Genomic DNA, 428,579 nt, shown 5'->3' with positions numbered 1-428,579 from the left:
GACGGGCGGGGGCCGCCGGCCGGGGCCGGGCCGTTCGCAGCGGGGCCTCCCCGTGCGCGAGCGCGGCTCGGCGGGCTCGGGGAGCTTTTCGGCGTTGCTGAACGCGGCGCCTTTATTTTCGCGGCGCCGTGCCTCGGCCCTCCCGGCCGCCTCGGGGCCGCTCCATGGGTTACGTACGGCACGTCCCACGCGAGCCGTCCCGCTCCCCGGGACGGCGGCTCTCGGCATCCTGCCCCGCTGCTGTGCGCCCGCCGGGGCCCGCAGCCCCGTGTGCCGGCTCTGCTGGCCGCGTTACAGGTGATGGTGCCCGAGAAGCGGGACGTCCTTACCTGTACGGCACGCCTGTGTAAGAGCACACGCACGTAACGCGGTGCGCTTTTCCTCCGTAGGTGCCCTTGCCCTACAGTTTTGAAATGACGGAGTGCAACAGAACCACGTTGCGGTGGCTTTTCTCTTTGTGTTTCGTGGGCTGGGCCTTAACGCGGTGTTTGTAGGCTGGGAGCTTCCCGTCTGAATCGCTGTGGAAGATGGAAGTCAGGGATGTGCCATCAAACAGCGCGAGGCTGTGTTGGTACAGATGGCAGCTTAATTGGGCCGTGTGGGATAAGCGTTGAAATAGTTTTTGAGAAACGTATTTCAAACTGATTACATAATTTACATAAACTATTTTCATTATAATAATGAAATAATGTTTCATTCCCTGTATCCTGCTTGCAGAATTATTGTTCTGCCTTACACTGTATGGCTCGAGTAAAGCAAATGCCCCAGCCTGGCTGAAAGTGTCCTTAGCCAGAATATCACTTAGTTCACCCTGTGTCATCATGGTAATGTCTGTGCTTGGGCATTGTGCTGGGACTCCCTTCTCGAAGAGGAGATGGACGGAGATAATAGCAGTAAATGTTCCCCAGCAGTGAGTGCCAGAATTAGCTTTGTAAGTGTGCGTTTATCTCTGGACCATCTCAGGTTCAGCAGGTCAGGCTGCCTCTGGCCCACACGCTGCACTGTGCTGCCCAGGGGGTGGAATTGGCAGCAGCACAGGCAGGGTGCAGATGGTGCTGCTGTGCTGTCTCCCAGCTGAGCTACAAGGCCATGAGCTGCCACCATTGGCTCCACATCTGCACACATAACATGGCCAGGCTGAGGGCCTCTGCTAGCTCCTGTGGTGTCAGGGCCTCCTGGGTGCCATCTGTGCTGAGCTTTCATTAAAACATTGTGAGAATATATACTTATCTATACTTATCTGTATAGATGCTTGGCCAGAGTGAGTTCAGCAAATGTCTGAGAAGGATATCCAAAAACAGCAGTGATCCATCAGACCCTCTGCCTATTTTATTTTATTTTATTTTTTGCTCCATTTGTCAGCAAATACTGAAAGGGGTTGGAATGTACCTCCATAATGCACATCAGCTGTGTTAGAGGATTTGGAATGGCTAATTACAGGTATTGCTCAAGCTTATGTTCTTTCCTGAAAAAGCTCCTTGTCCTGACTCATCCTAAAGAACTTACTGGTGTGCAAAAGAATGGGGTGGTGAATCAGTGACCCCACGTAATGGGGGCAGTGCAGCACCTGCCTTGAGCTGATCTCTTGGCCACCCAAACCCACAGAGCTGTGTGGTGTGAGATCCTCGCTGTGAGGAGCTGATGGACACTGTTAGAACAGGACTGCTGCTTTGGCCTGGGAGAGTACTTCTCAAATGAGTGGCTTTCCTGGTGTGCTTTTTACACCTTTGTAAGTAGATGTTCCTATTGACATGAACAAACATGTCCAAGTTAAGGTCCACTTTATCATAGAACAGCTTAGGTTGCAGGGACCTTAAAGATCATCTAGTTTCACCCCCCCACTATGGGTGGGGCTGCCACCCATTAGATCAGACTGCCCAACACCACATCCAGCATGGCCTGGAGCACCTGCTGGGATGGAGCATCCTCAGATTCTCTGGGCAGCTGCGCCAGTGTCTCATTGCCCTCCTTTCTAATGTCTAATTTAAGTCTCCCCTCTTTTAGTTAACGCTGTTTCCTTTTGTCCTATCACTACCAGACCGTGTAAAGAGTCACTCCCCCTCCTGCTTGTAAGCTCCCATCAAGTACTAGAAGGCTGCAGTGTGGTCTCCCTGGAGCCTTCTGCAGGCTGAACAAGCCCAACTCCCTCAACCTTTTTTCAAGGGAGAGGTGCTCCAGCCCATTGACCATCTTTGTGGCCCTCCTCTGAACCCACTCCAGCAGCTTTGCATCCTGTGCTGGGGGCCCCAGGCTTGGGCACAATACTCCAGATAGGGTCTCACAATCCCCTCCTTTTTCCTCCCAACCCCAGTTGATGCAGCCCAGTATGCCATTAGCCTGCCGTGCTCCAAGAGCACACAGCTGGATTATGTCCAGTTGTTTGTCCTTCCTCTGCAGGGCTGCTGTCAAGGAGTTCTTCTCTCAGTCTGTAATCATATCTAGGATTGCCTCGACCCAAGTGCGTCGCCTTGCACTTGGCTTTCCTAAACCTCACATTAGGTTCTCACAGGCCTGCTTCTTGAGCCCATCCGGGTCCTTCTGGACTGCAAATGTTAGCGTTTACTAACTTTGGAGTGTTACAGACTGAATGTAACGACCTTTTAAAATACACGAGCTTTTGTTTTAAATAAAGCTAAAAAGAAGACAGCTTTGTTTTTTTCCCCCCTTACAGTGCCATTGGGCTTCCATTAGAGTTCAGGATATTGGTCATTCCTTGCTGTCACGTGTAAGCTGTCACCTTAGAGTTTTGGGCTAAAACATGTTCCACGTGGATGGAGTCTTTAAGAAACGCTGCCACTGAGTTTCTGAGGATTCTTCAGTTGGCTCATGTCAAACTGTTTGCCAAATGATAGGGCTCAGCTAAATGCGGGTGAGTTTTCACACACATCAAAAGGCACATTCCTGATAATCAGAGAAATTCTTTTAGTGTCAGGTGTAGTGCACAGACTGCAAATAGTTAAGAGGCAGAACTGGCTTTTAGTGTTCTAGTTTGATGATTTTGTTACTCGTTTGCTCTTAACATTTTGACTCTTGCCCTCTTCCTTGATCATCTGCCTGATTTCTGCTTCCCCTTTTAGCTGCTGCCTCTGACACTGTATGTACATACCGTAGTATCCCAGCCAACCTGTGTTTGCCTTTCCTTGCCACTGTTCTTCCTGTATTGTCATGTCACTGCAGAGAAGCAGAAGCATGCTTTCTGCTCTTTCCCCACCAACAGGTGGTCAGTTTTTCTCTTCTGTTCTACAAGGAAACAGGTGAGCCTGATAGAGAAATGTGATGCAGGTAACCTGTCCCTGTGCCACAAGGGCTCCTGAAAGACTGAAGGAAACACCCAGCTCCATAAAGTGGATAATGATCCCAACGGATGGATTTTCTTCTGGAACTGAAAATTCTGCTCTTTCTGAACTGAAAATGCAGGCTTTTGTCAACAGAGATGCTCATAGGTTTTCTTCTGAGGTTGGAGTGAGGAGTTGGAGGGAGTTCTTGCCATACAAACATTGATGGAAACCACAGCTAATTTGTCATCTGCGGTTGTTACTGATTAACTCATGTCCACATATTTTGTCAAAATTCCTGATTTTGCTGGTAGCCTCAGCAGGTTTGGAGGATTTGAGTGGACGGTGACCAACGAGCTTTCCTCTGACTCCAGGCCTAACTCAATTTCTGAACATGCACGTTATTATTTGCCCAGTGTGGCGGTGCTGTCAGTGACATCTAATTTGCTGCTTTGGTACTGACTCCGGTCTGAAGCAGAGCCTGCAGCCGTGCAGGTCACTGGGGGTTACCCACGGCACAGCTGCCATGGTGTGCTGCCACTCCAGGGAGGTGGAAGCATTGCACTGCTGTCCGCGGGGGAGCTGTTTCCACTTGATGGAAAGACAGACCTCACGCTGCCTAACCGGTCATTTCTTCTCTAATACATTCAGGCAGCAGAGGAAGCAAGCACTTATAGCTGAGACAGCGCATGTCTGGAAGATGGAGAGGGCTGAAGTACTGCAAAAAGAGTAAAGCGGAGCCTTGGATGGGACTGCGAGCCCCTGCTCAGGGCGACACGTGTCTCTGTGGCTTAGTGGTGCTGCCATGCTGCGCACAGGCGCGGTGCTCATGCGCTTGGCACTGCTGTCGGGATTGATTGGCTTCTTCTCAGCTGGGTGTGCAATGCTTCCTGCCATCGAGAAAACACTGCTGTGGTGTGCTATTAAATTGTGTGCCTTACACCTCTATAATGGCCGGTCTGGCTGAATCCAGCTGTTAGCAGTGTCTTCTGCAGAGGTTTTGGTCTTTGTTTCTGTCTTGTGTCCATCCTATACAGTGAGTGATTGATTTAATGTGGAAATGGCTGCTTAATTATGTCCTGGGTGCCTTTGCAAGAACAGGAAAAAATACAGGAAGGAAGATGATAAAACAGAGCACTGAGAAAGTGGGAAATGCCTGACATCGAGGAGCTTCTCTTATATGTTATTAAAATCCAATTTTTATATATTTTTTTCCAATCCATGCTGACCAATTGTAGTATGAAATCAACATTGTAATGCAACAGTACAATGCTGAAAGAGGCAAAGACTGTTGAAGGAGAAAGAAATCCATGTCTTATCTCTTGAAATGTTTGATCAAAGTGTGGACAGGGTCTAGATGTCAGTTCTGACCCTCCAGATTTCCAAGGTAATGCTGGGAAGGACTGTCATACAGGTACAGCTGGCAACAGAAGGAAGCTTTGAGAGAGCCTTCGTTTTGCCACGTCTGTATTTCTGACCCTAGCACTGTCTGATGCCTTCATGCAACTGCTGATCTAACCCTCAGTCCCATAACAAGCAAAGTTTCTGGGCAGCTCTGTTTTTCAATCCATACCCACCACTTTTTGCCCTGAGACCCGTCAGGCTGCAGTGCTTGTTAATTATCAGTTGAAGTGCACTAAACCAGAATGCTAATAGTAGGTGGTAATTGTGGTTTTTCACAAACTGTTTATTAATCAAACTGCTTGGGGGAAATGGTACTGATACTGACAGTTGTATCAGTTCTGAAGGGCTCTAATTGGATAGTGATAGGACAAGGGGAAATGGTTTTAAACTGAGACAAGGGAGATTTAGGTTAGATATGAGGAGGAAGTTTTTCACACAGAGGGTTGTGACACACTGGAGCAGGTTGCCCAAGAAGGTTGTGGATGCCCCATCCCTGGAGGCATTCAAGGCCAGGCTGGATGTGGCTCTGGGCAGCCTGGTCTGCTGGTTGGCGACCCTGCACATAACAGGGGGGTTGAAACCCAATGATCATTGTGGTCCTTTTCAATCCAGGCCATTCTATGATATGATATACTGCAGCCAGAACTGAACTTGGGATCCAGTTTTATCAATCAGGAGCACAGCTTCCTAAAATTCCTTAGTGAGATATTAACAGGTACAGGGCTGTGTTGTTGGCCACATCTCTTTTCCAGGTTGGCTATCGTCTGCTGTTTTTATAAGCCTTGCAAAATTACAGTGGTTTTGCACATCATTGGAAGTGTATTAAAAATAAAAGTGACGTTTATTTTTAAATTAAATAGATGGATGTTATTTCAAACTTCCCAGTGCTGTCTGTGTGGCAAGGGTGAGCAATCACAGGGTTACCTCATGTCTGGAACAGCCTTTTTCCTGTCTGTCTTTCACAGTTCTTTCACCTGGCACCGCTCACTCTGTCTTTTCTCTCCTTGCATTTTGTAACCCTAACTTTACCTCCTTGGCTTCTGTTAAAAACTTTATTCCCTTTCATGTTACTGGTGTCCTAAGTATCAGCCTTTTTTCTCTCTCAGGAGTTTCTGCTGCTGTCACTACAGGTTTTTTCTTTATCCAACAATACAATCTTACAGTAATTCTATCAATGCCAAATTCCAGTTTTTGTTTTCCAGCTGTTATTTGCCACGTTCTCAGCAACGTAGGGTCTCAGTCTCCTTGTGCTGTCTTCGGCTGCCTGACTTCCCACTCCTCCAAAGCCAATTTCTGCCACATGGCACCATGCCCTCTGCCAGTGCCCGCTTTTCTTTCAGTTCCATCCCACCTGCTGTTTCCTAGTTGTTCCATTCCTGATTTTCAGCCCAGACTCCTGTTTTCAGCTGCCATACAGAGCTTACATAAAAACTTCTCTTTCAGTGTGTCATCTTTTCTGCAAAACAGGTGACAGCACCCAAAAGAAGACATCTGGTAATGTGAATGTTAGTGGGGGAAGGAACACAGTGTTAGTTATAGGAGCCCTCTAACATGAGGCCTTCATGAGGTCTTCATAAGAAATCCTCCCCCCTGCTTCCATGTATTTGAGCGTTAAGAGCTTAGTGTGTTAGATCATACGGTTTTTCCTGTTTGGAGAATGTTAGATATATATAAATATATATATTTCTTAAATTAATAAAAGTTATTGTTTGTGTACCCTGGTGGGTGGCATGTTTCACATTTCTGGTACAGCTTTCATCAGCAATACACTGAACAAGCTGCTTTCCCTCTGTGCCTGACGGTGTGAGACTTGTTTCACTGTCCTCTCTTGTGTGACTGCCTTTTGCTTCCTCCTGTTTTCACTGCAGGGGGTTCAGGCTTCAGCTGTTTTCTGTCTCAGGCTGATTTTTCTCTGGGTAGCATTTCAACCAACTTAGAAAGATAAGATCCTCTCTGCGTGAATGCCATGGGAGTATTCTGGTGATCAGTCATGTCAGGTACGCAGTGTGTATCACAGTCCTTTAAAAAATCTTCCCAAATACATTGATGTGTGCCTTTCAAAACTACAACTTGCACATAGTCTGTAAAGATCTGCAACAGCTCACAGAATCAAGCCCTATGTTTTCAGTTCAGTGAGCACCTTGTGACTGCATGCCTGTCTTCCTGTAGGACAGCTTTTGAGATGAACTGGGAAACGTGGATCTTGTTTAGTGACTGCAGAGGTTTCAGGCCAGGGCTGGTGTGTTTTCCTAAAAATGGACACTTTCAACTGCTTTTTAACTAGAGGTGTGGGATTTGAAGTTGATGAAGGAAGTCTTTCTCTCACAGGTTCTTGCAGACAAGTTCCTGGCAGAAGGTTGAGGTAGTTTAGGGGGAGAAGCTGGTGTGATTTGGAGTGAAAGAAGGGTAAAGACATTTGCTGGAAGCTGGGAAGAGACCATCATATAAGCCAGTTAGCAGAAAGGAGAGGGAGCAGAGTGAATAAAGGAGCTGAGGTAAGGGAAGAGACTTCAGTTTGATGAAAGCACACTGGCTTCCAAAGAAACAAAAAAGCCGTGAATGAATAAAAACATGATAGGAAGTGAGATTTCCATGGTGAGTGATGTACCAACAGCGTGCTGATGTTGTTCTAGAAGTATGCAGTACCAAAATGATTGGATAACCAGAGACTCAAAGCAGTGTCTCTTGGAAGTGCTCTAGATGCAGAAGTTACCTGATCCAGCACCTGCATGGACGGAGCAGTCCATAACCTTTCTTGTCAATCTGCCCCAGTGGTTGGCTATTCTAGTTGAGCAAAGAAACTGAAAGTAGTGATGTTGTGTCAGCAATACAACAGATTCTCTGAGGTATCCCAATCCATTTCTCTACAGTGTTACCCAGCTTTTCATTTCTCTTTATTCCCTCCCCATGCTCTCCTCAGGCCTCTTAGTGCTGTCCACTTAGCTTGTCTTCCCTGCTAGGGAGTGAGAAGGGACCTCTAGAGAGAGCAGTGTGTCCTTTAGCTTGAGTATATTCCTCCCTGCACAGATTTTGGGTTATTTTGGTGACAAGGGTGGGACGAAGAAAAGTGTGCTGGAAATTTGGCACTGTGACAGGGCCACCTGAAGAAGAAAACTGGTACTTTGAGGAGAAGGGGTGGAGTTGAGGTAAGTTAGTGGGAGAGCGGAGGGTTGGGAGGAGGATCGATTGCAAGGGGCATTTTGAAAGGGGTCAGAATTGAGGAAAAGCAGCAACATGGTTATCTGCATTAAATCTATTTTTTTTCTTACCAAATAGCCATTGAGCTTTCAAGCAATGTGTTCTGCTAAGGCTCTTGTGTGGCTTTGCTTCCTCTGTGCTTCCCAAGATTTAAGAGAGCAGCATGAATTCTGGAGGGAGATCCTGTTTCTATTTTGAAGGCGGATTGTATGCTAAGGAAAAGATGCTATGCTAGGAGGGGGAATTCTCAATAGAAAAACCCAAATGATAGGCCTTCAAAGTCCAGTCCCTGCTAGAATGATTTCAGAACACCATCACAAAGAGGCTCTGTAGCCTTTCTTCTCTATTGTTTGAAGCAATCCGGATGATTTGCAGCCTACTTCCACAAGGTGTCCTGAAAACTGAGTGAACGGGAAGCGCTGTCAATACAGAACACTGTGTTAGCAGTTAAGAGGGTAAATAAACTTTGTTCCCCACTTGCATCTAATACCATAATTACTTAATTAGACTTGCCACAAGCTGGCAGTACCTCCAGAGAAGCAGTCCCAGCAAACTAGTCTGGGATAAAACTTCTTAAAATTTATTTGGCTAGTTTGTTTCTTTATTTAAACTGTGTGGGTTTTCTGTTCTTAATCACCACAGGGTCCTTGAACACTGAAGAAAGGGCTGCTTCCGTGCTTGCTAAAGCCAGTGCTGTAGCTCTTGCATGGTCTCCCATTTGTGGTTTATGAGCAAAGTGCTTTCTAGGTGAGATTCTCTCCCCGTTTTAGGAGAGGGGGTATCAATGGGGAGCAGGGAGCAAAACTGCTTGTCTAAAGCCACTAAATTGGAGATGGCAGAGCAGCTCCAGCTGTCATGCTGGGAAATAGAAACTGTTCCAGAGTCACTTGGATCTATTTGGAAAATGTGACTTGGATATACTCTTTGACTACTGAATCAGTGTGCCAAAGCTTATAAATACTGCTGGCATCCTGTAGGCTTAAGTCCTAAATGGTCTACTTTGCTTTCACTGTTCCTTAGTTTTAACTTAGTAAATGTAAGTGTCTCCTTGGTTTTTGAGCCCACTGGTGAGTTTGCTCATTCAAAGGCAGATTTTCATAGCGTAGAAGAATAAATAACTGTTTAGAAATTGAATCAGAAGTAAATTTGAAATCCTAGATTGTTCTCCTCAACCTTGAATTACAACACAGCATGTCACAGAACCATAAGATTAAGAGCCTTGCTTGTTTACCTATACTCTTCTTTTTGAGATCATCTAACTGCCAATTACTGTGAGAAGAACTCCACTAAATACATTAGTGAAAAAAAGAAAATGCTTTAATGCTGTATAGCCTATACTGCGATTTCATGTGATCTTTTTCAGTCATCCACCTCTCTGTATGTGACTCATTTTTTCTGAGGTGAAAGCCAAGATCCGAGTTAGTAGGATGCAGTGTTTTGAATTTGCTTTATCTGCTAATACTAAAAATTAGTAGCATCCTTTCAGATTCAATAGACTTCTTAATACCTTAATACCTTCTCAATGCCTGGGCGAAAAACTAGTATCCAGAGGAATGGCTGGTTCTCTGAGATATCTACAGAGTGGTGCCCATCACTTAGCAATCACTATCTTGTTATTAACACATTTTGTTGTGAGATCATTTATTAATTTAGATATGTATCCTTATAGGTAGTTAGATATAAATCTTCCTGGAAAGCTTAATGAAACTGTTGGACCATTCAGATTTGCTAATCAAGTATGTGTTTCACCAGTGTGTGATCCTGAACTTCTTGCTGGCACTGGAGTTGCTGATAGACTGAAAGCCCTGCTGTTGTTATGGGTGACCATGAGTGAATCGTCAGCTTCATTTTAATTTTGGGGACAAAAAGGTATCATTATTTGTACCATCATTGACACAATGTTTTTCATTTTTCGTTGACAAGTTCTTTACAGTAAGAGTGGTGAGGTGCTGGAACAGCTGCCCAGAGAGGCTGTGGATGCCCCATCCCTGGAGGTGTTCAAGGCCAGGTTGGATGGGGCCCTGGGCAGCCTGGTCTGGTATGAAATGGGGAGGTTGGTGGCCCTGCGTGTGGCAGGGGATTGGAGATTCATGATCCTTGAGGTGCCTTCCAAACCTGGCCATTCTGTGATTCTTTTCTTTGTATGAGTTGTGGTTTAACCCAGCTGGTGGCTGAGCACCACACATTCATTTGCTCATTCCCTCCTTCCCAATGGGGTGTGATATAGAGTTGGAAGAAAAAAAAAAGGTAGAAGTTATGGGTTGAGATAAAACTGGTTACTAAGATAAAGACAAGGATAATTGTTATGGCTGTATATAAATATGAGTGCATGTAACACATGGTGCAGAAGCAATTGCTCACAACCTTCTGATCAATGCCCAGCTAGCTCCCGAGCAGCAAAAGAGAGAGACATGAACTCCCATCCCCTTCAAAACTCCTTCTGTTTGATGTTGTATGGTATGGAATATCCCTTTGGACAGTTTAGGTCAGCCATCCTGATTCTGTTCCCTCCCAGCTCCTTGTGCCCTTCTCTGTGAGTGGTCTCAGCTCTGTACGACGCTGCTTAGCAGCAGCTATAAACTTTGGTGTGTTCTCAACATTGCTTTTCTCCTGGAGCCAAGTGGCAGCATCATACACTCTGAAGATCACAATTCTGTCCCAGCTGGAATAAAGACGAAATGTTAGTTCAAGTTCAGTTTACTAACTGCTGCCTGAAGTTCTTAATAGCTTAATTAATTGAGATAACAATTCTTAACTATTTCTAATAACTTTTTTTTTTTTTTTTTCCATTGAATTATTTTACAGCTCTCTCATTCATTCATTGCATATCTGTGTGCGGAAGGTAACAAAAAATGTTGGTAGCGGTTGCATAAAAATCTAGTTAATCTTGGATTGTATTTAACTAGTTCTGGTTCAGTATTTAGATTTTGTACTGATGTCCTTGAATGCTTTCTTTGTAGGCAGACAATGTTACTAGCTCAGATAAACCGAGACTCTCAGGGAATGACTGAATTTTCTGGAGGAGGAATGGAGGCCCAGCATGTGACTCTGTGTCTGACAGAAGCTGTAGCCGTGCAAGGTGAGCACTGAGTTGAAATGTGTATTATTGTGTCTTTCCTGTTAGAAGGTCAGATAAAACTCTAGAACTCAAGCAGTGTATTCTAAATGAAAAATCTAACACAAATCAGCAGATTATTCTTAGTTAGCTGAGATGAAGTTCACTGATTTAATTAAGAGAGTGATCTCTTAATTAAGGTAATAGGAGTATAAACGTATCAAAATAGATACTCGAAAATCTGACTTAATTCTCACAGTGGTTTTACTGTTTTATACTTTGTGACTTCATTATGCACCAAAGCACATTTTAGACTAGTTAAATTTTAAAATAGGTTGGTGATTTGAATTGGTTTAAATATGGTATTTTCTGACAGCTTTGGTACGATTTTCACTGATAAAATCTTTTTCCTAAGTATTTTAGTCTAAATAGATTTGCATATACTAATATAGGTAATAGGGTACAAAACAAAATTATTGATACAAATAGATATTATTTCACTGTTGGAGCTCATTACCTAATTAATATTTTCCCTAAAACCTAAACTTTGCGATCGTTTATTCAGTAACACAGCTTTTCTAGTTAGAGCAAATAGCACTGAGGCTGTCCTGTTTATGGAGCGAGGTCTTGAACATCTGACCACAGTATGTCATCAAGGTTGAAAACCCAGAAAACCTACCAGTATTTCTAAAATCACTGGGTTGTAAGGGATGTCATCATTTTTGGAGGTGCATAACTGGTGATTTTTGAAGTTTGATGTTGGTAATAGAGAATGTGAACCTTTTGCTTTACTAGATGGTGACAACTTAGAAAACATGGAAGGTGTAAGTTTGCAAGCAGTTACCCTGGCTGATGGCTCCACTGCATACATACAGCACAATTCTAAAGGTAGGGAAACGACTGGAAGTTGGTTTGTATCGACATTGTATTCCTCTCTTTATTTGTATTCCCCTCCTATGCTGGGTTGTAAACCCCTCTGGGTAGTAAAACTGAGGAAAATCTTCAGTGTTTTCAAAGCTGTACTCCCAGTTGGGGTATTGCAGTAATAATACCAGATAAATATTTATTTCCAGTACTAATAAGATGCAGGTATCAAATGCAGAACATAAGTCAGACACAGAAGCAAGATACTCTTCATGCTTCAAACCCAAATACCAACGTTCTGCCTACTGGATAGGTAATAAAATTTAGTGTTCTGTATTGAGTGTATTTATTTCAACCATCATGCCTTCTTTATCCTAGAATTTTAAAACCACTGTTTCTTAGCCCCTTACTATGCTTCAGCTTTAGCAAGCAGTATAAGTCTGTGATATTGTACTGATATTCAGTCTGATCCACGAAGTGTCTGCTGTGTGTTTAAAGTAGGTTGTGTCACACTGTGAGATTCTCTGAAAGTACTCCGTGTATTTCAGATGGTAAATTAATGGATGGCCAAGTGATTCAACTAGAAGATGGTTCTGCAGCCTATGTTCAACATGTACCCATGACTAAAAGTAGTAAGTGTAATTATATATATATATATATATATAAAAATATATTTTGAAATATTTTATTACTGATAGATACTGATATTAACTAATCAGTAATCATTTAAAAAAAGCTTGATTTCTTATTGTTTTGCAAAGAATCTTGAAGAGAGAATTTTTCTGACTAATGCATTTTTCAACCTCTTGTCAAAGCATTGTAATTCTTTCTTCTAAACAGGGGACAGCTTGCGTTTGGAAGATGGACAAGCAGTTCAGCTGGAGGATGGAACTACAGCATTCATTCATCACACCTCCAAAGGTAAATGGCTTTTGAATAATGGTTTAATATTTCAGTTGAACAGAACAGCAGTACAAAACACGATACTGTATTCAGACAATTACGTAATTCAGCGTGATTCCCATTGTAGTTTATTTCTTACTTCTGCTTAGTGGCATCTAGGAATTACTGAAATGAGTCTGATTCAGTTCTTTATTAGGTCATCATAGAGCAGTTATAAACAGAATTTAAAAATCACCAGCTGTGTATTGATTTTTGAAGCCATGGATATCAATAAAGTAAGTAAATGCCACGTCAGTAGAGCAAGCAAGCTATCATACAGATTTCAGCCATAATTGTATGTAGAATTAAGAAGAGAAAGCAGTTAAGAATGAATCAATCAATCCCACTTAAACTAAAGAATGTAGAGTCATGACATACATTTCAAAGATCATCTCCTGGGGATATTGTCTTTAAGTAGTAGGGCTGAAAGTGTGATGACTGATGGTCAAAAATGCAAACATTCATTTTAAATTATAACCTAGATTGCTGCAGAAGCTGATTATTCCCATCTTATGAACAATCCTATTTCTTTTGAAAAAGTGAACCATTAGATATTTTAATAAGCTAATGTGACAAAAATTACATTCCACTGCCAGCAACACCATCCAGAGTTTATTTTGCATCTATTTTTATGGGTGATTCTGGTATCAGGGTCAGATCCATACATTCTAAAATCAGATGTATGTGTTTCCTATGTTTTCATTTTATTATGAGTGGATAATGAGTTGGAAGAATATTTGTGGTCGTGATTTCCTTTGTTAGTAAAGCTAGACCACAATTGAATAGACTAGAATTGGTTTTGCACTTCTGCAAGTGTGCAGAAGATGTAGATGGCGTTGTCTTGAAAAAAAGTTAATCTGCTATTCATAGTGGTATTGTAATTGGGTATATTTCTCATAAGTATCAGACACATGTATGGCTTTTGGAGACGTTTCCTAAGCAGCAGCAATTTCTTGTGTTACCTACAGCCATTGCTATTCCTTTTCATTTGTAACACGTCGTAATATTATTTCTCAGACAGTTATGATCAGAGTGCATTACAAGCAGTCCAGCTGGAGGATGGCACTACTGCCTACATTCACCACGCAGTGCAGATGCCACAGTCAGATACCATTTTAGCCATTCAAGCTGATGGCACAGTGGCTGGTCTTCACACGGGAGATGCTGCCATTGACCCAGATACCATCACTGCTTTGGAGCAATATGCAGCTAAGGTATGCTGAACAACAGTTCATCTGTCTGTAATGTTTTAATGTCATATCACATGATGCTTGACAGCAAAAGCCCACTGTGAGCTAAGAAATAAAATGATAAGAGAGTCTTCAGACTCTTTTAAGGGAGAACACCAGATTGCCACAACAGTGCCTCACTGTTATGGGTGGCTCCAGTGTGTGCTCTTGCATAAAGACAAGAAATGGAACACCAATATGATGTGGAATCAAGCTGATGTGTGTAGTGATTTGGACAAGTAAATAACTAGTTTCTGTAAAATACAAAAGATTAGAGTGGAGCCTCTTCAGAAGTAGTTTGGAAAGAAGGACAAAGTTAAATTATTCTTAACAAGAGACCACTGCTGATTTTTTTTTCTTGCATTGAAAGGAGTAGGGCCTGTTATCTTCAGTAAGGATATTACATGATAATAAAGTGTAAAAAAACACCATTAGGCAGCTGATGAATTTGGAGAAAGCTTCTCTGATCCATGCTTTTAATGACAAAAATGTAATGTGAGGCTAAAAATTCACGTTCTCCACTTCAAAGGACTTCTGTGAAGTGTGGTCTAAATATACAGCAAACAGTGCAACTTTCATGATTTAATGGTTTCCGAGTGTCCTGATTCCTAGATGACTGCTGTCAGTGCTTGCATTGGTTTGGAAGTAGTTGAATTAATTTTATAATTTGTTCTCAGGTGTTACAGGGAATAGTCATATTCTGGGAGAAGGCCACTTAGGGTGATTAAATGGCACATACCCCATTCTTTCCATTATGTTTGTGTGCTGTAATTGAAGAAAACATAAGAAAGCCCATCAGACTGTGTTACATTTAGCTGTGCCTTAAACTTTCATTATGTAAAAAGGTAATTCAAGGCTAGCTGTGCTGTAGCAACAAGCTTTTATGCATTGCCTAGCTGTTATTTCATCTAGGTTTATATCAGTTGGAACTTTGTCCTTTTTAATAAGGAGCTATGTTAATACTAATTTGTTATAAAAGTACCCTTCTGTTTTGTGGAGAAGAAGCAAATATATTTGCTTTTTTTTTCCTATTCATCTCAACATGTGTTTTTGAGTTCTGTAATGTGAATTAGTATTCTGAAGTATACTTGTGTATAGCTAGGAAAAACCCTGCTTGTTTTCTTAAAGCTTTCATCTCAGCCTTATCCTGAGATGTACTGCTAGAACTTTCAAGGAAAATCAGGAAAAGTGAATTTCCAAGTTCTGAAACTACATTATGTGCAAAAGCAAGTAATAGCTGCATTGTTACACCCCTGTTTTTCTCTTAAAAGGAGAAATGCAGTTTTAGGATTCTGCTCCATGTCCATATAGACTTCATAATACGGCAGTGTATACTTTTACTAGCAGATGGCTTAGGGCATTAAAAAAGGTACAGAAAGGGGCAGCAATGGTGACCAAACAAATGAAATATATGAGGTAAGGATATGAGAGAATTTCACCTGATTTTAAGTGGCACAGAGTAGTGTCTTGTCATTGTCTTTACCAGTGTAAGAACTGGGAAGCATCAGAGAAAACTCTCAGGTCTCAGGTTCAGTGACAACAAGGGAAGGATATTTTTCAAACAGCATAAAGTTAAGCCATGGTACTGCTTGTAGAATGTTGCTCATACTAATTATGTCTCTAGATTCAAAGGGTAATTAGAAAATTCATGGAAGAGAAATGTATCTGGGGCTATTAGGTAGGAACATGTGATTTCTAGTTCAGGAGGTTCCTAAGCCACAAATTGCTTGGAGGCTGGGAGAATATTTCCGGAAATGTATCACTAAAAGAAGACTGCAGAGCAGCTCACTGGACTTGGTGGAGGATATTCATTTTTCATCATCTCTTACTTCTCTTTTAGGCATAGTCAACATGTCTTGCAGAGTGCATGTAAAGGCTAATTGGAGTCCTCTTAATTTTAGACTTAGTCAATGCCACCTTCCTCTCAAAGCAACCTGGAAAAAATAGATTATTGCTCTCAGTCTGCATAAAGTCAGAGGACGTGTAGTGGAATTGCAGATAGGAATTGTGGCTGGATTTAGGGGCACCAATCTCAGCCTTGAATGTAAGAGGGTATTGTGAAAGTGAGTGCTCAACACAGAGGCAACTACTGAAGAGGAAAACTTACAAAGTATATTTCAAATTAGTGTTTTTTACTACAATGACCACTGTTCTGAGTTAATGCATTTGAGAGCATATTAAGTAATCATTTCAAATATTCTATGTCCCTTGAAAAGCAGAGATTTCTCTTCCTATAAATGGTATTTTAAAATGAACCTTAAGAGCAGTACACAAGATACACAAGTCCTCTCTTACCTTTTGTAATTTTACTATTTTGAATTAAGAAGTGGCACATTGTCTAGGTACTTTGATTCTAAAGGAGCTGAGTTTCTTTTTCTCTGAGAACTCAGTGTTATCAATTTTTAATAATTTAATATACTTTCCTTTGAGTTTTCATCTAGCACATTCAGTTCTTGCAGTCTTTTGGATGTCATTTTAAGACAGTCTTGAGATGCTTGCCTTACCTGTTGTATAATGCAGGTGCTGCAAGCGGGATTTTCATGTAAGCTACTGTCTTGTAGGATAACCAGCTTTCAAGAGGGAGCTAGAGAGCTAAGAAAGAATAAGCCCCCAGGAACTGTCTGTCAATCTGCCTTTCCGATGAATAAAAATAACTTCTGTTTTTCCCGTATCAACCTCATTTTTCAGGTGTCTATTGATGGAAATGACAGTGTTAGTAGCACGGGAATGATAGGCGAAAATGAACAAGAAAAAAAAATGCAGGTATGTAGCACAGTGCAAAATAAATGTGTGCATGTTTGTTCAGTCTTCTCTGTGCATAGTCTGACTGTCTAACCAACTAGTCTGTAGAAGACGCTGCTTCAAGTGAACCCTAAAGAAGCAGACAAATATTTCCAGTTCTTTTTCTTGTTATTACATAGAAGTATAAAAACTTACTGAGGTGAAGGTATTAACTCAAAAGTTCTAAGAGTAATGGAAAGTAAAGGTAAAAATTATGAAGTCTCAATCCTTTTTTACTTTAACCAGAAATCTGTAAAATCCTAATTAGGAACAAGAGCAAAAGCTAATAATAAAACCTTATGCCCTCACTTGCTCTCATGACAGGTTCAGAAATGGCCAAGTCATTGCACTGAGAAAGATTTGGTCATCAAAGAATCAGTGTTCTTCCTTTTTGTTTAATTTCAGAGGTGATGAAGTAGATGAGGATGGAAAAATATCTTCTGAGGTAAAATATGTTACACTACCTGTGAAAGAGGGAATTACAGGCTCACCTCTGACAATGACCTCAAAATCCTGTCATCTTATTTTTTTTTAGGTCCCACAATACTTAAAACCAGTGACAATCTACAGCTGTCTGAATGGCATGATTGTGAAAGGACAGAAGAGCTAATTTAGACATTATCAATAGTATTAAAATGCTTTCCATAAATATAAATAAGGAACTTCTGGAGTTTTGTACTGTTCTAGGATGGAACAGGAATACAACTCTATCAAAATGCAAAATTCAAGGAAGAATAGAATCAGATTTTGTTTGACTTTCACTAGAAGTAAAAACCTATTAAGCAAAACAAGCTGTTACCAATATCCAGTTACATGTTGATTTCGGCCTCAAGCCCCAAAAAAGGTGAATCTGAAGGTTCTTTATCTTGCACTTCATATGGCAACACATATGGCTGTATGGAAGTGTGCTGATCTTATGGAGCATTACGTGTTCCAAACAAATGGCCAAAAAAGATCTGATGTTTCAACAGGTAGTGAGGCTCAAATTCTGACACCTCCCCAGTAAGGTGACTTCATTTGGCCGAGCATGGAAGTGAGGGTCACAGAGCTATTGGTTGTTTCTTAAAGTATTTTCAGTGATTATTTCTTGGTGTGATTAAGTTCCTACTTGTAACTCTTTTAAAAATAATGTATTACTTAAGATACTTTATCTAAATTTGAAACTATTTCATTAAATAAGTGTGTATTTATAAATTCTTCCTAAAAAGATCAAAGTAACTCAAGAACTGAGCAGATGTTATGCTGCTGAGTAGTCATCCAGACCATTTGTGTATGGTTAAGGTTTTCACCAAAGAAAAAAATAAAGCATAAAAACCTGTTTGTGATTTGTACAGATGAGAACAAAAGCCTTTGTGTGACCTAAAGGATATCGTGCTGTATTTTTTTTCACATCTGTCATACCCATCTGTTCAAATGAAAATCATAATCATATGACTGCTGTGTATGTGATATAGAAATCTTACCTGAGATCTTAGTTACCTGTGTTGTTCTTCTGTGTACCTGTCTGAGCTAAGTTAGGATGCGTTGGTGGTTACCTGCAAAATAAAGAGTTTCTGAGTTTTCGTCTCCTTAATTGGAGGGCACCAGTTCACTGAAAGAAAGATTGAATTAGGGGATATTTGAATAAATTGGGCATATCACACATCTGCTGGACCTAATGGATTTAAGTGTGTAAGTGCTGGTAGAGCTTGGTAATGTCATCGCAAAGCCACTCTCAGTTTTCTTTGAAGGGCCACAGTGTTCAGGGGAAGTTTTTGAGGACTGGAAGAAAGCAAATGTCATTCCTGTTTCAAGAAGTGTGAGAAGGAGGATCTGGAGATGTACAGATCTGTCGGCCTCACCTGAGTCCTTAGCAATGAGGTGAACAGATGATCTTACAAGCCATTTTCAGACATGTTAGCAGTTGGGAATAGTCAGTGTGGATGTAGAAAGGAGAAATAATGCCTGACCAACCCCACCACCTTTTGTGACAAAGTAACAACCTTTGTAATTGTTAGAACAGCTGATATTGTTTATTACTCAGATGAGCCAGCAGGAATCTCAGAAAGTTTAATAAAAAGAAGTGGAAAGTCATGAACCTGGGAAGTATAACCAGTGCACTGGTAGAAACTGGAGAGCAACTGGCTGGAAATCAGTTCTGCGGAAAAGGACCTGGGGATCCTGGTGAACAAAGCTGACTGTGAACCAGCCTGTGGTAAAAAAGGCCACATGTCAGCAGAACAAGGGAGGTGATCTTTGCCTTAGACGCAGTGCTGGTGATACGTGTTGGGAGTGCTTGGTCCAGTTCTCAGCTCTCAGGAAGGCGTGGACATACTGGAGTAAGTCTAGTGAAGGACTGTGAAGATGATTAAAGGCTCGGAGTCTGACGACAAGGAAAGGCTGAGAGAGCTGCAGCTATTCAGCTTCCAGCAGAGAAGGCCAGGGGAAATTCTACCAATAAGTATAAATACCTGATATGGGCATATAAAGATGACAGAGCCTGGCTCATAGTGTGCATAGTGGCAGGATAAGAGGAAATCTGCATAAACTGAAATACAGGAAGTTTCATTTAAACTTGAGGGGAAAAAAAACCTCTGAGGACGACTGGATGCTGGCATAGGTTGTGCAGGTTGTGGTGACTCCATCCCTAGAGATGCTCAGAGCTCAGCTGGATATTGCCATGAGCAACTTGCTGCAGCTGATTCTGCTTTGAGAAGAGAGGTTGTATTAGGCTGCCCCATCTCACTGATGCCGTGGCTTGTTCTTTGACAACATAGAATGGAATTGGATTATGGAGAAAAAGGAAGTAGTTTGAAAGGAAGATAGACTTGTAAAAGTCTCAGTTACTTTGTATACAGTTGTATCAACATGTTTACCTTTGGTCTTCTGCCTCTTTTTTCAGTCTGTAAGAATGTTCCTTGATTATTAGTGTACAAAAAAGCCTTTGGTAGGGATCTAAGCTGTATCATGAAATTATTCTGTATATTTTCCTGTTGTGTCACGAGCCTAGCTGCAGTTGCAGGAGGATCTGGATCAAACCCATTAGTTTGATCAAAATACATGCATCACTGACAAAATACAAAATGTTTTCCTTCGTTTTTAGAAAGTGCTCATTATATAACTGCATTTAATTATTGGTTGGCCTCTGTGTGAACTTATCTTTGAAGGTGGTCTGATTTATAGCTAACCTCCCTTAGGAGCAGACCCAGTGCCTTAGACATGTAATCTGAGCCTCTTCTTTCTGGCACTCATCTTACTGCTTCACTTATTTTTCAGATTATTTAGTCTTTGTTATTTGACTAATTAATGCATTCATTTAAATGTTCTAGTTCTAAGTAAAACTCATGCTTTTAATTTCATTTACTGAGTGCTACGAAATACATTGCGTAGCAAAGAGAGATGAAAGGAAACCTGTTAGAGTCAGCTTTGACTGCATGATAGCGTGTGACTTTCTTGTTCCACTGTATTTTTTTAATCTTTTTTTTTTTTTCTTTTTTCAACTTCAGATTGTCTTGCAGGGACATGGAACAAGAGTGGCTGCAAAGTCTCAGCAGAGTGGAGAGAAAGCATTTCGCTGTGATTATGATGGCTGTGGAAAACTGTACACAACAGCTCACCATCTTAAGGTGATGAAATGTAAAACAAGCATTGTTAGTTTGCAGGCATGATTTATTTTTATTTTTTTTTGGACAAATTGTGCACTTTTAAGGGATGGAAATTAACAGAGAAACAACTGTCTAATAGTCTAATAGACTGCAGTTACTGACTAACAAAATATACTCTTAGTCTGTTAATATTACATAAAATGTGCTCTAAAACGTTGACTCCAAATGATGCTTACGTAGTGGTCAGATTGGTGTAGATGCAAACACGGTGTCATGGTTGACCCATATATTTCCAGCATGTAAGAAATCTTGTTGAGATCATTTCTATCAGTACTATCACAGACATTCTGAAATCCAGAGTTCACTAATCTACGTGAATGCGTGATTATGTGAGAATTCTGAGTTCTGAAAGATTTTATCATCATAAGTCTAAATCTTCAAAACAGTTGAGCATGCAAAGTGAAGAGATGGAATGTCTTTTCTTAGCACATAGCAACTTCTTGGTTCCCTCTTACTTGTTTTTTTTTAATTTTTTTATTTTAATTTAGTAAATAAAGTACTGTAGAGCTGTATTCCAGTTTAGATGTGGAATACAGGTGATCACCTGGAGATGAGCTACGCTCCTTTCAGTGGAGCCTTATCTTGGACAAAACACTGTGGAATCAGTGAGGTTTCATGCAATATAAGAGGACCTGCAGAAGTCTCGGTGTAGTCAATAATCAGAGAGAAGGCTCTGAGGCATGCCTGCATGCTTTCTTTAATTTACCTGTGTGTTGGCAATTCCACATATTTACAGAAACATCTTTTGTAAAACTGACTTGAAAGGTTTAGGCTAGACCTTAGAAGAAGACACCTGTAGTTTTAAGGAAAACAGTGCTACCCTATGGTAGTTTTTATCACTGACTTAAAAAGAAGACATTTAAATGTGAATCTTAGGAAGAGAAGTAAAATGTGTTGTCTTTTAGAATAAGGTTTTTCTGTGCTGAAGTAATCAGATGCATCTTGTTAAATGAGTCTGTCGGATGTCTTGGCAGGTACACGAAAGGTCACACACAGGAGACAGACCATATCAGTGTGAACATCCTGGATGTGGTAAAGCTTTTGCAACAGGTGACCCTTTCCTCTCCCTGCTTTTTCGCCTTTGTCTGTATAAGTTTATGGTACCATTCTTTCTTTTTCTTAGTTGCAAAGTATAGAACCTGGTTGGGAATCCATTTATGAGAACTGCAGAAAAAAGTGTTGTTTTAGCTAGTGCAGCATATAGAAAAGACAGAGGATTTGACTATTAGTTACTGAAGGGGTAATGGGGTGAAACACTTGGCACTTTCATTTGGTCTTCACCTGTCATGCTACAGCCAGATTTTATCTTGAAAAAAATAGGCCTTCTTAATATGAAACTAACAGTGTAAGTTACACGAGGTGACAGAAAAAGCTGAACTTGCTGGCTAAAGGGATCTAGATAATGTTCTGATCCAAAGTTGCAAAGAACTTTGGTGGGAGCTGCTTGCAGTGTTTTTTATCACACTGTATCAGGGTGATGTTTCTCATAAAGCAAACACTGTATTTTGTACCGACTAATCCATTTGTAAATGATAAACTACCTGAGATTTGATGACTTAAGATGCAATTACAAGTGATGAACCATTGAAGATGATACAAAAAAAGCAAAACTTGTTTCAAATTCTTTTACTTTGAATGTAGATTGACTTGATACTTAGAAAAGTTAGACTCTAGATTTTCTGTATAAACTGAGATTTTTTGGAACTCCATCTGATGTAACATTGAATAGTGTTTCTTTAAATAAGCACAAAAAATGCTGATGAGAAAGGTCAAAAGACAAACAGACCCACTTAAAGAGTTGCACATAAGTTTAATTTTATAATGTGTTTGTAAAGAGATTTCAAAAGAACATAATGAAAACACTATTCTCTATTGCAACAGACTGATGTGCTGCTCTAAGCAGCTTTCTGTCTAATGCTGTATTTTGGGCCAGAGACATTTGTACCACCTTACCTCAGCCTTTGATATGGCTTGTGTCAGGCACCAGAAGTTCTCAGCTTAAATATTAAGAACTCTGCTGTGTTGGATCGTGACGTGATGTTTATTTTAGATGTAAGAGCGAATTGATGCTCCTCTTTGTAGCCACCATTGTGTTCATAACAAGTCAAAAATAGAAGTTGTAGGAGTTTAGGGATATACTTAGAAAACATTCTGAAATTAAGTAGGCGCCATCTTCTTACAGATTGTTCCTTTATTTTTTAGAAATGTATACATCTCTAGTGAATGGAAGGAAAATTCATGTTTCTAATAATATTCTAATGATTAAATACCATTTTGATGACAACATTGGTAAGATGAAAAAAAGTAGACGGGATAGAGAACATGCCAATTTCCTCAGAAGATAAAATAAATATTTACCTACATTATAATAATTGCAGTTTATCCCATTGAAGGGAGTGGGAAGTGTACTTTCCTTATAAAGGAGGGAAGGAGGAATTCATCAACTGTGTATCAGGGTTTCGTTGCTCTGTAAGGTAGAATGAGGCGCTTGCAAAGAGTAACAGCTTCTGACCATCTTAATTTTGTACTTTATTTAGTTACTTGGGTGTTATAACATCCTTTCTGACCTCCAGGGTATGGATTAAAAAGTCATATCCGAACACACACTGGTGAAAAGCCGTATCGGTGCACAGAAGAAAACTGCACCAAGTCATTCAAGACTTCAGGAGACCTACAGAAACACATCCGAACCCACACAGGTAGAATGACTACCATTTTTGTTTCCCTAAGTTAATTCACTTTGGTGGATTTCTCTGATTCACGTTGCTTAGAAAAGTGTTCAAGCACCCATGCTGCCATTGCAGACGTTTAGCAGTGTGTCACTGACGTTGTCACTGAGCACCTTTGCAGTTGGGTTTGCAGCTCAGTACCAAGGGGTCTGTTCTCAGTAATGCAGCTCACCTTTTAGAAGTGGTTTGGTGCTTTAAGATAAATTGGACGCCAGGTTCATGAAGGCTGATAGGTTGTTGCCCTTCATATCGTATCAAACTAAATGAAGGTTCCAAACGTGTGAAAATTAAAACTCAAGTCCTTGTGGAAATAGATGGAGTCGTGTGTGCTCATAGATACCCTATGCGAGTTTCAACGGCGCACCGATGGAGGCAAGCCTTCTCGTGTTGCTGGTGCAAGAAAATCTCGGTCACCTGGAAACAGGTCACTTTTCTAACAACTCCATTAGAAACACAAAGGCAAACCGGTCCGGTGACATTCCTGCAATCGCTGAAAAACAATCAGTGTTGTGGTTTCTGACTGCAGCCCTTCTTGAGGCTGTAATTGGAGGCTCTGCCTCGCCACGGGGATCAGGGGAGCCATGGTAACACAACACTGAGGCGTGTACGCTCACATACGCTCTGCCTTGGCAGAAAAGTGGAAAACGTTCCCGAAACGGCGGCCTTAAGGAGTGAATTATAGTTTCCTCTGCCAAGAAGCTAACTGCTTTGGAGTTACATGTCTGTATCAGGTCTTCGTTTTTCATTTCTGTTTCCAAGTACTTAGAATTGTGTCTGTAGTGCTAATCTGCCCTCTCTTGCTCTCGGACTCCTCTCTTTGTTGACCAGTACGGTGGGGGCAATGTACTGAGCCCTACCAAGTGTCAGGTTCCAACAGGACAGCATGTTGGATGGCTCGTGCCTCTCCAAATTCAGTCCCTTTGCTCTCCTCCCTGGAGCTGTGTGCTCTGATAGGTCTGAAGGATCAGCGAGGTTAGACAGGCTGGCTTTATCTGATCTTCACGGTGAAGGTGTTGGAGGAGCAATGTGAGTTATTGTGTGTAAATTTAGTATAGGAATGGACTTAGTAACAAAAAAATCTGTGATTACTTTGACTTTGGCTTTAGAAACTTGAATTTCTAGGCTGTGTCCCTTTAAAAATTTGTTTCAGCCAAAAGTAAAGTGCTTTCTGTGGTGAATTTGACTAATTTGCCTGTATCTTGGTGATGTCTCAAATCATGAAGTAATTTTTTTCATTTTATTAATTACAAATGTACAAATGGTTTAATGCACTTGCTTTGGATAACATATGTAGCATTTTGTCTGGAGGGGTTAAACACACGCAAGAATATAGGTAATATGGAAGCTAGTTCAAGCAACTGAGTCTGTTTTAAATATCATGAGATACTGAGTGCTTCATAATTTATCTCACAGCTTACACAGTTTTCCCAGTTTTTGCCAGATATAGGTACAACACTCCGTGTCACGTGTTCATGGCATCTCTGAATGAGGCTCTCAGTTAGATAGCTTTGGATTCCAACGTTCAGCATAAGTGTAACTCACAATTTTTGTACTCTTTCATCACTTTCCTGTGTGTACTTCTTTTTTTTCAGGCGAAAGGCCCTTTAAGTGTCCTTTTGAAGGCTGTGGCAGGTCGTTCACAACATCTAATATTAGAAAGGTTCACATCAGGACACATACAGGTGAAAGACCTTATTACTGCACAGAACCAGGATGTGGGAGAGCTTTTGCCAGTGCAACTAATTATAAGAATCATGTGAGAATACACACAGGTATGTGGATGGTGTTTCATGTTTTGAAATGGATCCTGCTTGTGAGAGTCTTCTTTTTTGAACACTGTTTTGGTGCACTGTAGTTGGATGTAGTCATGTTTAGGTGACTTGACCTGGTGCCTTTGTTTTGGCTTCACGTGAGGGAAGATGAGCATAGTTTGGCTCACCTTTGTGAGTCTCCCATTCACTTGGATTGTATTTTCAAGATTCTGAAATGTAAAAGCTAGTGATAGCCATATCATCTTAGAAGCCTTGCATGTTTATAGATGCACGGATAAGTTTCATGCAGAACTTTTGTATCTGATCAGCTTTATAGTTTGTAATGTAATTTAGACATTTGTTTCATTGATTTTTTTTTTTTAGGATTTTTTTAAAGGAACAAAACTGTCAGTGCTGTGCAAAATTGGTGTTTAGGTTGACACCTTTCCAGAAGCTCAAAGTTCCGTGTCACTCAGTGATGCAGTTTGCATTTGCCTTCATCCTCAGTATCAGTTTCTAAAGATTCTATAAATTGCAGCTTTTAGACTGCATCATCCCGTACTCATAAGGAGAACATTTTATATGGATTAGGAGAAAAAAGGGCCCAGCTTTCACTGGCAGGTTAAAAAAAAAAAAAGACCAATGAGAAGCTGCATTGATAAACTTAGTGAGCTAGAGCTTCACTGTTGCCTTTGAAATTGAAATTGGCTTGGTAGTGGAAGTGTGTCACTAAATACCTTACAAATTCATTGACAGTTTTGTTTGTGCATTCTGGATAACATTCTCTCCTTCTCTTTGCCATACAGGGGAGAAGCCCTATGTCTGTACAGTTCCTGGTTGTGATAAACGTTTTACAGAGTATTCCAGTTTATACAAACATCATGTTGTACATACTCATTCCAAACCATACAATTGCAATCACTGTGGAAAGACATACAAGCAGATTTCTACACTTGCTATGCACAAGCGGACAGCACATAATGACACAGAGCCCATTGAAGAGGAACAAGAGGCTTTTTTTGAGCCACCTCCAGGTTAGAGTTTCAGTCTTTGAATCTCTTGTAACAAATGGGCTGGATAATATTATGCTGTTTATAACCAAGGAAATTAAAGTATAGATAAAAATCTGAAGTACTTAATAAAAGTTATTTAACTTCTTTGTAGGACTTTTTAGTGTGCTGGTCAACTTGTAAACAGAAACCGAGAGAGTAATTGACCAGATCATAAACTGAGTTTATAGCAGGCTGGAGATAAGAGAGATTTGAGAAATCTGAGCTGCAGTCCCAGCAAACCTGCTATAAACAATTCTGCTATAAACGTGAACTGTGTGAAGGGACCTGCAAGAGTCTAAAGTGCTTGTCTGCAACCTACTGGATTTTTCTGAGGCACCACAGTTGCTGGAGGTCTTTTATCAGGAATAAAGGCACTGCTTTGTGAAAAGGAAAAATCCGTTTGTGCAGCACAGGGATACTGTGGTGGTTTTGTGACAGTTAATAGCAGAGTTAATAGCAGTGTCTGTGAATTTAGGTCCTAGAGGCAAAGACAAAAATAAGCTAAGAATGTTTGTCATGTCATGAGTAGTATCTTGTGACTATAAAAATGAGGTTAGAAGAAATGCCATGAGAGAACAGTTATCTCTTGCCAAACTGTGATTTGTCTGAAGATAGAAAATGCAGATGCAAAGGGTTCTGTTTTACTACGTGTATTTGGGAAACAGCACTGAACGCCTCAAGCATATTTGCTATAGTCTCATGCCATCTTTTGAGGGAATTATAGGATTCTTTTACTGAAGTTAAACATTTATTAAGATAATTAACTGAAATCTTCACACAAAGGCATCACTGTATTCCTCTGCCTGTTTGTTAATGAATAACTTTTAGAAACTGCCATTTGTGTTCTCATGAAGGCTCCTGCTTGGAGAAGTTAACATTTAATGATTGAATTAGAAATAGTTTGTTGCCTTTTTAATGTTGGAGTATACACTAGTAATATATTTTTGTTGTGAGTAGCATTTGTATGTCTTTTCTCATCTTTCAACTATCCCTTTTCCACTGAAGTGTTTAAAAACCATCAAACCAGGCTGGCATTTATTCCTTGTTGGTTATCTTTCCTGCCTGCATTTGGAGTATCCAAACTAAACTACTCTCTTGCCTTCTTTGTATCAAATAGGTCAAGGGGAAGATGTCCTGAAAGGCTCGCAAATAGCCTATGTGACAGGTGTAGAGGGAGAGGACGTCATTTCTGCACAAGTTGCTACAGTTACTCAGTCAGGGTTAGGTCAACAAGTAGCGCTAATTGCCCAGGATGGAACCCAACACGTAAGTAATTTTTTGCTGAAGAGGTGACAAAAATATGTTGAGAGTTTCTGCTCGTGTGTCTGATAAATATGTGCGTTGATTTCTCATGGGGAGAAACTTATCTGAAGATTATGCTATATGCTTAGGATTGGATCTCCTCTGGAACACCTAAATTCCACCATAAATTCTCTTACCTGAAACTATATTAATACGATCTTAGGCTTTTTGGTCTATTCTGTTGTCTTTACCACTTAAAAACTCTGGAAGTCCTTTATGCTCACAATATAGGCACAGGCTGTATAACAACTGTTACATGTGCAACATAGTTGCTGAGGTTTTCCAGAGTATCCTGGTTATTCTGTTAGTCTCTGATATTAGTAGAATAATATCACTGATACCACTGCTGCCTCGTTTGCAGACACTTGTTAGAAAAAATAATCTACTTAGTCCCAGTGCATGTTTTACAAACTGGTATATTCAATTCTTACAATTTCTAACAAGAACATGAGAAGATGAGGAAATAGGATAATACTGCCTCTACTCGAGAGTTCCTTTGGATAGCTTTTCTGGAGGAATGGGTAAGGAACCCACTGAGAGTGGATTTCAGTACAGTTCTTTAGTTTAACTCTGCTGGTACATTGAATGCATAATGGGGAAAAAAATCATATTTCAAGTGAGGAGGTATCTGCTGCACCAGTAGGATATGAAAAATATCTTCTAAATTGTAATTGGAGATGAAATATTAAAGGGGGCTGTCACATTGCAAGCCCTGATCAGTGCAGCAGTACTAAGGAACCAGCATTTTTGCCCCTAGAAATGAAGGCTTTTAGAAGCCATAACATGGAGTTCTTCTCATATCTATTAATCCTTCAGCTTGGTTTCAGTTCTGGAATGTTTTATTGCCTTCTAAATCATGCAAATCATCAGATCAGTAACTGATTCCCTAATGCATTTATATTGGAGACATCAGTAATTTATATCAATTTTTAAATGATTTTTTTAATTGGTGGTTTTAATTCTAAGTCCTTACCAAACCTCTTTAGTGTCTCCATTAAGAATAAAAGCATGTGATGCAACTTGAGTCTCACTGTCCTGTTGTGTAAGACGTGTGCATAGATAACGTTGCATGCAGTTCTTTGGGGTATAATTAACTGACATGGAGTTGTAGACTCTGATGGAAAGCACACAACTCTTTCTCATTGCTGGGCCATAATTATATTTCTGTAAAGAGATACAAGTGTCTGAAAGATGGTGGGATGTTAGATCTCCATCCATGTTTGTGATGAGGGCTTTTCATCCAAGACTGGGAATTGGCCAGAGAGTGACAGTGATGCTCAGGAAATGCATGAGTTCATCAAGGAAGTGGAATAATAGCTGCTATAACTTGTGGACAGGATGTTACTGTAAATGGGACTTACAGTATTTCTTTCAGCGCTGTTGTGGGTAAGTTGCCTCTTAATTCTGGATTGTCAGGCAGTTTGTTTCACATGAGGAAGGTGAAGTTGCACCATCTGCTGCTGAATCAACTAGCAGGAACGTGTTTGATGAATGCTGCTACAGTGCAAATGCAAACTCTGATTTTTTTTCAAACCTCAGTTAAAAACATTTACCTGAAAACAGCATTATGTTGCTGAAAGCTAACCCTCAGGTATGACTTGAGCAGCGATTAAACCTTCTTTACTTCAGGAACTGTGTTATGTTTCAGGTCAACATATCTCAGGCAGATATGCAGGCCATTGGAAATACAATCACTATGGTAACACAAGATGGCACCACTATCACAGTCCCTGCCCACGACGCCGTCATCTCTTCTGCAGGAACACATTCTGTAGCAATGGTTACTGCAGAAGGCACCGAAGGACAGCAGGTAAAAAATTACCCTGTGTACATAGGTAATGTTCTTTTTGAGATGGCACAAAAGTCATCACAGTATTCAACACCAGGCTGTGTCATTCCCATCAGAAGACTACAGTATGTTCTATCCCGTTAGTATCAGTAACAGGTTGTTTTAGAAACAATAAAAACAAAAACAAATAGAAACAAAAAAAATGCCAAGGTACCAATTTGATAATTCTCATAGGTCTGCATAAAACAAGACATAGACATGCTAAGCATTTCTCCTGGAGTCACACAGTAAACAAGTGGTAAAGCTAAACATAGAATCCAGTGTGAATTTATTGCTTAATATTATGGGATTGTAATCTGTTTTGCAGGGAGGAAGTAAGTATATGTTTGCAGTTTTGCTATTAATATACAGTAGTTAACTTTTTCAGTACAAATAGAGTGATACAGCTTTTAGTATTTAAGTGAAAATACATCCCACTGTTCTAAAAATGTGCCATGTGAAAATGAATATATTTACTTCTCTGTATGAGTGTGTGCATGCCCTGTACGTGTAGATAATCATGGCCTTGCAGATACAGCTACTGAACTTCTGTGCTGTACTGAAGATACTTATGTTTTGAGGGCTAACAGATGACGCTGAGAAACAGTGATGTAACCTTTCTTAAACAAAGATCCGCTCTGCAGGATAAAACTGTGCTCATGAAAAACCATAGCTTTGAATGTAACTTTAAGTTTGAAGATTACAGTTGTATGAGGTGAATAGCAGTAATCTGGAACCATACAGTTGATTCTCATTCTTTGGTCCTCAAGGTTGCCATCGTGGCTCAAGACTTAGCAGCGTTTCATAGCACCTCATCAGAAATTGGACATCAACAACATGGGCACCATTTAGTGACCACAGAAGCTCGGCCTGTTACATTGTTGGCTACGTCCAACGGAACACAAATTGCAGTACAGGTAAAGTGAAAAATGGTTTTTGGAGTGTTTCTTGCTTCTAGAGTTAGAAGTTCCTAGTAGTATAACAAAATCAGTCTAATCAGCTTGGCTCCCCTGAAAAAAAAATAGCCAGTAACCATATAGTTTTGTATTTTAAAGAAGAATAATAAGCACCTGGTTTTCCAAATCTATTTGTAGTACTTAAAAATGAATAAATGAAAGGTTGGGGAGGGCTGAAGTTAAGGACAGATGAATCTTCCACTGAAGAATGATGCATGTCCTGTTTGGGAGTCAGCAGGTCTTTTGTGGAAGAGTGTGTTCCTTCATCCTTCAGCATTCCATGTCAAGGTGATCAGGAATGCTACATTATCAAAGTTGAATTGCTGAGAGCACGCCCATACAGATCAAATGACTAAAGTTGTGATTTGAACCCTGAAATGCTGGTAGCAAAAAAGTGTGAACAGTCATGTAGAAAAAGCAGTAATTGGAGATCTCTCTTTTTAGTTGCATCTACAAGATAATAATTTCCTCTCTACTGTAGAGCTGAACAGTGTCATGGAGACCATTTCTTTCTATAATCAGAATTCTGCAATAGGTTTACATTGTATATATTATATGCTGTTGTTCCATAGAGCTTATTTTCTCAGAAGAATTAAGGAAACTGGAAGTTTGTTTGGTTTGCCACATCTAAAATGTAATTTAGCGGCTACTGTAATTTCAGAAGCCTTATTTGAGCTTTGTTATGTCTGTCAAGTGAAATTATTATCTGTGTAAATTGTCTGAATTATTACATGTAATGAAATGTATTTACCATGCAGCAATTCTTTGAAGAAACTAAATTTGGTAAATACAAAGAATCTCAGTTAAATCTGCTATCAGAGCTACCTGCTACCTCCTGGTTTCCATGCTGTTATTGTAGATGACCCAGGTGATGAACAGTGCTGATCACACTTATTTGTGCTCGCTACCCATCGGGATCTTTGCCTTTGGTTTCATCTTACAAATCTGTAAAGAAAAATTAATCTGTGTGAAATTTTAGATTGATTTATGTTTAAATGCATTTGTTTCAGCTTGGAGAACAACAGTCTCTGGAAGAAGCCATTAGAATAGCCTCCAGAATACAACAGGGTGAAACACCAGGAATTGATGATTAACTTCTAAAACTGCTACCAGAACAATAGAGTGAAAGGTATTTTATTTTCAAACAACAAAAGTCCATGCCAGCAGCAATCCACAAAAACTTTGAAGTTCCCCTCTCATCGATACTGTGTACACATTTTATGCAAGAGCAAAGAACGTTTTCTAAGCGTTGTGTACATAACCCTGGGAATGGACTGACATCATCTACTTCCAACTGTTGTATATTCAGGAATATGGAATTAGGATTATCTAGTAAATTTCCTTGTTATCCTTTCATCAGATTTCAGACTGGTCTACAAGCAAGTTAAAAACAAAACAGAAGTACTGGAGTTAATTTTTAGTGTCATGTACAATAACAAAGGCATTACTGAATATTTGAAGTGTTGTAAAGACTATAACAAAATCACAATTTCAAGAGCCCTTACAAGTTATAAAGAAGACAGAGCCTGTTCAGTTGTTTTCCATAAATGGAAAAGACGTGGATTTTGAGCCTACTGTAAACCTTCACACTTTGATTCGTTTCATACAGATTTGAATACTCTTTAGATTACCCACCCCATCTCATTCATTGTAAATACAGATTGTTAATGCTGGAAGTGCTAATTGTATTATCTTTAAATTGGATTGTGTACAAAGGAGAAACTTTGGTTGTTCAATATTAAAATAAGTAAATCTAATGATTTCGTTTCTTTACATATTTTACTTAAGATGTTACTCTGAAATTATTATGCAATAAAAGATAACAAGATTGTATTATCTAGATAGGATGATGTTGTTCTGTGACATATTGTTTTACTTTTGGTGGGAGAAGTGAAATTATTTATTTATGGCCTTGTATAATTTTTTTTCCAAAGTTTATTTATCATAAATCTCAATTTTTAACTTACTCATTTTGACCGCGGTCCACTGAAGTGTAAGAAGTAATCAGTGCTAAGAGTTATTTTCAGCATGCTGAAGCACTACAGAAATTGTTTAAAAGCATAATCAGTCAACTGATTTTGATTAAAAGTAAACTAGGAGTTTTCAAGAGGAATATGTTCAAACGGTGCATTTGGGGCATAAACACGTGTATTAACAGTCTGTTTTCAGCAGTTCTGAGTGCCTGCACTACTGTTTGTTACCTACGATGTGCTGATAAGCAGTGATTTTGAAAATCAGGACACAAGTTAGTAGGAAAAAAAAGGATTAATTAAAGATTATGTTAAGTACAGTGCTCCTCTCCACCTACCATTCTATAAAGGAAAAAAATTCATTGTAGATAAATCTAACACGGACTGTAAGATGTAACTTACAACTTTTTATACAGAAAAATGCCTTTAATTGTCTTGTTAGTAAGCTTGTTGAGCAAGTTAAACTTCCTTGGCTCCCTGTAAGATTCAGTGCTTGCTTTAGATGAATGTCAAGAACACTTCTGAAACTGAAGCCCCACCTTTATCCTTCTCAAGGAAAAGATTAAACATCTTGGGGGTAAAAAGTCAATCGAGTAATCATTTTCTATGTCTTGTGAGGGGCTTGTTTTGCATTTAAGAAAAAAAAGTTAATAACTATGTGCTTGGAGGTATTTGACATCAAGAAGGCCACGCTGAATATAATGTGATTGACTACATCGATACGGGTTGCAGCTTTTTATGCTTTTCATACAGATGGCCAACTGCAAAATGCTGCGAGAGAACACAGTGCTGTGGGATAAAGGTGGTCAAAACAGACCTTCAACAGAGCTGTTACGAAACAAAACTTGAAACCGTTCAGGTTGTCTGCAACCTTCCTGTAGGATTGAGGCTGTTTACTTACTTAGGTGCCAGATTTCCTGAAATTTTAAGTAATTTTGATGTCCCATGGAGATAAACTGTACTATGCAAAGAGGTTAATTACATGTCAACTAGATCAGTTTCTTAGTTTTTACGACCTTTTAGAAATTAAAGATGTATCATTTGACATGAAAGTTCAAGTTTTTTTCTTAAATTTCATTGCTAATAGTTTTTGGAAACACTGGCTGGAAGTGACTGAACGAAGAAATAACAGTGCCTCTCATTTCCCAGGACACTTTCTGACCACTGTACATGTGAGTATTGCTTCTTCCTTCATAGTAGTTAGTTTCCTGCTAGGTATTAAAAACATTGATAAGGAAGCTTGATAAGCTTGATAAGGAAAAGCTGCAAAATATTTAAGTAATGTTTCTTGTATCTTACCAGTTGTTCTTGCAAAACACCCACAATCAAAGGTTGTGCTTCCCCCATAGCTACCCCTATAAAGGAAAACAAATACTGAATAAACAAGGCAGACTGACTTAGACTGCTTAGTCTTGAAAGAGAAGCAGAGATGATTACATGCATTTTCACTGTGAGTATGTATGTGTAACAGACTTGTTTTCAGAATGGAGAGACCTCTGCGATTTTCTGCTGGTTTCCCAGGACTTGGAAGGGAACCTTCTTGTGAGCATACATCACCACTGGAAGGTTCTGCAGCGGAGATCACACAAGTTGAAAGTGGGTGAGGAAGGGATCTTGGTGAAAAGGATTCCAGGAGGAGGCAGCAAAGAACATGCCCAGAAGGGCTGGGTGTTAGGCAGTAGAAATCTCTTAGTTTAGCCATAGATTTTACTTCTCTTTTTGAATGTTCTGTTTCAAAGGGAGCGACGCACTGTGAGAAGGAATTGTAAAAGAGGGATCCTATGAAGTAGAACAGCCCTTCCTCTTAGAAACTGGCTCCCACATTTCCAGCGTTCCCAGTCACAGTTTTCTTTCAGACTTGAATTTCAGCCCTAACTCCTTCCTTACAGGAAAAAAACAAGCCATCTCTAGACTTGGCAGTCAGCACGGGGGATCTGCTTTTCTTTACAGTAGTTCAGTGCCTCTCCAGATAGTAAAAACAGAGAGGCAATTATTAGAGGTGCTCCAGGCTGATGACCTTTTGTGCCAGAGGCTTTGTGCATAACAATGGGACAGTTTTTACCCTAAAGAGCTTAATGCCAAAGCACACATGAATAGGCTGAAGCTGCAAGACTGTGTTTTTAGAAGAGTAAATCCTGCAGCCTGACAACAAAGTTGTAGAAAGCCATAATCCCTGATAGTGTAAGTAATCTCAGCGACCAGTCAGCTGACTGATACCAGAGATATTCAGGCACAGTATGGCAGGAACAAGGACATGTGATGTCTGCCTAGCATACAACAGAAGGAGAAAGCTAATAGTCCAGATAAACAAAATGTAGGAGCTTGGAGGGCAGCTTTTCCTGAACTTTACTCTAGCTCCTAACCTTCATTAAACTGTGGGGATGTTCTGGCTTCCCTGACTGTCATGTCGTAGTAGAATACTGAAAAATCCCTGTGTGCTCCATGCTTCTCAGGAGGCAGAGCTGAGAAGCTTTAATCAGTTTCAACCACTAGGAAAAGACAGCAGAGCAAGGATGTAAAGACCTGTTTGAACCCAGCAACTTAACAGCTGCATACCTTAGGGTGACCACAGCTCCAGCTTAACCAGAATGCATAAGTGCCCTATGATGAACCCATCGCAGTCACTTAGTTTGTCTTTGAAGGGTAGGAATAAGATGTGCAGCACAGATTTCAGCAGTTTTCATGTACAGCACAAGTGAAAGTAAGAGTAGGGCAGGCAGGAAAATGATTTCTGAAGGGGCAAGCTCTAAATTTCTAGAAAAAAGGAAAACCAGAAATGAAGGGTACCTTGTATTCTATGCAGCTATTTACAGTTGTTTGAGACTTCAGAAATATACTATTTCACTCTTTCTCATTTCTTTCTCAAAAAAATACACCAGAATTAACACGTGCCTTGTCTGCACAGATGCAAATGCATGAATTCATTTCCAGCATGAATTCAGACCCCAGCTCACTGTTGATAATAATGTACTCCTATTTTTGCAAATCAGTATGTATTTGAATAGTCGATCTTCCAAAAGTAAATTTTGCTCCATTGGATAAAAGCCTTCTGAAGTCTGAATCTATATGACAGGAGACCAAAAGCCCATCTTGGTTACTGTGCCTTAAACAGTAAACTATGCTCCATAAAATAAGTTGTATAGATCAGCATTTTTTGTTGTCGTGTTGTGTATTTGAAATGTAGCTTAGGTGTTTTCAGTAGTTTTGATGATCCTTTGATGTTCCTTTGATGTTCCTTTGCCAGCAAAGTTCAGGTGGCCAAAGGAATATCTGACAGTGCAATTAGACTATCACCTTTAACAGGAATTGGCTGGCACCTGACCCCACTGTTACAGTGATAGCAGACCTTTCCAACTGAAGAGTTATATTCAAAGCAGACTTAATTATCCCAACAAGCATACAAGCTTATATCAACAAGGAAGCATTTTGTCCTGCATAGTCTGTGTGTTTTTCTCTAATGGAAACGTGACCCTCTGAGCTCCCACCCAGCTCAGGTTTTGAAGAACTAAGAGACTCTGTCTGGATTCATTTTGTTCTGTTTCAATTATTTGAAGCATTTTACTCAGAAGAATGACAAAACGTTGATACTTTTTGAGCACAAATGATTGCATGGGAAAAAAAAAAAAAGGTCCTAGTAAGTTTTTGCCTGCTTGTCTGCATCTGTAAGAAACGCTTGCAAGATATCTTACATGAAATGATACATACAAGAGATCATTAAAATAAGTTGCAGTAAATTTGAGAAAAGGCAGAGTACTTTTATGATTTTCTATGTTTCCTGGAGGGAAAAAGACAAAGGTTAGAGATGCCAGGGAACTAGTAGTGACTTTTGTTTATGTGCATGGGACATTCTGAGGCTTTTAATCTTGTATTACGATGATTTTAACTTCACTTTGGCCCAGGAGAGGGGCATTCTCATTGTACCTGTTGTTGTCAGCCATGGCAATCATTCTCTCTTCAAACTACAAGAGAGTAGTACAGCACTCTGCACATTTCAAGAGAATTTCTGATCTGAATACAACTCACAGGATCAGATTGTTGTGCTGTTTTCTTTGTAACCAGAGGCAGAAATGCATGCAGAAAGGGTGCCATTAAGGCCTGATGAAGAGTGTACGCTTTCACTGTTATAGACAAATATTGAGGAACTGTGCCTGACTGCTTGGCAAAATCTGTGTTGCTTTTTTTTTTTTTTTTTTAATATAACTTCTTTCTGAGTATTTTCAGATCATTTCATTTGAATTCCTTTATTTTGGGCCTAGAGTTTCTTCTTTGATAAGCTGTCAAATTCCCCTTTCTGCTGTCCACCTCCATCTCTTGCTCTTGCATTCACCCAGGCAGTTCAGTTGACATCACTGAGAAATGCTCTATCTGCATGAGAAGTATGGGCTAAAAAGTAAAAGGTCTGGCAACATCAAGTACAAGCTGCTGTAGAGTTTCTAATTTTCATAGAAGCAACCTGACCTCCCTTTTCTTTGGCTTTTTCACTTTGTTTATCCTTCTCATAAAATGAACCAGTTTCAAGGTTATGCTGGCTGCTCTACAGTGGGTTTCATCCTGTTTTTGGCAGAACTCTTCCAATTTGATCACAGTGGTTTTGGGGGGCTGCAGACGAACTTGTAAGTGGAGGAAATCCTGGCAAGTAGGCACTGTACTCCCTTCTGTGGCAGTTTCCTCTGACAGCTAGACAAATCGGCCATTGTTTCACTTCTTTCCCATTCATCATTGTTTGGGTTGTCCTGCTACCCTCGAAGGAGAGAACTGTTTCCCTTTGAGCTTGAAAACTCCTAGTTAAAAGCTGTTGGTTACCAGTGAGTGTGCTGCCCCAGATAAGCATTTCTGGTAGCAGAAATCTTGAGTGCACAGGACTGATGGATACTTTTTCATTCAAAAGCAAGTAGTTTTAAAAAACTGGCAAATGTATTCTGAAAATAAATTGCATTCATAGACATTGCACTATTGCTAGGTAAGTGCTGCCTGGACATCAGGTGTACATTAGGTGGACATCTATTCATGGGATCAGATTTTTATTTAGCATGATCTATAGAAGCTCAAAGGTGCAATTTAATGAGCTTCAGAGAATTAGGGCTGAATTTGGCTCCAAGAGTATAGTGCAGTAGAAGACCACCTCTGTTCCCTGCTCACTTCTTTCTGTGCCAACCTCCTCTGCTAATGTACTCCCTATGGAAACGGACTCTGTAGTGTATTTTTAGGCTGTTGATAGGCCTGGTAATGTTAGTTCTTGTTCATGGTGGGCAGGGTAGCTGAGTGACCATACTCATGCTTGAGGAGAATCAACTTTTCTTCAATACAACTATTGATAGTCCCGTCAAAATACAGCAGAAACACAGCTCGTGCAGATTCAGGATGGCACATAGGCAGAAGCTTTGAATTACGCGGTCCTTTTACAGCAGCTACACATTCTGTTAATAGTTGCACGTTTATTCAAGACTTCCTTTTCTTATCTGCTGTCAGTTTGGAAATAAACTTTCTTTCTAAACAATTGGGTTTATTTTGTTCATTTTTTTCACCATTCCTTTTTTCCACTTGCATTTTTCTCTTCATGTTCTTTAGAACTATTTCCTCTTCTTCACAAACTCATCCTTGTTCCACTTGATGTTGTCCTATTTAAGCTGTTATATTGATCAGCAGTAAAGTGGTTACTCTGTAGGGGCTTCTGAACTTCCTTTTGCCACTTACCCTCATTAAATAGCTGTGTCTGTAGACTCCAGAAAGCAGTGCAGCAATATTTAGGCTGTTTGAGAAGGAAACTGCAGCTTTTACTTTCTTGCCCTCCTTCTCCCTCCCCCCCCCCCCTTTTTTTTTTCAGGGGGAGAGAGAGAGAAAAGGGGCAGTTTTTTAATTGAAAGCTTGTTCTTTAACCTTTTATAAAGAAAACTTAATATATGAATGAAGCAAGCCACAGTTTTGGATCCTTTATAAGAAACTACTTTTCATCTTCTCCTGTGGACCACTGATCAAGATGAAAGCTGTATTTTTTAAAGGCCTTTTTGTATTCCAGCTATCTTGAAACTCAAATACTTGAGTTGGTATCTGCTATGCAGTGCATTCATGTTCTGAATGGGACATTATGGTAGTTCTGAATTATTGCAAGGCAAGTGTTTGTACAGCACTTGGCTTGGTGTAGCCATCTCTGTGTAAATGATACCCAGTTCTTTTTATATAGGTTACGTTGTTTGCCTTCAGTTTTCAGAAATTAGTTTCCAGGCTTTTGTAATCTCAGAAATTGTGTTCTTGTAGATTGTCACAGGTTGCCTGAAAACAAAGAAGTACCTTCAGCTTTCAGGGGATCAGAAGTGTGAGCAGTGCATGGGATATGATGCTGAAGTGGAAATGTTCCTCCAGCAGAAAAACTAACGGCCTTTGTTCCTTGAGATGATGGTGGAGCTCTAAGCAACCCCACCTCGCTGTGCATCAGCTGGGAGTGCGGTGAGGTACTGAGTCATGTCAACGGCCAACACGTTCAGTCAAATTAATTTAAGGCGCTCTATGCTTGTGCGGCACCAGGTTTGTCCCAAGGGCTCTGCTCCTGCACATCAGCACCAGCAGTTCTCAAAGGGAACAAGTCAGAGCGCTAACTTTGCTTTTATTAACCGCGTGTTGCACAGTGCAGGGCTGCACTCCCAGGCAGCACACAGTCAGTGGCCGCTCGTCCGATCCCGGCGGCTGCGACCCGCTGGCCCTTTAAAAGCTCCCGTGCGAGCTGCCGGTGACCGCATGGTGCCGCGTGCGACTTCCCTGCTCCTGCCAGCAAATAAACGGCACGGAGCGCGTTGGCTGAAGCGCACTGAACGCTCATTTTCTGTTTTAGCTAAAGAACAGCGCCCGGCACTAGCTGAAGTGCGGCGTGGAAATGAGACTTCGGAGCGTTGCCGTGCCGAGGAGCAAAGAGCTCGCCGTGAGCCGGGTCCTTTCAGAGCCCGAGGCGGCGTGGCACGGCACACTCGAGCTCCCCGCCCGCTCTCCGGACGGTTCCGGGCGGGCCCGGCCCTGAAGCGCTGCAGCCGTGTGGGGCCGCGCCCCGCGGCTAAGATGGCGCCGGGCCGCAGAGCTCGGACGTGTCCGTGCGGCCGCCTCGGGGCGCGTGTCGGGTAGCGGCCCCGCCCCCACCCAACCGCCCAGAGGAGGCTCGAGCGCGCGGCCGCGGCGCGGCCCCGTCCCCCTCCTCTCTCCTCGTTCGCGCCAAAGCGTTCCGTGACGCGAGCGCGTGGCGCTCCGTCCCCGCCCTCCGTGTTTTCAAACGGAAGGGCGGGCGCGATTGGCTGGCGAGCGCGCCACGTGACTAACGGTCGCGGGAAAGCCGCGGAGTCCGAACAGCGCGAGGTGCGCCGTGCCCGCGGGCAGCGTCGCGCGGAGCAGCCGGTACCGCGCCCAGGGCGGAGCAGGGCTGAGGCATCGGTGCGGCTCGGTCGGCCGTGAGCGGGGCTCGCCGAGCGGCGGGCCACCATGAGTTTCCTCAGCCTGCAGCCGACGGCGCCGCCGCGGCGGGTCTCGGCCCGACGGGCGGCCGCCCCGATCCGGCAGAAGCTGCTGTTCCACAGCGGGCACAGCGACTGCGAGGAGGAGGATGAAGACGAGGAGGAGGAGGAGGGCGGCAGCAGCGGCAACAGCACGGGCGAGGACTCGGCCTTCCAGGAGGCGGACTCGCCGCTCTCGGCGGCCCGCACCCCGGCGCGGGGCGGCCCGCCCCTGCTGGAGGAGGAGGAGGAGATGATGGAGCCCGCGGCCGCGCCGCTGCCGGACGAAGGGGACTCGTGGGAGGAGGAGGGCTTCGGCTCCTCGCCCGTCAAGTCGCCCGGCGCCTACTTCATGGCAGGCTCGCCTTCGCCGCCGCCGCCCCACAAGGGTCGCCGCTCCGGCGCGCGCTCCCCCCCGCATCCGGCGGCGGGCGGCTGCCGCCTGCGTGGCGACGAGCCCGGCTCGCCGCTGCCCGACTACCCCGGCACGCCGCCGCACAAGACGTTCCGCAAACTGCGGCTCTTCGACACGCCGCACACACCGAAGGTGAGCCAGCGAAGGAGCGGGCGGGGCGGCCGTTACCGGGCGGGTGGAGGGGGGGAGGCGGCGCCCCTCGCGTCCGACGGTTGGAGCGCGAGGCCAGGCGCGGCCGTACGGTGACGTGAGGCGCGGGAGGCGCTCCGCCCGGCCCGAGGCGGCGGCGGAGCTGCGGGCGCCTCGCCGTGAGCCGCCGCTGCCGCCGCGCCCGGCGGTGCGGACGCGTGAGGCGGGGGCAGAAACGCGCCGCCGTTCCCGTGCTCGTGGCGAAGGCGAAGTAAAAGTGAAGTGATGTTCCGCGCTGATAACGTGGCGGCGTTCTGTCCGCCGTTGTATTTTCCGATTTCGTTTTTCTCCCCGACTTTTCCCATAAATGAGGTTTTCCCTGCGGCTTAGCGCCCTGCTTAGATAAGGCGAGGAGGGAGATGGGCTTACGCCAAGTAGGAACGAACCGTTTGGGGATGCGAGCGTGTGACGCTTCAACCAAACGGCTTAACGCTGAGTTTCGGCCTAGATGTTAGATTAGTCGCCCAAATTCCACGCTGGTTATCTCCGGGAGGTTACCTTTGGAATTCGGAAAAATCGGTGACGTTATCCAGTGGGAACGCAGAACCGTGCTGAGAATCCATAGAACCTTGAGCGTCCCCATCTAGTTTGGTTTTGGAGAGCACAGCTGGGACGCTCTGCGAGCAAACCTTCCCTCGGGTCCTTCAGGCTCGGTGCGAGGCTGATGGACGAGGTGGTGCTCCTGCTGGGATGCGGTAGGACGGTGGTTAGCAGCCTCGCGAGGCGCTAGGAGGCTCGGCTGCGGGCTTCTGTGCACTATTAGATGGACAAATCTTTGATTTGAGGGTGTTCGGTTTTTGCTTTAAGCATTCCATAGAAATTTGTGACCTGGTGTGTGTAGTCTAAACTCCATATTGCTTATATAAAAACTTTGGTATGGTTTTTTTTTTATGTCTAAAGCAATATTAAGTCCATAAATGTCTTTTCTATTTTTTTTAAATGCAGAGTTTGCTTTCTAAAGCCCAAGGACTGGGCTCCAGCTCAGTCAAACTTCGAGGAGGCTCTCTGTTTATGAACGTTGGGAGGTCAGAGAAGCAAGACTCAGATATTAGACAAACACCTCATGTGAATATTAATCCCTTCACTCCCGATTCCATGTTCCTTCACAACTCTGAAGGGCAGTGTCGAAGGAGGAAGAGAACGCACTGGAATGAGTGAGTAATATGTCTCCTTCTTTGTAAAGTTTGTTTCAAGCTGTTTCTGTGAGACCAATTTTCTTGGTAAATCTATTAGTAATGTGATATAGAGCTCTAGAGCTTGTGCATCTTTGAGATGCGTGGTAGTGTGGAATAACCATTTAGTATCAGATCTTCTGGTTCTACATGGCAGAGAAGGATCAGACTGTGTCCTGCTGTCAGAACTGCACACAGGGCTGTTTCTTGTGGAGGGGCGAGCACATTAAATAGCAGCGTGAAACATGAGAGAAGAAATAGCAATTTTGCTTGAGCTTTTTATGAGTCTGTTTTGACTTTCTGCTTATAAGCACCTCGCGTTCAGTTAGACTAAACTTGAGGGGCATGGGAGACCTGGATCTCACAGCAATCAGTAGGTGCTAGACTTGAGTCGTAAATAAAGCCATTTTAATTCTGCAAAACTAACAAGTGTGAATTCCAGCTCTTGTGGAGAGGACATGGAAGCAAGTGATGGAGAGCCTGAGGATGAAGCTATCAGACCTGCTAAGGTAACAAGCGATTAGAGCTTGATGTGAATTTTGGCACTTTGTGTCTCTGCACATCTTAGTGCTTTCCTTTCTAATCTCTACAGAGGATCACAATCACAGAAAGTAATATGAAGTCACGGTATGCAACTGAATTTCATGAGCTGGAGAAGATCGGATCTGGTGAATTTGGGTCTGTGTTTAAGTGTGTGAAGAGGCTTGATGGCTGCATTTATGCTATAAAAAGATCCAAGAAGCCCTTAGCTGGCTCAGTGGATGAGTGAGTATTTCCTATTCTTACAAGCCAACCTTTGGTGCTTTTTGGTGTGATTGTTTTGTTTTTCTTCTAAATACTGTATGAACTTAAGAAATCAGGGTAAAGAGGTTACTTGACCACAACAGATTTGTCCCAGTATTCTGAATTGGAAACAGATTGCTCTTGTTTGGAAATAAATAAATAAAGCTCACTTGCGTTAGTGGCAGACTGTATGAATAAACTGTGCTGCACTGATGCTTGAATGCATAGGGAAATCAATGTTCCCACAACTGGGTGCTCATCTGTGTTGGGTCTGAGTGACATACAGATCGTCAGGCATTTTTTTGGATCAGCCTGATGTTCCTGACTTTTTTTCCCCATATTAAGTGCTATATTAGTGTGTGCTGCTCAAAACTGCCTACTAGGCCAACACAAGAGAAGTTAATATTGTTCAGTCGTGCTCATGGCCCAAAAACTTATTTATAATCCTGGCTTATTGTTCTGATCATTTTTTTTTCCTAAAACTTTGATGATGCTTCTGAAAACCTGCTGCTGAGAGTGGCTGGAAAGCAAGTAATGCAAGTGGCAGCTCTCTGAAGAATCACCTGCCACAAAGCCTGATTTTTAATGTTCAGTGTACTTAGTCTTTTAATGCAAAATAAATGGCTTTAGCTGGTTGGACGTAAATACAAACCCAGTGTAAGGTGCCACAGAGATGAACATGAAGATATTTATTTCAAGACATGATATGAGTTTCAATATCAAGCTGAAACTGAACTAATTTCACCTCATAACATTCCAATGTGCTGTTTTTTATGACTGTAACAGGCAAAATGCTTTAAGAGAGGTTTATGCACATGCAGTTCTGGGGCAGCATTCTCACGTAGTAAGATACTACTCTGCGTGGGCAGAAGATGATCATATGCTTATACAGAATGAATACTGCAATGGTAAGTACTGTTTATTAATCAACCTGAACTTGTTTAATAACCTGACACCTGTGTACCTCCAAATTGCTAGCATTAAGCAAGAATTGATTGCCCTACCCATAGCTGGTGCCATCATTGTCTCAAATGTGTTTTATGCGTTCCTTTCTGTTGCAAAAGGGATAACAGCTGCATGAAGCAAGAATTACAAAACTGCAGATAGCGTTAAGCATTTAAGAATATTGGAGCAACACTGAGTATCTGTGAGCAGCAAAGTTGTTCATTCTTTTGTGTAATATCTCAAGCTGGAATAGTGACAAAAGGTTCTCCCCTGAAGATTGGAGGAATTGCTATATAACTTGCCAGAGGTTTAGGAGATGGAGAGAGATCTTTGTGATCTGTTATCATGTTGATTTGCATGGTGACTGTAACAGATTATGCAGGAGGAAAAAAAAAAAAAAAGTAATACATTACATGACTGTAAAAGAAAGAGATGATGCATCTGATTTTACATTTCCTATGCATCATCAGCAAATTTTTGATGATAGATCTGCTGCTAATTCTGGAAGTCGGTTGTACTTAAGTTTTGGAAGTTAGTTGTCATTACTTTCTCAATTGTCTGATGTTTTAAAATAAATGTTTTCTTTATTTTCTTTAATGTCTTTTCTAGGTGGCAGTTTAGCCGATGCCATAAGTGAGAATTACAGGAACATGCGTTATTTTACTGAGCCAGAGCTGAAGGACCTACTGCTTCAGGTGGCTCGAGGCTTAAAGTACATACATTCAATGTCACTGGTACACATGGATATCAAACCTAGTAAGTGTTAACTGCTTTGATCTACTGATAGCTTCCTCAGTTAACTTAATTTGCTTTAGACAAATGAGCAGTTAGCCACACGTTATTAACTGTGAATTGTTCATTGAAGTTCTAAGTAGCAGTACAAAGATGTCAGTTATGAAGTTGGCTAGCAAATTTGAGCTGTTAATGAGTTTATCTTGGATCTTTTCGTGTAATTGACTCTTTCTCGCATAATATTTGGCTGTTCTCCCAGCAGAGAGGCACAGAGTGAGAGTGTTTGTGTGCTGTAATTTCTTGATGAGGAGTTGGGTATGCAACTAAGTTTCTGTATGGCTACAATAAACGAGTGAAGCCACGTAAAACAAAAATTAGACTCGAACATTTTTTTAACAGCTGTACTCTTTTTCAGGTAACATTTTCATATCCAGGACATCGGTGCCAAATACAACTTCAGAAGAAGGTGATGATGATGAGTGGTCATCTGATAGAGTCATATTTAAAATAGGTAAGAAGCAGCTAGCTTGTGCTTAAGAGCCACATCACGTGCATTTCTGAGAAATAACTCGGTGTTTTTGCAGGTGACCTTGGTCATGTAACTCGAGTATCAAGTCCACAAGTGGAAGAAGGCGACAGCCGTTTCCTTGCAAACGAAGTCCTACAGGAGGTAGCTGTCCTTGTGAAGATCTTGTGTTAGATCTGTGTGCCGTTTTCATTATTGATTTGCTGTTTGCTGCCTCCTTGCTGAGGGAGAAACCTGTAAACGATTTCTCCCTGAACACTGGTGGAAATGTGATGTGGATGTGTTCAGTGTTGATTAGTCTGTCTGTCAGATTTCTTGTGTTACTGGGTAGTGACTAATAAATGTATTCTTCTTTATTTTTGAAGAACTACACCCATTTGCCAAAAGCAGATATTTTTGCTCTTGCTCTAACCGTTGTCTGTGCTGCTGGGGCTGAACCTCTTCCGACTAATGGTGACCAATGGCATGAAATTCGACAAGGAAAACTACCCAGAATACCACAAGTGCTTTCTCAAGAACTGCTGGATTTACTAAAAGTAAGTGCTCTTGTTCCAGCTGCTCGCTCATTTGTGGTTTACTGTATTTACTGGCCTTAACTAGAGTGACTTATTTTCTCTTTTCCAAGGTTATGATCAACCCTGATCCAGAGAAAAGACCTTCAGCCGTGGCGCTCGTCAAGCATTCAGTGCTGCTGTCTGCCGCAAAGAAGAGCGCAGAGCAGCTGCGGATAGAACTGAATGCTGAAAAATTCAAAAATTCACTCTTGCAGAAGTAAGTAATTCTTTGGGGTCCTTAAGTATAACTTAGTCTCTCACTGTTTTTCATGAGTTTGTTGTGGTTGACTGCAGAAAGGATAATTTGACAGGCTGTGCAGGTTCGTAAGGACAGGTTTGCTGAGGTAATTTTCTTGCTAATATAAAGACGAAATTATTTTTTAAATCAAATGAAAAGGAAGTTGGCTGAACTTCAAACTTAGTGATGACTGCTGGCCTTGCAATAAGCATCTGCTTATAGTTTTGTCCCTTAAAAAAAAATAACTGAAGGTAAGAATGACTTCAAAGGCCTGCCTCTGCACAGTAGTTTTCAGTTGTATGGCGCTCTGTGAATTAGCTCGAGTAGGGTTTTTTGTGTTGTGTTCTTAGTGTGCTTATCTTTGGCTCATTTAAGATAATACTGTTTATGTGAGTTTTCATTGGAAGAATCATTGTTAAGAAACTCAGCTCTTGTATCATGTCCTTCATTGGAAGGAAGAATGCAAGATTAGACTTCTAGGGAAGAACAGATGTGTTGTAAATCTTAATTTTCTGGTAGTGGCGTGATGGAGGGGTAGACGTGCATGTCTGACTGACCTCCAGTCTTTTAAGGAAATAGATTTTAAAAATGGATTGCATTATTTCAGTGAACTGGCACAGTGTTCATACAGAAAGGATGAGGTGGGCCACTGGTGTTAATAACACTCTGGCTTGCAGAAATAGACCTGGTCAATTGAACAAAAGCATGCAACTTAATCATTTTTCCACATTCAGTTATCACTGATGGCAAACTGAGTTGAAATGAGTATTACATAAGGTTAGAAAAACTAGTGAGCTATGTTGTGTATAAATACTTCAATTGACAGCAGTTATTTTGGCTTCTATAAATACAAGCAAAACCCAGTGAGGAGCTGTTAAAGGTTTTTATCCCAAACTGAATGGTATATCTTTAGTTCTGAACTGCTGCAATTAATCTGAAGTGCTTACTGTGACATGCATGTAGGCTCCCACTGTTTTTTTGTTAAAGTGTGGCTTCCAATGTCTTGCAGAGAGCTGAAGAAGGCACAGATGGCAAAGGCTGCAGCTGAAGAGAGAGCTCTGTTCACTGACAGAATGACAACTAGATCCACAACACAGAGTAGACCATCTCGACTGATTGGCAAGAAAATGAACCGCTCAGTTAGTCTTACTATATACTGAATTCTGAGGTCCAGAACAACTACTGAGAATGGCTATAGCATCTCTGCTGGACTGAAGCCTGAGGATTTGAAGGGAACGTTCAATTCCTGGTTTCTTGTCCTGTCTGGACAGCATTGCTAGTTTTACAGGAATTGCTTGTGGGTTTTTAATTTCTACAGTATGGCTGATGAGCTGTATTGGCCTTTGAGATAATGGACTCGGTTACTATCTGTAGAGGATCCTGGATGTTAATCCACAAATGTTTCAGTTACACTGTTAGATGTCACATCGTCCCAGGGTTAACCACTATAGTGGTGTGCTGCTTTTTAGTGTTACAGCATTGTGATAAGAAGTACTATCCATAATGATCTTTAAGAAGGAGGGAAGGGGACTTGCTGTGTTACTGGTTTTGGAGCAGAGGGGAATAAATTTTGACAGACGGGCTTTAAGGCCACCTATGCTCGGTGTACCTGATGTCAGGTAGACTTCTATTGTGAATTTTATTTGTATATTCAACTGGGAGCACTTTGTAGGCATTGCATAAACCACAGCTTAGAAACCTGTGGAATTAAGTGCCAAGTGGAACTGCTGCTATTTTAGTGTTTTGTCCTCGCTGTAAACTGTAGCATTAAAACAATCGTTCTTGTGTTAATAGGCTTCTTGTTAAAACAATTACACGAATCAAATCTAAGCTGCATTTTAGTGAAGGCAGCATTTTTCTCTTGAAGCTAGTGCATTGTGAAATAATGCACCAATTTAATACTTGGACTCTACTAGTGTAGTGCAATTGTTAATGTCTTGGCTATTGATGTTCTGTAATCCTTTCTATTAAGGTTCTCTAAATGTTGCTTCATTCTCTTCAGTTTTTCATTCTTGAGACTCTTGTATATTTTTTTAATGTTGAAATATCTGTAAATAATTGTTTAGTGTAAGTGTTCAGGTTGTTCTTCATTGTTCATGTACATAAGTTTAACTGTGCATATAGTATACCATAGTGAAAATGCAGTCTGGGATGCCAACAGAAAAATTTGGACTATTCAGTTTTAAGTTCCCAAGCAAACAATGTGGCCATTGAAACTTGTACTGATGTTGGCTCTAGGTTAACAGATGTTACTAAAAAATAGAACTGTTCTTGTAACTGGCTTGTTTCTTCATTAATTTTAGTGTAAACAGTGTTTCTCCCATTTGTGCTCTGTTTGTTTTTACTAGTGTTGAATTTGAATATTAAAGTTACAAGTTGTGTTTAGTAGTGTCCTACGCTTATTTAAACTTTATAGTTGTGGAAATGAAACGTTGAGTCTGGAACGTGGCAAGTCTGGATTAGATTTGCTTCCTATTCCTATCTAGTGCATTGTGATTCCCTCGCAGGAGGGTGGGAGCCACTGGTAGTTATGTTAGGGGCAAAAGCAACACAGTCTGTCTGTGCTGGTGTGTATCAACAGCAGTCTGTCTCTACAGCTTCAGGAAAGCACTGCGAGGTGGGAAGCTGAAGCCATGGAGTTGGAACTGGATGAGCTAGACTCGAACACTTGGGCAGACTAGAGGAAGATGTGCTGCTTCTGAGGTAAGGAGGAAAACTCAAATTGCTGAGAATGGGAATTGTTAATACAGAAGCTTGAAAGGAAACTGGCAGGAACTGGATGGAATGTGATAACAGCAAATTTTCTGTGGTGTGGATGTAAAATATTCATATTCATATATGTAATATATGTGAAGAGGTGACCTACTTTAAAAGTAAAAAAGGCTTAACTGACTAGCCTATTAAGCAAGCTTTCAGGTTGCTGTATTAAAAAATAAATTGAGGGTGGCTTTGCAGAGATGTTGTATATGAGTTGAGTGGACCAGCAAAATTTAACTTCACAATTTTTTGTATTAACTGCTAAGTATTCTTTCTGAGAGGTGTTTTGGACCTCTGTATATGACAACGAAATTCAGAGGCTTGTTTTAATTGCTGAATAAGCAGTTCTCATCAGTAGAAACTGATAGACTGGAGTTCCTTTAAGATTTGACTTGGTGTATATATACAGTCTTCATCTGTGTTGAGACCTCTGTTAAAGCAGGCTTCTAAGCAGTAATGAAAATTAAGCAAACTTAATTTTTTTGCTCACGCAGTGTAAATAGATTAAATTACTTACAATGATTACCTGCTGTTACTTCAGATTGTTACTTCAAGCTTATATAACATAATTACAGATTTGCTGTACAAACAAGCTTTATGCTGTGCCTGCATGGATGTGCTGGTGGCAGGTTTTGTACCTGTAATGTGAGTGATGCCCATCATAAAATTCAGAACTGAAGTGGCTTTAGGGTTTTAACTTTCCCCCGTTTGTGAAGGAGAATGTTTTAAAAGGAACTGAGTTTTTTCAGTAGTTTGCAGGAGCAGTAAGAATGGTGACGTTTTATCCCAAATTTTAATGGGAACAACTTTCCTGAGTCAGGCCAATGGTAATGCTGAGAATCCTGACTTCTGTGGGAAGAGCCAGAGAACTTGTGAAACGTGTCAGTGCTTTATTTCCTTGAATATTCATAGCATCCAGGGATTTGAGGTTTAGATACTTGCTGAGTGAGAAGAGGTGTCTCTATTTTACTGCCCTTGAAAGATTTCTTTAATAGAAACTTAAAGTAATTGTGGTAGCTTATAAATTTAATGCGGGAAAGTTTAGGCAAAAACTGTAGAGATGCACGAGCCACCTTTTCAGGGGGAAGAAGAAAACTTGAGAGCTTCTTGTGAGCTGCAGGAAGACAAACACCACCTGGAAAAATTCTGCCAAGTGTGGCGTAACAAGGTGAACTTCAGCACTTTCCTCTTAAAGTTTTATCTCAGTTAAAGCAGCAAGTATCAGAACTAGGAGGCAAATGTTATTCCAAATACCTATGTTTTAAATTCCACTATTTTTCTTGTGGTCTTTTTTAAGAGATTCCTTTTGCAAAGCAGTACATTGTAGTACTTTGACTACTTAGATCAGAGTACCTGACTTTTGGAAGAGCTACCTATAAAGAGAATGTTAAAGTAACTGTAAAGTAACTGGTATTTTACATCCTTGCCTCCTCTAGATGTGTGCTTGTCTTCTGCCTGAATCTGAATCCAGTGTCTGCAGTCCATCAGAGTGATAGTGTGGTTGAACTGAATTTAAAGCAAAACAAAATAAAGCTGTATGGACCCTACCAAAAGCTGATTTGGTGACCTTGTCTTTAATGTGTTTAGCAGTCTTTAGCAACACCTGCTAGTCAAAACAGTCAATGAAAGTTTTGTCTAGCAGGTGTTTGTGTGCTAGGATTTCCCTCACTATTAGAAATCATATTTTGTTCAGCAGTGATTAAGCATTCTTATCAACAGTAATTTTGAGAAATGGTAACTTTTTCATCTTCATCCTCTGCATTTCTGTAGGCTTGGAAAATATAGCACTGTGATTTCACTGTACATGTAATTTTGATACGTAGCAAATGCACAGGTTTAATAATCCTCAGCACTTGTGCTGCTTACCAATAGCCTTGCTGTTTTCAAGGGCTTGTTCTAAAGCAATGACCAGAAACAGTCAAATGTGTAGCTCTTCTCTGCACGAACCTTTCCTTTTCCCAGTAACTGCAGAAACCATCAGAGAGCTTCTAGCTCCCCCACTTGGAGGCTGCTGAGCTGGCACAGGTTATTGTCTGAAGAAACTGCAGGGAGACAGCAGGAAGAAGCAGTGAGTGGGCAGGGCAGCACATAGGAAATTAAAGTTCCGCTTGTGTTTAAACAACTGGAATTGGGTGAAGATGCTATCACCTACACACGGGTGGGGGTAAGGGAAAGGGAGGTGCCTCGAGGAGAGAATGTTACTGGGCCTAATTAAACAGGAAGCAGTTTATTACTATTCAGCATGTTCGAAGACCTGATTACTTGAGATTCTGCGTTTTCCGTTATCTTCTTCTCTTACCAACTCTGAATGCAGACTAAGATGCTTGTTATCAGGAACAAACCAAAAAGATAACTTAGTGCTCCATATTTTACCTCATTATTAAGTGTGACTGGAAAAGCATGTCTATAAATAGCTGAAAACTGTATCAAAGGCAGTGTATTTTGCTGGAATATCTTTAAAGACTGTTTTAGGAATCTCAGAAACAAACAGCTTTTCTTTGTAGGTGAGACTGAGCTAACATTTCACTTGGTATCCAATGCTGCTGTCTATTTCACCTGAAATAATTTTCATACTGAGTTTCTACATAGTTTCAGTGAGAATGTTTGGGGCATGTGTTGTAAGGCCAGAGATGAAATGGATTTTAAAATAATTGAAGAAATAAATTCATCAAGAGAGTTGCGGACCGATTACATTGTCATGCCAAATATGCTTACTGCTTCTTTCACCTTGCCTTCAGTGTTTGAGACCTTTTAGGGTTGGGCTGTTCCATTCAGAAACTGCAACACATTGACCATTTAACACTGGCATGTGCTTTATATTTATTTTCTATTGAAGTCTTGCTGTGAAATGATGAGTGCTAGAAATAATTTTCTTCAAAGAAGGCTAAAAAGTTAATACTTGAATGTCTGGTTTCTGTGTGGTGCTGCTGAGAATGAAAACCACTCTTCCAGTCACTGTTCAGTATGACTTTCTCTGAGTTAACAATGAGCAAAATCTGAGAGTTACTGATGTGTCTGAATTCTTTCCTTGATGACGTTTTAAGTGACTCAGTGGCAGAAGACAAAATTAGTGACGGTTTAAATGTGTAATGTTTGTTCTAGTTAGAACTGCCCAGATAAATACTTAAATGTTTAGGTAACAAGTAATTAAGCTTCTGGAGGGAGGAGGAAGAGAGAAGAGATTGACCTCTTAGGGCTGGGCCTCAACAAGGTCTAAAGCTTTTTCCTGAAAGTGAGTCACTCTGAGACTGAGCCAGTTTTTGCTCCCTCACCTCCCCGACACACTTCAGTCATGCTTTAACCAGGGTTAGCAAATAAGATTAGAATAAGCACAGCTTGTAAAATAGAACTGCTGAGCTCTCAACCTCCAAGAAAAGCAGAAATATGTCGTTGCATCACAACTTTGTCACATGAATAATGCAAGCAAATTAGTTTGTGAAGAGCTATCAAGGGCTTTGTGGTTAAGTGTGATCGCTGATAATTGGCATTCCATTGTGCCAATGTTATCTTCAAAGGCTTTAAATGTAGATTGGAGGGAGACCCAGACTAGTCCATTTTATGGGATTGTTGCTTAAAATAACCCACAGTCACACTTGAGATGTGGATGCAGTTAGACCGTACTTTGTGTTTCTGTCTAAAAGGTCTTGTTGAGCAGATGCAAGCTTGTCTGTGCGTGAACTCTGGCTTAAATGGTTTAGCTCAGTTTGTTTTACTTACATGTGGTTGAACCATGTGTATTTTGTGTGTGTATATATATACACAAAATAATGTATTAGAAGCTTACAAGATAGGTAGAAAACTTCTTGATCAGCTCACCAGAAGATGGATCAGGTGAGGCTTATGGGAACCAGTGTGGAGCATGGGCTACTGCCCTAATGAGTTGAGCTGGCTTCTCACATTCTTAGTGGGAAGCAAGTGCTGGCAAAGGAATCAACCTCATGTAAATCCAGAGTAACTGCAGAGAAGCTTGTGCTTTTCCTCCTTCACAATTACTTTCTGTGGGGCGCTTTGTCTTCTGTTTTCTTGTACTTAAGGCAACGAGGTGCTGCCCACCTCTCAACTCTGCGGGGAGGGGAAAAAAAAGCTAGGACCCTGCTCTGAAAAGTCTGCATATAAAGCATGAGGTAGATGCTTAAAGCTAATAATCATCAACTTCCAGCTATCTTAGTTGTTTTCCCTCTGAGGGTTCGTGACTGCAGCCGCCTTTAGACACGCTGCTTTGTGTTTGGCTGCCCGGCTAGTGGGTAAAGCGGGCAGGTGGGCGCCAACCTTCCCTCTCCCCTCAGCGCAGGCGGCGGGAGGCGGGCGGCACCCCTGCGCGGGGAGGCGCCTGTGGTGGCCGGGCCGGGCTCCCGCCCCCGGGGCGGTGCGGGGCGGGCCTGGCGGCGGCGGGCTACGGGAAGAGAGAACCCGAGTGTGAGCGACTGTAGGAGCGGGGTGGCGGCAGCCCGGCCGGCCATGGTGGGCCTCAAGGACGAGCTGCTGAAGGCCATCTGGCACGCCTTCACCGCGCTCGACCTCGACCGTAGCGGAAAGGTCTCCAAGTCGCAGCTCAAGGCAAGGCGGGGCGCGGGGCTGGGGCGGGGCGGCCGGGGGCACGCGGCCGCGCGTTCCGAAGCCGGCCAGGGGCTGTTAACTGCTTTTCCTCCGTCGAGGCCGCCGGGCCCGTGGCTCTGCGGCGCTGCTGTCCGCGTGTAGCCTCCGCAGCGCCCGGCCCGCTGTGGGGCTGCCCCGCCGTCCGGCCCTACGTCTGGGCTGCGGGGTGCGGCCTGCCGACGGGAAAGCGGGGCTCTGCAGCGCTCTCTTATTTGGGCACGCACGAGAAGAATTAATCGAGAGGCTCCAACTGTGCCTTTCTTCGCCTCCCAAGCTCTGAAGTAATGTCTGTGCTCTAAAGAGAGCTCCCGGGAAGCTTGCCGAGCCCGGTCCCATCTTGGCCCCGTTTTGTGGGGCTGGCGATAATAGCAGCGATTGGATAAACAAGTATTTTGAATAAGAGCACAACACCTGTTGACATCTGGAACTGTGGCTCCTTGTTGTGGCTCTGGCCTTGCATTGCCCGCTGTGTTTGGATGTTGGGGAGATCGGCCCTGCCGTGGGCAGTGTGATGCAGCACCTGCAGCACATGGCTGGCTGTGGGCAGCCCCTTGCTCTTCTCCGTTCTTTGTAGGGCCGGCAGGGCTGCGAGGCTGGCTTGGCTCGTGTGAAGGGCTTTTCCTTCTTGCGTTCTAGAGCGGCATTGCTCTCCCCGTGCTGCCTCGTGTGCAGGGCTGTGATTGCTGTGCTGCGCTCCCCGTGAGGCGTCACCAGGTGGGCTCACCCGGCACGTTCCACCTGAGTTAGGTGTTTCTGTGCTAGGATTGCTGGCTGATACGCTGGGTGCTAGAAGAACAATTGTGCTTCCAAACCAAAGCACAGTTATTGGTCTTGTTAGCATCCCATGCCTGCAAATGCTCGTGTATAAAAAAAGGTAAAACAAACGAGAGAGGAAACTAAACTTGCCTCCTCATTACCTGTCAAACATCTTCCTAGGCCATTTGTTGTTTCATGCTAGTGAAAAGGCATGGAAAAGCAATGGGCCTTGGTGGTTCTGTAGTTTTCTCTGGTGCAAAGGCGTTTGGGGAAGTAGCACTGGGGGAGCTAAAATGAGGCTGCTGCTTCTCTGTGGCCAGCAGGAATTTGTTTTCAGGAAACCTGACAAGAGGCAGAGTGTTTTTCTGCAACCTTTTTGTGGCAGAGGATGAGTGTGAATGCTGAACCAATGGTCCTACTATGGAGAAATTGTGTTTGCATGGCTGTATCTACTGGGGCGGTAGGGCAGGGGCTCTGCCTCACTGACTTGGGGCTGTGTTGTACCAGGGAATTATTTTGTGGTTATGCGTTTCTGTCTGTGTTTACAACAAATAAGGAGTACCACCCCTATAAAACAGAGAGGAGACTTGGAGTAAGCAGGTTAGCAGAGATCAGCAGCAATATGAATAGTATTTAATAACTTAACAAATCTTTCATCATGAAAAAATTTGGTAAAAATCTATTTGTTTTCAGAGAGCAGCATACTGTATTGCAACACACAGAGCTTCCCTTCACAGTAGGAAAGCTTGTCGACCGTGGATCTGCAAGTTGTGTGATCTAGAGTAAAGTACTGGCATGGATGTACAGAAGGTCCCAAGTAATCTCCAAAAGCTCTACTGTTATAACGACAGATGTTACCATCTTTGTACACCATAGAGATGTTTTTATTTCTTTTTTCTTAAATTACATGTTTAAATATGGACACAATCATCATTTTGTTACAGAGCTTTCAAACACTGCCGTGGAAAGGCTGAAGTATCATTGTGGTGGATAAAATAGCTGCTGTTGAGGTTCGAGTATGAGCTGCATGCAAGTACTTGCTTTCCTACATTTAAATCCAGTCTCTCCTTTCTTTCATTCTACCATTTTAAAATTGACTTATTTTAAAAGTTTCTCAAATGTGTCAACGTTCAGTCTGCTTTTCACCTGGAACTTGAGTGTGGCTTTAAATGGAGTTACACTTAGCAGCCAGCAATGCTCCTTGTGGTACATGTGTAATATTGGAACTAATATTTTGTACTAGTTTGTTTTTACTCTGTCTTTGAAAGCTCTTCCTTATGTTGCTGTAAGACTTTCTGTTTTGGCAGTGGGGTTATTTGGCTGTTTTGCTCCACGTGCTGCCACTGGGACAGACTTTGTCCTGCATTGCTGGTGCAGGATGTGGCCTCAGGCACACCGGCAAGGTGCGGGCAACCAAAGTCGCCAGTGAAGCTTAGAAAACTTAAACTGGCCTTTAGTCATACCTGGGCTGTTATGCGGTTACTGTACCTCATACCTTCACTTTGCCCTCCTGCTAAATGGGAAGTCAGAGGCCAGTGGAAGAGGAAGGATGGTGTAATCAGGGTGAGAGGGCCGGTCAGACAGAGAGGAAGGCTTCAAACAATGCAGCGAGGCGCTGGAAAGGCTGAGAGTCTGTGAGGAGCGGGCCGGACCCCGTGGGACAATTGGCTTTGTCCAGCTCTGAGGGGCAGTAGGAAATTAGTCACGGTGACTCAGGGCCGCAGTCGTGCTGCAGGGCTGCACACGGGGCTCAGTGCTCATGGCAGCCCGGCCCCAGGACCGTGCAGGTGGACTGTGCAGTGCTGGGAACCAGGCTTGGTGTAATGGCCAAGCTGCCATCGGTGAGCCCACGTCTGGTGGGCGAGGAGGCTGCGCTGCTGAGGTGCTGTGACGTGGCCTGGCCCAAAAACACCTCATGGCTGTGCTAAGGGCCTGCTCAGTGCTGGTTTCATGCTGATTAGGAGAGAAAAGGGAAAGCGCTGTGTGGGCCTGCTTTGGCGGGGTGGCTGCTGACATGGATGTCGGGGAGAGATGAGCCAAGAATGTCCTGGAAGGAATTCACACGAGGCCAGTGAATGGAGCTGTCGGGGTCTGTGCTGCCAGCGTTTTCAGGCATTAAAGAGAGATGGGGGAGGGAGGAGACCCCCAAAAGGTGGAAAAGAAAGGAAAGGAAAAATACGGAGGAACCCGGTAATAGCCACTGTAGAAATAATCTGTCCTCTTAATGGTCCTACTGTCATCTGGGCCAAATTTGTGTTACTGGGCAAGAGGTGGCAGAGCTCTCGTCCCTCTTAGAAATGCAGGTCGCTTCTATGGACGAGGTTGAAATGGTGCCACTCAGGTGGTGACAGTTCCACTTGTATGAGGTTCTGGAAGGACTGCAATGCAATAGAGCTGGGCTGGGGTTTAGCCCTCCAGGTAAAGCAATGTCCAGAGTCTGTAGCAGTAGCTACGGTGACCTTTGGTGCTGGGTTATCTGTATAGCAGAACACCTTCAGTATCTCCTTGGTACCCATGGGCACCTCTCTAATAAAACTCCTGACTGAAAAAAAAAAAGGAGAGCGGTGTCTTTGTGGACCCTTTCCAGAACACTTGTGACCCATAGTGGGCTGTGGCCTGGGGACCCCCACTGGATCCACCTGCTGCAGCTGTAAGTTGTTAGATGGGCATCCAGAGCACAACAGGTGCTGGGAAAGGAGAAAGCTGCCCAGCAACCACACGGCACTGGGGAATAACCCTCGCTGGTGCAAAACCGCCTCATGGTTGATAGAGTTTCTGCATGGCAGGGCGATTTTCCTACCCTAATTAATCCACTCCTTGGCTGTTAGTTGTTTGGAGCTTTTTCGTTTGCTTTGTTCCATTTGATTTTTTCTTAGCTTCTACAAAAGAGAGTGTATCATTAAAGCTGGGTCTGTGATGGTCCAGATAATGCGATCTGAAAGAATGAAACAAGACAGAACGAGACCTCAGAGCAGAATTTTTCAGGCTTGCCCTGTGAGGGAAGAATTCAGCTGGTGCTGGGCCATGTTGAAGAATGGCAGGCTTTGGCAGGCGTGGAGGAATTTCCTGAGCTATGAAAAGAGCACTGGGCACAGAGGAGATGGCAGATAAGGCAGCCCTTAGAAATGATTGAAAGTGGAATTCTTTCCTGGTAATTGGTTGTTGGATGTGGAAAGCAGCTTTCTGACAGCCCGAGGATAGCAAGAAGGCCAAGGGGAGAATTAACGTGGAGAGGGTATGATTAGCAAGTGTTTTATTGAACATTGAAGTTATGTTGGTAACATGCTTAAATCAGTTACATTTGAAGAACGTTTTTCTTAGCCACCTTTACAGCCCCTGTAATCTAGGCGCAAAAATGAGATCCGCTTCCCCCCACAGAAAGTCAGGAATCCCTCTGAAGCCTTAAATAGAAGGGGAAACATGCATGATGGCGTGCTTTTTCCCCCCACATGTGAATCACAAGGGCTCACTGGGTACAGTTTGTTAAAATAAGGATAGATTGGAGAGAATAGACTGCTGATGGAGAGTGGCCTGAAATGTGGTATCTTGTAAATACTGTTTTGCTACTTTGGGAAATACAGCTTCTGTTGTGGTAGGGCTGATGCTGTTGTTTTCCTGTTCTGTAACTTTGCAGCTGTTACAGCTAGTGGCTTTGGCTAGTATGAAAACGTGTTTCTTATGGAGATGTGTGCTTTTCTGAAAGAAGTGGAAACTTTCAGAGCGTGCGGAGAGGAATTCTCTGCTGAACTGAACTTTTATTTTGAGCTGACTTTGTAGGACTTTGTGCAGTTAGTGCTTAGACTCTGTATATCTCCTTAGTGCATATATGAAAAATATATATATGTTAATTTATCCGGGGACAAAATAAGAGACATTGCAGGTGTGTGGCAGGTGTCTGATTTCCTAGACTTTGGATCCTTCAAGCTCCCATGTCTTACTTCGCAGCCTCTGCCTAATTTTGTTTCACCTGTGTTTCTGCCTTTGGTTCTCCTGTATGTTTTTCAGCACAAACCATTCTTGGGCACAGCAGCTGTATCCTTAACCCAGCTCCTGCTGCTGGTGCACAATCCCAGAACCTTAACCCTGCGTTGTCCCCAGGGTGAGGGCTGTGGGCAGCAGTGTGCAGGGGGTGACCTGGCTCAGGAGGTGGAGTGAAAGCAAAAGGGATGAGAAAAGTGCTCTCTATGTGAGAAAAGTGCTGGTGGCGCAGGAGCAGCTGGTACTCCGGCCCTGCTTTTCTATTGCTGGCACCATTCAGGCGTGCAAAGCTCAGCCTGTGTAGGAGCAGTGAAGATGCATAGGCTACCAGTCAGTTTTCAGCAATTCTGTACTTCCTTAAAACTAATGGAGTGTGTCTCCTCTTCTTGAAGGCCATTTCTCAGCTGTGAGGGCTGGTGGGCGTTAAGCTTTAGACATAGTACATGCAAATACCTTTTTAAAATAAGAATTGTAGAGACATGTCTGAACTCTTCCCTTTTCTATACCCTTCCTTTTCTTTTACCATCTAAAACTTGGGGTGAATGTTGAAAAGTGACTCAAAAGCAAGCAGATGAGAGAAATCCATAGTTAATACTCTGAATGGAATGGTCATTTCTTTGTGACCTAAAGGTGGCATATTGGATTCTTTTCCTCGATACTTGTTTTCACTGGGTAATAATAATTTATAATTTCCAAGACTAGCTGTTGGTGGTCACTTTCCCTAGCTGCCCAGTTTCACAGTGTACATGCTACTTTGGTGTTTCTCCATGCCTCTCCTGGCTTTCAAATGCATAAGAGTATGCATATAAAGGGCAGCTTCTGTAGCAGTAGATTTGTTTGAATCACCACTGTAACTATGTGAAGCAGTCAAATCCTTGCAGTCAATTTCTTTTAGTTAAATGTTGGTGTTTTCCATTTTTTTTTTGAGAAAAATCTTCAGGGCAGAACTGGCACTGACACGAAGGTGCCATTTTCTGCTCACAGGCTCCTGAATCACAGCTCTGCTCTGGAGGAAATGCAGCCCAACAGCGGTGTCACTGATGTTTGTTCTGTCCCCAGGTCCTTTCTCATAACCTGTGCACAGTGTTAAATGTTCCCCATGACCCTGTGGCCTTGGAAGAACACTTTAGGGATGATGACGAAGGACCAGTTTCCAATCAGGGTTACATGCCTTATTTAAACAAATTCATCTTGGAAAAGGTAAGTTTGGGATTCTTGGGTTCTGTTTTTCCCTTTGTCATTTTTTTTAGTGTCTTTCCTTAGCGTGCCAGCCTTACAGCAGGCCTTTGCTTGCAGGAAACCTGCTGGTCTGAAGGCATTGGGCTGTGAGTGTCTGTGCAGGGTTGTTTTGGGGCAGTGCTCTGGAATGCCTTAAAATGGAAGGGTATGCTCTGCTCGTTTTTCTTTCCTTGGTTTCCATTTCCTGTTATATCTGGTTGTTCTGTATGCTGTGCTTGTGTAGCAGTGTGTTCATATTAATGAAACAGTGCAGTGTAAAATTATTTGGAAGTGTCTTAAAGCTATAGGTTGTCCCAATCCATACTACGGTTACAAAAGAACGTTGCCATAGACTCATCAGCAGACAGGACAGGAAAAGTATCTTTATTGTCTATTCATGAAAAATTGTAATAAATAGATCCCACCTAGTATTTATGGTGAGGAATGTCAGGGGGTGCTGCTGAGGTTTGCCTTGCGAGTTCTTTCCCTTGGTGTTGGAGTGTTCTTGAAAGTTCTTTGGTTGCATGTTTGTTGTTTTGGGGGAAGCTCTGGAAAGCAGCAGGGTTTCCCCCATGCTGCCCTCCATCTTATTCTAAGTAGAGGCAGGCATTGGGCCAGAGCTGGTCTCCGGGGGCTGTGTGTGTGTCAAGTTTAGGTTGAAATTTCTGAAAGCAAAGAGCTATCATACTTCTTTTCTAGCAGCTTTGGTTGGGAGACTGGTCTAGGCAGTGCACAATACTTGCTGCAGTACCACTGAGTTCTCTTGGAGGCTGACCCAGAAACCTTCAAACTTTGATTTGTGGCTGCAGAGACACACGGATGGTTGCTTTCTTTTAAAACATCAAGTCCCAAAGTGACCTCCTGCTGGAAAGTCACCCATGTGACGGTTGCAGGTTACGCAAGCTCCTTAACCGCGTTTTGATGACTTTTGCTGCTGCTTTAATCTACACTTAATACTGGTGGAAAATATGATACATGGCTGAGATGCAGTCTGTCAGCTTGGAAACAAGAAAAGCTTTGTGTATCTGGCTAAGCTCCTCTGCCTCTCTAGTCTGTTTGTCTCCTACCCAGTGGCAGAGCCCTGCTCCATGTGGGGGAGTTGCTGGCCACAGATACCCACCCACCTGCTGTCTTGGCTGCTTGCTGTGGGAGAATCTGCCTTTGTCCGTTGGAAGGTTATAATCTCATTTCCACTTAGTGTTGGCTGTCTGAGCTCCTGTAAGGTTCAACAGAGACCGAGCAGCTTGTACACAGATTGAAATAAGAGCCCTTGTTTTATTCTGAGTGAAGGATTATAGCTGTAGAGTCTGAACTAGAGGTTTGTTGTTAGTAGCATCTGTAGTAGCAAGCCATTGAGTCAAAGAGAGGCAGAAGGCTTTTTCAAATGTATCTGTGTTTTATTGTTAAAGGGTGTATAGGGAGAAGAGTTATGGAATAGAGCAGCAATTGCAATTATTAAATAACACTTCAATTTGTAAATGAAAGACCTGGCTACCTAAACCTGTTGGTGTGAAGTTACAGCATGCAGCTACCCCGGGGCACTTTCCTACCCCCTGGCAAAAGAAGGGATATGCTATCTTGGAAAGAAAGCACAGCTGTGTGTAGTTTCCTGTGCTGCTTTCTTTTATATGCTGCTCTGGCTTCTGATAATAGCGGGTTGTACCCATGTCATTGGCTTCTTTTAACAGCCAACAGAAAATGTTTAGGAACAGGGTTAAATAGTCTCTAAATTCACATTAGTTATCCTGACTAAACGTCTCTTCAGAGTTTAGACATCTAGTATTGAAAATCAGTGAAGTCTTTGGACAGAAGGCCACCTTTGTGCGCTGGTTGTGACATCTCATCTTTCAGAGATGACCACATCAGTGCCAAAAGGCAGCGTGCAGTGGGATGAAGTCACTGATTCAGGCACATCTCCTTTGTTTAAAATAAACCCAACAAAGCAAACAAGGAACTCCTTTTTTTCATTCTTCTAAGGCATAGTCTGTTCTTGATGAGGTGATCGCAGTACAGATGTCATGAATTCATACTAAGTAAAGCTGCTAAAGAGGGACCAGTACTTTATACCCCAAGATATAGAGAATGCTCTCTCAATTTCTGGTTGTATTTTCTGGCAAATTAATTGTTTTGAGTGAGATCAGAAAGAAAACTTCTTGATCTCAAGACGTTTGTTCTGTTTGTGTGCTTAAAAAGCAATGTGCATGTGTGCTTATGACTTGTTTTTTTCAGCCATCAGTTCCTCCTGTTTGGAATGTTTCTATGTTTGCATTCTGTTAATTAAGCTAGAGGTACTTCTGTGAATAAGTTGAAATATAATTTTAGAAACTTCAAATATTTTCAGTTTTTGAAGCAGTGCTTAGAAATGATCTCTCTTACATCCCATGGTGCATTCATTTAGAGTAATTATTACTTCAGAGTAATTGTTATGTAGTAACCTGGACAGCAGCGCTGCCAGTGGAAGAAACCAAAGTCCAGAGTACTGTAGTAGGGACCTGACTCTAGAGCTGATTTGGTTTTGGTTGTGGCTTTTTTCCTTGCTTCCCCCACAGCCATGCACAAATGTACTTCAAGAATGTACATACCAGAAATAGCTAGCGTTGCCACGTGAAATTGCTCAGGAAAAATAGTATCTCTCATTAAAGAAAAGCATGTAGTTTACTTAGTTCTACCCACAACTCCTAGCATCCCCAGAACACTGATTTTATGATTACATCCTTTCTTTAAAAGTCAGCCTGTGATGATTTAGAGAAAAAAAACCAACAAAACAAAACAACCCGTGAAGGTGGATTAGAGTTATTTTGTGGAGAGCTGGAGCCTGTATGCTGATCTGATCATCTTTCCAGAGTAATTTCTATGCAGTGTCCGTGCTCTGGATGCCGCTCAGACACTTGATGAAGTCCCTTCCACAATTGAGCTTCTGAGGGAATTGAGGTCTGAAGGAAGGATGCTAACATGGGAGTACTGGTGCAGTACAGCCCGTCCTGAGGCAGAGCAGTCCTCAGACCTGCTGGCTGCTGCCAAATCCTGGCAGCAATGGGTGCTGGGGGTGTCTTGGGTTTGGTGCCTCTTTCAGGTGTCACAAGCAGGAACCACCATCTCTTACCCCAGCCAGGGCCCGTGCACAAGTTGTTGTTCCATCTGTCCCTCTGTGGTCACTGCCACCAAAACATGGGCTGCTTGTGGAGCCTGCTGCTCTGCTGGAGTGCTGCTGCCTGTAGGAAAGCAGGTTTCCTGCTCCATCGTGTCACCTCAGGAGCAGGGTAACTAGCAGGGCACTTCTGGGGTGCAAGGGCTGTGTGGTTTGGCCCATCGTAAGAAAATGGCACAGGATGTTACCCGTGGTGCTCCCAGGCAAGGTGCAAAAACCTTTTTCTTACCCATGATTTCCAAAATACCAAGAGACTTCCGTAAAGGTGCAGAATGTGACTTTATTGGTTTTGTGTTGGCAGAGAAGCAGCATGGCAAAGCTGCAGGGAGATAAATATACTTTGTCTGTAGCATCAACGAGGTTTAAAAACAAAATAGAGGAAATGAAAGCTTTCACATATGTAAATAATTCACAGATGGCTATGTACAGATGCTAGGTATGGTGAAGGATAATGCAAGCAAGAGAAATTTTTTTATCAGTAAAGAGAGGATTTGAGAGTCTGAGAAAAACGAAAGACTTTAGGTGTATTAATATTAAAGAAAGCAAGGTTACATTTGTGAATATTTTCTTCAAGAGTTACATTTCAGCAACATTAAGCAGAAAGGCTTATTAACGTAAAGACTTTTCCAGTATTGGTACTGGTGTGTCCACATGTAGTTTTCGTTCTCATGGTTTCCACTTTTATTAGGTGGTGTTTTAGTAGCAGTGCAACAGAAGGGCAGTTGGAACTAAAAATGTTTATGCAGAAGGTTTGGGATCCAAAGCTCGTGTGCTAGAGGAAAGACAAAATCACAGTGGCCTCCTTCCTGTGAAGTCAGGGTGTTATTAACTCCACCAGAAATTGGAGGTTGGATGCGGATTTTGCTGGAAGAAGTTCTTCAGTTTACCCCATGCAGGAAGTCAGAGCAGGCTGGGTTTGTGCTCTTTTTCGGCCTTGGTGCTGCTTACAAACTAGAATCTCTTGGTGCTTTGATATGACTTGGTCTGTTAAATTTCATCTGTCTGTTATCCTGTGTCATTCCTATGTATTGATTGTTGTTGTTGTTCCATTTCTTCATTTTAGGTTCAAGGGAACTTTGATAAAGTTGAATTCAACAGAATGTGTTGGACTCTGTGTGCTAAAAAGAACCTCTCGAAAAGTCCTTTGCTGATCAGTGATGAAGATGCATTTAAAGTCTGGGTTATTTTTAACTTCTTATCAGAGGACAAGTACCCTTTAATCATTGTACCTGAGGAGGTAAGAAACAAAAACTTGTGCTGTTCAGCATTGCTTTGCTTAGTGTCTCAGCTGGGTATGTCAATGATTGCTACCCTGGAGTTTTCAGAGAAAATGATTTTTTTCATAGAAACTACTTTCCTCTTTTCTAAGGCTTCGAATGCTTTTCTTTGTCTTGCAGGTTGCATGTGTGGGAATCCTGCAGGATATTTTAGATATTGATTGCTATTCTTGTCTGCCACTTACACAGCCTGGGCTAAGTGGGAGTGCTGCCTGTAAATGCCCTGTTTTGCAGACTGTGAGGCCTGACTGGTGCTGAGGAGACAAACTCCAGCACATGCACCTGGGGCTGTTGAGGTTCTCATCTCACTCATGGGTAGTGCATGTTGGGATCTTTAATACAGAACTCGCTTATGCCTGATTCAAATTTTGCACAGCGTGATGCTAAAAAAAAGTGCTCTCTGCTTGCAAGATGAGTCTTCAGTCTCATGTCGCCCTCCTGTTGAAATGGAGAAGTGCAGACTTTTCAGATGATGTCTGTTTCTGATCAAAACCAGCCACCACCTGAATGCTTTTGCTTGAAATGCTTGTAGGAATAAACAGCAGTGAGCAAAATAACAGGGAAGTCTCTTTATACTTCAAGTGGGTGGGCAAGTACAGGCAGTGCTCGTATGGGTAACCCTACAGCAAGGTTTTGGAATCTTCACAATTTAAAGCTTTTCCCCCTGGGGAGGGGTGAGGGAAGAAGGACTCCAGGTGGAACTCTACGCATTAACCATCTTCTGCAAAACCTGCTGCAGAAATCCTGGGGGGGTTGCAGCTTAGCACTGAAATATATTTTTTTTCAAATTGTTGAAAAGTCAAAGATGAAAAGAGTCTGATTTACATGCCACAGCTCCGAGCTGCTGAGCCTAACTGTTACTTACTGCCCTTTCCATATTGAAATGAACCACTTGGTTTTGCCTTGTCGCTTAGTTTTTGCAGGGCACTTTCACTCTGTACAGTGTTTCTGTTTGTGCTGTACTGATGATGACAGGCTGCTACCAGACATGCTGATTCCCTGGAGACACAGGACAGCCTTCTTGCCTTCCCTTGGTTGTTTTGTTTTTTTTTTTTACCTTGTCTTTTCTGTTCATTCTGGGGGATGTAGATCACAGTTCTAAAAGCCAGGACAACTCCTGTCTTAATGGAACCAGGTTTCCCTCCCATCCTTAGTCTCCAGGGTCCACCTGTATTGCTCTCTCACTTGGATTATCTTTAAAACTCATTGGCATGGATGTGTGTCTGCATCTCCTCGATTACTGCATGATGTAAATCATGCTGCACTCCTTAAGGAAAGCTTGTAGAGCCTGGCAAAGAAAGGCTGCTCTGTTCTTATCATATGCAATACCCCCATATGCTCTTTAACCTTTTGCCTTAGACCATACAGGTAATGTAATCAGTTGGTGCAGGAATGCTGTTGTGAATGCCCTTCTTTCTGGTTTGTGTTGGTCCTCCTGGTGCTGTCTGTGCTTCTGGAAAATTCCACCTTTACTCCCTTTTACTCAAAATTTCAAAAGTAAAGATGGAAACTTAATTTAGATCGGCTTTTCTCTTTCTCTATGTGACCTTTCATATCTGCCTTTTAAGTTCTTATGGTTTTTTTGGTTGTTGTTTTAGTACTTTTTTTAACATTAAATCTCAACTCCAGATTTTGAAGGCATTTTTTGTATGAACTTGCAATTTTTTATCTCAATACTGAGAAGTTCCTTCTGAAAACAGCTCTTTTCAATAGTGTTCAAAGTGATATTGATACCTAGTCAAGGTATTTTTCTTTTTTATGCCTCCCAAGTTCGTATTAAAACTGGCTTATGTATTCAGTTTTTACTCCTTGATAATGTTGCCCGCCTGTGAAGTGAAATTGCCTTGCACATCATCTATGAATGAACTGTGAGCAGGGATTTTTTGCAAAGTGTAGAGCAGATGGGAGGGCAGTGTTCTGTAGTGTTTATGTTTGGGCAAGACAAATGTAAACCTCTCATGAATCATTATAACCTCGCAGCCAGGGAGCAAGCGCTTCTCCCTCCCTGTTTGTTTCTCTTATCCTTGGCTGTGAACATTGCAACATGCCACTTACTGCTGTTTCTGGCTTAGAGTGATTAGTGCAGGATCCAGCTGCTTCCCCTCCTCCCACCCACCTCTTTGGCTTTTTGGCTTTTGAACTTTATTTTCCCTTTATAAGGAATTAAGAAACTTGTGTGGTACTTTCATGCTGGAAAAGGGATCACACGAATATTTTTGCTTTTCACCTTGTGGATGGCAAGGTTGAGGTAGAGAAACTTCTTAGGTCTCCATTGAAGGTATTGGTACAACATCATGTGACTGCAGAGTTCTCTTCCTCCTCCTCCTCCCAGGACCTGCTCCTTGGGGCTGTCTGGGATTCTGATTTTTGATTTTAATGACCTAAACTGTTTCTGTGCTTGTTTGAACCACCTCTTATCTGGAAAACTCTCTGGCTTGTGTGCAGTTTCACTTCTTTGCACCGCCTTGACTGAAGGTTGAGGCTGCTGTCTTTCGTTCCTGCCGGTGCACCTGTGCACAGGTGCTGCTGTGCTGGGCCATTCCTATTAGAACGCACACCAGGGACGGGGCTGCTGCCCCAGCTGCAAAGCATTTGGGCTTGATTCCTTGCCCAAGTGCTGGGTGGGTAGCAAATTGAAGTGCTGTAGCCGCTGCTCAAACAGAAAAGGAAGAACAGTCTGGAAAGCTTTCAGAGGCGTAGGCTGAGGAAATCTTTGGAAACAGAAAGCAAGGAAAACAGTTACAAAGAGGAAATTTAGAAGTTGTAGAGGGGGATAACACAAGGGCCAGAAGCTGCCTCCTTGCTCTGTTAGCAGAGGTCAGACTGGAAGCCAGAAGCAATGCTTGGCCTGGGCTCTTGCCCTGCTGTGTAAGGAGAGGTGGCAACTTGGCATAGGAGTGAGTGACGTTAGTGAAATCCGGTGTGGGGAAGGGCCTGGGGTGGGATGCAGCTTTGTGTCATGGTGAGCAGTCGAGTCACAAGCACGAGAGTTGTGCCTCTCCATTGGATATGGAATGCTCAGCTGGTGGTGGCCTTGGGCTGTAGAGAGGAGAGCTGGGAGGGAGCAGGGGTCCATAAATGTCTCTTGTGCTAAGGTGTTTGTGGCCCTAGAAAATGTGAAACGGCATCCAATCTCCCTTCTTCCCAATCCAAGGGAGAAGCTGTGGTATATGTGAGGTGCAGCATTTCTGTAAGCTGAGTGAAGGCAGACTGGAGGAAAACAATGCTGCGTTTTGTTTGCTCAAGTAAGAGTTGTTCCTGGTGGATGGTCTCCAGAATTGGCACAATTCTTGTCCAATGGCAGCAGTGTGCAGGGGGCAGAGCTTTAACGAGCAGCTGTGTGGCTCCTGGTGTCAGAGAGCAGAGCATGGGGAGAGCTGCTCCTGTTCTCCTCCAGGTGCTCCCACTCAGCCATCTGGGACACAGGCATTGAAATGTGTGCTTCCTTCAGCCCTCGCAGGGCTGACCTCCTCCACGAGGAGCTGAAAACAAAAGAGAGGTGAGGAGTGCTGCAGCCATAAAAGGAACAGTATTTCGTCTGTCATGAGATTTCCTTACGCCTCCTGTTTTAGTTGTCAGACTCGGTCGTATGCTGTTTAACCGGACGTTTTCTGTTGTATGTGAAGATTTCCTAACACTTCCCCTTTCTCATTTCTGACATGTGACTGCAGGCTTGGGAATGCTTTATCGCCTGAGAGCTGTGGTATGTGGTAAGCTGTGTTCCTGGGCCACCTCAAGGGTGAAACTGGCAGATAGGTCCACTGCAGGCGGCACGCTCTTGTTGTAATGCAGTGTTCACATCGTGTCTTTTATGCAATACTTGTCTACTTCCTGTCTGTGCTTTTTAGGTCTGGCTTCTTAAGGAACCACGATTTGTACAGTCTCCTTGTCTTTGTGCTCTGGTCTTTACTGCGTTAATGTGTGTCATCTCTAATCCTCCCAGCTGGGACAAAGAGGCTCTGAATCTTGTGTGGTTTTGCTGTGCATTTGAAAATGAGGTGATGGGTGGTGAAAGTCTCAAGTTGCCAGTAGTGATTCTTCTGGAGATATTTCCTGCAGAAATATTTTGTGACCTCTTTTGTTTCTGTGTTCTGTATGCTGGCATCTGATACTGTGAATGATAGATTGGGAATTGACCCTTAGCAATTCAGAATCAAAACTGATATAACTAGAATGAAAGCTCTGTGCGTGAGGCACTGTTTTCACCAACTATTGATCCAGAGGAGTTATTGTCTGTCTAGTTTAATGACTTCAAATGTGGGGATTTTTGGTGGTAGTGGAAAGGAAAAATTGAACGTTTGATTTGAGAGAGTGTGCTGTTCTGATGGGGTGGGGAAAAGAACTGATGAAGGCTGTGGAACAGGCCGTGATTGTTGCCACGTTACTTGTACAGAATTGTGTACAGCTTAAATTTTTTTTGTCTGCACTATTAATATCACAAACCCTATTTGAATAGCACACACCAGAATAGCCTTGTCTGCCATGCTCTGTTGGGCACGGAAGCCTCCTTGACATCGTTTTTCCTTTTTCCTCCTCTAAGAGGCCTGCTTATGTATCAGAAGAATATGTGAAACACTTGTGAAACTTCCTTCCCTGTGGAGAACCGTGCCAGGGATACCTGGAAGTGGAAAGCAAGTAGGTATTGCAGCGTGAGAGAAGAACAGCTGCCCTCTGAGAGCAGATGCTGGGCAGGCTGCACAGTTTGTGTTAAGGAGCCCCTGAGCTTTGTATTCTTTTTGTTTTCTGCTGGCAGAGTTCTGGCTGAAAAGTGTTGGTTTGGAATGGAACTGGTTTTCCATGCTATGGAACATGGCGGTGGGTGCAGCGTTAGTCCTAAAGCAACCCCAGCAGTATCAAAGAACGAGCAAGGCCCTGTCAGAACAGCAGCAAACACTGCTTCACATTTGCTTTTCAACACTACTCTTTAACCACAAGGGCAGATTGTGTGTGAGCCAGCAGCCTTAATTTGTCAGTTATTTGCTGAGCTCACACGTCTCCTCGGGGAGGAGGGGAAATATCGTTGGCTCGCAGAGGTTCCTCATTTGAGCCCATAATGAATGGCCTCTTGTTCGCTTCCATATTTGCCTGATCCAGCTTACTTCTCAGTATTTCCCTCACACTGCTCCCTAGTCGTGCCCCACCCCAGCACTGACGTCTGACAAAAGTTGTGTGGGACTTGGGTTAGCCACGCTTTTCTGAGTGAAGGATACGTTCTGAGACCGTTTAAATTGCAATATGTAATATACAAAGAGTTAATGTATTTTAAAATATGCTCTGTGTACTTTAATGGGATTTGGGATATTTGTGGTGATAGTGACTCGTAGAGGGGAGCTGAGTAGCCTTAAACGTTTGCATTTGTTCCAGCAATCAAAATAGAGTAGAAATATGCACAAATAACATTAAAGGATACTTTGTTTTCTTTTTAGTGTGTAACATGATAACACGTTGTAGCTATATTATGTGTGTTCTGCCTTACTTCTTTGTCAGACTGCCCAGCACCTTGGCAGGTCTCACACCCTCCTTGTTGGGCCTTCCTTTCTGCAGCCTCTGCTTTACCTGAAGCCTGGGTCATTGAGCAGAGCTCCTATTGGGGCAGGCTGTACTTCAGCATGGGGAAAAGATATTTAAAGGAATTTGGGTGCTGCAGAAATCTAAGAACAGTTGTATGTAGGCTGAATTCCAGGTTTGGCACTTCTCAGCTTTGCCGAGGCAGTGCCTCCTGGTACACGTTTGGGTCTTTCCTGATGGCAAATGAGCAGGGAAGGAAGGGATCTGCCTGCTCTGGCTGTGGGAGAGAAGCTGTAGCATCCACATGTGTAGAGCATCCAAAGCACATCTGAGCTGGGTCCTCGCAGGGAGGTGTGCTGGGTGTCTCTGTGTTTCTTGGTGCTACTAAACCTCCTGTGCTGGGTGCTAGGCAGGCTGAGAGCTGACCAACCTGTAGTTAAGCAATTCAAGTGGGCTGGGCTTCCTCAGCCCTAGAAGGAGTTGTGTTCTGCTCCCCAGTGGTGCAGGCCAACATCAGTGGAAAAAAAACCAGCAAAACAAACAAAACACGAAGTCCTGAAAAGCATTTGGTCTAGGCCTTCCAGGTTGCCCAAAGAGGCTGTGGATGCCCCATCCCTGGAGGCATTCAAGGCCAGCTGGATGTGGCTCTGGGCAGCCTGGTCTGGTGGTTGGCCACCCTGCACATAGCAGGGGGGTTGAAACTCCATAATAATTGTGGTCCTTTTCAACCCAGGCCGTTCTATAATTCTCTGCCGCTCTCGGTGAGGCACCGTACACCGCTGTTACGGTGCCAGCTGTGCGCATCTGCGGGCAGTGAGGGAGCAGCGCACCGCGCCCGGAGCTGCAGGGGGTGCCGGGCCGAGCTCTGCTTCGGGTTGTCTGCAACGCCGAAGGAAATGCAGAAGTGCGTTTTTACTTTGTTGCGCAGAGGTCCTTGCATAAAGACTCTCACTAATTGTTTTCCTTATGAGCCGTTAACGTTTTGCCTGTGCTGAAGTTGCAGGCAGGCTTAGTTTCAAAACGTGTGGTGTTTAAAGAGTGAAGGAACAGTAACGTGCTGCAAAACAAACTGCAAAACACACCCGACTTTCTTTCCCTCTTTATATTCCTGTGTTTATTGTGAGCAGCTATTAGAAGCATTACACTGTGGTAATGTGTACAGGATGATGATGAAAGGTTAAAGGAAAAGGAGAGTTCATTCTGGAAACAATAAAAACAGAGATGACAAATAGATTCTTCTGCTTTTTTTGATGCCTCTGCCAAGCTGGAGTGGTGTGGTGGAGGGGCAGGTGAAGACCGAGACGTGGCCGTGCACCAGTGGTTCTTCATTTTGCTTGTCCAAACTGCGACCTTACTCTTTTTATTGTTTGTTTGTTTTTCTTATTCCACAAACACTTTCTGAAACTTCCTGCTTTCTCACACCTCAGTCACGTTGGCCTGGAAGGTACTGCAGGGAAGATCTGTATCCTGTAAGAGCCTGAATGTAGAAGAGGCTCGCAGGTTAATGATTTGTTTCTTTGTGATGAAGAGCGGAGCTGCAGGTGGGGCTGGCCATCAGGAGCTCAGCCGAGGCAGAAGGCTGCTGGTCCTGAGGTCTTTGCTAATTGAGCAGCGCACCATGTTGGTGCCTGAATGGGAGCGCAGCCATAAGGAGTTTCAACACTATAAACTGTGCTACTCTTGAGACTCTTGATTTCTACGCCTGCTGGAAGTGATTAATTTCTGCTTATATTTCCTCACAGATTGAATACTTGCTTAAAAAGCTGACAGAAGCAATGGGAGCAGGTTGGCAGCAGGAGCAGTTTGACCTCTACAAGATTGCCCTCAACACCAGCCGGGAGGGCCTGTCTGCGTGGGAGCTGATCGATCTCATCGGGAGCGGGCAGTTCAGTAAGGGCATGGACCGACAGACCGTGTCCATGGCAGTTAACGAAGTCTTTAACGAGCTCATCTTAGATGTACTCAAACAGGTAAGGACTGCGTAAGTAGAAAGTGTTAAATTTGTGATGGCTGATGGATAAAGAGCAGGGGGAGAATTAGATGAATTACTTATCAGGGTTCTTTAGTATGACCTTATTTTTATCAGAGAGCAACTGATATAGTTATTGCAGTACGGTGAATGAGCTGCATGTTGGGAGAATTTCCATTTTAAAAGGAAGTGTATTCTGACTGAAATACAGGTTTTTATAGTATTATCAGTTCCTTCTAGCTGACAAAGTAGCTACAGCTGTCAGTTCTTAATTCGTGACAACTCTTCGGTCTTTGGAAATGTTTTTTCCAGATGCAAATAAACACTGTAGCAAATAGAAGTTGTGCTGATACAGCTTGTGTATTCAGCCTGGTCTGGACAAAGGAATGCTGGGCTGAAGCCTTTCTTCTAAGTCACCCCACTTCAGTAGGGCGAGAAGGTGTAGGGGATCTGCAGAGCTTTCTCCTTTCTGGTGCTTAGCAGGCAATACAGCTCACTTGTATTCAGACACAGTCACGCTGAGCCCCATTTCCACAGCAAGCTTCTGTCAGCCCTTTGGTTCTGCAGATTTCCAGATGATCCATTCAGGAACAGCTTTAAAAACTGGAAAGTATTGTGGGGACCTGAGGGCTTATAGCTGAGCTTAGCTAGAGAACTGTGTAACACTGACTTTTACCTGATGTGGATTTTTTTTTTTTTTTTCTTCTTTAATTTCTTGGTAAGAATGGAAACAGAGACTTTCTTGGCAGGCTGAGCAAAGCCATTCTGAAGAAATCATCAGAGTGCTTTGGCACAGGAGCTGCTTTGAATATCCATATAACAATGCTGAGGTCTATTTTTGTTAACTCCTGGTTGCTTATTGGAGGTGAGGGATGGGGCAGACACACGTACTGAGTCAGATAGCATAAAGCCATTCTGCAGTTTAATAACATGAAGATAAAATAGTCAGTTCCTATCAGACTTTCCACTTCCAATTTGTGAGGAAATCTTATTTTGGTTTCTATATGGCATTGTCTCTTTCTCTTTTTTTTTTTTCCTCCTCCTTGACTGTCTCCTTTCTTTCCTCTCTGAGAGGCTCGGCCTCATTCTCAAGGATGTCTGAGTGCCCGTGAGATGTTCCTTAATGCTTAAAAATAGTTTGCAGCAAGGTGTGGCCCAGCACCAGCGACAGTCACTGGTCTAAGGGAGAATGGAGCTCCTCTGTGGCTGACCCTGTCTGCTTCAGCCACAGCATGCTCCCTTGTAGCTCTTGGCAGGTAGAATGATCTGGTTTATTGCTTCGAGCTATGAGTGACGCATCATTAGCATCCATGTTGTTGTTGTGCACTTATTCTGGGTCTCTAGGATTGAGGAGGATTGCAGTGACAACTAGATTTTATTGTGTTTTAGCTTTCTGAAAGAAGTGTCCTTCACTTCTCTGGTAGTTGGTGTAAAATAACCCCAGGAGCTGTCAGAAAATAATAGATGCAGATTTTGCAGCAGTTTTACAGGGAAAATATCAGTCTGGCCTGGCTTTGAAAGCGAATTCTATCCGTGTATGAGGAAGGGAAAGACACTGGTTATGGACAGGATCATTCAAAGCAGGAAGGGCAAAGCTGCAGGAGTCCTTCCCGGGGCGACCACCCGGACCTCCGGCTGCGTGCGGGGGAGCAGAGCATTCCTGTGCATTCCTGTCCTGGGCAAGGGGTGGGATGGCGAGGGAATAGGCACGGCTGGGCTCTGGCTGCAGCTGGTGGGCTGGAGGAGCAGAGCACAGCCAAGCTCTGTGTGTGTGGTTTTGTTTTCTAAAAACAAACAGGCTCCTCTGAATGTCCTGATTTCTTTGCCCCAGACCTGTCGAGAGAGACAGCTTTGGTTTTGTCAGAGCGTATTTGTTTGCTTATATCCAGTGTGCTGTAGCTGATAGATGTAGAAAGGAAACCGTGAACGTTTTTCTCTTTTCTCTTAACCTGAAATATCAGGGGTACGGTGCTTTCTCTGTTGCTTTCTCACAGTTCTGTTGACATGGGTGTTTCAGTTTTGTCTGATAGGACTTCTGAAGTTAGAGTCAAGTTAAAAATACGTTATTAAAGAAAAAAAATAAAGAGGGGGGGAGGGAATATCGTTCAGAAATGGCAGCTGAACTACCATCTGACTTTGAAACTGTAGAGTAATACCTGACCAGGTCACAGCAGAGCCCCCACATCTTCATCTGTTACCACGGTGTGCATCTAAACAGGATAGAATGATTTTTTTTTAATAGCGACTTTTATTAAATTATTAGCCATAAATCTCAGTGATGGCAAATGTCTCTGCTTGACAGAAGGAAATTAAATAGTAATCAGAGAGACCAAATAATAAGGACTTGCAGTAGGCACAATAATTACTTAGTTCTTAAGCTAATCCTGTTACTGAAAGCAGGACAGAGGATCAGGGTGCTGTTTCTCATGGGGCAAACAATTAGCAGCATGCTGGTATTAGGGGGTGGAAATGTGTAGGGACTGTCTGTAGGGACTTGAGCTAATTTTTCTATGTACTCTGCTAGGAAATTCCTATGCCACCAGAAGACTTTATGTAACCAAAAGACTGAGATGTTCAGAATGGGCCAGGCCTTTCAGATGTGCTGTTTTTTGCAGGGTTATATGCTGAAAAAAGGTCACAAAAGGAAAAACTGGACAGAACGATGGTTTGTACTAAAACCCAATATTATTTCCTACTATGTAAGTGAAGACCTAAAGGACAAGAAGGGAGACATCATACTGGACGGCAACTGTTGTGTAGAGGTAAAAGGAAACAAACAGAAAACCATCCATGGCTGTCTCTAAAGAATGTATATTTTTTGTGACCTCTGACAGCTTCTATTAACAGAACATTTTTTTTACTTTGTATGGAGCAGTCTGCACGTGCTCTTTGTGTAAACATTCTTTAATATTAGTATTTGTAGATATGTAAAAGATAAGTGCAGAAATGGGGCTTGATGGTGTACCTTAATGATGTCTGCAAGAACAATCCTTTTTCATATGTTGTAGGCCTTGCCTGACAAAGATGGAAAGAAATGCCTTTTTCTTATAAAGTGCCTTGATAAAAGCTTTGAGATCAGTGCCTCTGATAAAAAGAAGAAGCAAGAGTGGATTCAAGGTAAGGTTTCAGAAACGTTGGAGTTATTTTTATAGAATCACAGGATGTGGTTCTATAAAGTTTAAGGATAGACCTTGAAGATGGCCTGGTTTCAAGCCCCTGCCACGGGCTGGGCTGCCATCCTCTAGATCAGGCTGCTTTAAAGTAAGCTGAAGCCTTATGAGATGTGCTTTACTCAGTTTTAAAATGCTTGGTCTTACCATTTTGGGGCTTCCATTTTGTCACCTTTGAGGAAACTGACTCAGGAAGGGAGTCATAGGGTAGGAATTGCCTTCTTTCATTCAGGTGCCTCAGTTCAAGCAGCCCAAATTAAATGACTCTTAGTTGCTTTTTTGCTGTTCTTCTGCAGGTGAGAAGGGCAGGAAATACACAGGGAATTGTTGGATTTGAGGAGAAAGGGGAAGCTTGTCTCTTTCAGCATCATGAATAGGCTTTGCTTTCATGGTTTTGCTTGAGGTAGCTTGGCTTGGTGAGCTGAGGGTGAAGCTGGGAATTGGGACTTCCTTTTCTATTACCACAAAGAAGTTACTCCGTCTGAGACCTTCCTGGGTAATGCACAGTGTGACCTTACACACGTCTTCTGCAGGGTGAGGCAGAGGCTTTTGCAAATCCACTGTTGCCAACAATATTTAAGCATGTGCAACGTTTCAGTATTTACTCTGCTACTATTTGGAGCTGCTTCATACTTCCTTTCTACCTGAAGCATGTACTTTGCACCAAAGTCTGATGTACAAAGAATTACTTGGTTCCAAGATGAGATCTATTTTCGCGGTTGTGGCAGATAAAAAGTGTGTACTGATAACTATCAAAAGCATCTATCTATAAGATAGATATAAGATATATATATCTATCTTATATATAGATATATGTATCTATCTATATATAGATACTGATATCTATCAAAAGCATTCTCCTCAGCTCTGATGCCTGTTATTTCCTTATTTGAATATAAGTCAATAAGAACTGCTTGCTTACTGGAAGACTGTTTTTCTAGTGAGACTGAAAATATGTAAGGTCAGTTCTGGGAACGTTGGTGAACATGTATGTTGGATAACATTTTGGACTTCCTGATTAGGTTTGATGAACCCTGGCAGTGAGGAATGTGGGAGTTGTTTCTGTAGTGAGGTACACAAATAATTGGTTTGCCCACTGCTTGTTGAACATCAGTATCAGAACTGACAGAATGCCTTGGAACTGCCTGACCTTCTTGTGGCACGCAGCCTATTGAAAGCCAAGTTCCTTTTACTAGGGGTTGTGTTTCTGATTTAAACACGCATTAAAACAGGAAAAAAAACCACCCAGCACAGGTATTCATTTCCCTGGGCTGTCTGGAAAGTTGGGTGTTTCCCATCAGTGATGTTCTCCTACTCTCCCTGTGTTTTGCACGCTCCTTCCCAGCCATACAGACCACCGTGAGCCTGCTGCGGGCGGGGAGCCCTCCGCCCCACAAAGAAGCACGCCAGAAACGGAAAGAACTGCGCCAGAAGCTCTTGGCTGAGCAGGAGGAATTGGAGAGGCAGATGAAGGAGCTGCAGGCGGCCAATGAGAACAAGCAGAAGGAGCTGGAGACTGTGAGAAAGGTGGGAGTGCGAGCTGCTGACCTGCACGCTTTAGGCTCAGCCTCCGCAGTTTAGATGGGCTTCTGAAGTCCGTTTGGCTGCTCGGGGGTTGAGGCACATTAAGCAAACTTCAGTAGAGGAGGGGAGTTTGTGCCAGCTCGAGTGCCCAGGTAATGGATTGCTGCAGCCCGCAGTAACGCCTGGCGCACTGCTGCAGCCATTTCTGGGGATCTGTGGGCTCAGGGTAACCCGTGTGTTGTGGCCCCATCCTCTGTGCATGTGAACATTACTGAAGTTTGTGCGTGGCGTTTGGGGGCTGGGCACTCTCACATTTTCAATTACTTCTGGTTGGTTGTTGGTTTGGGTTTTTCCCCGTTGGAAATGTCTGCTGAACAGGGGGCTTCCCATTGAATTTCCCAGGCAATTTTTCTAATGCTGTGTGAACTATCTGGGGTGGAACGCTCCTCCTCGCATAGACTTAATTTCTAGAGATAGAAGTTGGATTTACAAAGACTCCAAAGCTGTGAATTGATTTTGTGAATATGTGTAGGTTTAATTATATTGCAGAAGTGTTAGATTTACGGAGCTGAGAAACATAACGTTTATATGTTGGTTAAATGCTTGTTCCTTGTAAATGTTGGATTGTCTTTTGAAAGCCTGAGAATTGCTCTAGAAATTTCTGAGCGTTAGCACAAGGCTTTCTGAATAACTTCCTCACAGACAGCTTCTAGTCTGAATCTGGTGGCTGAAAGCACCTCTGCTATGGCTGTGCACCAACAGTGGGCTGAATGTGCTGATGGATCATTGAAACGAGGAGCATGTGTGATAGCTCTCTGCACAGACACTGATTAGAATTCAGATATGCTTCCTATTTTTTCCTGTAAAGACTTGCAGGGGGAGCTATGATGTGTTTTATTGTCGTGATGCCTTTTAAAGAGTGTGCCTTGGAATTAGGGAGAAGAGCCATTGAAGTGCTCACCAACACGTTGGCTGCTGAGTGGAGAGCCTCCTGCTGGGGCAGCCGAGATCTCTGCTGCATGCTTAGTCTGAAGAGTCTTTTGTTCACTCTTTGTAATTTGATTTTTTGCGTTCCCATTGAGGGCAGGTGTGTTCTGTTTGTTTTAAAGGAAAATCTGACAGCGGAAAACCATTTTTCTAAATTTCATTTTACCCCTGTACACCACATACATGCAATTTGTAATGCCAAACGTGCTTCCCAGGGTAGCCTGTGTTACAGATTTACTGGTAAGAAATGCACCTGTTAACAGAGATCATAGCGATGGATTTTTATGTGCAGTTGACTTCATGGGGAGATGATAGGGGAGGGGAAGGTGATAGGAGAGCACTCATGAGGGAGCAGCAGGATGCTGACAGGCTCCAGGATGTCTCTGAAATCACAAGGGGTAAACCAACAGGAGCCGAGGCAAAGGATCATCTTTTAAAGTGGGTGGGATTGCAGTGACTTCTCAAGGAAAAGAATTTGGTCTCTGACATAAATACTGCACTGTGGCTAAGAGGAGTTATCTGGGAGCCACTATGCTAGAAGAATTTAAACTGATTAGTTTTAAAAAAGCCAAAAAAAACCACAGCATCAAAACTCTTCAAGAAAAAGTCTTTGTAAACGATTCAGGAAAAGGAATTGTTTTGGCAGGCTCTGAGTTTGGTTTGCTGCAGGTGGCTGAGAGCCAGCCCTACACAGCAGCTGCCAAAGTGCACGCTGAGACCAGTTTTTGTTGTGATAGCTCCTGCTCTAAAAAATAACGGAAGAATAGAGGTGCCTTTGTCTAAAATAGACCTTTTTTCATAATGTAAAATGGAATTTTGAGATGCACACGCTGAATAGACTGAGGTAAGTTTTCTTACAAGAGAGTGTGCAAAAGCCTTGTGCACCCTTTCTATTTCAGTTTAGGGTCTTGATTGGGATTTGGGGGCTGTGTTAACTCCTGCTGGAGCAGTGTGCTCTTCTTGCCCTTCCCCTCCTCACGCTGTGGGACTTCTCCCTAAAGCCCGTAGCTGCTGTGATATCCAGGTAACGTTACTGGCCAGGCACCAGGCAGGTTTCTGCAAGGAAAGCAGGGAGCTGCTGCTAAGAGCGGCTTGTTTGAGCTGTGGCAAAAGCCTGGCACACGTTTGCTCTCTCTGGCAATGTTTGTTTAATTAGAATGTGAGGAAGGAAACTTCACTTAAATAGCATCTTGGGTTTGACCACGATTGTAGGCTTACTGATGTTCTGACAGAGGAGGGATAAATATTCCCATAAGACTGGTGGAGTAATTTTAGCCTTTCAAAGGAGAGCTTTTCTATACTGTGCTTACAAAGAAACTGAGAGCCTTCCCTTCTGCCCATCTAAAGATGAGTGTCCCTCTCTTGCTGAAGGTCCGTGGCAGTTAACTCCCCAGTCTAGCATGTTAAAAAAGGGCACTTGTTTTCAGTTCTCTCCCATGAATCAGATAAGTTTCTTTAGAAAATGCTGTGAAAGAGTTATTTTGTTTCCAGTGCTGTTAATGTTTTGACTGGTGCTTGTACATTTCCAGCCCTCCCAGCACTCTGAAAGTAGGTGCTATTGAAGTAAGATGAAAAGAATAAATGCAATGGCAATCTTTATTTGTGAAAATAAGATGCAAAAAAAAAAAAAAAAAAAAAAAGACCCTGTTAAAGAAGTTGCAGGAAGTTGTGAAGGTCCCAGCAGCTGTTTCTCTTGCTTGAGCTTTGACAAGGAGAGTTTTTTTTCCCCAGTGGTGATTATTGTCTATAATTCTTTCTTTTTACCTTAGATGGCAATTTATGGCATGTTAAAGGGGTGTGATTCATGATAGCACAATCACTTCTTGTTGTGGTGCTTCTGCTTTGCCATGGCAATTTAGTGCTTCCCTCTTTCTGTGTGAACTCTGCGCATGCTGGCATGTTTTCACTGCTGCTGAACTCCTGTGCAGGCCTGTCTGGAATGGGGTTTTCTGTAATAGTTTTCTGCCCCATACGAAACAGACATGGCTGTATTTCCTTCTCTGTTGGTTTGTCATGGAGATCTCAAAGGAAATGTGGAGGAGATCTGGTAGTCTTTTATTTTTTTAATAATAAATTTAAAATTGTCTCGCAGTAGTAAGACTAAAATTGATATTTAGAGATTGAGAATAGGCTCAGGCATTAAAAAGAAGCACGAAGACAACAGCTGAAGCCTTAATGCTTTGGAAGGCTTCTTTTAAATAAATAAAATAAAATATTAATTGAATTCCATTTCCCCCAAATGGTTTACTTTTGATAAATTATTTTTTTGCTTTTCAGCAACTGGAAGCAGCAGCTGCCCGTGCTGCTGAGGAGGAGAAGAAGAGGCTTCAGACCCAAGTTGAGTTACAGGATCGCTTCAGTCTGGAGCTGGAGAGAGAAAAAATGGTGAGTGGTTCCTGCAGCGAGCGGTGCCAGCTGAGACTCCAGGCTGTGGTCAGCAGCTCAGCAGTGATGTCCCTCACACGCAGTCACCAAAAGGTTTCAGCAGAACTTGCAGGAGGTTGGAGAATGCAGTCTGCTTTACATTTATTAGAGGTGTAAGGATAAAATAATTTTACAAGGGAATAAAAAACTGAAACAGCTCCATGGCTTGTGCAGCATTCAGAGCTTCAGTATTACTGGAAAATCACCAGTGGAATGAATGGTTGACAAAATAAATGCAGACTGAATTTATCCTTATTTTTACAGGTGGACAGCCTGAGGCTGGTCCACGTTGTGTATATATAGAAAATGAACAAAGATATAATTTAAAATGCATTTTAGGATTTTTCTGAATTTATTATATTCCCCAAACTGTTCCTTTCTTCACACTGCTGGTTCTTCTGTATTTAGCCACCCACAAGCACAATGAGAGGAAGACTTGCAGCATTAAAATGCTGTTCTTATAATCCAGGACAAGGATTTCCAAAACTAATTCTTCTGTCTTCAGGGATTTAGTGAGGCATTAACAGGCTCTTCTGTCAGCTGCAGAAAAGTAATAGAAGTAGTCATGTCAGTGCAATTATGCAATAACACCTCAGGACAAATGTGTAGTGTGTGTAGTGCTGTGTTATGTGCTGAGTGTGCATTGCTGGGCACCATGGCTTTCTGGGTCAGTGGGATTTAGGTTAGCCCAGGGAGAGCAGCAGTGGAGCAGGACAGGCTGTTCTACCACAAGAGAAAGCAAGCTTTTCTTGCTGACACCAGGAGCACTGCTTCACCTTCTGTGAAGTGTTATGTGTTACAACTGCAGAGGTTTGAGTACTTTCTCCTCTCTGACTGCTGTTGTCCCCAGTGTGAGCTGAGCAGGACAGATCAGGTGCTGCAGTACCCTGCTCTGGTCAGTGCTGGGGCAAGGTGGGATGATGCTGTGGATACGCAGCTTCTCCTTCACTTTTCTCTAGTTCTTACCTTCAATTTTTGGTTACAGTAATTGCTCTCAGTTAAGTCAGCCTCCCCAGATGACTTCCAACCTTTTATCCACCCTGTACTGTTGCACACTGCAGTGCCATCATCCAGCTGCCTGAGCTGAAACAGTGTAATTAAGGTGCCTTCACCTTTGCATCCAGGCACTCTGCAAGCTTTTCTTTCCTTCTGTTTAGTGTGTATCTGTACACTGTACACTAAGTCTCATGGTCAAGCTGACTGAAGATGGACTTAAACCACTGTAAGAATCCTGTGCAGCATGTAGTGAGAAAGTGTAAATGACTGTTTCATAGCTGCAACTCTAGGCTCTCTTTGATCAGTCTTGCTCTGCAGGCTGCAGGAAAATGTCTCTCTGAAAATGACATCTGAGAGAAACCTGGTACTTCCTTTATCTTTGGAAACCTGAATTGAATGGTAACTCACCCATGCCCTCAATTTATGCTGCTAGGTGAGGCAAAAAATGGAAGAGCAAGTCGCTCAGAAATCATCTGAACTGGAACAGTATTTACAGAGGGTACGTGAACTGGAAGAGATGTATAAGCAGCTCCAGGAAGCTTTGGAGGTTGAGAAACAGGCACGTCAGGATGAAGAGACTGTAAGGAAACTTCAAGCCAGGTATGTGTTTTACCCAGTGGTGATGTTTCTGTTCCCTCTCCCCTGCACTAATAACCAACTGTGCCATGCTTTTGAAGACTGTTTGCATCTTGCACACTGTGCTGGGAAGGGGAAATAAAGTGCAAAGACCCGGGAGGTTTTCTTCTGTTAAGTTATGAAGGCCAAAATTGGCATTCATTTTTTTTCTGTATGTTTTTATTAGCCCCTAACAGGGATAGTGCTCAGTAACTTCAGAAGAGCAGGCTCACTTACTTTTCACCATGTATTTTGCCTGTCCACACTTGAAAACTGTCATCATTCTGTACAAATTTGCAGTTGTGTGTTTTATAAAGTAGCAGCTGGGAATACAGCTTGCTGTTGTATTTCAACTGGTAAAGGGTTAAATCTTCTGTTACGTGTATGAGCTTCACTTTCTGTGATTTCATGGAGTTGCTCCTCTCCAGACAATTAAGATAACTCATGCGTTTGTTTCTTCTCTGGTTTTCACTGTTTTGCATTTGCATCATTGACTGAATTTTCTGAATAGCCCTTTGTAGCAGTGAGCCTCCTGCACTGCTGGAGTGACTTCAGAGCCACACTGAAGACAAGCCAAGAAGCAGTAACATTTTCTCTGCTTCCCGATATTTGACTTTATTTTTAACTAAAATTTCCAAGAAATAAAATAATTAGCTTGGCTCTCCTCTGTGTATGCTACATAGTGGCTACAACTTACTGTGAAGTGCAGCTAACACCATAATCCCCGTTGCAGATTACTGGAAGAGGAGTCAGCAAAGAGAGCTGAACTGGAAAAATGGCACTTGCAGCAGCAGCAGACCATTCAGATGACAGAAGCAGAGAAGCAGGAGCTAGAAAACCAGAGAATGATAAAGGAGCAGGCTCTTCAGGTTGCTATGCAGCAACTGGAACAGCTTGAACTGGAAAGGAAAGAGGCCCTTGAGCAGTATGAGGTGAGCCATTCTGTTTATCAGCCTCTCCTGTTGGCCAGGTATGCAGTGTTTCAACTGAATTTGAAGTTCCTCAATGTCATGCTTAAGGATTAGCAAAGCACAAGATTTATAAGAACAGGTCGGGTAGTTATGTGATTTTTTTTTTGGTTTTTTTTTTTGCCACAGACCAGTACATGTGTCTGAAGAAGAGGACAGTTTAAAATATACCACTCCTTTATTCTTTTATCCTCATTCCTATGCAAGCCAGCTCAGTCATAGCCTGAAATGCTCTTGACGTGTCTGTCTGTTGCTGTATGCAGTCCCATTGCTGCCATAATCAGATGTGATGCTTTTGAATTAGTTACTCTTGCGATGTTTTGATGATTTAATGGGACAGTGTCTTCTACAGGTGAAATACTGCTGTGCACCTGTAAGCCCTTGTTCCTTTAGAAGTACTTAAGTACTGAATTGATATTGAGGATGGCAAGGAATGAGTCGAGATCCTCTAATGTAGCGGTGCCTTGTCTCCTAAATGCCAGGCCTGTTCTCTGTTCAGCTGAGCATTTTTTGTGTAGGCCAGTAGCTGTACTTGTGGAAGAAATGTGAAGTATTTCTCAGAATTACTCAGAAGTGAGTGCAGAGACCATTTCTCTGTGCTTCACAGGGCTGGAGAGGTGTTGCCCCTGCTTCTGTTTAGGTCAGGAAAACAAAACAGCGAGATTTCTGTTTAATTGGGAGTATATTTATGCTGTCACTGTGTCCTTGGAGTTAGATTCTGTGAAGGACAGCTGGACTGGCACAGGATATAGTGCCACCTTACGACTCACCGTGTTGGGGCTGCATCTAACTCATCATGAGTGTTACTTTCAGGTAATACTCAGCTTTTTTGTATATGCAGTATCATTTACTGCTCTGTACTGCTGGCTGACTGTAAGAGAATTAAAAAACAAACAGTACAGCTGAAGTGGTGGAGTGCAGTAGTTCACATTATTTTAGGAATAATTCATCATGCCCACCTTCTATTTAGAATTGACCAAAAGACCAGTTTACATAGAAGAATGTCTCTTTCTTGCTTGTGGCTATCAGCAGCAGTCTGTTCCATTTATCACATCATGATTTCTAACTGTGAGATGTACTCAGTAGCTGTTATTAGATCACAGTACTACTAAATATAGCATGACTTATACTAAACTACAGTTTATGTATGTTTTTGATCTTCTTGAAGAGCAGCTGTAGTTACACAGCTACAGGCATCTTACAGCCCCGGTTACTGCTGGATTTTGGTTTGATGACTTACTTTTACATAGCCAGTGAGTGACTAAATGAGTGAACGTGTTGATCTGAAATGGAACAGCCCTGTCCACACTGAGCAGTGCAGCCTGACAGAGCATGGTACAGTTGTTAGATTGAAAAATGTTTTATTTTTGTATAAATACAATCAAATTATTTTCATTTTTTAAATGGGGCTGTGTTTTATTTCAGGAGGTTAAAAAGAAGTTGGAAACGGCAGCTAATAACACCAGGAGCTGGAAAGACAAAGTAGCTCATCATGAGGGATTAATTCGACTAATAGAGCCAGGTAAACAAGGTATCAACATTAAAATCACAAAAGCATTGTACTCACATGCGTGCATCAACCAGCTGTGTATTCAAGGCCACCTTTTCTTGTAGCTTACTGGCTTCTCTACAGCCTATGAACACTACATTGTCAGAACTGCTGGTCAGAGTAGCATCTTCTCTCTGAGTGGTGGGGTGGTTCTGAAGAAGGAAGTTTGCAACTCTGCACTACTTGAAGTGTATTACAAAAAAGTGCTGTTAATGTAAGACTTAAAACGTGTGTGCAGTGCAGTGTAAGTAGTGAAGGATCCTGACTGATTAGACTGCTGCCTGCTGAGGATTTGGTTTTGCTTAAAATAAATTAATATTGTTAAATTAGTAGGAGTAGATAAAAGCTCTTATTTGCTTTAAAAAGGGCCATTATGAAATCCACATACCTGGAGTGCTACATTTGTGCAAAATTAAACGTAAGAACCTTTTCAAGTCTTTACCTCTCCTGGCCTTGCAGAAACTAATTGTTTTTTAGCCTTATATCAGAATACAGGGTATGGTATGATGTGATGCAATAATTGTTACATTATATTACTACTTTGCATCATAATAGTGTATTGATCTTAAGATACAACATACTGCATTATATCATACTGTCTCTAATATTTACATTATTATAGCATTGCATTGTAGTATTATATATATTTCAACCTGAACATGGCATGTTTGAGTGTTTAACACAGTCAGCCTAAATGTGGATTGCCAAAAGCACAAAGTAAAGATGCCTTTACCACTTACTGGATGTTTAGGCTGAGACTGCAGCAGCTGGGAACCTCTTCCTTGAAGCACCTTTGCTGTGTCCCAGGTGTTCCTCCTGCTGCAGTTAGGTGGCTCCTTGGGCTGCCTTTGTGATGGCTCCCAACCATGGAGCACTGACTGAATCGTTCTGGGTCTCTCCTGCTGCTGTGGGAGTGGTGGTACTGTCAGAAACTCTTGTTTCAATGCACTCTGTCTTCCAGGCTCCAAGAATCCACACCTCATCACAAACTGGGGCCCGGCAGCCTTCACTGAAGCTGAACTGGAGCAAAGAGAAAAGAGCTGGAAAGGGAAAAAAGCCTCTTCTGAGTAATGAAAATAGCTGACATACTACTTGTGAACAGAAGTCCACCTTTGTTCACTCTGCTTTGCTCAGAACAGCTTATTGCTCTTTTGAAGATGCTAGTTTACTCAGCAGGAGGGCCTTTCTACAAAGGAAATACTGTTTACCACGCAGAAGTGTCTACTAAGAGCTCAGTAACGACACCACTATGTGCTGTCTGGCAGTACTTGCTGTTTTCCTTCACCTTAACAGATATTCTGTTTCTTTATGCAAGACTTTTCTACTGAAGATTTTTTATTTAAGTGTAGGCTGTGACAGGATGGTTTCTATATTAGCCTGTAACAAACAGGCAGCATCTAATCAGGCACCATCACCCATTTCAAACAGCAAGGGAAGCAATTGCTGTACTGGTTCAGTTAGTATAACGTAAACATGGGATAAGTCAATCCTGTGGACTCTGTCCAGAGCATTACCTTCCCTTCCTTTTAGTCTCTTTTTGCTTTTTCCTCTGCCTGTTGCTCTTCTCGTGGCTGGCTTCATCCCTGGGTGCCCGCTCTCTCTGGTTCCTGGCTCCTCTGATCTGTGTGTCCTCTGCAGGAATGCACATAAAAGCACTGGAAACAGGCACGTACAGAATGCTGCTGTAGAACATTTAGGAAGAGCAGTCATGCAGGATCGATCTTGTCTGAGACTGGGTTAAAAAAGAATTTAACTTGGAAAACCACGTTCATGGTTTAAAAGATGCTCAGTTTTGGCTTACAGATTTTTCTGGAGCGCACGAATGGAACATGATGACACACAGATGAAATATCTGCATCGAACCTACGTTTATATGCAAAACATTTGTTGATGCAATGAACAATGCTATAGTTGTAGCGCTCCGTTTTGTCTTATTCTCTATTAGAGGCCAGATTAGAAAAATGGAAGATGAAAACTGAATTTGACATTTGATATAAGAATGATGAGTCAGTAGCAGTACTGCAACAGAAAAAAATAATTCCTGCCCCTCCATTTCAGCAGTACTGGTAATGAAGATTTTCCATTGAGTCTTAAACTTCTCTGCAGAGAACAAGAGAGGGATTTCTGTTTCTGCGGGGAAGGAACAAGTGTGTGATGTTGCCCAGTCGGTCACCCACACCAGACTGAGGTCTAACTGAAGTCACAGTTCTTGCTAAGTTCTACAGGCATTCTGAGAAGTCAGCCCTGCCCTGTGGAGAGCAGGTGCCCACTGGTGGGGTTTGTTAAGCAGCTTCGCCTTTTTGCACATAGACCAAACACAGTGGTTTTCATTCAGCTCAATGTTAAATTACCTTTAGTAAATAAGAAGTGAACATTTCAGATGGATAACCAGTGCCTTTGGACACAGCACTATGCTGCTCAGCTCTCAGAAGAGCAGAAGCTGTACAGACAGATCTTCACATTCAGAACTCAATAGCATTTTCATTGCCTGTTAACAAGGACTCACTCAAACACTGAAATCTTTGCAGGCATTTACTCTGATTATATTTTTGTACTAATTGAAATCTTTTTAATGTCTTGGTAAATGGAATGCTGATGAAAATGGAAGGAAAATCCAGGATTGTCCTACTTGTATTTACTGTACAGAAACGCAATAGTTTCTTAAGCTTGCTAACAAGGCAGTTTTATATTGATCTTGTTTACAGAAAAAATGTGAAAAAAAAAAACTGTAATGGAAATACTAATGTATACATTGTTAAACTTTGCTAGATGAAAAGGAACAGTATTTATAACTGCCCAGCACTTCTCATGGAGAGCAGAAGGTATATGTAGCTTTCTGGGGCCAAACTTGTTAATTTTTCTAACAGTCTTTATTTTGGACAAATGTTGTGTTTGTTTTTTTTTTTTAAGAACACCAAATGATGCCTGTTTTTTACTGTTCTTTAGAATTGGCTATTTAATAAAGTAATAAACATCAGTTACATTGCAGAATGCAAAGCTGACCTTTTGTATGGGTTTCTTTGGGGTTGTGCAATTTCAGAAGATGCTGAAGGTCAGTAAGTGCACTGTTGAGGTATTTACTCTCAGTTCATTTCCTATCTGGCTCGTAATAATAAGAAATAATAATTAAGAAATACTCTTAATGGTGTGGTCAGTGGGAGTTGGATTGAAGGTAGCTGATGTGGTTTCTGAAACACAAAGTGTGCCAGATGTGAAATGAATTGATAAAGACTTGCTTCTGATGTACCACTGCATTACCACTGGCCCAGGGATGACCTACTGTTCTCATGGAGCTGCAGAGTTCGTGTGCATACACTGCAGCCAAAACAGCCCTTGATCAGCATGTCACCACCTACTTAGCCACAGTTACAAGAGGAGATGAACCGAAGCTCATCCTCAATGAGATGTGACACAGTTCACTGTGTACAGAATCACAGAAGGTTGGAGAAGACCTTCAAGATCCTCCAGTCCAACCATCCACTCATCACCAGTAGTTCTCACTAAACCATGTCCCTCAACACAAAATCCAACCATCCCTTGAACACCTCCAGAGTCAGTGGCTCCACCAGCTCCCTGGGCACCCACCCCAGTGCCTGACCACTCTCTCAGAAAAGTAGTACACATCAGACATACCTGTGCTGGGCCAGTAGGAAGCTGCTCCTGTTGCTTGTGGTGCCTCTGAAGGATGCGCAGGAGGGCTTCATCCTCTCTCTGCCCAGTTCAGGTTTTCCTTCTGCTGAGAGAACAAACCTGCAAACCAATAGCACAGTACCATTCTTTGTTTCACATAAGGCACAATTTTTGCCCTGTAACCACTTTATGGAGCTGATTTATGAGACTTTAACAGCCTTATGCATTCATTCTCAGCTGTAACAGGCAGATTTCCAGCAACTTGGGTTACTTGAGTCGAACTTTCCAGACACAAAAGCAAAGCCTACCTGAGGAAGCAATGCAATCTCTGCATCCAGGGGAGCTGTGGAGGTGGGGAGATATAAAAAGAAAGCAAAACCAAAAAGGCATGCAAGTATTCAGTCTTGTGGTTTCTTCTGGAAGTTACCGCAGCATCTATTTCAGTAAAAGTGAACTGGAAACGTCTGCTCTGAATTTTATCTTGATTAAACAAAGCATTTTAAGTCAACATTTCTGAGCACTGGTGCGTGACCAGGATAAGAGGCACACACAGAGTGTTTCAGCCTCTTGGGACAAAGCAGTGATGTATTGCTTGTAATGTAAAGGAAAGTATGCTAAGAAGTTATCTGATAGAATGAAGGAACTCTTGCAGCACTAAGACGTTAGTTCCCCCACTCACCCATCAGTTAGGGACTTTCCAACGCTGCCTGCACTATGCCAATTACTCACATTTTTTTTTTTATCTTCCCAATTCAAGGACCACAAAGTTCCCCTGTCTGGCAGTCCTCTGCAGGGACCTTGGGCCCATCTCATATTTGAACTTCAGCTGCCATCTGGTGGTGGTTTGGACCTTAAGCAGCTCAGTTTCTCCAGGGAACCATGATTAACGGGGCGGTGTTACTCACACTGAGTCTCAAGACAATGAAAAGCACCCTTCATTTCCCTTCAGCAACTCCATAGACATGTGCAAGAAAACAGAACGATGTATGAAGGGTGAGCAAACACTACACAACCTGTAATACAATCACCTTGCTGCCATCATCGCTGCAGGCTACTGTCCTCGACTTCATGAGCCACTTTGGTTCTTCAGTCATCTCAGCTCAATATACACAGTCTCAAGGCAACCACGAGCTAATGTTGCCATTAGCTTAGGATAAATTGAGCTTTTCTAAAGAGATAAGGCCTGGATCAAGGAGAAATGTGTAAGGAAGGTTACCTGCCTGTAAATAAGGCTTTACCAGTTGCCTCATTTGTCCTTCACCCTCACCCTGATCTCTCATCCCACTGAGCAGTGTTTGTTTGTTGACAAGCAGGATAAAAACGCCCCAAGGCCACAAGAGTGGGCTTGAGGAAGGATGTGCAACAGTCCAGCTTACACCTATTGTCTCTTCCAGAGCAGGACACAGATTCGTCTGCTTAAATCTCAAGTGAAAAAGACCACAAACCCACCTGCTGTTTGCAAGGCTGGGAGCTCCCCTCCTGGCGCAGCGAGCAGACACCACACAGATAGCATATCTGAAGGGCTCCTTCTACTGAGAATGTGACCACAACATGCTTCAGGAGTTACAAAAAACAAAAACAAGGAAAACCAAACCACACCAACATCCCCACCCCTCCCCCAGAAGCCAAAGAGAAGGTTTACAACACTGGATTTAGATATTCTCCTGACTTTTATGACTTTTATGAACAAACTCAGCAATGGCAGAGAACCAAAAATGCAGAAGAGCAATATGGATGTCAAAAGTAGGCACACTTTGAAAGAATGGCAATGCCAATGGTTGTTTTAACACTTGAAAAGACCTTGAACACAGCAGCAGTTTCTCACCTCCAAAAGATACTGAACTTGGAACTATATGATATAAAACAAAAGATAAAAACATCCTGAAAAATGAAAGGGGAATGCAATGATACCTACAAGCACAATCCTGGAAAGACCCCTTGAGGAGAGACCCTCTCTCCCTTGCTTTCTCATATTCAGCCAGCGCAGGCAATGTAAAAGGATATGAGCAGATACTCTGAGAGAAAAATCACAACTGATTGGACACAACATCAACAAAAAGACATAAAAACAAACAAGCAAAACCAAATCAGAACAATTTTATTTGCTTTTTCCTTCTGGCCATTATTTTAAATTCATCGACAAAGAAGCCAAACAAATAACTCCCTTTTCCACTCCATTGAGCATTCTCAGTTCTCACAGAGCTCTTGTGCCTGTCAGTGGAACCTTCTCTAACACCAGCTTTGTACACTTAGGAAATTAACAGGTCTGCTTCCTGCAGTTACAGCACACCACAGCCTTTTACAGGATCCAGGCCTCCCTACCTCGTGCAAGGGCCTGCCTGCTGTCATTTCTGCTGCCTGTTCTCCACACACACAAGTGAACTTGCTTGTGCATCACCAATGTGTCACAGGGGGCCTATGGGGGTGCTTGCAAGCATGAGTGCAATTTGCAGAGGCTTGTGTCGGCTCCTCCTATCTGCACAAGGAATCTGCAGCCTTTCATTTAACATGAGCAGCAAGTCCAATTTAAACACATGCGACGGGATTAAAAGCAAGCAGAGCTGAAGCCCAGGGGATTGCTGCCAGCCCAGGGCGCAGCTCAGGCAGATGTGTGGCTGACAACCACCATCCCAAGGCCCGCAGCCCAACTCCTTCTGTGCTGCTGGTGGCCCAGTCTCACCCAATGTCATCAGGTAGCCTGCTGGGACCCACTGCCCCCTCTGCTGATTTGTGCAGTTCTCCCCATCCCAGTGTGACTCAGCAAAAGCCTCTGCACACTTCCTCTGTCTCTATCACTGGCCAGGCTGCTCCCTGGTATTTGCAACCTCTGCAGAGACCCACGCTGTGCAGCACGAGTCCAAAGACAACTCTGTCTCCATTTTCCCTCCTCACCCAACTCAGAGCAGTCACTCCCACTGCTGCCCCTACTCCCAGCTACAATCCAGCTCAGTGCACACCAGTCAGCAGGCACTGCTGCTGGCACATGTGAGGAGCTCTGCTGCTGCATACCAGTGCAGTGATTTCAGCAGAGCTGCAGGGCGAGCGCTGGGCATGGGGCAGCGCACACGGAGCAGACGCTGTTCCCACGCTGGTGGTGCAGCACAGCTCCTCTGTACTCTTCAAGCTTTCTGTCCTTCCCTCACTTTTATCTCACCCCTCCTGATCAGCCCCAGCTCCCTACGTGCCGACGCAGGGTGAGAAGACTGACGCAGATTTTCCAAAGCCCCCGGCTAGCTGTGGGACCCGCACACAAGGCTCCGCCAGCTCCTGCCCCAGCAGGCCGGCCAGGCAGCTGCAGCCGCTCCCCCAGAGATGGGGAAAACAATAAGAAATACCAAATCTGCCGCAGGAATGCGGGAGATACCGTGGCGGGGGGCCCTGGTGAGTCTGGGCAGGATTTGCTCACGGCTTGGCCGTCGCCCAGAGGTTGCCACTCGAGCAGCCCTGTGGGCAGGCTGGGCTGGCAGGGGGATGCTTTGGGGGGCCCTGCCCTACTGCGGCCCCCGTTGGGCACTCGACGCCAGATGGCAGCCGGACACCACCACACAGGCATGCTGAAAACAGCTCCGGGAGCAAAGCGGCTCCTCTCGCACTCCTAATTAATCACATCTGCAGATCCTGTTTTGAGAGGCAGATTCGCACAGATGCGGTGTTACACGAGTTATTTACAGCTGAGCTGGTAGCTTACTTTGAGCTGCGTCACTTGTGTACGTGCAGCTGAACACTGCTAGGGCACGAGGAAGAACCAGTCTTCCATCGCGAGGAAAGCACGCGGAACAGTGAACCAAAAGCTCTGCTCAGGGTTCATGTGACTTACCTTACCTCACCGCACAATGGCAACACAAGCAAGAACCAGCAGGGCTGACCAACAAGGCTCTGCCAGCCATCTGCCCCGTGGGCTCCCAGCAGCGCCCAGCCTCACCCCTGTGCACAGCCACTGCCCTGAGTTACTCCGGTGACTGTCAGCAGGTCTGTGCTCTTCCCCTGCAAAGGCCCAGTGATTACTTTGAGAGTCAGACAGTTGCTCTGTTGGGTAACATTTTCCCTCAACGACTTACGAACTTTAATCTAATTTTGAAATGTAGAGGAGGCTAAGTTGGATTACACTGGTTTAACTGCTCAGGTCTCTCGAGCAGGGAGACTGAAGGCTTTTTTTCTGCTGAAACCTTCTGTTGGCCCCAAATCCTTGTTTTTTCTTAGTTCAGACACAAAAGAGGGGGAGGTTCAGCTTCCAAAAATAAATCAAAGACACCACGATGCCTGCAGGGTATTTGTTTCTCCGTAGGAACGCAGACCTGGTGGTTTAGTTTAAGGGAGACCAGGCTAACACTCGCATTTTCTACATTCCTTGTTTTCCTGATATATCAAGATCGACAGGTTTGAACTGTTGTTTTAATGAAAACCTACTACTCTTGAGAGGGTTTCCTGTTTTAGAAAGATGATCTCTCAGAGCTACAAAATTCCAAGCCATCTGACTTGCTATCACCTTTGTCAGGTCCTTTAACCTCCTTATGCCTCAGCTGATGAAATGTGATGGATATTTATCTATTAAAGTCTGCAAGTTTTAATAGGAAATAGTTTATCTATTCAAGTGCCTGCAAAACACTGCTGCTCCTGCAAAGAGATGCAGCAACATCACGGTAAGCTGAAATTGTGCCTACAAGGTGCAAATTGCAGATGGCTGTGTGAACACTTGAGGGAAGGCCATTCAGATCAGAGCAACTCCGCATGAGCAGAGCCTCCTGGCACCCCATCTGCCATCCACTGGGAAACTTTCAGCCCCTCTGCCTTCATGCCTAATTCTTGATGGCCTGAAAACCACCTGTGAGCTCTTGGATTACAACCACAAATTGAAGCAGCCTTTAGATTTCTAATGACCTAGAGGAGCTAAAATCACCATGTAGCTAGCCCTAAAGTGTCAGAAAAAACATGGCAACAGTCATAAAGTCATTCTGCATTTGAGCCAAGCCCTCTTCCATCATTCCTAAATCAGGCTGCTGACTCAATCCCAGGTAAGCTCTCCCCTCCCTTGGGCACTTGGAGTTCAGGAACTGGTAAACCCAAACAGGACTGACCTTGACTCTCTGGATAGTTTTCAGAGCTTAAGCTTTACAAACCAGAGCAACAAGTTTTGCAGGAGGGTGCAAATACCTTGCTGAAGGCTGAAGTACTCGTGCTCAAATTGCAAGTGCAACAGCCGTCCCTGAATACATTTTTCAGTCTTGGGAACTGACCATCAGCTCCCACTTCAGTAAATTCTGCAGTCCATGATGTTTTTTTTTTCATTGTTTTTTTCCTGTCTACTCGAAGCAATTTAGGATTTTCCAACTGTTCTAACAATTTAGAAGCTCTACTATGTAAAAACACTTTCTTGTGTTACAAAAGTTCATCTGAATTGTAAATTGCATTACAAAGGGGACGGAGTTAGTCTCCTCATGCACTGCTTGGGCTGATCTGTTGGCAGAAAATGACCACTGGCAGCTTTGCAAGGCATGGAAAAAGACTTATCGCCCAGATACTGGAAACACAGTCAAAGCTGCCTTAGCTGGGCAAGCAAGCACTGATTTCTCAGCCTAGTCTCTAGAGGTGCAGGTCTGCTGACGTCAAGGCTGTCATTATTGCAGGGCTCGCAGCCCTTGAAATGCTTTATTTGTGAGCTGTGGTCCAGCCTACAGCATAGAATAGCTCCTCTCTAGTGCTTCTGATAGGGACAGCTGGGACACAAGAACATCGCGTGCCCTTCACGCGTTCCCACTCACCTGCTCCAGCTGTGCAGCTGAATGTTTTAGGGAATCTCTGCAATATGCTCTTCAAGAAGCCAGTTCCTCTCCTGTTTGACTCGGAAATCTTCTTGGAATATTGCTGCTTCCTGTCTGAACTCCTCTTCTAAAGCCAGGTTTTCTTCCTCCCATGCCAAACTAGTCTGTAAAAAAAAAAAAAAAAACAAAAAGACAGCAAAGTTCAGGAAAGCACTCATTTGTTTGGTGTGAAAAAGCTCATAGGTGCAAGAGGATGGAATGCACAGTGCTCAGGATTACGTGATCATTAACAAAACAGGAAAGCCACCAATGGTTTTCAAAGCTAGTCTCTCTCCCATCATTTCTATCTGGCTATTGTATCCAGGGAGCCCGGAAGATTCCTGTTATGAGGGAATGTTTCCAGATAATTTTCCTCCCACCCCATTGCATACATTAACATAATCTTTTCTCTCCTATGTCTTTGGAAAACAAAGCATTGCTCTTATCCCTTTATAGTTCAGGTACATTAAGTACTTTCTAAGCTGTTTGCCAAGAAGTGCTCAAGGGCAAGAGTAATTGTGTTTGTTGGTGGTTTCTTTTCTTTTTGTGGGCAGGGAGGGGAAAGAAACAGACATAACAACTTGCTGGAAGCCTTGGAGCAGAGCCAGCAGCTCTGCTGACCATCCCTGCAATGGCGCATGCTGGTGGTAGGACAGCACCTCAGAGTTTGAGGTTTTGAGCCCCAGAGTTGCTTCCCTTTCTGGTGCAGTAGCACCAAGCTGCACGCAGTCTCATTTTCTGTTTCCCCGAGCTGCACAATGCAGACAACCCCCAAAGGTCCCGAAGTTGCAGGATAGAAAAATTCATCCTTCCTCCTGGCCCGGATCCTGAACAGACATATGCACATGCTTAGTGCTGAGCACGTGAGTAGCAATGCTGATCTCCATGGAGCAATCCACATGCTTGATGGGGGAGCAAGGGGGAGCAGGACACTGGGTTCTTCGGCTGCCTGCTTTTCATACTACGGGCAGAGATCCCACCCAGGAGAGAGCCGTGCAGCAGCATGGTGCTGAGCGATCTAGCTGCTTCTATTTCCACCACCTGTGGCCTTGCTGAAACCCGCTATGAGTTATCTGGGACATGACGCCCCAGATGGGTTGAAACAACAGGTCTTGCTGCAGACTGTCTGCATTCAGTGGGATGATTTAGTTACTGCTTCCCTCCCACCCCGTCTTCTTCCTTATTCCCATTAGTGACATGTTGGCTGGAGAGAAAAGTTATTCATGCTCTAGAAATGTAATATTTACTCAAAACAATTTTTATTTGGCTTGGCTTCTTCCCAGTGCCATAAAGTGATAGCCAACCCCAAATGCTTACATAGACAACATGTGCATCTGAGTCATATTTATTATCCTAGTTATAAAAAGCACACAATCTTGTTGTTTGGTGCAATGGGATGGGACTGAAGGCATCAGCACGTCGTGAGCATAGCCTGTCTCTGGAATCTGCAGAAATTTGCCATGCTCCAAATTTAGAACTTGTGGGTGGAAGCTCAGGCAGGAGCCAACTTTTTATACCATTACATCACAGGAATTGAGGGCTTTGTGCCAAAGGATCCAAGGAAATTAATAAAGAGCAGAGTCTGTCCAGCTGTTTGAATTTAGAGTCACGGCAGAGAGGTAATTATTAATAAAAGCGGCTTCATTTGGAGCATGGTAATCTCAGTGTTTAAATTGAACATATCCCCTCCTTACTGCAGCTTACTATTCTACTGAAACTTGCGAAGATCATAGTTAGGAATTAACATCTGTAAGAGATAGGCCTGGCGAGGCTGAGATCATTCTAGATACAGGACACGCTTCAGCGACAGCTTTCCAGCTAAGTAAGGCTCAGTGAGAGTATGCATTTGCCAGTGGCATCACTGCTCTCCTGGCTGCAGGAGGTGGCTGGAACGTGGCACGCATTTTTCCAGTTCAAACACACGTCTCAAATGGACAGCGATCAAAGCGGTATCCAGCTAATTTGAAGAGCAACTCAATTTGTTTGACCTCTGTGTGCTGGGGCAGCCAGCATAAGCTCAACTGTTGCAGCCTCCTAGGAGCTGCTGGTAAAGCAGCAGGGCCTGTTCCCAAGGGAAGAATGAGCTGACCTCCAGCCCAGCTGGGAGATGCTGTGTATGCCTGCAGCCCCACACCGGGCAGAGCGCAGCTGTGGGTCAGGTCGGGGCAGCGCCGATGCTGGGAGCGGGCCACCACTTGTGCACACAGAGGCTGCACGTACTGACTACAGAGCATGGGTCTGCTAAATGCTGCTTTCTGCACCTCAAAAGCCCAGCACACGTAACAGGCATCTTTCCAGCTCCTCGGGTAGCCAGCAGCACGCAACTTACAGAAAGTAAAACCTGAATCTTCACATGGAACGGCATGGGGTCGACGTGCTGCAACTCTGCATGCCAATGGCTGAACTCAGCAGTGCCACCAAACATAACCAGGAGAATACAACACCGTCTTCAGAAAAGGGGCTCCTCTGATGTTTAAATCACAGAAATGATGGTATGCAGCTTCAAAGCTCATCTTTTGCTCCAGGGTGCATAGAGCTATGAGTAATTGAACATTTAGCTCTGGGTAACCTGGGAATCTCCCTGTTTCTGTGCTACAGATAAATCAAGGCAGGAAGCAACTATGCATTTCTTCACAAGAGTGTGAGAAACAGCAAATCAAACAATAAATACTGGAAGAGATGCTCCTGCCCATACAGATACCACGTGATACTTGCACACACACTGCCAGCAGCAGCAAGTACCAAACAGCCTTGCAGGCCTGTGCCTCACCAGAAGCCATCACAGCAAAGACCTCTGCAGCTCCCGACACCCGCTGCACGTACAGCAGATTAAAAGAAAAAATAAGATCACTTTAGCCAGGTGGCCACGGGGTGACAGGTGCCATGATGAGAAGACAGTGTGCCACTGGGGAAAGGTAAAGTAAAAATAGAAGAAATCAGCTCATTCTCCATTTTTTTGATGGCAGTGCTTTCACCTGCAACACAGGCATGTCTATGTAGGGAGTGTTATGAGACTTGAGGCTGCTCTGGATTTAACAGGCTCTGTTACTAGATAAACTTCCTGTATTTTACCTAGAAAATAACAACACCAACCATGTGTTCTTGCCAGGGAAAGCACTGAGACATCCTGGATCTGTTCAAGGTTTAAAGATATAAATCTTTTTCTCAGTATGTAGCTAAATAATGCTCACCAGATATTTCCTATGGTATGATCAGTAGAACTTGAAACACTCCAATGCTTTCAAACATTACATAAAAGAGGAAAAGCTACTTACCTCCTACTTGGGTGTCCCAACGTATGTTTATTCTGAGGAGTGAAGTTGCCATTTCATCTGCAGTCTCATGCTGCTACTTCACAGCTTTCCAGTGAATGCTCTATCTTGTACCACCTGCCACTGCCCCTCTGATGTCTGGACAGAAGGTGGAAGAAAAAAAGTCAGGTAAATGAGAAGCCTTAGTACACTGTCAAGCACCCCAAGAGCTGGGGAATACCTGCCTGTCAGAGCCAGACAACAGATATTGATCGTTCTCAGTTATTTCTTTCAGATACCTCAGGACAGGGACCTCACTTCCAGGAGCACTGCATTAAACAAAGCTGTAATGAGCAAGTGATCCTATGGAAAGAGATGAAACGCTTCAGCAGAACTGACTGCAGCTATAACCAGTGTCTGGTCCATGGCTAATCTACAGTTCTCTTTCCACTGAAGTCAGCAGAAATACCTCCCATCACGTCTAGAGTCCTTAGAAACGCAGCAAGCATTTAAAAATCTGGAGACATTGCCCATTCTTACAACTGGGCAAGAGTCAGATTTCCAAAACACTGTTTATGTTGCACAGAAACTTCCTTCCCAGAATTTCCTTTGTTTCCAGCAGACAACTACTAGTAGTATTTCACTACTAGTTCTAGATGCAGCCAGCCATCATCCTATTTAAAAGTCATTCTCTTGGCCACAATCTTCCAACAAAAACAAGAAATGTATTTGATTAGATAACTTAGCTTCTGCAATCATGAAGATAAGATCAGAAAGACAACAACTAGAATAAGGACCTGTTTCCTTTCCTGGTATTTTTTGTAGCATGTCAACCCAGCTCAAACTAGTAACACAGAAATTAATGCAAACTCACAAAACGTGGAGAATAGTTTCATGACAAAATGGATTTGTGACTTGTTTTGACTTTCCAGGGGATTCTTAAAAGTCTAAAGCCCAGAAATTAAAGAACCTTGCTGGTTCCTTGTTTCCAGCAATTTCTTTAGAAGATGAGTTGTTCAGAAAGCATGGAAAGTATTAGAGTTATCGCTTTGATGTCTTTAATAGAAATTTGGGATGGATTTGAAAGAAATGAGCAAAGTACTGTTATTTCCTTTTGGAAAGGCAGTCTGTCACAACTGGTGCCATTACACAACTGAGCAACCCAACGGCAGTGCACATGCTAGCTCAGAAGCAGGCCGAGGAACTCACCCTCCTAATCAAGTTTATAGTTGGATGCTGATGTTCTCAGAAAACAAACGTTCATGTTTATTATAGCAGAATGAACAGAATGTACTACAGAGAATATGACTCACTTTTCCATAGGATGTCTGTCTATTCTCTGTGTTTGAACAATGAAACATTGCACCTCTCACTTGTGGTTTGTAGCACAAAGATTTAATGAGTTCATCTCAATGAGCTGTAGACCTGCCACAAAAACTGATTGATTTGCCTAGTGAAAACAAGCGTGCCTTTTGACAAGATGCTCCACACTAGGCCCTCCTCAACCAGCCCAAGAGGTTAGACTCTCTCACAGGTGGTTTTAGTCTTGACTGCATTTTGGAAATGAAAATATGCAGTCAGTTTCAGCACAACACTGGCTATTTTCCCTTGGGTGGTTGGCTGTCCCGCTGCATCCAAAGCACCCATTCTCCTCTGTACAGTTCATTTTTAAACTGGCTTAAAACCATTCCTTTCCGTAACAAAAGCGTTTATTTTAAAGCAGACTTCATGAAAGAGCCATTTGAAAAATGATCACATTTCTATTTCAAAACATTAAAAAAAAAAAAAAAAAAGAGCTGTCTATTATCTCACAGGAAATTCTGATTAAAGCTTTCTTGCGAAAAGTAGGTGTCCTTATAAGACCCTCCCAGAAGAAATTCAAATGAAGGGCAGAAGAGGAAAAAGAGATTTTAAGTAAACAAGTGAGAAGAGCCAGGGAAAACAAGAGCAATGAGCACAGTCTCAGGTGGCTGACTTGGCAGAGCAGGGCGTGAAGGAAGGAAGAGGCTGCGAGACAATGAACCACTGGCGTTTACAGTAGTCGAGGATTCTCCCCAGTTTGTGACTTGAACCACAAATTGCTTAACAATACTGTACATTCCCTTTATTTCTCTTCCAGCCCGTCGTGGGGGTAAATCCCCCTTGAGCAGAGTGTGGCTACAGGGGCATGGGTGATGTTTGTTAAGGACGGTGCTGGTGGAGAGAGGAGAACCTGCAGAGGGGGTATTTCACTGCCTCTTCAGGTTTCAGGAGTCACAATCAGAAAAGACAAGTCAGGCCCTTAGCTGGTAAGCAACAAGTTAAGGACTGAGGGATTGCTCTGCGGCATAGACAGTCACATCCAACAAGAAAAAAAATCTTGAAGGCCTCCACGGACTTCAGTGCCAGAAGAGAGTGACGAAATGGGAGAAATGGTGAATGTGTCACTTTCCAGTGATGGATTCAGGAGAGAAGAGGATCCATCAGCAAAGAGATGGATGTAAGCTGGCAGGACAGAGATCTACTTGTTATGTGGCTTTTTACTAAGCACCATTAGTTACTGCTAAAAACACATTTGAGTCACACTTGCAGAGGAGATCAACCTTGGCAAAGACTCTACAAGTTAGAAAAAAACACTTCAAGTGAAGAAATTAAATATTCCTAAGTTAAAGATTGCTTAGTTATAGCTCATCCCTCTGGGAATTTTTAACAAGGCTCTGAACATGCATGGTTTCAGAGTTACTTAAGTACCCTCTTGCTGCCTGAAATGGTAGCTGCAACAACTGAGAAACATAATGACAGAAAAACAAAACCTAAAATAGTGGTCATTAACATCAGGAAGGGTTTTTTTGAGGGGGAAGGTGTTATCCTGTGGTTTTCTGCGTTGTCATGAAAAGTGCAGAATGGATGAACAATGCTGTGCATGGCATCACTTTCCCAAGGGCCAACTGTACGATGGTTTCTCCAAACTGCTGTATTTCACCATTGGTGCAGTTCATTAAAAAAAATAATCCTTATACAGCTGGGAATTATAAAGATCTGCAAAAGCCTGTGATGCCAAGGACCTTCATTGAAGGCACACCTACGTTTTGAGTGCTTTGGAAGCTATCCTCTTCCAAAATACTTTCTATAGATGCTAAAGTGAGGACAAACCTGGCTGCAGTCCATTCCCTATGAAGGATTATATCTTAAAGGGACACACTCTCTCTTAAAATTTCTAGTTCTTCACATGTTTCTTGTTTAAAAAAGACAAAACGCAACAACAACAAAAAAAAAAAACAAAACACCAGAACAATCCACAATAACAACAACAACAAAAAAACACCAAAAAAACCCCACAACCCTCGTGCCTGTGTCAGTGTCTTAGCAGTATAAATTTAAACATTCCATTGTAAGCTAAGATTATCTTGCTTCTTGCCCACTGAGACATGTGGGTTTGGCTTTATAAGACTCCATAACTGGCCTGCTTGAACCCTGTCCAGTAAGTTTTCATCTAAATTGATTAGGACTTGGAACATATTTTCTTGGACAAATTGTGTACTAATGAATAGAACACTCCCTCACAGCTGTCCTGCCAGAAAGCCAAGATTTTTTCTGTCTAGAAATCATCCCAAAGTGACCCTTAGATAAAGTTCAGAATCCATTTTCATTTTTTAATTAAGAAAAGATTTGCTTAATTCCATTCCATACATTTCAGTGCTAGGCAGCTGACACACGATTCCTCCTAAATATGTTATGTTAAAGAATTTGGTTGTGATGTCAGATCTGCCACAGACAATGCATTTCTAAGCACACTGTTTGTATTAACTGCAGAGCACGAAGATAGCTCCAGCAGAGGTAGAAGTCTCTATGGATGGCACATGGTACAAACTCAAGATTGGCTCTATTCTCTGCACAGTAGTATTTATATATATTACCAATATTACCAAACCCTCACACAGGCACAAGGGATTTCCACAGTGCCCTTCCCTGAGGACACAGCTTCCCTGTAGGCCTTCTCCCACTCAGTAACAAACTGCATAAACTTGCCCTCAATTCCAAAGGTAGTGTGGCTGGGAAATTCTTACATTAATTAACAGCGGCCAAAAGAAGAAGCCATTTCCCCTCCGTAAGGGACTCTGGACACTTTTCTAATTCCAAGGCATGAGCTTTCCCCAGTCAGGATGAACACAGCCTTTCCTTTTAGCATTCTGCTCCACAGTTCTTCTCCCAGATGCCCCAGCTTGAAACCTCATTAAGCAATCAATTGCTTTATGATCAGCCCATCTGGAATTTTTCTTCTATAACCATTCCCATGATGCACAAGAAGGACTTAACTCCATTTAGAATACCCATCGGACATCCACAATTACATTGTTTTGCTTATCTTTTAACAAGAGTATTTCTAGGAACCAGAAGTACACTTTGAGGCAAACTGAGATCCTTTCTAGCCTTGCAAAAGACTGACCCATGCACCTATGTGGCAATAACATGCCTTCAAAACGGGTTCAGGATTTTCCTGACACATGCTACTCAGAAAATCACAGAATCACAGAATCACAGAATTGTAGGGGTTGGAAGGGACCTCCAGAGATCATCGAGTCCAACCCCCCTGCCAAAGCAGGTTCCCTACAGCAGGTCGCACAGGTAGGCATCCAGGCAGGTCTTGAACATCTCCAGAGAAGGAGACTCCACCACCTCCCTGGGCAGCCTGTTCCAGTGCTCCGTCACCCTCACTGTAAAGAAGTTCTTGTGCACATTTGTGCGGAACTTCCTATGCTGCAGTTTCTGGCCATTTCCCCTTGTCCTGTCTCCACTCACACTGAAAACAGTCTGGCCTCGCCATTCTGCCCCCCACACCTTAGATATTTATAGACCTGGATCAGGTCCCCTCTCAGTCTCCTTTTCTCAAGGCTGAACAGACCCAGTTCACTCAGCCTTTCCTCGTAGGAGAGATGCTCCAGGCCCTTCACCATCTTCGTGGCCCTCCGCTGGACTCTTTCCAAGAGATCCTTGTCTTTTTTGTACTGGGGAGCCCAGAACTGGACACAGTACTCCAGATGAGGTCTTACCAGGGCAGAGTAGAGGGGGAGGATCACCTCCTTCGACCTGCTGGACACGCTCTTTTTAATGCACCCCAGTAAGCCATTGGCCTTTTTGGCCACAAGGGCACACTGCTGGCTCATGGCCAGCCTGTCATCCACCAGGACACCCAGGTCCCTCTCCGCAGAGCTCCCCTCCAGCAGGTCATCCCCCAACCTGTACTGGTGCATGGAATTATTCCTCCCCAGATGCAAGACTCTACTCTTGCTTTTGTTAAACCTCATCCGGTTTTTTTCTGCCCAGCTCTCCAGCCTATCCAGGTCTTGCTGAATGGCAACACAGCCTTCAGGCGTGTCAGCCAATCCTCCCAACTTCGTATCATCAGCAAACTTGCTGAGGGTGGCCATTATCCCCTCATCAAGGTCATTGATGAAGATGTTGAACAAGACCGGACCCAGCACAGACCCCTGAGGAACACCGCTGGTTACAGGCCTCCAACCGGACTCCTCACCACCAACAACGACCCTCTGTGCTCTGTCAGTCAGCCAGTTCTCAACCCACCTCACTGTCCACTCATCTATCCCACATTTCCTCAGCTTTGTTATAAGGATGTCGTGGGGGACGGTATCAAATGCCTTGCTGAAATCAAGGTAGACTACATCCACTGCTTTCCCCCTATCCACCCAGCCAGAGACAACATCATAGAAGGCTACCAGGTTGGTCAAGCACGACCTCCCCCTTGTGAACCCGTGCTGACTACTCCTGATAACCTCCTCTTCTTCCAGTTGTCTGGAGATGACATCCAATACAAGCTGTTCCATCACCTTTCCAGGGACAGAGGTGAGGCTGACTGGCCTATAATTGCCTGGGTCTTCCTTCTTGCCTATTTTGAAGACCGGGGTGACGTTGGCTATCTTCCAGTCTTCAGGCACCTCCCCCGTCCTCCAAGACTTCTCAAAGATGACAGAAAGCGGTTCAGCAATCACCTCTGCCAGCTCCCTCAGCACCCGTGGATGAATCCCATCGGGTCCCATGGATTTGTGAACATTGGTGTTGCCTAGGCGCTCCTGGACCACCTCTTCCCTGACCGAAGGGAGGTCTTCCATTCCCAAGATCCTCTCACTAACCTCCAGGGTCTCAGATTCCCGAGGGAGAGCTTTTTCACTGAAGACAGAAGGTCTTGTAAACGAAGGTGTTCATTTACAATAACGCAAAGGAAAAGGTCTTTCAAAGGAAAAGGTCTTTCAAAGGAACATGACTGCTCAACTCTTTAAACATCACTTACAGTATTAATCAGACAGGAAACTAAGGCTAAGTTATTTCTACTCTAATCTTAAGTGGAATATGACTCCTGCAACTGCTAACCATACTTGCAGAAGAAATAAGCAGATCACGACAAATTGCTTTGCTACAAAAGTATTGTGGTATTGCTTGTGGAAAACAGGTCATAAGACAACAAGAAGAATAGGAAGTTCCCTATGCTTTCAAAAGACAGACTCTGCATGCTCATGCTTGCAAGATACACGGTCTGTGGAAAGCTGCCAGCAATCCCATAAAGAAAAATGATAGGTGCTGCAACGATTCTCCAATGCCTTCATGTAAGGCTGGTCCAACCAAATCAGAAAATTACTTGATGTGGATGATTAGATAAAAAGGGTCTCACCTAAGCTTATGCTATTCTCGCAGCCAGTTTTAGACAGAAAAAAAAAAAATAATCACACACCTCATATACTGCCTTTGCCATCTTTGCTTGTGGACTAAAACTGACAGCATTGCTTTGAGCTTGTGTTTCTTTTCTGTGTGCTCTCAAACTGGCTCAGTGGAACCTAAATATAACGACAGAATGAACAGAAACAGGAATGCTGACACTGTTGTACTGTATTCTGCAGCCTCCTATTGTTGGAAAATGTGGTCATAATGGGCAGATTATACAAGGTTAAATCCTTCTGAAAGCATACAAAGAAACTGTGATACAATCATCTCAAAGTAGTTATCTTTATACATAACCATGGACTAAGCACCCAGCGGAGTGCAGCAAGTAAAGTTATGGGCCCAAGGCAAAACAGTGACCAACTGCCAAGAAACATCCTCATTAGTCTTTGTTAGAATTTGTATTTTTAAAGTCATTGTGCAGTTCAATTAAGTTTGTAACACGCAGATGAGAAAGTGGAAAAAAATGCGAAGACATAGGGAGACGAAATGTTACAGCACTGGAAGATGTCACCTCCTCTGTGAAATGCTTACACTGTGAAAATAAAAAGAGAAGAAAGAACGAGTCATTTCAGGATATGTCTAGAATGAGAGATAAGACCAGAAGATTACAATCTTCTGGTAGTCTTCCACAAAATCTCTTTCTTTGCTTTCTACATGATGCAGTCCGACTGAACGCAAAATCAAAAGGGAACTAAATGGAGAACAGACAAGAAGATGAACAGTAGCCAGAGAAACGCTGGGATTTTAGGACACTATGGCACTATGGCACACCCTAAAACTTGGTTCATATGTTCCCAGAAAACACTCGCAAAGTTCATAGCATTGATCAAGCCTAACTCATCACAGAATGATCAGATCAGGGACATCAATGGGATAAGCACGCAGAAGACAGAAAGGGAGAGCAGAAGTGAAGTCAACCCATGTGACCACCCGTGCACTACCAAGTCAGTCACAGGCCTTACGCATTTCTGCACTCTCAGCTTCCCCCTGTTTATCTGTTTTGCAGTGCTGAATGTGAGAGTCATTTTGTGAAACTCTATAAAGCTTTTAAGGAGAGACAGCCAAAAATGTTTAGAGGGAGACAGGCAACCTATTTCTTGAGCTGAAGAAGAGATTTCAGGCCAGATCCCAGATATCACATCCATGTTAAGTTCCTCTTGCACCGTTCCAGAAGAAAAGAAGACTTCAAGCTGTCTTTGGTAGCAGCTGGAAATTTCCTTTTCCTGGGGAGACTTGCATGTGGCATCAGACAAGACAAAGCTAGACTCATGCTGCCTGCTCTCCGTCAACAGTGGGTGCTCCCTGGCTGTCAAGCCACAAGGACAACTGGCATCCAGACCCCTGGGGAAAAGCCAGGCTGGCTGGAATTGCACAAATCACATGAGCATTTCCTGCCCTAACTTTACGTAAAGGCCATGACAGAGAGACAGCTCTTGCCTCCTTGTTTCCAGCTGCTTTAGCGGACTTCAAAACCAGAGAAAGATGTGATCTACTGCAAGGGAGTGCTAGAATTTTTGCCCCTCATTCAGTAACCAGAGGACTCTGCCCTAGCTTGTGCTTTATTGCACACATGGCTGCCCTCATCCTGCTGCATGACTCAAAGGCTGGCATGCAGAAGTCCCCCTTGTGTGCAGGCAGACAGGTAAAAGACAAGTCTCTGACAGCAAGACTAGACATTTCATCACCTTTAACTTTAAAATACTCAGCAATTAGCCTGCACCCATTTCATGGAAGTCATGTGGATTGCTGTCATTTTGGAGCAGCCCTGGCCCAACACTCTATCTATTGCTGAATTTTCGTTGCACTCAAAAGACAGCTTTGTCTAGAGACTTGGTCCCCAAAAAACCCCCCAAAGAACTGAACACCAACTCCAAGTGCAGTTAGCACTTTGCAAGATCTTGCTAGGGACTGCAGATTTGTACCCTCTGTGGTTAAACTGAGGGACAGAAGGGTTACAGGAAAGGCATATTTGAACTCTCTGTAGCCAGTATATAGCTGTAGGGAATGAGCCAAGATGTCAATGCTAAGGAAGCAAAACAGAGAACCAAGAGAGATGGGGAGTGAAGTAGAAAGCTTAGAGTTATGGATGCGAATTAATGAACCAGCAGTACTGGAAATGGGAACAAGCTGTCAGAACTTCATCTCTTACAAGGGACAAAGAAAAAAAATCTCAATTTCTGATGCTCTTGATGGAAACAGAGTTATGCAAGACTGATACTGTTCACACTGATTTAATTAAGGCTCTGTCAGCACTGTCAAGCTTAATTCGCCTGGTATTTCACATTTACAAAAGTCAGCTATAAAAACGTGCTCTGCTCTAAAAATCAGCATTCTATAAATGGTCCCAGTCCTAGAAGGGTCATCGTTTTGGCACAAGCAGGCTCTTGAGAGCATCCCACTTACGTGCTAAGATATCTCTATCTAACTGAAACGATTACAAGCCTGTATTGCATTCCTTGCCCTCTCCATGCAGTTTAATGGGAACCTGGGGCGTCTAAAGAATGCAGAGTCAAGCTTCCTGGCAGTATCCCATCAAGGAAATTATTTCACAGAATTAATCCCCAATTCTGACGCTTCTTGTCATGTTAGATTCAAATCTCTGTATTTGCTGAGCCATGATAAGTGTGGAAAGGCAAGGACTGGACAATGGACTTGCACCACTTGTGAACAATCTTTGGTCAGTTCTCAATGTGGAGAAACAAACTCATCTGGATGCCAGCAGCAGTCCATGGCACAGATGCCAGAAACGCATAGATGAGATGCTTAGGGACATGGGTTAGTAGGCATGTTAGTGCTGGGTTGATGTTTGAACTAGATGATCTTAAAGGTCTTTTCCAACCTTCATGATTCTGTGATTCTAAACCTCAGCTACTATCATGTACAGCCCTGTCCAGAAATACCACAGCACCTCCAATACTGACACCTGCAGTTATGGGATGTGCCCTTCATCTAGCCTTAATGGGCAGCAAGTACACACCAGCCAGGAGTCACCAGTAAAATCAGTAAGGTTTCTAGTAGGCTACCTCAGAGAATATTATAGATATGACTCAAATAGAAGCAGTAAAATTAAGACCAATGAGAACAAGCACTCAACGCTCCCAGAAAATCCCGTGCTCTGTAATTGTTATTGCTTCATCAGTGACAGGAAAGAGTCGTGTTTTAAAATAGAAATTCACTTAATTGTATTTCCCTTAAGGCACAGAAAATAAGATTCCATGAAGTGTTATCAACTGTACAACAATAACTTGCTCTCCAGACTGAAAATGGTTCAGGAATTTGCATTGTGTTCTCACAAAACATAATTTCTAGCCCAGTTTCCTTCACCTTCTTGAGATAACCAGGCGGATTTCAGCTCAGTGATTACTGAGTTAGACTATATGGATTGGTCAATGTGTAACAGACGCCCAGCTTCCCACATCTCTCCTTAATGGAGGCTGGTGGATCTACTGCAAGGCTTTAGGTGCACAAAAGTATCAAAGGAGTTGCTTGCTTCAATACCTTTGTAGATGCAATTGTTCTCTGCAATGAGGTCTGAGGTTTGAGAGTCTGAGTCAGCCCAGGCGAGGTCAGCAATGCACAGGATTCACATCCTTGTCACTCTTGGGTCACAGTGCACACAGCAGTATAATTCTCAGTATACTAAAAAAAAGGGAAAAAAAGGAATATCAAAAGACATAGGAAAATGATGGCCTATACCTCTTTCTGATCATATAAAATGTGTTAAGAACCATCAGCCATGCACTTACATGTGAAATATTATCTTTCTGAAAGCTTGTCATAAACATGGCTCACGCCGCAGGGATGGCCATGCATTCCAACTTTTTGTAGCAGGAAGAATATTTCCTAGGGAATAAGGTCAAAATATTAGTATTCAATTGAGTCAGTATGGGCCAAATTAATTAAGTTACTACTCCATCATTGACTTCCATACATGAAATCTGAGAAAGCGGTTGTATCAACAGTACATCAATCCACAGCACTGGTCAGAGAAACGAAAAAAAATAACCTTCAGTTTCAAAGTTCCATTCAGCCTAGGCACAGAAAGGTTAACTTTTGTTTAAGTAATGCACCTGAACAGATAATGTTAATTGTTTGCATTCAAATCTCATTACGCAGTGCACTAAGTTTGCTTTCTACAGAAACACTGTGAGTCCAGTATCGAACAGAAAGCTGGGGGTGCAGACACTAGCGAGTCATTTAAAACTAAAAGCAAAGAAAAGGGAATGCTTGCCATCCCCAGACCACGTGTGCATCTGCCTCTAAGTTTCTTCTCATTCACCAAGTATTTGCAAAAGATCCACTTCTGCTGCTCAAGACTTTTTCAAGCCCAAGAATGACATGGTCAAGTGGATACAAATTATGCTTGGTAAAAACAGAAACCTTGCAGCAGCACCGGGTAAGTCAAATGCAAAATTAGCCCTGATGTGAAGCACAGCAGCTAAATCATCCATCCATATGGGAAATGTTGACAGTCCCTTAACTGTAGCAGTTCTACTTGCAATACAGAGAGGTGTGCAAGTTGGCTTTGTTAAGCAGACTCTATGGAACTATTTATTCTGTCTGCAAGTATAACAGGAAGTTTATTAAACTTGTGTGTTGCTGGACATAGCACCTGGCTGCTGTGTTTCATACCGGAATGCAGAATTGGACAGTCCAATTCTGTACTGACGTAATGTACTGCCATGCGGAGGATTTCTTTTCGAGCCTAAGACCTCTTTCTCTGACCCTGGGAGCACATTGGATGTTGCGCATCCAACTCCTGACAGGAATGCTTCATTTTGCTCTTGAGCAACCACTTCTGAGCAAGCCAGGAGTAGAATCCAGCTCTTCTTGGCTGGAAGAATTGGGATGTCCCAAAATGGAGCTTTTTAACAGATGAGTGAAAAAGCAGAGAGCCCAAAGGACTGTCCCTCTCCAAAGAAAATCATACGAATCAACATGCAAAAATTCCTTTTCGTAAGTAAGCTAGACTTTCTAAGATGGTAAAACAGCTGTGTGCTTTTGGGCTTAGCTCCTCTCCTGCATACCCCTAGATATCAATTTGACTGTCTCAGCAAGGCCCCACAGGACAGAGCAAGGCTTCCGGGTCTGCCTCTGGCAGACACTGAACCAGGTCGATTTTAAAACTTGCCCTAGATTTCTTGTGGGAGATCAGTTCAGCTGGACAACTGCTCCTTGCAGCAGACCTTCCTTCCCTCCCTGTAAGCAGGACACTTATCCTCTGCTGGGCTTGGTGGGGCTGTGGCTTCCTCCCCTGCCAACGCAGTGGGTTACAGCTACCACAGCTGATGGGGACAAGCTGCTGCCACCAACATGCTCTCTCTGGCAGCCTGGGAAGCCACAAATATGACCTGCTTTCTACTCAGGATGACTTAACTGCCTCTGGGATTAGAGGCCCTGGCCCAGGCTGCTATCAGTGGAGTGCAGGATGATGGCTGTGGGCACAGCATTTTAAACATCTGAAGGTCACACAGGGAAGAAAACAATGGCCATCACCAAGCCTTTTGGACTTCACTTGCTGAAGCACCGAGTCTCTCTGAAAATGCATTCGGGAGAACACACAAGGAGCATGAAGCTAGGATCCCCTACTTACAAATGTAAATTATGTGATAGAACTGTTTTCTCCCCTACGTTACTTGTATACCAGAAATAATTAAAATTTAAAATCAATCCCATACAATTTCTCCTCACTCTGATGAAAGTTTTCTCTTGGCAGCAAATAGTGGTGTTTCAAGACTTCTTGTACCGCCCTTTCAGCTTGCATTTAAAATTTTGTTGAATTTAGCCACTGCAAATCTAGTTCAAGAAATGACTTGTTTTTAGCTGAAATAGAAAACATACAAGGTTATTTACCCAAAGAATCCCTTCCAGATCTACAGCAGGCCAACTGGACTCAAGCTGTTCACACATAGAGTAATCAGATTTTAAATAGTAAACGTTTTCTATTTTGCTTATGCTTTTATTTATTTATTTTTTTTTAAAGTCAGATGACAAATACAACTTCAGAGCATCTAAGAACAACAAAAAGCCCCTTCCCTGACACTTTGCTCTTCACAGCAGCTTGCACAAGGTGATTTAAAGATTAAGATGAAGGAATATTTTGAAACACCAATAGAGGCACACTCATCCAAAGCACATGAACCTTTTTGGCCTATTCTGACCAGAGAAACTAATTGTTATAAACATCTCCAGCAGCCTGGTTATCCCAGGAAATAGAGAATTATACCTTTAAACTTCTAGCTTAATACAGAAATAGGCAAATCCCAGCAGATGCAGTGGCATACGAATATAACAGCCATCCCCCAACGTTCCCCTCATGACACGCTCCTAACTACATTTTAATTATTCAGCCTGCTTTTGCACCTTGTCTGCTTGCTCAGCTTTAGTTATTATCGAACCTCAGCATCACCTCCACAAAGTACCACACAGCATCACAAAACACTCAGTGGCAAGGACCCCAGGAAGTCACTGAGCCCAACCTCCTGCTCAAAGGAGCATTCTCAGCTGCTGCTCTTCTCACCAGGAAGTTTAGGCATAAAAACCACAGCAATATTCAAACTACAATCCTGCCTGAGTTGGTGAGCACACCAGGGACCATTTAAATATTCGGAGCACTCAAGAATTGTCTCCTGCGAAGAATGCAGTGGGGAACAGGGGCCTCCAGCTGCACAGAAGTTACCATTGTTTCTTCAAGCCTCTAAACATTGCGAGTTCTTACAAACTGTAAAAATGACCACATTCCAAGCTTTGAAGGGAAAGAAAAGCTAACTACATACCATAATTAAATTTTCTTTGGACTTATTTATCTGTACCTAGTGTTGAAAACATTTGGTACAAGGCAGAAAGCGTGCTTGTGTATTTAAACCAACTTCCAGCATTTTCATTCAAAGTAAGTGAACAACAGATAATAACTCAGTGTAACAGTGATTATAACTGTTGTCCAGTCAGCATCACAGGATCCAACGCCAGTTGTCTGATCAGTGTAACAGGATCTGGAAAACTACAGGCTTGTCAGGCTGACCTTGGTGCCAGGTATGGTTATGAAGTATATAATCTTGAGGGAGATCACAGGGCATGTGCAGGACAATTGGGGGATCAGGCTAGCCAGCACAGGTTCATGAAAAGCAGGTCTTGCCTGACCGACCTCATCTCATTCTATGACCAGGTGACCCACATGGTGGATGAGGGAAAGGCAGCTGATGTAGTCAGTCTATCAGGACTTCAGCAAAGCATTCAACACTGTCTCCCACAACACTCCTCTCCCATGTAACTAGCAGTAGGATGAGAGGGAATGGCCTCAAGCTGCACAAGGGGAGATTCAGGATGGTCGTTAGGAAATACTTCTTTGGAGAGAGTGGTGAGGCACAGGCTGCCCAGGGAGGTGGTGGAGTCACCATCCCTGAAGGTGTTCAAGAAACATTTAAACACTGTACCAAGGGACATGGTTTAGTGAGTAATATTGGTGATAGGTGGACGGTTGGACTGAATGATCTCGGAGGTCTTTTCCAACCTTGGTGATTCTATGTATCTTTTTGCATGATACTTGTTTGTCTGTTTCCTTTCTGGAGAATTATCATTCATCTATAGGTAACCTATGCTTAGGACAGGAGTTGATAGGATAAGATTGCAAAAGACACTGCCCTCGATGTGTTTGTGCAACCACTTAGATCCTCTGTGGAGGAAGAACTGATACATATTATGTTAACAGTTCTCAACACGTTCCTCACGTAGCTGCAATAGGAGAGCCAAAGAAGACAGATGCCCCCCTGAACAACCACAGGGAGTCCAGGTGCTAAACAGCACACTTTGACTTTAGCACACTCTCATTTTACTCTAATGTTTTGTCACAAAGACCTATGCAATCAGTTCACATGCACAGTGGAAAGATTTTTACAGTAAAAGTTGAGATATTTTCTATATGTTCAATGAAGTTCACTTAAGTGCCTATTTCTCACTGCTAGGTACATGTCTGCTTGAGCTGGAAAACTTCCTAGCAAGGTGCAAGTCTTCAGCAGAGAAGTCAGTACTTGTCAGACCACGCAGAGAGCTCGCTTTTCAGGCAGGCTTACACTTTCCTCACAACTCCTATGGCATTGTACGTGCCTGCAACTACATGCCCCAGAACCAGCTTTTACTCTAAAAAGGCAGAAGATTCTTTCCCCAAGTTTTAACTTTAGCTTTATTTTGAAACATTCCCCTTTTTTCCTGACTAATGGAGCTCAAGAAGGAACACCTCCCTCAGGTCAAAAGCACGGAAGATGCTTGTGATGATCTGCCAAGATCTTAACAAGGGCATCCTCAGCACCTCGAAGCTGCACATCAGTGGAATGTGTCCCATATATTAATAATACTTAAACTTCTCTCAACACGCTCAGACACAGTCTTGATGCCAACCCACAGCTCCTGAGGGCAGAATGACAGCATCCACACAGGCTATTAAGCTGAAACACGAGTGTTCATGTTTTTGGCTAATCCCCTTAAGTACTAGGTATTTTGGAATCCCTTTCTCTAAGACCACGAAACTACATATTTTAATCTGAAAGAGATGAGCTGCAATGCTGGCATTAATTGTGAGAACTCTCACTTCTTTATTACCACAGCACTATTGGTATATAATGAACATATCAGATTCTCAAATGAAATATTTTTTAAGGAAATGGCTCAGACCCATGCAAAACCTCTCCAAGTAAGAACATTTTTGGGGTGTAGGTGGATTCGTTCAAAATATGCCCTGAGAACATTTCTCTGCACTGCCAGGAGTTAGGCCAGTGGGTGCGGACTGTGCTCCTTCTCACTGTCCTTGTTCCAGGACATGCCAAGGAATGCTGAATCACTTCACCCTGTGTTACAGAAGTAACAGCCTCTTTGAAAATACTGTACTAACATTCAAGCTGTAGGAGTGCTGACTGACTGCAGAAAGTGGTTTAAGTCCTGCAGTCAGAATCTAAGACAAAAGCCACTATGACAACTTCTGAGATTAAGAACATCTTGATTTGGATACATATCTTTAGATTACTTAATCAGAAAGAATACTGTGGACAACGAGGATTTAAAACAATTATATAACCAAGCCAATTTTACACTGGTCTTATTGGAAGATGTGGCAATGGGACTCTCTGTGCATTGTGTACATTTCCAAAATGACGAAACCAGAGGACAGAAGAATTGAAACTGAAAATCCAGGCTGCTCATTTCATCTAGTTTCTATACCTCAGCAAATCAAAGCCAAAACAAAATCCTGAAACTTCCCTACGCTTCCTTCTCCATATTCCCAAGGAAGGGAAAGAAAAACCATTAAATGTCATTGTAAGACTATCACTTTCTATTATTTCCTCATCTCAGGTTTGGTAAGAAAATACAATGGTAGCACTCCATGTGCCTGGAGAAGAAAACTGACATAAGAAGTTGAAGATAATACCAACAACAGTGAGAGAAAGAACAGTAAGAAAGCAAGCTTAGTAGTACGGATTAGTTGCCAAGTAGAGGCAGATCTTTCCTTGCTGACATGACACAGACTTCACTTTTGGGCTAGGTGAGCTGTACAGCAAAGAGCTGGGATCCCCCCCAGCTGCTCCACTAGTCTCTGTCTGGTTAATCTCTACCAGAAACACACTCTCTCTCTTCCAACCATTGTAAGCATCAAGGTTAAAGATCACAATCTGAAAACAAAACATGCTGAAAGACTTGTCTTCTCTCAAAGTGAGAAGAAAGCATGTCTAACTTTTCAGACTGCATGCTTTCCAGTATGAGTGTGCTGGATTATCAGAGCTTATATGACAGCTTTCATCAGGGGATCACACAACACAGTGCAAACAAGCAACATGTTAACCCGTAAGGCAGAGATAAATCAAGATTTTCTATATCTCACTGAGCAGGAGAGTGAAGAGCTGAAAATGTAAGGATTCATGTAATGTCACATGGAAGCAAGAGGTGCTGCAATGGAAGCCTCCAACCAAAGTAACATGCCTGCATAGAAAAAAGCCCAAACTCCACTGTTTTTTCTTAAATTCTTATGGGATCACAAGCCCTAAGATTTCAACAGGTCAAATAAATCAAGGTCTAACTCAGGATTATACATCTCTTTTCAAAAATCATGTAACCATTACATGACCTTGACAAAAAATTGAGGGGGTTCTTACGGACTTCTAAGGGTGAGGGAAGGGGGGAAATAAGGAAGCAAGTCCCAGATAAGCATACAATAGTACATCACTCACTCCAGCCTCACTCCATTCCACTTGGGAACAGAATCAGTACTTCTCTGTGCAGGCACTTACTCTATAGATATGTAACTCCTATACACTTTTCTGTTCCAGAATGACAATAACTTTTGCCCTTGGCACAGTATGAGCAAAATCTTACATTAGAGGATAATTATCCTGCCGCAGTCATGCATCAAACTAATAGTTACTCCAGCACACATTTAGAGATCGCCACTTAGGAAGAGGCAGAACTTGGAGCTGAAGATGCTGTGGGGCAGACACCCAGACACAGGACCTTTAGACACAATGTACCCCCCTCACCTCTAAACAGTGCAGTCTCCCAAACAGCAGCATTACCCTTTATTTCTTGGCCATAAAGGAGGAGTGAGGGAGATGCAAGCACAGGTTTTGATGTTGGTTCTAGGAATATAACAAGATAAAAGCCATAACTGTGTAACAGCACCAAACAAAAATAAGCTAGGCATCCCACAAAGTCATCCAACACATCCATTAACACTCCTAGTAAGTGACAGCTTCTACCTTTTGCAGCCACCGACACCAGTAACGTTATGAATCTAGTCATTCAACATTTCAGTGAAGAGTAAAGGGGATTATAGGCTTTGCAAGGAACAAAAGGTCATGAAATCCGAACCCAGCACAGATACTTCTCATAGCTCTAAACTTGACAAGGTGTGCTTACAGATCCAGCAAGGAACCTCCTTCAAGCTTTGGAGAAGTTTATGGGAACTGCAGTCCTCCTGTTGGGAGCAGACACACTTCTTGGAAGATTGATTCTTCTTAAACAGAAATTGCTTAAAGCATTTCAAATTATATAAGTATAAAACCAGCAGGCACTGTGGTACTGTGCAGAAGGCCACATTCTCTCTCATTTCCCAATAGGTTTCAAGATTACAGCCAAGAGCACACAGAGGCCAAAAAGATGCCTCCCATAAACTTGCAAGAATCCTTCTTGCTTTTTTAAACCTGAAAAGACCTTTGGTTGTGCAGTGTGGAGTTCCCAGAAATGTGAATACGCAAAGAAAAAAAAAGATCCCTGGAGAGCTAGCCTTATTAGCAACCTGCTTCTTCCTCTTTAAAGTTGGTTCAGCTAGAAAGTCTGAATCTCAGCCCCAGGAAATTATGAGCATGAAATCGTAACACCCAAATAGGCACAGGCAGAGGTCCCAGTGACTTCATCCAGTCAGATCTCAAGTTACAGAAGTTAGATCTGGATTTGTAAGTGCCATCACCAAACCTCCAAATCCTTCAAGGTATCTTCAAAACCTGGACTCAAATCTTACGACTGCCAACCTCTTCCATTAGCACGGATGCTGAGCATTTAAAGGATGAAATGTTGCTCGTATGAGGAAACACACAGGTGCTTTAAAGGTCAGAGTCTGGGAGTTCATTCTGTGCTTTTATCATGCTTTAGACATGGGTGGATGGAGGACTAACTGCTGCCAATGGAAACACTGTTTCTTATTCACAAGGACACGCAGCAGCAAAACCAAAATTACTCAAAACAAATAGTATTGAAATTACTCAGGTCAAGGACAGTGGAGCCAAGAACACCCAAGAAGGGTGGGATGCAGGTATCTTACATCATCTTGACATTTTAAAGGGACTTTTTTGGGGTTTAACGTTGATGCTTTCATGGAAAACAAACAAACAAACAAACAAAAACTAATCAGTTATGTGACAAAAATCTCTCCTTTTTCTCCTGTTCTTGAATTCTTTGAATAGTTAGTATCATTGAAAACACAGAGCTATGTTCTTCCCACTGAGGGAGCTCCACAAAACCTGGCTGTTGGAGAAATACATGATAAAGAGCTTCTTGTAGCAGATGCACATGCAACCACTGCATCAAGACCGTGAGTTTCATCCACCTACCACACAAATAAAAGAACCGGGCTTTTTGGGGTTGTAGCAGCTCTAAATGGCTGGGCCACGAATGCTGAGTTTCAAGTCAGCCCAAGCATAGCTTTGCCTCTTACATTGACAGTGAAGTTCAAACAAAACAAATGCTGCAGAAGTCAACTTTCACATGACTATATCAAGCAACAATGCAGAAATGACCCCCAAGTTGAGGTCCCAAAACTTTATCACAGTTTCTAACCAAGTTTTTAAGTGAACCACTAGCTGGAATCACCAGATACCTTCTTACATCACTCACTCTGTCACTTTGTCCCAGCCCTTTGTCGGAGCACAGGCAACAGTTCCCAGGGTGGTACCAGCAGGTTGTGTGACAAGGCATTTGTGGCTGTTAGCCCCTCTCCAGCACGTCTGCATTGCACGTTGGTGGGCCTCCAGCTCGGCAAGAACTGCTGCCCCTCTCCTAACAGTTTGCTGCAAAGTATTCACAAGTCAGCCAGTTCACAAGCCCAGATTAGAAGGTGACACCAGTTAATATCACCTGATGGTATTGTTTAGCTAAGGATTCTTTTTTAAAGACACGTTCATAGCAGCCATTTTGACAGAATAATCACAGCACTTAGTGTTGGCTTTCATCTCCCCCATGTGACTGACTTGCTTCTTCCATTTTCTAGCGCTCAGCTGTGACTGCTGTAGTGTTTCAGCTATCTGCACTAGTGCTAGAAACACGCTTGTGCCACCAAGCTTAGATCTGGATCAAAAATACTGAGAGAGTCTGGGGGAGTTCAGATCAGCAGGTTGTAATCACCCTGCCTCGGTGAAGGTGACTTATCTCTGCAGCTGACTCTGATATGTGCCTGCTGGCTGAAAAGGGACAGGGCAATCTGGGATTTAAAGTGGGCAAGTCTGATTTGGCATCAGTCTAATCTCCAACTATATATACTTGGAGAAATATTTATTTTACACGCATACAGCTCTAAACGCACTTAGCATATTTAGACATTTTTATTAATACATGCAAAGACACAAAAGATTTTGAAAGTTTCCCTTCTCAATGGGAAAAAAAAAAAAAGTCACCTTGTTCTGGAAATATTACAAGCTGCCACAGGAGTCAGAAAGGAACGACTCTGCCTCCCTTGCCCTGAAAGCACTGACAGATGCATTGAAGTACATCCCGGGCACCAGGTGGTGGTGGTGCAGACTGGAGGCAAGCAGAGCGATGCTGCCAGCAGAACCCCAGCCCCGCACAAAGCGGTCAGACCTCCTGCACCCAGTGCGAGGCAGCTGGATGATGGCACTCGAGCAAAGGGAGCCGCATTGAGCAACATGGTGGGGAAAGGAGGGCACGGCATGATTTTAGTTCTCCATAGCATGTTGTCATTTTACACATTTTTGCATAAACCAGAATAAAACCTTGTGGCTCTTTCCAGCAGCGTTAGAGGTATAGCGAGACGTATAGATTTCCAGCAACACTCCTTTAGCTCACATGCTTGACAGTTTTCAAGAAAAACTGCCCAAACGTGACTTGCCAGTTTTTATGGAATTTTGGCTCGAGTATTTTTTAACTACTTAATATAGATCACATTTATTATCATCGGTGGAAAATATTATCTTCTCAGATTTCCTTATATTGTAAGCTCTGGGAATATAATTAATTCATTCCAGTGTTACAAATATGTAAAACTATTACAAATACATCACTGAATGCATTTTCTTAAATTCCTTTGCAGTTTGCAGCTTTGTTTCTGGCAGCACCGATATCCTTCTGCTGATGATCATATTGTCCCTCAGCCCTAGAAATCTTCCTGGAATAAACCTATTGATTAATGCTCTTGTGACTTACTAACTCATATGGCAACAGGGAACTATTTATATCAGTAGAGGCTATTTGTCCCTCATATATGTGCACATTTTGACTTCACATTTGATGCATCTCTCTCAAGCAGTTTGATGCTATCCATCATTCCACTGCAGCTCTAGCACTTCTGTTACAAAAAATTCCATTAGGCACTAGGGGTCAGTCAACTGTATTAAAAACATAAAGCAATTTACTAAACTATACGTTTAATGAGGCCTTGGGGAGAGAAAGGATCACATGCACAAACAACAATTTCAGGAATCAGACCTAAACCTGTAGCAGATAAAGTATAAACTATGATCGGCTTGTGACAAATCCTCAGCATAACCCCACACCTGGTTTCTATCAGCAGAACATAAGATCTACAGTTTAACATCTTTTAGGACGTATCTATAGCTGTGAATTACCATGCATTAATGAGAGAAACCTTCATCTTAAACAAATACAACAAACCTCCAAGTTTGCTCAGAAAGTTGCTTGTTGCTCAAATTATGTTGCTGTCACCTGCGGGTTTTCTAGCAGGTATGCACAAAAGCCAAATGGTGGTTTTACTTTGCATCCCCTGGCTTTCCAGTGACCTGTGTCACTTATTATGTGGTCAGTCCTTGTGTCACTGTCATCCCAACAGGAGCTCACCTCACCTCTCAGAGAACATTTCTTCGTACCACTCAGTTTTGAGGATATCTGATTGCTATGTTGCATTTCCCACCCTGCCTGGGCAAGCACTCACAACTTGCATCTCTGTCCAGTGAAGCACCCAGGCCTTCAGTTTCCTTTCTCTAGTGAGAGGTGGATACTAAGAGGAACAAATCCACAGAAGATGTTACCTAGATAACAGTGCCACCAACAACCAACAGGATAGAGCAGAGTCCAAGGTGACCCAATCACTCCCAGAATCCTAGATCTTACTGATCCCCAAACCTGGATACACTTCCAATAAAAAAGCCTTGCAGCACTTTGTGGGCATCATGGAAGAAGTCTGTCCTTGCTGCAGGTAATGAGGGAGCCAAACAGGACCAACGTCACACTGAAATTCCCAACCATAGCATGTTCAGCAGAGAAGAGAGAGTATGGAGACCATGGTGATGGTCAGTGAAACAAGCTGCCTCACAGAGCTAACGGTGGGACTGCTTCTACCCTTCTACAGTGTCACTCCTCCTTTTGCCCTAACAGCTGTATCACTTAGACAAGCTGGCTCCAGGTACCCTTCTGTACTCATACAGGTCATATTTGCTGTTTGTCCCTTGGCAGGGGGAGAAGACAACATCTCTCACTCTAAGCTGTGGCCATGCTGGAAAAAGTACTGTCTCTCACTTAGTGAAAATTGAGAACTATCATTTTACTTAATCAGTCCCTGCTACGCACATCCAGCTGCTCATTCCATCTTCCTCTGGACGCTCCCTCTTCACCTCTACCCTGCACGGTCACCTAAGTGAGGACTGCAGCACTGAACATTTTAACAAAACAGAAATACACGCTCCAACCATAGCAGCAAAAAAGAAACTGAGGATTGAAAAAACACCATCAGTCAGAGATTGCAAAAATACAAATGATTCAAAGCATGACTAGGGTTTCATCTCTTTCTGTACTGTTGAGTCACTTAATTTTGTTGCGCAATTTATGCTGACTTCAGTTGTTAGGAAAGGTAAAACAACAACAACAAAAAATCAGGAGCAACCTTAAGGAAATCTAATTTTGGGAAGAGAATCTCACAGCAGCCAGATCTCTCCAAGTGACTCACACAGATTGTACCACTTGGAGCCAGCGGTGTCCTTCCACTCCAGTGCAACAGCTCAGTTTGTCCAGTGTCTTCTGGAAAATGGATACCTGCTCAAGTACAGACAGCCAGTATCAGTGTGAATAAAAATACCGTGCCTCTGCACGTACCATTGTTTTCCCTTTGCCACAACATGCTCTGTAAGAACAGATGCAGATATTAGTCTGCTTTGCACTGAATTTTTCTAAACTTCTCTTAGTAAGGTAGTGATATCCCTAATTCTTCAGGGGCAGAGGATTTTGAAATTGTCCTGCTGTCTCCAAGACTGGGAAAAACCAGAAAGCTAAAACAAAGGGGGAAGGGGCAACAACCCAAGCTCTTTGTTCCAGTTGGCATGAAAGCATCATTCTTACAATAGCTCATTTTCTCCTTCCCCCCAACAGCTGACAACTCATGGCAACTAAGGACAGGGCTGCTATTGTCGTTAAGCAAATACTCATCCAATCTACGTAGGAAAAAGAAGAGCTCCAGAGATGACGGCATGCTCGAAATGCTCACAAGGACATCCCAGGAGGCGAATAAAGAGACACAGCAGTGGACGAAAGGGTTCCTGAAGTGAAACAGGGGAAAGAGAAGTGGTCCCACAGATGCAGCGGCTGCAGAAGTTGAAGAGTCAGACTGTCTGCCTCGAGACCCAGATGCTAACTAGGAGTTCACCAGAAGAGTGCACACTGCAGCCTGGGCATCCTTTATGCGTCAACCTTCCACAGCCATCCTCTTCTGGGTTATGCTGTATGCTGCTGCCTGCCCACTGTCATGCATTTCTGCATGAGGTGATGGGGAAAGAGCATCCTGAGCATAGGAAGAGCCTTTAATGCTGTCTCTCTGGTGGCAGGACAGCTTACTTCTAGCACTCAGTAACCAACATGCACTGAGAATGAACAGTTATGAACTTTCACAAATAATTTCTTTAGAACACCACCAACAGCCAAACAAACAAACAACTCACCACACACCCACACAAAATGTGTTTATTATTAAAAAACTTCTCTTTTTGTACAAAGTATGAACCCTCCCCCATATAAAGCATTTCTGCATGTTCACCACTCCAGCCACACACTTAAAGGGAGAATGGAGGCTATACATAACAACGTTAACATGTGGGATGTGTTCCAAACAAAGCACAACGCACATTTTTCCATAAGCAGTCCTAATCCTCAAAGCAGGAGCATGACTGAATATAGTCTAGTCATGGCAGCATTCGTCCAGAGCTTTGAGCTACTACAGGAAAAGTCTGCCTTCAAGGCCTACCAAACTTGCTACCCCCTATGGTGCATAAAGCTACAGCCCTAATTTTCTGAAAAAGTTGTGCAGAAGAGCTTGCACAGCTGCTGCAAATGCTGATGATGACATGCCTGCCATGGAGACAGCAAACAAACTTGTCTCTCCTTTGTAGTAGCAGTGAGGGACAAAGCCAGACAGGCCTTGAGAGTGAGTTGCATGCATGGCTATCAGAAGCTAAGCATGACACAAGGGGTGTCTTTTTCAAAAAGAGATCTTTTTCAAGACCTTTATGCATTAATACAGGCCAGCCTCTCAAAGCAACTGTGGGCTTTGTGAGCTCTGCTTTATGCAGTTATTCTGAAGACTACACTCATAAGCAACAATCCCATCCAAATCAAACAAACTAGGGACTCAGAAATGCACAGGTTTGAACGTACCTTTTACAGACTTCTCGGCTTATCACACCTTTGTGACAGCTTCACAAAGCTCCCGTGCAACCTCCAGGCAGTTGTTCTACTCAGCACAGATAACTAGCAGCTAACTTGTAGCTTGCTTCACGATGAAGAAGCACAATGCTCTTGCTTGTCAAAGGGAGAACTGCTTTCATGCAGCAAATCCTCTGCTGCCCTTCAAAGGGATTCTCAACACGCTTCTGAAGGGGACTTTGGTTGTGGGGACTCTTACCTTAACTTGACCAGCCTTAAGAAAAGAACCCACTACCAGTCATCACATGCCCAAGACAGACCACACACTGCTGAACAAGGCTGCTGCAGTAGGGGGTGGCAGTCTGTATGCTTGGTGTCAAGTTCCTCCTCAGCTGCCCTTATTGCCTTGGTCCTGAAAATTTTGCATGACTTCAGACATGCTTGCAACAGACTGTTTGTATTCATCACCATGAGCATCACATTGCTTGCCAATGTTTTGAAACTGGCGCTGGCTAGATTGCAAAAAGAGATGGATGTGTGATAAGAAGAATCATGGGAATTTAAAGTTCACTCCAAGCCTCAAAATTCTGTAATTTTTCAGTTGGATGCCACAATGCACAGCATGTGAAGCGTTGGGATCTTACACAGCAGTGGTAGAGCAATGCATCCTGGTAAGCCGAGCACCTCTTTGGAAACACTGCAGAACTGGAGAGTTGTAGTGATACATATCAAAAACTACTTCAGTTGCACAATGACACAGTGTTGGCTGCATAATGTTTATAGATCTATAATACAACTATACAAAATCACGGTATGTATTATCTTATTAGTCTTACGGATTCACCTCTAGGCAAACCATTTGTTGCACACATTTGTGCTGCACCAGCAGTGAAGTGAAGCATGGAGTGCTGCAAGACAGCACAGCTGCAGAAAATTGCTATTATGCTAGCTCTCAGCATCAGTTTTACAAAAGTTGAAAATAAACTAGACTTTTCAGCGTGTCAGATTCCTTCCCAGAACATTATGGTTTGGTTCTCTTATCAATTTGAAAACTCTACTAAAAAGTTTCAAGCTTTTTTGATTGTGAAATACTTAAGAAGCCATAGAGACAGGCACTATGCAGATAAACAATCTTGGTACAACAGCAGCTGCAGAAGGGCAGTAAACATGCATTCTGGTGTTCTGCAACTAAACACTGTAAGACAAAAACAAGAAAGCATCCATGATTAGGGCAATTTATAGCCCAAAATAAACTTGAAGATTGATGAAGAGCACAAGATCAAAAAAACCTACTCCTTCCATTTCACCAGTTTTGTAATCAATTTGGAACGAGAGAGGAGAAGAATTTAAGAGATTAGGGGAAAGTCATTCTTCATTCCCCATGGGTCTGATCCAGAGCTTATTGAAGTCAATGAAATGACTCCCATTACAGGTCCACTGGATTTTTCAATCAGGCCACAAGAGATGATTACTAAAGTGGCTGTGCAAGGAGAACGAGGTTGTTTCAGAAAAAATAATGATCAGGATTTTCCTTTAAGGGAATCATAGACTCCATGGGACAGTAAAAACTAAGTACACCTAGCCTCTGCACTCAAGGGTAAATAGTTGTCAATAGCATTCAATTAAGGAAACACGTGATCAACAATTTCTTTTCTGTTAATATACAGAGGATGATAGAGGTGAAAACATAATTATGTTGTTTCTGCTCCTTCCCTGCACCCCAGTGAACTGCACACAAGTTGTTATCAAAAACGCAATTCAAGCTCACTGCTTCCTCTGATTTTTGTGTAGCTCTTTTACAACAGTGAGGAGGACCTCCAAATGTGAAAAGCTGATGCTATAAGACAAAGACTGGAGAATCCATGTGCAGATATTTCTTAAACTTCTCTTAATTCATTATTTACAATTTTTTGGGTTGTGAGTCAATGATGACTGTAAGTTGGAGTTCCCCCTGAAATTCTGCCTTTACAAGCAAGTTTTTTCAGGACTCAGTCCAGAAGAGCAAAATGATTCTTGGAATTGTTATTATCTTTTGGGTCACTTCTTTTTTTCCTTTTTTTTTTTTTTTTTTTACCCTTTTGTTTGAGACATGAATGTTCTGAAACACATGTCCAGCCAGAACAGTACAAATTTTTTTTTTTTTTTTTTTTTTTAAGCTTCCATTGTGGTAAAAATGGAATGTTCTGCTTTAAGAAAAACAAAACCATAAAAACATAAGCAAAAGAATCCCCTAAAGTCATACCGTAAGCAATGAAGCAACTCCAGGTGACTTCATTGGGTCAGTAGTTGTCTGAACTCTGAAGGTCCTTTGCATTCTTGCCTGTAACCTTTCTGAGACTGAACTTCCTTTTGATGTTCGTCTCACTGTAATTTGCTAATCTGCCCAGGAATATAGGAACTGCATCGGTCACCAGAAAGTTAAAAACTGCAGTTCTATCTCTTTACAATGCAGAGAAGCAACTGAATGATCAAAAGAGGGAGACAGTCACGTTCTGGGGGGCAGTGAGGGCAAGCTGTGGGGATGACGTGCCCCCAGAGCACTGCCCACAGCAGAATGCCATGACTCAGGAATTATGGTGACATTATAGCAGAATTCAGCCCCTGCAACAGGACAATAAAGCCTCTACAGAGCTGTTGCTCTCTCTCTCTCTTGTATCTAGGATCTACTTTTTGAAGATTCTCCATCCTCAGATCTTGAAGATATAGATAAAAGACTGAAACGTTCTCTGGTCCCTGCAACACAGACACTTTCCTGAAGTAGTCAGGAAGGCTAGCGATCCCTTGTCCAAGGAGTCGGTACTTCTCTTGCCTTGATCTTGGATTACAAAGCCACTGCCACTTTATAATGGTCTAAAAGAATTATGTATTGTGTTATTCGTCTCAGCAGGTCACCATTAACCCAGATCAAGGTTATCAGTTTTTGCCACTATATACGTACCATAAAAATCAAATTATTGCAATGTTCTGTCTCTTTCTTTCTCTAATATTAAACTGGTTACCCTCATTTGCTTAATTTTCACCACATTTAAAATAAGCTTCAGTCTCTTTCTCATTTCAGATGCCCAAGTGTACCTACAGATGAATACAAATCAGCTTTTCCATTTCTTTAACAAAATAAAAAGGAATTAGACAAAATTTATGAATTCAATCATTTTGATGATTTTGTTATTTTGGACACTAAATATCTATCATCTTTGGTTGGCTGCAACATTCAGATCCTCTTCCAGATACAGCCGGCCTTACTACAGAGGCATATTACAACTCTAATTTTGCTGTACTCACAGATATTCATTTCTTTGTAGCAAGCTATTCATAACAAAGAGAAACAAAACACATCCCACATCTATAGTCAAAACTGGTCTCAGAAATAGTGACATTTATGGAAGGAAATACAATTCAACTGAAGTACATACTGATTAACACATTAAAGCAACAGAAGCTGCAGATGAGCTGAAGTGACAAGTTCAGAGAGAAACAAAAAGACAGATGCTAAAATGGCAGCAGCATAAGATCTGTTGGTTGCATATTTTGTGTTATACTCATTTCATCTCCTCAATTATTTTTGCAGTAATACCAGCATTTCTTGGACAGAAGGCAAAAGAAGGGGAAAACCTAGCTCCCTGAGCTGAAACAGAGGACCTGTACAAGGATCCCTTTCTAGACAAGTCCTTCCAAATGCAACACACAAAGCTGCTAACAGTCCTTTTGAGAAGATGCAGCACTCCCAAAGCATGTGATCAAGTGAACTTCTGCTATAGGTTTTCAGTATTAGTTGCAATATTCCTGCCAGTGTAGCTCTGTTACTGGGCTCCCACACTGTCCCGATTTGATCGGCCACACTCTGATGCTTTTGATTTAAAACAACAACAACAAACAGTTTATGAAGACAAGATGAAGAAAGAGGGACATGCCATTCGTCTCCATGACCTATCTGAACTTTGTTCTACACTGAACAACACTTGCTTGTCAGTAGGATTCCAAGAAAGTATGGAGACGACTTCATTTTTTAAGTTTGCTTGGGAATATACTTCTCAGCTGCTATACAGGAAAAAGCCCATTCATTAAAATTACATTACTGAGACCAGATCTGAGGTATTTAACGAGGTCTTATATTAATTATGCAAGATCAGGAAAGCATCTGGGTTTCTTTGAGATCCCACAGATGGGCACATGAAGGACAAACAAAATAAGTGCTGCAAAAGAACAAACATAAACATGCCTGCAAACACAATTGCTCACTCTGCCTTGAATTACAAAACAGCATTTTTCACATGGCTAGAGTCTTAGGTCATAACAAGTGTCAGTGGAGAAGAATTCAAGAGAGGCAAAGATGTAATATGCTAGCAATACGTCTACCAGGACCTGGCTTTGGAAATAAGTTTTCTTGGAGAAAAGGCTTTAATAATAAGCAAGTGTATCAGATTTCTGCAAACACACTGTTAAGGTCGGCAGAGCAGCTGGCAGCAAGACGAGTTCTGTGACCTGCTCCTGAACCCTTCAAACTCATTTCCTGTCAAACATCAGACCCAAGAGGACAAGCAAAAAGCTGTTAAGCTCTCTTCTAGAAGAGTCTGAGATTAGAATTCCAGTAATGGCTCACATTCCTTTCCAGTTGTCCTGAACTGGCCACTTCCAGCATTGAGGATTGCTATGCCGTATGGCAGCGCTCTCCTCCTCTGGGGAGAAGGAAGAGAGAGCGGGGGTGGAAGGGAAGAGTGAGGCCACGGAAAATAGGATCCAGCTTTTCGGACAGCAAACAGGAGAGTCAGATGTGCTATTCATTTAAATAAATTAGAGCTACTTCTGGTAGATCTAAACAGAGAGAATTGTTCAACTTGTCCATGAGAGTAAAGGTAAGTCCTGATGCAATTTGCCTCTGCAATCCCCTCCTAGAGCTGAAAATGAGGAGGCCAAGGAGAGGCTCACCCCTTCCCAAAGCCAGCAGACAGGAGCTGGTGCACACAGCCAGAGCCAGCCACCCTTTCCCAACAGCACAGAAGAAAAAAGAGGCACCCTGCTCATTTCAGATCTGCACTCGTTCACACCAGCAACTTTGAAAGCTTTTACAGTGGACAGATCAGAAACGTCAACCAGGCATTTTTCCAAAGAGAAGCACCCAACAGTTAATGTACTTACTCCAGTATATAACACATACAACCACATGAACCACTTTGGATTTTCCCTAGTTTCCACCACAAACTGGATGCAACATTTCAGAACACTTGAAAATAACTAAATGAAAAGCCTAGCAAGGAATATTCTGCACAGAGGCTTCCTAGTTCTCTTGCACCAGCTCTGCCAGAGTCCAAGTTCACAAGGAATCACAGCACCAGATCAAATTTCTCAAATCCCTCTGGTTTATTTGACAAGATGGTTCTTGGGTCCTCTGAAGATTCAGTTGTGTACATGTCTACAGATGGAAAAGTATGGTACGATATTAGAAGATACCATTTCATTCCATTTTAAGAAATAACAAGTATTTCACTCATTCTCTCTCTCTTTCCCCCACCATCATTCTGCCATCATAAACCTTTCTGTTTCTAACCATTTCCACCACAACAAGAAGAAGATTACAATGACATTTTGCTTTTCTGCTTTTCAGGAGGCAGCAGGTATCTGGAAATCAACTTAGTAATCATTAATTAGTTGCATCTCAGTAACTATCTTCGATACCATCTTCATGTTCTGATTACATTGCTATAAGAAAAGCAATACATCTAAATATATAGCATACTTTGCATTAAGATCTAAATCAAATCTTAAGAAAAATATTAAGAAAAACAAGAGAATTAAACTTCTAGCAAATAAAAAATTTGCTTTCAGTATGGATGAAAAAGTGAATAAATCATCATAGACAGATGCTCACAATTTTGTTTTTGTTTCTGTTTATTATTCTATTATTGCCTAGCAGCTTATATTCATCACTGGAAATAAGCCAATATCTGGGAAAAAAAAAAAAAAAAAAAAAAAAGCAGCACTTCTACAGCAGGTGTATAAACTGAACAATTTCTACCACCAACAGAAAAATGATATTTGGCATGACTTTTCGATTTTGGGTCTGTTACCTCTAGTCAGTTCATTAAAATTTTACTGCCTTCATTCTCTAACCCAGAAATAGCAAAGAAACTCTTCCCTTTCCCCCCAAATCACACAGCTCCTAATCATTGGTTTGTGTCCCAGGGACTACACTGCTGCACACAAATCACCACACGATCCTTCATGTCAAAAAACCTGAAGAATGCTTCAGTGGGATTAGATGTATTTTCCAGATTTACTGCTGGAAATCCTTGGAAGCCTAGGGATGAACAGACTAACATTTCAGTTCGATTTAGTGACTCTTCGAATTGGGTAGTATAGCTGCTGGCTGAGAAATGACTGACCTGCAGCCAACACATAAAAGGTAGCGTTGAACAAAGAACAAATAAGAAAAATGCCACCCCAGAATACAAGGCTTGGGCTCATTTAGACAGACCACTGTGTAATGACAAAGTCAGCTCCCTCACCAAAGCCACAGCCAGACTGTGCTTTCTGCTCACAGTAACTTGGGCATTTACTGCAGAAAGGATGCAAGGCATGTGCCATAACACTCTTAGCCATTAAAGGATATCACAGAATGGCCAGGGTTGGAAGGGACCTCAAGGATCACGAATCTCCAACCCTACTGCCACATGCAGGGCCACCAACCTCCCCATTTCATACCAGACCAGGCTGCCCAGGGCCCCATCCAACCTGGCCTTGAACACCTCCAGGGATGGGGCATCCACAACCTCTCTGGGCAGCTGTTCCAGCACCTCACCACTCTCTCTGTAAAGAACTTCCCCCTGACATCCAACCTAAATCTTCCCTCCCTCAACTTAAAACCATTTCCCCTTGTCCTGCAGTTATCAACCCTTTCAAAGAGTTGATTCCCCTCCTGTTTGTAGGCTCCCTTTAAGTATTGAAAGGCTGCAGTGAGGTCACCCTGCAGCCTTCTTTTCTCCCTCAACTCCAAGCCCAGCTCCCTCAGCCTGTCTTTGCAGGGGAGGTGCTCCAGTCCCCTGATCATCTTTGTGGCTCTCCTCTGGACCCTCTCCAACAGCTCCCTGTCTTTCTTGCACTGGGGGCTCCAGACCTGGACACAGTACTGCAGATGGGGCCTCACAAGAGCAGAGTAGAGGGGGACAATCACCTCCCTGTCCCTGCTGGCCACCCCTCTTTTGATAGAGCCCAGGATATCATTTGCCTTCTGAGACACAAGGGCACATTGCTGGCTTCTTTTGTACCACAAGCTTCCTTTCCTGAAAGGACACTCAGTTCTTTGACTCAGGATGATTTGTGGAATACATATGTTAATGCAGCCTGAAAAACAACTATGACCACTCACAGTGAACTTCAAGAGGCTACAACTAGATCTGCCTCCCTCACAGTCATATTTATTGTACAACTTATAACTTTGCTCTTTCCAAATACTTAAGTCCGAATTCAAACTTCACAGTTCCTTCCCCTTCAAGTTCCAGATGTGCTTACGAACATTCCCAAAATTTGAAAAAGCTTGGATCCAACTGAGAAACATTTCTAATGTTTGTTACAATTAACTTGAATGGAATCAGGTATATGCAGTTGTAATCTCCCTCCAACAAACAAACAAAATTATAACAGAAATTTTCATGTATCAAGCTAACTTGAATTATACAAGGACAGAGATTTAAAACTAAATACTTTGGATACAATGAGGAGTATGCTCTCAAGATACTAATCATAATGCATCAAGAGCTCTAGGACTCAGAACAAAAATAAGTTTTGCTTCCACCTATATAAATCATTTTGTAATAACCAAATCAAAAACTACCCTGACAGTGCCAGGTCTTACTGACCTCAGCTCAGATCAGCAGTAAATACGTCTACCATAATTAACTGAGTTAACAAGTGAAGAACATGCTGCTGCATTCCACAAAAACATTTGCATTTCCCTCTATTCACACAACTGTGTCTGTGTACAGAGCTAAACACAACTCCAAATTCATTATCAAACTATAAATAAAGCAGAACAGAACACACACTTCCCTGTGCTGGTATGCTCAAGGCATTCTTGTTTGATAACCCACATAATGCTATCTGAGGTTTATCCTTGAGGAAAGATACTGGAATAAAACTAAAAGCTCGATACCTGAGTTGCATTTCAGGTTGCAGTATGGGATGTTTTTGAAAATCATCATGTGAACCACTCAGGACTTTCTGAAAGAAAATTTGGGGGCAGCTAATTGAGTTCCTGCCCTACAAGTTAAAGTCTGCTCTGCATTTAAGATGTATAACAAAATGCAGGTTTCGTTATGCAGCAGAGCCCAGCATTCCCTTATTCCAGAAAATGTAACAGTTCCTTACAGTTAGGCTGTTGAAATTTACAGAATGTTAGGTGCCCCCTCCCCTCACACATATACCACACTGCCTCTTGAAGCACCTTGTGAGGAAGGAATGAAATGCTTCCCCCTATTGATATTTTATTTTTTAGAGTTTTCCCAGCTGAGTAACTTCCCAGCAACTTTCTAGCATTAAGAAAACACCTTTAGCCATTCAACATATCTATACTGCAGAATGAGTATCAGTATCTCTGACTAAGTGAAAAAACAGAGCTCTTCACCTGAATGCTGTTTCCCTAAGGATGTGTCTGCACTTCTCAACATAGCTCAGGATTTTCATGTTCTAATTCACAACACTGAGCACACAAATTGAAACTGCTCATGTTGAAGGATATGCTGCATAAAGCAGGCATCTTCTCACAACAGCAGTCCTTTTCTGTATCCATACAAGTGAGCCCCAAATGAACACTCTAGGTGAGAACAGGAGCACAAATGGCTTCAGAGATCAGGATGGAACTGTACACTAACCAAAAGTAACAAAGACTCTACCTGAAGACTTCACAGAGCTTCCTCTCTGATGCCTGGGTAGTACTGCACTCACACAATGTGATTAATTTGACATCTTTTTCTCCAGTTCTTTATTAGCCTTCAAAGTCAGTGACAGTTGAGGAGCTAGAAATGCTAAAGCTGGGTTTGATAGCAAGCATTGAAACATTATACAAGAACAAACTCCCTTATTTTGCAGAAGACTCTGGAATAATTTTCTATAATAAGGATAGATTTAAAGAAAAATGATACATCTTAGGATTTTGCTTGTACTCTTCCACTATCATATCAAAGAACTATACAAGGCCAAATGAAAATGTGACCAAAATCCAAATAACTGGATTTTAAAAGGCTGTCTTGTCAGATTTAGAAAGTAAGAAGAATGGTTGTCGTACTGTCCTTTCTGCTTCTGAGCATAAGAAGTGTTGACTGCTCAGAGAACAGAGAAGCTGGGCTGCAGATACTCAGATTGTCATAAACAGTAAGGGTAACCACTGGAGAAAGAGAAAACTTAGTCTACTAACATACCTCAACAAGCAACACTGGTCACTAAATGAAGATGCTGAAAGCGGCAAAAAGATAATAAGGTTAGAACACTGTAAAAGTTAACAAAACACAACCTCAGGTATGTCCCAAACCATATGAACGTGGAGAAGTCCTCTGAAAACAAACCAGGTTCTTGTAGCTGCTCACTGCCCTGCACTCGGCACTCCATACAAATCTGATGTATATTCTAAAATGGCATTGGCATTTTGAAATCCAATCTTGCAGCTACTTCAAAATTTGGCATAAGAACAAATGGCTGTCACTTGAAAAAGATATTTGGGAACTTGAACAAGTTAAACAGGAATTGTTTTATGGGGATCCAAAACCCAATTAATATTATCATTAGGAATTATGATAGTTTTTAATCAAAGAGTATGCAGTGTTCACTTGCTAGCGTAGAAATCATATTGTGTTTGAATGTTTTGAAAAAGTTTCTGAAGGACTCTGACTAAAAATGTCAGAAGTCTAATACTGACATGTATTACTTGGTCTTTCCTGAATGGATTTTTTTTTTTTTTTTTTTAACCCATGAAACTGTATCTTGATGCCTTTGAATTGATATCTTTGGGAAAATGAAGGAAATGCCTAAAACAACTGGTTTATTTCTTCTAGTGCAAATAAAACAACTTTTTTCTTTTTTTCTTAAAATTTGCAGCATGCAAAACATAGCATGCAAATAGATTTTTTTTCTAGGAGGCAAAGAAGAAGGAAAAGAGAAGGTCCCACAGAAGCTAATGACAGCATATCATGGAACTTTATTGTCATCTACAAAGTGCACGGAAAATTTCATTGCTTTAACACAGCACAGGAATAACTTGGCTGTTACCTATTAAGGCTCATATCCAGTAGAAGGTCCTTTTTGCTGTACACGTCAGCAGAATCCCATAAATAGGGAAAAACCAACCAACAAACCAAACCAGGAGGTTGCTAACAAGTAATGGATGTTTGCTATAAAATCTTTAACAAAAAAGCCTTTCTTTCCATGTATAAGAATTAGATTTGTTCACAAAAAAGGGAAAATTATTTCAAGCAAAGAGAGCCTTAGATCCTTCAGAGGCAATGGTTTTAACTTTATCAAAACCAGAGTTAAAAGGTTGAAGAGCTACTGTTTCTACAGTCTAAAGAATGGATATTCAAAAGGAAAAGAATGTAAATTAAAGAAACGTTTCTGACAAGCAAAGCACAAATGCCAAAGACACTGAAGCATTTTTGTGGTGTCCTGACATAGCAATTTTATCTCTGTGACACATTGTAAGGATAGACTAGAAGAATTAAGGACTCTAGGACTGACCAACACAAACTCAAGTCCAGTACAAAGCAGTGTGTGAATTTAAACCATATGAAAAATCTTTATCCAAAAGGTCTAAGAGATATTGGCAAAGCTGGGTTTCAAAGTATTGCATATCTCACTCCAATAGTAAAAATGTAGCTGGCCAGCCATGTTAACAACCAAGCTATAACAAGACATATGTCACATCACATAGCCTGTCAAACTTTCGTAAACAATAACCAGCTTTGTCAAATATCTGAACTAGTACATTTCTTCACCATAAAGCAGTGTTAAATTACATCACATGGCCTCACTACAGTTTGATTTGAACCAGGATGCCAGATCTGAATTTCTCTGTGCTTTTAAAGAATTTCTTGGATTCAAACTATTAAGCTAGACTGTAACTACCAGATGGATCTATCAAGTTTAGGCCTGCATTAGATCAAGGGAACATTTCCAAGTTGCATCACTTTTTCAGGTGGATACCTCACATCATGGGACTTCAGGACAGCAAACAGATACCTGTTTAAGTTTCTCTTTGGCAATAAAGTAACTATGCTCACTCTAAGAGCTTGCATCAGAACAAAAGAGCTGTCTTGTACTGAACATCACTTCAGGAGCAAGTTCCTATCCTACGTGTCAGTGCTGGGCCAACCTCCATTCTCTGCTTCTAGACCTGTAATATCTTAAAAAGTTCAGAAACTCTAAGAGCAACACTAAGACACTGTGGCAAGATTTAATGAAGAATTAAAGTTCAGAAGAAAAAGTTAGCATCCCTCTCATCCTTGTTGATTGCACCATTTGCTTATCAATCTTGAGTCTCAAGGAGGTTCCCATGGTTGCTGTCACCAGCTATCCCAAGAGTAGTCGGTCATCATATAAAGTAGTAAAATTTATATACCTCACAATATCAAAAACTCATCTGACATTCTTGGAATATGGAATCAATCACAAAACAGCCTGGGTTGAAAAAAATCTTAAAGATATCTAGTTTGAACATGCCTGCTGAAAAGGGTTTGGGCGTTACTGGTAAATGACAAGCTGGACATGAGCCAGCAGTGTGCCTTCACAGCCCAGAAAGCCAACTGTATCCTGGGCTGCGTCAAAAGAAGCATGGCCAGCAAGTCGAAGACCTTGCCCCTCTGCTCTGCACTGGCGAGATCTCACCCGAAGTACTACATTCAGATGTGGAGACCTCAGTACAGGAGAGACACGGACCTGTTAGAGAGCATCCAGAGGTGGGCCACAGAAACAATCCAAGGGATAGAACGCCTCCCCTAAAAGAGGAAGGCTGAGAGCAATGGCTGTTTAGCCTGCAGAAGAGAAGGCTCTGAGGAGAGCTGATAGCAGTTTTCTATTATGTAAAGGGAGTCTATAACAAGGAAGGGGACAGACTCTTTAGCAATGTCTTTCTTGACAGGACAAGGGAAACAGCTTCAAACTAGAAGAGGGGAGATTTGGACTGGATATAAGGAAAAGTTTCTTACAAGAAGGGTGGCATAGCACTGGAACAGATTGCACAGAGCAGTGGTGGATGTCCTGTCCTTGGAGACATTCGAGGTCAGGCTGAACCAGGCTCTGGGCACTTGATCAAGCTGTGGGTGTTGCTGTTTACTGCAAGAGAGTTGGACGAGATGATCTTTAAAAGGGTCCCTTCCAACTCAACAGATTCTGTGACTGAGGTTCCACTTAACAGAATACACATAAACCACTTGAGCAAGATCTTAGGGTCACTCCTTTGGGTGTTCACTTGGCAGAATACCCTATTGAAAGAACTTGGTGCTCATCTTACAGACAACCAAAAGGCACCAAATATGATATACAAACTAGTTTCCGCAGTCACTGCATTAGTTAACAGCTATATTAAACTAATTGAATTTGCAAGTAATTCCTAAGTGATACATATCTTGATTACTACTTGCAACAAACACTATCTCATAATTTCTTTTGTGAAATCATAATTCCATAGAATAAGAAGAAATTGCCTCTTGCAAATCCAACTGTTTCCCCTTCATTTTGCACTTAACATGCTTTATTTTTGTTCTCTTTCTCAAAAATAGTATTTTAGGAATTATGATGGTAAACATAGAGAGGACGGAAACATGGGTTCAAAATGCGCTACTAAAAGGAAAGCAACTTTAATAATAACATAAAGTATTGCTTTCTATTTTACCAAAGCTCAAATTCAATTTATCACATACGATAACCTTCCCGGGGGACGAAATCTCTGCTTTGTTGAACTCATGGTGAGTTTTCTCAAAGAGTTAAGCAGAACATAATTTTACTGCAAAAATAAGAGTTCACAAATGAACAAAAAAACACCAAAGAAATTAAAAGTAGACCTTTTCCTGGTCCCACACATATGACAGTCACAGTTCAGTTACATTTTTTCTTGGATTTTGCTACCTATGACAGCAAAGTAACAGACCTATCAAACAGTATGCTAAGAAAATGGAGTACTCTGTACATTTTTGCTGTTGACAGTACTATTCAGGAAGTCAAGCATAAGCAAAATTAAGCACTATAATTCAAGTATATGCTTTTTATATTCATGTAATCTCTGAGAAATGTTCTGGTTGGCTACAATATTGCCTAAGAGAAAGGTAAATGTTGTCTTCTGCGATTCAGCTACATCCAAAAGTACTGCTATAATGAAAGAAAGACTTGTCTCGTTTAACACAGTAGGTTTACCTGAAGACACTACACGCACCTCCTACAGGACTCAGCTGCAACATGGAATTTCTTTAATTGGTCACATACCATTGGATGGGCAACAACATGCTAAGAGATTGTCTCAACTGGCACATCACACACGTCAGTGACATAAATAATGCATTAAATGCACAGCATAGAGGCATGCTACTCTCAAGATCAGCATAGAGAAGAATACCTTATCCCTTCTTCTGAGCACAGGAGGTTCTTTGTTGATAGCGGTAACTTTGAAAAACCCTTTTCCAAGATGGCAGAAGCACAAACATAAGACATGGTCAACAACATGAAAAAAGCTGAAAACCTAGCAGTAATTGTTAGCACACTGTAATGCAAGATTAATCAGGAATCCTTGGTTGGCAGGTAAAACATCTGCATCTGTGAACAGTCTGACTTCAGTACCTCATGCAACAACTACTTGCACTTGTTTTTAAAGCAAATTACAACACCCAAATATTCTCCATCATAAGAACACAATGTCCAAAGTTTATTTTGACATAGCTTCAATACCTTCAGCTTCTGCACAGTTTAGGTATTTTATTTTTCAGTAGAATAACTCTATTGACATGACTACACTCAGAGCTATTCCTGATTTATACTAAATCCTTTAGGGAATTGGGACTGCATGCAGAAAAATTCTATTGTAATGTAGAAATTAGATGCTGAAGGTGGGCTAGTTGTACTTATTTTCTTATATGTGCGTTTTTTATTTGTTTATCCTGACAAACTTATTTCACGCAGAGGTACATGTGGATCCAAAATGTGTAATGACCTAGTAAACAGCTGCAGGCACTTCTTGGCTCAATTCCATTTCTACAGCATATAATAGATTTTGCAAAGCTCCATTTGTTACAAGTTAGAGAGAAAACTGCTATGAATTTGCCTTACAGTTGATAAGAGATACAGCCTATGCAGAATGCAGAATCTGTAAACTAAACAGCTTTGTGTAAATTGTTCTGATAGTGGTGCAGTGAACCTTAATCACTAACCACTAAGTTATGCGGCTGGTTTTAGAGCAACAACTTGAACAGCACAATAAACCTCCTTTCTCAGGGAAGAGTTAGCTCCCCAGATCATAGCAGTTGAGTCTCAAGCCACAAATTACTTTTAAGCAGGAGGTGACACAAGTAGCACACAAATAAACAAATAAATCACCAAGGAACTCCTTCATTTAAGTTAGTAGGTCCTTTGATGCATACAAGAGCTTAGAATATCTTCCCAAAACAGCTTGCAGGCTAATCATTCAGGACAGAACATTACCCTCAAAAGCACACCAATACCACATTCATAAAATAACACGTGCAAAGACCACTGCATGCTAACAGCTGCATACTGAGCTATTACGGTGCAAGAAAGTCTTCACGTTCTAGCAGTTAACAGAGAACAATAATACTAGGAACTACATCATAACAGCACTGCTCTTCCAACCCTTTAGGGCCCATGCTTACCTCTAAGAATGGCAGCTAAAATCACACACAGATTGCTGGAAGCCGCACGCTGGTAACACAGCAACTTCTGTTTTCTTCTTACTCAGGGTTCAGAGGAGCTCTGCTGTATGTGAAGGCAGCCTCATCCAATAAGCCTTTACTCTGTTACACACACTAAAGCCTGCTCTTTCCAGACTCTATCACCTTACAGGTACTAAGTCAGGAACAAACACAAAGCCACAGACACGGCTGCTGCTCCAGGCCCTTCTCTATCTGAAACAGTCCCAGTTACTGACACAGGTGCTACTCACACGGCCAATCTACAGCCCCTTCTTTGTTTAAATCAGCCCCACCCCAGCTACTGGCACAGGTGGCGCTCATAAAGTGCCTGCTGCCCCAGCTGGGCTGTCCATGAGCGATAACTGGGCTGAGGCCCACTTTTTTTCTGTGATGAGATCCAAAACAAGTGGGAAAAAACCCCACTTGGCATAAGGAACGTATTACAGAATTTATTAGGCGCGTTTCTTTTTAACCTTTCTTTTTTGCCATGTTTGCTCAGCTTAAAGCTTCTACCCATCTTTGTGGAGGTGAACAGTTTCCCTGTACTTCTACCAGGCACAGCTAGCAATCAGTCTCTATCCTCAGATGAGAGCATTTACAGCTGCAGACACTTTCATGCTGGTTAACCATTTACACTTACTCATTTGTATTGCGTTGCACATTTACAGTTGTCCTGGGCCAGCACCCCAGGGCAACTCCTCTGGTGCAATTTTATCCATTCAGAATCTGTTTCTGGCAAGGGCTTTAGTATCTGCTGTCCTCATTACGATCTTTCTTTTCTTTTTCAGAAAAACAAAGCATTAATTCAAATAACATCTACTTAAATAGTAAAATTAACGCAAAACAAACAAGTTTTCCATCTCTTAGGTTGCCCTGTCTTTTTCCTTAGAAGGAAGGGCTTCCATGCTCCTGCAGCATAACTCAAACAAATATCTCAAACCTAGATAAAAATAACCTGCTATCTTTGTCTGTGCTGGGATTGAGACTTTTAGCCTTAAATTCTTCTAAGTTCTTTGCTAGGTTGAGCAATACCAAGCAAAACGTGAGCATTTCCCAAATATTTTATGTAAAGAGCCCTCTTCCATTTTTTTCCTTTTTCCTGATTGCTGTCTTACCAGCTCTAGACTACCTCACTCTTCTGTCCCTTCTCTCCTCCCTAAATGCTAACTTGGTGTCAATGCAAGGACTAAGAGATTTAGCATCTACTTTTAGCATTTTTTATTATGCACGTGTTTATTTGTACATTTCCTGCCACAGAAACATGAAATTTGCATTTCATTTAGAAATTCAGAACTCCTAAGAAAAGATTTATAACTAACATTTATCTTTTTTAACCCAGCAGTGATTAATTCAGATGTCAGTAAATATGAGAGTTTGTTTAGTAAAGACATCTCCTTTTGCAACTACTGTCCATTTCTTTAAAAGGGACTACAAGTTTCTTTCTTATCTCCCTTTTCCTTCAAGCTTTACAAACCAGACTTCTAATTTTGCAAGAAAAGCTGCATGGTGTTTTAACTGTCATCTTTTTCAAGGGCTATTGATTACTTCTTCTTACAATGTCTAGTGCATTAACACTGCTTGAATCTTTAAATCGAACAGCTTTAATGCAACAAAAGTTACAGTATGCTTGGACAATTTATTGCAAACTAAAGAGAATTAAGTGCCTATACTATCTACTAAGGTTGTTTAATTATAGTACCTCTAGCACTGGTGAGTGACATATGGGCCTACTTTTGCTGGCATATCACTTCTAGCTTTTGCTTCTTTGCTTTGTGAGTAAAACAGAAACAGCATGATAGCTGCATGATTTCAAGCTTGAAAAACAAGTATACGCATCAAACATTTAATTTTAGGTGTGCCACACAGTTTCAGATAGATGACTATGGATTCACTCATTGCTACAAAAAATAACAGTATTAGTAATAAAATAATTTAAAATAATACTGGCAGTAATTACCCTACACAGCAATGTACTAGCAATTTTTGTCAACAAACTGCTCTATTTCTCCTTCTGTTCTGCCACTGACAGTATAGTTCATGATCCCTAAGCTAAAGGGAAGTGTAAGAAAATTTGCAGCCAGATTATTTTGGGTTATGCAGCAAATAAAGAAATTAATTAACCATTAAACCAAAGTCATCCATACTATCCTACTGTAAGTATAAATTCTTGCATTATTAACTATTTAACAATTGAGAACATACATATAACAGAAAAGTAAGTTACATCACAGAAATAATGCCCAAATTTGGAAACCGAAGCAGAGACTTGACAGTGCATCCTTTGCACCCATCTCCAGCAGCTGATAATAATTTGGCTGTCTGCTTTTGATAAACAAAGCTGTGATGTTCTACTGGAAATACACTTATAGTAGTATTAGCAATGGTATTTTCAATGACCTGAGTTCAGCATACTTGATGTTGGCTTCATGTTAACCTCGTTCTTCAGTGTTGCTCATCTAGTTCCAAAAAGTGATAATCTCATGTCAAATGCTGAGAGTGTCTGAAATCCAGGCTCAGATCCCAGTTTTTTAAGTGGCCCCTTATCCATTATGGCAGACTAATCTCAATTGCCAACACTGTTTAATTACCCTCCAAAATAGGTGTACGACTTGAATTAGCCTCTAGTTTCAGGGAGCTTTATTAAACAAAGACTGTTTCCCTTTTGGCTTGCACTAGATCACAGCACCTGGAAGTACTCTAGACGCCTCTAGGGAACAAGCTAACACCAATCTCTGCTTCTCAAAAATTCCTCATCTAAATTTAGACATGATCAGACAAGCAAAGGTCAAAAACACCAAACAGAGAGTGAGATGAGCATAAAGAAAGATTTTTGGAGAACAGATAGCAATACCGCTCAGGTAAAGGAGGTTGGGAGACTTCCTTTACTACATTTTGGAGATGTAAGTTTATGGGACCCAGTTCCACAGCCTGCTTACCTGCATTTCTTATTTGCAGCATGAGCTTTCTTACACTCCCCTGTCACCTCCCCTTTTCCTCTTTGATTGTCCAATGGACAAGCCAGTGCCAAGCTGCTTATATCTGCTATTCTGATCTGTTTTACACTGGCATCGACTTCTTGTTGCATTAGGTGCTGAATACCAGCCAGGGCTGGATTTACTCCTGTGCCTTTCTATGTTTTGATCTCTATAGCCTTCATAATCTCTGTTCATCCTGACTTGGATGAAAAGAAAATACATACAAAGGTTTATCTAAAATCCTGACTTCCAGTATGGACTAATCAAGGCAGAAATAGAGTTATTTGTAATTTCAAGTGCCACTGTAGGCCTCACTACACTGTCATGCAGCTCAGACTGATAGTGAAAAGAGAAGGTTAAAAGAGAACAGTGGACTGGAATCCCAAGATAAACGGAAGGATCCCTGTCTATTTAGGTTGCATGTACTCATATTATAAATAAATCATCGAGCTTTCTTGGGATGCCATCATCAAATAAGAAATGCTTTCCTTACATCAAAAAAAAAAAAAAAAAAAAAAAAAGGAATATCAACTCACATAACACAATAGAATTCTGTGTGCAGTATTCCTTGGATTAAAAAAATAATTCAGTGTCATGGTGAATAGCTATGTTTGTTTTTTTACTCTGAGGCTATCCCAATTATTGCTATTTGATCAGATGCGTGATTTAACAATTGAAATGACTGGCAAAAAAGTGATTTCTCTACAGAAATTTGTGTCATTGGATAGACAAAATTTTGGAAGAATGCTGATATAGGAAGGATACAAATCTTAGATATTTTAGGGTCAAAAACAGCTGTCTGCTGTAGCAAAATTTTAGACTTTTTAGAGATTGTAATCTAACCTTCAGGCTGTCTTGACACTGTTAACATAATTGATACATACAGCGATCAATGACATGATTTTACGTACCATAACTAATTCCTCAATTTGTTCCTGGCTCTGGTTCATTATCACTTGATGGGATATTTTCCAGATTTCAGGTATTGCTACATGTTCATACCTGAGAAGACTGTCTGCAAGCACTTTCCTTGAATCAAGAGCCTAAGGTGGAAGAAGCCAAGATAATTTTAATTTTAACTTTCTTTTTCCTAGAAAACAGTTCTAAAGAATGAAACATGTTTTGGGAACAACAAGTAGGGAAAGCGTAAGTGATTTCTGAACTTAATCTCATTAAATTTAAAAGCAGTGACATAAGCTAATGAGACTAGTTTGGGGGCACTACCAAAAGGACACATATTCTAAACAAAAACCTTTCCTGCAGATTTTAAAAGGGTATCACAAAGAGTAATATCTTACAGGTATCTCAGAGAAAACACTCTGTCCGACTTCATCAATTCTCAGTGGTGACTGGGTTGCTAACTCTCCAACATTTTCTTCAAAATTCCAATTCCAAATCATTTGCCTTCACGAAATACTACAAAGCCCTTAATGTTTTTAGCGTGTATTTTTTTATAGAAATAAAATGTTAGTGTAAGCATTTCATTCAGCTAACATGTTTGCCAGTGACAGAACAGCACAAATAAAAAAGCTCTAACCACTGCAGTGGCACAAAAACAATCCAATGTACACAGAGCCTGAACCCATAAGCATTTAAACATAGTGATTTTACCTATACTGTTATCTACTATATTGAACTTGATTCATATACTTATCCACAAACTTATGTAGTTACAATTTTGAACTTATTGGAGGTCTTGTATGTAAATATAATTTTGAACTCACCAGCACTATTAATTATGACCTGCAGCCACTGCAACCTGGCAAGGAACGCAGTGCTGTCAGCATACTGCTCATTTTTTGAGATACCTGAGCATTTGTTCTTACTGGGAAAGCACTTGCACAAAACACTTTCTGGTATTATTCGAGTTTAAATAATAATCCCATCTGTCCATCATGAAGCAGTGATGTTGAATCTAGCATCAATTCTGGACAATAAACAGAGATATTTAATGCAAAGGAACACTACAAGGTTTGGAGGTCTTGTTTGGTGGTAGGTTTAGGGGAACTGAAATACAAGAATCCTTACTGACTTCAACAGTGAGAGACATTCGATAAACAAAAATGAAAACAGAATATCAAGTACCATTTAACATGTAAAAAACCAGCTATGTTTATACCTCTTTCCAGGAAATATAATGTTATTTTTATCCTAGCTATTTCCATCTTCTATTTATTACCCACTTTGTAGACAAAATCATAGGTTAAGAATTCCCTAGAAGACATTTAAACAAAACATCCATTAAAAAAAATATGGAATGGAAACCGTAACTTTAAATTTGCCACAGTCAAGCAATATTTCCTATTCAAGAATGTGCAAAATCTGAAAAATATAAGAATCATGAACCACATCGTGCAACTTGAAATTGAGCATTAGTTTCATGCTGGATGTTGACAACAAGCAACATCTTATAGAAGCAGAGGTCAATCAGATCAGACCACCATAAAAAAGACAAATAGGACAGTACTGTGGGTAGATACCACTAGCGATCTGGAATTTTAATTCAGCTGCCACTAGTGCATCTTCTGATTTGTAAAGTCTGCATAGAGATGAAGGTGTAAATGAACAAACGTTAGACAGACTGTCTTTAAAATACAGCCTTTACCTTCTGTTCCAAGTTTGGGTTTTCAGAATTTTCTAGAAGTAGCACACAGAACCCACATACGAAATCAAGTATCTCAGTTCAAGAAAGACTCTTCATCTTCTCAGGGATGACTCAGCTAATCATTATAATACTCCTGGTTTACTAAAAGCTGTATTATTTTACAGTTGATTATAAAATATGCCAATGAGAAATTTCAATAACTGTTAGTGGTAAGAAGGGAATCTTACCCTTAAAAGGTATCTTAGTATCTGACTTTTAATTACTGGAGTGTGATTGTAGATAAAGATGGTAGACAGTTCACTACACGCATTTGCACACATAGACAACCTTAAAGAGGGGTGGATTAAAGATACAGAATTGAAGAGTTCCTCTGGGTGATCATTCTTACCAGCTTAAACCAGAAAGGTCTAAAGCAAAAAAATAACAATAGGTTAAATTAGACCTTGAAGATTTTGTATTATGCAAGAGAAAACAAAAGCAACTCCTATCAGCAGTCTTTGTATCAGCAGTTCATTCCTTTGAGAGTCTAGATGGAAGAGTAAGCAGAGAGTAAATGACATTGAATCTGGAGCATCTCTATTTGACATACAATTAAAAAAAAGTTGCTACACATGCAAAAAACACAAAGATGAAAATTTCTTAAACGAGCATGCTTACACAGTAGCCAAAATTTGGCAAGAAACTAGACTAATATAGACAAAAACTCTAAAAGTAGATGCGACAGTGATACTCAGCATGAACTTTAGCATAACTGGGGAACTGGTGGACTCATTTCAGTTTTTTGACTCCCCAAAGCAACCACAGGATAATCATGAACAGACAAAATATTTGTATGATCACAGATATGAAAAATGAGAAATGTGGTGCAGCCACTTAAGCATACTCCAACAATATTACAGGATGAAAAAACAAAATTACAGTATTTGGAAAAAATCACTACATTTTTGTTATGTCTGCAGTTTGCAAAGTATCAGATACTAATAATGTGTGTGGGATGTGATACAAAATTTTGAACATTTGGTCCTAGGTCTGCTAGCTGTTTGTGTATTGTTACGTAACCAGTGACCCACACATGTGGCATGTTCTGAGCTGTATTATTTAATACAATAATTCCAAAGTTCCATACAAAATATGGAATACAAAATGCTTAAGTGTTAGATAATTTCTAATATACTATGCCTGTAAAAGTCTTCCAAACTTAAATTCCGTTCATCCCATCACCTATTAAGAGCAGTTTGTTTCTCAACACAAACAAAGCTAAGAAATCCATCTTCCCTTAAGTAAAGAGCCCCTGCTCTTTAAAAGGACATACTTACCTCACCCCGAACTCCTGGAAGGGTTCCTTTTCCATGGAGTACGAAGAAGATGGATCCCTTTTCACATGGAGTTTTTCCCAAACGAATTTTCTACTCTTTCTCTACTCTTGCTGCCACAACTGAAACAGGTTGAAAAACCTTGCAGCTTATGCTACTCTAACTTCTACACATTTCTTCTGAGTTTCCATCTGAATCTTTGCTTTGTATAGAAGAAACCCTAACGCACACTACTAATTCTTTGTCTTCACACCAAGAACCTATGTAGGCCTAGCATTCATTTGTATATTCTTTACATAAACAACACAAATATTGATATCTCATTTCAGCTTTTATTTGGATATTTTTAAGTTAAGTTGCTCAAGTCCATTTTCCATCAATACAGACACTAAAAATTGAGATCAACATTTAAGGCAACATTAGCATTCATGCCAAGCTCAATATGCAAACTCTAAGCACCACAGCATTTAAAAATTGTCACAAGTCCCCTACCTCCATCACACATTCCCTTTTCATTTTAACTCTGCTAACCCACACCACACTCAGGAATTCAATTTAGATGCCATTCTCCAGTAAGATCTTGTCATTTCTTGTATTTTGATTATTTCATACTAGATTGCTTATCAATAAGGTGACATAAATGATCGAGATATGTTTCATGGTGAAAGCACGTGGCTGATTTATGTTGTGAGAGCATATGGGAAAAATCTTTTTCCCCCTTTTTTTTCCTAATATTTAACATAATTATTCAACAACTTAGTAGAGATATTACATATTTAGTCTTTTCATAAAGGCCATACATTGAGACTTGTTAGAATGATAATCTTGCTTTAAATTCTGATTTCTTTAGTCTTTAATGTTACTGTTGACAAGTGTTTGAGTTAAGGATGCTGAAGTGCAACTCTTGTGTAAGAATATGTACAAGTATACAAAAGACCATACAATTCTTAATACAGAGTAAATAAGGATTTGTCTTGTGCCTGTAGATCTTGCTGATTTCTCTTTTTACAGTAAAAGGAAGGGTTTTTCTTAAGAAGTGTGTTTATTACAAGATGATTATATCACAGAACATACAAGAGTTAAAATGAACCAGTTACAAAATAAGAAGTGGTATGTAAATTTTCATATAACCTAGTAGCAGGATCAGTATTTTACAAAGTACATATAAAAGTACTTCATATACAAAGAAACATACAAATGTGCAAACACCATTGTCACAGGTGGAAATTTGTCAGTTGAAAAATGCTAGAAAAATCCTTCATTTTCTTTGTTTTGAAATTGTAAATGCATTAAAAACAGCTGCATTACCTATTGTGTATGTGAAGTGAGAAGTTCATATTCCTTTTTGACAAAATACATTAGTTATAAAAAACAAACAAAAAACATTAATAACTGAAAAACTGTAATAAGTATAGTCAGTTTGATTAGGCTGACATTAAGTTATAAGCAGAATGTCTGGAAAAAAAATGAGAAAATACTGAATCATATATACATTTTTTTGTAATATTAGTGTGCTATTTAACATATTAACATATCAAAATAAAAACAATGGCTTAGTTACCTACAGATTCTACTCAATGTCATCACTATTTGTAGACTGTAAAACTTTTAATAATTTGGGGTTATTAAACACATTTCTCCCAAGATTTTAAGTTGAACAAACACAATTTTATCAAATGTAAAAATCTATAAACAATCTTCCAATTTATGTGCAAAAATGTTTAAAAAGTATCAAATCACAACACATCAACCCAGATTATTTACATATTTAATATCTGTAAATGTTAACTAGCTAGTATTGTTCTGCTATAAATAACTTACCTGTCATTCAAAATGTGAGCATTTTAAAGATTTCAGTGCAAGTGCTTGCTCCACTGTTTAGTGCATTATCATCACGTTTGTTATTTTTTATTTTACAGTGAGCAGAACAGCATATAAATTAACATATACAACTCACACTTAAGAGATCTTCCTTCTACCAAATTCCTAGTTTGTTTTTTCCTGCATCTCTACGATAGTGTCAGCCAGATTTCTTTCACATATCCCATCATAATAGCAAACAGAATCTAAAAAGAAAGTGCTATGATCTTCAGATAACCCCTAGAACTTGAAATTCCATAACAACATTGCTGAAGCACTCTGTAGAGCACGAGATTAAAGACTGGCCTGCATGCTGAGAAGACACTTGAAAATCTGTTAATTTCAGAATGGCAATTGCATTTTTTGGTCTTAAAAAAATATCAACAGTTTTAATATCACCAATCTGATATATATGTCACTGGACTCACAAGCTTTGTTTCTTTCTTTTTTTTAGGAATTGTAGACATGTTTCCTCTTAACAATGACTACCTTGGAAATAAGAATTTCTGTTTAAAAATATAAATAAGGAGAAAATAGACTTTCTGCTGTAGAGAATTTTACAAGCTACTTTGGACAGCTTTCCTTATCAGAGCAACTCAGAAATGAGAAAATGAGGATTAGAAAATAGTGCAAATACGGCTCACTTTTCTAGCTAGGAATTGTACTGAAGAAAGTGGAAATTCAGGATAAATGAATTATTATTTTTCAAAGTCCTCCCTGCAGGAAAAAAAAACCAAACGGTTACAGTGGTTATAATTATTAAACAGAAAAGAAACTTCAGCGTATTATCAATGTTTATAGCTGAAATGTAAGGAAGGCTGGTTGTCAGCAACATTTCAGAACACATCTTACAAAAAGAGTTGCTTTAAACATATCTTGATAATGGAATGTTATTCCTTTCTAAGCATCTGAAATGCAGCTCTGGATTCTGTCCATCCATTGTTGAGCACTTTGTGCATCTTGGGCACAAAAATTATACACACGTTTGTTTGTCTTCAACTGCGAAAGAAAAATAAGAACGTGAAAAGTCAACACACAATATAGAAAAAGAAGCTTATAAATTTTACTTCCAGCTGTAATCTACTAATTGAGTCTGAATGTATGGGGTTTTTTTTGTTTGTTTGTTTTAATTTCTGCTGAGAAATTGAGAATCATGACTAGCTAGCTCCATAAAAACTTTTTGTGTTGAGTTGGCATGGCAGCTCCATTCAAGCTCTCGTCTTCCAGACAGAATGAAAGTAGTAGGTTAAACAAGGAAAGTTTCAGGTAAACATCAAGTAAAAACCAGATATACTTACATCAAAAAATGCTTTTTCACTTGCATGTTTTGGGGCTCCAATAGTTGGAGAAGCAGGAATCACTGTTTCTACTTCTGCAAGGTCTATGTGACCCTTACAGCTTGTATCTTCACCAGAGTCATAGTATCGTAACTAGACCACATGAGAGAGAAAAGTTAAATCCAAATACACTATTCAGATGGACCTTTCATTTTTATTACCTTTATTGTCCTTTCCTGGATATAACTTGGGAATTTGGGGAGTGAAGGTAGGAAGAAAAAATGCTATTAACACCTGAAGCCATCAGACATAGGCAATTGCTAAGACAGTCATTGGTCTGGTATACAAGATAGTGGGACTGCTGAGAGACTTTTACTGGCCAGACCTCTATTTGATATCTCTGGCTAATAGCAATGTCTCCATCATCCACTCCTGTGCAGATCACTGAACTGAGAGAATGTGTTGTCATGAGAATCTCAGAGAAGAGAAGCTTCTAACAGTTAAACACTGTTTCTGTCAGAAAAACTGATAAGGACTGCTGACTCCTGAAGTCTAGATTCTGCTCTTATCCTTCACAAATCCTCTGCCCAGAAGCAATCTCTTCCCTGTTAATTTCAATGAAACTAACACAAGAACATTACTCCACCAAATAGTTAAGAAAATATTGTCTGTATTTCAAGAATAGAAAATGATCAGCAAAAATTTAAGAATGATTTTAGATAATTATAAACACAGAAAACTTCAATTTTCCTATATTTAGTGGTTGAACAAGACTTGCTTTTTTCACCTAGCAAAGATACTTTAATATGAATGCAAATCACTGTAAACTGAGTTTTGATATACAAATTGTTCCAGAAGATAAAATCTAGAGTTCACTGAAAAAAAAAATACAACAACCCATAAACAGATGCATTATAGTAAAGCAAACCCTCACAGCCACAGAATTCAAGCTACGATCGACGTGTATCTGCTTCAGACTGCATATACTCTTACATCTGTGATATTCAGGAGGATATTTGGTTTACAAAAAATTTAAAAGTCTTTTTTTTTTTTTTTCTTCTGCAGAATGATGAGTCTTCTCTCTTCTGTTTCAGGAGGAACAATTACAATTAGGACATTTGCTAGTATATTACCACATAGCATAATCCGGGGATCCTCAATGAGTGGCTTAAAAATGACTGTCTTGTATTACATATTTTTTAAAGTGTCAATTACAATGCATTAATATATTTTCTAACAAAGCACACACAGGTCTCAGAAGTTATTTGAACAACCTGCACTGTGTGGCTATGTGGAACATTTTGCTCAGTAAAGATTACTTCTTGATCACTCAATATTATTTTAAGCATGGAAGATCACAAATTTCCACTGTCAAATTCTGTAAATCAGGTAAAATATTTAGGCCAACAGATACCCTATTTTTAGTGCTTCTTGATGTACAATGATTTTTCAGAATATTTATGAATTATTTGGCTATTTTGCTTACCTCACTGTGAAGAATTTAAACTACTCCTATATATACCACCTAACATTATTGTTTAATCAGGAACTTGGCATTTGAAGACTATAGAGGGAAAATTTGGGGGTATTCTAACTAAATTCTAACTCACTTTAATTTAAAAAACTCTAACTGATCTCAGAAAGATAGCTGTTCCTATTCTTCAGATTTGAAAATACTTCCAAGGTTTCACTCACGTTAGCTGCCTCAAGTACAGATTACAGAAGAGCACCACAAATGCCAAGTGAGGTAAATGGACTTTTCCATAAAAGCAATTCAGGTGATATTTTTTCAGAGAATACAATGTTATTTCATGTAAAGAAAAATGCTCATGACAAAGTACTTGAGGAGCAAAGAGGATGTAAAATACATGCTTTGGGAGCATCAAGTACCTACTCCAGTTTTAACAATTGAAACTTGCTATCAGTTACCATATTATCTCTCAGAATCCCAACTGCAATCAAGAAATTACCTACTAAGTTTCCAGCTGTTAAAAACAGATTTTGGTTCTTCTGGAAACTACAGGGGTCATACTAGAATGCCTGATGATACTCAACACTTATTTGCTTAATGATCTTGTAGAGTTAAAAATGCTTTAAAAATTGCTACCTCCTCAAACTGTCCATTCAGAATGTTTTATCAGTCACACAGTACACACAGAGTCTATAACAATGTAATTTACACATTGCTTCAGAAAATAATTATTATTGCTGATTACTTGTAAAATTAAACTAAATCAATAAATAAAAAAACAGCAAACTTGACATTAAAAAAAAACAATATTGAAAAGTTTTTACCTGGTGTTTGGTCACATCCAGCACAAACCAGCGGGGCTTCCAGCCTTTCAGCAAAGCTCCTCTTTTGTATAACGTACCTTCAAAAGATCTGGAAGATGCAGAAAATACAAACGACACATGATGATAGTGACACACGTGAATGGTGATATATAAATACATATAAAACCCAAAATGACTAAAAAAATATTTAAGCATTTCTTTTACTGTAGTGAAACAAATCATTTTTAAACAACAGCCTAGTTTGGTGACTGATACAGTGATAAACACTATTTCAGCTCTCTAGACCCTTTCAATATGCAGCTACAGTCCAGGCATGTCCAACCTGTGGCTCGAGGACTACATGCAGCCTGGCACCATTTTCAGTTGATATAAATACATTACCTGTTACTTTTCAAATGAAACATAGAGTTGCAATCAGATATCCAATTCAAAAATGTGATAAAAGTCTCGTATAGAGACATGAAAAGCCCTATCTTACCAGAGAAAAATATCCCTTGCTTCACAACCATGTCTTATTCATGTAATTGCTTTTTAGCACAACGTAAATTTGTGAACAATTGTTAAGCATGAAATATATGAAGAGTAAAATTTCATCAAAAATCTCTGATGCAACCCTTGTGACTTCACTGCAAATTGAACTACTGCCAAGAAAAGAGGCTGATGCATTAGTTTTACAAAAACAGGGTCAAATGTCCCACTAGCTTTATGTCTCTGCTGTTCACTTTTTAACATCTTAAGAAAAATATTAAAATGTCTCCTGTTTTATTATGATGGCCCACAGCATCAGAGGCAGATGGTGATGGTCTGACAGTAGGGGCTGAACCTTCCCACCAATATTCCCTTGTGGTTGCTGTGTGAGAGATGGTGGCAGAGGGAAGTCTGACAAAATGGCATCTGATATGGAAATGAGCATGAAGGCAAATGGGCGTAACTGAATTCCTCCATGGGGGAAAAAATTGCACCCACTGACATTCATCAACACTTGCTGTTCCTGGAAACCTGGATGCAAGCACAGTCAGGTGGTGGTGGTGCATTTCAGCAGTGGTGACAGCAATACTGCATCACCTCTACTGGTGCAAATTTTTATAAGCGCAGCATGGAGGCTCTTGTTCACTGCTGGCAAAAATGAACAGCTAATGGTGGTGCCTATGTTGAAAAATAGTGTTTTGTAGCTGAGAATTTGCCCTACTGAACAGTGCTATTGTATTTTGTCAGAGCAACTTATGTTGACCCAAGACAACTTTACTCAGTGCAGCCCAGCCAAGCCAAAAGGTTGGACAACCATAACCAAAACCTTCCTGTTTTAGAAAGGGAAAGACTGAAAGATCTATGTATACAAAAGATTCATTTTTTTCCTAAGGCTTGTACCATTCTTATACAAGGTTCATAAATACTTTCTGACTGTTTGGTTTACCTATTTTCATCATTCTTTGAAGTGAAATGATTGTATAGCGTAGTTGCTCTCCTATCTACTCCATTGGAGGGAGAGATGCTTGCACTCTGTTCCTCACCCAGCCCATTGTCAGGCATTTCCAACAAAGATCTCTTTTGATAGGAATGTAGATTAGCTGACATCATCCCTGAGGAGCCAGAAGGATGTCTCTGAAGCTACAAAGAAGAAAACAATCTTAAACAAGATCTAGGCAAATTTAGAACTGAGAAATCTGATTGTTTGATGAGCTAAAACATTATAAATGTATTACAGTAGAAAACCAAAACATAACATTCTTTTTGAAATAAACACGACCCACAACTCTTCCTGGTAGTCTATATAGTTAATAATTTGCAATTAAATACATGAATAGTGAAGAACTACACCTGATCTATTACTAAAGATCTGTTAATATTTCATTTTTACATGCTTTTATTCTCAAATTATCAGAATCTAGTCTATATTCATTGCTCTCATTAATGCTGCTGTGTGCAAGAGGAATCTGAAGAGAATACAGAAGTGCAATTTTAACGGAAATGCACTCCTCAATAAAGAGAGCATCTCACGGGTTTGAATTCTGGTGTAACTTCACAATTCCAGCCATCAGCTTTGTACATATCTGTGAACACTGACATTATGATTTTTCAGCTTTAATTTTATCAGTGCTTATACGATAAATGCAACCTTACCCTGGTAAGATTTGTCGATACTTGGCAAGGATTTGCTAAAACATTTGCAGCAATTTATTTGCTCAAATGCATTTGCAGCAATTTGAACATCAACAGTTCTTTGGAATTTGGAATTTCTGTGAGGAAGTAAGGTGTGTAACCACCTTCTTAATATTAAGTATTCAGCATATTGTTTTGACTTGATCTACAGTTTGTTATTTGCAAAATAAAAATGTTGCGTAGCAACACACAGAAGACAAAATCACTCTTCACTGCAACAAGGCAAACATTTAACTTAATAAACACATGGGAGAGATACCTACCAGCTTGCTCTTTCTCTGTAATATTATCCCTACATCACTTCTGTTTGCTGTAGAAATTGAGCTGTTTGTCATGCATTTTGAGATGATCTCAAAATACTACACAAATAATATTTGGTACAATGTGTAAATTGTGAATTACTACGGGAGAAAAAAAATCTTCATAATACAAATCAGTGTTGCCTCTGAAGAGTCATAGAGATGGCATTTCACTGCATTTCCTATGCAGGAGGATACATCCACAAAGTGTGAAAAGAAATTATTTAAGAAAAGCCTTGTTTATTCCAGTGACATAAATTTGAATATCGTTTCCCTTGCTTTCTCAGAATCATCTAGAAGTAGTCAGACATTTGGATACAATAAATTTCCATAAATTCATTAGTTGAAAAGAAAAAAAAAAAAGTGAAGCTTCCAAGAGCTACTTTATAGATTTAAGTCATTTTAGTAGATTCTCAGTAACCCCTGAATTTGGTCTTAATCTGCAGAACAGTATCCTAGAGAATTATTTGGAGCTGACTCTTAGCTACTACATTTATCTGAGAGCAAGAGACTGATGTCGGGTACATTTATACTTGCATTTTCTTTTCTGCTTCCAATTATTCAATAAAAACTTAATCCTCTGCTTTGCTCATATAAATAACCTTCCGTTCTGGATTTGTCTAGGTATGAGGTGAATTTAAATGACTATGATAGACATAAAACTTATTGCTTTATTGAAATCAAAGGACAAATAACAGAGTAGTTCTGAAGACTAACAAACTCACGAAGGCTGGCAAACTTGAACAAGTTTGTCAAGCTGAAGAGTTATGGCACAGTTTTATGCCAAGTTGATAAAGAAAGCTCCCCAAAGCCATTATCTAACAAACTTCCTAGTGCACATAGAGAGAAAAAAAGAAAGAAAAGAAAAAAAAGGCTGCTTTTGAATTAGAAAATATCTGCAATGTCAGCTACTCATTTTACTGGAGTCAAGAACTAGAAACATAGCACGAACAGTTTTTTGCCTTTACCAGAATCTACAATTCCAAAGTTGCATGTAGACATGGAAATATCTTTACTTATCCTTGAACCTCTGTCATTTCCTTTCAGCTACCTCCAGGAACTGATTTTTTTTTTGTACTTGAAGACTTTGACAGAATGAATATTTTAATAATATTGAGTCATACAATTTTGTACTAGTAAAATGTTTGTGCTCATTTTGTCTACGTGCCTTAATCTACTGCTGAGAAGTAATTAATTAAATGGTGTAAATAAGTATAAACATGCTTTTCTATGTGTAGAGAAACAGAGCTGGTATCCAAGGTTAGAACTACACGTTCAGTTTTTCAAAAGCAGTACTTTACTCCAAGAAACACAGTGATTTTGACAGTGTCCCAGGTATAAAGCCCGTGCTGGAAGAATTCCTTTGCTACTTACATTGTCTTGTCTAGTGTCATCCTTTAGATTCATTTTGACCCTTTCCCACAAAAGCTGCCATCTTTCTGGGCTCTGATTTAATTTACTTTCCAACCTTTCAATTTCCTGAAACAAATGACAAGGGTTAAGAAGAAACATTTTTAACTGATCACTTCCTGACAATCACTTTAATACAATCACTGCCCATGGAGGTCGTGGATGCCCCATCCCTGGAGGCATTCAGGGCCAGGCTGGATGTGGCTCTGGGAAGCCTGGTCTGGTGGTTGGTGATCCTGCTCACAGCAGGGAGGTTGAAATAGATGATTACTGTGGTCCTTTTCAACCCAGGCCATCCTACAATTCTATGATTTTCTAGTAAATATTTTTACACAGAGAACTTTTAGGCCATGTTGCCCAGTAAATACAAGCCAAACCAGCTATAAACTGCTATCAACTAAACTCAGAAATCAATGGCAACCAAATACAGCATCAGTCATATCATTCCTCTTGCAAAACACAGGCTGAAGGAGCCATTATTCTTTCAGTTCTCCACCAGTTCTCTTGATCACACAACAGTCATCACCAACTGCCATAATAGAAACATGACAGAGATCAGGATAGAGTATATTCCATAAAAATATTTACAAAAACCTACATTGCCAATACTAAGATTTACCATGGTTTATAAAATATAATACAAAGCTGTAATAAAAGAAGGAAATGGAAGATTTATTCAGTTTGGATGCCAAACTGTAACAACATGTTCTCATGGAACTTGGGAATATGACCTATGTTGATAACCTCCAGTTGGGGTTATTTCCTGTTAATAAGACAGTGTGTGCAAAGTTAAGTAAAAAGACACAATTTAATTAGTTCATGTTTACTTGTGGAACAGCTTAAATACAACATTCACCATTTGCCATTACTGTGATATTTGGTTCATTTTTATCTTTCCTTCTTACATTTTTACTTTCAGCACCTATATTGTCATGAAAATCTGATTCTTAACGAAATCACATTTGAAACTTAATTTTGAAAATCCAATTAAGGACTGATGACAGAACAAAAATTGCCACAGGACAAAGAATTTCCATGCTATATAAAAGATAAATAAACCCAAAGACATTATTTTCAAAGAAGAGACAATTAGACTCTGACCTTATTTCCACTATACCACATAACTAGTGTAGCTTTCATCATATTCTAGGGGTATATTAGAATAACAGGAAATCATTGATGATTGAAACTTAGAGAAAGACTATTTTTAAGGTAAGGAAACATTTGGTAAGGAAACAATTAACTGCTCAACTAAATTTGGAACACTGAACTGAAAATAAATAAGCCTATATGACAGAGTCTAACAAAAACAAAACATATCTACAGATTCTTCCTTGCTGAAGGTAAGTTAGAATGTTGAAAAGTATAACTAAATAGAAGAGACATGACTTAACACAAAGAATCAAACTAGTTGAAAAGATACATATATATTTACTAATACAGGGCTCTTTTCCTGCCAAGAAATAAAACTAGAATAGCTTTGTTTGGATTATCCTCACTGGTTGATACAAAAACAAGGAATGGCGAACAAGCCAGATCAAAGGCTTCTTTAGACCAGTTGTTCCTCTTTCAAAATTCTTTCTGTAAAGTGTTCCTGATAGTATACATAGGACTGAATATATTTACCACAGGCATTTCATGTAAAAGGCTTCTCAAACTTCTGTAAAAGCAATACAAACTCTTTAGTGCTAAAGGTTATTCAGGTTTTAATTTCAGCATTCTCTTTCTGCCACAGTTTTGACTTTTGAGTACAAGTCCTTCTCTGCAGAATCTGGAATTAACTGAAGCTTGTTACTTAGCAACTGGGTCACATTCCTTTTTTTTTTTTTTTTGGCTCCACAATGAGCAGTGCTTCCAGAATTTTAAATGAAAAACTTTCAACAACCTCCCATATATAACTTGAAAAGTTAGGAATAAATTCTCTTAATAAAGTCTTTGTAAAAAAAAAAACAAAAAAAACTTACATGACAATAAATCAGTAAGATTTACTCTTGCTCCTTCAGTTTTAAATTCTACAGAGAACATCAGATTTTTTTCCTTGCCAATAGCTGCACTTGAAAGAAAATTGCACAGAATCACAAAATTGATGAGGTTGAAAGGGCCCTCTGTCATCTCAAGGTGGGCCACCTAGAGGCAGCTGCCCCAGACCATGCCTAGGTGGCTTTGGAATAGCTCCAAGACAGCAACTTGTGCCAGTGTTCAAACACACTCACAGTAAAGAACTGTTCCTTCATGTTCAGATGGAACACCTCTTGTCCTGTTACTGGGCACCACCAGAAAGAGCTCATGATACCACCAGCCTTCTTTGTGGCACGGAAGCACTGCCCTTAAGGAACACGGCTGATGCAACTGAGCATCCACCAGGATTTGCAGCACCTTTCTGCAGAATATTGGTGCATATACCAATGTCTGGGCTTGCTCCTGCCAAGGTGCACTTCATCACTCAGACCAGTTAGCTCATTTACAGTGAATCACAACTCAAATCGAAGGGTCGTTGGAAGACCTAGTCTTGACCAGAAACATTTAAACCCGAATTTTATTCTCTACTGAAGACATGCTGTGCTATACTTGGATGTGTCACACTGTGGTATCATCTTAATGAATTTTAAAAGCAAAGAAAGGAAGTGTTTTCAAAAATGCAGTTGGAATCTCTTAACAAATGAGCTGGTTTTGAGTTTTGTGGAGAAATCTGCCTTTTTATTTTTTTTTTAAGCTATTTGCAACTACTCTGAAAGAAAAAAAAAAAACGACAAAAGCAGAAGTAGTTTCCTGTTTCATGATCCTGTTTCATTTTACTTAACAAATGGGTGGGTAATTACTCTTACTATCAGTGTATACTTTGGTTCCGATTTCTATGATATAAAAAGACCATCAGAGAATGGTCTTAATTGAAAATACCTTCATCTACTTTTGAGCATTTATATCTACAAGTTCTTTTTCCAGAATTTAAGGTTTGAACAAACCAGCTCATATTTTTGGCTGGTGTGGTGGAAGTGAATTGGGAAGCTTTACACAAAAATCTGTATTTTAAAGTACATTGTTATCATTCAATTAGGCTTAAATGAATGAAATGTGTAGTAGATTGCTTAACTTCCTAAAGCTTGTAAACATGAAGACTTATGGAAAATATAGAGCTGTCACACACATCTCCTTAAAGGTGTCAAGTACACAAAACACATTAGGACATTTACCACTAAAAATCACACCTTTTGCTCCTCATAGAAAAGCACTGCATTGTAACAAGGAATACTGTGAACTAAGACATTCTGTAACTTCTCCGTTCCAGATTCACATCCTGATGAGTATTATCTAGATTTCTGTTAAAAAAATACCTTCAGTTTGAACATATTTGGTATTATCACTATAAAGAAAGAGAAAAATCAACCTTCCCTAACAGTTTATCATTACTAGAATATGTTCTCAGTTCAAACATTTCTTGGATACCAACACATTCTCACTGGATTTATGATTAAAGAGAGGTCTTTTTCCCCCATCAGCAACAGCCCTAAATTAACAACTTGTTTTAAAAGAAAGTTCACTTTGCTTTTTAAACTTAGAAGAATATTTTTGTAACCTTTATACAACCTCTTCAAAGTTTTCCAAACGTTCCTCTCCTCTGCTATCTTTTATTACTATAATCTAATTCACAAATAACATTTAAACTCTATAAAATCTGACCCACATATCTCTGGAATATAATATGGCTAATTTCCCTGTTATATGGTGTTTCTCACAGCTGTGGCTAGGATAAGCTTGGCATTTACTCCATGAAGAAATGCAGAGGAACACTGTTGCTATATTTCTAATGTAGTTCTGCCTATAGTTACAAAAGCTCTGTTTTTGTTTTGGCTTAGGTTTTTTTTGTGAAAGAATTCTTGCTATGACCCCTGTTGAGGAACGGATAAGCTCTCTTTCATTGAATTTGTGAAGTTAGAAGCTTTGAGCACTTCTGGCTTTCAGTATCAAGAAGAGTTTCACTGCTGAATTTTATTTTTGAAAATCGGACATTTTTCCTCTTTTTCATCAATAGTGATTGTATGAAATGGACTACAGGAGATAGCAGTTGTGTTCCTGAATTAAGCTAGCTCTCTGACGCAAGCAAGTCTATTCTGAATTATTGATATGCATTCAGAATCTTCCAACCCTAAGACTTTGTTAAGAGCTATTTAATTTCAGCAATTTCAGGATTCCAAAGCATAACCCAGCTTTCCAAGAACTGCTTCACTAGGCTTCACAATCTCAATTCAAATGAAAGTTAATGAAAGTTAAATATTTTGTATATGCAGCTGAATATGCACATAGCTTGAAACAATAGCTCTAGGAAATGAAGAATGACCACATCATTTCTTTCTTTTAATCCAGAAGATACTGTAAACATTAGGACTGATAGCCAATTACAATCAAACAACAAACATCTAAGAAAATACAACTACTGCCATGCTAAATGGGATCCTTATTCATTTTCTAATTATGAAACAACAAAACCTGAGGAGCCTACTTGGTCCCACAGGAAAAAAATCATTGCCCAAATCAAGCATCCACATAACGTACTGAAATATTCTGAAGCGTTTCAGAATTTGAGTTAGGTCCTACTAAAAATAAATATACTAGGAGTAACAATGGAAAGTTTTGTTGATAAATTTGGGCCAAGACGCTCAGGGATACGTATATATATATATATATATATATATATATCTGCATATAAAATCTACCTTTCACTGAAACCAACAACTGTTGGATTCTGTTTCCTGAACTTGCAGGAATTTGGATCTTTACTACATGCATTAAACTGAGTAGAAAAAGGGCAAGAAAAACAGATTCAACCATTGCATCAATTAAAAGAACAATCAGTGCATTTCTTACAGAAGGCAATCAGTTGGTTATACTAAATAACTACTCTGACTGGCTTTAATAATAATTTTATATAATATCCATAGGGCAATAACATACAGGGCAATAACTAAAAATAAAAATTGGGAAATAACATAAATGAAGGGTAAACATGATACGTGATAACTAAAATAACTTATTTTTTTCTGTTTACGTATGTACTTACATTTAAGAGGCTGCTGATGGCATCAGGTTGTATTTTTTTAACATCATCATAACATGGCCACACTATTTTCCTCTTTTTCTGAGAGACTGAACCATCTGTTTGGTCAGCTTCCTCTAAAGCACTGCATTTTGCAGCCACCATATTCCAGTCATAGGAAGGACCTGTAGCCAAAATCTCTTCTACATAGTAATCCCACTTTTTGAGGCTGGACATGCTTACATTTGGTTTCAGGGCCTATTAGAAAGAAAGTTTTATTATAATAACAGAAAGGAAGTGTCTGTGTTTCAGTCTGAAAAATGCAATTCCTATATTTTATGGATTGTTCTAAATGTAACAGTTTCTTGTGTTGGGTAATACTGCACTTTGATCATTTTCACAGCAGGATTCTGGCATATGGGTCAGATCAAAAAGTCAAACTAATACTAGCTTTGGGGATATACTGTTCAGAATTATCCTTCTACTAAACAAATTGTTTCCCAAGAGCTCTAATTCAATATACAGTTGCAACCCTCACAGTCTTTGTGACCCCTGTTAAAGACAGAAAAGGTACTTGATAGCAATCACCCTTAAATTCTCAGCAGAAAATCCAAGACCTTCTACTATCAGGGAAAGGAGAAGGGCTGCATAACTTAAGTGGACAAACACTTGGAATAACCATAATTGAAAGGCTGATGAGCCAGAGACTATTAAAGCTTTCACAGAACAGATGACGTTGTATTATAGACACACTTTTTTTTTTTTTTTTTTTCCCCTTTAAAATATAAGGTAACACTATCAGTATATTTTATTTACAGGGAATTATTTCCCCAGGTCAATGGGAAATTTTAAAGTCTTAAGAGTGATGTTCAGTCACAATCGTTAAACTCTGCTATTACAACACGATTTCACGTGAGGAAAAACAGTTTGTAATAAAAACGAGAAAAAAGACACTACCAAAACACTGAAAGCAAATCTTAATTGCTTACTTGTCAGGCTTATAGTAAAATGGATAGAACATAAAGTGAATAAGATGGCCATCAACTTACAAATTCATCACAGTGATGGTTCTACAGGAAAAGTATGTTCCTCTGAATCAGACAAGTGAAGAACTTCCTATCTATTCAATATCACTCTCTTGTTTTCTCCATCTTCTCTCTCCCATACTGATTTAATGAAGCATAGGAGTATGTATGCATGGGGGGTCATGGGGCCTGCGTTGTTGACTACCGAAATCACATTAGGTAAGTTTATATAGCTGATTTGAGCTGTAGGTGCTATGTGTTCTAAAATACAGTGTGGTAAAAAAATCTTTGAGGAAAAAGGAAAGCTAAGAAACACCAACAAAAGCGTTAGTGAAAACAAGGCTTCCAACACATCGGAGCATGTAACACCCTGTCATTATCTGGTCATCAGCAGTGGACAGGCAAGCAGATAAATTATTTGTCAGGGTGAAGCTCATTGGCAAAGCAGGAGAGAGAAGCACATCAGTGGGGCAGGGGGGGAAGATGAACTACCTTAAACCAGTCTTAGCCCCAGAACTACAGTATTGTTCTATTGCTCTTTTCTTTCAGTTCCTTAGATGGCTTGATGTCTATCATATTAGACATTCCATTGTGGCTGGAATGGACTTCAAGCTCATTTCCCCATAACTGTGAATTATGGTATATAAACAAATATTTTAAAATAACGATGCAGATTTTAGGACCATTTTTATAGTAAGTCATATAACTATAGAAATTAAACAAGTAACCTTGTTTTCCTCAATGGCATGCATATGTACATTTCCAGAATTCATCCCTTTAATGAAATTTCCAAAACTAAGATGACTGAAAATATAAGCCTTAAGACATTACAGCAATCAATTAAGAAGGATTAATTTTGTCCACCAAATACTTTATCCAGCTAGGCAAATTAAGATATCAAAATGTATTCAGAAAATCACTCAGAATAGCAAACAACCTGATTTTTGTTTGTTTGAGGATTTTGTTTTTCTTAAAAAAAAATGAATAAGAAGACCCACCCCACAACAACAAAACACACATACCTCTGTTTCAGTGGGAGCATAGAGGTAATTGAAGAAAATAGGGCTCCTCTTGTGCATCTTTTCAATACAATCCCAAATACAAATTCCTTTTTTGGTGTGTTTATCTCCTTTATCTTCAAAAAGTGTCCCTAGAGAAAATAAATAGCAGCAAATGATAGCTTTATGACAAAACACAGCAAACATTAAAGCACAGCCAAAAGGAATTTCACAAAGTGAATTTACAGTAAAATCTACTATAAAGCGAAATTGCTGCAAAAGACAGTTTGTTGAAACAAACGCTGTGCTTTGTAACTGCCACTCTGCCACAAGTTGAACGTGACTTTTATATTAAAAAAATAAATAAATCAATAGCATTATATTTTTAATTCTGTTCTGAAATTGATTGAAATAGGGTGTTTATGAACGTCCCTTTCTGTCTCCAGCTATACTGGCTCAACAGATCATTGAGCCGTGCTAGCTGATTCTGTCCCCTAATATGAGAGGTTACCAGGCCTTCAATCCACTGGAAACAGGACTTTATATTGCATAAGATGGCATTTGAAAATGTAGCCACACAAAATAAACAAATGTGGTTTAAAAAAAAAAAAAAAGACATGCTGTAGAACCATGTAAAAATACAGGTTGAAAGGACAGAAAGAAATTGACTCCAATCTTTCGTTCAGAGCAAGGTAAATAATAAAAATATTTCTTTCTTGTTGAAATAAAATGGCTTCTGAAGTTCAACATGTTCCACAGTTAGTACAGTTTTAAAGAAAAGCATTAAAATTGACCATATGCCATGAGAAACAGTGAAATTCAGAACATGTAAGTATTTTGTTTGATGAACAAGCTCCAGGAACAGCCTCGGCTGTGGTTGTAAAGTCTTATGTGAGCTATGAGGGCAGATAAGGTCTTGTAGGGAGCAAATGAGCTTTTGCACATGACAGATGTAGGGAGTAAAAAAAGAGAAACACTAAAGAGATTTCAAAAGAAAAGAGTGAGAGATAGTAGATGGAAAAGCTTCCCTTTCCTGAAATGTCATGTGCTCTCTGAAGGTTTCTTAAGGACTTTGTTTCTATTAAAACAAGCACTTAATAGGGGAAACTGAAGTAAGTCAGTAAGTTGCTAGAAAAAAAAAAAAGAAAATGACAAAGAAAACAAACCAAGAAGGCAAAACAAAACCCAAGGCACAACACTCATTTTTTTCACTTCCTCTTAAGTCCCACCAGTTGCATATCATTCATTCAGAAAATTCAGTGTGTTTGTCACCTACATTTTAGTTTGTATTCCTGAACTGAAATTGACTAGAGTATTACCATGCAATTACTAGATCATCTCAAACAAGGCAAATATTGTAGACCAAATACAGGACAGAAAAATGGGGACAAAACCAGAAAAAATATGTGATAAAAAAACATTACACATACCATGTTCTAGTCTTTCATAGTCTGAATCCAGAAGAAATGTTTTAAATCGATTTGATATGTGATGAAAAGCTAGGAACTTCAGATAATACTGATTGAACTCAAACTCTGTTGGATATTGGTTATGAATCTATAAATAAACAGAGGAAATATAAGGATTTTGAGGCAATAAGACAGGAAAATAATTATCTTGTCAAATCTGACAACAAATACATTCATAAGAAACTGCACACAAATCCTTCTACAATTTGTCTAAAATATTTAATTCATTGAAATTCACACATTGTCCATGATGCAAAAGTGTACTTTTATACTCAAATGTTGCACTCTGCACAAAATGCTGGATTCTTCAAAGTCATCAAACTGGGTATCATTTTACTTTAACTCATAAGACACCATGCAAACTCATATGCAAAGACGCTGCTCCTCGATGTATCATTTCCTGCAAATCAAATGTTAATTGGCAGGTTTTGCAGCAGAGTTCTAGGTATTGCTCAGGATCCAAACAAGACAACATGTATATAAGTAACTCTGGAAAACGATATTCTATCTGCCATTACTGGAACAGCTCATTTCTGAAGTGCCCTCTAGTCCTTTTGAGCCCTTTGCTCTCAAAATATGAACCAAAATATTGAAGTGTGAAAAACGAAACAAAACAACATATTGAGATGCTTTGCCATTATTCATATGCATATATTTAATAGAGAACTACTTATTTTTTATGAAGTTTTTATTAATATTTTCATGTGTTATAATTCAGTGAATGTCTCCAGCAAGAGTCAAATGTTTAAGAAAACAACACAAGATCATCAGAGCACAGCAATGGGGAAGAGCTGGCTCTTAGAATTTCTTCATCTTGAACAGAAAGAGCCTGATTTGTAGTTTTAGGCATTTAGTTTAATATTCATGGCTAAATTTGCTTCATTAATTATTAATAAGTACTTGATGCCCATATAAAATTTAAATCTAAATTTTATTTTCATGAGATATTGCTTTCAAAGCCCTCAGGTGTTAAATGTAAATTTTACTCTTTAAATCAATGCAATATTTATTTTCAGAATTAAGGATGATAGTGAACTGAAAATCCTCAATTACAATGGAAGCAGCTTTCTCAATCAGAAAGAAACTGCTGATTGAATTTAACTTTTCAAATATGTGATTTGTGTAGTTTCACCTCAAACTTGTAAAATACCTTCATTTTGGCACTTTTCCCACATCTTGCCTTTTTTAATTCCCAGCACTTCTATTTTCCCATTGTACCCTTTTTCTCTAATCTCTATGCAACTAGGTCCTAAAAAAGAGACATGTTTATTTAGCATTAAGGAAACCAGAGCCAGGCTATTTGAAGCAACTTGATGTTTAACATCTCACATGTGCTATTTGAAAAAAAAGCAAAGAAACAATAAAAAAAACAACACAACAGCCGAACCAACAACGGAGTGTGCATTCAGCAGGCAAGATTAACTACTAATTTACAACAGTGACAGGGAAGTCCCTTGAAAGACTCCTTAAATATATATACAGCAGTGCAGTCAGAGGATTTCTTGTTATATGTCGATATTAGCTTATGGTGAGGTATTCAAAATGCTAAGCTATTATAAGTTGTGTCAGTTTAACATCCTCAACTCTTACTTCATCCCCATGTTTTCCCAGATAAAAAATTACTGTATTCCTGCACTGTTTTGTAAGAATAATGCTAAGAAAAATTGTTTTTCTATAATAAATTCAAGGTCAATTACAAAGACAATGTAACTTTTTAGGTCCCTTTACAAAGAAGAAAGTAATTTTTTCTGGCAAACAATAGATTTAAATATAACCAGAGCACCCTAATTCTGTTAAAAAATGACTTAATGCACTTTTGGATTGAGATCCCAAAATGGTCTGTGTGTGTTCCAATACATATCCAGGCATATACAAATAGTTTATAGTTCCCACCTTGTTTAGGAAAAGTATTATTTGGAATATAGCAAGAAAGGAAGTTTTTTTTGATAAACTGGTTATTTTGGTAATCTGTTATCTGACATGGTCCAAACTTCTACTTGTGGTACAGTAATTATTTTAGTAAATTTCAAGAGTTAGAACAAGAAACAGGTACTGAAGTCCTGTTACACATTCAGATATTGTAAATGATCCAAATTCTGAGATTTCTGAAACTGCAAGTAACTAGAAATAATAAGTAATAAGATTTACATTTTAGAGTAAGAACAACTATCATCTCAAGCATTTATTTAAGGTGAATAACATAGTGTCTGCTTGTTTTCTATTGTATATGGCAGATTTCAGCACGCTTGGAGATGGGAAAGAAACAACTACCCATGATTTGTTTAGACGTGCTGCAGTACGTGGAAATTCAAAATATGGCTGAACTACCAGGGAAAAAAGTTCTGATAAAATACAGCTCTAATCTCACAAATGATACAATAAAAATGTGACATTGGAAAAAATAAACGGATTAACTTAAGCAATTAAAAATAAACATAAAATAGAGACTATTAATTACTGTAAGCAATGTAACCACTTAGGCAAGTTTCTACAGTTTTTTTTTTCTCTTTGGTAACTCTTCGGTCCAATTTTAGTTAATTCATTGACTTCAGAGACATACTCAAAACTTGCATGCAAGTTAAAAGCATTTTAACATGCAAGTTAAATGCATTTAAGCTTCCTGCAGTGACATCACTTTCCAATTCAGCCTTCCAGAAGCAGTGAGTATCTACCAGATGCTGCTGTTGTGAAAGAATGATTTTGCATTAATAATTCAGCTGACACCTGGAGAATTTTGGCATAAACAATGACTTCTTACAAGATGACGCAGTTCTAATTTAGGAATCACTGCTTCATTTGTTTTCTCTGTAGTGTTAGTTTAACAAATGATATTTAATGCACACTGGCTCAACAGAGACTTATTACCTATTATGTCGAGACTACAAGTGCTGCTCCGAAAGTAATGCCTCCTATTTTATTATGTTGGCCCACAACGTCAGAAGCAGATGTTGGTAACATGGAAATACAGGTCTAACTTTCCCACCAATATTCTGTTACATTTTGTTGCTGTGTGACAGACAGTAGCAGAACGGCAGTCTGACAAAATGGCACTTGACATGGAAGTGCACTGGAAGCGAAGGCGTGGAATTGAATTCCTTCATGTGGAAAACACTGCACCAGAGCACTGCACTGACATTTGTCAGTGCGTGCTGAAACATTTATGGAGATCAAAGAGTGGCACGTGCACAGAGAGGTGGTGGGGGATGTATTTCAGCAGTGGTGATGGTGAGATGAAACACAATCCATGTTCTGGATGGCCACAAACAGCTGAAACGAAGAGCGCCTCAATCAGCTCATCCACACAAATTGGCGAATGGTGGAGACTGTGTTGAAAAATAGTGTTTTACAGTTCAGAATTTGCTCAGTCAGTGTTTTTTGTATCTGCAGTAGTTGCCGTGAAAATGAATTGGAGGCTTTACTTTTGGTGCAACCAAGTATAACACACTGGGTACTCAAAGCTGTGTTCTTATGTCCTTTCTTGGATGAAGACTACAAGCCCTACACAGCCCTATCATTCCTCACAAGAAGATACTGACTACTTCAGATTGATCGGCTGAACTGCTTCTGAACCCACATCCATCAAAATAAGATATTTACAGTTATTTCTACCCATTTCTTTTCTATTATTTTGGTAGAAAAGGCACGTAGATCCACACAAACCCCTTAGCTAACAGACTGGAAGTGTAATATCTCCACCAGAGGGGAGGTAATTAATAGCTCCAGATGGCCTATATTAAGTAACCTTTCTGCTGACACAGCTGCAGCCTGGGCACATGGACACAGTTTAATACCAAAAAACCAGAAGATACTGATCATTATGTAAAATGCACCTGCTAATAACATGTATACTTTATACTGCCTATTAATGATGATTCAGATACTACCAAATCTCCTATCTGAGATGAATTATATTCCTCTATCATGCAGGAGAACCAAATGAAATTGAAAATGGATAATGTAAACATTTTCTAAAAGGAACATTATATATTTTTTATTTCAGGATTAGTCTTAGAAAAACAAAAAAATAATGTTTAGAGTACAATGGAAATTATGAAATTGCTCCACTACCCAACTTGCCCCCCAAGAAAGTACAAAGATTAGAGACAATTCACAAGTGCTTCTGTTGGAAGTTCTCATGACAGAGACCAAATTTCCTTAAGAGGTTCTTATACAGAGTAGGAATAATTTAGGCACCTTGCAGCATAAAGCAGAATCATACCTATCAGCTGTTAACAGCAGGGATTTATCCCACTTCATGTTTCATTGTAAATTCTAACGTCAGGAAAATTACACTCCATTATTCTATGAACTTCTGTTTTAAATCTAACAGGAATATTGCCACGAAGAAAACATGGAACATCTTATTCTCACCACAATTAAAAATATCCTTTAAATGCTAACTTTCATCTTTGCTCTGTATAACCCATTTGTTTCCAAAGTTTGTGTGACCATGACCTCTGGACTTGAGGAAAAATCTACAGGTGTGCATGGTTAAGTTTCTTGTTGTTCTTTATGTCAGCTTCCTAAGATTTATTACAGTAAGACCGAAGCGAAGTGTCTCCACGGTTAGGAAAAGAATGTTTAAAATGATGTAGGCTATATCTACAACAGCAAATAGTTCACAGCTGTTGCTGAGGTTCTATACACCTTTTTTCCCCCCCTTGAGGTCTATTACTATATAGTTTTAACTTAAGTGATGAATCATTGCTTTAGCCCCTTTTAAGAAGTATTGAGTAATTAGCATACACCTGAAGCAGAACTTCTAGGTAAATCCCTCCAAGAATCTAGTTCATATTTTCTAAAAATTATCAAAATGGCAAGGGGAAATGCTTGAGGGAATCTCTTCAAAATTACATTACTGTTTCAAATCAAATGCCAATTCAATCAATTCTAACAAGAGACAGTGCAATCCAGTCAGCTCAGTAAAAACAGAAGATATCTGACCACAGTGAGAATACAGCATCAGACAAGTGATTTTCAAAGAACCAAATGAACCACTCAACAGGCAGGCCTCAGGATTTCAATAGCTACAACAGGACAGCTATTCTGTCCTGCTGTAGCCGCTGCAACTAAGAATTTGCTGTTGTTGATGTTTTTCCCCTTTTACTTCAACAAACAAGAAATAACCTTAAGGTACCCCAAAGGACAGTTTATGTCACAACTGGCGGTGGATTAACTTGTTTGAATGAGAAATGCCAGTACCGATGCTCATCAATCTCTCCATTTTGAATAAAAATTAACCTGAGGACCACAGCCACTGGGAAACAGATTGATAAGAAAGGAGACATGACAAATATCTGTAAGGTTTTCTTATGCTAGAACAGACCCAACTTACAAGGATATCACTTATTCACTTTCAAGACAGCAACAATGGATGGGAGATAATGTTCAATGTCGCAATACATAAAAAATGATCCTTTTCTGCAACATGTTCATCAGTAAGTCTTCACTCATTTTCTTATAAACTCATTCATAACCATTCCTCCATATCTAAAGATTTTTTTTGTTTGTAGGCTTAGTATGTTTTTTAATTAGTGGACTTTGCTTTGGGCAATCGACTAAGTCTACTTGCTGACTTCTCTTTCAGGGTCTACTCCATGTATGTATTCACTATGATCATCTATTGCTAGACAGAAGGTTGGTGCTTTAACAGTCTTCTATGAAGAGGAGTGAGTCTTCTTCTGTGAGTCATCCACACAATTTACATGCAGGTTAACAATATCTAGAAGCCAAGACTTTTCAGTGATAAAAATGAGAAGTGGAAAAAGAAAGACATCTACAAGAAGAGCTATACACAAGCTCCTACCCTGTATCTCCATATGCAGAGAATCTGCAAAGCATTATATTTACTGTTAAGCAGTTAAGCAGAAATGAGTAAGAAATGTTTACTCTGCTGTACCATGTAACTGATGGTGTTCATCTTCTTGCACACGTGCAGAATATATAAAAATAAGAACAACTTAGGTGATTATTTCCAAGTTTTCTAGAGTTTGTTTCTTTTTTGGGTACTGCTGCTGGACCCCTAGAAACCTGCTTGTTTTTTCAACTACAGAAGTGGAAAATTGCATTACTTAGGTACGAACTCTTGAGCAGAGAACTTTAACAGCATGAGAAAAGCAGAATTCCAAGAACTACAAAATTTTCTTTCCATGCTACCACTTGTTTTCCATTAAAACCATCCTGTATATTTGGAAATGTGCTCCTAAGAGTAGACTTCCTAAGTAATAATGTACTTGATGATCAAGTCTGCAATTAAATTCCTGGAAAAAGATCATGTCTTGCATCCAAAATGCCTCCAAAACTCCATTGTTGTCCCTTAATACTGTTTGTATATAAGACCAAGATCTAAAAAATGAACAAGAGGACTTATGGACTGCAGTACTGTTGTTGAAGTGATCCTGGAAGCAGATCAAGTATCTTGGACAAATCAACTGGCAATGGGAAAAGTGACCTGTTATTATTTATGTAGTAATGGCCACTTTGTTCTTCCAGCTCTTACTGGGAGAACAACATGTGTCAGGCTGTTGACATACGTCCAGTGGTTGCTCTTGTTGGTTGCCCCACAAGAAGCCCTCTCCTTAGAAGAAAGGTACTAGGTTGGGGCCCAATAATGTATAGCTCAAAAGCTAATTTATTCTGGGAATAGGCCTACAGCAATTATCTTTTAAGAATCCTACCTCAAGAAATCATCATTTATTTCTACAGGCATAGTTTGGTCCTTATAGTTTGCAATAAACTACAAATGAGGATGGGGAATGGAGATGAAGTGGAGTTACCAAAAGCCAACCCAATTTTTAGATGGAGTTGATTATTCTACTAAATATGTTACAATATCAAAAATAAAGGTTGAATTATCCTCAGTAGTACAGATTATTCACCAGAGTGTAAGCAGTGCCATAAATGTCCTTCCACTGAATTTTTGCTGCTGCTAGCAACATGTTTCTGCTTATCTAAAAGTAATAGCAACAGACTTTGGAATGCATTGAGTAGAAAGAACATAATTTCAATCCATAATTCCTCTGCATACGAGTTTGAAACAGACCACTACAGAGAGGCTAAACATACTTCTGTCTCCAGAATTGGCTGGGTACAAGGTGTCTCGAGAGGGCATAGTCAAGCACAAGGAGTTAAAAGCCTTCTACCTACTGTATGAAAAATCAGTTGATCTCTTCTTCTAATGTGAAGTATTCCAAACTGCCAGAAGCCAGTCTTAAGCTTAAAAAACTTCAAATTGAAATCTCTGCATAAATCACACTAAAATACCCATTAAGGTCAACCATTCCCTTCGAAGGTCTGTTTTGTATGGATGCTCATTTTCTAGCTTTTCTTCATGTGAAACATAGTCCCTTTATTAAAACTTGGAGAAGAAGGTTATTAATCTTCCCTCAAAGCATTATCTATGACTGATGAAATAACAGCATCTATACATAGATATAGATGGACTTACCTGATGCACACAGTCCAAGAACTGCAAGAAAATAGGCGCAAATCCACTACCCTGACAATTTAGAGACAAATTACTTCTTTGACTGAATTTATGACCAAAAGAGAGCCATTCTTTTTCCACCAGCATTCGGAAGCCTTCAAGTGTTCTATAGAAGGGATCGCTGAGTAACTGTACCAGAGATACTACCTAGATCACAAAACAGGACATATTATGTTAAGAATGACATAAGTTAAAATGAAACCACTTTGTATAACTTACATAAACATTCCATCATATGCTTCCAGTTCAAAGGAACAAAAGCCTTCATATAAATTCAATTAAAGTACTATACCAGGTAGGCTACATATTTTAATAACACAATACAAATATGATCTCACATGAAAGAGCCTTAATTAAATTGGGTCTTAATGATAATCATAAAAGCCAATCCTGTGCAACTAAAGAATTCAGAAATCATGAAAATGCTTAACAATTTTGAATTACATTTGAAATAAAACCACTTTTATTAATAAAATAAACAATAGAAAATAATAATAATTAATAAAATACTATTTATAAAATAGTACTGGCTACTTCAGCAAAGAAAGCATTAAAGAATTGATCCTAAGGATGACTCTACAGCTTTGGTAGTGTTGCCACACTATCGTCCTCGCCAGACAACTTCAGCCTGTTCTTGTAGACAGCATCTCTGAAGATGTTAAAACACAGCACAGACATCTCCCACCTCCAGCTATGTATGTGCCTTTCTCTATTCTCCACTGTTTGACAATGATTGCAAGATTATTACATTCCCTTATGATTTTGTTTACCTAGGATCAGGATGCTGGCTGTACATGATGTTTTTATTTTCTAGAATTATTGTCATCTATGTTTATCTTCTGGATTATGAAGTTATGAACACAGTGCACTTTAAGTGAGCTATCAATTGTGTAATTTATAGCATATTTCACAAAGTTATCTGCTCCACTAATCTGTCCTTGCAACAGGTGTATTACTGTCACTTTTGCACAGTTAGTTTTCTCTCTGTATGTGTTCCATTTCTGGAAAGCAAATAACAAAGAAGGAATTCCTCTCCTTCCCTTCTGTGTTAAAGTGTACTGTGCTTAAAAAGGTAAATAACCTGTAGTGACAACTTTCAGCTTTCATTCTTACATATGATCAGGTACTGAAACTCAGATCTTGTAGGTAAGCCTTAGAATTCTAAGTCCAACAGGGCCTCTGCAACATTTTAATGAACTCTTCTGTGAAGTAAATTGCAAACACAAGAATTCATATATTCCAGTCTCTTCTTTGTTGCCACAACAGAGTTTTATTAATCTTACATCAAATTATCAGTCTCACACGTAAAAAAGTCTTGCCCAGTGTTTTTCTTACTATTTAATTATTTCAAGTTTTAATAACAGCTTACTTGTGCAGTAATATCCCAGCCATCTTCCAAACAGACCATAACAGAAGAACCATTTTCTAGGAGCTCTGAGATGATCACACCCAACTGCATTATCCTGTGAAGCTACATAATGTTACAAAATGAAGAATGAGAGACATGTCTAGATATTATCAATAAATGCAATGTCTTCACATTTAATATTAAACTTGTATAATGAAATCTACATATATAGTGTAGATAAATTATTGATAAAACAGACCAGAAAACTAAAAAACAATCTCAGAACTACACAAAACCATGCAAATATTTGAGATAGGAACCATTACAACCAATGAACACTGCAATAAATAGTTGTCATAAAAAGGAGCATGGCAACAACTCAGTTGATAGATTTATGGTAGAGAAATTCCACCCTGGGATTAACACTACAGTCTTTTCCTGTGAAAAGTTATGGTCACATAAAGTCACTCAATACCTTGATGGGGGAACAAATGTAAGGTCTTACATTACTTAGAAGAAAATATTTCTAATGTTCATTCTCTTGGAAGTTGGAAATTAATGAAAAAATGAAAAGCAAGAACATTCTATTATCTGGAAACACTTTTAGATAGATTAAATCTTTTTCCTCACACTGCTTTTGGGCAGACTGGCTAAAACGTGTGAAAAGAGGACAGGTTCATTATTTGCATTCTGATAAATGCTATTTAGTGGTATTAAAATTCTATAAGCAGATGAGTTAGTAATTTCTCTGGGAAAGGTTATATACTTGAATGAGATTTAAAACATGTTGGTTATAAGCAAATTGAAATAATTAAGTGAATTTGAATGTTTTTACCTTACAGAGAAGTGTTCACATCATTACTATTAAAACGAGAACCTACAGTGTTTCTACCATATCTTTCATACTTTGAATGCATTCTTGGTAAGTAACATAATATCCTATATGTAGGCAGTAATTTTTTTCCCTTTTTTATAGTAGAATCAAACTGCTCTTTCCAGTGCACTGAATACAATCCAATAGCAACATAGAAAATATGAAAGCCTAAGGAAAGGGAGAAAGCAAAAATGGCAAAAGACATCTAAGACCATTTATGCACGGAAAAAAGTAAGTTCACATGAAAGAAACTCAGGGAGAACAGTATTAAATTGGAGAAAATAAGAAAAAAGATCAAGAAGAAACACTAGAAATAGGATGGATTTTTACTTTGTTAAAAAAAACCAACACCCCAATCCTATGAACATTACCATGAAAACTTAACAGAAGACATTTAACAACTCTGAACATTCACACAGTCATTACTAGAAACTAAAAGTGAACTATTTTCTTGCAATTTTTAATAGGAAAAGACTATTTATAAAAAGCATAATGCACTGAAAATCAAATAGTTCATTTATTGTTCTATGCTTTCGTAGGCAATAGACTAGAAGAAAGACTATTTTTTTTGCTGTCCTTAAGGAAAGAAATTGGTATGCAATCTGGTTACATAGATTCAATATACAGAAAGGGAAGAACACTATTTTTTATTAGTAGTACTCAGAATATACTTTGAATTTCTTCCATATTCAAATCCTCATAAAGAACTATTTAGCCTACACAGTGTTAAAACCAATCTGGCACAACTCCTGTTACCTAGAGAGGAAAGATACAACAAAAAGAAGTTTCCAGATGACAGATCTATGTCCATTCACAGGATTAGCAGAAAATGGGAAAACTCAGTCATAAATCAAGTTTATTGCATAAGTCACCTACCCTGGAATTTTCACCACAGAAATGTCGTGGTAATGAATCACAGCTAATACTGTCATCTAATCTTGAGCAAAGACTTACACTGTTACTTTTCCTCTCAAATACACTTGAGTGTATCTCCAATGTGATAACCTCTTCTTAATCTCTGTGCTGCTATAGAGACGTGTCTATTTCATCACAGTGATATTCATTTCGTCTATCTACACCTATTAGCTTGCTCAACTGCTCTGTGACTGGAAATGTTCACATGGTGGGGTCATGATGACCTTAATGTCTCCAGACTTCTCCCTTTCATTGACAAAGCAGGGGTCAGACATTTCAATGATCAGCTCCTACGTTCCATAAGGAAAGACCATACCTTAAATGTGAGGAGTCAAGTCATTCCTTGCAATGAAGCATGTTCCAGCCAGAAGTACATTTTATGATGCATAATTACTGAAATCACTAAATTACCTACATGTATTCTGCCTATTCTGTTTTCAAGGATTATTTGCTGTTGAGGAGTATTTATGCAGCAAAACGTGGTAATTCAAGGTAGGAACATATATTAAGGGTAGAATATCAACTTTAAAATCAAAGGTGCATTTATTGTCTGTTATTTTTTCTAATTTTTGTAATACATAGAATAAGAAAAAAACTGTTAAAAAAAACCAAGACCATAAATAAAAATGATCATCTCTACTTGTTTATATGTTCCATATAGAGAGACAGTCTATATAAACAATGCTATAAAAATTACCTACCACATCTGTAAATGTTATGGTAGCATTAAAATTAACACCTGTGTAATGACAGAATTGATAGCATGCAAAGTAATTACAAAGAGCAAAGAACAGCTGTTTAAAATACAACAGTTCTCTGTCAGAAGATTCTTAAATTTATTTGGTGCAAGCAGTACTGCATGTAGAAGTACCTGTCATATAAATTACCTGTGGGAACCATTCTGACTCCCCAAGAGCTTTCAGGAATGTTGCCTCAGAATCTGTAGGAATAGTGCTGGGAACACAAGCTCTCAACAGCTTTTTAAAGCTTGCCTTTGTCTGTCGGATATCACTGAACTCAACAGGAACAAATTCACAATTCAAAGCAAAATCAAGTTTGAAGCCCTGTGTGAGAAGGACAACAGCAGATGCAATTTAAAAGTATACTTGTCAGCACAAGCCTTGTCAAATCTCCAAGTCTTGCCAACTTTGTTGTTAAATACTTCAAATCCTAATTCAAATTCTAGTAGTTCAGCAGGACAAATTCTAGTAGTTCAGTAACACATAAAAAAACGTAACTTTCAAACCAAAAAAGAACCCTCATAACTGCAAATAACGTGATTCATTTCAGCAGTCACTGCAAAGTGAGGCATTTGCTGATTTAAAGCATCTATTTCAACTCAGAATAGCATTCAGGGAATACCTGATGCAATTTCCACGATTTATGTGTGGTTTTCCTAGCTGAATTTCTCACGTTTCACTCTACTTCACGGAAGCCCTGCTTTGCCAGAACCCTCTGAGGCTTATAGTTAAAAAAGATATCATGCAATGATGAAAAATTGATATGAGAAGACCTGACTGAAAATTTCAGTAAGAACATTCACTTGGAAATCAGATGTAAATGGCAATCCAAAAGAACAGAAAACTTCTGTTGGAAAATAAACTGCTTTCTTAGTAAGAGCAATATATTCTAATAATGGTGAAGCATGCTCACTCTGGAAATTTCTGTTTTGTCTCTTATATTATTATGCTGCATCATATGAAGTTAGGATGCTTCATTTATGTACTTAATAGGGTACCTCTGTAAATTACTGGTATGTTAATTATATTATAAAGTCATTGAATTTCAAATTAAATATGAATAAAATACCTAATAAAAAGAACCGTTTTAATGTACTGTCTGATGAAAGAGAAAAAGGAAAATGAATTCACAAATCAATTGTAGCAGATGAAATAAAAGTGATACAAAGTGATATGCTATGATACATATGCAATATAATTTAGAGTAAAATAAGATATAAAAACATTTCAAAGTACAGAAGAAAATAAGAAAGACAGTCTGTAGAAAATTTTAGCATTTTGATTTATTGTTCTGATACAGCACGGTTCTTCCATCTCCAGAAATAATATTAATTCAGAAAAAACTGAATACTGATACATTTACCTAGCAATTACTGCTTTTCTATACTACATATTTCACAAAATGCATTAGATGTTGTCTGTGTTCGTACTTGGGAAAAAAAAGTTTTTTTCAATTTTTAAATGTAGAGATTAAAAAAAAAAAATCTGTAAATATTTTCTGAAAAGATGTAAAGACTTCATATAGGGGACATGTGTTTCCTGTTCCTTAAACAATTGCACCCAAAATATTAGAATTTATAAAAAAGTTCAAAAAGATATACAAAACTGCAGACATTGTAGACTTCTTCATGTAAGCAAATCCAGATGGGCAGACTTGTGAGTTAGTCTTACATCAGTTTGGTTTCATGCAAGTTTAAGCACTACCCACAGTAACAATGCTTTCCTGACTAACTGCTTTTCCTCACTAATAAAATTCCATTTGCTTCATAATATATTCCAATACATGAGGAAAAACTATAAATAAGTCTGGATGTTGTTTCCCAAACTAGACATCACAATGAGATCACTCAGCTGAAAATCAGATGAGTAGCTGAATGATAATATGCATTTAAGTGCATTTAACTGTGGCTCTGCAAGCAGGATCATATAGATAGAGAACTGTAACTGCCCTGGAAGAATTCTGAAGAGCCTCTGAAAGGGGTAACTGCCAGGGTCCTTATCCCAGCAGCTAAACTTAACAGAGCTAAAGTCTGCTGCTTCTTCTTCCTGCTAAGCCAATAATGTTGAAACAGTGAAGACAAAGTGATTTTCAAATAGGAAGGTGTTGCTGGACTTTTTGTTGCCTTGCAAAACATTTCCTTCCTAGTTATGTCTTTCCCAGTTTGAAAACACTTTATCTTGTAGGAAAGCCATTCCATTCCTCTCATTATATTACACATCTTCATATCTCTTAGAGCACTTTGTGAAAAGTGACAAGCAGGACTCTAGTGACAGAACTTACATGAGTTTGTACCTGTTGTATAGCTCTTTAAAAAAATACAGTAAGTTTTTATTCACATTAACTTTGCTGTATTATGTAACTGCAAAGTATGATTTCTAACCCCCAGCATGTTTTAGGGCATTAATTGTTACTATTTGTATAGCAATATAGATCACAGCAAAATGGAACTAAAAAGGAGAACACATCCGTGTTGAGAACACTACCTAAAATAGCCATGAAAGTTTACACCTTAAGGAGTGTTATCCATCCATCTTATCTAGAATACTGTTTCTTTGTTAAAATATGTTAGGGTTATCAAAATCAAGCCAAATGAAAACTATGTAAAGAAAAATAAAACTGCCATTACCCGTAACTGAGATTTTTCTCCAAATATATACAGGGCTGCTTGACGTCTCAAAAGCTGACTTTGCAAAAAAGTGCTACTGTAGGAAGTGGCATTATCTTTCCCTGCAAGTCTTGCACCAACATCAATGAATGGAGTCTGAGCGTTGATAAATCGGTTGCTTGAACGAAGACTGGCCCATACACCTTCATTAAGATAAAAAATACTTTAGAAACAATTTGTATAAGGCAAGAGATGCTAATTATTAATGCATACGCAACAACATAATTTAGAAAGTACTGTGTTTAAATACGTCACTCACATTCATCATAGGATGCAATGAACGACATGCACTTGAAAGAAATCATACCAAAAATAGCCAAAATCATCCTACTGTACTGTCATTCTAATCAAACAATGCTTTCTACTGTAGAGAAATTGGTAAGTGATAACATAAGCCACAGTTAGCAAGAAACTAATTACACAAAAATGAAATTGCTGGGTACTTTTCAGAAGCACAGACAAAAAATTCTCCTATTTCCTTGTTATTTTCCTTATTATTTTGGATGTCCAACTATATTATATAATCACGTCCCTCAAAAATGGAGATACTATCACTTAAAATACCCTTCTTTCTAGAATACATGTGTTCCCTTCACCATACACAATCTAGTAACAAGCTCAGTAACCTATTATAATGGGAAACAAATATACAATGATCAATTCGAATATTACACTTGAGGATAAAGTATCCCATATCTGCCCTTCAGCTAGAGTGATTAAAATGTAGAATGCCATGGTTTTTCTTTTTCATTTTACCATGTCTAATGGCTCATTAAAAATAGAAATGAATGTAAGGTACTTCCTTACATTTAAAAATCATGTTATTCACAACTGTATTCTAGCAGATGTGATTAAGTACAGTTGTCAGAGCAGAGAGAAGGTTGTCTACCTAGAAGATCACAGTTCTACAGTTTTATTCTGGCACTAAGATCTCTATTACTCCGGCAGCAGGGCATGGTATAGAAGTCTCACAGATAACAGCGTGATCTTGAATACACATAAGGAACAGCGGAGTGGGACATGGAACCACAGGTTTGCATCTGAAAGCAGCACAGCTGCATTCGAATGGCATTATGTTAACCTAATAAGCTCAGCCTCTCAACATTTTAGGTTGCATATTGTTGCTGATGCAGCTACATGATTATTTCCAGAGGGAATTCCTACGACACAGACGTGCTCTGATCTCTTTATGCTTCCATAAGTTCTGTGATTTCAACTTCGGATAAAATAGTAACAAACCAGACTGTCAAGGCCTACTGAGCCTCTGAAGAAGAGATCAGTAGGTATTTTCTGGATTTTGTATGACCGTTTTTGCAAGTCCAATGTGATATGTGCAAGGTACTGCATTTTAAGAATAACTCTACACAGTAATCACAGTAACACAGAGTTTAGTTTGTCTGCCTGACTGGCTCCCAGTATCAGATGTGATCAAACGAATAGGAGTAACTAAGGATGACTGGTTAGAAACTTAAGAATTGGTTAATAGTTCTGAACAGTTTCAATCTCAGGAACATCCAGTTTTATAAAACACCCCACATAGTAGTGTGTTTACTGCAAAGTTTTGTTCCACTGGACTAAAACAATCAACAGAAAGAAGATTTTATCACACTAACAGAATTCACAGCAAGCATTTAATAAAAGAATTAAGGTCCTGTTCATCTGATTCGAAAAAATGTTAGTTCCAGCAGACAGTGCATACATTTCTAACATTCTATCAATGCCTGTAGCACAACAAAAACAACAAAACTAGCTACAAATACATACAGATGAACATATGTACCACTGATGGATAACTATTTTCTAACTTTGCCTAGTATGTCATTTTTTGTTACCATCATCTAGTTTTCATTTTATTTAGTCTTTCATTTTCATTATATTATCATAAGTTCCTAATCTGGCATAATCAATTTTTCCCTGGTCAGGAAAAATACCAATAATTCTGGAAAGGAAGTTCACTGATCGGGTAATGGTATTTGTTAAGTGTTCTGCTTAAGCAGTAGGAGTATTAAATTTTTTTTTGCTGCTCTTTTTTGTTTTTGCACAGAAAAACGTTCTTTTGGAAGAACTTAAAAATTGTATGTTCTTTTGCATGAGATCATAATATTACTAAGTCATAAAATACTGAAGTGTGTGGCTATTAACCGTCTTTTCATCATGCATTCAATGTTCAAAAGAAACCAAAAAACCCAAAACATAACAAAACCATAATGTAAAAATCTGATAAGCCTAAAAACCCTCAAAGTTTGTTAATGCTTTTAGAGTTAAGGTTCTGTGACAGCATTGCTTTAGCATATATTAAAATATAGTAGTGGTTATGGACACAGTAAATAAGAATGTGCATCCAGGACACAGAGTACAGTACCTTGATGGACTCTTCCCTTAGTTGCTGATTTGGGATTGGAATGAGTGAAACATTTATCTCTGTACCCAAGCACTGGCAGATAAACAGTAAAGACAGAAGGAGGAGGAATGGAATGCACATTGCAGCAAGGCACATTGCAGCAAGACACATTGCAGGAGAAAAGAAAAGGGTTACGTATTAATTTCCAAAGATCTAGTACATACTGGATTCCTTTATAGTACATTATACATCAGATAGTACACATCTTAGTCATCACAAGACAAAACATCAGTCAAGATAGAAAACCAGCATAAAGTAGGAAGGAAGGACCTGCTTATCAAAAAGGAGTATTTTTCATTGCAATTGCAGTGGTTTTAAACACATAACACAGCCATCGGGTGGTTTTCTAATAATCTATAATAACAAAGAATACTCAATAATTACATAATTCAGCTGAATCCTTTATTGAAAGCTTCCCACCAGCTGAAATAGCTTAATTAAAAATCCCACACTGCAGCGCACTTTCTAAAAGCTGTTTCAGTCTATTGTAAGTAGGTAATTTAAAGGACCTTAAAATCAAATTGGAATGTAAGATGATAGTTCTATACACCTACACAAATTCTTAAAGGACTGTGTAAGACCATATAATTTAGAGAACTTCTAGTATCTATCAGACAAAAAAATCCCCCCCACATCCCTTGCATAAATACTCATATTCAGTGGAAATCTTATCAGAGCATACAAGGATCTTTTTGGCTCTAAAGCCACGTCTACGTGGTCAACTTCCTTTTATATAAATGTTCTATTAAAACATACTCAAAGACAACGTATCCTGCTTTTAAAACAAATGACTGAGTCTATATTTATTCATTATAAACATCCTAGTATTTTCCAGCAAATCATTCAGATAAAGCATTTTAGTCTATTAATTACACACCAGTGCCAGGTAACAATTGTTGCTCTTTAGAACCATGCTATTGTTATCAAGTAATGTAAGGAAAGGTATACAGTTTTGAGTAAAGTTCTGACTTTCATGAAGGATATTAACAAGCTGCTTGCTATGATAAAGTAATTAGCTCTTCTCACTGCTTTTGTTTTGTTTTTTATTTGGTGATGAGCATTTGGTGGCATTTTTTTGTTTATTTGTTTGTTGCTTTTTGAGTTATTCTGAGGAATACAAAGAAGAATCACTTTAGACTGTCTGCATAAAACAAGTTTGTTCCCATAACTTCACATGCACAGTGTAAGTAACTTGCAAATGCAGCAAAAATCCTTGTAATAATAGAGCATGTGATTTCACTTATTTGAGAACAACAATTTTAGGTTTAATATTTAGCTTGTACTGTATAGTTTCCTCTTAAATAATTCTATTAGCTAACCTAAAAAAAAAACCTTCATGTTTGCTTCTTTACAGGAAAATATTCCCTTTCCCTTTTCTTGTCATTTTCTCACCCTCACTAGAGCTCCCACTGTCCTTGTTAAGCATTCTTATGTTTCAGCAAAGTACTCCTGCTAAACTGTGAACAGACTGCAGATACTGGTCTATAGTTACATCTTTGGGATACACAGAGCAGGTGTGGCATTAGTCCAGCGAGATATAAGGTGACTTTCCTGCCCTTGTCCTGATTAGTGCTGAAATCTAGCCAAGAGACAATCTCCAACAAAAAACATCTGACTTGAGACTCCTTTTCCCTCACTGAGAAGCTCACCGTATCACATTAACAACAAACTCTAATCCCAGAAACAGGTAATTTCAGTAATCCTTTCTGTCTTTTTTTCATCTGGGGCATCTTCATGGGTTCTCACGGGCACTTTGCTGTTGGCACTTCTGCCCCAACGTGAGGAAATGGAAAACAACCAAACATCTGCTGTCAGCTACCCAACATTTTCACTATTACATTATTGACAGAAGCAGTGCACAGCCACCAATTTCTCTAACAATTCCAGACACTACTAAGCTCCTCTCTGGCTCCCAGGCATTTTACCTATTTGACTGCTATCTCTCTGTTTTTTCACCTCCATGAACTCCAGTAGATTCATAAAGGAAGAAAAGCAACTTTTATATATGCAAAAATACTTCTTCAGTAGCCTTCAGCTCTAACAAATACATCATGTACCTAGGGAATTCACCACACTGATTTAGGTACGTAAGTGCACAAAGATGATCATAAATTCATCACACTAGAAAAGCAGCTGGAAATCACAGGGGGAGTTTCCTGTAAAAATGACACCTTCCCAAAGAAGGCACAGCAATGTAACTCCTTCCTTTACTTAAATTGTTTAGATTATTTGTAACTTGCTGAAGTGTCAGCTAACCTTCAGTCAAATGCCAGGCTGCTACAAATTACAGAATTGTAGGTTCTAAAGTCCATTCACTTCGAATGTAAAATGTGTCTTTTTAGGTCATACAATTCAAGTAAATTAAAACTATGGATAAATCACAAGGTATTTAAAAACGTAACTCCCGAGTGATTATTTTTCCACTGATTTCCATCGTGAAATGAAACCTTTATTTCAATGGTAAGTGAAGGACTAAAACAAAAATTAGATACTTATATTATGGATTGAGGCTAATCTGTAATTTCTATTTTGTTGTTTCATAACGTAATAAATTTGTAAGCAGTTAATTACTTTTAATTTCACTAACATTTTGTTATCACTTATTATTTCAAATAACAAAGGTCCTAAGACTTTGAGCTAGTCTTACTAACCTCCTCGAGCAAAGCTATTGGATAGATTTACATCCAAATGTCCTGGCACTACCTGCTTAAACACAGTAGACATTCTTGAAGCCCTCTTTTCAGTGCCTAAAGTCAGCCAAAAAAAGAATAGAATATTAAAAACACTACAGTGTTACTCAGAGTAAACTTAATATAAATGATGAAAACATTTTTTTCCACCCTTAATACAGATAATTCTTGCCAATTTTCTACTTCTGATACATTTTTTTAAGACAGATGTATACACTGGCAACAGAATGAAGATGTTAGATACAAATAAGCAATCAACATATTTTATAATACATGAAGCAAAGCATCCACACTTTGGAAACAGTGTCATTTCACAAGAGAAGCCACTGTTTGGGTCTATTACACAAATTTCCACCAATTGGATATGGCAAGACAGGCACAATTTCAAGTTGCATTCTTTTCTTTTTAAGACTGTGGGGATACTTTCACATAAACCTTATCAAGTTTCATCATATAATAATTGAAATAAAATATTTACCTAAGTAATGTCTTTTGAAAGGGTTTTCATTTCAAGTAAAGTTCTATGCAGAAATGGCATTAAAATACTACATGTAACACATGAAAATGCCCATATGCCTCCCATTGCTGCTGTAGCACTTTTCTTTATGTAGAATCCAACACTGCAATCTTGTATTTTCTAATTATGTAGTATAAAAATAGATACAGAGTATAAAAATAAAAATATATAAAAATATAAAAAATAGAGTAGCATTCCACAGTCTCTTCAGGGTGGCAGTCTGTTATTCCATAGAGTTTTCAAGATGTTTAGTTTGTTATATAGCACATCAAAGTGCATTTTTGTCTTATGTTATATATAATGCAATTGTTTCATGTGATACTGTAAAAAAAACAACCTGCCAATTTGGATAGTTCTTACATCTTGATATTATGAAGGACTGAGGCTGCGAATCACTTACTGTCAGATTAAGAATATAGAAGAATACTTTGGGAAAGTTTAAAAACATCCTTTACATACAGAGAACACATTCACTAAAATGAAGAGTAAATAAACTACCTGAGAAGTGTAGCAATAAAAGAAATAAAAGAATTCATATGAGACAAATCGAACTAACACCAAATCCAAGAAGATTCCCTTCTCACTTTTTGACTTAACAACACAAAAACAGTACACAAAACAATTTTACCTGGTGACAGAGCAATTGTTGGTCTAACAGTGAGAGTATTACTGCTATTCATTTTGCAGTGGACGGATATCACATTCAGTAAGGCTTGAAGGTATTTTTCCTGTTCTATACTGCTTGAAGATTCTAAAGAAGCAGGAGCTAGATAGAGTCACAGGAAGAATGGAATACATTAAAATACATGTACATTTATAAGTACACAGAATAGAAAAAGAAAACGCTTACTATGTAAAACAGTTCATTGAAAATTCATGGTTTGTTCATCGTACGTTCAAAAAGCCATTTCTTTGATAACAAAGAATGCCCAGATGTTCATCACCTGGCTGTAGAGCACACCCAGCAATGTTGTCTTGCATTCCACTTCACAAAGCTAAGCTTCTAAAAGAGTCTGTTACCCTGTAGTAACCATTTAAAACATTCATCATTCAGCAGTGGTCAACAAAAACAGAATGAAGATAATGTAAGTTTTTCTTCCCTCTCAGAATAAAGAACAACATTTGTACATTTGTGATACGGCTCACTAAATGTCAGCCTTAAAAAAAAAAAAAAAAAAAAAAGCGTAGTGAACAGGCAGAACAGTTTTTTCAATGAAAATAAGTTAAAATCATACTCAGACAGTAAAGGCAGGCTATTTAACCACAAGTGGAGGCTCCTCGAGATTTGTTGCCTACCCACTCAAAGTACACTTATATTAAAAGACATCATTGTTTACGCTTTTACTGCATTACAGACACAAGTGGGCACAACCCTTGCTTGTATCAAGAAAGCTCTTCTCTTAAACAGCGCTTCTACGTACAAACAGAAGTGGTCTTCCTACATGGCAGAAGACCAACACTTGGTATTTAGGTGTATAATGTCATGCTTGGAACTACAGCACTGCAGCACCCCGCAAATTAATTTCCAAAACAGGTAAAGTGGAATTCAGAAACCACTCTACAAGTTTAAAGGAACTTCTGAAAAGACCAATATATTCTCTATGCCATATTCAGACATCTGTTAATAATTTTTTATGAACAGAAGTTAGAAAAATACAATTCTGTTGCATATGGTTCAGTTCCATAGAACAATTCACTACTGTGCATAGTTTCTCCAGAAAATAAATTCTGTGCTTCTAATAAAAACAATTGATCTCAATTGCCTTTTAAAGATGAAAAACTGCTTAACATACAATGTAACAGAAGGCCATAAACATTAATTTGCAGCAGGTCCATTTCATTTCTGTCAATCAATCCAGAACTGCTGGATAAAAAATCTTTTACAGAATCTCTGCTAAGGAAGGTATGTACCTACCAACTTGAATTTAAGATTATCTTTGTTGTCTTAGGTTGTGTTACAGTGCATTTCCAGTACAGATCCTGCATTGTACACAACTCCTGCTGAAGCAAATACATTCACCTGTGCGTAACTATCCCTAGTGATCAGTTTCTCAAAATGTTTTATTTCACCAAGCTTCAACTTCATTAAAAATAAGTATCCTATAAACATTTTTTATTACCCTCACAGTAACTTCCTGAGGAGTCTCCAATTCCTCTTCTAAAGGAAGTGGAAACTAACATCTGACATATCAGACACTGTGTCAAACAGACTGTTTCCTAACATACTACCAGAAATATGAGGGTGACATGCTAATATAAAAAACTATGTAAAATTAAAAAGAGAAAACTGCAAAAAGAAAACCCCAACAAGACTACAGATAAGAAATGCACTAAAAGAGACTGTGATCTTGTTTTGGAAGACTCTTCCACACTCATGCACACAGAAATTTAACCTACTGCAGAGAATATGGAAGTATTTGTCTTTATATAACTTGCAGACTATCTCTGCAAAATTGTTGCAATTGAGTCTATTTATGCCAGGTTAAAGATGGCTGGCCAGTTATTTTAAATAAGACTATCAGTAAAGAGCCAGCTGATAAGACCAGCCTTTGAATTATCATGCTTCAGATTCATATCTAAAGCCTGTGGAGTGACTGGCAAAGCTCAAGTGTGGCAATTACTACTTTACTACTGGTAGTACTTCACTGGCACATTTTAAGAATCTTTTCAAGATAAAAAAAAAAAGTATTATATAAAACTCAGTGTATTACCTTCCAATTAAAATACATTCAGGCAGACAGAAAAGAGATGCACTAAATCAAAGCTATACTACTGAATGTTTGGACTAGTGATTCAAAAGTTAACATTAACAGCCAGTAAAGACATTGACTGAAGGAAAAAAAGAAAAAAATAAAAAGATTTTCTTGTAATATCTCTGAGATTTTGTGATTTTTAAGGTGAATTTGATACACACAAAAAAAGATGCAGCTAAATACTGTGTCAGACAATAACTATTCTTCAAAAATAATGAAAATGATGATTTCACAAAGATATTTAAAAAAGCAAAATTTCACCTGAAGGACTTTGTAAATCAAGCTATCTTCTGTCATGAGTCTTCAATCTACCTATATCCAACTTGCACTTATTTGCATAGCATGCTTGTTAAGTTTTTGAAAATTTCCCTAAGGCAAACCATACAATACATAAGAAATTCACTTTTGGAATGAAATTAACTCCCAAGCAACCATCAGCATAAGACACAGAAATTCAGGCAGTCACGAGAAATGTCCTTCATATTGCAGGTTAATGATGAAAGTTGACTCATGCCCTTTCCAAAACCAAATTTGCCCGAATATGCTATATTCTTCTGAAAATTTAACTAGTCTGACAAATATTTAATTAATAAAAAGACCCAAAGAGAATCTTTCAGATCTACACTTTACAAAAGAAAGATAAAAATAAAACTAATATTACACTGAAAGACATCAGAAAACCTAATGGATAACGTTTATTCTAGTATTTTATATAATAGTTAATGGTATCCTGGGCTTCATCAGAAGAGGGGTGGCCAGCAGGGACAGGGAGGTGATTGTCCCCCTCTACTCTGCTCTTGTGAGGCCCCACCTGCAGTACTGCGTCCAGGTCTGGAGCCCCCAGTGCCAGAAAGACTGGGAGCTGTTGGAGAGGGTCCAGAGGAGAGCCACAAAGATGATCAGGGGAATGGAGCACCTCCCCTACAAAGACAGGCTGAGGGGGCTGGGCTTGTTCAGCCTGGAGAAAAGAAGGCTGTGGGGTGACATCATTGCAGCCTTTCAGTACCTAAAGGGAGCCCACAAACAGGAGGGGTAATCAACTCTTTGAAAGGGTTGATAACTGCAGGACAAGGGGAAATGGTTTTAAGTTGAGGGAGGGAAGTTTTAGGTTGGATGTTAGGGGAAGTTTTTTACAGAGAGAGTGGTGAGGTGCTGGAACAGCTGCCCAGAGAGGCTGTGGATGCCCCATCCCTGGAGGTGTTGAAGGCCAGATTGGATGGGGCCCTGGGCAGCCTGGTCTGGTATGAAATGGGGAGGTTGGTGGCCCTGCATGCGGCAGGGGGGTTGGAGATTCATGATCCTTGAGGTCCCTTCCAACCCTGGCCATTCTGTGATTCTGTAATTAAAATTTACTACATACACTCATTAGATCTAACAGGCAGACAGAGAATTATTAGAAAATAAGATACTTTATTCCCTGAGACACTGCATTTGGCAGGCGGCAGCTTTTACTGAAGACTATCTAGTTTATACATAATCTCTGTTTAGCTTTCAACTGACATTTTCGAACTACCTTCATACTATTCATGATCTGATTCTTGACATACATTATACTGTACTATTACAGTATCAGAAAAACATCCATATCCTGGGACTTTTGATTAAACCATCTCCCTGATTTCGCCAGGAATAAATAAACCAATAAAAATTTCTCTCTATATACATATATATATACACACAAACGTTATTTAGTTTAGAAATATATATATATAAATAAAACCTGGCTGCACCAGCTCACCTGTAGTATGTGTGTTTTGGGATTTGAAGAGGCCAACAACACCTTTGCCATGAAAACCCCCAGATCTAAGTAGAAGAGAACTGTTTTTGGTGTTTTTCCAACACACCACTGGTAGGCGATTGTGACGGTAACAGCGAGCAACTCTCTGCAAACTGCTGTCTTGAACAGACTGAGGTACTACCAGAAGCCCAGGGTAACTGTATTGACAAGTGGAAAAAAAAAACCAGAACAACAATTAAATCTGCTCTCAAATTTGTAAGCAATTAAAAAAAAAAAATCCTATAATTTCAGGCCGAACGTATCTAGATTGCTCCAAAAGTAATGCCTCCTACATTTATATGGAAACTGCAACAGATACATTGACACTACTTGACAGAGAAAATTCTCAGCTACCAAGTACCATTTTTTCAACATAGTCACCACCATTAGCTATATGTTTTCATCAGCCAAAAACAACAGCCTTCATGACACTCTCGTAACAACCTGGACCAGTGGAGATGACCCACTGTCACTGTCATCACTGCTGAAACACACCACCTACCACCTCACTGTGCTCACACCACCTTTATTTCCAAACGCTTGTCTGAATTGGTAAACTTACCTTCTGCAAAGTGAATACATTCTGTTCAGTGCAGTTATTCTCAAGTATTCCATTTTTGAGCGAGAAGTATTACTACTGATGGTCCCTAGTCCCAAACGTTGATAGTCTCTGAAACAGGCTCTTTCTACCAACTGCTCCATTGTTGACTTCTCTGACGCTTTTAGGGTACCACTTGTGTGCAGCTCACTGTCATCTGAAACTGAAGTTGAAGATCTTTGAGTTCGCTATTGTGAAGGTCAGTCGTTGCAAAAAACAATGCTGTTTTATGAACTTATTATTAGTTTGTCTTATTATTAATGATTAATAAATATAAACTACAGCTTACAGGAATTATAAGCAACAAAATAATACTTCAGTCAAGAAACTTAAATTCATCTCACAGCTACCTACTGCCCTAACAGTCAGCATGGCTGACACCTCGCTCATGTTAAAATTCCAGAAAAAGGTCTCCTGTACGATCACTGGAACAGACTGAGGCAGTATTTCCTGCACTAGTATATTTATTCAAACAAGCCAAACTCAACAACAGCAGTACAAAGATGTACATGAGACAGAATAATTAAAAATGAGCACAAATTCATGAAACATCCAAGATAAAATTGATCTCCTAATTTTTCTAAACTGTCTTCAAAAAATAAAACAACCTTTTTAAAGCCTGGTTAAAATAAAAATATTTCTTTCATGAGTAGGTGAATGTTGGCTTCTTAATGCTTCGGTTTCAATGTTGAACAGCAACTTTCTTCAGCCATGCACATCAGTTTCATATTCCAAAGCAGAAAAACTTCTAATCATGAGATAAAAACCATGCCACAAGTTCAAACTACACTGAAATTCAAGTCAAGCAAGGTCTTCGTACAAAATCTGCCACCTGCCTGTTGTCAACACTTCACTATTTCCAAATACTGAAAGCAGATTTACTGTCTGCAGTACATATCAGTTGCTATCATTTCATCTCAAGCATTAAAGTATGCACATCTGAGAGGAAGCATTTCTTTAACAGTTTGGCACTGAGAAGTACATAAAGATTTAAACTTTGAACAGGACTTTATAAAATTGAAAATTAAAATTATGTTTGAAAACTAAAATTAAGACACAAAACCAGTCACCAGATAACATTCAGAATTTACAGAAGTACATTTTAGATACCTCTGCTTTTTGTGCATATTATCATAAAAGCTACCTGAATAACTTTATTGTCCTCATGGTGCATCGTGCAAAAAACAACTATTCCCTATTTGAGCTAAACAATGAAGACTTCAATGCTATGGATATCTCCTCTTTTCCTATATTTTCATATTTGTCCCTGAGAAGAAAGACGTTACAAAGTACGTAAAGCTATGAAGTTCAATCAGAGAAAAGAATTAAACAAGATTTTGAAATAATTTTATTTTAGGGAATACAGAAGCTCGGTATTTAAAAGTTCTGAATGCTGTATTGTCTTAGATAAAACTAGGGTGCATTTTTCAATTTTTTTCCGAAATGCTCTTTTGTGAAATGAAAGCAGCTAGGTTGGATATCACAATTTACAAATCATTTCCCTGTAGGTGTAAAAAGCTAGAGATTATAAGATTTCATATCAGGGTTGTTAACTTGAAAAGGGAAGACGTTCTATCTCAAGTTCTAAATACCTTTTGTCTTCATTTAATTTTGAAAACATGAGGAAGCGACCCTTTATTTTACTCTTTTTGAGATATGACTGATTGAATAAGCATACTTTACAGATGGCCTCCTATTTTCTGGAATATATCACTATGATCACCCAGAGAAAACAGATTTTAGTAATAGTGTCATTCAAAACTCTCTGAAAATATAAAGATTAGGAGGCAATGAGGGGGGAAAGGTGTTCATTAGCAATAATTTTTATCTAGAGTGCCCAATTCTGGAAATGAAACTGAAATTATATGTGGATTAGTTAAAGACAATCTAGAGAAGAGAGATTAAGATACTCAGAATTCTATGAAGTCTGACTGAGAAGAACTGCAGATGATATCCAGAAAAGAAAAGAGAAAGGAAACATTATAATATTCCAAAAAACTGCAATTCAAATTAAGGCAGTTATCCCTTTTACATGTACATATTCACAGAATAAAAAGTGAATGATATAAAACGTGTCAAGGAGAAGTTTAGGTCAGAACATCAGAAAGTTGCTTGCTTTCCTCCAGCATTAAGGGTGGTTACAGCATCAGAATACATAGCCTGGAGTTATGGAATCTTCATCTTTGAAAGCTAAGAAAAAGTTAGGTAAGCATTTATGAAGAACATGTTGCTCCTGCCTTGGATCAGAAAGATGGAGTAGATGATCTCCTGAAGTTCCTTCTGACCCCATCTTTAATGCTTCTTTTTATAAGACAATGCATCACCTGCTGCAGACAGTTCTGTTTGTTTCACTGTTGATATAGCTGCATAATTCCCTAAACTTCAGTTTTTAAGGCTTGCAAACACAGAGGAATTTGCAGCAATCAATACAAAACAAATTGCACTGATTAACAGAAAATTTTCTATGGCTATTTGTACTTAGTCTGAAATGAGGAGTACTACAGCTTGAATGACAGTGCAGTGCAGGGAAAAAAAGCAAGCTGTCAGACTTTAATAGCCTTACACATACCTAGTCACAGCATCTGGAAAGCAGCAGGTAGGAAGCCTCGCAATTTATCTTTTTGTGTTTTTGTCAGGTGAGGGGAAGAAGAAACTGTCATTAACAGTTACGTGCTCGCAGAAGAATATAGTTGTTTTGTACACAGGCAATGCAGAAACTCTTAGGATTTCTTCATTGTCATGAGAAGTACGAACATAGGCTTGCTTATACTTGGTCTCTCTGAGTGATGGACACAAAATCACACCCAGGACAGGCTTAGTTTGCAGAATTCCTTCTGAGCTGACGATTCCACAACATTAGAACACATAATAACTCAGTACTTAAGGAAGAGGCTGGAAATTCAATTAAGAATGTAACTTTTCAGCTGCGTAAAGACATTCTGTATTTCATAACCTTTTTTTTCCTGCCTTTTTTTCTACCATATTTATCTGGAATGAAAGAAGAGGATCAGTATTTTTCAGCTTTCCTGGAATGGCCCTTTTTACTCTGGGAGAGAACAGAGAATGTGCAGCAACATAGCTTGGCGTCAGATAATTTTTATTTATCTGCACATAAATCATGTAAGTCACCTTGATCTCTGACCAAATATCCAGAAGGTAAATTTGGTTTGTTTGATGCTTCATAAACACTTCATTATCTGAAATGCTACTTTTTATTTTTAATTTTTTTATTTTTTTAAAGAAAGAATGGTACGACAAAACAATACCTGTTAATGTACAGGAGAATCTGGCTCCCTCTAGTGGCTTATTATAAATTAGCACTGGTCCAGATAAGGATATACTGACAGCAGCACATGGTAGGAAAAGAAGTATTTGGAAGAAAGTCAAAGTCCACAGCATTGCACTATACAAAGTGTCCAAATCACTTTCTAACTTATCTCCCCAATTCCTTCCAACCAAAGTTTGGAAAAATGGTATTTTCAGTCATTAAGTCTTCAGCTGTCTTCAGAAATCACTGATCACTTCAACATAGACAAAATTCGTCCATAAAATTCTTCCAGTTCCTTGAACCTCGCCAATTACTGCTTTCTCATTACAGACAAAGCAATGTCAGGCTTTCTAAGGATATTATGTGAAAATAGTTTGGCAATTAGAAAAAAAGCCTCTTTTGCTTTACCACTGAATGAAGACGGCTCCCTCTTTCACCCTCTGAGTTCAGTCGTCACAAAACGTTTAATCAGTGAAACCTTTCACCTTCCCGTCCAGGAAGACTGCAATTTCTTCTTGAAGATACTACTCAGCTAACATGCTGAAATTGAAGCATGACAGGATAGACATATCAACAAAAATGGAAATTGTTTTACTATTACCAGAGACATCGTCATCTTCATTCCAGCCTGGACGATTCCCTCTTTCTTCCATTATTGTGCCTGTCTTCTTCTTTAACAAATACTGGCGACCAATTGTCATCTTCCCAGCACGTTTTGCTCCTTTCACAATGCTTTTTGAGAAGGTACTATGAATTCATAGAAAAAAAAAATCTTTTAAAAGATAGATATGTTCTTCTCAATAGCATGTACAGATTTTTACGACAAACATCCTTACTCAAAGAAAACACATTTCTATTTCTCGTTTTACATCAAAATAAAAACCAACAGAAAAATGACTTCCTATGCCAACTTTTAAATGCTATTTTTATTACTTTGAGAGCAATTTATGCCTATTACGTGTAATATAATGAATAGGCAGCCATAATATCTGTTCAGGTATTCATATTTTGCGAGCAATGTAACAGATCTATGAAACTGACAGCATGAGGCAAGAAAGACAGAAATTACCTTAAAGTTTTAAGTTTCTATGACTAGCTTGGGATTCTACTTCTATATGTCAGCAATGCAATAATCAACATAGAATCACTGAAAGTACCACTTTCAGAGGTACTAAACAATGATCAGTCTAGTCTAGTAAAAATTAATGTATAACATGAAATTTAAGAGAGAACCCAAAGCTGAAACTCTAGATGATAAAAGAACACTGGAACAACTATACAGAGTCTACTAAGGGAAAAATGAATTCTACTCTACAGTCCACTAATACATAATTTAACACACAAGAACTCTGTTTTTATGTTGGCATAGTTCACACAATTGAATATGTTATTAATATTGTATGTATTCAAAAATGTAATTAGATACTTGTTCAAACTTGCTGCAGCAATAAGATAGGATAAATAATACATTCTTATATCAACATTTATTTCATACCAACCTCCCTTTTATTCTGTAAACATTAAAAGACAGGGAATATCATTTTGTCAGTTCTCTGGAATGTCAAGCTAACTAGATGCTCGAAGTTCTGAAAACCTGTCTGATTATTTAAGGAATTTGACTAGAAGTAAACAAGAACATCAGTGATAGAAGAATACCGGAATGAAGTGTTCTTTTCTTTTTGCTTTGGTAAAATTATCTGTGGTGCTGTTTGTCCAGCTGCAAATGCAAAAGTGCTGAAGATAGACTGAGGATAACGGAACTTCATTAGCTGTTTCTTAAATATTTCCACCACTTCAGGACTTACTTCTTCATCAAACGCTACTTTAATTAACTGCATATTAAAGACAGAGCACATTAGGAACTTACAAAATAAATAAATTTCCAGGATTCAACAAATCAAAAGATTCTAAAACATATTAGCACATTCTTCATACTTAGGCAGTACAATGCACATCAGAAAATACAAATATATGCATGTAGGTATATCTTATTGGTTTTGAGGGATATTATACAGCTCGTTCAATTTTTTACTCGCTTTTAGTATTGATGTTGTAATACTAAGATATTTTCACCATGAAGCATCTGGAATTCTCATAACACCAAACACAAAATATTTTGGGTAATCTACGTGGATGTACTGGCACTACAATATCCACAACAGTTAAAGTGCTAGTCACATGGGATAGCTCAGATCAGAAATATTTTATCAGATTTGCTATAAATAGGGAAGCAAAATTGGTAATTTACTCTAACAAAGGCAATAAATTCAGATTTCATATATCAAAACCATTATACTTCCAATATTTAGTTATTCCAATTTTTGCCTCACCTCCAAAAGCATAAAAACAGCTAGTAACAAACAGCTAGTAACAGTGAAATCAGATCCTTGGAAAGTAAATAATCCTGTGCTATTCAACACCGATCTATTTATCCCATTAAAAATGCTTTTTGAAAAGTTATTTAAATACACATATATATACTTATATCACCCTTAGTCGAAAGGATCAGTCAGCTCTGTTGTGAAAAGGAATTAAAAAAAAGAGAGAAAATTGGGGATCTGGAAGATGGCATGAAAGAGCTTGAAGAACATGGAAAAAGTAAACAAAGATATATTCTAGACCTTTATTTTTGACTGCCTACCTATATACCTTTTGACTGTCTTGTTTGTCTTTGTCACCTAGAAGGTGGATTTCTCCATGTTTGTTTGTTTGTTTTTAATTTCACTTGTTCTGTTCTGTAATTATTTTCCAAATGAAAAAGAATTCCAAATGAGAATGTTGCTCAAAGACCTCCTGAAGAGGGATGCTTGAATGTTCAGGGGTTACACTGATACAAAGTTTCAAAGACATTAAATAGCATCACTGCAGCCAAAACACTCTGAAAGTCTTAATTAATAAACAAAGATAGGGCTTGCTATTTCATACTATATTGAACTCTAGCACTTAGAAAAGGAACAGAAGTAAACTGTTTCCTGATCGTTTTTGTTTTCATAACCTAACACAAAACTATGCTAAACAAAAGCAGGGATGATGTTTGACCAGAATCCAGCGCTGAAAGCATTGAGCTATGCCTGCATTTAGCACATCATTGAAGTATGCTAACTATCCTGGTAAAAAAAAATTCTGGAAAATAAAAGTTCTCAGTAAGTCCAGTCAAAAGTCCACAAGAACAACTTTTTTTTTTTTTTTTGACTTGTTTTACTTATTTGTTATTCCGAGTCCTATGCTCTTGAATACAACATCGAAGGATGACTAAATAAATACTGTTTGCTATCTAAGGAACCAGTAAAATACTGACTATGTATTTCATTTTCAGACATTGAAAAGAGACCGTTGTTCTCAATGAAAACACGTCTCTAAAGTTAGCTAACCTGAGGATATATTTCACTTCTTAAGCTCTAAAGTCAGCTTTCGGTCTGTGATATTAAATCCTTTGTTTTCAACTTTCGATCTCTTAGGATTTGACCAATGTTAGATTACCACCAATAAGAAACATTTAGGGAAAGCTTAAGAGAATTAATGACCCCTCACTCTTACAAGTCCATCTCCGTCAACTGCTCCACAGCAGATTCTGAGCATTCTGAACACGTTGAGGAAGCCTCTGAAGACAGAATACCTGAATCTGTGCAAAAGTCAAGAGGTTTCACGCAGAAGCCCTTTGGATCTGGCTACTAATGGCTACATTAAATATTTCTGGAAGGGCAGATTCCAAATGAGACGTACTATGGCCCTCCATTACACATTTTTCTAGAAAGCTAGTAAAGTGAGAAGTCTTCCACTGGCCTGCCTGGCCTCTGCTTACCCACATGAAGACATTTTGGACTCAGAATAGCCCTCTACTGGATCCACAGCAGAAAGGTGAGGAAAGGAGAGAAAGAAATCAAACACGAAAACAGTAACGCTGTTTCAAATGAGCCAAAAAACCAAAAGGAATTTCTATGAGAGGACTACATGTTCTCCACTGACTTTACAGAGCAGGATACTGAACTCTTCACCATTATCAGGGCAAAGTACTGCTCGTAAGTATTTTGAGCTGGCTACCTCACACAATTTCACAAAACTTCCTTTTACCTGAAAGGTAGCTGAAGTGATCTGCAAGCCCTCCTGCATACTTTGCTGCAGCTGGTTTTGTATAGTGATTTTCTTCTCCTTTGTAACAGACGCAATAGGAAAGCTCCGGATCACCGTCTGCTCTCCCACTGAGAACCACAGAATTATAGTATTTATGGATACTTGTTTGATCACAGAATCAGATCTGTTCTGGTCACACTGTACTCTGAGCAGACAGGATTTACAATACACAAAGCAATAGGAAAATAACTGCACATAATTTCACCGAAAATGCTTGAGAAGTTGATAAATCCCCAAGTACCGTCTGTGATCTGAAGCATTTACTTTTTTGACTTCCTTTCAGTTTGGATGGTTGGAAAAATATTCTCTGAGTTCTTCTGAGTGTTGGAAATGCACCCCAAAAACACAGTTTGGAAAGGGGTCAATGAACATTTCCAAACGTAATTCATGTTCATATTGCATTATGCACCTTATAAATAACGAAAGTTTTATACTGACTTCTTTTCAAATGACAATAAACTTTGAAAGATAAATTTATACTTCTGACAGACAGTTTAATTTGCTTAGAAATAGCAGATATCAGATGAAAAACTACCACTTAAAACATATTAAAAGCAATTCTTAATTTATTAATAATAATTTTAAGGACATTACTAACTTATGATTTTTTTTTTTCCGATTTTACACACTTCCAGCAATTGAAAAAAAAAATGAAAGTGAAAAAAACTGTCAAATGAAAAGAAGTACTGGATGTCAAAGATCACAGACAGTACATACGTTGTCTTACTCGAAGAAATAAATTCTAGTTAGGTTAAACACAAAATGAACATAAAATATTGTCATATCTAGAGTAAAAACCTATAACAAAAGATCATACCAATGTGATGACCATGAAAAATTACTTGCAGAGGTAGGTGCATTTTGATGCTGATGCTTACATAGATGGACAGGTCAGCTCAAAATTTTATCTATTTAAAGTGACACAGTTTTGTCACTGTTGAGTTTTGCTTACCCAGCTGATCATGAGGAGTGCCTTTAAATATAATTCTGTAGGTAGTAAGGAACAAAGCTCCTTCAGCAGGGAGGATGTGAGGACCTCCAAGCAGTCCTCCTGTAGCTTCTTCTCTGCCATCAGGATCCAGTAGCACACGGAGACCTTCACAAACAAATTCTTCTCCTGGCAGTAAAGTTGGTCGTAGAATTTTGGGCTAATGCAAGTAAAATAGTGTAAGTATGATAGGAATACCAGTGTTATACTTCAGCCTAATTATATTTGGTGTAGAAAGATTCAAAACAAAATTGTTATGAGACTAATTCCAAAGAAGGGAGATGGAGTTTGGACTCAACGAAGAGAACTGGGTCTCAAAAAACAGCGGGTATGCGATAGCTTGTTTATGATCAAAAATTTGGCTCCAATAGCTTTCTAAGTTCATATTTCATGAGACCAAAGCCAAGTACTTTATTTATCACTTGTGGAATTTTTGTTACAATGTTCTGATGTTTCCTTCTAACATTCTGAAGAGGAAAATAAAAGAAAACAAAAAAGATGACTAAACAGCATGATTCTAATACTTTTAAAGAATACAAACATGTTTCGTAATACTTGCCTTCTGTATTGGTGGAAGCCTTCTACTCTCACGATGGACAGCCTCCAAAGTCTCTATGTGCATTGCTACAATGCCTGAAAATCAGTAATATCACAAATGAAGTCTGGCATAACATGAAAGAAAAAGTTGCAATCTAATTGGAAATCCAATATTCCAAAATTCTTAAATGTAGCCATCAAGGAAATAGTTAGTTGAAATTCAACAGCAATTATAGTCTAGAAAAAAATCTGATCTTCTATGCCTACGGAAGTTGACTGTAACTAAAACGTGTATTTCTTCCATCAGGAAAAAAGAACCAAGACCAAAGGAAAAACGAAAGATTATGAATGCACATTTTCATCACAATTCTTACCTGGTATCATGCAGTGAAGACCCTTGATGTGATCCTGCGTAACTCCGCTCTCTGTGCAAACCTTGTCAATAAATCTGGTGATGAAGCGTACAACTGCATTTGCAACGTCATTGTTCTCAGAGTCCTCAAACCCACTTTCAGTGTCATAACTCTCTGCAACACTGCCTGCAATACTATGGACATAAAAAAAAAAAAAGAAATTTCAGAAGTGAAAAATTCAGCTAGTAAATGTATCTGATACCTGGGTAGGACACACCTAAACGGTATCTTTTTCATACACTGGTACCAAAAATTACACTGTATTCCCTCCACCATTAACAATACCAGACTGCATGACAATAAAGGAGACTTTTTACTCCATGAATCTAGTGCAGTGCAGTCAACAAGTGAAAAAAAAAGCATCACTTGCCTAGAAGTAAGCTTTTCTGTCTTCTCTTTGTCATTAAGTTAGGTAAGCTATTTACAACCCATGATAGAACAGAAATAGATATTTTGGTTACATACACAAGGATAAATTCAATGAGTATTACTGTTGAAGAATAAAGTATTCAAAAGCAAAAATAACCTCAGTGTTTTTGTGCATCAGCTAGAAAGTACAAGCAAGTCAGTAGGAGATGTACTTCAATCATCTGAAAATACTCCCCAAAAACAGTAGTGCCAGTCAAATCCATGCATTGTAACATATGCCACATACATACTATACATACATACACAGTCTACTGATCAGATCCTAATGCTTGATTTTAGAAGTGCTTCGTCAGCAGAAAAAGTTGCAATAGGGAGTTTGAGACCCAGAGCTTATTTACATCATGTCAGAGGCCTCATACAGCGTTCTATAAGTTCATCAAGTGGGAAACTTGACTGATCATAGTTGATAATAAAGACAGTAAATAGAAAGGGAAGAAGTCTTGCTATGAAATCCTGATTTGTAATTCTCTTTATAATCCTCCTGCCTCCTTAGTATTCTAACATTTTCTCCAGTGATATAGCCATCTTTCTGACCAAATGTCTTTCCTGAAGCTGCAACAGCACAAAAACTGTGACCTCGAGGATGTTATACATCTGCTTTCTTGAGCGCAGGTTCATGAGGGGTTTTTTTTCAAGTTACAGAAAAACAAACTGTCTCTCTCATCACACACTAGTGTCTGCCTTCAACAGTCACATTAGTAGACTAAAATTCTTACTGAAGTGATAACATTCTTACATTCCCTTAAATGGCAGCAATTTAGTCTAGATAGAGTTCTATCATTTGAGAGGAATCATGTTAGGTTTCTAGTCTCCTTAATTAATTATCTAGAAATAATAATCTTGAAGAGATTGTATGCAGGGTATGTCCTGAAAACTAGTATGTTCTCATGGTGGATTACCAGTGAATGTGTGTACCCACCTGTTTGTGACAATACTGTTGCTTCCACTCTCCCAGTCACCAGTAGCTGATGCTCTCAATAACTTGTTCTTACTTGTATCTAGTGGCACTAGCAGGTAGACCATGAGGTTAGCAAAATGAATTGCCTGACTGAAAACTGTGCTTTCTTCATTCTGGACTAGCTCCTGTTGAGTTTGTTTATTAAGAGTTGGCCACAGTCGCAACTGCTCCGCAGCCAGATCCATTGCTGTCTTATCGTGGTCTGGACCTACAGAATTTTTCTCCTAGAAAACATACAAATACACACTAAGCTAAGACTCAGAAACAACTTTTAGTGAAAACAATGTTTAGTCAAATTTTTTTAAATTAAATTGTTCATTTAAATTCTTCTATTATTTAAATTACATATTTATTTATAAAGAAAAAGCAAGTAGCAACATGCAATAGGATTTAACAAAGGTATAATTACAGCATTGTGAAGGACTGAAGGTAGCTTACTGAAATGCAGAACTAGCATAGCATGATGTGAACATGTCTAACTCAGTAACATAATCTCTTTCTAGATTTTTTAATACTACACTATCTTTTATGTTTCTTCAGAGTAGTTTAATGATTTTAATATAACCACTCTCCTTAATGTTTCTACTTAGCTCATATAACAATCAACATTAATCAGATGCAGCTGATTACTGGATGCATGTGATATTCTCCCAATTTTGAGGATGTCCAGGGTGAGACAAGCTTTTACATGAACAGTTTCCAGATCAGCTGAAACATTCATGCTTTTGCAGGTTGGAGAACAATTCTAGCATTTGCTTGGAGCAAAGTAGGTAGATAGCATGTATCCAAATTACAATGCAGCCTGACAGAACTAGAATTAAAAAATCTGGTTGGCTGCTGATACAAATGACATAACACCTGCTCTTAATTATTAAAGAACACAGTATCCTACTAACGTTTTTTCTTCATACTAGGTAAAGTTCAGCTAATTTAACAGACAAACACATGAGAGAGTTTAAGAAAAAAGTTCTTAAAAAGCAGACAAAGGTCCATCAACAGACACCAGTCTAGGGTTTGGTAACAATCTAATGCTACACCTAAGTGTGGTAAAAATGATACAAAAAGTGGTGGTACATAAAAATCGTAAAGGCAACAAGGGGAGATTCAGGTGTTTGCATATTAGCAAAATAAAGCATCTTTTTTCTGCAGAAAATTATGTGCAAACAACATATTTACATTAAAGTTCATAGAATCATAGAATCACAAGGTTGGAAAAGACCTACAAGATCATCTAGTCCAAGTTGATATTCTAAAAGTGAAATATGTATTTTCAGAAGAGTATAAGTAAATATTTAGACATTTTCTTCATCCACGTTGAGACTTTCCAGGTCACAATAGGTTTAATTGGGACATTAAATAATAGTACAGCTTTTTATGCCTTGATATTTAATATATTCTCCTACCTTTTGTCTAGGTTGTACTGCATGGTTGTCTTCTTTGGCTGTAAGGTAGAGGGAACGAACTTGATTTTGCACATTGCTGTAAAAGGTGGTTTCCCAAAACTGCTGGTTAGTCCAGATCGGATGATCCTGTACACATGTGTAAGCAAACTGACTAACTCCAGGTGCTAATTTCTGAAAGACAGAAAGACAGACAAAATACTGCTATTATTTCATTTTGTTTAATGCCTATGACATGAGTACTGAAAAATTCATCAGATCAGTTGCACACAGTGAAACATGCAGCACATCTCATCTTGTGTACTACAGTATAGGAATGAGAAATTATCTCCGTTTTTGTGCCCTTGAAGAAATTAACGTACAGGAAGCTTGTATATAAGCCTAATGCATGGTGATTCACAGTAGAAAAATGAGACTGGTGGGGGGGAGGGGGATTATGTGATAATAATACAGAACACAATTCTAATATATTTTCCTAATCAGTAAATTACACCATTGTAGTCCTATGCCAAATAACTTAGTATTAAAACATACGAAAATTGCTTATCATTTTTTCTAAAACTTGGAATTACACCAATGAAACTTTAAGTGTGCAGGGCAGCTGAGTCCTTCCAATAGGGCTGCATTGGTTGCAACAGCAAAAGATCAGATAAATCATTAATTACCACAATGCCTGACACAAATTCGGTTCCTGAAAGAGTACTAAGGGGAGACATTCCTGAAGTCACAGGTGTCTGGATCCTACGCTAAGGTTTCAAACAAAAGCAGAATTGTTACACTATCAATACTCAGTAAGAGCACATCCTTTTTTCAAGTAGGTCTGTTTAATGAAGTGGTGCCGGTCTTTCAGCAAGTTGCTTAATATTACCGACAACCATATACAAGGAAAGGAAATTTATTTCAAGGACTCCAGTTATGAAGAATGCAATCTTATACAGCATATTCTTTCTCTCTGATAAAGTCCACATAATTGAGTTGTATACTGCGCATAGGAAAGAAGCATGTAATGTAAATATCTGCTTCTTTCTACAGTAGAACTGAAGAATTTAGTTCATTACTGGACATTAAACTTAATGACCTTCACTCTCAAAATACTACACATACCAAAGCGTACTCTAGAAGTAGAATTGACTTTAATGTTCACATTGTAATATAATTTATTCTAGAGCATAAATACTACTTCATTTCACATTTATAACTGTACAATTGTACCATCAGCCACTACATATGATCCTCCTTAGTAAGCCCTGGGAACACTCAGGTGGAAGGCTAGAAAATTGTTACTGAAAATTTCAAAAGTCTGGTTTACAGATTTCTGGTTTTGCAATTCTTTGAACTGTTTTCCACGCTATGCTTTTCCAAGTACAACATGAACTGAAAGTCCTGATCATGTGCCATTTATTCATTCCCAATCGAAGACAAGGCCCTTTGAAATGGTATGTTTGAAGAAATGATTTGTTACATGCTATTAAAAATTAGCCAATTGAAATATATTCTTGGAATTAATCAGCAAAAACTGATGAAAATTTTTTTTTCATCAAGTACAATTGCATCAAAATTCCATGACAACTTCTTCAAAAAACTGCCTATGTGGAAGATCAAATCACATTAAATGAGGTTTTTGTTATTCCATACAGGCTGAAACATAAGATGTTTGTTTAGACTGGACTCACAGGTTTCAGTTGTGATGCAGCTCATGGCAGCTCACAGGAAATGGAATCAGATGGTATAGTAATAGCTCCCAGCTTTGAAGTAGCTGTTAAATCACAGAACAGAACAGCACAGATAGTCTCCTAGTGATCACAGTGTGGTCGAGGTAGGAAGGGCTCTCTGCAGTTTGTCTGGCCCAGCCTCCTGCTTAAGCAGGACCACACAGAACAGGCTGCCCAGGCCCACGTCCAGGTGGCTTCTGAAGATCTCTAGCAGTGGAGACTCCACAAAACCCTCGGGCATCCCGTGCAGTGCCCTGTCACTACCAACCCCTGCAGTAAAGAAGCATTCCACAGTGTTCAGAGAGAACCTCCTGTCTTCCAGTTTGTGCCTGCTGCCTCTTGCTGTGGCACAAGGAACCACCAAAAAGAGCCTGGCTCTGTCCTCTCTGCACCCTCTCTACAACTACTTACACACATTGATGAGATCCATCATCCCCCCCCTACAAACACCAAGCTTCCTCGTCTCCAGACTGAACAGCCCCAGCTCCCTCAGCCCTCCTCCAAGTGTGAGATACTCCAGCCCCTTCATCATCTCGGTGCCCCTTCACAGGGCATCCTCCAGTAGTTTCCTGTCTCTTCTTAGGCTGAGGAGCCCAGAACTGAACACAGTACTCCAAGCCTGGCCTTGCTGTATCTGAAAGTTTGAATGGAAGTTTAGAATCATAACTGTAGGTCAATATGAAGTGCTCCAGAAATAAAAATGAAGCAAATGATTTTCACGTAGGTCTGAATATGACAGAAAAGCTAAGGGCTTCTTAGATGCTCCTCCTTCATTCATGATTTAAAACCACTAACAGCCATGTATAAATCACAATTCTTAAAGGACGGAGATTTATGTTCAAGTATAGTGACATAAATCAGTACTGACAGTTAACTTCTAGACATAAAAATAGTCTGTTTACAAAAGGATGAAAGAAAGTCCATTAAAAGGCTAAATTGTCATAAATAATATGATGATGAGAGGGATCTCATCACCTGCTGAAAGTGTTGAAACAAATGGCAAAACCTAGTAGTGGCCAGAACACTGAATCAAAGTCAGCTCAGCTCTGCCAATTATTTTGGGCAAAATTGCTTTGGATTTTCACCATGTTTCCATTAATTTATTTGTGAAAAAGCAGTATGAATACCAACCTTAAGAAGTACATGGCTGCTCCTAGGCAGTCAAAATCCCTGCATTAAAATATTCTTGGTACAAATAGAAGCATTCCATGAAGCTTTAAGCATATATAATACTCTCTACTCTGACAGTGCTTAGTCAGCCTAGAATGGAAACTACTCTACTATGTCAGACAGGTCCCAGTGTTTACTGTTGCATTGAAATAAATTTGCACAGGACTTCTCTGATTAAAGTAAGACAGAATTTCAGTGTTTTCTATCAAGCAATGCTAAATACATAACACGAATCTTCACCTGCCTTTCCATTGGACAACTGAGCTATACTGGCATGTATAGTTACTTTCTCCCTATCATAATAATTAATTGCTGCCAGACAGGATGAACGTATGAGGCAGCAAAAAAATTTCCTACTTGTAAAGGAGTACTTAAGGACTTAAAGTAAAAAACTTCCCAGAAGAAATAATAATTAAAAAAAAAATAGTTCTGAACAGAAAAAGTCCTTTATCTAAAGCAGTCTGTGTCATAGCATGAGCATTGAGGTGTAAGTTGCAATAGCACCCAGAAAATGAGTTATATTCTTCTAAGTACTCCGACTTCTCTCAAAAGACTAAAGGTACTTAAACAACAACAACAAAAGCCCACCCCTCCCAGCTGCAATACATATGAAACAAATGTCACACATATAAAAATAATGAATTACATCCTGCAGTCTGAGGAAATACAAGATAGACTTGGGACTTTCTATGTGTGACTATATGCAACTTCCTGCCATCAGGCATTATATCTGCATTACTCCCAGAAGCAAGATAGTATCTGCCTAGATGTTTTTCTCCATTTCCTGGCACTGGATACTTCTAATTCAGAAAATGATACTCGCAGAGCTCCCAGAAGAACTGTGAGGTTCAGGTGCCCAAACAGCTTGTTTATGACATTACACTATTTAGATTGACTGTTTCTGGGAGGAAAAAAAGAAAAAGAAAAAAGAAAAAAAAAAAGCATACTTTACACTGACAATAGTTCATCCATCACTATCTGCTACATCACACAAGATTAAAGAAGAAAGCATGTTTATTCTAGCACAGCAAAGGATAGAGTTCTTCATTACAAAATTGGAAAAAGTGTTAAAAAATGAGAAGACAAAAACAGACTACAAATATACCTGAGACTGCTCTTTTCTCACAGGTATTCCCTAAGATTCACTGCCTATCTCTTGAAGGAGCAAACTCAAGAGCACAGTATTTCCAGAACACTGACCTTCAGAAGTAAACACCATTTCCAACTCCAGTTTGTATTCTGGGCTATCAATTTTGATATTTTTGATGAGCAAAGGAAGGAAGATTGGAAAGGAGTTTGCTGATCATTGTAAATAAAAACTCCCTCCTCTGCTCCTCAAGGAGTACAGATTATCTGCCTGACTTCAGGGAGAAAAATATTGCAATCACTCGCCAATCTTCTGTGCATACCAAAGGAAAGCACTCTCTCTATATTGTAGGTAGTATTCTTCCTGGAAATCTGCAAGTGTAAGTTTTTATAGATCATTCAGGATACAGCAAGACAGTTATTTGGAAGTGTTACTCTGCATCTTAGAGCTGTTTATTCAGTCAATTATCATGCCATGATTAGGTACCACTAACCGCAGGCGACACGATGCCTCTCCTCAAGATGACATTAACAAGTTCTGCATATAAACAGATTCTACAACCCAGTCTGGTATTCACATGTCTGCTGTACTTGCACAGACACCTGATTCATTCCAAAGACTTCTAACAAGCGCAGAGGACCACACTACATAGTCTGACCTGTAGGAGTGAGGTTTATTTATCTATTAACTTCTCTTACAACACTGCACCACATCATGCATGTATCAATATTCAACACAGCATACAAATATCAAAGCCAGCATCAGTGCACATAATTATGTCTTCAAGCGTGACTGAGTGCTACATGAGTAATAGTAAAAAATACATATTTCAATTCAATAAATGGTTTTCTCACTTGGTCTAAAATATAAAACAAAATATATTAAAAAAAAATCAAACTAAAATGTGGGGAAAGGACACAAAAAGCGTAAGTAAGAATTATTATGTTTCCTTTCTTTTTATTACCTTGGAAAACAAAGACATAAAATGTTAGATCAAGCATCTTCTCCAATTCCCCAATCTTGGAAACATCAAATAAAACAATCTGCCACCTCTCCCACCTTCAGAAAGTCTCCAAACAGGATTGTACACTTATTAATTTCTACTTTAAAATATGAGTGAGCAGCAAGTGATTCATCAGACTACTAATCTACTATTTCACCACGAAAAATAAAGGAAGTCCAGTCCACTTGTAACTCAGTGCTACCTAATCACATGTGGGCACAGTGAACCAGCAGAGGGCAATAGAATTCTAGAATTTTGCTAAATTGGGATGTTATTCTGGATGGAGTTTTACTTATTGCATACGTTTTCTGGTAAAAGTGACTTAAGCATCTAAAAGTATATTGTCCTTAATCAGAAGCTGCTAAAGACTACATATAATTTACTATATATTACTTAAAGCCAAACGGAGTATTTCAAATTATCTATATGGATGTATCAAGACAGATGTATGCTACCACCAAGGTACATGTAAAACTGAATAATATACAGCAACATACTTCTTTCTCGAAAGAGGCAACAGTAAGATTTACAAAGTTCTGCTATACAGAGATCACAAAAAATAAAATAAAATCATCAAAAAGTATGGATGTTCAGAAGGTGTAAAAAAACCCCCAAATACCCAAAACCAAACAAACTAAAACCATCCAACCACATCATTTTGGAATTTCACCATTCTAAGTAAGGTACAATTCCAAGTGGATAACATGCTGATTCATTTTCTTTGCCAACAGAGGACATATCACATTACTTTTTTTCTTAATTCTGATTTCATAACTGAGATTACGATGATTTTGTTCTCCAAGGTTTAGTTCTATTACATAAATGACAGATTTCACAAATTCACAGCTGCAGCGTTGGATCTTGAATCAGTCTTCAGAGTTTTTCAAATTGTGACATAGCTTTTTGAAATTGATTAAAATTTCACCATAGTCCTTTGGCATCAGGTGACTCAGCAGATAGTGTGAATCCGTGTGACTGCATTTATCACCCCGGGAAATCCCAAATCCTCTCTAAAGAATCTGAATTACTGGTGTCCTGACACGAAACTTAAAAGCCCAGTTAACAGAGCATCTATTTATACTGAGAGGGGGAATAACGTAATCAATTTTAAATCCTTTTAGCCACATCCACTTTAAAGTGTTGATGTCTAGTACAGAAAATCCACAGCACAACAGACCATGTACAGAAATGTATGAGCATTTATCTCCCTCACCACCTGTAAGCATTTGCTGTTTTCTGGAAACATAAAATACAACTATCCGAGCCATGACAAATAATTATTCCCTAATGAAACTGATATCACTAAAATCAAGGAATCGTATTTTCATGTAGGAATGCAGGTTTCATTCTCCTGGACATTAGTTACAGAGAACTGAAATGAAACTTACAGATATAGAAAAAGAATGGGACTCAGTTACTTCAGACTGATGTTTCTTCAAGATCAGAAACTTTAATGGAGATTTTAATTAAACTACCAGAAATTCTTCTGCAGTGAAAAGTCTAAACGAAGAAATATTTATACAAGGCTATAATATCTCCTGGAAGTAACAATAATGTAAAGGGATGTGCTATGACTAATATTGTTATGGGCAAACCAAACCAGAATTCCGTGTTGTTGGTAGAAAATGACTTCAAGTGGAATCAGAAACAGTTATAAATTATGTAAGCCAATGCTTGTGACATTGCAACGGAAAGGCTCCTGTTTGTCTGTTTGTTCTAAGAGATAGTAGATCAGTTCCCCAGTAACAGAACTAAGCACTTACTGCAATATTTATCTTCACTTTTTATTTTATTTAGGGGAAGGGGAAGGAATTTTTTTTTCTTTTTTTTTTTTTTTTCTTTTTTTTTTTTCTTTTTTTTTTTCTTTTTTTTTTTTTCCGACCAACTACTTCCTGCCACAAACCACTGAGGAAGACAGCAAAGTTCCCTTCATGTTGGTCATGATGTTATCATTCTGGGAAAGCAAGCTTCTTCAAGAGAGAGAAGTTGAAGTAATTCAGTAATTCTCTTCCAAAATTCCTTATAAAGACAAACTTAAAAAAAAAAATAAAAATTGTGCAGCCTCTCCCATAAATGTGCTGAAGAATCACATTACATTTTCCTGTTTTACATTTTCCAGGTTTTTTTTCACATAAAAATAGCTATGAACTTCAGATATGTGCTACCTGTAAAGACAAAAAAGTCTGTTCTGCAGATATCTATCCATTCCAAAACAAAGTATCCGAAGTAAAATATTAAGGGTCAGCGACATGTTGACATTAATGATACTGCAAAACCAGTTAACCACAGCTAAGAAGAGCCCCTAGATTCCTGCTTTAATTTAAAAATAACGATTGCTTTTTACACAACTAATTGGCTGAATTATAATCTTTACATGCAAGGATCTTCTTATGAACGTAATAAGAACATTTGGCTGGGAGAGTGTTTGGAAACATTGACAGAAATTGACCACCATGTCCCACTTTCTTCAAGGATCACACTCAAATTCACGAGCACCTACCAAGCACATACATTATAATCCTTCAAAATTCAGTAAAATACTGCTTTTGTGTCACATCCATAAACTAATAGAGTACTACATCTTCCTTGCTGTGCCTTAAGCCATTTGGCTTCATGTATTAATACTTACTTCAAATTTGCATCATAAACCCATAAGGATCCTCTTAAGGATCATTATCTTTGTGTTATTTGGCATGAAAGACCAGTTAGGGCTCCTAGATTTTCCAGCAATGCAAATGATGCTAATATACACATTCAATAATATTGTAGACAGCTCTTAATATTTTGCCTGTCAGCTTATGTGCAAGATGACTAATATCTCTGAATGAAGATTTGTTATACAAGATGATAGATGGAAAAGCAATTGACATATTTAATTCAGATTTTTAAACACAGCTTATATTGCAAATATATTGCGTGGTAGTTTTGCTCAAATCCAGAAGTCTAGGAACTGACCTGATCCTAAAGCTTAAACAGCTATTTCCTCCTTACAAAATATACATCACCTGAAAGGAATAAAACCCACTTCTAGTTCTGCAAAACGATGCCTGTATATCATGACATGGTACATTTTCCCCTTTCGTTACCACTGTCTCTCCTTACAAGCCATATTGGTATAAGGAGCTGAAACATTGTAGTGTTTGCTCATATGAAGAAGCTCTGTTAATAAGATAGCTTTCACTTTCGGATTTTGCTGTTAATACATAGTTCTTTGGACACATCTTCATTAGAAGTACTGCAGAAAAAGATTTCTTCTATCTCATATGATTAATTACACTATTATCTGCATACATTTTCTTCTTTGTGGTTCTGTCTCTTACATAGAATCTGCTATATCATACAGGTACGTTCTAGCTGTTTTTAAACATGAGACTTAAAATATATTTTCATTTAAGTAATCACTAATAGAAATCATGAGAATGGATTAAAAAAGAGTAAGGACTCTACTAAAAATGATGTTATTTAATACAGTTTCAGTCATTAAAAAATTCACATGGACTAAGATACCATCAGAACTGGCAGAACAGAGACAGAAGAGGAAAATTAATGGAAGATGACAAAACTTCTTGCCAGAATAATAAAGGAGGTCTATCAAGATGGGAGTTTCCTAAACTAAAGCCAGCACAATGCAAGAGTGGAGAACGCTAAAGTAAAAGTGGTTTCACCCCAAGCACATCAGAGTAAGATGTAGAAGGAAAAACAGCAGTTAGAAGTAAGGATGAAAATCTATCAAGTACTGAAAGCTAACACCCTACAGAAATTTTTTAGCCTTGTAGAAAGCTAAGCAGTAATTACTGCTGCTTGTAAGTATTACCTGGGCCAACTTCAGATGAGCAAGAACACAAGTTAAGAATGACAACTCATGATAAGTGTTAAAAAAAAGAAAGAACACAAGAATTTTGCTTTTCAAAATCAACTATCATCCACTAACCATACACAATTTCATGGTATTTATACAAATCCTGAAATAAAAATTTATATATATAATTTAGTGTAATGTAACAAATATTATTACCAAATTTTACACGTTCTTTTCTTTTTAAGCATACCATTGGGTCAATACTCCCCAGACTCTTCCAGCTGATACCCACTGTAAGATTTGCCTGATAAAGACACAAAAATGGAACTGATCCACATCAGCCTTTCATCATGCAGTTTCTCTGACTTTGTGGCTGATGCTGAACAAGAGAGAGAACATTCCCAATTATGATGCTTCTGTTACATAATTAACTTGGAATCAAGTGTCTCTTGGAAAGAGTTTGATTGCAAAATACAGAATATGATAAACTACTCTGAAGTTCTCTAGTACTGCCTCTTCCATCTTTACAGAATGCTCTTGCAACTGATAGATTTTTTAGAAGTAATTCTATCAATTCTACTTTCTTCTCTATAGGGAAAGGCGTAGGTATATGGAGTACAAACGCTAAATGGGCAGACACGCCTGAGAACATTTAAGCCAAAACCTGCAGATTTCACTGAGCCCTGTTCCACACAGTATTCCTCTATTGTATATTGTAGAATGTAATTAGCATCCATAACCAATTGAAATTTTACTCAAAATTTGGCAATTTACAAGCATAAAAAAAAAAGAAAAGAAAAATCAATCCTAGTCTCCAACACTTCCCAGAAGGATCAGACTGGAGAACATCACTTTAGTTGAAAAGGAAGGGATCACAGGAGAAGCAGGCTGACTGAGGCTTGGAATAGTACTGGGGAAGAGACACTTTGCTCACTCTTCCTGCTCTCCAGTGGACAGGGTGAAACCGGTGCTTACAAAAAATCATTGCTCTTGCAGCACACCGAACCTTCAAGAAATACAGCACGGTCTGCTCTACAACTGGCCACCTTACAAAGAGACATAACTGAAATGGCATATCCAAATTTTGTGAATTTGACAAGGCCAATTATACAAGGCCAAGCTGTATTCCTTCAGGCAGTAACAAAATGAAATCAAAATTAAGATATATCCTTTTTGTCTTGCCACACAGAGAAAAAGAACTCTTTACTGTAGCAATACAGAATAGTACATTTCTATCTTATTACACAGAGAGAAATGAGTGCATGCCAAATAAGCATGGGCCATCTGTACCCCAAACGTACATGGAAAAATTCATGTATAAGTACATTTTATTTATATTGTTTCAATTTTAAACAAAATTCCAACAGTATTACTAATAGTAAACTAAAACCTTTCTCTAACCCAGAAGAAAAAATGTTTGTTTTTGTGACATTAACAGTACACATTAAAAAGTCCACTGTCACTGATGAGTCACATTTTGCTCATGTCTAATATTTAAAACATTTTTAAAGAGCATTGTGACCATTTTTTGTAGAAAAATTCAAGTCTTTCTAGTGACCAAAAAAATGTAACAGTCCTGATTTCTTGTCTATTTAACCCTGACAGCTCTGAGTTAGACTACTTCTGTGATCGAATCCTATCTCATCAAGCTTTACAACAGGTCAATCACCAGGCTTCAAGAGTAGGAATCCTGAAATTTCAGTAGACATCCCAAGAGTTGACTGGATGCTGCATGCAGTAACGTTTCTCGTTGTTTTGATTAGATACATGTAGAAACACCCCAAACTAACCTCTGTGTAAGCAAAACCACTAGGATATGGATAAAACTTGACATGTGACACAAGCATGTTCCTTACTTTATACATTTAATTCTTTATTTATAGTTACATTTCATTCTTTATTATATATATTTTTACTGTTTTCCCAAGAATATTTTTAAGTAGGCTAGAGCCTACTAGAGCTGAAGGCTAGAGCTTTACTACTTCATCACAGCCTTCTAGAACCTTAAAGCATCACCTCTAGGAATATATTTCCTTTTCTACTCAGTTTCTTGGTTTCATTTGCTGCACTCACATGGAAACACATCTCTCTTTTCATTTAGGCCTCTCAAACAGTTGGTGTCTGCACTGTGTGCACCCATGTAAGTAAACCTACTTAGGAAGAACAAGTAATTGTTGCATTGGTGCTTTCTTTTATGTCAGGTAACAAAATGAATGCATATTTTGAAACTTAACATTCCAGATGCAAAACAGTCCTCAATCAACAGAACTGTGACACTGTGGAACTTCCTTTTATTATTTTAAGTGACAGGAATTATATTAACAATTAAATGTTGTAACAGAACCCCATCATGATTTCCCATAATAATTTATAATAATAGCAAATAGGGACAATGATATAACTATTTGATATAAATCTACATATGTGTCCTTAGGCTTTCTTAATGCTAACTTTAACTGGAATCCAGTTGAGAAGTAACATGAATGAAACACAATAAATCTATCCCTGGCTACCAAGAACACTGTGTATTTTCAATGTGGCCATATGAAATAATATTTAATACGCTTCTGGCACTAAGCATGGTGTTCTGATAACAAGAACATCAGTAAAAACAAGTGCATACTTCCAAGCACTACTTCACAATTTTTGGAAAGGATGAAAACAATTGCACTTACAACAGAAGCAAGACATTTTTGCATATTGAAGCAGAAGTATTGTAAAACCTGTACTTTGCCTATAGAAAAATGAAATAGAGCTTAAGCATGTATGATGAATGTATGTATAAACAACACTGTACATGCTAATTTAGTGAAATAGACAAGCAGTTCATTAGAAAAAGCCATGGCATAGTTTGACTATGCGTATGTACCAGCTTTGTCAGAATGTTCTTTTAATAAAAAACAATTCATTCCCCTCAAATGATTTGAATTTCAGTTTGGATGCTCCTATGGATTTATCACTTATCAGACAGAACAGTAATATGCCTTGTTAAACAGCTTTTACCAGTGTAGGATTTCTATTAAAAAAAAAAATCCAGCAAACAGAAGACTATAAACTGTTTAGCAATATGTTACAAAGCAGGAAGGCCAAGGGAAAAAAAGATGAAGCAGGATTTGATGGGATTTATTCCCAAAACAGGGAAAGAGGAACATTAGTTTCATTTAACTGTAGAATGAGAATCCCTCCAAAAGACTATAAAGGAAAATTTGAAGGGGGTTAAAGAATGTTACTCATTTTTCTTAATCTAAGAATATTCATACAGATCATTGCTCCTATGCAGCTTCATCTCAGGTATAACATACTCATACTCAAGGATGAAATACTGAAAACCTCTGCAGAAACTGAAAAATGCTTCCAAAAGTTTTGCTTTGACTCAAATTCCAAATAAAACATGTAAACTGTTAATTTTAACTAGCCACTATAAAGTTTGTCTACAGATCTTATGCTTTGAAAAACACATCAGTTTGTGTTTAGTATGAATAACTTAGTTTTATACCAAAATAAGTACTTCTGCCAAACAATTGTATCTAATGGGACATACCAAAGGGGACCATCACTGAACCTGAGGATTAGATCTGGGAAAAACAAAATTCTTTTTCTATTATGCATTAACAGCTGGCTTTTGCAAGCAACAGTCAGGTTACTTTATTTTTTCAGTTCAGGTCTGGAACATTAAAAAATCATCATGCTATTTACATCCGGGGTCTCACAACTTCCGAAAGTATAATTTCAGTTAAACAGTAAGTAGGGGACTAGTTCATTACAAGGAAGATTTCAGTGAACTTTTTGTGAGAGAAATTGTGCAAGATCTCAGTACTTCTACTGAAACTTAGAAGCATACAGAAGAAATTATTCTACATTCAATGCAGCTTGCCTTCTCCTTGATTATGAGATTAAAACTTGACTAATCTTATTTCAGTATCCATATACTAAGCATGCATCTCTCATTTTTACTTTCCTCCATTTAACAATATAAAAACACAAAAAAACAGGAGCACTTTTTAATGAAGTTACTGAGAACTTACCCTATAGAAAGCAGTTGTCAGGGGTAGCAAGGCTGCAGCAACGCTATATTCTTCTGATGATGAGCAATCCTTCAAGAGAAACACATGAAGAAAATAAGCAAAATCATTTTCAATTTCATGTGTAGCATAATTTCATTTCAGCCTTAGGTAGTCCCTTCATCTTTCTTAGGTGTAATGCATATTTTGATCAGTTGGTATAACATAAGACAAACATAGATGGGTGGGTGTGTGCACGCATACATATTGTGCCTCAATCTCTTCTAGATGGCTATTGCCAAGATTTTTCAAATTTAAGGAATTTATTAGCAGTGTTCTCCGTTCCCATGCCTGAAAGACAAGTTCATCAACAAAATTTACATATAGACATATTATTCATTCAGGAAACAATAAAAACGTAGCTTGCTTCCATTCTGGTCCACAGAACATCTGTACATTTTGTAAAAGAGAAGTGATGCGACGACCAAAGAACGTACTTCCAAAAAGTGTATACGAAGAAAGGAACATTTGTTAAATATGAAATAATCACCTCTGCAGACTCTACAGAAGCTTGGCATAACATAAACTTTAAAAGAAGATGAAAACCTACTCTGTTCACAATCTCAGAATGCCTCATTCAACCTCCAAGTGTGTCATTCGTGCCCCTCTAGGCTGAAAGTGGCATGCCAAAGTAAATCAGCTAGTAATTGCACTGATAAAAATAGTGATCTTATGACGGAAGTCTTTCAAGAAATTAGATTTGGAATGCAATCTAATATTTTGAAAAACAAACTGCTTGATTTTTTAAGACTTTAAAAACAGAACAAAAATATTCAGTAAGTTAGAAAAAATATACTACTTTTTCTTTTTTTTCTTTACTAAATTTTTTAAAAATTAGTTTACCTGAGAAACACAACAACACACATACTTTTACATGACAAATGTAGCACCACTGTGCCCCTGAATGATGAATGGGAAAACAACATTTCCATTTGAACAACTCGTGAATATTTTGAATATTCCCTCCTGCAGTGGGTACTGTTCAACACAAATTATTCTTCTATTAGTTCTATGTAACATCTGATAAAATTACAAAATTGAAATATCACACTTGTTCCTCTGTCAGAGTTTTCATTTATGCCTTCATCTCACCATATTCACTCCCTGGAGTTCTTTAAAAAGAAAAACCTGGCAACTCTGATAGCAGAAATATAAAATACACGTTGCAGGAACAATCATAAGTGGTTGGCGACCCTGCACATAGCAGGGGGGTTGAAACTAGATGATCATTGTGGTCCATTTCAACCCAGGCCATTCTATCACTCTATGATCATTAGGATGTTACTTTTAGTCCCCTCAGCGCTACTTTTCAAAAGGCTGGTGAGTGATCATGGAATGCAGGTTTAAAACAATAAACTCACAACTAGACTGTTCTTAATTTACTGTTCTTACTTTACTGTTCATTACTTTAGAAGTCCATTTCGTCCTTTCCAGTAACAAATACTTAATATTTTGTTGATAAAGCTAGCCTGAACAAAGTATCACTGGCCATACACAAATACAGGAACCGTTAGAATATTACTTACATATCTGTTTAGAAAAAGCATACAATAGATTCATAGATGAGAAGCTTTATTTCTGTACAGACTCATTGAAGGCTTTATCTTGTCTAACTTGGTATGAATGGATACATGCTAACCGTGCATGGAAAACAAACGGTGTGCAGACTTTATAACTCATTCCAATCCGGTAGAGAAAAACAGTAAGAAAAGTAGACACTGAGAAATGCGATGTATGTTTTAACAGTGCTTGTCAGTATTCTGTAAATACCCCAAATCTGTTTATAGACTCTTTTTAATTAGATGTCCAAACAGCAACAATGAAGGACATTGCCGCAGCTGCATTTCATTCTCAATTTCTGCATTATTTTCTATTGCTAAAGATAGGCCCAATCCGCACATGAAACTTGTAGGTTAACATAAGGATATGTTAGAATTAGAATGAAAATGCCAAATCTAAAATCAGACTTTACAGCATTCAAAAGTACTCCAAAATTTTTAAGGAAATACATTACCCTATTTCTGTAAGTGCTCTGTCATGACCAGTTACCAAACAATCCATCCTGATTGTTTCAAGATATCTACTTAATCCTTCAGCTCAAATTATTTGTAAGGGCTTTGGCTTTTACCCAAAATATACATAAAAATATTTTTATTAAAACTGAACAATGCATCTTCACCTAGAGAGCATCCAATATTCCAAGAGCTAACATATGTCTCAAAGATATATATCACCACCACACAAACAACATTGTGTATTATTTTTCCATTCCTTCTTGCAAGTATGAAATTCTCCACATACTCCGTGTCAGCAGTACCCCCTGGACTTGTAGTATGGAGGTATTATCTACATATATTTTCATCTGTAGCACGTGACAAAACCTGTAAAATGATCTCATTTTGGAATTAAGTACAATGCTGTTGTTTTGAGAATAGTGAAAGTAACCAACTATTTGTCTTTCTTCTAGTAGCATGACAGAACACAACAGCTAATGAAGCTATTATAGCAAAATTGTAGCCTCTCAATTTACATGCAAACCAAAGTACTCGAAATGTCATATATGTATTGTATTTAATGAATTTTGGCTCTTGGAAAAAAGAAACACAGATGTTTTACATATAACAATGTCTACCAATCGTGAAAAATATCTCTTACAGAAGTACGCAAATCAAATATAAAAATAATTAGAGCTGTTTCTTACACTGCAACACAATAAAGTTGAAACACAAAGGGTAGTAATGAGGAGGAACAAGTATTCTCAATAATGAATTTTTAAGAATCAATACCTTATGACAATGAATTTTGGAATTCCACATGTGCCACATGCAGAGTGCTTTGAATCCACACTTTAGTGGGGTGAAGATATGACTTGATTTCAGAACAAGTACTGACCTGAACTTCTATTTGGAAAAGGTAGTTTGTCATCATCAAATTGACAACTCCTCCACAGTCCAATCCTAGCAATGAACAGCAAACAAAAGCCACCCCAAGTAAAATTTTTCCTTGAGGTGCACGCCTGAATTCAAAACCTCCTTTAAGTACCCAATGAACTTCTACTGGCTGCAAGAGCAAGTTAAAGGGAGCAGAACAGTGGTAGTTAGGCACAAGCTTACACACTTTCTTGAACAGGCCACAGTAAATATCTGATATTTAGAGACTTCTGCTTTCCTTTAGTCACATGATAAAAATCTGGGAGAGACATATTAAATGTCTCTTTAAACCTGATAATATTTGAAAAACCTGATAACATTTATTAAACCTGACAACATTTGAAGTTTTCTACTCAGGTACAATTTTCCTCATAAATCAATCCACCAGTCTCTCTTATTATGTACTAGTTGATAAAGAATGTGGTTATATTAAACTGTATGCTGCTTTGGACAATAAGCTTTCTGAAAGGAAACCACATTTTTAATGATCTATAGCAATCTGAATACTGAAAACCCTAGGACCCAATTCTGCTTTACATCCAACAGCACTATAAATAAATAGAATAATTCATAAGCCTATCACATGAATTGAACATGCCATGAATGCCTTCAACCTAGTAAGCTACACATGGTGGCTTTTAACTACGTGTGGGACTTTTTGCCAGTACAATCTGGTTATGTACACTTCATTAAAAATACTGAAGGAACCATCACTACTGCACTGTAATTCCTAAGAAGTACTGGATGCTGCCCATCTTCATGAAGGCCAAGAGCATTCATCACAATGCAGGACTCTGCTCATAAACAATCAAGAAAAAAGCCAGAAATGTCAGAATTGCATGTTTTTTAAAGTGCTAAGATAAGACTTGCTAACTTAGCATGTGTAAGGTCACAAGTCATGTGAACAGTAAGAACATTAGCTAAAAATTACAGGTGAAATACTTGTTTCAAATTCCCAGATGACCTCATTGGTGCTTGAATTTAATTTTTGTTGTTATGGATGTACTATGCAGGTAGGTTTTTACTGAAACCTAATGAAATTAAAGATGTTCTAGCACCTCAGAAATACCCACAGTGCTGTTACAGATGTAATCTACCACAATCGTTAATATTTAATTTCCTTAATAGAAAAAAGCAAGATTTTCATTCAAATACAGGTTATTGCCGAGTCTCATTCTGATTTGAAAGAAGCACCTAAAACACCACAGGATTTCAAAAGGAATACTTATTCCATGTTGATCAATGTTACGACCAACATTCTTCATATTCAGCCTCAGCAGTTAAAAATCCAAGTAAACAAATTACCAGTTTTACGCCGTACTCATTACACCTAATGTAATTATATGTAGCCTTGAATGAAAGCAGACAAAAAATAGTTGTATTTGGAACAGGCATTCATTTTAGAAGCATTTAAATTGCAGGATTTAACCCTACAGCCAAATCCATCCTCTGGAACAATACTCAGAATTTGCTGAAATAAATGCAAGTACGACACTAATTGATTACATTACTTATTATCAACAGCTTATAATTATCTTCAAAAGAAACTCTGGAATCTGAATTTTCTGACATTTTGGATGAAGTTTTCTTACTGAAATAAGCAAAACAGTCTTTCCAGTGAAAGTTAGTGGATGGTAGCTTTCTGGCATTCCTATGCAGTTTGCTAGTAAAATTAGCAGCACTGCTAATTTCTGCTTCTTTATAATGGGATCAAAAGTTCTTATTTTTCTTGTCACCAAAGATGAAATCCAAATTTACTGACTTTTTTTTTTAAACTAGATACAATTCTTCTGGGATTTGAGAGACAGGATTAGAAGACATACTTGGAAGACACATGTAGCTGATAACTTGTAGACTAATCTATTAACAGAACCGTGAGAATATACATGAAACATGGAAGATACTATCATACATTAATGGTTACTGACTATTTAATTCTCATTACTTCTAAAGCTTCACATTTTGGTAAGGATTTAGACTGTTTCAAAATTATTAACTCACAAATCATAGAACGGCTTGGGTTGGAAGGGACTTCAAGGATCATGAATCTCTGACCCTCCCCGCCACAGGCAGGGCCACCAACCTCCACATTTAATACCAGACCAGGCTGCCCAGGGCCTTTCTTCATAAAAGACCGCATCATGTTTTACATTTGTTACACCTTACTTCAAGTTTTTAATGTAACTTTTGTTCCATTTTTGTACTGTTGCACTGATTCTTGATAGACAAAACCAAAAACTTGAAGCTCTTATTACTTCTTGTTTTCAGCTTTAACATTCATTACAATCATGCTATCAGCTTTTGAAAAGCAACTTCTCAGATTGCTACTTGGTGACTGTCTGACAGCAGAGGAAGTCCATACTGGACAGACTTCACCTGTGCTCTGATTTATGCCAGATGTAAAACTTCACTTTCTATGCCCATTACAAAACCGTGAGATTGCTGTGTATTAATACAAGAGCCAAAGGTAATGACAAAGGAATAGCACCCAATCCAGAAGAATCCTCACTGATTTGTTTAGACAGTGTGGTCATCCTGCCTGACCATGAGCCTTCATAAGAACTTAATTAAGAAACCTCGGATGTCAGCAGTAAGATGCTAAATGTTGCAAACCTGCATTTCAGGGCAGTAGGAGATCCCATTCCATACTGGAAGGATTTTATTTCATCAAGAACTTCATATTTGGCTTTACCTGACCCTGAATTCTCACAGGTTTGTCTGCCCTTACAAAAGACAGAATTTAACTGATGCAATTCAGATGGAATCACACAAGCATATCATTTTCATTCATTTTCTAAACATTTCCCTTTGCTTTATTTCATATATTCAGAAGTTAACAATGCAGCGTATTTTCTCCACACAACTTCATCATATTTTTGATCTCTCAGCAAGCCAACAACATTTTACTCAGAGCTGTTGAGTTTTTCTCTCCATGTCTCCACTCCTTTTTCTTTCTCAAATACATTTCTGTCTAGGATTCAGTAATTTCCTCTTTTTATTTTTTTGCAACAAATTATGTTTAGGGAATCAGGAACCTCAATTTTTATGTGCATAAATTACACATTCTTCAATGAATTTTTACTGTACCCCAAAAGAATGAAAAAGCACTACTTTTTTCTTCTTCTTCTTTTTTTTTTTTTTAAGATACTGATAAACACAAGAATGCCATCCCTTGCGTCTAAGCACATCTGAGTTTCTTTAACAGAAATGCCATGCATGTTTCTGAATACTGTCATGAGGCCCATGGCAATAAAGTTCAACATACTCAGGCTGTAATCTTCTCCCAAGGAAATGGTTGGGATGCCAAGATGCCTTTTGACTTTTATTTCACAGCAGGGCTTCATTCACAGTGACTCTGTCCAAACCTTAAACTACACCAGCTGTGATAAAAGGTCCAGCACAGTAATTTGTAAAAACTATTTGACAAACAACACTCAAGTGATACAATGCATTGTAATTCATGATTGAATTGTGATCAATATTTGTTAACTATTCAGTTTGAAAAGGGTGATTCACAATACATATACAGACTGCAGAGTAAGTCTAGCGTCCCAGGCTGCAAAACAGCTACTGGATACTTTATATAGCACTTCACAGACAGCCTGTTTAATTGAGCTAGTTAACAACAACAAAAAAATGTTTAAAGTAATAGAAAAACTATTAAAATAGGTGCAATATTCCAGTGTAGTCCAATTATTGCTTAGCAAATTGGTTCATAAGCAAATACTACACATACCTATGCACTCTAGCATCCATTTGGAGCACAGCAGCATCTCTAATAACTCATTAGCAAAGTCACAAACTTTCAAATATGCATGTTCACATTCCTTAATTTTATTCTTCTTTGTTAAGCTTCATGGGATTTTTCTAATTTTAAAACTTGCAATAAAAATGCATCACACATCATCAGTTACTCACATTACATATGAGTTTTTAAACTCATTATGAATTAACACCTTTTTAGTACTAGATTTCTATGGGTATAAGAAGTGATTCATTGAGAAATCATTCTTTCATTTGAGGAAAATATTATTTGCTCTCAATAAAAACAAAATATTTCTTCTATCAAGATGAAACCTTTACTAGTGCATAAAAGTTTAGATACTTAGAAATGAAAACTATAAAGGAGACTATTTTTGATGGTATGGCAATTTTTAATTATGCTAAAAATTCTCCCTGATAACTTCTAAACTCTGAAGTTTCTTATAGGTGCTATATGTTTATTATGACTGACTTTTGGCAAAATAGAAATTAAAATATTGGACCAGACCTTCATGAAGGCAAGGAAAAGGTCTGGGAGATCTAGACTAGACTATCTCACCTTAGGGAGCAAGTCCTCACAGAAAGCATTTTCAGATACATGAGAAACAAGAAATTGATTGAGGACAGAAAGCACATGCTGACGAGGGGAAAACAGTTCGATCAACATCTCTGATGAAATAACAAGCTCTGCAGCTGAGTGATGCACAGTATGCTACCATGGCTTTAGCAGGGCTGTTGACACGAACTCCTTTGGTATAGTAGACTGGTTGAGGAGAGATGTTTCACATGGGTGAGTGGACAACTGACTGGACTGTCACTGAAAAGACAGTGATCAATGGTTTAAAGTTCAATAGGAGATCCAGTCGTGAGTCATGTGTTTAGGAGTTGATATTGTGGCAAATACTGTCTAATGTTTACATTAACAAAGTGGCATGAAGTACATCTTCATCAAATTTACCAATGACACCAAATCTGAGGGAGCAGTAAATAGCTGAATGGAAAGACTGCTATTAACCAGCATCACACCCTGCTGGAGAATGGGACTGTCAAGAACGTACCAAGTTCAACAAAGACAAGTGCAAAGTCTTGAGTATGGGATATGCTAACTGTGCAAAAGTAGAGGCTATGTATGAACAGCACCTGGAATCATGTGCTGTGTTAAACCTGTCAAAGTAAGATCATGCTCTAAGATTCAGAAAAAGGTGCAAAATGAATTACCTTGCTTTATTGCTGCAGACTCTCTAGAGTATAGAAAGTTCCAAGGAATAGGTAAACTAGATAATATTGAAGCTGAATGGAACAGATGCTCAAAATGATAGGAAATGTAAAAATTATGAAGTACCTTGACATCAGGAAAGAAAAGCATTATAAGAAAATCAACTTAGAACTAGAAGAAGTAAAAGAAGTTAACAAACCTATAATATTGAATTTCTTAAAGAAATATAGGAGATAAACAATAGAAAGTTGGATACAACAGGTAAGACTTATGGAAGAAAGGAAGAGGAAGAATCTAGCACTAAGTCAAAAGTACTAAAAATTCTCATCTTATTTAAAAATATACTCATAGAAGGGGCAAAAGAACAAAATAATTGTAGAGTTTAAGGATTTTGTCCATGGGAAGGGAACAGCCAGGAGAACGCAGAACTGAAAATCACCCAGAAAAACTAAGTAAATACATAAAGGCAAATAAATATGCGCAACAGGAAAAAATCTTCAAGGAGAAAGCTGGTGTGAATTACATATATATATACACATATAAACATACAGTTAAGCACACAAAGGTATGCACATCCCAATTGCATCCACGGGTTTTTGGCAGGTGCTTCTGGGAACACACGTACATGTCTGCCATGCTTCTCTTGCAAACTGCGAGAAGTGGAGTTTCTTTTTGAGGTGCATTTGTTTTTGACATCTTGTTGCTAGACAGTCTCAGCTTTTCTACACCAACCTTGATAGTACTGAGACACTTTGCTACAGTTTTGGCAGAGATATCAGTCTATACACAGCTGCACTAAAGGACAACAAGAATGACAATGTCCAGCTGCTTCTGGAAGAAGTTTTTTTGGATCAGCTTCATTGGTGCAGCTCCATTTCTGATTCACAAAACAAGTGTCAGCTGCTGGAAGCAGATTTTTTTTTGTCGTAATTCTGCCTCATACAAGGCTGTGAATCTTCAGAGAGTCAGTAAGGTCCTAGGCACATGCTTAGGCACAAATGACATTTCCTTAGTTGCACTGGTGAATTTGATTTCTAGATTTCTCGCTGCCAACCCCGCAGCCAGACCTCTCGGCTCCTTAACAGACTACAATGTAAGTTTTCTGTTGCATTTCAGAAAGTAGCTACAATTTTAACAACTTTAATAAAAGTTATTGTAGAAGCTGTTCAATTCAAAACTCAAACTTAAGGCAAAAAAGAAACCAACAACAAATTTATGGTTATATAACTCTGGTCACAAAAGGTTGTTTAAATGGCTCACAAACAAGAATAACTACAGCAAACTAAAGGACATATGTTGGGCATGGCAATGTAGCATGTTGCTGAGCAATGTCCACCTTGATTAAGACATCAAATCTGTGTGAGCAAGAAAGAATGTTTTTGAAAAGCTTGGAAAGCTCAGGAGATTCAGGCATTTTAAGAGCTGCTTGATTTAGTGCAGTGCTGCTGCTTCTAAGATAACATTCAGTCAGTGAAATACATACATTCTAATAGAAGTGTTTAAGCTAAAGGAAAGAAATCTTAGGAGAATATAGATGTTTCGTTTAATTGACTGTGAAGTGCTTTAAGTGTACAGGTTGTACTTTCCACTGCACGTGCTGCAGCTTTCATATGGATACAGGCTTTATTTGAAATCTTAGGCTTTTGTGGTTCAATATAACAAGTATGGCAAGTGGGAACAGTGTTCCTATGAAACCTTTATTAAAATTTAGTTATTAGCATTTCTTGTGAGAGAGAAATAAAGACAACGGAATAAACTGTAAAACAATTTTGAACTGGCAATTGCAAACGCATTTTCCAGTATTAAAATTTCTTATATTAATACTTCTCTCTGGGATTTTCAAATGGCAACAGGAAATCCAAAGTTTCGAATGCTGTGAAGCATTCATCTTCCACTTCGGTTACAGAAGTGAAAAAGCAAGCTCAAAAAATATATTGGTTTGCACATCTAGTTGAAGAGACATGCTTGGATGTTCTTGAAACAAATTACTGCTCTTTTTTTCTAGAAAGAGTTCTGTAGTGCAAACACTTTGAGAAGACAGAAGTAATCCCTGAGCTTGCTGCATGGACCAAAGAAGCAGAAGTGTGGTAGGGAAACATCAACACAGATCAGCCTTTCAGTAAAACTGCCTGATTCAAACTGTATGAAATCTTGGCATGATCCTTTTCCTTTCCTGTTCCACAGCTTTCCAAAATCATTGCTAGTAAAGGTATCCAGCTGACTAATCACAAAGAACTTCTTTGCAAGCTTTTGAGTTGCCAACTATTTATTTATTGTTTTATTTCTGACAGATCATCTCCTAGGCTATCTTATTTTCCTTCCTGAAGGGTTTATTCAAAATGTTTTTCTGTTTTATTCCTATCTTCTTGAAAGTATGGGGGGGGGGGGGGGCAAAGAAGCATATATGGAAAGGGGAGTCCTGCTATAGAAGCACAGTAGAAGGCAATGAAACGTTCAGAGAAGGCAAACAGGGGTACAGCCAGAATGCAGTGGTTGAAAAATAGGAGCACACAGCAAAGAGTCACTGAAGGACTAATCTCATTCTATGGTGTTTTGAAAGGAGATTTAAAATCAGGTTTTGATTAAGTACTGTAAGACATCCTGTTGAGCCATCTTAGTCAACTTCAAAATACTCTTATTTGCCATTCTTCTCTTACAATTCTTGAACCTTCTCCTTTTCACAGAAAATAAAATAATAAATGATTTGTACTTTCTACGTAACCACAAAGTGAGAGAGATGGATGCAAAAGCACATTACAATGTGCTCATGCAGTATATCGATGCAGATTTGAGCAGTGAGACACATAAATGTGATAATGCAGTGGCATTCTAGCATACAAAGAGTAGAAACATGCAGTTCAAGCTGTTCTGAGAGCATGCAGTACATAAACAGGTTAATCAGCCTAGAAAGGTACCAGACAGCATAACACAGCAATTGTAGCAGTACCTCTGGATCTACCTGAATATGGGCACAAGAACTGAACAGCATACATTTTCACTGCTGTCTTCAAAGTATATGACTCTTAAAACTGACTTCAAATATGACAGCCAAGTGTCTGCCAAAATTTACCATCACTGCAGCAATAACACGGGGGTGCTGCACATCTTTTATTTAAATGAAAATCTCTAGAAAATACCTAAACATTAATTGTTGGATTCAGATCCTTTATGAATGAATTAAATACAGGAATACCCTATGTGCTGCATTTTTATTTTGTTAGCATCCCTTCAGCCAACACAATTGTTTTCAGCAGACAACAAAAACATGGGTTACGCTATCTTATAGCAGTAACAAACTTATAACAAGATCAAACGAATGGAAGCTTTTATCAATACCTAAAACAATATGATTATTTCATCTGGGTGCACACACGTTGATAGAAATACATATATATTTAAAGATACAGCATGCCTGATTTTGGAAGAGAGTCCAGTGCAGGGCCGCAAAGATGATGAAGGGACTGGAGCACCTCACACGTGAGGGAGGGCTGAGAGAGTTGGGGCTGTTCAGTCTGGAGAAGAGGAAGCTCAGGGTGTGTGGGAGGAGGCAGGAGGATTGGAACAGAAAGTACTGGGAAAAGCATAACACCTGTCAATTTTTACTAGCTTACCAATAATCACAAAGTAAATCTACAGAGTAATACCATAATACTGGTAATCATTAGATGATTACTGCAGAACTTTACAGTACTGCAAACATTGCTGTAAGACATATACATCTAATAAGTAAATAGTGACACAAAACAAGATGTGAAGAAATGTTAAATTAATGTAAATTGCAGAAAGTTACAGCAGACTTCTAGGTTATGTTATACTTATGCAGTGATTTCCTAAACATAGGCTACAAAGATACAACTATTTCGTAATAACAATTTGAAATTTGGTTGGCAGTCATGAGAAAAAAATTAAGTTGGAGAAATCACTACAGACTGATAATAAAATAAATGCAAGAGATTTAATATTAATTTTTAAATGGCTGCCAAACAGTGAATGCTAATCATAGTAAGAATACAGAACAGCTGAAATGTGAAGAAGAACAAGTTGTTGAACGTATAAAAGTGTGCCCTGGCTCCTCAGACCCTCAGAGCAAAGCTCAGAAATGTACACCCTCAAAATGCTTTCTTGCACTTGCCTGGAAAACTGAAAATAGACCAATCTCCCCTGTCCTTCAACCCTGCTTGGTGGGAGAACGTACCTGGTGTCTTGATCTCACACACAGAACATCAACATCCTCAGCTGCAGGTTGGACCTGATGACCTTTTGATGTCCCTCCCAATCAGGGCTATTATAAGATTCTACACTACATATGAGAAAGTAAATAACAAGAAGGGCAACAAACACAACAACAGAGACACTCTCGTGCTGAAACAAATGGTAGAGAAGAAGAAATAGGAGACGAAGAAAGGTATACAGAGCAAGCTTCCACAGGCATCTCTTCCTGAACTCAAAACTGCCAACCAAACTAATTTTTACTCAACTATTTCAGTTTTTATTTCTAAATAATTATGTATTTATACAAAATTGTGATAGTCAAGTTTTTACAGTGGTGTAGTACAAGCAGGTTTAGCACCTCATATAATGTCCACGATCAAGTGTATTACTGAATCTTCCCATTAATTTTTGGAAAGGTTTCTCTCAGGAAAATTTTTACTGGAGATTTTTTAGCATATTTAGGTTATGACTTAAAACGACTTCATTGGAAACTAATTTGTTCAAGATTACTTTCTTATTAGGCTGTTGCCTGAGTAGCCAATGACATTTAATCACTACCATGGAGATTACAGGCTCCACCAGAATTTCAGCTACCCCCAAGGACCTCTAAGGTCAATCTCTTATTGACAAGAAAGCTAACAAACACACTCATTGTATTTTTCTTTTGTTTTTTAATCTTGAAAATCAGGTAAGAATAGATTTAGGGGATTTAAGCAGTTTGCTGTTATTTGATTGGTTGTTTTTTGTAAACTAGAAGAGTCCCTTTACCAAGAGGTAACTGCGAGCATATGATTATCCCTCCCTCTCTATGCAAACATCCTTATTTCTCCTGACGTTCCCTTAAATGTATATATCTGTAAGTGAAGCTAGAAGTTTTAAACCATTGTGGAAGAAACATACATCTAGAAAACATGTTGACTTAGGTACATTCGTTAAATATGACTTGGTTCAACCAGACATAGCAAAAAAAGATCTCCTCTCCCTAATAAATCCTAACTCTCAGCTCTAAAAAAATCACAATATTTAATAGCATTACTAGAGAATAAGGGCACGACAATTAGACTTCAGGTAGGATCTTTCACGTGTCCATAAGACAAGTTTTCACAAGCAGTCAATTATGGTTTCCTTGACTGATTTTAAGTGAATCAATTCTGATGCCTACTGTTTTCATATGTACATTTTGCCTTCATTACAGTACTAGAAGTTACATAAAATTAATATCTTTGCTATACGGTATTTTATACCAAATTATCCTTGAGCAATTCTTTGCAATGAGCATGCATAAAACGCAAATGGCAGCCTGAATCTCTTTTTTAAAGTTCATTGGAATATAAAGTTCATAATAAATAATAAAGTTCATAATAAATAATAAAGTTCATTGGAATCTCTTTTTTAAAGTTCATTGGAATATAAAGATGAATACATCTCAGCATCCTGTTTTTGATGCTCTGTAATTATGGTTTTCACGTCTTTGATCCATGCAACACTGCTGGCCCACTACACCCAAGAGGTTGTGAAAAATAAAACACTGCAAGCCTACTGTCAATTTTCTTCACAGAAGCTATGTTTTACATACCAATCAGCTCGGTAGGGGCTGAGGTGAAATGGATAGGAGATTCTGAAGGTAACAGCCATCTATCATAATCAAGCTAGGACCTAAATCTATGACTTTCTTAAACATATAATTCAGAGGCTAAGTAACAAATTGTGTTAACAGGACTGTAGTTGTGGTCTGTGGCTTTTAAACAGAACCACATATGGTTACTATTTCAGCTATTCCCTAACGACAAAGGCAAGGCTCCAAAATAGTCAATTAAAATAAGTATTCTCCTTTAAATTGTGGGTTGTTTTTTTTTGTTGTTTAAGTTCATAAATAAAATGGAATAAATTCCAGTGAAATCAATTAGAATCCTTAGCTTGGCCCAAAAACAGTAAATTAGAGGCTATTTTAGTCCACGGGTTTTGCCTACGTTAACATATGTTCTCTTACAAATAAAAAAAATGCTCCCTTGCAAAAAAACCCCTTTTTCCTCTGTTCCATACACCTGGAAGGAATAGAGAGTATTATATATCAATTCTATGCAACTTATTTAGGCATATGCATTCTCTGAATTGATACTTGCTCAATTAACAGCAAAAGCAAGGGTTTTTCACTATGTTTATACAATCAGGGAAATTTGCATTAATTTCAAAGTAAGTTAATTTTGTCCTCTAAAGACAAGTAATCTTCATAGGAAACTAATTTTATTTCTACTCTCATAAACACTGTAAAATTTTAGACTGTTAAATGTGTCACTGAAATTTCAATCCCCAGCTCCCAAGTGGAGTTTTGGAGTTAAGAGCTGAAGAATCTGCCTGGGGGGAGTGGAGCAAGGTTGTTTGTTTCTTTTAGACTATAACCTGAAGTTACTTCTAAATACTTCATTGCCTCAGTACATACTAAAGCTTCTTCTCCCTACCCCTCATCTGCTTATGGCAAGAAATTACTAATCTTCACCATACTTTACATACGTGGTATTTTTGCACGCATCTTAAAAACCAATTCACATAGGTCATAAATCCGGCCTAAAATTTGTTGTTGTTGTTCTAAAACTTTGCACAGATTTCTTTTTATATGTAACGGTAAAGATACACCTATTACTGTAATGAAATTTACTCCTTAAGCCTTTTTTTTACTTTAAATAAAGAAATAAATAAATTCTAAAATGCCACATATGTTCATTACTTTGTGTCACATTAATGCATTTGTGAAGATTTACACAAAATATTGACAAAACCCAGAACTCGGCTGTACTTTATGGTATTTATCTCAACATCACACTTCAGTTTTTGAACACAAGCAGCCAACATTTCAATTGTTTAAACCAAAGGTTATACAAACATCATAGCAACCAAATGATTAGAAGACTTCTAATACATTATAATGTTCTGTTTTAGAAATGACAGCATGTGACAAATAAATAACGTATGATTATTTTATAGCAGACTGGCAACTTTTTGATGCAAATTTCCAAGAAAGAATGCGATGTGTGGAAGACCAGAGAGACCTTGTTAGACAGAAGAACTCTTGCCCTTCACTTCAGTAACAAAAGGCTGAACTAAAGCCACTGCACAAGTCCATATGGGATGCCACAGAAGTATGTTCAATGATTGGGTACTGAACATCAATACTACATCGTATTTTCTTTGTTACTGTATATAAAAAGTGACACAATATGGATGAAGTGCATGTACGTGTGCTTAACAGTATTATACACAAATCTACACTGAATTATGTCCTTGTTATGAAAAACACATTATATACATATACTACATTCTAAATACAAATATTTTATATTTAATAAAAAGATGGAAGAAATACATGGAAAACTTCCGAAAACAGAAGTCACTGATTTCACACAAGTTGCTTTATGCAAAATGCCTACCCTTTTAAACATCAAGAAGCATCTTTAAAAAAAAACCAACTACTTACCTTTCATCTCTTTCATGAACAGGCTCCAGAGTAGTATAACACAATTCCTAAACCAGACTTATTTTATTTACAACAGTGAGTAGCATACATGCACATGTCTGCTTTTCATCAAGATGACCAAAAACACTTAGAACACAGAGTTATTAGAAATGTGCAGCAACCACAAGGATGCAATTAACAGTAATGAACACTTAAGAGCAGTCAGAGCATACCACGCCAAGCTCCACGAAGCTACGTGCTTTCAACACAACATCCAAGTTAACCTATCTGCAAGCCACGTAGGATCCGACTGAAAACAACACAACACCGCTGCAGATCAGCCATCTGCCACTGGGATGCTCTATATTCTGTATTTTTCCCCCAAAACACTTACACTGCTTTGGAAATGCCATGTAAAATCGCAGCTGATCCCAGCCAGTTCAGAGCCCCACAGCAAAGCAGCAACCAGCCACAGCAGCCAGCAGCGCCAGCACTCAAGCATCTCCGCTGATACTTTTATTAGCAAAAACACCCTCCTGTCCTGTAATAATTGTACTGAAATAATAAGATTGAGCAGAAGTCAGAGTTACTTCAGCTTACCAGAAGCAAGGACTGGAAGCTGCCAGGTAGAGAGCAGCGCCCACTGCACAGGGACACTGCCTGAGGAGAAGCCCCGCTGCCCCACTCCCAGCCAAAGGCATTCCCACCAAACCCGGGGACAGCAGGATGCAGTAATTTATATAACGCCATGGCTATGAAAAAGATCTCGTTGCTAAGAACTGATTAATTGAGTTAAGCACAGCCTTCTCAAACTGCGAGGATTTTAATTTGTGAAATGTTTTCTCTGTTTTGAAATACCTTAAAATACTTCACAATAGTGCTGCTGTTCAACCATCATTTCTGAAAGCGCTTGGTTCCAGGAACACAAACCAAGTAACAAATGGCAGGCCATGGAATAAAAGGCTGAAAGAAAGACCTCCTATCACCCTCCAAAGAAAGATGTTTGGCAATGTAGTTTTCAACATAAAATATGAGAAATGCTAGTTCATTTAACCTTTATATTGCCAAGAATTTGAATCATATGACACACACATGGTTGATTTTCTCTTAGGAGTAATAAAATCTTTCTTGTTATTGGACAGTATTTGCAAAACTGAATTCTGAGAAAAATTAATGGCTAAGTATGAAAAATTGACCTCAACATAGTTTTGGCCATTATTTCTTAATCTGCATTAACAATAAAACCTATTGCTCAAAACGTAATTATGTAGCAGAAGGACTCCTCTGCTAACATAAAGCCTTTTTAGATCCTTAAGAATTAGTTCTGGCAGCCTTTTCTAAAACTGTGAAGATAATGAAAAATATTTCATTAGAGAAAATGAAAACCTTAAAATAGAAATTTGTGTGTAGCTGCAAATTATTCTGAGGTAACCACAACAGCAGAAAGCAAACGCCACAGAAACCATTTCTGAAGAAAGATTTTCACATTTTTCACATTATATTGCTACCTGTACGAATAAGTTGTCAATCAACATGTTCACATAAATGCCTTTTAACAGTAATTTAGTTATATAACATATGGAAAAGAACATAACATTTATCTTCTGCTATCACAGATACTAACCGCTGCTGTAGTACAGGTTGCTTTAAATGCTTGTCAGAATGCATGATTTGTAAGGGGAAGAATTCTTACTCAGAGAATGAAAGTAACGTTTTTAGCACTTGGCCAATGACTACTCAACCCCAAGAGAGTGAGCTTAAATGAATCTTCATGACATTTTGATTTTTATATTACTACGAATGATCAGAAATAACTCTTATATTTGCATTTCAGCAGCAGTAGACAGTCAGCACTTCACAAACAGAAACAGAAAACAGTAAACCACAATTTTCACACTGTAGTATTGACTCACTGCATCATAACTTATCTTAACTGTGTTTGTACAGCTGTCTAACATCTACCATACAGCTTGATATGCAACTCCGCACTTGATAAAGGAGGTAAATTAATCTGAAGTTTTCTTGTACAATTCCATATACCATGGGCCTATTGAAAATTTGCAGCAGGGTCTTGCTTGTTAGTTTCAAACTGTAAATAGGCTAAAGAAGAATAGTTGAAAAGAATGCCACACTTGGACTGAGAGACTCATGTTGACAAACACCAGAGATCTGGCAAGCACAAGTTTTGTCATCTCAACAGAAAGCAGTGAAATACTCTTTTCTTCCCTTCCTCCCAGTTGCAAAATGGTTAGAGATCAGATACTTGGGGAACTACAACATAACTTATATTTCACTGAAATAAAACAGCTACAAACTTGAAGCAATGCTATGAGTATTTTGTTCCTCTATCTTAGTCTATTTTCAAGCATTATGGCAGCAAACGTCACACCAGGTATAAAGAGACTAGCAACAAGCAACAATACACATGGTGGGATTATCACTAGCATTGTGTTAATATACTACTTTTCATCATTTGATTGATGAAAAGTTCTGAAATGATAGAAGTTCTGGAAAAGTATCTGACCTTTATTTTAATAGACTCAAGTAAAGCAAGCAAGTGCATTCAATTAAAAAAAAAAAAAAAAAAGCAACACATAAAAAAACTCGACACTACAAACACTACAAACCAGGAAACTCTTGAACAGCAATGGAGAGATGAGCAATAAACTGTAAGAATGCAATCTTCCTGATTTTGTAATACATGGTACTGTTCCCAGTAAGACAAAGATTTTTGTACATGCCAATCATACAGTTTCACGTTCAAAAGATACAGAAGCAACCAATCTGTACACATTATTCACATTATCAGTAGCAGAAGTTTGCTGGCTGGGGAGCATCAGAGTTCCTATCTCATGAGGAAATGAGCCAGGTGAGACTGTTTCTTTCCCCAGGGAAAACCATCAAGCTGGGACGTACTGCATACACATCCCAGCTCAACCCACCACGTGCAGCAAGACCAGTTGAGCGCCAGGACTGCGCCCAAACTATCACCTATGCCCCTTGGGTCCTCCCTGCCTCAAGCTTTCATATGTGCTGCCATATGCCCTGTGGTAATAACAACATTTGTTTCTATTTTGGAGAAACCAATTGGAAAAAGCAATAATGTTATCAAAAAAATATGAGATGGGGCATTCAAGGACACAGTTTCTACAATTCCAATGGTTCTGCAAGGTCTTAAAGCAATATTGCAGTCGAATCCCCCCAAATTCCACCATCACTAATTTGGCATTCTAAATAAAAGCATGACTACATTTTCAGTTATGATCACATTTCTAAAACCAAGTTTCAGTATTTTTCTAATAGACACTGTTTAAGCTCCTTGGTCTCATGACCTGCAGCTAACAAGATTCATTCCTCTACAGCAAAATGCTGACTTGCTGAGACTCTTTGCAGCAAGGACAAACTTAACTATTTTCTTAATAATATATTTTTGTCTTGAACTGATACAGAGAAGCTCCAAAAATGTCATAATTTACATATTGTTCCAAAGTTTGAACATAATTTACATATTGTTCCAAAGTTTGAACAAAGTGCACAGACAAATTATAAATCAAGCTTTTATCTTAATAAATAATTTCATATGTCATAAAAGTGGATGTAGTGAATACTAACTAGCTGCCCAGTGTCAGGAGTTCAGATGTTTTCACATTGGCTAAGCTTACTACTGAGAAATGGAAATTTCCATCTTACATTTCAAAGATACAAAAAAAAAAAAAAAAAAAAAAAGGAGAGAAAAAAAAGGGGGAAAAAATAACCCCACCCTGTGCCTCCTTAATCCATATATTTGTTTCCTCTGCATGATTTGAGTTAATTTTGCTACATTTTTAAAGAAAAATAACAATCATTCCGTTTTACTTCAGTATGACTTTACAGACATTTATTTCTATGAACATTTGAAGATCCCAGAAGGACTAAAATCATTCTAGAGTGAACATTAATTTCACAAACAGAAAAACCGCAATTGCTGACTTCATTAAAAGTTAAAGAAGAAAAAAAAAAGTTAAAAGTCCTCAGAAAAGAAAATTTCCTCAACTCAGCATTTTATATCTGTTAAGATGTGGCAAATAAAGACATTTGTATCTTCTTCCTATTGTCTAAAACTCTGATTTTTTTTTTTTTCCTCCTCGGAACTACTTCTAGAGTAGGACCAAATCTTGTGGTACTTCTAGAAAATTCTGTTTTCTGGTTTGAAGTTAAATCTATGACTCCAGAATATATAGCAGGTGCAACATTACATTTATCATATGGTTAAATCAGAAGAATAAATCAAATGAAGATCAAAAGAAGTCATACACATATTTTATTCTCATAGCTACCTGCTAAAAAGTTCATAACTTACTTACCAGCAAATTATCTGTAGAACTGTATAGATTAAATGAAACACCAAAGAAAGTGAGTTTCTGACACGACAGAAAAGCACAGCTACAACTATGAATAATGGAAGGTTTATTTTTTTCCTGAAATATGTTTGCACTTGAGACAACGAAGAAGAAAAACTTACCTGTTGCTAAACTGTGCAGCAGGTGTTACATATTTTAGGAACTCATAGTTGAAAACTACCCAGAAAAGTTAACACTATTCATAAAAAAGTACGTAAAGCTATTATGAATCTCTCCAATACTTAATTCTGAATCTAAATGCTATCTAAATTAATAAGAATTGAAACAGTTTCTTTTCTATTTTTCATACTATGCGAATCAGTATAGATCTTTGCATTTTCTCCTTTATCCTTCCAACTACAAAATGTGTTAAATCACTCTCACCTAATATCAGCCACCTCACTGTAGTATGTGGTCCTATAATTCAATTATTTTGCTTCTCTACATCACCATAAACGATTTTTTGCTTATCACACTAACAAAAAGACAAAGAACCAAACCTTCCCACACTGTACCTGCAAAGCACAGTTCATCATTCGTACTATGTAGTCAAACTGCTGATGGTCCAGTATCGCTCGATTTTGTTTAACATGCAGGCTTAATTCCTGTGTCAGGCAGTGCCGGGCTGCCTTTCCTTTCAGGGCCCTCAGAGCTGCAGGCAAGGTCTGGAGAAAAGAAAATCTAACTTTACAAACATGAAATTGCAAGACAATGAGTGTCATATATTCTTTATCAGGAAACATTAAGTCATAGTACGCACAGTATCTGAATGCCTTTCAGACTTGAATATCAAATTTTCATGTAATAGACTCAAGCAAATTCAGACTATAAGTATAATCTTTACTTTCCACCTTGGTTTTCTTTTCTAGTACATTAAACAACATCTCTCATCTACATCTCTAAATGGAAACAAGTGAATATAGAAAGGCACAAAATGAATAGGAAATCAGAAAAGGATTACTATGCATGAAAGCACATTCTGTATCTGTACCAGCCAGGCTAGGTCTTAAGTTCGCATATCAAGGCCAGCTAGCACGGTTTTTTGATAAACAGGGAATGACAAATGGTTTTAAACGATGCATACCACTCATAGCACTGAGCCACAAGACTTCTATGAAGTTTACCCTAAATTAGGGCCAATAAAATATTTATACCAACAGTTTAACGATGTAGCAAGTGCTACCTCAGTGATTATCAACTGTGTCCCTTTAGAGTAGTTTTAATAGACAGCAAAAGATAAACAACAAAAGACAGCTGATTATGAAAGGACAACTTTTCTGGGCAGGGTCCGAAAATATTGCTGAAATTTTCTAGTTGACTGCAAGTTGAACGAGGTTAAAAACTACTGTGCAACACATGCATTCAAAACTCTTTAAAGAGAGCTACGCATTTTATTAGGATTTTTCTCCTCTGCATTTGGATAGGCTATCTTAGCAAACTAGAGTTTCTTGGTTCACATCTTGATTTATGCAAGCTCACAGATATACACAGATGAAACTATTCTGAGAAATCCAAAAATTTCTGAAAATAATTATACCGCCATTTTCAGATGCATAATCAGCTTTGAGCATGTATCTGAGTGGTCACTCTAGAATAGAAATATTAAAATTCTATGGGCAGAATCTAAAAAAAAGGGACAGCATCTTAATGTAAAAAAATAAGGATGTTAACAACTTAAAAGTCTGAGAAAAAACTGAGGTGAAATATTGATATCTACCTCTGAATTCTATCAAACTACTGATTTTAAAAAACAGGAGAATTGGGCTGAAAATTTTGGAAGAACGTTGGCTGATAAATAGTGGAACGTTTGTATATATCTTCTGTTTACTTGCCTCAGTGTCAACACGATTAGTCAGTACACAATTATTCTTTAAAAAAATTAATCATGTGAACAATACTATTCATAATGGCAGTATAAATTAGCAAATTTATGCATTCAAGTTTCCAAATTTATTTGCCTCATATTACATATAAGATTACACTGAGATTATTCATTTTATCACTTCATCACTTAAATGACAAAAATAATAGTTTGAAATGTAAGACTACAAAACATAATTTATGCCAAGATCAGTCTCCATTTCATTCATTAACAGAATTTATGCATATTTAGGAAAGTTAAAATTTAATTTTATTACCTTTTCAGTCTCCAAAAATTTATTTTCAAAAATGAATGAGATGCAGTTTCTAACAACTTCCAACCTTTGTGCACTATTGAAAACCGTGCTTCCTTTTTCCATTATGGAAACTAACATAAAAAGAGAAGAATACGCATGTATGAATGCATTCTGCAACAGTCACAAAGAATACCAGAAAGTTCTTAAAAATAAACAATGTGCCCTCCATTCTATTTTGTTAAGCAAACACTATTTGTAAGCATATACATATGCAAACATAGAATCTGTTTTTTTTCTATGCTACCTGCATGAGAGCACTCTGATTTTTAACTAAAGCAGTAGATGTTTCCTGTTGGTTTTCTATAGGCACAACAAGATTCCAATTTTCAGAAGTTAACATGCTAATTAAATACTTAAATAAATATAAATTGATATATACATATACACACTTGTTCCAATGCAAACCATATAGCTTTGTACATTTCACAGGATAAATCAGGCAGGAGATAGCTATTTTGTTCTAAAAGAATTCTTCAGCCATGTCAAAAATCCAGTGACGTGAAATAAAACCCAAAAAATGTATTCTCTTTTCTAGATTCAAATTTACTGGGATCTAAATATTATGTTCTTAACATGGTGATCTGCTGTGAATTTCAAGAAAAAAATGAGAGAATCTAGTAAATAGACTATAAATGCAGAATAGTTCCTTTTTTTTTTTTGTAGATAATGAGCTCCTTGTGTACAAGGACGTTGGCACTAATGATAGTTGTGAATATGGTTGTGAAAGTTATTTGAAAAAATGTAAAGTTTTGACATAAATACATGCTCAGTAAGAAAGGAAACTTTTTCTTGCACTTAGCCTGGAAACACTTTTAAAGAACATAACATATAAGTAGCAGATAAGACAATAAGATCTGAAGATGCAGTCAAAAGCAGTGGCAGGTAAATGGAGTTTATCCTCTTCTTACACAAATCAAAAGAGAAATAGGTCACAAGGGGCCATCTAGTTCATCCCCACTGTCCCAAGACAGGATCAATTCTATATTATTCCTCTTGTTTGTCTAGTAAGTTCCCAAAGTTCTGTGATAACAGACTCTGTGTCTTCCCAAAAAATCCATTCAAATGCCTCACAATCTCCATTTTACCAAGTTTTCCCTAACAAATAACTTCAGTGTTGTAACTACATGGACTAATTCTTATCACTACAGATTATTCCCTTCTTTTTAACAGCATCTTACATAATTGAAGACTGTTACTATGTGTCCCCTCAGTCTTCTGATTTCTAGTCTAAACAACTCTCCATCTTTCTACACATGTCACATTCTCCAGGCCACTGGTCATTCTTGTTGCCTTTTTCTGGACTCCCTCCAACACAACCAAAAATGCAGACGATCTTCCAGTGTCCAAAAACGGATACAGACTACAATGAAAGGATTTCTGCAGGGGGTTCACTGATTATACTCCTGTTTATACATCCTACTAAGATGTTTGTCTTTTTTGCAATAGTTTGACATTGCTGGGTCATGTTTGCCCTATTAAAATCCTAAAATGAATTTCTGAAGAAACATTGCCTAGTCTGTCAAGCATGCCCATGCAACTGCAATACATTTTTTGAAGAAAAAGGGTAGAGAAGGACAACACTCAACAGAGATCAGTCATCTAATTTTCCATGATAAACTGCAACTCCAAATCCCTCCTTGAATAATTTTTACAAGCTCTACTAGCTTCCTGTATACTGCCTTTACAGTTTTTTATGCCTTCATCCAGACTGATGAATATGATTATGGTGAATACAATTTTTCTGGCATTAAAACCAAATGAAGAAATGTTTTACATCTGCTCCTTTATAAGGAGTTATATAAGGATATATAGGAGATATATAAGGATATATAGGAGATATGTATATGGTATGATATATCATATACATACATGATATGATACATATATGATATGATATCTAAGGATATACAGGAGATATAGGAGATATGAGCAGATGTATATCCTATATCCTTAGGTAAGGATATGTAGATACATTTTAGATAAAGTCCTTTCCTCAGTATCCCCCGTCCCTGTTTTGAGCAAACCAAGGACCTCATAAATCTTGCTCTCTAGACCCTTCACCACCTTTGTACTCCTCCTTTGGAGGCTCTCTGATAGGTTTACGTCCTTACACTGCAGAATTGCAAAGGCTGGTTGAGGTGAGACTAGTGCAGAGCAGAGTGGAATCATCCTTTCCCTTGACTGGCTGAAAGTGCTGGTAGTAGTAGAGAGTGACAGAGAAGGTCTCACCTCAGCCTCCTATTCTCCAGGCTAAAGGACTCCAATTTCCCCAGCTCTTCCTCATATGTCTTGTTTTCTAGCCCCTTCACCAGCTTGGTTTCCCTTCTCTGAATAAGTTCCAACAAATTGGTATTTTTCTTGGGAGCAATACATTGCAGCCACGCTGATCATACATTCAAAACATGAGTAACAGTAGAAGTCATGGAACAAGTAAACGTACCAACAGGAGGACCTGCCGGAACAACACACTTCTTGTCCCCCCTTGTGGCAGTGGGAGCACCCTGACTCCTTGCAAGGCCTTCCTGAAGCAGCTCCTGTACCCGGCTCTCATTGATCCGGGGGAATGGGAGGATGTGAACCCGCAAGTGGGAGCCTTCGGTGGGCCGTGGCACTTTCTGGAATGCTATGTGGGGATTGGGATTCTCCTGCAGGCCAAAGACAAAAATTTTAACTTGTATTACCAGCTGTCTCAACCATTTTTATCCCTGTTATTACCTGTTGTATCTGAAGGACTAAGCAACTAACACAGATGACTAACGACATGTTTGCAATTTGTATCATCCTTGATTCATTAAATGTAATATTTCCAATCTCATTAAATGACTTATAAAATCATTTTTGTCAAAATTCAATGTAATTCAGAAAAGAGAGCAAAAGAAAATCACAGTTTGACTTAGGTTCCTTTTATGCAACTTAATATTTACAGTTTAAATAGAAGATAGAAAAATCATCCTATCAAATAGAGAAAAATTTAAAAATATTGTAAATATAGTCTTATCACCAAGTACTCAGAAACATTCTCATCTTGGTCAAATCTAGAAATGAAAATTCATTTTTGTATCATGTTTGAAACTACTGCCCTATTTCACTGGGTAACAATTTTCTATCTTCTGTATGTATCATAAAAATGTTATACAGTTCACCGTTTACACAGTAGAAACCAAAAAGATTTACAGGTGATCAAAGAGAGGAAATGATGGACTGAAACTACTATATATATATATATATATATATAAAAAAAAGGAATCTGTCACATCAGATTCTGAAGTGTTCTCAACAGACAGAAAAGACTTTTATCATTGACAAAAGTCAAAATTTCCACTGTGGAAAGTAAAGCTTGCCTATAGTGATTTTTCACTCATTCTTTTATGATCTTTGCAAGTGTAATATGCACAAAATTTTCACCGTTGCTTTAAGGTTTTCACTGCCTTACTTGTTTCACCAGAATAATTGCCCCACCTGCTACTGCATAATTGTTCTAATAATTTTCTTCATCTTGACATTAATGTGCAGTACTGCAATACCAAAGATGAGCGTAAGTGCTCTCCATCACACAACAGAGATGTTGATGATACATGTGATACTATACTTCTTGTTCTGTGTCAGTAGGTTCTTCAGCATTTGTGGCATCTTTTGTCACAGGTGGTCAGCAACTGAGTATACCACAAACCACATTTCATTTTACTGCCTCCACATTGATTTCAGCATACCAAAGACATAATTCCCAGAAAGAAATATTAAGGACAGTGAAGTATGAAAATCCACAATTTCTTTTATTTTTTCCTCAAATAGCTGACAATCTTTTCTGATTTTTTGTCTGTTTTCTGGCTTCAGGTTCTACCTTTTCCAAAATATGGCAGAGATCTAAATGCAACACAGAATTTCTACCACCATTAAGAGTATCACATCTTGTGTCTTGAGCAATATAATACCAATCAAATCAAACAATATTTTTTCTTCTCTTCATTCATACACCAGCGGTTGTCATTGGTCTTATTTGAACTTAATCAGTTTTACTCTATGCTGTTTCTTATAAATGGCTACAAACAGCTGCCAAAGAGTGCCATTCAATCAATCAGTTTTTTGTTATACAAGCACAACCAGCTTGCAATAAAGCTCAAAACTAGCAGTTAGCCTGATGCTTTCATTTACAGAAGCCAAAGGCAACAAGGAGACTGAATACGTCAACTTGAGACAAAATTGATATATTTGGTCTCAGATGCAGAAAAACAAACCAGCTACTTAGCTGTACAAATTCTTTGTGGAGAGTTTAATGCAACAAGCCAAAAATCTAGCTATTAAGATGACAGTAGCAGATGCCAGGAGACGCAAGGCTGAGAAAGGAAACACAAGATCAACAGGGGGTAAAAAAAATGATATTAAATGGGAAAAAGAAAGAGAGGAAAAATAATTATTTCACATTCCATTTCATGGACAAGAGAGATCCAGAAAGAAGATACAGAAAGAGTAACTTTCATGTTGGACATCACAAAACTAATGCCAGCTCTGCATATGCAATGATACACAGGTCAGGAACGTAATTCTAATGCCTTCAACTACTGAAGCAGTAGATGCCAAAATCTTGTCTAGATTGTCTGCCTGCACCAGCTAGACTAATAAAAATGTTATTTCTCCCTAAAAGCCTTGTTTCTCATACGTATTTAGACTATTACAGCTACAAGATAATGATCATTGTAACTGTGGAATAAGATTAGAATACGTCATACAGTGAGATTAAAATGAGATCACTCTAAGCATAATTTTTGGAAGCAATGTTGCTTACCAAAGTACATTATTTAAAGATGCATAATTATTAAAAATGTGACTTCTGAAGTCATTTACTTAGTGATGAAGCAGTATCACATCAGTTGCAACGGTATAAGCAAATCTTATCATGGGAACAAATGAAAATGAATGAGTTTTGACACTGATTTTAAGAAATCATTTAAGTGAGAAGTTATACATATACAGTGGGTTCTTTCATTATAAAAGGCAGAGAGAGAGAGAGAGAGGCACACAGACACACACAGACTACAAAACAAATACAAATGTTCCCCATTTTGTCAGTAGTAGTTCAGAATCATAATAACAATTATATTTTAGAAGATTTTTTTATATTTATGGGACATTACCACATTGATCATATGCTTGTAACACTGTAGCCCCAAGTGCTGTAAAATAACAAACAAATGAACAAACAGGAACAAACCCAATCTTCTGAAATATAGCTTGACTTTATTGAAAATTAAGTGTGCTATTCCTTGGTTTTTTCTGCCATGCCTTCTCCATATTTGAATCTATACATCTCTACCATCTAACCAGAAAGATCCAGACTAGTTTACCTGAATATTGCCTGTGGACATTTTAATTAACCTAATGGTCATGAATGCTGTACAACTGTCAATCAATAAATCTTCTGTCAGTGTTAGCCTGAAATAAAGACCCAAATCCAGAGACAGCATTTTGTTATACAGAGCATTACTGTTAAGTAAATGGCACAGAATATAACTCCTATTCAGAAACTTTAATTTCGGGATTCATAATTTTAACTTGCAATAGAAAATGACTCCATCAGCACTTATCAGTAAGAGAATGGCACAGTACAAGAAGGTGTACCATAAAATACGTAACACTTTATTACAGATGAAATTTCATGGACAAAATTAAGGTATGTAGCAAATATTCTCTTGTTTGATGTTCCGCTACGTTTTCCAAAGGAATATTCACTTAAATAAGTCTAAGACATTTTATGTGTGAGATTATCAGTGTTAAGATACTCTAACATTTATGCTCTGTAACATACGGAAAAAAAAATAACGCTTCCTACACATTTTTTAATGTGAAATGTTTTCAGTTCAGAAAGATGCATTTGTTGTCTCTTCTAATGTCTAATATAAACAAGGTAGGTTAACGTATGTATCAATTAGAATCATTGAATGGTTTAGGTTGGAAAGGACTTCCAGGATTACCCAGTTTCAACTGCCTGCCACAGGAAGGGACAACTCTCACTAGACCACGTTGCTCAAAGCCCCATCCAACCTGCCCTGGAACACCTCCAGAGAAGGGACATCCAAAAAGCACATTTAAAACTCCCTTTCAGTTGTAAAAACTGCACGTCCAGTTGCAACAAACATGCGCCTAAATAAACAGAATTCCCTACACAAAGCTTGGCAGAAAATGACATGAAAGAAGTTTTGAACTTTTCTTCTTCCACTACCATTAATTTTATGCTCTTGCACCATTAATTTTATGCTCTTGTGCTGAGATTACAAGAAAGGGTAATGGTTCAATGTACTGTGCATCATTCACATTCATCAGCTCTACCTCGTTAGTGTATGAGAATGCAGATGGAAAATTCAGAACCCCTTTTACTAGCAGAAGAGGTCTAACAGTGACAGTTATCGGTTGTTTCCAAGGCCATGCATACACCACGACCCAGACAACTCAGAGGACCCATTTCCCAACTCCTGAGCGCCTGCGCACCCATTGACTGCTGACCACTGTACCCTGGTTAGCTTTTCTTCCTCCGCAGCTTTCTTCCAATCACAGCTCCAATCTCTGACTAAAGTCACTCCAGGCCTTCCCTGAAAGCACAGATTAGGACTGATGGCCGTACCCTGGCTCAGAAACCACTCATGGAGTTTAATTTAATGCTGTCAAAAATACCTCCACTTACAAAATACTCTGTGTTTGAGAAGTCACTTTACTAAACATGCTTGCAGACTCTAAAGTTCCATCTTAATACAACTTCACTTGAAATGTATTTAATATCACTACTAGTTTGAAATATATACTACAGCTTTATTCTTTCCGTACCTCTCTTCAATGAATAAACACCTAATTGCAATATTTTAAAACAGCAGGCAAGAAACCTCCCAGACTGTGTTTTTGGATATTATGTAGAATTAGTAAAATAATGCAATCAATTTGAATAGAACAGCTCCACTGACAGCTCTTCTGACTTGGGTCTGACCACATAACACAAAACTCCTCTCCATAATTGCAGACAGGGTGAAGAAAAGCACAGCAGGAGCAGCCATGGAGTATGGTGTATGAGCCTAAATAAATCTTTTCATTCAAAAAATGTGGAGAGGTCATTTGGCAATTTCAGAGGTAAAAAAAGACAAAGAGTGGAGGGTGGAAAAGAGAGAGACCATACCTGAACACAGGTACACAAATTCTGCAATCAAGGACAATATTGAAAGCTGGACTAGCCTCATTTCATACACACCATTTAAAACATATAGTTGTATTTTCCACCCAAAATCTATAGACACAAGATCACCACGTGCAAGAACTGTAAAAGTTTGGATTTACTATGTTAAATATATTAATCCTACCAAAAGCAGAGACTGCATTAACCCTGATGAAATGCTCAAAGATAACACATTATGGGGAAAAAAAAAAAGGCAAAAAAAAAAGGCAAAACAAAGGCAAAAAAAGCCCAGAATTTAGCACTAGTTAGAAATTTCTGTGTTTTTTATAGCAGAGCAGTTGTAAATTATAGTTCTGGGGAAATGGGATACAGAAGAAGATAGGGTGATAAAGGTGTTGACTGATTGCAAAATAGATATTGCTTTGTTGAGTCTGAACAACGACAGGAAATGTGACGAGGACGTAGATTAGCTGATGCCAAATAAAACAAGTAAACAATTAAAAAAACCCTATTTAATGGAATGTTAAGGGATTTTAGAAAAGCACTGTACAACATAAAGGCATGATAGGAAGGAAAGAATGAAACTGGAAATAGTATTCTAGGAAACCCAAGGAGTCCAAAAAGCAACCCATAAGATGTTAAACAGTTAACACTTGCTGGACATAGAAACCAGGGGCTTGGGTTACACAGCAGGGCACATCTGCTGGAAGAATGCACTACGCCAAACTGGATATATAGTTTTCTTATAGGAAACTGTTGAGGTAAGATAGGAGACTTGTTTGGCACAGACAGGTTGCAGCAGAGAAAATAACAGTTTATATATATTTAGTGAATACACATGAAAAAAACTGTGCTAAATAGCAGTAGGACATTGGTAAATCACTATTAACATTAATAAATCAGTATTAATATATTGAACTTCCTTAATATATGTTGGGATTTTAAGTTCCCAAGTCTTTAGTTACAATGCAGATGACAACCACAAGTAGTCATTTCTGTTCTCAGAGACTAGATCAATCTCAGAAAACTGAATTTTCAGTGTTATCAATTCTGAAGTGCAATAGGTAGAGTAAACTTACATTTTTGAAGAGCTGTTCTGCAAGTTCTCTAACATGCTTTATCATTTTTGGTGGATTACCTTCATCAGCCTTAATTCTTTCAACTTCAAAGGCTACCAACTTCAAAAAAAAAAAACACAAAAAAACCAACATGCTTACAATTTAACTAGAAGTAGTTTACTTATTGTTTATATTATGAAATGCTAATATTAAATTGAAACTGAGAAAGAAAAAGGGGAAAAAATTGCAGTCGCCTTGCTCTATAGCATGACATATTTTCACTTGTATATAGAGCTTCTGCTGCCAGACGTTATAGACTAACCTAATACAGAAATCCTACATACCTAAATCATTCCTTTGGCATTTCTAATGCTATAATCTACATTTCTCAAATGCACTGTTGCTAAGCAGTTAATACCAAACTCTATTTGTACTGTACGTTCAAATAAAAAGCAGTATAGAAAAAGCATGGTACTGATTTTTAAGAGAAAAAAAATGCTTGTCCCAGTTCATTTTCTTGGGTATTTAATTTAATATTTCTCATTACTTTTTCAGTGTTTCTAAGAATGTAATTAAATTACCCAGTTCTGTACTACAACATGTGACAGATTACACATTTCCAAACCTGACAACAGTATTACCATGACTTACATATGGCAATACACAAATCTTTAATTCCTTATATATGGACAGGGCGTGATGTTATGAAAGCAAGCTAGAAATGCCTGATCAATAGAAAATGAGAAAACAGAAACTAGCATAAGTTTTACATCATACACAGTGAGTATTTAAAAGCACTTAAGTTTTTAAGAAGTTGAAAAGTCACAGGTACATTTTAATTTACTTGGGATTAAAAGAAGAAATAAACAACAACAACAAAAAAAAACACTTTTCACCTCATCAAACAGATCACAGGCTCTAAAGGGAGGACCTCTCTCTGACACAAAACCAGCAAACGCCATTCCATTGAGAACTTTGGTTAGAAAGTCATTCTCAATCAAGCCTCGTTGGCCCAAAAAGGCTGCCTGCATTGAAGACAGAAAGGAATGCAAGTATTTTATCAGTATCGAAAATAGAAACAACTATGTTTGTACAAGCAAACTGCATTTTCAGCAGACTTCAGTAACATGAGGTACTTTCTAACTGAAACTTTTTATATTATCTAATTACTTTTTATACCTGTATTTATACCAGGTGTGATGCAACAGGATTTTATGTACACAGTTAGATATCTTACAGGTAATAAAACAAAACTGGCACCTTCAATTGTTGCCTTGTAAAGACATACATCATTTCAAAATTCCTTGATGATTCCCCAAATGTTTCTTTATAATGAATTTTAATGTCGTTCACCTTTACCACTGCCTCTACAATTTGTCCCACTAAAAAACACTGATTTTATGCTATGTCAGAATGATCTTGATTAATTTTTGCATGTCAACAGCAATTTAAAAAACATCTGAGATTTAACTTTCAGTTCTGTAAACACTTACACTAAAGGCAAGCACGTGGTAATAAAATAACAACTACAAATGCTAAGCAAACAAAAATAACTGCTTCACTTTTACCTTGTGGAAATGAATGACTGGCTCAGCGTGAATTCTGATCAGCTGAAGGCATGATCGGTATCCTTGGAAAAGTTGTGCAAATAGCCTAAGGAAGATTGCTCGCACTTCTTTATCCTACAAGCATTGAACACATTGTCAAAACATTTTCGTTTCTTAATTTTTTTCACACTTCATATAAAGCTAATATAAAGCTAATTGATGGGATGCCTACTAATTTGTCAAACAGTGCAGCCATACGTCACGTGAAGTGCATATACACAAATCCATCTGATGCCAGGCTACAGTTTCACTGACCTGTGTCTGGCATATAACGTCGGATTTAGTACATGCCCACCCCTTTTCTCCTGTTTTTCTTTCTTCATACCTGCACAGAACTGTCGGTGTCAGGGCAGTGCAAATATAACTGTTTGGATGGTCACACAGTGAAAATCAATGGTAATGAAAGAAAAGTGGGTATCTTAGCCTGGATTTGTTCCTTAAGATAGCATGGCTCTACTGTGCCATTGGAGGTGGTGACACTGGAGCAGGTTTATTTTCATTAAATTGAGTAGGGGAATGCTTACAAAGACATGGATGTGCTAGTGGAACTGATATGAACAGATGATGGCAGCCTTGGGTCAGGGTCATCTTCAGGCCAGATGCAATTAAAACCACTGCAACCAAATAGTGTGTCATCCACATTATTTTCATTTCACTGCCTGTATCTAGTTGGACTACAGCTATGTCTAAAACCTGAGGTCCTAGAAAGTGTTTGAATAATTTTTTGAAGGAATTTTAACTTGAAAATTGCAAGCAGCAAAGAATATTAGACAACTGCAGAATACACCTGCAAAACAAAACCAAGATGCATTTTAAAATTGAATTGGCTCTTGTATTTTTATTCAGATCATCAATTCCAGCTGCAGTTCCTTCAAGCTAAAGCCAGTAGCTTTACTAGGTTATTAAGGTGTCATGGCTTCACAACTATTTGCAACCTAAGTTAATTAGACCTTAGTAGATAACTCTCTGGGCTGCTTTATTGACTACAGACAATCATGTATTGTTTCATTCGGGTTGAATGAAGTTCATCAAAACAAAAAGAATGTTTAAAAAGTCCATACAATTCCTTTCCCAACATGCCCAAACATATAATGCAAAGTACCTACCATTAGTATTAGTAAAATCAGGGTCTTATGTTTTGCTGACGTGACTATGACACTTACCTGTACCCAAATTTACTCCAAAATTATTTAATGTTTTTAATGTCTCTAAAATCAGGCATTTACCAAATAATAGACAGACAAATAGACAGAAATACAGAAAACTAGTTTGCCCACTCCAGCAAAATTTTGCAACTTCACTGGTCTGTGAAACAGAGAAAAGACAGATTTAACTCAATAGCCTTTTTAAGACCACTTTTTTTAAAGGAAAATAAGGTGTTTGCATGTTAATGCAAGCATCTTTATAAAGGCTTTGAACCCAGGAGAATGCTGTTACAGAGCAGAATGCAATGTCCTGGTGCCGATTCCTTACTCCACCAGTAATAAAGGATAAGGAAAAGAAAACAAAGTCAAAATTCTTAAAACAAATTTAGTATAAAATTTCAAGTTTTCTAAGAAATTTAAACATAACAAAGAAATCTTACCAGCATTTTCGTGTGCGATAAAGCTGTTCGTGGGGGAGGGAAGGCATAATCTGCTGTTTCCAAATCAGGATGCAAAACCTAGAGAATTTTTAAAACAATTTTTTCCCCCTCAATTTGCTGAGGCAAGGATAAATTACCTTTTCTTCTTTCTCAAAATCATATTTACAGTAGTTTACTTCAAATAATAGACTGAGGTATGTTATAGAACTTATAGTTTGAACTCATTTCAAATTCATTATGATTGAAAAATCCTTATCTTCCTCTTGAAAAGAGAAAAATCCTATTTTGGTATTAAATTAAATTACTGACAATGTTTACTCCAACTTCAGATAATACATTAATCTAAAATGAGGAGCGTTGGCATGATTTACAGTTTGAAATCACATATTTCACTGTGTATGAAAGCAATTTAATACCAAAATGCTTTTTTCATGCTTTTAAAAGTGATGAGAAAGTGGAAAATGAGTTTTGTATCAAAACATACCAGAGAAAGCGCCATTTGAGTCTGATGTAGCAGTGGTTCTGGAAGCTGAGAAAGATGAATACATTCAGGAATTTTAATAGTGCCTCCATCCAGATCTGCAATGATTACATCTAACTGTAAGGGACAAACAAAAACATTATTGGTAGTACTGTGAGCATGATCTTATATAGTTTAAATATCCAACAGTTCAGATTTCATGATCTACAGACAAATTAATAAAAGCACATTAAAATAGTACTAATTCTAATGTACAGAATGTTTTTGATACAGGAAATACTCCAAATACTTCATATTACTGTATCTGTACCTAGTTGTTAAAAATGAATATAAATCCTAGTGTTTGTGGATGATCCAGGTCTGCGTTGAGTGATTTGAGATATCTGATAATCTGTTTTCAAAAGGAAACGAAAATGATGATAACTTTAATGTACAAGTATACGTTTCTGGGCACCTCTGTAACTATGGATCAGATTCTCAAATGCATATTTAAAAATTAAGCACAAAATAACTGGGGATAACACTACCTGATAACACTAAAAGAGGTGTTCAGTTTCATGACATGACAAACTTGGAAACGGATCCTTTCCTTCCCATCCTGCACTCCATTTCCCTTCTTTACAGTCTTAACATATTTATAGAAGAATTGATGCTTATGCTTTCTCTCCTCCTGATTGTCTTGTCTTTTGCAGTAACATTTTCAAAAGATATAGATGGTTCATAAGAACACCTCTGAAGCACAGAAAATCTCTGCATGGTACATGACACTATGACCATTCTCAGCAGTCATACTTACGAGCTCATGAATGTCATTACGAAAGACAGAATGCACACCAATTATGAAAGGCGTTGGTGAACTGAGAACTTCCAATAGCTGCGCAGGAAGAATTGGAATATATGGATAACTGGGAAAAGAATAAATACAGGGAAATAAAATCTTCTATTGCTTTACATAACACTTTCTTGTTTTTTCCAAGCTTCCTATATAAATTAAATTTACTATAAGCACTTTTTGTGAAAAACTTCATGAAGAAGTATCTGTCATGTAAACTCCAGAAATGATTATACCACAGTGTCCACAATTTATTGTAAACCAGTCAATTTTGCAAAATAAAAGCAAATTATATTTGTAATATTTATGTTATACAGATATTATATTCATTCAAAACTTTTAGGTGATCAGAAACATTAAAGTTATGGATAATACTTTCATTTTAAAAACATGATTAGATATTGGACAGAAAGCTACAGTTCAGACTTCTGTAAAATATTATTAATAAAGAACATCAAAATGAAATTAATTAGTTTGATACTGAAGTGACTGCTAAACATACAGATCTACTTCAGCTACTGCTTACTTGAGATCAACAATTTAAGTCTTTTCATTAGAGCAAGAAAAAAAATCTGGATCTGGATTAATCAATGCATTTCAACTCTTAACAGACAATTACAATTAAAAATTTACATCAATTACTATTTTATCACATAAACATTCCAACATAGTCATTTTTTCTCCTTTTTATTCTAGATTAATACTATGATTACCTCCGAAATATTTTAAACACATAAAAATATGCTAATAAAATACAAGCATTCTTTAAAACAGATGAGTCAGAATTACATGTCTTCTTGCTTAAAAGCCAAATAACTTGACATTAAGTTTTCCACTTCATGTTGGACCCAAATGGGATTATTTATATTTAAATTTGATTTAAATTCATCCTCTGGAGATTATTTGTCAATGACTAAAAACTGTTACTAGCTAATACAGATGTTTTCCTAGAATCAAGGAATCTTTCAGGTTGTAAAGAGCCCCAGGAGATCACTTAATGCAACCTGCTCAAAGCAGGACCAAGACTGAATTCAGATCAAGTTTTACTGGGCTTTGTCCAGTTGGGTCCTAAAAACCCACAGGGATGAAGTTTCCAGTCTTCCACTCTGTTCCAGTACTTAATTATTCTTATAATAAAACATGTTTTCCTTGCATCCAGTCAGAAACCCAGTGCACCACTGTTTCAATTTTTTACCACTGTCTCTAATTCTTTTGGCATGCATTGTTTCTTACTTACTGGCACATAGCTATTAGGTCTTGCCCAAATGTTTTCTTCTTCATGCATTTACTTATGGATCACTAGTATCAAGTTTTACCATCTAATTGATGCTGTGAGTTGGGTTCTACTGTATTTGCAGGTAGGATGTTTCTCCCTTCATCATTTCACTGTCAATGCAAGAGATTTTCAAATGCTGCATACAAGGCTTTTAGAAAACTTGTATATTTGATCATGAAAACTTTATTTGAAATTTACTCAAACAAACATAGCACAGTTTTTGCTAATGACAATGCAATGCAAGTTACAAGTTAGCAATGAGTCAAAGAGTTTAGAGATCTACAACTCAACTCACCTATATTTGAGAGGAAACATCAAAGACTCCAGAGCCCTGCAGGCATCACTGAGCCTCTGAAAACTTGCTGAGTGAAAGAGAACTTTATTTTCTGTAAGCACGGCACAGAACAAGCTGAGTACATTTTGGATTCCTTTAAAAACATTAAAAAAAACAAAACGAAACCTTTAACAACTTTCCAAAAGAAGATGCAAAATCACATTAAAATGCACCACTTTCTAGGGGAATTTTCAAAGAACATATGTAGATCCATAAATCACCAATCCGCATTTTTTCAACCCCTTCTGTAGCACAACTTCCGATCTATTCTCAGATTGCTAAAACACCAACAAAATACATTTCTACATTTCTAATACGTTCTATAACATCTCCTTTTTCAATATCACTTTCAAAACAATTCCTCTTCTCAGCACAAATCGCAGTAACACTCAATAATGACTTCAAACAGTACCATATGCACCTTCAGCACAACCTTCTGTGTACCTAGAATTCAATTCTGGTCACTTATCCAAGCTTAATACTGCTGAGCTAAAAAACAAAATGACAAACACTTCCCAGTAAACACACTCATACTTCATCCATAGAAAGCATTCTAGGAGTCACGAGGTTAAAAAAGTGCACTAAGGGAGTGCAATGTCATCAGAAGGATATGTTAAAGAAGAACTGACTGCTTAAATGAACCCCACTAGATTTTGGGTAATACACATGAATCAGATGATGGGACTTTTTTTAAGCACCATATAATTTTCCTAAGAGACAAAGCTGTGTGCTCACAGGGAACACCAAAAATACATTTCCTTTAAAACAAAGTTCCATCCTGAAAAATAGACATGTCTGAGATACGATCAAATTTATGAAATTTCCTGAAATATGCTGGAATGCATGATGGTTCCTTGAGGATATAGCTTGGGTTATCAGTAAGACAGTCTGCACTACCTTTACAAAACTGCTTATCTAAAAACAGTCTTTCAAAAGAAGTGAGAGCCACCACAGCCGTATTATATTTAACAATTCATTTGGCTTCAGTCATTTTTATTTTGTTTTGACCATTTTTTTCTGTATAACTTCAAAATGTTTCTACTTTTAAAGCACAAGGAATCAGAGAAAGCTTTTGACAAAAAGATTCATTACGATGAATAAGTCAATAACATAACAGCTTGTGCTTTTGAACTCTGTTCTCCAAGAATCCTAACAGCTTCATGAAATCAATGGTAGAGACTTGAGAGGAAATATCGCTAATATGAATATTGCACTACTGTAAATCAAACTACTTTAGAACACATTATGTAAGTATAACTTTAAAAAAAAGCCAAGTCTCCTTACATGAATGAAAAAAAAATTCATCAGGAAATGGTTAAAAGCTAAACTGAAACAGTGCCCTTTCTCGTATGTAAGAATGCATACATTTGTACAACAAGACAAACTGCTGCTACTTCAGAAATCTCTGTGAGAAATTAAAAGCTTCAACTGCTATTTTCATACAGAACTGCCCTTGGTCCTTTCCCAAAAGGTTTTAAAGATTGCTTTCAAATATACTTCTTGTTTTCAACCAGTGAAAATTATAGCAAGCAGGCTTCTTACAACATTTAATTCCACACCAAATACCTTATCAAGATGCTTGAGAATATATATTTAAAACATCTGAAATTGTTTTCTTATAATTAAATGCAACAGTCGTCAAACAATTCTACACAAGGCTACATGGCTTTGACAGGGATTTTCGAAGAAAACAAATTTGTATAGCACATAAATATTCACACTAGGGAAATGACTCTGGTTTTGCTGCATATAAGTAGCTGCAGATAAAGATGTAGATCACGCTTCACAAAAGTGTTTTTCATTGTAGCTTAATCAGCCCCAATATAATCTGAAACTGAGATGACTATTTTTAGCTGTTACCTCCCATGTACAAACTTACATCATGCATAAGAATATGTAGAATAATAGAATCAATAAGATTGGAAATGACCTCCAAGATCATCTAGCCCAACTACCCACACACCATCAGTATTGCCTATTAAACCACGCCCCTAAGTACCACAACTACACACTATTTGAACAGCTCCAGCAAAGGTAACTCAACCACATCCCCGGATAGACCATTCCAATGCCTGACCAGTCTTTCAGAGAAGTTTTTCTTTATATTCGCCCCAAAATTCCCCTGGAACAACTTGAGGCCATTCCCTCTAGTCCTATTGCTAGTTACAGGGAAGAATGGATCAACACCCACCTCACTACAACCTCCTTTCAGGAGGTTCCCTCTGTCACTCCCCACAGGACTTGTGCTACACACCCCTCACCAGCTTTGCTGTCCTACTTTGAACCCACTCCAGGGCCTCGATGTCTTTCTTGTAGTGAGGGGCCCAAAACTCAATATGGTACTTGAGTTGCAGCCTCACCAGAGCTGAGTTCAGAGGGATGATCACCTCCCTGCTCCTGCTGGCAACACCATTTCTGATATAAGCCTTTCTGATAATTGGCCTTCTTGGCCACCTGGGCAAAACACTGGCTCATGTTCAACCTAGCACCAACCAACACCCTGATCCTTTTCCTCCATGTAGCTTTCCAGCCACTCTCCCCCAATTCTGTAGCGATGCATGGGGTTGTTGTAACCAAAATGCAGGACTCAGCAATTGGGCTTGTTAAAGCTCATAATAATCAGACTCAGTCCATTGATCTAGCCTGTCCAGATAGCTCTGCAGGACATTCCTACTCTCAGGCACATGAGCACTTCTTTGCACACTTCCAAGTTGGTGTCATCTGCAAACTTTGTAAGCATGCACTCAATCCTCTCAGCCGGGTTATCAACAAAGATATTGAACAGGACTGGCCCCAGTATCGACCTCTGGGGAACACCACTTGTGACCAGTTATCAGCTGGATTTAACTCCATTCACCACCACTTGCTGGGGCTGGCCCTCCAGTCAGTTCTTCACCCACTAAGGAGTGCTCCTGTCCAAGCCATGGGCTGCCAGCTTCTCCAGGAGAGCACTGCAGGAATCAGTGTGAAAGCTTTACTGAATGCTAGGTAGACTACATCAACTGCTACTACAGCCTTTCCATCACCTACCAGCTGGGTCACCTGGTCACAGAATGAGATGAGGTTGGCCAAGCAGGACCTGCCTTTCACTTGATCCCCTGGCACGCCATGTGATTACACTCAAGATGATCTATTCTATGACCTTCCTCAGTATTGAGGTCAGGCTGATAGGCCTGTAGCTCCCAAGATCTTCCTTATGACCCTTCTTGTAAATGTTTTTATTACATTCCATTTGTCCTTCAGTACTTCCTCACTTGTCACAGAGGATGAATTTAAAATGTTTGCTACGATATGAATGCACCAGGTGTAGCACCAGCTTTGCCAAGTTAGACAAAAGCACTGCTTTATTTACAGAGCTTGTGACAGGGACCAAACCCAAGAGCATCTAAATACATTCTTTCACTTATCAGCAGGTCCTGTAAGGAGTAGCAGGAAAAAAAAATGAACAGTAAGGACACTGGGAAAGATACAACACAGAGTTTAAAAAGGGAAAAATGAAAGCTCTAGCCAAAGCAAGGAGACTGCCCAGCCATTGGCCACCACATAGGAAAGTATAGGAGGAATTCTCTCTCCAGTCTGGCATTCCCTGACACATGTCCAAAGTCCTTGGAAAAAGCAGTTAAAAGCAGCTGCAAACTGTGCACACTGCTGCTGTGCAATCTGCAGTTGGCCAACAGGCCTCCCTGCTGAACAAGCTGGGCAGGACAGCATATGTGGGGCCTGGCACATCTTGGCTGTGCAGCTGGGTGAAGGCCAAATGGGGACAAGAGACAAGAGAGCAAGGTGTCCCAGTTACCTCATGTGACAGAACCTGAAGGGCTTTCCTAGCTTCAGAAAACCTGACATTTTCAGTGTTTTCAGTCTCTATCTGCAAATTACGGACCTCTGTACACAACACAACCAGAAAATTAAATAAATAAAACCTACAGTTCAAGATGAAGATTAACATAGAATTTTCATACTTTCAAGGTAGTAGTCTCTAAGCTGATGCAAAATTATAGCTCCACACATACTTTCAAATATATATTTTTTCAAGAGTCTGAAAAATATAATGACTGTGAAATTTTCATCTGACAGAATCACACAAATTACTCACAGAAAAGTTTTTGATTACCTTCCTTTTATAAATCATTTAAATCATGAATTAAGTTATCTGACCACACTAACATGTTATTTCAAGGCCAGAACATTAATTTACTGAAAAGAAACAGTTCAGAATAACAGCCCATGTCTAGCTTCCTCATGCTACACACTCTGGCTTGTTTGTAACCTTGAACTGCACGCTGTTCTTCAGACTCGACACTACATCCGATGCTCATTTGTCAGGGCATAAATAGACAACACAAAAAACAACAAACAAGTTGGTTTTTACAGATTATTCTTTTGCAGTCCACTGACAGACAGACATCCTGTAAAATATTATACATATGCTGGAAAATTTTGAATGGAGGCTTCCTGACCTTCACTGTTTTCAAGTATTTAAAGAATCTGTAATTTATACTAAATTATCTGACATCCTACATCAACAAATGTATCATTCTGCCTGTTTCCTGTTTTTCTAGAATTTAAGTATTTATTCTAGCATGATTAAAAAAAAAAAAGAGCAAAACACCAAGGTGCACTTGACAAGTTACTCAGTGTCCTTTATATTACAAGAAAATAAAACATTATCATTAACTTCTTCAAACTTTTTAAGAGTTATAAACATGAAAGTTAGAAGCTCAACTAGCTGGATATACTGTTATGCCAATATGCCACTCTTGAATTACTGGACACAAGAAAAAGCTTAACAGACAAAATAATCCGTAACTTAGCCAGACTAATCCAGGAAATGGGTCAACAAAGACAGAAAAGCCTTTCTGAAAGGCCACTGGAGATTGCATAGTACAAGTTCTGTGCCAGGCAGTGTCACACTCTAAAGGTAACTGGGAAACAAAATAAGAGAAAAACACAGAACTCTTTTCATTTTTATTTTTAGATATAATAGCATAGCACTGCTAATGAATGAATTCCATGCTTAACTAATAAATAAGAGGCAGCAAATACACTCAATAGTCATAGGAGATTCCTGCCAAATTGCATTCATTTGCCCAATCCAAAAATTATTCTGCACCTACCATCAGCTACACGCAGATAAAAGTGTAAGAACACAGCTGTAATGTCTTTCAGCTAAGGCTCAGTGTACATCTCGGAAATTACGCAGTTCAGTAGGACTGTACTCCATATTACATGATTCAATCACAGCCAAACTTACGAATGGGGAGCAATATAGCTGTGCCAGCACAGAGTTTTGTAAAGGTTAATTTATCCTGCTTTCTGGCTGGGTAGCACGGAGAATATGAGTCAGACAAGTAGCCCCAAGAGATTAATTTATTTGGACTTTGTCAGACTGGGAAGGAGGAGAAACAGTTTCAAAAGCACAAAGCTTCCAGCTAAGACTCTCTCAAAGAATTAAACATTTAATGAAAAAAAGTGTTCTTACTAATTTCTAAGCACATGGAAGCAAACAGTGGGTGTGACAGACAGTACTAGAATCAAAACACATTTTTAGGAAAAAAAACCTATTCATTTTGAAATGGGAGTGAAGGTAATTTAGAATCTGAAATCTTGCACTTTCTTTAGAAGACGCAGAATGGTCAAAGACTTTTCCATAAAGCTTCAGGGGAAGTGGGAAGAGGGAAGGCATATGAGGAGCATGCAGAAAGATGATGCTTTAGATACCAAAAAGGCCAAGTAATCATTCAATGTTGCATCCAAGAGACTGAAAAGAAGTATAGCAAAAAAATAAAAAAATAAAAAAATAAAATCGCTTCAGATAAACATTCCTACCTAAATATTGCTCCCTCAAAGTCTAACAGCACTAATTATATTCTGGCGATGCTGACTAAAGCAGACAGTCGATATCCAAACCCAAATATTACACAAGCACGAGGAAACAGGGATCGGACACACTGCATAATCTACTTAGGAAGATGTATGGTCATGTCTGTCATCTGCATGTTGATACCACTTTGTTATTATTAATTTCATTAAATCCCTCTGCAGACACACTGAAAGGAGGAACAAAAAACCCTCTGGCTTCCAAGAACTTTCAAACAGAAATCTGCCCATACACTGAGTGATCATGATTAAGCGTAATTTTTTTTCCAGAGACAATGATGCAGCTAAAGATAATTAACAAGAAAATATTTAGATAACAATGTCTTCATTCCTGAAAGACAAAAGGGCACAACTGTCTCATATGCATAGTTTTAAGCTGTACATATCCAAAGTAAGACTGCTAAGCTCAAGATTAATGATAGTGTTGAATCGTTTTCTCAATAAAGCAGAGCAGACAATGGAAGGTAAAACATACAAATGGTAGTTTCATGTATTGAAAGTACTCGCATGGCAATGAAGTAAAATACCAAATTTGCACAACAACATATTTTAAGCTATACAAATATAACCTGTATTACCAATGAAGCTTTCCAACTGATTGCGTGCCTGGCTCACGCAGACAGGTTTGACACATGCTTCTAAAAATAAGTTCAGTTACTTACTCCAAGTTTTATTGTTGTTGCTGTTACTGTTGGTTTTGGTTTGTTTCTTATTATCAGAACCAAATTCCAGTAAAGAATAAATGCCAATAAAATATCAATCAAAATAGGTCTGCATTTAAAATTAAACCCAGAATTGTTAAGGGGAAAATATTCTTTTTTTTTTTTTTTTTTTACCAACAGAGAAAGTGGCAAGCAATATTTCTTTAATATTAAACTCTTAGACAGCAGATTAAAACATTTATTCTTTTACTGTCCACTCATTAACACTTGACTAAAAGTCTGCTGTGCTGAAATATGATTTGTTTTATTTTCACATCTCAACTTATGTTTATTTACTCATTAAGATATCTAAAGCAGGAATCCACCAGGTTTGGACATTTTTCTCATAAATACCTAGATTTCCAGTCCTAAGAAAGGTGCAGGTAGAGCTAAACAGTACTCCTGCACAAACCTGACTTCAGTGTAGAGAGTTTCTTTATTACTCTCACAGGTGAGACTCGATGAACTAGAACGCTCTGAAAAAATTTTGTAGAAGGATTTTGAGTCAACTGGAACAACAGACATACTCATGAATTGAAATGCTGCCCAAATCCCCAAAATAGAGGAGAAGTATCCATGTACTCCACTGGGAGCAAACAGATACGCATAATTTGACTGGATTCATGTAGAACAAGAGAATATCTTTTAACAAAACACAGCAGAGAGGGAGCAATACCATGAAGATCCTTAGAAAGAAAATATCTAAGAATGAGAAGGGTATTGTCATTCTTGAACTGTACACAGGAAAAATGGTCAAGGATACACAAGAAACTGCAAACATATCTGTTTCCTGTCTAAGGACTACAAAGTCTTTCTCAAGGGACAGAACTACTGCAGACTTACATTAATGGAAGCACAGAAATGCAAAGACAGCAAGAACAGAGGTGGCTGATAACGATGTTCTGTTAGAGCTATCTTCAGGCATTGTTGGTTGATATTCATGAAGTATAAAACCACAAACACTCAATTAAGAAAAAGAAAACTGCAGAACACTTTAATAATCAAAAGTGGAAAATGTCCCTTTAGTTCCTTAAAGTGTTTTGATTCTCTGTTAAATATTTTAAAATACTTTAAAAAGAAAAATACACCATAAAACCTCCCAAAACAAATAAACAAAAAACCTCTCTGTGAAATCCTTTCTTTGTGAGATTTTTCTGACCTCCTGAGATACTGATACTTCACCACACTGCAACTGAATAGCCAGCAAGTCCTCAGCAGTAAACAAAGGAAGAACGTTCTTCTGAATTAGTTTTAAGCATATCCATCATACGTGCTATGTAAATCTATGCTACGTAAATCTATGCACACACTAGTTTAAAGATTGTGACTAGACTGCATTCTGGAGGATGAAGTTTCTGCTCTACACATCCTGCAAGAGATGAGGAAACTCGATAGCATGCAATTCCCATTGACATAACTGAAGGAACAGCAGTGGGACATGAGAGAACTGATTTATTTGAAGGAAGTCTGCAGGATTCAGGATCTAAGTTGCAAAGTTTGTGGAAGGGAAGAAGCAGGAGGAAAAGCAGAATAGGCTCAGCCCTCGTGAAGAGGGTATCAGAGAGACCAGATGGATTTGTGTTACACTGTGGGCCTTGACAGTGGCTGGATACAAAGCATGTACTCCTAAACAAACTGAAAGATTTCAGAATTGGCACAGTACATTCACCACAGAGAGTAAGAAGCAATAGAAAAACAAAAAACAAAAAATCTGCTCATTCCATTATAAAATTTCCTCAATGCAAAAACGTATTTATAGGGCTAATGTGCCCTGAAACATAGCGCCAAGGAAAGACCCACATGCTCAGAACACATCAACACTGTAACCTTCAGTAAGCATGCCAAATGTATTCCCTTTTACAGCACCTTTCACAGCACAGCATGAAAAGCTCAATTTAGGTTTTCTTTTTAATTAAACAGAACTGTACTGGATAAAGATATATTCCTGTAATTAATTGTTTTCCCAATGGCAACTGTCAGAACTTAATCAACCACTGCTTTCTGTAACACAATATTAAAAATTCATTAATTTCAGTAAGACTTGTGGCAACACAAACGTTCATACTACATACAAAAGGTAACTTGTTTTTCTGACAGTATAATAACTAACTAATGCCTTAAATTAACTAGATATTAAAATTCTGTCTTCATTTCCATTTTGCACTAAAAGCTAGTTATGTAGCAATTGAGAAAACTCGTGCTGGAAATGATGAGTAAATGAATGAATAAAGGAATAAGGAAATAAGTGATGTATGAATGAACAAATTAAAAAAAAAAAAAAAAAAGACATTAATCTATCAAGTTTCATTTCTATATGATACCATAATATAACTGTTTTTGAAGAAAAAACATTGAAAAAGAAATTGAGGTCCTAACCTTAACCTTGCAGGTGTAGCAGACAGAACAGAATGCAGGTCAGAAAGCATCACTGCCACCAAACAATCAGTGATACACAGTGGGCTTAAGAATTGAAATAGCTTCAGAAAAGTCTTTACAACTAGTTTACAATGCTGAGATCTACATATGCTGAATTTAGATAAACTGTATATATATATTAAAAAAAAAAAAAAAAGTATTAGCAAAAATTTAAATGTGATCTTACAAGAAGAAATATGGACTGAAATTTTACTCTTCTTCAGCCACAAGTATTAGCACTGAATTTCTGAAATGTAGTTTTGTAAGGTCTTACAATTTAAGTGCTATTAAATTTACTTTGGAATAATGAGAAAACTAATTTCTGCATTCCTAACAGTAAAAGTAGAAAGAAAAGCCATCTGTTTCAATTTTTTTCCGTAAGCAGAAAAACAAGTTTCCTTTGCTCTTCTGATTTTATTTCTTTATTGCTTTTTGGAGTTTATATTTTTCTTATCTCTGAAAGGGTGGCATTAGGGCACCAGCAATATACTAGTCAACAACAGAGCTCTCTTTGTTCCACATATGCCAAACAAATGCAAGAACACGAGCTGCATCTTTATAAGGTGCAGTTTGACATTAGTTGACTGGAAGCTGATCCAATGCCTGTCATTGTTAGGGATGGTCTTGTTCCTTGTGCTTTCTTTGCACCTGCTAGCTTAAAGCTCACACAAGTCCAAGGTGAGCTAGTTCATCTGCAGAGAGAGAGGGATTTGCTCTCATGGAAGCACTTGGCTGAGTGACTGAATTAGTCCCAGCAACAAACCATAACCTGAGAGGGCTGACAGAAAACAGATGAAACTCTGCAGTGCACAAGAGGCTCTGTACAAAATTAACTTGCAAAATATCCTTTTATTTTTTCTAAACCTTTAAAAAACAAGTTCCTATTTGTTCTGCTGTTGCAGCAGTAAGCGCCCATTAGCAGTACGTGCCACATAAAATTCCTTTGTATTCTATTTGTTCTTTGACATGACAAATCTAGTAGGAAAGCTTGAACAGTAAATTCTCTTCTGCTAGTTCATAGAGCTTAATCGCAGGTCCTCATTTAAACTGCATTTACAACAAAGCCAGCAGCATCTATTTCACAAGACAGGTAGTAGCATGTTGCAATGACTGGAGAGTACACAATTTATTGAGATCAAAGACTGATTGAACTTCCTTGATTAAACACTTAATAAATTGCTTCAATTGCACATGCTGTCTAATTTCAACACAGAGAATACATGTTCCCATCTCACAGTGCATACATTTCATGGAAAAAAAGAAATCCAGTGAATTGGGCAAGAAGTTTGTAAGCAACCTGACAGAAGTTACAGAAGTTCTGGCTCATTTCACTGACCTCTCATGATAAACACGAGATGCAAAGAAGCAACACAACACTGATGACCTGATCTTAGTGTATGTCTCAATTATAGATATTACTGAATTGAAAATGCTGCATTGGGTCATTTCATACAACATCGCACAGATTAAATATCTCATTGCTTAGCTGCCCCTTTATTACTTCTGAACAAATTACAGTATTAAAGCAATTCTTGTTCTGTGTTGAAGACAGTGGGATTTTCTTAACAAGCAGAAGCCAGCTAGCGGGTTGGCTGTGCAGTGGCCCTTTCTTAATGTTTCCCAGCAATAGACATATATACGTGCATATTTTGGGAACGTTTTACCCATTTACTCTCTAATTCAATATAGCTTCCTGTTGGCATAAGATACTCTACATGACAAGCTAAACATTTTATCTCCCCTAGTGCAGAATTTTTAAATCCTCTTAATTCAAATTTACTGTAGTAAATCAACTTTTTGCCTATTCCAAGAAAAAACTGTCCTTTTCTTTTTCACGGAAATTCTACATGACCAAGAATGAACTTCCTAGAAAGCAAGATCCTATGATATGAATGAGCATAAGTAATACATCAACTAAAAACTTAAGAAGGAATCAACCAAATGTATAGTTAATCAAAGCTGATAAATCAAAGCTAATAAAAACATCAAGCCACATTCTGTTATCATTACTTGCCATGCTGGCTATTACACACTGGACTTCTTTTCTTCTAGTCTGATTGTTTCTCCACATTTTATCTTTCTAAAATGAAGGGTATTACTATGTCAGTCATCATCGTTCTCTCTTCACTGCTTGAATATTCTGTTGTATATTGGATATATACATGACTTAAGTATGGTGAAAATTCTGTTATAGTTTTCTAAATGATAAGGATCAAACTGCTGGAAGAAAATCTTAAGCCATCTGTTCTTATCATCAACACTGGCCTTAGAAGGAAAGAATAAAATGGGTGGCAAATATTAAAGACCATTTCTTCAAAATATTTCTTTTTCATAGAACAATTTTGTCATGTCATCTTAAATTTACATACTATAAAGTATTTAACTCCTACAAAACACTGCTTTATTTTATTGAAAATCCACTGATTTAATTATGGAATCTCTTCTGAAACGTAAGAAATATTTTAAGAGTTACATTCACAGCACTGGCCATGAGATACTTTGAATACAATTAGGGTCTTTCTCAAAAAGCACTTTTGTAGTCCAGAATACGGTTCCTCTGCTTGACTTCGACTTACACGTTTCAAATGCTAAAGAATCAGTAATATCAAGTTAACAGCATCTACAAAGGAAGAAAAAGGCAATTTATGCTAGTCAGATTCTAGGGTCACTAAGAAGGGAGTTTGAAGCCAATATCTACAAGAATAAGACTGCACAAATAGATTGTACTTCTGGGAAATGAAAATATCTGCATCTTTCTGTGTCCTCTTGACTAATAGAAATGCAAGAGGAATAGAGTGATGAGAACCAATTATTTTAGAAAATCTCTATCCTGGTATCTAAGCTTTCACTTATCATAAAAGAAAATCAGTTCAGGAGTTATGACAGAAGGCACTCGTGGTCTTTTGATCTCACATTACAGTACACTCTTCCCAGACATTAGAATCATAGAATCACCAAGATTGGAAATGATTTCCAAGATCATCTAGTCCAACTGTCCATCTACCACTAATGCTTTGTCACTAATCCACACCCCTCAGTATATCATAATGTTTCTTGAATACCTCCAAGGTTGAGGCTCAACCATCTCCATGGGCAGACCATTCCAGTGCCTGACTGCCTTTTTGGAGAAGATTTTTTTCCAAATAGACAACCTGAACCTCTGCTGGTGCAACTTGAAGCCACTTCCTCTAGTTCTATCGCTAGTTACACAGGAGAAGAGGTCGAACCACACCTCACCGCATCCTCTTTTTAGGTATTTGTAGGGAATGAAAAGATCTCTCTTCTTCTCCAGACTAAACAATCCCAGCTCCCTCAGCCACTCCTCATAAGACATTCAGGTTCTCTTACTTTTAAGATGCACATGGCACTCAGTCACCCTTTTTAGCCTCTATTCTGTATACAATGCAGCTTAACTGTAGCAGCTTTGTTAATTACTCACTGTCTATTAATTTGCACCTAAAATTGTACAATGAAAGTTGACAGACTACAAAGTCTTTCTTTTTTTCAGGAAAGCAAAGTGCTCGAAATTCTCTGCTGTGTAGTGATGCTGATGTCTGACTCAGCACCAATTCTTTTTCTCAGAATTGAAATGAAATGTTCTAGATAATCTCCATCAGATCATTTCTCTGTTACTCCATAGGTCAACAGTTGCTGTACTGTGTTGTTTATCTTTGAGATATATAAACAATTATGAACAATTATGCTCACATCATGATTTTTGAGGTAGTGCTATGAGAGGCAAAATATGTTGGAAAGTTTATTAACAAATGAAGCCAGCTTTATTTCAGCATGCTGACAATCTGACCAGCATGCATGTTCTAAGATAAAGAAAAATTTCTTCCTTAGGATGAAACTGTACCAGGTAAGTAGGTCCCAAAGGGGTCCATAACTATATCTCCTGTCAAACTTGCAAGGTTTGGTTGTTAACAGCACAGGGACCAAAAGCTATCATTAAGAATCAATATCAAAACATCGTCTTCCTTGACTCTTTCAGTATGTTTACAGTGGAAACTGAAGACCACTAGCTGCCAGGGACCAGAAATGGTAGTAAGGTCAAGGTAAGGCAGGTGACAAACAGCAAATCCATCTAGCTAGACAAACCCACAGGTTGAGGTCTACCGAATGGAGCGAAGGAAATGTGAGGATAGAAAGGCAGCCCAGGTAAGAGACCAAGCAACAAGCAAATGAAGGAAAAGCCTTGTCTTCAGAGTTGGAAAGTAGGGTAAAACATTAATTTTTAAGGAACATCTTGTTTCTTAATTGTTCTGATCAGCTCAGCAGTGCGATTCATGTTGCCAGTTGTTGAAACAGGCAAAAATTAAAAGTGCTAATTAAAGCTGAGCTTCTTGCTTGACGTATATCACTGAGGTCCCTGATAGAATTTTCTGCCTTAGGTTCATTAGAAAATGATGCCCATTGAGGGGATGTAGGTGTATGTCTCAAATACAAATGACCAAAGAAAGCCATGCTCAATAACAACACCTGAATGAAGCAGGCAAGCAGTACTTGAATTTGAAGAAGGAAAGAGTTCAAAGCAGAGACATAGGAACGTATTGTAAATATAGTGAGAGTGACTAGAAGACAACAATAATAAAAATCTCCTTCAATCCCCAAAAGAGCTCTTACAGATATCTAACATCTCATTAATAGGCAAGGAGAAATAGAAGAGTATTTAAACAATTCTACTTATCATGGGCCATTCATAAACACAGCTTCATGATTACTGTTATTCTAAGCTGATGAAATATTTTTTTTAGGTGTAGTGATCCAGCTACATGCCTGGCTCTTGTCACGTTATTCTCATACATTACGTTTTTTGAAATAAATAGAATGTAAGATTTAAAGTGTCAAAGACTGATGTTCATTATTACAGCTTAAAGCCATTGGGGATGTTTTTCCCAACTGTAGTTTGTGGCCCAAGTAAAAGCAAAGTCTATTTCCAGATATGCTGTAAACTTGGTAATATAGGGAGGGTCATCTTCTGACATATTATCCTGCCAAGAAGAAAAAGCATGATGAGAGTATTATTGCACAATATTTCTCAAAATAAATGCTGAAATTACTTTTGTATCTATTCATAGTGGTAAATTTTGTCTTGTCGCCCATCTTTCTCAAAGAAAGCTATTTTTAAAAAGTTGATTTATCCAGTTCACAAATATTTTTCTAACTACTCTTCAATTTTCTATTAGTAATTCAAATAGGATTAAATGACTTGTACCGGAAGAGAAACAACTGAACATATTGTTACTCAACAAACAGCCTAGTCAATCTTTGTGTTCTGAACATAGGCATATAATGGGATCATAGCTATCATCAAATTAAACTAGCCAACAACATGCTGGACAATGGAAGTCAAATGATTTTGCTAGGTTGGATAAGAACTAGAGAAACAGAACAAGCATTACTATCAACAAAAAGCTCAAAAGGCTTCTAACAGGCTATGGCATCTAAAGAAAAGTATTAGACTTTACCTTAGAGAAAAAAAAAAAAGAAAAAAAAAACAATTTTTTTTTCAAAGGGATAGGCTAATAGATTCTTTCAGGACTCCTGCCATTAATGCTACACATAAATTTACATAAGAAGTAAGAATAAATTCAGAACGTTTTATATTCCACAACCATTACAGATAGCTATCTGCAGCTGTATTGACAACACTTTTTCAGTACATCCAAACAGAAATTTCACATCAACAAACCTTGCCTTTAGAAGAACATAACAACTCTATCAAAGATGTATACCACCTACATGTCAAAGGAGCCATGCGCTATTCTTTAAAGTGATATACACTACACAATGCTAACATTTTTTAATTTGTAAGATACAAGATTCTACCACCATGCTATATACCCTCAGATACTGAGACCCAAAAAACTTTGAAAGAGACATCAGCTGGGAACTGACATTCCCATGCTGCAGAATTTTAAAAGATTCCTGTTCTCCATCACACCAAGGAATAGGAGAGAGACAGGAAGAAATGCCACACAAGAACATCAGTTAAGCTCTTACAAAAATTCTGGGGCTTTGAGGAAATGAGAAAACGATGTTACAATAAAAAAGACAGGGTGCATGGAATCATTCTTTTCTTTTTTTTTTTTTTTTTTTCCCTCCCCTTTGGAACTTGTATCATCTTTTCAGAGAAATGGGATGCAAGCTTGCAGTTTCTATGCCAAGTTTTATAATCACAAACTTCCCTCTATCTATCTCACATACTTTCTTCTCTCTCTCTCTCTCTCTCTCTCTCTCCCTCTCTCTCTCTATGAGCCAATATGAAGTGTCACTAATCAGAACTGTGAGTAATAAGGAACTTCTCCCGCATTTTCTCCCTTTCCCTCTCCTGCTGATTTTCATATTCTTCCGTGCAGCGTTCCTGGAATGGGTACATGATGTATTTGTGCTTACTGACTCTTTCCTGTACTCCTTATATGCTATTAAAACACAAGAAAGATCAGAACTCCAAAACTTAGTGCAACTCAGAGGAAGAAAAAAAGCAGAAGTATAGAAACCAGAATGTTTACAGCAAAAAACTAAGTGAGAATGGTAACAGAAGAGATGGTAGACAAAAAGTAAGTCAGAGGTATACAACAGCAGAGCATAAATGATATAATAAGGAATTAAACAATTCCAAAAAATAAGACTTAAAGCATTAGCGATGGCTAGAGTATTACACTAAGCATTTTAGTTACATTTTAAACTCTCTAATACCCTTCTATAGCAACTCTTCAGGGAGTTACATGACATCAGTGAGCCCATATTTATCCATTAATAAAATGTGGTTAATAATATCAGCTTAAATCCCATCTGAAAGCGATATTACATTCTCATACAAAAGCATTATTATTTCATTCTATACAAAATGAGTGGGATTTAAAAGGCTCTATCTGCACACTTGACCTTACTAAGAATCTGAGAGGAAGCTATGGTACTTTTGGTTTTCCTTCCATACTCACATTCCCACTCTCTCCTTACATAGTTTCTCTCTATAAATCTGACGCATGAAATGGTTTGTCTTCGTTATCTCAGTTTGATCTTGTGACATAAAATAATTCAACCCCAATTTGCCCTACAAAAGCCATGTGTCACACAGTAACTAATCTGTCCATGCACTAGCTAAAAACCTTGCTTCCTTTGACATTTTCAGAACTGAGAATTTGCAGTAACCTTTGCTACCACTGCCCTAGAATATATTGCCTTGTCTTAGGTACCTCACAGCATACTAATAGAATAAGCATACCATACCATACTGTTACTCATGTCATAATTCACATCTTCACCAAAGCGAAAGTTGTTTTTGGGCCTTTCCATGATTAAACCATTGCCTGTGGTGTGCTCAGTCTAATTCTAATGAATCTTGGTATAATTAACAAAGTAAAACCTCAGGAACTGCGGTCAGGATAAGCAGCATCTATAACATTAGTTGCATTTATCCACAAAACATTAATATTTCTCTTGGAATACTTTGAAATAATACTGTAAGAATACTGAAAGAATACAATTAAGTATTTATATTGTATTTATCAGATCTGATATCAATTTCTTTGATATAGACTTTGACACATACACCATATGAAATCTTCTGTTGTCTAGAGGATTTTCCACTTCCAGAATCACTAGGTCTTACAAGTAGCTGGAGTAGGAAACATAACTTACTACTGTTTTGACTGGAATAATTTCACTATGGATGGTCAGCAACAGATGTTACAGCACAGACTAAAATCTCTTCACCATTTCAGAAGCATTCAAGCACTTCACTTTAAACAATAAATGCTTCTGTTTCTCTTCTCATGTGCCTGAGTACAGCTACTTCTTTAAAATTCAATCACTCAAAATTATTTTCTATGACTTGGGAAAACGTATTCCACATTATCAGTGCCTGGTACATTTTCTAGCAACTTTTTCATTTACTAGTTTGTTTTTAACCTACTGCGTTTTATTCAGTTTGAACAGTACCCAAGGGGTAGAGATTCTTTTTACATGAATGTTACCATAATTGAGAAGCTCACCTCCATTTATAATACATTTGCAGATAGTGGATAACATTGGAGCTATTGTACCACAGGCAAGACATATTAAACGACATATGAATGCCTGATTAGGGGATAAAAGCACTATTAGTCATTCTTTCATTCAAAACAAATTAATATTGACCATGTTGCTTTCTTGGCACAGGATATAAGCTGAATATGAACAGAAAATAATTTACTCTGTGAATTCTTATTATTTTCCCCACCTCCCCCAGAGCAGAGCAGACCTAGACGTACCCAGCTGCTGAAAGAGCAGAGCCACACTGGTGCCTGTAACAGGAAGGCTATCATGTAGAGGAGTCTGTATCAGTTGTCGGTCTCCAGCTCCCAAAGAAAACAATTTCTGTAGAAACAAATGTACATATTTTTAGTATAAATTTAATTTACATAGAATAAGCATATTATTGTCATACAGATAAAGTGATTCATCCTGTAAAAATTATTTCTTTTGTATACAGAATCCTAAAATCAGTAAGAATAACTGAACTAACATAGATCCAAAATATAATTTGAGGTCAGTGTATGACCTCTTGAATGCATAGTGTGATAATGTCTTCCTTGTGAGTCATTCCTTTGAAGGCATTCAATATTACATTTTTAACAGTGCAATAAAAAACCCTCCAGAAAAAAAAAAAAAAATTACATCACATTCAATTCAGAAAAACTACAGTATTTTGTAATTGAAGGTTTTTTGATATGTGCTGTCTGCATGCCCATACTCATGTTCCATCACAAGACTAATTTTTTTCCCAAGTGACATCTGCATATTGAAGAGCACTCTCCTGCTAGTCCTATGTTCCCACTCAGAATATTTCAGTAGAATTAGAACTTCAGTTACCTTTGCAGCACAAGAACATGCCCTCAACAAGGCAGACTAGAAATGAGAGTGAAAGGAATACACTTGTGTATCACAGTTCAAAAAGTATTATAACTGCAAATTAATCCTGCTTTCAAGACAACTGAAAGCATGAAGGTAGCAAATGCCAGTTGCTGCACAGCAGATGTCTGAAAGCAAAACATTCCACAGTAAAACCAAGTAAGTCCCTGAGCTGTGGCAGAGATCCTCTTGCCCAGCACTTAAGCAGCAGACCTGGATGCAGGCTAGTAGTTAGCTTTGCAGTTGATCATTTCAGCACTGGGCACACAAACAACCTGGGAGGCCCTTCGAAGACTTCTGGAGATAAGCATCAAAAGAGTGTTTCCATTCTAAGACACACAATTTAGATTTAGCCCTGGAAGCACAAGTTTAAGAAAGAAAACAGAAAAACTGATGTTCTGGTTAAAATGGAATTTTAACATCTACGAATTTAAGTTGCAAGTGAAAGATCATTTCATTTTAAGAAAGAAAGCAGAAGGTGAAACATAAATTTTCCCTGACTTCTAGCAGAAGATATTGCCAGTGACAAAAATCATACTTATGGACAGAGAGGAAAAAAGAAAAAAAAAAAAGGGGGACAGAAAAAAGAGCCAGATGTCCAAGTGGATCACCAAAACCTCTAACATGAGGTTAAAATACCACTAAAAAGAGAGTTTCTGACAAAAAAAGAGATATTATCTAACTACTTCCTTTCAAAACTGAAAGTTTAGGGAGCAATCATGTAGATCTGATGAGGCTAAAAGGAGATTTTACTACATTTACCTTAAAGAGAAATTCCAGGAAAAACAGAAAAGAATTAGGGACTTGTACAACTTCAAGAAGGATGAAAATCCATAGATTGGATTCAAAGCATGAGAAAATGCATATGAAATCCACTTTTAAATATTTCCATTTGCATTCTTAGTTTCCAGATGTGTTTCATGACATTTCCCTATAATGTCACAGCATAAAGATCAAGCAAATAACACCCAAGTGGCTGTCAGAAAACTACTAATGTATAGGAATAATTTATTTTAAGTAAATCAACAAACAAATCTGACTTTTTGCTCATAGAAAGCCAAAGGAAAAAAGAAAAAGAAGTGTATTTACAAACTTCTCTGTGATTTTTAAATGTGTGGGCTACCTGGGATATTCAATTCAGAAAAAAAAGAAAAAAGAAAAAAAAAAGACAACAAAACATGCTAAATGTTCTGGGTTTTTTTTTTGCTTTGTGATGCTTTTTGAAACAGAAACTTAAAACAGTTACCAAAGGAAAGATCAATTGCACATTCAACAGCATGAAGAAAAAGACACAGGTAAATGAATTAAAACAAAGGATATGTAAAACAAAAAAAAATGAACAAACAACAACAAAAAAATCTTCTTAATACATATATAACAACAGACATTTTCCTTAACATGAGTTATTATTAAAAACTAAACTTATACAAACTGCTTGATTTGTTACTGTGCCTTGTAAAAAGCCAACTCAGTGACAAAATTAACCCTTTGACCTCATACTGGAATGGAATTTTTGCTCTCTTTAGAAGACAGGCCACAGGGAAAGCACTCGCAGGCCACAGGGAAAGCACTCAGCTGAACTATGATCTTTTTTTCAACAAAAATATTTAAAGAATTTTTTTTTTTGTTTTCTTCATAAATTCAATTAACTGGAAAAATACCTTTTTTTTTTTTTTTTTTGCATTTACCTGAGACCCTCCAGAAGCAGGGACAAGGCATGAGCAGAGATTTGCAATGAGAGCCTCCAGGGACACATTCAGGCTGTCCACATACACAGTATAGATCAGTCCAAGGCAAGCCTACAAAAACACAGGAAATCTAAATACAGGGAACGCAGATTTGAAATTATTTAAAGATATGCATATAGTTTTTAAAACATAAATGTGTCTAATAGGGATTAATGTAGTGAAGGATGTTCCAATCAAACACGCTATAGAAGTAAATACTCATTAAAAAAAAGAACTTGGACATAAAAGCAACATATGTGCTGGCAGGTGCAAATATAATCTTTCGTAACAAGTAATTCAACGTTTTTGAATAGTATTTGTGCTTTGTTCAATTATATAAAAAGTGTTTTGCTAATAATTGCTTTTTTTAAATGACCATACTTGTAAAATTATCATAACTTCATCTGCAATCTGAACTATCTGGACCTAAATTTGACCAGTTTTCAGAGTAAAACACAGATGAACCAATGAGCTCCTCAGATTCATTGTAAAACTAGCATTAAGACTCAACAGCCCTTCATATTATTTAACTTTATTATTTCAATATAAACATATTTTAAATGAGTTAATATAAATATATTCACATTTCAACATTTCTGAACTTGTTTTGCATGGATTTGGTTTTGATTGAGAAACTGGAGATGCATCTTTATCGTTTTAAACTCAACATAAAATGACTTAGCATTATGTTCCAAAAAGCCTTTGAATAAAATAACTCCATTCCACAGCATTCTTCTGGTGCCTTTTAACTGCTATAATTTTGATAATTCCGTAAATATCTTTGGAATTCTCTTCTTAGACATGCTTCCAACAGTAACTTCTCATATAACACATAGTTAAGCTATGAAATCCCTTGCCATGAGATGTTATAAAATCAAGAGTCAAGAAACTGGACAAATTATACAGAAAAAATCATACAGTTGACACCTCTGGTTCAGGATGTCATTAAACTATAATTCACATTGGTCTGGGAAAGTATTCAGTGGAATTATTTCTACAGCCTACCCTCTTACTACACACTTCGCTCTGCATTCACTAAAGGCCACAAGCAGAGACGATGCATTCACTTACATGGAATTTTTGTCTGAGTTGATGCCGTCACTCTTCATCTCTACTGACAACTTACCACTGAGTGATTTTCCAACTTGATCTGTTAGCTGAATTATGTTTGTTTCTGTTAATATATATTAGCTTAATAAAAATTTGAGCTTTTAATTTATCTCTGATCAGCCATATCTCAACAGCTGAAAGTAATCCAAGATCCTTAATCTCTGTCAGGCTTTTTTAATTTGATCTGGAAGAGGCTCTGACATTTTTACCTTACATATGGAAGAAAATAAGGTTTCACTATTAATTTACCATTAAATATTTAATCAATTTTTGTTAATGCATTATTTTTACCTGAGCAAGTTGGGTTTTGTCCTAATAATTCCCTTCATTATATAGAGATTTTTCTGAGGTCAGTTTATTTTTTCATCTTCTACAAAGATATAGAATTACTTGGAGAGTAAAAAAAGCAATGTTCTAATCTAGAGGGGCTATTTACTGTCTCAGAAATTGAATTTTATCTAGCTCACTCTAAATCGATTTTTGCTGTTAAATTTCCAAGTCAATCCTGAGTCATTTCATATCAAAATTTAAGTCACTGCTGCTCATTAAAAACAGATTTGTCTGCTGACAGACATTATAAATGGCAATGCTAAGTTCTTTACCCTGAAAATTTCTGGATAATCTAGTCTGGACACAAGCACCAGACTCTTAGGAGCAAAGACTTCAGCAGGCGCAATTAAACCAGACTCCTCTTCTCCTTCAGTTTCTTTCGTTCCCTTGAAAAAAGAAACATCTCAATTAATAAGCAATCACTAAGTGAATTGTTAGCATTCTTACGAGAAGTTAACTGCTGTCAAAACTTCAAAAGCACTGTTAATTGGAAAGGAAATGCATACATTGTTTGAAACTAGCAGTGACATCAACAAACATCAACACATTCCAGCAGTTGCCTGAACTCCATAAAGAAGCTTCTAGGGAGTTCAACTTGTAAAGACTCAACCATAAAGCCATGCAGCACTGGTGTATCTAAAATAAAGTTCTGTAAGATAAAAGAGTTATCAGTAATGTTACAGCTAAAATTATCTATACAGTCATCTCCAGCCTGACACAGAAAATGTGTAAAATTCCTTCATAAAAAAGTAATTCAACAAATTCCCCAAGACAGCTCACCAACTTAGGAACATCTATGTTTTTGGTTTAAAAAAACAAAACCAAAGGGTACCAAATAGATAAACTTTCAGTTGTTCACGATATTGTGCAACTTGCTCCAACCTCTTTGCCAGCTCTTACTTCTCGGTCACAAATATTTTGTTATCACTTCTGGCCAGAACTAAAGATGTCACTAATTATTTTCATTTCTAAAATTCCTCACATTCTTTGACAAATTTGTTAACTGAGTAAGTTTTCAAATGACAAAGCACTCCTTCCAATTTTTGCATGTAATTCTCTCCACTCCCACACCACCCACCACATTTCTAAACATGTTACTTGTTCTTATGACTGAGCATTCTTTTAAGCAAAAATCACTGTATCATTTTAATTGGGAATACAAGAAAAATAACCTTCCTTTCCATCTGACAACGTGAATTATCTGCCTTTTATTTCTGTCATGTTCCTGGTCATCATTTCAGCTTATTTTCAGAGAAAATAACAGTAAAATAGTAATTTTTAAATGTAACAATTTTCTACTGTAAAGTAGAAACCTGATAATATTATATGAAATACCAGGAATGCTGCAAGATTAAACTTAATTTAGAATCTACATTTCCAAATAGAAGCAGGAAAAACAATGACATTAAAAGTACTTAGAATGGGTTTGTGAATGATTTAATTATGAAAAACATTCAGCTACAATAGATTTCCAGTGGGATTCTACGCAGGTTGCTCTGAAAGTAACGCTTCCTATTTATTTCCATGGAAACTACAACCAACACAAAGAGCAAAATAACACTTTTGGATAGAGCAAATTCTCAGCTACAAAACACAAAACATCACCATTAGCCATGCATTTTTTCCAGTGATGAACAAAAGCCTGCAGGCCACGCTTGTAAAAATCTGACTTCTGTCCTGTCACCATTACTGAAATGCACCACCTACTGCCTCACTCTGCTCACAGCCAATTTTGGGTGTCCATAAATGTTCACCAAGCACTAATGAACGTCAACACGTGCAAGTTTTTCTCATGGATGAAGTCAGTTCCACAGCTTTGTTTTATACACACTCCTATGTCAAATGCTGTTTTGTCAAACTGCCCTTCTGCAATCTGACACACAGAACAAAATGGCAGTAGGCTCAACTTCAGTCAACAAAATGGCAGAAAGGTTCAACTTTCAAAAGTTATTTTCTACTAAATCGATTACTCAGAATATTGTGCAATATCATAGAAAACTACAAGATCTTGAATAATTCCCAAGTGACATACAGAACCACGACAACATAATACTCCCTTGAGTCTCCATGAAAATACAGATCTCCTGTTGCTAATTCTCTCCTTTTGACCTTTACTCTTTCTGTGCAGATGAAACATGGGCTCTTACATGCAGAACTGAAGTGGTGAGCAGTTTATTTCATATTTCTAACTTTAGATAATTAAATAATTAATAACATTTATTATTTTTATGTGAATTCTGTATTCTAAAATGGTTTATCTGTTAAGTGAAATTAAATGTGATAAACTACTGATAAAAATCACTGCATGAAGATGCTGCACTGAGGTACAGAACACTTTCCTAGACCACTCTTAAATAAAATTGCATAAATCATTTGGTTATTTGCTTTGTTTTCAATCATGAGAAGATATCTTATTCTCAACATGACGCAGTGGGATGAAAAAATTAGCAAGGACATTAGGTAGAAAGCTTCCATAAACAGAAAGCAATAGTCACATAATAGAGATTCAGGATAGAAGGGAAATCTGCACACCTACTGATATGGTTAAGGACCACTAAACAAACAAGTGAAAGTTTATTGTATCAACTGTTATAAATTGTTATAAATCAAACTGCAATTTGAATTCTAGCAATAAAGGTGAATGTTCTAGCTAGATTACAGATTTTGGACAGTGACAACATTAGGAAACTCAAATTAGAACTTCTGCCTTTTGAAATGTGGAATAAGAAAATGAAAGTCTCTCTAAACCCATGAGGTACTAAGATAATGAAAACTCAGAGAGCACAGATAACGGGGAGGTTTCTATAAAAAGCTATTTTCAGCAAATCAATTCACACTTGGATCTAGTTCTTTTTTAATTCATAACTAAATATAACTTTATATCTTTATAACTTTACGCTACTAAAAGTCTGCCTTACTTCACAAAAGATCCACAGAACAATGTAACGTGACAGGAGCCATATTTCTGCTCATGCTTAACATTCAGACAGGCACAGTAGTGGAAGTCAGGAGACTAAGCAGATAATCACTGCACACATATGACTTCTAACCTACTTTTCAAGCAAAGCATTAACAGCATGAGCATTCTCTAGCAATGCTAAACGTCAGTGGTAAAACCACAAACTTAATTCTTTCTGGTTACACTTTTGCTCAAACACATGCACATTTTACCTTTTTAAATTTCCATCTAAAGAAAAACCATTCCCTAAACAAAAATAACAAAATAAGTTTTGTTCTTAAAACATTTTTATTCTTTAATATAGCATTCAGTTGACAAATAAGAATAATTAATTGTTACAGAAATTAACATTCCTAAGCATACATACATTAAAAGGTGAAATTAAATGAGGTTGATAAGAAGTAGGATACCGTTGCTACTATTTCTTTTTAATCTGGTTGATTACTACAGCTTTCCTCTTGCACTTTTATTTGTTGGAAGAATGTAACAATGGTATTTGGTATAATGCTATGACACCTCCCTTTCATCACATCTTTCATTTCCTATGACTTTACCTTGGAAATGAATTATTGTGGTGGGGTTGGGTTGTTTCTCTTTGTTTTCTGGTTGTTATTTTAATCTCAGATAAGTTCTGACAAAGCCTCTTCAGTAGGCTAAGGAGTAGATAACAAACTGATCTAATTGATGAAAAGAACTATATGATGGTGGGTGATCATAAACGTTTTCGTCATGCTTAAAATATTTGATATCTTGTAGTTATATTTGTTTTTGACTGAAGCTCATCAAGATCCCATACGCTGCTTGCCAAAGCCAGAATCCTCAATCCTGCATTTTTGAATGGTTTCTGAAGTTACACAGGGAATATGGAGCAGAGATCTGTATACTGTAGCTGACACAAATCCATCAAATAGTTTGTCTAGAAAATAACATCATATAACACTATTAAAATGTTCAAATAGACATATGTATGTATCTAAGTAGAACATGATTGAGGGGATGTATCAATTTTAGTTGAAACAGAAAAAACTGACCTGATTCTACAGCAGTGTTCAATTTGTTCACCTGTTTTTTTGTTTTTCCTTCCCTTTCACATCTGTTCTTTTTTCAGTAAATAAGACATAAAAACATAATAACATCACAGAAAATGGTGAAAGTGCTTATGAAGTACATATGACAAAATTTAACTTCAGGCTCTGTAAAGAGACTGGCCAAAAAAAATTGTGTGGGCTGTAGGGAAAGCCAATACATTCAAACTCATTTTTTCCATGCATTTTAATAAGTGAACGCACCCACATCTACATTATATGTATTCAACTCCTGATATACATAACGAGTTTCTAGATTCTTACATAAATGAAAACAAAGCTAGTGAGTATGAATGAATATATTTCAACTGATCATTCTGCTTCCTGTGTCAGTGAAGCAGATATTTAACATTTGTGACCCAAACTGAAGGGTTTGGGGTAACCTGGAACATGAAGTAACCAGATACAGAATCAAAAGCATCAGTTTTCATTCCATAAACTTCATCTATAAAAGCAGATGAGTTAATAAAATGCATTTCTCCAAGCATTTGGGGAAAACAAACAAACAAACAAAAACCAGTATAATTAAAGTTCAGATGACAAAAACAAACAATCAGACAAAAAAACAACTGCATGAATCCCCTGACAGATAGATTACAAAAATTAACTGGGATCAGCACTATTAATCATCAGTCTGTTATTTATTTTTTTTCTTGCCTGTATTCTGAATAACTTATTCCTCAGTTTAGCCAAGGGAGGATGGCACTAAGCCCAAGTCAGACAAATTTAGACTAATTATTCAAATATTTTTAAATACAGGAGGTAACTGACAATTGGAGTTACCTCCCAACAGATTAGGCATGACATCCTAGATCCATAATCTAGAAATAGTTTAATATATTTTTAATAGATGCAATTAAACTCAAATACTTGTGGGCTAGATACACATTATTAAATAAATACTGCTTTGATCTAAATTGAACAATCAGAAACAGTGCCCTTTGGCTTTAATGAAACCTGCCTGATATGACAAATTGTATAAACAACTGGTCAAAATGAAACAGACGCAGTTGACAACATTTAGGTTGAGGTGATTTCAGAAGCTCTACCCAGCCACCTGCACCTTTTGCAAGCTGTCCTCACTGCTCAGCAAAACTGAAGCTGGAACAACAGTGAATATCAAATAATCCTATTACATTTGCTACTCAGTGAATTCTGCTGTAGCTCACAAATATGCATTCAGAATTGAAAATTATGAGCTTCAGATGCCATATGGTAACAGCCAAGAAGTGTGTAATTGTTCAGTTTCCACATTCAGCATCAAAGCAGTGCAAGAGAGACGTTTCAGTGGCACCAAAACAGCAGCATTCACACTGCGTGAAACATGACAGAAGCTCAACCAACCAAAGCAAGAGCAAAGCTGTTGGAAGCTCCTTTGGATCAAGTCCTTTTCTTACTTCTTAGCTTTACTCTTCCTTTACTTTTTGTTGCTGAAACCAATGATCTCACATAGAAACCAGACACCTGAAAATCTGACCAAATCCCAAAGCACCAAACCCAAAGCAAATGAGATAGAAAAAGTCAGTCTCAAAGAACAACAAAGGCAGTAACAAAACCGTAAAAAGGGCATGCATATGCTGACATATGTTCAAACTAACAAGGGGAGGTAGCTCTTCATGCAATGGTTATTTAACATCTGAAGCTTTCAGTAAAAATTAACTGATTTTGCACTACTACATTGAAAAATGACAGCCAAGAAAAAATGAGCAGCTAACTGTACTCATATTAATCTTATCTTTCTTACTCAACAGAGATACTCACTGCTTTGATCTAGCCCTCAAACACTGCTTTTTTCTTTAACTTGCATGAACATAATTTTTGCTACCACAATGAGATTAGTATATCAGCTCAGATTTAAAACACTGACAATTAAAAATAACAATCTAGCCAAAATCTACATTAGGAACTGAAGTCAGTTTTTAAAGATTAAAATAACCTACCACTATAATTCAAAAAACTTTTTCTGCTATTGAATGTAGATGATCTTAAGGGACTTCCACAGCCTGAAGACATACAAGCAGTAGTTCAATCAACATGCACTTGAATGTTAGCACACATGAACCACAACTATCCCTCCTCTTTCGCCCCTGCATGACCACGTGCTTTTGGGTCTCTGAATCAACTCTGTGCCAGCTCTGTCAATTGCTTTTGTCAGGGACATGAGGCATCTTCAGGCACCAGGACAATCCAAGCATGCTGTTCATACATCTCCACTCTGGAGGCATATGCTGTTGAAGTCAGTGCATTTAATTCTCATTAGCAGTGGGTGGAGATGTATCAGGTCAGAGTGAGGAAAGTCAATTTCAATGGAGGTACTGAAAAGTTAGAAAATATTTGATGTAGCTCTGAAGTTTTGAGGGTGGATGGTTGGCACACATAATTTGAAACTCAGAAGAAATCAAATTGAACAGATAGTAAATTACAGTTATACTTACAATGATTCTTCAGCCCAAGAGAGAATGAACATCTGTCATTACAAAAACTTTCACTCCAGCACTTCATGACAATTGTCAAAAACAGTTTGCCCTTTGCAAAATTCTGCAACAAAGTTGTGCCAAGGTCAGCAAACCCTTTGTTTTTCTAATGACTGCCCAGGACAGATTTGGAGACCACGCATGAATTCTTACTTTAAGAAAAATTATTTGAAGCTTTAGTAATCTCATGCCAATTGCTCATTTGGGACAGATCCCTTTCTTTCCACGTGATTTAGGTTCTGCTGGTCTCATTTGCAGCCAAACAGCCGGTTTATTAAAAATCAAAGGCCAAAAACCATTCAGCATCAGTTCATTTTATTTATTTTTCAGATTATGCAAATGCATATATCCAATAAACTCAGCTGACTGCCTCCAGAAGACCAATCTGCATCTTGTCTACAATCTGCTGCACTGAACTAAAATTGCAGGTGGAGAGATCTACTTTGTGGCTGCTTCATGTACAGAAATCATACCACCATAGCTAAACTTATACTGGGATAAATATGCTAATGTAAAAGCCATTATCTTGCTTCAATCCTTTCAGAAAAGGATAATAAACTTCTAATCTCTGTAACACGGCCCATTCACTTTCTAACTACTTCTGGCACTGAAGAACACTCCCAAGTGACAAACACTCCCAAGTGATAAGGAGTTTGTATCACACTTTCTTGCATGACACAGCATCCATTTCATGTATTCCATTCAACGCAGGTAATTTCAAAAACCACAGAAGTTACCTACATGCATTACCACCTAAACACATGTACAGGCTGCTGAAATTAAAGTAACCAAGTACCCAGTCTTTCCACCTTCCCATCCAGCTTATGCAGCCACAGGCTAAAGCAAGTTTCTTGAGTGGGCAAAAAGCCCACGTACATGCTGGAAGATCTGGGAAGTCCATACCCAATGAACATACAGTTGCCACACAAATGGCAAAAGTTCACTGTTCATGGTGTAGATTCAGACAAAGACAAAAAGACTATCATTACCCCAAAGAAGCCTTTCTATCCTGCAACAGCATAAACTCAAATTGGGAAGGAGATATCTGTGCATGCACAAGCACATCTCAAGAAATAAAGAGGACAGGACAAATTACTTCCACAGTTATTAGGATGATGAAAATACGATTTTCTTCATTCAGCTGTTCTCAGCTGAACTTTCAATTCTGGTCTAGAGAAGACCTTACACATACTGAAGGATATTCAGAATTTAAGGCTATTTCTCATCACGTAGAATATGAACTATACATTTTCTCCTCACATAAAGGAAGCGAGGCATTGCTTTAATCTCTGGATATTACCATGCCATTAATTTCTCCACAGATTTAGAAGGATACTGCTAGACTCCTTGCAAAGTGTGAGGAATACCAAAATATCAAAAGGAGGATTAGATTTTACATTTCAAGAAGGATTCTCTGCTAAAAACCAAACGTCAGTGACTCATCAAGTGGCACGTGCTTTAACACAGTAGGATGACCAACTCTACAATCCAAGCATAAAAACTAAAATTTTATGGAGCGTGATGTCATTTTTTGGCAGTTGTTCCTTTGACTCAGGAAATATTTGCAAATACTGTGTATCTGCCATGTTCTGGTACGGGATTTTTACAATTTCTTTTTATATGGTTTTGCAATGGAGTAGAAGAAGCGAGATTCTGATTCTGGAACAGGAGAGTTGCAAATTAGCTTATATACATCTACAGTTCTATGATTTCACAATGATACGTTTAATCTTACTAACCTTGTGATCACAACATTTTAATGTACATATGATTAAGACAAATCACCAGGTAAATCTTGTAGTAAGATCGTTAGAAACTAATATTTGACATTTCCTGCTCATCATACTGAACAGAATTTCTGTAATGCAAGAAATGCAGTCACACAAGCTCAGTTGCTGACATAAATCACTCTCTAATTTGTTGATGGTGGGGTTGGTGAGAGGGTTTTTTCCCCAAAAATGCAAAACAAATATACAACTTGACCATTATGTTTCCAATGTGAGTCACCATTTTTCAGAAAGATTCCTGCATGTTAGCAGGTAACATCCAGAAACTGCTTTTAGAAATAACTATACATATGTGTATTTTGGGGGGATAGCTAATAAATCTACATACACAGAGCTTTATGGATGAATACTGGAGATGTAAGCTATGATTCTTTCTGAATATTCTGGCTCTTCGATAGTTTTCAGCTTCAGTCATCAGAAAAATAAACAATTGCCTTTTTTTTTTTTGCTGAGAGGTCAAAGCTTTCTTCATATCCACAACAAATTAGAGCAAGAGAGTAAGAGAGCAAGAGAGTAAGGATCAATATACAGTAATGCAAAAAAAATTCAAAGGCTGTGTGGAAAGAGGCAGTAAGGATATTCCTGACTTCTCCACCTCCTCCTAATTCTTCTAGATACACGCAAGTCAGTACAGCATCTGGCTTTATCTGTCAGGGAATTTCTAACTGGCATCTTAAGGCAGACATGAAGGTGGATCAGACCACCTGGAGACACAAGAAGTAGGAAGGAAGGAGACAGAGGTTCTGTATCTCAGACTTCTTAACATCTGGATTGGTAGGAACTTAAGGTAGGAGATAAATCTTGCACATTAAACCCTTTTTAACTATCTGAATGAGTCTTTAAATGACACTGGCTCCACCATTGGTAACTCTTGACTAGACTAGTCATGTTCCAAATGTTAGACCTCCATTAAGGTCAAAAATTGAAATGCATGGTTTTAATTACAGATGGGGAACGTATACTTGAAACTTGTTACTGGAACCTTAAAGAGATCTTAGAATGATTCATAAGGAGTTATACAGGAAAACTGCACCACCTGCATTCATGGCGAGTTCTTCTCACATACTTAATGGAATATCCTGTGTGCACCTTCCTCACAAAGACAGATGTGAAATATTAATCACACCAAACATAACACCGATCTTTTCTCTATACTATCACAACTTTATGAGAGTTGACAATCAACTGACCAGCATCTACGCAAATACTAACTGCTGGGTCAGTTCAAAATGACAACACTGCAACAATGCCAAATATGACTCATAGGTGTCAATAGGTGTCAGAGAATAAAAGACTATTTTATTTTCTGCCCAGAGAGAGAAAGTTGAAGAGAGGCCATGAGCTGACTACCGGAGCCTATGCTTTTATCATCACTGGGAAACGTCTTATGGCACACAACAGACAAGAGATTAAATGGAGTACAGCACTTTCAAAGACGCTATAAAGAATTTTTTTTCCCTCACAGACTCCTTTAGCTTTCTCCAAATAGCTTTTATAATTGCTGTATTAATATTGTATCCTAGGCTATCATGGGTATACCTCACAATCACATGAGTATAGTCTCCTTACTTTTCAGGAAATATTTGTGTACTATCCTGCAGCAAACATTTAAAGTAATAATGAAGACAATTGCAGCAGCAAAAGTAGACTTCTCAGGAGCAGCTTGAATAATTGTGTCAAAAAGATTATTGTATTTGCATGCAAGAGACTCAGAAAAGGTTCTCTACTCTCTTCTAGCATTCAAGAGATATGAGCTTGTTTTCACTTTGCAGTACAATTAACCACAGAAACTCCCAAGTGGTAGGTATGAATGTCTTGCAAAGATGATTCTGCCAAGTCAAACAGCAAATCTACTCTAGCTGAATTCAGACCAGTCTTATATAGCTGCAAGATGTACCTGGTGAAGACTATCACCTTCATCACCCTTGGAAAACTGAATCTTCCATTTGTCTTATTTGACTGTGAAAACTGATGTCCACATATCAAGTTCACATACAAAGTTTTACAGAATTTTTGTTTAATAAGGTGTGCATCTGAATAGTTAAATCAATATTACTTTCATAGCCCAAGTTTCATAAGCTTATGTTTCATTACAGATTGTACATGTGCTGAATTCTTGTCTAATGACCATGTAATAGGGCACGTTCAATTATTCTCTTTGGGTTTTAGAAAGAAACAGGAAGTTTGGCTATAAACAAAGCAGTCATAGAATAAATTTCACCACAGCAAGTTCATCTGAAAAATATGCATTCTTTGCAACACAGCCAGGAATGGCATTACGAGAACCAACATCCTGCTGCTCTCTCTTTTTTTTCATATATATTTTTTATTTATTTTTCCTTGCCTTTTTGCTGTTGTTTGTTGTTGCTTTTGTAAATTTGTTTTGTTTTTATTTTCCTTATTATTACTACTTAAGCAATATAAGAAAGTAACCTTTTAGTTAATAATATTAATACATGTTTTGTGATGAGCATTACTTGAAGGATGTGAATAGTGAATCAAAAGCAGCTGCTAGAAACCACAGGATGAATAACAAGTTTGCTAAATTTAGAATATGTTATGAAATACATAGAGTGGAAGAAGTCAGCCATTTCAAATTTCTATCAGCTGGGAAGGAATTGCTATAGAATGTTTTACTCTTTAATTATAAAATACAGGAAAGATGATAGGCATTAGTAGAAACATGTCTATTGATCTACACTAAAATAGATTTATCTGCTTATATTTCTGCTTTTAGCTCCTCCCAGTAACATAAAAAAAAAACAAAACACATCCATTTAAATAGTAGTGTTAATGAAACAGGAACAACCATTATTCCCTGGCTTCCAGTCGTGCCTAGAATAAGCCCAGTGTTGTTACTGCTACTCTGTGTCTATTAAATATTTGACAAGATAAAGTAAGATTTCAACTCCAGTATTAAACAGAGTAAGCTTGGAGCACCAAAAGCATTTTCTTAAATGCTTTTAATCAGATGTTATAGTTCTTCACTAAAAGAACAAACAAGCCCTTTATCTAGTTATCTATGTATATCTTTTTTTTTAAATATACTTAATGCCAAGGTTTTGCTTATTTTTGATTTTTCATTTGGGAAAGAAAATATTTCAAAACATAACAGCAATGGTCCACAATTACAGACTGAATTAGGATTTCCCTAGGTTCTAGCTACTAAGGATTCCAAGGATTATGTCATAGCATAGATTCTGTGAAGTACTCTACATAAAATGGGAAACAAAATGTCTATTTTTGAAAGACTGAAGTTGCCCAAACATAATTAAATGCATGTTTAAAAATCAAGGCTGCCAAACAGCTGACACCCAAAATCTGACCTACCTAAACTGAAGAATTATTCTATCAGTTTAAAAATGTGGACATTTACACCCACACAAGTATTGCCAATAAATGAACTTATAGAAATATGTATACATTACAGCATACGTGTACATGCTTGCCCTGTGCTAGACTGATAGAGATGGCCAGTAGAGGGAGCAGAAGTTAATAAACACCATAGAACAAAACAAAATTCCTGCTATGTCGTACGCTGAAGTAAATGAGAGGAACGTTACATTGGCTGTCTCATTAACAACAAGAAAACAGATGGAGGAAAAAAAGGAAGAAGATAGATGATGGAGAAAAGAAAAGCCACATGGAAGAAAACAAAGGCAATGGATACAAGTTGCAGGGGAGATTCTGACTATCTAAGAAGACTTTTTTTTTTTCTTGTGAGAATACTGAATTATTGGAATAACCTCCCCAAGGACATGGTGGATTCTCCAGCTCTTGAGACTTTTAAAAGTTTGGCTAGACAAAGTGTTACCTTGGAACAAAAACACACACTTAAATAAGACAGAACAGGACATCCTTAGTAAGAAGATTAAAATATTTCCTAAAATTGTCCTCTGTTACATTAATCTTGTATTTCTAGACACTTTTTTCTACATTTCTGTGACTTATTTTAAAGGTGTTACCTGTAGATTAATCTCTGCTTCATAGAAAGTTAAGCAGGAGCAGTAGTGTCTCTCCGAGTCTATATCAGTCAGAACCACCACAAAGAACGTTGGCTGTTTTCTCTCTTTTGAAAGCTGCCATCCTCCAGGTTGGCAAAACTAATGAAACAAAAACAAACAAAAGAGGCATTTAGTTATGCAATATCTTCTTTTCTTTTCTTTTCTTTTCTTTTCTTTTCTTTTCTTTTCTTTTCTTTTCTTTTCTAAGAACTTATGGAAGACAGTTTTAAGCGATACAACAGAACATCACCTGAAAAAGAAGCTCTGAAAATTTCACTGAAAGCAAATGTATACAGAACTGAAAAATTTTGAGAAAATGGAAAAAAACTAGTAGACTAGATTGATAAACTTTGAGGGAGATGTTATACACAATGTATATGCTACACACACAATAACTAATAAGTCCCTATTCAATATTTAATAAAATCCATGCAAGGATTTAAGAAGCAACAATAGGAATAAACTGGCAATTAATGCAGACTTCTTTTAGATTATGATTTAAAATTTGAAGCTAAACTCATTGTCTTGGAATGTCTCTGCTTACATTTTTAATTCTGCTTTGTTTTTAAGGAACCCTAAAACTACAGGTTGCAACCTGCTGTTCCATTACATACACAGAAGTGCAACTAAAATTAGCTTTTGAAGTATAAAACTACTGATATACTGTATAAGTTGTACACATTTTTGTGCACATTAAGAAAAGCTAGTCAGGATAATCATAAAATAGAGACATAGAAAGCTGCTTTCAGATTTGATTGATTTCAGATGCAGTGTCACAACGACAGAGTAATCTTTTCCTGTTCAAGTACCAGCTGCATCCAAACCTTTTCTTTTCCCTGAAACAAACCTTCCTGTTTTTAAAACAAAACTGTTCAGCACATAGGATTGGCCTTTTTACTTCCCACCAATCAAAGGATCATACGTACTTGTTCATCTGCAGTCATTTTAAGGAGATATAAAATCTAAGAATGGCTACGCTGGATAAGACAAGTCCAGAACGCTGTTTCCATCAGGATCTAAGAGTAACAGCTTAAAAGCAGTACAAGATTGGGTAACGGCCCGGTTACTGTTCTTACCAGCAAAGTTTCCAGCAGCCTCCATCTGATGAGCCTTCTGAGCCACAGGCAATATATTTGTCCTTAACATTCACTGATAGCTATTAAAACTGTCCCTGGCTTTCCTTATTAGTTTACCTAGTCAAACTTAAACACTCTGTTTACAACTACTTGCAAAAATATTCAACACTTACTCCAACAAAAGCCTATTTATAGAGCACCTTTTCACTTAAGGATTATCTCTATAAACCTCATTGCAAACATCTGAAATTTTCTAAGGGGTCGTATCATAACAGGTACATTATTTTCCAGCCCTGTTGAAAAGTGAGCTCACATCTCATGACTTTATAAGGTCTCAGGGACCAAAACAATTTCTTGCCTCAAAGATGCTCCAAGCACATCACATGTTCTCAGACCACTATTACTGCAGCAGTGAGCAGATTGCATGATGTGTATTAACTATAACATACATCAAATAAGCTTGAGTCCCTTCAGTATTTACCCCTCCAAGCTGACATGAGCTATGGCATTTCAAGTCACCCTAAACACTGACAGGAATTTTGACCTCAGAACAGAGGTGCACAAGCTGTATGAGTAAAAAGAGAAACAGAGCACAAAAGTGAAGAGAAATCTATATAGGTTTTTTCTTCTTTCAATAACAGAAGTACATCATTGATTAATAACTTGCTTCCAGTAATGGGAGACTGGGCTGAAATTTCGAAGTCAGTTTGATGAAAAATCTTGAAATGGTCTTTATGAATTTTGTATTCCATACTGAATACTGAAGACGTGAAATGACGACATATGTAAAAAATTCACAAGCACATAATTATTAACAAAATCCTAAGCTTAGAATTTACAAGGAGTAAAGACAACAAGACATGTCTGCATTAGGGAAAAAAAATAAAAATCTAGAATCATTCAAGAATGCAGATAGCAAAGGAATCAGGTTGAGATTTCATGTTTCCAGCAATTTCTCTCCATCCCCCAACATCCTGGTCCAGACAGCTGATGAAAACTGAAAGCATAAAAATAAGTTGTACACAAACATTTACTACAGATTCATCTTTAGAACCTCTGCAATAAAACTTGGGTATTCTTGGGTGAAAAGCGGTTAAAATTCTGTCTCTGATACTCTGATACACAGCTTGTTTTATGATCCTGGGAAAAACTTCCAAACCCAAAGTTTCTCATGTTGTATTCTTCATATTCAGGATAGACAGCTTAACACTTCTGAGTCTTTATTCTTAGAAGTGGTAAGCACTCCCTCCTGCAACCGAGCGTAACTGTTTCAAACATCAAAAAGTCCTCCTTGAAAAGACATCCTAGTCATTCCAAGCTAAGCATCCAGCATTAGCCAATGAGTTTGATATTACTGGCCTTATCTCCCTTTGTTTTTCATCCCACATCAGTTAAAAATAAGAAAATACCACCACTGATCTTGCAGGACTTCCATAAAGATAACGTAATGTGGTAGATGTATACAGACATTGTAATGAAACGATCATCAAAGTCTGATGATGAAATCGTTTGAGTTCTGTATGTATCGTAGAGTTTAGGAGGTGTGTGGTAAAAAGCCTGGAATCTGTATCTCGAAAAGATACAACAACACACAGCCACTGAGTACCCCTTTGTTCAATGCCGATGAGCCAAAATGCAAAGAATACAGTAAAATCCTAATAACAAATAAATAAAGTCAATCTTTTCACGGTATACCGTTAAAATTGAATCATACACACAAAGTCGGCCAAATTAAGGTTATTCATGCAGCCTTGGCTCCAGCACTTCTCAAGCTCTGCACGCTCACATTTACGGCTGTTGCATTCCTTCAGACCTGCCAAGCCTACCTGTTCTGACAGGAGCTCTGTGATGGCTCCCACAGGCTCTGCTTGTGCCCTCCTACCACAAATGCTCACTCCACGTGCTTTGAGAGGAGCTGAGGGGAGGCCTGATGGCGGCTGCAGCTCCTCACAGGGAGCGGAGGGGCAGCGCTGAGATCTGCTCTCTGTGACAGCGACAGGGCCCGAGGGGATGGCATGGACAGCTGTGTCAGAGGAGGATGGGGTGGAGATTAAGGAAAGGTTCTGCACCAGAGGGTGGTAGGCATGGAACGGGCTGCCCAAGGCATGGCACCACGTGGCTGGAGTTCAAGGAGAGCTGGAGAGCGCTCTCAGATACAGGATTCAGGGCAGTCCTATCTGCTGCCAGGAGACCTTCCAACTTGGGATATTCTATGATTCTGCTTTAAGGGAATGTAAGACCCAGGATATGCAATTAATCCACTAGGTGTTCAGTGCACAAATGACAAATACGTGAGGTTGGGATGCGTGACTTATGCACAGCCTTTTTTTTCAGAACACATGCACAACCAAGCAGCTTTGAACTTTCGAGCATCAGTAAGGCTAATGTAATTGATTCCAGGGTTTTAAAATGCATCTTAAAAATAAAGTGTATTTAAATGATAGTTCTTTTTGTTGTGATGAAACATTATTTGCAGGTCAAGCAGTGTCGTAATTATCAGAAGGGACTGCTGAGCTGGGGAGGGAGTTCTCAATAGCAATCAATGCTAATAAATAGCTTATATGGAAGTGTAAATCTGACTTGTGTCAGTGAAAATTCTTTCTAATCTAAAAATGGTCTTCAGAATAAAATATGCTTTCTAGATTTCATTCTTTACTAGTGGACAATTAGTGATTGTTAAGGAAAACATCTTAAGCAAAGTACACCCACTGGCTATACAGAGAATCTGTTTTCAAATTAACTGGAAGAAATTTATAAATATAGAGATTGAGGATAAAGACAACAAGGCAATGCAATGCTCCTCCTTGAAATTAAACAATGATTGAGTCTCAGTTTAGTTAAAATAAGGTAATAAATATTAGTGTAATACTTGAAATACAAACAGCACTGAGAAGAACTTTCCAAACTAGTATAAACGCAAGCTACTATCCAGTATGCTTGCCATCATAGTCTGGCCAGTAGGAAGAGAAAAATGCTTCCTTACCAACCAGATGCTATACACCAAAACAGACAAAAGCACCACTGTGAACATAATTCAAAGGTCATGTGCTTCTTCAGTAAACAGGAAAAAAACTCAGAAGTTTAAAAATGAACACACTCCCATATTGTTTCACTTATTTGCCAGAATTCTTGGAACCTGAACACAGCTTCTACCAATGACACTGAAAATTAAAAAGAATCAGACTGTCCAACTCACTGTTTATAGAATTAAGCCTTTAAGGGTGCTGAGTGCTTCAAATCCACTCCAGATTACAAGTGATTGCCTTAAAAATCTGGCAGAAATATCCAGAAGTTGAACTGAAGAACATGAAACAGAGATCTTACGGTCAAGGTGTTGAAATGACATTTTAAGCACTGCCTGAAACCACGGGTGTTCACTGAAGCAAAGCACTGTCTGTCAGTAACTCACACAGAATGCTTTCAAATCAAACAAGAAGTTAGGTTATAAGGTGATGTTAAGATAAATTAGTTACACATATCAGCATTGAATATACTGTATATAGCTTTCTGAAGACTGTTGAAAAATTAAAGAAAATTGTCACAATCTCACCCAAGCACTGCAGCACTTAAGATGAGGCTTAGTGTGAAAGTGAATACCTCATACTATTGCTATACTGAACAGTATTTACGTAGTATTCTAGTTTCATTACAGAAAAATGCTAGTAATTTGTATACTTATTATGGAATAAGTATATTATTTGACTTCTAAATCCATTGGACAGAAATTATCCATTTGCTGAACTGCAATTTAGAAGTTTATCATTTATCTCAGAGCTCGCACCCCAAGAATAACCAAACAAAAACTTAAACCAGTGTTCTAGTTGGATCTGTTTGGCTACAGCCAGGAAGACTGCTCAGTCTGCAGTTTACACTGTTTTCTGTATCAACATTCCAGTCAGCTTTCCATCAGAAATCCATTACTTCTGATGGCACTACCAAAGTAGAAAGGGGAAAAGCTCATTCAGGAAGTTTACAACACGATACACTTTTTGCAAGTCATCTTTAGAAAGCATTTTTTGAAGAGATTGAACAGAAGATGACGTCTATGAAATACCACTACCAACCACTGCACTTAAATAACTAAACATCTTTAAAACACATTCTCACACTGTGTGTTTTCTCAAAACATATTTGTGCACTTGTTTCTTCTTACAAAAAAAAAAAAATAATAGTAATCAAAAACTATCCCAAAGCACATAAAATATAAAACAATTGAGCTCTATTAACAAGATTTGAATTAAAGATCCCAAAATGACTTTGGGATTTAAAATGTCTAACACAGCCAGCCACCTTCCATTTCAACTCTTCCACAAAATCTTTGATTCTCCCTTGGGTAACTTTGAGCTTGTAGGCTTTATTTACCTCCCAAGTAAACGTGTTTTGTTAGGTCATGCACTATCATCATCTTGTCTACAAGCCTCCCTGAAAATAAGAGACTATGTTCCGGACATTATGTGAAGGAATTTTGTTCCATCTGGACTTGCATGACCTAGCACCAGCTGCTGAGTATTTCACCATTTCACCATTCACTTATGTACGGAATTTTGGCACAGGGAATTTTCTTTTTCAGATGCATACCTCTACTTAAAACAAAACAATTACAATGCCTATCGGCAAAACAAAAAAGCAGTGTTATGAAGCTGCAAATCTGCGGAAATTCTTGAAGCTTGGGGGTTATCTCTAAATGTAAACAGAATACAAAACATACATTAAATTTTATAACATCTTCCAGACTTTCAACATCTTGTCTCTAACAAACTGCATATTTATCCTTAGCCTACTCTACAATGAAACTAATGCACATATAGTATACTCTGAATTTCCAGGTAAAAAGCCCTTTCAAGATATCGTAAGCCAGCACTATACAAGACTCTGGTGGTCAACTGTAAATAATTAAATTCTCTTGTTACAAGAAAAAAAGAAGTGCTTTCAATCATCAAAGAAATGAAGAGGACTGGAATGCACTGGAATACAGAGTTGCCCAAGATGAACTTTAACAATATTTACCTCATGGCACCCCTGAAATGCTGCAATCTGCTTCCAGCATCTCCCACTAAAACTTAGGAAACCGACTTTGATTTATTTCATTAATTCCAGACTTTCTAACTTATGGCAGCAAAGAGATGAGAGGAGAAGAGAGTGTGAATATGCAATATGTTCACTTGAAATCAAGGAACTTTCTTCATCTCAGGAAAGCAAAAAGACACATTCGGATGCTTGCACGTGCTGACATTGCTGGATGCTAACCCTCTCTTACTCTCTCAAAGCTGAAATTGGTTAAACACTTGGGAAATTCCATTAGAAACAGCAGGAAGGTTGCTTGTGAATACTGATGACAGAACTGTCCAAGTAGAGTTGCAGGTGAGTAATCCTTCCTCTCCCTCTATGTGGGAGGTGCTGTTCCCATAGACTGTGGATATTTCTGCCCCAGGTATCTCCTTTTCAGCCAATTTTAAAATACACATCAAAAAGGAAAGATCCTCAGCCACATTATCGGTCTCCCAAAGCCTGAAGAGGTCTCTCAATGTCACTAACCTGCACAAGTAGCAGTTGAGGTATTTCATAATTTGAAATCCAGACTGAAACAAGCCTCAGTGATCATATGGCTCAAGTTTGCCATAGAGACCCTGTATCAAAAGTCCAGCAAAACAAAGAAAGTCAACATGCGTGAACATCTCAACTAAAACAGCTAGCTAATTCTCCAAAGTCACAGAGATAGAGAAGTTTTTTACTGAAATTCAGCAAGGACTAGTTTAACCTCCCCACGTTCAGGATCACAGACTGATTGCATGGGGAAGGGACCTCTGGTTCAACCACAGTGTGAGCAGCAAACCTGCCATGCTACTGCTTTGTTTGCATCTCCACATGTCCTGGGACTGGGCACCTCTGAAGAGTCTGGCTCCATCCCCTCTGCAGCCTCCCTGCAGCTAATTAGAGACACTGATAAGATCCTCCCCTCTGCTCCAAGTTGAACAGACCCAGGTCTCTCAACGTTCCCTCATATGTGAGATGCACCAGACTAGTAAATGTATAAGCCAATCTATGAATATACATGGAATAAATTTGTTTCAAGTTCACCACTTTGTTTTTTAAACCTCTTAATATTGTGTGACTTTTAAACACCTTTCCTTAGTGAACTGCAATATTGAAAAAGCCAAATGTAAAATGCACTTCTGCAAGGACTGTGTATCTAAGCTTGTTTTCTAAAATAACAAAATGACCTAGAAAATTACAACCACCAAGAAACTAGCTTCCTTTTCTGCCTTCACTAAATATCCCCATCCCAGAGGCTTATTCAAAAAGATCTGTCAAACAATCTTCTGTTTCTGAACAAAACGAACCTGGACTACAGTGATTTAAGAATAACTTCATTGTATACTAATGCCTTGATGGGATTAATTCTGATATTGTGAATGGAATTTTCTTCTTGGAATGAACTTCTAGCTACTCTGTTCTAATCGTGGATAGGTAAAATTAGAATGCTTGTGCAAATAAGGAGAATTTGCACGTTTATTTTTTTAAAACTGCACTTCTTCATTGTTTTCAAGCCAAGGGAGACCCTTGGACTTTTTTTTATCCCTCCCCTGACAAAAAAGAAAAAAAGTTCCCATGCTCAGTGTTACCAGAAACAGTGAGAGAGAGACAACCATGGATGGGAATCAGAAACTTTCAGACTTGTAGTGAAGTGTCAAACCAAATACAAATATGTTAGGTGTCTGTAAGAAGTACTTTATGCAAGAGATTTTTTTTTTTTTTTGCATACATTTTAAAATCCATCAAAAAGTTCAGAAGCCATGAATGTGAACTCTCAAGACTTGTAGCTGAAGGTAACACATGACCTTCCTTCAAAATTTCTCATACAGTCAAAATACTTGTCAGTCAGCTAGAATTGCTGCCAGGATGCTAAACAATCAACATAAAAACAGAAAACACAATTTCAATGCAGCAATAAATTCACCTGAGTAATGATTTCAGTAAATTATACTTCCATCTGAAGAATACAGGTCTACAGCAAATGAAATGTTTGGTTATGAGACAAACAAGAAAGCAGAGTTGGAAAGTATCTAATATTTAAAGTATTTCTGAAGCAACAATGAAAGAAGAACACTGAAGAAAGAATATCAAAATCCTAGAAATTCATTCTCTTTATTGAAGGCTCACATTTTAATTTTCAGCATGAAATAGATTAAGAAATATCTCTGTCCCTACTCAACAACCAGTAGTCAGGAGTGGTTTCTAACCTGCACTGGGACACGTCTTTATGACAACAATTAACTTGTTTGTTGTGTGGTTTTTTTCTTGTTAGTATTAACTACTGTGTATGTAGTTAAAGAGACTTCTGTACCTGAAGAATATAAGCCTAGGAAATTAGCTTCAAATCAGAAACATAAATGAGCTTTTTACATATATTTACTCTATCAGCCAGGCACAAAAAAATCTTTGCCTAATGCAGTTTTTCTCTCCCTCTTTCCTCTGCCTTCATCTTTCCTCTCTTCCTTTAAGCAGCAGTAGCATTGTGTTGCAACAGTAGCCATAACCTCTTTCAAATTCTTAATGACTTCCCAAGTGATTTTCTAGATAATGCTATAAACTATCTTTCAAAAGACTTCCAGCACTTACAAGTATAATTAGTGCACTGGTTGACTGTTTTAAAGAAAGTGCAGTGAGATAATTAATGTGCATCACTCAACAATTACAACCAACATGTAGTTAAGCATTTATATGAACATATTTTATGATTAAAACTTGATGTTTTAATGTTTAACTGTTCCTCCAGAGCAACTGGTCAACATCCTATCAAATATTACTGCAATACTATGTGTCTTGCTTATCTTATTTTTACATCTCACACCTGCACAGTCAGATATTTAACCACACCATTAATACCAGCCTTGCTATTAGGAATGCATTTGAAGATGCATTCTGTTGATTACTAGCAGTTGTAATGAACTGTGAGCAGGCTTGGGTTTACACTCTTGCATTTGTGATAATTCTTTAGAATATGCCCATCAGCAACATTTCAAGAGAAGGTCTGTGAATGTAACAAAATGGTAATATAAAGTATATTAAATACAACATCTATCTGAATTGACAGCTAGCCATAAGAAGGGCTGTGTCTGATGAAGCAAAATATGCTTACTGATTTCAGAGAGATGCCATCTGTCTCCAGATGACAAAATGAAGAACAGGCCCTGCTAGGCAGGGGGGTTGGAACTACATGATCCTTGAGGTCCCTTCCAACCCGGGTGATTCTGTGATTCTGTGATATCTTGAAACATGCAAATAAATCAAGAAGTCTGAATTTGGTCCTAATACAAGCAGTAGAAGTTAGAAAAAAAATATAGTTAAAAAAAAAAAAAAAAGGGTATTAATCCTCTAGAAATTGTGTAGGCAAATATATAGTGCCATCTACCTCTGTGAATTGTTATAACTGTTCTGGACATCAGACTACAAGGCAAAATTAATCTATACCTTACCCTCCCCTGTTATTTCATTTTCACATCCAAACACTGCTAACCCAGCGTGCATTCAAGATTTTTCACACAGATGAGCCTTACTCCAAGCAGCCTTCTGCCAGCTTTGCTCAGAGATAACGCACAACACCAACAAAAGAAAGCCAGTCTGCCCACTGAACTCTTACAGGAAGGAATGCAAAGCCCAGAGAAAGGTGTATGGGACAGCTCGCATGAGCAAATGGCTTTTCAAAAATCCGGGGGATTTTAAGCGGGCTGGCAGCCAATTATGCAACATAAGCACCTCTACCCACGTGAGCACTACAAAGCCCAAAAAGAGAGCGCAGCCTAGAACTCAGCACCTTGCCAAACATGCACTCACATCAATCACTGCCACTCACTGCCGACCTTAAGGAAGTTGCAGAAAAGGAGATACGTATTTTTGTACATTCTGCTGGTCGTTCCGGGAATTTAACAATGCTTCTTACATTGCTTCGTGTTACAGCTTCCCATTTTGGGTTACAATCAATTTCCCCTTTTGTGTGTGTGTTTCTACAAAGAAAGAGAAGGGAAAGTATATCAACAGGAAAACATGGCTAAAATCTTACAAAGAAACAACTTTACATGTGAGTGAAAGCCTAGATAGACTAGGACCTGAAATACATTCAAAAGGTTTCCTAGATTGCAAGATGAATGTATCCCATTAAAACAACAGATTTCTGTGCATTGATTCCTACTGAATTTTACAGTTCCACAGACTTAATGAAGAAAAGTATCAAAAGCCCTTCCTGTTAGTACTCTCCCCAAGATTAAATTAGAATACATCACCATCTGCAGCAGCATGAAAAGACAGCCAAAAAGTTTGGTGCTTTCCATGGAGTCTCAGCTTCCTGTTCAGGAAAATGGAACCAGTCCAAGGCCGTGCCCATCCTCTCTTCCCGTGAAGCCAAGTGCTGTGTTACAGTCAGTGAGCTACATGGATGGACAGCATTGCAGGTGTGCCTCCTGTGAGTACACTAAGAGAAATACCTACACCAGAGTTGGGCTGGCAAAAGCTCTGGTGTAAAGAATAAGGCCAGTCTGTGCCAATGCAGGTACTGTCACAGGAACTCATGGCCTGCCAGCAGAACACAGTCTTGATGAATGAACTGCATTTCCTCTAGGTAGGCTGGCATAACGAAGCAGTCTTTAGGGAAGATAACAACAGATTCCAAAATCTGTCAATATGATTCTTCAGAGAGGACTGGCACTGACAAAGCCTGTACTTGTAAGCATCTATCTACCTCTCATGCCCACTTTTTCTCCTTTTCAGCATTTCTCCTTTGCACTCTTGGACAGACACATTGGATTTGAGTTCTGAGCAATCTCCAGTAGTATGTTTTCCATTTTTCATCACACGATTATTAAAGCTGAGTAAAATTAAACATTCAAAGTTCTATTTAAAATCTTACATCTGTAAAATGGGAGCACTCTTATTTCAGTTACTGGTAGAAAAAAATAAATAAAAGCAGGGGAATATAAAAACCTCTGATAAAATTCAACATTTTCAGACAGACCAGCTCAAGTAACCTGCACGTAAATAGAGCGATTTGAGGAGCTCTCTGCCACTTAATATTCCACAAGCTTTTCAAAAGGAGACCACAGATATGATTTCTATGCTTTAAAAGGGTAACAAAAATGTCAACGGTATAGTCTTGTTTAGTACAACAGTGAACTTAAGTAAGGGTACTCTGAAGTGGTAGCAGAGACAAAAATCAAACAGAATGAAATCAAACAGAATAGTGGCAGACGTGGAGGTTAGCGGCTGTCTTGGTCAGAACGACCATGAAATGATAGAGTTCTTGATTCTCGATGGAGCCAGGAGAGAGAACAGCAAAACTGCTACCTTGAACTTCTGGAGGGCGGACTTTGAATTGTTCACAAGACTAGTAGGGGAAGTCCCCTGGGATTCAGTCTTAGAGAATAAAGGCTGGTCGCTCTTCAAGAAAGAAGTCTTAAAGGCACAGGAGCAAACCATCCCCCCTGAGCCACAAAATGAGCTGGCGGGGAAGAAGACCTGACATGGATGAATAGGGAGCTATTCTTGAGGCTCCAGGAGAAAAACAGAATCTACCTCCTGTGGAAGAAGAGACAGGCAACTCAGAAAGAATACAATGAAGTTGTTAAGATGTGCAGAGAGAAAATCAGAAAGGAGGAAGCCCAGCTTGAACTCAAACTGGCCGCTGGGGTAAAAAGGAACAAAGAACTCTTTTTACAAATATGTCAACAGTAAGAGAAGGACCAAGGAGAATCTCCATTCTTCACTGGATGAGGCTGGGAATGCAACCACTGTGGATAAGGAAAAGGCAGAGGTTCTGAAAGCCTTCTTTACACCTGTCTTTAAAAGTCACACCAGTTATCCTCAGAGGACTCCAGTCTCCGACACGGTAGTCTCTGCTCAGAGCAGACAAAAAGACTGTCACAAGTCCATGTTGGATGAGATTCACCTGAGAGTGCTGAGGGAACTGGCAGAGATGATAGTCGAGCTGCTTTCCATCATCCATCAGAGCTCCTTGTTGACTGGTGAGGTCCAAGAGGATTGGAGGCTTGCCAACAAGACTGCCATCTACAGGAAGGGTTGTAAGGAGGATCCGGAGAACTACAGGCCTGTTAGCCTGACCTCAGTGCCAGGGAAGATTATGGAGCAGATTGTCTTGAGGGAGATCACGCAGCATGTGCAGGACAACTGGGGGATCAGGCCTAGCAGCATGGGTTTACGAAAGGCAGGTCCAGCTTGACCAAGCTGATCTCCTTCTATGATGCATGACCCGTCTGGTGGATGAGAGAAAGGCTGTTGACGTAGTCTACCTAGACTTCAGCAAAGCCTTTGACACTGTCTCCCAGATCTTGATCTAACATTATGCAGTATTTTTATAACTGAGTCAAGTCATATAGGAAGTTTACTGCTAAAGACCATTAGTGACTCAAAAATTAATAGCATAATTACTGCCCCTGGAGGCATTCAAGAAACATTTAGATGTTGTACTGAAGGACGTGATTTAGTGGGAAATATTGGCAGTAGGTGGACGGATGACCTCGGAGGTCTTTTCCAACCCTGGTGATTCTACGATTCTGTGATTCTAATATTAGGAAGATAAATTATTATTAAACTAATGAGAAACAAAAGTAAAAAAAAAACCAAACTCTAAACCTAGGTATTTTAGCAGAATGAAACAGAAGGCAGTGGCTCTCCTTTTATTTATTTTTTCCAACTTAAGCCATTACTTATAGGTTACAACTGGAAGACAGTTGTAGAAGGCACCACCTCAAGGAAACATTAGCTAATTCCCAATCCTCCTTTCAGCTAATAAATCCACATCTCTTCTCATGTGTCAAAACTGGGAAGTCACAGAATTGCTAAGAAAATCACATGAGAATGTTGTGTAGAGAATGCTGAAGATAGTTTTCCAAATACAATAAAATATGAACTAGGGCAAGAAAACAAGTATCGCATTGTGAAGTTTAATAATACAAGGTTACAAAATCTGACAACTCTCAGCTGTGATCTCAAAGATTCTGATTTCAAATCTTAAAGAGATCTCAGCTTTTTCATTTTTTCTTTTTTTTTTTTCCCCTAAAGAGAGCCAAGAAACACTTCATAGAGAGCTAGATGCTTGACATCTAGCTCTCTATGAAGTATAGAGTATAGAGTTACATGTAGATAAGCTGTTTACTTGTAAGAAGACTCCAGATAAAAATGTTCCCAGATCTAGCATATTACAAGATCCAGAAGTTATCATCATAATAATTCAAAATAATAAGAAAAATTGGAACAGTTTATTGCAATAAGATCACCACAACTGGAGTCTGAGTTCATCAAGTAAAAAATTTATTAAAAAAAAAAAAAAAATTAAAAGAACTCTGAAACATTCTTTATTTCAGTTTTGCAAGACATTATTCAACGCCTGTGTGACAGAGTAAGTCAGCACAGACCACTGAGGTGGTCCATTTGATCTGGAAATCTGTAATACAAGCGCTCTTCCTTATCTTTTTTCTTTTTAGGGCTCAGATGACCTCACAATAGTTGAAGCTCTACAGTATATGATTATAATCAAATCTCATACTTCAGAGCTTCGACCATTCATGCATAGAGATTTAGACAGAATTTCCACCTGAGTACTTAATTGGACATCTAAGTTTTTGTGAGAGAGCCAACAGTGGAGATCTAGCTCATCATGGGGCATGCAGGTGCTGCAGAAAATTCTGGCTGACCTGTCTTGCTTCCAAAACTAAATGTCAGGTGCCAAACTAAAAGCTGAGAAGTAATTTTCTACCATTTCAAGCTGACAGGGATTTCTGTAATTATTCTTTTCTTTTGTGGTGTATGGCACATCAGTATCATCAGGGCAACTGCTTCCCTTAAGCTCAGGAGATGCTCTGGCCTCATCCTCATCTCAAAAACACTATCAGACTCCGGTCAGACTCAATCAACTGATTTCATGAATCAGTTCATCAAATCAGTTCATCAAACTGATGAAAAAAACAACATATAGTCTTTCTGTGAAGCCAGAAAGAACGACAGAGAAGCCTTAAAAAAGAAACAGATAAACTTTAAAAAGAGTAAGTTTTGTTTTTTTATGAACATTATACTCAAAACGTCATGTCATTCTATATTGTAAAACTTGATACTTATAAAGTTCTGAGTAGAACTGGATACAAAGGCTTAAATAATTTTCACGTGAGTGGTAGGGATTGGTAATGCTATCACAGCTTGATAATTTAATAGAAAATGTTTGGTCAGATTCAACACTTGTTAAATATTCTAATGCTTGAAAATGCCAGTGATTGTTAATCAATTAAAATTCCAAGGCTAAGACAACTGAAAAGTGTAAGCTGCTTACATCACAGCTAGGGAAACAAAAACCAACCAGCCAAACAAAAAACAACAACAAAACCCACACATTTATGTCCCAAAATAGCTTGCAGGTGCACAGAAAATACCCCAAATAAGCACACTTGCACATTTCAGTTGTATGCAAGCATTCTTTGCAGCAACAGGCTGCCCAGAAAAGGCTTCTCTTCTTTCTTTACCAGTGCCGTAATCCCAGCCTCCTGCATCCAAAAGCACCTACAATGCCCTTAAATTCCATTCAAAATGAACATCACTGATCACCATCAATTACATATCGCCTCACAAAACACGGGCAGTTGAAATAGAAACTATATCTTTTTCATGCAAAACTGCACAAGAGGTGAGAACTATAGGTCATTATAATAATAAACATAGTAAAAAGTTGTTGTCAAAGAATTAGTACATAATAAAAGCTGCTACTTCTATTATAGCAGGAATTGATACATGTAAAATTAAATGTTAACGTATGCTCTCTCATCCAAAAGATTAAAGAAATAACGTGATTCTTTTTCAAAACTAATCAGATGTTTATACACTCCTCTATATAAAAATAGAAACATTGGTCAACCGTGGGGGGTTCCCTCCTATTGTCCCATAAGTATACAGAGGAAATAGAAATATTTCAAGCCATCTGTAATGTCTTACATTCTTTGAATAAATGAAAGAGCCAAAACACTTAACAGTACGGAATTTTATTCCAAATTATACCCAAGAGGAAGCCATCTGCAGGAAAAATAAAAAGGAAAAATAAATAAAAATAATAAAAAAAAGAAAAACACCACATCACTAGCAACATGCTTGACTTGGACACTTGGACATCACTTGAGCAATACAGCTATCCAAAAGGACAGCATGTTCTTTTAAAAGAATGACTACTTATTCTTTCATGATATAAGCAACATGAAAATTACCTGAAAATTCTGGGGCTTTTTTAACCCACTATGAATGGATTATACAGTGCCTCAGCAATATACTGAACTAGTTGTTGGTTCTTCTGTTTTTCCCCCCAATTAATATAAAATATTACCATATTGGCAAAATCTCTCTCTAAGATGACAGTGAAACTGAAGTTACTCTCAGGCAAGCAAATCATGGCTGCTATGTCCAAGCTTTGAAGGTGACTGAAATACAAAGCCTGACCTGACCTGAGTAGCTCAGCAGTGACACCTACAAGCCTATCAAAGTGTGAAACCCCTGCTTCAGGCAAAAGGAGATGACATCTCCATAAAGAAATAATAACAAAGCTTTGCTATGCACTCACACTAAGGCTAAAATTCAATACATAACAAAGTTTATAACTGCTACTGTAAAACCTACGTCGGTAGGACGATGACCGTATCATGTGCCAAAGATCTCAGACATGACGGTCTTGTCTGAACAGCAAGGGCTGCAAAGCTGCCTGCACAAGTATTAGAGAATTCATCATTCTGTCTCAGGAGTAATGATACAAGAAGAGCAGAAATATCTTGCTCTACACAACGTTTCCTGATGCATCAGTGTTTCCTAGATTCCTAAGTCTTCAAAATACGAAACAGATCATGCTTAAAAAAATATGAAAAATATTTGCTGTAAACTCCAAACAAATTATGTGAAATTTTGAAAATAACTATGCAGTACTAGAAAAAAAATGAGAAAAATAGTATACAGGTTCTGACAATGTGTGGGTTAAATTAAAAAAAAAAAAAAAAAAAAAAACCTGAAGAAAAAAAGCAAGAAAATCCCCTTTCAACAGTTGCATACCAGGAAACATGTGTTGACCCATGACATTTCAAAAACTAACAACTTTGTTCTAAACCCAGTCTAGGACAGCACAAAAGAAACACAATTTTTCAAAGCATTTGGAGATTGAAGCACCCTTTAAAAACAACACTGAATTTTTCTGCTACTTTTAAGTTTGCAAGTCAATATCATGCAAATTTGCAAACACATTTTCCTAAGAAAATGTGTAACAGGCAGTAGATAATACTTCAACACATTTGGCCCAAACAAATAAGTTCATATTAGGGTGTGGATAAAATTTTTAAACTACGCATAGATTTTATTCAAACCAAAAATAGATATCAATGGACAGAAGCCTGACTTTTTCAATAAGCAGTACTCCTACCCCACACATTTTCTTAATAATCTCTATTTTTTCTTCTCAAAAAAGTGGTCAGGCAGTGGGACAGGCTGCCCATGGAGGTGGTTGACTCACCATCCCTGGAGATGATCAAGAAAAGTGGAGATGTGACATGAAAGGCACATGGTTTAGTGGGAAATCTTGTTGGTAGATGGATGGTTGGACTGGATGACCTTGGGGGTCATTTCTAACCTTGGAGGTTCTGTGAGTCTATGATTTTCTTACATACTTTAACCTCAGCAACTTGAGAGCACTGGTTGTGCACAGACAAAGTGCTACATGCAGGCCTACAAATTCCTGTAAGTAGTCATCAAATTACTGTATTCTATTTCATAAACTACATTTCACTTCAAACATAAAAAGAACTCTCCATACAAAGACAGAACTATGCTCTAATTTCTTTATAATTCAACTCAAATCTTGACTATATAAATGTCAGCCTGGAAGTTAGTTGTCCTAATTTCTTCTTTTGTTAAGCTTTGCCAAAGGCTAGGAAATAAATAAATGTAATTTCAAAAAAGAACCAGCTTCTCTTATTAGCACTGCTGTGAAAAAACTCCTGCTGGTATGAAAGACTGAAGTTTATATTTTCAGAGATGGTCCAGACTGATATAACAAAGAGCGAAAATATTTGTGTACTGACAGTACCAACTAGATGACACTAATTATAGTTTTATACTGACTTCTTTTTTTTAATCATTAACCTGGATCCAAACAACAGACATTCAAGAATTGTCCTGTGCTCATACATTAAAAGTTCTCACTAGGTTCAACAAATGAAAATATGAGGCCCTGCACCTGGAGAGGAATTTCTAAAAAGCAAACTACATAAGTGAATTGAATTATTACTGTCCAGTGTTTTTTCATTAAAGATTTGGTTTAACTTTGTGTTCCCCCTTCAAATCTGGAAATAAATCCATTAGAACAAATACAGACAGGTTTACATGAAAGACTAGTGAAAATGCTCACAGCCTTATGCATGAAATTACTTCCATCTACTAAGCTGCCTAAACAGTAAACTCTCTTCTCATAACTGAACCTGTCTATAAACCAATTTGTTTGTATTACTACAGTACAACTCACATATATTAACCATGTTTCCCAATATGTCTGTATTGAAAAAAAACCTGGAAATAAAATGAGAACAAGAGAAAAGTGACTTAAGCAGTGGATATAGAAAAGGAGAACATACCACAAGTGCTCATTGACTCGTGCTCTTCATTTGCAAACCACAAGTTATACAGTATCTCCAAGTCACAGAAATTGCCATCAAAGGTTCAAACATAATGACCAAGCTGTCAAACTATGTACTGCCAGTAACAGGACTGACGTCCGTATGCCCTCAATTCACCAACTGATTCAGACATTTTATGGTTCAAAACCAGAGCTATAACAACCACAGCAGGGAGAGGGAAAATATCAACAAAAAGATATCATTTGTTTCATTATTGTTAAGCCGAGAGACATTAACTATATACCATGATATATTGGCACTTTGGAGTAAGGGCTGAATGTATAAACATGTTTATAGACTGAGTGGCAGACCAAAATTTGAATCATTATCCACAGAGTCTATTTCAATTGGGCTTCCCACCAGAATCCAGGAAAATGTAATTTTCTGCCCTAACTGACCACCTACTCTTCCTGTCACTCAGTGACTTGCAGCTTTTTGACCCATTCTTTACTTATCCCTAATTCTAAAACCTTGTTTTTATCTTACAGCTCTTCCCTTATGGCTTCCAAGATACAATTTTCATTTACATACTACTGATGAGTACATGGTTTGAGATCCCACATCCCATGATCTCCCTACTGAAGAACTAAAGTCTACAATTTCATCTGATCTCGTTGAACCATTGCTTTTTTCTTGCTCCCATTACATAACGTACTTTGTAGGACCTTTTCTTGGGTTCTCTCTTACACTTTGGTGGCATGGTTTCAAAAATTCTAGACCAAAAATTTAACAACCCAAACTGTGGACCAAGAATTTAACATTTCCTTACATGACCTCTTACAGATGTTTTTCCCCCACACCACTTTTCTTTAATATTTTTTATATTTCACCAGACACTTAATAGGAACATACTTTTACAGTGCTGGTATTCATTTTCCTCAATAGTTCAGCATACAATCAAGTAGGACTTTGGCCTTCTCATCTCTGAGCTATCCTCCTACAAAACATGCAGCAGGTTTTAATTCTAGTTTACTCAATCAGAATATACTTTAACTTATTATTCTCCCTAACAGCACTGCAAGAAGTCTTAAAGCATTCTTAATGAGGTAAAAAAAAAATATGCACTGCTACTTTGCAATTCTTTTCTCATTACTCATCTTACCTTTGAACCTCTGTTTATCACTGTAAATTAACAGCTGCAGTACACAATTTCATTTGGGACTGTACAAAGATCTTTTCCCTAAATCTAAACTTCAGTGGAACAGAATTGTGCTGTTTCTTCATGCAGCCATTTGTACAGCTATAGAACTTTATTTCACTACCATTTGCAGTCCGGCTCCACCTGACTTTTAACAATGCTCACTTTACCCATGCTTCTGTGGTGGCCCACTCATGAAGATTAACATTTTACTTTTGAAACTTGGTGCTTATTTCCCGCCCAAGAGAAAATTTCAAGAGGAATTTTAAAGCTAGACATTGCACTTCATCACAGAAAAGCTGCTAAATAAACATAAGCAGAATGCCATTCAAGAAAACAGTGGATTGCACTCCTATGTTTGCACGGAGAGGCAGACTTTGGTTTTATTCTCACTGAAAGCTGCCCGTATCAATACTTCCCCAAAACCACGACAAGAGAGCAATACTGTAGCCATGACTCATCCCCAAGAAAACCATCCACTTTTCTCTCTCCCATTGTGAATTTTCACTTTACCTTGCATATCTCAACTATCCTGCCTTAGACAGTCTCAGAGATGAACAATTCCTACGTAGAATGTACAATCTTATAAAAATGAAATCGGTGGAAGGCCGAAAGAGAATTTCAGGCCTTGCTTCCAAACTATACTCTGTGGTCTTACACTTTAATGCAAAATCATGGCAACGAGGAGGAAAATAAGTGCTAGATAATTTGGTTTTGCAGTTTTAGATTATGTGACTAAGGTTCTTAAGGACATCATAAATTAAAAAAATCCATGTGCCATCTCAAACTGATAGAACCAAGTGATTAACACTGAGCCCTTCTGTAACCCCATCTTCATGGAAATGGCACAGCAATATCTCACTTGTTGGCCCCCTGCCTGAGGCACTGACCGCACCCTCTGACCGTAATCAGAGTGAGCACAACGTCTGGAACGACGTGACGACATTTGAACAATCTAGGCGTTCTACTTCTGGGGCGACTGTGTGTTTAGTAAGGTGTATTTCTGTTTAACTAAAAGCACATTTACATTTTAAAGAACACTTGCTTAATGTTTTGGATGAAATAAACTTAGTATCTTCATTAGTATCTTTAGTTTCAGTTGACTTATTAGAATCATAGAATAACCAAGATTGGAAAAGACCTAAAAGATCACCCAGTCCAACCGTTCACCTATTCCCAATAGCTCCCACTAAACCATGTCCCTCAACACAACATCCAGCCTTTCCTTGAACACCCCCAGGCTCGGTGACTCCACCACCTCCCTGGGCAGTCCATTCCAGTGCCTGACCACCCTTTCTGAAAAGTAATACTTCCTAACATCCAGCCTGAATCTCCCCTGCCGTAGCTTGAAGCCATTCCCTCTGGTCCTATCACTGATGACATGAGAGAAGAGGCCGATCCCCAGCTCACTACAACCTCCCTTCAGGAAGTTATAGAGAGCAATGAGGTCTCCCCTGAGCCTCCTCTTCTCCAGGCTGAACATTCCCAGCTCCTTCAGCCTCTCCTTATAAGCCCTGTGTTCCAGACCCCTCACCAGCTTTGTTGCCCTCCTTTGAACACGTTCCAGGGCCTCAAAATCTTTCTTGCAGTGAGGGGCCCAAAACTGGACACAGTACTCGAGGTGCGGCCTCACTAGTGCTGACTTAGTGCTGACCTCACTTTGCTGTCTTAGTGGCAACAAATGTAGGTTAACTAAGGATTTCCCCTGCCACTGAGAATGTGGCATAGTCTATCACACGCATTCATAGCTACCAGTGCAATGTCAGCAGAGCATGTTTTACAATACATAAGAGAAAAAACACAGCTCTACTTTCTCCATACCAAGATAGATACATTTCTGCATGATTTTACAAATTCCTAGCTATGATAATGTTTAGTAGTGCTAGTTACTAAATTTCTTTACAGGTGAAACTTAGATTATTCTTTCTATTTTATTAATATTTTGGTCCATCTGCTCCCTGATATCAAAACCAATATACTACTCTCCTTTTCTTCTTACCTTTTTGTCTTCGGTGGCTTTAAAATAGCTGCAAAGACAGCTCATGTAGCACATCAAGTTATGCTTGCAGAAAAAAGTAAGAAGTACAGTACAGAGCAACAAAAATCATCATAATAATTTTTTTTTTAAAGCAAGAACCTTGTCCTGCTTATGCTATACTAAAAGAACAGCAAATCATACAAATAACCACATTCATTTTCAAAATATTTAAATTAATATAAACAAAGCAGTTGAGAATCTTTTCACTGATTGGTCTTTTTTAGAGTTTCTACTTCACAGATTACAGAATGTAGAAACTCTATAGCTGAAAAGGAAATCACAAACTTGCACTTATGTGACTTATATTTGCCTTAAATAAAAATATGTCCATCTGTAAATGGTAGCTTACAACTCAGTATTTTGCAACATGAGTTACGAGATGGAAAACAAATGCTACAAAAACAAAACTTGGATCATATCCTTCTGTTTCTACAACACATCGCTCTTGCTAACATCTGTACAATAACTACATGAACAAGTGGAAGGCAGGTTTAATGATGTCCTTCCCATAATTTGATGCCAATAGTCATAATTTTTAAAAAGTAACATCTTTAAGATGTACATAAAAAGAAATACTGACTCAATTTTTTCACATTATATACAGCATTTTCACTGATCAACTTCGCATGTCACCAACTTGTCTCACTACTTAGATGCAGCAAAAGTTATTTTCACTTGCTCTAATGCCTCACACTATAATCATTTCAGAACCTTCCCCCCCATCCTCAGCCTTCAAATGTTCAAAATACGCCTCAGGAGGCAATATAATGCTGAACTGCATACTTAATGTCTTTCAGCACATCAGTGAGACATCCAAAAGTAGAGAATTATTTCAAAACTCATATTTCCACACCAACATGGAAATTGCATCCCAAATGCCAGAAAGCAGAGAAAAAACTGGACTAACACTTCCCATTCCTCAAAAGAAATGCTGGGAGTGGGAAATCACTTGATACCCACGAACAAGTGACTACAGTCACTTCTTAGGAACCTAGTAGAATGATTTTATGGAAATGAGCGAATTCAGAAGGAATATAAAAATAACTTCAACATTCCTTGCTGCACAACAAAATTTTGAATGTTATTAGCAAATTCACAGAATCATAGAATTAACAAGGTTGGAAAAGACCTTCAAGATCATTCAGTCCAACCATCCACTCATCACCAGTAGTTCTCACTAAATCATGCTCCTCAATACAAAATCCAAAGGTTCCTTGAACACCTCCAGGGTCAGTGATTCCATCACCTCCGTGGGCACCCATCCCAGTGCCTGACCACTCTCTCAGAGAAGTACTGTTTCCTAACATCCAACCTGAATCTCCCCCTGTGCAGCTTGAAGCCATTCCCTCTGGTCCTATCACTAGTTACATGAGAGAAGAGGTTGATCCCCAGCTCACTACCACCTGCCTTCAGGTAGTTATAGAGAGTAGTGAGGTCCCCCCTGAGCCTCCTCTTCTCTAGACTGAACATTCCCAGCTCCTTCAGCTGTTCCTCATAAGCCCTGTGCTCCAGACCCCTCATCAGCTTTGTTGCCTTTCTTTGAACCCGCTCCAGGGCCTCGATGTCTTTCTTGCAGAGAGGGGCCCAAAACTGGACGCAGTACTCAAGGTGCAGCCTCACCAGAGCTGAGTACAGGGGGATAATCACTTCCCTGCTCCTGCTGGCAACACTGTTCCTGATGCAAGCCAGGATGCCATTGGCTTTCTTGGCCACCTGGGCACACTGCTGGCTCATGTTCAGCCGAGCATCAATCAGTACCCCCAAATCCATTTCCTCTACATAGTCTTCCAGCCACTCTGCCCCAAGCCTGTAGTGCTGCCTGGGGTAATTTCCCCACCTGTAGCTGGGTCATCTTAAATGACCAAAAGGAACTTCAGAAAATGGAAGAGAGGAAAAAACAGTGCGTATCATCTGTCACAAGAAGCACAATGAGTTGGACAGAAGACACGGCATAACTCACCCCTGAGCTTTCTACCCATAGGTGGGCAGCCGACCTGCTGGGCAGCTCATATGGATTTTAGACATCCACACTGGGGCAGGAAAGCACTGAGGCTACACTCAGATCGCCTCTACATACGATTAATGTTATGAAGCTAGGACTGCCTACAGATAAAACTAGAAAAAAGGATACATAGATGGCCACATTTGACTGTGACATGACAGTGAGTGTTTGAAAAACAAAACAAAGAAAAACAGAAATCTTACAGTAATTAAATCTCTACATTTCTTCCTTTTAGAAACACTAGGAACTGGCAGCAAAAGTTTTTCTTGAACTTGGTCTTTAGATCCCTGGTCAACAGATGTTTTGCAACAAGCTGTTGACAATGAATATTCACGTTCCTACTGAAACCAACATGCTGAAGTTTGAAGAGAACAAAATATTGATTAGGACACTTCAGTACTCCAACTTTAGATTGCAAGCTTTATCCTCTTGTTTAGCCCAAATAAACAACATGTCTTTAAACAATCAATTCAAACCTCAAATGATGATGGTATCATCATTTTCTGTGGCAGTCAAACGCATCACAATTATCAAATCAATAATTAAGTATTTTAGTACCAGCTGCATCCCACTTTTACATATATTTAACATGCAACCATATATTTATCATTGAAGACTTTGTTTTTTTTTTTTAATGTACCTTAAAGGCTCAAGTGGCTGAAATAATGTAGACATTTTCTCCCTATGTAACACAGCACAAACGTTCCAAAAATTTTAGGCTACACAAGCAGACAGATGCATAGATAGGAATCAGTGTAAAGCCTTGAACAGCAGATATCCCAAACAGAAAGCTTTAGGCAGGTACTAGCATGAATGCATTTTAACTAAGAAAAAAATATTTCTCAAACAAAAATCCAGAAAAGTTTAGTGAGAGATTCCAGTTTCTGAGCTTCCTGGAATACAAGAGACTTATAAGAAATGCACAAGAATAAAAATGGAAAGACATGCCAAAAATGAGTCAGGAACAAATCGCCAAAATTGTTGAAAACTCTCAAGTTTTGCAATGCCAGGCATTCAAAGACCCAGTACAATTTACACAAAAACTACATAATTGCAATTTATGAGTTTAAATGCAATTGAAAGGATTCATAAAGTTTGAAAGAAAAGATATTTTTAGCTGGCAAGCACTTTTTACAGGCTAACCATTTTTCTTTATCTTGCTCGTGAGACCTCTTTCTGATACAGCTTTGTGATACAAACACATTTGTTAACCATTATTAAGAAGAAAAAGCAACAACAACATGGCATGTTTGTACTCTTAAAACAAATCATGCACATTAATACACTTATCAAATTTATTTTTTTTATGATTTCCAAATTCCAGTCCCATTAATAAACAGCTTATGTTGATAAATAAGCTGACTCCAACTAACTTGGCAGCATCTTTTAGATGAGAACTTTTTGTCATGAGGAACTTCAATGGATTTGTGTGCATTTCTGCTGTAGGAATGAGCACGTTATGAAATCCCAAGACACAATATGAAGTATAAAACAATTTTTAAAATTAGAATGTAGACAAAGAAATGCCAAAATTAGAACATGAACAAATACCTATGAGAAAACTGATTTGTCCACTTCTTGAAAACACAATACTTCGAATTCCATTCAAAATCCTGAAAACCCATAAACGCTTACTCTAATCTTCACAATGAATTTGGAGTTTCTCCATGAAGAGAATCAGCCAACCAGATGTGAATTCAATTGAGTACGTTCCTTTCCAAGCCCAAAAACAAGGCAAATACCCCTCCTTTTCCAGATCTCCTCAAGAAGGCTGATGTTTTCCACTTCGCACTCTGTTTAGTTGAAATTATTCCTGATCGATAACTCTTAACAACACACACCACAATCTGGGAAGTACTTTCAGACTGTCTTCTCAGTGGAACTAAATAATTTCAGATCCAGAGAGACTATGATTAACCCAATCCCAGAGCAGCTTCCTGAGCCTGAATGCTGAGAAGTGAGCATGGGGGACTCTGTCTCACAGAGAATCAAGCTCAGATCTGAAGCTGACAAGCCCTGTGAGACTCCAGCTGATGAAGCAGAAACCACTGTGACAACTCCCACAGTGCATTTGCCTCTGCTCCTGACCTTGAAGTGCAGAATTCACAGCAGGCTCTAGGCAAGATCAGCCCTAGCACACTTCAACACAGATAGAAAAGAGTGGTACTGTTTTCTAAACCATACTAGCATGGAAGCTGTATAGCAACATCTTGGCAAAATTCTGCCAAGGCACAGTTAATCTGCATCCCAAATGGTCAAAGCATGGACAAGCTCTGTGCATGGAGCACAGTGATTCTTGCTACAAGTTAACGTGCAGCCCAGAAAAAGATTTTTACTGTTTCTCCTTTTATTTCTTTTCCTTTTGCTTTTTCCTCCCAGTTATGGACCAAATAACTAGATGCAAGGAAGAACGAGCAAGAATTGCTAGATTACTTTCTTAGAAGAGCAAAATAGGTCTTGCCACATTGAGAACTGTGTATGCAGGCAGGCGTTTAACAGAGCAATAAGTTTTTAACCACCTTTTTCATATACTGTAGGTAGCTTTATTAAGTGCCATTGAATATAAATCTGTTTTCAACAGTTAGAATTTTAATTACTTTGAGAAACCATCAAAATATGCCTTCTCCCACTTCTTCAATTTGCACATTACAAAATGTGCATCATATGGATTCTTTCACGTTACATGCATGGCACCCTTTTGCACTTGCCTTTCAGGGAAATGCAACAATTCTGCTCCTAAAGAAAATGTCCTATTTATACCATCAGTCACTGAGGGCTCCACACAGAAGTAACCATTGGCAAAACTTCTAAGAAATGAAATGCAGACAGAAGAACACGAAGAACAAATCTCCATGCACACCTAGGTTATTTACAGTAACATTTACAGCAATCACAGAATCTCTTCTGTTGAAGATAAGTATAAGCAGTACAACAGCAGGTGAGAATCTGGCCTCTTTACCACCTTTGTTTTATGGGCTGGATGTTGTGTTGAGGGACATGGTTTAGTGGGAGCTATTGGGAATAGGTGAACGGTTGGACTGGGTGATCTTTTAGGTCTTTTCCAACCTTGGTGATTCTATGATTCCATGATTCTATGATTCTATGGAAAGCAGAAACAAACTGGCATGCCTGCTTCAGCATAGTTCAAATCTACAATTTCATTTTTCCATTATTCCATCTATAAAGATCACATTTCCATTATTTCAATTGCTACTCTGTAGAACCCTCCATCTCTGATAATGCAACCACTTAGTGCAGATGAGAGGATTCACATCTAAGCAAATGCTCAGCAAACTAGGAAGTTTCCAAGCTCACACACTAGGAGAGAGGGCAAGGACACATGTGGAGTCTTGACCACTAAAGGAGCCCAGGAGCAAAGACTCTCCCTGTTACAACTCCAGTCTCTGCCAGACAACGCAGAAAAGCAGACTAGCCTGAAAGAAGCATCATTCCAACAGGGTCCAATTTCTTCAAAGTGCCCAACTGTATCACATTTCATCTCTTCAATCACAGATCTCAGTGATACCACTGAGAAGTCCTCTAGGCGCAAGAGCTGTAAACAACAGCATTTCCCAAGAACATTCTTCTCTTTTAAAACTGAAAAAATACCAACAAGAAAACAATCTCACTAACCGTGCACAGTCTGAGGTCTGTCAGATAGGCCATAGCCATGCTGTGCCTTCCCTAATAATATCTTCAGTGCTCTGCTATGGTAGTTCACAGACAAATTCTGGAAAACTGGCAAAAATGGAAAAGTTTCCTTCCTGTTAAGATTTAGAAAACACCAAACAGTACAATAGGTTTAACGAGCAACTGAGAAGTTATCCAGTCTTCCTGGAATTTTTCCTGAGGAGCTGAGGAATAAGCACTCTTCTCTTCTGAACGTCTGGAAAGCAGGTACTGGGATGGCAAGCGTCTCTTAAACACACACCTATCCTGTGTGCATTAGTTTAGAAAGCTATTTTTATTGAGCCAGTATCAGTAGATGCATGGACAAGCACTGAAAAGCACATCCATCTTCCAACGTTTTTTTTCCAGCAGCTACATTTGAAACATTCATTATTCATCAAAATGAACTTCAAGATGCAATATTCGCTAGGATTTTTTTGTTTGGATGGTAAGTACAATGAGACTTCACTTGGGATGAATCTCAGTCGATTACTGAAGCATAAAACCATCATGATAGACATTTACACTGACTAAGCATACTTCAGTCTTGCTGTAATCTTTATTACATTGTGCAACTTTTAAGTACACAGACTGGTTTGGTCGGAAGGGACCTCTGGAGGTCATCTGATCCAATCGCCCTGCTCCAGCAGGGAAACCCAGAGCACGTTGCCTAGGACCAGAATCAAATGCCTTCTGCATATCTCCAAGGAGGGAGATATGACAACCTGTCTGGGCAACCTGTGCCAGTGCTTGGTCCACCTGACAGTAAGGTTCTTGTGGGTTTTTTTGCTTTGTTTTGATGCTTCTTAAGACCTTGCCTGAATTTCATGAGGTTTCTCCCAGTCTACTCCTTTAGCCTGTCTAGGTTCTTTCACTTAGTTTGACATCATCTGCAACTCTGACTATGCAGCATGTGATCTCCAGGTCATCAGTAAAGGCAAGTTCTTACAGAACTCCTGGTGTAACCATCCTCCAGATAGGGGCCCTCAAAACCAATGATTCAGGCAATTTTTCACCCATTTAATAGAATCCAGCCATTCAGATGATAAAATCTTAATTCGAAAAAAAGGATGATGTAGAAAAAAGTATGTCAAAAGCATTGCAAAAACAAGGTTGATTGCTATTCATTGCCCTCCCTTATTCACAAGTCCAGCCACTTCACCACACAAGGCAATCAGTTCAGTCAAGCATGATTTACCCTTGATAAATCCATGTTGACTGTTTGCAGACACCATCTCCAGGTGCTTAAAAGTACCTTCCCAGAAGATTTACTCCATGATTTTCCCTACAGACCAAGTGAGGCTGGCTGACTAGTAACTCATAGAGCCATCTTTTTTGGATGGATTTAACACAGATCTTTCTCCAGTCAACAGCGATCTTCCCTGGCAATTTTCAGGTTTCAACGTGAGAGATTGAGATGTGGTCTAAATTACTGAAATCTATTTCTGACTAGATTTTGCCACATACAGCAACATCAGACAGATGTTAAAGACCGTAGTCCTGAAGTTTGTCTGTCTAATTCAGTTTGTTCTCTTTTGGAAGGACAAATAAACGGGCTATACTTACAAAACAAATAAATCGAAAACAAAAGGTGGAATTAACTACCAAACATCTCTCTTTTACTAAAAAAGAAATACAACACACACCCAGTATGCAGATAAGCAGGCAATGTGATACAAGAGACTGCATTCCAAACTAAATTTGTTTGTCTGTTTTGCAAAGAGCTCCACGGTACATGATAACACACAACTCTGAGGCAGTAAGCAATGTATATGCCAAAAATTATGCCACTGGCATGAACATGCTAATCTGAGTGCCTCAAGCTACTGCAAATAGCTAGCCTGTACCAGGTAAAGTATAGTAGGAATTTCAGCATTTGAACAGAGGTGCTATTCCTTTTTAATTACCAGAGTCATTTTTCCTAATGGTCACTCTTGTCTGAAATTCACGCTATGAAAAAAGGATGAATTCATAAAAAGGATTAATAAACATTGATTTTGGTTTCTGTTACATAGCTATAATACTTCAAATAAGCACCACAAGTATCAGCATACAGAGAGTTAATAAGATTCTCAACTACGAGGGCAGTGAAAAGTGAAATTACACATATGGAGGCACATCCTCACATCCTAAATTTGTCAAGTGAATTGAAGCTAGTATATGAGCCCATTATTTGAACATTATTCAAAAAGCAACATTCCCAGTGATGCAACTGGAATTCATACATTCACAAAACCATAAGGATATTAATGGCTGTGCAGAAAAAAAGCATTTTGTCTTCTAATGAAGACTGTAAGTCTTTACTACCTTGCTTTGTGTGTATATGCATACAAGGATTTAGGAAGGCGTCTAAATGTAACCGGTCAGTATTCTTACAAGAGAAAAACATGCATCTCCTGCCTGCATGCTTGCCAGAAAAAAAAAAAGAAAAAAAGAAAAGAAAAAAAAAAAAAAAGAGTCCTGAAAACACGTAGTTTCAGACAACTTTAGATTTTCTCTAACTAAGTCCAGGTGGTAATTCACAAAGGTTGATAATTTCTGCATGACTTAAATACACATACATATATAGAAATTCAATCCAGCTTTACAAGCAAAATAGTTTCTTTATCACACAAACAAACATAGTTCCTTGTACAATCTCAGCTAGATAATAAAATCGACACTAAAGTTTGGGATGGGCACAAGGAAACCATTCATCTGAACATATCTGCATATCACCATTGCTTTTGTACAGCTCAGATAGAAATGTTTACTGTTACATGCTTCACACTGTTAACAGCACATACAAGTTACTGTTTAGGCGTGTGCATTATATATACTGTTGTATTCAGACACTGTTGCCTAGAAGAATCTTACTGACTGCTATAATGAGGCCTGGAAAAGCCTTTTGGATTTTTATGGGTTTGGTGACTGGAAATGATAGGTCTTTCTGATTTATTCTGTTTTTAATTTGTAGCTTCTAGGACATTATCAAGCTGCCACAGACCTTTCTCCCTACAGAGAAGGCTTTTCTAACTACGAACGTTGGAAATGCCTGACCTCGTTGAAATGTTTAGTTTTGTGTGCAAAGAAGCGGGCCTAATTTCTTCAGGAAACTAGGGACAACATAAGAAAGGGAAGATGTACAGACAGGAACATAGGAAGCTGCTCAGAAAAGTTGCTTCCGTGAGAAAGAGTGTCAAACAGCTCTGAGGTACTGAATGAATGGCACGGGCTCTCAGGGAGTCCAGAGAAAAATCTACAGCTCTTCAGAAGGGAAGGTAACAGACTACCACTGCTGAGTCTTCTGTGTATAGAGCTGGTAACCTTAGAGCTCAACTGCAAATCTCTGCATTGGTTACCAGCTTGCTGGTTTTTAATCCAGGATACGCACAGTTTGTTCTTCAGAAAAACGAGCTCTACAAGTCAGTCTAAGCTATACGTCAATCCAAGTTACGGAATGCGAGAAAGAACTGCCGAGTAGCCTGCCTTCTAGGATATCACAGCTGTAGAGCACTGAATATAGGCATTCATCAATCTTGGTAACTGAAATAATGTCATTTATTCAACATTACCATCCCCGAGATCACCTGCATTCTGGTTTCTCCAGAATGCTGAGATCACCAAACTGAAAGAACAACGCAGCGATCATGACAGCAAAACTGGGACAGATTCCTACCTACCCAGCTCTCCTCTTCCATGCGAATGCCTGCCATAGAATGAGGACGTCCTCCAGCAAACACCTACCTTCACTTGCCTAATGCAGAACGCCAGTGTATATATAACCATCAAAATCATCTGATGACTGACAGAAATTTCCATTATCTATACACCTCAACACATTTTTTATTTTTAACTTCAAAACTGAAAGGGCTGCTTTGCATAAGACTGCACTTTACCTGGCATTTTTATTTTTGGTGTGACACAGTTTCTTTGTTTCCTACCCTACACCTCTACATTAACTACCTGAAAAACTGAAGCAGTTGTTCTGTCCCTTACTGTATCAAAAAGGATTTATACAGTGAAGGCCATCCCTACTGGCACATGTGCAAGATCTACTACATTTCCAGAACCAAAGAGTTTCAGTTCTAACAACTCTAGAAGAGATACATGTAAAAGAAAAGTTAGCACAAAAAAAATTAAAATTAATTAACAAAGCGAAACATACTAGATTTAAAAAAAAAAAAAAAAAAAACCCCACCCCATTCAGAAATGAAAGTTGGCAAACATTACATTCGCCTTGGATCAAAATTAAGCAGCAGCACTGCCTTTTACAAGCTTCTATTTCAGTACTTTAAAAGCATAAGAATGACACCAACGAAGAAGCTAACATGTTATGTTTCCGTTTAGGATACACTTTTTTTTTTTTAAATCCAAAAAGTAGAATCCTTTATTTGCTTGAAACAGGTGAAGAACATTTATTTTTGATAACAACAAATGGTTCTCAAAAACTGAGCCGTCATTATTTAATTCAATTCAGTATGGCAATTCAAAAGTCATTTCCTGCGGACACGGTTGTAAAGTTGCTTTCCCCTCCAAAGCGTACAATTTCTAAAAAACAAACCATTGCTTCTTCCTTTCACATCATAAAATTATGAATAGAATTGTAAGAAACAGACGCATTTATTTCAGAATTGATGGCTTTATCTGCAATAACTTTTTCTGTTTAACAAATCCAGACAATACACACATCTTTACAATGACAGATATTTTTCACAATATTCTTTTAAGCAAGGATATTGAATTAAAAAGATGTGTAACAGTTTTGGTAGTTAGCCTATTTTTTCATAGCAATTATTCTCAGTGTTGAGAAAGAGGCTTCAAAATATCTGTTAGCAGAAATCTGGTTGAGACAGAAAGCCTTTTGCAAACAGTTCTCCTGCTACACAGAAATGGGACCAGTACCCTTATTTCATTTTGCTGTCTCATATAATTCACCGTGAATCTCTATGTTATTTTTATGCACCAAAACAGCTTTTTTTTTTTTTTGTATTACGAAGTTTATTTAAATCTAAAAAAAGAAAAGGCATCACATCCATTAATTAGAACTCTAATTTTTAATATGAAATCTGCTTCACTTGCTCCAAGCAAGAAGAGCAACATTTACTACTCATAAGAGATGTTCAGATATAAATGCTTGAATCAACTCAGATACATAAATCAAAAGGACACAACTAGTCTCTAAGGCACAAAGTTTAATATCTAGAAACGAAATGAAAGGAGTATGCTAAGAGTATACACACAATGTCCAACTCCAGTATGTGTTTCGTACAGGTATTACATCACTGATACATAGGCTGTTATAAAAGTACAGCAAACAAAGTTTAGGGACAGATATTGACAAGCAACTGTCAGTACTATAGAAAATTACCATACAATCACACACTGTTTGCTAAGCAATGGTGTTACATTTCTCGTCTACAAAATGGTAGGATGATATTATATACTTATGGATGGAAGAAATATATTGGTATGCCATTGGTAATCATCAACTAAAGTAAAGTACATTCTGCTCTGACAGAAATAGTTTCTTTTGCTTTTTGTTGTTGTTGTTATTTCTCAGTTCACAATCTGGTTTGAAGAAACTCACCTCCTTCTTAGTCTTACTTCCAATGTGAGTTGTGCCCTGTTGTGGCATTGCAATAGAATAATATGATGAGAATGCTTCAAGAATGCTTCAAACCACGTATCTTCAAGAAAAAGGGTAAAAATGTTCACATATCCCTCTACAACTCCACAAGCATTTCACCTACCATGTCAGTCTAGTCATAATTCTTACATTTCTTGTTTCTGTTGTGCAAGGCAACAGTAGAACTACCAATTTAAGTACTTTATTTCTGCAGTTCTATTCCCAACATATCTTAGAGTTTTTTATTTTTTTGACTCTTGCTGCTTAATGAGCCAGAGATCTTCAGCCCTGCTATCCAAAGCGTTGCTCAGATGTCTTCTAAACTTCTAAAATCAGTTCATAACATAGTAAAGCTTCAGTGAAATTCAAATTTTTCCCCTCAGTATGAATGCTTTTGCATTCATCAGTATTAAATTTCATCCGCCATCTTACCATTCATCCAACTAACTGGCTCTTCCAACTTTCCCTAAAGGGTTTTCTCTGATCCTAAGTACATAAATAATACTAATATCTCCATTTTTGCTAATCCTATTCCTGATATTTACCATACATAAACATCCTCATATCTAATATGGAATAATTCTTCTATGATGAACGCTTAAGGCAACATTTTGTTACCGTGAATTTCCATTCTCTTGGTCAGTACCTGATTCAAAAGTGACCCTTGGCTTGCAATTTCCTTGACCTATTTTGAAGCTATTTGGCAATGGACTTGGAATCTTCAAATAAACTATTTCAGTGACTTGAGCTGTATCCACTGTTTGTTTTATACACTCAGAGAATATTAATAGATTAGGGAGGCACAGCTTTCCTTTGTGGAACCAAGAGCATTTTGTCTGTACTTTGATCAACAATATTTTTTAAAACCTGCATATTTTAATATAGAATCTAATAATAAATGAAAAAGCTCTGAGTCTCCAGTTCAAATTACCCTTCCAAGCTCACAAATACGGCTGTTCTCTTTCTCCTTTGTCTTTCATTTCACATAAGTACTAAAAATTCAGTATCCCTGTATTTGTCAGTCAGGGCGAAGAGAACGTCAGTTCCTGGAAAAGGAAGCGCATGTCAGCAGGATGCATCCTTCTTTCTGCATACGTTGTTTCTGGAGTTTCCACAAATAACTTCAGAACCGACAAACAAAAACGTGCTTCGGATGAGGCCATGGGCATGGAAGGACTTACTGAAATGGAATGCAGGAGAGAGGAATGAATCCCTTATCCGATGTGTCACACACTCCAGGTCACAAGATAAAGGGCTCAGCTGCACGGACTGAGCAGCCCCTCCATCTGCACTGCATCTGGATCCAGTGCTGAATGTGTTCACCCAAACGTGAACAGAATACTTCTGAGGAATCAGTAACTTTGGGGCATTTTCTGCATATCTTCTTCATCTCAATTTTTATTTTTTTTTAAAATACATGTCATTTATTATTTAATTTGCTGTTCTGCTGACAACAAATTCTACCAGCCTTACAATGCATACACCTGAAAGATTTGATCCTTTCGATTTTAGTAGCAGAAAAAAGAGTACACTAGCCATTCTCACTTCACTCTCCATAAAGTTTCAGTCACCTGTTTCAATTTCTATCAAAGAGTTTAGTTGATAGACCTATCAACTAAATTGTTCCATTTATTTTCACACAGCAATGACACTTTTCCTGTAGGACTTTGCACTCTTAATTGCCACAAATATGTATGTAGTAAGTTACAATGGAGGAGCCAGAAATTTTTCCATGTCATGAAAACACTCCTGCTTGCTTAAAGAAATCAGAAAGTATTTACTATCAGCACAATACAGATATGAACTGAAATGAATTCTAACTCCAATAAATCATCAGTAAAAGTGCAAAAAAAGAACCTCTCAAGGTGCAAGGACAAGTAATGGGTACCACTTCAAATAAGTGGAGAAATGGAAAAGAATTAAGAAAAAAAAACAAGGACTAGCTACAATGTGATGAAAGATTGCACGTAGTATATAGTGCAGTAACAAAAAAAAAAAAAAAAAAGCCAAATTTTACGACACTATATAAACAACACAACTCTTCTGATTCCAATCACACAAACCTCTTACACCAAGATGTCACACTGAAGTTTCAGAACTACTTTTCTTGTTCTAACAACAACTTACTAAGTGGTAACATGACGCTTCTGGTTAAAAGCTTTTCCTGGAGCATGTTGCAAATGAAAGGAATCTTGGCAGGTCAGTATCTCACTAGAACGTGCAATTCTGCATGTCATTGCCTCTTGCTTATTCACTGTAACAACAGATTTCATTACAAAACGAGTAAGAGAAACAAACACAGCCTCCTGCAGTTCCTGCTTTATTAGGAGCATTCACCTCTCCTTTTCCTTTATCATAACACCCACTGCCAAGACCACGTCTCACTGCAGGACAGGAAAACAAAAGAATTAAAGCATTGCTAAGCTGAGCTCAGTTACCCTTAGTCACCTACTGATGATACTCCTATTTTGGCATTTTTTAAAGCAGAGTTCAAGTACTTCCCGGAAGCTCATGCTGCATTCCACTTTACAGCTGGGACTGTGCTATAACAATGAGAAGAGTTTAAAAAGTCAAGCAGTCACTGACAGATAAATACTTCCATGCATAGCTATCTGGTGAAGCCCCTGTCAGGTTTGCCATACAACAGATGAAATAAAACACAGAAATTCCAGAGATTTTCTTTTCTTTTTTAAAAATCTTTACAGCATGAACTTCAGATTCACCATCTAGTTGCCTATATATAATTTGCGTAAAACAAATGTGTAAACGTGTAGGTCACTCCAGAAGGAATGCCTCCTATTTATTTCCACAGAAAGGACAACAGATACAAGAGCATGGTAACACTACTTGATATAGCAAAATCTCCACTACAAAACACGATTTTTCAGTGTAGTCACAATCATTAGCTGTGCATTTTCATCGGTGATGAACAAGAACCTGCATGCTGTGCTCGTAAAAACCTGCACTAGTGGAGGTGACCCACTGTCACCGCTGCTAAAATGTACCACCCACTGCCTCATCATGCTCACAGCCACTGGTTCACCTCCATAAATGCTCACCAAGCATCGATGAATGTCAACAGGTGCCATTTTTTCTGTAGGGAGGGTCTCAATTCCACATCTTTGCTGCAGCAACACTCCCGTGTCAGACACCATTTTGCCAGACTGCCCCTCTACTGCTATCTGTCACACAGCAACAACATGTATCAGGATACTGGTGGAAAGGCTCCACCTCTGCTGCCGTACAGCCAACAACCGCTGCTTCTGAGGACGTGAGCCAAAACAATAAAATAGGAGGTATTACTTTTGGAGCAGCCATCATACAAAACATTATGGCTTCATGATTTGTATTATTTCCCGCAGTTAAATATACAAATAATAAAAATATGCAGTTTCATAATCTAATCAGACAAAAATTCAACCCATGATTAAGAATCACACTTAAAAAAGTTAAAGGGCAAAATGAAAGTCAAACTGTTGTCCCAGGAGGTTGTGTAGGAGTTTAAAAAGCTTAAAAATATATGAAGAAAAGAAACATTTGCCTTCCAGACAATTTGATATTTATGATGGAAGAGACTAGAAAACGAATAAGTTCAGATACTGATGATGAAACAAATTTCTGAATTGCTTCAGGGTTCCTTCTCCTGAAAACTAACCAATTATGTAATAAAGCAGGCTAGGATATTTTTCCAGCTTTAGTAGCAGCTGTTTCTCAGGCTGTAAGAGCAGGACTTACAAGTGACATAAGTGCAGGGAAGAGAAATAACAATTGGTACACAAGAATCACATCCACGCTCATCCTCACAAGAAACAGGAATGCAACATGAAAACATTCAGAATAACTGAACACATTTGCCTTTTTTTTTTTTATTTTTATTTTTTTTACCTTCACCACTTATATCACTAGACACCCATAATCTATAAAATTCCTGACAAATATGCAAAAACTGTCTAGCAACTAACCAAAGTCAAGTTACCTCAAGTTAACCAAGTATGAGCTCTGACATGCAGGTGCATTGGGAAGAGCTTCCAGGCCTCTGATCACTTTTGACTAGCAAATCTGGTGAGCTACCAGTGGTTGCTTCTTCTATACATTTCCATGAAGATTTTGCATCAAGCAGATGATGCTGGAGTAAAATCCAAGGCAAACCAATTACTGAAACCAATATATTGTATATCTGGTTCACTGTGTGGAAAATAAACAGAATCTATGTGACTCAATGGAGTAATGAAAAAAATTACAATGGAATGCAACAACTGCAAACATCCTGTCAGTACCTGTTAAATGTTAAGAACAGAAAATGAATTTTTAGTTTACTTGCATTCTTCTCCAAAAACATCATATTCAGACATCTTTTTCGAATGTGAATTTATGAAGTAGCCCATTTGTCACATCAGAATGCCAGAAAACTTGGATTTAGTAGTAAATGGGCCCATCGTTTTGCTTGAAAAATGCACTTATTTTCATGAAAACCCTCTAGAAGGTACCTCAGAAAAGAGCACTTTGGTTTTGTGACCGGCAATTGGGGGAGCTTGTTGTAGCTGAAGGATGTTTGTTGTTCCCTACAGACAGGCTGCAGGATGGCAGCCACAGCTGCTTTGCAGAGTAAGGACCCCCGTGATGCCGAGGAAAGAGAAATGGAACACAATTCTGCAGTTGCACACAAGAAAGCAGTTCCAGAATTTACCACATGCGCGTGACCTATGTAGTCATGCAATGAGCTGCATGCTGGGATTCATTGCTGCCCACCTCACTCAGCAGTAGGGCCATTTTGCAATGCAGTGGTTGCATTTTGCTGTTGTTTTTAAACATTAAAAGATCAAGCTGCAATAAAAGATATACTATGAACTTCTAAATGACTGTTTTCTGATTCTTAGGTATTAGAAGAGTACTAAAAAAGAATCAATAAAAGCAAATACAAAACTAGATGAAGAAAGTGACATTGCCTGAGACAGAAATGGTCATCTGAATGGCAAACACTTCTATTAAGGCAATTAAAGGATGAAACCAAAGGGAAATGTGATATATTCATTCCCATAATGCTAACACACATAGGAAAAAAATCTATTAAAAATGAATGCTTTACAACCACAAAGAGAATGTCTTATCCGTAATCATTTGCCTCTCACTGAGCTGAACAAGAGAAGGACAGTATGTGTTTGTGCAATGAATAACGCAATAAAATATTTAGAAGCTTCAAAATATTTGTATTTCTGAAGAAATCCGTCAATAAGGTCATCTTTGTCATTCTACTTTCTGTCCCTGCTCCAGCTGAGCTCAAACGTTTGGCTCAAAATGCAGTCAGTACCACCTGGGGGAAGGAACCTCCTGCCACACTCCTCTTCAGAGCACGGGATGCTGTCAGGAACCTTGCCATGTTCAGTGAAGGCAAGTGCAAAGGCCTGGCCCTGTGGGACTCCACACTTTAACTAGGAAACATTTCAGCATCTGTGGAATAACCGTGTCTTGTTTTGGACAAGTTCGACTGTCGCAGACTACAGAAACTGCAGCAGCACTTTTTGTGCAAAACAAACACCACTAATTTGCTGTGCTATGTAAAATGACAAGTTCCAGAGTAAGCTTGCAGATGTTTTTACTGAGTTAAACTATTCCAAAATACTTCAAGCCTAAAAAGATACTAAAATAAATATGTAGACAGCCCATTTTCTTCTCAGACAGCTTTACTATAATTCATGCTCACAAACAGACCCTGACAAACCAGCTAGAACTAGCTGAATTACCAGATACTTTCCCAAGACACAGTTTTTCCTCTACAAACCACTAAAATACCAAGGTTCAATGCAGTAGCATGAAACATGTCACTGAGCGTTAGGGAGAGTCCAAAGAAAAAGTCTTATAAATTAAATAAATTTACATATGTACCAGTAAGACATAATTTCTTCTTGCTTGGAATACCATCTCCTGCTTCCCTAACAATCCACAACTGAAAAATACAGGGAGATATTTTCAAAATAAAACTTCAGAATGGAGAAAATCCACGTCAAACTTCGAAGTCCCCTAAGTTCTCAGAAAAGTCCACGTCAGTGTTTGTTTTCAGCACAATTACAACTGATATTTTCCTACTTCTTCTCTTTTAGACTATGCACTAAAGGTTAAAATAGGAAATATCCATCAAGAACAGATGATGGGGAAACATTTAGCCAAAAATTACAAACCAAATGCCAATAAATTAAGAATCAAGGCAATATCAAAGCAATTCAAGATATTTGAATGCAAATAAATTCACATTACGAACTCAAACTACTTTAAATTCAAATCAGACAGGGATTTCTACAACATTTTTTCCTTTACTTAGCAATTACTTAAATAAACTTTCCTCTGACACCAAATGTTTTTTCCCAAGAAACACGGAAATGTAAAACTACACTGAATTTCACAAGAATGGGAAGAATTTGGAATAGGAGATGAGTGTTTTTCCTTTTTTTTTTTTTTTTTTTCCTCCTTCACTTTATACCAACCATCTTTAGCTCAGTCAGGCCACCAGTGATGAGGTGGGATGCAGTAATCTGGATATACCTAGACGCAATCCCACTGCATGAGTCCCTCCCCTCCTATGTACACGGGCAAGCCCACAGGAGGCACCTCAAGAGGGCTCCTGTCCCACTGCCAACTCAAGGCAGGATAAACTCTCTCAAGTCAAACCAGATCGAGGCTCTTCTGAGTCTTTGAAAACCTTCAAGGATGGAGATTATTCAGAAATAGGGCACAGAGAAGTTAGTACTGTAGGAACATGCTCAACAGATCAGCTATTCGGTCTGTAGGAACGTGCTCAACAGATCAGCTATTCGGTCAGGCAGTTACGCACTGTATTTAAACTTACGGATTAAGATGGAAAGTTTCCAGGTATTCCTACAACCTAGAACTCCCATCTCCGCAATTTGAGCTGTAGGAACAGTCACTTGCAGAGATTTAACAAATAGCTGGAAAAAAAAATCCAAATAACAATTACGTTAAGCAGGTCAGACATATGAAACCACTTTAGATATGATCAGGAGGATTTCACAGCTCTCTTTGCTGCTGAGTACTGTGCATATCAACTGATGACACCTCACCTTCACAGATGACAGCTGAAAAAACCTGAGTATGATGATGGCAAAACTGCAAACCTTCCACTGCTAGAAATTCACTTGTATGCAAACAGATCAACTCTAATGTTATGACAATTATTTGCTTTTTGCATCCACTCCATTTTGGCTTCTTTGCTTCAGGACTACTGTATTATACATACATTCTTTAGCATCTTTCCTTGGGAATAGCCTCTCTCTCTGTGTATAGGAGTGAAGAAAAGGCTGCATATCACAGAACCACAGAATTACAGGGGTTGGAAGGGACCTCAAGATATCATTGAGTCCAACTCCCCAGGTTAAAACAGGTACCCTAGAAACAGGTCACACAGGCAGGTGTCCAGTCAGACCTTAAATATCTACACAGGAGATTCCATCACCTCTCTGGGCAACCTGCTCCAGTGCTCCATCACCCGTACAGTAAAGAAGTTCTTCTGCATGCTGGTATGGAATTTCCTATGTTGAAGTTTTAGGCCATTACTCCATGTCCTATTGCTACATGCCACTGAGAAGAACCAGGTTTCATCCCTTTACCTCTCACCTCCCTCTAGATACTTATAAGCATTTATCAGATCTCCCAGTCTTCTTTTCCCCAGAATGAATTGACCCGGGTTACTCAGCCTCTTCCTGGCACAAAAGACGCTCCAGGTCTTAACTATCTTTGTGGCCCTCCATTGGATTCCTTCTAGGAGGTCCCTCTCTTTTTTGAACTGGGGAGCCCAGAACTGGACACAGTATTTGAAATTTTGCCTTACCAGGGCAGAGTAAGTGGGGAAGATCACCACTCTTTACCAGCTGGCCAGGCTCTTTTTAATGCACCCCAGGATACCATACGCAGAATATTGAACAGTAACTGTCAAAACATATACCCAAGTAGTAAGTATGGCTTACCAACTCCTTAATCCCCCCACTGTCATCCTTTGTAAAAATTGTTTAAAGGGAATAGGATAAGAGAAAAGAAGAAAAAAGTCAGATGATGAAAGAAGCTGCAGCTGGACCGCAGTGCCATTCTTCCTTTCCATTCCAGAACCAAATGCATCAGGCAGAAAATGCCAACGTAGCGTTCCTTAAGTTAACTAATCTTAGTTGTAGTATGAAGTTATGTATCTCAGTAAGAAGAAAGCACAAGGGGACTTTTAACCAAAAGTGCAACAATAAAGGCAGTTAAATATTACCATCTCTCACAGACAAGCAGTAAAAATAAATAAATACTTAAATCCTTGGACTTGGAAATCATACACTGCGTAATGCTCCTCCTCACGTGAAACCATAGAACACATCTATCATGCAACTGCTTAAAGAGCATCCTTGGGCAATGTTAAAAATTAACAAACAATTGTACTTTAAAGAGGAAAAAAAGTCAAGGAAAATTGACTGGAGCACCACCTTTCTTGTGGCTGTTGGATCTAGTATCTGCTAGATTGTATCTCCCAGTATCAGATTCCAGCATTTGCTGGAAGGCAGATACTTGTGGTTTCTCCACGCAACTGATGTGAACTGATTATTCTAACAGAAGGGTTCTTCAGCGTCGACTCACTTCAACAAAGACACAGAGCTCATGACTGATCATCATAAGGCCTGATAGTCTATACTTGCAAAACTAATGTTAAAAATCATGTAGAGAAGGTCATCATGTTATCAAGTGTCAAAGATGTCTCATCTAAAATAATTATTTCCAGAAATCGTAGGCTGTTGGTTGGTTTGAGGGTTTTTTGTGGTTTTTTTTTTTTTTGTCTGTTTTTTTTTTGTTTGCTTGTTTGTTTTTTAATATAAAAATAGTTTGCTTAGTGAAGGAAAAAGGCAAATAGAAAGAAATACTGCCAACCAATAGGAAAAAAAATCTAAAAAAATACTCTGTCTCGTCATTTCCAATGAATCCACATGAAAGTACTCACAAAAAGCTGTGGAAATATGTTGACATTTAACCACTTTTTAACAAGCTTCTTTCCCCCTCTTCCCAACAATGTATTAAACAAATCTTGCTCCTAAATTCTGTTTAAAATCACTATTGATTTCATTCAAAATGAGGCAAAAAGAAAAAAGAAACTGGAAACTGTACTGAAGTTCACCAAAGTGAATAATCCGCACTGAGGTAGCCAGTGTATGCAAGACAAAAACAGCAAGCATCACTGCATGTAGTTATGCTCAGTTTCAGCTTAAAGTATGCAAGTATTTATTTACAAGAATTTTAAAAGCCACAGTAAAAATGCCACTCAAAGCTCTCAAAGTCAACCTTTCCTTCACTGTCCAGAAATGAAAATAAAAAACAAATAAATAAATAATGAAGTGAAAAATAAAGAATATTTGAGAGAAATTACTTAATTTCTATTCTACATTTATTCGTACACATAATTGTACTTAGAGATGAGCTTTGTCAGTATGATCCATGGATGTTCAAGGATTAGGTTCATGACCTCAAGCAATGTAATTCTTTTCTAGATTAGGTTATTAGTCATGTTTATTATAATCAAAAACATCACATGGAAATTGCAGTCTTGTGCAAAATTTATAGGATGTGGCAGTGAAATCAGAGCCCCAAGTATTAAAGTCCACGTCAGTACTTTCGTGCCATAATGCTGCTACAGATTTTAAGTAACATCTCTGCTTTCCCATCAAAATGAAGTTCGTCAGTGTAAAACCAATTGAAAAATCAGGACTAGTGTGTTTCATAGGACTCAGTCCTAGCTACTTTGGCCAGAACTAGAGGACTGGGAGAAGTGTGGCTTTAACCCATTCATCTCCCAGTGAGACAAGCATCTGAGCATCTTCTCCAGATTCCTCAGCAGAGAAGTCTGGCTTGAGTTGTTCCCTTCAAGTCTGACTCTCACAAAGGGAGGAAAGGGTCTTGATCAGGAAAATTCAATGCTTACAGCCCCTGCCACTCAAGTCAATTACAGGAAGACAAACACACACATTTTTCTAGCTGAATGTGTTGGATGACTTTGGACATACCTATTGTAGGGGGGGCTTTTCTTTCGCCTGATTAGGGCATCATGTGGAACACTCATGGATCACTTCCAGTATTGTGACTAGCAAACAATCCTTATGTACAAAGCCAAAAATGCAGGGGTTTTTTGTTTTTTAAAGCTAAGACAGAAAGAAAATGTTTTTGGAAAATATGTTTTTTAGAACCTGTTAACCAAGAACATTGAGTTCCAAGTCACTGCAGGTTGATGTCTTCAAAAATTTAAAATGGATTCATAATTATAGCCTCTCTGCTCTTCTTACTGATCAGTACTTACTGCTAGGTCTACAGTAAGCAGTAAGTATACAGTAGATTATTAGTTTCTACGAGTATCTGAGGAATAAATTTGTCTAGAAATAGAACTATTGTCATCAGCATGCACACCTCACATCTTCTGGCTGTTTACATTAAGTATGACAGCACAGTTGGCCTGTGTTTCAAAGAGGTGATGAAAGAGTTACAGGTAGCCTTCCAATGGCACAGCTGCATCCCAAAGAGGAGGAATGGACAAGATGTCAGATAAGAACTCAAAGTTTACAGAATCATGTACTGTTTCATACTCAAATTAATTTCACAAATAAAAGATAAACAGAAATGAGATTCGGTATAGAAATTTCGAAACAGTTCATAGTGAGGAAAACTCAAAGAGCAACAAGCACCAGAAGCTCTGACAATCTGTTCCAAATGAAGATAAGCAGGCTGTCCACAGGCTTTCATGAAAGCACACTCTTGGCAGTTTGGTTGGAAATTTCAGAGTCAAAACTCCTGCTTGGTAAATTCATTAGAAGCATTCTTTTCAACTTTAAAACATTTATTTAAAAAGTTAAGAAAATTTTTTCAAGTAAGTAAAAGTTAAAAGATGAGCACTCAAAATAATCAGTTTGTCTTCCCTCCCTTCCCCTGCCACATCCCAAGACCCAAGGACGTGGACATACAATTCCCTTGGCAAACTGAACCTTGGCACAGCCCCTCCAAACCCAATTCAGCTGCTTCTCTGCCAAGAACACAGCACACCCTTAGGACCACACTAGGCCAACAAAGCAGTACAAAACAGTACTAATTCAGTCCTGATTCATCCCTACAGGAAAGTCCTGGAGTAGGAGAGCACTATTCTGATACAGGTACTACATCCCGGATCCTCTACACAGAAGACACTCTCCCAGTAGCAGTAATCCCATGCTGTAAGGCAAGCAGCTCCAAAATCATAGGATCAAGACTGTAACAAGTATTAGCAAGAAAACATAGCAACTTATTCATGGCATGTCAATGTGACAAAACTCACAATGTTACTGGCCCCAAAGAAGCGGTAATGAAGCCTGAAGTCTACTGACATCAGAGCACGTTCTATGAGATGCCCACGGAGCCATTTTCTGAGGAATCTGATATTTAAAGCACTGTCAGGAAAGCTTATTTTCCTAATATCACACAACCAAAACTGTTGTTTGAAGACAGCACAATTAAACTTAAAAAAAAAAAAAAGAAAAAAGTCATCCCAGTTGAAGAAAGTAAAAATGAGCACACACTCTCCAACTCTGGCAATTAATGTAAGCTTAACATTTTACCACAAGCCTTGTTTGACTTGTGAAAAGTAGCCCAGCTTCTCTGTAGCATGACATTTCTAATTAGAGCAATAATATATCTACAAATATTTATCTGTTACACTGCTAAAATTAATATTTAAAACACAGCCTTACAAAGTTCATAGAAGTCCTGTAGCAGTAAAGCAGATAATTTAGGGAAATGACAGTACCGCATACATTCTAGTAAGAATACAACTGTATAGAAACTAGCCAACTTTTCACTAATAAGCTGAAATTTAAACACTGAATCATCCTAATTCTGTCCCAGTTATAAAATGGCATGCATCTTTCCTGTACTCTTTCTTATACTGGGTCTGATATAGCTAAGCTCTCTTTGCAAATCTTGCTTATGCTTTTCTAGGTTGAAGCTTATGTTGAGTAGTCTTCTCTTACACTGGATTGATGCTGGCATAGAGAACGACCTTACTCCCACACCTCTGTGGAAGAAAAGCTAAAGTAGGGGGTAGCTTGTATTAAAAAAAAAAAAGCTAGATAACATTGAGTTAGAACCAATCCATAATTCAGCATAAGCCAAAAAATATTGGAAAACTAAAATAAAAAAGGTATGTTTCAGCCACACTTAAAATTGATTATTCGAATAGCCAAGAGCCATTAAGTTTCCTTCTTTGAATACAACTTCAGAAGCCACTACTAAACTCAGTCCCTAATTTAATTAAGGTTTCCACTGCAGTATCAACGTTGCAATCCACATGTAAGGTAACATCCATAATAGGTAAAAATAACGTACAGGACATATTCTGTTACCCAACTCATCACAGTAAATTAATACTTTAAAAGGAAAGCTTATAAGCTCTACCATATTTAAGCAATTCCACTGAATAGGGTGTGCATATGCCGTAATAATGCCACACCTTAATAGTTAATAATATATAAAGTATGCCATTATTATCCCATACTACACACCCTAAAATACTTCAGTACAGATCACATCTATGTATTTAACAAATGAAACAAGAATACTTAGAACAAATGCCTACATAGCAGCTGATAATCTCAAAATACTTTATCAGAAATAAAAGCCACCATAAAACATTCCGGAGAACATTTCTGCCTGAATATCCATTTTGAAAAAAATTGTCACTAACATCAAATTAGAAACACAGACTCTTAGAAAATTACTTGTCTAAATGAAGAAACTGCTACAGAAGTTTCTACAGAAACAAGTCTAAAGATGTAAGACGGTATGTCAGAATGATCTCGTCTTCTGTACTCTTGCAAGCTTAGCAGTGAGCTTTGAAAGGCACAGTGCACCTATAAGCCTTTACGCAGGCTCAGGTTTTGCAGTTGAACTGCATCTGCCCTTCCATTTTAACAAATCAAGAAACAGTTTAATAAAACCAACCCGCTAAAATTATCTCTATAAATTTAAAGTTTGAACTCAAGAGTTCGAGGAGTTAAGTGGTTTCAGCTGAACTCTTCCACAATACCACCATAGTACTTGCAGTCTAAAGCCAAAGTCAACACAAGATCAGTTATCTTTTCCTTCACTGTTTCGTAGCTCATCTTGGAAGAAAATTTGTCAAAAATGTACATTTGAACACTTAACTGAAAAATCTATTCAGCCTTCGCCGTGCAAAGTACGAACAGAAGTATACGTGTGGCAGCCAGAAGATTTAATATTTATATTCCTTTGCCTAAAGTTTAATAACTACTCACATGTATTTCAGCTAACCATATGATTTCATAGAATTTACAATTACTATGTGTTTTCTCAGGCATACTGAAAACAACTCAACCACTTATTTTCTTCAGCTGAAACGTACTATTAGAAAGAACTAATATCACTGTTTCGAGCCTGATCAGTATTGACCAAGTAATGAATTTCCATCTATTTTATCTGTCTTTGGTTATATAAACTGGAAACTGCTCCCCAATTCATGTTAATTTTGCACAATTGTATCACCCAATAACAAAAAAGATGTAGATATCCATTTATTACAATATTCCAAAGCAGTTTTCCAACTAGATAATCTTCTAGACTTAATCTTCTAGACTAAAGACAATTCAATATGAAATGACAGGAAAAAAAAAAAACAAAACCATTCTTTCAAATAATACTATTAATCAAGGTTGTACAAGAAACAAACTTTGAATTTCAAAATAGAAAACTTTGAGGGTATGTTCATATAAGTGATTCAGCCATAGCTGAATCAACCAGCAAAAAGTGATATTTCTAAGCAATTTTTATTACTCACTACAAATATAATTCTATGTGGATGCTCAAGAGTTTCTAATGTAGAGGTTGCTGCTGCTAAAACATATTGGCTGGACAAGCAAGATACCTTAATCTGAGAAAGGAAAACAGACTCTCCACTCTCTTTTCGAGAGGTTTCTCTATTATTTGAAAGAAAGAGATCAAATTCAATATAGAGGACACAAAACTGATATGAAAACAGTCTAACAACAAATCTTATAAATTCCAAATGCCAACAAGTCTCTACAAGTATATTACTGGGCCAGAATGAAGGAAAATCATTGTGAAATAAGCTTTCCTGGTATGCAGTTATAGCGAATAATCATGAGGTGATGGCGAGAAGCAGACAAATCTGGTATTCGAAGAATGTTAAAAACATTGAGGTCACAAATGCACACTGTAACTTTAGTACCTAATTCTTATCCCACTATTTTGGTATTAAATCTAATTCATTGTTCATTCTGAACTTGTAGGTCATGACTTTAATGACCTTATCTCTCTCTCTTCTACACGTTACAACACTCAAACACATGCGGAAAATGAAACAACAGGCAAAAAAATGAAACAACAGGCAAAAAAAAAAAAAAAAGAGAGACTTTGTATATGCTGTTTGTGGAGGTGGATCTTGCTAGATTTTAAAATACTAATGTCTATTTTTCAGTAAATTACAGAAGTATTTATCTGCTCTTGGACCAAAACTTTATTAATATTTTTTAGAAGAAAAAAAATGTTTCCTGAGCTTGCAGGTCACAAATGAACCTAAGATAAAGCAATGAAATCCCTGTCACTGGGCATTTTAACATTAAAATCATATTTGCTTAATTAAAATCCAATATAAGATACTGTGTCAATCTTCACCGAGATTTACATGATCTAAGTATGTCCCATCACATTTTCTTCTCAAGTCACTCTACCATGGACTTACATTTTATTATATTACCTCTAATTAGGTATGGGACTTAAATACTGAATTCTGAAAACACCAAGAAAAGATAAGTATCAATAAATAGCCAAAAGTTCAAGCTAACTTTTTTTTTTTTATTAAACTCCTCAAAATTTTTTGCCAAATGACAACAGGAATATTATCAGCTCAATATAAACAGAGTATTTTATTAAAAGACAGGGGAAGTTTTATTACACGTTATTTGCTCCATTAAAATTGTTTTATTTCTAATTTTTAAGCGTATATTGGTTATATTAGTTCAGGTAATTTGGCAGAGACTCAAGGCAGAACGTGCATTCTTTCAATATAAAAAGCACAGACATTTTTTGCTTGATAAAACTGAAAACCTGTTCAGTATCTGAGTGTGATCTACTTGTTTTTCATACCTCCTTTTGTTGACATAAATAAAATATGGTTTCTCATTAAAGATAAGAAATCAGACAGTGTGATTAAAAAAAAAGATGAACAGCAATTTGAGGACAATTTTATGACAAAATCTAGATGGAAAAGTTACTTTGAAATGAACAGTAGTACCTTAGTTTGAGACAAGTCTAAAAACATGAGGAAAAAGATCACTTCAGGAATATCACAAAGTGATCAAGTCTCTACTTTAAATGTGCAGGTGGTTTTGGCTTGGTGTTTTGTTCGTTCATTTTTTTACCTGATGTAATCCAAAATGGAGATGGCTACTGCAACATTTGCACGTTACAGCAATGTGCAGAGCACAGGTGACATTTACAAGTCTACCTGTTTTTTCTCTGCCCCCAGGGGAAAACACAGTAGCTAACAAAAAAAGGAGAAACAACAAGAAGAACAAACCAGACACATAAATGAAGAAATCTGTTCAGAGTCATCTCAAAACAGATGGCTGGACCCAGGACAACTGCACATTTCTTAGAGAAGATGAGCTGAAATGCCTTGTCTTATATTCTCAGTGTGAATTAAAAACTGCAAGATTTGCCATATCCTGTCAGAGAAGCCCTTTGAGAATGAGTTTGAAAAGCCATTTATAAGAAGATTCGGCTCTCAGGGTTCCCATCCTTTGCTTAGGTTCACTTTGTAGCTCAAATTTAATAAGTTGCATGTTAAGAAAGAACCACAAACCTTTAAAGGATCACCATGCAAGTAATATTAACTTCACCTGAACTGCCTTATCTCCAAATCTGTGAAAGTTGTAGCTTCAGAGAATCATACTATGGGCCAGTTCAAGTGCTTAATTTATTACTCTACTGTTGATACAGAAGTAAAACTACCTCTTAGTTTATCCTGGTGTCCATTACAGCTAAATAAAAACACCTGTTCAAATGATCCTTTGACAGCATGCCCAAGAAGAACATAAAGATACTGCAACTGGGCACAGAGGTCTCTTCTAGAAACATTAAATAAAGGCATCCCACTTTATGGATCAAACCACAGCATTAACAATCATTTTTGAAACATATCTGGTTTATAGGTTTATGCCTGATATTCACAGAACAAGGAAGACAGTACAAAAGTTATTGCTAGGAAAGGTAGGTAAGCTGCTGACCAAATTCCAGGTTCCACAATATTGCTTCCTTACTCAAAATTTATTACTGACTAACCATGCTTACGGCTTTCTTCTCACTTTATGTAACCAGAAGTGAATTCCCTAAACTAAGTTTATTGATTTTACTGAAAACAAGGAAGTACCTTCATTATAATCTCAGCCAATATTTACCAAATCCTACTGAAGTAAAATTCTGATTATAAATGCTCATAGATTTCCCAGAGCTTATTAAAATGAGGTTAGACCATATCAGAAATTATTACAGAACAATACAGGAGAAAGGCCATATAAGAAACTCATCTCCTTTTCCAATTTTCAAACCTGAAAGTAAATTCATAAGGGTATTTTTTTTACACCTACAAATACCAAATTTTTGTATCAACAACAGCAATAAACTGTGAGTTGTGAAGTAATGGACAAAAGAAAGAGTACAAAAAAGCTGTATGCTGAAACCTGAGAGACCTGAACATGTTCTTTTTTTCAACTCAACGCAGTTACTTAAAGTTACTTGAGGCCAACAAATTTCTTTTGAAAAAAAAATATAAAGAAATAAACCTCCCAGCCCTTTCCCTAGGACTCTCTCAGGTACTGAATGACTCAAGTCATCTTTCTCCTCAAGTCTCCATAGGCATTTGTGCCAAGGGTGCGTTTCATTGCACCGGGTGCTTAGAGCAGCCACTTGCTCCACCCTGCACGGCAGCCAGAAAGTGAAACCAGCGGTTAAAGAAGCTGGAAATAGGTGGAAAGTCTCCATACAAATGATTCTGTTTGACTTCTAATGGCATAAAAACGTTGTGAGCTGCAGCACAGCGTATGCCGAATTGTGAAGTCTTTTGACTATTCCGTTTTAATTATCTGCTTTAATAATTATTAGATGAACACCAGTAGGATACACCCTTCATAACCTACTACAAATAAGCACACTGCATGAAATCATCACAGAATTTTTTCCAAGTTGAAGAATTCAACTTTAAAATTGTCAAGATGATTTAAGTTGGTAGAATAAACTTGCATCAAATGTTATTAGAAAAGATATAAAGAGTTCAAAATTAAACAGTTGGTCAATTAATGAGAAATTCTTATCAAACCAGCTTTACCAAAACACAGTTAATAAATTTGTTCAGAAAAAGCTTTTTTTTCCCCGTTAGCCTGTTTTCTTGAACTACTAGAAAACATTCCAAACTGATTTACACTTTTTAACAATCAACCACACGGATAAATTATTTCTGGGTTCCCAGGATTTATTAAATGACCCAGTTCAAACTTCACAATCTTGTATTCAGCTCAATAGATTGTATTTGATTAGATGCACATGATCTCCCTGCCTGCTCCCTCACACAATCTAGTCAGGCTAGCTGTGTGACAACTGGAAATATAGTTATGAACTCAGTAGACAAGTCTTGCTTTATGGCTCTCTCCAAAACCACATAGAACCCCAGCTCCCTGTACAAAAACAGACAAAATCCAAAACAAGCAGAAGCCCAGAAACTTCAAAATTACAGTATGCCAAGCTTAAGTAAGATTCCAATTTATTACAGCATGTTGAAAATTAATTATTTCTATTAACGAGCCAAGACAAATTATGGGAATTTTAAACAGCAAACTGTCAAGCAGTTCTGACATACTTCACCTTCAATGTCTTAAGGGATTATCACAGTTTTGCAGTTTTAATTTTCTATCCTCCTAGTAGGTAGTTATAGAAAACTGACCTGACAGCGGTAAGAACTCTTCAGAAAAGCAGCATTCATCAAGGATGACAAAATTCCAAAGGAGACACCTGCCAGATACTCTTGTCCCTCCCTGCGGAGGAGCAAACAACCAGACATGCAGAGATCCAAAGGCTTACTTTTCAGATTAACAAATGAAAAGGAACCTCAGGAGACTATCCAACTTACTCCACTTTCATGCTGCATTCAAACAAGTCATTCCTCCCGTATTTTCAATAATGCTCAAAATTCTCATTCTAAGCTCTATTTAAATGTTTCCTACTGCTTACACTCAATTTTCTTTGCTATGGAATCCATCCACTACTGCCTTATTCTCAAAATATAAGGAGAACAACCCACTGCCTTCCTCAGTGCCGTAGTCTTTTATTTATCTGAAGTCTCCCTTTACCTAGCTATCAGAACAGTGTTTGCTTTTTTCAGAAGTCAAACTTCCCTGATTCATGCTTAGTTTAAGAAGCACAACACTCTTGCTTGCCCACCCAAAGGATGGGGAAATGCTTGGCACCATCATACTACCTAGGCATGGTAAACTGGGTATGATACAAGCAGCAAGTGGAAAACAGCACTTTTTATATAACAATTGATCTGATTGTACAATTACAGTGTACACAGACATATAAGCACTCATTCTCTGTAACTGAAACTGTAACAGAATGGTTCTGTAAACCATGAAGGTAATCCATTTTTGTACTGGATGTCTGAGTGTCAGGCTGCACACCCTCAATAGTCCAGATCATTTCATGGTTCTTTATTTTAAAGTGTTTTATTTTAACACTTCTGTGCTCATACTTACAGATAATAGGATAAGCTGATGGGTAAAAAAGTTCCTTCTGAAGCACAGTAGCCACAAAAACATTTATTCCAAGGGTATTATACATTCTGGTCTTGCACTCTATGAAAATGAAGAGCACAAAGAATGTTCTGTAATGCCACAGATTCTCAAATTTCAGAGAAACACAGGGAAGATAAAATTAGCACATTTGTGCAAGAATAGACTGCCTAGACACAGGCAGTCAGGAGCACTGAGGCTGAGAACTGCAGCTTGGTCTCAAAAACGAGCAGGAGAGAACACTCAAGAAATAGGAATCACGATACCAATTCCATCACTGTAACACTATTTAAATGAATCATAGTCACGCATTTACATCACTACATTCAGTAAGCACCTCTATTACATCTATCAGTACTACAAGGACACAGAAAAACATTTAATAATCACAATTTCAGGGTCTTCAGGAAGAATGGGGTCCCCTAGAGGCTTTTCCACAGACAAGCCCATCAGTTATAAAAGGAAAATACTGAGACATTCTACCACGATCCTCACAGAGTTCTGTGTATGTTACAACGCCACATGACTTAACTGTGTGTCTCAGAACTTCCTCAGCTTGACTGTTACACAAAAAAAACTATAAGCAAAGATTTACAGAAACATCCATGATGTGATATTTCCTTTTTTTTTTTTTTTTTTTTTTTTTTTTTTTAAATGATCAGAATGGGAAATCTTATGGAGAGGTAATGAATCAAAAACACAAGGTTCAGGTGGAAAAGACTGCCCTATGCAGTCAGATATTATTTGTGGAGATGATACAGATACAAAGAATGAACAAGAGAAAAACCATCTAAGAAAGGTTATAAAAAATGGCTTTCCCCTCTGAAAGATTTAAAAGAATTTCACCTAAAATACCTCTGGGGGGAAAGGGAGAAGGAGAATGCTAACAAAACTTGGCCACTATAAAAAAGGCTAAACTTCAATACAGTCTACTTTTGTCATCTCCATAAAAAAATCAGTTCAAATTCCAAAGAGATGTCACCTCAATATGTTAAAATGTGTTGTCTGTATCAAAGTGTTGCACTTTTTTTCCAGTTCAAAAAAAAAAGAAAGAAAAAGAAACTTTCATTACATCTTTTCACAGTATTTTGTCAACAAAGAGCATGCTCTGCTATGCAAGGACTGTGTGAATATCCTTTGGTTTCAATATGAAATTACTTTATCCCAGTAACCTACAAAATCCAGAAGTTAAAATCCAGTCAGTAAAAGTAGTGGGATTCTAAAGCCTGAACATAACCATTTTACAGCACAGCAGAGACGCTGCTTTAAAACACAACGCATTTATGGCACTGCAAGATTTCCACTGGAGGATAATATAGACAAGTTAAAGGAATATAAACTGAGTCTGTAACTGATAAAGAATGTTAGCTGTACATTTGCCACAATATTTTCTACTCAAGTACTGAAAGCATGAGAGCTGCAGTGCAATATGTAAAGAACACCACAATGCTCTTGGAAGTGCTACCATAAGCTCGGTTACGTACTTGTTCATTAGAGAACTATTTAAGCAGTGATTCTTGAAAACTAAACACAAAATCTGAGGGGAAAAAGAACTCAGAGAACCAAAACATCTATGGCTGACCAAGTGCAATGGTGGCTAAATGGATGCTATAAGTTAACCATCTATTCAGATCTTCAGAAGCATTCTGCTGTAGAAAAATTGGCTTAAACATCAGCTAGTTAAGACTGAAGCATTTAAAGCTTAAATCCCTTGAAACTTTAATCACTTCAGACTGTAAAGGGCTCATCTGCAATCCAGTTCATCTCTTATGCCTTATTTAAAATACTACATAAAATATTCAGGTATTAGATTTTTTTTTTTTAGAAAACATGGACTATACCAAGTGGTAAGACAAAAATAGTACTAAACAAATAATTCTAAAATGTTAAGAGCATCAATTTCACAAGATCACACAGAATCACAGGATGACCAGGGTTGGAAGGGATGTCAAGGATCATGAATCTCCAACCCCCCAATCTGGAAGTTAAATCCAATATTTCATAAAAGAAATACTTTGTGTACATTTAAAAGTTTACATCTGAAGCCTCTGAAAGGTGCAGAAATGCTAAGATCAAGGTATGCTAAGGAAAAATATGCTCATGACAGCAACATCTAACCCTCAAGAAGGAGACCAGCTTCAGACAGCTCTCAAAAGGATGCATACAGCCTTTCCTCAGAAGCATTTCTCACATCATAATGCCTGTAAGCTTAATCCAAAGGAAAAGAACATAAACATTTTTTGACAAATTAAAGATACATTTTATGGTGTGAGTAATTATTTGGATAGGCCATTAGCTTGTCTAGAAATACATGCTCAATTCTACGTTGCATACCTTTGAATTTAAATCTGTATGAATTGACGGCTCTACTAACCGTTATAGGGGCGAATGTTCCTCCCTTCTCATCAAAAATTGCAAAAAAAACATTGCATCCAGTTTAGTTTCACACAGCGAAATCTATTTCCAAGTGTGATTTTCATCAGCTCAATTAACATCATCCTCCCAACTGAGTAATGCAGATGACATGTGGTTCAGCTAATTTAGCCCCCAGACAAAAATGAGCATACACTATAAGACTGCATACCAAAGTATGCAAGTATACATTATAACACTGCATACCAAAGCTTCCTCCTTTGATGTATAACTAATTACGACGTCTAGAACAGTTTATAGCAGAAGTAAAATAGGCTTATTTATAAGAAAAATATGCAGAAATATAAAGCCAACTCATGCAACCAACATAATCTTAAGATTCGTTCTACAAGAGAGAACAATAAGTTTAACCATCCTAATATTAAACTGCCCTGTATCTCATGAGTTTAAAGGTCTATTTTTGAACTTAAAGTGTATTTGTGTAAAACTTCAATAACTTCTCTGAAACAGATCAACTATTGTCAAAGGTACCCAAACATATGTACTTACAAAATTAAAACTATCACATTGTTAAGTTTTAACAAGACGCTCTTGGAAACCTATGACTGAAATACATCTCTGAGGCAAATACTTCTTCTTAATTATTCTTATATTATTTTCTTAATTACTATATTATTCTTTCCTTAATTCTTATATTCTTAAGTACTCTCATATCCTTATATTTTTCAAAGTCAGTTTATTTCCTAGAAACATTAGAATGCTCTGCGTCAGTAAACTAAAGACGCTCAAATCCTAAGGTGAATCTATAAGTTTTCTTTTCCTCCTTTTGAATAGCCCACAGAAGATTCTAGCACATCAGAGCAGAGCACCTTGCTGCTTCTGAAGGAACGCAGTATGTATAATACACACCTTAATGTGTCATACCTTATACACATACCTTATATCACAATTCAACAAACAGTAAAAAAAAAAGAAAGAAAGAAAGAAAGAAAGAAAGAAAGAAAGAAAGAAAGAAAGAAAAAGAAGAAAGTACTAGTGACCTAACTAGCTACAATCAATGCAAGATGAAGTTTTAAGAGATGCAGATAGGTACAAGCTAAGAAAATACACTAATCAAGAACTACTGACAGCATAATTTCCTCAACTGTGTTACAGTTTTGCTCCCTTACCACGAGCAACCAGAGACAATTTATTTTAGGAAACAAATTCAAACACTTGACTTCAGTAGAGCCTCCTTAAATATATTTCTGTTGAATTTTGGACAATATGTTTATTTCAGAATTAATGCATGTTAAAGAAAACTAGGATGTAACTAACATACTACTCACATAAAAAATATATATAAAATCACATTTAAGTAATGCTCTAGCTCCTTATAATGCAGAATATATACATATGATACATAGTATTCTTCAGAAAAGTTCAAACTGCAATTACATTTTATAATGACCTAATTCTCAACATATCTATGTTGAATTAGCAGAAGTACAAATGCAGTCAAGGCTAAAAGTTCTTGTATTTTGGTGTTTGGTTTTTTCCCTCAGTAAGTTGTTCTCAGGATGATCCCTTGCACTCGGACAAGGGCAGGTCCACTGGGTACAGTCCTTTCTATGTCAGCCCATTTTTCGAAACTGGGCTCAACAAAACAAAAAACATTATCTGTACTGCTTTTATTTAGCTTAGAACTATCTGCACCACTCTCTTCTCCACACTGACTTAGCTTGGGTCTCAGTAATCTTGGCAAACTGGAGTCAAGCAGGAGGTATGCAGAGTTCAGAGGAGGAAAGACTCCTCCAAAGAAGTCTCAGTGAACTTTTGAGCAGGACATGTACCAACTGCATTTCTACAGTCTGTGGACCAAACAGACGTTTTTCATCTTAAGGTATTCAGACTTGGGGGTGAGCATGGGCATAGTCCTTCACCCTGTTTCATAAAATACCATGAACAATACAAATGGAAAACAAGCATTGGATCATATCATCCATTAACTGCCAAGACAAACTGTCTGATTCATCCTACACTATTTGGACATGCAATCTGGATATTCACATGCCCAAATTCAGAGACAAACAATGCACTTTATAAAACACTTGGGGGGCAGGAAAGGGAACCACAATCTCAGTGATTCATGGTAGAGGAACCAGCTTTGACAGAAACTAAGACTCAAAAACAGAACCCCCTTCAACCTTAACAGTAGGCATTAAAAGCGTGTTTTCATTTTTTCCTTCATGAAAAGTGGATGGAGATTAATGTTTTTCAACTAGAAGTCATTGCTGTTCTATTATTTCATTTCCCAGGCAGAGAAATCATATAGCTCCATAAGGATTCTTCATTCAAAGCAGAGGAAATACATTTGAAGGTTTCTACTTCTATGGCTAATTTAAGTACTATTCACAAAGATGTCTACCTTAATTCTCATAAACATTTTTGTCAACTAGACTATTCTCACCTTCTTTCTCTTTTTTCCAGGTTTGCCAGTTACACACTTAATGATATCAATACCGCCCTTAAGATGACAAGCATAAAACAGAAAGAAAAAAAAAACCAACACACTGTGTTGCTATTTACATTGATTCATGTTACACTCGCACAAAAACTTGAGAACAACATCTTGCCAATATCCGACCCTTTTAAATGACTTACTTCAGTACATGATCTTTGTGTTATCTCTTCAATCTTAATTAAATAAAATTTGATTGTCATATCTGGACAGCAATTTCAAACTTGAATAACTTTACAGACTAGCTGAAAAGATGCCCCTAATGTTTAAACAGCTAGATTTCATTGTCCTTGGGAAGTTTCAAGTCTCAATGATTCTACTTAATGAATCGTTTGAGTAGAGATAAACAGCTTCACTGCTTTAACTGTAACTGTTCTCTTTTATTTCAAAACATCAGTGGAAATGAGCAGTTTGAAATAGGTAAGGAAGATTAATATGACAAAATAAATCTCAGTATGACTCAAATTATTGCCAATGTTTAAAGCAAGAACAAGCCACCTCCTTCAACTCCAAGAGAGTGGAGAGAAAACAAAACACAAACAAATAAGCAAAAAACAAAACTAAGCCTTCCCATCAAAAGGTTACTTCTCAAGATCCGTAACTGTGCTTACTATGAAAGTCACTCATTTGAACCTGGTTAGGAATCGCTGAGCACACACTACCTGTTACAGCAAACTGCAATAGCTATGTGCAGTGCTGTCATGTTGTAACAGTAGCAGAAATACCTCAGAGAAAGCAGGAGCTTCCATTGTTTCAGCACAGCACTACATTGCTAAATGCAGTATTATGCAAGCCTACCACAAACACTGTAACTATCCATCACGTGTATCGGAAATAATGCTTACACTAGCCATTAATGCATGACATCCCCACAAAACATAAGGATTGTGCTTGACTATGAAGAAATTTAAACCACACTGCTGAAGAAAACGAGCAGCTGGTCCCGTACACCAGCACACAGTGAATAATACAAACCTCTGCCATATGATAGAGCATACTGGCAAGCAAAAAACACCAAGGTCTCCTTCTCCCCCTTCAACAGGAAAGGACAGCACCTGGCCAAAGGCATACTGTGAATCTGAAAGCCAGCTGGACATCAGTTAAAAGGTACCATACCAATAAAATGTTGCTGTGTTTGCTGTATCTGTGTAACAAGTTCAGTGAAGCATCAGTGTCTTTATTCTCTGCAGCAGATTTTGTAACACTTCCTAAAGGCCATCTCCTTCCTTAGCTCATCCTGTCCCAGAAGTCCCTAAGTTCACAGCAGTAAGTTTCAGCTAACTTCTCAGAAGCCTCATTTGCATAGTAAAAGCACAGTAATCCATTTCTCTGCAGGATTTTTAGGGCTGTATATGTAATGAACCCCTGACCTGAATGAGTAACATACACCTCCTCATTGCATCTCACAGCATTACTCCACGAGAGGGAAAGGGCTACTTACTGCAGAGGATACTTAAAATAGATCGTTGTACACTCACCTTGTTCAGCACAGCTGTCACTACTGTTGTCCATAGCACAATGAATGCTGAAGACTGACTGTTTTAATGAAGCCAGTTAATTGTGATGTCATTATAATTTTTAATTCATTTTTAAAGCGTACAATATAAAAATACACATCTGTTGAACATGACTTGAGAAGTCATCTGCAATTTTAAGGATACCTCTAAAAATGTAGCCAACAATACATACATGGACACAAATAAACATTTATTTTAAGCACATTGCTTCTAAGCTTGAAGCAGATTCCTTTTGTATTCTAGGAATACAACATATAGTAAGAATAAATTATCTTCTGCTAGCCAAAATTACTATTCTGAAAGCTATTATCTGTCCCCTTTACTTACCTTATTTCTTCACATTCCCTGTTAGACTTGATAATACGTTACTGTAGGAAGGCAGTTCCCAACTATATGTAAAAGAAATTCTAAAAACTGCAAAATACAGTGCAAACTTACCAACTCTATTCCCTGTGGGAAAGGAGTATCTTCCCAATCCTTCTGAGGAAACCTCTGTATTATTTTTCCCAAACCTTCTGCTGGGCCTGCTGGAAGACAAGAACACAATTACTGAAAGACAAAATTCAGTGACCACCGGTGCAACCTGGCAGAATTTCAACTACCATAAATTTGAGAATATATCCAATACTTGGAAACATTTCACCCCAAGAGCAAGAACTGGAATCTCGCACGTTACACAGTAAACACAATCTTAATATTCTCCAGTAATAACCTCAGAAGTAATAATATGAAATGAAGCTGTGAGCTGCAGCCAGCTTATATCTGCCACATGTTTCAAAAGAGATGGCTGATTTTTGGTAATCCTAGGCTCTTTCTACAAAGAAAATTATAAGTAATGGACAGTCTGTTATTAAAAAAAAAAAAATAAACCAACACACACACAAAACAAACATATAGCAAAAAAGTAGTCTTCAACAGGGTGAAGCTCACAGACTAAGAGCTTATAGGGTTTATCTGGGACATTCTAGTGTCCTAGGAAACCAGCTGTGATTTCCATCAAGACACGTCACCTGAGATTTTCTCACTGAAAGGCACAGAGGAAAAAAACAAACAAAAAACAAACAAACAAAAAAAACCTGCTTATTTCTGCTAACTTCTCTCAATTGTTTGTTAGGTGGTTTTTTGGTTTTTTTTGTTTTGGTTTTTTTTTTGCCTCTTTTTTTTTTTTAATTAAATACAGTGCAGTAGATATCAAGCCCTTCAAAAGAGACAAATACTCAACTGCTGCATTCTGTAACTTTGAATAATACAGAAACACACATGCAAACAGATCTGCACACTCATCATCTCAGAACTGTTGAAGGCTTTGAAAAGAACCTGAAAACAACCAACACTTTTATTGAACTTGATCTCTGAGATGCAGTGTCAGCCATTTGAAAGCAATTTTTAGATTAATCAATGGGTTGATTTTCTTCACAGTGGCTCAAACAATGCTGTTCTTTGGATTTCTGATGAAAGCAGTGATGACAACACACTGATGTTTCCATTCTTGCAGAGCAGTGCCTACACAGAGCTTCTCTGCTTCTCGCACTGCTCTGCCAGCAAGGAGCTGGGAGGTGCCAACCAGAACATCTGACCCAGGCTGACCAGAGCGTTATCCCATTCCATGTGGCATCATGCTCAACAGTGAAAGCAGGGAGAAAAGGAGAGGAAAGGAAGATGTTCGGAGTGATGGCATTCATCTTCCCAAGAAACTGTTAAGTGTGATGAGCACTGCTTTGCTGGCAGGCGCTGAATATCACCCTGCTGATGGGAAGTGATGAATTAATTCCCTTGTTTCGCTCTCCATGTGTGCCCCAGCTTTTGCCTTACCTAGAGAGCTGCCTCTACCTCAGCCCATGAGCTCTCACGTTTACTGTCCCAATTCTCTCTCCACAGCATGTGGAGAGAGCAAGTGGGCATCTGTGCAGTGCTGAGCTGCCTGCCAGGGTTAAACCACAGCACAAGACTGTTCTGAAGGAATGCTGCACACCAGGACCGATGTGAGCTGAGTCACTACCCAATGCTAAGCAGGCTGTCAATAGACTTTGGCTTATGTCTTTCACATTTAAAGAAGCAGCACACAGCAGTGGAGAGAGCGTTCATCTTCAGTCTGTAGAGAGGGTCTTTCCTCTTACACCCATCTTGCCTTTTCCACAGAAAGACACCAACTTCTCCATGTTACTTATGTTACAACATCATGTTGTAACTAATTATGTTATGCTACAAACACAACATAGATTAATATTAGTCTGATTGCTGAAGAAAATTGTTTTAAGGTAATGAGACAGGAAGGTGACATGACAACAAACATGGATGAAAGTCTGATTTAAAATAGAAGCAGGTACTTAGGAAAGCAGACTTCAACAAAACACACATGAAGGTTCCTAAATAGCAAAACTGAAGTCTGCAACCTCTTAAAATGCCTTTTAATAGGTAAAGACCACAGCAGTTGAGATGAATCTTGAAAGAATCAACAACATAAAGAAAGATTGAATTTAGAAATAAGGTTTTGTGGAAGGATGCCTGAAGGACCATGCATCATAGACCCACTTTAAAGGCAAAACATGAAAGCAAATAGCTCTATATCACAGCATACGAGCAACAGGAGAAAGACGTTTCCTATCAGAAGTGAATAGAGAGAGAAAAAAAAAAAGAAGGCCCTGATAATCCTTCCAAATAAATGTCCTATGGTAGAGATTCGCAAACTTTACACTGCATGAAATCTATCAGTTTCATATGGCTTCTTAAACAGAGATAAGTAGAAAACCATCTCTATTGCACAATCATATTATTATAGCTGTTGCAGCACAAATGGCAGAAATAGAAAGACCATAGAATTTCATCAATAGCTACAATTTAATTCAGTATACGCTACTGACAACTTTCCAAAAATTACTAAGTTCTCATGCCAAGTGTGAAGTCATTGTAAAATCAGTTTTTGTTCACATTTTCCTATTTTTGTGGATTTTTTTTTTATTTCTGATCAAATACTTGAAAACACATTTAATCAAGAATTAAAAATTCTATTTTGTGTGTAGAAATCTATTAAAATATAACATTTAAAAACATCTATTAGAGAAAATAGAAAAAATAGACATGGAGGGGAAGGGATACAGATGTGCAATTCTGCCCTTCCGGTTACCCCTATGCTTGGGTATGGAGTCAAACATAAAATGTCGTCTCCCAGATTTTGTATAAGGGATACAGTTTCTCCAGGTCTCCTTGAATGGAGGCACACTCCAGCAGGTGGGCTTCAAAAGTGCAAACACTGACATAGCAACAAAGAGCCATTTCTCATTCCACTATACTGTTCACCTCATGGCTAGAAGAGAAAAGGAAATAACCTCTGCCACACTCTCCACTGCTTTCACTGGATAAGCAACAGCCTTCGCCCATTTTATTTAAGTAAAATAATTTAAAAAGATTAATAAGGCTTTCCAACAAAAGAATAAATGCTAGATCAGAACCACATTCCCTCCACTCTACATCCATCTTCTCCATAGTCTTGTTTCATGGACTTATAATTCTTAAATGCCCTTCTTAAAAAGGACATTCCTTCTCTACCAAAGTGAATGTTCTATTAACTGGAGCTAATTAACTAAATGTGTTGCCCACTAAGCTCACACACATACACATACTGACCATAAATCCCAGCTTGCAGCTCAGCCTGTAGTTAGTGCCTCCCGCTGCTTCACAGATCCCAGAATTTTTCCTATTTCCTTTATTCACTCCCTTTACTGAGACTTTGAGGAAGAACTGGCTGTCATTACTACGGACTCTTTTTAAATTGAAAAAATAAGGTATTTCAACGTTAACAAATTCAGACAGTCACAGCCAGCCAGATGGACCTCTGCATCCCTAATGCAAAAATAGCTAATTGTGGTGACTATGCTGAAAAATAGTGCTTTGAGGCAGAGAATGTGCTCCATCAGGAAGTGTTGCTGCATTCTCTGCATGTGTTTTAGTTTCCACTGAATTAAATAGGAAGCATTACTTTTGGAGAAACTTACTATTTATAACCACTTAAACTCAGATCATTAGGCACACCATTCAAACCACTTCGTACAGCATACACATGAATGAGCATGGCACGAACAATCACTGCATATTAATGTGCCCTACGTAAAGCAGTAATTGCTTTTATTGTTAGGTATGCAAAAGATGCCTGGCAGTTACAAGAGCTCAGGAGACATACTGAACAAAACCCCTGCTGCTGCTATTATTAAACATTCAAGTTGTTATCTTCATTAAGTTATTTCTGCAAAAGCAAAACCCTCCCTATTTTTTGACTGAAGTATTTTGCAATTATTTTTACTTCAAATCTTGAGTAAATCACTTACACATCACATAAAGTGGTGCCTAAAAATTCAAAAATTTAGGAATTTTGAAAGCTGTGATTTCAGCGGTGATTCAGCGATGAACTGCGATTTCATTTTCAGGAAGGAAGAGGAGTAGAAAAATAAGAAATAAAAGGAAAACCAGCAGTATCTTTATCTCGAGGATTGCATAAGTCATCCTATTATGAATGAAACCTGATCAAACAGGAAATCTGACCTACGCTTTTATGCATAGCATTCTATCACCTGCACAACAGCTACACAAAGAGAATTTGTCCAAGACCAAAATGGAATTTCAGCCTGTAAAAATTCCGAAATCAGCACTCTAAGCCTTAAGAAACTGAGAAAAATGCAACTTTTCTCCCCAAACTCTTCTAACTGCACTCTTCCTCACTGCCCTCTTCCCATCTTCTCTTTCAATAACACAAACATGCAACATACTAAAATTCTGGCACAACTTGCTGGTTCCTGAACCCTAGTCCCTTAAACTCCCTTCTTATATAAATCTTCCCCATGAAAGGTCACATGCCATCCCATGCTTGCCCTTCAAATTCCAGAAGCAAGCTGTTAATGCAACTTACATTCCAAATTAATGAGAACTCTGATAAACTCTGTCTTTTTACTTACAAGCCCCTGATAAAAATACATTTAAGTTATAAGTACTGTTAATCATACCAGCAAAGCCCTGGGTATAAGCACTTTGGTGATCTGCTAAGGAAAATTACAAAATGCATCATTCTCAGGTCTACACAGAAGAAACACTATGGATCACAAAGAGAGAACTTCAGCAATTTTGCCACACACAATACTTTAAAAGTATGAGCACACATTCTCGATATGAAGTTGTAAATCGCTTGGAGTACCGAGAGCCACAGCTTTATATGTTTGAAGGTACAAACATACTGCTGGTGAATGATATACCGTCACAGGTAATACTGCTTGTCCTTCCCAAAACAATCCCGAGTATTATGGAAATCACTACAGTCTGTTGGGAAATTAAATCCTTTTTGTATCAATGCTCTTCAATAGGTTGAAACAGCAGAAGGTAAAATTTTTAATCATATAGAAGAATAAGACCAATAACACCAACTAGGAATTAATGAAGTCAAACACAGATAACTTCTTACAGTGACTGTTATTAACACAAAACCACAATTCCACATTGCTGACCCTTGCTCATTTTCTCCCAGACGTGTATCAGCTGTACGTAAAAGCAGCTGAAAACTGCCCCACAATTTCAGCAATTAAAAGGATCGATATACAAACGCTAAATAAAAATTGTCCAGTTTGCCAACTGTTTGCATAAAGGATTTCGTTTCTGAACAAACACAGAACTTAGTGATTGTTTTAAAACACCACCAACACCTCAGCACAACTGAAGTCAACTTTCAGTTCACAAACAGGTTTCCCACCTCCAATCCCCACATCTGTTACTATGGTTCCTTACAACGCACTGCCTTTTAACAGATCTGAATTCTTCAGTCTTCACAGAGAATCCACCCAAGAGTCAAACAGCTGCTTTCCCATCTTAACCTCTTCATTTTTTCCTATGCTTTCAGTCTGAGGTGGGGGAATGGGAACAGAACAAAATATACTAGATGACAGAAGAACCAAATTTGTATCACCAAGTACTTCCAAGATTACTTGCATTGTACAATTTATGGTGGCATTTTCTCTAAGAAACCTTCTTAAGAGCACCTGGATCTGAGCTTACTAGAACGAGCCCAGCTCAAGGCCACCAAGATAACGATCTGAAGCATCTCTGAAAGAACCGGTACTGCTCAGCCTAGAAGGCTCAGGGCAGGGAAAAATGCAACACAGAACGAAGGTGAAGCCAAACGCATCCCAGTAGTGCCCACTGTCAGGACAAGGTACTGGGCACAATTAAAAAAAAAAAAAAAAAAAAAAAAAAAGGAAAATCTGAACACAAGAAAACATTTTTTGACTATGAGGACGGTCAAATGCTGGCATCACACCATCATACCCACAGACACACAAGCCTCCATCCTCAGAAAGAATCTTTTCTGCATTTCAACTCCTCATTCATACAGTCTGGAAAGAATGGCTTCATTTCTTCAGTATAGACAGCAAACCCTAGGAAGTAATTCAGCTCTGATGAAATATCTATCGTCTCTAGAGACTGCTGTTGTGTTTTTTGGGGTATTTAAGATGATCTTCAGAATCCTGTCACCCCTGACAATTGAAAGACTTCTATTATTTGGTTTGTAAAATTCCAGTTATCCCCTCTAACAGTTGATTATGTGTAGTCCCATCTATTTTGCTTGTATTTCATTTACTGCTTTGACTCTATCATGCTGTTCCACCCTAATGCAGTCTTCAACAATTTTAAGCACAAATCAACAGTTCTGCCCCAAAAAGCACCTCACCGCCTTCATTCATTAAAATTGAATATTTTTTTTTAAACCCTATGTTAGCAAGGAAGACAAATCAGTGCAGGTTAGCAAAAATTAAACAGTTATTATACCATGATTTTTGGAAACACACACACTTTCACAGAAGCACAGTCATAGGATGCCTTGGGCTAAAGACCATCCATTTCTAACCTTCCTGCCATGGGCAGGGACATCTCCTGCTAGACCAAGTTGCCCCCAAACCCATCCAGCCTGTCCTTGAACACCTCCAGGGATGGGGCATTCACAACTTTGCTGGGCAACCTGTTCCAGCATCTCATGAGTCTCACAGTAAAGAATTTCTAACTTATATCAAATTGAAACGTAACCTCTTTCAGTTTCAAGCCATTACCCCTTGTCCTGTCACTACACTCCCTGATAGAGTCCCCTCTCCAACTGTAGGCTCCCTTTAGGTACTAAGACCTAAGAGCTTTCCCTTCTCCAGGCTGAACAACCCAAGCTCCCTCGGCCTTTCTTCAAAAGAGGAGTGCTTAGCCCTCCGATCATCCTTGTGGTGCTGGACTTGCTCCAACAGCTCCAAGTCCCTCTTACACTGGAGCACCAGAGCTGAATGCAGATCTTCAGGTGATGTCTCACAAAAGCAGGGAAGTAGGGAAAATTACTTCCCTCTTTTGATATGGCCCAAGATAAAGTTGGCTTTCTGGTCTGCAAGCACACATTGGAAGCTCACATTGAGCTTCTCATTAACCAACACTGCCAAGTCCTTCACCTCAGAGTTGTTCTCAATCCATTATTTGCACAGCCTGTACCTGTGCTTGGGATTGCCCCAACTCAAGTGCAGGACCTGGCACTTGCCTACCTCTCAAGCCTGTCCAGGTCCTTCTGGTAGGCATCCCTTCCCTTCAGCATGTCTTCTTATTACCACAGAATTCCAGACATGTTCTACTGATGTATTTTAAAGTGCTATTAACTGATCCAGCCCTCTCCACTCATGACACAGGCATCAGCCAATTAAAAATCCGCCAGTTACTGTGCCATTTCTAAGTACCACAAACTTTTTATTTTATTTATTTGTTTTTTTTTAAAAAAGTCATGCATCTGGTAAGCATTTTGACCCTACAGTGCATGTACAAACATCTACAAACATTATTAAACGCTTGGAAAGTCCCAGTGTGGAAACTGGAGCCAGAACCAAGGTGTACAAGATGCTAAAGAGAGCTTAAAATTATAGGAAGAAAAATATTTCTCTGATAGACTTAGAAAACTAAGGGGGTTTGACTCGATGATCTCTGGAGGTCCCTTCCAACCCCTACAATTCTGTGATTCTGTGATTCTGTGAAAACATGGCACAAAGTTCTGAAAAATCTGCTCTTCGCCTTTATAGCACATCACAGGTTATAAGCATCTTAAAGTCTGAAGAAGATTGGACATTAAAATTTATCATAGGAGAATCTAACCGCAGTTTATTCTGGAGAAGAAACATTTCACTGTGGCCTAAGAACATCAAAAGGTTAAACAAATAAATAAATATGTTAGCACTATTCAGAAGACAGACTTCCTACACTGACCACAGATACTGTTTTTGCTACTCACAAAATTCACACTCAGTTCACCTTAATGAAATCAAAGAAATGCGCCCAACAACACAGGAAAATTGAAAGACAGACATTCTGGAGGATTGCCATGTAAATTGACAAAAAAAAAAAAAAAAAAAAAAAAAAGATGATCTTTAAGTCCTTTTCTTTGTAAACACAAAACTTTTCTTTCAGCTTCTCAGAAAAGAAAGCAGCAGTATTTCAATCCACCCCACGTGTATTGACACTATTAGTCAGAATTACCTGAGACAGTAATTCTTGGATGGTACCAAGACTGGTACAACTGGACATCAAATGTCTCAATAGTTTTTCCCCTTCGATCATTTTTGGTTTTGCAGAGCCATTAATTCATTTTACACAGGAGGAAGAAAAAAAACAAAAAACAAACTACAACAACAAAAAAAGTGGTCTATTGCCCTAGATGATGCACTGCTCAGTACTGTACCCAGCAAAACGGGCTGGCAGCACACCCAATGATTTGGTCAGCCAGCACTCCGCCAGCTTCTGATCCTTCCAAATAGCTACATATCAAACGTCACCAACTCGTTACTTATTACACCTGAAAAACTGTCAGCCTTGTAAAGTGCTGTCTCATTTTGAATACTGTGTTTAGACAAAAACCTTAACGTCCTGTGCCACAAAACTTTTCAACTGTGAAGTACATAAAAAATTACTTCCTTTTGCTGCTGTGGCAACTACTGTTTTTATGGGTCTGTGTGGGAACTTTCACAATTATCTGAACTGTCCTTTAAAACTCTAGAACCTCTAGGCTTTGTAGAGACTATGAAAGGTTACTGCTGAAGAACCCTTCAGTATCACCATCCTCTACATTTCACCAGGATTTCCATTCCCCCAAAATCTTACGTGAAAAAGTTAATGATACATTTACTACAGCTTCCCTCCAACAGTTGAATCTGTATAACCTTCCTCCAAAAAGAAATCTGCGACATGCTTTAATTCCAGATAACGTCCACCTAGCAAAAAATGTAGCATAACACTGTTTTGTGAGCTTTAAAAGAAACTAACAGACACGGGAAAGCAACGGTGGACATTGAGAAACTTCCAAGTTACTCCCTACCCACTGGTTGGCCTAATATTCAAGAAGCTGGAAAAAACCTTGGGGGCTGGAAGGGAGAAAGTTTCCTGCTCACAGACAATTCCCCTTCTTGTTTGCAAACAACTGACTTCTGCCAACTTCTGGATAGGAAAGAGAGAGCAGGCTTAAAAATAAACATTCTATATTGAACAAACATTCTTTTGAATACACCAAGCTGAAAGAGACTTCCCCAGCTATCTTGGAAATCTTTTCTATTTATTTTCTGGGAAGGTATAAAAATTAAGATGACTAAGCAGCCCTCTGCTTTGTACTCAAAATCCATGTTTTGGAGCTTCTCAGAGTGCTCTTGAAAAAAAAAAAAAAAAAAAAAAGAAAATTTAGCCATTTTCCCAGTTGCAACAAAGAAAATATATAGATTTAAAAGCAATACTGCCCTATCAAATCTGATTCCCGTTTCCACTAAGTTCTCTTCCTCTAACAACCCAACTTTACTTTACGTTTAATTTCAAGTGCTAACCAAACAATTAAAAATTAAGTTCTACTTTACAATTTCCTACCCATCATTTTACTGGAAACCAACTTCACATTTTCTGCATTATTTCAACACATTAACCAGCATCCATTTCAGAATACAAAATTTGAACGAAGAACACTTCATGCAAAAACTTGCTTGAGTAAACACTTCTCTCCTACTTCTTTTTTATGTTTTTGCTTGCGTGGCGATTTTTGTTTGGTTGGGTTTTTTTAACCAAACATGGACTGCAATCTTAAAATAAGTGTACTCCTATTTACAGTCAAGGACAATGAGTAGCTCTAACTGCAATCTGATTCTGTTGGCTATAAAGAAAACTATCCACACTTTAACATCCAGCAAACAAGCTTCTTCTCAAAAAGCCTTTCTACATTTAACCTTAATGTAAAGGAATTCTGTTCATTTGCTGACTCTCAGTGCTCTGAACCACCTTACAGGATCATAACAGGTAAGGAAGAATATCTTCACAACAGTTCTGTATCAGTATGCATTTATCTGACTCCCAAGTATGAAGACTCGTGTTTAAATGCAACAGTTTAATGATTTTGTTTTGTTTTTAAATGTGTTAAGTACAGACATATTTTAATGTGTTTTTTGTTCTTTATTTGTGGAGGGGGGCTGTTTTGGGTTGTTGTTTTTTTTTTTCCCCTCCCTTTTAGAAGAGTATAAACAAAGCTTAACCAGTCGGAAAAAATAACATCTATTATTTGACGGAGTTTATGATTTGTTTAGACAGACAAAATAACATCTTCTAGCTCACCACAGATAACAATCCTAAATAAAATTAGGACCCAGAAATCTGAATATGGAAACATAACATTAAGCTATGCTAAAAATACCAGGAATAGGGTTACAAGTTTGGGGTCATTTCTTCGTTTTGGTGATTTCTGTTTTCTTTTTGTTGTTGTTGCTGTTGTTTTCTTCCAGTCAGCATCATCTGTACTTGTGTGAACTTTGAAAAATAAAGATGAAAGCCAAGGAAAAAAAAAAGTCTGTGCTATTCTATAGAAGCATGAGAGTCATGTGACTGAAAGAAAAAAGACAGCACTGTTCCAAGTAATTTCAATTGAAGTACTGTATACAGTATCATAATTACTCACTTTGAAAAACACGTGTATGATTCTGAAATCAAAATTTTAGTTGGTCTTCTCACATTCTGTAGAATTTACAGAATTTAGGCAATTGCAGACTAAAAGCTCGTGAAGTTAAGAACTTCTTTCTTAACACTGCAATTCCATTTTCATAAACAACTGCAAATTAACAAATAAGAAAGCAAGGGGAAAACCAAGTTAACAAAAAAAAAAACAAAAAAAACCATAAAATAAACCAACAGAAAAACAGAAAAGAAACAAACAAAAAAACCCAACATGACAAAGCAAAATGAAGTGGAAAAAGGAAGAACAAGTCGCACTGTGATGAACAAGCCATTCCCAAAGGGCTTGATCCCAGCTGTTACAATCTCAGTTTAATATGATCAAAGTGCAGATAATCTTTTCTGTATGTGTGAAACCCCCTCAACAGGCAGTTTGCTATGCAATAGCATTTTTATTGCTCTGTGTGTTTTTTCTAACACAAAATAAACACACAGTTGTGCTGTGGCACTAACTCAACACAGAAATAAAGTTTCCACAAAACTCAGTACCTTCCCTCCTTACAGAACTGCTCTCTCTTCAGCTTTCATTGGCTGTCTTTACCCTTCCTTAGCAAACCAGCTGCAGAAAGTGAGTCTTGCGCATTCTCTCCTCAGCTGCTAGCTAGGAGCACAACTTACAAGTTGAAATGCAAGACCTGAATTACATAAATAACATACAGCTATTACAAAACTCAGTGCATCACTCAAAGTATTTTCATATTGCTTATTCTAAGATCCAAACAAGGAAGATTTTCTTTTACAGAAATTGTCCTGAGCTCAGGAAATGCTTTCCTAAGTAATACTAAATCCAACTATATAGTAGAATAAGACCAGTATAGCTGGACACATAGGAGTATATGCACACATGGCTCATCATCTGTAAAAAAAAAAATTCTATGAAGACTAGGACAAAGACATTTCAGGCCAATAGTAAGACTTCCATTAAAGCACAGATTTGTATTCAATGGTCTGGACAAGTGGTTTTGTTTCAGGGAAAGAGACAGAGCTCGAATTCTGTCAAAAAGAAAAGCGCTTTGAAACAAATTCTCATTAAAATGGAGATTCAAAAGAACATTCCAAAATGAAAGAGGAAAATTTCATGCCTATTACATCTATGAAGTGGAAATAATGCAAAGCAAATGGGTTTCTCAGCACATATATAAAATATTTTCCCTATTGGAAAGGCTCATAAATAACCACTAAGAGGAAGGAGGGAAAAAAAAACAAAAAAAACCAACCAACAAATACTACTTAGCTCCAAAAAATACAGTGGTTTGTTTAACAGCATTTCAGATCTCCTGTCAGAGGGATTTCACGCAAATATTAAGGCTACACGAAGAATTTTATCCCTACCGCAATCTATCTTGGAAAGCATGAATTGCCAGCATGAATTATCACCTGAATATGTTGCTGATGAGCAAAAATGTCACAGTACAAGACCAAATGTGCCTTCTCAAGCTCTGACTTGTTTTAAAGGCACCAAGGAGTCGGATATATCTAATTAGCAGGGAATGCAGTGTTGCAAAAGAGTAAGCAAAACGCTTCCAGAGCTGGCTGATAACTTCAGTTCAATGTAGGGCTCACCAACATACAGACCAACGATAAGCAAGCACAGAGTACATTTTTTGAGACAGAGACAGACTCTGCAGGGAATTCCCATGCCATAAAGAACAAATACAGCAGTTGGACATAGCCCTATTCCCACTGAGTTCACATACTTGAACTTCAAGTTTTGGACTCTTTCAGTGAAATATTTATTTTCATTACAAATCAGAATTACTTTTTTTCCTATAAACTGAGTGCATTCTACCTTTCCTTAGATCTTCATATATCCTTTGAAGTAAATTGACCTGTGAAAAGACCATGAGCATTGTAAGAAAAGAGACACATAGTTACAAGGTTAAATGGCTTATTATAACTGACCCTATGCAAAAAGTAAGAGATAAATGGCTGCAGCAATACATTCCATTAATGACATTAAAACAGTTTGGTAGCCAAATGTTTCACAGTTATCTGTAAAGTATTAAAAGTTAATTGTAAGAGAGGAGTTTTTTTTTTTTACTCTCTTAAAGCCAGCAAAACGTACCAACCAATGCTTTAATGCCAAGCCATTTGTCATTATTTAAAAATTTAATGCCTGAAAATTTACTCAGACTACCTGAAAATATACGTTCAAAAAAGTTCTTCCTTCAGAATTAAGTTATATGCATGTCCTTGAAGATCAGTTGTTAACGAAGCAGTTCAGCATAGTCTGGTTTCTGACATCTTGACTGGTTTGATGCTAACATCAAATCTACCTGAGCAATAAGGTAAATTCACAATCAGAACAGAAATAGCTTAAGATGCTCTTCTAACTCTTCTACCAGGTAGAAAGGTGTTATTTGAGTCACTCATCACCACAGCTCTCTCTATGGCTAACACACTGCACAGCATCCTATACACTACTTCAACTGTCATGTACTGATAGCAGTCCAAAGCTGTATTACCATCCTCTCCATATGCACAATCTTACAGGGTACTCAAGAGTGCTTTAACAGGTGTCTGGGGAAGACATAGAGAGTTATTTTAAGTGTAGAAAGTAAAGAAAGCAAAATAAAAGACTAGCATCTGCATTGTCTACTACTACAATTTACTTTAGAATCTTGCAATGGCACCTTCTTTAATTGATGGATCTGCATCATTAATGCAATATAAGACAGCTATCCTGTGCCAAGCACTGCTGCAGCCCTGAACCTCACTGCTGCATGTACTAAACAACACTCTTGTTTAAACTATTAGATTTAAAGAGAAGCTGTTTAATTCCCAAAGACTTCACCTAATATTTTCTCTTCAACCTAAGAGCTGTACTTAAAAGATATTTTCTTTCTTCCGGATGTTAGACTTTAACTTATAAAATACTTTCCATCATAATACCTCAGAATGTTTAATAAAGGTTGACACTGCATTTGGTTACTGTGGTTTTGACGATTGTCAAAACAAGGCTATCGTATTTTATATGTGGAGAAAGATTAATTACTCAAAACCACAAGTAAGAGACAAAGTTTAATACAAAACATCAGTACAACTATTTTATGTCTCAGTGCAACATCTCCATTAACGGATTTAAGTTCTTGAGTCGCCATCAATATGAACTCATACCAATTTGCCATTTGATTTTTATTAAGCAGTGCTATTGCCACACACACACACACAAAAAAAAAAAAAAAAAAAAAAAACCCAGTTCTTACCATAATCTGTTCTCAGCTGTAGTCTAATAATAGACATTATTTAAACTTCAATAAATAACGCTATTCAGTTTTGAGGGATTCTTACATTGTCCACATATAGAATGCTTTCTCAACATAAAAAGCAAGAAGAATTCAGTGACAATTCAGTGACTAGCCAGTGATTCTCCAAGAACACTTTTTATTTATGGTCTGAAGAAAAAAGCAGCTAAGAATAGTCATATATACTTCTAAATACCACAATATAAATTAAATGACCTAATATGAATTCCGGTTCAGAAAGAGTAGCAATTCATTACTTGAGATGGAAGAAGGCAAATGACAAGAACTGCAACAGGAAAGTATGCTCCACCTGAAATGACAGGAAACGACAGAGAAGGAGTATTGCTATGGGATGTTTACTTACCAGGAACCAAAGTTTAAGCTACAAGGTGCTCACACAGCACAAAACACCCTATGACTTGAAGCTGGAGAACACTAATGAGCAATGCATTTAACCAGATTACCTCGTCTTGCAAAAAAAGGTGCACACGTGTGTGGGTTAGACTACAAGGTTAAACAAGGCCTTTAATCTCTTCTACCCCTTTCACACAAAATCACAAAAACTAAAAGGAGCCACCTAAGAGAGAGAGAGACAGGTTAAAAGGGGACCACAGGTAACATTAGGGGAAGGTCCTAAAGATAACATAAAGCTCTTGCTGAAGAAAAGAAATAAGCTAACCCCATCAAGAAACGTAGATGGGAAGAAATCAGCATGAAATAAGATCTAGGACAGTCAGATGAGCTTTTTATTAAAACTGCTATTTCACCATAATATGGTGTCCCTTCACAAACTGGCTGTAACTGGCTGGCACATCATGCTTCAAAGTAATCCACTTAGCATCCACCTGTAAATGCACTGCTGATGTCCTTCTGCCATTTACAAGGATGATTTTCTTGTTTTGACAAAAAGACAGCCTGAGAGGTACAGCATTTTAAGTTTAATAACATGACCTGTAACAGCTAGTGAGGGAGTGACAACTGAAGTCTCCTTCAGAGACTGACGAAGAATTGCAGGTCCAAATCTCAAAACTGTCTCACCTACATACAAACAAGTGGATTATCAGTGACATACCTTATCTTACCATGAGCTAGAAAGATCTTTAACAATGGAACCAGATAAACGTAAGCATGGCTAGACACCCTGATGTAATGAGGAGTGTATCCAAAGAAGCTCAATTACAAACTCACTTAGTAGCAGAAGAGCTTGCAGTTGCTGTAGGAAGGAAACCAGGACAATATCCCAATTCCAAAAATCATCAGCAGATTATCACGTCTGCTGCTCATGGGTTATAAGCATGACATGCCAAATTTGTGTATCGGTTTGAAGTCCTACATGGGTGAACTGATGACAAACCATCTTCCATACACCTATCCCACCTCTTCCTCCAAAAATTTGGCTTACTGAAAGGGAAAGGATCCACATCATGTTACCTGTTAACCCAGTAAGAAGGTGATGTTAATAATATCTAAGCTTTTCCTCATTTAAAAAAGCCCATAGCCACACTGCATTGAAATAAAACTTCTAACCAAGGCCACAGCCCTTGCAAAACAGAACAGTGAAAATGAGCTTTCCAACTCTCATGAAACACATATGATGTCACTGCTTTGGAGGATTCAGAGAAGTACAAGTACCAAACAGTATTATCACAGCAAACATAAGCAATGTTGACCCACTTGCTAGGGAATGCTTGCCAGGAGAACTCAAGAATCCAGATACTTGAAGTCATCCAAGGTAACATTTGGTGCAATGAGTCACGTAAAGTAAACGGGTCATCTGTCTTAGAGGGATGACTTATTGATTTACTATAGTGGTTAGCTGAGTATGCAATCACAGAACGAAACTTAAAGACTAGAATCTGTTTAATAAGAAGATCTCTTCTCATTAAGTATTCAAGAGTAATCCCGATTTCCATGCCACTAGCAGTGGTACAGTGCTCAGCTTTTGCACACACTCATTTTAACAGATAACTCCACAGACTGATATCATCTAGGTCTCTATAATAACTCCTGAAGAAATGTCCTGGAGACAAGTTGGAGTAAGAAGTAGTGCTGTCTGGTTTCAGTGGGCAGGAAGTCAAAGAAGAACAGCCTGTTCACTTCAGGAAAGCAGTGTGAAATAATCTGACAGCTCAACTGCACTGAGGCAAAGGAACAAATGCCTTCACTGAAATCAGCCTTGTGCTTAAGATACCTGCTTTTGAACCTGCAACTTCCATAAGAAGTGTCAATCCTTAAGAAGAATTAAAGCAAGAGTTCACTTCCTAAAAACCCCTCAGGCACCAATTACCCCAAATTCACCATTTACTCTGAGAGCAGAGAAACAACAAAGTTTGGAGGCTATCTGGGACAGAGAGTACTGGGTCTGACTGGGATAAAGTTAATTTCCTTCACAGCAGCTCACATGATGCTATATATGAGACTTGTGACTAAACCAGTGTTGATACACACCAGTGTTTCAGTTGCAGTGTCAAGGTCTTCTCTGTTTTCCCTCCAACCCCCAAAGTGAGCAGGGCTATGGATGGACAAGGAGTTAGGAAGCGACACAGCTTGGACAGCTGACCCAAGTGACCAAAGGAATGTTCCACTACTAAACAATCATGCTCAGCAATAAAACTAGGGATGTTTTTACAAAGCAGACATTGGTCAGAGCCATGCTGGGTTTTGGTTTGCTGGTGAAAGGTGGTGATTGATTACTTTTGCATCACTTATTTTTTTCTTCATTAAGTGTCTTTATCTTGAGCCACAGGTTTTCACAGAATCACAGAATTGTAGGGGTTGGAAGGGACCTCCAGAGATCATCGAGTCCAACCCCCCTGCCAAAGCAGGTTCCCTACAGTAGGTCGCACAGGTCGGCATCCAGGCAGGTCTTGAACATCTCCAGAGAAGGAGACTCCACCACCTCCCTGGGCAGCCTGTTCCAGTGCTCCGTCACCTCACTGTAAAGAAGTTCTTGCGCACATTTGTGCGGAACTTCCTATGCTGCAGTTTCCAGCCGTTTCCCCTTGTCCTGTCTCCACTCACCACTGAAAACAGTCCGGCCTCACCATTCTGCCCCCCACACCTTAGATATTTATAGACCTGGATCAGGTCCCCTCTCAGTCTCCTTTTCTCAAGGCTGAACAGACCCAGTTCACTCAGCCTTTCCTCGTAGGAGAGGTGCTCCAGGCCCTTCACCATCTTCGTGGCCCTCCGCTGGACTCTTTCCAAGAGATCCTTGTCTTTTTTGTACTGGGGAGCCCAGAACTGGACACAGTACTCCAGATGAGGCCTTACCAGGGCAGAGTAGAGGGGGAGGATCACGTCCTTCGACCTGCTGGACACGCTCTTTTTAATGCACCCCAGTAAGCCATTGGCCTTTTTGGCCACAAGGGCACACTGCTGGCTCATGGCCAACCTGTCATCCACCAGGACACCCAGGTCCCTCTCCGCAGAGCTCCCCTCCAGCAGCTCATCCCCCAACCTGTACTGGTGCATGCAATTATTCCTCCCCAGATGCAAGACTCTGCACTTGCTTTTGTTAAACCTCATCCGGTTTTTTTCTGCCCAGCTCTCCAGCCTATCCAGGTCTTGCTGAATGGCAACACAGCCTTCAGGCGTGTCAGCCAATCCTCCCAACTTCGTATCATCAGCAAACTTGCTGAGGGTGGCCATTATCCCCTCAGTTTTTCTCAGTTTTGGCTTTCAATTTCCCTCCTCCACCCACTGTGAAGGAGTGAGCAAGGAATGAGATAGGGGTTCAGCTGCTAGCTACGGTGAACTCACCACACAGAGAATACAAGAAAGTTAGTCAGATTTTCTTACAAAGTACTGGTATCCAAACTGCAGACAGATGATAGTACATGACCACAAAGTGTGGTTCCATTCCCACACCACAGGGCACCCTCAACTTACTTCAGCAAGTCTCACCCATGCAGTACATCTTCCTCACATTCTGGAAAGGTTCCAAGGTACTATTTCCATGAAAGTGAGGAATTTTCATTGGAAAAGCAACAATGAATCTGCATAAAATGAAATAAATCTACATTATTTTTCTGTGATAGAATACTGAAACCAACCCACGTTGGCTGAACACCTAAATTGTAGCCAGAGATAAGGAACACAGCTCTCGTAGAAGCAAAACTAGAACCCACAGATATGCAGGATGACTGCTAATGTCTTCGTTCTGACACCTTAACTTCATTTCCCTAGCGCAAGAGGCCGTATGGAACAAGGCCTGAATTCTCAAAGACAGCACTTCAAGCATACCTTAACTTTTTCTTCCTGGATTTCACTGAATTACCTGGTACTGAACAGGTTGTTAAATTTCCAATGTACACAGAAAGGTAACATTCTTCAAAAGAGCCTTTTAGGTCCCTTTGATGAGCTTGCTGACAAATCATGCCTGGAACTAAAGACTGTGCTAAATGGTCTGACTTCAGGAGACATCAGTTTGTGACAACCACAGGCTACAGCATCTTCTCAATAAGACTATTTCACAATTATTTTATTTGATTTTGAGTTTGTTTTTTTGGGTTGGTTTTTTTTTGTTTTTTTGGTTTTTTTTTTTTGATGAAAAATGTTTGCTAGAGCATCTTAACATTTTCATCTCTGCGGTAACAGGAATACAACATGTGTGGAGTACAAGATGGAAACAGTTCTCAAGTTGCAAAAGAAGTCAGGAAGCCAGAATATCTTGGATAAAGAACAAATACAGAATGACTTTTTCTGCCACTTCGAAAAGAAAACAGTTCACAGCTATGGAACACTCCGTCTCACCAAGGATGTGTCAGATGCATTCCAGTTAATGTGTCCATGTGTTTTCTCATTCTCCATGCATGGAACATGAATGTTCCTTCTACAGAGACAGTGAGAGGAAAAATAATCCCAACTCTTAACTGTTTAGCCATAACGGTGTGTTCATAGTTATGTGGGCTATATTCAGATACAAAGCTACAGATTCTGTAATACTTTGAATGAAAAATGCATTACAGAGATTTGTTAATAGGACCAGGAAGCCTTCCTTCTGTTTACAATGCAACTCTGAGGAAAATCATATCAACTGTATTCCCAAAGGGGTATTTTAACTCTCTGGAACAACCGACAAAAACAAAAAAAAAGTACAGGCAGAGACAATTGTTCTGTAGTGATGTCCTCTGTTCCCGTATGTTCTTATTTCTGAACCATGTAAGAACTTCAATCATGGAACAGAACCAGATGTATCAGAGGAAGTTTTTTAATCTTGGCACATTCAGGCAAAATCTGCTTTAAATGACGACATGACTAAACCTTAAATATTTAATTTGGGAGAGCTGCCTACCTACCAGTGACACACTGCAGTCACTCAGAAAACACTTCAAGAAACAGCCTAGGAAAGATGCCAAAGCCAACACTCCACTCCTATCTCCCAAAAGGAATGAAATGAATATTGCATCTGCAGTTCCAAAGGAAAAAAAAAAAATTCACTGGACAGGAGTCCATCTTTGGAAAGACTAATTTAAGATTCTTCCAGAAATACCACCTCTATATGAAGGACATCAGTTTAAGCTAGAACCATCTTCACGTTAAGCTCTACACTGTCAGTTCAAACATGCTGGGAAAAAATAAAAACAAACCAGCAGGAGAGTCAAATGATTAACGATTAGGAAAACCAAGGGTTTGCTTCACTTGTGCATATAATCCATTTGTACATATTTCAGAACAGTTGTGCAACAGAAGATCTATTAAAACTGTACTACCTATATATAAACAAACAAAAAGATTTACATACAGAGCTAACACTTTTACAAAAAAGCTCACTTTTATAAAGCTACCACTTTCCCATACCAAACACTGGCCAGGACTCTATCTGACCTATCAGTCTTTGATGAGTGCCTAAATGTGCAAGGCAACAGTCGCTGGAATTAACTGGATTCTGAACACAACATAATCATAAAGCTCAACAGAAATGTTAAGAAAGTATTCATAGCCATTACGCAGCATCACGTTAGGATTTATTCATCTGCTTTTATTCAGATGAATATCATCAACCAACTCTCCACTGTGAGCCTTAATTAGAGATGGGACTTCAGAATTAAAGCGCAAAATTCAAAATGGGAGTGAATGGTAACTGCACTGTTTCCCAGATTCCAAACCTAGAAGCTGTCACTGAAGAAGCCTGGTGTCTAAAGGCTCCAAATGTAAGTACTATGCTCTTATCCAGCACTGTTACTGCATACTGAAAGCTGCTGAAGTGCAAAAGCCCCACACACTGTGAAATCCTATGGGACTTGTGTGTAATACAGCCTGAGTGTCAAATTGCCAAATTACTTCCACCTGTTCTACCAGATAGTAACAGCTACAAAGAGGAAAGAATTTTGCTGCATGCTGGAAGTGACACATCAAAAAGATACCCCAAACTATTCCAAGATATCCTTCCTTACGCATGTGTCACCGTTATTCAGTACAGATTTTTTTGAACTCCAGGGGCTATCTGAAACCTACCAAGTGTTCCCTAACAAATAGTACAGCCTCACAGCTGACATTAAACAGGATGTTAACTAGCTTTACTTTTAAGAGATTGTAACCATGTTTTGGGATGATTAGGCCATGCATAAAATGTTTGTCAATCAGAGTGCGCCAGGAGAGCAATTAATTGCTTAATGCCTATCACAGAACACACAGCCTTTCCAAATCCTGGCACTGAGTTCCTCATCACCTGCAGCATAGAGGAAAAAGAACTTGCCTCAGCTCTGTGGAAGAACAGAGTCTTGTGATCCAATTTAAGTCTGTTCAAACACTTCTCTGGAATAGCTGATAATATCATAAATGCACCTACAGTGTTCCCCAGATGAGAGATAATCCTGAAAATAAACATATTTAAGTTGTTGTCACACTGATTTCCACCAGACACACATGCTTACTGAATTAGCTGCAGCACCTGAGGACCAAAATAACACTGGATGCATTCTGTAACAGCTAGCTACAGCAAATGCCTGAACATGACAGAATACACACGTGCCATTTCAGATTCAGTAAGGTCTCACTATGCAGCTCAATTCTGGTAATACTGTCAACTAAGTATATTTTTATTAAAGAAATTTATGCCAGTTAAGCTTAATTTGTCAAAATGACAAATTATACTTTCTGAAATAAACATTACATTTCCCACAAAGGTCAGCACTTCAAGAACTCTTCATACTGTACACTGTCATCCAAATCCTAGCTGTTTTCATTGCATATTTATAGTCTCAATAAAATGCATTTTCAAGCACCCTCTCTAAACTCTGTTGGCACTTGTTAACCTAAATAAATACTTCTACAACATTTAATGGGATACAAGCAAAACCCCACAACTTTTTTTCCAACTGTTTTTCCAGGACACGCCTCTAAATCCCTCCCTTGGTGCCCTCACAGGCTATCCGTCCTCACACCAACTCCTAGGGAAAAAAATGCCCAAGTTGTTTCCAGATCTTCACATACATCTTTACAGTCTTCACTTTTCAAACCTTTCAACTACTTCTCCCTTGCCTTAACTATACATGCAAACATTTTGTTAAATGGCAGAATACACCTTTAAAGAGGGAGAGAAACAGAGAGGGAGAGAAACAGAGAGGGAGAGAAACAGAGAGAGCAAAATGTGATTCTATTCTGCATCTGATGAAATGTTAGATTAGATTACCTGGATTACACATGAAATATTAACTTCCATTTATTTTTCTTGTACCAATACAAGTGAAGGTGTATTTTCTACAGCCAGTGACTAAAGAATATGAACAAGTACTCCAGAAGTTCCTGAACACTGGCCTACCACTTCCAATGCAAGAAGTCATGCTACCATCACAACTAGCAAATATCATATGTTTTATATTCACCTTCAGGCTAATGTATGCAGTATGTTTGAAGTCTTTCTCGCCAGCCCATAACTGGCCCTGATTCCCTTCAGGAGGTAGGGAAACCCATGCTAGGTGACAAATATGTTTCACAGAAGAGCTTCAAGGTACACACAGTCCTTCACCCTATAGCCTTCTGCAGCCTAGGGAGACAGTTTTGTCCTCACTCCTTTCTGAAAGTCACTCACTTTTCCAGAAGACACACAGGAAAGGGCAGAAGAGGCTGCTGAAAGCCATGACACCACCTAGCAAGAGTAAACCCAAATATTGCACCTATTAAGAAACAGCTGTATACCTCAATGTCTAGGTTAGGAAACAAAAGGAAGGGTAAGAACATGAAAAGAATGATTTCATGTAGCTCACAGAGCTTCAGGGAAAAAGAAATTCCTACACAGAAGGAAACTCAAGATAGTGTAAAAACCACACATCAAACAAAAATTTCCACTCCCTATAATGCACATATACCTGGCTTTTCTTTTCTGTTCACCAATAAATTCTCCAGCATGCAAAACAGAGTAACAGAGAAAGTTAGGCTTTCTCATATCTTCCCTCTTCTAATAAAGAAAAAAAAAAAAAAAAAAAAAAGCAATCAAACATCTAGAACAACTCCAAACAAATAAGAAAGCCAATACCTATTGCAGTTAACACTGAACATTTTATTAGCACTAATTCCCCACTACTCCACAAAGAGCTTTCCCCAACCAACTACCCAAAGCCCTGTGAACAATACAGAACGAACAAGATAAATTAAAATCTCAACCCACCGCAAATTTCCTGGTTGCAAACTGTTGTGAAGTAACTTTGACTGTATTTTCCTCTACCTAGAATCAAATATATTCAGATGCTATGCTATTCGGACATTCATCTAACAGCAAATTTACTTGGGGGTGGGATTATCAACTGAATCACAGAATCATAGAATGACTTGGGTTGGAAGAAATCTCAAGGATCATCAAGTTCAAACTTTCCTGCTACAGGCAGGGTTGGTGTTGGATCAACATATTCCAAATACAAAATCTCAGAGCGGTGAAGTGTCATCATTGCTGTTATGGAAGAGGCATACTGCTTCAAGAGAATATCACAGTGTGAAGAACTGAAGCTAGCTATGGAAGATAACCTAGAATATACTGGAAAACAAAAGGTGCCCATAATTAAAGCCCAATTCAAGTGAAAGCTGCTTGTATGACACAAAGAAATATACGATTTGAAGGTAACCACAATTTAACTTCTAAACTTACAGAATACACCTCCACAGCATAGATGACTCGCAGGCACTAACAGTTCATCTTTTCTTAAACATGACCTAAGATCTAATATCTACATTCTCAGCTAATTTTACACTAAGAAATTTTGCTTTTAATGCCACGAAATTACCCACGTAGATGTTAAGCACTGTAAGCAAAACGCTTTTACATGCTATCTTACTTTTATGAAATAGCATGAGCTATTAGGTGGTGCACTTTATGCCTAGAGCAGATTCTTATCCACAAAAATGGATTGGCAGATCGTCACTCCAAAGGAACGACAAAGTAAATGCAACAACTATCTACGGCAGCAAGACTGAATTCAAGCTGCCCATTTAGAGAGTGAGATAAAATGGGGCAGGGAAAGGAGAAAGAAGGAGTAGAGTAGAAGAACAGGATCAGTAGCTCAATGAAACCAAATCGAACATATGAAGGAATGTGGCATTTATGATGCAAATTTGATATAATGCACTCCTCAACTAGTTTCTTTCAAATCTGCTTTGTGATTCATTGTTAAACAAATAATTGAAATGATTCATTAACAAAAGAATGAATGATCTAATATGGCTTTAAGTTAGACCGAGCACAACCTAGGGGAAGGCTGCCACAGGTTAAACAGCATTTTACCTTAAGAAGTGAAACATTCTTTCATTTTGGTTTGGAAAAAAAAAACAAAACAAAACCAAGGGAACGGATTTTAGTCTGAGTAATTGTAAATTATAAGTAAAATTGGAATAGATCCTCACCTATACCACACCACTGTTAGTTTCAGAGCTGATGAGATTATCCAATATTAGTTTAAATATGGCATATTTATCTTCCATACTTTGTGGATTTTGATCCACTAATTCAAAGACTTCTCTACTGGATCATTTCCAGTTACTGAGAGAGATAAAGTATTGCACTGCAACTGCAACACATCAACTTTAGCAGCTCATCTCATTGGGAAAAAGCACCACAGTACTTAATGCCGTACAGTCTTTTATAAAACAGGAAAGAAAACAAAATCATCACAGTTGGGCATTCAAATAAATATGCTACATATTTTAAATTATTGCATACCAGAACTGAGTTTCATTGGTTTTACTGAGAGGAAAAAAAAAGGCTTCAAATGTGACTGAGGTTGGAAGAGAGGAACACAGAAATAGCAATAAATATCTTCATACATAGCACCATGCTTCATAACAAAAGCTTAAGCTTTTAAGTGACCCAGACACATAATAAAGAATATTTTGAGGCTATTTATCCTATATGGCTTGAATTATAACATTGTTTTATTTCCAGATGAATAGTAGACATGTTCTCTCCCTTAGTAGTAACAGCTTCCAGTCATTTCATTATATTCTGGAGGACAACTAATGCCATAGCTCAGCGTGCCAAAGACAAAACACACTTAAAAGTTTGGCTTCAAATGGACAGATTAATAATCATGAGCAAAGGCAAAGCTACATGCTAACATGCTGAAAGTAATACTCAATTGGTGACCATCTTTGCTTCCCTTCCTACACAAGACTGAAAGGAGAGTACAAAACAGCATTTCACCTCAGTCCTGAAGTGGAAAAGAAAAGTCATTTGCATTAGTGAACATTCATAGCAGAATGACTTCAGCCTCAAATGTACTACAAACAAGGGTATCTCATGAGAAGATAACATAAAAAGCTGTATTTGGAGGTGGGGAAAGAGGCATTTGGGGTGCTGGTAGTGGTGGGCTGTTTTTTTAATTTATTGGTTTGGGGGGGCGGGTTGGAAGCGTACATTTTAATCCAGAAACAGTAGAAACATACCAGCTAAAACCTGAAGCTGCTAGCAAAACATTCTGTGGTCTGAAACAACCCGAACTATACGGCTTAAGTTAACTACAGTTGCTACTTTGTTCTTGAGAGAAGTTTAAATATTTTAAGACTGGAAGTAAATACTTACTCGGCATATAAAAGCATTTACTTTAAAAATTACCTTTCACATTCTTTAGTGCTTAGACAATGGACTGAGGCTATATGACTGCTTTCTAGCAGGGGAAAAGATGAGTAAGAATTCTGTGTCTAATAAATGAAGAATCTGCCATGAAACAAACGTGTCTGATAGCACCGTCATTTTTTACGATTCCTGAGGTGCAAACTGCAAGTTAATACAGAATACCCCCTGTTGAGCAACCGGCAACATAGTTTTACTTCTTTCTTTGCTACCTGCGAAACGTAACTTTAATCCTATTATGGGCAAATTGATGCAAATTGCACTTATTCTCCACCTTCAAATAATGTGGTTTACTGGGAAGTCTTTGACATTAAGTATGCTTGGCAGGTGCCCCAGAACAGCAGCACAGAACCAGAGGGCAAGTGGAAGTTGGTTACAAGCCACCCCTCCACTTCTCTTACCCTTTGCCTGGTAGGAATGAGACCAATCCTCAGTAATATGCACAAAAAGCCCGAGGGCTGCTCCTAGACATGCCCTTCAAGCGGCTGTTACACAGGCTGAAGATTGCCAAGACACCACGGCAGCTCTGCAGAGCACAGAAGTTTCTTTCAGTGGGGATTAATCAGCTATAAAAACAACACTGTGCATAAACACACTTCTAGCCGTCTGCAGACCTGATAAACCAAGTGCTGAACTCTGCTACCATTACGCTATAACCAAAGACAACAACATGAATACCCTGCCCAAAACCTTTCCTCCACAAGACAACAAATACCAAATCTGTATCACATTTCTTTCTGATCTAACATAAAAGCAACACTGAAGCTCTCCGCATTAGACACGCAGAATCCCATTTAACTGTTTATCTATTGAGGAAACTACTTTAACACGCAAGGAAAAAGCCCTACACTTTCAAAGTTCAGTTTTCACCTCCACTATGTGCCTACTGAGGTGTAAAAAAATCTCTCCACAACAAAGATGAATTACATCAAACTGCATCTCTTCCACTGGAACATCTGGTGCAGAGACCAAAAAAAACACAGAACAACTAAAACATACAGCATATATTTGTAAAACACATCTTGCATGTATCTTAGAAATAAGAAAAAACTATCCTAAGCTTAATAGATACAAGGCAGGAAATATTCTATATGGAAAACAATTTCCACTCACTCTTCTATAAATGACATTTCAACATTTTAAGTCTAGTCCAAAGGAGCAAATGATCAGCAAGTGCTCTAATTTGACATATGCCACAAGCAAAACCCCAAATGTCTATTTTGCAAATAATCTACTTGCCAAAATAAGAAGTTTCATCACTTACTGCAAAAATACACTGAAATCTACTTACCTGGTTCTGTATTAATATGCAACATAATTGAAATACTTCACAGCAGAAGTGAGAGCTGCTCTCTGGAGCGAGGGGCCACAAGCTTCTTTCCTAATCCAACCTGCATCTGGTATCACTCAGAACATTGACAATGGAAGAAGAGCATGGCAGAAAGGCAGTGTCCAAGCCAAACAGCCTTATCCTTTTTAACTTCTGTTTTTATGTACAGTACTATAATCTAGATGTCACAAACTTGCTTGGGTTTATTTCAAAGAACTGAGAAGTTATGGATGACAAGACCATGTTGTGTGTACAAAGTCTCTGCTAACTCCAGCTCCAGAAAGTCTCCATGTAGATGCAAGAGAAAAAAAAAGAACCTTTGTAAGAATGGAATACATCCAATGAGCATCATCAATACTAATAAAACAAACAAACAAAAATCTACCAGTCAGATACAAGAGCTTCTTCCTATGAACCAAGCCAACTTCTTGGAGGAATGGCACCTACTCCAATTTAACTGTAACTAAGGTAACAGCAAACTTCCAGCCCTCTGCTTCTGCTGGGCACACTGTCTGCCTCTATCCTTCTGTTCTTCCTTTTGCTTCTTCATTACCCCAGTCTCAACCTTTAGCAAAGGATTTTTCTCAGCCCATCTCATTACTCATCCACCACTTTCCTGCACAAAAGTTGTTATCATTGCAATATAACAGAAAAGGATGAGTTCTAATTCCACTCCTGTTTTCAGTTTTATCTCTTCAATGTATATACAAACCTAAAGAACATGAAGTCCACTGGGGAAAACATCTCGCTTGGTTATTCTCTTTTGTTGCTGCTGTTTTATCGTGTGCAGTGAAAGAATATAAGAAGAAAAAATCCACAGTGACTTTTGGAGGATTTTATTTACATCAGGAACAATGCTGGCTAATAAGTTGGCCCTCTATAGACTTGATACATCATGCAGAACCAATCACTATGACAAAAAGACATTTGATATTGCAACAAAAATATTCAGAAGTGCAACTAGAATGAAGTCATCTTTCCTTAAACTAAAGTGGTTTTCCATACACTCCAATTATGTTTCAAGTTATGCTCTACTTACATAGAAAATAATCATAGAATATATTAACCATATATGAACAGAAGCAGAACAGATGTAAATGCCAAGAAATAATGAAACCAAAGCAGGAACACAGCCAGAACAACCGTTAAACACAACTCCAAGCCTCCTCAGGTCAAGATAATGTTCCTGGTGCTTCCTTCCCCTACAAAGTATTTTATTTGCGTGCAGAGCATGAAGAACTAATGATGGCATGTGCTTTCAGTATGTTGAAGTTAGAGCACCAGGAGCTCAGAGAACACAAGCTGAACAACGCTCTGCACCTCACCACCCTGTTACTGAACCACACAGAGGCTGACAAGATTTAGTGAAGGGGCTTTCCTGAAAATGCAAGGTAAAGACAAAACTAAAACAAAACTGAACACATTTTGGCACAGCAGAAGCAGATCTTTCTTCATCATGTGAATGCTTCCTATGTATGACCTCCCTCAAATGGCTGGCCACTACACTCTGAAAACCTACTGTTATCAGGTGCTTGAGTGATGGACACGACAGAACCCACTCCTGTATCTGAGGGCTCCAAACTCTGAGGACCTCTATTACCTAAAGTACTAAAAGTTTCCATAGAAATGTACAAAAAAAAAAGTTACAGGGCTTGCATACAGCATCTAATAATCTCACTGCAAATCCCTACCTGTCATCAATTTGTCTCAGACTTCTTTGCACAGCTTATTGTCAATGGAAAAACAGAAAAATTTACCAGAGTACTCACACTTCCGAGCTTTCAAAGTTAAAAATACACTACACAATTATAGGCAAAAAAAAAAGCTTTGCATTAACAGAGAAATCAGAATAGTTAGCCACTGTTCTGGAAACAAACAAGCAAACAAAAAAACAACCAAACAAACAAAACTATTACAGGTAAATATTAAAACAGAGAAATACTACCACTACTTTGGAAGAAAAGATAACCCACCCCCGCAGCAACTTCTTCAGGAAGAAGTACTCGCCTGGAACCCAAGGAAATATATACTTGACCCAAAAATCTATTTGAAAGATCCACATTTCCTGCTAAATTGCAACATCTGAGTAGCTTAATGTTGCTTTATACAGGCCAAACTGTCACTCCAGAGCTGGGGAATAACTGTGACTTTTGAAGATGTGAAATTACTTTTGAGTAGTATTTGCCAACTATGTTAAAAATTAACATCTAAGTTCAAAGTATTCTCAAATATCTCATGGCTCAGACTCATAACAGCTCATTTGAAACGTTGAGCACCATGTTTATGAACTACAGCACAGTCAGACAAATCCCCTCTGTCCTCATTTCCTTTTTCTCGAAAGCAGTATCTCCATACATCTTTTTCACCACTCACATCGAAACAACCCTCCCCGAGTCTGAAAGCTGTAAAGACAGGAAAATACCGTAAGGGCCTTTTGACAGCCCATCCAATGATGGTGCTGCAAAGATCCAATTCAACCCATTTCTCAGGTATGCACCTTAAATCAAGCATATACTCAAAGCTCCATACAGCACTGCAAATTCCTGTCTCAGAGCTTGCTCAAGCCACTCACATTTGAACTCCAATCAGTAAAATACTTAGCATATATCATCACACAAAATGTTTGCTCTGAAAAATAGATGTAATGCTGAGCTACTTCTAAAGGCTCTGCAATAAGAAGCTTTGAATTCCAAGTCCTTTGCAGCTCTCTCTACTGCACTATCAGAACCATTCTTCTGCATGCTGCACACTTACTGCCTAAAAGACAGCAACCATAACCTCTAAAACCCCCTCCTAGTTCCTTTACTCTTTTTTGCTTCTTGTTAAAATATAACACTTCCTCCAAGTATTCACAGATCCACACTTCTTTAGTGAGAGGAAGGGGAACAGGGAGCTGTACGTGTTCCCATTGCTACAGATGCCATTTCTACATACAACACGATCAAACTTCCTGATAGCAGATCTACTTAGAATTTGTTCAAAATTTGCATTTTACAACTGAAAGGTCATCTCAGTTGTCTACTAGAACATTATTTCCCCCTCAGCTTCAGCAGAGCGACTGCTGCATTCCTTCAGGTAAGGAGACACAGAAAGTTCATATAAAATTTCACCCATCGCCCTCCCTCCCCACCTGCATTCACACGCTCTTAGTGTCTTTTAAAACCATACAACAAAGAAAAGGAAAGTAAGTCAATGATTACTCAATCCTAAGTGCTAATTTAATACCATAAACATTTTATTTTTTTATCTTTTTATCATGCACCAGTGAAGGAAATTCGAAGTATTTTTTTCTACTCAAACTGCAAGTATCAGCTGTGCACACAGGATGAAGGAGCAGTTCTCTCTCTTCCCAGAAACAAACAGCTGCTAGGTTTTTTTTTTCCTTGGGTTGCTTTTTGTTTGGTTGGGTTTTTTTGTGTTCTGTTTTATTTTTGTAAGCGTGCACAACATTGCTCACCTACAGGTGACGAGGAGTGAAGAGTCATTTGGAAGTTTCCCACCCTCTGCGTTTCCTGTGCTTCCAGTACAATGAAAAAATTAAATAATATTTTGATCTCACCCAAGCACAATTTTTGCCTAGCAGCTGTAAAAACGCCCATTAACAATAAAATTACTGACAGTAGTCAACGTTTCCCTCACACAAAACATTTTTCAGAACACAGATGACAAATGAAACTTTACAAAGAATGATTCACATATCCTGGTAGGACAAATATTTTGTCTGGACTGACTATAGACTAAAACCACATCAAAAACAAAGTTTTCCAGTAAGAGTGAGCATATCTTATAGCCCATATGTATTTAACAAAAACTACCTCCTCATCCTCTCGCCAAAACGGCATTAATGCCAAAGATGAGGCCACTCATCATTTCTACTAGCTGAACCCAATATAAGGCACCTTTGTAAAGCAACCTAAGATGGTCTCAAGACTTGGGCCCCAAGTGCTCAGACACTGCAACAGTGCTAGTGTCACCATTCAGACATCACAGAGCTACCCTCCAGCAGCCCAAGAGCATCTAAAAGAAAGATACAACAATTTACCTGAAGCTCCTTTTACAAGAAACTGTGGCACAGCTGGAGAAGAATGATTTTTAGGCCAAAACACCAATAGCCCTGAACAATAGGGTCAAGTAACTAGCCACAAAATGCAACTGCATCAATACCTCCATGATTTAAACCAAGTGGAAATAAGTACACACCAGCAATCACGTTTACAACCGCAAAAGAAAGATTATCACACAGTAGTCAAAACCAACTCATGATGTCACCTTACTAAGCTACTGCATGACCAACTTTGTTCTTCACAGCTGCAGAAAAGTCTCAAACAATATGTTTAGTTTCCAAACCAAGAACAAAAAGAATAGGCTGACTTCAAAAAGGCAATCAAAATTAACACCATTGTTTGAAACATCCACAAATTTCCACAAGTTAAACAGTATTTGTTTGTATTGCAACTTTCAAAGGTTAACAGTTTATTTCACCCCCTCCTTTCACAAGAATGCAGCTGCCAAAGTGACTTAAACTAAGTGGGGATCAACACAAAGAATGCAAACATTTATAAGAGATATGAAAAATAATACTGCATCAAATTCCATTTAAATCTACACACTAGAACTTTGAAACATCTGAAATGTTACTCTGCATTGCTAGTCCTCCTAATGCCAGCAATCAGTTCAGAACAAAAGCTCAATTTCCTATCACGTGAATTCTATTTTTCCCATGAGCAGTAACATTATTTCACCTGATCCCCACGCATACCTACACGAGTACAGCAAATGCTGGTAAATACTTATGGAACCAAAGTGAAAAAGCATGAAGAAGTAAACAGTTTTAAAATAAACACTCGTTTGTGAATTAAACAATGAGTACGTTCCTTCAGTTGGAGATAATTCTCTTAAAAATCTACTGCAAGAATAAAACATGATTCTGTGCTCATTGTCCCAGTAACCCAAAGTGACAGATTCCCTTACTGTATTCTCTCTCCCCATAAACAAGCCAGATTGCCAAGATTCTACAAGTCAAAATGCATTTCCAATGCACGCATCATTAGCAGTAAAAAATTTAAAAAAAAAAACAAAACAACATAATCCTCAGCCCACACTTTGCAGTTCTAAGAAACCCAAGGAACTGCTTGCTTGAAAATAGAGCATAATTGGAAAAAACAGAGCAGCATCCACATTCTAGCAAACAATTAAGTACGACTTGAATCTGAGCCCAAAATAAGTTATGTTCTGTTAACTTGCAGCCAGCTCAGAATACTAGGTGGAGCACACAGTAGCGTAACACCTTTATTGCAAAGGAAAGCATGTAGCCTTCCAAATAAGAGTCAATTAAGTCTTTGCAACTAAGAATACCACTTTTGGATAGGTTCCCCATCCAAGCAAGGTCTAAGTGATTAAGTGCCTTTAACCCCAGTCACAATGGCCAGTGAACCAGAGCTTAAAAACAATTAAGTATTGGAGGACCTTGCTGCCTCTCCAGGAGAAGCATTACTTGGCATGCACAAGAGAAACGTGCAGAAAGATGTCACTTAGTTCTGTTGCTTGCAAAATAAACTGTTAAATTGATTTATTTATAAATAAAACATAATTAAATTTATAATAATTATTAAATGGTATTTAAATATACCATAAAGCACCTGGAATTTAACGTCTGGGAACATCAACAGAATACTTGTTCTGCAAACATATTAAATCATATTTGAAAAAGTATTCATTGCATCTCAATATGCAAGTCACTATGGGGCTCAATGCTCAGTTTCAGTTTTAGGATGTTTTATTAAAAACACTACAGACTGACACATAAAACATACCAGAAGCTGTTCTATGCCCTTTCACCTATGTGTGTATAAACACATGCAGAAATTACTTTCAGAAAAAGTAGATAAGCACATCAGAGGGCAAAATCACAATTCAAAATTACCTTCAGTGGGTAACGTTATGAAAAACAGTAGAGGAGAAATGCAGTGTTTCAGAGGTAGGACAGAACAGTCAACTGCACACACACGGGAAGGCCAATTAGCTGGGTAGCAGCTTGATTAAAAGGGATGCAGAAGTTAAAGTATAACACTAAGGAAGTGTAGGTGCTGTGTGGGAAAGAAGAAAAAAAAAAAATCACAGTGACGTCTACACACTGGAACTGAACTGCCTGCACAGCCAGGAAATAACAAGTGTCGTTTGCAGTACTGGCAAGACTTCATGTAAATCACCATATGCAGTTTGGTCGCCACACTTCAAGAAGAATAAGATTAAAACAGTATCAAAAAAGTACTTAAGGTAAATACTCTGAAAGCTCTTCTAGAGGTCAGAAAGAGAAGCAGCAGAGCAGTCTGCCACTGGAAGCCGTGAACCTGCTGCCACTGGGGGGTTCTAAGAATGAGTTAGACAGACACCCAGCAAGACCAATGAAAGCCAAAGCTAATTGTGGCCTGAGGCAAAGAATGGATCAGATGATTCCCGGAGGTGCTATCCACTATCGTAACATTCACAGATAAAGAAACCAAGGCTAAACAGGACCTGTTTCAACAGTATCTCCTGCCTTCTACTAGACTATCAAAAACAGAGACTATTGAGAGCCTAGACCACATCTAGAGAGTGAAGCACCAGTGAAGCCACAAATTCTTGAAAGCAATATTCTAAAAATGGACAAGTTACTAAGAAATGAACCACAATTTCATAAAAGATAAAGAAATCAATATACAAGCAGAAAAACACACAAGCAAAAATAATTTATAAACAACAACAACAAAAAAGTACAAACATCTGACAAGGCTGGAAGGCATGTTTTCTGAATACATTTCAAGACCACATGCACACAAAAAATAAAAAGCTTCAAGTGACAGCCTTGTCTCTTCCAAAAGCATGGCCAAGCAGCAAGGGAAAAAAATAATAATAAAAATGGCCTCTGCAAGGATATTTTGTGAAATACGTATGATCTCATCTCTCTTCACAATAAACACTATAAACAAAATATTTGGAAAACACAGCACTGAAACAACAACCCTATAAAAGTATCACGGCTTGAATCAACACTGTTTATTCAGTGGCAAAATGAGTATCATTATTTATGCAGATTAATCAAACAGGAAAGAGAATCTTTTGAAATAAGAGTTTGAGTTCCAAATCGCAAACGTGGGTCCGCATGGTTTTGTTTTCTTCCCGCTTGCCTGTAACTGAGAAAACATGACTTTGGCTGTCCTGCCAGGTTACAGTGTCATCACAGCTGACACAGCACAGCCTTGGCACTCCAGTCCTACTAAAACCCACTGTGATGGTTAGGGATGTGAACACCTCTCACTCTTCTTCAGCAGTTTTCTGCTGAAAACTATCTGCGCTCCCCAAGCTGGGAACAAGAGTCTCGTGCTTCAGTCATGTCAATACAAACTCAGGTGTCTCAGCTTAAAGCACACTTACAAGCAGCTTGAGTCGAAACGTCAGCTCATCAGCCGAACCAGCAAGGAGCAGGCAGGGTGTCTAAAATTGCTGTATGAACAGTTGCCCCCCGGCCAAAGGGCAAATCTAAGTCTTCCACAGGCATTATCTTCAATCGCTTCAGCAAAGTTGACCAGTTGTTATTAAAACTTTAGTGGTTATTTTAAGTACCCATAAGAAAAAATAAAATAAAAATCTAGAGAGAAAACTTGTTTTCCTACAGCCCTATGAACTGGCATGCTTTTCTGAACACCAACTCTCAGCTCTGACCACTTATTTCCATGGAATGCATCACTTCATTCTGTGCATGCACTTAGTTAACTTATGTTTTAGAAACACTGTTAAAAGTATCCATGCCAAACCTTGGACTGTCTACCACTGATGAAACTTACTGATCATGAGGAACATGCACTTTCAGCTGTTTGTTTTGCCAAATTAAGCAGCTCCTCATGAAAAAATAAATAAATAAAATAAGTCATTCATTACTTTCCAAGAAACATGAGGTGAATCCCCCAAAATCAAAGGCAGTGCTTTGGCAACTGTCCCTTAACGAGGAAGTCAAACTGAGTGCTTTAACTGCACTCAGGGCCTGATCCATTGCTCAGACAGAAGCAGCAGGCTAAACTGCTTTACAAAAACCTCACTTCTCTCCCCTTCACAAGTTACTGATCAAGACAAAAGGACAATGAAGAGTTCTGGTGACTACTACTAAAATGACCTGTATTCAACAGTTTAAAAGCAGCATATACCAACAATATAGAACAGTAGAAGTTCAGTCATTGCTCAAGCTTTGTAACTACTGTAGATCTTGGGAGGAGAAAAAGAGACTGCTTATGGAGAAATAGCACTATAAGAACAAAGCACGTGGCTTTCTCTTTTTATGCCGTTTAAATTCTTACGAAACACAGTTTGAAAACATTAGAAATTAGAAACATTAGAAAACAGTTTCCTAATTTACACTGTCCATCCACCAGCATTTAAAATATTAATGCCTATTGCAGTTATCTTTATGCTTTGCTAATAGCAAAGACCACAACTCCGTACTTTTTCAAAAGTCAACAGTATTTGTTAGTAGTATATACTGTCATTTATTTGTATTTCATAGAACAAAAGTCATGGACCTACATTTCTTTAGTAGGAGCACAAATGCATAAGTTACCCATACACAATGAAAATGTATAAATGAGGTGTTCATTAAAGCAGTGCTGAAACTACAAGGTTTATTGTGCTACAAGTGCAATACTTTTTAGATAAGCAAACAGCTCACAGCCATAAGCATTACCTGTCCTTTGTGCTTATCTGATGAGCAGATATTTATTTTAACCATTAAACATCTGAAGATTTAATCTAAAGTAAGATATTCAATGCTTGTCTTATCAGCCACTCAGCATTTGTTCATGCCCAAAGGTGAGAATAAGATCAACCCTTCTGCGCTAACAACCACTGTGGAATCAAGTTCACCCTCAGCAATTTGCTGATGACACCAAGCTGAGTGGTGCGGTTGACACAGTGGAAGGAAGGGACCTCAACAGGCTGGAAAGGTGAGCCTGAGTGAACCTAATGAGGTTCAACACAGCAAAGTGCAAGGTTTTGCACTTGGGTAGGAGGAATCCCAGGCATCCATACAGACTGGAAGGAGCCGTCCTTGAGAGCAGCCCTGCAGAGAAGACCTGGGGGTCTTGATGGATGAAAACCTTAGCACAAGCCAGCAGTGTGCTCTTGCATCTCAGAAAGCAAATGGGATCCTAGGCTCCATCAGAAGAGGGGTGGCCAGCAGGGACAGGGAGGTGATTGTCCCCCTCTATTCTGCTCTTGTGAGGCCCCATCTGCAGTACTGCGTCCAGGTCTGGAGCCCCCAGTGCAGGAAAGACTGGGAGCTGTTGGAGAGGGTCCAGAGGAGAGCCACAAAGATGATCAGGGGAATGGAGCACCTCCCCTACAAAGACAGGATGAGGGAGCTGGACTTGTTCAGCCTGGAGAAAAGAAGGCTGCGGGGTGACTTCATTGCAGCCTTTCAGTACCTAAAGGGAGCCCACAAACAGGAGGGGAATCAACTCTTTGAAAGGGTTGATAACTGCAGGACAAGGGGAAATGGTTTTAAGTTGAGGGAGGGAAGTTTTAGGTTGGATGTCAGGGGGAAATTCTTTACAGAGTGGTGAGGTGCTGGAACAGCTGCCCAGAGAGGCTGTGGATGCCCCATCCCTGGAGGTGTTCAAGGCCAGGCTGGATGGGGCCCTGGGCAGCCTGGTCTGGTATTAAATGGGGAGGTTGGATGCTCTGCATGTGGCAAGGGGGTTGGAGATTCATGATCCTTGAGGTCCCTTCCAACCATGGCCATTCTGTGATTCTGTGGAAGGTGTGCCTAATAAGAGGCACAGACACAGTACCTTGTCTCAGTTCCCAGCAGAATCAACACCTACTCGTAAACAGCCAAGAAGAAAAGCTGAAAAAAAATGGGAGAAACTGGACTGACTGGACAAAAGGACTTGATATCAGAAAAAAAGTACATAAAAGATAGAATTGGCTAAGCAGAGACTAAAAGAGAAGGGAAAGAGGGAAGAAATAAAGAGATACATTAAGGTCTGATATTCTTCCAAGGTTAGACTGGAAAATCAAACCAGATGACAGAAAATCCCAAAATACCAGGATAGGCCAAGGTGAGCAAGCAGGAAGAGTCACCCCTGCCATACAGAGCAAGGATTCTCAAGCTACATGAACACGAACCACAGCCCACTACTGAGCTCAAAGAGGACGCCGCCAACTGACAACACGCAATACTGCTGATGTTAATAACTCATTTCCCAAAGCACATTTTTCCACAACCAAACTCAAGACTCTAGAATCATCATTCTGCATTTGCAAGTATCTCTGAAATACTACACCAGGATGTCTCATCTTCCTTTGAGTTACAATTTTATCAGGTCCAACATGTAAATCACACTCTAAATAGAATTCTCCAGCCCAGCCTACCCAAGACCTACCCAAGTCTAAGATAGTGGTTTTTTTTTTTAATTTGAAGTATGTTCTTCAATCCTATGAACATACATTCAGAACATGTTAAAAGGATGTTAATCCTACGCATTTCCAAGATTTTGTAACCTCAGTAACACTCTTTTGTCTCTTTACCCATTGAGGCCTTTTAGAGTCCAGTGTAGTTTTGTATGCTGCTGTCCCAAATTTCTAACCAGGATTACGAGGATTTTATATATTCTGTATATTAACATTACCCTACCACACCTACACAAAACCTCAGAGTGAGTATCTGGAATGGCACTATCTCCAATAATGGTTCTGGCTGTGGCACAAAGCATGCTACCTACATCCAGTTCAACAGAAAATTTGTGATTATTTTGTCATATTTACCTCCATACGCAGAGTATTACAAAGCAAACAAAGTGGAACTGTGTTCATCGATGCCATCCTTTCATATCATACAATCTGCAGAAAATGGAGAACTGTATTGAAATGAAATCATCACGTATTCAGTCACTAACAGATAAGCAATAACAAGCATGTTCTCGACTCAGTGAGCTGGGATTTAGCTGCCAAATCCCAATCAACACTAATTGGATTGTCCTTGACTTCAGAATACACCACTGGCACCAAAGGAATAGTTTATTTCAACAGACTCGTATAACTGGAATATAAGCTCCAGAACACCAAACAGAAGAAAAATAATCTCACCAATAGAGTTCATCAATAGAAATAATTACTTTCACTGTATAAGCAATGAGCTGCAAGATCTTACGCTACTGCTCAAGAGTAAATTAAGAGATGACTCAAAGGAGGGCTTCCTAATTAGCAGTGTATATTTGTAAGACACAACTTTCACTGGTGTTATCGAAGTTGAGAAGTGAATCTACTGCTTCTTATCTGGAAATGATTTCCGCGGTGACTCTGGTTTCCCTTCATTTTTTTACTTCATAAGAATCAGTAGGCAGAGAGGTGGTTGGTATTTTAAAGTCATGTCAGTGAACTACAACAGCAGAATAATTATCTACCCCAGTGTTGTGAGACAAGACTACTACGCTTGTGACGCTGGAGGAGCTAAACATCACTCTCATTGTCCCCCACTGAAAAATATGCTTGCAGTTATAGAAAGGCAGTGCTTAAACAGTATTTGGACTTGCATAACAAACTGTTTTTCACAAACACGCTGCATGAAAAGCGTCTTTTTGTTAGATAATCCACAATGTTAATCCAGGACAGAAAAGGAGAGAGAGTTTCGTTATTGCCATTTAGTCTTGAAATATCTACAAAGAAAGTTAATTCCATCGACTGAATCTACATCCTTATGTTTGAGAGGGAAACAAAGATAATTTATACCATAAACATTCCAGAAAAGGTCTGGATTTAAATGGAAAGGTTGAAAATAATATTATTGCTATGGCTGTGATGGAGGCAAGACCAAGTGAGTAAAGAAGTTCAAATACAAGATTAATTAGCAGAGGTTCAAAGGAAAGAAAAGTTATGCTGAGTCATGCCATTTTTTTCTGAAATGCTAGTGGATCTATAATTCAAAACAAGAGTCCAACTTTTTAGTTATATATCAGAATAGGCTGAATAGATTCAGTGAAGAAATGCTACCAGAAAAAAAAATGAGCTTTTTCCCTGCAAGTAGTTTTTCATGTTAGCTTTATCTCACAATTAAAAAAAGAAAGAAAGAAAAAAAAAAAAGGCAGCCACATGTAATGGAAAAGTGCTTTTCTCATTGCATTTCATTATAATGTAGTGGAGACTGAAAGTAGGACTGAAAGAATAACCCAAGCAAAAACAAAGTCACAAGATACAATTTCTTACACTAGAGCAACTAATTCGCTTAAGAAATGTTCAGGGCACTCACATCCTTCCTTCTTCAGTCATATCCCACTGCAGTAACCTCCTACCAACACAAAGACATACACACATCTGCATTCCAACTCAGATCCAGTAGCACACTTGATGCTTCACTGAAGTACAATTACAAAAAGAATTTGTTTGCCCCAGAATGGAAGAACCTAGTTTTCATGGTCCTTTTCCCACTCGGAGATTGGCACGTTCAGATCAAGACTGCACTTGAACCAAATTAAGTCCCAACACAGGTAAGAAAGCCACTGATGCCCTTATTTTTCTACTTCTTCTGTTTTACAAAGTCTGCATAACAAGATCCCAAGAAATCATCCCCTCCTTAAATATGTGCTAGCCCACAAGAATGCCCAACTATGAATATATAATACCCCCCAAAATCTTAGCATATTAGCATGAACGGAATATTCCCTCAGAGGAAGTAAGTCTGCCTACAGGAAAAAAAAAAAAAAAAGTCACCAAACTGATGGCTCTGTTTAGGAATTTATCCCACTCTATCAGTAACCACTTGTCTTGTGTCGTCTCCTATCTTAGTGGATTTTGAAAGTAGACAAGAAATGCTTCCCTGAAAAGTTGATAAAAATTATAACAGGAACACCCACAACAGAGCCTACACATTAAATCAGCATTTATCAGTTATGACAACAGGCAAATAAAACTGCTATACTTTTACAAGCCTCACACCTTCTGTCATACACACTGTAATTACATACAGCAAGGACAAAAAGCACAGGCTCTCTTCCTACTGCAACCAAGTCTCACAGAAAACATTTTCTCCCACTCTCTCACAGGATTTCGCAGCTAACTGCTGAGTACACAACAGCTTCCTATATCAAAACCGCTATGGCCGGGCAGGCAGAATAAACAAATTCAGTATTTAGTTCTCTCTTTTAACCTTACCTTCCAGTTCCTGAGCAAAGAAGATAAAACATTGGCTCTTTTACCTTTTTCATGTAGCACCACATGTAAACTCAAGCGATAAATTTATGACTATGGTTTTTACCAGCAAAAACAAGACCAAACTAAACAGAAGGGCATTTTCTCATGCCCTTCTGTGATTTCTGCAAACATCTGTATTCTTCCTAAATTCCATCCAACTCTGTTATGCAAACATATTAATTGGGAATTTTTGGTGAAACACTTCAAACTCCATGGAGAAAGAAAACGGATATACGGTCACATCTTCCAGATCTTGTCTTGCTTTTAATCCAGGGCCAACATTTTCTAGCACCTCTCTTCCCTTCAAAGAGCCTTCTGTAAATGCCTTCACTGTCAAGTTACACAACAGCTTTATATTGAGCATACGTTGGAGACAAATGTCGTTATCTACCTTAGCAAAGGTCCAGGTGAATGCAAAGTAAACACAGTAAAGCGATCGACCTTGGTGTATCACTGAAATCCCTCACATCACCACTGTTAAAATCAGTAGGAAAGATTTACTAAACACAGTTTCTCCAGCTCTGTCAAGACGCTGAACAAAAAGCTGTGACAGCAGCTTCTGCCATCCAATTCTACACAGTGTTTCCAAATGCATTCTTGAAATACACAGCAGCAACTGGCTGATTTTCATGGTGAAAGATACAAAGTAGTTTTTAAATGGAAACATTGTCAACTGTGTCTGAAACAGATAGAAACCTAGGTGAATTAGATCACCTTTTGTGGAAAAGATTTGTCCTTAACTTTCTGTGTGCCTGGAAGCCTACTGACTATTGGGTGGTAGATGGCAAAGCTCATTCTGCACTCGAGATGAATCTCTGTGCATCCTGACAGACCTGAATAATCTGCCTGTGACCAGAGCTGCTCTAAGGCAACCAGTGCTTCTTCCAAAGTAAGGAAGCTGAGGTACCTGGCTGTCAGCTTTGTGCTCAGCGTCCTACGACAATTCAAGTTGATCAAAATTCAGGCTGACTTATACTCCTCCTTTATGCTGATCCTGCACTCCTTGTTACCCTGGTGAGCCAACTCATTTAAAAAATAAAATAAAATAGAAGAATAACCCAGACACAAAAGGGAAAAAACAGGCAAAATATCTAGCAAAACAGCTCTTTTTGACAGGTCGGCATTCTAAAGCACGTCATCAGAAGGTCCAACAGTGTTAACACAAATGAAGGTAAGATTTAACACAACAGGGATGGCAACACTAGGATTGCAGTAATAACAATTTACGTGGACGTAGAGGATAATAGAAATGAACTTCAGAATGTTTGAGACATGGATCCTCACAGGATACTCCTTTCAGTTTATCTGAAGAAAAAAGAAATTCTTCTATTGTTTAGAATAGGGACTGTTAACATCAAAATCGAAGTTCTCCTGCAATAGAAAAACATAGAAACAAGCTCCTAAACTGCACGAGATATTTCAGTAAGTATAGTGAATGTTTTTGGATAAAGCTAGATAATCTATCCAAGAAAGCAGCATCCCTTCACTGCATTTTCAGTGTACTGCAGATACTGGCAGATGTAAATGAGTCTGTTCAGTCCACACGAAGTTGGGATAGATGACGGCTGCTATAGAAAGACAGACAGCAGAGGAAGGAGAGCTTTTTTGGCATAGCAGTTGTTAATATAAACATCCTTCCTTATTAAATTCAAGTGCATATTATCCAAACTGCTGCTGCCATACAGGTCGAGGAAGACAGAAGGATTTTTGTTTGCTTGCTTATACAAAGACATTCCCGAGATTATCCCTGAAAAACAGCGTAAGATGTAATCAGACTCAACATTCAAATCAAGTGTATTCAAACAGGGACAGAACACTGCAAAAGATACGAGGGGAGGAAAGAAAAACAAAAACAAAACTTCAGAGCTTCACAGGTAATAAGTCTAGAATCCATGAAATGCTTCCCTCTGCTTTTTCATGAACAAGGAAGCATAAGCGCATCAAGTAAACTATGCATTCACAAGAAAAAATAAAGGTCAGTACTCCATGTATTATGGGCCTGCACGTGGGGGTAAAGGAATTTGGAAAACAGTGCATGCCTAGTCTCCAATAGAACGTTGTTTCTTCAAGTATTTTTAGTACAAAGCATTAAAGTAACAAGAAGTAATCTACATAATGAAGTCTAAATAGTTACTTTCTAAGCATGAACTTTTAAAATTAAGATTCTGGAGTTATGTTTGGATACGTACAACTTCATACAAAGGAGAAATTGTAATAATGAAACAATTTATGCACAGGAAGCTAAACACATGCTTAAAGTCTACAGATGAAAACGTTTTACAAACATGAGGCTTCCCAACGTAATTTGCAACTTTATATCACATAGTGGCTACATCAGATCAGTCATAACCTTTAGGAAGGCAGCTTGCTTGCTTTGTCTCCAACTTCTAAGCACCCTTGGATTTTTTGGTTATTAGTTTAGACTCGGACTCTCTATTACTGCAGGGGAGAATGTTGCAAAATGCTCCCAGAGGGTGAGAGCAGACCATCTTCTTTAACAAAATTCTCCATACCAAACTTCCCATGATTTTGCCTCTACAGTTCAGACAGGTTTATTTCCAAAGTGAGCAGAGGGGAAACCAAGTCATAATTGAAGGAAGAATCATGCTGGTACAGTACAGTCGAGGAGAACCTTGGTGGAATTTTGTGAGCTACTGCATCTTTAAGGACAACTATCACACTTTCTCTAGATGTTATTGTTCCTAAAAGATGAGGAGATCTTACTCCAATAATTGATTTCCCACTACTTCACAGTGAATGAATGCAGACTCAGAGCAGTCGCTACTTCAGAGAATCACTTAGAGTAACCAACTTGTGTTTGATGCACAGCCAAATAAAATGCAGGACCCTTTAAAACACTGCTTTATTGATGCTGTACATTCAAAGGATCACTTGAAGCACACAGATGCACCAGCTGACAATCAGATCATTTGCAAATCGGTTTATATACCCAGCTTGAGGTGTAGAAACGTGACATTATGGTAAAACAAACACAACAGAAACTACCCACAGAACGATAACAGAAAGCACCGCTTCCCTTTCATCAAAGCAGGTAAAAACCACAACGATTTTCTAAGACAGGCACCCGTTCCTAAAGAGCGCCACAGCACTTCCCGAGCTCAGCGACGGCCCTTCTCAATTACTGATATGCCGCACACCCCAGTAACACGTGGCGAAAAGCCCGGCCGGCCCGCAACGTCCCTCGGAGGCTGCGTGTGCACGCGTGGTAGCGCTCAGCACAAAGCAGGCCGGGGTTAGCAGCAGTTAGAGCCGGAGCCCCGCAGGGAGCCTGGCAGGCCCACTCCTCCGGCTCGGCGGGACGGGGCCCGCGGCTCCGCGGGGCCGCCCCGCACGTTCCGCGCTTTCCCGAAGGAGCCTCCGCAGCCGCCGGCGGGCCGAGGCCGCGAGGCGCGCCTTAACGCGGGGCTCGGCCAGGTGGGCAGCGCCGCGGCCGCCTTCCCGCCGGCAGAAGCCCGGCCCGGGGTACGGCCCCTCCGCTCTCCCGGGCCGCTCCGCCCCGCGAAGGGGCGCCGACCCCTCCCGCGCCCCGTCGGACCGCAGAGCCCCCGCGGGGCGAGGCCGCCCCCTCCAGCGGCGCGGCGCGTGAGGAGTCTCCTCCTCCTCCCGCGGCTCCCGACCGGAGGCGGGAGGGGGGCCGGGGCCGGGCAGGAGCGAGGGGAGGGGGGAAGAGGCCAGGCACCGCGGAGCCCTGCGCGCGGCCACACCTACCTGTCTTCTCGTGGTCATAGCCCACCACGATGAAGTAGTCGGCCAGCCTGGCCATGGCTGCGAGGAGCGCGCCTCTGGCCTCACCACCCCTGTTGCGGCGGCGGCTCCTGGGAGGCTCAGCATCCTCCGCCACTCGCCCGCCGCAGAAGAAGCGGCACCACCTCAGCCATGTTGGAGGCGCGGCGCGCCGTGCGCCTGCGCGCCGCCGAGCCGCTGCGCCGTGACCCCGCCGGGCTGGGCGTGGGCTGCGGGCGGCACGCGGCTACGGCCCCGCGCTGCCCTGGGCCGGGCGGGGGGCTAGCGGCGGCCGCCTCAGAGGTCGGGTCTCCCGCCGCCTGCGCTCCGAAGCTTCGCCTCGCGCCCGCCCTGCTGCCCGCGGCGGGCTTTGTCCGCTCGGCGCGGCTCGAGCGCTCCGCCCGGCGAGGCGCCCGCCCCCGGGCTCGGGGCTGCGCCGCGTTCTACTCGGACCCTGGCGGAGCGGGGGTCTGAAAGCGGGTGGCTGCCTGAAAGCCAGCGGCGGAGCGGAGCGGCTCGCCTCCCGGAGCCCGTCCCGCACTGCCGCTCCCTAGAGGGCCTTTCCCGAGAGGAGCCGCGGACGGGCTCGTGACACCGCATCTCCCGTGCTGTATAAAGCCGGCGGCGAGCGCTGCTCCGGGGCTGCGGGCTCGCGCTTCCAGGAGGTTTCCTGTTTCCGTCCCGCCAGGGATGCGCGGAACATGGCGCTGCCGTGACACGGCCCCGGCGGCGCGGCGCGGCTCGCGGGCGGTGCCCGGCGGGCGCCCTTCAGGCGACTGAGGGCCGGGGTGGGATTTCGGCTGTCCCTCGCCGTGACCCCTCCGCTGCCCGCACCCACCACCGTGCGGGGGCAAAGCGAGCCATAGCAGGTTCTCACGCCGTGCCCCGTCGCCGCCCGGCCTCCAGCCGGCGCTGCCTGCCGGCCTGGCGGTGCGTCGAGCGCTGAGCGGATGCCCGACTTCTATTCGTAACGCACGGACCACGCCGGCACCGTTTGGTTTGCCGGTTTGTCTCAGAGACGCGGCTGATAAACGGGTGTCTGTCGGCACTAACTGGCGGACAGCCTGCCAAAACGGTACGATAAGGTCCCACGTATGTCCTGTTTGACAGCACAGAGTGAACAAACAACGCGAAGGACGTCGGTTCCACTACAGCGAGGAGCTGCTGCAGTCGTGGTGCACGTGGAAATGCAGCAAGTTCATGGAATTTGCTCCTGGCCATCCACTGTCCCGCAGGATCCAGCAAACAGTCATTAGCAGTGTCACAGAGAAGTTTCTGTTTGTTTCGAGCATGCAATAAGTACTCACACCTCTTATGTAGCCAAGACACCATTACAGTGCAATGCTTTGCTGATAACCCAGGCACAAATCGGTCAGGAAGCCTTGAAAACTGAGTGTTTTTACTTGTACCTCTTCAGGGAAGGGCTGCAGTCCTGGAGAACTCAGCTTCACAGCTTAATGTTCTTAAATCAGATCCCAGAAAGACACCTAATAAAAGCACCTGTTGACACTGGGAGTAAATACAAAACAAAAAACATAACATGTAATGAAAACAATTAAAATATCTTTTGAGATGCATGCGATGGAGTTAATCAGTTCTTGAATTAGATAGGAGCTAGAGGGATTCCCTTTCTTGAGTGACACATTGACTTTATGGATCAGGATCCTGAAGTAATGACTGAAAGTCCCAGAGCTGCTTTCAAAGCATTCAGATTTTTTTGATTAAAGCATTTCTGAAGTGGCAAAAAAGGACTGCAAATCTTAATGAAGCCACATGTGAGTGGCTTGTCCTGCATGAAGGACAAGGATAAGGCTCAGTACAGTGGCAGTGGATGTTGCAACTGCTCAACAGCATGAAGCCAGGGCATGCAGCAGTTTAGGATAATGTTGTACACAGCTAAATCCGAAGGAACAGTTCAGAGATGCTAAGAAATTGTCTGATGGAGCTCAAACAGGACCCTAGGGTTATTGTATTTGCACCCTTAGAAAAGTTCAATGTGTAATAACAAATCTCAGTACTTAAGCCTCACTTCTGTTTTAATCCAGCCTATGACAGGAGAGTATCGCCTAACACTTTTCCCAAATACTGAATCAAGAAGTGTTGCTTGCCAAGTCCCCGGTACTACTAGCACCCCTGGATGGTCTTGTTCTTTATTCCACCTTGACCAAAACAACCAAAGTTTGGTCAGTCTGTAAAGCATGTCCCAAGAAGAATCACGTCTTAGGTACTGGTGACAAGAAGGGCACAGTTCTTCTGGGTCTGAGCACAGCTATCTGGCTGTGTACCTGCCTGGACTCCAATAGGATTCAATCATCCGTAGCTTACTTCCTTAACTTCCCTTTGGTAGAGAGCGATCTAATACTCTTATAGGACAAATGAGGAAGTGAAACAGGCATTGTTTGCTCGCCTAAAGTCTAATGCAAAGCAAACTGAACTTTTATCCAGATCACTAAAAACAAAATTCCCTGTGTTCCAGCAGAGTAGCCTTGCTCCAACCAGGCTATGAAGCAGCTTCTGTGGGTAGCCACCAAGGCCTAGGTTCCCAGAAGGACCCAGTAAGCAGCTGCCTTATTGATCCTGGGGGAGGAACTGTGAGGCAGTACCCCCCCAGGAAACAGAAAGCACACAAGTGACAATGTTGCACCAAAAAGATGTGAAGGTTCAGAGTACCTTCTACAGTGAGCTCCTCCAGGAAATACAAAGGTCACCTTCAGCCTGCAGTCCCATCATCCAGTGTCACCCAACAGTTTTCTGGCACCTCTTGCCAGAACAGGAGAGCAGCCATGACCTCAAGCAGCTTTCCCCTATCGATATGCATCCCACTCTCATTTAGCAGGCTTCGTTTGCTGTTGGCTCAAACCTATCAGACATAAGGCTCACCAAGATCATCACGTCTCCAGTCTGACTACTGGAGATGGAATTGTCCCTTGGCACAGATAAAGCTGACTAAGGTGCCCTAAGGTGCACCATCAGTAAGGCCTTTTTGTGTGTGGAACTTGACTGGTTTTTACACCCTTCATAGGATGCCATTCTTCTGTTAGTACCGTCTTTGTGCTCATCTCATACAGCCTGAGGTACAATCCCGTACAGTCATACTCACTGCACATGAATTCAGTAAAGTTTGAATCAACCTGAGCTGAAACATACAAAAGCACTCCCATTGGCTTCAAGTAACATTTTTTTTTCTTCTATAATCAGCAGAGTATTTGTCTCAAACTGATTCCCAGCAGATGCCCACAGATTTTAGACCTTTCCTTTTAGAATAAAACATAGCACGAATAAAACGCTGTACAAAAGAGCAACCGATCTTCAAAACCTGTTTACAGAAGCAGGTACATGCTGTGAAGTCTGTAGATATGGCAACACGGAGAGGATGAATGCTGTGCCCAAGCTAATCAGTAAAGCCAGGTGTCCCTCGAGCTCGGCTTCCCCATAAGGCAGCATCTGGAGCAGAGCCGACCCTTCTGAGAAGAGCCCAGACTTGCTAACCTGTGTGCCTCAGAATAAAAAATATTTGCACGGACCGTTCTGAGTGAGTTGTGTTTTTGTTTTTGTTTTTGTTTTTGTTTTTTTTTTTTTAAATGTAAATAACTCTTTTCAAAGTTATTTTTACAAAGCAGACCCCGCTGCTACCTCGCAGCACAAGTTCAGCGCCTACTGCTCATTTTCAAACCGTGTAGGACCGCAAGGACTTGGGAAGGACAAAACGAGCATCCAAATGGAGGACGTGGTTTGTGTTAGCTCTGAAACCTGTACCTGCCGGAGCTCTCGCACAAGATAATCGTTTCTTGCCTGATCGTTCTGTGCCCACGTCTGCCACCACGAGAGGTTGAATGAGCTGTCTTTGTGTCACTACAATGGTATTGTAATCAGCGTGGCACTCACACGTGACTTGGATTACTGTTATTCCTAAACCAAGTAGCATTCTTTCAGCACTGTTTGCTTAAGAGTATACAAAATGCAATTCCCTTTTGGCCAAAGACTTTAATGAGGGATTTTCCAGCGTCTGGGGAAGCGTGTGGCTTTTTACTGGAACAGGAGATTTAAATTGAATCTGAGCAATGCCCGTGACACGAAATCCTGCCTTATCTTCACAAGAGTTAGATTCAGTTTCGAATCCTGCCGGTCGGGGACACGTTTGTACTCTGGAGCCTGAGCCACCTCACGAGCTCTCTAACAGCAGCCACCGCGATGTGTCGCGACGCGCGGCTCTGCCGGTGTCACCGTCCCTTTCTCGAGCACCTACACTCCCCCGTTCCTCCCTCGGAGGAAGGAGCCCAGCATCTCGCTCGGCGCACTTCCTTTTCGCAGCACTGTCCCGGGGCAGGCAGCGGGACGGCGGCTCTGGGGGGACAGGGCAGAGCCCGAGACCATCCGGCTCTCGCCGCTAGCGTTGCCCGCCGGGCAGGTGCGCCGAGGCGGCGGCTCCGGGCTCGCCCAGCGGGCGGCTCGCGGCCACGGGGGTCGAGACGGCCCGGTGGGGCCGCGAGGAGAACGGCGCAGCGAGGGGCGAGCAGCTTCCCCGCACGGGCAGGGGAGCAGGGGAGGCAGCACCTCGACCGTGCTCGAGAAAGGTTCCCTCGTCCCCTCGCGTACCCGTCCGGGGCTGTGTAGAAAGGCAGAGTCGAGAGCGCAGCCTCACCCGACCTCTGAAACGCTTCGCTCGCGGCGAGATGCGAGTGAAACGTCCGGCGCGCGCCAGCCGGCCCCCCGCCCGAGGCGATCTGCGGGGCTCGGCCGGCGTCGGGCCGCAACCGCCGGGGGCATTTCCCTCGGAGCGCTGAGCCGCGCCGCGGCAACGCGGGGGAGGAAGCGGGACGGCTGGTGCGGGCGGCAGCACCTCTGCGAGGGCACGGCTCCGCGCGGACGGAGCGAGGTGCAAAGGTGATAAAGGCCGGGGGGAAAAGGTCTGAGCGCTGCTCAGCGCTGCTAGAGACCCCGACCGTGCAAATATTTGCATCCCGGATTAGCTGTGGAGCGGTGAAATCGGGGAGGTCACGTCCACAGAGATCCGTGGACTGAGGACCCGCACGCGTGCCGCCCCCGCGGGCTTGCGCCAAAGCGAGCCTCTCCCTTCGGAACGGGGCGCAGAAAGGGCTCTCTCGCCCCCGTGATCCAAAGCCCTTCAGCCTGCTATTTATCTGAATTGGCCAAGTACATAAGTACATTTTATTAGATGAAAAATGCACGCGCGTTGACTCATAAATATTATCGACGCCGGATTTGTCACCTCCGTACTTGTGTAAAGAAGGCTGACATTCATTGCAGTCGGTCGGTATAACTCGCGTTGTCCAAATATGGATTGCCGAAGCCTAGCTATCTGATGGATGTGGAAGGACCTTGACACGGATCGGGTCCGGTCCCGCGCCCCATCCCCCCTGTTAGAGTTAACGTGCCCGCAGTGAGGACCTGCACGGACGTGCAGGCGCCCTTCTGCAGCGGCAGTTGAAGGCACCGTCCCCAGTCAGTCAGAGCGGTGGGCTTATCAGTCGCGCAAGGTATGCCACGGCTCCGAATCCACATCTGAAAGCTGGCGTTATCGCCAAAATACCCACGGGGGCGATGAAGACGATTTCCAACAATCCTCTTATTTTTACCTCGGATGAGTCGCCCCCGGCCCATGGTGAAATGCCGGGGGGGGTGGGGAGGGGTAAGTGTCAAAGCGGAGTCGCCCAGGCGGGCACGCCGAGGTCCTCCCACTTCCCCCCCGGCGCTCTATAAAAGGGCGCGGAGCAGCGCAGCCCGTCAGTGGTTACTTCACACACACAAAGAAGGAGTTCTCGCTCCCCAGGAAACTGTGCAACTTCGGATCGCTATTACCAGAGCATTTGGCTCAGTGGATTATCCTCACTGCCAGGTAAGCACCTTTTTCTTAAGAGGAAAAAAAAAAAAAAAAAAAAGAAAAAAAAAAAAAAAAAAAAAGGAGGGAGGTGGAGAGAAGTGAAAATCTCCAGAACTGGGCTGTGTGGAAGTTGGAAGTTGGGCTGCAGAGCCCTGCACTGGCTCTTGGAGACAGCAGCAACCCGCAGCGTGAGATCCACAGCTCGCCGCTCTGCAGGGGGAGATGAGAGCCCAGGGGTGCCTTCCCGGCAGCGCGGCACTTGTCGGAGCTGCGGAACGGTGCGCCCGACGCAGCCCCTGGTCTCGTGTACTCGCTTAATCCCGATGCGAGCCGCTGGGGGTACTCTGGCCGTCCTGCTGGTATTCGGCCGCCACTGCAAGCGCAGCTTTCGGCAAACGTGTGTTTTGGAGGCTAAGTTATTTACTCTGTGCTAAGTTGCTGAGCAAATACTCGCTTTGGGTTCATAGCGCACGCGAAGCTCCCTGCAGCCTGGGGGCTCTCCTAAGGGAGGAAGCGCTATAGAGCTTCCTCTATAGGAAGAGGAATATAGAGGGGGGGGGGGAAGGACAGATGTGACTTCTGGCAGCAAGCATGCTTATCATTCTCTTCTCGTTCCATCAGAATGAAACTGGTTCACGTAGCCCTACTCTATCTCGGCTCTGCGACCTTCTTCGGGGTGGATGCTGCGAGGGTGGACGTAGCCACAGAGTTCAAACGAAAGTGAGTATGGGATCGGAACCCCCCGCCCGCCCCGAGGTTATGAGCCCCGCGCCGGGTCCGGCTGCCTCTAGAAGAAGGGAATTGTGCCCCGCGGGAATGGCACGGATCCTAAAGGCCCCATACTCTTTCGGGAAACCCCTCCCCTAGCCCCCCCCCCCCCTCCCCCTCCCCCGATGTCAAAATCTCTGCGTTGGCAGATTATCGCCCCTCGGATGTATTTGGTTTGGCTGCTGCCAGCAGGCTTGCGCTAACAGGCTGTCCCTTTCATTTGCGCTCCTCGCAGATGGACGAGCTGGGTATTGAGCCGGGCCAAGCGGGACGTGAGGCCTCCGGGCGCGCCCCGAGGGCTGGGAGCGGCCGCCGACGTGCAGGCGCTCGTACGGACCCAGGACGTGAAGGATCCCCGCGTCTCGCAACCCAGGTAACTTCCAGCCCCGCTGCGCTCGGGACGGTGCGAAGCGTCCGGATCCTCTGTGCCGGGGCTCCCTCACGCCGCGCGTCCCCGAGCTCCGCGGACGGGTCCTGCAGGGGCTGCGCAGCTCTGGGAGCCGCCTCCCACCTCCCTTTCCCCGCGCCCCGAGCTGGCGGGAGATAGCAGCGCCTGTACTGCGAAACTCAAATATAAATAGTAACTCGAGCCCTGGCTCCGCAGATAAAATAACAGCCCTCCAGCGGCGGGGCCTCTCCTCCTCGGCAGCGGGCTCAGCTCCGCTCCGGGCCCCTCTCCCGCCGCCCAGCGGAGGGCAGAGTCGGGGCCGCGCCGTCGGGGCCGCCTCTCCTCCGGTCGGGGGCTCCCCGCGCTTCCCGCCCCGCGCCCGCGGACTGCTCTCCTCTCCGGCCTCGCCGTCTCACTCCCCGTCTCTCTTTTCCTCCCTCGCAGCGGCCGGGAGGATGCTCACATCCGCGTCAGGCGCTACCGCCAGAGCGTTAACAGCTACCCCCACCTCCCGACCTTCCGCATGGGGTGCCGCTTCGGGACGTGCACGGTGCAGAAGCTGGCCCATCAGCTCTACCAGCTGACCGACAAAGTGAAAGACGGCGCCGCCCCCGTCAACAAGATCAGCCCGCAGGGCTACGGCCGCCGCCGGCGCTCCCTGCCCGACAGTTTCCTCCGGACCGTGCGGGCGGAGCCCCGCGCCCCCGTCCTCGGCGTGTGAGCGCCCGCCGAGGTTGCCTCGGACGGACAGACTGAGACCGACCCGGGAGCCCCCGCGGCCCGCTCGGCCGGGACCCCTCGGACAGAGGACGGCACAGGAAGCTGTGAAGGCCGCGGCCGCGGAGCCGCCCCCCGCCCCGGGCGAGGAGCCGCCGGAGGCGCCGATCCCCGCGCCGGGCCCGCCGCTGCACCCGGGGCCGGGCCTCCGTCGCCGGCGGAGCCGCCCGGCCTCTCCGTCCTGGGAGAGCCGCTCAGGGGAGCCCCGCGGCCGGCTACGGTGCGCGGTCCGCCCTCGGCGCGGAGAAGTGGCCCTCACCTGCTCTACCCTCTGCGCTCCGCGCAGCCGGCAGGGAATCGGACACTGAGCAGTTCCTGCGGGGACTGCGATATACTTGAACAGAGAGGAAAAGTGCAATCGTACGTGGATTTTGTTAATTATAAGTGCGGTGTGCGTGGATCATGAGATACGTATCGGTATTTAAGGTTGTTCTGTGTCGTGTCCTGTTTGTATCTTTTTTTGGGGAAATATATTTTATTTTTATACGTTTTATATATATATATATATATATATTGCATATGGGCATTTTAAAACATTGTATCCCCTCTATTTTTCATATCGTGAATGTCAAACGTTGTTAAACTCTTTTTCCATACCTTTTTTATCTTGCATTCCAGACTGGTGAAAGATGTAGAGAATGTATCAACTGTTCTCCATGGGTAATATGTGAAATAAAGTAAACACCATTACATAAACCACTTCTGTTGTTTTTAGTGGGGGCAGAGGGTCAGATGGAAGGCTTCTTACTTTCTTCAGCCCTATCCTTACTAACCTAGCACGGCCATTCCGCGACAGCCTAAACCCCTTGGTTAGAGGCTTCGTTAGCCTTATCTCTTTAGAGCAAGCAGATTCACAAGCAGGCGTGCATCTTAAATCCTGGGGCAGGGCTCAGAAGGCACCAAGGCCTTCTCTTACCCACACGTTCCAGGCAGGGCTGAGACGTGTCACGGCTTGGATTGATCGCGCAAGTTTATTTTCTGCCCTAATTAATCAGGGGAACAACTACACGCTTCAACATTGCACAACAAAGTAACAGATTTATTGAGGGAGAGCGTTCCAAAAATGGTCATAGCAGCCTCCAAGGTTATTTATGTTGAAGGATTTCCTGGGCCACAGTTCAGGTTAAAGTTAAATGGTGACCGGTTCAGTGTGGGCAGAACATCTTGGATGAAAGCTTAGCGTTAGGGATTTTGTTGTTTTGTTCTTTTTTTTTTGTTCCCTCCGAATTCCAACCACAGACCAGAAAACAAATGTGAAACTAAAACTGCACCAACAGCACCATCTATTGGTATCCACTCCGTGCTCCAACAAAACAATGTCTACGGAATGAAACAAGTGCATTTGAGTAACAGCTTGGATCAAACGTAGCATTTCCCTCATTTTACACTATCTCTGAAGGTAGTGCACACACAGGAGAGGCAGGGGACAGCAGTACTTAACAGCTAGAAGAAGTTAAGGGGCTGTATTTTTTTCACCTCGTGCTAAATGCCTAAGGAACACATTATTACCAAGAAAAAAAAAAAAAATCAAAAGAATGAGCAGTCACACATTTCCAGGAAAACTGATAAAAAAACAAACAAACAAAAAAAAAAAAACCGGGGTAGGAATTCAGTCAGCTAGATCACTGACATACACACCCAGGATTTTTCCTTCCAAAGTTTAGAAATTCTGCTCAGAATTGCTGATTTTAAAACTACTTTCCTAAACGTTTTCAACTAAGAACCTTGGACTCTTGAGAGGTGTGATTCCTATCTGAAATATTCATTCACTTCTTTCTTTTTTACAAATCATTTTCCCGTGTTTTGTTTTTAAAGGCGCGTGTTGACAGTTGCCAGTTTTAATCACCATCTGTTTGTTAACAGCTGGAAAATAGTTTGCATCTCTGTTGCTGATGGCCTTTCAGATGCAGATGTTGTAAGATGTAGAAACAGGATGAGAAGGAACTGAAAGACAGAGCAGAAATACAGTGACATGTATCATACTTCCAAATATCACCTGTTCGGCTGGCAAGAAATGACAACAAGCGTATGATCTTCATGACTGTAGCTGCCAGTTGAGAAACAGACCAGTGGCTATTCTGAAGGTGCTGAGCATAAGCTAGATGCTGCTGCTTAGCTTCAGAGTGCTCGCAGTGGGAACTTACAAACATGTAAGTGAATGCATGGTCCTACTGAAGGACACAGCGTAACTGGAATGACTCCCACAGGGCCCTCCCAAGTCCTAAAGGAGTGGAATAGCTCCAATCCTTTACTTATTGGTTGAACAGCCAGCATCGAAGTCATCTGAACTCGGGGCATACTGGACAGACTGGATTACAGAGTGACTAAGTATGCACATACCAACTAGATGCCTTTGTAAGGATCTTTTCTCCGTTTACTGCCCCAAACTGGTCTCCACTTAAAAAAACTTTTTATCCTCTCCTTTCCATTTTACTAATAAAAAAACCCGTCTTCACTCAACGCTGAAAGATCCTCGCCGTAAACAGTGTTAAAAGCAGCGAGCTGGTGCCCCACGGCATAATTGAGACCCGAGAGGAGTTTCCTAAGTGCCATCGGAAGGATCAAGAGCACCACCTGCCGTGGTTGTAGGGAGAAGCAAAAAGCTCCATAGCTGCAATAAACAAGAACTAAAGGAAGGACTCCCCATCCCCGCTCCTGCTAATCTTGAAAATAAAAACATCTTTAGAATATCAAGACCAGCACTGCTGAACCAGAAATGCCAGAAAGTAGTGGGTAGCCCTGTCCCTGGTAGTCAGAAGGTTTCTGAATATAAGGAGAAATGGAAAAAGTAAAGTTTGCTGAGAAGTTTACTCTCTGGAAAGCAGCAACTGTGCATTTTAACTAACTTAGAATGGCAGAGCAAGCAGAGACACCTTTGCACACTGCATAGCTGTGCCCATATGCCAAACAGAGCTCCAGGTCTTGGAGAAGTGGTCCATAAAGAATAAACACAGACAGTCTCTTCCTTATCCATTTCAGCACCTGCCCCAGGTGAGATCTGACCGGGTGACAACTCTTCCTCCTGTCCATGAAGGGGACGTTGCTGAAGGACTTTGCTAACACACGTTGCTGTGAACATCCTGGAAAGCAAAATGCTTGGTATGAACATTTACATGGTAGTTGAAATCCATAGATGAACTTGATTAAAATCTCTGAGGAATGTTAGTGTTTTGAACCTCATAGGATCTCAGCAAGAACGATCCCGTGAAACCAAGCAAAATCAAATACCTCCGAAAGCAGTAGTACATGTTAACAAAGCAGATTAGTTAAAGTATCAGGCTCTAAGAACAGCCTGGTGCCTTATAAACCAGTGTTTCAATGGCTGCTTAAAACACAGCTATAAGTTCAGTTCAAACAAAAGGTTCTAAATTAAAAAAATAAAATAAAATTGCAATAGCAAATATGTATTGCAGCAGGAATTCATCCTTGTTCATCAGTCTATCCAAGAGCAAATGCCAAAGGAGTGGTCACCATTCTCAGCAGTCTCCATGGTGAAGTATCAGGAGAGTTCATGAAATATTCTCTTTAAACTGTTATTTTGTTTTGTGCCCACCCCATAGCAAATAAAAAGGATTTTGCTACAGACAATTTTTATTACGAAAATAGATTCCAAAGGCTATTTTATCTCTGGAAGGCTTCTGTGGCACTATTATTTGTGCCATATGGAATGGTGGCAAGGAGCCTAAAATGCTTCTGTGCGGCACTTTCCTACAAAATCCTAGTGCAGGTCCACTAACCAGAAGACAGAGCTCAGTGTCTGTACTTCTCACTCCAATGGGCACCAAAAAATTTATTGCAAGCAACCATGCCACACAGACAGTAAAAGACATTCATTCTTCAAGTACCCCAAAGAGATGTCAGAGAGTTCTGCCAATGTTACCTAGGAATGACTTCTTCCATAGCCAAAAAGTAGAGACACCGGCGTGCTTTCAGATGATTATCAAAATCTGCAAACCTTCTTGGTCCGTGCTAGTAGGAACTGCAGTCAGGTGCCAGATATGAACTTTTACTTCAACTACAATGACAGAAAGGGGAATACTAATGAATACTTTGGCACATAAGAAGCCTTTTCTGGCTCATTCAGTACCCAAAGGACAGCAAGTCATAATTAAAGCCAATAATGGCAACTCCAGACAGCCATCCAAATATTTTCCTTGTGCCGTCAATGCACCATTTTACATTATCTCACATCATACTTTAATAGTGTAGAGCACACAGGCATCAGAAGGAAAAAATCCAACATGACTGAGTACAACCAATAACCAAATCCAATTATGTCTAACTAGAATTTGTTTATTGTGGTCACAAAGGCTTGCTTTTTCTATCCAAATATTTCTTATAGAACACTTATTTTCACCAAATAATTTGTGTCAACTTGAAATTGTTTTAATTTTTAAATACTTAATTCTTTGGAATAGGGCCATCTTTGGAATAGGGCCATCTATCCTTCATGAGGAGAGGGAGCATAATTTGTTCATGAGGTAAAGAACATTGCTGTGTAAAACACTCTTTTCTACACAAGAGTCAAAAATGCTTGACAAGTATAATGTCTCCAAATGAAAAACAAATGGTTCCATTAAAACTAGAATCAATGTCAATGATTTGATAAGACTGGAGTTCTTTGCAACTACAACAGCACAAAGGAGGCCACGTGAAAACTTGTGACTCAGTTTGATTACGTGATAAGTTCTATCAAACGTTTAACCAGAACTCCCCAAGATTTTCATCCACTGACAAAAGCCTGGAAAGACCAGGCCAGCTCAGGTGAAGTGAAATGTTTTGTAATAAATACTGACTCTCAAAATATGTTTGCAAAATAAATATGTCTCCAACATTTTCAGTTCACTGTTGCTTTTAGATGACAGCTTGCAAATTACATATAGCTTTCTGGCAATTATAAAACTGTTAATATTTTTTCATGCTTTCCTAATGTGGTGTAATAACAAACAAACAAATGGGTCTGGGTCTTAATCTCTGATGTCCAGGAGCACTGGCAGAAACAGGATAACAAACAATGAATCTTACCTGTTAGTTCAGGAGCAAACTAAGCAGTTCATCAAACAAACACGATTATTGTCCTTTAATAGGTGGTTACTGTCACAGGACTCACTGTGGAACACAAACACCCAAAGACTAAAAGGCCACTGTGTAATCCATCCAACTGTTGTCAAAGGAAAGGATGAGAGAGTGCCTGGGTTCCGCATTTCCTCACATGACCTGGCTCCTGTGGCTCTCTGCTAGAAAGCAGCAAGCCCTCAGAGGCCACTATGCTTCCCTGTCTGTATATAAGGACTCAGGAACAGATCCGAGTCTGCACACTGGAAGAAGACAGCTGCACCTTGTAAAGTATATTTGTTCTCTTCAGAGCCAAGGAAAAAATGATGGATTTCTACGTGCCTTTTTCTAAGCTGTTTTTTTTTCCCCCTGAGGCTGTGCAGCTCTGCATCCCATTCTACATAAGGAACAAATTCATACTCTGGCCCTTTATTGATAAACAACACAAAAAATATGCAACTGGCATATATCATTAGTCTTCTTACTGCCTATAGAAATCAGACATTGTGCTGGTGATGAACTGGTGAGCCAGATAGGAATCAACACCAAATCCCAGGCCTGAGACAGATTCCATCTAATTGAAACAAAACCTCTACTGACTTCAGCAGGAAAGAAGATTCAGCCCTAGGTTTTCTTTCAAAAACATGACTATTTGCATACTGAAAGATGGTATTGTACACTACCTCTAACTTATTCATAAGTTTATGAAAACTTATGAAACTGCTAAAAATCCACAGTAAGGGACTATCAAAAAGAAGTAACTCTAAATGAGACTCCCTTGCTTACGGCTGAAATGAGCTCAGCAGTGCATGATCATTGCTGCTCCTCTCAAGTGGATATGGTACTGCTGGAAACGATGCCTTCAACAAACATAAATGTATGAAATGCAGTTTTAAATGTGTCCATGAGTAGGCATCAAATCCAAGAAACTTCCAGCATTCTTGTCCAAAATTCAGACTCCTTTGTTTATGTAATGAAGTAGGATTTTGGAGTGTTTTAAAACTGTAACTTTATGTAATAGCATTTCCTTTCTCTCCTTCCTCTTCTCTTTCTCTTTTTTTTTTTTAAACTCGTCACCTATTCTAAAGCCTCAGAAAAGGATGCATGCAGATAATCACCTCAAATGAGAGAGTGAGTTTTGTGCATAGTTTACAGCAGAGGTTGGCAGTCAGAGCTCCTGCATCAGTCGGGGTGCACTCACATTCAGTCTAGTACTTTGCGATCGTACTTGCACAAGATAATTGGTATCTCATTAATGAAGGATATAAAAAAAACTAGCACAAAGAAGTAAGCCCTGCAGAGACAATCTGCTGAACGACTACTGTCCCATTCTGATTCCATTAACTCTTGATAACAGGGGAAAAAATCCCTCGTATTACAAGTACATGAGGGCCATTAAATCTGATTAATTGGGCTAACCACACTGCAAGACAGACAGAAACAAATGATATGTTTTTTTCCATGGAATGTTGTTAGAGTTTGTGTATCAAGATATTTTTCTTCTTCTACTAGTTTGGCGCATCTGTATAACTTTGCTGCCATCTGCTGTCTTCTAAAGCAAAATAAATCACTCTCATTTAAAATTAATGCTGGATGTCAAAGTGGCACAGTGCTGCTGCCAGGAAGGAGGCCTGCATTTGGAAGGATTTTCTGTCTGGCCTGGGCTAGTTACTTGGCATGCTGAGTAAGGCCTAGGCTTAAATTTTTCATTCCTCCTGGGCTTTATTCAGAAAAAGCAAAAACAGCACAATACCTTTACATATTCTGAGGAGATGAGAAAGAAAGCTATTCTGTCCTTTTTGTTATTCTGAACGAGCTCAGGCTTTACACTTTGCATAGTGGGTGCATGAATACTTTCTCTATCCCAACACCACTTCTGCTGTGGGCTGCTAAGAGAACAGTGAACACAGCAGCATTTTTGGAGAAAAGAATGTTTTCAAGATGTGAAACAAAGGGATCAAAGAACACTGGCTTCTCATTTGTTATGGGAATTATCTATCCAGTGATGAACAAAGAAAGCTGAAGTTAGACCCTCACTGCCTACTTACCAGAACTCATGAAATGAGACATATGCACATGCCTTTTGTTCCTAGACAAAGAGGTTTTTTAAAGGCAGGAATTAGAACAGCGTGATGAATCACACTGACCTCCCATTTCTCTAGATAAGATATAAGTAATCCAGCCTCTCAGTAGTAGTCAGGTGTGAGCTCTCAGCTTCTACAATCACAGAACTGAAGTTGTTCCTATAACTGATGCAAACAACAGAAAAGGTTTTGTTTCGTTTTGTTTTTAAATGAAGTTTTACACTGGTTTAAAATCACGATCATATTTACTCTGACATAATCATGCTATATTCACTTATAATACAAGCATTCTTATTTTAATATGTAACTCTCTGCAAAATGTTTTTACTGTAACAGAACCACATACATGTAAACACACCTAACCAGTAAGGCAGACTGATGGGAAAAGACTTGACAAACTTGGACCCACTGTCACATACAGGGCACGTTGTTAGTAAAAATCACACAGTTGACAGATACAGGAGAAGAGGAATCAAAGCTATTGCCTGCCCTCTTCCATTGAAGGCTGTTTATAAGAACACTGGAGGCAGGCATCTGTGTATAGAAGCCCAGCAACACAGAGCAGCTGGGACAACCTTGCTGCAGTTTGGAAACAAAGACTTGTACAAGAACTAGTCTAAACAGTCCCTGTGTTGGACAGACCTCTCTTAGGGAATGTCAGATCTTAGTCAAATTACTATTTTGAAATAGTAACCTTTGTACATATGTATGTTTGTAAAGTCTTCAAAGTAATATTTCAAATTCTGTTCCAGATACAGTTTTGGTTTCCAGTTTGGATTCACTTCTGCTTTCTGGTTTAAAAAACAGCAGTTTGAAGCCACCAGCCACTGAATTAGCCTGGATTTTAACTCTCGCAGCTCTTATATATTCTAAGTGCATATAACAGGAGGGAAAAAAGAAAAAAAAAAAAAAAAAAGCCCAAGATCTATGATGGAGAAAGGGACTAGAAAAGCCTGATCCTTTTAGGAAGAGGATAGGTGCTGCAGGCCAAATCAGAAATGCCAGCTGGGACTTCTGTCTCAGTGTCTAGCAGCAGCCCAAAGTCAGTTGAACATCATCAGGAAGATTGCTAAGAATGTGTGAGTCGGTCTGACACTCAAAACCTACATGCAAAACCTTAGGACACCTCCATCTTGAGTCTGACACGCAGTTCTGATCTCAGTATCTCAAGAAGGACATTGTGGATCTACAGAAAGCAGGGAGAAAAGCAATAGCAATCAAGGGCATGGAACGCTTTTGGAGAAGAGACTAAAAAGATCAGAACTCTTCCTGTTTGGAAGGCTTCCATTGTGTGAGGCCTTGTGGTTTAGACAGCAAGAGAAAGCCTCACAAAATCTCTGGCCGTGAGGTAGAACAACTATTGGTGGGCCAGTAGTTGTAACTACTATGAAAAATAGTTTGGAAGGTCAGAGGAGCAAACAGCCCCTTTTTCTCCAACAATGTTGTCCAGTGAAATAAAGCATATTCAGAGGAACTCTTTTAGTCATGTTCAGCTTTCTCTTAATTGCTGCTTGCTTGGGTAAAGTGTTTTAATGCTTGTCTTTTTGTAATCACTGCAGCAAGAGAGACACCACTCCTGTTGACTTCAGTTAAGAACAGTAGAGGTCTGTGGTGTGTCTTGTGAGTGTAATCAAACTGAGTGTTATTCAGTTAAAAAGAATGTTTCTATAAGAAGCTTATTCTTTGTTTTCATGTATCTTGCATATTTCTGTAGTCACAAGTTTTTTGTTGAATAAGGAGTTTTGCTTTTACCCTCCTTTTTTAACACCAGCCTCTCTATGATGAGGGATGAATAGGGAAAGTGTTGACCTTTCTCTTTATGTTCCAGTTAATAAATACAAATAACATTTTCTTGTATCGGTGCCCGGTTTGGATAAAACACAGTCTGATAGGAACTGCATCCCAGATGTTACATCTGATAATTAGTCAGCTTTAAAATGTAACATAGCTGAATGTTATTAAAACAACTGAAACAAAAATAAACCTTCATCCCTGTCATATTTTTTTTTCTGCAAGAAAACACTGTTTTTTGCCTTGAAAAGGTCAGTTTAAAGAAGCAATATAATGATTTAGAGGAAGGTAACTTTCAATCCTAGCTTGTCAGTGTTAAATGTTTTGCAGTAAACTGCTCATCAGTGGCTTATCACAGACAAAACAGTCAGCTGGTAAGCTCTGTTGCTTTTGTGTATTCTAATACACTTTTAGTTTGATCCAGAAAATCCAGGCAAGGGGTAATCTATTTGATCACATGACTTGTTATCTTAAATGGTTTCATATGTGATCTTTGCTGTAGTTACTTGGTATGACTCAGGCTGACTTAATTGTTTGTATGCTTGAGAGGGAACAATTATGTAACTACTAAATGGTATGCTAGACAGCAATACAGGACTAAAAAAAAAGAAATGCAATGTCTACCAAATTGTCAAACTGCCTTACATCAATATAATCAGTGTATTTTCTTTGTACTGCCCTGCATCTGAGAACGTGGAAAAGCTAACATCCATGCTGATAGATGTGGGTTAATCAAGCAATCTTGTAGGTCTTGTAGTCAAGTAGAAGCTATTAATTCTGTGATTCTCACATCAAAGCCTGAGCATTTTTAAAAGAGTTCTATGTTTGTCAGAATAACAAAATCTAAAATAAGTAAAACAGGCAGCAGTGGTACTAAGAAAAAAAACCAACAGTCAATCCTGTCAATAGATAACATACATACTAATCATTGAATCGTAAGTATTTTTAATTATAAAATTCTGGTTCATATCTAAAGTCACTGACACTACCATAAAGAGGATGCTGAGGCAAGTATATTTTCAGTTTTATTGGTGTTTATAAACAACAAATAAATAACATAGCATTAATTAGAGCTTAGCAAGCCACAAACACTACAACATTCCTCCTCGTACTGACATCCGTTCTGCAAAAGCACTTGTATTAACAAGGTAGAAAATGAAAGATGACATAATTCTGGAAAATTCACTGTCATCTATTTAATCTGATTTCGAGGTTCTTTATTTCAGCTTTCCTGGCACAGATTTCAACATCTTTTAAGTGAAAACATGCAATATCCTATGAAACTGCAAGCCTTTTAGAACTATTTTGCTAGACTTCTATTATGTTTAAGGCTTTATGGAGGTTTTTGTTGAGCACACAGAAGTCACAAGACAAAGACATTCCAGTATTCAGAACTCTCTGACTCCAATTTCATTTTATCAAATGTCAATAGCCAGTGAGTGACTGAATGGACAACACTCAGTAGAACTATCACAATGGGCAGTGTGTTAAGAAGGGCAAGCAATTTCTGCTGATTTCATAAGGGACTAACTTGAAACACATGGGAATAGCCTGCTGGGGATACTTGAAGATAACGTTAAATCAGGTCATAATTGAAGAGTTTGTTGGGCAGATTGTACAGATTCCAGCGTCCCGACTAAAGCCCACACCTGAGGAATTGCAGTCTATCTTCCTTAGTTCTTCCTCTCATTTCAGAATTTTTCATTTCCCATCTTTACATATTTCTTTCTATTTCATATTTTTGTGCATTAATGGAAAGTGCTCAACTGAAGCTGTGCAGGAAGACGAACTTTTCAGAAAAAAAACAAACCAGTAAGTGCCTTTGTCTATCATGTGAAAGCCAATCAGCAATATGTGCTCCTTTGCTCTCTAGCCTGATAAAACTCTCTTTTCCTATTGATAGAATTGTTGATGCATGCTGAGAGGGCGTGAGCCCAGAGGATACAGCTCTGAGGGAGACACATGCTGGTGTATGAGGATTTATTAACATTTTCCTGGGACTCTTGACAACATGCCCTTGCCTGAAGATACTTTGTTTCTTTCAATATGTGAGTAGAAAAATCAGTTTTAATTACCATGACTTTAAGGCTGATCAAAGCAAACACAAATTACTGTCAGCATTGCGATTTCAAGTAGCTTACATACATGGCAACAGAAAGGTAGTTCTTTATGTGTTAGAAGTGGTTGGAAAAGGAAAGACAACATGATTTAGCTCACAGCCTAGGAATCAAGAGGACGAGAAAAGTATTTTTACTTACTGTAACACATTCAGTGCTTTGCTCTGGATTTCTTGGGACTGCTCTCAAAAATTTAGTGTCAAAGAAAGGAAGGAGAAGCAGATTCCATGGCTAATCAGAACACCCTTGTCCTCCAAATAGCTGGGATGGAACCAAATAGTAGTTTTCAGGCCATGGCACAGTGTTAGAGCCTGCTGTTTTAATCTGTTCACCACAGATAACTGCTCAGTTATCTCCCTTGTAGCTGCTACTTCCCAGTCTGAAAGTGATACTGCACTTTGGAACCATAACATTTCCTACTCAGCCCAAAAGCCCACCTACTGATGCTCTGAGATGGTACTGCCTGACAGCATTATCCTGAGCCAGAGGGCCAATTACTTTCCCAGACACATACTGTTAAGTTTTTCCACTAAAACAGTGTTCAGCTCTTCAGAGCTCTTTCTCTGTAGCAACCAAGTGGGGAGCACCAACACTTCTGCTCATTTGTAGAGCTCACTAGACCAGGTGTTCCCTCTTAAGTTCATTTCTGTGATGTTGGTCTCAAAATCATTATCCTAAGCAGAATGCCTTGAGAAGGTAATGGTTTTTCAACATGTGTCTAGGTCATTCTGACCTAATCTCTTTCCTGCAACACTGTCAGACAACTGGCTAATGTGTTCAACAAATTTAAAATGCCATTAGAAAGATTACGGTCTATGTTCAGTCCGTATTTCCTCCAAATGAAAATGCTGTGAAAATGTCTGAATATTTAAATGTTATTTATACTGTGGAGAGACAGAGGAGAATTTTTGTTTGTAGTGACCCTATTCTGACAAGCTCCTCCAATCTCAGTTATTTTCATCCATGTTGAACATGCAAGATTTTTGAAACAGCAGTTAGCTAAAAATGGGAGCTGACAAAGAAGTGTAAGCCAGCTTCCCAAAAGCTTAGTTACAATTCCTTTCTTGCCTCATTGCCACCTTTGAAGAATCTGGCTGTACAGACAGTACTGAAATGGGCAATCTCAATCTGCAGTAGAGCTGTTCTTGACAAAATATCTGTAAGCAATTACAGAATTAGAAAGTTGAACCTGTACAGTAGTACAATACAAGCTTGTGGGGATATCTCTCTTAGAAATGCCTTAACCTTGTGCATTTCTAAGTTGTCCAAGAACACTTTTACTCATAGGATTGGTGGCAGATTGTGCTTCTTCCAGTACTTTTGCATACATGGCGCTTATTCTGTAAGGTGGTGGAACTTACTGGGCAAGGAAATAGTTATCAGTAATCATTTTGATGCAAGAATAGCAAATAAAGATACTAGGGGGAGTCCAGGAGACAAATGGATGCAAACAAGCTACCCCTCAATGGATGATGTCGTGCTCTCCAAGGAACAACGCTGATCCCTAAGCCAAGCAGTTCTGCATGGTTCATGCCCGCTGTGCTATGCTGCCTTGGGGAGTGGTTGCCTATGTCTTTGCTGGCAGCCAGGGTGTGGTGGAAGAACTGGGACTGTCTGGATAGAAAGAAAACATTCAGGGCTCAGTCTCTAAGCGAGAAAATATAGACATCCAAAACAAAAAGAACTAGGTGAGGTCAAAATCTGAAGAGTGGAAACTAGGAGCCAGCAGTCAAGTAGAATGGACTCAGATAGCGGCATAAATGTCCATTTTTATTTGCGTTCTGTAAAAGATCAATGTCTATGCTCTCAATAAATGGATTTCCAAAATACTTAGTTGCTCAAAATTGACCTTTGAAAACCCTAAGAGAAATCTCCATGTGTATGGCAGTATTTAGGTGCTACTGTTCAGCTTTGGTAAAAGCTTGTTGGAGGTTGAAGGAAGTAGGAAATACATTAAGTAGGAAACTTTTTACTATGATCTCTTGAAAGAATCTGTAGCCTTCATGAGGTCAGGTTTTCCTTCAGTGAATCTATTGGATTAAGGTTCCAGGTTTTTACTATTTTGGTTCTCTCTCCTCTCCATGCAATTCTAAGAAGATTATATATGCATGTGGGATTAGAGAGGTTAGTTGAGGTATGCAGATATCTAGACAAAAGACGTAAAAATTCAAAACATCTTGAAAGGTGAAGTGGTAAGAGATAACAGTTCATACAAACTGACATGTTTTACAACACAAAATTAATTTTGGAAGTTATAGTCTTCTGGCTTACTATGTTGAATTCAACACTATTAATAAATGGAGCTCAGTATATCTCTCCCAGACTTCAGTTTTTCTGCAGAATAGTGCTTTTTCTGTCACATCTCTTTTGTTCTTCTTATGCAATATGATACATCCCTTCCCTGATTTTTTGGTTAACAGAAAGCACTAAAGAGAATACAGATAATACCAAGAAGAACTTCTTAGTCCCACTGGAATATCAAGGCACACTTTAGCTCACAGAGGAGCATCATCTACGGCAGGAAAGAAGTAAAACTTTCACCTCTAGAGTTGTAATTTCTGCTCCCCTTCATAACTTGTCTCCGGAAAAAATCCATGGCTGACTGTGTTTTAAGGCAGAATCTCACTGCATTTTGCCAGGATGGACTTTTTTTTTAAACAAAGCAGCAAAAAAAGCCATGTCTGCAAGCAGTGACACATTTTCAAACAGAGCACGGCAAAAAAGTAAGAGGGAGAACTTGGGTTTTCTAGGGCTGCCAGGCAAGACAAATCACCCCCTTTCTGGGGCTCCATTGACATGCTCATGTCCTGGTTTGGAAAGCTATGCAGGAAATGATGAGACAGAAACCAATGTCTTCTGGCAGAGAGCAGTTAACCTTTGGAAAACTAACTTTTATATTACAGCAGATGCTTTGATGCAGCTCTTTGTAGGAATCTTTGGGAGCAGAGCAAACTGACTTCAGTGCCTACATTTACAGACTTCTCAGTCTAACAGAAATCCAGTTACTCCCATCTGGGTTTCTGAAGCAGCAACTCATCTCTGTCCTTTCTCTAGCTGCAGACGTGTAGCTTTCTACTAGACAGTATTTCTGGCAAGGAAACCATTACTTTTGCAATAGTGGAAATGGGAAAACCTGCACTTCTCCTAACTTGCCAGGCTACCCAATGCTCAGGAGGACTCCTAACAGGCTGCCAGCTGAAGTAAGAATAATGAAGTTCCAGGGTTTAAGCAATGGTCTGCTATGGCTGTTCTTGATGTAAAAAGATACCTTCACTCCCCTTCCCCTAGGTTCTGCCCTCCTTTTTCATTTTTCAGACGCCTTTCTGGATTTCTACTGATCAAAACCAGAAAACAAACAGCATCCCTTCCTCCACCGCAGAACACTTCTCCCGCTTTTCTTGGCTGAGTGCTCCCTTCATACTCTGTAGGTATCCCTGGTGTATCTCCCAAGGCAGGCTCTGCACAATTGCCCAGCACCAAGAAGTGTGGCTGTTGTGACCCCAGGGAGCTTAATTTTATAACTGCTCTCTCAGATAATATGTACTCAAACCAATCTTCCAGCCTTGTAACTATATCAGAATCTCCTGAAAGCATGTGCTTTCCCTGGCCTCAGTTCCCTTTCTGAAGGTTCCAAGAAAAAGAGCATGTTTTCTGCATGTTTCATTCATGCAATAACAGGAAATCCCATAGAGAAAAGAACAAGAGATTTCACTGCTTCCCAGAACAGATAACACCTTGATGGCTAATTTGACTTAGGACAAACTTAAAAAAAAAAACAAAAAAAACAAAAAACAAAAACACAAACAAAGCACACACCAAAAACATCAACAAAAACAAACCAAACAAAAAAAAACCCTCACCATTCAGCAGTCAGCATTAAGCAAAAATTGCAAGCTTGTTTTGACCTCTGTGGAGCTGTCATTCCCAAAACATTATCAGCGCACTTGACTACTCTCTACTACACTGGAGATTTCTGATCCACAGAATCCAACTCTTAGAATCTGAAAACAGAGGCACAGTGGCACAATTTGCCATAGGCATCAACTGAGTAACATGAGCAAGGAATCACAGTATACTAAGGCAGTTGATGCCCTTTGCAGTAACTGATTTGATTCACAGCGTAGTTAATTTCTGGATCATCCCAGAGGTACTGTGGCACTATTTAAAATGAGAAGTGAAATTGTATAATTTGTAAGTATTAGGGTAGCAGATTCTGGTAGCTCTTCCAACTTTCAATCAAAAACTTAATGGTCTGGCAAAAGTCCTTCAGACAAAAAGGACAAACACAGAATTTGGATGTGAATATTGGCCATGTCATGATCTTTACAAGGTTAAAAATGCAACCAATATTAAACTGACTCCATAAAAATGTTTCCAAACTCACATCTGCCTGATAGGTTTGCCAGCTCTCTGGCCTTTTAAAATTTTGGAGGCAATGTTCACTTTGAAATCAAACTTTTGGGGACTTACTGATTTGTGATTTGCTGCAGACTAGTTACTGACAGCTGCTATGACAGATATTTGTACTTTCCTTTGAAGTTCAGCACTTGCCCCCCTAACATGTGAAGACACTGACTCACAAACAGACAAATTTAACTGATGGTGCCTTCAACAGCCTACTCTTTAATACCTGCATCAGGAAAGCCAGAATAACCCATCCAGCCATTTTTAAAGTAGTCCCTTATAAAATCAGGGCCAACTCTAGTTATGTTACAGACTGGGGTAATTTGCAAGCATTTTGGCATACATTTCAACTGCTCCCACAGTAAAGGTGATAATTGCTGGCAGAGACAATTCCCAAGCATTGGGAAGACCTTCATTTCCAAGCTGAGTTCACTGTGCTGCAGCCTATTCCCCTATATTCAGCACTAGTGAGGCCACACCTCAAGTACTGTGTCCAGTTTTGCACCCCTCACTGCAAGAAAGATATTGAGGCCCTGGAACGTGTTCAAAGGAGGGCAACAAAGCTGGTGAGGGGTCTGGAACACAGGGCTTATGAGGAGAGGCTGAAGGAGCTGGGAACGTTCAGCCTGGAGAAGAGGAGGCTCAGGGGAGACCTCATTGCTCTCTATAACTTCCTGAAGGGAGGTTGTAGTGAGCTGGGGGTCGGCCTCTTCTCTCGTGTCATCAGTGATAGGACCAGGGGGAATGGCTTCAAGCTACGGCAGGGGAGATTCAGGCTGGACGTGAGGAAGTATTACTTTTCAGAAAGGGTGGTCAGGCACTGGAACGGACTGCCCAGGGAGGTGGTGGAGTCACCGAGCCTGGGGGTGTTCAAGGAAAGGCTGGATGTTGTGTTGAGGGACATGGTTTAGTGGGAGCTATTGGGAACAGGTGAACGGTTGGACTGGGTGATCTTTTAGGTCTTTTCCAACCTTGGTGATTCTATTCTATTGACTTACTCTTGGGTGTTATCTACCATCATTTTTATACGAGACATTAACAGCATGTTGCTTATGAATCTCAAAGATAACTTCATCTTTGTTCTTAGAATATTTACTATATATATATATATATATATATATATATAATATAGAATAGGCAGAAGTCCTTTGTTTTTTTTTAAAAAAAAGCAACAGACAAATACTGAAGTTTTGTTATTGGATTGTTGATTCAAAGCGAAATATACTACCAAATTATTTCCTTCTAAAACATAAGAGACATGAAACTGCAATACTGTAGTTCAGCTTATATCACAGAATCACAGAATGGCAAGGTTGGAAATGACCTGCAAGATCACCTAGTCCAACCGTCCTCCCATTACCATTACTACCACAAGCCTCTAAGCCATATCTCGTAGCTCCTCATCCAGATGCCTCTTGAACACATTGCCAGGGACGGCGACTCCATCGCCTCCCTGGGCAGCCATTCCAGCATGTAACCACTCTGAGAGCAAAAGTTCTTCCCATTTCTAACCTAAATGTCCTCTGATACAACATGCAGCCATTTCCTCGGGTTCTGTTTGTTGCCTGGGAGAAGAGGCCAAACCCCTCCTCATCACAACCTCCCTTCAGGAAGTTGTAGAGTGCAGTAAGATCTCCTCTGAGCCTCCTCTTCTCCAGCCTGAACAATCCCAGCTCCTTTAGCCACTCCTCATAAGACTTGTGCTCCAGACCCCTCACCAGTTTCGTTGCCCTCCTCTGGATGTTCCAGAGTATTTTTTTGTAGTGAGGGGCCCAAAACTGAACACAGTACTCGAGGTGCGGCCTCACCAGAGCTGAGTACAGGTGGATGATCACCTCCCTGCTCCTGCTGGCCACACTATTTCTAATGCAGGCCAGGATGCCGTTGGCCCTCTTGGCCACCTGGGCACACTGTCGGCTCATGTTCAGCCAAGCATCAACCAACACCCCCAGGTCCCTTTCCTCTTCACAGTCATCCAGCCACTCATCCCCAGGCCTTTGCACTGCATGGGGTTGTTGTGGCCAAAGTGCAGGACCCGACACTTGGCCTTGTTGAACCTCATCCCATTCCCCTCAGCCCAGCAATCCCACGTATTTAGATCCCTCTGAAGGGCCTCCCTACCCTCAGCAGATCAACACCACCTCCCAGCTTGGTGTCATCTGCAAACTTACTGACAGTACACTCAATCCCTTCATCTAGGTCATCAATAAAGACATTAAACAAGATGGACACCCAGACCTCTGGGGGACACCACTCATAACGGGTCGCCAGCTGGACTTAACTCCATTAACCACCACACACTGGGCACAGCCCTCTAGTCAGTTCCTTACCCAAATAAGACTATACCTGTCCAGGCCAAGAGCAGCCAGTTTTCCCAGAAGTATACTGTGAGAGACCGTGTCAAAAGCTTTGCTAAAGTCTAAGTAGACTGCATCAACAGCTTTTCCCTCATCTACCAGTCTGGTCACCCAGTTGTAGAAGGAGATGAGGTTGGTCAAGCACGACCTGCCTTTCATGAACCTGTGCTGGCTGGGCCTGATCCCCTGGATGCCATGCACATACCTTGTGATTGCACCCGAGATAATTTGCTCCATAAGTTTCCCTGCTAGAGGCTGACAAGCCTCTAGTTCTCCGGATCCTCCTTACAGGCCATCATTATCTGAATGCAAATACCAGCTAGGTTGCAAGTGTTCTAAGTGCTTTTTAAAAGAAAAGTTTGCAGCATTTTAACTGCATAACATAAAGGTACAGGCTAGACTAGACACAGTTTTTGTCTTTTGTTAAGCCTTAGCTAATTTATGAGAGGAAAAACACAATGAGGACTTGTTAATCTTTCTCATCTTTCAAAGTATTAGTGTACAATAGTCTACATCCCTAAACTAGAAGACTGTTCCAGTCATGCATCAGATGAAACCTGATGAATTCAGATGAAATATCCTTCATACAATTACCTTATAGGGGAAAGTGGTTCAAAGCCTCCTCTGTGCTCTGCAGAGCCTGCTTTACCTCTCCGATGCGTAGAATTAAACTCAACAGTGAAATAAGGGGCACTTCTTGTTCTCATTTGCATCTCTATGTAGAGCTCCTGATAGTAGATCTTCAAGGAAAGCTCATGAATTGACAGACATACGGTGGAGACATCAAATAAATGGTTAGTTTTTAACAGCTTTCCCATGGTTAAGAAGGCAGGTTGGGAACAGAAGCTAGTGAAGGGGCCCAGTACCAGGCTCCCTGGAGTTCAGGAAGTGTTTAGATAATTATCTCAGAGACAGGATTTGAAAAGGTGTCCTGTGTTGAGTCAAGAGTTGGACTCCAAGATCCTTTTAGGCCCCTTTCTACTCAGGATATTCTATGATTCTGTCATCTTCCACTGCTATGGAACTTCCACTGCTTTCAAGACCTGAACAAGAATTATCTTACTGCTCATTGAAATATTAACTGAAGTTCTGAAGAGAACTGGAGGACTGATCAATCTCATGTGCATATGAGAAGTACATAGTACACTCCAAAATGATTATGGTACATAATACACTGTAAAATACTTGCTCATTTTCTTTGGACTTAAGACAGAGCAATTGGTCTGATTGATTAGCATTTCAACTTAGAAAAGGCTCAAAAAGCTCCCCTTTTATTAAAGAAACTGGGACAATTCTAAATTCTTCATATGTAGCTTTGAATTTTTATAACAGGAACCACAAAACTTACCCCTGATGTTCAGTAGAGCACATAATTCCCAAAAATTCTTAATTAAATATGCTATAAATTTTATAAATTTTACATTTAAAAAAAAAATGTATGTAATTGCAATTTAATTGTAACTGCATTATGTTTTTAAGCAATTTGTTAAAGGTGGATTATTTCATAAGATTTCCTTTTTCATAAGGTTAATTCAGCTTAACTTTGCCATCACACAAAAGTGTATTTTTATTGTTATCTATTCAGATGTTTAAATCATTAGAATTAGTCTTACACAATCAGATTCTAAGGAGGCTTACTCACATTTGCAGATGGAGATCGTTTGGCCCAGCCCAGGACTTATGGCTTCAGCAGTAGGAATGGCTGAATTAAATGTATATCCACTTCAGCAGCATCAGATTGAAGACTAATCCTTTAAAAGATAAGACAAGTAGGAGCTTTCACTAACACAGTCGTCTGTAGGGTGGGGTAGTTCATTGAGACCTTTTTGCTGTATGCACTTTAAACTGCAAGGGAGCAAATGCATGTGAATGAGCAATCCCCCTCAAGAGCTTTTACAAGCAACCTGAGGAATTATTGTTACTCAAATTATAGTCCCATCCCCAGGACTATATAACTTACAAATGCAGGAGGGAGAGAGTATTACACTCTGAATTTTACTCACTGTTCTCCTGCAAGACTTGTCATTCCCTGTAGTCTGTTCCCTCTCCCTCTGTTCTGGAATCTTTTTCCATGTTAACCAATTTCTTGCTGTGTGTAGATTGTAAACTTCCATCATAGTGACAACTAACTAAAAGTTCAAGTTCTACTTAAAGAAGAACCTGGGTGTCCTGATGGATGAAAAACTCAACATGAGCCAGCAGTGTGCTCTTGCATCTTGGAAAGCAAATGGTTTCTTGGGCTCCATCAGAAGAAGGATGATTGTTCTTCTCTACTCTGCTCTTGTGAGGCCCCAGCTGGAGTACTACATCCAGGTTTGGAGCTCCCAGTACAAGAAAGACAGAAGTGTTGGAGAGGGTCCAGAGGAAAGCCACAAAGATGATCAGAACCGGAGCACCACTCCCACAAAGACAGGCTGAGGGAACTAGGCTCATTCAGACTGGAGAAAAGAGGGTTGCAGGGTAACCTAATTGCAGGCTGTCAGTACCTAGAGGGAGCCTACAAGCAGGAGGGAAGTCAACTCTTTGAGATAACAGCAGGACAAGGGGAAGTGTTGTACAAGTTGAGGGAGGGAAGATTTAGGTTGGATGTCAAGGGGAAGTTCTTTACTATGGGAGTGATAAGGTGCTGGAGCAGGCTGCCCAGAGAGGCTGTGGATGCCCCTGTATGCCAGGTTAGATGGAGCGCTGGGCAACCTGATCTAGTATTAAACAGGGAGGTTGGTGGCCCTGCATGTGGCAGGGGGGTTGGAGATTCATGATCCTCAAGGTCCCTTCCAACCCAGGTCATTCCATGATCCTGTGAACACTCACCTGCATCCAAAGAGGTAGGCCTGCAAGAAAGACTCCACAGAGGAGAAATCCCCAGGAAGAGATCCTTCCCCCGTGGCAGACAGCCCTTAAATGGGGTCTAGAAATTGCCTTCACCTATGCTCCCAGGGCTGACTCAGTCCTTGCCTCAGGTGATCAATCAGTGGTTCAGGCTGTGACTCTGCAGTTCCCATACACCAGGCAGCCAATTTTATTTAAATATATAAAAAAAGTTTTCCATGTTGATTGGTTTGTTTTGCCATAGTTCTGTACTTGATCTGTACCAAAATGGTGTTACATTCAGGGATCACCAAGACGTGGACTGAGTTGCTTTGAACATAAGTAGTACTGGTCACCAGCTCAAAATGTGGCTTGAATTAGGAGGAAAATTAAGGTCTTTTGGGATAAGACGACCCAAGAGGACTATTCTGCTTTTACTTCTTGTTATTTTTTTGGTAATGGGTTCTCTCCTACATGGATCTTACTTCTTTTACTCCCTCTGCTGACATCAGCGTTCTCCTGTGAATCCTGGAGACACCTGGGTTTGAAGGCAGTTTGAGAGAGGGAAGGAAAATGCCTGAGTCCCACTGAAATCCTATGAGAGCAAAGCCCCAGCCTTCAGTCCTGCTGTTTTATTTTCTCTTTTATTCCTTCAGAATGGAATTAATAGCTCTTTGATCAATACAAAAGTATTCAGATATAACTTCTAGCTCACAAACTGATGATTGCTGAAATGTGGGAGGAAATGTAGCAAAAGGGTCCCTCAATACCTGACTTCTTATGCCTTCTGTGTAATCACCTGTTGAGTTTTGCTTCAGTCGCTGTGACTTGCACTAAGTATATAATAATGTTCAATGTTCATTAACCAGCCCGCCAGTTTTTATGATAAAACACTTTGTTGCTCATCTAAAACCAGAACAGAAATCCTTAAATAGTGTAAACTTTACAATTGTTTTCACTTGCCAGAGGATAGAAAACCATGTGAAACCCTTAGGCAGGATCTTCCCTGAGGCAAAGGAAGGAAAAAGTCTAATATATTAATTGATTCCTATCTTGCAAGCAATCCACATGGATTCACGTAGACCTTGGGGAAATATTTTTGTGTTGTCCCTGTATCTGCGCACAGGGCAGAGCCCTCTGACTTGATCTGATTAAGGCTGTGACCAAGGCATATGGTTTATTATTTTTTAAAAGGACATTTTCCCTACACTCAGGTTGCCCATCAGTGTTTCTGTAAGGCTGGTGGAGATGGTATGACTCTCCCATGGAAATGGAGCGATCAGAGGAAGGCATCACTGCTGCTGTTGGGAAAGGGTCACCATCAGACATGTAAGTCTTCTGCTCTCTTCCCCCTCTAAGGCTGTCTCTTTCCTTCTCCATTCCTCCAAATCATTATTTTTCTCTTCAAGGACTGAATCATGGCACTTTGCCGGCGTCCTTGTTAAGATCTCCACTAGAAAAATGCTTTTGCTTAAGAAAATAACATCACGGGAAAGGCCATGGCAACACAAACACTTATTTTGCCAGAACACATTTATACTGGATGGGTGGGTAGTTCAGATGGCCATGAACACTTAATAAAGCTCATTTTTCTGTAATTCCCCAGAGCACTTTTAAAAAAATAAAATAATAATAATAATAATAATAATAAAAAACGACTATCATAGAGAGACAGGCATTTTAGTGGAAACTTCCAGATTTAAAACAAATATGACTATTTACATTTCATAATTTCTTTTTGTCACCTTAGCAATCTAGGGAAGATAATTTCCAGCTTAAACAGACTGTATCTCATGCCTTTCCAACCTTTCAGTCTTCTCTTTCTTATTTTTCTGTCCAAAATCCTAATAACAGCCTGTAACACATTTACATTCCTGCATTCTTGCCCCTGTTTTGTTGGGTACACAGTATTCCCTCTTCTCTTTTTTTTTCCCCTCTCTCTCCCTTTGGTAATATAATCTTTCCGCATTTTTCCAGGCTTGGACAAACAGAGATGTTTTCAGTCTCCTGTTAGTGTTTAAACCAAGAGAGAGAGGAAAAAAAAAAAAAAAGCCTCTGGCTTTCAGACATGCATTTAAAACATATGCCAACAGCAGCAGCACAAACCTAGGACGAGAAAGACAAAGTTGTCTACCAAATTTCGTAGCTCTGGAGACTTTAAGACCAGAATGAACCAACAGATCTATTGGTTGCACCTGATCTATTTATTGTTTGTCACGGCTATTAAGTTTTATCCACTCATCACCATACTTAGAACTGCAACTATTTTGAAATTCCAGAAAAGCACACTGTTTCAAAGTAAGAACATCAAGAGGTAGCAAATCAACCACTTCTCCTGGCATTGATATGCCCTGATAAAAGCACGTGTAACTTCTCATTTGAATTGGCTGGCTTATAGCACCTGCTACTTATTTTCCCCTCTTTCTATGATATTAAAGAGCTTTTATGTCCCAAGTAACACAGAGAAGTTTTTTTTACAAACTCACCTAGTCATGGAGGGTCTATCTTTGTACAAAGTGAACACACTGTGTGGTTAACACTTGCAGTTACATGAGATACCTGTGCTGCCATAATGCCTCACTGAATGCAACCAAAGCAGTTGGCTGCATCTCCTTCCCCTTCTCTTACTCCTGGCCACAAATTCTTACTGCTTCTCTTGGACCAGGTTTGCTGCTTGTCTCACTGTGCAAAGAGATAAGTGAACCCTCTCCACAGATACAAAGGCTTTGGTAGAAAAAATGCATACATATTCATATACCAGCATAAAGAATGCACCAAAGATTAAAGCTTTCATTACATAGACAAGACCACAATGAATTGTATTTTTGATTGATGTAATCTTCTATCAGCTTCCGAATTATGAAAATAAAACAAGCAATGCTTCTGTAAAATCACTTAGCTCCTGATCCTGCTAGTGTGAGCAGAACTCATCTATGAGCTATGTGGGAAGCTGACAGATCAGGGGCTTGCCATCTCAGACACTCTCTCAGGGGGCATCTGATAGATGCAGCTTTGCTTCTGTGTTCTGTCCTTACTGACCCTTGTGGTACTGTAAGAATCCTTGTCATTTCACTGGCTCTCCAGCTCATTACAAATGTAAGTGTGAAAACAACACGGTTTTCCTTCAAGCTACCACAGTATTTACTTTTTCTAGAATGATAGCAGCATCAGCCACAGTTACGGAAACAATCAGCAAGTTGCTCTGCACTGTTCAAAACAGACAAAACAAAACACTTATTTTAAAAAATACTCACACTGAAATGTCACAGACCTGAGCTATGAGGTATTGTGAGTGAACAAAGAAAATAGTGAAAAGCCTGGCAGAACAAACCTGGATATACAATGGAGAAAACATTGTCCTCGCACTGGGACCTACACAAGGGATGTGCAAATTCGTTTTGCAGAGAAGGCCAAATTCCAGACTTAATGGCTGCTTGTCTAATTTTAGGACTATATGATACACTTAATCTACAGCAAGATACACAATGTTATCAGAGGGATACTGGAATTAAGATCAAGGGAATAAACTACCCTGTTGTACTGTGGTAACAATCTCAGGCTTGCTGCTGTGACTGTTTCTCAGTTGGGGTAACATTCCTATCTTGATTGTCCCTGTTATTTGCACTTCAATTTGCTTCTTTTCAGTTTTCCTTGTGCTGCTGTTCCCCTTCTGTCCTTCCCGTTCCTCAAAATTCTTCTCCCTGTAATAATTTCTATTTTTTTCTCGTGTTTAACTCCAATTGCCTCCAATCAAAAAGGTTTGCTAAGCATTCTAAGTCATGCCATGTCATGTCACTAAGTTTTAATTGTTCAAAGACAGAGAAAAGTAACGTGATTCAGAATATTATTTCAGGCTGCCTGTAGAGTCGTGGAGAAAATGCTGCAGAAATATAAATGAGTTCATGTTTAGAATATTATAATGGATCTTTTTCTCTCTAGGGAATGCAATGAGTGTAACTACTGTAGCATAAACTATTCCACAGTAGTTGCTCCTAAATAACTCCTTGCAGCTTTTAGAATAGCACAGAAATAGCTGCATGAGTTGTATCAGTCAATTTCCTTGTGTAGACAAAACCTTTTGTAAACAGGATGGCTTGGGCTCACGGTCTCCTTTAACGTAAGCTTACATTTTGGAGAAACTGGATCTCTCATGGATTTGTACAGCATATCAGCTAGGAAAATGGAAAGACTCCATAAACTTAGTTTTTTTCTGGTCTCTGTTTTCCATGAACCACGTTATTGTCTCTTCTCTGTCCTTAATTGTTGTATTATGATCTTTCTGGCCTCCGGCTCTTTGTTCTAATGATTAAACAGAACTAGCATTTTTTTGAGGTCATGGTGATAATATGATAGTCCCTTTGAAGGGATTCGGTCATACAGCAGTAATGCACTGTGATATTATCAGAACCTTAATTTTGACTGTTGGCAGTATAATCACTGAAAAACCCTATGTGTTTTTTAAAACTTTAAATATCTATCCAGTGGATAGAAGAACCAGCAGTAACAAACAAAACAAGGCTAAACAAGCAGAAGGCCCATTCGGTTTCCTTTCCGGAGCACAGTGGGCAATTACTAAAAAGGAGTACAGCTGTTAAGTGGTTCCTCTGAAGAACAGCATTCTTACTACACAACCCCTCCTGTCTAAGACTGCCATCCAGAAGTAGCTTCCAAAAGAACTAATACAATTCTGCCTGAGTCTGAGATTCCTGGTAAGCCAGTGAGTGGGATTCAACTCTTGAGGGTTACTCACTCCAACATTTTTGGGCACCTGTCTGGAGATCAAAACCAATTTTTGGCAGTGTTTGTTTTGCTTCTTCTCATGCACTACAAGGAACGCTGGAACACTGGCTTAGATTTACAGAACTATCTTTAAAACATCTAAGGCTAGATAAGTTCCCACACCCTTGTGGTTTGTCCTACCTTTGAATTACACACATGCTAGATTTAATGTTGAACATTAGAAATCAAATAAATCACAACGTGCTGCCTTGGAAATTCATACTATTACATCAGACTTGGACAGAAGCAAAAAGGAAAAAAAAAAAAAAGAGAATACTATGAATGGTATCATTCAGAACACTGGTAGATTTTTACTTCTTGATGTCAGGCCCTACTTCTACAGATCTCTGCTCAGTTAGTCTGACTGACTTCATTTCGTTTAGGGCTCGCTTTGTGAGGGGCACATACAGTCAACTACTTTTGAATTTGTTGGGACAGATTCTCGGTGAACATTCTTAACAAATAGGTAGAAGATGACATATATTACTAGAATTTGCCAGTGATGCTAAGCAGCACTGTTACAAAAGTGTGAGGACAGTGAAATAGTAAACTGCTCATAGCCTTTCTGCAGCACTTACCAAGACGACATACGAATGTGGTTTACAAACAGTGGTTTAGCCTCTTCATCTCTGGAAAGATAATTACATAATGAATGTGGTTTACTGATAAGAAAACTGGCCTATGGGCAAATGAGTGACTGGTGCAAGATTATGCACAGATGAGGTGTGGTACTGAGTATGAATAGCACTCTGCAAGGAAATTGTTTCTTGACTGACACACGAGCCATTTTAAGGAATCTCCAGAGCTTGCACTGTGAGAATAACCTCTGTTTCTGCAGCATGGTTTATGACAAAATACATCTTCTGTGGGCTGACTGAGGTTAAAATGAATTAACTAAGGGCTAAATCAAAGTACAGGAAAAATAAACCCATCCAAATAGTAAACAGCTGAAGGCAACACAACAGACAACACTTCAGTACTTTTGGGGCCCTTGTAGTATGTTAGAAGCCAGTGTCAATTTCTACTGAGAGACTGTGGGATATGTGACAAAATGACTTCTGCCACAGATCAAGGAGAAGGTGGTCTTAGAAATTTCAGTGGCTGCTCCCAGGATGATCACTTTTGCCCTCTGTCCTATACTTCTTCTGGCAGCAGAAGCTGTTTGGTTGGCTCAGCCGTGGCCTCAGCTCTTCTTTGACCCCAGGACAGAAAAATTCTGTTTGGCCTGTTTGTTGTGTAGCCATTAGCTGATCTGCACTCACTGCTTAGGTTATACTGCAACTACAGAGCCTGTAACTGTAAAAATCCTCTTTCTTTTTCCCTATAAGTTACCCACAGAAGCAGAAAATTACTGTGTGAATATGCAGTAAGGAAAACAGCTCCAGGTGACAAATGCTCAGAGACTGTGTATGAGCTCATACTGAGAAATGATGGGGAAAAATCAGTATTTTTTGTGCATGTCTGTTGGATGCACATGTGCACACTGATTACGGGAAAGGGCAAAAACAGCCCTTAAAACTTGTTGCAGCCTTTTGAGGAGAAAAGTAATAAACTCATTATGTGGATTCTTCCCAGCACTGTGACTAAGCTAAGAGCACTGCATGACGTTTGCTTTGTCACACTGCCAAAAAGAAAGTTCGTAGAAGGCAGTACACTCTACTGAAAACAACTGGTTAAGCACACACACCCTAAACTCGCAAAGCTTGTAAGAAGCAAAAAATGTCAGGGATGGGTATGAAATATTGAGACTTTTTCCTTTGTCGACTGTGGAGACTACATCCAGACGGTCTCTTGCACACAGAAGTCCAAACTGCACACAATTCAGCTTTTGTAATTTAAAACACTAGGTGGCTCTCTTGGCTTTTTAATGCAGTATTTCCCAAGCTCACACAAGCTCTGAGAAGTAGATACAATTCATAACGATGTGCTCCATTATGGACTACCAGCTATTAAAAAAAAAGAAAGAAAAAAAAAAAAAAAGAATTGCCTTCATTGCCTGTGATCAAATTAGAACTGTAGCACCTGGAGCATGACGGAATCGCTTTTCAGTTTCTCTCCTGCGTTTTACAGATCTTTCACATGATGGCTGTGTGGTGACTAAGAAGGGGGAAAAGGAAGGCTCTGAGTTCTGCTCCCATCCACGGAGAAAGCTGGCAAAAGTAGTTTTAAGCTGGTGATACACTCATTCAGTTCCTGAGCCATTTCGCCCTGGCCTGTCCAACTGGCACGTTTGAGGAAAACCGTCCTTTTCACCTTGAGCTTTGAGGTTACAAGTAACACAAGGCATCCCTCAGGCACCTGCAGATCCCTAAGGTACATGAAAAACCTTTCCTTCTCTTGGTGCTGAAAAATGCTGAAATATTGCCCTGAGGCATTAATTCTGGATTCCATTCTTCACACGTGATGGCTGAGCTAACTGCTAGTCAGATAGCATCTCTTCAGAACAAGAGACCAAATTAACTTTACTTTGGGGTAAAAGTGGCTCCATAACATCAAGAAGGAAAATTTATGACTAAAATACATTACATGCTTTTCAGAAGTGGCATTGGAGATGTTCAGGGCTTTCTTCTCTAGCCTTCAGCCACATTAGCACACCTACTCACATCAGAAGAGAAATGGATGTGTTTTTTCCTTCCCAGCAACTCTGCAACTGTCTCCCTCAACATGGCCTTAATAACTAAATCTTTAAAAACTTTTCATTCTTCCCATGTGTACAGTTTCATCTGGAGTAGTCTTTGCAGATTATTTTGACAATCAGCAGTAGATATATCTAATGTGACCAGGTTCAGTGTATTATGCACTGTTAAAGCATTTATTTATGCAAAGAAATATGATGGATGAAGTTTACTCTTGCTGCTTTCCTAAATACCCAAATTCAGCATTTAACTACTAAATAAATACACATTTGCTTACAAGAAATTAATAATTTCCAATTGTTTGGACTAGCATTTATGTCATAGTTTAAAATCTATGTCTCATTTATAACACTGCAATCTGAGTTTTGAAGAAAGACTGAATTGAATTATCAATGTTGAAGAAACATCAATGCAATGTTCTCTTTTTCTCTAGTATTTATTAAGTTCTAAATTCTTCTAATATTTCTTTGTTTGTAAAATGAAAGGTAGCCAAAATTCAGAAAGTAGTTAATTAAGGAAGCCAGGCAATGAGTCTAACAGCTCTTTTTTTTCCTCCAGTTTTGTCTGGATCTGAGAATACTGCTTGCTCCCTTATTCCCTGCTTATGCCTTGGATACAGGAGAGGACAGGTATGAGCCATTCAAACTCTTGACTAATCAATCAGGGCGTCTTTCATTTCACACTTTCTTTTCTCTGCTCTGGCCCATATTGCACGAGTCTCAGAAAGATTTCTCTATGTTTGAGCTGTGGAAATTACTCCTTTTCAGCAGCAGAATGCAGCAAACAGCTTTATGATGTCCAGGGACCGTCCAGTGAGACCCTTTGCCCTTCTGTGGTAACACCATATGCTTGAGTGTGGCAATCTATGACACACTCCTTTGGCTTAATAATGCACTGCTTTGACCTGTCTGTGTGTCAGTTAGCAGACATCTCTGCAGTGTACTGGTGGCAGACATGAGCTTACACTGCCTGCAGTCTTAGCAAGAGCCAACAGTTCAAAGAGCTGAGCTACATCTGGTCATACGATATTTGGATCAAAGCTGGCTCACAGGGCACAATGCTGTGTAGAACAAGCTCACCACCACAGGACACTGTGAACACCAAAAGAGACAGGGTTAAAAATAGAACAGGACTCATTCTTGGAAGACATCCACTGACTGATGACCATCACCTAGGACAGTCCAGATTCCACCTCCAGCTCATAAAAATTACAAAGCATTACAGGCGAGGCACAACAGGGAAAGGATTGCTTTGTCTTTGGTACCATCTACTCATACTCCTTCTCACAATGGATTTCTCTTTTAGGGCTGGTTGGGCATTAGCAACAAATTAAAAAGGAAAAGGTTGCGAGGGGGTACGGTCAAAGATGCGCAACTAGAGAACCAGAACAAAACCATGAGCAGAACACCATTATCCACCAATCCTTCAAGGTATCCATGGAACCCAAGGCCTTCCCAGGGAGAAAAAGAACAATAAGAAGGAAGCAATCGATCAGGGGCACTAAATCAAAAAGGAAAGGCATGTGAGAGCTGCAGGATCTGCATGAATATAGAAGGAATTGAGTGAGGCACTACACACAGAAGTTCCGATGGTGTATGCAGTGTGAAAGCACCCAAGGTGGACACCACCTGACAGTGCTCTGCCTGCACGTGAGGGAACAAAGCAACAGAAACATCACTGCCTCTGGGAGCTCTCTGATGCCCGCTGGAGAGAGAGCACTGGGCTTTTCTCCATATCTTGACCTTGTATGCTCTTAAGCAACTTGGAAATCTACCTTTGCACAGGGATGTGGTCCTCTGCTTGTGACAGCAGCTGAAAACTTGATAATTTCCTTCCCTGCATCCATACTGGATTAAGTTCCGTTTGTGCAGGAACTGTGAATCGATGACGTTTTCTCAGACCCTCACAAAAGAGCACAAATATGACATGCGTATGCCTGCTGATGTTTTTGAACAAAAAGGAATTTCCTCCAGGTGAAGGAAGAGACTGGAATTTTGTGAAATTGAGAAGCACCACAGGATCAAGCAGGCAAACGAGTCATTTTGGAACCAGAGATAAACATCTCTAATAACACAAACACCTCTCTTCCCCTTCTACTTTTTACGAACCAACAGTCTAAATAAAGTGGAATGGGAGCGAGCAGTTATATAAGATGAAATCTGCATTCCTTGCATAACTGCTGTTTACATGACAGCAGCAAGGTCAGCAGCAGCAAGGAGAGCAGCAACGCCGGCAGCAGCAGGTGGTGCCACAGCCCAGGCAGTCAGCGCTGCGCCAGCACCCGCATCTGGCCGACTGCTGCGGCTCGGATGGCAGCTCCCGCTATTGGGTAGCGGCAGGCTTGCAGTGCCTCTTGGCAAATCACATTTACAGAAAAGAGACTCTCGTTTTCCCGTCATTTACAGGATAGAAAGAAAGAAAATAAAAGGATGGAAAATGCCACAAGCCACCTGTAGATACTGTTTTAGAGGAGCTTTATGGAAAGAACACGAGGCTTGCCACAGAAATTTTGCATGTCTGATTAGGCACAGCCCTCGCTGTGTGAGTGAGGATGGTCTGGAGACGCAGCAGACTGATGTGGAACCCCAGGCACATAATATGAAGTTATATGAAGTCCATATAAGTTTATGCCTAAACCATATCTTTCATTTCCCAGTTTCTGGGCACAGTTCCACATTCCATCTGCAACACACAGATACCTGACAGTTGGGAAGAAACTTCGAACTCGAGGGCCAAATAAACCAGATGCCAACCCTAGCCACAGATGATCACAAAAACCCCAACATAAAAGCAACGGCAATGCAGAACTTACTGTCACTTAATGAAATAATGTGCATTTCCACTGCAAACATAATATGAAAAACAATTTTAAACATATAAGTCTGGGTTTCACTACTGATTTCTGAAGAAACCAAATAATTCAGAATATTCTTTATTTTAGGGGAGTTCCAAAACAGACCACCGACTTCCCATCTGTGGGCCAAAATTTCCATCTTTCATTATTTATCTTGCACCGGCCGAGTTGAGTTTATTAGAATGCTACTTGCTGAATGTTCTATGTGCATCCTGAGCAAATAAAAATCCTCCTGAAACAGTCATGTAAAATGGCATCGTACATCAGTGGTGGTTAAAAAGGATTTCATTTGGACATTATGTAACAGATGTGAAATGCAACTTTCAGAAAATCCTCCTTTTTATAAATCAGATTAAGGATCTTTCAGCTCCACATACAGGTTTATCTCGTAATATAGTGATATCCCTTTCTTAGAACAGAGACAACATTTCAGACAAATTATGTGTAACTTCAGAGCAAAGTGGTCTTCTATCACAGGTAAATACCTGCAAATCCAAGCTCAGTAAGTTTAAGTTCCAAACTGGCATTTAACATGGCTGCTGTGACAAAGCACGGCAATTAGCAGAATGCCAGCAAAAAATTTTCCAATGTAGCTTGTGATTCCAGCTTACAATATAAATACACCAAAGTGTCCCATCTTCCTCGTAAAACCTTCTTGTGCAATTAAATGTCATGGTACATTCCATTTATATACTCATGGAAAACTTCTATTATGTTATTTCAGACTGAAGTTGTTAGGACCGCAGTTGTTGGGACCACTCTCCCTGAGAAGTATTTCCTAACATCCAGTCTGAATCTCCTCTTGCACAACTTGAGGCCACTTCCTTTTGTCCTTTTACATGGGAGAAGAGACCATAGCCTCCCTTCAGGTAGCTGTACTGAGCAGTAAGGTCACTCCTGAGCCTCCTCTCCAGACTGAACAATCCCAGCTCTATCAGCTGCTCCTCATAAGACTTGTGCTCCAGACCCCTCACCATCTTAGTTGCCCCTCTCTGGACACACTCCAGAGCCTCGATGTCTTTCTTGTAGTGAGGTGCCCAAAACTGAATATGGTACTCATGGTGCGGCCTCACCAGAGCTGAGTGCAGAGGGATGATCACCTCCCTTCTTCCGCTAGCAACACTATTTCTGATACAAGCCAGGAAGCCACTAGCCTTCTTTGCCATCTGGGCACACTGCTGCCTCACGTTCTGCTGAGTGTGGACCAGTACCCCCAGGCCCGTTGCCTCTGTACAGTCTTCCAGCCATTCTGTCCCAAGCCTGTAGTGTTATCTGGGGTTGTTGTGGCTGAAGTCCAGGACCCAGCACTTGGTCTCGTTGAACTTCTTCCTACTGGCCACAGCCCAGTTATCCAGCCTGTCCAGATCCCTCTGTAGGCTCTTCCTGCCCCCAGACAGATTGATACTTCCTGCCAACTTGGTGTCATCTGCAAACTTACTGTGCGCGCACTCAATGCACTCATCCGGGTCACCAATAAAGATATTGAACAGGACTGGCCCCAGTACCAACCTCTGGGGAACACTACTTGTGACCAGTCGTCAGCTGGATTTAACTCCATTCACCACCACCGTCTGGGCTCAGCCCTCTGGTCAGTTCTTTACCCAGTAAAGAGTGCACCTCTCCAAGTGCAACTGTCCATGCCGCTTTCCCCAGGACAATACTGTGGAGACAGTGTGAAAGGCTTTGCTGAAGTTCAGGTAGACTACATCAACAGCCTTCCCCTCATTTGCCAGGAGGGTCACTCGGTCACAGAAGGAGACCAGGTTGGTGAAGCAGGACCTGTCTGTCAGTGGAAGTAATTTTCAAAACATTCTGCATTTTATGTGTGTGCAGATGCAGCTTGTAAGTGTATAATCCTAACAACACAGCTATCCAAGATGTGGTTTATCAAAACTGGGCCTAATAAACGCTTCTCCTCCTTTATGCCTTTTAGCTTACTTGCTGCAATGGCATTCAGCACTCTCCAAAACATAGAAAATGTTCTTCTATTTAGAATAGGAAGAAAATGTTAAGATTTTTGCATTTTAATTTAACTCAGTTTTCTGTGTTGGGAGTCCTTAACTGGGTCTAATTCAAATACAGGGCTGAATACTCATATGTTTGAGGAATTTCTACAAGTTTTGGATGCTATTTGATTTCCTGACTTTATACAACACAAAGACACAATTTACTTTGTGTTATTTCAACCGCTCTTTGGAGTAACTGTCTCATTTTTTTGAGTCATTACTCTTTTCCGTTATCACAGAACCACAGAGTGGTTTGGGTTGGAAGGGACCTTAAAGATCATCTAGTTCCAAGCCGCTGCTATAGGCAGGGACACCTCCCAGTAGACCAGGCTGCTCTCAGCCCCATCCAGCCTGGCCTTGAACGTCTTCAGGGAGAAGCATCCACAACCACTCTGGGCGATCTGTTCCAGTGCGTCACAGTAAGAATTTCTCACAGTAAAGAATTTCTTCCTAATACCTAATCCAAATCTACCCTCTTCCAGTTTAAAGCATATAAAAGAGAGGGAACAGCTGTTTAGAAGGGTGGATAGTGATAGGACAATGGGGAATGGTTTTAAACAGAGATAGGGGAGGTTTAGGTTAGATATTAGGAGGAAGTTTTTCACACAGAGTGGTGATGTACTGGAATATGTTGCCCAAGGAGGTTGTGGATGCTCCATCCCTGGAGGCATTCAAGGCCAGGCTGGATGTGGCTCTGGGCAGCCTGGTCTGGTGGTTGGCGACCCTGCACATAGCAGGGGGGTTGAAACTAGATGATCATTGTTGTCCTTTTCATCCCAGGCCATTCTATGATTCTATGATATAAAGTCCCTCTCCAGCTTTCCTGTAGGCCCCCTTCAGGTACTGGAAGGCAGCTATAAGGTACTTCGGAGTCTTCTCCAGGCTGAAGAGCCCCAGCTCTTTCAGCCTCTCCCCATAGGAGAGGTGCTTCAGCCTCTGATCACCTTTGTGGCCCTCCTCTAGACCTGCTCCAACAGCTCCATATCCTTCTTGTGTTGGGGGCCCCAGAACTGAAAACAGTACTCCAGGTGGGGGTCTCACAAGAGCAGTGTAGAGGGCCAGAATCACCTCCCTCTCCCTGGTGGTCACATTTCTCTCAATGCAACCCAGGATACAGATGGCCTTCAGGGTGGCAAACGCACATTGCCAGCTCATGTTGAATCTCTCATCACCTGACAACCCCAAATCCCTCTCCTCAGAGCTGCTCTCAAACCATTCTCTAAATTCACTTATTGTTTTGTTTAAAATTTTGAATCATTCTTCCCTTCTAAAGGAGAGTATTTGACACAGTGCAATTCACATTTCACACTTGGAACAAAATTCCTCTCCAGCTTTTGGACATTACTGCATTTAACTGTATTTTTTTGGTTTTGGAATATCTGTTACTCTTCTGTAAGTAAATGCATGTGTGTCAAGCACACAATTAACTGATTAAAGATCAAAAGATTGAGTAACAGGTGTAGTATGGCTTGGATGCCACTAATTGGGCCCATTACAGAATAAAATATTTAATTTGATCCATTGGTTGTTCTGCTATTATGAATATTAGAGTCAATAATATGAATCTACTAGGAAAAAAAAAAAGAATTCAAAATCCATTAGCTTTTAAGGAAGCATTGACATGAAAGCAGTATGTTTACAACAAATGAAACAATTTCAAGTGAGAATGAGAGACTATTTGCTAATTTTGATGACAGCGCACCCCAACTGCAGTCATCTCCCAGACAACATTTGCCTCTTTCTAAAAATAAAAATTAATAATACAAATACATAATCAGTGCTTTCTTTTTATTGTTTCCTCAGTAGGGGTTGACATGCAAGTAAATCTTTAAAATTTCTGCTGAATGTCTTCTTGTTACAACGTCAGACTGTAAAAAAGCAGTCTAAATACCACAGACATTAGAATAACCACAACTTTCCATTACAAACAGAATTATCTCTAAAGCAGGGCTTAAAAACAGGGCTTAAAGTAGATCGATGGAATGCAAAATGTAATGAATAATATAAAGAAGCATAATCAGTTGAGTTGTGTGGTAAAAGGCAGGAGGTAACTTCTTCTGCGGTAAGATTTAAATTGTAAAAAAAAAAAAGTATTTATACATAGTGCAAAACTTACCTGCAGGAAATGTACCTGAAAGAAGTGAACCAAAATCCAGGCGGTTCCAGAAAAAGCTAACATTTTACATCAGGAATCAGAACATTTAAAATTACTCTGCAGACTTCGACGCGTTGCATAGAAGTATAATCCACCCACAAATGGGACTGACAGACTCCCTTATGGGTCAGATACTAAGTGCTTAATAAGGTGCTAAATGACATTGCTGGATGTTCTGAGTCTACGTGCAAAGCCCAATGCTTTATGTGCTGCACGAGCTAATGGAAGTGCACAACAGCTCCTACTGTTGAAAATACACTATTTCACAGCTGTCAGCCTAGTGTTAATTTCCAGTGATAAGTGTGAATTGTCCACTATGAGAGCAGGGATAGGAAACGAAAGCAGCCGGACCTGCTAGTCAAATATATGTTCTGAACATTGTTCTGTTTGCTAAGTCATTGTTAAGGTAACCTTTCAATGTAAAGTCTCCGGTCCTCATAGTATGAACTCGTACTGCAGCATTTTCTTACCATGGGACACACTGAGCAGCCCGTTTCCATGAAAGAAAACTGTAGAAACTTGTTTAACTTCAATTCTGCTGTTCTTTCATTGTGGTTGACAGAAAACTAGCAATAGCACCAGAGGAAATTATCAAAATTCTCATATCCCTTAGAACAGAAATGAAATCAAGAGTGCAGGCAGGACCCATTTGCCAAGCTGAGAAGAGGAATCCAAGAAGCCATGAGATATCTAAGTCCAGCAGGCAGGGAGGGCACCTTTATGATTAGAGGGTTCCTGGGATGGGGAGCAGCTAAGTTTGGGCAAATTCCTAGGAATTTGCTAGGAGAGGGAGGAGGGCAACAAGATGGAGGGAATAGGACAAATGCACCAGCAATCATGGGGTGTACAGAATGACCAACAACAGGTGTCCTTTACTCATATATCACATGGGCAGGACAACTATGAGTCAGAGGCACAGACACTTACAGTATGTAGTTTCCTGGGCAGCAGATGGCTTGTCTGGCTGTAGCCTGGCAGCAGCTAATAAAGACATCCAGTTACTATTGGAAAAACATCCACAGGCAGTGTTAGCCTTTTTTCAAGAGGCAACAGTTTTCAGTATCATTATTTTAGGATTAATCCTTGATTTTGGATGATTTTGGATGGCTGACTTGCTTTCAAATGCTCAGGACTGACACCTCCATGGTGTTTTTCATACATGCCATTTTTCATACATGGGCATAGCTTTTGTCTTTTTTTTTTTTTTTTCCTTTTGCAAGTCTTGTGACAGACGGATGTGATCACGGTGACACCTGTTGATGCTGATGCAAGACTCAGAAGGCCTGGTCTTTGCAACTTCAAGTTTGCACCCTCATCTGTTTCCTTCCATTTTTCCCCCAGCTGCGTGAGGTAATGGAACTTTTACTCAAGAACCTGAGGCTCACAGACAGAGCATTTCCTCGTGTGCCAGGCTGGGAGCACAGGGCAGGGGCAGCCCCAGAACTGCCTGACCCCTGAGGTGTGTTGGGGCACCTGCCTTCCCCCACTTGTGATCTCACCCTGAGAATCTCGCTCCCCAGTTCCTCCATTGCCACTGCTTCCCTGCGCTGGAAAGACTCTTCTTTATTTAAATGCCCATATGCTGTAAGGCAAACGTCCCATAAACACCTCTACACCACTCAGCTCTAGGACTCCATATCCCACAAAACAGGAACGAATTATTTCACACACTGAAGTCCTTGTTCCTGCTGACTCATGCTTGTTCTGACCCTCAGTTATTTGTCTTGGGTGTACGCAGACCTACTTATGGAGGGAGGGCCGCCTTCTCTCGACCCAAACTTTCCCACGTGAAAGCGCTTTTGGAGGCGGCCGGCACGGCGCACGGCGGAGGAGAGGAGCCGAGGCGGCCCGCCCCGGGAGCTCCCTCCCCCGTCTGCGGGAAGCCATGTGACGGCGCGACTTCTGCCTCGAAGCCTGACGAGGGAAGCGGCGGCGCGGAAATTTCGCTCCGCTCTCTTTGAGGTCACCTCAGGTACAGCCGCGGGACGAGCGGCGCCGGACGGTGCCCGAGGTGGCGGCCACCTTCGCGCCCCGCTCCTGACAGAGCCGCGCCGGGCGCGAGCTCCTCGCTGAGGTACGGGCAAGACGCGCGCCGCCGCCCCGCCCACGGAGGCGACCGTTACCGGCTCTCCGCACCCGGCCCGGCTCAGGGCGGCTCCCTCAGGCCGGGCCCGCCGCGCTCCTTCCGCCCGCGGCCCCACATGCTGCGGAGCCGCCCCGCCGCGATGCCGCCGCCCAGGAGGCAGCGGGCCGCCCTGGCGGGGTGCCGCGGGGGGCCGGGGGCGCGGCTACCATAAAGGGCCGGGGCGGGGCGGTGGGGGCAGATGGCACTGCGGTAGCGGGCGGCCGAATGCGGCACAAGGGAGCGGTGGCGGCGTCGGGCGGGAGCGGCTCCTCCATCTATTCCTCGCTGCCGCCGGCTCCTGAGCGAGCCTCCCCGGCCGGCGGCGGGGCCGGGCCCGGCATGGAGTTCCCCGGGGAGCTGGGTAAGTGCCGCGGCGGGGCGGAGCGCCGTGCCGGTGACCTTGGGCGCGTGGGGGCTCCTGCGCCGGCTGTGCCGGCGGTGCCGTGCCGTGCCGTGCCGCGCCGCCGGGCGGGAGGCCAGGTCTCGGCGCCGTGCTGATGGCGTGCGTTTGTTAGACATTCATGTCCGTTACGCTTCTGATCAGTAATTGCTGTTTTAAATAACCGTGTTTAAATAACATCGTGTTTGATGCAACGCGTTTCAGGGGAAATAGCTTCCTCTTTCGCAGAGGTGGTGAGCTGAGCGGCAGCTCGTGCTGCCTGTCTGATGGAGGGCTGTAGGACACGAGCGCACCGCCGCTCACTCGGTGCCACCCGCACCCATCCCGCGGCACAGGCACGGCGAGGTGCCGCCCCCCTGATGCTCTCCCCGGCAAAAGGTGCTCCTTAGGCGGTGGGATGCTGGGTGTAGGAGCCCTAATTTGTTTCCAGCCGGGATGTTGCGGTTTGCATGAGGTGCCGCACAACCGTTTTGGGTCTGTTAAACCCCTTCCAATACCATGAGCCTGCAGCGATGTGGCTGACCCTTCCCGAGCGCTCTGTGCCCTGGACTTTCCTTTGCTTGAGTGAAGAACGGGAGACTGGCTTTTGTAAGAAAGGAAAACGCAAACACAACAAAAACCCAGCACTGGCCTCCACAGAAGACTGTGCTTATGTTACTGTCGCGATTTGAGATAGGATTTCTTGTGCAATGCACTTAATACTGCATTTTTGTTTCTGATGACGATTTTTCAAGAAAAAGTTCGCTCATACTGAGATATAGTTGGTCAGTCCATGATAAACCCTCAGGCATGGGGTTTATCCTCTCCCAGCTAGTACTGAAAATAGGATAGTTGCTGATTTCACAGCAGTAACTTTCCGGACTTCACTCAGATCCTTAATGTGCTTACTATGGTTGAATTACTCAGTGAAAATATTTGTTTTACTTTGGTTGAAGTGGCCCAAAAGGTCCCTGTTGCTGGCAGCTGGATGTCAGTCACTGCTGCTGACAATTGTGCTCATTGAGGTCAGTGGAAAGACTCCTATGACTTCGTTGAGGTTTGAAATTGAGAAACTGAATCTAAGTTGGGATACTTCCAAGACATCCTGGTGCATTGTCATCGAATCGTTCAGCTGAGCATGTATGCATTTTTGTTTGTTATGTAGCATTACTTAATGTAGGAAGTCTGAATACTAATTGCCAAATTGCGTAGCAAGAAAGAAGACTGCATTGAGTCAGATCCATAGTTCATTCATTCTGGAGTTTTCCCACTGTTTAAAAAAAACAACCAAACAAAAAAAAAAGGAATGGAAAATAATGTAGGTGATCACTAAATTGTTGTGTTTCAGTCCAGCGCTTCTCTCATCACCTCTTAATACTGTGTTTGTTTTTGAAATAAAAGGGAAAGTGTTTTCAAAGCAACTGTGAAAACAGGTGGACATTAATTAGAATCTTTTAGATTGATGACAACAGTATCACATGTCAAAAGGATCGCATATCAACAGATGAAACTTGTGGCATGCCTTTGGAAATACTGCAGTGGGCCTGCTGATGAGTTGTGCCTTGAGTGGTTAGCAACTGCCATGCCCCTGTGGGTATTCAGCATGCATCTTGTCATTGGAATGAATGCCATCTTATAAAACAAGTCTTCATTCTTGTGACCAAACAGGATTCTGCAGTGCCAGTTTTGAACCCAAGTTTCACATTTTGGGAGTGCTTGGATTGGTTTGTTGTGACATCTTCATTGCTATTTTTAACTTATGTGATTAGAGTTGAGTCTTCTTTGTTACAAACTCCAGCGCACTGAAGGCATTCAGAAAGCTGTACAGCATGTAACAATCAGTGCTGGACAGCGGCTTGCAAGAACTGTGTATCTTTTCCTGTCCAGAATACTAGCAGATGTCAGAACTGGCTCAGCATACTGGAATGAGATACAAGTAAGGTTTTGAAACTATAGAAGAAACCCTAAAGGTGTTATTTTCAATAGCTCTGGTCTAACAAAATGGAAATACTTTGTTACAAAAGGCTACATAAGTAAAAAATGAAAAGACTAAACCGGTCTGTTATATAAATGCCAAGAGGAATTTAACTCTGTATCCTCTCTGCTTCCCGCGTGCAGCTCAAAAACAGAGTATGAGTCACTGGAAGCAAAATGAACAAAGAAAACTAGAGTTAACAGCAGCATTTTCACTCCTGTTGCACAGCCAACAGCAGCACCACAACTTCTCTGTGGAAAGAATGGGGTGAGGTAGAAATGTGCAGCATTCTTTGCTAACTTGCCTGTGGCGCTGCAATTGCTTTGAAGGCACTGAGCAGCAGAGGAGCAGTAGATGAGATTTCCGAGTTCACTGCAAGTACATCCATACAGCTCAGTGTGCACTGTCTTGCAAGTAAGTCTCTTTGATTATGCAAGTGAATGGAATCTACTGGCAAATCTGTAGGAATTTTTATGATGCAAGATAACACCATGTGCTAAAGAATGAATGCTTGCAGTAAACCTTGTACCCTTGCCTTTTGTGAGGTAGTTAAAAGCAGCCTAGAAGACTTAAGTTTTAACACTCACAGCTTCTACGCGTCAGCGAAGAACTGTTTCACATTCAATCTCATACATAGGTCTACCATTAGTTTTATTGTTACCACAGAATGTTCCTTGGACTGCCTTACTGTCCTTCAGGAGTTTTATACTTCCAACTGAACTGGCACCTTAGAAAGCATACCTTAGAAACGTATTAGAAAGGAAAAAACAAACAGCCACAACAAAACATTTCAGTGAGTACAGTTGGAAGTTGTGAATGTATGGTTTATCATGGCCATGCAAGAAAAAATACTCAGTGGATTCCTGTAATTGCTGCATATTGCACAGTGGTTTAAATTCTGCATAGCCATTCTACTTCGTTCTGCTTATGAAGACAAGGCTCCCAGGAGTTCTAGTAGTGGCCTTCCAGTACTTACAGTGGCTCTACAGAGGTAGATGAGGAGGGACTCTACCAGGGAGAGCAGTGACAGGAGAAGGAGTAAGAGTTCTAAACTAAAAGAGGGTAGGTTTAGGTTAAGGAAGAAGAAAAAAATTCCGTGACGAAGATGGCGAGGCGTTGGCGCAGCTGCTCAGAGGAGCTGTGGCTGCCCTGTCCCTGGAGGTGCTCAGGGCTGGGTTGGATGCAGCCTTGGGCAGCCCTACCTGGTGGGGGGCAGCCAGCCCGCAGCTGAGGGCTGCGACTGTAAGGTCCCTTCCAACCCAAGCCATCTGATGACCTTATCATTTTTTGCTGTAAGCTTTTAATTTCAATTGGAATGCTAAAAAAAAAAAAAAAGTATTTCTTATTTCTACTTACAAGTTACTTAAAAATATAACTTTGTCAAATGTTTTCCTTATTAGCTGAGATGCCCAGACAGTTCCCAAAGCTGAACATATCTGAAGTTGATGAGCAAGTGCGACTTCTAGCTGAGAAGGTATTTGCTAAAGTTCTCCGAGAAGAAGACAGCAAGGATGCCTTGTCACTATTCACTGTGCCTGAAGACTGCCCTATTGGGCAGAAAGAGGCCAAGGAAAGGGAACTTCAGAAGGAACTGGCAGAACAACAGTCTGTGGAAACAGCAAAAAGGTTTGTTCAGTAGCTTTCTTAGAGGGAAATAGTTTTTAAATGAGCTTGAGTTTATTTTGAAATGTCTGGCAAACAACATTCTGTCTGTTGGTACTTTTTCACCCATCTCCTGAGGTAACAAGGGCACCTGTGTGATATCTTGTGCAATGCAGGTGGTGTGGGGTTGCTCCTAGGGAGTTTGGACTG

General features: G+C 39.4%; 6 protein-coding genes and 3 long non-coding RNA genes across 26 annotated transcripts in view; 5 read left to right on the top strand and 4 right to left on the bottom strand.

Annotated features, from left to right (window-relative positions):
- ZNF143 (zinc finger protein 143) overlaps positions 1-31,767 on the top strand; it is a 32,302-nt gene extending 535 nt beyond the window's left edge. The window contains exons 1-17 of one of the 5 annotated variants that reach the window (XM_042813770.1): positions 6,431-8,332; positions 9,630-9,746; positions 10,838-10,956; positions 11,728-11,820; positions 12,345-12,428; positions 12,637-12,717; positions 13,756-13,952; positions 16,656-16,730; positions 20,234-20,353; positions 21,367-21,442; positions 22,966-23,091; positions 24,714-24,893; positions 25,679-25,906; positions 27,042-27,190; positions 28,875-29,036; positions 29,825-29,971; positions 31,021-31,767. In XM_042813770.1, coding sequence (XP_042669704.1) covers positions 10,845-10,956; positions 11,728-11,820; positions 12,345-12,428; positions 12,637-12,717; positions 13,756-13,952; positions 16,656-16,730; positions 20,234-20,353; positions 21,367-21,442; positions 22,966-23,091; positions 24,714-24,893; positions 25,679-25,906; positions 27,042-27,190; positions 28,875-29,036; positions 29,825-29,971; positions 31,021-31,104 — 1,914 coding nt within the window. In that variant the 5' untranslated portion in view covers positions 6,431-8,332; positions 9,630-9,746; positions 10,838-10,844 and the 3' untranslated portion in view covers positions 31,105-31,767. Of the gene's footprint in view, positions 1-6,430; positions 8,333-8,419; positions 8,625-9,629; positions 9,747-10,837; positions 10,957-11,727; positions 11,821-12,344; positions 12,429-12,636; positions 12,718-13,755; positions 13,953-16,655; positions 16,731-20,233; positions 20,354-21,366; positions 21,443-22,965; positions 23,092-24,713; positions 24,894-25,678; positions 25,907-27,041; positions 27,191-28,874; positions 29,037-29,824; positions 29,972-31,020 lie in introns of those variants that run through there. The other 4 variants (XM_042813769.1, XM_042813768.1, XM_042813772.1 and 1 more) reach the window with 4 other exon arrangements.
- Positions 31,768-39,441: 7,674 nt separating this feature from the next.
- WEE1 (WEE1 G2 checkpoint kinase) lies at positions 39,442-47,391 on the top strand. 2 transcript variants are annotated; one of them, XM_042814020.1, is made up of 11 exons: positions 39,442-39,999; positions 41,002-41,210; positions 41,671-41,737; positions 41,821-41,993; positions 42,798-42,919; positions 43,566-43,712; positions 44,104-44,199; positions 44,273-44,358; positions 44,580-44,750; positions 44,840-44,985; positions 46,016-47,391. In XM_042814020.1, the coding sequence occupies exons 1-11, from the start codon at positions 39,442-39,444 to the stop codon at positions 46,164-46,166; spliced, it is 1,926 nt and encodes a 641-aa protein (XP_042669954.1). In that variant the 3' UTR covers positions 46,167-47,391. The 2 variants fall into 2 exon arrangements, with proteins under 2 accessions (XP_042669954.1, XP_042669955.1); XM_042814021.1 differs by lacking the exon at positions 39,442-39,999 and adding an exon at positions 40,619-40,709.
- A 4,779-nt stretch (positions 47,392-52,170) lies between these two features.
- Positions 52,171-85,443, top strand: SWAP70 (switching B cell complex subunit SWAP70). 2 transcript variants are annotated; one of them, XM_042813794.1, is made up of 12 exons: positions 52,171-52,320; positions 58,153-58,293; positions 62,523-62,696; positions 69,987-70,214; positions 72,829-72,975; positions 73,222-73,330; positions 74,729-74,910; positions 78,172-78,279; positions 79,748-79,914; positions 80,663-80,861; positions 82,323-82,428; positions 83,408-85,443. In XM_042813794.1, the coding sequence occupies exons 1-12, from the start codon at positions 52,222-52,224 to the stop codon at positions 83,515-83,517; spliced, it is 1,770 nt and encodes a 589-aa protein (XP_042669728.1). In that variant the 5' UTR covers positions 52,171-52,221; the 3' UTR covers positions 83,518-85,443. The 2 variants fall into 2 exon arrangements, with proteins under 2 accessions (XP_042669728.1, XP_042669729.1); XM_042813795.1 differs by having other exon boundaries at positions 52,172-52,320; positions 82,323-82,419.
- On the bottom strand, positions 83,812-134,344 carry LOC122157754. 5 transcript variants are annotated; one of them, XR_006168012.1, is made up of 9 exons: positions 134,050-134,344; positions 105,586-105,682; positions 105,338-105,478; positions 95,150-95,284; positions 91,836-91,999; positions 89,894-90,060; positions 87,526-88,091; positions 86,080-86,196; positions 83,812-84,078 (listed from the first exon to the last, which is right to left on the bottom strand). It is a non-coding gene; the product is annotated as an uncharacterized LOC122157754 (long non-coding RNA). The 5 variants fall into 5 exon arrangements; XR_006168013.1 differs by having other exon boundaries at positions 86,080-87,608; positions 87,992-88,091; XR_006168010.1 differs by having other exon boundaries at positions 86,080-88,091.
- A 6,949-nt stretch (positions 134,345-141,293) lies between these two features.
- On the bottom strand, positions 141,294-379,623 carry SBF2 (SET binding factor 2). 5 transcript variants are annotated; one of them, XM_042813556.1, is made up of 42 exons: positions 379,453-379,623; positions 336,282-336,370; positions 278,315-278,452; positions 266,317-266,430; positions 264,566-264,676; positions 262,238-262,343; positions 244,945-245,077; positions 243,338-243,446; positions 242,545-242,658; positions 242,061-242,138; positions 240,437-240,550; positions 239,765-239,893; positions 238,890-238,988; positions 233,095-233,299; positions 230,616-230,725; positions 228,993-229,142; positions 208,492-208,560; positions 195,699-195,869; positions 194,257-194,519; positions 192,870-193,042; positions 192,518-192,591; positions 191,923-192,118; positions 190,911-191,038; positions 188,496-188,671; positions 187,441-187,586; positions 183,536-183,734; positions 182,935-183,131; positions 179,072-179,209; positions 177,888-177,983; positions 175,198-175,269; positions 172,797-172,978; positions 170,317-170,493; positions 167,662-167,763; positions 166,254-166,439; positions 158,768-158,894; positions 157,362-157,489; positions 155,339-155,572; positions 150,247-150,351; positions 147,828-148,021; positions 146,414-146,501; positions 144,140-144,271; positions 141,294-143,840 (listed from the first exon to the last, which is right to left on the bottom strand). In XM_042813556.1, exons 1-42 carry the CDS (start codon positions 379,505-379,507, stop codon positions 143,742-143,744), a joined length of 5,706 nt encoding a protein of 1,901 aa, XP_042669490.1. In that variant the 5' UTR covers positions 379,508-379,623; the 3' UTR covers positions 141,294-143,741. The 5 variants fall into 5 exon arrangements, with proteins under 5 accessions (XP_042669490.1, XP_042669491.1, XP_042669492.1 ...); XM_042813557.1 differs by having other exon boundaries at positions 336,282-336,367; XM_042813558.1 differs by lacking the exon at positions 175,198-175,269.
- A 5,601-nt stretch (positions 379,624-385,224) lies between these two features.
- Positions 385,225-387,217, top strand: ADM (adrenomedullin). Its single transcript, XM_042814461.1, has 4 exons — positions 385,225-385,324; positions 385,931-386,029; positions 386,313-386,450; positions 386,910-387,217. Exons 2-4 carry the CDS (start codon positions 385,932-385,934, stop codon positions 387,184-387,186), a joined length of 513 nt encoding a protein of 170 aa, XP_042670395.1. The 5' UTR covers positions 385,225-385,324; position 385,931; the 3' UTR covers positions 387,187-387,217.
- Positions 387,218-389,012: 1,795 nt separating this feature from the next.
- On the bottom strand, positions 389,013-391,251 carry LOC122158151. The gene is made up of 3 exons (XR_006168149.1): positions 391,123-391,251; positions 390,116-390,322; positions 389,013-389,186 (listed from the first exon to the last, which is right to left on the bottom strand). It is a non-coding gene; the product is annotated as an uncharacterized LOC122158151 (long non-coding RNA).
- A 33,059-nt stretch (positions 391,252-424,310) lies between these two features.
- The window catches only part of AMPD3 (adenosine monophosphate deaminase 3), a 30,014-nt gene continuing 25,745 nt past the window's right edge, over positions 424,311-428,579 (top strand). The window contains exons 1-2 of one of the 3 annotated variants that reach the window (XM_042813706.1): positions 424,311-424,362; positions 428,168-428,393. In XM_042813706.1, the coding sequence (XP_042669640.1) occupies positions 428,173-428,393 (221 nt within the window). In that variant the 5' untranslated portion in view covers positions 424,311-424,362; positions 428,168-428,172. Of the gene's footprint in view, positions 424,363-424,695; positions 424,775-428,167; positions 428,394-428,579 lie in introns of those variants that run through there. The other 2 variants (XM_042813703.1, XM_042813707.1) reach the window with 2 other exon arrangements.
- LOC122157710 overlaps positions 426,785-428,579 on the bottom strand; it is a 28,095-nt gene continuing 26,300 nt past the window's right edge. For both annotated transcript variants that reach the window (XR_006167999.1, XR_006167998.1), the window contains one exon: positions 426,785-428,374. This is a non-coding gene — a long non-coding RNA (uncharacterized LOC122157710). The remainder of the gene's footprint in view (positions 428,375-428,579) is intronic.

The sequence above is a fragment of the Centrocercus urophasianus genome, unplaced genomic scaffold, assembly GCF_019232065.1.
Source record: "Centrocercus urophasianus isolate 14NV4802_14NV808 unplaced genomic scaffold, USGS_Curo_1.0 seq_14, whole genome shotgun sequence".
In the NCBI taxonomy this organism is placed as follows: domain Eukaryota; kingdom Metazoa; phylum Chordata; class Aves; order Galliformes; family Phasianidae; genus Centrocercus; species Centrocercus urophasianus.
Note: the sequence above shows the minus strand (reverse complement) of the source record. Positions and strands in the feature narration are given on the sequence as shown.

Bases quoted from the DNA above. Each gene is read 5' to 3' on its own strand.
- WEE1 (XM_042814020.1), top strand. From the start codon at position 39,442: ATGAGTTTCCTCAGCCTGCAGCCGACGGCGCCGCCGCGGCGGGTCTCG. The intron at 43,713-44,103 runs GTAAGTGTTAAC...ACTCTTTTTCAG, and splicing joins ACACATGGATATCAAACCTA to GTAACATTTTCATATCCAGG. The intron at 44,359-44,579 runs GTAGCTGTCCTT...TTATTTTTGAAG, and splicing joins CAAACGAAGTCCTACAGGAG to AACTACACCCATTTGCCAAA.
- SBF2 (XM_042813556.1), bottom strand. From the start codon at position 379,507: ATGGCCAGGCTGGCCGACTACTTCATCGTGGTGGGCTATGACCACGAG. The intron at 188,672-190,910 runs GTAAAAGGAAGT...TTTAATATGCAG, and splicing joins TCACTTCAGCTACCTTTCAG to TTAATTAAAGTAGCGTTTGA. The intron at 155,573-157,361 runs GTATGTGTGTTT...TCTTTCTAATAG, and splicing joins ATGCTCCCACTGAAACAGAG to GCCCTGAAACCAAATGTAAG.
- SWAP70 (XM_042813794.1), top strand. From the start codon at position 52,222: ATGGTGGGCCTCAAGGACGAGCTGCTGAAGGCCATCTGGCACGCCTTC. The intron at 58,294-62,522 runs GTAAGTTTGGGA...TCTTCATTTTAG, and splicing joins ACAAATTCATCTTGGAAAAG to GTTCAAGGGAACTTTGATAA. The intron at 80,862-82,322 runs GTGAGCCATTCT...GTTTTATTTCAG, and splicing joins AGGCCCTTGAGCAGTATGAG to GAGGTTAAAAAGAAGTTGGA.
- ADM (XM_042814461.1), top strand. From the start codon at position 385,932: ATGAAACTGGTTCACGTAGCCCTACTCTATCTCGGCTCTGCGACCTTC. The intron at 386,030-386,312 runs GTGAGTATGGGA...CGCTCCTCGCAG, and splicing joins GCCACAGAGTTCAAACGAAA to ATGGACGAGCTGGGTATTGA. The intron at 386,451-386,909 runs GTAACTTCCAGC...CCTCCCTCGCAG, and splicing joins CCCCGCGTCTCGCAACCCAG to CGGCCGGGAGGATGCTCACA.